Source organism: Brachyistius frenatus, unplaced genomic scaffold, assembly GCF_029030835.1.
Source record: "Brachyistius frenatus isolate BFR_SWC_R1_liver_20210118 unplaced genomic scaffold, ASM2903083v1 Contig_27, whole genome shotgun sequence".
Taxonomy (NCBI): domain Eukaryota; kingdom Metazoa; phylum Chordata; class Actinopteri; family Embiotocidae; genus Brachyistius; species Brachyistius frenatus.
This window is the reverse complement of record NW_027210626.1, coordinates 1-576,716: the sequence shown is the minus strand read 5'-3', so window position 1 is coordinate 576,716 and position 576,716 is coordinate 1. Positions and strand designations below refer to the sequence as shown.

The 576,716-nt window shown below is 41.7% G+C and overlaps 14 protein-coding genes across 28 annotated transcripts; 10 read left to right on the top strand and 4 right to left on the bottom strand.

Moving 5' to 3' along the window:
- Nucleotides 1-97,258: 97,258 nt before the first annotated feature.
- Nucleotides 97,259-262,295, top strand: LOC138620876 (ephrin type-A receptor 6-like). 2 transcript variants are annotated; one of them, XM_069698480.1, is made up of 17 exons: nt 97,259-97,901; nt 109,273-109,337; nt 142,344-143,007; nt 186,631-186,786; nt 189,994-190,329; nt 228,362-228,486; nt 228,986-229,148; nt 232,160-232,268; nt 245,907-245,977; nt 248,050-248,175; nt 248,922-249,107; nt 253,108-253,169; nt 253,583-253,792; nt 256,466-256,615; nt 259,008-259,201; nt 259,593-259,742; nt 260,860-262,295. In XM_069698480.1, the coding sequence occupies exons 1-17, from the start codon at nt 97,823-97,825 to the stop codon at nt 260,972-260,974; spliced, it is 2,961 nt and encodes a 986-aa protein (XP_069554581.1). In that variant the 5' UTR covers nt 97,259-97,822; the 3' UTR covers nt 260,975-262,295. The 2 variants fall into 2 exon arrangements, with proteins under 2 accessions (XP_069554581.1, XP_069554582.1); XM_069698481.1 differs by lacking the exon at nt 259,593-259,742.
- A 2,029-nt stretch (nt 262,296-264,324) lies between these two features.
- Nucleotides 264,325-267,352, top strand: LOC138620864 (ADP-ribosylation factor-like protein 6). The gene is made up of 8 exons (XM_069698454.1): nt 264,325-264,702; nt 264,878-264,928; nt 265,042-265,103; nt 265,239-265,307; nt 265,403-265,497; nt 266,077-266,206; nt 266,718-266,773; nt 267,330-267,352. The coding sequence occupies exons 1-8, from the start codon at nt 264,580-264,582 to the stop codon at nt 267,350-267,352; spliced, it is 609 nt and encodes a 202-aa protein (XP_069554555.1). The 5' UTR covers nt 264,325-264,579.
- Nucleotides 267,353-268,367: 1,015 nt separating this feature from the next.
- LOC138620850 (F-box only protein 47-like) lies at nt 268,368-274,671 on the bottom strand. Its single transcript, XM_069698434.1, has 10 exons — nt 274,479-274,671; nt 273,501-273,662; nt 273,228-273,304; nt 272,693-272,767; nt 271,752-271,860; nt 270,915-271,088; nt 270,630-270,779; nt 269,722-269,864; nt 269,040-269,199; nt 268,368-268,468 (listed from the first exon to the last, which is right to left on the bottom strand). Exons 1-10 carry the CDS (start codon nt 274,669-274,671, stop codon nt 268,368-268,370), a joined length of 1,344 nt encoding a protein of 447 aa, XP_069554535.1.
- A 3,921-nt stretch (nt 274,672-278,592) lies between these two features.
- On the top strand, nt 278,593-280,505 carry LOC138620849 (claudin-14-like). The gene is made up of 3 exons (XM_069698433.1): nt 278,593-278,640; nt 279,139-279,400; nt 279,944-280,505. Exons 2-3 carry the CDS (start codon nt 279,167-279,169, stop codon nt 280,448-280,450), a joined length of 741 nt encoding a protein of 246 aa, XP_069554534.1. The 5' UTR covers nt 278,593-278,640; nt 279,139-279,166; the 3' UTR covers nt 280,451-280,505.
- Nucleotides 280,506-283,202: 2,697 nt separating this feature from the next.
- Nucleotides 283,203-295,379, top strand: LOC138620873 (high-affinity choline transporter 1-like). Its single transcript, XM_069698477.1, has 9 exons — nt 283,203-283,337; nt 284,764-285,015; nt 285,303-285,416; nt 285,819-285,974; nt 286,119-286,267; nt 286,687-286,830; nt 287,087-287,240; nt 289,144-289,361; nt 290,084-295,379. The coding sequence occupies exons 2-9, from the start codon at nt 284,832-284,834 to the stop codon at nt 290,735-290,737; spliced, it is 1,773 nt and encodes a 590-aa protein (XP_069554578.1). The 5' UTR covers nt 283,203-283,337; nt 284,764-284,831; the 3' UTR covers nt 290,738-295,379.
- A 23,911-nt stretch (nt 295,380-319,290) lies between these two features.
- LOC138620874 (GRIP and coiled-coil domain-containing protein 2) lies at nt 319,291-342,390 on the top strand. 2 transcript variants are annotated; one of them, XM_069698479.1, is made up of 24 exons: nt 319,291-319,465; nt 320,380-320,442; nt 320,603-320,687; nt 320,789-320,868; nt 320,984-321,088; nt 321,228-321,732; nt 321,898-323,702; nt 323,832-323,907; nt 324,057-324,157; nt 324,462-324,560; nt 325,752-325,871; nt 327,556-327,720; nt 327,895-327,999; nt 329,450-329,612; nt 330,055-330,155; nt 330,523-330,600; nt 330,727-330,864; nt 331,947-332,065; nt 332,678-332,854; nt 333,152-333,360; nt 337,403-337,630; nt 337,937-338,076; nt 339,721-339,922; nt 340,415-342,390. In XM_069698479.1, exons 1-24 carry the CDS (start codon nt 319,460-319,462, stop codon nt 340,486-340,488), a joined length of 4,944 nt encoding a protein of 1,647 aa, XP_069554580.1. In that variant the 5' UTR covers nt 319,291-319,459; the 3' UTR covers nt 340,489-342,390. The 2 variants fall into 2 exon arrangements, with proteins under 2 accessions (XP_069554580.1, XP_069554579.1); XM_069698478.1 differs by having other exon boundaries at nt 321,895-323,702.
- On the bottom strand, nt 338,146-339,299 carry tmem223 (transmembrane protein 223). Its single transcript, XM_069698482.1, has one exon. It carries the CDS (start codon nt 339,130-339,132, stop codon nt 338,359-338,361), a length of 774 nt encoding a protein of 257 aa, XP_069554583.1. The 5' UTR covers nt 339,133-339,299; the 3' UTR covers nt 338,146-338,358.
- A 1,614-nt stretch (nt 342,391-344,004) lies between the features above and the next one.
- Nucleotides 344,005-372,876, top strand: lims2 (LIM and senescent cell antigen-like domains 2). 7 transcript variants are annotated; one of them, XM_069698474.1, is made up of 11 exons: nt 344,005-344,174; nt 362,723-362,882; nt 364,897-364,963; nt 365,053-365,173; nt 365,499-365,648; nt 366,512-366,662; nt 367,868-367,960; nt 368,495-368,543; nt 369,104-369,179; nt 369,584-369,772; nt 371,131-371,215. In XM_069698474.1, the coding sequence occupies exons 1-10, from the start codon at nt 344,146-344,148 to the stop codon at nt 369,726-369,728; spliced, it is 1,041 nt and encodes a 346-aa protein (XP_069554575.1). In that variant the 5' UTR covers nt 344,005-344,145; the 3' UTR covers nt 369,729-369,772; nt 371,131-371,215. The 7 variants fall into 7 exon arrangements, with proteins under 7 accessions (XP_069554575.1, XP_069554574.1, XP_069554572.1 ...); XM_069698473.1 differs by lacking the exon at nt 344,005-344,174 and adding an exon at nt 350,095-350,425; XM_069698471.1 differs by lacking the exons at nt 344,005-344,174; nt 367,868-367,960 and adding exons at nt 357,595-358,192; nt 367,213-367,305.
- Nucleotides 372,877-373,593: 717 nt separating this feature from the next.
- On the top strand, nt 373,594-399,049 carry ranbp2 (RAN binding protein 2). 4 transcript variants are annotated; one of them, XM_069698463.1, is made up of 30 exons: nt 373,594-373,707; nt 375,315-375,382; nt 375,487-375,598; nt 377,121-377,273; nt 377,568-377,798; nt 377,955-378,097; nt 378,490-378,685; nt 379,186-379,326; nt 379,573-379,732; nt 379,861-380,042; nt 380,531-380,730; nt 381,677-381,800; nt 382,716-382,877; nt 383,351-383,488; nt 384,065-384,196; nt 384,372-384,593; nt 384,751-384,834; nt 384,984-385,125; nt 385,244-385,338; nt 385,434-389,898; nt 390,346-390,423; nt 391,770-391,943; nt 392,783-392,869; nt 393,094-393,275; nt 393,894-394,359; nt 394,857-394,937; nt 395,028-395,179; nt 395,287-395,560; nt 396,497-396,852; nt 397,851-399,049. In XM_069698463.1, the coding sequence occupies exons 1-30, from the start codon at nt 373,636-373,638 to the stop codon at nt 398,154-398,156; spliced, it is 9,378 nt and encodes a 3,125-aa protein (XP_069554564.1). In that variant the 5' UTR covers nt 373,594-373,635; the 3' UTR covers nt 398,157-399,049. The 4 variants fall into 4 exon arrangements, with proteins under 4 accessions (XP_069554564.1, XP_069554563.1, XP_069554566.1 ...); XM_069698462.1 differs by having other exon boundaries at nt 393,049-393,275; XM_069698465.1 differs by lacking the exon at nt 390,346-390,423.
- Nucleotides 399,050-399,667: 618 nt separating this feature from the next.
- tpt1 (tumor protein, translationally-controlled 1) lies at nt 399,668-403,915 on the top strand. Its single transcript, XM_069698458.1, has 6 exons — nt 399,668-399,777; nt 400,491-400,564; nt 402,417-402,601; nt 402,820-402,925; nt 403,097-403,213; nt 403,409-403,915. The coding sequence occupies exons 1-6, from the start codon at nt 399,750-399,752 to the stop codon at nt 403,409-403,411; spliced, it is 513 nt and encodes a 170-aa protein (XP_069554559.1). The 5' UTR covers nt 399,668-399,749; the 3' UTR covers nt 403,412-403,915.
- Nucleotides 403,916-406,581: 2,666 nt separating this feature from the next.
- On the bottom strand, nt 406,582-447,656 carry LOC138620867 (general transcription factor IIF subunit 2-like). Its single transcript, XM_069698457.1, has 8 exons — nt 447,591-447,656; nt 447,271-447,344; nt 446,724-446,742; nt 446,274-446,418; nt 413,042-413,123; nt 411,005-411,104; nt 410,478-410,621; nt 406,582-407,955 (listed from the first exon to the last, which is right to left on the bottom strand). Exons 1-8 carry the CDS (start codon nt 447,654-447,656, stop codon nt 407,821-407,823), a joined length of 765 nt encoding a protein of 254 aa, XP_069554558.1. The 3' UTR covers nt 406,582-407,820.
- kctd4 (potassium channel tetramerization domain containing 4) lies at nt 426,771-428,856 on the top strand. Its single transcript, XM_069698455.1, has one exon. The coding sequence runs from the start codon at nt 427,168-427,170 to the stop codon at nt 427,942-427,944; it is 777 nt and encodes a 258-aa protein (XP_069554556.1). The 5' UTR covers nt 426,771-427,167; the 3' UTR covers nt 427,945-428,856.
- A 10,474-nt stretch (nt 447,657-458,130) lies between the features above and the next one.
- On the top strand, nt 458,131-490,152 carry LOC138620871 (TSC22 domain family protein 1-like). Of its 3 annotated transcripts, none has more exons than XM_069698466.1 (3): nt 458,131-461,675; nt 485,864-485,915; nt 488,383-490,152. In XM_069698466.1, exons 1-3 carry the CDS (start codon nt 459,001-459,003, stop codon nt 488,650-488,652), a joined length of 2,997 nt encoding a protein of 998 aa, XP_069554567.1. In that variant the 5' UTR covers nt 458,131-459,000; the 3' UTR covers nt 488,653-490,152. The 3 variants fall into 3 exon arrangements, with proteins under 3 accessions (XP_069554567.1, XP_069554569.1, XP_069554568.1); XM_069698468.1 differs by lacking the exon at nt 458,131-461,675 and adding an exon at nt 481,588-481,901; XM_069698467.1 differs by lacking the exon at nt 458,131-461,675 and adding an exon at nt 485,182-485,518.
- Nucleotides 490,153-493,631: 3,479 nt separating this feature from the next.
- Nucleotides 493,632-576,705, bottom strand: ttn.2 (titin, tandem duplicate 2). Of its 2 annotated transcripts, none has more exons than XM_069698459.1 (120): nt 576,631-576,705; nt 576,386-576,537; nt 575,942-576,089; nt 575,560-575,859; nt 574,998-575,285; nt 574,618-574,914; nt 574,274-574,460; nt 574,078-574,193; nt 573,695-573,994; nt 573,200-573,499; nt 573,000-573,105; nt 572,645-572,841; nt 572,256-572,561; nt 572,021-572,174; nt 571,664-571,788; nt 571,454-571,572; nt 571,169-571,349; nt 570,620-570,922; nt 569,840-570,412; nt 569,439-569,741; nt 568,707-568,863; nt 568,479-568,621; nt 568,162-568,280; nt 567,844-568,021; nt 567,454-567,738; nt 567,074-567,367; nt 566,668-566,967; nt 566,241-566,549; nt 565,932-566,158; nt 565,526-565,840; nt 564,947-565,061; nt 564,517-564,825; nt 564,244-564,425; nt 563,933-564,062; nt 563,663-563,814; nt 563,070-563,217; nt 562,763-562,983; nt 561,509-561,605; nt 560,551-560,847; nt 560,160-560,459; nt 559,362-559,676; nt 558,834-559,057; nt 558,470-558,620; nt 558,098-558,379; nt 557,651-557,953; nt 557,030-557,335; nt 556,660-556,941; nt 555,045-555,232; nt 554,468-554,579; nt 554,249-554,387; nt 553,881-554,044; nt 553,655-553,806; nt 553,394-553,550; nt 553,008-553,289; nt 552,573-552,872; nt 552,045-552,338; nt 549,866-551,870; nt 549,040-549,727; nt 548,645-548,909; nt 548,140-548,466; nt 547,745-548,029; nt 547,355-547,654; nt 546,963-547,265; nt 546,553-546,828; nt 546,132-546,431; nt 545,747-546,049; nt 545,098-545,397; nt 544,721-545,008; nt 544,324-544,626; nt 543,745-544,047; nt 543,358-543,663; nt 542,924-543,211; nt 542,195-542,485; nt 541,639-541,926; nt 540,934-541,521; nt 540,690-540,794; nt 540,405-540,602; nt 539,873-540,169; nt 539,127-539,714; nt 538,668-538,970; nt 521,461-538,554; nt 521,056-521,352; nt 520,331-520,918; nt 519,915-520,217; nt 519,523-519,819; nt 518,985-519,272; nt 518,574-518,873; nt 518,248-518,399; nt 517,998-518,148; nt 517,602-517,901; nt 515,603-517,369; nt 515,099-515,392; nt 514,718-515,005; nt 514,300-514,599; nt 513,872-514,206; nt 511,900-513,631; nt 511,471-511,773; nt 510,958-511,269; nt 510,518-510,808; nt 510,054-510,353; nt 509,456-509,597; nt 509,187-509,350; nt 508,754-509,056; nt 508,286-508,567; nt 507,556-508,149; nt 507,154-507,444; nt 506,692-506,991; nt 506,121-506,423; nt 505,671-505,973; nt 505,298-505,566; nt 504,853-505,168; nt 504,371-504,676; nt 503,648-503,947; nt 502,810-503,385; nt 502,343-502,648; nt 501,854-502,236; nt 501,524-501,734; nt 495,667-501,426; nt 495,302-495,595; nt 493,632-494,994 (listed from the first exon to the last, which is right to left on the bottom strand). In XM_069698459.1, exons 2-120 carry the CDS (start codon nt 576,503-576,505, stop codon nt 494,702-494,704), a joined length of 59,238 nt encoding a protein of 19,745 aa, XP_069554560.1. In that variant the 5' UTR covers nt 576,506-576,537; nt 576,631-576,705; the 3' UTR covers nt 493,632-494,701. The 2 variants fall into 2 exon arrangements, with proteins under 2 accessions (XP_069554560.1, XP_069554562.1); XM_069698461.1 differs by having other exon boundaries at nt 495,302-495,577.
- Between the last annotated feature and the right edge of the window lie 11 nt (nt 576,706-576,716).

Below are 576,716 nucleotides of genomic sequence, written 5' to 3'. Positions count from 1 at the left end.
TTGCTACTGGTAATTTAACTTTAATTGCGGCAATTTTCATCCATTGGATAATTGGCTTTTAAGACTGGACCTCACATTATCGTTTGCATTTACAGTACAATAAATAGCATTTGGCATAGGGGAAAAAACAGGGAGGTGTTGTGAGGCACTGAAAGGGATAGCCTGCAGAGATAGTGAGTAAGAGGAGGCCACTCTTTCAACAAGGTTTACATCAATAAATCATACTTGATGCCATACTTACTGTCTGCCTTCTGCCCGGTACAGGATAAACCTGGTTTCCATCCGTAAAGGGAATGCTTCTCTTAAGTGTGAGACACCATGCTGGGCGAGCAATTACTCACTGAACTCGCTTATGACAATGACTTTAAGTTAAAGACATCGGTGAGGACGATGTGCGCTCAGATGACGATTTCTGAGTTTGTGCAGAAAATCTACGGCTCTGCAAATCAACTGTTTGCACAAATCAACTGTTTCAGTAACACCGGATGTGTCGGTCCTGGTCCTGGGCCTGCATGGCTACATGGTTGCCTGGTCTGCAGTTGTGAAGCATGTTGGATGTACTACTGAATTCTCAAAGCGACATTGGCCTATGGTGGTGAAACATTCAATTCACAGACAACACTGTGGTGGACATTCCTGCAGTCAGCAGGCCAATTGCACACTCTCTCAAAGCTTGTCACATCTGTTGCATTGTGTTGCGTGATTAACACACTATATTTTAGAGTGGCTGCTTGTTGTGACCAGTCCAAGGTACACCTTTGCAATAAGTGTGCTGTTTAATCAGCACCTTGATGTAGCACACCTGTTAGGTGGATGGATTATCCTAGCAAAGGTGAAGTGCTCACAAACACGGATTTTAACACATTTTTGGAAAAAAAGAAAGAGAAATAAGTGGTGTGTGTATTATTGTTTAGTGTAAAGAGAGGCAGAGCAGTAACATTTTAGCAACATGTCCATCTTACTTAATTCGTCTAAATACATATAAGGTTCTTTTGGTCAATTCAACAATTCATTTGGTCACTTCTTATTGCACTAAAACTACTCCTCTAAAGTGGGATGGAAAAAAAAGTAACTTGATGACAAGTTGTACCTCTGTTCAAGCATAGCCTATTTTTGGAAGATACATTCACATCATGTGAAGTTCAACTCATTCTCTGCGTCCTCCATCTGAACCCTGTGTTTATCTCGGCAGCAAACCATCCTCCATCCTCATTCTGTACATTTCAAAGGAAGCGTGAGCCACTGATTTGCATAATCCAAAATGTACTGAGTGTGTGTGTGAGAGAATGTGTACTGGCATAAACACTGATATAGTCTCTGCATTCCCAAATCTAATTATCCCAACTGGCCTGGGAACAGGGCCCACTCATTGAGCAAGAGAAAGAAGCTGGTCACACATGAAAATGGAACAGACAAAAACAAGCGGCTCTGCAGAGAAAGACATCGAGTAAATATAACCAAATATAAAGAACTTACTTCAGAACTGGGTCAGTGTTTTCTATAGCTCCATCCGTTTTTTTGGGCGAATGACAAAAATATGGCCAAAGCTTTAGGATCTAGACAATTATGAAACCACAACTGCATATTACCTTGCAATTTCAGGAGAATAGAAAGACCCATGTTTTCTGGCAGAACTCGATTAACTGAACTTGTTGCAAGTTTAGTGAACAATCAGTACTTCATTCATTTTAAGCTTTAGGACTTGGACCTCAGGGCTGCTTTCTTACCTACCTTGCTTGGCCTGGACCTTCAGACAATGTTGGTCCAAACCAAAATAGCTGGTGTGTAGGGTGTCTCTGACCACAGTCCAAACAACAGGACCAAAATGTAGTCCAGCTATCAGAGGTGGCCTTGGTCTGGTCAAACTGAATCAAGCTTTGGTTCATTTGCAGTGTTAAAAGACTTTTTGTTTCAGACTTTCAAAAGTATTTCACAAATGAGCTGCAGTAGCACAAGGGGGAAGGAGGAGACAAAGTATTTAAACATCATTTGGTGAAATTAAGAAATCAAAACACAACTTGCTTTAAAAGGCCAAAACTTAAACTTATTTTCTGAGAGGAAAATAAGTGCTGGTAGTAATGACATAATAGTATAGGGGCAATGAAATGAATTCACTTTTCTCCATTCAAATAGAAAAAGGCTGTCGGCCAAATTGAGAACACATCAACGCACTCCCATCTACAAACCAATCAATATAAAATTTATGGAGATGGAGTTGATGGTGGTGGTTGCAACAGGATATATGTATGTCTGCAAAGTTCTTTTGCGCGCTCTCAAAACTTCAAGTGTAGTGCAGCAATAACATGATCTTTGGACTGGAGTTTCAGTTGTGAAAATGTCCTCAGACTAAAATGTAAGTTGACCTATTGATTGTAAAAGACAAGCTGATTGTAATAACTTGCAAGTTCATCATGTGTAATGAGTTAACTTAATGTTGCAAAACTATGGATGTGAAATTGGGGGGGAAAAAGAAAGTATTTTGTTGAATATTTTTGTTTTGGTAAAAGTATATAGGATTCCCAATTTTTTGTCTTTAGCATTTCCCAGTACTTTTATCAACGGACTAGACGACAATGCATTGTGAGAAAGGGAATGCTCAGCATTCCAGTCTCAACTGCTGTTCCTAGAAAGTTGAGAGTTTTTTTAATCAGAGGAAGTTGTCAGGAAAAAAAATGCTTTCGGAAATGCACTGCACTGTACAGGAAGAGCAGGCTTCACATAAGATGAACTTTTGCTCAGATGATGATTAAAAGAACATTAGAAGCTTCATGCTGTAGCAAAGTTCTGCACCAAAGAAGTCTGTCTGTATCTTCATCCTGTCTTCACCTCAATTATAATAGAGACGCCACAAACAGGGACAGCCCAAACTGGCAGAAGCAGACAGACAAGCACTCAGACTACTGAGAGCTGGAGCTTGGCAGAGATCCGATCCACATGAGAGCCTTCCTCAGATCAGAATCCTGCCTTCACTTAGGTATGCAGATCCACTCCCACCTCCTCCTACACAGCCCCCCCTCCCTCCATCTTCTTCTCGCCTTCCTTCATCTTAGCCTCCCCCTCATTAAAACTCTTAATTGACTCATTCACACCTGCTCATGCACTGGCTCATTTGGGACAAGCCTCCACCACCAGAGCAGATTTTCTCATCAACTACGAGTTCACTCCGGTGCACACTGTCCTTCACTCACCTACAGGGCAAAACAATGATCTGACACTGTGTGTGTGTGTGTGTGTGTGTGTGTGTGTGTGTGTGTGTGTGTGTGTGTGTGTGTGTGTGTGTGTGTGTGTGTGTGTGTGTGTGTGTGTGTGTGTGTGTGTGTGTGTGTGTGTGTGTGAGAAAACAAGTGTGTTTAAGGCTGCTAATGTGCGAGTCCACACAAATAGAAACGTCAGGAGCAAGGTTCTAAAACATGCTTTGGCAGATGCTGCGTATTTTTTTTACACTATAATATTAGTAGTAGTAGTTATATAAAAAAAAAAGCAGTTACAAAACAGTGAGTTGGAAGGTGAAACTGAGGTGAAAAAGTAAATTTATTCTAATGTAAACTGAGTTCACAAAGTTGTGGTAAGTATGTTAGAGCTGTGTGGAACCAAGCAGCCCTCTGGTCTCCCACAACTGTGGTTACCAAACTTTTTAGACCTCTTTGCCCCTATGAGGAATCTTTTAGTCATGGCACCCAAAGCCACCCAATGTCCAATATAGCATGCATATACTGTATGTACATGGTTGATTTGTTTATAATAAAGTCCAAACTGAGTGCTAAAGGAAAAGCCAGAAGGTCACCAAAGTCAGTTGGTTTCATGCGCTGGCCTCCATGGATATTTGAACTAAATTTCATGGCAATCCATCCAGTAGTTGGAAGATATTTCACTCAAAACCCAAAATATCAACCTCATGGTTGCAATCGAGGAAAAGTCAGAGGATTACCAGAATCAGTTGACTTTATCCACCGAGAAACATCAATTTCTACAGAAAGATTCACAGTGATCCCTAAAATGCACCAGTTGTAAACTTGTCTGCTGGCCTATGTACTCTGCAGTGATCTAGTTAGCGATGAATTGTTGAGGGAAATGTTATCATAACCAATAAGAAGTGGTTAAAAAATGAACAAAGTAAAAAAAATTAAAAGATGTTTAAAAAAATATATATATATATATAGCAATGTGTATTTATTTCATGTAACGAGAGTTAAATGGTAACCAAAAAAAAGAAGATACATATTTATAATGGAAATAATACATTTCATCATCAACTTTTAAAGACAGCTGAGCAGCTAAAATAAAACAAAAGTCCATAAGAAGAAATTATTAAGTCATAAACTAGACACAAAAAAACAAAACAGCATAGCTACGAGCACCAGGTAGATTGCAGTATGTATCTGCCTCTAATTGTGCCCTCAATTTAAGAATGAGATAAACCCATCAAGTCTCCCTCTGCTCTCAACCTTTATCCTCCCTTTGGCCTGTCTTTACCATCACTAATAAATGCCTCATCAAAATCACATTTCCTAAATGTAGATGGTAACCTTTTAAAAGCAGCAGGAAATGAGATTGCCCAAAATACCCCACAGAAGCAGGTCAGTGAAAGTAAGTGGCTAGTTGTTAAGTGTCCAAACTGCCATCCGTCACACAAAGACGTATCCTGTCCTGCCAAGGTCTATGTCACAAGTACATCATCCTGTCTCACGGCTAATGGTCTCTCTTTCTCTATGCTGTCTGTAGCTGCTGTATGTCCTTCCCCCCAGATAGACTTTTTTTTTTTTTTTTTTTTTATACGGAAAACCTTTCAATCTACAAGTAAATGTAGCTTCCGACTCTTCCAGTTTGAACAAATTAAGTGCTGGAAGTTGCACGGAAACAATCACGCTCTCACTGTTAGACCACTTCTCAGCCTCAGCTGCTGCTGCTTCCCCCTTTTTAGACTTGTTTTCCTTTCTTCTCTGTCTTCTTTTCCCTCAGTGCCAATGCATTTTTAGGCTGCAATGAGGCTTTACAGTGCCCTCTGAGGTTAGAGGTCACAAAGATAATGTTAGGGTCACAGCATGTCAAATCGGTTTTATTTATGGAGCCCAGTATCGCAAATCGCTAATTTGCCTCAAGGAGCTTTAAAATATGTACAGCTTATAAAAACCCCAATCCTGAGGCTCTTCAATTGGATACTGGAAATGTCCCTCAAATTTTGTTTTACAGGAAATTAATTTACAATATGAACAGTCATGATAATAAAATCATGCTCTGTTTGGTGTGGCAGTGACACTGCCCCCTTATTTTGCAGTACAGTTTATCTGTATGTGTGAACTTAAAATTAATATCCTCATTCCAGGAACTCTTTCTAACACTCCCTCCCACTCAACCAATTTCCATTTTATCTTTTTCTTTTTCAAGTAATTGGTCTTTAATATTTAGACTTGTGTATTGCATTATATATTGCGTTCAATACATTATTTGACAAATGCACATTTTGCTTTGACTGCTGAAGGTGAATTTGGTGTAATTTTAATAGAGGAAATCTAGATGCTTAAAAGCTCATATTAATCATCAGCAGACAACTGAATTATTTCAGTGCGTTAGTGAATCCAATAAATTAGAGCCATTTGCCAATATGTCTATTGACAGGGAGCAGAGGGAAATAAGCTTTTAATGTTTTCGGCTATCAGGGTATAACGGGAAACAGTGGATGTGTCTGCTTTGGTACTTTGATCTTTGTACTTTAACCAGTTCAAACCTTAGAGTGATGATATTTTTGTAGACCAAGGGCATTCTTGCTCGCCATCAGGTTATTAAAGAGCTGCTTGATGGGATGGTTAAAGTTAAAATTAGATTTGGATCATAGTAATGGTCATCCACTGAGTTAGGGAGGTATTTATGATGGTAAAGGTTATGGATACACGCATTACATACATTTCTTGACAGTGAATTTTCAGAACACTTCAGGGAACATCTTTGAAAACTTCTGTGATAAAATAAAATAATGGTAACGGGACATTTCTATAAATTTTAAAATGTTCTGCACATGCCCACGACAGAATGGCTAAGATTGGGGAAAGATTGTGTCTTTATGGTTAAGGTCTAACTTCAGCAAAAGTTGGTTATGGTTATTTAAAACCACGAAAGGTCATTGTGGGGTGGTTATAGGGTGTAGACTGCAATCTTCTTCACAAAGGTCACAATCCCTCCCCCTTCGAACGCTCTACCTCTTCACCTTGCTGTGTAATGATAGCATTAGATATAAGTTATGAAGTGCAGAATTGTTCAATATTCTCAAATAATACCTGGCTGGAATTGGATTGGTACTCCAGACCTAGATTTACTGCGTGGATATATGGGTCTGGGTACACTCTTTTGGGGATTGTATGCGATCGTTGCAGCCTAATTAACATGGACCTCAGGTTCATTTTGAAACTTTTTTTGCAGCCTTTAACCAATCGGCATTGACCACCAAGCTGGCTGTAAACAACAGAGACACACACACACACACACACACACACACACACACACACACACACACACACACACACACACACACACACACACACACACACACACACACACACACACACACACACACACACACACACACACACACACACACACACACACACACACACACACACACACACACACACACACACACACACACACACACACACACACACACACACACACACACACACACACACACACACACACACACACACACACACACACACACACACACACACACACACACACACACACACACACACACACACACACACACACACACACACACACACACACACACACACACACACACACACACACACACACACACACACACACACACACACACACACACACACACACACACACACACACACACACACACACACACACACACACACACACACACACACACACACACACACACACACACACACACACACACACATTAAACATAAGGTTGGCAGCTCAGACCCAGGTCCTCCTGTCCACATGCCGAAGTGTCCTTGGGCAAGACACTGAACCCCCAAGTTGCTCTTGATGGCAGGCAAGGACCATGCATAGCAACTCTGCCGCCACGTGGGTGCTATGTGTGTGTGTGTGAGTGGATGAATTGTAGGCAAACTGTGAAGATTATAAAGTGCTATTTAAGTACAGACCATTTCCCGTTGAGGTTGTTGTTGACGATCTTGAGAGTAGCCGACTGCTGTTATTTAAAACGTTTGCCTTACCATAATCAGTGACCACATAATATCAAGCTTCTTAAAGATTGCAATTGATTTTAACAGCCTATATTCAGTCTATGTCTACTCTTTGCATATATACACATACTTTATTAACATCCTTCGCAAGCCATTTTGCATGTTCAACTGTGGTTAAGCTAAGAGTTTCTCTGAATTTTTGTGTACAACAACTTTGATAAATTAGTCACGACATCTGCGTTTAGCTAAAGACGGCAGGTGTTCAACATTCAATATTTGGTGTCATCTGGTATCCTCAGATCCCCTTAAAGACAGCAAATATAAAGCTTAAAAAAACAAGTGGCCTTCCAGCTATTTTCATGCTCCGTGTCTTCCTCTGCCCCCTCTGTACCCTGTACTTCACACCACTCAGAGATTAGTTCTCCCTGAGTGGAGCTCACTCCAGGAAAATGGCCTCATTAACAGCCAACGAAGCCACGCTGAGGGCAATCTGACTCTGTCTGCGATTAGGCCACACAAGGCCCTTAATCTGCCTAGCACATGATGGACAGTGGAGGAGAAATTGAAACCGTCTACGGCAGGACAGCCCCGTGTTATTATAACATAAAGAACAGTTATTAAAGTGTCTGCAGCATGGGGGAGTCAATCCTAATAAGCTCCACAGTGCTGCCTCTCCTCTCCTCTCCCTCCCTCCCTGTGTACTCTCGCTCATTTCCTTCTCATTCTAAGACTCTTTGTTTTTTTCCCTCTCACACACTCTCTTTCTTATTTCTGTCTTTCCCTGTGTAAGTGCCACAAGAGTGCTGTGAAAAGCTATATTTGTCTCAGGTGTGATGTTCTTTGGTAACACTGAATACCAAATCAACCTTACCCTGGACAGTTAGCGTACAGTATGTAGCCCTATGTCAGGACTAAACATTCAACCTTATTATACATTCTCTTCATTCAGTATCTCATTGATCCACATAATAAACACAGACTGCTTGTATGTACAAAATGTAAGATTTAAAAAAAAAAAAAAATGTAAATGACAATTCCTTGACTCTAGATTCGTGAGAATGTAAAGATGAATAACTCTTGGTTACAGTGGGATTGCAGCTCTTCTGTTTATTTTCGGGGTCTTTCAGTCTCTACTGCAGCAAAATATATCTGACGTTTCAATAAGACATGCTGGGTTTGATTTTAACCACATATAATGAGACATATATGAATTTTAAAATCCTGTTGATTTATACATTATTCCAGAAACCATGTGAATCAATCAGATGCTTTTTGACATATTTTTCTCATCATTCATCCCGACTATTTAAGTGACTCACTGTTTTTGAAATAAATTACACTATCCAAATTTAGTTCAGTGAAACATAAGGACTAATTTGTGGCTTCACCAAATGCTTTTTTTTTTTCCAGCATCTCTTTTCTTTTTATGGTTTCCATTTTAGTACCAGTACATGTGATAATAAAACCTTCATTGTGACTGTTATGGAACTTTTTGGGGCTGAATTCTAAATATATAATTTACTGTAGACATAATAGAATATTCCTACCTCAAATATACATTGTATACACGATTCAATTGCTGCACATTTTCCCCAAATGCTTTATTTCTCTTGTTGATAAAATTACAAAGATTCAAGCAAAGCAACTTTGTGCCAGAACCATATGTGGTTCTGATCAGTGTTTATTTCTCATGTTGATTTGCTTTTCTTTTTTCTTTCTTTTGAGGAAAAGGATGAAGCTCAGTGTCCCACAATTAAACTGTCTGTGACAGAAAGCTACCAATGCACATTGTTACAATCACAAAAAAAGAGCGGTGCCTTCACACCTATAGGCTCTTTTGTTGTGGAAATGTAAACTGGTTCCAATGGGGAAGGTCTGAGGATGGTTTACGAGGACTGACTTCACTTCATCAAAAGGGTAACCCCTTTTTTTATTTTCACATTAGAGATCCAGTTTTCTTCTGATAGGAGCTTATGATACACACTCATAGCTTATGTGGGAATTTTTCTGTGACCACACAGAGTGTGGCTGTTTACCTTTCACCTTTGTTTATGTGTTTATTGTGTCACTGAAATATAGATTTGATGGAGGTCTCAGTCTGCAGTGCAATAGTTTAGGGCTTTATAAAAACAAATTAAATACTCGACAAAAAGCCAAATTTTTGCATACCTTAACATTATATAAATTGAACTGGTATTGTCTGACTAATTAAAATGCAATCTGTATCCTGTTTTTCCGTGATAGCCTATTGGAGTGGCCCTCAGAGGCAGTCGCAACACAGAGCTCATGCAAAACAGGCAGCCACACTTCCTAAACTGCAGTATATATGTACAACATGTAACTGATCAGCCTATATACTTGAAATATGGCATTTACAGCAGTTTATTTAAGCTAAGCAAGGTTATTCCGACGACCATGTCAGTATTTTGGAAGCCATACATACATTTATCAAAGGAAACTGTCAGCACCCTGGACAGTGTCAGGAGGGGAGCGAGAACAAGAGAGGACTTGAGCTGTGGTTGCCTCTAATACAAAATATTACACAACATTTTTATTTTTTTTAAAGAATCCTGACTTTGTCGCAGTGAGAAATTCAGACCTGTTACGAGTTTCATAACTAAGTTGTTTTGCAGCTAATTTGTCACTGTGTGGAAGTCACTGGAGGGTGTTTCCTGCATCCATTCTTCTTCTCAGATTTTGTTTTTGTGGCTAACATAAAGGAGGAGCCAGCTTCACAAATATGTCAGAAGGGATACATCAGGTTTAATACAGGCAGAAATTATAAGAAAGGCTGGTGAACTGAAAGCGCTGTCAGGAGGTGCACTACAGAATCAACGATCGCTAAATCCATAATAATTAGACGTAGACATAAAAAAATAAAAAAAACACATGAAAGCAGCTCAAGAGCTTTGAAACATTAAAAAAACACCTCGGACATGTGCAGATCAATAATTTTACTCCTATTATTGACAGAAAGTGAAGTCAGACCCACTGACCAGGCAGAAATCTCTACACACAGAATGACTAGACACCAAATGTGAATTGGATTTGAACTTTTTCTTCACTGCAACTTTGGGGAAGTTGATGGCTATTTATCAGTTTTTGAAATCTTCATGAACTCAAGATTGTACTTCTTCTACAGAGCCCAGGTCTCTCTTTGTTGTCGGCCAGGTTTGTAAGACATGCTTCCAATCATGTCTGAATTAAAATGTGGTTATTGTAATAGAGGGTCAAAAAGAAGAGGTGGGGTGAACAATTTGGTTTAAGATGGGGTTAAAGAGGCACATGTCATAACTCCAGGCAGACATTGACGGTGATGTATTTTGGCTGTACACTACATAGAAGAATGAAAGTAAAATAGCTGGCTCCTCACCTCCACACAGTGAGACAATCAATGTGTGAAGTAGGTGGGAATGTTGGATTGTTGGTTATGGAAAGTGAGAATGAGTAAGAAAAACATTGGAGAGGTGGGTTTGGGGTGAGAGGTTTTAGCACTTTTTGGCCATTTCACATGCAGTTGGACAGACCATAAATCCAGCCTTCCCTCTGCTCCATTATTATTCCATCACTGATTCGGTTCGCTCGTGGATCCCGTGCTGCTTCAATAAACAGATCTTTTTAACATTTCAAACTGTAAACAGCCACCGTCAGCTTGCTTCCTTTAGGTCACATCTTGGCCTAATAGGATGCTCAACTTGAATTATTGACTATTATAGGCTAAATGATATTTTACTCTTCGCTGTACATGTTGCAGCCGAATTGACATATATCTAAGAATTCACATATTTTTCTGTTTGTGCTGAAAAAGGACAAAGCTCGGTGATTTAACTGCTTAAATGTCACATTCCCAGGAGGATACACCGGAGGTACACAGCCCTCCATCAGCCCCACCTTGTGCTCTCTGTGATCACCTGTACAGTGCTTCAATGCAGCACAATTCACAATATACTGCTAGTAGTTGGTCTCATTTACATATTGTTTTTGTTTGTGTTGTCAGACAACTGAAGGAGGAATTAATCGCAAGTCAAATGTCAAATTCCAAGCTGAAGCACTGCGCTGGTACACAGCTGTTCATTAAATCCCCTCCTGCTCTGTGTGATAACCTATAAACGCAGCTTAATTCGGGTTGTAGAATTTGTTGTTTATTCTGTTTAAGAGATTATGATTATTTATCCGGCGCAGCCCCTGAATGATACGAAATATGTCTGTTGGATTTTATTTGGTTGGTACAGAGAGGTTACTGCACACTTACTGCAACCACTTGTGGTAAGCACAAAAATATGAATATAATACTTGATGTGTCTTTTTTTCCGTCACAAAGGAGAAAGGCTATGTGGTTTTATTTTCTACTCTCCTGCCCAGTCTAACATATTTTTTCTCTTAAAATTTGGATTATCACAATGTACCATCATTTCATTTTGAACTTGATGTACTCAAATGTTTTTTGGGAGTCCCATACAGCATGCTGTGGTCCACGTTATCTGTTAATGGTTCGTTTAAAGCCTCTGCATACTGTTGCCTCTCCAGATTGCTTAATTTGTCAACATGCCAGGCCCTTGCATACGATGCATAATTACGAAATGATTTATGTGTGGAGCAACTACCCTATGGAACTTTCCCCACTGAGGCACAGTATCAGCGATGAAACTGTGAAAGGCATGGAGCTGTTGAAGATTTGTTTAAGGTTGTGTCACTCGGTATCACATTGACAGATTTGCAGTTCATCACAGAGAGTCATACACTCTCTTGATCAGAGTGCATCACGATGGTCACACTTAGTGATCACAGATGAGTTATTGACCTCCCACAGAACAGAAGCTTTAGTGGAACTGCAGCAATTCATCACATGCCTCATGGCTGGGGATGAAAGGCTTCTCAAAAGACAGGAATTCATGAATTAGGCGGGAAGTAAACTTAGGCCTCTATTTATCGTCCATTTGAAATGGAGTTTTCATTTCCACTTGTAATACTTGAGCAAACTGCAGCTCAGCTAAAGACCATTTTCAGATTGTCCTTCTTCTCCTAGGTTGTCTGTGCAGGCAACTTAATTTGACTTATTTACATTTCTTTTATCATCTGTAGTGATTTAAACAGAAGAAAAAGAAGGAAGTCAGGTGATGTAGGATAAGAAATGACAAAGTCTGCGTAGGGAGCCAACCGGAGGTGGATAGACGGCTCAAACACAGGAAGTTCATGCAGGTGACTACTGTTCCTGTCCCACGTGATAACAAGTCAGTGTCGTCTTATTTGAACTCACGCAACGTATTGAACTGACCTTACTCGCCTAACATATTAAATGTGGCCTATTTATTTGAACCTAAAACCCTTTCCTCAACCTAAACATTTAGTTTTAGTGCTTCAACATAACCAAACACTTTTACTGCACTTAACACATGTTTTATATTGTTACCATGATGACGAAGGTTCATTACTCCTGTTGCTAATACTCAAATATGTTTGGCGAATGACCTATTCTCACTTAGGCATGAGGATCTGTTGGTCCCATATGCTGAAAATGCTCATGTTCTTTCGGACTCAATGAAAAAAAATACCTATTCTGTCGTTTTAGTATGAGGACATATTTCTATTTGACACAATCCAGCTGGCCTTGCTTGACATTTAGTTTTTGTAAGTCCAATAATAAATCTGCTCTCCCTCACATAACTTTTTTTGGTGCAAATGGACAACATTGTTGAAGAAAAATGTGAGCCATGCAGAACACATTGAATGCTGAAGGTAAATTGTGACAGATCATGCTTGCAGGTTTGTTGCCTGGATACATCTTTGTCCGTGCTGCGACAAACATGATCTGACTCTGTCTGTTTTCTAAGTTCAGAGGCAGTTTTGCACCTGGATAATTGTTGTATATTTTTCCTGTAACAACACATCACGTTTGAGTTTCCCGTGACACAACTAACTGCTTTTATCTTATCAACTGTGAAGGTGAAATTGTACCTGAAAATAGAGGTGACATTAATAAATATTCATTAGAAGACACCGTCTGTGATGAGGTGTGGCCCGAAGCGCAACACCCTCAACATTTTCCACCCAAAATTATCTGTGGAGTCTTTTTTGGAACTGCAGTTTTTCACTCCAAATGTTAACTGAAATGTAATCACAACAAGAAGGCAGATTTTTTTTATTATCTTCTCTGATTCCCTCAAAATCGCAGCTTTCCACCAAGGCCAAGAGTTCACTCTTCTATGAAATGCAATTTTGCTTTCGTAATAACTATACTGCATATTGCCAATGTTTTACAACTATTGAACTTTACTACCATCCACTGGACATGCAGATTTATGGCATTTAGTGAAAGTGAGAATGAGCGTTATATATCATTTATTTATCTACCCAGTGTTTCCAATCTGCTCCAATATTAAATGGGCACTTTATTGACTGATGCAACATCCTTTCACCAAGTTTCATGAAAACCGGTCTGGTAGTGGGTTTTTTTCATAATCCTGCTGACAACATGACAAACCAAAAAACAAACCACACTGAGAAAATAACCTCCTTGGGGGAGTTAATGACTTAAGTTAATCATTGCATCTGTTACATCTGATGTGATGTGTCAATGCTTTTGTGGCCTTGCACTATAGGCCACATTGTTTGTTTGTGCACGTGTAAAGAATTTAATCTGGCATGCGGCTGCATGTGTGCATGCTGGAGGACTCCCCCCAAGGTGAACCCTGCTCAATTAGGAAGTACAAACAAAATGTGTGTATTCCTCACTGTTGGAGCAGGGATGGGTCCTGATCAATAGCTGCCTCTCCAGGCAGAGCTATTAGCAAACAGTGCCATGCCTAATAACTGAGGGCTGACCTTTTAGTTTAATGTTTTTTCTGCTCGGCTTCAGGCCCAGCCACAGCGCAATAGCTGTGCAGCAAGGAGAAAAGGTGAGCGTTGTTTTAGTAGTTTGTAAATGTAATGCAGATTGATCACTGTCATCACAGTCTTGCAGCTATTATTGCTGTTCGTCAAGGCTGCAGGGAATAAAAGGGACATAGCTGAGGTTCTATACTAAAGTGATTCATGGACCTGACTGTCTTTATTTATATTCAGTCATGGTATGTGTCTATAGTGAGCCTGCCATTTTTACACTTGAAGTCATTTTCATCTTTCATACATAACTATGTGCCATATATCACTTCAATTTGTCCGTGGACAGGAAGGATCCATTTCCTACAGGTTTAAGCCTACTACTGATTCAATGTAAAGATGAATTGAAAGTCTTCATGAAGATAACAAAAGGCAGATCACAAGTAGTTCATTTGAACAGACTGTTAAATCAAATGACTGTGACCATCTCTTTGAAACAAAAGTGACAATGGCATAACCAGCTGATAAACAAGATTCCAACCAAACGTCCTCCAATTTTTTTCCCCTGAACAGTCCTTTGTCCGATAATTCATACCCTCTCCGGCTGCTCTTTGAGAAAGGACTTTGCATAAAGCAGCAGATGGACATCTCCATTAGGAGCCCCCTGGCTGGACTACTTCATCAGACTGTCCATCAAACTTTTGTTTTCTCTCTGATCTCCACTCTTCCACTGGCAAGACTATGTCATCTCAAGGCTCCAGCCCCCCAACAGCGAACATTTCGGCTGTGAGTCAAGCTGATATTCAATAATGATATCACGGCTATGGGTTTCTGTCATGTTGGGGTGACGGGTAGACAATGGTTGAGGAAAACTCACATTTATCTTGATGATTTATTGGTGCATGTTTGAGTGTGAGACAGCTGGTGACCCGCCTTAGATGTGTATGTATTTTCGTGTACGTGTGCAAGGAAGGCCGGCAATGATTATTGTATTCTCTGGTTGGCTGCAGCTGCTCTTCTACAACGCTGTGGACCCGTCGATAATCATCCACTTCTAGATTAGTCTTCTCTCCCACTTGCAACATCCAATTTCACACAGTTTCCCAAGCGAAAAACATGTTTAGTTATGACTGTTGCTAGAAATAATCTAGCAAGTTACAGTCCTTGCTCTGAATTAAGTCTCAGATGAATCCATTGAGTTTACACTGTAAATAAATTGTAGATTTAATATGACATATATAAGTCTTGTAGCACGTTTCATTCCCTGACAAGAAATCAAGAGACACATCAGAGCCTGTTGATTTAAAATTGATCAAAAATTAGCAGATTAGCACCACCTGGATAAAACCAGCAATTTTGTTTATGTATATTTATTGTTGGCTTGCTGGTGCATTTGTCCATTTTTGATTCAACATACATCCACATTCACTGTTTCATTCTGCTTTGAAGCAGAGCTCATTTGCATGGTCAACTTCAAGCAGGAATGCGGGAAGTGAGGCTCAAGCGGGATTAGATTTGACAGTGCCCCTGAGAAAATGTCAGGTAAACAGGAACTTCACAGGAGTTTACACAGTCATTTACAGCTCTTTGCCATAGGTAGAGGCAATGAATCTGCTAATTCAGCATTCTCATTCAAGGAATGCCTTTTGTTATTTTCAGTTTTTGCCCTAGCACTGCAAAACCAAAGCAGTCCAGGAACAAATAGGACCCACAAGGAGCCCTGAGATAGATCAGCAGGGGTAACCAGTAAGAGCTGAAAAGAAGCTCGGGCTTTGCATAAACTGAGGTTGTACTGTAAAGTATTTTTTGGAAAACAAGCGCAATATGTTTTAACTTTTTTTTTGTATGCATATTCTTTTCGCATATTGAGGATGCTAATTGCAAATTTCAGTCAAATGTTTCTTTCATACAAAAGTCCACAAACTCAAACTTCCACTGTTTTAATTCTCTCTTGTTTTGTTTCTTAATTTGTTTACAATAGCTAAGGTACATAAGGGATTTTTACTGGCTAATTATGATTTCAGCTGCACCAGATGGGGCTGAAGTGATAACTGACTCTTATTTTACAGCAAAAGTTGTTTCTCTTCTGTTCCAAGAGGCCCTTTTTTGGCAAGATTTTGGGCACAGCCGCATATAAGGCATCTCCTAACCAGTGATTTTATGTATGATGAAACTGTAAAGAGCCTGAAATTCTGCCAAATGTTTGCTGTCAACAGTTCTACTATGGCATCCATCTCCACTGAGGCTAAATACTATACAAAGCAGAGTATATTCCCTGAAATAAGAGCTGTTTTGCCTTTAAACGTGTTTAAATAGCTTAATTTGTTTGGTTTATATCAGTCGATAATGTACACACGTGGGGCTTTATAATGCAGCTTGGCAAGTGGTAAAACTGTCAATTAGCAATCAAAAACAACCTCACAGAGACTTCCCAAAAAGCTGAATAAAAGTCCGACTATCACCAATCAGTGATTGGTGACAAATGCGGTCCGCCGGAATTCCATGTAACAGTAACGACTATGACAAAAATGATTTGAGCTACATATCAAGAAGTTTGTACTGAACTGTATCCAAAGGGGATTTCACAGTGAAAGATAATATACAGCATTTCAACTTTTTACTCAGATAAACTGTCACAGTGTGAAATGTGTTGAGGCCACATCAATCAGAAATGAAGTCCTAAAAATAAACAGCTCAAACACAGCTGTGATGTTTGTGTAAAAGTGTGTGTGTGTGTGTGTGTGTGTGTGTGTGTGTGTGTGTGTGTGTGTGTGTGTGTGTGTGTGTGTGCGTGTGCGTGCGTGCGCGTGTGCGTGCGTGTGTGCGCGTGTGTGCGTGTGCGCGCGTGTCTCGGGAAGTAACAGTCACTGAAGTGGGAGTGTGTCAGCTCAGCTGTAGTGTCAGCAGATGGAGAGGCAAAAGCATAGATAACACAGCTGGTCCTGTGCTGCAGCACTCATATTGATCACCAGGAAGTTTACCATAATTTGCCACCTCAATGTTTCTTGTGGATTTCAGGATAGCTAATAAGTAATTTCTTATGGCCTCGATTAAAATTATAATTTTCTTTTTTCCATTTGGTTTCTGTATTCAGTAGAACTCTTTACTGAGACAACTTATACTGCACGGACATGATTGACAACCAAGCATAAACTTTGAGCGAGTTCAGTCAGTCTTTTATACAGCAAGGAGTCTGATGCAAGAAAGACTGATGGTAATTGGAGTCTGACACAATCTTGTAGTGACTCATTCAGCCTATTTAAATGGAGAAATGTGGTCTCTTTGCTGTTCCGTATCATCATATGCACCACGCTAAACATGGACCAGAGAAAGCAGAGGAGAGGCTCATCAGAGGATATCTGATAGGAAATTACAGACACGTATGCTAAAAGTGAAGCCAAGAAGACCATTTCCAAGCAGTTTTAATGTTCTGTTTACAACTGGTGCAAATATTGTCAAGATGTTTAAGAGTCCATGGGACTATGGTTGCAACCGCAAGAGGAAAATAGTCATCACATTGAGCAGAGGGATGGTGTAAACGGTAGACCAAGATCCAAGGAAATTTTCCAAAGAGCTACAAGCTGAACTCCAAGGTTCAGGGACATCAGTATCTGATCACACCATGCATCATTTTCTGAGTGACAGCGGGCTCCATAGTCAAAGACTCCACCGTTGAAAGAAAAACCAAAAAACAGACTAAAATTAGCTTAAATGCATATTGATAAATCACAATGCTTCTAGGAGAATGTCCTTTGGCTAGATGAGATAAAAGTGGAGCTTTTTGGCACGTCATATCAGCTCTATGTTCGCAGACAAAAAGATGAAGTTTTCCAAGAAAAGAACAACATATCTGCTGTAAAACATAAAGGAGGCTCTGTTATGTTTCAGGGCTGTTTTGCTGAGTCTCACACAGGGTGCCTGGAATCTGCGCAGGGAGCAGTGAAATCTCAAAGACTATCAAGGCATTCTGTAGCAAAACGCACTGCCCCGTGTCAAAAAGCTCTGTCTTAGCCGCAGGCTCACAGGTCCTCCAAAAGGATAATGACCAAAAACACACAACTAAATTTACCAGTACAAAATATTGAACCGTTCTGAAGTGGCCTTCAGTTCTGATCTGAATCCAGTCAAATATCGATCGAAAGAGCTGAAACATGCAGTCTGAAGAAAGCACCCATCAAACCTGAGACAACTGGAGCAGTTTGTTCGGGAAGAGTTGACCAAACTTTCTGTTTGTGCTTACAAGTCTCACCTGTTTGCAGTGGTTGGCTCGAAATGTTGTGCAAAAAAATATTAGGTCCCATCAATTTTGCCCATGCCATTACTTATATTACTGAAAATATTCTGTCGAATAAAAAAAAATGTCATTAGATATGGACTAAACAATGAGAGGCCAATTACTTGTGAAACTTGTGGGCTTTTTCTTCCTGAAAGGATACCAACAAATTCATCCATGTCAGTACAGTCACATGTTACAATGCAGTGTTGTGAGTGAGGCACCCATTGAGCAACAAAGTATATAAGCAGTGGTCCGTTAGTGATATGACAGCAAGCAATAATGTTTAGGCCACGGGTCTCCAACCTTTTTCCTCTTAGAGCTACTTTTACGAAATGAAAGTACAACATGAGTAGCTCTTAGACACTGTAACATATATTCACATAGCTGAGCTTCACCAAAAGACTTTACAACAGTTTAGGACGTATTTCTTAATGTCGAGCTATTCAGCATAAAAACATCTAAACAGCTTCATTAATGTTAACTCAGGCCAAAGTTGTGAATTGTATGTTCTAGGATGAAGGACAACAGCCAAATGAAAGTATTCTCAGGTAATACCTGCACTGTATAAAAATGACATTGTGTGGGTTGAAACAGTCAGAAACAATCCTGCAGAGATGATTAGAAACCTGATAAAGTCAGAATATTAATAACCTAATGTTCCTTAGCAACAGGTTAAAATCAGAATAAATAATGAAGACTAGTTTTCATGTAAAGTTTTTCTTTTACGGACGGTTCCAATGATATGACAGAACTTAAGCTGAAAAAAAATTACATTTAATAAATAATATTTATATTTTATGTATTTATATATTTATATGTATTTTTTGTATATATATATATATATAGTAATACAATGCTATGATAAAAAGAGAGGTCCACTCCAGGTAGACATCTCACCTTGGGACCCAAAATGTTCAGGAACGCCCCTGACAGCTACTTTCCAATCAGAAGCTTTTCCGAAGATGATTGATACATTTGTAGATATAAACGGACAACACTTCCCCACAGCAAAATTATTTGAAAATGTTACATTCATGATTCAGTGCAAAAGCTCCTCATATAATGTTTTATCGGCCTCATGAATATGTACTTTCAAGAGTCCACCTGGATTCCCTTGAGAGCCTCATCTGAGAATCTGCTGCTGATTAGAAATTTTGCCCAAGCTCTTCCAATAACCCTGTGCTTTCCAATTACCTCTCAAGTTTTAGTCCACAGCATGTCATGATCCACCCAGGAGAACGTCATTTAAAAAAAAAAAATCGAAGGAATTCTTCAACCGGTTTGCATGTACTTAAATGCTCCTCTCCTGGGGAATTATTTCACTGGGGGCATATGCCGTATATTGATGATTCATTTTAGAAAGATTTACACTCAAAAAGGGTGACAGTGGTTGGCACAGTTCCCTCACAGCAAGAAGTTGATGGCTTTACTCTGAAGCTGTTTGAATCCCGAATACCTTTCTGTGCAATGTCCTGCATACCAGGTGGACTGGGTAGAGTCTTCAGTGTGAATGACATTTTGCATTTGATGTCTTAGCCGAGATATTAGCCTGGTAACCTGTCTGGGTTCTACCCTGCCTTTGCATCTGTCATTACCCCATGCAAGAGTAATAAGGTGTAATAAATGGTTTGCTTCTCAGAACTGTATGTTTTCTGTTATGAAAATGATATGAAAATAGTACAGTTTAAATAGTCTGCAATGTAGCTTATTACAGTCTGCTTTGAGTGGAAGGAGGAGGGAAACGCAAGTCATCTTACTGTGAAAAGGTTGTATACACTGTGAGGCAGCCGTTGAAGTGACAGATGGCATGTGGCTGTGTGTGTGAAGGTTTGTGTTGGTGCGGTACATTGATATAAGTAAAATATGCAGATGAGAGCAATACCTTGACAGGCCAGGACATATACACAGCCCCATAACATTAAAGCTTTACTTGGAATATATATTTTGTTATATCATTGCCCTAATGCATTTATTACCCGGTAAAAATCTGTTCTGATTTTATGAAGGTGTAACTGCGAAAATGGAAAGCATCCATGAATAAAAGTGCAATGAGCTAATCAACTCTTATGGAGAGACATAATAAACCATGGTTTTCTTTTAAGAATAAAGGCCTCACAGGTTAAATGTTGTACAAAAAACAACTTGTTTTTCCACATTTATGGAGAAAATTGTCCCTTTTATATTCCTAAAGGAAAATAAAATTGAAAGGGCTCATATACCTCACACACAAAATTTATTCTCATGAATTTGGGACCATCTCCCAAGTGTGGTTTGTTATAACTCATGACCTGTGTCCTGATTGACACAATTTACTTCAACATGTCGGTGCTTTTTCTATGAGTAATACGTCTCTTATTAACACACAGAACATAATAATGTACACACCTCATTACGATCAGCAGAATTTAGACTTTACAGTCTTGTCAGGATCTCTAATGTCTGACGAGGATAAATGTCCATCTTTCAGTTTTAAAATCATCCTAAAAAGAGTAATTTAAGTGACATTTTTGGTCAAAAGCTTTCAGTTGTTATTGTTTTTTTTTTTTTTTTTTTTTTTATCTTGCAATATAGCCTATACAATTCTGAGTTTTATTTTTCCACTAACCTTTTGCTCTATTTCCGCTTCTGGTTTCTCTTGACCCACCAAGGATAAGACCTTGGCTTCAATTTCTGGTAGGCAGTGGTACCAGTGGCTTGGTTGTGAGTGTCCACCAGCACAATTGTTAGTTTTCCTTGTCGTAACTTTGGGCTGTAAAATAAATGTTTCTTAATAAATAGCAGACAGATGTAAGATGTAGTTCCTTAGCATCTTTACCTGCAATGTTACCAAATAATAAAACCTTGACGGATGAAGTAAATATTTTAAAGCTAAAATCATGTAAATAAAATGAATGAATGATCTGTGATCTCCGCATGCATGCGGGTGTATGCGTGGTGTGGACAACAAATTTTGCTATTAGCTCAACCAAAATTTCTCTGTGCCACCTGATTTCCCACCTCAGCTGTGCTACATAATTCACCTCATCACAGATGGATGTTTTTTAAGTCAGGATATTGATACAACATGAGACAGACACCAAGAAAAACTGCACTGGAAGGGTTATTGAGCAACAGCTGCCATTGAGCCGGATTAAAAATGGTCCTGAATGTCAGATACTCAGCTGATGGCATTTTTTTTTTCAAACTCTAGACAAGGGGACATTTCACCAACAACTTGTTTTTCTTTTTGAAAACAAGACCCATACATATTTGTTTTTGCCAACTTATAAATAAGTATGTGAGCTTCATTTGCCTCGTATCAATTCCCAGAGCCTATCGATCAAAGGAAGGCCACTATTCCACAGTAGTTCCACATGGGGAAGTGTATTGACTGCAGAGGGCTGCTGCGTGTTGCAACATTAAGGAGAAAAGATGAGTGTGTCTGTCCTGTTATGATGGATGGCCGTGGGCTGCAGAGGCGCTAATTGGCTCTTGATGAGGCCGGTGTTGCAGAGAGAAAACGTACCAGGCTAGATTAGCACATTAGCTGGGTTAATCAATGAGGAAATTAAGGTGTGCTGTTTCCCTCTGACTGTTTCTCTTCTCTGTTTTCCCTGCACTTCTTTTTCTTCTGCTTTTCCATTCTCTTTTTCTCAAGTAGTCCTCATTTTGCCCTGTTTTTTTTTCCTGCCTGTGGCTTTATTCTCTTTACAAAATACTCTAATCTATGAATTAGTCTTTACAACACATTATACACACCAGAAGGAAACTAATTTCTCTCACGCATGTGTTATAAAGGTTTTTAAGGGGCCACATGGTTTTGTTTTGGGTTTGTGATTTATCATTGTTGTTTGTTCTGTGGTCATATTCTCTTTTTTTGTACAGGTAACATTTTACTTCTTTTTTTTAAATTTTTAATTAAAGGTAATATAATTGGAAAGGGCAAGTCTTACCATGTTACATGTTGCAAAAAAGTCCTTTCATTCTCATGTTGGATCTACAGTAATTCATACACTGCTAAGGACAGAGAGTTCCATCAGTTTCAGTGACTTATTTGGCTTGTACATAGCAGTAGGGAGTTACCCAACAGAAATCGGATGTCTGTTTACCAGAAGCACACTGTGTTGGTAGGCATGACATTGTATTAACATGTAACACGGATTGCACATCACAGGAAGAAGTAAAACATAACATCCCCATAGGAGGTCCAACACAGTAATTATTTCAATAATCACACACACTTAGGTTGACAAGAGCAAAGAAAGGATGAACAGGTAAGCATACCACCTGCTGCTTATTACTGCCTATTGTACCTCAGAGGGATACACAAGCTCAGTACCGATTGTTCTGGTGGCTGCCGAACACCAGCGCGGTTTCTGGTGGTTGAGATCAAGCTTTCGTTCCCGCATGCATACACGTGTCAGAATTACATCTTCGGGTCTGGTACCATAGATGATCGGCCTTTGTCTCGCAAAGAAAATCAGCTGTTTTTGTCTAGTGAGCTTGCCTCCAGGATCTTTGCAGAGAACTTGGTCTCTGCCTGTATCGACCTTGAACAAGTGGCTTCTTGGGAAGCCGGAGAGGTTGAGCCGTAGGCTTGCATTTGCATTTGGTGTATCAAAGAGATCAGACTTTCCAAGTTTCCCAAAGGGTCAGATTCCTGCAGCAAGGGAGGGTGTCCTAAATGCATCTGATGAGGAAACATTACGTAGCCTGAGGTATCTTCAACAGCCCAACTTGCAGCTCTCTCTATGATGCCCTCCGAGGATGTCCAGTCTTGGTGCCGTTGCGTTCCTTGATTTTGATATGGTCTTCCTTAACCTTGTTCATTTCGGTGATCACCAACTCTCTCCTTTACTTTCTAGTGGCTGAGGACACAGTTTACCTGGCAGGTTCCACAATGAGGCCAGCCCTGCCTGAGTGGGTCTCGCCGACAATCTCCTGATGTCTCAGTCTGCTGATCGCTTGGTTGACCGCTTCTTCAGTGTTCCACTGCTTTCCTGTTCAGACGTGCAGGTCAGTGTTTTTCACATGCTTATCTGTCAATTCAGCTCTAAAGCTATTCTTGCGTTGTCCCGCGTCTAGGCCGTCCAAAAGCTGTCTTGTGGTTTGTAGATCCAATGTGCTTGTCAGACAGGTCGGCCGTATACAAACACCCCAGGCTTTGAGTGGGGTTTGTTCAGCCGGTGGGATTCTCTCTGGACTGACTGAGAGGGAGATGTGGTGCTTTCTGATTCCTTAATGAAGTGGCCGGCGGAGTGACTTGGATGGATTGATTTTCGACCCGGCCCATGTCAGTAGCTCTTTAATGCTTTTCGGTGCTCATGATGTGCAGGCAGCTGTTTGGGGGACACTTGTGATATCCTCCATGTGGCTTTGCAGGAGTGGCAAACTCTGTCCAGACTATGGTCTCCATGGATTTATCTGCCTGATACGAATTATGACAACTTCAAAAGCTGCTGTAAAAAGGATGGGAGATATCAAACTGCCTCTTGATATGCCTTCATTTAACAACTGCCAGGGTGTCACTTCCTGGGTGGTATAGCCAACTTTGAAGTCTTCAAAGTACTTGATATTTACAGGCTTTTGTTAGCTCCCAAAGCAGCTTCCAGACCGTAAACAGAGGTGTTTTTTTTCCCTTGGGGTCATGGTCCAGGGGCTACGGAGGGTGTCATAACTGGGTCTGATGTGGAAACATTTCATAGCCTGTGGTAACATACCTGCCCAACTGACAACTCTGTCTCTGGTGCCCTTCAAGATCATCTATCTGACTGAGGTTTACACAAGTTAGAATCTGTGGCCACGACAATGGCTCTGCAATATCCGTAGCCTAACTGTGCTCCATAATAATAAATCACATTTTATCAATTTGTCCCAGGTTGTCACCTCATGGTGGTATGGTGAACTTTCGAGTCTTCAAAGTACTTGATATTTAGCGGCTCTCATTAGATCCTACAGCAGCGTCATTACCTTAAAGCGCTCCTTATACACTTTCCATGGCATGTCAATCACGCCTAGGGTGGACGTGGACTTAGATTTGTCAACGACTTGGTTTATTTCACTGAAAACCGGAGTGTTGAATCCACGGTTTGGCTGAGCAGCACGTGAAGAGTCAGGTGGGCTGTTTCGGCTTGGTCACCTCAAATTATCAACACCCATAGACAGGTAAACCTTTAATGGGGACATTTGACGGTAAATAGATGAACAGTGGGTGCAATGTTGTCACTTAATCTACATCTGATGGAGAACTATGTCCCTTGCGGTCGCTACCAGCAGAAGACTGTTTAAGTGAAACTAACCACTGGTTGCACATGAGCTGAATTCTAGTTACAGTGTCCTTGAGCAAAGTCCTGAGCCCCCTTCCTGTTAATTTTTTTGTGGGTAAATTAGAAACATGGTTTTAGATCAGCACAGTATTACAGCTGGTATATTAATAATTCACCAGTTAATAGGCTTTATAAAAGCATGACACATATACTACATCTAAAAAAAAAAAAACTCAAACGCAAGGACAACAAAAAATAGTCTGTCTTTAGGGGATGAATAACAAGTTTCTCATTCCCTTACATTCCTTCCTGGCTTCTACTGAGCAGAGACAGAGTGAGATGAGCAGTGGCGCAGTATTCTAATTTAAACTCTGGCTGAACCCTGAATTTGAATTCTTTTGAAATCCTCTACAGCCCCGTCATGCAATTTTAAACATGTCTATACAATAGTTGCCGCCTTTCATGTCTATCAGCATATCCTCTTTTTCTACATACTGTAGCATATTTCAAAAATAGATTTTGCTGAATTTTTCATCAGGTTTCACCCTCATTTTCCCTTTTTAACTTTGCTTCATTTTCATCCAACACCTTTCCGTGGTTCACCACCCACAATCTGTCTCGTACTCATTCTCTGTGTCTGTTATGCCTCTCATCCGCCCACATATGTATCACCTTACACAGCTTTTTTTTTTTTTTCCTTACCACCCATTAAATTATAAAGCTTTGCAGTCATCTGAATTAATTGGACTAAAGAACTGAACGGATTTTCTTTCGCCGTGTTGCGGAGCCCCGTGTGTGTGTTTATGTGTAATGTGTGTGCTGTATGGTCAGTGTGCCTGCATGCATGTCCCTATATTTATGTGTGCACATAAGATAATTTTTGACAGGTTTAAAAATAATCATTGCGTCATACACGTACGTATTTTCAGGGGTAATGATTTTGTGTTCAAACTGTGAAATAGAAACACTGATGTGTTTTAAGACCTCATAGCTAACACAAGATGTTGTTTTCTGTAATAAGGGGACAAGAAAGGTGTTTATTTAGGAAGTTAGCAACAGTGTTTTATAGCTTATTGGCAGTTTTACTTCCCATGTTTACAGTACCAGTTTTTAGTCAACAGCTTATGTGATTACCTTTATCTAAAAGTCTTAAGTTAGTCTGTATTATTTAGTGTCTGAGGACTTTTATGTGAATGTGAATGAAAGTACTCAAATGGCAATGAAGTCAGTTTCATTTTTATTTTACTTTATTTTATGTAGGTTTAAGTGTTAGAAATCTCCTAAGGCTAACTGGGGATGCCATCTGCTGGGCTGCATGCAGTGGGCAGGAGCGTGTCAGCGTGACATCTTTAAACACAGTACCACCACAAAAACGTATAAAGAGTGCGAGGGACTACTCAAGCATTAAGCCCAGTTCAGACCAAAGATTTGCACTGAGACAAAACTGTTTTAAAAATGTTGCAAGAAATGGATGGTGTCATCACGATGACATAAACAGCTACCTTGTCAAGTCACTAGTGTTAGAAGCATGTCAAGTTTCGATAGCCAATCAGTTCGTAGCAAAGTCAAGCTGAGTCAGTTGGTCACGTTAGTTACAAACTGTCAGCTTATTGAAATACGTTTTTGACAAGAAAAAAATAGGATTATCTCATCAACTTTTTGGAGGAACAGGCGTGCCTGTAAAAGACAAGCTTTAGGAGTTACTCAAACAAGACACCGACTCTTCTAAACAACAGAACTGCTCCAGATAAAGACAAGAGAAATTGACAGAATAGGCGAGATTTCCTATCTTAAAGTCATGGCATACATTTGCATAAGCCTCCTGGGTATTCCTTTGAAGCACCCAACAGAGGGTCTCGACCCTCTCGTTTTTTTTTATGTTTTCACAGTCATGACTATATCACTACTAAAAATGCAACTGTTAAAAGTAACACACTATCACTATCCTCATTTGCATTTTAAGATGCCAGAAATTATATCCAGATACAGAAAAGCCTGAAAAGCTGGCAGGTAAAACCGAAGGACAGAGAGTCGCTCCTGTGAAGAGGTTACATCGTCTCGTCGAGCCGCTTTGGTGTAAACTGGCTTGTCTTAGAAAGTTTCAGACGAGACAAACTGCATGTAGTCTGAACTGGACTTTACATGACAAGTACACACAGATCACTCTCTAGATGGGATGGTTGGATAAAGTTTTGGAACAGCGTGATGATGAAAGTCAATCTGAAATGGTTAGCCAAAAACGTTCTCTTTTTATTATTAATATTGATGTTGTTGTAGAGGCTTTTACGCAAATAAAAATATCGTAATGCCCCAAGTTATTCAAGTATGCCAAGAAAGATGCAAGTGCCCACTTTTCAGTTTCAATAACAAGCTGAGACACGTTGATACACAACGGGACTCTTGTGCTGTCAGAACCTGTGGAATGAAATTATTTTTCAGCCTTTGCTTCTTCAGATGACAAAAGGGAGGGACTCGGTGTTAAGGTGTTAATTATATGAGGAGGCACATGCCAGGCAGGAGATTACAAATGTGATGGGGAAAGTATAAAGCTGACAGGTGGTGGATTTATGGATGACCCTAAAGATCTGGGTCTCCGATCAAGAGTTGGATTCAGAATGGAAGCCTTGGGGTATTCGTCAAGAGTAATGTCCTTTAGACGAGCTGTTTCTGGATTGCTTTTTTATTATTTTATTTTTTTTGTGAGATATTAACAAGAATTTAAATTCATTTTTGTCTTTTTTGTCTCTATTTACAAATAGGAACAGTAGGATGTAGCAGCAAAGAGAGCGCTCTTGTAGTGGCGACACATTAGGAATACTGAGGATTACTGTGTAGTGTTTTGGTGAAAGAGATGATCATCAATAATGATTACATGGTGACTGGTCTATTTATCCCATGCTAAGGCAGCTTAATTTAACAGATACATATCTCATTACCACAATCATTTCTAATTATCTTGAGAGCCTAATAGTCGGTTGGCGGTTATGTGTTTGCAAACAGATAATCATTACCGGAGAGGAACCAAATAAGCAGAGAACAGAGTAGTTCCATAGACGTATATAATAATTGGCGTAGTCTGTCTGAAAGTATGAGTGACAATACAAATCTTTCTTGAAGTCATTAAAGTGTTATTGGCGAATTTCACTCCTTCTGATCAGAATCCTGATTTTTGTCAACAAATCCCATACACAGGTCAAAACCAAACAGGAGCTGATACTAACAAGTTCTGTATCCAGACACTGAGCTAAAACTGTAAATTTAGATTAACATGAAAAACAAATGTTGTTGTCATAATAGTGGGATGCTATGATTAGGGGGGGTAAATTCACGGCACTCCACGCATGCTCTAGTGCTGTGAAATTATGCTCAGCAGAGCTTCTTATCTACTACATGCATGTAAAATGTCAGTACATATTGACACATACACACAACCACACATATATACCAGTCCACACTCCACAAGAAAAAAAAACACCACCACTTTAAAAGGAGTTAGACTGCAAAATGGTAGTAAATTGGCTGTCTGAATTCATGTCTATTCCTGGGCGTCCATCAATTAGTAACATCAAAGATGCCTTCATCGCTCTGAAGAACCATGGTGGGGCCTTGGGGAGAGACCCGAGAGTAGAGGTGGAAGGATTGACTGGGGCAATCCAAAGGCTCCAGGAGGAGGGATGTTTGGAATCAGAGGTGAATCGAGGAGACTCCTCTGAGATGTGTCTCATTTAAATCTTTTTTAACCCTTAAAGAAGGTTGAAAGGGAGCTGAAAATGTCCCCGTTGTGGAAATTGTGAAATCTTTGTGTGTGGGGGATAGAATAAGCACAATATGTATTTGGTATATGTGACAAAACAATCTTTACACAAAGACTATCCCTAAATTGTTCTGGAACTTTTAACCATTCTAGTTTGCTCAGTTGTCATGGAAATGTGGCCACATAATGTCCACAATTCTGAGCACCTTTAGGACTTAATAATGTTGATTTAAAGGTTAAACTCTCCGGCTCATTCCTGACCTGGCATATAGTTTTATTTTTTCGAATAATGCAACCATTGCTGCTGTCGGCTTTTATATATAGCACAACAGTTTGAAAGTACAATTTCTTCTATCCCCAGTGTTTTAAAGCAGTGATAGCAATTCCATTTAATAGGCCTCTTTATTTAAATAAATTGTAAACTAAAAGATAAAATGGATGTTTTCGAAACCCACCGTGTCATTGAAAAGGCAAGAAGCAACCACACTTTTTGGATTATAGCTCGTCTTTCTAAAAACCTTGTCTCTGGTGGACTGGCTGTCTCCCTGCTGACAGCCAGCATCCGTCGTGATTGGCTGTTGTTGTACTGACTCCCTGTCAGGTTGACCCTCATGTGAACCACCTGCTTTGCATTTGCATAATACCAAAATGACAGCTCATCAGCACACTGGGTTCACAGGCTCCCTCTTTCCCACCCGCACACAACCAGTCCTGCTCGCTGTACCCACATCGCGTTCTCCTTCAGATTCAGTAAAGTAGCTCACTGGCAGAAATGAGAACCCTGTAAACTGAGGTCTTCGGACTAAGATCGTAGTCATTTTTTCAGAGGTCAGCAATAAATTAAAAAGTTGTGGCATATTTTGAAATAATTTTGTGTGGTTGTTTAGCTCTTCTGGTCACTTTGACATCTGATCCCAACCCGTAAACTGTAAAGTAAATGATTTACGGGGATTCTCTGAAATCATAAACTGCTTTTAAAGAATCCACAATGACTGTGACATTAAAACTAATGCGACAATAATGATGATGTCTCACCTCCATGGCTGCAGATAAACACTCGGCTTCTAGTGTTTCTGAAAGTTCATCTTTGTTTCCAAACCACGAGGACCATTTTATAACAAATTTAGACGTTAAAAATAGAGGTGCATAACACCTTGTCTGACCAGATGTGTTTTCATTTTTAGTCAGCTATTTCTCCAAAGTCCATCTGACAAAACAGCTGCACCTCCAGTTCAAAACATGCAGCTGTTTTTACAGGCTATGTCCTGACTTCACTCTTAAAATTTGTAATTACCATAGCCCCACAAAAGAGTACAATATGCAAAGTTTTTGTGATTGTCTGAACTCTGTACTATTGCGTGTACTGTATGTTGTCTTGAATCATAAATGTTGAAATTTTGTTGTTTCTTAAATTTCATGAAATTTGATCTACACCAGTATACTTCCTTGCTGCTGAAAATGTGTTTATAGAAAAAAAAAAAAATATATATATATATATATATCCTGCAAATACGCATTCCTGGTCAGCAGACCTAACCAGGATAAATAAAGGTTAAAAACGAGCGATGCAGCAGTAACATAAAGGTTAAAGGGGAGGCTTGTGTAGACTGGTGATAGCAAGATCGATCTCCAGATGCTCTCTGAAGTGAAAGGCTGCTCTGCCGCTAATACATCAGCCTTTGGTTGTACTGGGCAGCTCCAATGCATGTGACTGTGTGTAGAGTAGGACCTTCCAAATAATAATAAAAAAATTTAAAAGTTGAATGGAAGTCAATATGCATGGGCACACTGTTTAGCAGTACATACCTCATTTTAATGTACAATATGTTACAATAATAGTCACTAAGTGAACCAGTGGGACAAGCCAGTTCCTGAATGTCTTTATTTCGTCCCTTTTCTCCTTGACAAACTTTTGTTTAGTCTACCCTGTACCATCCTCATTTCCTCTCATCTCGCTCCTCTTTTGCTCCCTCCCATCATGTTTTGACATCTCTTGAGACTCCTGGTTGATTGACAGGTGGGAATTAGCCATGTGTAAACATTTTACGCATCAATTTGCATCCCATCATCCCTGGCATCACCGATCTCAAACACCCACCGGTCCTTTGCACATTGGTTTTTCTGCTGTTTCCTGTATTTTCACTGTTTGTAGGAGACAGAGAGAAGGGTAGACAGAGTGTTGAGCTGTGGTGGGTCCTGTTCATTGTTTGACGGAGGGTCACCTTTATAGATGGAGAGGAGGTAATAGACAGTCTCACAGAAGCTGTCTTGAAAGTTTTAAGCCCCAGAATGCCAATAAAACCGAGATAAGCTTACTGTATATACCCAAAGCATGATAATAATAATAATGATAATCAAAGTCATTGTTTACTCACTGAAGAAGTTGAACTGGGACAAGCTTGCAAAAGGGAAAAAGTGGCTTGCCTCCATCAAAGAACGGGTAGTCAGCCTTCTGGTAACTCCAATGTTATCTTTTTGAATTATTCATTTAATAATTTCTTTGGCATTTTACACCTTTAATGATTGTTTCAGTAGAGATGCAGAAAGAAAATGAGAACATATAAGGTGTTGTTTAGTCCTATCTGACTTTCTATGCACTGATAAAATGTGTAAACCCAAAAGTTCAACTGAACAGGGATTTCCAGAAACGTTGAACTGTTTCCGTTCTGGTTTACAGATCTATATGTGAGTCCCTTTTTATGGTGAAACTTCTGTTCCACTACAGATTATAAGGAATTTGAGATGGTTTCTCGGTTGCAGCCTGCTTCCATGTTTCCAGAACAGACCCGGTCCCTACAAACAGAACTTTTGTGGTGTGAAGTCAGTATTTGAGGGTAGAACTTCTGGAGAGCTGTGCGGTTCAGTCAAATCCACTTTATTATGAATAACCAGATTGACAGTTTCAGTTATTGTTGTATGAGAATACATTCCAACCATAAGCTGGATGTTTGTTGAATCATGTCTTGTTTTCTCATTCTACATCTGTAAAATGCCGAGCCTATGATCTGAAAGTGTGGTATTATTATATTAGTTGGAAGATACCTCTGATGGAGTACACTTAGTGACTAAAAATCATTTTAATAAGTAATGTAATTACACTACTTTTGAAAGGAACATGCTGAATATTACATTTAAACTTCTTTAAATTTCTTTCTTTTGTCCTTTTCAAATTGGTTGACCAAACTGAAAATGTGCAGCTATCACCCTTCACAAACCAGCAAGTTACAGAAGGAACACCAATGTTTAAACTCTCGAGGAAAACTCTGACATTTGAAGGACCAAATAATAATATCCAGTTGTTAGCTTTAGCTCAAAAAGCTCAAATGCTTTTACCTAAAAAGTATTGAGGGTTAGTGGAGGTGCAATATGCGGAGGTTGGACATTTCCAGTTTTACTTCATTGCGGTGTTGCTTTCTCAGTGTTTCCTTAACCCAAACACAATACAGTAATGTCTCTATTTAGCTTATCATCACGGTAACATAATCCTGCTGCAGCTGGGTCAGAGGTTTAATTCAGAGCAGCATTTAGTTTGATGCAGGACAGCTTTGATGACAGCAGCGCTACCGTTCTCTGTACTGTAGTGTTATCTAGAATGTGCACTTAAAGAACTTAACGGACCTCTGGAGCTCTCTTGAGTTAAATTGTTTTTCTGAGCATTATATGTGTATTGCTAGAAATGTGTGCAGGCATGTGTCCACTTGTGGTACTTTAAGAGGCTGTAGCCATGCGTGTGATTAGTACAGAGAGCCCAGAGTCTTTTAGCCCTATTATCTTCACTGCGATAATATGAACAAACTATTAGTCTCACCAGCCCTGACATTAATGCCCAAATGAGCAATAATCAGCCCAGACACTAAACCAGATGAATGTGCAGCTCATTCTGTAGATGTATCTATACTGTATGTGGGTATGTGCTCATATACTGTATATATAAACACAGCCACAATATTATAAATAAAATTATTTGATTTGATTAAATTAAGAAAAAAAATGTTTTATTAAAAGTTGTCAGCTCTTGTCACCATTGCTTACCCATGCAAGAGGCAATGAAATATTATTATTTTTTAAATTAGCATGCAGTGCTGAATGTAAAGTGGTGCATGAGTCATTCCATTAAGTCTAAGGATGCCCGTTTACAAATGCACAAATTAGCCCCTCAGCCTGAGCATGACTGAACTTGCACATGGACTATTTCTCATAAACACATGAAAATTAAAATATCCACTTGAGTGAGTTTAGTGGCTGTACAGGCAGTGGTGTCTTGTTTTCTCTTGTATTGCACCATGATAAGGTTGTTCCAGTCTTATCATGGTGCAATACAGCCTTACGTATAAATCAAGCCTTGGCACATATGCCGCTCTCACATTCTTCCTCTGATACACGAGCATGACTGCACTCCCTTGTTGGGAGGCTTCTTCAGCTGCCAGTGTGCTGTGAGTTTGAGCACGTCCTAATGACTGACAAGCAAGCAGCAGCTCATGCAAATCAGACAGTGGTACCAGAGTTGAACCCCTGCATCTGTCTTTCTGAATTCACATCTGCACTGCTTACAGTCTCAATCACAGCAGCCCTTGTGTGTGGGTGTACGTGTACGCTGCTGTGTAAGCTTACTGAAATATGAAGACGTATGTTCCATTGCTATGAATATTTTTTCCCCGTCTATTTAGCTGAAAATGTAAACAGTTAAACATCTATGTCATGTTTTAAGAAAAGTGTGTTTGTGCTGTCAGGTCACACAGGTGACATACAGAAGAATATTTTTAACGAGACAAAATGAAGATAGGTCAATAAGTCGACAGTAGCGCGTCTTTAAGTGTGTTTGGATACGAGTGACACTCATTTGTTCTTTCTGCCAGCTCATGTCTGCAGTTATCAGTGTCACCTAACAGGTACATTTAAATGAAAGTGCAATGATGTCAGGGGCTGCTAGTTCTTATGTTGGTGGGCCACTGTCAATCAAATCTGATCAAACCACAACCACACAAGGTTTTGACAATTAAACTCTCAATATGCAGACTCTAAGAATTTGTTTTGTCTTAACTTTGTTTTTTTTTTTTTATTTGTTTTTTTAATTTAGTATGGTTATTTACAAAAACATGAATAGAAATACTTAATTTTTTCAGAGGCTTTCTTCCTACTACCAAAGCCAGGAAGCAGTGCCTTCCGCAGGATGATTGCAACCATCAAGTAGCCCTCTCATCTATCCTCTGCAATCTGAAGGTGCCATCTTATTCTCAACAGATGGCACACAACACCAAGACTGACTGAATACCAATTTAGCTGCCCCATCTGTTTTCGCCGGCTTACTTTCGATAGCAGACACTCGACAGAGTGTTAGGGTGTTCCTTTATCTTCGAATCCCTTTTTGTTACTTTTATGCATGTTAAGAGTGATTACAACATGCTCTCTGATTACTTTATTATGTCAATTTTTTTTTACAGTGGTTTTCTGCAGTAGTTCATGAAATAAAATTTTTTTTAAATCCTCACAGCATATTTCTACAACTTTATTTCACGTAGCCAACACAGATTTTCAAACTCATATCTGTTCATAATTTAGCTTTTTGTAAAAAAAAAAAAAAGTTCTGAGGTCAAAAATATTGAAAACATCAGAGTCAAAGAAAACGATAGGGGGGAGTAGCTAGCTCTCACTCCCAGAAGTGTCATAGTGGCAGTATGTCCCACCTCTCTGACACTTTCCCCCTCCGTTACCATCTTTTACCCTCAATTCATCTCTCTCATTATACAAATTATCATTTCATTGCCAGCATTCACCACATTTCTTTTACTGGAATAACAATGACTTAATATGGCAAGGGTTGTACTGAATACAGCCTTGGGAGTAATTTAGTGTGTACTAGCTGACAGGGAAGCCAGCAGCAGGGTCGGGGGGCAAACAAATGCTGCTGCAGTGGCTATTTTTTATGGCAGTCACACCCCGACAGATACAGTAAATAGACAGATACACGAAGCAGCTGGCCAAATAAAAATAACAGCACATTATATGGATACATTTGCATAAAAAAACACACTTTGTCATACACACTCACACCAACAACACACCTTCACATTCTTGCCCATACTAACGCTCAATCACACAAACACGGGCACACAAGCGAGCTCATTTTAAGGAGTGTGTCCCCACAGGGTGTTAATGAGGGGTCATAATCCCAGGAAAGCCTCCGTCTCCCAGAGACCAGGGTCAGCAGGTCCACAGTCTTAAACTGATGAATTAAACATCAGTCTATCTGTCTGGCAGGTATAAATATTTCTCTTCCATTCTGACTGGAGCAGTGTGACACAAGGCCAAAGTCCTTCCTCAAAAGTCCCTGACATAGGAGATGACGATGATTGTCGGTGTGATGGGAAACAGGGTGAAGTGCAGTTTTGGAGTAGGTTTCATATTAGGCTAGTGAAATGATGTCCCACTGTGGAGGACTGCAAGAAGGACCAGTGTGTGTGTGTGTGTGTGTGTGTGTGTGTGTGTGTGTGTGTGTGTGTGTGTGTGTGTGTGTGTGTGTGTGTGTGTGTGTGTGTGTGTGTGTGTGTGTGTGTGTGTGTGTGTGTGTGTGTGTGTGTGTGTGTGTAAAGTCATGACACCATTGTGTTAGTGTTTGTGGCATGTTGTAGAGTTGATAAAACACCAAACTGCAGCAGTTTCTTTTTTGATTGAGCCATTTTCCGAAGAACGTTGTGTTTTAGAGGCTCACTCTGCATCTGATGTCCACGCTGTCTGTGGAGAGTTGAACAAGCCCTACCAGGGGTTCTCAACTGGTGGGTCACGACCCAAAAGCGAATAGCGATTTCATCTTGAGTTGGTCACAGATGGTTGCCTGAAAAAAAACAAAAAGTTGCAGGGAAAATAAAGTCAAACTGATATTTTTAAATCTGCAGAAGTTGTGCTACTGTGCTTTTATTTTGAAGGACATACGTTTTACACACAAACTGTATATAAAAGTGGATGTGGCCTCCGGGTCTGACAAGTAAGGCCAATGCGGAAGTGCCATAAAATGCAATACCACCGAGGGCAACTCCAAAAATTCTCTGGGTCTATAGACTCCCACTGAACTTCTCTTATGAAGTACAAATTCAATCGATTTTTTTTTTTTTCCACAAGTCATAATGCTATCGTTTGCTAAAGTCACTGCTTCTAATTCATTTTCTGGTGCTCTATCTGAAAAAATTCCATCCTTAATTAGATATTAAACCTCAAAAAGCGGTATGTTTGGGGGCGTGTCTGATTTGATTTACCCATGCCCATTAGGTTTCCACCATAGGTAGGTGGGGCGCAGGGCTCTTCGGGTCCCAATCAGATCGAGTCAGATTCACAGCTCGCTCCTCCCTAGTTCATCCAAATATGCTCACTTCTGGTTCAAAAATAGCAAGATGGTGACGGAGGAAATGCCAAACTTGAGGCTTCAGAACGATGGTTCACAAACCGATGGGTGACGTGACGGTTGGTCTCCACTTAGCCTCACATTTAGCAGCAGGCGGCAGCCGTTAATTCCAGCAAGAGCCACTGTTTATTTTGAAACATAAATGTGTTACAAAAGTTATGTGGCCGGGGAAAGGGTAGATGAGTCAGTGGACTCCAATGAGAGTTTTGCAAGAACCGAGACAACAAATGCAGAATAAGATGTAACCGAGAACCTTAAGAACCTTCTTTCCAAAATGCCAGTGGTTGAGCGTAACAATTTTGACCAATCAGGAAACATAGCACAGCAGGGACATTACACAGGGTTTTAGAAAAGCAGATTGCCTTAAGCTTCAGCCTGAATATCATCCATGTTGATATTTCTCACTCAGCTAATCACATCAAGGTTATTGTTTGACACATACCACTGAAACCGATTAAAATGCATATTAATTAGCAAATAGAATAGACATACGCCATGTACTTCACCTCTGTCAGCACTTGATTAGTAGATGAGTGGTGTGCAGAAATTATTTTAGCACAATATTGTGGATTCAGGCCTAAAGGGTTTACTGTTAATCAGGGAAACTGGCAAGACCTCGTCATACAAAAAAAGACATACTTTCAGCATTATTTAGTCTGATACTCATTTTAATACATTTGTAAGGAGCTGTTGAATATTTTTACCTTCAATCATCTTGTTACACCCCCGACATAATGTCTCATTTCGCCCCTAACGGAATTCTGCCCATCTTTCCTACTCTTCAAACTTTGGAGTTTGTACTCGTCTGGGTCCTTCCTGAGGTCTGAGAATGAGAACAAAGGCCTCTGTTTGAAATCAGGAGGTCGAATGGAGGTCAGGCCAATAGAGGATCAAAGCATGTGTTCCCAGGCACTGAGGAGGAATGGTTGCCTTTGATCTCCACCTTACTGTGGACAGGACGGTGAACTGCTGCTCGCTGCTTTGGATGTGTGTTTACTTTACCTCAAGGGTACTTTTCTGGAAGAGAATTTGATATACTCTGTGTTATGAGACAGAACAAGCACAAGCACTGGGATTTTGCTAAGTAGAGAAATGACTCGGACAAACTATGAATCTGTAATGTGTGAATACTTTTTCATTATCAGATTCAGTAACACATGGATGATACTATTTTTGAGAGTAGGGTATGCTAGAGTTCAGACATGGCTGATAAGACCAATATGAGTTAGAGTAGACAATGGGGGCCAAAATACTGAGATATTGACTTTTCAGGAAAATATGTTGACAAGAAGAAAAATCAGATAAATAATGAAGAAAAAAATTACAGTCATAAGAGAGTGAAAAGGAAGCCCAGATCGCTGTATACACAGTAACTGGACCGTGTTGGCGTAAACCTCATTTCTCCGGATTTGACTGTTACCTGACAAGACTGTGGCCTGATGGGATGATGATGTAGAGCAGGACTGTTAGCTTGATGTAGTAGTGTGCAGGGTGCTGACCATGGTATGAAAACATTGGAAGAACAAGGCCAAGTCAACTGAGGTAGGCTATATGCAATAAATATGAGACGAGACCATATGCTGCACTGCATGTAAAAGTAGACAATGCTTCCGGGTCTGAAAAATAGGTTCATTTGGACGTACCTTAAGTTGCAATACCGCTGGTGAGGCCAGAGTTTGGCTCCATAGACTCCCATTCAACTTGTCTCATGAAATACAAAGTCATGACAGTTTTTCCATTAGTCATTTGCATTCGTTTTCTGGCCGTCCATCTAAAAATAGTCCCATCGTTGATTGGAAAATAAGACTCAAAAAGCAATGTTTTGAGGGTGTGTCTCTTTGATTGACAAGGCTGTAGATCAGTCAGGTTTCCCATTTCGCCAGGTGGGACGTAGTATCATCAGGTTTCCAATCAGATCGAGTGAGATCCACCGCTTGCTCCTCCCTAACTTGTCCAAATATGGTCACTTCTGGCTTCAAACTGCTCCAAACTATACGGCGATGACTATATATTTGAACTCTTCACAAACCAATGGGTGCGGTCACTGTTGGTTGCTGCTTGGACTAGACAGACATGAAACTGTTGCCTGGAGCGATGGCAACCTTTACCTTTAAAGTTAGTGTAACTTGCCGTTGTAGCTCTATTTTTAATAACAGACTGTGATTTTCAACATATATAATTACATCTGCAGTGCGAACCTGTTGTCCCTGCCTTCTGCCAGGGAGAATGATTAAAACCCTGTTGACACGTGCTTACGTCAGAGGCTTCGCAGTTGCCTGCTTAATTATTTTTAATTTAACAAGTGGAAATCAAAATAGCAATCCCTTGGGTGCCATGGAAGCTATAGCTCACCAGGCAATCATTTTTGCAGAAATAGAAATGGAACAACAATACAAAGAATGTAAAGGCTGTGTTGATTCACCACTCCAGCAGGAAATAGCTACTTCCTGCATTATCCATCCACATCTTTCCCTCCCCGTGTCTTCAGTGCCCACCAATGCATATATACAGTCAAAGCTTGTATAGTTCTCACATGAAGTGCTTTCATTATACTGCCGCCTTTTTACTTTGTCTTTGAGGAACATAACTTAGCAAAGATTTATTTTTGTCCCGGCTGGGCTATTGTCTAAGACAAAATTACTGTTTCCCGCTGTTATAGGCATTGGAATCGGAGGTTGGAAATGTAACGTATAAATTGTTTCACACGATCGTCTGCTCACTGAAAGCTATTGTTGTCTTATAGAAGACACTGCATTTGCATAAACAACTAAATATTTGTAAAGAAAAAACATCAATAATTAAATGATTTTAGTGAATATAGCAGTAGAAGATGCTATGGAAAAAGAAAAAGTAATGGCCAACCGATAAACAACCTGACTGAGAACCTTGTGGGGAAGAAAACGAAACAAGAAAATCAAAATGAGATGTTTTATGAGCAGGGTAGAGACATTGAAATGTGGCAATACAATCCTTCTGATACTGCTGACTTCTTTCAAAAACCAGGGGGAAGAGAATCATTTCCTTCGGTAGGACATTTTAGAGACATTATTGCTGTAAGAGTGAAGTATTTTGCCTGCAACTTTTTGAGGATGTCCAATTAAGAGACAATTTGGTAAGCAGCTGTGATTGGCAAAATCAAAAAAACAAAAAAAGTTTAATTCCTCTGTCATGTTTTCGATAGTTTTGCCCAACTTTAAAAACTTCATCCCACACTTTCCCAAGTCACTTTTCTGCCGAGACAGTCAAGCAGAATTGATGAGTGTGTTCTCTTTGTATCGACTTCACAGACAGGAGAACGCCACCCCGTCTCAATCTAAAGTAATCCAAAGTTTTCTTTTATGCCTTGAGTAATTTATAGAACCTCTTTTGATGCATTCAGTACTTTATCTCTTTCCCAGTGCTACAACTTTCTCCCTGAGTGTCTTCTTCCTTATCTATTAAATCTTGAGCCATCAAGAGTCATTTTCTGTCTTTGTTTTAACAGATTTTGGAAGTATATTGGGCCTCATAATGTTACGATGAATGATTGAATCCAGTTTTATGTTTTTGGCAGGTGTATTCAGGATGGATTTATTGTAACAGATAAAATAATGGCTGTTCTCTGTGGTTTGTCACTTTTTACATTTTCCACTGCTGTTAAGTAATTCAAACATTTCATGTTTTTCTATGGCAATAATTCCAGCTGAAGAGCAGAGCTCAAATAATATCTATATTTCCATAATCATACTGTCATCTCATCAAAATAGCCAACAGAGGACACCGATCTGTAGACAGCAGTAGAGGACGCTCTATATCTTTTTTCAGCACAACCCGACCTGATCTTCTAATAGAGTGATGTGTGTGTGTGTGTGTGTGTGTGTGTGTGTGTGTGTGTGTGTGTGTGTGTGTGTGTGTGTGTGTGTGTGTGTGTGTGTGTGTGTGTGTGTGTGTGTGTGATGGTGTGTATTGCTAAAAGCTCTCTCCCATTTCCCCCCCTCCTCCTCTCCAGTGTGTGAGGGATTCACACCAAATTCATTTAACATTTGTTTGGCTTGCTCCAGCAAACTATGTCACCATCTAAAACTGTGACATTTGAGGTGGAGTCTGGCCAAATCACTACACCCCCTCTCCCCCACCACCCCCACCCGCAACCCCCTCCCCCGAAGAGGGAAAGAGTGGCTTGTTAAATCACTTCTTGTCACGCAAGCCTCCATTTCTTTTTCATTTATTAATGACTTTGTCCTGAAAAGTGAGTCGTTGTCATCACTACCTCTATGGAGGGTTTTGTACACCTAAAATAGACAGGGTGCCCATCGACATGCGTGTGTGTATTACTGTACAACCAGGGATTATTTCAAGCTAAATACAAAAAGTGCTACAGTTGAACAATCTGGAAATAAATCATCTTTGTATTAATTAAATGGATTAAATGTTTTTTTTATTTTGATGGAGTAATGCTGCACAGCTATATCTCGTCAACCAGCTCTCCTAGAAATTACGTTCCTATAAATGTTTTGTTTGGTACATGTAGTTCAGTTGCTGGCTTGATTACATTCAGGCTTTTATTTTTTACTTCTTACTGATGAAGTGCCACATTTATAGACTGCATCAGTGTAGGCAGGAAGGGATTGAGATAGATGTTGGGCAGTCAAAGTACACATCCAGGATCCCGCCTTTCATCTGGTTTCGGCAACAAAAGCACTAAGGTTGTAGTCTTGATTAAATGTAAATAAAAGACATTGTCACAGAGAACTTTATATGTATGTTTATTTGTCTCAACAATAATCTTTTCTTAAACTTGACCAAGTGCTGTGAGTGCCTAAACATAATACTGCAGTCATTACAAGTGAGTATTGTGCCGCATGATCTGATATTTTGGTAAAAAAAATATGTTGTCAGTGAAAATAGTACTGACACATTCAGTGTCAAAGTATTTGCGACTTTCCAAATACAATCATTTGCAGCTTTCTTTATTGCGTTTAGTTGCAAATATTTGCTTTTGAAATGTAGTTGGATAGACGCATAATACCCATGAAACAAGACTGGTCTAGTGGGAGTTAGATTTGCACACACCAGTGAAACCACCGTCTGTCGTGGCGTCAGCCTCTTCTATCATCTGTACTTCTTCTCTCAAAACGCTCTGTTTGTTACACTGATAATCTGTGATTTTGAGCCACGATTCTGGATATTCTGCTTTTGTTAGTAGATCTTTTGACACATTTTTTTTTTTACACATTAGGATTACCTTCTCTTGAACCCGTGAGCAGAGGCCAATTAGTTATCAGGTTAGTTTGTGAAAGCAAACATTATCTTAATAAGATCCTGAATAAATACATTAATCTGAATTTAATAAAGATATATTGTAAAGGAAAATCAAATGTGTTGAAATAGAATCATATGACCACAACACATTGTCTCATTTCTTTGCCACAATATGAAATTTAAGTGTCCAGATGTCATGTCATCAAGAGTCCATTTCTCATACAATGTATTGTAGTTGACCTTTAATTCTCTTCCTAATGCCAGCTGGAATCAAAAATTCACTTAGGCAGCAAAATGGAAGTCTCAGTCATATGGTCATTAGATCCACACATTTTTTTTTTATAGCTTCTATTGGGGATTTCTATGAGTCCAACCAGACAGAAAGATGGAACATGAATACACAAAGGAAAGGATCTAATTTATTTCATATGATTAAATGTTTTAAGAATTTTGTTTTAAATCATGAGTATTATGCGTAGTAGTACGAGTAGGTAGGCTTTCTGTTCAGTGCAAATTATAAACAAAACAAGTGTGTTCTTGAAATACAAACAAATACATCCTGATCCGCTTCTCATTACTCTGTTTTATAGTTGTTGTATTTTTTTCACTTCACCACACAGACTTGAATAAAAATTTTCCAAGATGTGCACTTTTTTCAGTGCCTACAAAATTAAAATGAGGCATCAGGTACAAAATATTACATAATATGTACAATATCAGAAAAACTGAAACAAGTGTTTAAATCTATTTTCGGTGTACTAAAAATAAAAACAAATACAACAACTAAAAAGCAACCATACAAAACAAGGCTTCCACTCTTTCTGTATTAGTATTCTAATATTCTGTTAAAATCGGAAATCACCTTTTTAGTTATAATTTGCTAAAATCGTGGAACAATTTAGGTCATAGTTACAGGTGAAGACATTGCAATAATGTGCATTACATTTCAAAAAAATTACAATCTTTGAATTTAAAAGTTCTATCAGTCGTATTTGCATAGATGATATACAAACTGGTCCAATCATGAACAACCACCAAATTACAGCTTTGCCCTAGAGCAGCTCAAGCTAATATTAATTTTGCTGAATGAGATAACTAATGTTAATTGAAAAATGTATGTAGTAATTTCTTCAGCAGTAAACATAAACTCTTTAACTGAACAATTATGACTAGAAAAACTGACATGATGAGATTAACCAAATTATTTGACCCATCATTTTGCTGACACATGTCCTAATACATTGAGAAATGCCTTGACATGATGGTTTAACATTTTTACATTTGTAATTTATCTCGTATTTAAATCATCAACACATTTGTTTTATAAATTTGTCTGTCAAATCAAAAGATTTAAAATGTATTATCTGCATTCAAAAACTGACATTGATCGAACCAGACTAAGCATGTTTTTTTTTACTCTTTCTGCCCTTCTGCACACATCTGTCTCTGCCTGTATGTGAGAGACTGAGTTGGAAGTGCAAATTATCCTCTCAGCATGCCCTTGCCCTTGTAGCCCTGTTTTGATTCCTCTGTCTACCCTCCTCTCCGACTTGTTCCCCTTACTTCTTCTTTCCTCCCTCTTCCTCCTTTTTAATTTCCCACTTCACAGTGTGCTGGACAGGTTCTGTCTTTATCATAAGCGCCATTTAATCTGCTTTGGAAGACACATTGTACACAATTGGTGGGTCCTAATTGATTTATACAATGTAATTACTCCATTCTCGAACGTCTCATAAACGACAAACCTGGTCCCAGAGCCACTAATTAGAAGCGAACAGGATTTGCGGCTAATATAATTCATTATTTCTAAATTAGAGCCAGATAAGTTGTCACAATATAATGATCAGGCAAATGCAAGCAGTTGTTTTGTGTTGTTAGTCCTCCTTTTGTTCTTGGTCTGAAAAAACATACTGCTGCTCATGCCTATTCATTTTCTAGATAGAATTTGCACAGGTTGTCGACTCAAGGACTGATTTGCAGGCGGCAAATAAGCATGTAACTATTTCATAGATTAACAATAAAATGCATTTCATTTACTTTAGTTGGAAGCTGAAGTAACTAACAGGTTTTTAAGGCAATGCTAGTTTGAACAGTGCACGTAGCTTAGCACAGCTCACAACTCATGCAGTTGCGGTACCATCATTTGAAATGTAATGCATAAAAACATGTCAGCAAGTCACTCACAGATGGTTAGTCTAATTTGATAACTAATGCTCATGGGACAAATCTTTTCAGCTTGATATGTGAAATTCTCATTCTGTCCAGTTACAACATTTTCACCCAGGATGCATGTTCATGATGGGTGCGAGTCTTATGCCTTGAGCGTTGCAGATTTGAACCCCCAGACCAGAAGAACCATGTTGCACTCGAGGTGTCCTTGAACACGGCACACAACCTCCAGCTGTTCCAGTGAGATGCTCAACAGCACCAGGTTGCAATTACACCGGGCGAAAATGAAAGTAGCATCATGAATGTAATTTTGTGGCAACGGAGCCTGAATGCTCGAAAAACTCTCTCCGCGTGAGGATAATTTAAATTATTGTGTGCATGCAAAGATGCATGCCTGTGTTTTTGTGACGATCAAATATGCACATCACACATTAGTGGAAAGAATCGGGCTTACATGTGTGTCAAAATGCTTGCTTTGTGTGTGTGTGTGTGTGTGTGTGTGTGTGTGTGTGTGTGTGTGTGTGTGTGTGTGTGTGTGTGTGTGTGTGTGTGTGTGTGTGTGTGTGTGTGTGTGGTCGAGTGCAAAAACTAATCCATTCTATGCCTGATGTTTAGGCTATTAGAACAAACAGCCATGGGGGTGTGGCTGTCAACACTCATTAGTGCTGCTGTCACCGTCGCCACTCCAATAATTACTTCCACTGTAAACTCACCAGTGTCGCTACATACGGCTCACAGCTACCTGAGATAGCAGCAGCCCAGTGCAGTGCAGTCTCTTGAGCCTGTCAATTAGTATGAGTCCCAACAGGTTTACTTGCTCATGAATGTCCTTTTTTTTATGTCCTAGTGAGAGACAGGCAATTTGGCATAAATAGGGGTTCATCAAAGGTCCTTGATGTTCTTTCATTTTCCTGTCAACTTTAATTCATGTGCAACCTGCTCCTTTTACAGTGTTTGTTAATACTGTGTGCAAAGCAGAGAGTGGAATAAAGTCATATTTTTCACTAATTTCAGAATGAATGATGGTGTCAACTTCAGGACACTGATGTTTTGCGTTTGCACTTTTATGCAGAAAAGTCAAGTAGGGTCTGTCCGTCTGTATGTACAAGGTTATACGCTGGAAATGAATTACAACAATCTTACTATTTTTGCATCAGTTGCGTTAACACATCGGCCAGGGTATTATGAAATCAACAATAAACTTTAAAACCCTTCCCCTTACATACCAAGCACTTAATGATCAGGCTCTATCCAATTTTAAAGACCTCATAGTACCCTTTTATCCAAATAGAGTTTCCAGAGTGGAAGCTTCAGCTTTCAGGCGCCTCTTCTATGGAACCGGATCTTAGTTTGGGTTCGGTTGTCAGAAATCATCTCTACGCTTAAAACGTCCTCATTTTGCCGGTCATAGTTAGATCTGATCTCAGGTGTCCTGTAGTTGTGCTTTTATAAGGCCAGGTTGCCTGGGAACTACCCATGTTGCATTGAGATTTCCTTTTCCATTTTTTTTTTGCTGCTATTGTTTGTCATTTGAATACATTTATAATACTTGTGTTTTATCGTGGTTGTTTTTATTCACTTGTAGTCTTTATAATTGTGAAATGTATGGGGCCCATGTTTCAAGAGGATTTTACACCTAGAAATAAAACTGAATTTAATTGAATTATTCATGAGATTGGATATCTCAGTAACATAATCTATGAAAAATATAGTACATCGGTATGACAATAAAGTATGTTAACCCCCCACTGATTATTATATGTTAATAGTCTCATATATGTGTCAGTCATTGTCTGTGATTTTCATAATAGTCTTGCTTTTTATGTTCACATTTCATAGTCGTGTATAAGGCGATGGGCTCGCAGTAATGGAACAGGAGAAACCAGGCAACATTTAATTTTCTCTCTTTTTAATTTCTTCTCTTTAATATGTATTAAAATAGACAAAGAGCCTAGTTGGAGAATGTGCTGAATATATTACCTCCCCACATGACTCCTTTTAACCCGTTTGTAGTTTGCAGAGCCAGACCTATCCCCGTCGTGCTGTACCAGCGTGGAAGAAGGGTCTTGCGACATCCATATGTCATGCTGGCTTGTTAGTATTACTTTAAACCAATCACAACCAGGATGCAGTAATGGTGCCTTTGCAAAAATAGTGTTCGGGTGGAACTTGTTTAGGTTGAACATTTGCACGAGGACGTGAGTTCTGGCATTAAAATGACTAAATACCCGCAAGATATCCCAAAGAACAGAGCAAACCTTCCCTCTTGTAGGATCTTTAGATCTTGCTTTTTGACCTTGAAGGTTGCTGGCTTAGAAATGATTTTTGTTGTTTCCTGTTGCGATAAGAATTTTGAAAACGGTAACCTGTCGAAAATGGAAGGGAAGGTGAATGTTGTCAGCCAATTGGAGGTTTATAGGCAGACTAACTAGTTTCCTATCCTCCCTTAATCCATTGTACAGTCTCAAGACAAAATGGTGACTTGTGCCTTTATTTCTTTTCCTCCCTAAGTGTGTTCCATCCATGTTCGAATTTGCTGATTTAAAAATAATGCATGTTTCTCATTGTTGACACAGGGGACAGCATTTGACTTTGGCAAAGCTGTGTGGGCTTGTTTACCCAGTTATTGTTTTGCAAGGCAAGCAACGAGCATATTTAGTTTTGGTAATTTGACATTTCTAATATGCATGTTCTCAATTGTTACGGAATAATTGGTTGGCTGTAATGTGCTGGATGGGGGGTGCTCCAACTGCAGCGCATCATGAATATCAATGTGGCATCCCAGCATGAAGAGACATGCAGACATGCTGTTGCTGTCGGGCACAAAACATTCGACTTTCAAAAAATGTAATGAATTTAAAGGGAAACTTATGAGGTATTTTTTATTCGACTAATATGTGCAGCTGATGGGATATGAAGCAGCCAGTGTTGCCAATGATGGATGCAAAGTAAATAAAGCAGTGATTAGGTGAAACAGTTAATTTGACTGCGTGACAAGAATCTCTCATCTCAAACCACCTGAATGAGAGTATGTACAAAAAAAAAAAAAAAAAAACATACATATATATATCCTCTACCACATGACCACATAAGGGCCTCAAGGGTACTGAATCAAGGATGGGTGTTTCTGTATTTCAACTTACATTTACCTTGTTTTTTTGGAAGATATGCTCTTTCTTCATTCAAAGGTTACACACTGCAGGTTTCCTTTAAATCCGACTAGATCTGCCATGACATTGGGAGCGAGAGAGAGAAATTGAATGGGAGAGAGCGAGAGCGAGTTAGAGAGAGCGCTCAGGGTAAAACAGGCCAGCGAGGCTGGGAGAGGAGAACCAAGGAGAGGTCGATCCGGGGTCGGTGAAGGCCCGGCGGCCATGGATCCTTCTCTTGGAGGACAGACTCTGATAAGGGCCAGGTAGCTCATACAGTGCTGAGGTTTATGAGGGCACCAAGATAACAGCCTGCTGATAGGACCAACCAACTCAGCTGGACTGCAGATAAGAGGCAAGGACTTGTTGCCCTCGACAGGAACAAGACTTCTAATTTCTACAGGACTTGCACCAGTATTCTGCGGTGACAGCCCTACCGTTTATGTCTCTGTTTTGTGGTAGACAATCCTAAAATAGTGTATTTGTAAGCTTTTCCTTTTATATGTATTATTTTTGTTTGCTTCATTCAATTTCTACAAAATTTTCCAAAATATCCACATAGAAAAACAAAAATCCGACAAGCCTAAATTGTATGTATATTCAAATGCGACCTGTATGTGATAACTCTCCAATTCGTGCATTATTTTTACATCAATGATATGTTTTTAAAATAGCTTATATTTCATAGTAATCACTACTGTTTTCAGCTATTACTTAAAGTTTTAAAAACATCTATCACAAAAATACTTTATTTAAATTTTGGAATTCAAAAGTCTGTCGACTGAACAATTACCATGTTTTACAGTGTTTAGGTTAAAGTACGAGGTGGATCAATACGTTTCGAGACAACTCCTGTTGCGCACGAACGATGCGAGCAGGACGAAGCTAAACTCTAATGAGTAAGTGTTACAAATTTAATCGCTTGATCAAAATCAGCACCAGACTTTTCCACACTTTTTTTGTAGTGCTCGTCTGGCGAGTCTGGGGATTTTCTGTCGACATAACCAGAAGGCACACTTCATATTTTGTGTCAAACTCTGAAAATCTGCGACCTAACCTGAACAATAAAGAGCCTGAAGCGTTTTATTTTTACTTACATTGTTCCAAAACTAAAAAAAGGCTCGTCGGATCAGGTGTGCAACAAAGTGGGTTTTCTTTGACATTTGCGGGGGTTGTGCACCGTGAATTCATCCTCCAGGTTCAGACTGTCAACACCGAGCTCTACTGGGATGTTGTGAGATTGTCTGAAGGAAAATATTCAGTGCAAATGACCTGAACTGTGGAGTATTGGCACCTTGGTTTCTCCACTATGATAATGCGCCTGCTCGCAGTGCATTTAAAACACGTGTCTCGCCCACTACAACACAATCGTTGCTCCCTAGCCACCACTACTACTACACTATTGCAGATTTGGCTCCCTGGTACTTATTTCTGTTTCCCAATAATTTATCACAAATTCTCATGTGCACTCTCTGCTCAAAGACCACTGCGCACAAACGTGGAACCCGGGCTGATTTTCATCAAGTGACAAAACCTGGAGTATTTACTCACAAAGGTTATAGCTTCTCTGTGCTCTGTGCACATCACAGTGCTGCACATGGTTTACGCACAACAGGAGCAGTCTCTGAACTTATTGATCCACCCTCGCATTTTCAGGACTCTAATATTAAAATTAAGCAAAATGCAGAATGTTTTGGGGATGTTCAAATTATTTCTGGCAGCTTTGGTGCAGAAAAACTTGGACTTGGCCTCCAAAAAAAAAAAAAAACCTCTATCAGTCAGAGAGGTTTTTTTTTTTTTTTTGCTGCTCTAATACTGTGTGTATTATTTATCATACTCAGCTGTGTGGTGTACACTTCTACCCTGAGGTGTGATGAACCTCAGCTGTGCTGTTTTTTTTACCTTTCCCTTTTATTGTGCATCAGCTGAAACACAGTAGTCACACCTCGATATAGTGCCCCAAGGACGAAAGACATTAAGTAGGAAATGTTTCATTTTGGCTCATTCTCTGATCTCCTCCGTTTAGCATTCATCTCACTCTGCATGCTCCTCCTACAAGCTCCGCTCCTGTTGTTTGAAGTTAACCCAGCCTGCCGACTGCCTTGTTAGCGTAATAGCTTGAATATGTAATTTCGGAGTGATTTATCACCAGTCACTGAAACAGCCTTCCCATGTGCTTGTGTTGTTTAAATTTTTCACTTTTTTTTTTTTTTTTTTAATGACAAATTGGAGGAAGTGGTGCGTGTTCAACTTGGTCAACACTGAACACATAGACTGTTGTTGGGTCACTGCACTTGTCTAACACAGCATAGGTTATTTCCGTTGTGAAATAGACCTCTGTTTCCATTCCTTACTCAGCAGCAGCTACTTAGAAAAATGCACAAAAAAAACTACGATGTTTCATTCATGCACGTTCCAAAAATGAATGTATTTTAAAAGGTTAGTTAAGGAATCTGAAACCGAAATATCTGTGATTAAATTACTTTCTTTTAACCAGCAAAAGACTGTGTCCTTAGACAGAGACATAGTGAACATGGCGGTGGAGGTTCGCGTGCACATTTTACATTCTCAGGACAAATACAGATTTACTGTGCATAAGTATTTATACCTGTGTGTACACATGTCAGTATAGCTGAATCCATTATGTATTTCGCGTGATGAATAATGCACCATAAAGAATAGTTTTATAGGACTAGTTACAACTGCTCCATAATTCACAGTGAGCAATGGGAGGTTTGTCACGCAATGGGCCAAGTCTTTGAACTCTACTGCCTTCTGGGTTTAGCCGGCCGACTTTTCATCAGACCAAAGTGAACTCTCCGGCCTCCTGCCTTGTATGTTTATCAACTTTTCCAAGCAGGTTATCCGTAGGCGTTTCATTCTTTTTCCTTCTTTTTACCGATGCTGGTTATCTTTACCGCATCTCTTTACTTTCCCATCAAAGTTGTCGGCTTTCTCTTACATCCTCTTTCTTAATTAAATTTTCAGTGGGACTTCTTTGAGTACTCTGTCGTCCCTTTCAGCTGCCATGTGTTCAGTCATACATACGTTTGCGCGTGCGCGCGCACACACACACACACACACACACACACACACACACACACACACACACACACACACACACACACACACACACACACACACACACACACTCACTCACTCACTCACTCACTCACTCACTCACTCACTCACTCACTCACTCACTCCATCTGTCCATCCCTCCCATGGAATCTTAGTGAGAACACGGAAGAAGAAGATTTTTTTTGCCCTCGCCAGCATGTGCACGTATTTGAGTAGACAGGCATGGATTAGTCTGTCTGTGTGTGTGTGTGTGTGTGTGTGTGTGTGTGTGTGTGTGTGTGTGTGTGTGTGTGTGTGTGTGTGTGTGTGTGTGTGTGTAGGGCCACTCTCCTGCTATTCTAACTCAGCGAGCCGTCTCCCTGTGTTCTCTCCACGGCTCCACCCCTGCTGTTTTCTGCGCCGGGCACAACTGGGGACGGGGAGGAACTGATATCAATAGTGCGACAAAACCCCCATGGATATGTCCCATACGCTCTTATTATTGATGATAGCGCTCTCCCCTTCCAACAATGGTTTACAGCAAGGTGTCTGAGCATAAAGTCAGGTGGCGAGAACTTTTAGGAGTTCCATATGGCGTCAGGAACAGGAAGCGCCGCCTGCATACATGTGGTTGTGCAACAGTGGAGAGGATGCATTCATTTGTCAGCCTTAAGGAACAATTTCAGATAGTTTGTAGGCAGATGTTGCGTGCAACCCTCTCATTTCATGCCCTCTTGGTTTTTTGTCTGGAGGTTTGTTTTGCACTCTTCATATCAGAAAAAGCAACAACACCCAAAAGGGACGTCCTTGATGATGAGCACAGTAAAGACAATGAAGAGATGTGCTTTATTTAAAATGGTTATGTCTGCCTGGTCATGTTTAGCATTTGGGATTTGATTAGTGATGTTTTTTGTCAACAGGGAAAACATGGAGGAGTGTGACGGCCAATGGAAATAGAGGCCCGATAATTCTGTGCTTCTTAATATTGGTACAACTCACAAGGGAGCCGTGTAAAAGACCTCTGGGTGCAATCTGTCTTGGTTACTGGTCAGGTACCTCCTTGTGTGTGCTATCTTGAAACAATTAGACTACACTTAAACATTCCCAGTCTGAATTATTTCCTTGCCTCCCTGAACACCACCGCTGTCATTTTCCAGTTTGTCTCAGACATTCTTTAATTCTTTTTCCTCTGTTCCCTTTTCTTCTTTTTCTCACATCTCTCTTGCTAGACTCTTTTTTTCCCCATGACTCTTGCCAGCTCTCTTGCACTGTCTCCTTCTCTCCTTCTCTCCTGAGTCACCTTCACTCCTCCTCGTCCTCCTCCTCCTACTCCGCTGTGTTTTATGGCTAAAAGCTGTTATTCCGCTCGGCTGCAGCCCGACTCCTCTCTGTAATATTTCATTCATCAGAACAATTAAAGCGGAACATTGGTTTCCAGGGTGATAATTAGGGTTTGATGAGTGAACCTGAACGCCACCAGGACAAGACAGCTTGATTACTCTCATTTGCCGGTCTCTGCTATTCCAGGGTTATTATCCATTGTCTTGTCAAGCAAATAGAGGAAGAAAACAGCCATGAAATGGAGAGAGGTGAGACCTGGAGAGACCGATAGAGATAGAAGTGTGGAGGTAGAAAAGAGTCATGGTAGAGTTTGTTGGAGATGAGTGGCTTGTAATAGGAGCAGGTCTTTCGGATAGTGATACACCACATTAACTCTGCCTCCTGCTGCTCCTCAGTAAAACACCCATGGCATCTCTAACTCTGTGCACCGCACCACAGAACTTCCTCTTGGGGAACTTTCAACACACGTCAGATATTTTATTGACAATTTTTTTCTTTATTGACAATTTTTGTTTTTACAGCAGCCTGAATACTCATGTAAAATACAATTCAATGTCTCTTAGAAACATAGACTCCAGAAGACAAAAAAACAACAACTGGAAAATATGTAAAAACATGAACTAGTCAAATAATACTACACTACTGAAAATTACTTTGTCAAATTTGTCCCCACTTTTTCCCATTTTTTGATATTTGTGTTGTAGTACTAGACACCATATGTAATGGTAAAGCATGTATTCACATATTTATTCTATGTTGCAACTGCTGACTGATTCAGCCTAAAAGAATCCTTGCTGTAAATGATTGACACAAGAATCAAATACGCATGAATTAAGAGTCTTTACCGTCAATTAATCTGCGACAACATGACTCTGCTGTTCTGCACCACTTCAAATCATACACACTGCAGTCTCTGTTGCAAAGTTGTTGAAGTATGTTCAGACATGATGACACGTGTGTGTGTGTGTGTGTGTGTGTGTGTGTGTGTGTGTGTGTGTGTGTGTGTGTGTGTGTGTGTGTGTTTCCCATGTCAGAATTATCTGTTCCTACTTAATTCACTATATACTGTATATTCCCTCAGAAGATTAACCAATCAATTAATCTGACATTACCTATTCAAGGTTGTGACCCGGGAGTATCAGCCAATGAAAGAGCCATTTAATCTTGACCTTCTGAATGCTAAGCAGCACTCTATGTGTGTCAATATCTCTGTGTATGCAGTTTACTGTGGCACAAGTTAACACCTTAGCCTGTTGACAAGAGGTAATGTGTTAATGTATGCATCTGTGTGTGTGGGGGGGGGGGAAGAGAGAGATGTGTACCTGTGAGGTAAATTCCTGCTGCAGTGGGAGTGACCTAAATGTTTGAGAGGTTTGCATTAGCTCGACAGGTAAGCAGCTGCCAGCTGTTTTTTTGTTTTGTTTTGTCGGGATGTAAATGTTGTTGACCTTCTGTAGAAACTGTTTCTGGCAGCGTGCAGCAGTAGAATAATAGCTGTGTGATGTTTTGAAGTCAGGACTGACCTCACTGTGTGCACACAAACCATCTTTCCTACCAAGTGGAAGTAAATTGCTTCCAGTCCTTCCTCCCGCTCTCCTTTTTTTTTTTTTTAGGGCAGCTGAGTGACATTTCACGGGGCCGTGGCACTTACATCTCAATAGTAATCACTTCAAACTTGTGATGCTCCATTTGCTTAACGATTAAGCGCAGAGAGGAGGCTGAAAGAATTTTAGCTGCTAATTCGATCCTTTAATGAGCCTGGTAATTACAGCTAAATGTTAATGAACAGTAGGTACTGCACTTCAGTGTCTGGGCAAGGGTTTCCAGCTCAACCCGATGGGACTGGATGTCTCTTAACAGCTATGGCACCTTGAGGTAAATTAGAAATAGGCAGAGCGGTGTGTACTATTAATAAACACTGTAAACATTTTAAATGAATTGCAGGTAACTGAAGTGACTAGATGAAAATGTCATTGAGAAGTCTAAACCACATAATTGATATTTAATAACTGGTTTTGCTTCAACTAAATCAATTAAATTGCTGTACTAGTTAAACTTGAAACCCACTAATATTCAGGCTTGTTTTTATTTTGTATTTTATTCTATTCTGATCTGTTCTTTTTCTATCTTTAAGTCTAATTTCAATAATAAAAAAATAAAAAAAATAGAAATAAAAAAACAAAAACAAACAGTACAGCCTAAATGAGTGCTGAGGGGGTAGAAAAAGAGAAATGGAAAAGATAGAGGGGGGGATGGGAGGAGAAAAAGCCAGTGTGGAGTGAGGATGCAGCCTCTCTGTGCGTATGCGGGATAGAAAGAGGAGGAGAAAGGAAGTGGTGTTCCCCCTGCAGCAGTCTGTCGGCTCGGCGTTCACGGTGGCTGAGCAGAGTGGAAGGCACAGTCGGCCCGCAGGGAGCACTTGGCACGCCATCAGCTCTGCACCGAGCACGCTCGCCGCCTGGCCAGCACAGCCCCAACACACAAGCATCGGCGATCAAAACAACGCCAAACAAACACACACCAAACACACCGACGACATGTGGGGGAGGGGGAGGGCGGGTTTGCACAGACACAGTGGCGGAGCAGTGGGGGAGCCTGTCTGCTGCTGGAGCCTCATCCTCCTCGGCCAGATTTACAGACAAAGGTGAAAGGAGCACGTGATTGTACTTCTGAAATCACATTCACATTAAAAGTAAACAAATCTGATCCCATAGACTCATATCATGTCAACGTTTTTACTGTTAGATCACTCAGAACATACAATTAGTTACGAGGCAATAGGAGCCTCGTATTGGTTGGAAAGAAGATGTACAATCATCGTGTGAGGTCAGTTTGCCTTCTCTTTCCACTGATATTCCATTTATTAAATGAATATTAAATAAGTCAAATAAAATATGCAATTCAACAGAACTACAAAGCACTGCAGTCTAAATCCTTCAACATGTCGCCAAAAGCATGACATACAAAGTATAAATATCAAAGTTCAGAGACTGCCCCTGCTGCGCTCTAACTGCGTACAGCGCAGCAGGAAGCTATACCCTTTGTATGTACGTATTCCAAGTTACTTTGCTTAATCCACATTAGCACCTGAGTTTTGTGCGTTTTTGTGACCTCTGGTAAATGAGCATTTGTGATGCCATGGATCTGAAACTGGAGCAGAGCGCATATCAAATTCTGTGTCAAAGTTTTGAGGAACAGAAAAAGTTGTAGGTAGCCAAATATGGTGAGTAGTGTGTTGTTGTTGGCGAGAACCGTCTTTGTTGAGCAGGTGCATTGTCATGTTGGAGAACCCAATTGCCATATCGCCACAGTTCAGGTGGTTTGCACCAAATGTTTCCTCTCGGATGCCTCAGAGCGTCACAGTAGAACTCGGCGTCTGAACCTGGGGGACGAATTCACGGTGCACAACCCTGCAAATGTCAAAGAAAACCCACCTGGTTGTGCCCCTGACCTGCCGGACCAGCTTTGGTCTTGGACACAAACGTTCTGTCCCTCTTGAAACACAAATGGTAATCAAAACACTTCAGTGGCTTTTTATGAGTCTCTTTTGCCAATTTCCCAAGTTTAAAAACGAAATTCCAAGTGCAAGAGTGCTTGCTAGGTGCTGAATTTAATCAGGCAATGCAACTTGGACTCCCCTTTTGTCAGAGATGGTGCTTCGTCCTGCTCAATGTGCATCGTTGTGCTGCTCTGTTCACGCGCAACAGAAACAGTCTCAAAACGTTTTCATTGCCACTTTTTGTACAGTTGACTCCCTAAAATGGTATTGCACCCAGAGCATTTTAACAAAGTACGCCTAATAAACTGCCTGTTCTCAATGTTGATAATTTAATATGGATAGTTCTTTCATCTCATAAGACATCATAGTTTACATCTTTTAGTAAAATGTATACAAATCTAATAACATTGATGATCTAATTCCAAAGTGGTGTTAAATGAAACTATTTGTGAATTGCCAAATGTCTGTTTTCCAAACATTTTAAAGCTTTGTCCATGACAACAAGGTCATGGTTATGGCAAACATTGGACGCCATGCTCAATTTAGGCAGCTAAAACAGTAAGTTAAGGTGAGTAAAAGGTTAAGGCCCCCTTCCTACTCAGTGCCAGTTGTCTATGTGCCACTAAACCAAACTTAAAAGAGTGGCAGCACCATGACAAATCTCCCCTGCTGAAGAATGAACAGAAAGATAGATGGGTTTGATTTTCAGTTGATTTCAATCAGCTCCTTTACAGAACAGGAGCCACTCTATCATCAAGCCCCAGGCAGCAGCTCTATGGATGCCTAAATATGCCAACACAAGTGCCAATGGGAACCAAGTCTCAGGTTTCAGGTTCCCTCTGGACCCCACTGATAATGGACAAAGCAAGTATATTCATTACCAATGCTGCCTCAGGTCCAAAATCTGGAAAGAGCAGTTATTTTGAAACTCAAGTTGCATCCTACAAGGTGAGAAAAAAAAAAGACCTCACCGTGGCGATTGAGACAACTGAAGTGGAAAACAAGCATTAATGCAATTTAAGAATTATGAATTTGGGGTTTAAATTAGAAGTTTTAAAAGACACTGATTGTGAATCCAAGTGATGACAATCATTACTTTCTGACTCAGGAACACGTTTACTCAGCAGTCCGCAAGCCTTATCGCTCAGTTTTCACAATATTCATATGCCCTATAGGTTGAAGGAGTCGATTGGATTAGTCATTCCTCCTTTCATAATAGCTGTGAAGTGATCACACACTGCAATACCTTGTAAAGAGGTCAAAGTGTCCAGTCTTCATTTTTGCAATGAAATTCCCTCTTTGTTCAGACAGTGTTTCTTTGCCAAGCTGCAGCAGAAAGGTAACAATAGAGAGATTTTGTTTTTTTCTTTACTAAGATGTCTACACCGTTAGAAGATGACCTCTTTTTCTGGTCATTCTGAGAAATAAAACCTTGTAATAACTTCAGCTTAAATCTAACAGACACTTTTGTGTGAGTTTGTCCCTGTTCTTTTTCAATTTGCGTTAAATAGATCTCTTCATTCAATTTTTTTATACATACACTTTTCATAATGTGATTTTAAACCGGCAATATGTGGTCGCAACGAAACCGTTTCTTATGTAAATGTCCTTGTAAGAATCTCTTAGTTCCCGAGAAAATTTCATACCACAGGTCTTCAAAACACCCATCAACTCTGGCCATAAAGAATCCAATACCAGCCAACCATGATACACTAATTAATTAACAACTTCCTATTTAATCTAATTAAACAGGTTGTCAGCACAGGACTCTAGCCTTGAGACTATCATCACTCACCTTTTCTTGGATCCTACCCCACACAGTCTGACTTGGATGTAATTAGACAGGTGTAGCCATTTTGATTGCTTTTTCTTCACATTAATTAACGGTGGATAATTAGTTGAAACGAACACTAAGCTGGGTGCTCCAGCTCTTTATCCTCCAGAAATGAGAGAAGTCACCTAGTTCAAATGTTAGAAGTTCTTCTTTTCAGCAACACGGTCACCTTGTTTTACGTTTAAGCTAAATGTAATTTTAAATGTCAGTTCAAACGAAATCCTTTGTGTCACGCATCCTCTGTGGAATAATAGATATGTAGTGATAATCATATTTTACAAAGCACAAATACAATATATTTTTCTTCTGTGTCAGAGATACCAGCAGAGATTCAAATATAGCAGCAAAAGTGTTGCTGCTTCTACGTCTGAAGTGTGTAATTGAAAAAAAAGGAACATAATGAAGACTTACCACGGAAAAAAAAAAAAACATACTCAAGTAGCAATAAACAACTTGAACAAATCAAATTTCACTTTCAATTTTTCACACCAACTAGCTGATTTTTCAGTAGGTTTTAAAGTGGTACACAAATGAGACAAGAAACTGTGAACACACATAGTGTTTCCCGTAAAAGGACTTAGAAAAGCAATAGAAGTGATTATTGTGGCCATCGTCACTGTCAACATTACTGCCATTACAAAATAAGCTCCTCTACATGCTTTGGATAAAAGGATGGAGGGAGTTAAATTTAGGAGAGCAGCAGGGGGCGCAAGGAAGGAATGGTGAGACAGCGGACTCCAAGAAACAATAGGTGTTTTATGCACAGTTATATTTTAAACTTAAGCGCCCTTTAGTGGACATATAAAAAACGGCTACCTTGTTATCGAGTGACGATTATAATGTCAGCTTTTTTGGAGGAGGCAGGGTTGAACTGTGGCTACTGCTCACTTCCCATTTCCATCCACAAGGCGCTGCAGTTTTTTTTTTTTTTTTTAAACGGCATTTACTGTTTCCATGACAACAGAGCTTTCATAACTTTAAGGAAGTAATCACTTTAATGCACAGCATGGGTCATGTCAATATTTGATCCCAAACCATAATTTTTCCCTATTCCTGACCAAGTTTTTGTGGCTGAATCCAAGCAGAGGTGCTAACACTCCTGTGGGTTGTCTTTGATTTGTTGGTACGATATCTATTCGTACCAAGTACGTGGTTGTATGGGTTGGAAGAGTTGTTGGGAATGATGATTGGGAAACAGAGGAGAAAGCTGTAATGATGACTTTTGTAAGGTTTAAACAAAGTGTGTGTCGAAAGGCGAATGAGAAAAGATATGATGCAGAGCACAGGTGAGGAAGAGTTTGGCTAGAGGACAGGATGAAAGGAAGGGACACAAGTAAACAAAGCCAGCCTGGGAAACAGTCATGGAGGGAGAAGGGAAGACTGGCGAGGAAGAAGACAGGAGAAAGAAGGGAGAGAAGAGGCAGTACCTTCAGTCTGGGCAAGTTCACATCTTTTATACAGTATTTGAAAATGGACAAGTTAACTTCTTCTTTTCTTAAGGAGTTATTTCAGGTTCACAGTTTCTTACACACCATTAACAGTCCCAGTGCCACAGTGATTGTAATAGTCTGCCTCTCGCTCCTGCTACAGCTGAACCATATTCTTAGAGATAAAAATATATATAATGGTCCTGGCTGTTGTTTCTATAGTAACAAGTATGTTCTCATGCAGGTTCATCACGAAATATCAGCAAAAGTTACATCATGACACTGTTTTCAACAGTACAAAATGGCTACAGTATTAGCACTTATGAATTATGTATTTCCTTTTTGGCTTTGGTAAAGACTGTTGAAGCAGTGAGGGCTGAATAGAAAAGGCCTCCTTTGCTTCATTAATAAATAACTATCGTAACTTTCACGCGAACACACAAGTACTGCACTATGAAGTACATAAAAATGCAGTGACTTTATAAGACATGATGTTCCAGGCCCCCCATTTTCAAAAACATGACTCATGTTTTACATCAACACCAAGGTTTATATTATGGAATTGAGCTAATATAGTGAACACTGAATCTAATAAGCATTTAATAGTTGCATTTTATGTCAGTATTTATTACCTCAGACAGATTTAAATACATAAAATACAGAGTTTATATGTCAACAGCTTTGGAAATGTCCTTATTTGTATCAGGCCACAGCCACATCAGTCAGATGGTAAAATCTAAAGCTGAGCATAGAAGAGGTTATAATTAAATCAATGTGTTGCTCTGTGGAGGCACCGCAAATTGGACTTATCACTGGTTACCAATACAATCAGTTTAAGTATGTCCTTTTCACCCAGTAGGAGTCAGTGTGTGTGCGTGGCATAGAGCCTGGTCCCGGTGCTTATTGTGTGTGTGGCAGTGGGTTAAACATGAAGGTGGGAGAGGGTGAGAGGAGAGGGGGGGGGGGGTATTGGCTGACACTTGAAACACATGTGAGGCCTGGCATGGCCTGCCTCAGTCTGGCATTCCTGCTCCCCCTCTGCTGTGTTGGAATTAGTTAAATGATCACAGGGGACCCTTTTTTTTGTAAATACAGGTGGCTGTGTGTGTGTGTGTGTGTGTGTGTGTGTGTGTGTGTGTGTGTGTGTGTGTGTGTGTGTGTGTGTGTGTGTGTGTGTGTGTGTGTGTGTGTGTGTGTGTGTGTGTGTGTGTGTGTGTGTGTGTGTGTGTGTGTGTGTGTGTGTGTGTGTGTGTGTGTGTGTGTGTGTGTGTGTGTGTGTGTGTGTGTGTGTGTGTGTGTGTGTGGTTTGCATAAATGTATGTCACAGTCTGCTCTCCCGACCAGAAATTTTCTTAATTCATCTGTAGATATTTCAAACAAATGTTTTCACCCCAAAAAGATGGAGTCTGAACTGTCTTCTCCCAAGTGTGCATAAGGTAGGAGTATGAATATGTAGGAGTACGGTTCCATTTGGTGGCCCGCTGCAGTGATCATTAGGCTGTAGTGAGCCATCAGTCAAAATTAACAGCCTCATCGAGCATTCGGGACGGGCATCAATTAAAACCAGTGGAGCTCAATATTGTTTTATGGTATATTTACATTTTAAAGCTTGATTTAATTATCCTGGGAGCAGAGTGCTTTCACTGTGGCCCTCCCCCGCTCAACGCCCATGCATCACCTCCTTCAATTAAAATATGGATGGGATGTAAAGGACGGAGTTAGGCAAAACTCAGAGGCTGCAAAAAAAACTAGCTGATGCAGGACGTAGAGTTCATGCACAACCTCTAACCAACAAATGGAAGTAAGCAAAAGTAATATGTGATTTTGTGTTTCAACAAAACACAGCATACATTCATGAATCCACTGTACACTGATGGTTGAGGTGCATCTCAAAGGAGCCAATATGCAACCTCTGCCAAAGAATTGCTGCTCAACTGCAGGGGCCAATAAACAGCTTAACTAAGAGGGCAAAGTTTTTCATATCTCATTGTAAAAAGTTCAGGTAGGTTAGTGTGGGACGGTAATACATAGAATTAATATCAATATTAATGGTATTTGTCATCTTCCCCTACAAATTAAACCTAAAGATGCATAAACATATGCGACATTAAAAGTGTCCTCAATAAGACATTTCATATGACGCCGAATAACGATTGAAAACAACGACCTCACTATCCGTCTGTACGGGAGTGCTTTTGCGAGGTTGTACTCGGTCTCAGCTTCACATAAAGCCGTTCATGTATTTATACATCTCTACACAGCAATTTCTATTTCTAATCATACATTGTAATCAGCAGGTATAATATTTCAGATTTCCTTCACCGTTACTCTATCTGTTTAAATTGGTTGCGAAAATGACCCATTAGGCACAAATATCACATGATGTCACCTTGCAGCCTTGTGATCTCGTGACCACATATTTCCTAATTAATGCATTCTTCGTCATCATCCAGAACGGTGTCTGTCTAACTCACAACACTTGAACATATCGCCACGGTTATGGCTGGATATCAGGCTGATCCAGAGCCTGTTGTTTCTGCAGGAGGTGCTGACAGTGTTGCTTAACAAGCTTCCACAGTGCACTGGCAGTGGGCAGCAGCTGTCCGTGGTGCTGAAGCAGCACTACTGCACGTCTCCACAATGCAGTGAATTTGCTCTGTTCTCATACACTCACGGGATAATTTGTTCTGGTCATTGCATTTACTTTGCTCTTGTTCAGGTGTGGCTGGTGTGCGTGACGGAGGCTCACCTCCTGACCAGTGCTGCATCACATCGTTGCACCAACTGCAGTTTGTAACATGTGACTGTAAAAGGTGGGTTACAGTGTTGATTATTGTGTACCGATTCTAATTTAAAAACCCTTTATGACATCTCTCTTACATTACAACTCCGAATCTTCTGGGGTTTGCATGTAACTCCGGTGGAGTTTTCTGTTTGCATGAAGGACACTTCTCCAGTATTCATTTTAGAGATGTGACCGTTTTTATTAAAAAGTCTACTTGAAGGTGAAGGACAGTGAAGGACACCTCCTATTTGGGATCCCCTCTTCCTGTCTGTATGTGTTTTGCAGATAGTTGCAGTGGCACATTGTGCAAACATAAAGTGAAAATTGGAGCATGTGATAATCATCATTATAGATAATTACGTCATACATTATTCTTCTCATACTTTTTGAACAGCAGTCATCACGGAGGAGCATGACAATAATAGCTCAACACATCAGCTTTTCCTGAAAATATTGTTGCCCTGACAGCTGAAAAACAGGAATATACTGCACATCTGCACTCAGAGGCAGAATTACTAGTGAGGCTTTTAAAATTGGGTATATCTGTGGAGAGACCAAAAGACTAATTATCGCATTTATTTCATGTTAATATTTCTGGTTTCATTGTACCTCACATTAAATACAAATGAAATAATAACATGTCGTTGACTGTGTTATAGACTACAAAGAAAATACAAACAGAAACAAATGGTATAATTAGTGATACAGCTTTTTTTTTTCAGTTTATAAGACCAACTGAGTTTCAGTTACAGCCTTGCTTTATTCTTTAGTGTCATCATCTAATAAGCAGGTTGCTCTTTCTTCCTGTCATAATCACATTAACCACAGCACATTAATTACTGATCATTTATATGTAAGCTGTGAGAATGTCTTTTTTTAATTGCTTATTTACATGTTTTTTTGGGCACTGCTCTGAAACTGTAAAACGGTGTAACGTGGTGCTTCTGCTAATCCCTGCGCTGCCGCAGAATTACAGCCCTTCAATTGAGCCCTTTTCATCTTTCATGCCTATCAGCTCAGGTATCGCACTGTCCACCGGAGGGCACCGAGCCTGTGTCAAAGTACACGTACGTGCGACGAGGGGGTTGAGGGTCATGTGGTGGAGGTCGTGTGACGGAGTACAAAGAGTGACTCGGGGAGGAGGTGTTTGATGGTTGGGTGGAACAACGACTAGTGTTCGAGTCCATGAGAAAGCAAAAGTCTGTGTTGATATCTTTCAAGTAAATGAACTTATGTGACGTGACTTACGTAATGGTATGCCTGTAAACGTAATCATTTGAACCCAAACCAAGGTCTTTTCCGAACCCTGATTACGTGTTTGTTTGTTTTTTTGATGGGTGTTCTTGAGGCAAAAACATGACACAGTGTCTTCTTGTGGACTGATGGGTGCACGACGTGCTTTGGAGGGATATCAGATGATCAGATGGACGGGTTCTATCTCAGTATTTATATATATATTTATGTATCTAGTGTATATCCATATGTTTGAGTGTGTCTAGACGGAGAGAGACAAGAATGGTTGAATGTGTTTGAGTGTGTATCGCTACTGCTTGCATGTGCACGTGTATGTGAATGTACATGCATTGTTTTCGTAGTGTTTTCGGAGCCATTAAAGCTCTTCTCCAACGCAAAGCAGTTCAGACTCAACATTCAATTGACCCTTTATGTTTGTGTTATCCTGTAAATGGTAATTAAGACTTGGAAGTGAAACCGGTTTTCTGGCAGTGAAAAGCACAATGCTGAGGGGGGAAAAAAAGCAAAGAATCTCCACTCAATCTGGTCCCGTGTCTGTGAGGAAGGAGGGAAGGAAATGCAGCAGATAAAACAAAAAGGGGTGCAGGGAAAGAATGATAAAGGAGGAGGCTAATATAAAAGAAGAGGCACTCAATGTGGAGATGGATGGAGCGCATTAAAGGTGTGAGAATCGGGAGGGACGAAGAAACGGCGGAAAATTGAGAGGAGGTAGATGGACGAAGTGATGGGGAGAGAGGATTAAGAGACGGAAAGCTGAGGGACCAGTGTGGGAGGTGCAGTGGGGATGCATTGTGGGGAAGCGTCGAGGGGATCTACAGGCAGCTGTATACAGAGGTAGGTGGTTGAATAAAGAGAGACAGCGACCGAGCAAGAGAGAAAGTCACCGCTGCTGATGGACGAGGGAGGCAGAGTGAGATAGAGGGGAAACCATGTATTAAGTCAATGGGATAATGATGTGTCAAAGCGTGACCAAGCTGTGAAAATGGGAAAATGTCTTTCATCATCACTAAAGTGTCCTCTCTCTGACCCCTTCAGGTGAAAATTAAAATGGTGGGGACTCGATGGAAAAACAGTTTCAATTTACTTCTAAGTGGAGTAACATTGATTCTGCGTTGAAAGCAGGGCCTGGAGGCTTCCCGACACAGGAGGCCAGCCTCCCCTCCACACACACACACACACACACACACACACACACACACACACACACACACACACACACACACACACACACACACACACACACACACACACACACACACACACACTTCACCTCTCTCTCTCTCTCTCTCTGTCTCCCCTTTATCTGTGTCTGCATATTGATTTCCTCTATTTAATCACAAGATTCGTAATTATTTAAACCGGAATATCTGCCCAAATATCAAGTTTAGTACAACATTTATATAGTGAGGCCTGTATCTCCGCTCAGTATTTAAAGAGAAGCCATATAAATATGTAGAGATAAAAACCTATTAAACAAGAAGACAAGATTTGATTTGTGATGACAATATTTTTCTTAAAATTGTAGTCTGGTGAATTAATTTCCTTCCTTGTGCAGATTAACAGTGATTTATGTATTCAGTGTAGCAGTGATCAACGCTTTGAGCGGTTCAGCTACGCTTTTACGTTTTACATTTCTTTTTCGTATCTGGGAGATTTTTTTTTTAATGGGAAACATCCTCGTTACACTGGAAATATTCCTTGTTGTTTTGGATAACTGTACAGGTAGCAGGGTGAAGGTGTAACGGTGCAGCCCTTTGGTACAACACATTCCTGGTTCGGTACACCCTGTTATCCAAACAATTACGAACAGAATAGTCTCCTCCTGTCAACATACTTAACCACAGGCAATGGATATCCTAGAGCTCAAGGCCCGAGACACACTGGCTGCATGCCGTGTGTGTTGCCTCTACCTCGCTGCACAGCTGCGGCGCTGCTACTGCCAGACCCATCACTCAATCATTACGTTAAGTATCCGTTGGATGATAACCATGAGGAAATGAGTGTTTGCGGTCTGACAAGTAAAGAGTCGTTACCCAAAAGCAGCACTTCATTTTGAAGTCATTTTCAAACACCACCCTTCACCTGTTAAATGATCACCATGATTTAATTAGAGTCTACTCTAGGTTTGTACTGTGATTATATGGTACACATGTGATCACAGATATTCTCCTTGTCTCTGCGTCACGCGTGAAAAATAGGCGTCTCGTCTGTTGTCCTGTTGCCGCGCCTCAGCCGTGAGGCAGAGGCTGTTCTAACCTCTGAAATTAAAATCCACACACCGTGCAGCCAATGATTCCTGGGTCTTATTCTGGATAGTGAACAGGTCAGAGTCATGTCATTGAGTATTATGGACAAAAATGATATTTATTCAGGATCAGAGTCCCTTGATTGTTGAGCCGCAGTTGAATTAATACATTTTTCAAAATCAGTGACAAAAATGTTCTTTTATGCATTTTATTTTTGTTCCTGCTGTACCAAAGAATTACAGTTTATGGTACCTTAGTACACACATATAGGAACCAGATGTAGCCTCCATAACGACACCCATAGGTCTCCTAGGAAGGAAGTGGTTTTGAAGCTCAGTTCTGGGTGGCTCTGGCCTTCACTGTGACCCAGCGTTACTCCCACCTGATCCAAACGGTAGGCAAAGAGGTGGTGCGCAGTTGGAGCTGATTCAGGTCTGCAGGCAGCTCGCCAACTGTGACAGCACCTACCTGTCACTCAAAGCCGCCATGTCCTTAATTATGCTTAATAATTGTACATGACTAAGGGCATATGGGGAAACAAGCCATAGAGACCAAATCCGTTTCTGCGAATCAGGTTGTAAACACGTTTATTTCTGCTCTCAAATCGGGCATTTTAAGATGGGGGTCAACGAAAATTGTCTTGGTTTTAAGGGTGGCCTCAAATGGTCTTTTGAGGAACTGCAGTTTTTGGCACTTTTGCTCTAGTTTTTAACCCTGGATGTGTGCAAACCATAAATTCTTCCGTTACTATACCTTTACACCTGAGTCCTTAAAAACTCAAATAACCCACATTATCTACATACATAAAGAATTTTAAAAAGCAGTCGTCGTAATGCTGCTCCAGTTATTTGAATTATATTTTTTCTGGGAAGTGCAATTCTAAAAACACTGACAAAAATTATCATTTAATTTCCCTTTTCACTGGAAGTGAATCATCCGTCCCCACAGGACCAACATAACAGACGCTACTACTTAGATTCACAAGGTCAGCCCACAACGTTGGCCTTTTTTTTTTTTTTTTTTTATGTTTATCACTTTAAAACAAGTGCTGGCTACTGCAGACATAACACACTGGTCTGCCATGGGAAATGCGGGAAAAAGAACATCTCCTGAACTAATCACCAAAATAAAAAGGTAGAAATAGACACAATCAGCATTCATTTTAGTATCAGATTTATCAAATTTCGTAGGAGATGGAGATCATCCTCTCAACAGCCACCATAGTTTAGCATAGTGATATCTCGCCTACCATAAGGACACATACTGTACATGGATGTAGATGTAAACATAGGATGACTTTTGAGGACAAAGTACGACTCTGCCTATGAGGGTCTTGGGAGACCCGGTATGGTCCCAGAGCACCATAGCGTGTTGTGTGTGCTGTAACCCAGCATGAAGGTTTAGCCTGTAGCGTGACTGAACTGTGCTTTGAGAGCAAGGGTGAGAAGGTAAAAGATGGCCTCAGGCATTCACACACACGCACACACACGCACACACGCACACACATGCACACACGCACACAATCTGCAACGTTACCTCAAGTTCAAAATGCACACCCATGTGAAAACACAGAAAATTGCCTTCACTTAGCTGAAGGCGGTGATCAACACACACTTAGGTGAATGAGTCAGCATATAAAAAGATTCACATTCTTGAATCAGTACCAAAGAAACATCCAGTTAAATACGCCAGCAAATGAAGACGCAAATTTCTTTTTTGATTAATACAATGAATTCAGAACAACACAAATGAGTAAAATATTAAAATCTATTGTAAAATCAAAGCAGGACACAGATTTGAGCTAATATCCTTCTCTACAGGGATCTTAATTTTTTATAAAGCAATGGAAACAAAGCTCCCACTTGGTTAAGACAGTAGGGGGGGATACGTGGAGTGCAGTTTGGGGCTTGATTGAGTGGAACCTCAGATTTCCTGCAGCTGAGGTAACTGTTCAGTGACTGGCAATAAAAAGTGATGCATCATGATCAGTTATTGCGATAAGGCAGTAAATTATTACTCTTTTAACATGTCTCTATTCCAGACGTTCATCGATGCTGAATTTCTTTAAAACTTAAAAGAAAATGTAAACTATTACACCAATAAAATGCAGACTCTTGACTAAATTGCCTCACTTTTAAGTTTTTTTTTCCTCCTCCATTTGTATAAAAAAAAGGAGGTCTTCTAGTCGATTGGCCTCAGTAAACTGTGTGAGTGCACTCAAACAGTCACAGCTATGCAACACATATGAATGCTTCAAGAGAAAAAAAAGCTCTGTGACACATATTGACTTATGCTGGGCTGGAGACGATATTGATTTCCCAGTCAGAGATCCAGAGACAGTGGCATACAGCAGGGGGGGAGAGAGAGAGAGAGAGAGAGAGAGAGAGAGAGAGAGAGAGAGAGAGAGAGAGAGGGCATATTAACTCCCCAACTGCATTCAAGGCCACATTACAGCTTCTACAAACTATTTTCTATAACAGTCGGAAACCCAAATTTTGTCTGCAAAGTAAAATATTTCAAACATTACAGGAAATTGCTCATACAAACTTTATTTGAGGTCAAACTCATTCGTGTAGGAGGGAAATTCAGCTCCAGTTTTGTTCATTTCAGCACTGTTTGTTGAACAGCATGAACATTTTATTTCAGTGTCTATCTAGAAAAGAAGAAAAAAAGGCACCTGACTCGTGTAATGTGTGCTTGTTTGTGCTGATGGCATGTCTGATATACATTGTGGGCTGTAGTGTTCACCTTGGTCAAGCGCAGCGAGGTTAATGGTGGCCACATCAGCAGGTGACTTCAAAAGCGTTTAGCAGTTATAATTGATGATGCAATTACTGTCCAGATAAAGCTGAAGTCTGTTTCCCCTCCAGCTTTATGCCCGGAGAGCCACACATCCTGTCGCAGGCCGGACTGTCCTCCTTAAATACTCCGTTCACACACATTAAATAATACATCGGAGACATCGTCTGTTTTAAGAGAACTCCTACTAACACTCACTCAGAGATTCCAACTGATTAAGGAAAATCATTTTGGTGCGTTCAGGGAAAGTTAGGATTTGGTAACCTCCGACTTCCCAGTTGAGAGCGTTCGCGTGACAACAACAAAGAGGCAACATGGCAAATCTGCTCTCTATGTACAGTCTGAATACAGAAAAGTGCCAAACAGCCTAGTCTCCGCCCATATAGAACATCACAGGTACGAGATGGAGTTCAGATGGTCATTATTATTTGTACGCCTCATTTCTACATGTAGTTTTTTTTTTAGCAGATAACGTTTAAAGCAGCCAGCAAACTAACAGCAACGTGTTCCCGGCCGTGTGGGAGGGCTGATACCATTTGTTGTTGTCTGCCAATATAGTAATTATTGTTTAACGCAACAATATCCTGCCCTTATTTGTATGACCTAAATGAACCATTACGTGACTTATTTTTGCACTGAACAAGTATGTTTCTACCTTTCACCACAAACGTTGCCATGTCAAGTGGTGTCAGACCGACTTCTTGGAGCTCTCAAAAACCTCAGACTTTCTTGCTGGGAAATTCCCAGTTCGACAGGCGTTCAGGTGTTTTCTCTCACTCAGTGGTCGGAAACTTTCCTACTTCCCAGTTGCTTTTGAACGCACCATTTAACATGCCAGAAAAGTTTGAGAAACCTGAATTAAGTATGTTTTTAAGCAGTGTGGCACCGATCAATCGATAAAGATATGCATTACACATAACATCGTGGTGGTTAACATTGACAGGCCTACAGCACCTGACTTAATTCCCATTTAACCCTGACTCCCTGCTCCTCTAGTTTTATTCCAGGCACATGAGAATAATTGACCCCCTGCTCAGGTTCAAATTCCAGGTGAACTCGTCCAATGACGGGTCAAGACAAAACTCGCCCAGTGTGTTGATTTGGGTTTGGATAGCCCACCCTTCACCTAATTAGAGCCTTGTGAGACCTCCTGGGTGGCTGCTCGTGGCAACCTGCAATATAAACACAACCTGTCCGTGTGAGTAGCACTGAGTTCATTTCACACAGCAGGTGGGGCCTTTTACTGTTATTACCTGAGGGCCGTTATGCAGACAGATGCCTTCACAGTAGGAGGCATTCAAGTGAGCAACACTCGCTTACACATGCCGGGGTGCATACTCACTGCGTCCTCCTCCATGTGTGGTCGCATGTGTTTGAGACTCATCATGTGTTACTACATACAAAACACACGCATGGCCGATATTAGTTTGGTGATACTAGACTTTGAATTAAGTTGTAATTAGGAACGAAAGATTTTTTTTTTTTTTTTAAAGGTGAGACTGATGACGTCCATCATCACAGCAAATTTCTGGAGTGAAATATCCTGGAGTTAAACAAAGAGTTTTATTTTGGGAGTTTATTTTATAAGTTAGACTCCAGCTTGTGTTCATTTACGAGTTTTAACTCCCAAAGAGTTCAAGTTCAACCCCTGAAAAGTGTTACAAATCAACTCCAAGAAAAGAGTTACTTTCACTATGCTTGAGAGTGAATTCGATGGCCTCACATGTGCAAGCAAAGAGAGTTGATTTGAACTCAGAGAGAATTTATTCCAAAGAGGGAAATGTTCATCTGAGCAGTGAGAAGTCATTTGAGGGGCAAGGTGTGATTCCTGTCACTCGCTTGTCTGTTGGGCGAGAATACGTGGAAGTGAGGTGTCGATTATCCCTTGACACTTGAAACTGTTAATCATGATCAGTGATGTATGTTAATACATTTGACAAAATACCCGAGATTCATTTGTAAATAGTTTGATCATTTGTCTAAGTCACGTTTTCAGCAAAAGTCCCAAGACTTCACTGGCTGTGACTTCAATATTTTCCGTTGTTCGTTGTAATAGTTCATGTTTTTGGTTGCTGTTGTTGTTGTTGTTTTCTTCTTTTGTTTTGTTTTTTGTGCACTGTTGGTTGGACCAAATAATTGATAACGAAGAGTTAGCTGCAGTCCAAACTTGCACATTAATGAGTCTGTGTTTTCAACCTCCAATATGATCCTTACTGTGTTATTCTGGACAAAATCATACATCACGATATTTTTGACCAAATACCTCGAATATCAATATTGCGACTGTATTGTAGGGATGAATATTGGTAAATCTCACAAAAATATTTACACAATGAGATTTGTGACAAATGACCATCAGTGATGTGAATATAATGACTGTGTGGGTAAAGAAATAAAACAGTCTGGTGAGTTCACAAAATGACATCACTTTAGTGGCTGTAGTGCAGCCTTTAAAACCAAGAATATTACATACCACATCCAAAATCTAAGATGATATGTTGTCTCATACAGCAAAATCGATTCAAAATTGGGAAGCTTCATTTTTAGGACTGAGTATCTGCAGGCGATTTAAAAACACACTCTGCCGTAAGCATGTGCTGACCCCTCTTGCCAGTCCTGGTGGCTTCCAGCGTAAAATGCTGAAGCCAAGTGAGATTTGAAGTTTGACACTCCAAGGTTACTTTATGCAGATTTGTTGGTGGATCGCAGGTAACAAAGTTACCATGAATTTGGTGTATTTATTTGGTGCATTTGCACAGCTGCTGTTCATCTGTTGTTTGAAGCTCGGGTTTTATTTTCATTCTGCTGGTCATTACTCATCACTCCCCGACAGCTTTACTGCAGAGACGGAGCACAAACCAGTCCAGCTGACATATTACCTCACTGCATGATACTGTAAAACGTATTTGCCAGCATCAAAGTGTAATTATGACAAGCAACAAGCACTGCACTGCCACTGATGACACTTCTCTCTCCCTTTGTATCTCTTACTAGGCCATTAGCTCGCTGTATATCTGGCTTCCCCTAAATTTAGAAACACTGGGGATGGTGATGGTGATTATTATCATACAGTCTCTCTTCATTGCACACACTTACATGTCATGTTGTTTAAGTGGTCATAGCTGTCACTGTTGCGTTACTGGGTTACTTGACAGTTCCTCAATGCCGTCATGTGTTTTCAGGCTCATTGTTGCTGATGGCAGGCGAAGCATCGTGGGCCTGTGGCTCACCACTTTACTAATTGGCACACCTGTCAACCTGCGCTGTAGTGTCAACGACCTTGTCTTTGTTTTGCTATTTCTCTATGCAGAGAGGGGCTACCATTATGCTATGGTCTTCAACAGAAGCTTTTCACAGCATGTTTTGTAATTCCTGCTGTGCAAGACATTGCTAAATGTGTATATGAGGAATAGAACACAGCAATAAACTAAACGGTATGTTGTTAGAAGGGTGAACAATGCTTGGTTTAGTTACATCTGTTTGGATTTTTATTTTTTCTTATATAAAGACATGAAATTTGTGGCGGAAAGTAACTAAATACATTTACTCAATTTTGTTCAATTCTGAAGTACGTGTACTTTATTTGAGGATTTACATTTTGATCTACTTCATACTTACCCTTCTCTACATTTTAGAGGGAATTATTGTGCCTTATACATCACAATATTTATTTGACAGCTTTAGTTCATTTTAAAATGAACCTTTTTGTTTTCTTACTGAACTTACTTATCTTCATTTCAATAACTGTTCAAATCATTAACTATCTCACACAAAAAAATCTAAGGTTAGAGAAAAAGTCCAAAAACTGGAACTTATTTTTTTCTTCTTTTCTCTGATGATGGCTCACATTTATCTACTTCCCTTCATATGAAACAATATATAAAGTAGTTCAAACCATCTGCACCTGCAGCAGCTACAACAGTAACGTGCTGCTTCCACAATGATGCAAATACTTGTGTAGCTTTACTTAAGTGGAATTTTTATTTTGCTGTTAAAGTACTTTTGCTGAAGTAAAAAGGATCTGGATACTTCTTCCACCACTGCATGAAATAGATCATCTACATGAGCACTGTTTGTATTAAAAACAGAATGCTTTCATATTGTATATTCAAAATATATCATCCATTCGTGTAACAGAGCATAGCACAGTATAGTCTAGCAGAGATGTGGTATGACACAGTATGTAGAGGAGTAGTTTATAGTGGAAGTGCTGTATATGCTGGGGCTGCTGTGGCCTCGTTCTCTGTGGAGGAACTCAGAGAAAAGGGAGTCGTGGTTTTGCCGTCATAAAATTTCCCCTTCATTGAATTGCCAAACTGCATCAGTTCCTGTCTGGAATTCACAGCACATTTACATTGAATTTGGTTGTATTAACCTCTATATCTTTGCGAAACACCCCACTCTTTTATGCATCTTAGTCACAGTGCATCTTATGACTGTATAAGTCACTATTTCTCAAGTGGAGTTTAACTGGGGTCGAGGTAAATGTTAGTCCACTGGCAGCGCTGTCATCTATTTTTAGTGTTCGGTGATTGCAGAACATTCTTGCTTACTGAGCTCTCCTCCCTTGCAGAAAGTGTTTGGAGGGCAGTCCCATGCACTGAATGTGTCTTGGGCTTCTGCCTATCAGGCACTCAGAACTTCACTCTAAGAATTACATATTGAATAATTTTGCATCTCCTGCTCTATCTACTATATTCGTATCTGGTATAACACTTAATGCCCGACATCCAGGATGTGGAGGACGTGCATGCAGTGCTTTAGACTGATACAATACAGGATACCGGAGTTTTTCATCCAATCACTGACCTGCAATTAATATTTTCCTTTAATTGACTTTTTAATGACAATACCTTACCTAATCTTAACCATACATTAACCATAATTTATGTGCCATATCATTGAATCTTTTTCCTAACCTTAACCTTTCCATAAATGTTGTCATTCAAGCAACAAATCCAATGTTTTCTGTACATGCCCTCTTCAATTACACACGGGAACCTTTTCTAATTGGATGCCTTTATTTTCAGGACAGCATTATTTATCGGTGCTGTCAAAACTGTTCAAATGTAAAAAAAAAAAAAAAAAAAAAATCTATTAGACAACACTATAATTCAGGTTTGTTTCAGCTTGAGAGCAGAATAACTTAATAAGGTTTATTGAAAGAAATCCTCATATTACTATATTAAACACATGGTTAAGGAAGGATTATTGTCAGTTTTGAAAAAAAAAAGATTTATTATGAATTTTAAGGTCCCATATTGTATAAATTCAGAGTTCCATTTCTTTTTTTTAATTATACAGCAGGTCTTAGTGCTCCATAAATATTGTTTAAGTGTCAAAACAGAGAAATGCACACAGCCTGTATTCAGCAACTGTGCCAAAACTATATTAAGATAGTTTTGGTACTTAAAACCACAAAAAATATCTTCTTATGGAAATCAAGACTGCAAATAAAAGTCTGGAAAAATGTAAAATATAGGACCTTTAAAATGTAAAGCCAAATGCAACTAAAACAGCAGAGTCTTGCATAAAACCACTGACCCGTCTATTCACCCCGAACTCCTCCCGATGGACTTTTTACTAACTTTGTCACCTGACTTCACATAATAATAACTCTCACAGCTGCAAGAAGGCCCCGTCATGTGAACATAAAGATGTATTGTTTTTCGTGAACTTGTTTTAAAAAACAACAACTGATGCAGCCTTCACTAAAAGTTTTTTTTGTTCCCATGTATCTAAACACTGCTGCTGTGTTACTGATCAAATGTCCTGGCTCTCTTTCTAAATTTTAAATATTAAAGATATTAGTGTGGAGTAAAGCTGTCAAAGTAGAAACGATTATGAAAATCAAACAGTGCCCTCTAGCAATGACACCCTCCGCTTGTTGTGCGATAAACATGGCGTGAACAGTCATGTCCCCGCCTTTCATGTCAGGAAGTCAAACCCTCCTGTGAATTACGATGACTTCCCGCTTTCTACGTGAAAACAAAATCAAACCAAAACAACCAATTGTTCACGTCAAAATGTCTCTCTCTTTTTCTGCCTCTCTCTCTCTCTCTCTCTCTGTTTCTTTTTTTTCCTTTCTTTCATGGCTCCCTCATTACTCACATAATTCTGTTACCTAGCACCAAGATGAGACATCAATTCCTCTGCCGCTGAGAATTGCAAATTAGCTTTGAGTTAGCTCTGGAGGAGATGGGAGGAGACGGGATTGGGAGGAGAAGAGATAAACTGATGAGTATGTTTGAATTAGCCCTCACTCACAGTGGGAGTGAAACAATGCTGTGAAATTTGAGAGACTTTCAGTGACAAATTGGGGTGTTTTAATGTCGTGAGTGACGACTTGCATCAGAGCAGCATGCTGTGTTGGCGTCCCTCCAGTGTGGTCGGGGGTCTAACAGAGAAGGAAGAAATGAACATGCTGCCAGGCTTCAAACTGGCTTCGCAAGGTCAGTTGACTGGAAAATAATGAGCAATGAGCTAAACATGGGGGAAATTAGACCAACTAGTCTGCTAAACATACAGCAGAGATGTTTGTATTGATTGCGAAACAAGCGCCAGGCTTTCAGTCTTAAAAGGCACACATGTGAAATCTAATTTGGATTTTTGTGAACGCTCATTTTCTCATTCAAAGCCTCGTGTTGCTCACTCCGTTTTGTCAAACACCGCCTCCTTTTGATATTTCAGCATTTTTCCCCATTCTGTGCCACAAAGGCCAGACAGGGACAGATTAAATTTCAAGCATAAATAAATATTGTGAAAAGGTCACCTTTCCATCTGTTATTTGTGCAACCTCTAAAAGTAATTACATACAAAATGGTGTCTGCAAAGCTGTTTGTGTGCTTTCGTTGTCTAAACAGCATATCTCCCAGAGCTCATTTCATATACACCTCTGGACTGTGCGATGGTAAACAGGTACACGTAAACAGGAGGAAATACTCAATTCGATTGCTTGCACTATGACATAGACTCATTTGATGGTGTTAATTATTTTTTGTGAAAAATGTGTTACAATTTTGTTGATTTCTCAGTAAATATATAAATAACGATTTCTAGAACAGAAGGTCGGTTCTCCTCACATTTAATAGTTCCTGGGATGCATTCTTTGTACCATATTACTAATTAAGAGATATTGTCCTAATTCCTTGGATCGTACAAGAACGACTATTTAGTTAGCATGTAAAGCTTTTAACACTAAAGGGAAGCGCACGTAGAGACGTGTGTTATCACCGTGCTGTGGAATTAACCCTCAGGAACTCATAGGCGATAATGCATGCATTATAAATGACATAATATACCGCGTCTTCCCTGCAGCACAGCATTGCGTGCTTGCCTCCTTTTAGGCGAGGCAACAGAAAGAGGTCAAACGTGACATCAGGGGAAGGCAAGTGATGGCACTGAAGCGCCACGCTGCACTTTGAAGAGAGGGAGAGCGAACTTTCTCTTGGGAGTGATTTTAAAGGCCAGGTGGTTCTCTGTGTTGTCTAACTTTAGACTGAGGGTGTACGGGCTCTTCTGACGGGGGATGTTTTCCATCAGAATTGTATTCGGTACCTTTTTCTGACTACAAAGCAGTAACATGTCGCCAGCGCTTATGAGAAAGAAGATGATCTTGTTTGTCTGGTTCGGTTAAATGGTTCTTCAAAAGGGTGTTGGGTTGTGTTGTATCCCCCCCCTCCCCCCCCCAAAAAAAACAAAAATGAACAGAACTATAAAAACAAGAAAATGTAGTGAATAATTGGGTTTTTAAGGCAGACTTTACAAAATGAGACATGAGGGGAACATACTGTATACAGTGTCTGATTGATCCATTACAAATACAAAACAGAAGAGAACAGACAATAAATAAATCTGAGCACAAAGAAACACCATTTGGAACCAAGATGTCAAAACTTTTGGCCAAAACTAGGAAGGAGGACTGAAGCAGTAGGTTCAGTACATCAAAGACGAAAAGATGAATTAATGCAACTTCTTCAATTAAACAATGGAAAATGACAGGCGAGAGCACAGGGTCAAAATGTGGGAGTAAACAAATTCAAAACCAAACAAACTGACTGTGCTGTGTTTTATGTAACTTATATAATATAATATAATATAATATAATATAATATAATATAATATAATATAATATAATATAATATAATATAATATAATAAAGCGGTCAATGCGTGATTACATAATAAGCTCCACTGTAGTCTTCTCCATTGTTACTGCTGCAGCTGCAAAACGGGGGATAAATTAAATAAAATGCATCGTACCGCCAAAAATTTAATAATTTGACTCTCAGAAACTGATTTATTCGGTCTGATAACAGCTTGAAAGTCTAGAGGAATCACATAAATGAATAATTTTATCCCTATTTAAGCGAGCTCAGACTTCAACTGGAATTTAGCCAGTGGAAGTCTCTGGAGGGGATGTTCTGCCCGTCGAGCAGTTTTTGTCTGGCAAGCACGAAAATATCACACTTGACAACAGATGTAAAAATATACATTCTGACATCGAGTGAGATTTGTCAGGTGTGATACAGTAGGCTTAATCAGTATTGTGTGAACCTGTTTGCCAAGGACTTGAATGTAATTGACATATCTGTAATAGTCCTGCACTATAGGATTAAAGCAAAAATAACGACGAATGTGTTCCTGATGTGGTAGCGAGTGTGAAACCACAAACATATTTAGTTGTTTTTGTCCAAGCGTGAGCTGACTCTGCTGCATGTCAATGTAGAAACAACAATTACAACACTGTTAAATACTTTTTATAAACTCACATTTGCTTTCATGAAGAAAAAAAAAAAGGATTCTGTGGAGGTTTGACATGCCACTTAGCTGCTAGTTCAAAGTAGAGGCATCTCTTTTTATCCAAATTCAAGCAGTGAGCTGGATGACTTTTCCAAAGGCTTATTTCCTTGACCTTTTCACTGGGGCTGCTTTGAGTGACTCACTGTATAAGCTAAGTCCAACTGCCCAAACGATGCTTACAGCATGGAGGCACCTATTACTCATCATTTATATTCATCTGTTAATTTAAAAGCTGTTGAGATGTGGAAAGCTGTTGAGAAGTTGAGCATATGAATGAGTGGAGTGGCAGAAATGTCTGCCGATCGCTCAAAGAGTTCTGTTTATCTCCTCGCTCTCAGGTGCTTTGGGCTCTCTGTTTGCTGCTCCCTATTAAGTGTCTGCTCGTCTTCCGACTAAACCCACTTCAGCTTGCTCCGTGGCAAATTTGAAGAATGCCGCCGCTTTACTACATTATACAAGTTAAAGCAAAATTTAGAGACCGCCAGAAAGCATCACAGAAAAAGAGGTAAATAAATGTAGATCCACTCCAGACAACAGAGTAGACCTGCTCGCCTAAGTTGAAAACATTTCATCTTTAGCCCTTATTAGTGTTAATAAGAGATTTATTATTCCTGTTTCCTAATATACTGTACAGCACCAGGGGTGCAGTGCAATGATGTCCGATCAGCTTCACTTTGTATCTGAACAGCTTCAGAAACCACCATTATTCTCAAAATCACTCCACGCTCCAAAAAAATGACCCACACATCCAGCAGAGAGGTCTTTTAAATAGTCAATCAAACAGGTCACCCTGAAAAATGAGTTTACTCCTGAACAGGGCTCATAACTTTTATTGGCTTCCAATGGTGATCAAGAAATTGCAGCAAAACTGTCCGATTTCTGCTTCCGCTTTAAAAAAAAACAACCTTTAATCGACAAATATAATAAAGCCCGCACTTCCACAAAAGATAAAGGTCAACACTAATAATTAGATACAAATTAAATATTAGATAAATAAAGAAAAAGGTTGATTAATAGTAGTGCTACATAACAAACTTTGATTGCATTTGCATTTAACTATTTGTAAGGCTTTAAAACAAAATCTCTTCATTTGTAGCACTGGCAGATACGTAGCAGGTAAAAGGTGTGTCTTCGATGGTGGTGATTAAAGTACAGAGTTATTAGCGTTCATCAAACCAAAACTTCGGGCTTTACAACACTGCACATTACAAATAGGCAGCATTTTGCATCATAGATAAGATCCTTGTTTGTTTTTTCTTCTGAACATGTGAAAGGGAAATGGTCAGGGTGGGCAGTGGGTGCAAGAAACTGCACGGCAGAAAAAGAAAGTCTTGGAACTGGATCTACCTGAAGGACACGCAAACATATTGTAGGAAACACTGACAGCTTGCTTGTGATCTGCACCTCACAGATCATCGCTCCATTCAGTGATCAGTCACATTTGGAGCTAATGAAGAGAGCCACGAGTGAGTTGTTACACAGAGCTCAGACATTAGCTACGGTCCAGCGATGATATCGGTAGATCTGCAGCACATTGTTGTGTTTGGGCATTGTTGCCAACTTTGTTCCTGTGCTGTATTTTTCCTCTTCAGCTGGTTATTAACTTGTTTCTTTCAGCTGCTGCTGTCAGCTTTTGCCTTTTATGAATTTTGTGCCGACGGTCTTTTACGAGAGGAGTCCTGTGAAAAAAGAAAATAGAAGAAACATTCTTTTTTCACCGGGTGAGCAGTGTTAACTTCATAACTACATGCAATTGCCGAGTCTATTTTGTGATCATCTGTATTTTTCAAACACTCATTGGTATTCATTAGTATGCAGACTTCTCTTTTCACAATGCATGCATGCCTACTTGCATGCTAAAATCCTGACATTTACCGCTTCAACGTTTAAGGCTGGCTTATATGTGCAATATTGCTTTCAATGCTACTGGGAATCCACTGGAATATACTTTATTTGTTTCTGTGATTGTCTGTGGTCTGAGTTTTGTAAGATGAATCCATTTGTCACATTTTTCTGGGACTTCAAACTGAGGCTGGTTATGTAGTGTTGGGATGAATTTTGTTTTTTGATTTTAGCACTTAGGTTTGAGGCACACTGTTGCTCTACGTCTCTCTTTGTTCCAACCTTAGATAAATCTACTGGCATGTTGTCAAACCAAAGCAGACTGAGGTGAAAGAATGACACATTCGGTATTGGATCTGTCGACCCTGATCAAAATTTATACTCGTAATTGACTCAAGGTCACAGCAGGTGACACAGCAAGACGGTCATTTTTAAGTCTTTTGTATGCAGCAAAATGATAACGAATGAGATGGTGTTGTATCACTCTAAAACCACAAATAAACCTCAATATATTTTTTTGTTAATACCCTCTGAATGCATCGTCAGACAGAACTACGGATGTGATGTCCTTGGGAGAGTTGAAAACAATTAAGAAAGTGAACATGTACACTCTCTGTCAGCATTAAAAAGGTGAAATATCCACTGTGGGGTTGTGTAGTGGTGTTTTGACACTCCAGGATTGCAGTTTTAAAACTTAGGCCATCTGTGCCAAGGTCTAATGTGAAGCAGCTTGTCGTAAACTCTTTGTTGGCCTCACCGCCCAGGAACCAAGAGGCTAATAACATCACTGTTGTAAAAATTTACTGTGTTTCTACTCGCCGGAGTCAGATCCCTCATTGATCAGAGTAAATCAACTCTCACCAAACCGTAAAACATCATCTCGCAGCGATTCCGCTAATGATCTGCCCCAGCTGACGAGACCCACTGTCTGAAGGGCTGCTGCTGTATCAAAGCCACACTGTCTGTCTCCTTTCCCCCCGTGGCCTCCTCACCCTTCATCTAATAATGGGAATTTACTGCAGGTCTTTTTTTTTTTTTTCCTTGCTCACTTGGCGAGATAAACAGCCTGATGAATCAGGCGTAATGCACGGGCTTACGGGCACAGACAGCACGCAGCCCACAGTAAATATGTGCAGACAGGATCGGATTTCGGCATTAGCAGCGAGGAGATGCATTTATTTGCCTCTCACCCAGACTCATAACAGCACTGAGCCTCAATTACCACGTCTGAGAGGTGCAGATAATACATGCAAACGGCACCACTCCCAACCATTACCAGCACATACAGTTTGCTTTTCGCACTGTCTGTCTGAACTGCACTTCATTCAGCGATGTTTGCAACATCTATAGCAGAGTGATTATCTTCTTAATGATGCGCAAGTGTGTGCACTTGTGCGCGTGTTGTATGTGTTTGACCATGTGCACTTACATGTGCAATTACATGTGCAGAGCTACCCTGCCAACAGGTTTAAGGGCATGTGGTTTCTGGCCTTTCTGCTTGTAAATTTCTCATAATTTAAAATGTCTCGACACCAGGTGAGAGTGCATGTGTAATAAAGCAGCACGCTTGAGCTACACTTTTTCATGTCACATTTCCTTTTTACAAATGGGGCTCTCGACATTTATGAGGCCTAATCAGCTTCAGGCCAATATGTCATAATAGATCAAAAGAAGTAGAAATAAACGTTTCAAAAATGACATTTTTTTTTTTAACATTTTGGTCTCGGGGCTCTTGCATTCATACCACATATTAATACTCGGTGTTATTGAGGCAGAATGATAAAAAAAAAAAAAAAAACGCAGAATATATCTTGGTATTTTCTACAAAGTGCACGGAATGTTAATTTTTGTGGTCGGAGCAGCTTTTTTTTTAAAAAAAAGAGAGTGCGATCATATTAAAATGCAAAGACGGGATTTCTCTGTTTGAAAATATATTTCAGCAATAACAGACGCGCGTACGTGCTGCGGTTACCGTGTTGTCTCATTTTCGGTATGCGGGTGTTTCTATATTATGAGTAGCAATTCTGCTGCTCTGTCCCGATCCATTTAATTTGCTGTATTCTTCTTTACAGCGGCTGAATACCAGCTGTACATTCAAACTTACACTCGTGCCGCTCAAACACTCTCTTAAACCGACGTTCTCGCTAACCCCACACTTGTTCACAAGCTTTTCAGATCTGCTCGCTGCTTTAGCTCAGTTGTTAGCTTTTCTACCTCACTCTCTCGCACGGTGTGTCTTATGTTTGATTGTTTCTCTGCATTTTTTTTTTTTTTTTTTTTTTTTTTTTTTTGTGATAATTGAACATGGAATAAATGTAATGTATTTGCTGCGATAGATGCGAGGCTCAGTGCATTGGAAGTTGGCTGCAATAGTTAGCCAGCCCCCAGTAGCTCCTACCCTGCTGCCGGGAACCGGGGCGGCTGTCTGAAGGAAGCAAAGCCAAAACAACAAGCTCCGTGGGGGTTTGCACAGAGAGCTTGAGAGGGGAAAATACAAACAGCTTTACGATAGAAATGGGTTATGTACTATTATGCCACCTTTAACTAAACTATATTGATATAAACAATATTGTCCCGTCCTGTGCTCCTTTAAAGATATAACGACCTTGAAAAGTCGACTGTAGCGCCTAACCCTAGTTCCAGTATAGTTATAGTCAATTAGATGGCAGAAGTTAAACCCGGCATAGAAAAGAAGATCAGAAATGAAGAATAATTGGCCGGGGAACTGAACCACATGACCTAAAGGACGTTAAGAGTTGAAAAACTTGAAACGTGTCCTCCAATACTGCCTGACTTGGAATAATTCTGAAAAGTGGCGTGACCTGTCAGACTTGAGGCTTGATTTGAGACTCTCATGCAAATTATTAAAAACATTTTTTTTAAAAACATCAACCCACACTTTGGTTTTCCTCACCTTAATTGAGTGCTCATTTCTGCTCCGGTGCTCAGTGTTGGAAGGACCCGCTAACCATCGGCATAGCCGCAGTGCAGCGTCTGCAGCCCGGGCACACGGCCGGCTCCCTCCCCTCTCCTCTGCCCACTGGATGTCAGCCGTGAATTGTGTTTTGATGTTTCATCAGACCTACAATTGAGCTCCATTCTCAGCAGCCAAAACAGACATTTGTCAATTCATATGCATCAGGGCACTTTTTTCCCCCCTCTCTTTCATCTCCTGCCACTTTCTCTCTCAGTTGTGTCTTCCTCCGTTTTAACTGTACTGCACTCAGTAACATCAACCCAGCATGAGGATATGAGTGGCCGCGAGCCCCCCTGCTGCTAGAGGTGTCACATGTGATTACCATTATTTATAAAACTCACTCAGGCTCGGTTGCGTAGTCGGCCTGTCCCGGCCCTCGTTGCTGCACACTACAGTCAATATTTGCACGCAATCCTGAACTGTTGAGAGTTTCCATGGTGGTGAGAGCCTCCATTACATGAAATATTCAGGGCGCACGGAGACTCCCGTGAGGCCCTGTGCAGGGTTTTTACTCCGATTTGATTATACGACATGATTTTTTCATGAGCTATGACAGTCCTGTTGAATTAGAGTCAGCTCTGAATCTTTGTGATAGTCACGGAAGCCAGAGGGAAGGAGGAGCAGGCTGTCCTCTCCGTCTTTAACTCTCTCGGTCTGACTAACGGGAAGAACAAATTTGACCAGAGAATAAGGGTCCCCTATGAAATGCACAATGTATACATCATGAGGACATGTGCTTGGTATTATACAGAGCAATCATGTCATCGATAATAGATCGTACCTGTTGTCTTATCGCCTCACAGAAAATAATATGAATCCTGCCTCCTCTGGAAAGATGGTGCCGATATCAGTGCGGCTTCTGACCAGAAATTGGTTCTGATAGCCTAGATTATTTTTTATATATATATATATATTATTGGCAGTATATTCAAATCTTTGGAGAAGCTTTTAGAGATAGTAAGAATAAAAAATGTAAAAAAAAAAACATTCAAATATTTTCTTGATATTTAGATAATTCAAGTAATTGTCATTTTTTAAACTATATTATAATTTGTGTAGAAACCAGTATACATTTGACATTATGTTTTGTTTAGGATTTAGGGTATGCCATCAGAAAGTTTGTGCACAATTAATCTGTTTTACAATGAATATGTTACCAAACTGCTCTGCCCTGCATGCATCATTTCAGCAGTGCATGACTCTGACAGACTCGAATCCCACTTGATAAACACAATGCAAATTTCTGTCGTGGTTACTCGTCTAACCTATGTCAAGAAGACAAGACCTCTATTTCTTATTCACTCATTGACATTTAATTGGCCGATGCAGTACATATTGTCACATATTACAATTATGTGTGACTTTCTTTTGACTCAGGCAGTAATTTACTCTTAACCATTTATGACAACAATAATTACAGCTGTGCTGCGCAGGATATCAAGAACTAAATGTTTGGTGAAGTGGTCAGCTTGAAAGCTTCGGGTACATTAATATAAACGGGAGTGTGAATGAAAGAGACAACGACAACTGCTGCCACTGACAGTTATGGTATTAAGAGCGTAAAATGATCATTAGGGGCCTCTAATGGTAAAATCAGTCATGCTGCTGCACACAAACACAGCGTATGTTAAAGAAAGTTAACATCAGTGTGTTGTTGGCTGTCTGCTGATTTGTATTGCTAAATGGCAAAGCAACACTCAAAGTAAAAATTAAATGTAATTTTGTAAAAAAAAATATATATAATTAAACATTTTCTTTTTTGAGGGGAGGGAAAAAAAAGTATTCAGCTACTTATTCATAAAATTGTACTGTCTTTGTAAAAGTTACAAATAAGGTACGACTTGACTGATAATCACAGTGTTGGTGTTAAATTCACAGACAGCAGTCGTTTCTGAATAATCATATTATAACACTGAAATTGAAAACTTGCTTCACATCCGAACATGATTTGGTATTGGGTGTTTCTTTGTGGCAACGGGAACTGAATCCCTGATCTCACTAATCCACAAACTTTAATTTATTGGAAGAAAAAACAAAATCCATCATCTGTGGAAAAAACTCAATTGAAAACCAAAAAAATCCACTAGATCAAGACTATCAAATCAATTATTTTATGTGATTAAATTAAGATGACATTTTTTTTCATGAAGCGAGAAATAAATATTGTTCTTATTTTGCTCCAAAAAAAAACACATTTTTAACCACATCGAAATAGTTGATATGGGCAAATGGGTGTTTGTCTCATTCAGGCTCATACATGTCGATGTTGTGAAGATACATGCTTCTCATACATTAGTCAGTCCCTCCATGAAACTACCATCGCAACAATGAAGGCAAATTTAAGCGTTATCAGCAATATTTGCGGGAGCTTGCAGTTTAGCAAAATACCTATGATTTTTCTGCAAAAAATGTCGTCAACAGAAGCTCCGCCGAAAGCATTAAGGAATGATGTAGCCTTCCCAAACAACACTTGCTTTACTAACAAGATGAACTCACTTACAATCAAATACATTTTAATTAAAAGCTTTTAATGCTTTTATTTTTACAGCAGATTTAGCCTTTGTCTATTTTGTAAAGCTGCGTAACTTTTACACATTTTTTGGTAATTTTGAGCCCCATGGTTCTCTAAGTTCTAAAAAATAGATAAAACAGATTAACAACTAAAAATATTTTTTCGATGTGCAGCACTCTTATTATCAAAGGAAGTGATTACATAGCACTCATTAGCATGTAGCTGTAAAAAAAAAAAAAAAAAAAAAAAAAGAAATCGCTTCTTTTTCCCCTCGACTTTCAATTTCTTCAAATTCTTGCTATTTAATTTTACTTACTAGTACGTTCGACTATATTGTGATTGTCATGTAAACTCGTCACGTCTGGTTCTGCTACTCGACTAGAATAATGAACAGGAGACAACTGCTTACATGTGAAATATCCTCTCATTAAGTGTCCTTCAGTGAGCTGGCATCCCCCAGCTGCTCTATCTGAACTTGCTCGGGCAAGATGTACCCTTCAAATACCACATTCTTTGATTGACTTTCAGGAATGAAAATAACGGCTTGTGTTTGCTCGAGAGAAGGAAAATTCACAAATTTCTCATTTCAACTCTTCCTCTCTTCTTTTCTTGAACAGTCAACGTGGCCGACAAACATTACGGTGAAAGCATCGTCGTAAATTACACGATTGCAATGTAGCCTGCCGCATCCAATTTTTTTCAACATCTCAAAAAATGTTGTGGAATACCACCTCGGGCGAACAATATCTCACGGAGTTATCTTATTATTCACTGTGTTGCTCGGTGATGAAGAGTTGCAGTGATATTTTCAGACACTGACTGCTTCTCACTAGGACAGTCAAGGTCATTCTCAACACCTGCCTTTGGTCCACTGCACCAGATGATTGTCAGTTGAATCCAACATTGTCGATTTGGCCTTCTCACACGCACACACACACACACACACACACACACACACACACACACACACACACACACACACACACACACACACACACACACACACACACACACAGACACATATACATGCATACACACCTCCACAGGCACCCACACAGAGTGAGAGATTATTGGCTCTTGGCTTCAACAGACTGAATCCTGGCTTCCCAAACACATAGTTGTTTACGTGCTTGAAACAATGTGATTGGTCGGGGCCCACCAACGTGCGCAGAATGACAGCAGTGAGAGTGGGTTTGTGTGTTTATGTGGTACTTTCCATCTTGGTGAAGATCTTCATTGACATAATGTATTCCCGAGCGCTCATCTTACGCAACCCTTGGTCTTGAACTCTGACCCTAATGCTAAAACAAAACCTTTAACCTTAAACTACCCTTAAGGGTTTTGTACCAGAGACGGACCAACTAAAATGCCTTAGCTTAACACGACGCTCAAATACACACACACACACACACTCACTCACACACACACACACACACACACACACACACACACACACACACACACACACACACACACACACACACACACACACACACACACACACACACACACACACACACACACACACACACACACACACACACACACACACACACACAATGTATATCAGTGTGGGTTGAATACAGACAGAAGCACTTCCTTATTTCATGGACAGACTAATTACCTTCCACAGCTTTATGCTGGAGGGACAATGTCTCACAATACTAATAACAGCATGGTATTAATGCAGAATAGAGATGGATTCTCTTTCCGTGTTTCTATTTTGCTCCATTAGCCTATTACAAAACAACTGCAGTGAACATTGATTGGCTCTGTTTTTTTTCATATTTATTTGTTTTCAAATATCTTAAATGTAATTTTCTTGACCCAGGTGCACATAAATTGAAATGTTCTAGCTGTGTAAATGTATATGTGCTAATATTTGCTAAACATGCTAATTGCAGTACCCTCAGATGAGATGTTTTTTTATTCGGGACAGACACAATATGCCACCCTGTAGGCCATTGAAAAAAATAATAATATTAGTGATTGTGATTTATGTCGTAGAATTTAAATATTGAATAGTGGTTTTTTTCATATATATATATTTTTATATACTAGATAAAATGCATGCAATTTAAATTTTTGGTTGTTTTTTAAAATAACATGCCAATTCAAATTATATTTTTCATAAAGGAATGGATACAAATATTGAAGCGCAGTATCACTGAGTGACAGTAGCACCAACTGAGCACACAGACCACATCAGAAATACTTTCCTTACTTCAAAATATACTGGCATGAGAATCTTTAAAGACAAACCCTTTATATTAGTAATGAGTTCACAATTTTTCACCAATAATTTTTTTTTTATCTCTACTGGTGATTAACCTGAGATATTGCAGTCAATAAAACAAAACAAAACAAAACAAAACTCCACATCAAAGATAAAAGTGTTTGTTTTTTTCATATGTAATGCTACCATTTAATTGACTTCGTAGTTTGTAATATCTATCTATCATATATATATTTCAAAGAGAGATTTGTTGTTCATTTCTCTCATGTTGGTTAATATCAGACCATTGTAATCCATACCAATGCATTTTTGACATTTTCTTGTGGCATATTTCGATGAAATAAAACACTTGCTTATGGGACATACACTACACATATTAAAATTTGGATTTCTGGCAGTTATTAAAAAAAAAAAAAAAAAAAAGTCACCCATCACAAACCTATGATTCTTTTAGGGTGCTCATCCATGCAGGCCTCCAATTAAACCATTTTGTCAGGAGAAAAGGTCAAGTTTGAATATGTTTAAGAAGTCATACTTACTGTTTTATCTCCAAGTGTTTGGAGGAAGCCCGCTGCTCTGGGAACAAATCAAACCCATCACGTGAGAGCGCTGCTCCCTCTGATGACTGGGGGGGGGGGATCAGACTGAGCAACTGATTTTTTTTTTTTACTTAAGTGTCAGTCCGAAGTAGAGCGCTGCACAAATGGCAGAGAGACTTCGACAACGTCCCTACATCTATCGAGATTTTGCATATCCTGGAGAAGATAAATACCATTTTAGCTCCAAATTGATTCTTGAATGGCAGTTAACGCTCCCAGTAAAAAAAAATCTGACACACTGAGCGCTGCAACAATACCAACATTTAGCCTATAACGTAGTGATCCTCAGGAAATTCACGGCAAAAGCCAAGTTTTACAGCTTCCCTCGTGAAGCAGAAACAGTTGGCCAGAATGTAGGATAGTAGTTTGAAAAAGACTGCCGTGTGTTATCACTGGTCTAATTGAAGCGGTAACAGCTTCATCTCCACAGCCTTAGGGTGTGGAGAAAAGAAGAGTACAGATTGTGGTTATCTATTATGCTGCTAATTATAGGAATAGGCCTTGGGCTCAGCAACTGTCCCTGGCACTATGCAATCTGTAATCTATTCCAAAACTTAAAGAGTCCTTTACAAGGTTGCTAGTGGGATGAAATAGACATCTTAGTAAATGTATCTGATGCTGTATTATCTGGAGACATTATCTTCAAACAAAAACAGACAAATTGGCTTTGAAATGAAAGAAGAAAAAAAAAAAGTTTGATTGCTATTATTTTGTCGCACGTGCATTCATGCGGTGTGCGTTTGTCTCCATGTGCGTCTGTATGTGCACAGCTGTATAAGCGTGATTATGGTGTGACAGCTGCTGACGGAGAGCCAAACTTGAGGCAAGTGAAGAGGTCTTAAATAAGGCAGTAGCTCTCTGAGTAGCTCCACTCTTCTGTGTACTCTTTCCCCCCTCTCGGAAAGGATGCAATTACCGTGTCAGCTGCTACGCCGCTAACATCAGAGGAAATAGCTCGGGCTAATTATTCACTCTCTTGTTCAGTCGGTAAGAAGGAGGAGTATGAAACAGATAAAAACTGTGAAATGGACAAAGTCCTGGTAATGACAAAAAAAAAAGTGAAGACAGATTAAATGTGCACTGTTGATCCTCCGATGTTCTGCCAGCTTTGTTAAATACTATTAGAATCCTACTAAAGAGACGCACTGGGTTAAAGAGTTCAGACACAACTCGGCTGACTCATGTTATCTCACCATGAGGAGAATTCAGCGAGGCTTGCAATTATATTCAAGTTTTTTTTTTAGGTTTGTTTTGATTTCTTTTAGGCTTATATTTGTGCAAAACAGATTTCCATGAAGAGTGTAAAACAGAACAATCATTATAACCTTTTCCTGGTGAGATGGAACTCTGTTTCTCTCCAGTTGAAGGACAGATTACGAGAAATTTTACAGGGTGTCAAAGGACAGAGTGAGACGGCAGTTCGAGACTTGAAAAAAAAACATGTTGTCAAAAGCTGTCTGTGTGGGGTGATGCTCGGGTGTGCAAATGGTGTCCCTCTGGTGCTCTTCAGTTTCGGGATCAAGCTGTTTAAGAAATCTGAGGCACTCAAGAAGGTGATCAAAAGTCTTTAATAACTCATGGCTATTCAATCACAGTAAAAACAACAACAACAACAACAAAAACACATGCCTACGCATTTCTACACAAGTACAATATAGTTGCCTTTGGACTGTTCCATATATCTGTTGGTCAGTAGTCACATGATCAGTATTGACCAATTAGCAGTCACCCCTATACATGAAGCAGGCAGAGTAATATGATGTTAAAACAACCCCAACAAAACCTTACATAACATCAGGACAAGAAAGCCAAATACAGATACTCATCAAAAGTCTTAAAATATTTTCAGAATTTGCGGTACATATTTTCAGTACATATTTTCAGTACATATTTTCAGGACATATTTTCAGGACATATTTTCAGTACAAGGCAAAGTGTTACTTTACTTTTTTAGAGTGTGGATAAACAAAATTCCGGTTCATGTCGTGCGTTAGTACTTCTAATCTGATGTTACCGGTACAGGATGTTTCCCCAGTGTTAGCATGTTCACACGATGGAAAAATCCAGTTATTACTTAAACTGGGCAAAAATGGCCCTGACATCTTTGAATCTACCACTAATTATTCTTCTCTTTGTGTATTAGGACATTTCATATCGACATTAACATCAATTAATATTGACTGGATGCAGTACTGGACTTTAAAATCTGGATCTATATAATGTCTGTGGAACTTGCACAGTTGTTAATGTAATGTCATCATGTTACATCAGGAGAATACGTCCCCTTCTCATTCAGAAGGCGATGCAGGTTCTGGTCCAGGTTCTGGTCCAGGCTCTGGTCCAGGCTCTGGTCATCTCACGTCTGGACTACTGTAACTCCCTCCTGGCAGGTCTCCCTGTTAGTGCCATCCGACCTCTGCAGCTCATCCAGAATGCCGCAGCTCGACTTGTCTTTAACCTCCTAAATTCACTCCCTCTACTCCGCTCCTCCGCTCCCTTCACTGGTTACCAGTAGCTGCTCGCATCCGTTTCAAAACATTGGTACTTGCGTACCGTGCTGCGAACAGATCGGGTCCAGTCTACATCCAGGACATGGTCCAACCTTACACCCCAGCCCGTTCACTTCGCTCTGCATCTACCAGTCGGCTTGTTGCTCCCTCACTGCGAGCCAAACACTCAACAAAATCACGGCTATTTGCTGTCCTGGCTCCTAAATGGTGGAATGAGCTCCCCAACGAAATCAGGACAGCAGAAAGTCTGTACATCTTCCACCGCAAATAAAAAACGCACCTCTTCCGACTTTACCTTGAACAGTAGCACTTAAAATGGCACTTACTTACAGCACTTTGAAGTTTGGCTTTCTTGAAGAAAATGTTACTTTCTTGATTCCTGTTGTTCTGGCTTTTGTACCCTCATGGTTGAAATGTACTTATAGTAAGTTGCTTTGGATAAAAGCATCAGCTAAATGAAATGTAATGTAATGTAAGTAATGTAATGTAATGTAAGCAATGCAGCCATCTCCAACTGGTCGATATTATCTGATGCAAATGTACAGAATGATAAAAGAGGTTTCATGTTTGCCTCTTTGCAGCTTACATTTAAACAAGAGCTGTCTTTCCTATGATCCCTTGAGGGAAATGTTTTTTTGTTTTTTTTAAATGTCTCACTCAAAGTGTTTGAAGTGTAAATATTTTATTTTTAATTTAAAAAAAAAAAAAAAGCTTTTGCAGTGTGGGCTTTCATTTGTTTTGTTTTTTTTTTCCATTCGTTTTGTGGATGTTACCTTTGTTTATATTCCTGCTCATCAAAAGGTGAGTCCTCTCACAGCTGCATAAATTTGTTTAATGATGAATATTATACCAGCTTTACATATTTTCCTTTTGAGGACAAAATTTCCTAAAGACTTGTTGAGATCGGGAGTAATATCCTCTCATCAAAATCACTCCAGACTCAAAGGTCATTCACATTTTCTGTCACTCGTTGCAATTTGTGGTCCCCTGGTGAGAAGTAAGTGGCTTAAAAGACGTTATGTGGTCTGATAATGAGCTGAGTGAAGTTACTTACAAGTACTTTGTTTTTCCTCATGCATGATACATGAGACGGCGGTTCAAATAACATACATCATTTTGATGCTCCCTTATGCTGGAAGAAAACTCCTTCCTGTTAATAATGTTCAAACAAGTTAGAAAAGTATTTTTAATAAATACAAGGTCCAGTTCCTTCCCGCCAATACCTGTTTGCAGTATTTTCTTTTTACTATTTTCATTTCACTTTACAAATGATCTTGTTATTATTATCCCATTGTGCTTACAGTGTAAAACTATATTGTTCTGGTTTGTGCTGTCCAGTGCTGGAAGCAGGAGCAGGCAGCAGCACAGCAGCATTATTAATTGACTAGTGAGCCCTTTGACTTCCCTCACACATACACATGCATATTGGAACAGGTATTTGGAAGATGCTCAACCACACACACTCACACAAGCTTGCACCTGTCCATGACTGACTGCAGATTTCTGCCTTGTCATTGTTTATCTCGCTCACATCATTGATTAATTGAGTTGGATGGGTCCCTCTAATCCCTCAGGTTATTGGACTTTTGCAAAAAAAAAAAAAAGAAGGCAGGGAGATGGACAGCCATTGTAAAGAGAAAATAAATTCTCCCAGAATCCATCAAATCACTGTGTAACAGTGCTGATGTGGAGATTTTGATAGTGTCCCTGTGTTCAGGTCATTTTGCACGTAAAGAAAAAGTTATGATTGATCACCTCTGTGTCTTTAACTGCAGAGCAGCACAGACAAACTGCTGTTTATTTCTCCCAAAGAATTAAACCATGTCTGATGTTTAATTTCTACATAACAGGAGATTGTAAGATCTCTTATAAAATAGTCCACCAAGCTTTCTTTCTTTCTTTTTATTTAATTTAAACTGATTATTCATACTTTTAACTCCAACCATGTTATCTGTGGGGGTTATATGCCTAAACCGCCACATGGGAAGTGAGTGCTTTATAGCAGGAGAGTCTAGGTTGTAGACTGTGTTGTATTGGCAGGAGAGGGAGAAACTTTCCTCCAAAACATCTATTCTTTACACCCACACTCACTGGAAACCCATACTAGATTCAACAATAATTAATCAGCAGCTCCATAACAGGTAGGAATTTTCATCATTCATCATTCATAAGTGGCTGACAAATATTTTTAGATTTTTCCTTTTGCTGGCACGTCTCGAGGAAAAGATGATCAGTTTAGAGGTAGCTACAACTTGTAGATAAACTTCTGATCAATTTGTCAGTTTCAAATCAGTGCAAAAGAGAAAATTGACACCTTGTTAATTTTCACCTCAGATTTGTTCTTCTTACTTTGTACATGGATTTTAAATGAGTTATCGGTCCTTACTCTGATGATATGAGGGGCAATATGGAGGATCAGTATCTTGTACCAAGCGCATCGTAGCAAATATTCGTAGTACTAATTCAATTGTATAACAGTGGACAGATTTCTCATTTTTACCTTTAAATTGTTCTTTTTTTACATATACATCAAGTAAAATAAGGGCAGCCACAGCTATACTCGGCTACACCGAGGTCATAAGAACCTGACTCCTTAAAAGGCGTGTTGGACAGAGTGGTGCACCTTCACCCCGCTTGGCTCCTATGATTGATGGGTCATTTTATACACCATTAATTCATCCGTTTGTCAATTACTAATTGAAGTTTTGGTGGTTGAGGATGGGGTGGGGATGGGGGTGGCGAGGGGGTTTCACGCAGGCTCAGGCCAGTCACTGAATGCCACCTTGCATGACTGCTGACTGTAATTATGAAACCTGTCTGGAGAGTAATAGAAACACTCATCCTACAAAAAGTGCGGAGGGTGATACGTGTAATAATGTTTTTGCGTTCATGATTATCATCAACACTGTTGTTTCCATTTGGAATTCATCGTGTATTTGTACTGTCAATACGACCAGTTGAGAACAATACAGAGTTTTGTTGGCTAATAAGCATTCACTATTGGACAAGTGGCTTGCTGTTGACACTTTGCTGAGTGAGCAAATTATACTCAAACTTGTCTAGAGAGCAGCAGATTCAGAAACACAGGAGAACAGAGATGGATTTGTTCCCAGACACCTTTCAAAACTCATTTCATGAAAGAAAATTTGCAGGACTTATGGGAGATTATGCAATTATGCAGCGTGTAGTGGTGTACTCAAGTTTTTTTTTTTTTTCGTTGTTCCATCTCTTTTATTCCAAGTCTAGAGAGGAGAGGAGCACATTATGTGTCCTCATGTTTTACATAATAAAGTGAAAGTGCCTACCACTGATGTATTTATGACCAGGTTTCTTTTTTAGATGCACATACGTTATGTTTACTCTTCAGAAATAGTATAGTAAGTGGAAAATAAACCATAGTAAAAAAAATCTAATATCAGTAGATAAAGCCAGGAGACAGAATGGAGAGGTAAAGCCTCCATGGTCCTCTTCTGAAGGGGCATTATGATGGTTGAAAAAACAAGTTTATGATGAGCTGCCATCAGTCCCTGGAAATTACCGCGGCCTGTGAAATCATTCCGTTTTCTTTCCCTCATCTCTGAACGATGGGCGGATGTCTCTTTAACAGCTGGGGTTACCGACACACCGGCTCTCTGGGCTGATGAGCTGCTCTCTCTATTTGCTCTGCTCATTCTCCTGAGCACCGTGGCCATCCAGATTAGAGCCTATGGCCCATTAGGCAGCCAGGGAGGTGGGCAACCTCGGTGGTGTAGCACAACTGTGTAAAAGTGTGTGCATGTCTGTGTGCAGTGAGATAGACACTGCAAGTCATTCTGGGATAAAAAAAAAAAAAAAAAAAAAAAGGTTGTCTGCAGAATGTACGCTGTCTTACATCTGTTCTTTATGATGACTAAATGCGCTAACATGGATAAAATGCTATAAAAATATACTTTAATTTGTCAGTTTAATATACACATGGACTTATTCTAGACACGTATTAACATTTAATCATGATTAGACTGCATGTTTACTCATTACTGCAAACACATTTATTTTAAAGGAATATAGCATAGAAATGTCAGGCCGCAGGAAAGTGACTCACATGAGCGAGTGATTTGTCAGCTGGGCTCACCTTGACTGTGTCATTACACAGTCTAATTATTCCACTTTTCATGCTGTTACTATCCTGCTCTTGTTTTTTTGTTTTGTTTTTTCAAATGAAGGCTTTCTGTTCAGACTGTGGACTATCCAGTGACAAACTTTACTCATATCGCAAAGATTAAACTTTTAAAATGTGTAATTTCTTATTAAATTAGGATGTCCTTGAAGTATATCAAGTGTAAATTGTGGTTAAGCTGTGTTTCTAATAAGCCACGCATTAAAAAACAGTTTTCATCATGGTCTGTGTACAAAGTAACTTCAGAAAATATTTAACAAATCCCACTGGAAATATCTGGCTTGCTTAAAAAAAGATAAAATGCCAAACATAAAGGCCGCCATGTTAAGTCTTTCTCAGATGCTGGCAGGACTTGACTGAAGCTATGTGAAATTAGCTCGGGAAGCTTCCAGTCTTTGAAGGGTCCTTTTTTTTTTTTTTTTTCTAAATTTGTTACATATACATATTGTTGCTTCATTATACACAAGCTCATAAGTCAGCAACACCTCCCTCACACAGTCTCATTGTTGGTCAGTGTGGGAGGGCATGGAGGCAACCAAAACCTGTTTTAGTGTCTGGCATGTTGCAAACAGTCGCAGTTTCACATCATCTTCAGTTTCATAACGGGTCTATTTGTGGTCTGGGACACTCACGGAGTCAGGTCACTTCTTACCAAACTAGCTAACATATTAAAGTAGTCCAGGTTAGTATTATTATTCCCACTAATGGAGTCCTAACTGAATTTACATTCGTCACGCTAGCGTGACTTAAAATGTTGTAGAAAGTATGACAGTGTCACATGTATTTAAATTAAAGGTGTTTTTAAGGAGGCACCGACAGAGCCAATCACCCCTCTCCATCTCCCTGACCCCATCTCTGTCCTTTACCTGCACCCCACCAAACACTAGACAAAGCTACAGACCAGCGTGTAGATGCTAAAGAGTCTGATATTTTGCTCAGGAGTTGGTCAAGACAATAACGGAGATGCAGAGAGTAAACATTGGACATTTATCAGGTGGCTACAAACCCGACTTCAAATGAATGATAGTGTTGCAACAAAGCTGCCGGGTTTTTACAAATGAGCAACTCGGTGCTAACAAGTTTGCTATGTCGACATAAAAGGTGATAATATCTCAGTGTCGTGTTCAAAGGCAGTCGTGATATTGTCAGTCTTTCTTCTAAAAGTGGGCTTGGAGCGGTGGCTCCACCCGGCATGGGAGAGGTTCGCACAGCTCTGCCACATGCATGTCTGCACATGTGTAGGTTAATGCTTTCCACTGTCAGGTCTCAGAAAGCCGTCGTTTACAGGCCGGACCGCTTCATACAAAAACATCATGGAAATCAAAAGCCGGGCTTTATTTTTGAAAAACAAATTCGAAGACAAGGCAGACTGTAAATTGCTGCGGGGCATTTTCAAGCACACTGCAATTACAGCTTGATTTTGAGCAATTGTTTTTCCTCTGTCACCATTTTTTCGTGCTGTTATTTGAAAATATTCAATGTCAGCCTCGCCCTGGGCAACAGAATGAAGCTTCACACAGATAATCGAGTGTTTCCTCAGGGCCAATGCAATAATAAAGAATAGGAAAATGGGTTTACTGTTGCAGGGCAAAGCCTTTGAGCCTCATACATTTATTGAGGATGAGGTGCCTCATACCATGGGAAAAAAATGGGCCCAAACTTCATTACAGCATTGAATGTCTATAAATGATATGCAAATCACATATCCAATCAGCAAACTGGCTAACTGTTGTATTGTGTGTTTACTTTAGAATAGCTGGTAATTAACACAGAGATTCAGAGGTTGATCTTTATTGTGCCAACCCAGGACAACACTGTGTGACTGGTCCTTAGACAGCACTGCTTCACAGCCACTTTAATTACTATAGCTTTACTTGGCTGGAAATGGACAAACAATAGTTGCAATATTTGTTATTTACTATTTTGAAATTTGAAAATATTTTCTCTCAGAATATAGAAAAAGTTTATAGATTCCCTGCAGAAATGTGTTGTTGTAAGAAAAAGTATTCTTGCTTCAGCTGCCTGAAACACTGAAACAGGCATTAAAAAATAAAACTTTTAAACCCCAGATAAATGAACTTTTTTAGGTTTGTGAGCAACTCTGTTCAGGATGATGCAAGTTTCATTGCACATGTTACAGAATCATGCAGCTGACAATAATTTTTTCTTCACCAATGAATTATTTCTTTCTCCATTTAAAGCACAAATTGAATGGTTTGTTTGTTTGTTTGTTTGCTTCTTTGTATAGATAGATAGATAGATAGATAGATAGATAGATAGATAGATAGATAGATAGATAGATAGATAGATAGATAGATAGATAGATAGATAGATAGATAGATAGATAGATAGACAGACAGACAGACAGACAGACAGACAGACAGACAGACAGACAGACAGACAGACAGACAGACAGACAGACAGATAACATTTTGGCATGATGAATTAGTTTTTAGAAGTTAAAAAGGAAAAAGTCCTGATATTTAATCAAAGTCAGGCACTTTTATCAGGTGGTAAATACACTAACAGTCGTAGGATGTCACTGTCTACATGTATTTCCTGATATACCGCACATCGGCATTCTGAGTTTCACATCTGAACTTGCAGTTGGCGGTATTGTTTTAAATAGGAAGAAAGAAGAGTTGTTAAAGAGAGATCTGGAGCAGTTCGGGTCATAGGCTCCTTCCTCAATACTTATATCTTGTGAGTCAGTGCCTTCAATTCACTTGAGGCCAGTGTAAACGGATAGATCGATATTTCTGCTTCTTTCATGATGGATTCCTTCCATGTATGTTGAGGGTTTGTTAAAGACCTCACAGCCCGATCATTACCATTTACTGAAAAATTGCTTGCTTGTTTTAACCATTTCAAAAATGAGATGCCACACACAGAACTGTCACTTTATTTGTCTGTTTATAGCTTTCATTACTTGTAATGAACCCAGAGAAGCAGGCTGCATTGTTGCCGTTGACAGCGTGTGATGGATTTGGGTTGGAACTTTCCTTTCAGCTTGTATTCGATCCACAGAGCAGTTCTGTGTGGCCCGGCACTTCATTGTGAACAGGACATCAGTGGACCTATTAGCGTTATAAAGTCTCATTGTCTCTGTCAGTTGTGCTGATGTGGTCTCGTTCTAGCTCTTTTGCTCGTGATGAGTACAGATGGACAGAGCTTGTTCGCTCCAGACAGGGGGGAGGGGGATCATAGCTCACAGTTAGGCCCCCTATACACTACAGTCACACCTCATTGAGCACTATTACAGCAAAGGAAACCAAATCATTGCAGGAGGAGGGGTTGGGGGAAGTGGAGGACCTCTTTTCAACAGTTTGCCCTCTTTTATCATCAGTGTCATCACTAGTCTCACTTTCCACAGGATTATAGATGATTTATGTCATCAGCATTATGTTCTTTCTGTATTTTCTGTAGTGTTGGTAATAATAGCAAAAGGAGAACAGGAGCAGTAGATAATGTAGTTATATTGAAAACAATAATAGCAAAGGTCCCCATAAAAGAGGGAGTTGATGGTCTCAGAATGATGAACAAAATATCGAAAAATAAAGCATTTCAGGCTGAAAGAGAAACATCTGCTGACATTTTATAGATTGCTGTTGGGGTACAAAGTGGTGGCAAATATACAATATTTAATTCTGTGTCCCAGTTAATGACAAATCTTCTGTACACACACTCACCTCCAGTCTAAAACTTCTATAACTTCATGTTTTCCTGGGAGGCCCCACAACGTTTATCCATCTTTTTATAGCTGCAATACATCTGCGCCGTGACATTAATAGCTTGATCCATTTCTGCAGAGTGTGCGGCCCCCCTCCAGCTACAGTAGACACAAACAGGCCGCTGTGGTCAATATATTCTACTCTACAACCCTCCATCCTCCCATGTGTGTCACACGTTGTGCTGCACAAAGTCAGTTGGCAGCTTCTCTGCATTGTTTGGTGATTGGCCAGGAGCTAAATGGTGGTGACGGATTGTGATGTTGATGTATTTACCTCCTCTGTGCTGACAGGAAGCTGTTCCTGTGTCCTGATTGACTGGGTCTCATCACAGCAGCCAGCGTTGCTTTGTTTAACCGGGTCAGGTTGGGGAGGGTTTGCTTACTCACTCGATGAGACGTCCATGAAGATGAGAGGAAGACCTTCCCTAATCTTGGCTGACATTGGCGGCTTGGCAAGCAGAGCAGGTCGCTGCTGCACTGCAAATGGATGAAACATTTCCTCTGGGATAAAGTTTGATGTACTGACATACGGAACATAAGATGACCATTACACAACAGTGCCGCTGGGATGAAACCTACAAAATATAAATTTTCTCAAAAAGTTGATGCTCTAAATTTGAGTACTCAGATGTCAACAGGATTATGGTTGATGGAGTTTAGAGAAAATCCACGCTAAAACAAAGTAAAATTTTGTTATAAAGAGACCGAGAGTGTGTCTTAACGCAGGAAATCGTGATATCCATCATTTACTTTGTAGTTGCCCCAAGATTTGTCTCCAGATGACATCAGCTCCACAGTCTGACTTTGTGTTCAATTTAGGAAGCAACTTTTTCAGATTTACTAATCATATAAATAGTGTTTTTATCCATTAAATTCAAGCAAAAGTAATGCAATTAAGCTCAAATAGACAAACCAAAGGTAATACATATGGGTCAAATGAATTGTTAAAACAAGAATGAATTCATTTCACTTTTTAAAGTTGTATTGTTCATTAATTTTAAAAGGATCCCAATCCAAATAGGCCTACAGTTTATTATGTACAGTATAGCTGAATTTAATAATGTTCAAGGTATTTATCGTAAACATCACCTTTTACAACCCTGTTAACTGCTCATTACATAACAACAGATACAGACAGAATCGTCTCAGATCTATGAAGTCTAAATCGAATCACGCAAGGACACTTGTATTTACTATTTTAGGTCTTTGTAAAAAAAAAATAAAAAATAAAATAATTGGGAAGCTTTGGGAAGCCCTGCATTTCAACTAATAGATTACACACACACACACACACACGCACGCACACGCACGCGCGCGCGCGCAGGCATACGCACACACACACACACGCCATTGCCTTGTCAGCTAACCCCCTCTAGTGCCGAGCATCCTGCACAGATGCGCACAGTCTCCAACTGTAGCCCCCCGCTTCAGCTGCTCTGCCGCTGCATCCCAATCATTCTCCGTTCACCGTCCTCACATCGCTGCTGCAGCGGACCGAGCTGGGGACAGGGAGCTGGCACTCATCGGCACCTCGCCGTGCCAGACATAGGGTTTCTGAAGTCTGTCACGACTCCGAGGCGCGCGCGCTACGGAGACGCACCCGATTTTGCGTTTTATTGTGTCTTTGAAACAACACAGTAACGGCGACTGAAGTCCACGGAAAAGCCTCAAAGTTTGTTAGGAGCTAAGTGTTTCTCGCCTCGTCTGACAATCTGATTTCATTCGAGATATTTTCCGCGACTTTATCCTAGATCCCGCGCCAAAGCTGCCGCTGCCACCAGGTAGAGAATGGACCGTCTCTCCCTCCGTTACCCGGCAGCTTTCTCCAGCCGGGATCAAATATAAAGACCGGGGCCAGTGGATCGGTGCTTCTGGAGGATCCAGGCGCGTTTTTTTTTTCTTCTTCTTCTTCTTTTCTCTCTGACCACGTTACTACCTCTTAGCAAGAAGTGTCAAGCCGGCGGTAGATGTTGCAGCAGACATGAGTTTTGGAAAAAGAATTTTCCTCGTTTCACTCTTTCTGGGAATTGTCCTCACTCGGTTCAGCCACTGCAACCAAGGTAAGACACGAAGCCTTGCGATCCTCTCAACATACCTGACTTTGTGCAGCCTTAATTCCCACAGTTTATTTTCCTCTTGTTGTGCTTTTCCATTTCCCCTCATACGTTCAAACACTTTCACCATGGATAGATTATTACTGTAGGACTGTCGATTTCCCTGATGGGACAGTTCAAAATATACACTATAATATCCTGACATTTTGAGGAAATCATCACAGACATGAATGAAGTTTAAAATGTTAGAGATGTCACTTCTTTTCAATTGTCACTGTTTCATTTGTGAATAAAAAAAAAAAGGCGCACAGGATAAAAAGGAGCTACTAATATCGCTGCATATTGTATTGTATGTATTTCCGTTATTACTTCCTCTTAATAATGTCCTATAATGCACTGTTTTGCGCAAACATGCACCATGACGCAATCTAGATTTAAAGTTTATTTTAGAAGTTCAATAGATTGCCTCAGTTCAGTTTTTCTTCAAACACTTAAAGCAGACAATAAAATGGAAAAACACTTTTTCTTATGGAACTCAGCCACTGAAATGAAAACCCAGGGGCTGATTTAATTGAACATTCAACATCACACAGACACACACACACACACACACACACACACACACACACACACACACACACACACACACACACACACACACACACACACACACACACACGCAGACAGAGTCACAGTATAAACAGTAGGGCAGCCCCAAAGACTGAATCATTAAGTGGGTGACAGCGCAAGAATGTGTGTGTGTGTGTGTGTGTGTGTGTGTGTGTGTGTGTGTGTGTGTGTGTGTGTGTGTGTGTGTGTGTGTGTGTGTGTGTGTGTGTGTCTCTGTTGGAGCGTGTCTGAGAGCTGGCTTCCATTATTTTTTGAGAAAAAAAGCGTGTGAGCTGCAAAAGACACATTTATTCAGTGACAGTGTGTGCGTGTGTGTTCATGCACTCGTATGTTCATTTAGTGCAGAGTCCCTGTGACTGCACGAGCTGAAGAGTGTGAAACGTTGTGTGATCGTGCACACATGCAAACACTCCTGCGTGCTTGCCTCTTTGGTTTTTGCTTACTCTCCACTTGTCTTTTGATATGATCCGTGAATGCGTCTGAATACGGTCGCATGCTCGTGTGTGCGTTCCTCTGTGGCTCCACGTGCGCGCACACACACACACACACACACACACACACACACACACACACACACACACACACACACACACACACACACACACACAGAGCTGCTGCATCGGTAAGGTTTAAAATAGTCTTATTGATTGTGCAGGGAACACAGCAGGACCTGGCCCCCAGGTTATATTTTATTGTTCTCCGTGTTCAATAAGAGCGATGCTACTCCCTGTTCTCCTGGACAGCTGCTACATAACAGCCTTGCTGTGTGTTTTTCTCTGCCACAGATTGAATGATTGAACTGATGTCTGCTTTCTACTGTTGTCTCTCATATTGACTGGTCTGGGACCTCGGTGCCACAATGGCAGCCGTCGCCTACCACAAGGCGGTGCAGCAGCTCAGTGTGGAAAAACTGAAATTCACATGACAAAGAAAAGAGTCTCATTAGATGCTGAGGCATAAAGTTTTTTTTTTTTTTTTTCAAAATACAGCTTTCATATTTGTCAAATTAACATCAGACTCCTGCGGCGGCTCAGTGGCTTCGCAGGCTAAATTTTTGGGGACAATTCAGAGGGGAATTTGCATGGTTGCTGCACAGCGGCTTGAATGAGGGTGACTGTCTCTACTTTTTGCCAACCTCCCTTTACAGTCTTATAATCAGCCACCCTCTGACTATGAAGATGAAAGCTAAACACATGTTCCTATGGTTGGGCTGGGGAGCTTCATCACACAAGGGATGTTGTGTAGATCAGTGGTTTTGAACTCAGGCAAATAAAACTCCAAAGATTTGGGATTTCGCAGACAGAATTGGTTGAGATGTCAGCTATTAGGAGAACAATAAAAAAAAAAAACAATCACCTTTTGCTTCTCGCCCTTGTGGCTCCTCTCGTAGCAACATATCTCTCACATGAACCCAGCTAGGACATCAGACAGTTATTAACAAATCTATACTCACGCACTGAACATGCCTCTTTCCCCCTATCTACAGAAACATTCCCATAATCTTTACTTTTATTCATTTTTTTCCCCGTGCCGTGTGAAGTCAGCTGCAGCAATATTTATTGTAATGAACTCTCACGAATCTCATTTACTAAACTGATTTCTTGAGCTCTCGTAGAATTTTGCTCAGCAGAAGATTGGTCGTAGCGAGTGAATTGTGAGATGATGTCTTTGTTCCACACTTCTGACGTTGTTCAGATTGTTTTTTCTATCCCTGACGGAGAGATTCAGGCATGAAAAACCAAGAGAGCAATCCATCCTTGGAAAATGGATGAGACAAATGAAAGCGCTAAACACGTCTCACTCAAACACTGCTGGATCTTTGTAAATTTGAAGCCATTCAGCATAAAACCGCTGGCAGTCGAAGGGATGTAGCTGCGAAGGCAAAATGAAAATAATTATTCAACTCTTCGCACTGATTTGTGTGGAGGGTTGATGGGAGCTTTTTCTCACTGGTGCCGATATCACCACGATCAAATAGAGATGTTCACCGGCAGTGTGGTGTCATGATAAATCAATCAATCAGCAAATCCAGAGTACAAACGCCGCTGTGTATTGTGTGCGTGTGAATTCATGTGTGTGTGTGTGTGTGTTTCGGTTTACACCAGTGAGCCAAAACATTACGACCACTCATGAAATTCACTCCAATTTTTTTGTTCATATTTGGATACAAATGACGCCGTATGTCCGTGACATGTGGTCTTTATTCATATGAAAGGTATCTGTTTCTAGCCTTTTACTGTTAAGTGGTACACATGAAAGAATTCTGTCCATCTGGTGAAAATTTACTTCCAATAAATCCTTTCCAAGTCATGATCAGACATAAATACCCCAGAGAATGCCGTTAAAAGTCTCCTTGCACTCAAAAATCTGTTTTGGTCAGTCAGGTTTTGTTTTTTTTTTTTTTTTTTTTTTTTTGGGGGGGGGGAGGAGGAGGAGGGGGAGGGGGGTTTGACCTTCAGTGTACAGAATGATCAATGTTCAAAGTTTGACGCTGGACGACAGCCTTCAAGTGTTTCTGCTGAGCGTGCAAAGTTTCTCTGCGCTCCCCTGAAATCTGAGTGAGAAAATGAAGGATTTGCGACATGAAGCGACGCCTGGTTCCGATATTCAACTCAACATCCGTTTGATTTGGAAACTTGAAGCCTGCGTTGTGAACCGTTTTTCAGTAAAGGAGGAAGAAAACTACCTGCATAATTACTAGTTGCCTTCAAATGGATTTGATTTACCGTGTTCATGAGAGCGGTCCATATGAACGATGCCCTCTTGTGGCGTACACGACTGGATTTTTGTGAAAGCTCAGAGTTGTCGAGTTGTGCTGTGCTTGCTGATGTTTTGGGAAACGTCGGAGGCCGTTGAAGGTTATTTTTTTTGTCGGATTGTAAGTTAAGGTATCGTAATTTAGCTGTCTAAACTTTTTCTTTTATGATTTAATAATACATCGGTGGAAAAATGTTGACGTTTCAAACAGCCTCGTCTTGTCCCTGCCATTATTGTTTTGCGTTCCCTGCATTACGTTACTCACCTGCTAACTCTCTAGCTTTGTTCGCCTTCGTGGCTTCGAGACACTGTCCATGTTGCCGTTGCCTCGCAGCAGCGTTCTCACGACTTAACCACTTGACATACCGTTCACAAGGCTTTCCATCTTGTAACCGTGAGCTCTCCAGTTCCTTTCTAAGGCAGCAATAGATTCTGAATCATCCAAGAGGAGGCAAATGACCTCTTCGATTTCTAATAGATTATTTTTGATCATTTTAAAATGTCAGCTTCACTATTAAATGGACCATGCTGGTAGTGTTACATACAGCCATTAAAGTGGTATTACTTACATCTTTATGTTGACCGTTGTGCGAAACATTAATTTAGTTTTCAGATCGATATTCTGCTATCGAGACATTACAGGATGTTTGGAGCGTCGTGAATCATCTGTTTATATAAGGCCTTTATCAAGTGGGAGAAAACGTGCACAAAATGATCATGAAGTTAATTTAAAGGTTCTCTCATTGAACTCTGTGGGCAGATCTAGCTACACCCCGAGCAGGGATGTTAGTGCAGGCGTTTTAGCATTTGATAACTGACTGTTATGACATCACTGACTGACATGTGGCCGTGACTGCAACACGCTCAGCCCTGGAGCTTTAGGATTTGACCGGCACTGAATGTTATTGACATTATTTCGATTCGCTAATCTCTTGTTTAAACACACTTACAGCCATTATCAGATCTAATCAACCACATTCCCAGATTTGCTTTGCTGCCATTTCTTATGTTGTTGAGTGTTTGTTCTTGGTGGAGTATTAAAAAAAATATCCCGTCATGCCTGTCATGTTGCGCCTGTTGTAGATTTCTTTCCATTTCACAGCATATCATCTCCTCTGTTGACAGCCCAGTACGTTGTTTGCCCTACTAAATGACAATGGGTGCGATTCTCACTAAAATACTCACCAAAATCAATTTTCACGAGACTTTGTTCATCAATTGCTGTTGTTTGTTTGTCTTTTAACAACACTTGCTGTTTCCCAGATGCTTGCAAATTAAGAGGCCATTATTCTCTGTTGTCTTGGGGAAAAAAACAACACTACTGAATACAAAATATATAAAAACCCATTCTTTCACCAGAGCAGAAACAAGTGCATTTCAATAAGCTATTTTGTTGGAAAGATGTACTGTCACACCTTACTCAAATATCTCTACATTGAACCTACATTATACTTTTTTCAATGTCTCAGATCAACCAAACGATGAGTGTTTTAGGAGACGTACTGAGTTCTGAATTCATGCCTTTTTCTTATGTTCCGACAGTCCTTTATAATAGAACAGTCTTATGTAAACCCTTTTTCCTCAGAAAAGTGCCCTCGAAGAAGCCTCCTTGTCAGCTTCGCATTGTATACTTCAAGGAGTCAGTGATGTACACACCTGTAGGCAGCCAGGATCACAGTTGTATGAATACTCATACTGTTCTCACTTCTAATTTACATGAAGTAACACTTGAACAGGCTGCCTTTGGGTTTGTTGTTATAGGGCTGTAGCTATTTTGGGTTGTTTGTGTAGCCTGCGAGGGCTGTAGGCCAGACAAGAGATGTCATCATTCTACTGGAGCTCCATATATTTATGAGTTGGCTAGCTCGTGCTCTATTTATATCTAACCAGAGGAAGTCCCAGAGGACCTTCAGCTCCAGGCAGGGTTTGTGGGTGCCCAGCTGAAAGATGTCTCTATGGAGAGATGGAGAGAGCGAGAGAAACGGAGGCAGAGGGGATGGATGGATGGATGGATGGATGGATGGATGGATGGATGGATGGACGGATGGATGGACGGATGGATGGATGGATGCATACTGTTCCCGTGTACGCTGATTGTAACTACTTTTTGTTTTTAACTGAATAAGTAGCTAATAGAACCTCTGTGCAGTTAAGAAATACAACCACAGACCAAATTTTTTTTTTTAAAATGGACGTAGCCTCCGTGACGTCTCCCATAGGTTTCCTGAAGGGCGGTTTTGAAGTCCAGCCTTCGCCAGCTTGGCAGTGCCTGACTCAACCTTGGCTAATTCAGAAATAGGCACAAAGGTGGTGGAGCTGAGGCCGAACGAAGCCTGCTTGCTGAAACTTGAATGCAGCTCGCCAACTATGTTGGTACACACCTGCCAGTCATAGCAGCTCCGCCCTTGATTATGCGTAACTTTCACCTTTGATACAGTTTAAACTGGTGAGTTGCATAAAAAGTTTCCGACCCGGTAAGTTGCCATAAAAGGGAAATTAGCTGAATGCACCAAAACCATTTTGGTGCCAGGCTTTATAAATGTTTATATCTGCTGTAAAGTTGGGAATTTCAACATGGGGGAGTAGTGGGACTCACTTTTAAAGCCAGCTTCATGTGGCCATTCGAGGAACTGCTTTTTTTTCCCCCGCACCACCGCGTTGGCTTCATTTTTCAGCTTGGGAAGTTACTGCTTGCTTCTAACGCAAAAGCAGTCACATTCTGGTTGACAATACCGTCTGAACGCTGCTGCTGTTGTGAAGTCACACCTGTGACTACTGCACTGTTGGCTTCAAACAGTATCGGCACACCAGAGGTGTTTCATTTCAAAGCATCTTTTGTCTGTCTCACAAATCGAGCACAAACTCCACTGTGTCACATTTTAATATACAGTATGGTACATTGTTTATGTTTTGCAAAAGGCTGATTTAAATAAACACCTCATGAAATCTTTTCATCGACATCAGGCTGCAATTCTTTGTGCTTGTAAAGGTGGAAAAACAAGATTTTAACCCAGGTGCTCTTAGCTGAATACATCCTCACCTGCTGTAATGTGCATCAGCTGTTCTTTATATATGGTGAAGTGAGGTGTGAATCTGCTCTACATTGTGAGCGACACAACCGACTCTCAGTAATTAGGCCATTCTCCAGAAACTGCTGCTTACATGCCCACAGTAGCCTAATAGTGTCCATTAACACCATCGGCAGTGCCAGCTAGTCCTCCAGCCTGGCGCGGACACTGACACGGCACAGACCTGGCATTGGTGGGCAGAAAAAGACACAGAGATGCTGGAACCAATCCAAAACCACTCAACAGAGGAAATATTAAACTAAGCTAGTAGTGCAGAAATAATGCGATTGGAAGATGAAGGAATCAGCGGGAACTTTTCCCCCGCTGTGCTGGACAGGATGGTCAATCAATAGAAGAATTTGCTACATTTTTATATAAATCAATGTCCATTTTCTACACAACGTGAGTCATTAAATTATTTGCAGTTGCTGATATACAAAGTGAGCAGGGACAGCCACTATGGTCAGACAAACAGAAAGAGCCGTACTGAAACGTTCTCATGAGGAAGAACATGTTTTATGTTACTCCTCATGTAGCAGAATATAACAGTGGTTCAGAGGTTTGCAGGCAATTTAATTATTTAAATATCTCTTAACTTAACCAGACAGTGAGTAGGTGGATCGACTTTGGTACCTTTGTTTCTGTCCAACCACAGTCATTTACGTACATGCCTTTTTTTAGGTCGACCCTGTATGTAATTTTTAACAAAAAGAAAAAAATTGGCACTCATCAGTAATGTGATGAAAAAATTGTGGGTTTTAACTGTCTTTTTTGTTGTCTTTTATATTCAATTTTCATTTCTTCTTTGTATTTGTATGTATTTCTATGCCTCTGTAAACCACTTTGAATTGCTGTGTATCTTAATAATAAGTAAACTTGTCTTGTTTTGTTTTTTTAGATAATACTATGTTTCCATACTATTCCCTTAAAATCTCAGGTAATCAAGTTTAACTCTCACTAAAAACCACACTTATAATCCAGGCTTCAGAAAGCATAAACAGCCAATATGTATTCTAATACATTCTCTGACACACCAGGACTTCTGCCTCCATTTATATCAGTAGCTCATTGTTTTTACTTCTCCTTGTGTGTCAGTGTAAATATTGTGTGCTGAAGTAATTCAAAAAAAGGATTTCAGTTTTGTCAAACCTATTAATACAGTATATTGTATATGTAAATGTATACTGTTAATCCACAGATTAGATTTGGGATTATTAGAGAGGGGTCATGAATCTCAAATGTTCTAATATTCCTTACAAAAATGTTAAATCGAATAGTTTATTTGACCATTATCTTGTTTTATTTCTCTAGTTTTCAGAAGGCGGCGTTAATGCACAGCAAAGCTGTTTGCCAGCTGCCGTTAATTAACAAAAGGAGGAGAAGAAGAAAGTGCGGCACTCAGATTAAATGCCATGTTATAAACAGCAGTTACATAATCAAAAAGCAATTAATCAAAAAGCAATCAAAAATTTCTGTTCAAAAAAAGATACACCAAAATGATGCAAACTCTGCAGGTAAAGTAAGCATGACACAAGTTTACCACAACTATGTACAGCGATTTCTAGGAGAAAAACGTAGAGCAGTCGGTCTATCTACAGATAAACCACAGTGGCTTACTTTGTCATCAGATGAAGTAAGATTGATGTCAAACATAGAGCAAACAACACACCCCATATTAAGAGCAATAGCTGCAGACAAGCTTCCCATCAGCTTTGTCAAAGGCTTCTCAAAGTTTGATGGCATTTGTTGAGCCTGAGTTTATGGCAGGAGTGAGTCTCTCTTTCACATTCTGTATGTGTCTACATTTGTGTGCGGCAGCAGGCAAGAGTAGCTGATAAACAGTCCAGACCAAAAGAATTTGGGCAGTTTCATTCTTTTCTGTCTTCATAACATTCAACATAAAATAAACTATTTTAAAGTGCCAACTTTCAGTTTTAATCTGAGAAGGTTCACATCAATGTAGGAAGAACGGTGTGACAGATACAGCCTTGGTAACACATAATGACCAAAACTCTGGGGCTCAAAAGTATCACATGAACACACATGAAGTCAAACAAAATGATCATATTTCATTTTTTGTGTAAAATGCTCTGCCGGTGATTACGGCTTGACATCTCCGATTATCTTCCCTGGTGTTGCTCTCCCAGGCCATTATTGGAGACAGCTTCACCTCTTGCATGTCGTCCGGTGTCTCTGATTTTAGTCGGGTCTTCAATAAGCAGAATGCAGCTCAGTCGGAATTAGATCTGGTGATTTACTCGGACAGTCGAGGATGTTCCACCTGCTCACCATGAAATTCTCTTTGGTGGATTTGGCTGCATGTTTAGGATCGTTGTCCTGCTGAATTGTGTCATCCAATGAGTTTGGATGCGTTTAGCTACATTTCAGCACCCATGCGGCGGCACGGTGGTGCAGTGGTTAGCATTGTCCTGGGCCTTTCTGTGCGGAGTTTGCATGTTCTCCCTGTGCTTGCGTGGGTTCTCTCCGGGTTCTCCGGCTTCCTCCCATCATCCAAAAACATGCACCTCAGGTCAGGTTACTTGGCGCCGCGCTAGTGGCAGCCTGTTGCAGCAGCTCCCCCCTGAGAGCCCCCCTGCTGTAACGAAGAAATTTCCCCTCGGGGATTTATAGAGTACTATAAAATAAATAAAAAATGTCAAAACAGAAGCACCACCATGTTCGACAAAAAAGGCCGTACACGTTTGGCCATGAGTTATTCTCTTTTCGCTTTCCTCTTTCCATCAATTGAAGGAGGGTCGTATGAAGGTTCTCCTGTCAACTTTGTTCCACAGCTGCTTTGCTGCTGCTTGTTGGATGTATTTGTGAACTGCAGCGCGATGTCTCTAATTGTAAGGCTAACTTTGTGTCTTGTGGTGACTTCCCTGATGTTGTGGTCATGAAGTTTTCTCTATATTGTTTATAAGAAAACATTAAGAGGGCTCTTCAGTTGCTGTGCAGTCATAAAGGAGTGTTTCTTCACCATGCAAAGGATGTTCCTGTCGGCCACATGACTTGTGCTACTTATTTTTGTTATCGTTATCAGCACCAAGACACGGAGTCGCAGAATATGATAGAAGTGTCTTCTTTTTTTTCATCTTTTTTTCATATCTATTTGTTCGCTGTATAACCTCACCGGCACATCCTGTATTTTTACCTTTGTAGTATATTGTCAATGCTGTCAACAGCGTGTATGCTTATCTTGGATGGTTTTAGTCCTGGAGGCTGCGATACACCTGTTTACTGTAGCTTGATCCAAAACAGGTGCTACATTATGTCACTCGAGTGTGACCCATTCCTGTTCTCTAAAAGATGAGGGGAAGTTGAAGAGCATTTAGTTGTGTATAAGAGACAAGCACTTACACACAAACACAGCGAAAAACATTTTTCAAACAGTGAGCAGATGCTTGGTCAATCTCCGTCAGCCAGGCTCCGTCAGAAGTGCACCGCCTTCTGGGGAAACAGATTCAAGCATGTCCCTTCATGCTTTCTGCTTGCCTTGATCTTTTCAGAGGACATTCACAGAGACATAAATATCACATTATTTTGTCTTGACATTGTAATTCACAAATGATCATAATCACAATATCACAGCATTGAAACTGCTTCCTTATATGTACATTTGCTTGTTCTGTCCCAGATTAATGATGTTAATGGAGATTTATTCAGGATATATTGTCCCTGATGGAGATTTGTGTTGGTATAATGAGCCCCCCAAGGACCGCTCACAGAGCTCTGAGTGGACATTCATGACTGACAGATGCTGAAAATGTAGTCGTTTATCCAAGTAGAAAACACACTATGGTTTTTCAGAAGTTGGTTCAACCGTGTGTGATTCACAGAGCAGCGTTCAAGATCTAATGATTGCACGAAGAAGAGTAAAAGGATGAATTTTGCCTGATGATGATCGGTTTCAACAACGATGACTCATAGTCTGAGGGAGAAATGAATAGTTTTCAACAAGCCTCTTGAGTCTGGTGTTGTTGCTTTTCTGCGAGCGCTCACTCTCTCCCAGAATACCAATTGTTATACCTACTTGATGATGCAGTGTATCCTCACATAATTAGGACATACTGTAACTGTATTGTCACATACACTGTGCATTTGGCACATTTGACAAGGTGACCGGATGGGCTCCATGTAATATTTATGGATTTTGAAACTGCATTGGGGTCTTTCTCTACTATCTATTCCCTAAGTGTGGGTGAAAACATTATTTACTTTTTTATTTTTTTATTATTTAATGGTGTTATGCCGGCATCACACTGAAGGTAAATTCAGGAAGCCATATCTGCTCCTTTTCACTGCAAATCATTTGTAGCTTGGAGACGTGCTTTCCTCCTGAATTATTCAATCTACTGTCCTTGAGAGCGAGACAAAATATTGACAAGAATGGTAATATTTTGCAGTGAAAATTACATTGTTTTTCAGCACTACTTGGAAGGTGAAAGTTATCAGACTCTGACATCAGTATGCTGTACCGCGATTGATATCACTAAAACCAAATCTTCAAATTACATGCAACAAAAAATCCCAGGGTCTTCATTAATATTTGGCATACTAAAACATATTTCCACTGCACAGGGAGGGTTTGATGTATCACTGACTTGTATTTCATGAAAAAGTCTCAGTCATAGGCAGCAGGAGAGCATATTGTTGTGAGTGAGATTGAAGCAAAGCTGTGGATGGCAGAGGAGTGAATGGACTGTTGACAGCAATCTGACTGCAATCCATCAGTCCCCAAATTGTTTCGCAAGTGGCAAAAAATGTTGCTCCCACTGTATCTGCCTCCACACACATAAATATTCATCCAAGAAACTCATTTTTGTTAATGTAAAAAAATGTCTCAATGAACATGTTTATGACTGATATTTCAATTTCCAGTTTTCAGATTGCTAATGGTTTTATTTTTTTTCCCATTTCAGTTGGGCTGCTGGACACGACGTCAGTGCTCGGAGAGCTTGGATGGAAGACATATCCTATAAATGGGGTAAGAAGGGCATCTCTGCTCCCGATTATTGCATTCAGTCCCACTGTCCAGTGTGTCTTGTTCAAAATGCATGGCCATTGCTACGTCAATGAGATCAATTATGTTGATGTTCACATGTCAGAATGGCTAGCAATGATCTGTTTTATATTCACATCCTCGTTTGTGTTCAGGTTCCTCTTTCCACAGGGGAAATACTGTAACTCGGAGACTGATAATGATCCAAGGTTTCGAAGGAAGGTTCCCTGATACTTTCCAGTCTCCCCCCATCACTTCCTGTCCTGTTTGTGTCGCTTTAAGGCCACACTTTACACTGACTCTTTAAAAATTAACCCATGTTTAGGAAACAACATTTTTTTTTACTATGTTTTCTGCATTTTTATTAGGCATTTTTAAGATGACAAGATCCCCATGTTAACTGTCCATAATTAGATTTTACATTGAAAAATATGTCATCTTCCTATCTGTCATCTCCAGTTCTTCATCTTCAAGAGAGCATGGAAAAACGGCGTTAAACATTGTTCAGAGTGCAACAATGTAGTGTTCGGGTTTCCGTTTGATCTCTGCTTTCCTCTATCTTACTGGAGACACCGTGTCTGCATGTTCTTATTCTCTATTTTCGTCAGTCACCTGCCCAAAAGGGATCTTCTCATTTTGTACTGGCAGTAAGTGCTCCTGGCTTCCGAGCATCTTGTCCGGCTGAAAATCAGAACTTTGAAAACAGTGGGAAGTTCCCAACAGAAGCTATATCGGCTTCATAAAATATAGATGTGCTGACAACAAACTGTTTCATCCTGAGATCAAATCCTTCACGTTGCATCAAAACCTTCATGATCTCTGTGCTGTCAGAATACCTGAAAGACTGATTGAAAATGTCTTCATATGCAGTAATATGCAGTAAGCAATTACCTGACTACCACTTCTTTATTCACCTGTGCTTTTCTAGTCTATTCTTCATTCCCATGAACCATGTGACAACCAAATTCAAGAGGTAGCTTCAAGAGTTAGAGGCCATGTTGCCCCGTTAATGACACTTTAACCCTGTCCGGTCAATGTTGGCCACGTTTAACTCTCCTTTTCCAAAGAGTCATCCATCACTTTTATATGTAAAAAAAAAAAAAATGAATGAAAAAGTTTGGGGAAATCTTTGAATTTCCTTTTTTTTTTTTTTTTTTTTTTTTTTCAAACAGTAAAAGTCATTGAATATGTTGTCCCTGTAGTTTTTATTTATCTGGACCATATCCTTCTTTATTTATTCATATGCAGATGTCTGTTGAAAATAAAAGGACATACTGTACATGCATACATGGGATTGGTGATATCGACAAAAAATGAAATGTTACAGCTTTGAAACCGGGAAAAGACAATATCACAATATTAAATCAATATCACAATATTAAATCTAAGATGATATCCATTATCCTAGCATGCTATCGATGATGTATTGGCCCTAAGCTTAGTGATGGCATGTCTGAGCAACTCATTGTGAAAGAAAACACTGAGTAAACAATGTTTGTAGTGACTATGTTATCAACCTTTAACTGCAAAAGCTGAGAGTTGAATACTAATACAGAGCAAGTACACAGACAGCATTGTAGCTGAGAAACAAACTTTCTTGGCTTGAGCTGTCAGGTGACATCATTACTGATCTCGCTAAACAATTACCCTCAAGAACACCAATCTTTATGTTTAATTGTTAATCTCTTGCTTGTAGCATTTCATTTTCTTCTTCATAAAACAAAATTCTTCAAGTCTTCACTGAAAATAATATAGTTTCTTGATAAAGACAAATTTGTATATGGACTCAAAAGTATTGGTGAACAGAACCAACAGTCTAAAGTTGCCTTATTATGATTATGATTATGATTATAATTATAATTATTATTGTTTTGTGGGATTTATTTTTATTTTCTTCACTATAAGTTTCATTATTTTAAATGCATAAATACATCTACCTTATTATACATCATTGTTCATCTTTGCCATAGTTTGTCTGTTAAAAATATAATCAAGAAAAAAGCATCCTCTACTATCTTTACTTTCTGTGGATTTTAATTTTAAATGATATTTTGCTGGAGGACTCCTAAGTCCCCCCCCCCCAACCTTCTCTGTCTCTATCTCTCCCTGCATGGCCCTTAGTGGCCCATATCAGGGTTATGGAGGTGATTACATCATGTAGGTCGTGGTGACAGCCGCCCACAGCATTGAGGAAGAGGAGGGAGGGAGGCTACTGCCTCCATGATTAAGCTGTCAGTTCTCCCCCCTCCTCACTCATCCCCTATCCTCCGATTTACCATTAATATTTAAGGCATGGAGGTGAGAGGGCCTGAGGGAAGGTGTGAAGATCTGGGGAGGTAAAATAGTTTAAATCCCCCTCACTACCTGGGAGCCAGCAAGAGCAAGTCAATCTCCACCATATTAGACACAGCCTGGTATCAGGCCGATACAGCAGCGTACCATGTAGCTGCCTATCAGAGTCAGACACTGGTTCTAGTTCTGGATATAAACTGCTGTCTGTCAGTCCTGCCCAATGCACGTCTTAAAATAATGTCCTGTGCAGTAACTTCTCCAAAATGATTACCTGATGATGAGTTTGCCAGGAACATAGCTGCTTGTATGATATGAAATTGAGGGTGAAGTGGAGGGATATATTATGGATAGGTTTTTATCAAAAGCCTGTAAATAACTCCTGAGTAGTTGTGTAGAGGTACAGTGGGGAGGCACCAGTATTTCAACACTGTGGCAAAATGAGTTTTCACATTTTTGGCAAATTGGCACCATAAAAAGTAAACAGAATTATTGTTACCAGTTCCTATTTACACTGGATGTTAGGACAACTGTCTCTGGGCTGAAGTGTCAACAAAAAAAACATAAACTTTTTGAAATAAAGATTTTCAGGCAAGTTCTGAAATCATATAGCAGTCCTGTTTTTCTAATTTCTAAGTGGATTTCTGAAAATATATTCAGAATGGTGTTGATATCTTTCAAAAGCACAAGTCCTACTGAATCCACTGAATGCAAATTGCAATAATTGAGTGAGAATGGTTTTAAAGTACCTTAATTCACTCCATGAGCTGTGTGATGCAGCTACTGCAGCTCCAACTGTTGACTGTGTTGGTGAGTTGGACAGATCTGGGAGCAGACTGCCTTGTTTTCTGGAACAACAGCGTGCACCTGCCCTTTTAGCTTACACAGTATCTTTGCCTCACGTCTGTTCGGCTTTTTCTTTTTAATTTTTTTGAGCCCCCCTGGGGAGGTATCTTTGTTCTACAAACACACAAAAAAAGATCAGATTTTTATTTTATGAAATTTCATATTGTAGCACTGACTCAAATATGTAAGACCTACCTTTCCTAAAACAACCAAGGTTAAAGCAAAATATACTTCTTGAGCTTCAAAAGTAATACGAGGTCTATAAGTATAAACATGTGTAAGACTTACTCTCAAAACACATTAGTAATTCTAATTGACACACATTTGTGGTGCAGGATATACCCCGGGACGTTCCTAATATTTTGTCAATCCCATTCATTTAAATGTGAGGGACAAAATATGAGGAACGCTTCTCGGCATGACCCAGTGCAGCTCAACAGCACCTCAAAATACAGTCTCCAAAATGGCCATATATTTTACTTTATGCTTCACCTTTCAGTGGTTTTGATGTTTAATGGCTAATATGTGTACAAACTAATGCTACAGCTTAGCTCCTCTTTGCCTTTTTGTCCTCATCTTTACATATGAGAGAGGCACTGGTTAAGGTAAAAGTTATAGCTAAGATGTAGCTCTTGTAAGTTTATTAGAAATGCTGGACTATAAATTCCTCACTGTGGGCACACGTATGTGTGATAATTACAGTTATCTGGGAATACAGGGAATGTCTGACATACTTCAATTTATTAATTGTGGTTGGGTTCCTCCATCCCTAGATTGCATTTCCCTGTAGGTCCACAGCCTACAGCCCACTGGAAAGCTGTGAACAGATGTCTACCCACTCACTAACATGATCATACGTGTTGGCCATGCCCAGGTTTCAGTGCCAAGGTGCCCTTTGATTATTTTATACCTGCTCCGCTTGGAAGGTAAATAGACTCGTTACAACTGGCCCGCAAGGGGAAACCATCCAAGGAGGACTGTTGTTATGTTTGTTAATGACTTGAATGTGGAAATATCCTGAGAGTAAGAAAACACATTCACCCTCAAAGGTTTTACTCATTAGATTTGTGCATATTGAACAGAAATTGATCTGCACCACGTCTTTTAAAGACTTTGACTCTGAAAACTTTTCCTCCTGTAGAAGTTAATAAAATACATTGTGTGTGTGCGCTTTACAATACAAAAGGTAATAGAAAATATGTTGGGGTTGTTTTCATGTGGCAAAGATTCTGAGTGTTTTGCTCCATGTTCTGAAATGGTGATGAAGAACAGGGCATCGGAGGGATAAATGAAAGGGAGACGGGGAGAGGAGAAGGGAAAGAGGGTTGATTTGGCGTCTCCATGCAGCCACAATAAGCTCCACTCAGAATGGGCAGACACAGTACTGAAATATGCATGAGTCATTTCCCAGTGGTGGGAGGTTGTGTTGGGGGGCGGGGTGAGGGTGGAGGGGTGGGGAGAGAGAGAGTGAAGCAGTGAGTGGAGCAGTTTATTTATTAAATTACATGAAACAGCTTTAAAGGATTAAGAATTTCTAATGTTTCCTTTTGTTTTCATTTATCGACATTTTAATGCAAACTGAGAAAAGGCAGGTCTGAGCAGTTGTCCATCATTAAGGGGGGGAGGTAATCCTATTTTTATCTTTTGTGAGAGATCCCAAGCAGCCAATAAATCAGATCTACTGGGGGCGTATAAACAGTGTTATGTAAGTGGGGAGCACAACGCCGGCGCATTGGTTTACTGCTGCCGGAACGCTGCTCAGTCAAATATTAGGCCGTGCAACCTCGATACCTCACCAGCGTTCAGCTCGGAGCAAGACATTTGTCTCAGTGCGCGTGTGTATATATGTAGCTGTATTACTCATGTGGTGGGGATATTAATCTGTTCGCAGTCACGTTGTGTAGTGAGTACAAAAAGCAAGTTGTAGCTTTAGCTTCACTGTTTAAGTGCATTCATTTACATGTATTCAGTAGTCTCACAGCAAAGCGTGAAATAGACACACCTGTCCACTACAGCAAAATGTGAGATAGCTCCGTTTGGCTATGTCTAGGCGTGACAGTTACAGTTACAGTTACACGTTTTGCTGTAGTGGACGTGCGTATCTATTACATGCTTTGGCCTGTAGCGACTTCTGGGAAAAGGAAACCTGTTGCATGGTTTCAACCATGTGACTTACAGGAAAACGAAACCGTTAGCAAAAAAAACACGTGGTTGGAGTTAGGAAAAAAGAAACAAACTAAAGAACAGCTTTGTCACCTCCTGGATTCAAATCCCATCATCCCACATGGCAGGCTGTGATTAATGCCACCAATCCACCCCTCCTACTTCCTAATATGGCAAAAAAAAATGTCCTTTGCCTCAGGACCTCTGTCTTGGCACCACGGTCACATGATCTTTCGTCACATGTAATAGACAAGCCGGTCAACTACAGCAAAATGTGTAACTGTCACGCCTCGACATCGCCAAGCATAGCTATATCAGTTTTGCTATAGTGGACGGGAATGTTTATTTCACGCTTTGCTGTGATACCGGGTTGAGTGACAGCAGGCCTCTTTGCCAAACTTGTATGTACGACACATCTCCAGTGAAAGCGTCTTTCTCTTATAAAATGATGGCTGTATCCAAAATATAGGGCAGTTTGTAAATTTGTAATCATATATTGAATGAAATGTTATCTGGTAAAATGACCCAGTGTGAAAAATAACAATGCCATGGAAAACAAAAATATATATATATTTTTTTTTATTAAGAAATGCATTCGAATTTTTTGTTTTTCCACGCCTCTAGCCGAAATAACTACATAGACTTACTGTGTCCTGCAAACAGGAAAACAAAGTATTAAACAGGGTCTAAGTTGATGTGCTGATTGTGGGCCTCAGTTAGCTCCAATCTAAGTAAAAGTACCAGCCTTAGAAGATCTTCCTCTTATCTTTACAGGTCCGGGTTCCAAATAGTTTACTTTGCTTTGCCTTCCATCATGCCCCCTCCTACTGTTATTATGTGACTCTGCACCATGATATAGGACAGAGTTGAAAAGAGAAAGAGAAATCACTGAAAGAGACACAGGGAGATGGGAGGCCATGTTGGGGGGAGTAATTGGATATAACTTGTAGTAAAATAAATAAGATGACTCACACATCAAACACACATTCAAGTGCTGACACAGTCATGAAGGCATTCCTATACCCTCTCAAGCCTCTTCACCTTCTCCCCCAATCCTAATACTTAATCTTTTTATTGTAATATTTTAACACAGTAATTGATTGCAACTATGCGACCTCAGGCTTATCTCAAAGCACTTCCTCCATCCTAACACTATTAGCCTTGAGAGTGAGTTTGAACAGCAGGGAGGAGGAGAGAGAAGAAAATCTGTATGTCTGTCCTTCGTAGCTCAGACTAACTTCTCTAAAGCGTGCTGCTGAGTGATGGCCGGCAGCTCAGAAAGAAAAGAGGAGAATAATCCGGAATCACTCCACTTCTCCCCACGGAGGCTCTAATATAAAAAAAGGTATGATGATTTAGCACACCAGTGTTCGTCTCAGGGACCTCTGCCATAACCGGGCTTAAGCAGTGCTGGGGGATTCCTTAATTGGCTTGTTTCTTGTCAGGGACACACTGAGGCCAATATCTAATGCGCTCCCACTCGGCATCTCGCTGACAGCAGAACATATCCTGACAGCTTTTTGGGCCAACCCTCGCCGTGTGAGGAATACAGCAATGCTGAGTTAGAGAAAGAGGAAGAGGAGGAGGAGAGGTACGGGAAAGATGCAAATGGAAAGAAGAAGGGAAGGTACAGGGAGGGAAGAGTGAGGAGATTATTCGTGCCCATCTGAACGCAGAAGTTGAATACATGAATACAGGAAGTAGTAAGAACCTAAGAGGAAATAGAATGCGTGGTTGCTGTAAGGGTAGGGTTTAGACAGATCGACTTGTGTTTCTTTTGAACAAAGAAAAGCTCCGGAAATATTTTCAAATACAAACAGGTCAATAGTTCAGTCTTGATAAAGACTACTCCCCAGTTTCTAGACAAGTAATATATCAAAAAGGAGCAGTAGTAGTATGACAACAGACAATTTATTGATAGCATTATAACCTATTTGCAGACATATTTTCAGAGCTTTTAAATGAGAGTACAACATTTATATGCAGTACATTCAATGGGCCTCATTCACCAATCGTCCATGAGAGTAAATTTCTTCTTAAAATTCACTTACAGTTTTCAAGAAGATTCTGGCATTCACCGATCATTTTTTATTTGAGATTTGTCTCTAGGTAAGAACAAAATCTACACACATCAAGAGCCCTCGCCGGTCATGTGTATATTGTGTACGTGTTTTGTCAATTTCTGATGACGTGCACAACCGACGCGCCAAACAGACGTAGGACACGTGAGGCAGCCATCATGCGCACGCAAACGCATGGTCTAAAGCAGGGATAACTTCGGCCTCAGGGGGGCACAGATCGGCGACCAATATTGGTGGCTAACTGTACATTTTCTAAATGTAGTTGCTGTTGTGGGAGAGTTTTCTTCATGGTGGTTAATGCTGATTGGTAAAAGGCCTCGCCTTTGTTTCAAAACTAACCCCAGGTATACACCTATAGGTTGCAACCACTGGAAACAGTTTCCTGTGGAGGGTGACTGTAGACCATATGGGTCTCACACATTGAATCTGGGCCCGGTAACACCAGGCTGGGTTTCCTCCGCCGTTCCTTCCTTTGTCCACCTTTCTCAACTCCCTTACTCTTCGACCCCCACCTTCGCTGCGTATTGATAGCAAAGTGCTGCAAGAGGAAAACTAGGTTTATCAGTGTGTGTGTGTGTGTTTGGTTTAAGATGAGCAGACACATGCAGGCAGAAAACTCCTAATCTAAATGCATAGCCAAAAGGAAATGGAGAGAGAACGGCTGACAAAGAGAGACGGATGGACAACAGGTGAAAGCAAGGAAACCATTCATTTTGTATTGGTAGTTGGACAAATATATTATACCAGTATAGTTATATAGTATTTTATGCACTAGAACACACATGTAGCCCAGTTAAAACAATGCATAGATTAACTCTTGTCTGTGATAAATAGCTAAATATAAAATTTAGTTAAAAAAAAAAAAGATTCTGGTTAAAATACTTTTTTTTTTTTTTTTTTTTTTTACCAAGATGAAATATCCATGGGTAAGGATGTTAAGTTTGTTAAAGACCCATGCAGGCATCTTATTTTATTTCTTTGATAAAAAGCTGCTAATTTTTCTGGAGGTGTGTTTCTAGTCACGTGGGCTTTGGCTTTGCGAACTGGCTGACGTGAGCGACAGGGGGGGAGCTCAGGTGGTGAAGCGGTAGTTTGTGGCGGAATTCCCAAGTGTTGCTGGAAATGTTTGGAAATACGGACGCTTCACATATTGTCAGATGGATAAACCGCGAGCTGTCGAGGTCTTCAGAGCGGCAGAGAATTTCTGGCCGAAGTTCGCGGCTATGTGACCTATGTGAGGGACTCCCAAGTTTATCAAGTGAGAGGTTAATTAGCAGTGTGAACGGACTGTGAGGCAGCTGCTGGCTAACCCGGCTGAACTTTGTCGCTTCGTCTGGACTGCTTCCCACCTGGAAACGCGAGGCAACAGCCTGATTAAACTCTGGCCTGAGTTCAGATGGCAAAGCCGGATAATTACCAGACTATGTGAAAAATGCACAGGTGTGGTCTTCCTGGTCCTGGACGGAGAGCTGTGGACTGGTCGCCCTCTCTGGTGGAACAACTCTTACAGAGAGGTTTTTGTTGTTGTTGTTGTTGTTGTTGCTTTTTGAATCACGTGACCATTTAGTTTTTGGCCCCAACAATCACAAGCTTTGAATCAGGCCAATAACAATTTCTACTTTGTCATTGTACTGCTGGGTTAAGAGTTATTATTGATTTGTGTGTGTGTGTGCGTGTCTGTGTGTGTGTGTGTGTGCGTGCGTGCGTGTGTGTGTGTGTGTGTGAAGCAAACTATTTTGTTTAAAGCTTGAAATTCAATTTAAAAGGTAAATCTACAGTAGCTATGAATTAAGGTAAAGATAATTGTGTGACGTTAATTGAAACAGTTGTTTGAGAAATGAAAATAGAGAACACATTTTAATGCAGTGTCTGCAATTCTATTTCAATACACTTTTTTTTTTTTTGGTCAAATTCAGCGAACCTCTCCTCACAGACTGGTTGCTCTCCATTATGCGCGTGGACCGACAAACAATCGGGTGTCTGTGCAAAGCCTGGGTTTGTAAACGGAAAACTAAAAAGTAACTTGGGTTGCGGGAGCAAGTGGGAGGTGAAATACGGCGCACGCCAGCGTGCAACGTGTCAAACTGCACAACATCATGTCCATTGCCAAGCGGGAGAAATGGCAAAATATTTGAAAACGAAGGGCACGGATCAGACGAGGGCAAAGAACCGCCTTAACATTTGGGGAGGTTTTCCCAACGGTGCAGAGACATCAGAGAGCCAAAGAGACATGGGGACGGATGCAGAGGTTTCTCTGTTTCTGCTTCACAAGTTAGTAGGATTAGTTTTGCTATGTTTCACAAAAATAATAGGTCAGAATTGTCTTTCCCTATTTTCTAATGTTTGGGCGCGCTAATCCCAACTGGTTGGTAGAAAGCAGACACCGGTGTCACAGCTGTGTGTCGGGTATCGTTGGATTACTTGCCCGTAGATGTTTTGCTTGATTTGTCTAGTTTGCGAAGATGTGCTGTCGCTGTGTCGTTTGCTGGCACGGTGGGATAGCAATTTTACGCTAGCTAACCTAAGATATTTAATTGACTTATCTGTCGCTGTGATGGTTAAGTCAAGTTCTGCCTTCGCTTATTTGGTTAAAAAAAAAAAAAAAAAAAAAAAAAAAGTAATATGGAGGCTCAGTGCATGAACACACTTCATGAACTTTGCAATCACACGTGTGTTCTGTACCTTTCACAGTAAATGAGCTCGTTATCCGGGCTGCTTTCAGGGGGAACTTGACTTAATCCTGACAGCAACAGGAAGTCAATAAAATAGCTTAAACCTGCGGTCCTCTCTTTTAACACTAGTTTTGTAAAACAATCTAAACTGCTAGCCTATTTCTGACTACAGTTTACTCTGTTGTGTTTTGAATGGTTAAATGGTTTCTGGGTGTGTATTATTAAAGAGATTAAAGGGCATATGCATTAGATTGTCATGCTTGTTTGCTGTCTTAAAGGGTTAGTAAACTTAATTATTTGCTGTAGTGTGGTCCTCTAACCCTAATATTTAGTTATATCTGGGAAGTATATTGAATAAACTTAAGTTCATCTGAGTTATCACACCAGAGTGAATTGCGTTAAAGGCTCGGGTCTCCAGCTACATAACTAGAAGGCAGACAGGCTGCATTCAGGCTGATAATCAAAAGCAGCCAGACAGTCATTGTCAAACATAAAATTGGATCAATGGACTTTGGCCTTTGTACTCTACAGGACTACCTCTTGAAGGACAAATTGGTTATTTAATGTCCAAAGAATTCTTGATAGTCTGTCTGGCTTTTCATAATTTTTTTTTTTTTTTTTTTTTTAATAATTATTGAATAAATTCTATACAGAAGCAAGGAGCCCAGTTGGGTAGATCTTTACTTACATAAAGTGAAGTCCAGTTTGTGTGAGTAGGAGTTCTGCTCATTTGGGAATTGACTTCTTGGTATTAAGAAGTGAACTCTTGACAGGCACATGCTCACAAGAACTTATAACACTAAGGCGGGCATATACACAGTTCTGTCTCGGCCTATGAGACGAGAAGAGGAAAGAATGCACCGTCCAGGTGCACATAGAGGTCACACACACACACACACACACACACACACACACACACACACACACACACACACACACACACACACACACACACACACACGCATGCTGCCATGTGCACACCAAAGGACCAGTGAGGTGGCCCAGTTAGAGGAAACCAGCCCAAGGTGACGGTGCTTTATCTCTGGTAGGCTGTTTACTCCTGTCTGTTTCACTTGACTTGCATCAGAAAATATGTTACAGTGACAATGACGCAGTTCTTCTGTATTCCAAACCTGAACCTCAGCTCTGCGTTTCTCCAGCACTGAATTCACTGCAGTGCCAGCCGTCTGATCAGAGCCTCCCAAAAAGACACTAAAGCTCGGTCACGCCAGACAAACGCTCGGCTAGCCGAGGCAAGACAGAGGAAACAAGGAACTTTACTAGATTTGTTCATGTTTGCAACATTGTGGCCGTGATGGTAGTCGCGGTTCTGTGGTTGAACGAGGTGACGTGGATCTGCTGATGCTTTCTGGTCTGTAATTTTACCTCGTAGAAAAGCAATTTAAAATACGTCTTTTCTTTCTAAATATTTTAATGCCTTTAAGCCCTGACACGATTCATGTTCCTAATCCTGCTAAATGGCATGGTGTCTTTATAATATCTCTGTCTGAGCAGAACAAAACAGCTCAAACAGGTCTAAGAAATCAGTCTCCTATTTATTGTCAATGGAGCAGCTCTACAAAGTATTACTTTTCCATGTCCTAGTTGACATGTTCTGAAATTTTTTTACTAAACTGACAAAAAACTGTACACTAATGTGGATTTACAATTTTTTAGGATTGTAACAGATTAAATTGTGTATAAGGGAGCAGTCTTTCTCTAGGAAGAGAGATGGACTCTTTCTATCAACTGTTGAACATCTTTCTTTGTCCCCCCGATTATGTGTGGTTGATTGAAACAGGATTTTTCTTTGGGCCTGTCTATATAGTCTTGTAATAGCTTTGTGCCTAGCAGAGCAATCGCAGTGCTCCATCAAGCTCTGACACATCCATTTGTCACACTCTCTGTGGTCAGATAGAAAACCAAGGGAAGATCATACATACACACACTTACACATGCGCACACACACACTGAGATATATGCCGGGAATTGTGTCCTAGTCTATCGTGCACATGGTCTTCTCATTTCGATGTCACTAGGAAACAAATGCATCTTCACCTGTTGTATTGTTGGACGTGGGCATGCCGCGAGCTGCTGAAAGACTCGGTAAAGAAAATCCAACCTGACACTTTCAAATGGAAAAGAAAATGTCACAAATCGAGATTGATCAACACAAAGTTGACATTTTATACTCGGGTTGATTGATGGAGCCGATGACGAGCCAAAGTAGAAAATGCATTATCAGTGGTGGAGCTACAGTGTAGGTCTTTTGGCTCGGTCATTTGTAAATGTTACACAACATATAACGGAAATACTTTCCTTCGTGTAAATAACAAGCGTAATATTTTTGTATCTTGAATTTATTTTTACACAATACCACAACTATGACGTCCGTACACCTCGTTGATGGTGATGGTGTTAAAACTGAACATCAAATTAAATGCATTACAGACGTGCCTTGTCAAAAAAGGAAGCACACATTGACGAAGGCAAAGATAATAATAAGCACCTGATAGCACAAGGTCACCTCTTTGTTGCTCTTTATGTATGCAGTATTGTGCACATAAGAAAAGTGTGCATAAATTGTTGAAAGTATCAAACAGAGAGCCCTCAAACACTTGCTGATTTCACAGTAGGACAACGTTGAGCTTGAGTGAACCCAACAGGAGGCACATCTGGAAGTTTTCAAGTCTGTGGGTCTGTAATTGCGTGACAGTGGAACAAGCTTGGGCATATTTTAGGTTTCGGTTGCGTTCTGCTTAACTGTTTCACAAATACTCTTTTGATTAAATTGCTAACCAACATTATATCACTAAAAGCAGTCAGATTGATTGCATACGTAATGATGCATTTGATTGACTGTTTTTGGCATATTCTCTCGTGTATAATTTATTTCATTATTTTATACCTGGAACCTTACTTTAGACCAATCAGAAGCCCAAATTCATGATGCAGTTTACCGGTTGTGCTTGCTGGGCCAAAAAAACCTTTTCTAATTCAGGGAAATGCTTTGGCTCACTTTATATTTACCATTAACCCTCTTTAATCACGGACATAGCATCATACAGTATACATTTTCCCTCTTAGGAATAATAGCCTCATAATTTGCATTGTTCCAGTAGGTGAAGGTCATGCACCCTGTCATATTGAAGATTTAAGTGGTTGTCATACATATTCAAAAGGGCAGATAGTTTCCAATGGATTCAAATCATTTCTATTGATGTTCACTGATTGTGTCCATCCCAGTCTTATGAATAGAGCAAGACAAAGAGGGATGTGCTGGTTGGCAGGATTGACACGTTAGAGGATATTATTCCCGGTGGGTGAACAGGGTTTACATGTAGGTGAAGCATATAGAACGCCATCCATAAGCTATATGGAACCCTGAGCTTGAATCCTTTGCTGATTTAATTTGAATATAGTTTGCCACTCGCCTCACTAACCTTCTCAATCCCAATTCAAACCAGCCGCGGGTATAGACAGATAGTTCATCTGCATGCTGTTTAAAAAAAACAGGGGCAGAAGATTGATCACAGCACTGCAGGACAATACCTCCTCCCGTTCACCCTTGGTATCAATTTAGTAAACCCCCAACGTTGGCAAAGTCCCTGCACCTAATATTATTTATCTCCAAAACCCACTTGTAAACTACATATCCGAGTAAAAACTCAAACAAAGACAGATCATTGGCAATATGTATTTGTTTCTTGGGCTGTGTAATAATTTACTGATATAAGTCACCAAGACTATCAGCTTCCATGGAACACATTGACTAATTCTCTAATATGGAGTGTGAGCCAGCTTTATACATGTCACTATACTGATACGGCTGTTTGTCCAAGAAATTGTATGTATTTCTAATTTGATAAGTCAGTCCTGAAGGCAGTATTGAAGTGGACGACATTATGCAATCATTCAAAAGTTTTCAGTTTCTTTATGTGCGTTATTTTGTTCTCTTTCATCAATGGAATGAAGTTAGAGCAGTGATAAAGGAAAGACAGGGTCATTTGGCAAAGATTTATCCCCCAGATCTCAACGGTTTATCTTCTATGTATCTTTTACAAGTAGGGAAAGATATATGGGAGAGAGAAACATCTTGTTTTCTTCTCAGCTCTCTGGTCTAACTTCAATCTAGATCTTCGATCCTGCATGAGGAAGTTGATGGGGGGGGGGGCGTTTGGGGTCAGAGGATGGTTCCTGTTAAAGGGATATGGTTTCATTGGAGATGGATGTTGAGTCTGGCACGCTCTCTAAAATGCACTTAAGATTTTATACAAATTCTGAGGATGCTGAAAGCCATACCTCACCGCATGCTTTCTCTATCTATCTCTTTGCTGCTCTCTCTGTCCTAATTGATCGAGCAGGCCGGGCCATCCCGTATAGCCTGCACTTATTTCCAGTCAGGCTTGTTTAAGCCTTACGGACTGGAGTCAGATAGCTTTGCTGAGGGAAGGTGTCTCCTGCTGTTACCAGAAAGACGGGAAGACCAGGGTGATGGAAGGCAAGATGCTAAATTAAAACCTGATGCAAACATGACAACATCCTGAAAGTTTCGTAATGGATATTTGAGCTAACCTTTGATATGATGTCCTGCATTTGGATGCCCTAATGTTTTACAGTGAGACATTTTATCATTTAATTTGAAGTCTTTAACCAAAAATCACACTGTATACTCTTAAAGCAGTTCATATATGTTAAATACATTTTTACCCTATAAAAAAAAAAAACCTGTTCACCCCATATTATTTCTAAAACCATTTTCCCATACAGTACACAGCCTTTGACTACACCCATCGATTCCTGTAGATCCATAAATGCACATCAATCCAAGAGAGCTTACAGAGAGCCGAGAGTTGACTATTAGAAGCCAATAATTACACAATACTGAGTAATTCCATGTGTGTCAGTGTTGCGATATACTGGTCCCTCATTCAGTGTGTGATGGGATGCAGCCCTCGACAATCCTGCACACGATACACTGAAATCGATAATGGATGATTGGTCCTTAATAACAATCATTACCAAGACATAAGTTTGACCAATAACTGCCCATTTTGGTCATTAAACCGCAGCTCGACATAGTGTCTGAACACACACTAATGGTCTCCATTCATTGATCCACCATAACTGCCTCCCCAAGACCCTCTTTACTTTCTGTATAGTATAAGCTAAAGGTTCTCAAACTTTTTAGACCATGTACCGCAGTGTACCAAACCAAATTTCCCAAGTACCACTTCTCACTGCAGATACCAACTATTTATTTAATAAAATGAAATTCACTGATTTAACTATGCAATAATTGAAAACGAGTAAAGAACCACAACTAAAGGCTACCGTTTCAAAATGATAGAATACCTTTCCATATTTTGCTAGAAAAGGCGCCACTCGGCAACTCAACAGCTCATCTGACCTGCAGGAGTCTGAATCTGACCGTGTCAAGCTAATGTTAGCAAGGACGGGTGTGACGTCGCATCACCTACACGGCTAGCATGGGCAGATTTTCAAAAATATTTCAATTACTAATAACACATTCTTACATCATTTTCATGTGATGTGTATAATGCAATATCTGCTGTCTGTGATAAAATTGTATTAAATGACGAGCCTTTTAGCAAGGTTCTTAATTACAGGTGGAACCTCACGCACCACCAGTGGTACGTGGACCAGAGTTTGGGAATCACTGGTATAAACCAACCCAAACCTTAACCCTGTACTGTAAAAATGTCACGCTGCACTGCTGTGCAAGTTTTGCTGATAAGTTTAAAGTACCACTTGTTAAAAGCTTTTTTCAGAAGCCGTTATTGTGGATAGTTTTATGAAGTGAACATTCATTATTTCCAAGACAGCAGCAAGTCACTTGTTGGGAAAATGTACAAGATGGATCTTTTTGAAGTCTATTTGTCGTCTTATCCGTCTGTCAAAAGGGCACGGAAAATGAACATGATTATCATAATCAGCAGACTTCATTATTTTTATATTCTGGACATAGTTTTGAAAATGTATGCCTTTGTCTGCTTAGTATTCTTTGTCTTTCAGTTTTACTTTTGCCTAAAATTTAATGTGCAACAATCAGTGTGCTTAAACTAAATCCCACCACTTTAAGCCTCAAGTAATCCTCATTCTTATCTTAAACTTCAATCTTTATCCCAAAACGTCTCTTGAAAATTGTCCTCTGCTAAACATTCCTCACATCTCTTTCCTCCTTATGAGAGAATATTTGGCCCTCAAGGATACATAAGTACTGCAACACAGATATATGCATAATCCTCACACGGTTACATACGGCTCAGCATTCGCTTCTCTCCCTTTTACCTTTTTTTCTGCCCCGTCTTGGGTCTTATGACTCTGTTGCTGTTCATCTTCCCCTTCCTCTTGATATCTTTCTCCTCTTTCTTTCTTTTCTCTCTCGCTCGCCCTGTCTAACAGCCTCTTCTTAACAAAGAGCAGCAGACTGTGAAAACAGGCAAGAGGCAATATGTTGTGGGTGTGTTTGTCTGTGTTTCATGCTGTATGTCTACAGAGGGAGGATAGTATAATTAACTAAATGAAACACTGGTAATGAAGTGAGCAGATAATACTTATTTTATTACTCCCGTTTAATCCTCACTTGTCCTCCTGTAATAATGCCGCTTTCAGGTGTACTCTGAGATATAAACTTTCAAGAGTTTCTAATTGTAAATAGTTATCAAATAGGCCTTTTTAACAGGGCTTTATTTTGGCTTGTGATGTATTGTTTTTTTATTTTTTAAAAAACCAAACATGTATATAGAGGTGTGGTATTGATATGAATTGGAAAAAGTGTGCATTTGATGTGTTCATTCGTTCTGAAATGTGTAAACATGTAGGAAAGACTGAGAAAAGGAAATAGCTCACGTAATAACAAATATAACGTTTGACCTTTTCTCTAAATTGTTGCTGTAGTGTACATCCTCTTTGCCATGAGGATATCATTTTATTCACTTTGTTGGAAACAACTTTGTTGCCTCTTACATCCATCAATAGTACTTGATGGCAGTATAATATTACGGTAGCTCAATCAATATAACAATGTTTCTGCAACACGGATTTCTTGTGTGGCAGACCAATAACGCAGAATTGAATTGAATTGAATTGAATTGAATTGAATTGAATTGAATTGAATTGAATTGAATTGAATTGAATTGAATTGAATTGAATTGGCACTGAGAGAAAGATAAAAAAAAAAGAACGAGATAGCAGTGACCTTTTCTACGGTTTGAAATGCCAGACTTGTCTTTATCATGGACTCCTGTGTTTGGCTAAAATTTGACACCTGTTTAAAAATGGATTTTGATTAATCCGTGCTGATCTGAATACACGTTGTGAAAAAGAATAGTTTAGATACGTTTTTTTTAACTCGACTCAAGTTGTACTGTACAAAAATGAGACTCTCAGACTGCTAAGATTAAACACCCCAACATTTGTGATAGCTCTCAATAACCTTTTTTCAGAAGTATAACTCAACATTGAATTAGCGTTCCAGCTAGACGTTATTTGTGTGTGTCTGTGCAGCATCCTTTCCTCTAGCTGGGTGACCTGCTCTTATCTAAGCTGTCTATAGTTGCACCCTGCTACCTCACCCACTGGCAAAGTCTGTGTGTCTGTGTCTGTGTGTGTGTGTGTGTGTGTGTGTGTGTGTGTGTGTGTGTGTGTGTGTGTGTGTGTGTGTGTGTGTGTGTGTGTGTGTGTGTGTGTGTGTGTGTGTGTGTGTGTGTGTGTGTGTGTGTGTGTGTGTGTGTGTGTGTGTGTGTGTGTGTTCGTTGTACCTCTGTGTGCAGCCGTCACTGTGATCTCACATCAGTCAGAGGCTGCTGAGCCACACATTGACATTCCAGTCTGCCTGCCTGCCTCTCTGGCAAAAATAGATATGTAAAACGACAAGCTCTTTCCCCCTCGTTTTCCCACGCATAGTTTGTCTGAGCTGGTGGGAAAAAAAAGAAAGAAAAGAAAGGTCTCTGGTCTGTGTCAGCTCAAATGAGAAACAGTCTGTGTGCGTGGAGGAGTGACACATCACCGTTCAGGCAAATGAGATGGAGGAGGAGAGGTTGAAAGGAGAAAAGGTTCACATCCTTGACCAGTGTTGATCCTGCAGATTGGTTGGGTTTTAGTGCCGTGTGGTTTCTGATGACTGAAGCAGTGGATCGATCATGTTTTTGCCATCAATGAAGATGTTTTCTTTTCATAATAGTTTTTTGAAATAGGAAACAAATCAGAAGGTGGAAATTGGATGTAAAACAACATTAAGTTCAAAATAGGCTTTGGAGTTGTAATTGAATTAGAGATGTTACATAATTGTTTGTAAATGCTCAATAGCACTTGTACCTGAGTGCTTTAACATTGACATTATGTTTGCTACATTTAATTCACCAAAAACCAATGTTGAAAATATGTAACATGTTCTGTTGCTAGAAAGAAGAAGATTTTGATTCTTTGTGTCTTGGAATGAGTATTTAGAAAATGAACCTGCTTGTTCAGTTCATTTATTGAAGATTCTATTGAAGGTGTGACGGAATTGAATGGCCAATATTAGACCATCACATTACTGTAACCCTGAACTTAATTACATACTACTGACCAGATCGTGTTTTTTGTTGAAATGTGTTGCCTGAACTGAGAGGTCAAAAAACGTCGTGGGACTTTGTTTTCCCAGATTCACTTAGCGATTAGACGGGATCTGGCCAACCTAAAAGATTTTTTTACTGTTAGGATGCAACTATTGTTGACCTCGTGTTCATTTTGAAACTATTGGAGCCTTTAACCAGTCGGTATTGACCTCTTTTGACATATATTGTGTGCCAAAAGTTATAAACAACAGAGACCCTCCCCAAATGTGAGAAGAGTACAATGCCAAATTGGTAAATAATAATAATAATAACTTTATTTGTATTTATTTGTAGTTTTTCCAGGTCAGAGTGTGACAGTATGGGTTTGATTCTGGAGATGGTTCTTAATTGAAGGAAGCAGGACTGGACAATTTTCTTGATCTGTGTTTCAAAGCTTAACTGAGAGTCAAACATTACTCCCAAGTTTCTGGCAACAGGTTTTAAATAAGCAGACAGGGGACCAAGTTGACTCTTGATGAGACTGGTGTTATTGTTTGGGGAATTAAACAATATGACTTCTGATTTTGAGTTGTTGAGCTGAAGAAAGTTTTGAGCCATCCAACAGTTAATGTCAGAGAGACCATCTAAGACAGCATCCAGGCTCTTTGGGTCACCAGGTCTCAGCGGAAGGTAAATCTGTGTGTCGTCTGCATAGCAATGAAAATATACATTGTGTCGTTGGAGGATTTGGCCGAGTGGAAGCATGTAGATAGAAAATAAAATTGGACCTAAAATTGAACCTTGTGGTACACCACAGTAATGTGTGTTGTGGAAGACGAGTAAATTACCTATGATGACCGAGTAGGTTCTTTCTAAAAGGTAAGAATAAAACCAGCTAAGTGCAGCGTCTTTGATGCCAACCCAGGTTTTGAGGCGATCGATTAAAATGGTGTGATCTACGGTGTCAAAAGCTGCACTTAGGTCTAAAAGAATTAAAACTGCACTCTCCCCCCTGTCTGCTGCTAAAAGGAGGTCATTAGTTACCTTGAGGAGGGCAGTTTCTGTGCTATGTAGTGCTCTAAAACCAGACTGAAATTTCTCAAACATGTTGTTATGATTCATAAAAGCTAAGAGTTGTGTTGAAACCACTTTTTCTAAAACTTTTGATAAAAATGGAAGTTTAGAAATTGGCCTAAAATTGGCGAAAACAGAAGGCTCAAGCTTGGGTTTCTTTAAAGGAGGTTGGACCATAGCATGTTTAAAAATCAATGGGTAGCTGCCATTTGCTAAGGAGCTATTTATAATCAATAAAATACTGGGCCCTACAGTGCCAATAACCTCTTTGAGAAATTTAGTGGGAATAAAATCAAGGCTGCATATGGTTGATTTCAAGTGAGATATGATTTGGGATAAGAAGGACAGCGATACAGGTTCAAAATGACTAAAATAGCTTTGAATGTCCCTGCTGGCATGTAAAACACAGGGGGTGGAAGTTTTGTCTTATTTCCTTTACCTTATTAATAAAATAATTTAAAAACTTCTCGCACATTTCTTGTGAGGCATCAGTAAAATGACAGGGGGAGGGGTTTATGACCGAGTCTATGACCTTGAATAAAACTCTGGGGTTCGAGTGAATATCTAAGATTAAACTGGAGAAGAAGGAAGCTCTTGCTTCTTTAACTGCCTTTTGATAATTATTCGTTGCATCTTTCCAGATCTCATAAAATAAATGTAGGGCAGTTTTTTCCCCCCATTTTCTTTCCTTTCTCCTACAGTCTCTCTTGAGTTCTTGGGTGTTTTCATTTAGCCAGGGCTGTGGTGTTCTATTTGACTTTTTGACCTTGTAGGGGGCAACAGAGTCCAGGACAGTCTGACAGGTGTGATTAAAAAGGAGACCAGCTCCTCTGTATCAGAATGTGGATTAAAAGCAGTTAAAGAAGCAGCAGTAAAACGCTCAGAGAATTTGCTAGCAGACATGGTGTTAAAAACCCGGCAACGGGCAGGTGAACTGAGATTTGTGGGAGGTTGGGAAAAAAACGCATTGAATAAAACTTCTTTGTGATCAGACACACAGATATCCTTAATTTTAAAGTTTTCAGGGCTGAGACCATTATACAGGACGAGGTCAAGGATGTGACCCTTTCAATGTGTGGGTAAATGACCATTGCAGGCTTTTTGAAAATATTAGACATTGGTTTTTACTCCGTCTTCAATTTCCACATAACTTTTCTTAACTGTACCTATAGCTTCATTGAGCTCCACCACCACCGCTGTTGTTGAAACGACACTTTGACGTCACTGCTCTGAGCCAGCCCCACTGGTTGCCGATTGATCCGCCCTTTGGAGTGGTTGAGCTCATGCGAACAGGGTTTCCAAACTCTAATCACAGCTATAACTGAAGCTATGATTGGAACGGGGAGCCAGGCTAGGGCTCAGTGTCTTACTCAATGTACTCGAGGACACTCAAGAAGCAGGATGGAGGTTTCTGATACAATGTGGGAATCAAGGTTTACCTTTTCTTTTTTAAAGGGCATTCTTGACACCATTTTGCTCTTTTACTTCAAGAAATGAAGCTTGTCAAAATTCAAATTTGCTTTTTTCCATGGAAGAAAAAAGGTAAAGTAAAGCTTTGCATCCATTAATGCAAGCCTTGATGGATGTAACACAACAGAGGCAAGAGTGAGCTACGGCTGGCACAGCCACATGATAGATTGGGACCCCGTCCAAAGGCCATAACTGTAATAGATATTATACTGTACTAAATGACATAAATGTATTACTACAACAGCTAATGCTAAATGAAATACTAGGCACCGCAGACATAAGGTGGCGGAAGGGTCAAATATGTTGAACGTCTAAGCATGCTGCCTTGGCGGTCTCCTAGTCTTATTTCCATATAAGATGACACTGTTATTTTTTTTATTTTCCATCATAACGATGACATTTATCATCAGCCGGTCCATTGTCTTTTTAAGGAAAATATATACGTGACTTTACATGGCAAATTCATTTTGTAGAGATGAGTTGTATTATGTGGGAATCAATAAAATGTTGATGGATGACTCTATTGCACTATGTGGTGAGCAGTTGTCACATAGCATCTCTTTCAGTTTCTCTCCTTTCTATTGTCTCTGGAGGATATTTCAAACACCAGCACTTCTAATACATTTAGAAATACCAAGATGTCTTCTGTACCCTCAACGCCCCAACATAACATTTTGTTGTTTACCTCAAGCAAGTGTATTCAAGCACACTGTGTGGAGGTTATCCACAGTGACACAGAGGGCAAAACGTGTAATAACCTAGCTGTATACTTAAAGAAGTGAGCAGTGTTGTTTGCCGTGGTCTGTCTTCTCTCATATCTGTGTTGTGATAGTTTACTCAGTCTGCTGAAGCTTCTCTTTTACTTCAAGAGGTGTTGTTTATCGAAACAACATCAGAGTTTATAATGGGAAAGTTGGGGTTTAAAAAGTAATAGAAAGCAAAGGTTAGCCTTTGTAGAGTCAATGTATATCTCTTTACTAGTTGTGGAGAGGCCTTGCTGACCAGTTCATGTATATTTCTAAATTATTATAGTGTCAATGTCTGTCCAAAGAAGAAAACAGTTCATTGGAGTGGAGGAATTTTATTCAAAGGTCCGTTAAACCTGCAATCAGATGTGCCTCAGGGGTACTGCAAGCACTTAACAGAAATTTTATGGGGCTTGATCTAACTGGTTGTCACTAATTTTCGCACCAATGACCAGAAAGGAAGCAAAGTCTAGCAAACAAAAAGCTGCGTCATTTAGGTCGGTTCTGGTCAACACGCAAAGAAACCAAATATGACCTCCAAACATCAGTCAAGCATCAGCTGTCTTCAAACTGGTTTGAACTCTTATCTTCAATGCCCTTAGCCATCTTTGACTTGAATGACTTGGGCCATGACCAACAGCGTGTCACTTAGTGACGGCGCCACGACGGATGACAGATGGGTGCTGTGGCTCCACCCTGCTGGCTACCCATCCACTGTGATGGATGCTGGGACGAGAGGAGCACACGGTCTTCGGATTTCATTTGCTCACCGCTGTTCACTTGCTCCTATTGATTTAGGGCTGTGCTGTTGACAGGATTAGGGATACTGTGCGTATGTGTGAGAGTGTGGAATTGTAATGTGGGTCTTATTTGGTTTTAATTGATTAATCACACCCTCTGGAAAAGCAAACAGATATCTCAGAAGAACTTGATCAAAATGCATCCAGCTTACAAAGCAAATGACGAGCAGAATGCTTTAGTTTCATAGAAGACAGTTCTCATACCAGGAGGCTTGGGTCACAGCTGCAGATGGCTGACTTTCTGTTGTGCGATTTATTATTTTTTAGGGACATATTACCCCAAAACTTTTGTTTATTTGTGGTAGATTTGCTGAAAAATATGACTTTGGGATTGCTAGTAGTGCTTGAGTCTTTACCTGTAATGTACTCAAGATGGGTAAAACACAAAGTGTGAATTATCAGGATGAAGTTCACATTCACTGGATTTGCATATTTGCATTGCTCTATTTTAAAGCACTGCACCGTCCTTAGTTTCTCAAAAGAAAAAGAAAAAATGAATCAAGTCATCACAAGTTGGCAGCATTTTCACAGGTTGTTTTCAGCTCGATGATATCAAAGATTAAAAGAAGACAGAGGTGCAGAGACGGAGCAGAATCTGCAGAAAAAGTAGATTGTATCATCATCACAGCAGGAATCTATGTCAGAATATCAACAACTGTATTTTATTTTTTACAAATGATAATGAATCGTGACAATGACGTTTAGTCAGAGACATATTAAGGAACAATCTTTTTGGAAATAATTATTCAGGCTGCTCTGCAACGCGAGCTGTTCACCCGTCTACTCTGTCCTTCTCACCCTTCACAGTGTGGACGCCCAGATAGTCTCTAACTTGTCTCTCTGGCATCTCCCTCTGCTTGGTCCTCTCGTGGGACTGCAGTTGATCAGGGCCAGCTTGTGGCTGCCGCAGTGCTCTTGCCAGTCCTGCTGTAAGGTGTGTAGGTGTGTCGTGAGGAGTCTCAAGGGTCTTTCCAAGCTTCTCCAAAATGACCCTCCTCTAATTCTTCTTACTTATTCTCTGGGTTCAGCTCCCTCGGTATTGGCACTCTAGTGGAGATATCCGTTATATTGTAGAATAAGGCAAGAGGCCTGCATGTTGTTCTTCTCTTGCAGCATATCTTATCCACACCTCCTTCGCTGGTGTTAGAGGTTAGGGAGCACAAATCGCTACAACCTATAATGAAATGACACGGGAAGGACGTTCCCGTTCTTCTTTACCATGTATGAGACAACCGTGATGAAACTGAAAGGGGGGGGGGGTCTTTCACCTTTTGTTACAATTACAGCAAAAGGCAGCTCAGGCTTGTTCCCCCTCGCTGTACCAACCGCGGTGACGTACGTTTTCAGATAAGAGATACGAGACGTGTATCAGCGAGAGAAGTGTCTGCTAAAATTTCCAAGGTTTTCAAGGTATTTTGTGCAGCAGATGTTTCATTTCGTGCATTGTAGTCAAATATCTCTTGCTGCCGGTTTTTAAAATAAGTCTTCATGTGTGTGGAACAACGTCACCGACAAAGCCGAGCTCGTTAGGAAAATGACAGGGGCCTTATGATGAATTTGCTTTTAGAAAAGCAGACACATTGTCTTCTTTCACTTTGGCTCTTGAGGGTGCCACTTATCCAACACTTGTGGAGAGGAGTGTAATTCCACTTTATACTTAGAACTAACAGAGCTTCTGTTATATCAGTATTCAGAGCAATTGTTGAGGCAGAAATGCATTGACAGTTCATACCCACAAAACCCTACTTCCCTATTCATATAGGCTATAAAATAGTCAAATATTGTGTTTACTATGACTGTTTTGCATTTCATTAAACATAAGTAAGATAGAACTATTAATATATTAATATATAGCCAAACTAAAGTGTCTCAGTTCTAAGAATGTCACTCGTGTAATTTACACCAACCTGGCCAGCAAACCTCTACGCAGCAAAGAAATATTTAAAAAGGAAAGCGGGACAACCAAGATCGACATGATGCCACGTCTCTGGTACTATGTAGGCATAATAAATAGTTCCAGCACTCGGCTGTCTTATGGAAAATATTGTATCTTTCATTGTGTCAATATAAGAGATTATCTGACATGTTCAGTATTGTCATGCAGGTTTTTGTTCGGTGTCAAGTCCTGTCAATATGCCTCATCGGCATACCCTTAGTAATTTAATTTAAAGTCCTAAATCACAGTGGAAAAAAAATCCATGTCCATAATTCTCCAATCAAAGTATTGATTTTCTGGTTGACACTCTTGTTAAACACAATGACTGGACAGACGTTGCCAGATATTGATGGAATTCCCCAATTCATGTTGCACTTGTCCCTGATGAGCCCTCTGTGGACAGACTTCTGAGGCAGACATACGCACACACACACACACACACACACACACACACACGCACGCACGCACACACACGCGCACATACAGGTCATAGATTTGTTCTGAATATGGGTGTAGTGCAGATGGCCATTTAAACATGACTTCAGTTAAGCTTGTACTTCAGAGAGAGTTTTTCCATTTCTGCAAAAATGGGAAGATTGTTAGATATCTCATAACTGCAAGTTTGTGAGTGAGACTTTAGTGTTAACGAGGTGCTTTGAATGTAAAAGTGTTCATCATAGTTTCTAAGACTCAATCTCATTAAATCCGTGGGTTGGGGGGGGACTTTATTAATTTCTCTTATAGTCATAATTTCCAGTGATCGTTAATATTCATAAGCGATAAATATTGTGGAGGAACAGATTCATTTAACTTATTTCATCTTCTTTTTTTTTTCTTTTTTTTACAAAGTTTGTTGTTTTACTTTCTTTTTCATTGTTCTTTTCTCATAATGTCAAAGAGTTGATGTGAAGTTCCCTTGTGAGGCAAGACTCTTCATCCATCTCCCTAATAACTATTACTCTGTGTGTGTGTGTGTGTGTGTGTGTGTGTGTGTGTGTGTGTGTGTGTGTGTGTGTGTGTGTGTGTGTGTGTGTGTGTGTGTGTGTGTGTGTGTGTGTGTGTGTGTGTGTGTGTGTGTGGTAGGGGAGTTGGGGGGGGGGGTTGTGGAGGTAGTGGTTTTTCATCTATCGCACAGGGAGGCTCTAGAATTAAATAGAAATCTCTCAATCTGAGAGGAGACAGTTGCATAACACAACACAAACACACACACACACACACACACACACAAACAAAGTGCATGAGAGACTAAGTATATGGGGAAAACAAAGACAGACAGTGCATCAGGTAAACGGCAAAAGACAAACAAAGGACAGACAGGAAACGGACGAGACAAAACAGAAAGGAAAAAGTGACAGATTATAAAGCGAGAAAGAGAAATGAAGATACAGAAGGTTATTAAAATAAGGAGAAAAGGGACAGAGTCTTAAGACATTTTGGGGAAAAAAATTATCATTCAGTTTAATTATTTGCTGACATAACATTTTAGTGTTGAAGAATAGACACTGGCAGGTGTCAAGAAATAATTGGCTTCCTAAAATAGCACCAAGCAATCTGTCGTCCTAAAATGAGAAGAAATTAAAATTTTCTCAAACAGACTTTACATGATAAAATTAGACCCTTCAGATTAATTGATCACTTTTTGCTACTCTGGGAGAACAGTTGAGTAGTTAGAAAAATGCCTGATTATATTTTAAAAACAGGTATAACCATAAGCACGTTTTTATTCAGAGCTGTAATTGTCAAGTTTGCATGTGGTTGGTGCCAAAATGCAGAGACGTGACTTTCCAAAGACGGTCTGTAATGCGAAAAAACATCTGTTTAATCACCCAGCTCAGCTGTGGTGTTTATTTCAAGAGTTTTTTTTCTTATCCTAAGTTCTTGTCTGAGGCTGCTTTGATAGTGTCAGAGGTAGTGGAGGGCCCTGCATATTACTTTAATGTGAATAATGTTCTATACAGTATGTGCAGCTTGTATGTCTGTGCCTAGACATGTTTGGCTGGAGAAGGCAAAGGAACCAAGACAAAAAGAAAAATTGGCAGAGGGGATGATTTGAATAAATATGGCTGGCTGTGGGGGTGTATGGTGATCGCTTCCAGTCTTTATCTTTGCTTTAATTCAGAGAAAAATCCTCCAGAGACCATGGTGAAAACACACCTGCTCCCAACTCCACTGACACAGCCAGGGTGCAGAATCAAATTTCCCTCTCTCGGGGAGGCAACGGGACATTTCATTATGAATTTTGACTATTTATTCAGATCCAGTCTCCTGTGGCCCAAATGAACACCTGTGATTTAACTGTATTCTTGGCAATATCAATGTCCTGTTTTCGGTCCCATAGGACATTAGTAATTCCACCCTAAGATTGTTGTTACACCCCCTAAATTGTAACTGTTCTGAATGATAAGCTGGACAGGATTTATTTATTTATTATTGAGACAAAAAAAAGGCGACATTTCAAGAATATTCAGTTCGGTCATTTGCATACTTTGGACTGTTGATATTTGTTAACTGTCATTAATTAAAATGCCTGATACAACACAATAGTATTGTGCAAATGTGCGTCCTTGGAGTCGAGTATGTGTGTGTGTTTCTTCTACTGTATCTGATTGCGTGCGTGTATCAGTTTGGGAATTATTGTTTATTCTACTCATGCATGGACACTGTCTCATGATATTGATGGAACAGCTGCTTGTTTTGATCTCCAGCGGCGACTTCCTCCCACAACCCCAGCTCGTTCCCACTGACAAACTGTGCAGAAGCTATACTTACTGCACAAAATGAAATCCTCTCACTGCTGTGCTGTCTCTCTGCAGTGTGTAGTATACCGAGTAAAGATATTGGTTCTCTGACCAGGAGAGAAAATCAAATATAAGGAGTGTTCAGTCGATTCTGCCTACACTTATTAATGCATGTGAAGAAATGTGTGTCAGTCACATCTGCAAAAGAAATTAATTATGTGATTCCGAGTCCCCTGCCAGTCTAATAGTAAACCTTTTAAAGCACCACTCTTTAACCTGCCCCACTGTCAGCAATATAATTAATAATTCTTTTATAGTGGGTCGTAACACACTGTCATCCACACAGAGGGACTTTTTTTTTTTTTACAGCCTGAGACCCAACCAAGTGGTGGGAATGTTTAGTATCGCTAAATGTTTAATTTCAATTGAAGATGAGGTGGTGCGGGTTATGACATTGTACTTAAAAGTACAGGTCTCAATAGGGCTCCGGCTTTCACAGTGTTAATAAAGGAGCCCCCCCACCCCCACCCCGCCCCCCACCCCCACCCCATCCCTGTGCGAGTGGCCAGTAAAATGACGGGCTCTCTTGCATGGGTAAGAAATATGGACTATAAAGGCCTTTGGGTCTCCGGCTGGAATCAATCAACCACATTTTCGGACCATTTTTTCAATTATGCATGTTAAGGCTGGATGTCAAGGTAGTGAGGTGTCTAGGAAAGACCTCACACAAAGTCTTCACTTTTAAAGAAACTTAGTCCAACGGAATGAAGTGGGTAAGTAAATGGCCTGGTAGTACCGCACCCAAATTCTCTTGATGAACAGTTCAGGGTCTGCCCGTGCTCCGCTAGGGACTGTTTCTAGTTGTTGCATCCCAGCTGGCTTAGACCTCTGGGTATCATCCATGTTGTCAGTTCCCTCTGGTCTCCAGAACGCGCACCCGGGCCAGAGTTTCCGTACAGGTGCACAAATTCTTGTGCCCAGCCCCGTCAGTGGAGACTGTTTGCAGTCGTTGCATCCGACTGGGCCTGGATCTTGTCATTGATCCAGCATATGCGCCAGAGTGTTTTGACTTTTAGGCATTGTTCTAGCTCTGGCTTCATTTCCTCAATATCTGCCGTTGTTGTAAATGCATACTGATTGGCTCACCCTTCAGATTGGCCGAGTGAACCTTCATGTGAATAGGGTTTCCAGTTTATAATCACAGACTAAAGCTGTAAGTAATAGGCAGGCTAAGTGAACTGCAAAAAATGTCCCTTTTGATTTTTACACCAATTAAGAGGAAAAACATTGTATTGCTCGGCTTGCAAGATAATTTAGAAACAAACGGATTTCACAGCTTTGTAAATGCAAAGCTGCAGTGACTTATTTAAAGTGCTGCCACCACATAGCTGCTTGACATTATCAGCTCGCTGACAAGATGTGAAAGCCTCGGAGGCCTTTAGATCAGCTCTGAATGGTGCTTAGCTGGGGATTCAAGCAGCAATGTGTTCCTGTCACAGTGGATTGTTTTACCCCTTTGAGACAAATCACTCCGATATCGCTGCTTCAATTTCTCTGTCACTGGACACTCGGCTTTATCTACATTGACATTTAAACGTGTTTCATTGCCTCCTAACTTTAGTAATTCCCTTGTATCCTCTGATGAAAACTGTTTCTTGAACACGTGCTTCTCTACTTTCTTTCTTTCTTTCTTTCTTTCTTTCTTTCTTTCTTTCTTTCTTTCTTTCTTTCTTTCTTTCTTTCTTTCTTTCTTTCTTTCTTTCTTTCTTTCTTTCTTTCTTTCTTTCTTTCTTTCTTTCTTTCTTTCTTTCTTTCTTTCTTTCTTTCTGGCTTATGTCTCTCATTCAATACTTCGCTATTAAAGAATTCGGTCTAATAGGAGAAATGTATTTAATTTTATACAAAGATATTAGTCCTTACTGTCAATCCCCTCAGAACAGAACAAGCCTTTATGCACTATAAAAGTGTCCTGGGCAGACAGACTGAAGGCTATGTCTGACCTTGGGTCTGTGTCTGTGCATGTCTATGTGTGTGTGTGTGTGTGTGTGTGTGTGTGTGTGTGTGTGTGTGTGTGTGTGTGTGTGTGTGTGTGTGTGTGTGTGTGTGTGTGTGTGTGTGTGTGTGTGTGTGTGTGTGTGTGTGTGTGTGTAAAGACTTAGTTCAGTTTTCTAGTGGTCCTCCAATTACATACATACACACTGTAGCTGCTCAGTCACTGATCCATTAAGGGCTCATTAAGGGCTCATTGGCTTGCTCAGCTGCCCTTTAGCAAACGCTGTAGAAACAAGTTTAATTTAAACACTGAACTGCACTCTTCACTTGACATTACTTCAGTTGTTCTAATCCATAGCATGTTGCACTAAATTAGACAGAATTGACGAAGGCTGAAAATATGTCACGTTTGGTGTACGCGCAATTTGTGGCATTATTGATCTGATTTATCAAGTACGAGTGCCGTCGCTCTTTGTGTTTGAGCTTGAGGCGCTAACCTGTGTTATCACCAACCTCACTTTTTCAGCATCTTCAACAAAGACGTGCTTGTAGTTTTTTTCTATACATTTTCATGATGACCTTTTTCAATTCCCAAATCTACACATTTTCTTTTTGGAAGAAGAACCTGTATGATATCAGTTTCTGTGCTCCTGAGCGGGAGCGCTTGGCATTGTTAAAAGAAAGTCTTTGAGCTCGACGGTGCTGATGCATCTTTCTTCCTGCAAACGCCTCAGCAGGTCAACAGCTGACTAAGTGTTTGAATCAGATTGAAAAGGCCCAAAGGGTGGACTGAATCGGCACGAAAAACACCGCAGCAAGTTCCATGGCTCGACCTAGCCGAGCATCTGTGCTTTGAATATAAGCGACGAAATAGAAAAATAATCATTTCCAAATAGTTGTTAGTCAATATTAAATAGTGTTTTTGGCTTGAAATGCTTTGTAGCATTTTTCTAGTCTTTGTAGTAGTCTTTGTAGTAGTGATGATGATGATGAGGTTTTGAAGCGGTGGCTGTGATGACAGATCCTTTATTTTTCTTGTCAAACAAATCGCATGATCACACTCCTTACACACCTTTGTAAATAAATATTTGTAAAATACATAGTTTTAAGGAAAATTGACTTACTGGCAGGGCCTTTTTTCACTAACTCAACTACCCATATAGCAATATAGCATGTTTATTAGTGAGCTTTCGAGATGCTGGAAAATAGATTCTGTTATCTGTCAGCAAAGTCAGTTGAGCTGTTTGCTTTTGTTCTCAGACTTTGTGATAAGCTAAGCTAACCGTCTGCTGGCAGTAGCTTAATATTTACCGGACAAGCAAAATGGTATTGATCTTCTCATCCAACTTTAGTAACTAAAACAAGGAAACGTGCCTCTCAAAATGTTGAACTACTCTGTAAATTTGCACACAAAAAAAGGCTGTTAATTAATAATAAAAAAAATATCTAAAATCTGATTGTGAATTTAATTTAAAAAAAAAAACAGCTGAATTTTACTTAAATTCTAATATTCATTTAACACTTTGTATATTATTAATGTTTGAAGCTGGATGCAATAGATGGACTTGGTTACTTGTTTTTTCACTTATTTCCTTTTTTAGATGGTGAATTCTTGCTTTTGCATCCCACAGTGACATATTTTACCGAAAGACTTTGCCTAACTGTGGTCCTGTGATGGGCAACATCACATCTAATAAAAATCAATTTGTTTGCTACAATTATACCTTGAGGGAAGAGCAGATTAAAGCCTGTAGTCCTTGGATGATTGAATTAGAACATGTTATTAAAAAGGATAATAAGTATGTGAAAGCAAACATTAGGCTTTGATTACTACTCTCATCAAGAGCTAATATTTAGCTAAGTGAAAAACAGCTCATTAAATGTGCTTGCTTATCAGGCAAATTGTATTGGTAAATTAACCAGCAGCTCTATCGCAACTCTCTGGATTGTGTTTGCCAATAAATGGTCTGTTTTCCAGCCATTAATTAAAATGGCTATCTCTCCTCCCACACCTGAGAACAGGAATGTGTGTGTGAGATGTAGTCAGTTTACTTTTAAATACAGAGTGATAGTTTTTTGAATTTGTTGGTTGGTAATTAATAGCTTTATACTTGGCTTTTCTCACCTCCCCTCCCCTGTGAATCTCTCACATGTCGCTGTGAAAACAGTGTTAATTATAGGTTTTTGGCCCGCACCAGGAGCGTACTGCCATCCAAAAGTGAGCAGGGTATCATCGCTCATCTTGCAATGGCTGATGTGGGCTTTTAAAATCTGAAAGTTCCAGTTTGTAATTATGCAAATATTGACCATATCTTTTGATTAAATGTGACCTTAATTATGCCCATTTGTAGTTAGGTCCAGTCCATTTCAAGTTCCCCGCAACAATAGGTATTTAGTGTTTCCGTGGCAGGATGTAAGTGCAAGTGAAGTAAGAGTTGTGGTTGCTCTACTAGTATTAGTTCAAGATATACCGCCAGCCTTGTACAGTATACCCTGTGAGCAAAATGGCTGAATGTCAGTCTAAATATGATGCTTGCACACGCATACACGGGCAAACTCTGCAGCTTGTGGAGGGTCCAATGCTGCATTGTAAGCGAAGTGATTTGAGAGCCCTTTTTCCCAGGCAGGTAATTTGATTCTTGGAGGTCGATGTCAGGTGGTTTTGGGGTCGCCCGTGTAGCCAGTCCCCACTCTAATAAAACCAGAGAGCGGTGGAGGACCAGGAGGCTAAAAACCCCCATTAACTCCTTTCCCATCAACACGGGGACAGGTAACCTAGCGACCCTGCAAAGCTGCCGTGCTCCCTGATCATGTGACCTGGGAGTTGCAGAGGTGATGACGAGGCAGCTGGAGTCCGACATCATTCTAGAAGGAAACTCGTTTGTAGACCCGAAGGAATAAAAGGAAAACAATTTGTTCGTGTGTTAATCATTTTGGTTTTTTTCTTGACAGTGGCAGAGGAAGATATCGCAACAAATAAATGTCTGCTATAATTTGATTTGAATATTCATGATCTGCTGAAAATTTCACTTGGACTTTTAGTGTGATGCATGCCAAGATATTTCATAAACTATTAGTGAAATTGAAAGAAATATACATGTTCTGTCGGCCCCTGATCTTTTGACCCTTCCAATCAGGCCAGATTTTCCATGTGTACAGATGAAATATCAAACTCTACCCACTAACATATTCATGTTCCTCACTAGACAATCCTTTTCTATTTTGGGCTTTCACTGAGCTCTCCTCTAATAACACTTCTGGCTAACACACACACATACACACGGTGTCTCATAATAGACAGAAGCAGGCAGATTGTAATGAAATTTGCAGATTGTATTCTTGCTCTGAATATGAGGAATCTTCTGGAATTAAGTGACTCCAAGGTGTTTCCTTTAGTGCCAATCTCGGGAACAAAATTAATATTTTAAGCCCAACTATCGGGATGTTGTTCATTCTGTCCGTCACTCTCATATTGAATTCTTTCTGTCACGTGTCAGGGCCGCCAGCGGAGTTTTAGACTTCTGGTCTTATCGTTTAATTACTTTCTTTGCGTCTCCTTCTTACCCTCTTGTTTTTTTCCTCTCTCCCTCCACTCTCCACCTTCTTATTATTTCCCCTTTTAGTGGGACGCCATCACAGAGATGGATGAGCACAACCGACCCATCCATACTTTCCAGGTTTGCAACGTGATGGAGCCCAACCAGAACAACTGGCTTCGCTCCAACTGGATCTCTCGACAGGCCGCCCAAAAGATCTACGTGGAGCTTCGCTTCACTCTGCGCGACTGCAACTCCATCCCCTGGGTGTCCGGCACCTGCAAAGAGACCTTCAACCTCTTCTACCATGAGACGGACGAGGCGCACGGTGTCAAATTTATGCCCACGCAGTACACCAAGATAGACACCATCGCTGCCGATGAGAGTTTCACTCAGATGGATCTCGGAGACCGCATCCTCAAGCTCAACACGGAGGTGCGTGAGGTGGGACCCATGACCAGGAAGGGCTTTTACCTGGCGTTCCAGGACATCGGGGCCTGCATCGCCTTGGTGTCGGTGAGGGTTTACTACAAGAAGTGTCCGTTCACGCTGAGGAACTTGGCCTCGTTTCCGGACACGGTGCCACGCGTGGACTCGTCCTCTCTGGTGGAGGTGAGGGGGGCGTGTATTGACCACGCTGAAGAAAGAGACACACCCAAACTGTTCTGTGGAGCTGATGGGGACTGGTTGGTTCCCCTGGGAAGATGCGTCTGCAGCGTCGGGTACGAGGAGATCGATGGCTCGTGTGTCGGTGAGTTTTTCCAACCTTTCTATCATTTATTTTTGCTTTTCGTTTTCTTAAATGTAGCGTCTATCCAGCCTAAGAAAATCCTTAGATTAAACAAAAAACTATTAGCTGATGAAGCTGTCCCAGAATTAGGTTTATGTTGAGCTTGACATTTAAATGCTAGGGCTAACCGTGTGTAGTTATGTAAAAGTAACAACTTCTGACTTGTTATTTATTTGCAACTTTAGGTATTGTTGTGTTGTTGTTGTGTTGTTTTGTTATTTTGTTATTTTGTCTACATTGGTGGGTCCTGATCAGCTTTTCCCAAACTGAAACATATGCGCACATCAAACCTTCAAACACAGTTGTTACTTGCATTGTTCAAGTGGTCAGGAAGGTGCTAAATCTCAGAATTAACATGAAAGCAAAGGTGAGTGGTATTTTTATTTCAGTACATATGTTTTAAAATTATTGCAGCTTGGAAAAGACCTTGGATGTGAATGCTGGTTACTATTTAGTGTTAATGGTCCGTGTTTCAGTCACTATTTCAGACTGTCGCTGTTTGACAACAGAAACAGAAAAATACGTATATGAAAGCCGCTTTCTTGGGAATTCGGTCGTATTGAAAAACCTCATATTTGAGTTGGAGAAAAGCTCAGAGCACATGTGAACATCAAACTGGTGAATTACACTGTGAACTAGAAAGAATGTCTGCCACTGTAAACATCCACTTTTCTTAAATCTTCTCTTATGCTTCCCTCACTTGAATATCATCTGTATAATCTTATCCACAATCTTTTGTCTTCTTCATTTATTCATGAAATCTCTTATCAAAATGGCAAGACATTCAGTATGATACAGCGAGGAAGTCAATTTCATATTTAGGTCTATATGACCCAAATATTGATGCATCTGCCATTCAGATAGATGAGCGCCATAGATGAAGAGGCTGATAAAATATTTGCAGGGCTTTATTTCCATCTACTTTAGTCAAACATCAAAGATTTACAAAGTTTAGCTTCTTTCTTTTTTTTCACCCACCCCACCCTCATCAGGCATCCTTCATTTTTCTTCTCTTGCTCCATTATTACTAGCTGCTAACTCTGGAGATGAATGAGATAATGTGATAGGTTTTGTGTGTTTAAGATTTGTTATGTGTGAGCAGAGAGCTTCCCTGAGGCTGTGTATGTGTCTGTGTGTGTGCGCAAATGCAAGTAGTCTAAGTATATACTGTGTGCAGTTAAGAATATATTTTTCTAGGTCTGACAGTTAGTCCAATAACCCTTTATGTTTTCCCATCAAATACATTTATCTCTCACATTAGTTGCAGTGACTATTTTAATGCAATTTGTGCAATTACTCTGTATTTTTAGGCCTTTTGCCTACTGCAGGGATTCCAAAGAAAACATTTTTGCGAGGCTAGTGTGTGTCTGTGTGTGTGTGCGTTGTTGTGTACATCAGTTGTCTACCACCTGTTGTCCCCTGGGCCACCTCGGTGTGACAGATTACCTCAGCTGGCTTGGTAGCAGTTTGATCCTCAGCTCTCTGATATGAGCTTTGGGTTATCGCTGGCAGCACCACTCACTGGGAGTGCTACCTTCCAGAAGGTCCAATGCAACTTCTTTTCAAACCAAGTAATGGCCTGATGTCAGGTCAACAGATACACATGACTATAGATCACAGTAGACAGATCTCCAATCTACAAGGTGCCTGATGTACTTAGAGTAGCAACTTAAAAGATGCACAACAGTTACAGAGTTTAACTGCTCACCATTCTCTGACTAAATGCGAGCGTCTAATAATTCTGTTATCCTCACAAGACTATACTATATGCTGTACAGTGTTGTGAGTGTAGCACTGATTTTAACACAAGCAATTGCTTTCAATCCACAATTTGAAAAAAAAAAAAAGACTCTGTCACTGACAGGATACAGACCCAATCTTCCTGTTTCCAGCTGTCACATTTGTTTGGTTTATCTCAAGAAAATGTACCCTGAGCTGTTTTTTTTTACCAAAATGAACTAGTGTAGGGAGGTATGAACAACATTTTTATCATGGTATTTTCTGATATCGCATGATGCAGCCTTTTTAAATAGGTTCATTATTATTATTATTATTATTCAATGTGCTTTATACATTGCACACTAAATATGTAAATTATTAATTCCTTCCTTATAATACAAAATACACAGACATTGCAACAGCTTCTGTCCAGCCTTTCTCTAAGCACTACACTTGACAGAAGCTCTCACTTAAAGGTATACTCCCTCTTGTGGCACAAGGAGGTAATAACTCTCTTCTTCCCATGACTGAGTGCAGTGCAAACAGACCAAAGTGACATACTGTTGCTGCACATCAGTGTCATTTTGTAAGCGTACAATTATTAGTGTTGCACAATTGTTTGTGCCACAAGTTATTGTATAATGTTAAAGAGAGTTGGTTGTGTGTTATTAATTATTGTTATAAAGCTATAACCAGTGGTAAGAAAGTTATTCAGTTAATAGAAGTCCCCTTTTAACACACATCCTAGCATGCAGCAAAGTGGTCTGCGCCTGTGTAGAATTCACCTCGGCACAGATCTAGTTCTGTCTACATGTATTTGCGCTGCCCGATGCAGAGCTACAGCGATCGTTTCAGTTATGCATCAGTGTGGTGGTAGGTGAAAATTTCACATCACAGGTAAAATGTACATTAGGTGGAAAAATTGGCACAAATTGGATGATAAAGTGCATTTTTGTTCTCCTCCAAAAATGACCCATCGATCCAACATAAGCACAAACTACAGCCCTCCTCAGTACTCTTTTGAAAAATGCTTTCAAGACTATTCGCTGGTTTTCTGCCACCATTCGGAACCAGATGTCCTTGTACAGTTGATTACGATTCATCTTGTGACACAGGTCGGCGAGGCTTCCCAGCTGCACTTGCAGCTGCATCGCAATCAACGGGCCAGGGGTGAAGCTGCAGCCGTGATTAGAGCTGGACTATTCCAAAATAGTTCCTTCATTCATGTCTGCTCCTTTAATATTTGTCCCTATTCTCGTGCATTAGTTGTGTGACAGACCAAGCTTAGTGAAGGTAGATAAACTCTCTCTTGAAGACTTTGAGGAAAAACAGATGGCAAAATCAATTTGCTTTTGAGACAGTTTGAGATGGATTTGCAGGCTTATTCCTTATCCTAGAGATAAGAGTGTGATGTGGTGCTTCCCTGCCGTCTGCCCTGTGTCTTTCAGCTTTGGTGCATGCATTACTGGACCTGCAAATGAGTGTATAGTGACAAAAACACCACAAAATCAATGAGTCTGTTTTGAGTGACATAGTTGAAAAATGAATGCAGCTCTTGATAGTGCTGCATGCAAAAATAAATAATTTAAATCTGTCATGATGTGTTAGCTTTTTATAAAAAAAAATCCTATCTTTACATGTAAAAAGAGGCTAAAGTAAAAAAATAAAAAACAGCTACTTTGGCTCATTGCTTTTTACAAACATATACAACATGGTCACCTATCAGCATCCCTATTGGCCTTGCAATAATTGACAATAACTTCCTTCTTACCTTCCCTTCGCCTCCACCTGTCGCTCTGTCAGAAGCAGATTTCACAGTTGGGTTAAGTTTAGCCCTTTGGGCAATGTGATGGCATTTTACTGCAATGTCAACCCTGTAATGCAGCTCCTGTTCATTGTTCCGAGATTCAAATAGGCTTCATTATTAAAAGCCTGTGCGCAAAGTATCACTGTAGCACCGTGGGCATTGGAGGAGAAGACTGAGGTGGCCGACTAAGCCAACGCTTCCATCCCCAGTTTACTACCAAGAAGTCTTTTAAATGCTACGGGTGCTTGACTAAGCTGCAGAAATGACAGGTTTGAATGATCTGTGGTTTCAGTAAAATGCCATTGTTGATCCATGTTTAAAAAACGCACCATTGACCTTTGTGCTCCTCATCTCTGCCTCATATGAGGCAGAATTTACAGTTTATTTTCTAACTGCGAGTCACACTGGGCAAAGCCTTGAATTTAAAATGTTATGCTTGTTATACAGAAGACATTCTTGCCGTTTCAATTCTGAAAAGGGACGATAGGTTAAAAGTTTGTGATTTTTTTTTTTCTGTTAAACGAACTATGAGAACAGCTGTTAGCAGAGGGGTCGACCAAAGGTCACATCATTTTTTAGAGGTCTTAAACAATGTGCTGCAGATCATTTCATATTTTAAATTCTTCTCCTTGGAAAACCTCGAACACAAGACCAGATACAGACATGTGACAAACACTTCAGTCCTGACTTGAAAACTTTTATTTATCTTGGAGAAAAGATGTGCTGTCGGAAGTCTGAAATGAAAGCTTTTGCTCCACTGAGGTAGGAATCAAAGACGTGCTCTCCACTCAGCTGAACTCTAATAATCTTTTTCCTTGAATCAGACCCGGTGATTTTGGTCACAATAGTACATTTCCTGGAGGAAGTTTGGAGTGCCAGTGTGATGCAGGAAGGCTGACATTAAACAAATGTAGCAGCTGACAGGGGAGGGAGGGCAGGGCAGGGCAGGGCAGGACAGGGGAGGGGAGGGCAGGGGAGGGGAAGGGAGGTGGGAGATGGTTGTTCAGTTGGTTGCAATCTGAAACCTGAGCGCTCGATGCCACTTACTTCGCCCAACGTTTGTCTCATGGAATTTATTGTATATTAATTGCTGTCGCTGTTTAAGCTCATGCAGGATTTTCAATGTATCAGCACTTTTCTTTGACATTTTTAAAGCTTTCTATTGAGTCTTCTACTGTGACTGATTTCATCATGTTGCATTAGATGTCTTTGAGGTTTTAATTGCTAATTGTGGTTAATGTAGCTGTATAAAGGGCATTGTAGCTTTATGAACAAAGTCCCTAATAGGGCGATGCACGTTTCCTGTAAAGGGAGGCAACAGAGGCAGAGAGCAGCAAGAGCTGCGAGAGGTGCTTATTTGTAAAGCAGCCGATTTATCTCCATTAAGTATTTTTGTCTGCACACCGTTTGCTACATATGGATGCAAGCATTGTTCTTTGGACTGTAAAACCAGTAGTTTGTCTTGTACAGTCCGCCCTGTAGCATTTAGGTTGTTTTAACATGCATGTACGGAGGCATGCACAAGTTTGGGCACCCTTGGTCAATTTCTTTCTTTTTTTTTCTTTTTTTTAATTAAAATAGCTATGGTAGTCAATGATGACGTGATTTCCAAAAAGCATGAAGTGAGAGACTTTCTATTTCCATCTTTTATAGTTTCAAAAATGAAAAGACACAAATCCTTGCTGTTAATGCAAGAAGACACCTTGATCTGTAAATGATTGACACACAGATGCATCCAGTCTCTCAGCGCCTCTATCTCTCTCTCTCTATCTCACTCCCTCTGTTGCGCCAGCGTTCACCATCTTTCCACCCCTCTCAATGTAAGACAATCTAGCTGATGCTGTTATCACTCAGTGTTTTACAGCAGGTCTTGTGTGTTTGTCAGGCTCTGAGTAAGAGCTCTCAGCAGTGCTATGAATAATGGAATCACAGTGGGTTTGTGTGGGTTTATTTATATGTATGTGCGCTCCTGTGTGTTTTGTGTTTGTATTAAAGTGGATATTCCCCGCATTGGGCCAAAGCAAGCTACGAGCAATCTATTTACATTTTCAACTAATGCCGTGCCACGAGCATTTGGAATTACTGTACAGCACACCTCTCGTACTAAACAATGATGAATACCAGAGGAATGAAAATAACACATGTTGAGACATTTTGTGTCTTGACTTGTGCTGTTTTAAAGCCAATTAATTTAAAAAAAAAAAAAACCCAAACTGTCTACATTTTATGAAATGGTTTGTTCTGTTGTTTACTGAAGGTGAAACCATGCTTCCTGTCATTTTTAGACTTATTATTTGACATCACAAATGAATTATCCAATTCTTTTTAGAGAGCAAACTGCTCTCCCAACTTATCTGTAAATGTTTTACAAATTGAAACAGTTTTAAAGCGTGTAATACTTAACACAATTCCATCTTGGCAGCGGATGCATATCAGGTGTCTGAGGAGGGCTACACATAGGTAATTGGGCAGGTAAAGGGAACAGCTGTGTTAATGTTAAATGACATGCTGGTATAAACATCTAGTGGAAAGCTTCACCGATAAGACATTTTCAATTACAGCATGAAGACAGTCAGACAACAATTACAGCACATATCCTTCAACCTGTCAGCCCACCAAATGAGATTTCAGACAGACACACACACACACACACACACACACACACACACACACACACACACACACACACACACACACACACACACACACACACACACACACACACAAGGGGGTGGAATGCAAAGGCAAAGTCACGCATAATGAAGCACATTGAACACAGGAAAAGGTGCAACACACCAAACCATCTGTCATCATGGTCAACGGCAACACACACACAAAGCCCAGAATACACTCAAGCATGCACAACAGAGTGTTAATGGAAGAGCCAACATTTTTGCTCTAACAGACACACACAAGGAGATGCACAGCAGGGGGTTCAGGCTGGCATCAGCAACAGAGCTGTTTACAGACAGGCCACTCGGCAGGGAGACACTGTGACATTTCAGAAAAGGATGGTTTTAGTTTAATAAACGTGGCCCTCCAGGCTTAATTGGGAGTGTCTGGAGAGAGAGAGAGAAACCGAGTGCGTATTTACACTGGTAAGTGGATCGTAGCCTGTCGGATGAATGTAATCCCGCCTCACTCGGCATCACTGCTGACATGTCATGACCCAGCCTTCACTTTTTTGTGGGGAAGGGCACAGTTTCACAATTCCATGGCGTATTAATGAAAACCTTCAAATCCAGATACACACGAATTTGAATCTACTGGGCAGTCACAGAAATGATCGTAACCTGGGGTAATGGGAGGTTAGCTTTGTTTTTTTATTTTCACAAAACTTGCCGACTAATAGTATACAAATTCATAGCGTAAATATACGGGTCTGGGTACGCTCCTTCCAGAATGCAGTCATTGCATCCAAGTGGCCGTAAACCTCGGGTTAATTTTGAAACTATTAGACTAGATTTAACCAATCGGTATGAGCCGAAACTCTACCACCGCTGCAACTGCATAAAAAAATAATAAAACGCTTGACTTTAACATCGGTGTGTCCAGAATACAGCAACAGCAGAAAACTGAAGCTATGGGCAAAAGTCTGGCACAGACAAGGTAGCTCCAGCTTCCAATTCTTCGATACTTGGTTACGTTGCTACAACTGTTAGTGTCACTTCATCTCGGCCAAAGACCACTGCCATTGTTGCAACTACATTTGAAAACAAACGCTTAAATTAAGTCATTGCATTTCAACACCCCCCCAATGGTTGCTGATTGGCTGAGTAAACCTTAAAGCGAACAGGGTTTGCCAGGCTAGAACTGAGGGGCCTTCTGTTTCTCTTTATACAGCAGGAATACAAACATTAGTAAAGACAAACATTTCAAGTCAGACATGAATTTTTTTAATTTCCCACCATTTATCTGATTTTTTTTTTTTAAATCCACATGCTCATGTGAACATAAATATATGGTTTGAATTGGAATGCCTGGCTTTTTGTTTGTTGTCACAATCATTGTAATAGTTTTTACTTATGCTGCTACCACAAAGAATATAATTGAAAGCTCTTTGATGCTGTTGGTATGCTAATACATGAGCTGTCATTAAGCTCAGTACCACTGAAAGGCGGAGAGTTTCTTTGCTTAAGGCTTGATGTGACTTGATTTATGCCCAGTGTAAATAGTTGCTGTCAGCCCACTACTCCATTATGTGTCACTACATACTGTCAGCAAGCACGGTAAATAATCACTAAAAATGAAAACAATCATAAAACATAATTTCAAATCAGTACAATCGATATGACAGGCTAGTAATCACAAAATGGATGAATTTGACAAGTCACAGAGTAGAATAAATAATGATTGTTTGATGCTGGAAGTAGTTCGCTATAAGAGATGTTTTCCTGAACCGTTTTATACATTTTTACTTCCAGTGAAATAAAACCTGACCTGAGATGATTACTATTGGTATGCTCTGTCACACACCCAAAACTACAAGAATTCAATGTATTTTATTTTTATGTAGCATTCACAAATTGTTATTAAAATCAGAATACCTACATTATATTTTCATTCTGGCACATAATGATGCACAGTGGTTGATCTGCTTCAGAGATGTTTGTGGTAAAAGTGGCTGTCCCATACATTAAAAAAAAAAATGGAATATTAGATAATATAGAAGCAATTGAGTCTGTACTCGTCTCATCATATATGGCTAGTTAATCCTTAACAAGGCTTCATCCAAGAGCAAACTTTGCAGAGCTATAAAACGTACAAAACAGAAGTAATTGACCATATAATCTGGTGCTGTGTCTCTACTGTCTGTCATTAGTTCTGTCCTCCTTCTTCCTCCTGAAAATTGTCTTTCACTCTGTCTCCGGCCACTCTGGAAACATTGACCTCGTCCTGCCACCCTGCGTTTTCAAAGGCCAGAGTTAATTACAGTCGGTAGTGTAAAATGTTGCTTGATTATTAAGATGTTGCACAGAAATGTTTTGGTGAAGGAAATGCAATGTTTGAACAATGGTTTTCATCTTAAAGTTCTCTCTGTAAGAAGAAAAATAAGCTGCTTCATGTAAATATTGCACAAGTCTGAGAAATCTGACTGCAGTTATTGTACTCCATAGTCTGTACTGTGATGCAATGGCCCTTGAGGTTTATGTCTTTGAGGTGTTTCGATTTATATTATCTTTGTGAGATTTTCACAGTAGGAATAATTTTAGACATTGAAATAATAGACAATACAGATAATATGAGTTGGATCAGACCATGGGCAGGACTAACATTAAGTTGGTAGGAGAAAAAAAAGTACAGGTTTGATTTTATTTGGAAGTTCATAATTACTGTTACTGTATTATGGCATAAATTAAATCAACATTATTTTTAAGGTAAATAAGAGACTGTCAAGAAGAAACACAGATGTCTAAATACTTGAAATGTATTGCATTGATTACAGTAGCTTGAGAGTAGAAACGTGTGTTGATAGGTGAGTGTTTTTGTGTTCATGAACGTGTGTGTGTGTGTGGGGGGGGGGGCTACACGGCTGCTTCTGTTCGCTCATTTATATTGTATCTCAATTACATTTCTCAAAATTGGTGGTGCTTTACCTTCCTCTGTCTCTCTTTAAATCAGTCACTTGATGAGCATTAGAGGTTCTTGTTGTCGCTCTTCAGTCTGTAATTGAAAACAAATGTGGAGAGGGAGAGTGTTTAATTGGGGTTGTCAAGCAGGGGGCGGGTTTGTTGGGCACCTAGAGATCTCCTCATCTCTTTGCATTTTAACAGTTGAAAGAATAAATTATGCAGATTCCAGTTTTTGCGAGTCCTAGTTTGCGATGTGAACTTGCGGTGACTTCTGCTCGGCTCTTTTTTTCCCTCCCTCTTCGAAGAGAGTTACTTCAAAGCCTGAAAGTGATCAAAGACAGTTGAGAAAAAAAAAAAATTCCCCAACGTACCGGCACCCTGCATACATGCATACAGCTTCTGCCTGTCTCAACACCACACACTCAGTCAGAAAACAAAAGTAAGCGACATCGTCTGATGTTTTTTTTGTTTTTTTTTGTCTCCTCGAGCGCAGCCCTGTCAGACATTGCAACATTTCAATTGATTTCCTTTTTCCCTCGCGTGTGCGTGTGTGTTCTATTTTGGTCTATAAGCCAGGAGACTGAATTAGTCATTAAAGGGTATGTATAGTATGACATGGCCCAGATAAAACATCACAGGCCTTGACTGAAGAGCAGACTTGTCATAAATGAAAGTCAATTTTAGAGGCTGGAGACAGCTCCTCTAATGTAAAAAAAAGAGGGGGAAAAACAGGGGTTATTGGGGGTTCAGCGGCAATGATGACTGTGTTTCGTGGCAGTTTGTTTACTCTGTCAAAAATAACGTAAAACACTTAATACTCGTGTGTCCAATAGTTAAAACATACATGTTTTATCTGCCATGTAGTAAATGAATCATTTAGAAGCAGACCTCGTTAGCGAGAGGGGAGGAGATGGGGGTCTGGGAAGCTGATGTAATTAAGATATCTCTATCAAATATCCAGCTTTTTCATCTGCATACTGATGGGCTGTGTGCGTGAGCCTGAACTTCTTGACTCACAGCTCCATCAACACGAGTACTCATCTAATGTGCAAGCTGCCTCCACACCTGTACAGAGATCACGGTCCTGGGTCAGTCTCGGTACCGGCCTATCCATGCATTCACTTATCTATTTCTCCAAGGAAACCGTTCATATTCATTTAGCGCATAGCTGTTGTTCACCGCAGTGTGTACAGACTAACGAGTAACTTTTGCTAATTAAATCACAAATAAAATACAGTACGTGTTTGGTGTTGGGGGAAAAAAAAAGGTTGCTGAGGTTTAGCACTGTTTGTGTACTAAAATGCACCCGAACAATCTCAAAACACTGTTAGCAAATTAAATTTTCTGACACGGTAATGGTTAAGTTACTTACTTTTCTTCTTAACTTACTAGTAAAGTATTGCTCATAAATTTATACAATGGAATAAGTAATGAGTGCAGCGTGGGTCTTGAGTTTTATCAAAGTTATCAGGGCATTTTAATTTATACTTTGGTGCTGGGAACAACTCTCCGGATGAACCACTCCAGTGATGATGAACCTGATCTCCGTTATCAGTCTGCGGTGCTGTTCCTAAATACTCTTCATCTCCCACATTTTCCAGATGGAAAAGAAATGTTGATCACTCGGTGTGGCTCGGTTATTTACTTTGACTAGTTTTTGGACAACAACGGAGCTCTGTGGCACAGAGGAATAAGTTAAATCAGGCTTTTAATCTTCTAGATAATCCCAAATTATTTTTTTTCCAGTCAACCAAAGATAGTTTTTTTTAGGTGAGTTCTCAGTTTTGCTGTTCACGTGAAATTGTGTCTTGCGATATTTGCAAAAAAAGGCATTCTTGTGAATATGGATGTGTACCCAGATATGTGGATGAGAGCAGCTCCTCAGCTCAAAATGAGACATTTCCATTCAGAGTAGTGCTGGGTGGTATATCCATTCATCTGCTTTGTATTTCCCCATACTGTAGGACTTTTATCACACACCACTATGTTGGTGCAGTGTTGAAGTAGTTCTTGAATATTTTTAGTGACCTATGTGCACTCATACAACTTAAGTGAACGCAACCAGGTAACCACCATATCACTATGTTGAGACCCTGCAGAGAAACATGATTTGCGTCTTGAGAATTGACCCCTATTAACTGCAGACCAGGCTCATTATCGGTAATAACCTTATAACAATTATTAACCCTCAACTAACTCCATGGCAAGTAAAGATTTGTGACACATCAACAATTTGTAATACTAATTATTCTAAATTAACAAAATTACACGACTGAGCGGCAAGGCTGGACAGAGACTTGGAGCGATGGATTGCAGTTTCATTGCATTTTGCAGAACACCAAATCAAGGAGGCATTCAAACTGACTCTTTATTCAAGTGTGCAATATATGATGACATTAAAATGGAAAGTAGAAGTCACCATAAATCTACATAATGTACAGTCATGCAAAACAAAACAAAAAAAACACCCTGAGTCAAATTCTGTGAAACCATAAGAATCTCCAAAGTTATTTTTGTTGTTTGAACCCACTGTTATGCTACTTTTAAAAACCACAAAGGTATGCATTTCATATACAGCCATTTGTCAAAATGTGGGCAAGTGTATGTACTTAAACTTCTACAAAAATGTCATCCCAGTGACAGTGGTTTCACCTCTCTCTCTCACACTCTTCCTCACCCTACGCCTCAATCTTCTCATATATGACTGGAGCAGGAAGTGAGCCAGTGACCTCGAGGTATGGAAGGCTTTAACTAGCAGTAGGTGTCTCTCAATCTGCCAGACTGCAACAGCCAAGCTTGTTAGTCACACTGGTGGAACTGTGGACACACACACACGCACGCACACACACACACACACACACACACACACACACACACACACACACACACACACACACACACACACACACACACACACACACACGCACACGCACACACACAAGTGTCCTGTGGATAGACTTAATCCAGCCATTGAATGCGGCAAGCAGTGATAGCAGAACTGGGTCAGTTCTAGAGAAGACTGGTATGAAACCGTCCCCCTCAGGGTGGATTGAGGTCTGAACTTTGGTTGAACCCCCTTCCCCCCCACCCTCAACAAGTACAGCCATACAATGGAACCTCTGCATTTGAATCCGTTTGAATTAATGCTAACAACTTTACTGATCAGGCTAAAATGTGGGCTTAAGCCATGGGAAGAGTATTTTGGACATGGATAAAGTAGAGTAGCTGTAATTGGGTTTCCTTCATGCTGAGATTAACTAGGAGAGAGAAAGTTAAAAGCTGAGGAGCTGGGAATGACATTGAGCCTCTTCACTTGCAGGTACAAATGTTAAGGGTGGATTTTTTTTTTTTTTAATCTTTTTTTAAATACCTGTTTAAGTCTGCTTTTTCTGTTTCTATTTGGGGGGGTGGATTCTTGAGTTTAGATCCTCCCAAAAAAATGGCTTGTTTAGGAATTGTGTTTTCATTTAAAAGTGAGACTTACTTCATTAGGCTTTGCTGACTTTCATCATACTGGTTACAATTAAGAGGAGTATGTTTGCATAAGGACAGTAGAGACATTTCCCTACTGCATATTTTTAGAGGACAGTTTTGTCCCTACCAATATTTTGAGTGAAGTCATATTACATCATTCAGATGGCTACGTTACCAATTTAAACATACAAACATTTGATTAAAAGAGAAGGAGTTGTCTGCAGACTCGTGTCATGTTGGGGCCAAACTTTTGCCCTTGGTTAAAATAATGAAAATGTTGAAAATTGACTGTCCACTCCTGCCAGTCTCACCGTTTACATCTTTTTCATCTTGTCCTGTTTTGAAATGTCTACGAAATTTGATACTGCAACTTTATGAAATTCATTAAAATAGTGTGTTGTTTATGCAGTCCAAAAGAAAGTCTTTACTTTTGAGCGAAATGACACTTTAGTGCAGTTACAAAACTTTCTGTGGTTGGAACACACTATCGCAAATGCATATGGTGGAGCGGACTCTGATGTCCCAAGAGGCTCATGGGAGAGAAATGTTGATCTAAAGCCATATTCAACAAAAACGCTGCATCCTTCAACAAGGCCAGAATGTTGGCAACCACACTGTAATATTTATATTGTTTGTGTTTGTTAATATTGTCAGATGAGTGGAGTAGGAGGACAGATACAGCTAATCTTATTGAATGAAATAGCTCCATTTATGGGAAGAAAAAAAAATCCCTTTTCACATTTTATAGATAGTGTACATATGTTGTATGTAGTATGGTAGTGGACAAAAATGAATGAGTAAACAAACAAACAAAGGAAGTGTGTTGTGAATTCTGTACATCGTGTACATTCATTTCCTCTACAAGTACATTTTCAGTTCTTTCTTTTGTGGTTCCACCCATTTACAATTTGAGGCTGCAATTGAAGTGGTAGTTCTTGCCCACAAATCAGAGGGAAGCTAGAATATAGCCTTTCAGAGCCATTTCAACTGTCATTACTCTCTACAATGGTAACACTTTGTACCATTAGGCTTCAGCAACCAGTCAAACGGATGGTCCTTCTGAAATTTGTAGAATCCCCAAAAATGCAAAGTGGCTTTTCATACCACAGTAAAGGCCAGCAGTTACTGAGACAAAGGAGCCCTTTGCACTTTTATTATTTTTTTTATATTTATTTTTTTCTTTATGTGTGTGTGGATTGGAGAATGAGAAAGACCGTGTGTGTGTGTGTGTGTGTGTGTGTGTGTGTGTGTGTGTGTGTGTGTGTGTGTGTGTGTGTGTGTGTGTGTGTGTGTGTGTGTGTGTGTGTGTGTGTGTGTGTGTGTGTGTGCGCTCATGTGGTTGTGCATCTTATTTTCGATCACCAGCTGCAGCTACTAGGCAGCTCATCCCATCCTTACATTAGAGCTGATGTATGTTTATTCAGCAGCCACAGGCAGAGACTGGGGACCTGATTTATAAACCAATACAGCTTGTTTTATGGGGGATTGATCTGCCTGCGTCTCCATCAGTGAAGCGTTCTCCTCGTCTTTATTCCAAGTGACAGCAGGTAATAAAGGCACGACGGTGACAAAGAACAATGAAAGTGTTTACAATTGTACCGTTTAGTGACATCACCTTTTCTGACATTGCTATATTACTCTGCATTGCTGACATGTTGGCAAACTTTTTTTGCAGTAAGAAAACACAAAGCAGCAACACGTATATTGGAGGCAAACACTCAATAACTGCATTCTAAGATTAATCATATCATGGTTATGTAACAGACAAAAGGATACAACAACGTTTCACTAGAAATGAAAGTTGCAACTTAGGATACACCCATGATTCTGTGGTTTTATAATACACACTCATAATTTTCAACTGTTTGAAAAAACAACACTGAATTAACATTAGAATTGTTTTCACCTCTAAATTATCTTTTTGCATGCACCTAATATTTTGGGTTTTTTCATACAACATAATCTGGCTGCAGAACAGACCGTAGGTTGAGTCAAAGTCAAATATTTAACTTTTTTTTTTATTGGCTGTTTGAAGCTTGCTCATACAATATTTCTTCATCCAAAACACACACTGGAGATGCATCCAAAATAAACTGAGATTGAGTCCCTTTTTAAGGAACACTAAGTTATTGGAAGGAAAAAGTGTGAAGTACCTCTGACCTCCATTGTAAGAGAAGATGTCCCATTACTGTACCATATTCCAAGAGAATAATTTTAGTTACACTTGCTCATTAAATTTATCAGAATATCTCACACGCCAGTTTTAAACGGTTTTCTCTTGTTGTACCATCAGAAGTAAAACGTAGGGCAGACCTACAGTATACTGTGAATTTTAGGTTTGATGGCACTACAATGCTTCTGTTGACTTGAGATTTGCCAATTAATAATGCATTCATCTCTTTTTGACTCTATTTGGCATCTTCTTTTCCATATCAATCTCAACATAACAGATTTATAACAGATATATCTGTGGGGGCTTTTGTTTTTATATAATTTTTTTCTATGTAGGCCAGATTCTAATAATGACAGTAAGCAAAGTGCTCTTTTTTTTTTTTTTTTTTTTTTTTTGTGGCCTCAGGACAGTTTGTGTGCACATGATGGCACAGATTAGAATAACTTTCTCCTGAGTATTACCGACAGCACGACCACATCATAGACAACGATTAACATTATGCAGGTGTCAGGGACCCCACGGTCTCAGACCCAAACCTCTCCAGCCGACTGCCGTCTGTTTGCTGTCTTAAATGCACACACACACACACACACACACACACACACACACACACACACACACACACACACACACACACACACACACACACACACACACACACACACACACACACACACACACACACACACACACACACACACACACACACACACACACACACACACACACACACACACACACACACACACATACACATGTACACACACACATACTGTTAAAACCCACAGACATACACACGTCTGCGTGCAGAATCAATGAAGAGGCCACTCACTGCCCACCTGGTTCTCTCTCATGGCTGCTTTTTCTTTGTGTCCTTTCAATCAACCCAAGATGAAAAGAAATGGCGCTGTAAGTGAATAGTACCTGCAGCTGTGGATTTCAAAGGTTCAGACAAGGGAAGACACACACACACACACACACACACACACACACACACACACACACACACACACACACACACACACACACACACACACACACACACAGATATATACACAGTTCTCAGTTGCAGGGGTGCAGAAGTAACTTGGGTCCATGTGCGATGACATTAAAGACCAAATTCTGTTTGTTTTGTTGAAAGCATTTTTTTTTTAATCATTGATCCTTGTGTTTGCACCTCAAGTCATAAGTGTTACAGCACAGATTTGTAATTATTCATTTAAATTAATCTAAAGAAATGACTCATGTCAAGAGTACAATTTAAACAGAATAACTGCATGCGATTATAAGATAAACAAACTTCGACCAAACAGAGCAAAAATCAGATACATTCATAGTTTAAATTTGTATTTAATTATTACACGGAAAAAGCTTGGTGAAAAAGTCAGAGCGTGTTTGGACTTAAAATAGTTTCATACAACAAAATTTTAATTTTCAAAGAGGTCAACTCGGGAGAAGTAAACAACATGACTCAGTCTTATCCTCCTCATCCTGTAAACAAAGTTAACTCTAACCAGACAGCTTTGATTCTTTCAGTCATGATCTGTCTTCCTCTGATCAACATAATAAAAAAAATACTGAAAATGAAAGCCAAAAGATTTCCTCAGGGCAGGTTTCAGCTGGTACACTCCATCGGTGGAAGCGTATATTTTTCTGGTGACTCATTGGTATTGCTCAAAGACATGTTAAGTGGAAAATTGGCTCTTATTACCCTGATAAGTGCCGTATATCCCAACACCCTTCCCCCTCCAGTTCGTCGTGGTTTCTTACCCGTTTGTGTCCGACGGTTGTCATACCGAGGAGTTCTTTGGTTCGCTACATCCTTTATGCTCCCACCCAGACCATGCAGCAGATGGCATGATAGCAACAACACTTTCCTAAAGGTGTGATTAGTCATTTTGAAGTAGACTGAAAAGCAGAACCCTCCCAAGCAAAGACCTCATGCTTTTCTGAGATTTATGGAGGGTTTTTTTTTTTGGACTTTTCCTTTTTGTTCTTTCCGTAAGTAAACAAAAGAGACCTTGGTCATGTTTCACAAGAAAGATTATGCAGCACATAAATTAATATTGTCCGGTCTACACCAAGTGGAGTTGTGCGTAGGAGAACGGTGCCTTTGCAAATGAAGGTATTGAACTCCTGCATACTGCCAGAACTAACTTGATCAAAATGATTAAAAGCATTCAACATGAAGTTTATGCCCAACGTATTGCTTTTAAAAAAAAAAATAAACTAACCACTGAAGAGTTTATTATCTTCTTTTGCAGAGCCTATGGGGTCATGTTATCCACCCGTCCTCATTACAAGCGTATAGTAACTAGAAAATAGCTTGCAACAGCTGGCAAGGTTGAGTGTGAAAATGGACAAGGAAAACCTAAAACACTGTTGATGGGAGGTAACAGCAAGTTGCATAACCAGTCTAAATATAACTCTTACAACCAACCTGTTTTACAACCAAAATTTCTACATTTTAATCAAAATCTGAATTTAATGTGTTTGTGTTTGCATTCCCCAATTCTGACTAGAATACAAAGAAATATTAAAAAAAAAAAGAAATAATTTAATTTTGCTTCCCTTTAAGTCCTTTTTTAGGTTCACGTAAGACTTTACATGATTACGGTGTGTGCAGATGTGTGTCAGTGTCAACATGTGGGAATGTGTGTGTTCGCGCATGAGTATGCGGGAACATGGCTACATGCTGTATTACATTGTGCGTCTCTTGTTGTGGCTCACACACAAAGTAAGGTGGAGGACTTAAATCCCCCATTAACTCATTTCAATATGAGAATATTGAGAGTTTTGCATTATTCTATCATGAATTCAAATCATTTTAACAGAGGTCTATGTATGCTTCTAATCATAACTAACATTCGTGAATTCCATTCAGTGAATAATAAGTGCCCGTATTGTGGTGTAATATAGCACAGCGACATACTGTAACATTAACATTGCTAACATTACATCGGTGAGAATACAGCTTATTTCTCCTGTTTGCCCAGTTGACAAAGACATGGAAACCTTTTGGTTCATTGTACTTGTTAACAGATTGGTTGCATAGTTCAAAGCCTCTGGTTTTTCCCAGGCAGAAGCTCGGCGGTTTATTTCACAGCCCGAGACACAGATTGTATTGGTGCTTCACTTTGGTCAGTTTTGTGCAGACAGTTTCTTCACATCTGCAGGGTGCTCTGCAGGGAGGAGGAAAGACTTTGTGTTGTCGACCCAAAAAGACAGGAGGGAGCAAAGGTCTGCAGCCTCTCTGTGGAGTCCCCGCAAGGATGTTGCTTCAGAGTGTAGGAGAGGGCCGGACGGGGACCTCAGGCAAGACAAAATAAGACAGAGGAAGGGGTGGGAGGGGTGCAACAATGGCGGCTGTTGATTTGGTTGAAGGGTTTTAACATCTCTGTTTGCAGCTGTTTGGGGGCTCAGGAGGGTCATCTACTGGAAAAACAGGTGTTTATCAGGTGTCTGAGTCCCAGCTGCCTCTTGCATGCTACAAAAGGCAGACACAAAATAATGTTTCTACAGTTACAGCCGCAGTACTGTTTCCAACATTAATGTCACTATAAACGCAACAGTACCTGACGAGAAAGAAATACAAAAATTTCAAATAAATCGATAATATTGCTGACATTGCAATACTGGGTTAAGTTTGGAAAGACCTGAGAGCACAGACATCAATCACCATCATTCACCATCATTCCTCCTGTCCTCTGCTGCAGGTCAAAGGAGGGGGCGCTGTCATCTCAGCCAGCAGCTAACTTCAAAAGAATCAGCTTAGTTTGTAATTTATATCAAAACTAGTCTGAAGTAAGGAGTCACACATTTCTCAGCTTCTCCTTTAAGAGCGCTCAGACTGTCTCGAAAATGAGACCTTTAAGGTCAGTCCACCTTAAGTGAGCCCGCTCAGGAGAGGCTAACTTTTGGGCTAACCCCCTTCACTGTAATCAGCAGGTGGCAAGATGGATACAGAACTTGGCTTTGGTGTGGAGAAGTTGTTGCATTCATTCCCTGTCTCCTCCTCTCTCTCTCTCTCTCTCTCTCTCTCTCTCTCTCTCTTCTCTCTCTCTCTCTCTCTCTCTCTCTCTCTCTCTCCTTCTCTCTCTCTCTCTCTCTCTCTCTCTCTCTCTCTCTCTCTCTCTCTCTCTCCTTCTCTCTCTCTCTGTCCTGCTCTCTCTCTCCTGCTTTTGTACTCAGGATAGTTTTTTTTTTCTGTTCAGGTGACAGGACCTTTTGACAACTTAAGTGTCTCTTTTGAAAAAAAATCTGATTTCCTTTCTTGTCTTTAATATCATAATATTGTGTAGACCTGAATTTGCCTTCGATTTCTCAAAAGGTTACAGTCCAGTGTATATTTTATAGCTTTGTGGAGTACTTTCACGCGTTCCATCTCGCGTATACTTTTCTTGAATCGCCAACATCTGAACTAATTTCCAACAAAACAGGGTAGGAGCCGCATATTGCAGAACCTCAATCTGTTTCTCCTGCTTCTAAGCAATCACACCGACATTGAGCAGTCCAGAACCTGCCATGTTGAAGACTCAACAGCCCACACACACCCACACCCACACACACACACACACACACACACACACACACACACACACACACACACACACACACACACACACACACACACACACACACACACACACACACACACACACACACAGACACACACTCAGTGTTCTGATTTGTCTGTCTGATAGCGTTGTCAGTGAGACTGCATGTCAGAGTCAGAGAGAAGGAATCTATTACAGGATCGATTTGGCCATGCAATTAGGTGGCAGCGGGAATTTCTCATTTCACTTTTCTCTCTGTAACACTCGTCTCTCGGGAGCTTTGAAGGAGGGACAAAGTGATATACTGTGAAGGCTGGCAGAGAAATGAAGAAGAGGCAGGATTATGGGAAGAGGAGTGTTCAGTTGTGTTCCTTTGACAGATGTGGGAGCTCTTTCTGCTATCTATAGAAGCACATAAAGAAAGTAATGGTAGATGTGTTCATATTTATCCCTGAGTGCATGTTTGTCAACAGAAAAGGACTCCTACTTATTTCCTCTGTAGTTCATCTGTTACTTATCCTCCCATTCAGAGAGCTCATCTTCCTCTTCACTATTTAGGACGTGCCGTCTGATTGGCCACCGTCAAACAGGTTTTCACCAATATTCCGCCTACACTTAGTTCTCATTTTGCATCACTGAAAAATCGATATATGAAGGAAGTTTGCGACCGATCTTCATGGAATGGTCTGCAAATGTCTGTTTGTGCTTAAATGAAGACCTTGCTACATGATCCACTCCTAATGCACATGTTGGCAATCACTAAAGCTTGTTGGTTCCACAGCTATTTTCTAGAGTTTTAATACAAGTTGTGGTTTTTATTCTAACTTTTTGCTCAAAATATATACACTGACAATCCCTGTTACTGTATCCGTACGAGTGCTGATTTCAGAGGCATGATGATTACTGAACATACAAATCTGGGGAATATCAGTCCGTGCTGTGGCAGCCAATGAAAAGTGATCTTTCTCTCTCAGTCTCACAGTTAGAAAATGCAAATGCAAGATAGTAGAAAACAGCAAGTCAGTCTGGTGCCACATCGAAACCCTCATCGCATAACAACCATTTTATTCAGTTCATCAAAAAACTAAAGATACAAACAGATGCAAAAGGGGAAACAAATAGGGAGCAAGATCCTTACAAATATTATTAAATACCTGAAGCTGTCTGAAGGAGGCCTTAGATTTAAATATGCCAGACCTACTAATATGCACTATGCTAATGGCCTAAAATTGGCAATAAGAGCAAATCATTTAAATTTATGTTTACTTTTGAATTATAGTATATTGTTAACTTGCTGATTTTCTCTGCTGAAATATGCCTATCAGATAAATCGGTGTTGGTGTTTAAGTTTTCTGATGTGCGGCAATTTGTAAACTTTTTTGTTTTTTTACGAAACAAAAAGCAGAAAAAAATGCCTGGGGTTATTTAGGAAATGGGTTCGCCACATAGTTTGTCCAGCACGCTTTGACTCCATTATTTACAGCATGCTCAACACTGTGTGCAGTCCATGTGGCAGGTATTCATCACAGCTGAGCACACTGGAGTCAAGCGGTGTCTTCACGGCAATTTACAGTGCAAACTGCTTTGTTAAATGCATTACTGGAAAGTTAATAAACACTGACCCAATCATTTTCCCTTTAATTTGACTGATACTTTACATACAAAAGAAAAACAGCTGGTATAATCATATAAAAAATAAATAAAAATAATTCCCCCAAATATCAATATTAGCCTCAAAATTCCAGTATCAGTGGCTACTAATGTTTAATAATCTATGAAAGATATTTTCAAGCACAGACTAACCTTTGAACAGCCGATTATGGATAAAAACATATCTGCATATTACCACTAAAGTAAAGTGGAAGATTCGTCTGATTTCCTCTTGCCACTACCGTGTCTCACCTAATGGCAGTGAGAGTTTTGCATCAGGACATTGCCTGGCTGGATAGAAGAGGCCAACGGAGAGATTTAATGAAGCTTCCTACGCCGGCTAATTAAAATATTCCTCTCCCCAGCTCTGTCATTAAGCAGTGTTTTACCAGGAAGACGGGAGAGATAGCCTGGGAGTTTTTAATGTAGCAACTCTACTCTAGTACAAGGTGTCAGCATGTGGGTGGTGGATATAGTGTAGACGTACAGTATGTACACTCGATGACCGTGTATGTTTGCAGAACGAAAGGTTTCCCCACATTGTTTTGTTCTGATTTCCCTGGAACTAAGAAGATTAATTCTAAAAACGTAGCTGTCGCCAAAATGCTCCACGAAAGACAAATCAAGTCTTTGCCAGTATTCCATGTTTCCAGGCCCTGTATGGGCCTGTGGATAGGCTAATGGGCTGCTGCATCAGCCTCTGACACGAGGCATTTTTCTAATATGTTTGAACTGCTGGAGGACTCCACTGGGGTTTAATTGCACAGGAAATGAACAGATATGTACTTAATTAAATCCATTTACTGAACCATGTTGTCGTATATTTGCATTTTATTTAGAGGTGGTGCTATCCTGATAAGTATGCTGTGATTTAAAGAAGAGCCTCTCTGGGTTTTTTTTTCTCCCTCTCTGTTTTCTTTTTTTATATTGCAGACGGGCTGGCTCAGGGGAGCTTTCTGGCTCACTAAACTCACGAGCTGCGTATTCAACAATTTTTAAATGATTTCAATATGCTTATTTTGATATACTGTACGTCTGCTTGAGGGAGTACCTAGCCCCGGGGCCTTGTGACTGTATTAAACTTTATTATGCAGGCTTGAAGCTGCATCGCAACGCAACTGCATTATGGCAAATACACTAAACTCAAAATGAATAGAAAGAAGTGCCCTGAAGTGCGAAGCTTAAATATCATGGTAATAAAACATGAAAATGGGAAAAGCTCATATTTGGCCCTTGAATCACTTCATTAATGCAGCTCTTCAGCTTCCTCAGTTCAACAACTGTATTGACAAGGCCGATGCTTTAAAGGAAATGTTTATAAAAGCTGCATGGTTATGATGGCTTGACGAAGAATGGCATGGACAGTGTTATAGCCACAGAGGCCCTCTGTCACATCAATACATACTCATGTAGCCCTCTGCTCTCCAGTATGTTTTTCAGTCATTTTACAAAAGTACTCATCTATAGTAATGTGAGCAATTCCGATGTTTTGTTTGTTTGTTTGTTTGTTTGTTTGTGTGTTCTGTTTTCGATATTATTGTTGCCTTATCTTTCAAGCCTACATTTTTATATGCTGTAGAGGTCAGGGACTATTTTTTCCGACGCAGTCAAGGGCTTACGGGAAGACTTTAAAAAGTAATTCCACATTCAAGGAGAAGTGAGTGAAATATTTAGTATACATGTGTACCTTGTATAAAGCCAGGTTGGCTTTTCTTTTGGGAAGTAATATAATCTTATTTAAAGTTAACAAAAACCCAACGGGATGTGTTCATCCAGAGCAGTGCTTTATATTTACTGTAACGTGTGCATCAGTTATGCTTTGGTTTGAACAAGACTGTGTGGTCCAAGGCATGGCGCACAGTGCGACCCACAACTTTGGCTTCCGCACACTCCGCTCGCGTGTTCAGTGCGTCTGGTTGAGTTCAGTGAGCCTCCATTGTGTTTCAGAGGACACTTAACACTGAATATTTTGAGAAACAAACTTTTCGGAAGCTTTTTTTTCTAATAATTTTGGACATGGCTCGTGTGCCCTGCGGCAATTATTGCTTCGAAGTAATGTCTTTACCCAAAATGGAACATCAAAGAACTCTGAATGCTTCCATAACACTGTTTGATGTAACAGCAGTTTTACATTAGTATTGGGTTCACATCACTGTGTTTCTTATTTTAGAGATTTTTTTTTTTTTTTTTGTAACACACGTTTGTAAACCTCTATGCTATTAGAAACGAGCACCACAGTAACACACCATCTGTAGTCAGATTGCACATTTAAAGAGTGGCGTGTCAGATATCGTGGCTGAGCTTCCCCCTGCCTTTGAATACCACTCTTCCAAACAAGTGAGAAAATCGACAGTGGTAGGAGATCCCTCTTCCTCTGTAGGTACGAAGGGCACAGTCTGAGGTAATGAAAACACAGTCATTATTAATTTCAGTTACTTATACACTAATCAAAACACAATTGTCTATGTTATATTCCATGTGTAACAATGGATCCCCCTAAATCCTACACACTGGTGCTTTAATGCTTAATCTGAAGAGAAAACAAGTAAATCTACCTAAATTAAATCCACAAGGTTTTCACATGACAGGAATATCTGTATGACAGACTATGATAGGAAAGGCCCCTTGTGGAGGATCCATTTATCCACTGGAAGCCACATTGCTCGGACCAACAGCGTCCAGCGGCGGCAGTGACAGCTTTAATTTGGTAGCTGGCGGCCAACATGATTAGCGAACTGCAGGGGGCTTTTACAAAGTGGACCAACTGCCTTTGCCACACACAGTGTGGGAGTGGAGGAGTTCAGGACAAGCAACGAGAAGGTTGTCAAGGCGTATACCCCGAGGTTTTGAAGATCACATTCGGAGCTGCTCTTAACAAGTATTATTTTTTTATCATTTAAGGAAATTAAGTGAGGAAAGGTTTTCTGTTTGTTTGAAGGCCTATTAACAGCACCTACAGCTCTATTTACACATGCATTACGCACAAACGTAGTGATTTTATTTGACAAGATGTACGACACGACAAGTAAAATATGCACAACATTTTTACATATTACACTTTGAAAGATGTTTTACATTCACTCTCGCACATCATTCATACCTTTATTTCATATGCAAGCGAGGCTCAGCCACTGCTTCATTTTCCAGTTGGCAGGGAGTTGATGTGTTCAGATATGATTTATTGATTATGTTGAGCACATTAGTTTACCCACTGAGTTCAGTTAAAAAGCAATAACGCATTTTACACCCTCTGTTCCATGTGAATGCAATAACACTAAACTAATTACGCAAACTGGGGACAGCAGTGTGATTTGTAAAAGCCCGCGCTGTGTGCTGATTCTGAGCCAGCCTCAGTGAGATGCTGAGAATATTGGAACTAATACAGCAAGATGTGATTAATTCATACAAACCTTCTCTCTTTCCATTCAATGGTTTATATGGAAATGGAGCCACAGGGCAGAGACGGTGTTTGCATGCTACAGCAAGCCAGGTAATGGCTATTATCTTGGTTAGAATCCACTTTCCAGTGTCCCTCTTATGTTTTGTTGTTGGCAGTGAAATTCTTCTCAAAGTCTTTTAATGATCAAAAATGAGTTGTTCAACATAATCATTTGGAGCATCACCAACGCCAACATTAGTTAAAACAGGTTTTGGTGTTTGGGTACATCAGATTCAATACACAATCATTTCTACATGTCCTCAGCAATTCATTCAAACATTCACTTATCTTAGTGGAGGAAGAAAAGAGAAGAGATTTCCTTCTCTTTAGTAGCCTTGACATATCAGATTACAGTTTATTGCAGCACTTGATATTTAGATATCTATTAAATGAGTAACTTAGTAATGAGTAAAAGCTAACTTTGGTTCCACTGACAAATTCTTAAAAACGTGACTGTTTGAGTCTTTTGTCTCAAACAGTGGATGTTTCAATTGTGAATTGAAGACAAGCAAGTTTGAGGTCAATCATGTGGTACTGAGACACTTTCCTTAACAAATACAGACCTGCAGAATTTTGTAACCTGTAAATCAAATTTTTGTAACGGTCTTCTCAGAAGTCTGAAGGGACGTTGCAGCCCAGGTTTTGGCACCTCTGGTGCTTTCGGACCAGAGGAGCTTGTTCACAAATGGAGGAAGTGCCCCCTTTTTTGTGTCTGCACTGCAATGATAGTACTTGGACTTCCAATTTGGGGAATATATTTAGCTTGTTCTTTAGGATAGGTACTTTGCCAACACGAGAGGAACTCTAGTTACTTAAGAATACTGTGATTGATTTTTCCAAGAATAAGTATTTCATCTTTTAACTGATCTGCATTTTTTTTGTGCTTGTGGTCTACTCCAATGGATGTAAATTAATCTTCTAACATCTATAGCGCATCAAAATAAATGCTGAAAAGCATCGTCTCACCAAGGTTATGTGGAACTTTATTTTCTTAATGAAATTTACTTGGAAAAACCTCAAACCAGAGCAATTGTGCTATTTTAACTAAATCCTCCCTGCATGCAAGTATACTCCAAATATTGTTTGTTTCTGTGCATACACAAGGATATAAATGGGTACACACATATTTATAACCGGGTAAATTTTGTCAGCGTAGCATTTTTGCCACCGCCGTGTCTCATATTAGGCCAATCAGTAATAATTTTCTCTCATCATATGCTGTTATCGCTCTATAATGATACAAAAAGACATATTCAACTCAAATGAAAAGAATAGCGCAGGATTTGAGGAAATATAGCATCCATCAGCTTTTTCCCTTCGCGCCCATCAGTGGTAATTGATATTTGAGGCCTCGTTTTTTTGTGCCCCGGCCTCCTTTTCTTGAAATGAGCTTCTGGTGCGCAGAGAAAACAGCTGAGGCGGTGGAAATGGAATTGGTTGTGTGTCGGTGCATGAGAGAGTGGGATTATCCCGGCGTAATGTCAGCCTTATTAAACACTATTACACTCTATAGATCAGGAATTTGAAATCTGAGGAATCTGAAAAGGATATACTGCCTGTTCATCTGTGTGTGGAAGTGTGCATACAGATGTGTGTGCAATTGGGATCAGATGGCCACAAATGAGAGCTGCATTTATTTAGTATATCAATGCATATGTTTACTCTATATTGGAAACAAGCGAATTGATCCACAGAACACACAGAGACTGTGTGATCATACTGGGGTACATTACGGTTTCAGTTAGATTTTTGTAATTTATGTATGGCAATGATTTCACACGACCTAAACAAGCGTTGCTGTAAAAGCTGTTCTAGCCATATATCGAGGTGTTGTGTGCCAGCACTACATGCCACCACACTGCGCCTGATCAAAGAAGCTATAGGGAGGCTTCTTCTGCTTTTTTGAGAGTTTGAGATAGAGGCCAGCTGCTTTTCTGCCTGTGGTGGATACAGAAACAGGGCTGGATATTTATCAAAATAGGAGAAATGGCAACTCTTTTAAATGTAGTTTAATTAAAGTAACAGGAAGCTGGATTTAAAAACATATCTCTCCTATAGCTTTTGTATTTATAGGATCACATGGGATCACAGTGCTAAGCGTGTCGAGTTTTAGAAAACATCTAAATACTAAATTGCAGCTGTTATTTTTAGGATTTTTAGGATTTTGTTCACAGAAGTCCAGTCCAAAATCATATAGATGTTTTCATTAGAAATCCGTGATACAATAAAGCCTCGTCTCATAGGGTGTAATAGTATCACACAAACATGGCACACGGTATAAAGGAGACAGAGGAATTTAGATTAACAACCGCTATAGAGTATGAGCACAGATGGATCATCAACATAATGAATAGCAATAGACATTAGTGTGAATATTATGTTGCACACAAGTTGCCTTTTTCTTCATCACATGAAATAGTTTTTGAAAGCTTATTGTCAAATTTCTGCCTCCATCCACCAAATGCTTCGCAGAAGCTGACAAGTCTCCTCATGGCAACATGAACTGGATCATTAACACCTGACTGACGAAGCAACTCGGAACAATTGGGTGACATTTCTAGTTGATTACATGGCAACACACATAATTAACACCTAGTAAGCTAAAGTCATCATTCTGAGCTCCCCGTCATTTTTACTCGTTTGGTTAATACAACAGTAGTTGCTGGCGTCAATATTTAAAAACCTATTCTAATCTAACCCTGCTCACCAATAAAGAGACTAATTGCTGTGTGCCATCTCGTGAAGCTTAGCAGGGGGACACGAGGGGGGAAATAAGTTTTCTTTATCTCAGCCAAAGTATCTTAACACAACCATTAACACTCCCATTCTCAGACGCCTCGCCATGCTGCATGTGATTCAGGTGAAAATTTAGTTAATATGCCGCTGGAGAAACAGAATGAGGCGATGCCAGCGGAACAGCTAAAGTTTGTGTTATATTATAATGGAGGCAGCTAAGCCGGGAAACAAGTTCAACTCGCAACATTTGGCTCAGGAGGCTTCGAGAAGAAGCTGTTACTAGTTTTCTGGTGTCGTTTTGTTGAACCTTTTCAAACAGAAAACACACACTGACAAAGACATGCACAACACAATCCTGTGTGTACCGACATACCATCTTCCATAAATGCTGAAAACATACTGCACAGATACATCAGTATACATATACAGTTACATACTTCAGTTTGGCAATAGAAAATACATTTTAAAATCAATGCCATGTTTCCCAGATCAGATTTCTCCATTAATACGATGAAAATATTTCCTCAATGAACACACCTGCCAGTGTATAATTTTAATACTCAATATTTCTTCTCAATTTTGACCAGAGCCTGATCAAGACTGTTTTTTTAGAGAGCGATGCTGATACTAACATTGGGGAATAAAATAATTCCCTTTTTGATATATTGGCCAATATATTTTTTATATATGTATAAATGTACAGTACAAATAAACACACATTTATTCTGACACTTTTGACAACGACATGTGATGGAAGCAGAATATTTTACAGATAACTGACCACACTCACATCAATGCACTAAAACAGTAAACTTCACTGGGATTTTTATAATCATGAATAAGAAAAATCACATAGTTTTTTTTTTGTTTTTTTACATTTTGTCCTGTAAAAGAGAGTTTTCATATACACCGACAACAGTATATCTATGATATGCCAATACCAGACATAATCAGAAGGACGATTTATCAGTCAGTCTTGTTTGAACTAAAAATAAACTAGTTAGGTTTTTGGAAAGATTGTGGATTAAGATTGAAAAAAGTCAATGGTGAGTTGACGCAGAGCGAGTTTACTTCTTTAATATGAAACCAAAACCAACCTTCACCTAAAAGCGTGTTGCCTGAAACAAACAACGCCACACCGGACTGAGTCTCTGCAGCTCAAAAGCACGGCAATTCATTTAGACTTTTCCACTAAACGCAATCTGATTACACGTCAGACATGAACGCTTTGACTGACTTTTCACTCACAATGTCTTCTCGGCCCTTAGCGGCTTACTTTGGACAAAACCGCAAAGCTGATCCTTCCGTCAACATGTCGGCGGGAAAACATTCACTCTTCATCAACACTTCAACAACAAACCCAATTGCATATTTACTTGCGAGTGTTTTTGTGCTGCATGCTGGCCCCCGTTTTCTCTACTTGGACTACTCGCTCCTTCACTGCAGATGGGAGGCAGGTAGGGGGAAAGTAGAATGATCCCTGACTGTTGCTTTATAGAGAGGAAATGAAGACCAAAGCTGGAAGCATATCGTAGAGACCGTTAAAGTCGAGAAGAGTGTTTCCTCTGAACTAATTCACCACCTACGCGTATCTCATCTTTGAGGTCTTATCTACAGAGCGCATTGTATGTTCTTTACGTTGAGTACAGGGACATGAACGAATGCTGTGCAAATGCTCGGACATTTCCAGGCTGTTCCTCATTGTATCTCCGTACAAGCTTTGGTCCATTGACCGGCACGTCGCTGAAGCTTTCAAAGCAGGAAAGAATCCATCTGTTCCACTTGTCAAATGTCACTTAATGAAATTGGTTTGGACGTGTACTAACAGCTGAATTTACCGATCTGCGACAAAATCAAAAAAACAGCTTTGGTGGTATTGGTGAGTTTGAAAATGTGTGTTTTGTGATTCCAGCCAGAGAGAGTGTGTTGTCCTCAGGTCATTAATGAGAGAAGCTGGTGCTCGAATTGTGCTCGTTCCTCTCTAATTACTGGCAAATGCTCCTGCTAGTGCCATGAAGGCACAGTCTCATCATACCAGGTGACTGCACTTGGAGTGTTTGCCGTCCTTTGCCAAGCAAGTTACAAAGTCGTATTGCACCAGAAAGCACACAGTTCACACAGAAGTATGCCGACCATTTAGTAAAGCTAAAAGTTTTCCTTTTAGACTTGTAAAAGCTACCGTTTGGTCAGACGTAAAATAATGCCAATTTTAATCCAGTTTGGTACGTTGTGAAACAACGGTGCCTGAACCTATTTCATACGTGCACTCGGTGGCCACTTTATTAGGTACACCTGTTCCAATACAACTCTTATGCCTTAAATTACCTTTATGATATTTGTAAAGTTCCTTTTTTTTCTTGACATTGTCCGAATTGTGCTGGACTTAATTATTATTATTAAATATTAAAGTAATGCACACCACCATCACTAACAGGTCTCCATGCTGTAGAATCTAATCAAAATAGATGTGTTTTCATATATATTTGCTTTCCTTAACACAGTGTAGTAGATTTAAGAAGCTCTTTTGAAAAATAAATACCGACTTCAGTATTTTATTGAATTTAAAAAGACAGAAATACCTTTATGATATTTGTCTGTTCAACAGACAGATATTTGAACACATTATCAAACAAATTGATATGAAAATAAAAAAGTTCTATAGATAATTACCTTTTTATTTATTTGTATATACAAATTTTGTATGAAGTATAAGTCCAGTTGATTTTTTTTTTTTCGATTTTATGTGTAAACAGGTAGTCATGTTGGTTTTTATAGGGAATGGTGGTTGAAATGAGGGTCTGCAATGACACTTCAACAAGTATCAAAACTGTAAAAGAACCTACTTAAGCAACATAATCCACATCAATGCTGCCCATCTGCATTTATCGTCCAGATATAACAAAAAATATATGAGTAAATACAAGTTAGGTAGTTTTGATCAGACTTGTGAGCAGGCTTTTACACATTACACACTTCCCCCTGCAATCTTTCAACATAATGTATCCCAGGTAGAGAATATGTTGACCTTACCTGCCTCTGGCTCTTTCACCATCCTTACATCCTGCAGTAGTTTTGCTCCTTGACTTCTCTAATTGTCAGTCGTATGCAAGTCCAGAATCTTTCACTCGATATAAGAAAATCGAATGGGCAGATTGCTATGAAATTAGCTGAGGGCATTTGTGCTGTTTATAAGACGGAGTGACTCTTGTAACCTTCTGTCCTCGGGCCAAAAGTGAATCTAACTTTGTCAAGTCCTTCCCATAATCGAATGGGCACATTGTCATATTTTTTTTTTCATATCACTTTAACTCTTCGCTTCAACGGTATACACAAAACCTTCAACTTCATCTAAAATGAATCACTGAGTACTTAACATCGATAGGTGCTGGTGCTATTCACCAAATCCAAGTCTTCTCGCATGTCACGATGCCAAATAAGAATACTTTACTTCCTCCAGACATAACAGGTAGACTCAACATTGTAATCAAGCCCAGATGCATTATGGGATATTTTTTTTTTCCCTCTTTCCGTTTTGGCAATTAGACTGTTTTTACTCAAAAAGTTGCACATAAACACTGTACATACAACACCTACACACCCGCAATGTGACAGCAAGATTTCCTCACTTCTCACTAACGAGCCTGCTTTGCATGTGTTGACATTCTTACAGCTGCTTTAGAAATATAACGCTTTCCAACAGCACCTCTACAACCGTCAACATTACTTATTAACACCTCCTATGTGGCTAAACTCTACAAATGACTTTTTTAAAGCCATTTAGATGTCTTTAACACAATTTTAATATTTTGTTGACCTAACTTTCTGATTTAACTGTCAACAACTTCTTTGTTGGCGCTATATGTTGACAAAAATGTTCCTCAGCCCGAGTAAGATTTAGAAAGGAAAAGGATGGAGGGGGAGAGAGGGAGTATCACCGAAGGCATTTAAATTGACTGATCCATTTTAATTTCACTCCAGCTCTATTATGCTGTTGTTGGAGTTACTAAAGGGCTGCCGTGTCATTATCTCCCTCTTTTGTTTGTGCTGTTTTTGAGAAGACATTGCCGTTGTTTATTTTCCACAAGAAGGCCTTTATGCTAATGCGACCTCTGCTAAAGACGATTTGCTGTCAATTTAACAGCGTGTTAAAACCACAATCAGCATCAATCATGCGGAAGAAAGGCAGAGAGCGAGGAAAAAGTTTGGGTCTAAGTCAGGCTAATCTTCATGACACCTTCTAATAAATTCATTAGGCCTCTATACATACACATGCTGAGACGCATGACCGCTTCCTCAAGAGGCCTATAGCTTATTGAGTTGTGTAATTAAACTCGGGAACAGTGGAATATGTGATGAGTGTAAGGCATTAAATTCCAAGGTGCAAATCTGCGAAAATATAAGCATGGGTACAAAAAGTGTTTTTAATCCTAGAAACGTCTCGTATCACAAAACCCAGTGAGCCTGAATTTCTACAATGTCTGCTTTTAATGGCTTTTACATAGAGGAACACTACAGGTCTTTTTCTGGAGAAGCAAGAGGCAGAAAAGTATAGCTAAAAGGAGAGTAAGGAGGCAATAAGAATGGAAAATGGTTGATCAACAAGGTCAAATATTTATCAGTGTAGTTGTGTTGGGATCACAAGTGCTAAATCTTAAATGAAAGAGTGTTTTGCAAAAACGTATCCCGTCATTTGTGCTGGGTTGCACAAAGGTTGTTTTTACGTCTCGATGACTGACAGAAAACACAAACTAGTCTGTGTAAAACACCGTCACAAGCATTGGAGACATGATGGGTGCTCTGGCTGCTGTAGTCCACTCTTTTTCTGTTTTGTTGTCTACGTCAGCAATGTCAAACTTAAATCCCAGACCTGCTTGTAAAAGATGAAACTGATCAAAAATGTAGCCCCATCGTCAACTACTTGCGCTTATGTTGAGTTAAATCCATAAAACCCATCCAATATCACAGACAGTGGCACCCTTCAGTGTGCCTGATAATACACTAACATAAAAACGTTTCAACATTAAGTGTTGATTTATCTAAAAATAATTGATTATGTATATATTTACTTCATTATCCCAAATAAGAAGCAGTTCTATGTGTGCAGTTTTACTTCATGGTTCCCTGAATCCAATGACATAATGCTGAAAATCGGTTGCCCCTCAACAGAACAGTACTGAGCCTGATTGGCTATTCTGGGAACAACTCTATAAATCTATGCATTTCACTATCGGATACCTTGTCGACCGTAGTTGTGGTCAAAGGGAAAATCTGGCTTTACTCTGGCCTGTCATTGCTAAACACATAGTTTAAAATGTATAGAAAAAGAGAAAAAGTTCCAAGTAACAGCTGGTGCTGGATTGGAAGTTGATGGACAGTGAGACAAGCGATCGCAGCAGTGTAGAGTTTAAAGCCTTCATCCCTCCAGTTGATCCAATCTTGAACCAACCTCAAATAAAACACTGGAAAACATTCAACTTTTCATTTTCACGCTTTAATATTTGTACAGATCAAACTAAATTAGATACATACAGTGTGTGTATATATATATGTAAATATATATATATATATATATATCTACATACATATTTTTAATTAGTGACTTTAGATCTGCTGTAAACAGATTTTGGTAATTTTGGATTGAAACCAGATAAAGAAAGAGTTTCTGAAAATAATGATTTTTTTTTAGATTTTTTTTTTTTTTTTTTTTTTAAGATGACTTGCTTTGGACCGAAATGTTGCAATCGCATAGGGAAACCAGCGGTCATCAAACTTAAACCTGTGACACTTGGTGGCCCACTTGTTGCACTGCTTTGAAGTGTAACATGTCTATAGTAAATACCAGCAGGGCACACGGGGTCAACAATAAGCCCTAGCGAAGATTTACAGCTGCGATCGTGCATTAGAGACACCCTAAAACAAGTCCGTGCTGTCTTGGAGCCGGCCACAGCCTTGTCAGAGCCTTGTCCAGCTCCAACCATAAAAAAAAAAAAAAAAAAAAAAAGAAGCTTTACTGTTCATCTTAAAGCCTCCTCCAGCCAGCATTTTGTCTCTAAAGTAAGATTTAGAGAGTAGCTCTTCTCTTGTTCCGATTAACGGATGTGAGCTGAGAGGTTTACTACTCTGTTAGTTCATTTGCCACAATACTCTTTTAGCGCTGCTATAAACAGTGCTATAAAGGGATCAGTGAGGCTGGGCTCTGTAAAGGTCATAAAAAGATCGGTGTCTCTGATAATGTCACTGATATATAAGAAATGGCCACCCCTGAATGAGCCCATCCAGCACTGTCTTTGATGAAAACTGGCTCTTACTCACTCTCCTTTTTGTGTTTTCATCATCAACTTATTCCTATCTGGTTGTGAATTATTTTATTTTTTTATCCCTTTCTCCATGTGTTTGCCTCTAACCTTAAAAAGAAATATAATTTCGCGATTCATTTTAATCAGCTCGATACTGAAAATGGAATGATTTTTAATACAATTTAAAACACATTGGGCCTCATTCAACAATATGTGCGTAGAAATCTTCTTACTTTGCGCATAAAGTAAGTACTCACACAGAATCACAGAGGGATTACCGGCCAATTTTGTTCTCCCCAATGAATCAGAATCATTCTAAATTGACAGGTGCTCTGCAATTAGCATGCTGACATGCCCCTGTTTCTCCATATAAGGACATCTGTTTGTCTGGACCTTCATGACGAAAGCGCAAAAATTCCACAACAGCGCAAATTGAAACAAAAGTGTCTGAGGTGGAAGAAAAGGAGCATTTTTCAAAAGTGTTTCCTCAGAAGTAACTACGATAAAAAAAGAAAGAACTTGCAGGCTGCTGTTAGTGAGGCTGCCGTGTCCCCTGTTTGTTCGTACTCTGCGAACAAATTTAGGAAAGAAAATATTGATGAATCCCAGATTTGTGCGTCAAATGTTCGTCCACACGGTTTAAGCATAGATTTGTGCGTACGCACCGTTAGTGAATGAGGCCCAGTGATCCTCAGGGCCTTCAAATCCAGGATAACATGCTGACATCAGGCTAAAGTAATTGAGGCTTTGAGCATGATTTAATTAAAAATCCTGCATGAAGTTATCATGAACTCACACTTTAGATTCATGTAAAATGAGGAAAGAGTTCAACTAGGTTATCCCTGGAGAACAGAAGAAACAGGTGTCTCTGTAGTTCATGAAATCAATGTGCTGTTTGTTTGACAGCACTTGTATACTCAGATGAGTAAAACGACGACGACGATGTTTGACTGCATCCCAACAACAATTTAGAGGCAAAACACACTATACGACATCGCTACAAATGTTTACAATTTACGTGAATACTTCCACTTTCTTGCATGAGCAGCACTTGCAAAGAGTAGCAGGTTTAGGTGATTTGTTGGGGTGACAAACACCCAACTGTTGCGATGATTGCCGAAGGTAACAAATGAAAAGTACTGCCATGAAAACAGGGAGTGAAGTACAAGGAGAGAATATTGAGTGGGGCCAAGGGCAGCTGTCACCATGACAGTCAAAAAACATCATTCTATTGTGGTTGAATTAGAAGCTTTAAACACCTCTGAAGTGACTCTAATCCTTGATAACGTTTCTTTCACCCTCCCATCTTCATGTTGTCAATGGAAGCTATAATTAGCTGTGATTATTCTTGTTAGCAGTATTGTATTTTCTTTGCTGCTAACAACAATGGCCTGCATTAAACATCTTATTACCGAATCCTCAATAATGAATCTGCGGTCATTGTATCTGATTCAACACAATGAACCTGTAAGGTACAAAATACCAGTCATCAAACTGCAAAAATCAATGCTTCCGCTGAGTAAGCGGAGAGACACTCACTCTTCTTTCTTTATCACCGAGTCGAGCAAGTAGCAAACTGCCGAAGGCATTGACAACTACTGGGCTGAAAGCAAGAAGACGTCAAAGCGGCGAGTTCAGTCAAACATTCGCACATGGTGTGAAAAGGGAAGTAGAAGGAATATAACGTCAAATCATTGTTTATTAATTTCAAAATGACGGAAAATAGCTAGATAAAACACAGCCCCCACGCCCCACCCCACCACCACCACCCACCCACCCACCCCGGGCAGACAGCCTTGGTAAGGCTGGATGGGAGGTCATGAACACCACTTTCAGTGACAGAAAAATACAGGAACGACTCACACACTGATCTGAAATTAAACGAGTGCACAGGAACTAAAGTGATAGCAGTTACTGGACGTAACTGCAGTTCTATGAGTACGTTCCTATTTTTTTTCTTTCAAGGGAGGGTGGGACACAGGCAGACCCCTAATATATTGTAATCAAGTGTAAAGAAGAGCTCCATATAAAACATAAAAATGTGACTAGTTGAAAATTGTACAAATAAGACGAAGCATTTGCTTATAGGCTCAAAAGAGCATCAGTCAAACCTTAAACAGCAATATATATAAATATGACATTTTGGTTAGTTTCATCTGGCTAATTTTACACAGATGAATGGATACAATTCTAACAATTATGCAAAATGAATGCGATCGACTTCAAGAATCACAATCAGGTCATTATGTAATAATTATGACATGCCAAGTTCTGGACCAAACCAGGTTTGTAAATGACACGGTTTGCTTGAGTGCAACAGCTGACAAACTATAGATGACGACAGAGAGTGATGGTTCTGATTATCAACCAATATAATGACAAAAGCAACGGAGATTCACATATTTTAGTTTAATCTAGTTGTTAATATCTTGCTGAAGTTCTCGCACATAGAAGCTTGCTTTATCACTAACTTCTCAACCCTTGAGCAGAGGTGTGTTGAAGAGGCTCACTAATCTTCGAGTGCAAATCAGAGCTAGCATTCACAGCTTCACCTAATGAAGAGCGTGTGGAAGTCTGATGAGTAAGAGAAGAGAAGAAGAGGAGAGGGCTTTTCATTTGGAGTGTTTGAGCATGTTGTTCCTGATTACATGTGAATCTATTAAAAGTGGGTTTTCAGAGTGCCCCGACTACATTTTCAGAGAGAGAGAGAGAGAGAGAGAGAGAGAGAGAGAGAGAGGAGGTGTGACTCTTTATCAACTCTGGTGTTAGTAGGTAATTCATATTGCATTTCAACAAGATATGGTGTAGCTGAATGTGAGCACTAGTGTTTCAGTAGCATAACCACACATATGAAATCAGTATATCTCGCTTGTATCATGGTACTGTATCTTAATATATCTCTGTTACTGGCAGCCATTTTTGTTTTGTGTCAAAGTAAAAATGAATATCATGTTTCATGAGCAAAGAGAATAGGGTTGTCTTTTTCGCCTGGTGGAGTAGAATATTATTCAGTATGGAGAAAGAAAAAGGGGGCTAGGCAATACTGTTGTAGATAAGTGTAGACAAAATGCATACTGTGTCAGCACGGGGAAAAAGCAATAAGACTTTTTTTTTTTTTTTTACTGCTTTATAGTTTTCATAGAAGAGAGACTGAGTAGGGTAAGATTTGTGTGGAATAAAACAGGAAATCGAGCACTTCTTTCATTTTTCTCCCCCCATATGCAATAAGTTTCAGGCTGCATCTCGCTTATAACGCCAACCATCTCTGCAATGATCTCTCATCCTTTGCATCGCCTCCTCACCACGCTGCCTTTGATTTCAAGAGCTGAACTATTCTGCAACATTTGTTGATGTGGTTCTGCAAGTAAATGCTGCAGAATTGTGCTCCTCTTGGAATTGTTCTTCTTCGCTGACCGCCGGGAGAGGAACCCACCACAATCTGCTGTACACCACAGAGATCCCAGGAGTGTCATGTGCACACTGACATTTACCCCCAAATATGTAAAGAAGAAGGGTAGATGATATGAAATGTGTTGTGTTAGCGGACGTATTCTATTCATTGTTTCTTCTTAATTATTCAAACAGCATTTCGACTCTAATCGGACACAGTTAGGTGAGAACAATTTCCACTACAAGACTAAAGTCAGGAAAACATATTAATGATTGACAGAGCCTAATTATTGCCTTCCAAAACTGTTGAACCGCATAAACTATTAAAGGTGTAAGGGATTTTAAATGAAGCATGATTTAATTAACTTTCATCTAGTTAATATTCATCAATGGATTCAAATGTCATCAGAGCAAATGCCATGGGTTTTGCTATTCAAAATTAAATATAAAGACGTGACTGCTTGTACTGTAGGAAGGGTTCATATTAGAAAGCAGTGATACACAAGTTGAAACATACAGTTCTGTACCGTGTAATGTATGGTTCAATGCAAAGTTGATGAGGGTTTATTTACTTTTTTTTTTTTTACATTCTCTTGTGACGTCTGTCAAATTCTAGCTTTCTAAAACATCTTTACATGGCGACTATGGCACAGTATGAGAACAAGAAAAGCGTATGGTTATGGCAAGTAAATTATGTGTGAGGTATGGTTCTACCCATTATTACGACAAACCATGTAATACACCCATCAGTCAACTAGATGATACAGTGTCCGCCTCATGTTTTGCCTTGCCTAGACACAAAACGCAAGAAAAACCAAGTGGTTAGGGAAATCTAATGGTTTGTGTGGAAATAAGTAATTTTTTGTAGGTATTGTTTTGTAAGTTACTTAAGTTACATAATGTATGCTAGGTAATTTACATAACTTACGTTACCTAACAGAAATCCGCTGTGACCTATGCCTTCTCAAGGACTCAAAAATTGGTCGTGAAGATGACGGTCCTTCTAACCACCTCTGGCTTCTTACCTACTGTGACTTTATCCGTCTTTGTATATTGTCTCATTACGCCCTTCTTCGATCATGCGTTACTTTTTGCGCTTAGGTAAGGCAAAACGTGACACTGACACGGTACCCTCAAGTGGATGGACGGTTGTCCTACAGGCTTTGGCCTGGATGGTTTGGGTCACACTACTAAAACACTTGGTTAACAGTAAGGAACATTTTAGTGACTATTAAAATGTCTAAACACCACGAGTTGATTCTGCCTCAGTACATATAGGTCACAGATTTTTCTTCCGGCTTTGAACATCTGACACATGCAGAACTGTCCACTGCCATGTAAATAATTAGATTACTGGATCACTTAAGTTTGGAAAAAGCAATAAAAACATTATAAATTGCCAACTGCTGTAAACAAAAAAGACCATCACTTAATAAGTTTATCTAACCAACTAGAGAAGCAGGCTGAGTAGATGTTTCAGCAGCGTTGACAGGACTTGGAGAGGCAGACAGACTACTCGCACGATCTGCCTGCCGGTTTGGGGCTCTGAGGCATGAAAATGTTCTGGGTGACTTCCAGGTCTCATTAACTTTGGGCTGAAGGTCTAGAATTAGATCAGAGACCAGAAGGCCAGTGGGTCAGGATGCTATTTTCTCCTTCCCTGCTCAACTGTAGTTTACTGGCTTCACATGTGTGCTGACCATTCCTACTTCCAGGATCTACATGGATGGAATGTTTACAACAGGATTTTTATTTTTATTTTTTTTATACAAGCTTTTTGTAATTAGTTCCTTTTTTGTTTTTTTTGAAAAGCTCATATCTACAGTGTAGTGCTAATACAGTATGTGCATATGTTAATAGGAATTCATCATGTGTTATATAAAGAATGTTTTTTTTTTATTATTGTACAAGCACAATCATTAGTTCCTTATAATCTCTAGACCCTTTTTGCCTTTAGAATGTTAAAACCATTTCGATTGGTTCGATTGATCCATCCTTCTGATAGGTGGAGAGTACGGTTAGGAAATGTACATCTTTACGACAGATGTCAATGCAAATGTCTGGGAAATAGTTAAGTAAGGAAGTCTTGCTGAGAACTTTTGTAAAACTTAGCTGATAAACTTTCTGTTGTCATTTATGACTCCCTCACTCCCTCAACGACTGTGAATGTATTTCCCCTGAGCTTGCACACATTCACTTTAAAAGTGCACCATGGAGTCATATCATACCGCTGTCTGAAAGGCAAACATACAGTACAATATGTTCTGGCAATATCTCACCACACCTCATGCAAGAGCTCCACTTATTGTTGTAGACGGCGCCATGATGGTGCCCTCATAAGTTGTATCTTCTAAATGAGTTGAGCAAATATGAGAGACTCAATTTGATCAATTTGATCTATAATCACACCTTTGATACAAACATGTATCCCAAAGTGCTTAACAGGCTGAGACAGCAACTCAGACAGTTTAATAAGACTTCAAAATTACAATGATGAATCAATAAAACGTGAAAAAATAAAATGAATAAAAACGGTGGAATAAAAATGATCAGCTCCAATGCTTTAGACTTAAAAAATTGGCAAGAAATATCGAGGCACCTTAATAAAAAAAAAGATGTTTTGATATTTCTGAGTCTCTCCGATTCTTAGGCCAACTGTTACAGAGACGGGCCACGCTGGCCAAAGGAGGACTCTTCAAACGTTTTTGTTGAAGTCCGTGGGATCAACTCTAAAACTGACAGGCGACCAATGCAATGACTTAAATAGGCAATCAAAAAAATTTGAGAAAAGTTACGTAGCTTGATTAAGATTAGAATCTGAGTTAAACCAGATCTTAAAAAAGGCTTTTTCATTCTTGGACCGTGATGTTTTGCCCCTCTTTAAATGTGAATATCACTCAAAACACCTCGACTGGCTCATTGCTTCATTGCTTTTAGGAACATTTCAAAGGATCTACATTGCTGATTTCTCGAGTCTGACACAAAAGTTGATGTGCCGTCTCTGCTCAAGTTCATGGTCACATTGCAACTTCGTACACTCCGGCGGTTACCAAAACTTTGTGGTACCCAAGTGCTGATGCTAATTAAGTGCCGTAACTTGAAAAACGTACTCATGAGGGTTTATGGTTCCCCTCTGCTCCTTGTGCATCACGGTGCTGCGCTCAGCTGGCTTAGTACTCCGACTGCTGCCTTTATAACCAGGTTGATTGCTTTTGTATTAGTTTATAGCTGTACTTATGATACTCATACTTACTAACTATAAGGGTTTATTACAATTTCCTTTTTTCTGATATTTGTAACTATAATTTTAGATATTGACTTCACTGAAAATTGTACCCTTTTATAGATTTTTTTTTTTACATTAAGTTTCTATGACCTTTGAGCTGATGAAATTGTGACAAAAAGGGGATTCATTGTGGTAAAAAAAACACACAATCCACAGCCACAATCTCTGCTATCTGCTTCCACTGTTGCTTGTATTTTGTTTTTGGCTCTCACGCTCACTCGTCACCGGATCATTGGCAGTTTAACGCGCAAACTCTACCCAAAGTATTTTTCCTGTAACTGGATCACAAGCATCCATAGGAGAAATAATAGCAGCTTTCATGCACTAGACATAAGTGATTGCGCTTATACTCTTATATTAGGTGGAAATTGTTGTCCTTGATGGATCATTAGTGGTATTTCATTTGCAGACTGTAGCATTGCTTTTTTTCCAGTTCAAATCTCCAGGCTTCATTCACATTTGACATGCTGTCTAGTTGTGTCCAATGTGCTGTTTGTCACTGCGGTTGCCATGACCACTGGTGCGTGTGGCTGTGTGTGTCCAGTACCAGCATGTGTGCGCTAACCTTCTTGGCACCGTGTGCGTCCATCTTTGGGTGACGCATGGTCAACCATTGTACAGCACCGCTGTGGCCTTGAAACGCAGCCCGGCCAGACAGATTGCAGCAGGACGCTGCGAGGTTCGAAAAGGAACATCCCCTCAGTTCAGCGAAGGTCGGGCAGAGGCGTCATTAGGTTGACAGAGTCTAAAACGGGGTCCGGTTGGGTGGGGGAGTTGACTGACGTTTTTTGACTCAAGGACACGTCGGCATTAGAGGTTAATGACGAAGGCAGCCTTGGTACGCTGCGGGGGATGCCACTTATCATACTGATACGGATAGCTTCTTTGTGTGTGTGTGTGTGTGTCAAAATTCAACCGTTTTTGAAGGCAAACAACTATTTGTTTGTTAGAATTTAAACACTTTAAGAAAATATTGAACATTTTTTTTTTTTTAAACTGATTTTAAAAACAAACCGATGAAGGCACCATGATACTATAAACCTGAGCGTTTACAAGTGTGTAATTTCACTTTCACAATTACTGTTTAATCGAACTAACAGTCCTCATACAAATGAACAATGTGTAAAACGTTAGAGAGAGAGAGAGAGTGTGTGTGTGTGTGTGTGTGTGTGTGTGTGTGTGTGTGTGTGTGTGTGTGTGTGTGTGTGTGTGTGTGTGTGTGTGTGTGTGTGTGTGTGTGTGTGTGTGTGTGTGTGTGTGTGTTAACGACTTTGTCTCTGTCCTAATTGTCCCCATTTGATCAGCACAGTTGTGGTTTGGGGCACTTCCTTGTCCTCCCTACAGCTCCATTTATCACAAGCAGCAATGGAGACACACAAAGGCAGTCAGTGCTTCAAGGTGAATCCCTTCAAATGGCTCAGCTTGTGTTACCTTGTTAAATCGATGTGCTTGGTGACAACCAGGAGCAATGGAAATCTCACCCGGCAGGAGACTTTTGCATGTCTCTGTGAGATGTACCATTTAAAGGTCCCACATTTTACACTTTTCTGGTGCTTGATTTGCAGTTTTGACATCCACCAGAAGATATTTTAGTGGTTTTAAGTACCAAAAACCATCTCTATATTTTTACATTTCATCTCTTTGGCTTCTTTATGGAGCTCTTTTAGGCGCATTGCTATCAGGCACGCTGTCTTTTATTTGGCTGACTCTTTTTGAGTGGCACTCGCCCGTGCCAGCCACAGGCTTTCAGCGGTCTGGTCGCTTGTTTGCTCCATGATGGAATGACTACTTGGTCATATTCTACAGTGGTCGGCGTTGACGTGGACAATTGACATGAGTGTGATTTTTTTTTTTTTTTTTTGACATCACAAACTTAGAGAAGTCTAAATCTCACAGTTGCTGAATACAGGTTGTGCGCTTTTTTTTTTTTTTTTAATTAATTGAGCATTTTACACTTTCACAATATCCAGTAAGCCATGACGGTGTGACGGCCAAAGCAACAAGGGAAAATAAAACAGCTACGTGAAATTCATGTATCATTGATTTTTTTTTTTTTTTTTTGCACCTGGGCTGTTCTGACTGACTTGTCGGGAAGTGTTCTGTGAAAAAGACCTTTTGGAAACAATTTCTTGAAATAATTAGGTCTCATCCTTCCAAAAACAAAACAAAACAACACAACAGTGGCAAAAAAAAAAGGGCAAAAAAGTATTTATCTTAAACTTACTTGCCAATGCCAGGACACACTTCAGGTCAAATGAGGCTGTGGATTCGTTGCACTTTGAGTGTATTACCCTGGTAAATAGCGTTGTGTATAATACGGCGCAGTGTGTATTTGCATGCCAAGCAGGTTACTAATAATATTAACAATAGCTCCCTTCTGTTGTGTCCCAACGGTGCCCATCTCCCAGTAGGGCGGCTGAATGGAGAACCGCCATCATTAGGATTTCTATGTCTGTTGCTTTTCCTACTGTGGTGTGGAAGAATGTCAATTTCAGTGTTTGTTTGGTCATTAAACTTACTGAAATTCACCATTTTTGATCAATAAATATTTACGTATTATTTTGACAGATAATACATATTCATACTCCCAATTAGTCGAAATGTTTTATCATCACTGTGGTTTCTTAGTAGCTCTGAAATTTTTCATCTTTCTCCATAGTTTTATCGGAAAATTCTAAAATAAATTGATCTTCCAATGTTATCTTTCCAAATGAAGTTCCTCTTTTAGATTTAGAGATGTTTTCAGAAGCCTTCCCTTGACAATATCCAACCTCTGTGTAAATCAACCAACAAGGTTCAAATAGAAACGCTGAGACCGTTGTCACAGGTGATGTGCTCTCTACATTAGCTTTTCTGTCCATGCACCTCCTTCAGCTGTAATTATTCATTAAACATTAAACCAAACTGAATGTAAATTAGCCATTAAAGCGTTGACAGTCTGTATTTTCGGGGGATAACCCATCTTTCTCATTCAGCGAGGAAAAATATCAAATATGTGGATTTTTGCACTGCAGATGTTTTGATTGCAGTTGAGAAAATCATTTTTTAAAACATATTTAATGTCTTTTAGGCTTCTTTTGTTTTTGTGTGAAATGAAAATCATACTTTTTTAATCACTTTTAGTAAATACAAAGCAGATGGGCTCATTGTCTTGGGGGACCTTGGTGCAACAGTCTCTATGTTTGGAAAGAAAACCTCATTTTCATGAAACTATTAAAAGTCCCTGGATTTAGGTTACGTTAGGTTAGGTAGTTACTTTTACTAATCCCCGAGGGGAATTTTTTTTTAAAAAAATTTAGGTTAGGTTAGGTTAGGTATTTCATATAAATGCCAGCATAAAATATACATGTACCTTTGGGGCCTCTCTCTTTGTGAAGTATGAAAGGAATATGTGATGTTCCCATGTAATATTTGTACCTGTACATCCATAGCGTGGTCTGGCTTTGCACTAACAGCCTGTCATATTGTCTTTTTGTTACTCTTAGCATGCCACCCAGGCTTCTACAAGGCATATGCCGGAAACATCAAGTGTTCAAAGTGCCCTCCGCATAGTTTCAGCTACGGAGATGGGGCGGCTATCTGCCGCTGTGAGAAGGGCTTCTTCAGGGCTGAGAAAGATCCTCCGACTATGGCTTGTACACGTGAGTATATCTGAAAACAAGGCTTCATGCTTGCTTGCGCCGTTCTCGACACGATCCGAGTGCTCCGACAGGCAGATTAACAGACGACAGATGGCTTTGGCCGCACGTGTTTATGACGGTAAAAACTAATAAAATAAATACAGAATCCATTCCAGTGGATTTACATCAATATAAGAAGATTAAAATAAACAGATGAGCTTGCTTTAATAAAGAAACTCAAAATTAACGCATTTTGTGCAGATAAGCGACTAGAAAAATGGGTGCAATGAAAATAAACCGGTACATACAGACGATGCTACCGCGGAACTACCTCACAACCGTACCTCATGAACCTCAATGGAAGTCATTGTCATGACAGGTCACGAGAATAAGAAGTGAAATTATACATTATTACCACGAAGACAACAAGCTTAAAATGAGCAACAACAAATTGGAAATGGGATTTACTTATTTACTCCAATATTAAGCTATTTGACATAGTAACCACATATACACACACACACACACACACACACACACACACACACACACACACACACACACACACACACACACACACACACACACACAAAGACTGTTTGTCATCCTGTTTGATGGGTTCAGAGTCGTGGGAAAACTGTGAACTTCACTGTCATTGTTATTATGGAGAAGAGAAGAAAACAGTAATTTTGTACTGTAGGCCAATTCAAATTTAATTAATTAATTGTAAATTCACATTAAATATGTCTTCACTCGCTTGCACTCTACAGACTGGGTAAGTTATTACTTTGTCTGTAGAGCTGGTGGATTACTCCAGTGTTCTCTCCGAATTTGCAGTGGCTGTAAATCCAGTCTCGTCTTTTGGACTTATCTGGTGTGAAACTGAACATTAGGTAGTCTCTGGATGAATTACATGCCTTTTGTTCAGCTGCCTCATCCTCATCGATGATTCACTGACTGTCATTACGACTTCATATTTGCATTAAATTACAGTTTAACCGGACTAATTCTCCTTTAATTAAAAAGCCATTTAGCTGTCACTAAGATAGACGGGGGCCACGTCTGAAAGCTCTCCAGCGTGGTAGAGTATATTTGTCTTTTGCAGTAAGACAAAGCCAACTCATTGTGGAGATGATGTTAGTTTACTCTTTATTCAATGTTTTCATTTCTAAATTTAGACTGAATTTATACAAGCATTTTAACCTGCAGTATTTTCATTCTTAAATCTCCTTTCTGTCTAAAGAAGTTCCCTTGGTGGTGAATTGCAGTCTGGCCTTTCCACAAAGTCTAAAAACAAAGTGCTAATCAAGAAGTCCAAAAACAAAGTGCTAATGCTGGTTTAGATATTCCAATCAAGTAATATGTTTTTGAAAAGATGGCTTCCCAAACATGTGTTTAATCTCTAAAATATGAAGCCAATATTATATTATTATATATATTTGATAAAAACATTGAAATTTGGAGATTGTTGAAATATAATATGAATAAGTGAACACAAAGTTTTAATTTAGTGCCTTGGTCAACAGTTGTTAGTTCATTATTGAACAGTATCCCTCCAGGCACAAGCAATTCTAAATCCTCAAGGCCACTTTTGTTCCAGGCTCAGACACAGTGTGTAAAGCCTTGTGGGCATGTGACAAACCTTCCAAACATAGAGGAGTGGACTAATGTGCCACATCTACTTTTACAAGCTGTGGGCTCTGTGTTTACTCACATAAGGCATTTTAATCAGGGGCCAGATGTGGGCCAGAATATAAACTGTTTAAGTGATATTGAAGTGGGAAAAAAAGTAGAAAGATTAAAGACTGAGGGCTGAAAAGAAAGGTGAAGAAAGAGAAGATGTCACAGGAGGAGAGATAAAGGTGGAGGAAAAGTGTAAAGGCTGGATGGAGTAGACAGTGAAGAGAGAAAGGAAGGAGGGTGCTGATACCGATCTCTCCCTGGAGGAGAATAGGAGCTGATTGATGGCAGTGGGGTTGCTCTGCAGGAGCGGAGGTGGGTGGATTCTCCTCGATGGAGAGAATGGAGGAGGTGAGATAATGGCCGATAGAGGCAGAAAGAGATGAAGGGAGAGAATGGACGCACACTGACAGAAGTGGAGGAGAGGTAGGAGGAGCTTTCCTGTCTGCTGAGATTTTTAGCAATGGTTGGGGGAGGGATGGAGGGAGGTTGAGGGAAACATCCCATTGTCCTGGCAGACAGTGAGCTTGGCAGGATGGGAGTGTTCAAATCCCTCAGGCCTTTTAACTCCACCCTGTTGACAGCTGGCTGCCTGCTATAGCACACTGCTTACCCTGACACACAAACACGCACATCCAGGGAGCACAAGAACACCGCAACCAAGTAAAATGTGAGGCAGGTAAAATAACGTTGATCGTTTACTGCACTGGAGAGGAATGCATTATGAGGAGTTCTGTGGTATTGTACCTGTGTGAAGCATGCCTTTTAATTTGATGTGGATTCTTCAAATCCTGATTAAATAGCTGAATTTATATTTGCGTGACTAGAGAGATCGTTTGAGCAGCGGTGTGCCTCAAGGGTAAATTTTGCTCATCATTTGCCCTTTGGCCAATTTGGTGATTTGAATCGACTGATGTAAAGCAATTTTACTAAGCATAGCGCTTGATGGAAATGACTTCTTAACTGTGTAGTGGCAAGTTTTGAAATAGCAGATCTGCAACAGAAGGAAGGAACTGCTGTTACTGTGCATTATCAATGACACTTAAAGAATATTATCGAGTGGCTGACGAGCTCAAGGAGGGAAAGGGGAGAGATTATTTTGCAGACACAATGATCATAATAGTAAATGTAAGGACTTTATTTCAGATATTATTGATTGCCTCTTAGTCAATTCATGAATTTCTTCATATTGATTTCCTAGGACTATGACTATAGGTCATGAGATCAAGTTAGAACAGATTCTTATGATGACAGCAGTGACACTGACCTCATCACAAACAAACAAACAAAGCATTATCTTTTAGTAAATCTATTAGCACGTTGTCTTCATGCCCAAACCTGATCAAACCTTAACAATAACACCGTTACGTCATAAAAACGGAGTTGTTTATGACTTTTGATCGTTTCGAGGGCACAGACAGATCAACACCTCGACAGTATGTGCGGCTGTAGCGGGCATGGACCAACCGTGTATTCTGTCAATTAATGTGGAGGGCATGTTGAAGTGTTTTATTTATCACTTCATCAAATCTCTGCATTCCTTTGCAGGCCCTCCATCTCCTCCCCGTAATTTAATGTCTAACCTGAACGACACCAGTCTGCTGCTGGAGTGGTCTCCGCCCAGCGACACCGGGGGCCGCCGGGACCTCACTTACAACGTCATGTGCAAACGCTGCGGCCCCGAGCCCAACCATTGCCAGCTCTGTGAGGAGGAGCTCCGCTTTCTGCCACGGCCGTTAGGACTCACCAACGCCACCGTGACGGTCATGGACTTCTCTGCACACGCCAACTACACCTTTGAGATCGAGTCGCTGAACGGCGTGTCGGACTTGAGCTCCTTCCCTCGCCAGGTAGCCATCATCACCGTCAGCACTGATCAGGGTGGTGAGTAGATGTTTCTTTTATTTGACTTGACGTAGAGGGTTCGTTGTGATTTGTCACTTTTAGTTACACGTGATCTATGACATGTGGACTCTGCTTCGTTGCTGAAAAACATGATCCTCCCTATTGTATCCAACCACATCCGCAACATCCCATTTCACGATAACTTTTTAACCTTTTTGCTCCTGCTGCTGCTATACACGTTTGCATTGTGACAAGTACAGCTGAGATCTCAGTCTAATAAGGTATTAATTAATTCCATTCCTGGTATAGCTTGTATTGGGTGAACACAAATGCATTGTTACCTCTTCATTCAATGGGGCTACCTCAAATACTGACTAGGTTTTAGTAAAAATTTGATGTCAGTTACGCCACTAAATCAGGGAACACTTGATTAGATTTAGATTAGATTAGTCCCAACATATGCCAAGGGCATTTCATGTTCAAAACACATTAAGAACAATATTCTTTGCTGTCTGCACCATAACAGCGCTGAAAGCATGTGCATGCTGCAGAAGCGCTGCAGCGCTTTCAGAAACTTTAAAAACCACTGAGCAGTCAGACGCTTTCACTCAAATAAACAAGGTACCGTCTTCTAAACAGGCATCCAGTTCTCAATACATCTCATCTGCAGATGATAAAAAAAAAAAAAATTAACTGACAATTGAGGAAAAATGCAATAAACAACTTATTGGTTATAAAATAACTTTTGAACATTTAATCCAAGACAGAACTTCATCCCCAAAATGAATGACCACCATTAGCCAATCAGAATGGCCGTGTCTTTTGAGCCATACTTAGCCTTTCTAAGTATACACCATTATTTAAGTACTGGTAATCAATTTGTAGTATTATGGGACCTTGGTGGAGGTTTGAGCTCCCTGAGTGCTTTTTCAACCGTAAGGTTTGCATTCTTGTGAAATCCAGACTATTTACTATCATCATCTTTGACCTTGGATGCAGATGCTGGAGACAGACAGGCCGAGATTTATGACAAAATGTTTCTCTACTATTTGTGTTTTTGTATCCTTCAAATCTGCTGTAAATGATGCCAGAGGCTCGAGATTTTGTTGCTACCTATCTTTTTGCTTTGAATAAGGTTTTGATGCTGAAAGGCCTATATTTCCTTTGGGAGAGTGTTTGGTGTACAGCATGCTTATGCTTTTAATTTGTGATTTGCAAACACTGTGTTTTCTATCATCTTCCTCCTCCCTCTCCTCTCCTCCCTCGACTATTCTGTCGCTCCTTCTTTTCCAGTTGGTTGTTTGTCTTCTCTCTCTCTCTCTCTCTCTCTCTCTCTCTCTCTCTCTCTCTCTCTCTCTCTCTCTCCTGTTTTCTGCATCCAAACATGTTTGTTTTTTCTCTGTTCTCTTCTCCTTCTTTCTCACCATCCCTCCATCTTTCTTGTGCCGTGGGAGTCTGGGAGAAATACATTTTCTCATACAGCCAAAACACATTAAATGCATTATTCTATGTCACTGGGGACAACTCTAGCCTTTACAGGTAACCCAATGTTACACGCAGCCTTTTTATTTCATTAAGATGGCCAGTTTAGCACATAGTCGTGGCAGGTCCCTGGGCTGTATACAAGACTCATTTCAACACTAATGTACCCAGCTGCAGCGGTTTAAAATGCTCGAAGGGAAAAGTCATATTTATGGTCCTCAGCGACTGATAAGCAGACTGATTATGTATTTCACCACTATCACCTTTTCAGAAACCAGAGTTTGATCAGTGAGTCAATAGTCTGTGCCATTTATTTTAATTAGAATCATGAAAGGTTATTGATAACCTAGCTGGTTTTGCGAAGGCTATAATTGTACAATGTTCCATCGCCAAGTCCATGTGCTGATGATCTTGGTGCACATTTCAAAGTATTAGAAAATATTCCACAGTGCTTCTGCTTTTTGTGGCAGGTGTCACAAATAGTTCCAACTGCATCTTTTTTAAGGTTGTATACCAGGTCAACATTGGTACATATTTGTTCACACATGCAAAGAATATTAAACACCCTGATTTAGGATTCAACCAGTTTCCTCCTGTATTAGTGTCAGATTGTCAGGGCTCGATAGCCCACTCACAACTTATTATATGCGTCAGTGTTGACATTTGTTTCTGATAATTCTAATCATTGTGTCGGTTTCAATTCTTTTATCATTTCAATTCAATTCTTATTTCTCCGGTTGCACAGAAATTAAGTAATACCATGATATTTAGTTTCTTTCAGAGGGGCGGGGGGTCTTTTTTAGGAGGGCAGCTACACAATGGTAGAGGAAACTCTTTCATAAGTACAGATTGGGATTTCCAGACCAGTAATACATACTCCTCTCGTTATAGTTGCACAAACCACTGTCCTAATGTATCATATCACTCAAATTAAAGAAATAGTGCAGTAATACTCAATGCCTTGATGCACTTCTAAAAATGTTGAATGAATAAATAAAAAGAGCAACAAAGATGAAACTCGGTGTAAAAAACCATTAAAACCAAAAGGCATGCTTAAACTACAGACATGTGTTTTTCAAGCATGTTTAAACTCGTGAGGCTCATCAAGTGTCAAAAATTTGAATTGTACAAAATGAAATATGGAATGATAAAGTGAAACTTTTCTCATCCTAAATCATTGTTCAAATCCTCCAATGAGAGCTAACTACTGATGTGACAACATTAGTTTTGGTCATTATTGTCATGATAACGCTGGCAGAAAACTGATACTGCACGTATGTTGCATCATGGGAAACATATCCCCTTCAACATAAAAGCATAAATTCTGTTGAGTTCAAAATATAAGTTTGACTTCCCCCCCACCCTTTTGCACCTTCATCATTTCATCAGAATCATTCTCTACAATAACTTTAGTTTTTTTAACAGAAGATAGTTTTTTTGTTTTAGTCCAGAAAGCCATATTAACAGCAGCTGAAATATGACACTGGAAGAAGGATCAGGTCCATCTGACAGGCACATTGATTTAATGAAGAATACCAATTGTTATATTGTCAGCAATGTAAAATAAAAACTGCAGTGGCTTTTCCAAAGTGTGCATAAGGTCAGCATATTCATTCAAGGCAAAGATAACCAATGCGAAGCCTCTTATGAAAAGGAAAACTTGCATGCTTCAGGAATATGCATACATACTTTGCCACATATACTTCCCCTGACACATCCACCAAAAAACCTCTGTGTGATTGGCTTGTTTGGAAAGGAGCACAGAAAATTCCAACACCATTAGCATAGCCTTGCCATCAGCAGAAATGAGACAGCCATGTGAATTTCTGTTTGTTGCGAGGAATATCAAAAGTCTCCTGTAATAATGTACTCTATCCATAAATAAATTAGACTTTGTCATTAAAATGCAGATGGCCATTTTGGTAAATGCCTTGTGCCAGTGAATTTAGTATATGATTTGTTGTGCTGAGGATTGGCTGCTTTGCACGCACACACACACACAAACATTGAAATATTGTACACATGAAACAGAGGAACTCTACAGGCCTGTGATAATTTCCTGTCAGGCATAACCTTTTCAATATATTGTGATTCATACAGTGAAGCTCATCTGATATATGCACAGCCATCAGTCTTCATAGCGCACATAAGCACTGAGACTCTGTGGAGAATTATAATGCATAAGGATTAACAGCAGGGGGGGGGGTCTTGGAGTAAATCCCCTCAAATTGGAAGAAAGAGAAATAGATTCAGAAGAAATCATGTGTGCATTTGTGGTTCTTTAAGTCTGTGACCCCGGGGGCTATAATAGTTTACAGAAAACGTTCACATGCAGCCGTATGAAATCAAATTTGGTCTGTACTGTCAGAGGAAATTCCAGTTGCGTCCAAATTGTTTTTATAAACTTGTCTCACTCCCACATAAATACTTCTGAAAGTAGGTGACTCGGTCAGGAGGAAAAGAAAATAGCAAGAAGCGGCTGCAGGACAAGTGTCAGCAGGGTGAGGACAGGAGAAGTGAAACGATTAAAGAAGAGAGAGAGACTTGGGGAAAGTAAAGGAAGAGACAGAGAGGAGGTTCTATGAATGTGGAAAGGAGGAAAAGAGTTAGGCAAAGACAAATGAAGTGACAGACAGAGAGGAGGGTGAAAGAGGACGGAAAATAAGAAGCAGAGTGCGAGAAGATGATTGAGTGAGGAGAGGATCGAAAGAGCAAACAAGGGGGTGGCAGGATGAAGAAGAGGGTAAATTAGCTGACAAGAAATGTGGGCAGAGGATAAAGAGAGTGCGGGGGAAGAGATTGACACACAGAGGCATCTGTGTACTTTTGTGTGTGTGTTTGATGAATAAAAACGTGAACTACTTATTCCTAATGTGCTGAAGTTCAGCCACCTCTACACAGGGTCATGCTGTCATCTCGGTTGCACCCGCATGTGCAGATTTCACAGTGGTTGGTGTCTTCAGTCTTAGTTGGCCTAGACGTGGAAACACAATCCGGTGAGATGCAGTTCATGACAACACCTCAACACACGTGGGTGAACACCTCTTTGACACTAAACAAGTAAAACAAAAATGACTCAAAGAAAGGCAGAAGTCCACTGATCCATGTATGAAGTCACTCAGTTTCAACTTGGGTAAATCTCACATTAGAACATAGTATTAAGCTCTCTGAATGCAATTTTTTGGCTACATGTTTTTCTGAGTTGCAGTAACTTGAGGCTTCTCTGTATAAAGCTGGTTAGTTAGCAGCTACCAATAGCATGGGAGGTATTTCAGGATCATCGGTAATTTGCAGCATCTAGCTATATTTTCCGTGCAAGGTGTATAGTGGACATCTGGTAATTGTGGGCACAAAAAAAACATTCAGGGGCTGGTGTTGAAGTGAAAGTATCAGCTGGAAGATAGATGTCCACTTCAACCACTCTGAAACAGCATTGATTCAGGTCTGAATGCCAGAAAGCAGTTTGGTTGTTATTAAAATGTATTAAGATTCATAAAGTGAAACAAAAAATACAATAAAATGGAGGCTTAGATATCCAACAATGTTCAATACCTGTTAGAGTGCAAATTTGTCTTCCAATGTGTGTATACAGTTTGTGTGCGGTTACATTTAGGCTACTTGAAAAATATTGTGTACCTATCTACACAGCATATGGACAGGGGGCGATTTCAGATGTACGAGCTCTGTTTCGTAATGTAAACTGAGAAATAGATGGCCGAGAGGGGGTGGACAGGCGGAGGACTGCAGAAAAAAAGCAAAGGAGGAGGCGGGAGAGAAGGAGAAGGAGGAAACGGCCTAGAAACAGGAGAGTTTCTTTAATCACAGGAAGCAGCTGGGTAATTGTGAATGTCACCGAAAGCAATCAGAGACGGATCGGATTCTCAGTTGTGGCGAAGCAACGGGACAGTTTTAAAGCAACTTGAGAGACTCTAATCAGACAATCTTTTGTAGATGAAAAGCTGATGGGTAAAACAAACGATCTCAGATCTGCATGATGATATGGACTAACGTGGGAGAGGCTGGCAAGCGGACTGCCGATCATCGACTTGGCACTGGTTGCAAGTGGCTCCATCCTTTTCTTAGATGTCACTCATCTGAAAGCAGTCGCCGCAAAGATATTATGCCACCACCAACAAAACCAAAGTGGACGTGTGTGTGTGTGTGTGTGTGTGTGTGTGTGTGTGTGTGTGTGTGTGTGTGTGTGTGTGTGTGTGTGTGTGTGTGTGTGTGTGTGTGTGTGTGTGTGTGTGTGTGTGTGTGTGTGTGTGTGTGTGTGTGTGTGTGTGTGTGTGAACACGCTAAACCGCGCACGACTTGCATGTTACATTTAATGTGATTATTGTACCGAAGCCAAATGAAAGCTGGTCTAAATGTCAGAGTCTTGATCATCTTCATCCGAGACCTTTTTTTCCTCCCCAGTAAACAATGCGAACCGCACGCTTATGTCAAGCATGTGCACAATCTGAAACATTATATGAGTCTCAATGTGCTTACCTAGCATGCACGCTTACAAGGTAATGACGTGCAGAAAAAGGGTGCAGTAATGAAAACTTCATGAAAATGGTGATTCTATAGTAAACCTGAAAATGCAGGTCCAAAATGCTGAGGCACGTAAACCATTACAGCAAAACCGTTACACGTTTCAGCTGATATTGTATGCGTCAGTGTTGTTGTGTCAAGATGTTATAGTGTCTTCCATTCTCGAGATATGTTAAGATTTTTTTTTTTCTGAAAACAAGCAAGCAAGCAATAGTGAGTCACTCAGACACACTAATTTAAATGCTCTCTGCTGCCTATGGACGGATGGATGAATGGTAAAACTAAATGAGAGTGTGCATTTTTGCTCTGGGAATAAAATAACTTCAGTTAGATAAACACAATAATTAAAAGGAAAACTCGTATCCACTGGAGTAATAACCTCCAAAGATGCCAGTCAGCAAAGTGTACCGTTTTCCAGATCTTTTTAAACTTGTTTGTTTGAAAGTGTTGGAGACAACCTCAAACCAAACTACTTGACTGTATCATGGACCTCAAACCTTTGAGGGCAATAAAATGTACAAACCCGTCCTAAGTGAATGAGGATCCGGAACATGACGGATAACGTACTCATATGAGCTCCAGGTTTGTCACCCATAAATTATAATTCTGTAGTTTTCATGTTACAAGTCAAACTCCTGAACAGTGACTATCTTCAGCCCAAAGGTTAGCAACAAATGAAAACAGTTTTAGAAAAGTTGCAGGAAAAAATTGAAACGATGTGAACTGACCCATCTAAACTTGACTCAAGCCAGCTGAGTGTGTTTCCTGTGACTCAGCGTGTCAAGTCGCCAGCGGGCATTTTTAAAACATAAGACACGTCACTTCTTTCAACAGCCAATCAGCTTGTAGAAAAGTCCGCTGGTCACGTCAGTTACAAACTGCCAGCTTATTGAAATGGGAGAGTGTTGGACAGAAGAGAGGATCACCTCATCAGTTTGAGGAACAGACATGTATGTTTGCTGTTTTGCCCCGTCATCACTACTGAATATGCAACTCACTATCACTGTCCTCATTCATTTTTTTAAGACGCTACCAATTATATCCAGCTACGAGAAAGCCTGAAAGGCCAGCAGAAGTGCAGAGAGTCGTTTCTGTGGAGATGTTACACTGTCTTGTCTCGTTGCTTTGGCGTGAACTGGCAGGTTTACAAATGTTGCAGAATGGGAAATTGAGGTTAGTTCCCTCATCGTGAATCTTTGGTCTGAACCTTTGGAAAGAGTTGAAACTGTTGTCGATATAAAGTTTGGTTGATTAAGCAGTAACTCTTCTGGCTTTATAGTAAACGTTATTATTTTAAGGAACTGTGCAATTGTTCAGTTACTCCAGGAAGACCATGTCCAATTGAAATCTTTGTTGAGGAAATGTGATGATGTTGCAGCACCTGAATCCTTAATGCACTGCAAATTTGTATCACTTTCCCCATTCATTAATGTTTGTCATGGTTTCTTTTATGAGATCATTTTTCCAGACATACAATAACTCAAGGCCACAGGATTACCTTCTCAGTTATATCAGTCATGCCTGTTTTTCTCTTTGTTTTATTGCTGTTTTACTTGTAAAAAAGCGAATCAGCTGAATGCTAAACCTAATCTGCGTCTCTCCATTCCAATTTGCCTCGCCAATTGTTTTCCACTTTTCTTGCTTCTTTCTGACATATAGTTTCACACACACACACACACACACACATTTTAAGATGTGCTGACACATAGTGAAAAAGAGGCAATTATTAAAACGGCAGTCAAAGTAAACTGAAAACACTGAATCAGACAAGAGGGATTAGAGAGACCGACACAGAATAAACTCTGCTGGGATGACACATTTTTATTAAATAAGATTATGAGTAAACATTGAGACCAGTGGTTCTTAACTGGTGGGTTGCAACCCAACAGGAGGTCGCAGGGCCATGTTGAGTGGGTTGCGGATTTGTGTATGGAGAACCAAATGTCAAACTTTCTTTTAAATTACAGAGAACTTGTGCTGCTGCTTCATATTTCATTGAATTCTGTTGATTCTTGAAACTTGATGAGCTTTGCCAGTTTAAACTTGTATACAGTATGTGCATGCCGTTCAAGGTAAGTCTGCAATTTTATTTCATTGTTTTTTGCCTTAGTTGCACTTTTGATGCACTTTTTGTTTTGTTTCACGTTTAATGGTACATGACGGCACGTTTTGTTTGTGAAAGGGGCTCCAAAATTTCAGAAACTTGGCTCGCAAGTTGCAACTACGGAAACTTGGTCCTGCAGCTAGACCAGTTGAGAATACTCATTTGAACATTATCAGGAAAAGTTTATACTGGTTGTAAACCGATGTTTTTTTTAATTTAGCGAAGACATAAGGCCTCATATTTTGACCTACAAATGTCCAGATTCAAAGATTTGAATCTTCACAGTATTGTTAGTGGTTTTCAAACTCCCATATCTGTCAAAATCCAATAGCATCTTGTGCACCGAGTTGTCCAAGTCACACTCTATGAAAACCTCTAACCTTTGCCATGCCCCAAACTAAGACCAACGTAATTATGCAGCTTCAAATGAATAGTGTATGTTAAACTCCCGGCTTTCCCAGCCACCATACCGCTCCCAGGCAGCCCTCTCCTGGCATCGCGCCACGCTCTAACTAACTATGACAAATTAGCCCCACACTTAATTACCAGCTTGGGAGAATCACAATGATGTTTATTAGGCGCGGCATCATAAAGCAGTGTGTCCGTGCCCCGAGACCAAAGCGCTATGCTAGAGAAACGCTAATAATAACAACAGCCATACAAATTGTCTGAGTGGAATGACCGGGGCCCCGGAGGCGCTGGCCGGTGTTGGGGTGAGCAGGAAGGTGACTTTCTGTGGATGAATCAATATTGTTCTCCACTGTGCTGCTGGACTGAGGTCTGGCAACCAGTGGAGCCTGGCTGTTATCCACTCCGACTGTGCGTGTTTGTGTGTGTGTGTGTGTGTGTGTGTGTGTGTGTGTGTGTGTGTGTGTGTGTGTGTGTGTGTGTGTGTGTGTGTGTGTGTGTGTGTGTGTGTGTGTGTGTGTGTGTGTGTGTGTGTGTGTGTGTGTGTGTGTCACTGGGGTAGATTTAGCTGAGATCCTTACTCCATTATGGGTTAATAGGAAAACGCGGGTGCTGATGAAAAATGCTGAATATATGATATCACAGGATAAAAAAAAAATTATCCTTTGACGTACAGTTACACGGGCAGGGATACCTTTGGGGTCCTCTCTGTGTGTGTGTATGTGCGCGTGCGTGTGTGTGTGTGTGTGTGTGTGTGTGTGTGTGTGTGTGTGTGTGTGTGTGTGTGTGTGTGTGTGTGTGTGTGTGACCACAGTTGGACTAGTGACACTGGCCTTGTGTTGAAAGCAGTCATAAATAGAACCTCCATGCTTGCTGGCTTATTAACAGTTGATTTATCCGCCTCTCCATAAGGAATGCGCGGCCTTGGCACCCAAGTCCAAAGATTGGCCCCAAGGGGCCCCAATTACCAGGTGTCATGTGTGTACGTGAAGGTGCGTCGAGGGAATACTTTGTGTCATAGTGCCGCGGATGTTGTGTGTGCGGACGTGCCTTTTTATATACGTCAGTGCCAGGGTCATCTTCATCGTCATCATCACTCTCTCTCACTAACCCACTCACACACACACACACACACACACACACACACACACACACACACACACACACACACACACACACACACACACACACACACACACACACACACACACACACACACACACACTCTTTATGCCTCCTGTGGTGGGAGATACAGGGGGGAATAATGGGACGGGATAAATTTATTCGACAGCTCTCTGTCTCTGCAGTGATTTATCAAAGTATTTATTCTGCTGATGTGCCTTTATCTTTCTCTCTTCTCTCTTTCCCTCACATTTCTCCCTCTGCTGTATTTTTACATTAAGGCCATGTGTATGTTTGACTCAAGTGTGTCCATCATTATTATAAGTACTGACATCACACGGCATTATATTTTGCTGTTACAGCAGCTGTGTGGCATTAATGTGCAAGTTTAAAGACATCAGCTCATTTATTTGTAATGTTTTGCTTTCCTCACGTATTTCCTTTCAAACATCCTGTCAGAATTATATCGTGATCAAATGAGTAGGTTTGTTTTGTATCTCTGTGTGAACTTTTTGTGTTGTGAAAAAAAGTTTGCTGCTTTTGACTAAATACTGTCATTATTACAACATGAATACAGTTGACATCATAGATTATATATGTCGTCAAGTAAAAAGAATGTAAGTTAGGATTTCTTTTAAAGTTTTGCATGCAGGAAACAAAAATCCGTTGTAATATTAATATACATACATATTTTTTCCATTTGATTATTCTCAAATTGTTATTAATTAAGATTCAATTAAGATGGACAAGAATCAAAATCAATTTTTTGAATTTGTTGTTGCAAGAACATCTTTGTGTTTGTGAACTGTAGTTCTGGCAGAGCTAATGACTGTACAACCATGCTGACTAAGAAAAACCTCGACAAACTGCCCTCTAAATTTAGAATCCCAGCACATAACAGCTTATGTAATGTTCAAGTGTTGGTCCAGTCTATCTTTGTCTCTGTGTTACATTTAACATACTGTAGAACACAGTTACTGGAAGTCATTACTGGAGAGTTAAGTGTGAAAAATCTTTAAAGTCTGTAAAGAGTATTACGGTTGATTCCCCTACAAATTGAAAATTGTATTATTCCTCCAAATAACCATCTTTTGCATAATGTATTACATGATTACCATTAATCTTAAACCGTGTTCCTTCTCTTGTCCACTTAGTGATCAGTCTTTATATCGTTTTTACAGGGTGGCTCAGCAGACTCTCTTTTAAAATGTATTTTAGCTGATCATATTGTTCTTGTCTTGTTTTCAAGAGACTAAAGTATGTACATGCAATCTGCTTTGTGTTGCGCCTGACTTTAATCTTTTCAGGAGAAATTAATGTATTAACACTTCACATGGTGAAAAAACCTTTTCAGCTTGTAGCAGCACTAACAAGTGTTGAAGTGATAGTTGTTTATAAAGTTTGACAGTTATTTCAAACCCTTGTTCCTGTGAATCTAATGTAACAAGTCTTTGTGACGGTGGTTAACATGTGAAATTCGTCTTTCTACAACAAGAAAAGGATTCATTAAAACAAGCAGCCTGCATGTTAAAACTGGAGGGTCATACCTGTGACCAATATCCATATCCATATCCATATCCAACCATATCCAATTCATGCATATGATGTTTTTTTTTTCGTGGGTATACTCCATGAGATTACACTTCTGAGCTCCTGTTGCTCCTCAGTGGCAGTAATTATCATATATAAACCTTCCCATGTCAACCAGCAGCTGCACATCTCCCACTCACTGCAGTACCGGTTCACCCTCATTCTGCCCTCACAGTCTTTCTTTTTATTAAATCATTCAAACAAAATCAGTGCTGTTAAATTGTATTGAGTTAACCTCATTTCAGTGCAGCTTAATATATGTTACAAAACGGAAACAACCAGTTGAATACTTTGTGCAAGCTTTACTGGAATATTAAGAATATTGATATCGCTCTTCCTGACTCGGCATCCCACAACTGTTTGTTGCTTGGTTTGGTTTGTTAGTCATGTAGTCCCAGTCTTTTGGGAAATTCATCTGCTCTCATTTGCATCACTTTCTGCATTCAGAACGTGTCTGTTCGCGCTGGATGGTGCGGAGCTGCTGAACATATTGTAATTACTTTGCAGCATGTCGACTTGAAATGTTTATATCGGTATGTTCATCGCTGTTTGCTCAATCAATCAATGTTTACTTCGAGATCATTTAGAAAAAGTGTAGTAAATGAACTGGATGGATCGTTATTGCCTCGAGGAGTTTTGTGGTAGATGTTAAGAACATAGTTGGTCGTCTTCTGTGTTTCGGGGAAATCTTTGGGAGTTTGTTAATGTCACACGTTTAACACCCTGCTGCTTTTTCCACATGGTGAAAAGTCTGATAATTTTAGCTCTTGATGCAAAACAACCACAGTGATGCAGTTGGCTAAGTTTCACAAATCAGTGGAAGTCAAGTGTTCAGTCTGAATATCCACTAACAACGATGTTATAAATTCTTTGTGGTCTCTTCGGGCCCTATTCAACCCCATTGGAGTGACCTGCGACTGATCCCATCAAACACCCACCACCAATCCCTGACGCTAGTATCCCCTTTCCCATTCACGCACTTCATTCTTTTCTCTGTAGCCCTTTGTGGTGAATACCGAGCAGAACAGGCGTCGGCTGCATTACTGCAAATTAGAAAATGTTTGCTGTACTTGCTTTGTTCTCATATTGAGCCCGACACGAAGAACAGGGAGTTGTTTTTTTTTCCACTGCAGTCGACCTTGTGTGTGTACAATGTGTTGTAGACTTGTCTTCCTTTTGAAGCGATGATTAAAGGACTAATCACACTAGAGGAGAGCGCTGTGTTGTCAGATGAAAGGGAGATTGATGTGACTCATGGATTGTTAAATCTTCCAACACTATCTACATATGAGTGTCTCCGTGTTTGCATTGGATGCATGTGTACTGTATCACACATCGTCATGTTTGTGGTTAGCATTATTATCTATATAGCTGCTAACATGTCGCATTGGAAATATAAGGAAACGGTAACTTTTGAATTCAAACAAATAATGAGCATCAAAGTTTACCCTGGACCTTGACAAGTACTTTGTTTGACAAAAACAATCCCAACTCAAGGTTCACTTACGACGTTTTCAGGAGCTTTTATGTCACATGAAATAGTTTTAATCAGTAGACTACGTATGCTGAGTTGTTTACGTGAGCTCAGTGCTTGTTCTGACCTCATCCATAGCATTTTTGGGACTTCGAGGACATGTTGGCAGCAGGTTGAACCTCCAATTTCATTCTTCACCTTGGAAACAGATGAACAAGACAAAAACAGCATTCAGATTATGCGTAGGCTGAGGCTGAGTTCTGTTCAAATTTGGCAGAGGTTCTCACAAAACTGTTAAATAACCATTAGCATTGTTGGAATTAGCATTGCTGCAATAATTGATACAAGAAATACGCAAAATCCAATTAAAATCCAATTTCTAGCTATTTGAATTTTATATGCTCAGCTCTTCCCTGGTTCACACTCTGACTTTGTCTTCTCAGTAATGTATGGGACATGATGAGTTTGATCATGGGCATTGTGCTGTCACCTATCATGGCTGCTTTAATGACCTAATACCTGCTTGGCGAACGTACGATTATTATGCGGGGATTTGGTGTTTCAACAGCCGATCTGTCGGGCGTTAATGCTGCTCCTGCCAGCACATTAACTTCAGTAGCTTCTATGTCGTCACTTCTGCTGTACATTAAAGCTGAGTTTCTCCTTTGTCCTCCAGCAGCAGATGAAGACTTTGTACCCGCTCTCAATCACGCACATCTGTGAAGCAGGTTTCTCCTTCATGTTGGCACAAAACAAAAATCACATATCCACCAAAGGTTCCCCACCGTTGAACTAACTTCAAAAGCTCCGTGTGGATTCACCTCACCTCTACACAAATGTCCCAGTAGCCTTCACGTCTAAACACGTATGTAACGACATCCGTGGTTCTATTCCAGCCATTCCTGTCTCCCAAGATTTGTATTCATGTTTATATATGTCATTCTCATGACATGTATGTACTGTCTAGTGCATGCACATACAATGCCTGTATGGATTTACATACAGGATACATCATCGTGCAGCTCAGCTGAATTTTTCTGGATAACTTGTAGTTGTTCTTTGATTTACATGTTATTATTAGAAACCATACATGTGACAGCCAACCCACACATACTGCACCCACCCAGCTTTTAACAATGGAGGAGAATATATATATAAATATAAAAACATATATATATGTTTTGTATATGTATATATGTTGAATATATAATTCATAGTATACAGTATATAATAAAACTAGAGGAGAAAAGATCAAATATTTCCCAATACTCCTACTCCAAGTCAAAAACCTTGCATATTGTTATAACAAAGCTACCTCAAATTTCACATTGCTGAAGATAACGCAGTAACACTATGACTTCTAAATATGGTGATAATAATTTATTTTTTGCTACCTTTCAGCTTTTAGGGATATATTTTGCTCAATAGTTAAGTTTAAAGATCTCCTCCAGATATGTTTAAAGATTATTATCATAAAATGCTCTGTTTTAAATAACATCTTGTCTTATGTTTTTGTTTTTTTCCATAATTATTTTATATAAACCTTCAAAGTAAATCTACTCCCACTCACTCATTAAAAATTCCAGTAGAGATGAATATGAAAATATGTCTCATTTCTCAAGTATAACTTCAGGACACAAGATGTCTCATACTTCGCTGTAAAGTCCATCTCTGTGTGTGTGCTCTGGATGTTTCCACGGTGTTCATGTGTAGGTTTAATATTGGACCAGGATTGGCTTCCATACTATATGTGATTTCACAAATCATGCTCAGAGGCTCGCCCCTTAAAATATATATATATGTATTTTATTTTTATTTATTTTTTTAAGTGAGCACGGAGAAACTTTCCAACCTTCAGCAGATGATTGTAAAACCGTTTTCTAGTTTCAAACTGCACAGTGAAGCTCAAACATTCAACTCTATCAACAAAAAGAAAATCCTATTTTTCTGCAGAGGGGAACTTTGAAACATAATGTAGATATCTCAGTATTTTGGCGTGTTCTCTGTGCATACACTTCACTTCCTCTACCTTTGGGGGTAAATGGACTAGTCTGTACAAGAACTTTTGTCCCAAATGTACAGCATATTTATAGCTTTGCCTATTGATTTTGCTTGACTCACCAGCCATAATACCTCAACAAATGAGAGTTAAACTAGAACCAACACTGACAGAAGTGACTCAACGTCTCTGACTATCTGCCAACAACCCAAAGGAGCTTTCATACTTTGGAGTAAAAAATCTTTGCTGCTTTGAAGGCATTCACACAGAGTGTACCCCTCTGTCTCTAGCTCTGTCTTTTCTACTGCACAACCACACTATCTCACACCGTCTCCCAGTCTGTAATCATAGCAGCATTAGAAGTGGGACTGGCATGTATGAAAGCGACAGTAAGACGCACGAATAACAAAAGAAAAGGTGGAGGCGAGAAAGACAAGATTACACTCGCTGTGTCTGTGCTGGAAGATGAAAGTCCAATTAGCATACAGATTTGGTGTAATGACATTGTAAGGTCGGTTTTTATTATATTTTAAGAAATAATTTGTTCCTCTGTTGATAATTTCAGTGTCTTTGTATATTTCCTATTTTCAGTAGACGAATCTGTTCTAACTTTGCAGTGTGAAATCATCAGCGGAAACCTACAACAGTGGCCAAATGCCCAAACCTACCACCAGACAGACATTGGATGATGTGTAAAACTCTAGATTTCATTCATTGCATGCTTTTTAACAACAGTGTCAAATACATGACCTCCATGAAAACTAGTACACTGCTGCTCGGATAACTTTTTTTTCCGTGGGTACACACCACAAAATGTATTGCCAAAGTTGTTTTTTGTTGTTGAACTCAAGTACTTGGTATCCACACAAAGACATGAAATGCTCATATAATTTCAATCTCTTTATAGTCACTGTGTGCTGTGAAGCTCCGCTCATCTTTGTTGAGCCCGTGTGGTTGTGTGTGTACGCTCTCTTCAACAGGCATTATTAATCTCCGTATCAAAACGGATCTGTCCATGAACTATTCCAAGTTAGTTTAAGACTGCACCGAGCTTCTGATTTAGTCAGTGTTTTATCATTTTGTATTTGAATGAAGAACCGGGGTTTTAAAGAGCCTAACCCACATTTTCCACTGAAGAGGCGTCCGTCACGTTGCATGAAACATTTATCTTCCTTCCTGATTTGGTCATGTTTCCTTGACTTCTGTGCTTCTATCGCGGATGAACGTTAAACGGCTTCTTTTTCGTCCATTTTGTGATTATTGTTGTCATTTCCTACTTTGTGCTGCAGCCTACAGACAAAGTTAATACAACCTGCTGTGTTTTTGCCATTAAAAACATGAATCCGCCTATTTATTGCGTAACTATTTCACATACTGTGTCTGTAGCAGGAGGAGAACGCATTTCATGTCCAAATTGAGACTGGTGATGTAGTAGTGCTTTTTTACAACGTGTTTTATTTTGAAACTTTCCCGAGCCGGTGAGATATGAAGCATTGACTTTAATGACGCAGTTTCACTCCGGCAGCCGCGTCGGGCACGCAACCAGTAGAAAATAGCCTTAAGACAGATATCGATGAAACAATACCCACAACTACGCATTTATCGAACTTGCCATTTAAATCTTTCATATCATTACATTTTTTGTTTCTTTGTTTTTTTTTTATTTTAGACATCTAATTAATTATCACTTGGGTAGTAATAATTAATCAGCTCTGCGTGTCATTGTAACCAAATGCAGCGTGGTACTCCACTCAATTTGGCACTATGATTCCTGTAGTAACAAGAAACACGTTGTTTTGCCGCCTACTTGTTTTAGCTACAAACTAATCTATTTAAAAGTTCAGTGATACCAAAGTAAAAACGTGGCCAGACAGATAATATTGTATTTTTTATTCTTCACAAGTTTATACCTTCATGTTTTTTTTTTATTTTAGACATCTAATTAATTATCACTTGGGTAGTAATAATTAATCAGCTCTGCGTGTCATTGTAACCAAATGCAGCGTGGTACTCCACTCAATTTGGCACTATGATTCCTGTAGTAACAAGAAACACGTTGTTTTGCCGCCTCCTTGTTTTAGCTACAAACTAATCTATTTAAAAGTTCAGTGATACCAAAGTAAAAACGTGGCCAGACGGATAATATTGTATTTTTTATTCTTCACAAGTTTATACCTTCACCTGAAACCCAAATATAACTTTCCAACCTCACAAAAGTTTGTGGAGGTAAACTCAGTTTTGTCCGCGCCGGTTGAATAATGCTGTATTCGTAGAAAATTAGCATGATTGAGTGCAGTTGTCAGGAGAGACCGCTGTATGTATTAAGAGAGGTGGAGTGCTGTGTTTGCAATTGTGCAAACAGCACCCTACACACAAACACACACAAGCAGACACATGCATAACAGTCGCACAACAGGACGAGGGCTGTGTGGGAAAAACCCTGCACATGCAATGGAGTGATAATGCTGAGTAAGACAGACACGCACACTTTTTCCACGCGCGCACACAAACACACCCACAAACGCAAAGACATAATGACTATAGCTCCATTTAACTGGCAGGGCGGCGGAGTCGTGACCTAAATGGGTTGGGATTGTAGCATCATTGGTGATTACCTCTGAAAGCCTGGTGATATATGGCACCTATAAACAGACTATAGGGGAACAAATTCACGTTGGAGCACGGTCTCAGACAAATACCGTACATCTATCATTACGAGGCATCCCTGCACATCGGGTACGCAAAATAACATCATCGCTTAAAGTAAAAGCAGTTTAACTTTAACCACAATCATTGCAAATATTGCTTCAAAGTTTCTCGTGTTAGATTGCCAGTTTTTCAGTTTTATATGTTTGTCTTATCCCTGTTGTTTAGTTTGCAAATGTGTTGTCGTGATTTTTCCAAACCAAATAACGTAACACCTTTAGGTCCAAACTGTTCATTAGGCACTTCCACTGCTTTAAAAACTCAAAAACCTACAGCTGCCAGAAATCACTGCAGTATCAGACACTGAAAAATGCTGCATTAAACCCAATACAATCCATATCTGTAACATAAGAGAAAGCACAGGGTATGTATTTATTTGCATGCATTTTATATACATGTGAAGAACAAATAAAGTGAAATTATATAAATGTTGGACAAGAAAAAAGTCAAAAAGGGTTTTAAACTCACAACACAGCTTTCTTTTTTGAAGACTTGAGCAGTAAGTTTCTACATTCATTAGAACTCTTTAAGGGCTAAATTGCAGGTCATCCAACCGTTTCTTTTTCACTGCACTTATTCAGGAAGTGCATACACATTTGACAGCAGGCCGCTTGCATGTAAATTTGAGTATCATTGGCATAAATATGCAGATTAATTTCCCTGTTAGGCATAATGTTATCTAATGGTGGTATGTGGGTGAATGAGCCTTGGAGAGCTCTACATTTATGACAAATACAAAACCAAAGCACTTTTATTTCACGACAGTACAAATTAATTACAAAGTTTCTTTACATCTGACAAATTGTCCAGCCTACTATGTAAGCAAGAATAAAAAGACAGAGGTGTTTGCCTGGCCTTTGGCTTTATGTCACGGCATGCCATCTTTAAATGCGACCTTTCCAAGGTGCTAATTGCTCATCTACTAATCTGTTTCCCACGATGCCTCCTGCATTCTGTAATTAAACTACACAGGAAACATTTTAGAAAAGAGGAGCAAAAATAGATCTTCCAAAGTAAGGGCGTCTGACCTTCAGAATAAAAGTGTACAATTTTAATAAGCAATTCCATTACAGGTCTAGCTGTAACATTGATGGTAGCATTGTAAAATTGTCCAGTCAACAGATATAATGGAGGCCAAAGCTGAAGGACTCTGGAAACTTGGAAATGTACGATGAGAGTAGAGAAAGTTGAGAAATTAGGAAGTTGAGAAAGTATGACAGATGTTGTAATACTTGCACTGGGCTCATCAAAATCTGACAAGTTTCTGACAATTATTTTACTTTAAAAGGATCCGAATTTTATGCATTTTAAATAATCCCAATGTTTTATTGGACAGAGATTATTTTTTTGACATGTTAACTACACTTTAGCCACGATATACTCTTTGTCCAGATTTTACCTTCAGTCTGGTCTTTAGCTTTTCGCGTTTTATTGACTTTGTCACTCAGCAACATCCTTGTTGTTTGCTTTTGTTGTTTATGTTGGATAATTGTATTGTGGGGAAAAAAGAAGTCAACTTGTGTAAAATAACCTTGGTTCCAAAACATCAAGTACAAATATGAACAGCTCAAATACTCATATCCCTTACAGCATCAAAACCACATTGTCTTTGTTTTAGTTCGTACCCAATGTACTGGAAACATGCTGTGAAACATGTCTCTGCTGTTATTCCGTCTAACTTTAACACTAAACAGTTCTAGAAATAGAAATCAAAAACAACTTGTGTGTGTGATGGAAAATAGCCCAGAGGTGTTTCTGATGTGCGTCCTTTTGGCAGATGTTGAAAATTCAGAGATGAAAAGAAAAAAAGTGACAGAAAATCAGGCAAATTTTGACCCGTTTGTCACTCTTTTTTTTTTTAAATTTTTGTTTGTTCAGAAAAATATAAAGTGACCCTTAGACCTGTGTTGGGCTACACATATTTCCCCCTGCGTGTTTGTCTATTCAGACATCTAATCCATTATGGATTGAAGTGTCACGTAGAAGTCACATTTATTAGTTCTATGTATGTGTGTGTGGACATTAAAGGGCCATCTATTTGGTTATTCACCCCATCGTACATATGTGTTTGTGTGTGTATGCAGTCGTACCACAGATGGATGGCACACATAACTCGCACACGCATGCTTCTTAGGCAGTAAATCCCTGCAGACTACCCAGTCCTGTTAACAGACGGTTTTCCTGTCAAAGTGTCCTTGAGTAAGACAGTGAAGCTCTGGCTGGTAACTCATCATAAGTCAAATAAAAACCTCCACAAAATGAATAAAATCTTGGGTGAATATTCTACAGAGGCAGTGAAGCTGCGTGGAAGCAGCTCGATAGATAGTGTCAGACTGTTGTCAAGTCATTTTTTATCTCCTTCTTAAGTTCCTCTGGGAGAAACAGCAATTTTCTTCATCATGGTTTTCACCTTGGCTGTAGATTTCCTTATTAAGCACAACAGGCTGATTAGAAATCAGTGCGGCAGGACGATCCGACTGCTGAGTGGTTGGGTGGATACCACAGGGGCGCAAATGCTGTCAGCAAAGAATCCCCAGTTGGATCCAGAGCCGCACGTCTTTCCCCACATTTCCTTTGTGTCAACGCTGCACTGTCTGAATCAAGGCAAAATGCCCCCCCAAAAAAATCTTTAAAATATATCGCACTTAGACACAGATTAACTGTAGATTCTATAACCTGTAATGCCCCAGTCTTTATTATTGATAGTGTCCAATTTTCAGGTTTATCTTTTTATCTATCTTTACACAATCACAAACTTGAAAACAAAAGTTATTACAAATATTTTACAAACTACAAGCATTTTAACTTAGATGTGCCAATTTAAAGCTCAGCGGATTTGAGAAACATGAATGACTTGTTATTGTGGGTAGTTATGTAACTACTATGTGGCATTACTTCAGAAAAATTACACGTTTAAAGTGATTTTTTTTTCTTTAATTTTCTTCGGTGTTCTTGAGGGAACTTTCTCAATGTTTTTTCAAACCCGCAGTAAAATTTAATTTAACGTGTCAGAGCCAGCTGTCTTGAAATATATATTTCGTTCTTCTTATTTTTTTCACAAAGAGACGGAGAAATGTGTTCAGAGGGGGATGGAGAAAAAATACACTGACATTTGAGAGCAAAAAATGAGTAAAGGACTGTGAAATTAGAGCCCAGGCAGAAATTCATTAGAGAAAGAAGAGATGATGGTCTCGTGTAAACATTTAGTTTCTCTTTGACAGTCTTTCTCTTAATTACATTATAGTCTTTATTATTGCACAGTTATAAAAAATACTTTGTAACAGTCGGAAACCATTCTAATATTTAAATACTGTACACTGTAGAGATACAATCTCAGATTCTTGAAAATCAGAGGATATGCAGATTTAATAAGAAAAATGTTAATAATATCTGTTATTCAACAAAACCACTTCATCAGTCCAGGAAGTTAGGCTAACCCTCGCAGGATGAGCACAACGAACACGGAGCCTGCCTGAACACACACACACACAACATTTTCTGTTTCCTGCACTCTTTTCCTGTCATGACTTCATTTTGACCATTTCATGAAATCGACTGATTTCAACAAGAGAATCATTAAAGTTTGATCCGAAAATAATTTGTTTTTTGGTTCACGGAGCAGTTAGGAATAGATACAAACAAAGCGAGAGTAAGATTTGGATCCAGCGATGCGAAGCGGCTATCAACCCATGTTGTCATTGACACAAAGTGAAGGGCACATGCCTTCCTCAAAACGGCTCATCCCGCTGACCTCGCGGGGGGCCGTGTGCAAGACTGTGTTTATGTATATGTGTTAGAAGGAGAGCTCGTGGCTTCGTCGTCCATTTCTCCCTCCAGGCCAGAATGAATGATGCTCCCAGTTGCTTGGTTTCACCCCAGTGAGCTAAACGCAAAGATGTGGAACCGTGCGTGTGAGATTGTGCGTGTGTGTGATTGTGCCTTCAATTTATAGCTACACACAAAAAAAAAATAGCCAAGAAACCAATTGAAACATATCACATTAGAAATTTCAGAAAAGGACACAATCACACCAATATATTTCTCAAACAGTAATGTACAGAGAAGATCTTCATCACATTAAAGCATTTCAAAATTGTGTTGGCGAGAAGTCTGGTCACATACACAAACACCTATAGAGTACAGTATTCATGGTAGGTTCTTCTATTGTTGTAGATGAATTGGCTCTTTTTTCATCCTGACAGTGTGTCAAACTAGAAGACAAAATACTCCACAAACCTGCCTCACAAAGTGGGGAAAAACGAACACATGTGACACGTGGGACCAGGATGAAGAATCTGCTGTGGCAGGGTCAATATGGTACAGACGGAGGAAAAAATATCAGCACAGAGGCTGTGACGCGGGTCACATGGTGCAGGATGGTATGGGTTACCTCCTGGAGATTGTTGCCAGTAATAATTGGTTCTTGTGAATAGAATAGAGGTGGACTAGCTGAAAATATGTAACTTACAGAGCAGCATTGCACAGAGGCTTCTGTGGCAACAAGTCATAATCACACATCATAATTTCAAGGAAAACTCGCGATTGTGCTGTGCACTAATGTCAAGTCGGGATTTATGGGATGCTAATGAAAAAAGAACGTCTCGTCAACTAAATTTATCTCGCAACGCTTGGATTCCACAAAAAAATAACACAAAATGAGACAACTGTGGCAAGCAGTCCAATCAAGCGGGATGTCTAGATGTGGCTAAATCTCTGCTGAAACTTGGCTTATGATCAAAAACTAGAGACAACAATTATTAAATTTCAATATCTGCATATTAATAATGGTTGCAACGGTGAAACAACAGAAACTAGAATGTTTAGCCAATCATTTGCAAAACAACAAAAAGTAAAACATAAATATTGCTGATGCTCTGCTGAGCACTTTATTAGTGAGTTAATTAAAGTGCAGCAAAGCAAAGGAACAAACAGGAGCTGCTCCGGTCAACTCTACAGCATATTGTTAAACTGACATCATTGTTGTGGATCAACATTCAGGAATGTTAGTCTGTCACTAATCGTGACACCTGCGATGTACACACCAGAACCAGAAACACAACAGCTAGCAGAGAGCTTCTGTAACCCAAACTTTTGGATAGTCTCAATGCGTGGTGTAACTCCCACATCAAACCTCAGCAGGCCTGAGACCTCCGTTATTAAACAAAATGTAGCATTAGCCAATTATCAAGGGAATATTAAACGGCACACAGTTCATTTTGATGGACACTGAGGAAGACACACACACAGGCAGGAGTCGGATGTAGGACAAGGACACGGGAAATAGGACATGCGGCTGGTTACAGGCTGATGCAACATGCTGAACAATGCAGAAAGTATGAGACCCAAAGCATCTGATGCAGGAGGCAAAAATCAGGATTCCACATGCAAGATGCCGAACACAGGACGTTAGATGGAACCCACCGTCTCACAAAGCCATTGAAGATTGAATGAGGTGATCTATATGCACAGTGTAGTTAAATGATCACTGTTATAGGGGACCTGTTGTAAGAATGGGGGAATAAAGTAGAGTGCACATACAGATTTGGGTTGTCTTTTCTGTAGCCACTTTTGTATGCATGTCTATGTGCGAGTTATTGTATTTTTCCATGAACAGCACCTGTGTGTGTTGAGTAATTACATTTTCTCTTCTCATATTGTTATCCATGCTAGAAGGCAAATCCAACCTCCACTATTACCTGTGAGTATAAGGGAATTTAGGTGTGATATTGTGCCTTGAAGATTAGCTTTTCTTCTCCGGATGTATAAATATGAGAGTTAAAGCCGAGCATATTGATCTGGGACTTTGGGCTGGAGTGTTTATGGCTATACCTTTATGCATTTTGTTATATTTTACCTTCCTCCTATCCTTTTGTGTGCTAGTGAGGTGTTGCAGGGCGAGAATGTGGCTTTGCATCATATACTAAAATATGTCAACGCGCATGCTTTTTTCATACATATACGCACATATCCAGAAACGTAGCTAAAAACACACACACACACACACACACACACACACACACACACACACACACACACACACACACACACACACACACACACACACACAGACACACACGCATACATTCATGAAGAACTTGTGCGGACAGAATGAAAGCAATGATGTGGAGTCAAGAAGCGGAATAGTTGCAAAAAGAAAGGAATAATGTGTCCGTATGTGTATGAGTGTGTGTGTGTGTGTGTGTGTGTGTGTGTGTGTGTGTGTGTGTGTGTGTGTGTGTGTGTGTGTGTGTGTGTGTGTGTGTGTGTGTGTGTGTGGTGTGGTGTGGTGTGGTGTGTGTGTGTGTGCGTGTGTGTGTGCGCATCAGTATGACAGCTTTCAGAGTCGCACTTCTTGACCAGCTGATTCTCTCCCATCTGAGATCCTCAGTGAGGATTATAAAACCAATCAGCAGACGGTGATTGCCGCAGCCAGCCTGTGATTGGATCACAACCCAGCCGCTGCCATCAGCTCTGCAAAGAGAAAGAGTGAGAGCAAAGAAGAACAAGATGCAGGGAAGGAACAGATGAGAAAAGAGATAAGTAAAGACAGCCGTCACGGGTAGCCTTAGTGGTGGGCGGAAGAGAAGATGAGACAGTGAGAAAACATAAGATCAAGATCTCCAGGATTTCCCATCAGATCTTCGCTCTCCATGTTGTATGTACTACCACCAGCACAAATCATTTACTCAGTGTTCCCTGGGTTGGTTACCGGTCATGTAAACCCCTCCATATCTCCTTCTCATCCTACAAAATGGTCTACTCCAACAGTTTACATTATAAATTCAATGTGCAGGGTTATCTAATCATATAAGCTTTTATCCAGCAGGACCCTGTCGCTCATAAAAATATATTGAATTATATACACAGCTATTTTACAACAGTTAAGAAATGTAACTGACACCAATTTACGTTTTGTATAAACAACAGCGACAAAAAGTGGTTCATTTTTCCTAATTAATTATCTGACATGAAAACATCACTGGGCAACAAACTATGGACAGTATGAGAAAAATAATGTGTGAACATTAAAGCAAGTACATTTTTGCTAGAAGATCACTGAAATTTCAATATTAACTCAAAATAAACACAATATTCTCCTTTTAAAGCTGCTGCCGCACAAAATTACCTCTTGATCGACAATAAGGAGAATGATGCATTCAAGTTACATGAACAGCTGAATTGTAAACTTAGTGTCCACAAAGCGCACATGAACACGCCAAAACCTCTGGCAGCCCTGACAACAAGTCAGCCAGGTCGGACCCTCGTTGAAGCGTCGGAGAGGCAGTACACGCAGAAACTGGAGAGCCACTACACTGTGGCGAGGTCTGCAACTCATCTCAGACTACTAGAGCGAAAGTGGGGAAATTAGCGGCAATGACACACTGCTGGTTGAAGTGCTCCATGTCAAAGCCCTTCAGACTGAACCACCGGGAATGGCAGCTGGGGTTTTTTCAAACATATTCAATCTGACCTTTGTACAAGCCAAAGATCCCCAACTGGTTCATGACAAGTGCTCTGACTCCTATACCCAACATGAACACAGTGTGGTGTCTTAATGAAGGCAGACTCTGATTGCAATGAAGTGTTTTGAAAGAGTGGTCACCGCTGACATTCAGAACACAGTACCAATCACACCAGTAGAGGATGCCATCTCAGCTGCCACACAGCTCTCTCTCGCATGGATGTTGCAGTGCTTCCTGTTCACTGAAGCTCCGCATTCAACACAACCATTTCCTCCAAACGCTTGGCCTTGTCCCCGGTCTCTGCCACTTGGTTTGAACTTACTTACAGGAACCACACTTCCAACATATTATTCATTAACACTGGGACACCTGCATGCATCAGGACAACTGTACTGTCACTGGTGATGATAAAAGGGCCTAGAGAGGTGAGGTGGCAGATCTTTTGACATGGTGTGACGGGAGAACAATCTGTCACTGAAAGTCATCAAAACAAAACTGATGAGAAGTGTGGTCCCTCGTTCTGACAAGAAACATTGTCTCTGAATGTAGTAATCCAGTTACTACCACCTAAACATAACTGAGAAAACAACTAAGTTGTATAGCGACATCATTTTTAGGAGACAGGGTTTCATAGACAAATAATGAAAACACCCACTTTCAGGAAAATAAAGCGGCACATAAGAGCCGAGTTTGACAGCTGTATCGTTTCACATTAGGGTGTAAGTGATGAAGTAATGTCTTTTTATTTGTATGTTGTTGTTTTTTTTCCTTGTTTAACAGTGATTTGAATTCAGGGATAGTGTTTTAGTTTAGTGGTTTGGGTGTTCGGCTTTAATCTAAGCCACAATCCTTTCTGTGTGAAGTCTGCATGTTCTGTATGTGTCTTGTTGCTCTCCTCAGGTTGCCTGGTTAGCCGTAGTTCAAAAATAATATAGATCAGCTGATCTGATGATGGAAAATTACCCCTAAATGTGAATTTTGCCGTGTTAATTTATCTTTATTTGTCTCTTTCAATCCTTCAGTGGACTGGAGACCTGTCATGGGTATTTCCCTGCTGATTACCTAATGCATGCTGGGAAATGCTCCAGCACAGTGGCAGTCCTATAGTGATAACCCCCTATAGCGTTCTAGGAAAGAGAGCAAAAGGTACCTTGGAAACAACATGTATGTGCTGATATAGAAAAGACCTCTTTCAATCTATCTAAAAACACTCGACCATCAAGCTGTGATATGTCGTTAGTGTACATTCTGCATCTCAACAGGGAGCAATAACACTGACCCACGTTATCACCATGTCATTTCACTGATTTGTTCACTCAGTGTGGTGACACTGGTAACAGTTTTTTGGAGTTTATCTCACTTTAATATTTTTTTTTTTTTTTACTTTTAATTAACAGATATAGCTTCACTTGCGATCATATTAAAATCAAAAGCAATGGACTAATGTTTAATTTTAAAGCAGCAGGTCTGTTTATGAAGCAGATTCCTTATTAACAGCCAACTGCTGCCTTCTTGTTTAACACAAACTTGGACATTAGGCTTTTTGTTTACTCTAAGACTTTCTATTTTTTGCATTTGTTGCCGTTTCAGCAAATGTCAAACCTCCAATACTTCATCACGATAACTGCAGCGTGGCACTGTGCTGTTCCGGTTTTGTGAAAAAGCCACTTGCCTCCATGCCCACATGAAGGGTTGTCCTTTCAGGTGCTCCTGGCGCAATGTGGCAATTTGTGATTAGATTGAATAGGAAGCATTCTTTGACCAATATATGGGGTTTAAGGTTCATACTGATAGCAAGTACTTTAGTTTTTCTTCCACTGTCATGGAAAAATTGTAATTTACTCTGCTCAGAACTTCACTGTGAGGTGCAAAGACACAAAGAGTGGAGTGAATATTACGTTTTTATTCATTATGTAATCAAACGAAGAACAAATATAAGGTTATGAAACAATTAGTTCGACATGTAAGAAGAGAAAATATTAAACAGGGGCTGCAGCCACGAGCAACAGGGCTCGGGTATGTTTATAAGGGTACGCACATAAGACAATGAGTGTGTCGATGATAAATAAACATAAATATAAATATATGCATCTGCACTGCGCTATTAGCAGGTGTTTGTTCGCTGTGTTTGCTGGCAGGTTTGTTTTGCTCGGTTCCCATGAGGCTTCATATGACCTGGGCATCTGTTGCCCCCCCCCCCCCCCCTGCTCTTTTCTGCCCTTCGGAGCCCTCTTATATAAACACCCATGACCTGCTGCTACCGCACACCCTCACAAACACACATGCATAGAAAATCTCCGACTCGTTCAGTTGGAGCTGTGGAGACAAACAACAGATGTTGAGTCAAACAATGAGAATACAGGAGGTGATCGTTATGTTTTACGCGCACTGTAAATATTAAATGTCTGAACTCTGACATCTCTTAACTTTGCATTTAGCTAAATAGAGGGGGGGGATGGTAAGCGCACCCCTCGGGCTGTTAGAGATCCGATAGCGTTTGATTTGTGCGTACTCTCGCTGAGGAAAATTAGGGCTAGAAAATGCGAAGAGCAAAGTAAGAAAGGGCAAATGATCACAGCTGGGCTCAGTGGGGAGATCTGCACCTCAGCTGAACGTGGATCTGTTTATTCGTATTCAGGTTACAGCAGACAAACACTCACCTGCTTAAAATGGGGAACAACAGACAGCTGATAAAGGAACAAAGTCATTCGGTTACATCAAACTTCAGGGACTTGGATAAAAGATTTTCTGATTTGGCTGCTGAAGGTACAGTAGGGCAATGCTAATATGTTCTTATGAAGTACTTTTGCACCTATTTGGTCACATATCAAATTGTTTGGGGAAAAGTCCGATAATTGTCTGAGTCTGTACCAAACTTCATTGCAGTCCATCCGTCAGTTGTTTTTTTCAGTCTGGCTCAAAGTGGTGGGCGAACTAACCGACTGCCATCTCGTACATAAAAACATAAAACATGCTATACCAGTTTTAGAAAAAGGAAATCTTCTAATTTAGATGTGTAAAAATGAGTTACACCAAATGAAATGAACGGCAAAAACACTGATGGCTAAAACTAATGGCTACTGTTGCTGTGTTAAATTTCCTTCTCGACTTGGGTAAAACGAACTCTCTGGCTGTAAAGGCAGCGGGCCTCCTGATGCTGGGTGTGTGCCTTTCAGCTTAAAATCCTGCTGGCCATCATTGAGCTGCCCAAATGAACAGTGTTGTGTGTGGCCACATATATCTTCAGCCAGCTCCTCTGAGCCCTCCAGACATACAGTAAGTCACCTATTCACCAGTCAGCGTTAAGAATAGCTATTCCCCAGGATCGCTATTCAGCAGTGTTCAGAGCAGGTGGGGAGTTTGAAGTGAAGGAAAAGAGATTAGCTATTTCTACTCCACAAAATGATTTATGCCCAGACTTTTATCAGGAAGCTTCTCCCCTCCTGCAAAGATCATTTCCCCTGACTTCACCTCACAACGGGAACTATTTTAAGCATTGGCTCATTAATACAGAGTGATTGGATTCATTGTTCTGCAATCCTGATGGATGTTCTCTGAAGTTTTCCCTCTCTCAACTCCCACCTCAATCCCCTCTTCAATCTTTGGGTTGAATTTCCTCCCCAGAATGCCGTCCCATTGTCTACTGAAAGTTAGATAAATCAGTTGCCAATGCCTTTTGTCGGTTCAGTTCATTTAAATGAAATTGCATTAACCTCACTCCATCAAACCATTCATAATGACAGCCGCTCTAACTTAAATCTCCATAGACCTTTACACATTTTAACAACCACTGAGAACACAGTCAGCTCAGAGTCGTACAGTTTGCGCTCCTAGTTCAGATGGATTCAGAGTGAGACATCAAATACATTGACAAGCTTTCTTTTGTCGAGCTTACCCTGCCTGTTATTTTTTTGTGAAACTCATCATGTAAGTGATATCTTTCACAACTCATTTGTTTGAATGTTCTCCTCGTGTCAGTTTTCTTTGTGATCTTCAAGCTTTAGCACACTTTCCTCCCTCAGCAGATGTTCCCCTTTTGTTAATAGGAGTCCAACCACTTTCCATTTTCTCTTTAAGTATCAGTTTTCACACCTTTTCTTTTCTAAATCTGTTGTGTAATGGAGCAGTGTAAAGCACCACACTTGCAGAAGATTATTAACAAAATGCGGAAACATCCCCCAGAAAATGGCCTTTTCTTTACTCCACAGAAAACATGAAGCGGTGACCTTTTACGTGTCTGTTGGAGTTGCGAGTGACTTGCCCAAACAGGAGTCGGATACCATGTTTACTGTCTCTTTGCACACTATGAGTGCTTTCCAAGTGCATCCTTCTGTATTCAAGGAATCCTTCATGACCCATTCGCACCCTTGTATCAATTGTGAATTATATTTTAACTGCAGGAAATTTGACTTGGGCAGCAGGCTTGTGTATTGACAGCTCTGCTTGGAATTCACTCTATAGGAAAGTGTGTTCTGCTGCAGTAAGTCTGCTGTGGGTGCTACAGCAGGGTCGACTGCTATTTATACTGTATCTCCTCTGCAGTGGCACTTCACTCCTCTCTCTCTGTACTCTTATTCACAGAGAAGATGAGAGGAGAGTTTGAAGCTACAGAAAGTTTATATTCTGCTCTGATGTTCTTTGATAACTATATTTATATGGTACAAGTCAAAGTTTTTCTTTACACTACAAATTTGATTCCTGTATGAATAGAAAACTCCCTGAGGCAGATTTGAAATTTTATCATATTAACTTTTTTTCTATTGCGACCCATAATCACAGTCATCCAAACCATCACTGGCATTGCTGTTTCCATCGTTGTCATTGTAAAATCTTAAGTGTTCCAGTAAAATGAGTCTAAGTTAGTTTCTAGGTGAGCAGTGTGACTGACGGCAGCAACTTTTGTTTGAAATATCAAGTTTACACAAATTCAACATGCAGAGAAGAAATTTACTGATGGACATACAGTGTGGTCATACGTTTTAGAAATATCCTCCTTTGAAGCTAAATAAGACTCGCCTTTTTCACTCCAAAGTTTTTAGTTCAAACAGATCATTACAGATTGATTTTTTTTTTTTTTCCGTTGTACAATAAATGTGTAATCAGAGAAGCCTGATCACATTAGATGAGACGCATTGGAAGACTAGTTGGACCAAACATCGCATTACAAATGTAATAGATGTAAAACATCAAAACAAACATGCGTTTGATCTAAAAACACTAACAGGTGAGTGTGACACCTCTTCTTTCAGCTTTTTAGCCTCACACGTGTGACAACGTTATGCACATGGACATTCGTGTCGGCCTATATCTGTGTCACTTTCCAATACTGAATGCTTGGTTTCAGCCATAATGAAGCTTTTAAGTAGAAGCATGAGAAATGCACAGGGTGTTAAGGACAGGGACCGGCAGGGAAATCAGCTGTCAGCGGCCAGATACTTCCCTTCTTCTCATTAATTACTTTTGGGGAAAGATAGGTGGAGGCTAAATGAGTATTGATTGTGGTGGGCCAGTATAGGGCCAGTTTCACTGGCCTTTCCCACACGTCATTGCTTCTCCACATCCCCATTAAGTGGGAACAAGAGGGATCAGTGGCAAGCTGGGACCTTATTAAACAGAGGAGCGCAGAGTACCAGACGGGCTAGCCAGCACACAAACGTGACAGTGGGCCACACTTCTTCTTTTCACTTTGCGTCTGTCTGTCTGTCTTTTAATCCCCTTTCCGCTGCTTTAGTGCAGATTGTCGATAAAAGGACAAACGTTTAAATGTTGTTGTCAAACTTTGTCTCTCAAGGTTTCTTTGATTTGTTTAGTCGTTTGTTTTCCTGTGTTTCTTTCCTTACTTCTTTTCCCACACTCTCTTACCACACCTCCAAGCCACAGCTAGAGAGTAAAAATGGTTCAGAACTCACAGAAAGGTCTTATTCCTTTTCTCTTTTCCTTGCCACCTTCCCAGTCCATGCTTTTGTTGCGTGACTGATGATTTTAATTACCTGTTAACTCCCTGTACTCAGCAGATACACATGATAAATGGTCCGGGAGGCTGTTGTAGCCACCATCTGGATGGGGCAAAGAGTCTTAGGAGCTTTTCTCTACTGTCATACTAAAGACAGCCACCACAGCAGGGGGAAGGGTTGCAGGTGTGCCCAGGGAGAACAAGAAACTGTCCCAGTTTAGATTCATTTGACAGCTATTTAGTGTCACAAGGGTCACATCCATTTTTCCTTTCTTAGACTGCAGGGAGCGACGATATGCTTCGAGAAGAAGAAGCCTATATCACCACAGGGGGAGAGATTGCTCCAGCAAATTGCAGCACTTTATATGGAGATTGTAGTAAAGGAGATGGAATAAGATGTGTGAAGCTACAGAGGCAACGGCAGGATGGATGCAAAGCCAGGCTTATGTACCCGATGACCAACGTGGTACATACTTAATCAGAAGCACGCAAAACATCTGAAGCAAATGTAGCTGCATAAGTGCAAGCATCACAGAAATTGCTCGGTGGACAGATCTGGACCCCACACAGGAAATGAACGCTTATTAATGTGAAAGACGTATGATTCCGAGACATAAAAGTATAGTATGTAATATCAATCAGCTCTCAGCACAGTTTAATCACTTTCACTTGTAATTTTTTTACATTTGTTTTTTTTACATTTCTGTTTGTGTGCGATGTAAACAAATAAACAATGTGTTAAGAGAGTCAGGCTAGCTTCTCCCTCTTGCTCCCATGCAATAATATAAGCTAGGCTTTTTCCCTCCTGCATCTATACTCATGCTTGAAAAAGATGAACTATTTCATAAATATATACCACAAGCCAACTTTGGCTAATTATTTTAACCCAAACCTTCAACTTTTCCAAAACCTAACCGAGCAGTTATGGTGCCTAACTCTGACCAAACTGCATCTTTTATATGTTTACAGACAAACGGTAAAACTACACCCCCTGCTGTCCAAAGTCAACATCTACAGCAGCACTGCTGAAGTGGAAGATAACATTTACTGCAGTTTGTTTTCTGCACACAATATATTTAGGCTTTTGCCTATACCACAAGGTTACAATTGTAACCATGACGACCAAGGTATGCCTGTGGCTGGTATTCTTCAACTGCTATATACTGTATATTGTTTTGGTAGATAGCCTTTTCTGTTGTTTGAATAATTAAGATGTATTGGTCCTATAGATAGCGCTGAAAACACAGATGTATGTCAATTCGGGAGTCATTGAAAACAGATCCATTCTCTCGTTTTGGTATGAGGACGTGTTGAAGGTTCACATATTGCAAGGAGATCGTATTCCCAGATGGAAAGCACAGAGTTCGGTGCTAATTAGGCAGCAATTTCAGTCAAGCTGCGCTCGCCTGAGCTGTCATTTATTTGAGTCGGATTTCACAGCAACTCTCTATAATTAGACTTAAGCCCACCAGTTTACTTGGCTGTTGTCGGGTCTCTGTGGTGTCAGTATTTATGCTCGGAGTTCATAACACGGAGCAGATGACCCACACTGCACTGACCTCCAGCATTAATGAAGTGTAATGATGATAGTCCCCAAAGCACAGCCTGGGTCCCTTCAGTTTTGTGTCATGGTTTGAAAAAGTAGCACACAAAACCCCGTTGACGCGTACATTCACACACATTTACACACAGACATTACGCATTCAACAAATGTGACATTGCTTCAAGTGATTACTTGATGTCCCAGCGGTAACGTTGGAGATGACTTCAATCCATTCATTCATTCCCTTCGTTCCCTGAAGCAACAAAGTGCTTCTGAAGCCCTCCATGTACTTGACATTGGCAGGAAGCGTTGGGAATTGAGTCCAATGGTATTGACTTGAACAAATTCAAACCAAATCAAATTGAATGCAGGCAGATTGAATACTTTTATGTTTACATAGCATGTGCATGAGTTGGTTCCTGTACATCTTTTCCTTCTATTCTCCCATGAAAACAAAAGACCGAATTTGGATCCGGCTTGAGACGAGCACCTTGAAAAGAGACTTATCAATATGGCAGTTATAAACAAGAGCATCCATATTGTGTATATGTGTTTCTCTTGTACTCTGTCTCTCTATCAGGATTGAATCAGTGGAGTGTTAGGACATCGTTTAAGCTCTCGCACAGCATCAATACTGGCTCTATTGATTTTTTTTTAAACAGTTAATGGAAGCCTTTAGGGCAGGAAAGCTAATTAAAATCATATGCAGGTCAAGCTCATTTAAAGACTCCCCATTAGTTTATGTTGAGCTTAACCACGCTTGACTGGAAAATCCATCCATTGGGCATCGTAATTGACTGGTGCTTCTAATGGCTTTCCAGTGCTCCTGCGTCTCAAAGAAAGATAGTGAGTTCCTCTGGCAGATTTCATGCTGCAGCTTTAATATACAGAATCATTAAAGACAATTGACGAGTGTCTTGTGTCCTCAAAGTGTGCTGTCGGTGCCTGGAGACAGTGTTGTGTTTCAAAGGCAGGACGCCTTTGAAATACATGGCATCCATTCACTATTCATATAGAGGGCAACATAACGCACTGAAGTATGTTTAAATTCTGTCTAATTATTATTATTAACTCTGTTTTAATGGGAACACATAGTGTCTATGCTTTTTTTCATGAGGCTTCTTCTTGATGGTGTCAATAAATGTCCATTATTGGGCTCTAAAAGCATTTTTATGGCTACTGTTGTGACAGCTAACCAATATTTACAGTAATATTACCATGTACCATGTATATCCACTGTAGGGGGATTTTCACACAGGATATTTTTTTTTCTTTCAATATGGGACTAATGCTGATAGCATCTTCAATTTGATTCTATTCTGAAAGTCCACACTGCTATAAATTATACAAAATAATCTGCTTCTAGATCACATCGGATACACTCACAATGCGAGCTTCAAAAACCAAACGGAAGCAAAATTATTATGAAAAGAATGACGCGTATCTGGGAGCATGATGATGTCCAAAGACCAAACAAAAGGTTTGTGTTTACCGTAGACCTTCCAGTCAGTATCTTATAACATAAAACATAAAAAAGAGCCCAAAAAACAAGTAATCAGAGACGGTGTGTATTTTGTATGACTGCTATGGTAAGGAAAAGCTGAGTGTCGTAATGTGTTGTGTTTTGACAAGCTGCTACATTTCTACTGGCGATTACTTTCTGCCAGGCAGACAGCCTCGCTTCTCCAGGAACATTTCTTTTTTTTTTTAAACACACGTGAGCTCTCAGCTCTGTCTGTGTGGGCACCTTTTGTTTGCATGTGGTTAATGCTGTTTCCACAACTCATGTGAGGCACGCGGCAGAAAGCCGATTTGAATCTGTGAGTCCGGAGGAGATTGTATTCAGGCTGTGTTTATTGTTCCCCATCAGCGGCCGATATGCTAACAGCAGATGCCAACAGTCTAGCTGTGTCTTAGTTTAATGCCTCCACAACATGACTCTACAGCCACAAACCACAGTTGTACCCAGCTGGCATAAGCAGCGGAGGAAACCCTGCGACGTCACAGCTTCAACAGAGTGGTTCATTAGACTGAGTTAGATCAGATAAAATCCCCCTGAGATTAATTTTCTCTGCCACCGAGGACAGACGGGGAAGAGGATATGAGCACGCTCTGAGTAAAATGGTCATATGAGAGGTAATATGTAATAATAACACCTAATAAGATGTCAGCAGCTTTGGCTTATTGTGTTTCTGAAAAAGTGAGGGTTTATTTTCTACTCCAGCTGCACAACACTCTTATTTTTATTTTTTTTAAGATAAAATGTGCACACATGCGTGTACATACACATGTATGCAAACACACACACACACACACACACACACACACACACACACACACACACACACACACACACACACACACACACACACACACACACACACCGTGCCCTTTGAGCTTCCTGATTATGTTAATATTATTATCTGCTCTCAGTCATGCATGACATTATGTTGTTCGGGTTTCACCAGCATTTCAGGCTACCTACCAAATTTTAAATGCCTATTAAGAAGGCGGTTATGAAGGAGAAGCCAAGCATTAAAATGACTGTTGCGCTATACTAGATCCTGCAGCGTACACCTCACCCCTCCAGCCATATTTCATCGGTCACCAAGTTTTGATTCGGTTAAAATTATTGACCTGAGTCGTTGGCTGCTCTGTTAACTGCATGTTCTAGTCATTTGCAAGCTTGGACGTGATGAGTTAGTCAAGTACATAATGGCCAAAGTGTTTTTGAAGTTGTTTTTATTTTTTTTAATCCTATAAAGACCACAACACTGTGCAGACACCTTTGTCTTTATATATGAGGGTGGATCAATAAGTTGAGAGACTGCTCACATTGTGCATAAACGATGTGAAGCCCCGTGACATGCACGGAGCATGAGGAAGGTAAATGAGTAAGTGTTAAAAAAAAATGTTGTCACTTGATCAGCATCAGTTCCTGAGTTATTTAGTGCTGGTCCGTGCGTATGGCGATTTCTCCGTTGACATGACCAGAGCGCGCACATCAGATTATCTGTCAAACTCTGGAAAACTGCAACGAAACCTAGAAAATGCTTCAGCAAGCCTACGGCGATGAAGCAGCTAGCCTGGAAAGGTGTTTTCTGGCGGTACGTCACTGTCAAAAAAAAAAAATCTAAATGTGCATCTGTTCAAACACGTAACTAGGTGGGTTTTCTTTGAGATTTGCGGGGTTGTGACTGTCAATTTGTCCTCCAGGTTCAGACTGTCAACACTTACTGTAGCTCTTCTTGGATGTTCTGAGGCATCTGTGACAAAACATTCAGTGCAAATGACCTGAACTGTGATGCGATGGCACCTTGGTTCTCCAATCTGACACTGTGTTGTTCACAGTTTCTCGCCCATAACAACACAATCAGCGCTCCCCACCATTCCTACTTTAATGTGTCAACTCTGTGCTACTTATTTCTGTTCACCAATAATTTGTCATAAACTTTGATGTGTGCTCTCTGCACAAGTTTTAGGTGTGTAAAACATCGCCGATGCACCCGGACCACTACTAACAAAAGCATTTGTAACTCAGGTGCTGATTTGGATCAAGTACTTACTCATTAGGTTTATACCCTCCCCCTCCTCCTCCTCCTCCTCCTCTTCCTCTTCCTCTTCCCCCTCCCCCTCCCTACGTGTCACAGTGCTACACCTTGTTCATGCACAACAAGAGCAGTTACTAAACTTACTGATCCACCCTTGTACATACAAACGACATGTGCCTCTCTCTCCACAGTTTCGTTTTTATTTAAAGTTGTGTACAGGCCTTGCGGTGAGAGTCAGTTTGACATACAGGAGCCTTCATATAGAACACAGGTCATAGAGTTTTTACTAAATAGGATAAAGACTCAATCTAGTGAATGCAAACGTGCGTCTTTAATGTTTGAACTCCAACACAGTGTGTCTCCCATCCCCTTTTCAAACAAGTTTAAAAACCTCTCCTACGTGGATTCCTGCTCTCCAATATACTGATAATCAGTTGCTTTCCATTCTAAACCGAGAATGAAATTTGAAGACGTGCAGAAAAAGGAGCGGAGTACAAAAAGTAAAGGGATGAAGCTGTTCACTTTCAGCTTATTGTAAAAGATCAGTAGCAGTAGGTCTCTTGGCATCTGGCTAACAAGCTCAAAACCCTACAGCCCACAACTCTATTCTCGTCTAACACCCGACCCCTAGCCCCAATACTCTCTTCCATAACCCTTAAACCTTAAATCCCATCCTGGAGCCCTCATCTTTTCCCTAAACCCAAAGCATCCATCCCCTAAAACCCATCCTCAGTCCAAGCAAGAACTGCTATCAGCTTCCCAGGACACTCTATCGTAGGATAAATGTCACCGTTTCACTTTAAATGCACAAGGAAAACAGGCCTACATTTTATATCCGCATAATGAGTCAAGTGTGTAACATTAGATGATATAATATATAATAATGACTCTCAGAGCAGTTACATCTGCTGACTTCTCTTGGGAGCTCGGTGGAATTATTTACCCAGCAGAAAATTTATAGAGCAAAGCTAATGCAATTCATTCCAAGAAGAGAAGATGTGGCTTATTCAACTTATTTGAAATTGAAACAACATGATGATCTGGGAGAGGGAAATAACTATGTGGCTGCTTTTCACAGGGACTTGAAAGGACTTAAGTCCAGTTTGAAATGGAATAGTTGAGTGTCAGCATGAATGTGTGATGATAATTACTAACAAGGCGGACAGGTTCTGTTGTAGCAGATAGCATCAACGTGCACTGGCTGCACCATGGAGAAACTCCTCGCTCTGTCTTCAGCGTGTATTCTTATTGCACTTATTCTCCACAGATCAACAAGACAGAGAGTCTTTGGCACCACACCGGTGGCTCTGTGAGGATGTACTCAGGCCTGAAGGGTACATCAGTGGGAACATCAGCATGGATTTACAATGACAGAGTTAGCATGCTGATTTTTAGCACGTGGTCATCATCGTAATTCAGCATGCCAGCACTTGTTAATTGGCATACAGCTGAGGTTGATGGAAATGTCATTACTTTTACATGTATGTGGTCAATGAAGAACAAGTCACCTGTGCTCAATGCGTTGCAACTTAATTCCAGTGTAATTAGTTACTCCTTAACCACACTAAATGACCGACAACAGAAACAACGCAGCTGAGAAGTAATAAGCAAATTGTTTACAGACATTAAGTAAAACTCAATCAGCATCATCATCTCAATTATAATATTAAGCTCCTGCCGTGTACCTTTCCACACTGTGACAATGCCTCATGTTTACTGTACTCTTCTGCTCGTTACAGTAATTCTACAAACATTAACATTTCAATAGTAATAGGATTTTATGACATAAAAAGAAAAAAAATCTGCTTTCCATAAGTAACCTTCAACCACTCTGTTTGCCCTGAAAAATATATAATTTAGAATTGATTTGCTCTGTTATTGTCTTCTCTGAGGTCTGTTTGTTTGGGCTGTTAGAAATGCAGATTTATCTGAGGAGAATGGTGCATTCATGTGCAATAGTTGACTTGTTAATTACGTTCATCTTTGCAGCTGCTTCTTGTTCACAGTTACACACGCTTTGTACACTGTTTGTGCAAAAGCATCTTGTGCCAACGTGTAACCTCAGGAACGTTTCTCAACAGTTTCACTGGAGTCAGGATATTCAAAAGAACGTCTGTGTGTTGTGTTTACCAACCAGGTCCGTCTCTAGTGGGGACTCTGAAGAAGGACTGGGCTTCTCCAAACAGCATCGCTCTCTCCTGGCAGCAACCTGGACAGACAACACTTCCAATCCTCGACTACGAGATCAAATATTATGAGAAGGTACAGAAGTACTCTGTAATTCCAAGTTGATATCCCATTTTAAGCTGACTACATAATTCTGTTATGCTTCTGTTGGATGATTTTATGCACAAGATACCAGAAAATTATGCAGAACATCTTTTCAGTCCAACTACAACAGCCGGTGTGTCTGTATTGGAAAAAAGAAATTGTTTTAAAGATTATCTGTCATTGGTATTCCTCAATGTGATCATAAGGGTTTATAAGTCCATCACTAAAATGTGGCTAGAGGGCAGTCCTTGTGTAATCAGCAACCGCCTTAGTGACTGAGACGGTGAATGAGACACTAATCAAAAAAAGCAGCCAAGTGTTTACTTCAACTTTGATGTCGGTAAAACTAAATCATATTTTAAATACTTTTTGACCCCATTTATCCAGAAAAAGTATCCCTGATGAGTGCGTCAACGTTTTAAAAAACATGTTTAAAATCTGCTCTGAATTGCTAAGATTGTTTCGATCGTCCCTCCGCTCTCTCCCACAGGAACACGAGCAGCTGAGCTACTCGTCGACGCGCACCAAGGCCCCCAGTGTGATTGTCTCGGGTTTAAAACCAGCAACGTGGTACGTCTTCAGCGTACGCACTCGCACACCAGCTGGATACAGCTCCTACTCCCCGAAATATGAATACAAAACGACCGGAGACTGTAAGTACCTCGGAGCATCTATCCATCTGTCTTTAAACATGTGCTTGTACATCTGCCGTTGACAGTTTTATCTGCACTGCATCTCACTCGTGTAAACAATTACCTAAGATTTGGGACTTGGTTTGGGATTAATATCAAAATGTGTCTATGTTAGGCTAAAAGATAAAAGTGCTGGGTTTTTTTTTGCATGACAGCAGGTAGTTGAATTTTGAAGGTGATGTACACAGAGATCATGTAGAGTGATGGCAGCAAACTCTTAAGGTCACATTGGGATGAGTCTGGTGAAAAGGATCAGCCATTCATTTTTAGTCCACTCTGTATGAACAGAGCACAAGCAGCCACAGAATCCATCAACAGATTGATGGACTGTATCGAGGCCAGTTAAGCGATTTTCTTTTGCACCACAATAATAATTTGTCATTTGGCCTGAATTTCAGCTTAAACTATGTGTTACTTTCCTTGTCTTCAAGTCAGTAAGTCACAGTTTGGAGGTGCTTGCTGCAACCAACAGTTCAGGGTCAAATGAAGTTCATGTAGCCTGGAGCAGCACCCGGGGCAGCCTGCAGCGTGAGCTCAACAGCACATATTAAACCTGGATATGAGACCACCAACACAAGCTTCCATAGGAGGATTCTTACCAGAGAGTTTTTGATAAGATCCTCGGAAATGTACCCAAGGAGGAAATCAAAGCAATTATTTACAAAATCACTAAAACCTAGAACATCACGCCTCCACTTCCATGTGTCAATCAGATCTGCTAAATAGAAACTCACAATTATGTCTCAACAGGAAATATAAATGTCAGAAACACAATTCGCAGTTTTTTGCTCAACAGAACTTTGTGTACATTAACTTCCAACCCATATATACTCCTACACAGCTTTCTGAATGTGTATTTCTCTGTACCCTCCACAAAGACTTAACTCATCTAATTATTACTATGTGTTACGTTAGAGTGGATTAACTGTTAACGGTTACATGCAGTGTTTCAAATTTGACACCTAAAAAGCCATGTTTTGCAAAACACTACCAAAATAATTTTCATGATTCCTATGTTTGAACATAATATAATTTGTATTTTCTAAACGTATTTTGTTATTAAAATGTTGTTAAGAAAAGAAGGTCAAAAAGAAGATATGTTTGACAATGATTTTAAATATCTATAATTCCTATGCATTTAAACATAGAAAAATGTTATTATATAGCTGCATCCTGCTTTACTGAAATGCTTTCTTTACAAATGAGATGTATGCGGACAGCATACCACACAGTCCGGACTTCTTTTGATGCAAAATATGCCAAAGACAAAGCAGGTTGATCATTTTAAGTCTACGAAAGCAATGTTACATTTTAGTTGCAAATAAAGAAGAGAAATTCTTGTAAATCTTTTTTGTTGTTGTCGTTAGATATGTTGAAATGCACCCAGACTTAATTTGTAATTACTGATAAACCTCCCACTGAGATAATGCTACTGCCAGAACATTTGGCACCAATGCAGTGTGAATTTCATACAGCTCGAATCCGCAACCCCTGAACGCTTTAAAGGTCACAATATCAGTTGCAACGGCAATTGAAAAATTGAATACAATCAACAAGGGAATCGGACAGTCCAGCCTTGATGTTTGGTGAATTTTGAATCAATGTTTTGTGTGTGAGAGAGAGTAGTAGCTCTATTGCAAATCTACTCATAAAACACAAAAGTGCAGCTGCTCTTTTATACCGGGTCAGGTATTGTTGAGGGGTGATTTGGCTTCACAGTTGCCCTCTCCCTTCCAAAGCTGCAGAGCTTTGCTTTATCTGTGGATCAGAGGGTGCTTGGCCAAGCCTTTGTACTGCCTGGCCTTTTATCTGAAAGAGAAAGCAGATTTGGCCCCTGTCGCTGTCTCCGTCTCTGTCAGTGCGTCTGTCCGCCTGTCAGTCACTGTCACTGCGCTCATTTTTCCATCCGTCTGTGTGTCTCTCTGTCACTTCCGCCTCTCTCTTTCTCTCCGGTTTGTCTCTCTTCTGTCATCCGTTTCCTCATCCCTCATCTCGCCTTCTTCATCCTGTCCTCCGCCGCCCTTCTCTCTCCATCTCCACACACACACACACAAATCTCATTACAGCAGCCTCAGTCCAACTCATCTGTTTAGTTTAGTGATGTGAAGAGTGTGTGAAGCTGACGACAAGGAGAGTGTATGATCTCACCACTGCCACTTTCACCGTCCCTCCTTCTTAGTAATCTGTAATTACTTTTACCAAGCAAAACACACGCACACACTCTTGACAACCCCTATACACATACACTCATGGCTTTACACTCACACACACACACACACACACACACACACACACACACACACACACACACACACACACACACACACACACACACACACACACACACACACACACACACACACACAAACCTACCACATACTATATAAACCCATTGGAGCCCCGCTCATCGGGCTAGCGGCCATGCACCGTGATCTCCAATTCATATTCATTAAGCATGAAATATTATAGAAATAAGTTTGGTAATAGCAATCATCTTTCAATTATCTGGGATTCGTTAGCTTTGTGACAAGACACAGAAAAGGGAAAATCATGAATATCAAATGGGCCCAGTTTAACCAAATGATCATGGACTAAATCACAATTTCATGAATGAATAATATTAATTAAACCGCAGCAGGCAAATGAATCATTCTAGTACGAAAGCTGACAGTTTTTTTTTTATTTATTTTTCTTTTCGTTACAAAGAGCTGATCAAACATCTCTCAATGAGATCTGCCCATCAAGAGCGCTTGCACAGTCTGTGTATGGTGCATTGATGGAGGAGAATTTTTAAGATGATGTCAAATGAAAATCTTCTATTTCTTCTCACTTTATTTTGTAACCCATCCTCTTTCCTCTTTTCCATTGTCCTCTGGTTGTTCTTCTTTCCCTGTTTTCCACATTTTCTCCATCCATTTTTTATCCCGACATCTCTCCAACCAACATTTCTTCTTCTCCTCCTCTACCTTCAGCATCAGACATGGCTTCTGATCAAGGCCAGGTGTTAGTCATCGTCACTGCAGCCGTTGGTGGTTTTACCCTTCTTGTCATCCTTACGCTCTTCCTCCTCATCACTGGAAGGTAAGACAAATTCATTTCCCTTTTCCTAAGTTTGTGCACAATTAATATTTCACAGCATTTCACAGTTTGGTTTATGTTTGAACTGGTGTCTTCCCAGTGTGTGAAGGTTAAACTACACTTTCAAATCTGCCCTACTGGTAGCAATAGTATAGATTATTTTCTTTGAAGACAATCATGGGCTGTCAGTTACGTTTTACGGTAATATCCCGTTATGGTTTGAAGGGTGTTGCAGAGGTGTTTCAGAAAAGAGATGTGAATACTGGCAACTTTATTCAAAAAATATTGATGCTAGCTTTAAAAAGTCCTCACTGGTCTCACCGTAGTGAGTTTTATTCATTCCGGAAGACATTGTTATGCTTTCTTTTTTACTTTTGGCTTTACAAGATAAATCAAATGCTCAACAATGACAAATGACTTTTTTATACTGCTGCAATGTTGAGGGAGGTGGCCAGGGCGGATAGGTGTGTCAACCAAATGTGAGGTGTTCCCATCATTCATAAACCCTGCACCTCACATGTTAGTGGATTACACGAGCTAAAAATTCACAGTCTAATTTTTCCCCATCGTGGTTTCTCTAATAATAAGCACTTTTCATCACATTGGTGTATGTTCAAGGAGGAATTGTCCTGATACATTTTTGACAGTTGTTTGATGCCCTGAAAAGCGTGTATGTCGTCATGCTCTGACGCTTTGAATAAAGTTCTCATGGAAGCACCTGCGGACCTCAGTTGGACGATCATACATAAGAATGTTGAAGGACTGTTCCTTGTCTTAAAGCCTGAAGCCCGAGGCTATTCTTTGACATTTCCACATAAAATGAAATATACAACCCTAAAGTTTGTTAGTAACAGCTTCAAAACTGTAAGGCCAACATGAACAACCTTGTGATGGATAAGAGACACTTGGAATTATTTTGAAATCCAATAAATCTCCTTGTCCTTATCACAGGCCAGGGTGACAATTGAAAGACGCCAACCAAAAATGAAAACCGCTATGGTAAAATCAATAAAAAATGGACACTAAATAACAGCCTTGTAACAATGAGTCAGAAAAGACTGATGTTATTGAACCAGTCTCAAAAATTGTCGACTGCAAATGTAGCCCAACAAATTAGTCAAATTTAGTCAGGGAGTTGCACCTTCAGGGAAGGTGTGCTGTGCGTAGCCTTTGAAGAATGGCACCAGTTGCTCACGTTAGAGCTGGGCAGCGATAAGTGCCTTGATGCGTCTTCACCTCCAGTCTGATTGCCGGAGACGTCCCAAGCACAAAATGGTTGCGCCCATTCCTGTAATATTTTGCCTTCATTTTTGTACAGTGTGTGGAATTGGTTAAACGTTGTCCATCTTTACATACGGTCATAAAGGCATTAACAAACAACATATTTTGTCATTTAATTTGGTGGACTTGTTGGTCCTTACAACAGTCCCTCCAGGATTTTGTGGAGATTTTCTGCTTCGGATTTTCAGCTTTTCTCAAAAATTATAATGTAATTGCGGTAAAATTGCGACAACAATTTTCCAGCTAGCATGCGGTTTGTTTTAATGGTGAGATGAGAGGAAGAAGAGCATTGCTGTCTGTAAATGAGGAATTGTTTTTGTTAATGATGCAAGTTTATTTTCCGAAACTCGACTTTGTGTCTTAATACTTTCAGCAGAGCTTCTGTTGAGGACATTTTTTGCTAAATTGTTTGCAGAATTTAGCAAAATTACAAGTTCTTTCAAATATTGGGGACATTGTTTGAATTTGCTTGAATCACTGAATTATGTGTGAATTTTGGAATTTGCGTTAAATATAATAACAATTATATAACACACGTGTGTGTGTATATATACATAACAATTTCCTAGAGGTACTACCGACAGTACCACAGCACAGTTTAACAGGTGTTTTCACTCATAAGGCTGATCAGACCTCTTGATTGACGTGTAGGGAAGAGCAATTTGTGAGTCTCATTAGTTCATGAAGTATGTTGACTTTAGATAATTGCTGCATCTGCTCAGTCACCTTTAAGCAATAATAAGGAGAGCTCGAAGCCAGATGAACTCACGTGTGTATCTGCAGATTCTTCAATGGTCAGAATGCAACTGCACCTCATCTAAAAACTCAAATCTATAACAAGATTTAGGCAACATAGATATAAAGTTTAAAGCACCTCACTTTCTTAAATGAACAATGACCAACCTCAGGTGCAGATAACTTGTTCTCCATTGTTTGCCCTGCGGTAGGTGTGTACCATATTTTGAAAGATACTGTAAATGGGCCTCTTTAACGGCACACATTTTGACTTCACATGGCGGGAAAAGCACAAGTGCAGTTAATACCGTTAAGGAGGACTCTGATCCATTTAAGTGTGACTGTAAGCTTCATATTCCTTGGCTTACAGTAATGTATGCGTTCAATATTTCCTCCAGGGCATTGGCCAAACCTCACACTACAATTTACTTCAGCAATTGCCTTTGGACACAGGATACCACTTAAAGCAAGAGAGGGAAAAGACATCTTACGGAAGTGTAAGCTGTGAGGTGTGCACACATTTATTTTAAGAACCCCACACCTTTATGCTGTGAATGAAGGTGTGCTGTTACATTCCTGTGTAGTGACTCACACGAATTCTCGTCAATTGTGTAGCCAAGCAGGAATCATCCTTTTTTGAACAGACTACATTATTAATAATTACTATTATTGTGTATTACATTACATCCACTGCTTTTGAGCTGTCTTGCCCGAACAAGACACTGTATACCCTTTGTAATAGAGGATGCCGACACGCATACTGACACGCACAGAAATATTCAGAGAAGGAAGAAAGTTTGTCTGCCAATACACACACACAACCAGTCTGTGTTTACGTACATGTAGATGTGCGTAGGTGCGTAACTCTGCAAGAGAGAAATAAACAACACTCTACACACTTTATTTCAGAAGTGTGAAGTTGAAGAGGCTCAGAGACTAAATAATTTGCCATTTCACCGTGAAGATACTGAACAAAAAAATAAATGGAATAGCTCACAAACTCGGGCAGAAATATTCAACAGCACAAATTCATGGACTGTCTCACGTAAAGCACATCCTTTTTATATTTTTGCTGGTTTTTCAATCGGGATTTATAGGGCCATGTTCAAACGCAGAGAGCAATGCATGTATTTACAGTACTCATATTTCAGAAGTAATACAAAAGTATGGCTGCATTCAAAAGTAAATAAACAACAAAACAATAGATGAAATTGGTGGATTAAAAATACAGTGAACCCTCGCTATAACGCGGTTCACCTTTCACGGTCTCGCTGCTTCACGGATTTGCATCGTGCATTGTGTTCTGCATTCTGATTGGCTAAACAGTCTCTCCGCTTCTTCTCTACCTGTTTGTCAATAACGTTGCGGTTTAATATGTACACGTACGTAAAACAGCTTGCCAAATTAAAAATAATCGATGGTGGCATGTCGGTTTATAAGAATCTTTTTGCCCAGAAGAAAAAAGAGCGACAACAACTACCGATAACTATGTTCTTCTCTCGAAAAACCACACCTGCACCGCCGGCTTTAGAAGAAAGAACCGCTGCAGAGCGGAGTCAGGATGCAGCGGCTCAGTCAGAAGAGCAGTGAAATACACGAGTCACTATTTGTCCTACTGTACTTTGTATTTGTTTTCATAATCATTTTTCATTTCCTCCCGTTCTAATCCAATGACTCGGGTCGCAGTGGGGCGGTGCCGATCTCAGCAATTTGAAGCCTTCAGTTCGTATTGATGATTCAAATTATTATTTTACAGTACAGTAGTTATTTGTAAAAAAAACATTTATACAGTACTTTTATTTGTTAAACAAATGCTTGGGCCTGTAAAAAGGTTTTGTTCTTTGGTTTCAATGTATTATGGAGTATTTCATTGTATAATAATTGTAAAAAAAATAAAGGTTACTACTTCACGGATTTCACCTATCACGGTCTCTATTTGGAACGTAACCCCCGCGATAAACGAGGGTTCACTGTATACAGTTTTTAAAATAGACAACTTTTTCTCTGTTAATGCTTTGGTTAAAAAAAAAAAAACTCCCATGTTTCCTTTTTACTTTTAGAATTGGCTGACAAAGTACTTGGAGGTATTTGTTGCAGGGTCTGTAACTGATATACCAAACCCTGAAGTTGAGAGACAGAAATGTGAGGCAGACTGAGGAAGATGAGCCAGCTCCTTTCCCTGGCGGGTCATTTTGGCCTGGCCAAAATGATGGTTTTGCCCAAATGTTTGTATCTCTTCCAGCACATTTTAATACTCCTTCGACAACTTAATTTCCTCTGGGGCAGCAAGCCTGCAGAATTAAGGAAAGCTTTGTTACAATTTCCCAAAAATATGGGAAATTTTGCCAAACTACTAAACTCACTAAGGGACTTTTAATATCCAGAATATTGTACATTGTTTGCTCAACTGGCACGATAATATCCCAGCAGGGAAAACGTGGAGCACACTTTTCCCATCTGGTCTGTGTGAAATAGAAAAAAATCTGAATCGGACCCGTCAATCAATCCTATCAAGAGATCTAATCATGCAAAGAACATGGAAACAGCCGTGCAGGCGCAGCAGTGGTATGCACGGCCTTCAGAAAACGTTAACATTCAGAACTCAACAGTGATGTATATGAGCGCCAAACATAATCAAATCAAACACCTCTCTGATTTAATGAATATATTGAACGCATGGAAAGCAGCATCAATAAAAGGGACTCTATGGAGTGCCTATAATAACACTGAATTCCTTGATCTCATATTTACATGCAAGTACTGAGACGTCTTCCTCCTTCAATAATCTTCTGTTACCAGATGTAAGTGTTTCAAAAGCCTTTCATATATTGTACAACTGAAAGTGTTTCCATAATGAGAAACAGTTCGATATTTTTTGATGGTATTTTACAGTTTAGATATATAGTTTTAAAATGGCAAGATTTTGCAGCAGAATTCAGAATAAGCAACAAAAATGAAAGTTTGCAAGCAGGAGACGGGAGCGGGGTACAAATAGTGTGAACTTATTGTCTCTCGAGGGACTCGGCTCACAATCTAGTTAGCTTGGAGTTACAAAGTGTGAGGGTCAGGTGCTTCTGAAAGCGTTTTTTTTTTCCCCGCAATCCGTTTTCACGTTGTTGCTGTTTTTGTTATTTGTTTATTTTGTTTTTTGAAACAACATTGTCAACATCAGTGATCATAGAAACATGGGATGTTTCCAGATGATTTAACTATCTTACAAGAATCTGTAAAGGATTCTACTTTGAATTATTTCAACTTTAATTTCGGAAAAATCCCGTCTTGTCCATTTTGACATGGACGGGTCGAATACAGCACTCGTGTTCTTCGGCCACTGTTGCCATGGAGAAGAGGATTAGCAAATGTAAAGCCATTTTTCATTACAGCTCAGAACAAAACACAGCGGCATACTGTAGCTGCTGATCTCACTCACAGTTGACCTTCATCACGACAGACATTTTGACTTGTCATTACAGGGAAATCAAAGGTGGATTAACGATGGCTGCCTTCCACTTATGGGAGGTCCTGCTTTTGTGCATGTTGGCTCATGGCCATAGTTTACTGGGACCCTTTTACACTGTAACACAGCCAGCATTAATGCTTTAGTGCTTTTTCTTCAACAAGTCAAGACGTCCCAGAATTTAAAAGTGACCCGATGCAGTGATTTTTAGTTTCATTAACACCATCGTCATCAGCTTCTGCTCGCTGTTAGAAACACACGATAGACCTTTAAGCTTCTTGATTGATTTTGGATTGACCGATTGAGCACTCAGAAGTCGCAGACTGTAAACATGTCCCTGAAAGTTTAGATTTCCACTTTTAAATTAAAAAAAAAAAATCTGTTATGCTGTTTCAAGCTGTAGAAGTGCTTTAACCGTGAGTCAAGTAATATTTTCCTATGGTAAAATGAATGGCCCTTTTATGTCAGAAGAACTGCAGTTTGCAATTTTATACTTGTATATTCGTTTCAACGCTGAAGTTTGCCGTTTGCCAGAGAATTTCCACAAGTGAGCTGAGATCTTCAGAGCTATGAGATCAGTTCTTTAACAGAAAAAGGTGTGCCAATTTACAGTGAAGGGCTTTTTTGTTCGTGGAATTCAAAGAAATTTTAAGTCCATTACCTTTAAGGGGAAAAAAGGTGGAAAGTAGCTGCTTTACAAGAATTTACTGTGTATTGTTTTCTGCATGCGATCTCAGCGTGTGTAGGAGGGTCTGTGTTCCTACTTTATTAAAATCTCACACACACATCAGGTGCAAAAGCTAAAGCAAGTCATTTAGGTTTTTTTTTTTGTGTTGTGTAGCACAAGAACGACTTTTTTTTTTTTTTTTTTTTTGCCGACTGCAACTAAATCAGATACTGCAGAGTTGGGAGTGTTTTTTTGACTCTATCACAAGCTGTCATATCTACAAACCCTCTGCCCTGTGTAGGAGGGACTTTCACTCTCTTTCAGTTTCAAAAAAAGCTCCAAATGTACTTGAGCTGCCTGAGAAAGATGAGCGTTTTCACTCACGCGGCCCTCAGACGTAGGTTCGTGCAGCACAAGTGAGGATATAAGAGGACCTGCTGTATGTGGAGGGCTTCGCACCTGGGTGCCCTAAAAGCTTCCTGAATTTTCATCTACTGTATGTTTGCATCGGCTCACGCGAAATTTGAAGAGTGAGAACTTCTACAAACAGTCATGATTGCACAGATGTAGCGCAGCTGAAGAGTTTTACATCATTATCCTTGAATTGTCAATCTCTGCATCATTTTCTTTATATCTTCTTTCATCCGTCGTGTCTTCTGTGCTCGTTGTAGCCTCTGCAGCAGAGTGATGTGCTGCAGTGAGGTGAATGTGAGGGATGTTAGAGCAAGAGAGTAGTGGTTTAAATTACACCGATGCTGTGCTTGGGGCTCTGAGCCGGGTTGGTCTACTGTGATGTGTGGGTGTGTAAAGAGCTCGTGAATATGTGTGTGGATATGTATGGCAGCAATGCTCAACGGGCCAGAGAAGAGTGGAAGAAGCCAAGGTCTTTGTGTATGTGTCTGTGTGTGCGGCCTCTTTACCACATGAAAGCCGGTGAGACAGAGGGATAGGCAGATAAAGGGGATCAGAGGATAGGACTGGAAAAGACCGATAAAGGCACATGTCACCATTTCTTTAATGAACAGCTTGAACCCATCAGCAGAGGTCAACAGTAGCTTTCCAAATCCCCGTCTTGTCCTCTCTGCCTGTGTTACCCGCCATGTTATCTGCTCTGTCTATCAGTGTCCAGGATCCCACAGACTTCACTTAGCCCGAGCCAGGTCCGGCAACCTGGGGCTCGTAGCCCTCTGACACCTGCTCTAATCTGGCAACCCGGATTATGTTAAATCTTCAAAGAGAAGGAGGCTCACATGCGATCACATGAACCCACACACACTCATGCAAGCGAGCGCTTACTGTCACTTTCTCCTCTGGTACGGCGCACTAGTGCGTTTTTCACCTCAAACTTCTTCAGTCACACCCTGAATTGTCCCTTCAGTGTTTCCACTGTATTTGGCCATACATATTCTCTATCATACTGGGGAGGTTGTTTTTGTTGATTAGCATAGTTACTGAAGAGGCACTCTTGCCTCACATCACGTCTGAGACGGGGGGAATTTATTCTTTAAGAAAAATCTGAAATCTCCTGCATAATTCATGAGGAAGCTGATCAAACTCAGGCAGTGGAAAATAAATCGGTCATAAAAAGGGAGAAATCAACTCTTAAACCTCCTCCTATTTCTTAAAGCTGCACCAATCAATAATTTAATATGAGCAGTTCAATGTAAAAGGTGTCACTTGTGTCACGGATATACACAGATCACCCGACTCTGCAGTTCCTCTCTGCTTTCTTTTAGCTCCATCCATTATTGTAAGAGAACTTGAAGCACACAGCTGAGCCTCTTCCGAGATGTGTCTCACAAGCCGGTTTAAGTAAGTCTTTTATGGGCTTTGAACAACCCCTAAAAAAGGTTCAGTATGAAAGAGGTCCAACATAACCAAAAAAAAGTGAAGTTGTTGCAGCAAAAATTACTAAAGAAAAGAAAAACACATCCAACATCCTGAACAAACAACAGAAGCCTGATGGGCCGGCAAAAATGAAGAAGGGGTCGTAGGATCTGGTGTCTTCCATCCAAACCACCGAAACCAGCATCAGAACTAGGCCTTTGAAAAATGTGAAAACTCTGAATCATTCGGTCGCAGAACTGCTACTGCTGCAGTGACCGGACGGTGGTGGAGAGAGCGAGCCGAGGTTCCCGCCCCTTCTTCGTTGGTTTCCACTCAATCAGATCAAACCAGATACACCTGATGGGAGAAGAGAAGACATCATGAGTCAAGGATCATGTATACATCATAACCAGAGTGTAGATCTCGGCGCACTCAGCTGGCTGTTGGCTCGTTTGGTCTCATAAGAGCTGAGTAGGTGAAGACCGTCCGCCGTGTCGTACTTTACAGTGCGAGCATATGGCTATTTCCTGGAGGCAAACCATACCGGCGTAAACCTAAAATGTATTTGATATGTATGGCTGTAACTTGGTAGTTAGTATACTCAGCAGTACATGTGTACGGACGAGTGCATGTTTAATGTATTTCTTCTACATGCATCCATGTTTTTATCTGCTGTATTAGCATTGATCAGATGGTTGTTGCACATTCGGTTTCATTGTACTGCTGCGCAATAACAATAAAATCATTCTGCATGTCAAGCACAGCTGCTTTGAGTGAAAGACGTCTGATAAACCTGCTTTAAACTATCTGCGCACTACTGGAAAAAGAAAAAAAAAATTCAGCACCAATGACCTCTTGCATAAGGTAATTTGATTCAATGTTAATACTTTGACAAAAAGTATCCATTCTTGAATCTCACGGTCAGTTGGTACTGACAAATAGACTTTCATCTGCAGTGATAACTATCTTTATGGGTATTCTCTGTATACTTTTGAACCAGCCTTTGTACAGTGTACTGGAGTTAGTTTATTCATGTGATGTCTGCCTTTGTGAGAATCAGAGTATTTATTCGCCAAGTAGCAGGTGTACAAGGACTTTCTCTTGGTGCAGGTGGCAGCATAGAATACAATCCAATAAAATATGAAGGAGATATACTGTATAGAAAACAAAAGTGAACAGTACACAAACAAACAAGTAAAGAATGTGCAATGAGAGGAAGAAGAAATACAATCAAGTACTGAAATACTGAGGTTCACTATACTTTGTGTTGCTGAAAGAGTAACAAGAGCAGTAAATATAAAGACAAATTTAAACATTTATAAGACAACAAGTTACAGTGCGTTGACTACAGTAGAGGAAAGTTGGACTCTGAAGGGCTCCAGCTTGGAGAGACAGCACTCGTGGGCATTACAATTATTGTATTGTAATAAAAATGCCTGTGCAGCAGTTTAAAACAGGGATGTCAGAAAGTTTCTTGTTCGGGGGGCTGATCAGCCTGAGGAAAGATGCCTTCAGGGCCCTCTCGCTCTTTTTGTTGTCCGCTGAGATTGAGACCACAGGAAGAAAGAGTGACCAGGATGTCAGGGGTCAGCTGTGATTTTCCCTGCCCTCTTTCCACATCCGAGACAAGTAAAGGTCTTGGAGAGTGGGGAGCCGACAGCTGATTATGTTCTCTGCGCATCGCACCGTTTCGCTGCCGGTTGCACTTGATAAGCGAAGGTGCAGAGCCGAACTAGATGGAGAGGGAGGTGCGATGATGGACGCCGTTATTGCAGTGCAGCTCTGAACCAGCAGTGCTGGAGGCAGCCCAAGTTTCTCGAATTGTCGCAGGAAATACAAGCACCGCTGGGCTTCCTTCATAACTGCGGTGCTGTGTCTGTCCCATCTGGTGGTACCCAGGAATCTGTAAGGACTCTGCTCTGCTGTCCACGGTGTTTTCGCGAGTTCAGCTCTAGGTTGCGAGCTCCCCACCATGACAGCAGCCGTGTTACTTCCTCTCAGTACTTGGAGGCGTCGTTGTGTGAAATGAGATCGACCAGAGTTGTGTCATCTGCAAACTCTAACAGAGTTAATGATGCTTTAGCTGTTAATTGAATTGTTATAGAAGTAGGTGTTAATTTGATTTATGTAGCTTAATATTCCTACATAAAGCCCGGAGACACCCACTGTGGTGGTTTGGTTCTCTTTCCTGATAAATTCAACGAGAACTTTATGAAGGACGCTGTATATTTGTAAGTAACTATTAGCTGTGGGGGCCGACCACAGAGAAGGAATATGTAGTCGGTTATTTGCATCATCGTCATAATTCTTTTTTATCGTGGTTATTGTAATACTAGATGTAATACTTAATAGTAACATTTGATGTTAGTTGCATTTTCATCTCAACCCAAATCAGACCCAAACCAGCAGAAAAACATGTCAGCGCTGTCATGCCCTGTTGGACTGAGGACAAGCTGCAGACCTCCGTCTCTCAGCTCCACCAGCTTCATCTCCAGGAGGCAGATAGCATCTCCCATCTGGACCACAGTGGTTTGCAGGCACGGGGCCGAGGGAGAGGCAGACCTGTCTGCAGCCGTGACAGTGAAGAGACGACTCTCTCTGCTGAAGTGACAGTGTCACTGTGAGACTTTCTGCTCTGTCTCTGTGGGGGGGGTTCGGGTCAAGCCTCCGGGCGCTGCTCTTCTACTTCGCTGTCACTCATTCCAAGGATAACTTTGGTTATTTTCTGTATTTTTCTCAGTGTCAGCAAATCCTATGAAAAAGACTCAACTTTTTAATAAATTGATTTGACAAGCAAGTTTTGATTTGCGCACATTTCCCTGTGCAATAAAGCTCTTAATGTATAAAAACATCTATGAATCATATTGTTGCGAGACAGAAATATCACCAAAGTTGGCCTTAAAAGTCCCTTTAAGACATGTTTTATTTTATTACATTAGCAGGTAATTTAACATGTCAGTCTACTATTTGAGTAAACAACATATTTCCTATTAAAATCATTCTTTTCAGTTTTGTTTGGGTCCTGTGTGACTGTTGGGAAATGGGTAGAAGAAATCTTTTTTCTATCTAATAAATGAAATATGAGGAAATGTATTAGGGTATATACTAGTGGGAGCGAGCTTCCCTCGTGCACATGGTTGCAAGGTCATTAATTAAGCTGTGCATTGCGAAATACTCCTTAAAATTCATCAGTGATGCAGCCTGAGAGAGAAGGCAGAGCGCCTCTTATTCTTTATGTTGTTATTTTCCATTTCGCTGCTGTGTCCTGCAGTGCCACCTCTACCGCTCACACACCACTTTGAGTAGCACTGCTATGTTCGAACGAAGCCATCACACACACTAATAGCAGCCACATTTTAATAACAAAAAGCCATTACTTGAACATCTGGCCAGATGTTTGACCTTAATGGATGAGTTCAACCAAACCTGATACATAACCACGCAGATGATTTCATGATATATTTTGCCGTTTAAAACCACTGAGAATGCAGGACAGTGTATTGGAGGTTGCAGCAGGATGTTTCCAACACAATAATAATAAGTCCAAAAGGAATAAAAGGTTCCAGTCTTGGCTTTTGTTTCATTAGTGGTGCAGTTGTGGCTTAGTGTTCATAATGATCTTCTAAAATCACATTGAGAGGGCTGTAGCTGGATGAAACCTGAAAAATGATGGGCCGCTCGTCTAAATTTAAATTTTGCTGCTGCTTCAATGGAAGGTTTTTGCTGTAGCTCGGAGCTTTAAATTGTTTCAGAAAGAATTCTGTGCTAAAAGACCCAAATTCGTGTTTGGAGTAGTAAAATCAGAGATGTGTGACTGCACAGAAGGAAAATATGTCTCCCTGTTGCGTTAAGATTTAATCTGCGATGAGTTGAAACAATGTTTTGTTCCAGTGTTAGTGAAAACATTTTAATACATATACTCAGTCGCTGCCATATCTTTTGATCAGACAGTTTCCCACATCTGAATCAGGTTCCTGTACGTATACACAACTTCTCCCAAAAGTGCACTTTGTGTTTTCTTCATTTTCGATTTCAGAGTAACATCCAAGCATCTATTTGGATAAAGTCCTCTTCGGTCTTTTGCAGATGCTGTCATCTAATCTCTCAGCTTTTCAGACTCTCTTGGCAGCAGTTTTTTTTCTTCTTTTTTTGTATCTGTCGTTGGCTGTCTCTCAGTCTCTCTCTGCCCAGAGAAACTCTCTCCCACAAACACACACTCTCGCACACAGAGGCACCAGAGAGCTTTTACATAGTTATATATTTTCAATAGCTGCGTGTTGAGAAAACATAATATCCTCTCTGAGAGTTCCTTTACGTCGGGAGGATTGATGTTCTCATTGATCCAGACGCTCCTTTCTTTCATTTTCGGAGGAATTTGAAATCGGTGTTTTATTTTGTTTAGCTGCAGAAGTGAAACAAACACCCAATCAAACCACTCCTATCTTTATTTTATCAGCAGACTCAAGGCCAGACTCGCTCTGCCTGTGAACATTTTCTTTCAAATGATAAGCAGCAATGATCGATCAAGTTCTTTTTTTTATTCTGTTTCAGTTGTTAGCAGAATAAGCTCTAATTGTGCCTCACTGCACTCGTGTCTGATCCTGTTCAGTTTTTTGTTTTCTTTTACCACAAATTTTTGGAAAAGTTGTCATGAACCGTCTATACGAAGATGTGTTTCTGTGAAAATGTCTTCAATATATATCGATTAGCCTGTCAGATATTACTGTTGCTCTTTCTCGGTGCGCTCTGCCCGTCTGATGCATGTCTGGTTTGGTTCATCTCTCTCAGTTTCTCATGTTTTTCCACTAACTGACACAAACTAATGTGTTGGGTTGTTAAAGATCCTTCCAATCTGCACCTGCGTGTTTGGGAATGTGCTGCAGTCGGTAGTACCAAACCATAAATAAAAACACATATTGAATTTTTAACATTTTTTTACCTCTTGCTTGGTAAAACTCATCACACACGCACGCACGCACGCACGCACGCACACACACACACACACACACACACACACACACACACAGCAGTGTGTATTTAACCTGCCTTTCTTTTAGAAACCTTACACACAGAGCTTGGTGACCTGTGTTATCACCATGTCAAGGCGTTCACACAGATACTTGAATTTGGGCCAGCCAGGGCTTCACATAACTGGACTGTGGTTGTGTTAAGTTGACCGTGATGTCTTATTCAGTGTGACCTAGAGAGGAGCGTAGAATAATAACAATACCACTATCGACTGTGGGGGTCCCCCTGAGGCTCCAGTATTATAATGGGCAATGACTACATAACCTCCGATAGAAGAAGTAAGCATTCTTCCTCCAACAAATGAAAAGTAATTGTGCTGCTCTTACGCTGTACTTTATCATGTCGCAGCATCTTAATGGTTTTATCATAGAAGTAAAACAAGAAGCGAACAGAGCACGCAGTCTTGTGGTTTCCTGCTCGTGGTGCGGTCGCACTCTCAGTCGGGTCGCCTGAAGACTAATAACTCTGCTGAAGAGAATCTAAGGAAATGTAGTCAAATCCAAAGTTGTACTCCTTGTTGTGACGGTGTGTGCTTTTCTCTTCCATTGCCTTAAACAGCTTTAACAGCTTTTAGTTCGAGGCTTCGAGTAGTGTTAATGCACATGTGACAAAGATAGGTTTAACTTGTAATCTGTGTGTTTCCCAGGTGTCAGTGGTACTTCAAGGCCAAGATGACCTCAGAGGAGAAACGGAGGACGACTTATCAGAATGGACACGGTAAATCAATTAGCCCCCCCCCCCCCTCTCTTTCCTGATGTCTTGCTTCATCCTGTAGTGTAACATGGCACAGGAAGTCTTTTTTTAGTATACTTTAGTAAAACTTCAAGTGTGTTGGGGAGTTTTCATAGTGTTAACATTACTTTGGCCAGAATGTCTGGCCATTTAGTGCAAAAGTGCCAGGTTTAGTTATTTTGTGGTGTGTCCTTGCCAATGAGCAGGCGAGGAGAAACAAGAAAAAAAGAGATGCTTTGAGTCACAGTTAGAAGCTAGCAGGCTACGCTAACCACCTGCTCCTCTCTTTGCATTCAACGTGCACGGTGGACTACTGTATGGGTCATTTCCCGTGTGTTCCTGTTCTTCTGCATATTTAATTTTTTACTGGAATGACAGAGTCCACCGTGAGCTTTTACAGAACATAAAAAAAAAAAACACCGCCGGCTAATATCAGAAATGCTCGTAATGAGGAAGTATCTACCTTTTTATTTTATTTTTTTTTTGTGCCAAAAATTCTCAGTCAGACAAACGGAGCAAAATGCTCTGAACCACCTTCATCTTCCTGTCTCTTCCTCCTCCTCTCGTTCCTCCTCTCTCTTCCACCTCACGTCCCCTCAGGTTTCATTTGATGTTCGACATGACTTTTTCCTTTTTTTTTTTTGATTTTGTATTTTTTGATTAATCTGGTTACATATCTACATCCCTGAGCTGTCTGCTTCCGCACTCTTGTACTTTCCTGCCTCTTTTGCTCTCTTTTGTCTTTTAATACCCAACTTTTCATTCCAGACATGAAAAACACAAATTGAAATGAGATCTGCGAGGTGAAGGGAAAAAAAAAAAAAAAAAAGAGAAAAGAAAGTTGTCTGAAAGTGAGCAGAAAGATGAAGATGGGGGGGGGGGCGAGGTGAGGGGAATTTGCAAGAGGAGAAATGAGCGTGAGGGCAACCGGGTTTAAAGGAGGAAGAGAGGAAAGGACAAAGAGAAATGAGAAATGTTTTAAGAGGACAGTCGGGTTGAAGCCGGAGAGCCAGAAAAAGTGAAAGAAAAAAAAATATATATCAAATTAGTGTCGGAAGGTGGCACATAGGTCTCGGATATTCAAGATTAAAACACACATTTTGCGCGCGAGTGTATGCGTGTGTTCACTCCGAAAGCGTTGTTCTTCAGAAGCCTCTCTCTCTCCCTCCTGTGTCCGGCCTCAGCAGAGAGTGATGTGAGCAGCAGCTTTGAGGCGTCGGTTCGACAAACAAACGTTGTTTTTAGTTTTGTGATACTGCATCGAACTCTGAGGGAGAAGCGCAGCGTCTGTCTGGCCTCCCTCCGCTGGGAAGTCAGGGTCAAAATAAATGATTATTATACCGCTGACTTGCTCAAGGGCACGTAGGCAGGGTGGCAGTATGTAAATAGCGGCTAAAAACTTCAGTTTAAAGACCTACTCAATGACTTGCGGTCTGCTAGAGAGACGATATCGAACGGAGTAACTCGCATCTCAGAATCAATAATATCAATAATGGTTGGGAAATATGTCTCTTTGAATCATTGTTGGGTTTGTTTGTATAATGATCTGACGTACGCCATTGAAACACTATCAAAAAAACTGGTTTTCTTTTTTTCTTTTTCATTTATCTAAGATGTGTGGAGTGTGTAAATGTGTGGGTCTATCTTCTTTTTTGTGGGTTTGTTCAAGTTTTACACGTGTGCCAAAATTGGGACAACTTAAACACTTATTTCAGTTTTCTATTTCACCTTCTCTGCTTGTTTGCTTACCAGTTTGTATGTATTCAGTGGCAACAGAAAAACGTTTGAGTCCTGTGCAGGTGCAGTCAGCCTTTCACAGATCATTTATCTATTATTTTTTTTCCCCACTCGCGATTTTGGACGCACTTTCTTTGGTGTAAGTGGCAGAAGAAAGTTGTACAAGTAGCAACAGTAAACGTAGTTGCTTCAATAACAATTATGAACAGTAATTCTAAAGTCATTGTAGTTAAGTTGATTTTAACCTCAAACCTGATCATGATGTTAAAAAGCACACACTCCTGTTCATTGTATTGATTCTCCTCCCTGTGTGTCTACAGTCCCTTTCCCAGGGATAAAGACGTACGTGGATCCTGATACGTACGAAGACCCCACGCAGGCTGTCCACGAATTCACCAAGGAAATCGATCCGTCCAGGATCCGCATTGAGAGGGTGATCGGAGCCGGTATACACACACACACACACACACACACACACACACACACACACACACACACACACACACACACACACACACACGGGCCTGCACACACTGTTACGCACTCACCCACTCGTGTCTCTCTGATTCATGCCGTCCGCTGCGGGCAGGCGAGGATCATTTCACGTCGGTTAGGATACAATCGCTTTAAATGTGCATACGAGCTGATCTATTTACATTCCAGTCATACAGTTGCTGTGAAAGTGCTTCTACTCCATTGTATGCACTAAAGAGGATGTGGTTTGCCGTTTCCGAGTGTCTCACTGTCATTTTCTCAGCACACACTGTTGGAATATTAAAGCTTTTAACAGGTTTAGAGAACAAAAGAAAGTATAAGAATAGATTCAGGGCTTCTTTTTAAGTGAGTGTTATGAAGTTCAACTCCTCAGAGGAGCAGTAATAAGGCTGGAGGTTATATGGAAACTGCAACACTGCCCCCAGGTGGTCTGCTGTGCTTCCTGCTGATGGTGGGTAGTTTGATGACAGACTCCCTACCTTGTGTGTGTGTGTGTGTGTGTGTGTGTGTGTGTCCTCATGATGTAAATCATAAAATGTTGGTATAAAAACGTGATTTAAGTTCTGTGAGGTTCGGTTCGGTTAACATTTAAGATCAGGCCAGCGGTGGTAAGGGTTAAGGTCTCCAGGAAATAAATGGAAGTCCGTTTTAATATCCTCTGAAGTGATGGAAACAGGACTGTGTTTGTGTTCTCCAGGTGAATTCGGCGAGGTGTGCAGCGGTCGGCTTCGAACACCGGGGAAAAAGGAGATTGCCGTGGCGATAAAGACGCTGAAAGGAGGCTATGTGGAGCGTCAGAGGCGGGACTTCCTGCGCGAGGCCTCTATCATGGGCCAGTTTGACCACCCCAACATCATCAGGCTGGAGGGCGTGGTCACTAAAAGTAAGAGGGCTTATGGGAGATTTGGCTTATTTTGACTCGGTTTTAGAGATGAGTATTCAAGGTAACTGTTACTGACCAAGAAGACCAACATGTCCCATTATGTATCTGCTTTACATTTACACATGCTGTATTTAAAACCTTTTTACAACGTCTGAAATGTGTGCTGAATACAAAAACATCCTTCATTAGTAGGTAATTCAGTTGTGAATATGAGTGACTGTAAGTGTCACTTCCTCACATTTCCATTTAGTCACTGCCAACAAATCACGCTGGCGGTCGCCTGCTCAAACTCACTCGGCTGCTTCTTCTGTAAGTTCCTGTCCAGCAGTTTTGTCATCTGCCGATGACCTAAATGCCGCGTTCACGTTAAGTCTATCGCTTTAAAGCAAAACGAAATGCAACGGGAGCATTTGAAGTTGTTGTCTCTTCACCCATCACAGCGCTGTTTGTCGCCGTCTGTCGGATAAATTCTCGCCTTTTGGTCGTTTGAATGTTAAATTGCTGCAAAAACACCTTTAAGGTTGCAGCAGCCTCATTTTTATGTTATGTTTTCAGGTTGTCCGTCTTAATGTCAGGAACACCTTGTGGGAAGTTCTTCAACTTTGGCGCTAACGTTCACTCGCACACGAGGATGCAGTGATTCACATTTGGTGCCCCAGGGTCAAAGGTCACTGTGACCTCGGAAAACATATTCGTGGTCATAATTCAATATTTAATTCGCTATTTGTGAGAAAACTTTGTACAAATGTCGATTTGTAAATGACGAAGTGACGTTCTATATCCAAAAGGTCAAAGGTCAACGTCACTGGGACATCTTAATGTTCAACACCATAACTCAGGAAATGATTTACAACTGTGGTGACTGTATAAATCTTCTGTGCAGTCAGGTCGAGGATGTGTGTGATTTTGCTCATTTTATACAGATAGAGTCCGATTTACTAAAGAAACCACAGAATACGTAGAAAACGTGGTTTTACACCCGTTAAACATTTCTGAGATGTCCTCTTTTATTTGCCGACGTTTTAATATATGCCGTTCATTTTTATTTTTCGCATAATGTCTTGCCATCTTCTTATAATTTCATCTGTTGGTCTTTTTGTTTTTCCCACAGTATTGACTTCCTTCGCTGATTATCTTCTACACAGCGTTTTATTATTGTCATATTTATAGGCTATTTATTCATTTCAATGGGTTCCGATTTCCTTTTGCTTTTGCGGTCGTTCTGTCGGCTGGAATCACTTTAAATACAGCGATTTGCACCTGATATCAAAGACGCAATTACTTTCAGTAAATCGGTGCAAAATAAATGTGCAAACTTTTGGAATAAACACAGAATTTATTACCCTATATTTGAGATCTTACTAAATCAGGCCTATATAGTCTTGTATTGTGTTCATGTTTTTGTCATTATCCTCTACACAGCCTACGTGTAAATATGTGTTTGTTGTTGCATGTGTGTGTTTACATGGTGTGCAAGTGACCAGTACGTGTGGTTGTGAAAGTTCAAATACCCCTTTTTTTTTCTTTTTTTTTTTCTTTTTTTGCAGGAATAAACTTTGTCCACAAAAGGTGTGTGTGTGTGTGTGTGTGTGTGTGTGTGTGTGTGTGTGTGTGTGTGTGTGTGTGTGTGTGTGTGTGTGTGTGTGTGTGTGTGTGTGTGTGTGTGTGTGTGTGTGTGTGTGTGTGTGTGTGTGCGTGTGTGCGTGTGTGTGTGTGGACTTAACGAGCTCTGTTTTACGGGGCTCACCCAGTGCAACATATGGTTGTTTTTACAGGGGGTGTATAAACGGAGACATCGCTGTGAATATAAATGTGTCCCCTTAAGACTTTGATCCCCTGCCTAGATGCAGACAGAGGACGCTCCTCCGCTCCGATCCCTGCTGATAACGACTCGAGCAATAACAGTTTTTAAAGGCCAATACTGCCATTATTGCATTAATGCTGCTGATTGCTGATATTTTGCTGGTAATTGTAGTTTTTTTTTTGGTCTTCTACTATCTCTAAGGCGTGAGCGAAAGAGTTAAAAAAAATAATAATAACTTGCACACAACATGGAGCTGATTCTTCTGGTGAGACTTCTGATGCTGAAAAAAAATAAAACCATTTCGAGTGGTCGAGAAGGACTTTTCATCACGTCAGAGGTCGACAACTCTAACTGCACTGAACAGACAGTGAAAGGTCTGTTACCTCTGAATAGCAACTTTTTCAAATCTATTTATATCGCCCTTCCTCAGTCACAAACCTTCATCTCCTCATGAGATACAGGTGAAATGTCTCGAGCAAGGTGAACATGTTTCTTTGTTTTAAAAAAAAAAAAAGTACCATCAAAGCACTTCGGCAGGTGTCAGAAAATATTGATTTAGGAAGAATCACAATTTATTTTAAGGTTCATCTGCCTTTATATGAAAGGAAGTTATCAGAGCAAACCATTTCCCGTGACTGCCAATCCAATAGTACACACACACACACACACACACACACACACACACACACACACACACACACACACACACACACACACACACTACACTACACGCTACGCACATCCAATCACGCAATCAAAAGCCATTTGTGTTTGGCAGTGGAGCATCAGACTGTATATAGAGAGGCACTAAATTTGAGTATCCTCTCCGTGTCTGTTTGTCTTCTCCTCACTCTCTCCGTGTGTCTCTTCCTCCATCTGTTGTTGTTCTTCGGAGACTAATTATGGAGAGTATTGTGCTGTGACTGACTGCTATACCTGCTCTGAAATAGCAGGCGACGCATTAGATCCTGGTAAACAGGTGCGTTTGTTTTTGTTCAGGTGCTGCACTGCATAAATATATATTGTTTCCAGACCTCGCTAATTAGCTCAGGAAAGCCAAGCTTGATCAAATCATTTTTATCTATCCCTGCTGGATTTGTCTGGCAACAGAAGACATTCAAAAGAATATGGTGATAGGATTTTGCAGATTTTAAAACCCGTTTGGTCCGAGGTACAGAAAAAGGCTCTGCTCATCCATCCATTCACTGACTGTATCTCCTCCTCTCCTGTGACAGGACTGTAGGTTACCATCAGCATTATTTAGCTTTGATTATTTCTGAAGCCGTGTTGATTTTAAACTGTTTGGCTCGCTGAAATGAAGGCAGCATTATACTTTAAGAGATTACCGCAACACCTAACATGTAAAATTGCCCATTCATAACACAGCCATTAAAATATAATAAAATAATCACATTCTGTGATACCAGCATGAATTAAGAGGCATTTTCTGAGAAGTGTTTTAACCTGCGGCTGTTTCGAATCTGCTTTGAACCTGATTGGAAGGAGCAGGAAGTCCACTGCAATGACAAAACGTTGGTGTTCAAGTGACCATGGCCTGCACCATCTGTTTCCTCATAATTATGTTGTGCTTTGGACACTTCCAGACGTTTCTTATCGAAAAGCTTTGAATGAGCTTTTCTTCTCAAAGGTGGTGGGTAAGTTAACCCAGTGTGCATTTACCAAATCAACCTCTCAGTTGTCATCCTGCAAGTGTTTCTCTTGTCAAAAAAAAAACAACAACAAAAAAACGGCTGAGGCCTTTGTGTAGTTTGTGGGGGTTTTGTGTGACGGTGTAATTGCTGCCTTTGTCCCCTTTGAGCAATAACGAGCCGATCGCTACACTTTTCTGCAACATATGATATAATCGTCAAAAACATAAAGTGGTTATGACAGAAGCCTCTCTGGGGTCAGTCCGTCTCGCTGATGACATGTTGTAGTCACTGAAACAGCCATTAACATTGTGACTGTTGTTACCTGTCGGTTACTTCATTGTTTATCAAAATAAATATCTATTACGAGATGGAGCAGATGTAATTTCAGGATTGTTGTGAAATGATATGATGTGTGAAACGTCCCTTCGTGTCCGATTTGCCTTTTTCTGCTGCAACGATGCAGAGCGTGGTCGTTGAAATCTGTAATCCTGAGAAAATGATCTTGAGGAAATAAGGAGTGTGTGTTGCGTTTGTGTGTTTGCAGGCAGGCCGGTGATGATCGTGGTGGAGTACATGGAAAACGGATCACTGGACTCATTTCTTCGGGTGAGTGTTGAAGTGATCAGACAACTCGAGCATGATTATGGCCTCAGATGATATCAAAGCCACTTGTCATGAATATAGCTGAGTGCCTTCGCACGTCTTTCTTTTGAGGTCATTATAACACCTTGCAGGCAGATGGAGAGATCTCCCTCAGTCACTTCTGTGAATTATGGAAGAATGAAGCATATTGTCCTCTCAGTTTACTGCCTGCATAATTCTGAACAAACTGTTTTCTCTTGTCCGTAAGAATTACTGAATTGTTTCACCATATATTCTGTTTTTCGTCTTTCCTTTGTCCTTTTGTTTCTCCATTTCCACCCTCCTATTCTCTCTGATTGTCTGTGCTGTCTCCGGTTTGTATAATGGCTCCTTTCTCTGTCTGTTTATTTCCCACTGTGTCCTGCTCTCGCTGTCAGCAACATGATGGTCACTTCACTGTCATCCAGCTGGTTGGCATGCTGCGTGGCATCGCCTCGGGCATGAAGTATCTGTCAGACATGGGCTACGTTCACAGAGACCTGGCAGCTCGAAACATCCTGGTCAACAGCAATCTGGTGTGTAAAGTGTCAGACTTTGGCCTGTCCCGAGTGCTGGAGGACGACCCGGAGGCGGCTTACACCACAACGGTACACCTGACACCCCCAAAACTCAGCCCTCGTAACACAAGCAGCTGCTGCTAATTTATCGCAGCTTTTAACAAGGCTAAATAGTTGTTGTTGGTTTTTTTTATTTCACAACAGGGAAATCAGTTGTTTGTGTAAAGAGTCCACACAGGGGTTAAATCCATTAGGTTAGTGTGGAAGTGAGTGGCATGTCGGGTCAGATATGATGGACATGATGCCTAATTACCTCATCTAATTTCAACACTGAACTTTTATGGGGAGCTATTAACCTGAGTGCATCAGGAACTTTATATTTTCTGATGGATTCAAGAGTGTTAAATATTAAAACATTGTACAGCAGTGACCCCCTGACCCAAGTCGGGACTTTTATTCTCAGAGCGTTCCTCTAAGAAAGAGGTGACTTCTCAGTGAAACTCCCCTCAATAAAGGTTCAAAATCAAAGATTAAGAACTCATCTGGAGGACAATGTAATGATCCTGCTGGACCTCAAATTTGTTTGGTTCTTAAATACGAAAGCTGCTGATGAAAAAAATCATTGTTGATGTTCATTTGTGTTTTAGCTCCACAGAACAAGCAGCGACAGAACTAACCATCTCTGGTAATAAACACTTCCTGCCTGTAAAATACTCGGGCGGTTGCTGCTGCTCGTGATTGGAGCCTCATACTGTATATGTTTAATAATAATAATTCAGTCACTTAATCAATGCATCTGAAAAGAGATGAAAAATCCTATCTGTTCTTTTACGATGAAGTATTAGGGCAACGTTAAGAGACAAAAAGGAGGAATATATTTATTTGTTTTGCACTTAGAGAATAAAGTGTAAATGTCAAGAATAAATTAGACATTTTAGTCAAATTTAGGAGAATCAAACCAAACTAGCTTTGTACTAGCTTTAGCACATACTTCTGCAAAATGCTTGAAGTTATTTTAGCACATAAACACAGTGTGGTCACAAGCATTAGGATGTGGTACACATAAGTATAGCGTCTTCAGCCACAGGGAAGTTGTGTTATACACAATTACCCACCAAGCAAATTAAATATTAGAAATATACACTAAATAATGTCTTATTTTTGTATTTCACCCCTATTTTAATACCACATAGTGAAATCAAGGAAACAGTCTTCAGTCTTAACAGGAGCAGCAGAGTAACTCAAGTTCCCAGATGTCAGTGTGGAAAAGCACATTTTCCACTGAAGGACACACATTTCAGATTGTACATGCTCATGCTATTTATATATGCTTGAAACGTAACATAATTTATGCAAATCTCTGCTCTCACTTGATTAGACCGATGAAATTTGGGCTTTTCTGCTTTCTTCTCCGAAGGCCAGCAAAAGATGGAGTTGCTAGATTGCAGAAGTTAAACTTTTCTAAACTCTTGTGCTGAAGACAGTTCAATAATCTGTTTGAGCCCACTGTGACCTCCATTTCCTGGTTGGTATTGGGGTTTTTGTGTGACGCAAATGCTGTGTTTATGGCTCCGAGTTGAGCTTTCTGCTTCACTAAGCTGCTTGAAGTGAAGTAAGGTGAGAGGAGAAAACTGCAGCCAATAAAAATGGGATATTCAGAATAGTGGAGCATGCATGATGTAGATTAGATTAGATTTAGACTTTATTAATCCCACAGTGGGGAAATTTAGTCGTCACAGCAGCATAAAAACACAAAAAAGGTGCACACAATATGAAAATAATTACAATACATATACATAAAAATACAATAGATAAAAATAATTATTTTAGAAATAAATAGGAGCAATAAATAAATACACACACACACAGACTATATACACAAAAATAAAAACAAATATATACAAGATATTTGCAGGATTAATGAAATATAAGTGTTTTTAAATAATTGCATAGCTTTAAGAGCTACTTTCTTCGAGTTGAAACTCTGTTGGGAAGCATCGTTTGCAGGTCGAAGCTGCTGAGATATTTTGTTAAATAATTTGTTGGATTCGGCACTCAGAGTCCAGACTGCAAGCATTTAAGCAGTTCCACATTTTGACTTCTTCTTTAGCTCTTAACTTGAGCACATTCAAACAGAAATTGTACAATAAAGTACAATGTCCCAGCTTTCATTTGTGTAGTTGTATGTCAGTGCAGAAGTAGTGATTTTAGCAAATTGTGCCTAAAGTTTCAAAAGTAATTGGCTGGACAAACAAAAGAATGCGAACAAAATCATTGTTAAAATGTTGTGGAAAATCTTTGGCACTCAATGACGGCCTCAACTGACCTCTTTCATGCATGAACAGACACTGAAAAGATGCACAGCTGCCCAAAAGACATTTAGTCCCCAATTATTTTGAACCCCTGCAATGGGAGACATTGTATTAAAATGGTTTTATCTCTCGCGATTTTTTTTTGATTGGCATAATTGTACTCAAAATAAAGCAGAAACTGGGAGCTTTGATGTAGTAATCAATTATTTTTCAAATGAAATACGCTGAAGCACACAGCCTGCAGAGAGAGAACAAGTGTAACTGTGCAAATATTTACTGTCTGGTCTATAAGAAACAATTTTAAACAAGAAGATTGTTTTGTGGAGTTTACTCAGGTCGAAGCTTCTGTTCTGTTTTCAAACTTTCCTGATACCCTCGTGTTTTTGAGTCTGTCCATGACTTCATACATTATTTGTGTGTCTTGTGTGTTTTGTCTTGTCTGTGCAAACAGGGTGGGAAGATCCCGATCCGATGGACGGCTCCTGAGGCCATCTCATACAGGAAATTCTCCTCGGCCAGCGACGCGTGGAGCTACGGCATCGTCATGTGGGAAGTGATGTCGTATGGTGAACGGCCATATTGGGAGATGTCCAATCAGGATGTGAGTATTATATGTACTGCATTCATCCACCAAGAGAAAGAGCGAATTAATCCAAGGCAGGAAAATGTCTTTAGAGCTACAAAAAGAACACCGAACATACTCTTAACTGCATGATGATCTCCTCCTTCTGCAGTCACAATGACTCAGTCTGAAATATTTAGAGCCTTAAAGCGTGAAAGGTTTTAATGCAGTCTGCTGCCTGTTCAAGATATCTGACGGCAAAGTTAAAGGAACTGGACCTCGACACAAAGATGTTTTTTGGTGATTATTGTAAAGGGCGAAAAGACAATATTGGCATCAGTTTCTGTGTAGAATTTTCGGAGTATTTAAAAGTTATCTACTTTCCATTTTAGTCATTAATTTAAGTGTTCAATTATATGTGTTGCACATTTTATCTAAGTATGTTATATAAATGTCAGGTTTGTCTTTTTTTTTTTTATTTCTTACCCATGTGAAAAGTATTTTTTTATTATTATTATTAGAATCAGCCTTGAAAAAAAGTCCAACATCTCTCAAAGTAAACTGACAAATGAAAGCTGCTGTCTTGGTTACAATACATTCATAAAAATAAATATATTATTCTACATAAGCTTGCTGCACTAGTTTTACTGTTCATTTTCCATCTGTTTGGATTTATAGAGAAATTAGTTTGACAAAGACACAACTCGTGTTTTAATGAGAAGACAGTGACTGTATTTGTGCTTTGGATTTAAAGTTCCTTTACGTGATTTGTTCGGTGCGTTAGTGACACGTGTTCCTCTCCCAGTTTGACTCTGTAACCTCAACACAACAACAAGTCCTGCTCCACTGAGTGAGTTCTGAGTTTGTTTTCCATTAGATCCGTTCAAGTCGTTGCCCTTTTACCTGCTCTGTGGCTGTTTACTCACATCAAAAGTCGACCTCTTAGAGAAGGGAGGTGAGGAACAGAAATGCAGCCGAGATCCACCAAAAGGATGAAAAAGATGAATAAGAGGGAATGGAGAAGAGCAGGAAAGGTCAGAGGTTCAGAGGACTCGGGTCCAGTCAACGGGGGGTTTAAAGCTGTGGATTGAGTGTGGCTGAGCGACCCGCTGATCTCTGGGCTGCGGTCAGGGATTGGAAGGACCGCGGTGGAAGCAGATCCATCCCTCTGTCCGCTGAGTGTGAAAGCTCCACCGTAATCCCTTCAACCCCTTACACACACACACACATCCACTGACATCTCCACACACACACACACACACACACACACACACACACACACACACACACACACACACACACACACACACACACACACACACACACACACACACACTCTCTAACACACACACACATCCACTGACACCTCCACACACACTCACACACACTCACTCACACTCTCTCTCTCTCACACACACACACGCTTTCTCTCTCACACTCTCACACACACACACACTCTCTCTCTCTCTCTCTCACACACACACACACACACTCTCTCTCTCTCTCTCTCTCTCTCACACCCACACACACACACGCACACACACACACACACACACACACACACACACACACACACACATCCATGAAGGTCCCAGGGTTTGGGGAGGATTTGTGCTGTTTGGGAATTGCTTAGAAGTGCTTTCCAAGGCAAAGGGCCAGCCAAGCCATGAAACCTCACCTCATCTCATCGCGGTCACACTTTATCACTGCTCCCTACAAAGATACTCGGACATACTCTACTTCTACTTGGACTGAAATTCATAAAGGGATTTATACTGCTGTGCTGCACATGTGGAAATTGATTTAAGCACAAGAATAACAGATCGAGTTCAGATTTCTTTGTATTACACAGGAAATTTAACCTCCAATGGGGGTACAAATAACCAACATATAACCAACGTGTGAAAGGAGACAAAGGGGTTCATCAAAATTAGAGCACCTCAGTTATTATGTCAGATATAGACATACAGTATACATTTTAATTATTTGAACATTGAGGTTTGCCATTTGCAACATGGGGCTGCTATATTTTTTTATTTTATGTGGAACATTCTTGGGAAATGTCAGAACTTGCACACAACCTAATTACTTGCTTTTAAATGGCATAATATAAATTGTCAGAAGAATTATTTTTTTTTTTTAATTTGAAAAGTAGGACCAACTCACAGCACTACCATTTTTTTTTTTTTTTTTTTTTTTTTTTTTGTAAATGCAAGCCCATATTCTCAGACCTCACAGGCAAATGCATATAATGCCAACAAATGATCCGGTCTTGGTGTACTGCAGTCTGCAAAGAGATTGGAAAAACAGCCGTTTAAAAGGCCACACTAACTTTTAAACCAAACAGAGGAATTTCTAAGAAAGATTAAATTCCTACACAGCAGGTTCGTTCCACATTTCGACCTCTCAACACATCCAACTCTTTCTCCAGGTGATTCTGTCCATCGAAGAGGGCTACCGGCTGCCGGCGCCGATGGGCTGCCCCGTGGCCCTGCACCAACTGATGCTGCACAGTTGGCAGAAGGAGAGAAATCATCGGCCCAAATTCACAGATGTTGTTTCTTTCCTGGATAAACTAATTCGTAACCCGAGCAGCCTGCTACCCCTGGTAGAGGACATCCAGAGGTACAGTATTGATGTGGATCTTTTGTTGTAAAACAAATTAAATGCAATGTAACCAACATTATGTTAACCAAATTCACCAATTTGAATTATTGTGCAGAAGGAACGTATTTTTCAAGCCTCTCTGGAAGGACTCTTGTTTCACAGAAGAGCGTGAAAGTTGTTTACGTGATAATAAACACTGAGCTATAATAGGACTCTCCTAAATCAGGCAAAGATGGGACACATTTCAATGATACTTGATAGAAGCTTTTACTCCTACGCCTGAGAGGATCTCCAGATCTTTGTCGCTCTGAGAACTTTGTGTCATTCCAGTTTTCCAACGCTGAGATGCTTTAAAAACGCAGTCGGGATCTGACATTAACTTTTTATTTGTTTTAATTTTTTGTATCAGTCTACCAGAGTCTCCGGGGGAGGACATGGACTACCCAATGTTCATCTCTGTCGGTGACTGGCTGGACTCCATCAAGATGAGTCAGTACAAGAGCAATTTCATGGCAGCAGGTTACAACACATTGGATTCTGTGGCGAGGATGAGCATTGAGTGAGTAGAGGAGCCAAAACATAACATGAGAAAAAGACAGGAAACCAAATAGAAGTTAACTTTGTAGCATCGGTGTTGATTTAAAGGCACACTCTTGATTTCACTCATGTTCAGTGTGAATGTCTTCTGTGGCTCTGAGGGAGCTCTTAAAGGTCCAGACCGTAACCATAGTAACGACATACAGAAACAGAGGCAGGAAGTCTGGATGTTTCAACTTCTGCTGCTTCAATTTTCACTAAGCTTTTGTCTCTCACAATTTAATTCAGTTAAACAGTTGCAGGGAAATGTAAAGGAAATGATAAAAGACCAAAGTGTACAACTAAGAGGCCGAGTTATGCATCTTACAGCCCCAGCAAGTAAAATGATAAACAACTTAAATAAGAAATGTTAAAATATTCATATCAATAAAGTGTCAGTGTCAAAACAACATGTATTAGTGGCAAATGCATGAAGGGCGAGCGTAAGTGAGGGGAAAATTCAAGGTCCTTTCATCCTGCTGCGTTTATAAGATTTATTCAAAAGGCAAGTTTTAAATGCAATCTTGAAAATAGAGAGTGTGTCTGGCTCCGCAGGAGAGGAGCCTGATAACTCGAGGCCTGCCTCCCATTTTAAACCTGGAAACGCTCCGAATCGGGAGCAAGCCTTCACTACGAGAGCCCAGCGTTTGGTTGGGGTGATAGGAGGGATAGGTTACACCTCTATTGTAAAGTAGAGCTTGATTATTAAGGGCTTTAAATGTCCGGAGCAGAATTCTATTTTTAATTTTATAGGAAGCCAATAAAGGGAAGCTAAAATGGGGAAAATATTCGGTCCCTCGTCAACTCCCATCAGCGCTCTAGAAGCAGCTTTAATATGCCCCAAACTTTGTGGGAGTACTGAACTGCACCTTAATGTTGATTTTAATTGTACGATGTCGTTCGCGTCCATTGTAAACGCTTCCCTCCCAACTCAGAATATCTCCAAAAGAGTCCGTATGCTTACAGTGCGTGCGTGTGTGTGTGTGCGTGTGCGTGTGTGTGTGTGTGTGTGTGTGTGTGTGTGTGTGTGTGTGTGTGTGTGTGTGTGTGTGTGTGCGTGTGTGCGTGCGCGCGTGTGCGTTCCCCCCCCCTCGGCCTAGAGATGTGAGGCGTATTGGCGTGGAGCTGATCGGCCACCAGAGGCGGATCATCAGCAGCGTACAGACCCTTCACCTTCAGCTACTGCACGAACAGGAGAAGGGTTTCCATGTATGAGGACACCCTTTGACACAACCTGCGCAGGACAGCTAGACAGACCAGACGGAAGTGAAGTGTAGACCATGCGACGGGCAGCCCGAAGCCTGTGCCTGACTCTTTAATTACTCGTGCAGGAGGTCAGTGGACAGACTCCTCCCTGGTCAACCCACACGTCTCATAGTAACAGACTTTTTCTACCATACACGCCGTCCACAGTCCACCTGGTTCCGCCAGACTCTTACAGCCTGATGGACTCTACAGACCGGCCCAGGCCCTCACTTAGGGGAATGTAATGCCTTGTTGCAACGACAGTACTTCGTGTTTGGAGCAACAATATTTAGAAATGTAGATTTGCAAATGTGATCTACTGAATCTTTGGACTTTTGATTGCATTTTTTTTTTTTGGGTGTCTTCATTTCTTGCTCCGGGTTATGTGCTCATGTAGCTGCTATCGGGTGTGCAATGGAAACATTTTGTCCTCTGAAAAAAAAAAAAAAAAAAGAAAGAAAGAAAAAAAAAATATCCTCAATATTTTTTACTTCAGAGTTTGATAATTTTATCATAAAGGTTTATTTGGATCGCTTTAGTTACCCGCTCTCCAGAGAATCTGGTACACTAATACTTGAAGAAAGAAAGCAAGAAGCGACATATGGAGATTTCTTGAATGTTTATAAGTGTATAGACAATTAATAATTATTATCATAACCTAATATCAATATATGTGCAGTCCTGTATGTGAAAGCCCTAGTAAATCTGGATCTTATTTAAATGTTTTATTTATTTAACCCTTTTTTTTAACAAATACAGCAATACAGTATTATGCAGTCACCTCAGTATATCTCGGAGAGATGAAGACTTGTGCAATGAGAGCGCTCTTGTTGACGTACAAACGTGAGGCTCATGCACCATCCACCTGTTTTTATTGTCACACGCTAAGCTGGCAGAAGTGCATCTGTTGCTTTCAGAGGAATAACCATACAACTCTACTCTTGACAGTTTTGAGCAACCTCACACTTGTGTGATCAGCCTGATTTCTACTCTTTTTGGATTTTTGTGAATGTTTTACATTGCCTGAAAGTACACAACCTCCACCGTCTTAACATATGAATGTTCACAGAACTTTGCTATAGATAACATGGACTTATATGGTTCTTCAGAATTTGCTCAAATCTTTTCATATCAGTGTTGTTGTTGTTTTTTTTTTTGTTTTTTTTTTAGCCTGGATCAAGACACACACGTACACATATGTACACACACATGCACATATACACACACACATATACACATACACACACACACACATACACACACACACACACACATATACACACACACATACACACACATATACACGCACACACACACATATATATCCACGTATACACACACATATACACATACACACATACATACACACACACACACATATACACATGTAAAATACAGGTGGTGGTTTGCGCTTCTGAGGAAGTTGATCCAAGATGTCAGAGGAGAAGAGTCCGTCTGTGGTGAAAGATTTCTAAATGGATCTCAGAGGACTTCTACTCCAGCTTGTGCTTACATTGTGGTCATGTGAAGGTTGGGGCAGTATGGGCAACCGGTGTACATAAACATAGTGTGAAATGAATACTGTTCTGATCTGCTGTAGGAGATGTCAGATGTCTGCCATTGAACTCAACATTTTCTTCATATTGTCGGTGGGAAATATGCAGTACTGCAGAGTAGAAGTAGTTAGTTGGCTGGAGGCAGCAGAAGTAGCTGAAAAACTGGTTGATGGAAACCGGTGAGGGGAAGAAAAAAGAAAAAAGAAAAAAAAAAGGTCGTAGTTTTAGTTTTGTGTGGTCGGAACACAGAGAGGATTAAAGAGGCAGAGAGCGAACCAACATAAACAGCAGCATCACAGCTCATCATGTGTCATTCCAACATTAGCAGTAACATGCACACACACACACACACACACACAAACACACAAACACACACAGAATGCCTTAGAGTCTGTTAACCATGCAAGACAGAAACACTTTATAGCAGTTTATACGTTTCCGAGCAGTCACAGGACCTAGCCATTAGTTCGAACAACCATCCGTCTCCAGCTGCGGCTTTTATTACAAACCGGAGCTCTGAGTAATGACGAGGGCCAGCCGGATCTGGAGATCTGTGCCTTCTGGGTCAGAGTCCTCACGCATCCAGGCCTTCAGGAGCAGGAAAGATGCACACACACACACACACACACACACACACACACACACACACACACACACACACACACACACACACACACACACACACACACACATCCAGACGCACACGTTTTTTTGCACACACACACTCACAGTCACCCTCCTCCCCCCTTCTACAGAATATGGAGAATATCAGATGCTGTTTGTTTAGCATGTTCTACTGCTGAGCAATGTTAGAACGTTCTTTTGTACAAAGTACAAGTATACGTATAATTCTTGTATTTTATTTTTCTATGATTTCCAAAGAGATGTTGTAGAATCTTGCACACTGTAAGAGGCAGTTACAGCGACTATTTATTTGCAAATAAAGTTGAACAGTTCTGGTGGTTGACTGCTCATTTTCGTTTCAACAAGAATCCACGGAGACTCGTTCAAAGGAGGGAAAATATCTTTTAGATTGTTATTTTCAGTGTTGAAATGAAGAAGAAGGGAAAAAAAAAAAAAAAAAGGAGCAACCCTTTCGTATATACTTAATTTGAATACGTTAAACTGCACAGACTAAATCCTCCACCTCTTTGTCAGATACATCTGATTTTCCACTCGTTCAACCAGGCAGGTTTCATTGAATCATACGCATTCCTGGTAACCAAAAGATGGAGCTGTTGGACCACTGACCAGCTCTGCAGCTGCCCTGTGAGGAGTCCAAATGAAAAGTCTTACAGTCATAATGAAAATTTAAGATTACGTGAACAATTTTCAGACTGGGTACATTATACGCTTTCTGCTGAGAATTTCCCTCATCCATTCCTGATATTTTACAAGTATAGTTCAATTTAAAGTCCTCAAAATATGTTGAAGTATGAGATGAATTGTGGGCAAATTTCACTGTGTTGTTTTGGAATGTATTTCTTATTCTTACTTCTTTTTTTTTTTTTTAATTTAGATTTACAACAATCTTTCACAGACGGGTCGCTCGTGGTTGTAAAGCACAGCAGACTGAGATTGGCTGCAGTTATTACTGTAGGAGGACAGAACATGTAAAAAGATAAAAGTGCTGTGTGGAGGGGGGGGAGGGGTTGCGTCCAAGGGGCCCACAGGAAGTAACAGTGGTCCGTCCACAGAGATAAAGCGTTAGAGTAATAAATCAGGATCTGTGTGGTCGGCCTGGGAAGCTCTATACGTCACGATCAGGTCACCTGGTGGTTCACTGACCTTAATTCGCCCTAATAGGATTACCTGTCACAAACTGGGATTCCCGATCATCGCTCAGTTTGTGTGTTCACAGCGAGTACCGGGGAGACGCCACTCACGGCTATATTTACCGTTTAACGTTTTGATGTCGTGGGCATATCTACATCTAGCGCCTTTAATTTCCCAGTAATCGGACCACCTATGGGGTGACGTGTTGAACATTGAAGTGGTGTCAGCAGCGGCGGAGCTTTCATGGGGCTGCTGGACAAACTGTCAGGCTGGCTCGGCCTGAGGAAGAAAGAGGTCAACGTTTTGTGTGTGGGGCTGGACAACAGCGGCAAAACGACCATCATCAACCAACTCAAACCAGCGACCGTAAGAGCTTCCACTGAATTCAACATCCAATTGAGGCCTTCGTGCTCGTGCTCGTAAACTCTTGTAAATGCTGCGCTCATTTGGGATTTGTTTTGTTAAAAAATAAATAAATAAATGGGAAAAAAAAAAAACAAGTCTATTTCACTGCAATCGTTCACTGATTGGTTGTTTTCAGACTTCCAACCATTTAGGTCCGTTGTCAGAAGAGTGGAAACATGTGAAACAGGTAAAAAAAAAAAAAAAATCACACTTTTCCTTATGTTCTTCCCTCGTTGACATACTTTTGCCGTGACCTGTTTGTGTGTTTGTGTGTTTGTGTGTTTGTGCGTTTGTGTGCAGACAAATCCGCAAGAAATAGTCCCAACAATTGGCTTCAACATTGAGAAGTTCAAGAGTTCAAGGTAGAATGAAGTAGACATGCAGTTTACAGCCAATTTCACGATAACTAACCCACCAGTTTGTACGACGCGAAGCTGTTGATGTTGTTTGTTGTTGGTTTTTTTTGTTGTTGTTTTTTTCTCCTCCTCTGCGTGCAGCCTGTCGTTTACGGTCTTCGACATGTCCGGACAGAGCAGATACAGAAACCTGTGGGAGAATTATTACAGGTAATGTGCACGAACACGCTTAACGTGCCTGTCGACGGGTCGAATGTCGAAACATTTTAGCACCACTCGTGTCCAATATCACGGTTTCTCTGCAGAGAGTGTCACGCCATCATATTCGTCATTGACAGCGGCGACAAACTGAGAATGGTTGTTGCTAAAGAGGAGCTGGATACTCTTCTCAACCACGAAGGTACGCAAACACCGTACTTCTGTTTTACATTAAAAAAAATAATAATAATATCAATAGTTATATTATTACAAATCACAACAACAAAAATCTCAGGACACTTAAAGGAGCAGTGTACCCAGGAATTAAACAATTTGGTCTGTGCCTGACATGTTTGCAATACCTGTAATATACAATCTCCAATCAATATGGCACGAATGCTGTATTGCTTTTATTTTATTTAATATATACTCTGTATTTTTAAGCAGCAAGTTGTCTAGGAAACCTTAATAATACTTGGGACCTTTTAACCCCAAAATAAAGTAGCACGTTTTATTGGCATTAGTATCAGCAGTGTCCTGGGTTTCAGTGGTTTTTTTTTTTTTTTTTTTTAAGTTCTTCTGTAAAATTTTAAAATGAATCGTAAGTAGCATTAAGGGTGTCGAGTTTATGTATTCAGTCCAGTTGAATGGTAATATTTTCAGATATTTAGCCATTCAAACTAAAAGCTTCAGTCCACAAATGCCAATAAACATAAAATAAAGAGATTTTGGTCTCATTGTTCGCCGAGGATTCTCTGGTTCCATCTGTCTTCTTTCCCAGATATCCGCAACAAAAAGATGCCGGTGCTGTTCTTTGCGAACAAAATTGACCTGCGGGACGCCATGTCTTCTGTCAAGGTCTCACAGATGTTGTGTTTGGAGAAGATCAAAGACAAACCCTGGCACATCTGGTAATATTATCTGTCAATACATCTGACGAAAGTCCCGATAATCGCCGGAGACGTCGCTGAGTATTTTGAGACGTGGAACATTTCAGTCTGTTGTCTTGAGGGAGGCGCACTTGGATTAAAGTGACTGAAACCGAGCCAAGTCCCGTCACATCTCCCATCTGCAACATTTTGTGCTCCCTAAGTTGGAGCTCGAAGTCTTTAACAGAGACAATAAATTGATGAAACATATTTACACGCTGGTTACCTCCCAGCTATGCGTATTTCGCTTTTCAAGGACTCGTAGGTTAAATGTAACTGAGCCGCAGCGACGCGCGGTTACTGGAAAGCCCGGCTCCTTTTTATACGTGCGCTTTCCACCTTGTTTACTCATTAGCCAGATGGGAGAGACTGATGGATTAAGAGCTAGACCGCTTCGACATCCAGGATCCGAGAAAAGTCACCAGAAAATGAGTGTGTGTGCCACAAGCAGATTAACTCCCCCAACATCTTTCTTGGTTGTTGTTTTTTTCAGCGCCAGCAACGCTATAAAAGGAGAGGGCCTGCAGGAAGGGCTGGACTGGCTTCAAGGTATCACGTCTCATTTGTGCATTTCATGAAATTCAAATATAGTTACTGTCTGCAACCTGTGAACCGCCGCCACTAAGGTGTTGTTGTTGTTGTTTTTTTTCATACCTGTAGAACAAATGGCACAGTAAGTATCCTTGTACCCATGGCAACATGTGAGGCGATCGTCGCGGTAGGCTGTATCTCGGCATCTCTCTGGGTGGGATTTAGGTTTTACTGGAGGTCAAATCAATCAATATTTTGAACCGTAATCGAGACGAGAAAAAAATAAATCATATATTCAAATTACCGAACCTCCCCGACAGAATTAAATCCTCTCCAGAACGGGCTTTTGTGTTACATCTACTATATATTCTACTGTTATTCATGACTTCGTCCTGCGTTGTCTAAATGTGATGTTTCCTCCCCAACACTGCTCCGTGACCGCCACGGTCACGTTTTCTTTCATGAAACGTCACATTTTGTATCCAAACCTTTAGTGCGTAGTTAAAAATGAAAATTTAAGATCCTACAGAAAATCAAATGTGTTTTGTTTTTCTTCTTCTTCTTCTTCTGCCAGATCATATAACAATGAACACATGAACGACTGAACGTGAACCTGTGAGCGTGGACGGAGAGATGCGGTAAACTGGATCTCACTCACCACTCAAAAAGTGTTCGTCACACTTGATGTTGTAGGCCTTAAACTTCAACGTTAAATAGTAGTATGTGCGTGCTACACTTTTAAGACCATATTGAACTTGGGGGGGGGGAATGAAAAAAAATCGGAATAGTACAATTTGTATGCGAGTACTTGTGTAAAGTGTTTATTTAGAGCGCCCCCTGGTGGATCTCCTCGTTACACACCGTTAGGTACACGTGAAAGCGGTCTGAACTCAAAGTACCTTCTCGTATTGTGTCTACACGGCAACGCTGAAACGTTTTTATTTTTATTTGACGCATCTTTTTTTTTTTTTTAATTCTACGACACACGCTTTATTCATTTACACCCACTGGAACTATTTTTGAACATGACGTCGGTGCTGAACATTGTACGATCGGGAGGTGAATAAAAGTTTGTTACGGAACGTGTGTACGCTTTGGTTTGTAAGTGATCGATCGCACAACGATGCCTGAAAAGAAAAATAAATAAAGACAAATTCAAACTGAAAATATCACTTTAATAAATTATACAAAAACAATGTACCAATTCAATCACAACTATATTTACAGAGTTCAATGAGAATAAATAATGTGTCACATAAATATTGTCCCTTTTAATGAATAAATATTAAATACTGTTAATAAAATGTTAACATCCAAAATGGTTGAAGAACAAGATTCCGTTTTCAAAAACGTTTCTATAATTAACCACACTAAGTATTTAAACAGCTCTATTTTGAACTTTTAATGGAGTCTTAATTCCAACTTTCTGTGAAATGAAGCCGGCCGTGAGACCACTCCCCGTGTTCACGTCCGTCTTCACCTCCTGCTCGTTCTTCCTCCCGTTGTAAAGGCCGTCCCCCTCTTTCATTCCGTTCATCATTTAACCCCCTTCATTATTGACGCGTGTCCCTCCCCGTCTCTTCCTCTGCTCCTCCACGTCTTCACCTGATTCCTATTTGAGGACCATGTGGAGGAATTTAGTGTGGAAGCGAGCGCTGGAGTCCAGGAGGATGCACAGCGTCTGGAACGTCTCCCTGTCTTCAAAGTGGTTCCCTGGAAACGGATAACGGCAGCGCTGACTTTTTTTTTTTTTTTTTTTAAATGTCACTTTAAATATGCATCGCTGGTTCCGTTTTCAGGAGTGTAAAATTACTGCATTTAAAAAAAAAAAAAAAGACGCGACCCGAGAAGAGAAACGTCGCCGTTGACGACCTACAGACGCGCAAAGTGAGATGAGGGTCACGAGTGAGAAGTGGTTCAGCTCGGGTCACAATCCAAAAGAACCAGACGTCTACGGGACGCAAATTTCATAACTAAAATGTGAAGCGTGTGAGTAGCGGCGGCGACGTCACTACAATCACTGGCTGTTTTTTTTTAATTTTTTTTATTATTATTATTAATGCTATTTTCCCCCCAATCTTTTTGTCCCATTTCAGGTCACATGAGATCTTAAAACTGGCCGATTCGTTCGTATAAACACATTAGCAGAGACTTCAACTGCATAATTAACGAGACCCTCGACTTTGTTTTGTTGGCCGTTAGCACGAATAAGGACGAACATCGAACGGTTGGATGCAATCAAGAGACAAATTCAGGTTCAGCTCCAGGAGGCTGCCGACCTCACCTGCTATAGAAAACTCGTACAACTCCCTGGTGACTCCTGAAAACATGTTCTCCAGCTCCTGGATGAAGCAGAACTTCTCCGGAGCTGTGCTGAAGACTTTGCAGATCTGCTGCACCAACTTCACGGCCCAGCTCATGTGATAGCCGTCCTTCTCGCACACCTGAGGGTGAAGCCGCGGAGAACACAAAACCGCTCAGGGAGAACTTTCCTCAGTACAAATGTTGCGAAAGCTTTAATTACTTTACAGATTTCATTGATGAAAACAATTAGGGTCGAGTCGCGAGCTCCTGTTAGTGCACGGCGGTTCACCGAAATATTTACTGCGTCTGCTTTTTCCTGCGATGACGAATCAAAATGACCCAGGACGATCGGCCGGAGACGCTTTCAGACTAAACCATAGGAATAAAACTAAATCCAGTCGGGAAATGATCCCGTTCCTGATGATATTAACCAGATTTTTTTTTTTGTTGTTGTTTTTGTTTTGTTTATTGGCTGAAAAGTTTGAAATGACATCCGCTGCGGCTCCCGTTACGAGGAAGTTACAAAATAACTAACCAAAACCGGCACCACGGAAAGCACCGGTGGCTCCTCGCGCCTTTTATTCAACTTGCTCAAACTCTGTTCTCTGCCTTCTGTCTCGCGAATGTGCAGTCAAGACTCGGCTGAGGATAAAATAACTCACCAGTATGATGTAGACGATGAGTCTTGAGATCTCGTGGAGTCGTCCGTTGAGGGCCTTGCTGGCCAGAACCGTGTAGCAGAAACTGCTGCCGCACAGCACCAAAAGACGAGCCACGTTCTCCACGTGCCACGGTTGAGGGATGACTGGAGACGGCGAGAAGAACAACAACGCTCGACTGCTATCATTTCCGTTGACCAACATTCGTTTTAATAGACTCAAGTTTTTAAATGAGGGTCGGGGGCTTCTAAAAAAAAAAAAAAAAAAAAATACGCCCCTTTTCCATTACCGGTACCGACCCGCTTTATTTGGTTTCCGTCAGGTAAACGTTGTGAACATGCCGAGCCGATACAAAAAAAATAAATAAAATGATGCAAAAAAAAAAACCTGAGTGATGAGTGATCATAAAGAATCCTCCCACAGTGCTCGACCCGGGACGGTCTGCACAAACTGGCCGTTGTTAACCAGCCCGAGCCACTAAAGGGGACGCAGTTTGTTTTTTTTATTCACTGGACGACTCGACTAAAGGAAACCCGGAAACCAGGCTGTGGTGAGGCGTGACGCAGACGTTCCTCTGTTTGGTTTCCCACCAAAGGATCCAGTAAGGTTGACCTCACCGCAGTAGTAACGCGGCCGCCTTAAGGGGAAACCATCTGCAGCAGAAAACACCGTCCATGAAGGAACCCCGGTACCAAAAGCGAGTGGAGGATCGGCGGTGCCAGCAGTGGAGAAGTCCTTACGAAGACGTTACCTGACGCAAAGAGTCCTGTAACTGAAGATCCTTCTGGTCGGCTACCGTCCAGAAAAACAAAGCTTCAGTAAAGAGACTTTTCTCTGCGCTCAGGTATCATCACCCGGAACTCTTTCCACCCGGCGTGCGCGCAACACAAACAAACGTAGACGTAAGATACCAATGAGCTCCTCCAGGATCGCCAGCATGGAGTCGGTGGTGCAGCCTTTGACATCTTGTTCGCTGAAAAGCATGAGGATGGCCTTGGCCAGGTCCCACAGAGCGCCGTGAGGAAGCCCCCTCTGCACAAAGTCCTGCCAGCCCAGGGTGCCTGCAGGGAGGAGAGCACATAATGTCACAATTGAGGGGGGGGGGGGGGGGGGGGGGGGAACGAACCGGGAAACCACTTTTCAACGGGAGCGGAAGTCCCTCGCGGACGCGGCGCGTATGCAAGAAGGGAACTCACCCTCGGGCAGCAGAGGTCCGTAGAGGACGAACAGGAAGTGGGCCTGGCTGACCATGGGCCAAGGGTTGAGGAGCTGGGTTAGCCAGAACTGACCCTCCAGCTGGTTCGGCCACGGGTCCAACAGAACCTGACGACAGAAGAGTCGAAGCTGCAGCTCCTGGTACCACCTCACTCCTGTCGCACACAAACGCACAAACGGCTTCACGCGTTGCTTTTCAACCTGTTAAGACGTTCGAAAAGCCCCGAAGCCTTTAAAGCACTTAAACCTTGATGGATTATTATTATACCAACAAACGGCCGCAGACTGATGTACGAGAATAATGTCTGGCGTTGTCATCTTTTTATTTGTAATCTTGTTATTTGTAATCTTTTTATTTGTAATCTTTTTATTTGTAATCTTTTTATTTGTAATCTTTTTATTTGTCTTTTTTATTTGTAATCTTTTTTATTTGTAATCTTTTTATTTGTAATCTTTTTATTTGTAATCTTTTTATTTGTAATGATTTTCATGTTGGTGCGCTGCTGTGTGCGAGAAGCAGCGTAACTTCGTCATGCAGCAGCACAAAGTACTCTAATTACACACATTACAACGCTCCCCTAAAAATACACTGACTTTAGACATCTGGCTTCCAGCTGCATGTGGACGACGTGTAAATTTGCCGTCTGAACAATGTGGGAAAATTATACCTGTCGGTCTGAAACTAGCAAAGGTAATTGCGACGCAGCTTTCACAGAAAGAACGACGTCCTCCATGATGGATCGTTCTGCTATTACATTTCTTCTTTGTCCTCTTCTACGCTCAGGAGCCTTTTCGCTGTCACACACACACACACACACCTGGCTTTGCGGTGATTACTGCTTCAATTTTCGGCAGTAGGTTTGTGATGTCACACAGGAAGTTGAAGACTCTGTGGCACTCCAGCTCGTCCCACCCGGCGATCAGTGTCTGTGAAGTCATCAGCGCAACATCCCTTAATGTTTTTTTTTTTAGTTCCTTTATTTTGTAATTTCATATTTTACCGCTGAAATGTTTTTAAAGCACCAGGTGAGACAAAGATTATTTCTACCTTGATTTACTGTCATCGCAGTGTTGCTTGAAAGTTTGCGAACCCTTTTGATTTTCCCACATTTCTGCATAAATACGACCAAAGACATCATCAAATTTTGCTAGAAGTCTCAAAAGTAGATAAAGGGAAACTAATAAAAAAAAAAAAAAATTAAATGAAATAAAAAATATTATTACATTTCATTTCGCTGACACTTTTATCCAAAGCAACTTAGAATAAGTGCATTTCAACCATGAGGGTACAAAACACAGAACAACAGGAATCAAGAAAATACAATTTCTTCAAGAAAGCCAAACTACAAAGTTCTATCAGTAAGTGTCATTTTAAGCGCTACTAAAGTTCTACTATTCAAGGTAAAAGTCGGAAGAGGTGTGTTTTTAGTTTGCGGTGGAAGATGTACAGAGTTTCTGCTGTCCTGATGTCGGTGGGGAGCTCATTCTACCATTTAGGAGCCAGGACAGAAAACAGCTGTGATTTTGTAGAGTGTTTAGCCCAGTGAGGGAGCAACAAGCCGATTAGTAGAATATTATACTTGGTCATTTATTAATTGAGGAAAATGGTCCAATATTACATGTTTTAGGTATTATTTATGCAGAATTTGTACAAAATCTGAAAGGATTCTCAAACCTTCAAGCACCTCTGTAAGTATTTCAGGTTGTTTTTTTTATCAGCACCTGGTGATTCACCTGTGGAGGCTGTAACAACACTCACCTGGAGGAAGACGCCGTAGGTGGAGAAACCAATGCAGTCATGAGAAAGACACTGCTCCAACATGAAGCAAGGAATCTGAAATCAGTCGCACAATTTTAGAATTTTTTTTTTTTTAGTATCAGTGGATATTTGGATGAATCAATATTATTTTTTCCAATAACAACAATACTGCAGTGATTCTTGTGAAACATTTGTAATATAATATAAATATACAGAATCGGACCACCGTGGTTCACTATTTGAACTATTTTACCCACTGGACAAAAAAAAAAAAAAAAAACGTATTTAATTTTCAAAAGATGGCGTGCAGTTTAAAGTTACATCAAATCTATAAAATTGTGTACCTTTTTATAATTGTTGCACAGTATATGGAAAAATATCACAAATGTGATTTTGTATTGCTCCATAGTTCAAAATATGCGAAATTAACTTAACGATCGGTAACCACAGAACAGAACCCCAAATGTTCTCTGCATCACAACAATCAAACATCACTACTGTACCGGTGGTTGACCTTTCACCTGTCCCTTCTTACCTGTGAAATCTTGCTGAAGATAAATTTTAACCTTTCCTTTGTGGGTAGCAACAGGGTGCACCTCTTGAACAACAAACCTGAGACATCAAACACAAAAAGCACATCGCCGAAGTTACGTAATACAACCCGTGTACTGATCATTTACAGTAAATATATGTTAAAGTGCGGGGGAGGTTTTGAGGAATCCGCTTGCTGCAGGTCGGCAGGTTGTCGGGGACAGTTTGGTCTTATAGATCAGTGAGCCATACTAAAAAAAAAATAAAAATGAATTACCGAGGTCTCTGTAGTGTCCAACAGAAGATCTCTGTTCAATGCAGGTGGAGTGATGAAAGCTGTGGATGATGGTTTTATTCTTCCAGGTCTGAGTGGAGATGTAGTCCAGAACGTATCTCGTGATTTCCTTAGATACCATGCTGAACACACTGATCTCCAGCACTGACACACACACACACACCAAAACCAATAAAACAAAACAATATTAGGACTTTAAAAAAAAAACAGTTTTCTTTACCAAATGTAACAGTACCTGTTAAATAATATTAAATGTCTTAAAAGAACTTGTAATGTAACACTAGTATTAGTATTAATAATCTAATGATTTCATATTTAATAATATACTCATCAGAGGGAGCAAAACAGTACTTTTACTTTAATTATTTAACTACATTTAGCCGCTAATGCTGATGTACTTTTACTGGAGTAGGATTATAAATGCAGGACTTTTACTTGTAACAGAGTATTTTTTTCATATATTACTATATTGGTCCTTTTACTTGTAACAGAGTATTTTTTCATATATTACTGTATTGGTTCTTTTACTTGTAACAGAGTATTTTTTTTATATATTACTGTATTGGTCCTTTTACTTGTAACAGAGTATTTTTAATATATTACTGTATTGCTTCTTTTACTTGTAACAGAGTATTTTTCATATATTACTGTATTGGTCCTTTTACTTGTAACAGAGTATTTTTCATATATTACTGTATTGCTTCTTTTACTTGTAACAGAGTATTTTTCATATATTACTGTATTGGTCCTTTTACTTGTAACAGAGTATTTTTTTTTTCATATATTACTGTATTGGTCCTTTTACTTGTAACAGAGTATTTTTCATATATTACTGTATTGGTCCTTTTACTTGTAACAGAGTATTTTTTTCATATATTACTGTATTGGTTCTTTTACTTGTGTAACGGATCTGAATGCTTCTTCCACTGCTGGTTGTGGTCCAGGCTCAGTCCCACTCACCGGACAGTTTATCCAGGATCATGTCCAACACCTCTGCCGGGACTCTGTGGAAGAAGTTGGTGCCGGTGGTTCGGGCCTGAAGGCGGGTCACGATGGTTCCGGCCTGAAAACGACCGGTCCTCTTGCCACGCCGGGATTTGTGCGTCACTGTGTACTTTCCCATTTTTCTGGAGGTTTTCCTGACCATTGTCATCGCCTGTTTACTGACTGTATTCAAACAGATGAAGCAAATTTGTCATGTAAATAAAAAATAAAAATAAAAACTCAAGCTAACCGAGCTCCGATGCTGCTGTTCGTCTGGAGACCAGCAGCTCTCCATTACATTACATTACGTTACATTACATTACGTTACGTTACATTATATTAGCTCCACGAAAGCTAACCACAGCTAGCCTACCGCGCTCGCGAAACTCCTGACAAACTCGATTTGAACTCGGTAGATTTGGAGGTTAATCCGACATTGACACGCGGAACTGACAAGACTACAAAAACTAAAGTCACAGCAACATCTTACCAGCGGAATTAGAAACGTCAACATCAAAAAGCCAGAAGGAGAAAGCAAGAGTCCCACCGAGCTGGTGAGTTGATGTCGCTTCAGGGGACGACGGCGCGAAAACTGTCTTCATGTTCGCCGCGAGGAGAGTAAACACACGCGGCGTCCTGAGAGCACGCTGCCCACGAGTGTTTACAATGTCACTGAAGGTCATTTAAAAAGCCACAAAGTGTTCGGAAGGATTATTGTGGCTAATATGCAGACGTATTTATTTACTGCCACAAATGAAGCACAAAGAGAACGAGTTCACTAAATAATGTAGTAATTAAATAATGTAAGCCTAAAAAAAAAAAAAATTAAAAAAAATACCAATATATTGTGTCTCAAATATCAAGTAAGTAACTCGTCGGTGGTGGAGGAAGTATTCAGATCCTTTTTCTTTAGGAAAGAAATACAGCGATGTAAAAAAAAATAATAAAAAAAATACTTCATTACGAACAGAAATCCTAAAGGAGAAATTCTACTGTGCAGCCAAATGTAGTAAAAGTATTAAAGTAATACTACTGGTTTATATTATTATATATGACGTCATTAAATTATTAATAGTGGAGCACCAGTGTGTAAGCAGCATGTTACAGTTGGAGCTGCTGCAGGTGGAGCTGGTTTAAACTGCTTTATATCTCATTTTACATGTGTATACATGTCAGGCGTCCTCAGGTGATTACTGAGAGTGGAAAGAAAAACAAAACAAGTTCAGATCCACAAGTCTGTTTTCAGTTTTTGGACTTTGTCTCCAGTCTTGGATGTTGGATCATTTGAACATTTCCTCAAATGAAACCATGTGAGAACTTTAGAGTAAAAATGTTAGTATTTGGTGGAGCGGTTAACAACTCAGACATCTAAAACCTGACTCAGACTACACACTGCTTTTTGTTAGAAGCCAGAAAGATGAATAAAACAACAAAAAAAACAATTGGAAATACTGAAGTACAAGTAGCTCAACATTTATTACCAGTAAAGTACTTGAGTAAATGCATTTAATTCTGACATGTAAGAGCAGGATAAACAAAGGTGGCTGCTCTACATTTCATAGTGGTCCTACAAACGTGCATGCTTGGTCACTGTTACCATGACAATAGATTAAACTGAGTCATCATTAATAAATCAATTCAACGTGTGCTTTTCTTGCTGTGAAAAGTCAAAATGCCTCCCGGGGTAACGGTATGTTATATGAATGGCCCTATAAACTATAAACACACACACACACACACACACAATGGTTTTCTGTTATTTTGGATGATTACTGAAAGGCTTCTTTCATCTATTACCGCTGCCAAGATACTCATGGCTTTAATCTATTCTGTTTGGTGACCTTAGGTAGTCCTCTGACTTCAGATGACCTCAACCTGAGCCTAATTAGCCAGGATGACCAAAATGCCTTTGCATGGGCCTTTTAGATTGGTTAGTTTATTTTAATCTTGAGTGTTATGTAAATCTGGATATATATATATATATATATATATATATATAGCATTGTCAGGGTATGTGTAGTACAGAAAAGAGTGCAGCTTGTCAGCCCTCTAAAGACTTAAAAAGAGTTAACTGTATTACACAACCATCGTGGTTGTGCTACCCTCTAGCACTGTGAGAAACCAGCCAGCTATGCTCAGCTACTAATCACAGGATTATTCTTCTTAACTAAGACTATTAAGTGTTCCACATTCAAATGGCGTCTCCCACAGGCAGACCTTGGAGAGGATCATCCCCTTGCTATAGACATCTGACAGGGAGCTGGATGCTGCGCGGGGGACCCAGGGGACGGGGCTGGGAAAAGGTTCTTGTACACCAACAGGATGTCACGGTAGGTTACACTCAGGACACAGAAGGAGAGAGTGAGACTTGAACCACGAAAACTAGTTGGACTTCGTAGGAATCCAGAGATATGACCGCGGCTTTGAATGACCTCACCTGGCTCGCCACACAGTATGTAGCACACATACGGTCAAAACTCACGTGTGTGTGTGTGTGTGTGTGTGTGCGGTACGACACTACAGTGAAGTTTGGCTTTACGGCTTCAATCGGCTGCAGTGTTGTTTTGACTGTTTAAATGGCTGCTAATTTTAATGACTAAATTGTAGTGCTTATCTTATAGGTAGCTGTAAGTTATTAGTTGTTTGTTAAAGTGACGTTTTCATTCATTGTTCTTGTTTGTAACAGATCTGGAGATGCTGAGCTGAATTATTGAGATAAAGACAAGCTCAACCAACGAAGACAATATCTCCTCTGTTTGTCTCTGCTTTGCAACACTGCCTCCGGGTCCGCGTTTCACATCGGCCCTGTTTGTGCGCAACGAGCCGGCAGCTGGACTGTCTCTCATGTCGTCTCTTATATGATGCTGCTGCTGACACTGACAGGGGTAACAACACTGATGATGACGATGATATCTAAAACTGGCCTGTCACACAGCTGGCAGTCCTGCGGCAGATACACACACACACACACACACACACACACACACACACACACACACACACACACACACACACACACACACACACAAAGACACACACTCACTCACTCAAATGTTGTTTGTCTATTAGTAGCGGAGCAGAAACAGAAGGAGCTGGTCAGTGTGGAGTCAATGCCAATAGCTCCGTTTATCTGGAAGCTCTCCAAATACATCTCTGCATCTCAAGACGGGTTCGCCATCTGGACACCAGTGACCATGGCCCTGTAGACCTCCTGTGGGTGAGTATTTAAAACGTGGGGACAGAGTGCCGATGGTGCTTAAAATCAGATGGTTTCCGTAGTTAGAAGCGTTAACTGGGCCGATTTCAGTGCCAAACAAAAAGATTGTCACGGCTTTGCCTTTGTTGTTACTGCTCATTGTTATGCCTTCAGTGTAGTCAATCATTAAGTACGCACAATAAGGCTTGTATCTCTGATATTTTAAGAGGCCCCGGTGGTGCCAGGTCTAACACTGAACAATAATCACGCGTTATAAACAGCTTCTGTTCTCTGAGGAAGTCCAAACAATGGGTCTGTATGAGCACCGCTTGGTTTCTTTCGTTTGAAATTTTAAAGACAGTCTGTCTCACTCTTGTGTTTTTAATATTATTATTATTTGTCAGTTTAATTAACAAATTGTATTTTTCCTACATGTGGTTGCTATCATTGTGAAAACTTCCTGCTCATTATTCAGGATATTTTCAGTCAGGTATTATTTTTGTTCAAAACATTGAGGAGAAACCAAAGTAAATTATTAAGTTAGGTCTTTATTTGTAGCCTGGAGCTACAAGTTGTGATATTTTTCCTGCTCTGTGTACTGTAAATGTAAAACGGAGTGCCACATGATCTTAGTTCAGGGATTACACTGCGAATAATATAATTTTGCCCGTTGTTACAACAACAGTCCCTGCTCTCTTCTTGTTACAGCAGCTAGAAACTCTTTCAGCATATCAGTCAGCCCCCTTGCTTTCAAATACCCTGCACAGCTGTAAAGAATTTCAAAGTTAGTGGCTTATAGCAGTTCTCTCAGCTTCGGTGGTTTCTGTAAATGTTTAATTTCCTCTCTCTCTCTCTCTCTCATTCTTTCCTTTCCTGTCGGGTGGCGAAGGGCTTAACAAATAGACGGCTGTGGTTTGTCCTCCAGAGGAGAGCGTTGAACAGGTGAAGCTGAACACCGCTCTCATTAGTTACACATGCAGTCACCTGCCACTCACCAGAGACTCGTGGCAGAATACGGAGGTTTGCTCAGCTGTTTCTGCCCTCACTCTGGAGACACTTGAGGAATGGCTCAGACTGTGTGACTGGATGTACGCTCAGGAGAATATTACTGTGCTGCTGGGGACCGTGCAGATAAGAGAGGAGTCATCCAGCCACATTTTGGCCTGGGGGACAGTCAGTAGTTTTGTTCTCCAAGTGGTTCTTTTTCATGTGGCTGCATATGTTTAAAGTCATCTCTGTTGGTTGATTTTTTTTTTCTTTCCGTTTCCTTATGAAACCTCTGAATCCAGTGTAAAATTATGATCTTAATGACTTATATGCAATATGAGAGACACATACAGATGCTATTATTTGTCTCTCAGTGGTGTGTGTGTGTGTGTGTGTGTGCGTGCGTGCGTGTACATCGTCATCAACGCTGATTTCCATCTCTATCTTTTGCAGTTGGAGCATCTGTCCGAGTGAGTCCATCATGGTCAGCATGGCGGTTCAGCTCCTCGGCTTCTTCTTGGGACTGTTGGGGTTCGCAGGAACTGTCGTCGCGACCCTGCTCCCCCACTGGCGCAGCACCGCCTACACGGGCTCAAACATCATCACAGCCACCACCTACATGAAAGGCCTGTGGATGGAGTGCGTCTGGCACAGCACGGGCATTTACCAGTGTGAGCTGTACAGATCTCTGCTGGCTCTGCCGCATGACCTGCAGGTACTTCCCCATCTCTGCACCCCGACGTGGAAGCTTTATCTAGAGAACCTTAAGTTAACACGAGAAAGTGCTGGAACAACAACAAAAAAATGTGCCATCGCTGTGCATGTTGATAATCCATCAAATGAAAATAGAATTCAACTTCATATCAGTTTCTCAGATACGAGGGTTTGCTGCTCTTTTCTGTTTCATATGATTATGAATTCAGTATCTTTGGGATTTAAAGTTCGGTTCGGGAAAATAAAATTTCAAGAAGCCTCCCAGGACTTATAAAATATCATAGACAAAACAGTTCATCGATTAATCAAGAGGATAATCAGAAGATGAATTGCTAATGAGAATAACCGCTTAGTTGCAACAGTTAGTTGCACATTAAATCAGCCTCTTGATTTGGCATTAGTTGGAAGGTCAAGGAGCTCTGTGATTTCAGGAGAGTGTCCTTTAAGGACTGTTGAATCTTAGATTTACATACATTCATTTATTATGATTTTCTTTAAGCCCAAAGATCAAAGTTCTTGTCTACTGTACTCTCCCCCACATTAGGCTGCCCGGGCACTCATGGTGCTCTCCTGTGTCACCTCAGTCCTGGCATCTGTGGTGTCTGTGATGGGGATGAAGTGTACCCGCTTCGCCCGCGGCTCGTTCGTTAAATCTCCCCTGGTGCTGAGTGGCGGAATTTTTTTCCTCTGCGCCGGGCTCCTCTGCTTGGTCACCGTGTCCTGGACCACCAACGACGTCATCCTGGATTTCTCTAACCCGTTCCTCCCCAGCGGGCTGAAGTATGAGATCGGCCTGGCCGTGTATCTCGGTTACGCCTCGGCCTTCCTCAGTCTGAAGGGGGGGCTGGTGCTGTGCTGGAGCAGCAGTGGTGACAAGTCTCGGAGCCCCCTCTACGTGCAGAGGAATCAGCCATCATATCCTCCCCCTGTCCTCAACAACATGTATCTCCAGGCTCCACCTTACAAGCCCCCGGAGGCCCTGAAGGATAACCGTGCTCCCTCACTTTGCTCCCTCGCCAGCAATGGCTATCGGCTCAATAACTACGTCTAAGACTGCGGGAGATACAAATACAACAACGTATGTCTGTAATGAAAGCGATACTCAGTCAGAGGAACACTTTGCGTACTTATTTTTATTATTTTCATGGGTATTTCTTATTTACTTTAATATCCATAAAGCAAGTAATGGAAAATGGCAGACCAGTAGAGTGCATTAGCATGTTTTTCCAAAAATCATGTCATATTTCAAAGAATATTTGACAAACTGCTCAAGCTTTTCTCTAACTTTGACATGACTAACCTTTGAGCTTAACAGAAACTCTGAACTACTTGAGAACTGAACCCTGCAGTCTTGCTGCTATGCACCTGAAGGACCAGAAGGTGGCGATATTTTACAGGAAATAGTCACGGAAGAGACTTTATGAATCAGATTCATAAACTCGATGTTGTAACCTTCATGTTAATGGATAAGCAATAGCTCGGTTGCTTCCTCGTTGTATCCTATTTTCCAGTTCCAGTTAGCTCTTTCTGACAGACAATACAAACACTTCTGCCCCTTTTAAATGAAGAGATTATATTTAATGACAGTATTTAATGTCTCAAAATCCTTTTAATGCCAAAGAAAATAAACAGTTACACAATACTGTACGTGATGTAGGTGTACAGTTGTAATTAATAACATTGATTGTTGGCTTTATTTTTGTTTAGATGTGTGAGTTGAAAAGTCCCCGTGTTGTTCAGGCTCCCTTCTCACCTAACCTACTGAGACACGGGACTGGAATGAAGCCATTATTAATACTAACCTTTGTTTTTTTCCTGGTATGACAAGCCAAAACATCTGCATTAAAAGGTCTGCTGTAAATTTATGATACTAAGGTGATAGGTGATACTTTGACCTCCGTTGTTGAAAAAAAAAAAAAAGATTGTGACAGTTTAACACGCCCTCTGAGCACTAGACTTGGTAGTGGAGATCTGTGAAACTGTAACTTTCATGTTTCGTTGCCGATTCATATTCTGACACCCTCAACAGTGATTTGTGTAAATCTTGAAGACGACACTGGATGGCGACAAAGGTCCTTAAAGAAGGCAGCCAGAAGCCTTTAGTTCGAACATTTCAACTGCATTACATAGGACACAAGTTGCTGTGCGTATTTATCCACTAGATTTAGGTTTTATATGAATTTCTCTGATATATTCTGAGTAGTTAGCATATAAATGATTTATATAAACATGTAGCCACGCAGACACTAAGGACGTGTCACGAATCAAGCAAGTCACTTGTCTTATTTCCATTAGTCAGTATAATAAAGAGATACAGAACTAGAAATGAACAAAAGATATAGGATTGCTTATTGGCATAATTTGCTATTTACTGTGTGGAACTTTGCTGGAAAATGAAAAAAAAAATGTGTTTACTTAGAAATTATACCAGCGGAAATTACATAGTATGAAAAACCATGAACTAAACATTTCATTGCGTAGGACCACAGATTCACTTAATAGACCATAAATGTTGGTAAACATAAATGTTGTTTCCTCATTTAAAACTCCCATTCAGGCATGTTCAAGATGTATAAAAGAACTCTACTTTAAATTGTAGTTTTTAACCTTCATCTCTGAATGTCCATTTTGCAAGTGGGTTTCCCTTTTCCACATGAACACTCACGTAAGTTGTCTGTTGTTCAAGGATTTACTTTTAAACGTAAAATCCTTTGCAGGTTCATTCTTTTGGTAAGCCCATAAAAACCTTTTTGTTTTGGCAAAAGAATTTGAACCCGTCTTACAAACTCTTAACATATATAATTCTGCACCGATATAGAAGTAATATTAACCAAAACAAACACACGTTTTGAATAGAAGGTGTTTATAATATATATATAGATATATACTGTACTGTATATACTGTGCATTTTATATTTTATATTTTTTACTGCTATTTTATTGCTTTTCTATTATTCTATTATTATCTTATTTATTAAAAATTTCCCCTCGGGGATTAATAAAGTAACTACCTAACCTAACCTTTAAATAAGGGTTAAAGTTCAGTCAGTTCAGCACCATGGACAGCGGTCTGATTGCGACAAGGAAACCTCCATAGAGTCAAAGGTCAGAAGTGTAATATGATGTTGTGTTGGGGATTGTAGTTCCTTTCTTGATGGTACCAGGTGTGATTTGAATGCAGGCTATATGAGTTGACAGCATTTGCAAGCTAAATATTTAGCACCTGAAGGAAATATGCGTTGGGAACTCAAACTGACAAAAAGTAATGCCCTGTGAGTCACCAGTTATTGCTGCCTTCTAATGGATATGTTTTTTCAAACACACAAGCTGATCTGAAAGTTGTGTAGATGAAATTCAAAAACCTTGGAGAGAAGTGGTGCTCTTGGACGAAACAGCCGAGTTGTGTGCGTAAGGTGGCTCATAAAATGAAAACGTAATCGTATTCAGGGCTGACATTCTCAACATTACCACCATACAACAAGCGTTTGCAGTCGCGTCTTCATTATGGAGCAAGCGGGGACCTGCGGAACATCGTAAATCAGGCCTGAAATGTAACCTGGCAAAAAGAAGGTTTCTTCCAGTGCCAATATCGTATTATGATATTGGAAAGCGGTTGTGCGTCATGCCACTCTCTATTAGGTGCTATTTTCGTCCTGCCCTGGAAGACATTCATCCACCATCTACCCACCCTGACAGCACCCAATAAACCCACCACTCCCATTCATCTCCACCCCTCCACCCTCTCTCTCCCTCGCTCTGTCCCTCACCTCCTCTCCAACCGACCAGCATTTTGTGACAACGTTGTGTTTGGTCGTCCAGGAGGATTACACAGTGGCACCGTGATATTTTACAGGCAATTGTCTTTCACACTTTTTTTTAATCCACTTTTGGGGGCCCTACTCCTGTGATCTGTTTAGACCTGTTTCTCCAAAGGCAAGGTAAGGTAATGACAGTTTTTTTAAGATTATTTTCTTTAACTAATATATGATGGTAGAATGTAACTGCATTCGACTGAAGTGACAAATGATTTAAAGAGAGATCAATAATGCAATACTGGCTTCTTGGAACCATGGAGTCAGCGCAACGGGGAGGCGAAACCTCCGGTTGGCTTTTAGTGATGTTGCACATCGGACACAAAACCCGTAAACATCAGTTTTAGATCCTTTTTTGGTTGTTGGTTGGCAGTTTTTTTTTTTTTTTTTTTTGACGGGTCTTTGCGTTTGGAAAGCCTTAGTGGACTTTTGCGCACAGCGGTTCAACAAGAAACGAAAGCATATCGGTCCAAATCTTTCAATGGAGTACCTTTGAGTATGTACCTTTTAAGAATAATGTACAACATTTGAAAATCTAAAGGTAAAGTAAATCGGCCCAATAGTTGATTGAACAATAACTGTAAAGTGGAGCAACACGGCGCGCGTAAAACATGTTCTACTATTGACAACAACTGCAACTGCAACACTCAATATGGGAACTCCTCGATAAACACCAGTAGATGTAGTTTTGGATTTTTTTTTTTTTTTTCCCCGAGTGACATATTTTGATTTGATGACACATGATGGAGTGCCGTTGTTCCTCTTCCTCTCCTTGGCTATGCACGTCAGTTGGATACGGTAAGGTAGGTCCATATGGTCCTCATAGATTTTACAGGACACTTCCAATTATAATCTACTGTCGTGGTGTTTTCAACGAGCAAGAATGTGCGAACAGTTTATCATATATTTTTGATTGCAGGTACTTTATCACACATCAGCAATCTGACACCGCCAAGCGAAGGATACAAATTGCACTCACAAATATGCTATAGGCGTTTTCCAGCCTCAATGTGTAAAACGCAGTGGCTTTCTTAAACTGTACTTTAAAAAAAATGTTGCCATTGTTGTTGTTTTTTTGTGTCCCCCTATAATTATTTTATCTTTTGTGTTCTGACTTGGAAAAACACTGGCACATTTGTGTTCAATGTAACTTTAATGAACAGAGAATTATTTTTTTTTTTACATTTTCACAATGATATTTTCAGTGTGAGGAGTATCTGTGCGCACTAAACATGAAGTTGGAATTTGAATTATCCTACTTTCTATTCTGCATCAGGTGCAAGGTGTGGTCGCTCTCCACATTAAACTGAGAATTTATGTGGTTGCTTTTAAGAAATGCTTTAGTCTCAAATGGTGTTTTAAGGTTCATGGTGCGTTAATAGGTAAGCTCACCATATGGGTAGTCATGTTCTATGTAATACTCGCTGACGCATTGAAATTACAGCCGGTCTGAAGTTTTAGACCTGATAAAAAAAAAAACGGTGTTAGACGAGGTGGGGTTTCTGAATTTTCAGTGCATTAGAAATGTTTCTCTTCCTTTGTTTCTTTAAAGTTCTCTCCATGAGTTTCCAGTCCTTGCGCAGTAGCACTTGATCTCGGCGGGAAACGGACGAAAGGAAGATGGCCATCCACGCCGAGGGTCTCGTTGCTATTGTGCTCTTCTATGTCCTGATTCTGTTCGTGGGCATCTGGGCTGCGTGGAAGAATAAGAACTCTGGAGTTAGCGATAGCGGAGACCGCAGCGAGAGTATCATGGTCGGTGGAAGGGACATCGGACTGTTCGTTGGTGGATTCACAATGACCGGTGAGTTGGTTAAAACTAGAATTAGTCTTTTTATTCGCGTGTGCTGGTGGCTTTTACGCATAAGCCGTGTGCACATTTTGGTGTTTAAGAGGTCCAAAAAAGAGTTTCACTTTGAATTTAACCAGCTTCGATTTTTACGCACTTACAGCGCAGCGGCCACAATTAGGTTTTAAATTAAGCTGCCACAACTCTCGCCATTTAATTCTTTGCATTTCAGAGAATATAAAAGAACGTCTCCTTTGTTTTGTTTTTTGACGAACGTGAGTTAATTTCTTCTTCTTTTTCAGCCACTTGGGTGGGTGGAGGCTACATCAACGGAACAGCAGAATATGTTTACCTGCCAGACTTTGGCCTGGCCTGGGCACAGGCACCTTTTGGTTACGCCCTCAGCCTGGTAGTAGGTAAAAACCAATGTTATTGTATAAGTGCAGGCATTAAGTAGCCTATACAGTACTGCAAAAAAAAAAAGCATGGGCTTATAAAGAACTGTGTACAGTAAGAATACAGGAGTAGCTGCAGATAGTTAATATTGATGTGCTTATTAAAACAAATCAGTGACAATATACTGCTTCATATATTTAAATGAATGTAAACACATATTATGTAGCAGTGTAGTAAACACACACACACAAACATACAAATTCAATAGGCTCCCTATTCGCTACTAAAGAAGCAGAAACACTCTTCAGGTCAAATTATTAATGTTAGATAATGTCATTTATTGGGGTTTTGTAAAATCCACTCTGTAAAATTGTCTCTTTATGTTATTTGTCTGCCTTGCCTTCATGTCTGACATCACTCAGGTGGCCTCTTCTTTGCCAAACCCATGCGATCACGAGGATATGTCACCATGCTGGATCCCTTCCAGCAGCTGTATGGAAAAAGGATGGGCGGCCTGCTCTTCATCCCTGCACTCATGGGAGAAATCTTCTGGTCTGCAGCCATTTTGTCTGCCCTGGGTAGGTGATGAATGGGTGGGATCTTATAAATGTGAGCCTCATCATTCTAGTTCCTTTGCCTTCGATGTCTAAACTTACTACAACAGGTTATCCAGATTTCCGTGCAGTTTTTGCTTCACTCTGACTGATTGTGTTGCCATGCAGGTGCCACTCTCAGTGTGATCGTGGACATAAACATCAACATGTCAGTAGTGATCTCAGCAATGATTGCTATCTTCTACACCCTTGTTGGAGGACTCTACTCTGTCGCATACACAGATGTGGTCCAGCTCTTCTGTATCTTTTTGGGCTTGGTGAGTTTATGATCAACGTCTGCTCGGCTAGACACTCTGAGACGATAATGAATGACTGCACTGGACAGAGTACAAGGGAATTAAGTAAAAGGCAAAGCAGTTACCTGAAGGTAGGATTAGCTCATGTTTCTTTAAGGGATTTAAACACGTTTTCTTCCAAAAACGTACAAAAAATATTCTGTCTATATATATATATATATATAGACAGAATATTTTTTTTGTCAGTACACAAGCTATCATGTCAAAATGTGGATTAAAATATAAACAAAAAGAAACATCTTGGAAAGTCAACAGTAAAGAGATTCGAAAGAGTTTGGATCAGTAGAAGTTGATTACATTATCAGCAGTATTAAAATATTTTGGTATGTAATGTGTATATTGTAGTAATGTTTGCATTCTGATCCTCTCCTCTTCATCAGTGGATCAGTGTGCCATTTGCCCTGTCCAATCCTGCCGTGGCAGACATCAGTGTTTCCGCCAAGGAAGCCATCTATCAATCTCCCTGGCTGGGGAAGATCGAGCCCGGAGACAAATGGCTCTGGGCGGACAACTTCTTTTTGCTGGTAAGCTCTAACTTTTGTCACAAGATTCATTGTGTGACATTATTTTACCACGAAGTAAATTTCAGACACATTTTGAAAGCAATCAAACTGTCAATGTTGCAAACAGTGTTTTAGGGTGAAGCTCAGGCTAAGGGCATTTAAGTTTTGTATTTGTTTGTTTGAGATACAGACTTCTCTGAGGATAATATCTAATTGGTATTTTTTTAGACTGTTGACTGTTTGGAGTCTGTATTTATGATGGTGTTTCTGTTTCTAGATGTTGGGGGGGATTCCCTGGCAGGTCTATTTTCAACGGGTTCTTTCTGCCTCTTCAGCTACCTACGCCCAGGTCCTCTCCTTCATCGCCGCCTTCGGTTGCTTGGTCATGGCCATCCCCTCGGTCCTCATAGGAGCTATAGGGGCTTCCACTGGTAAATACACACACACACACACACACACACACACACACACACACACACACACACACACACACACACACACACACACACACACACACACACACACACACATGAACCAGGCATTCTAGACTGAAAGCTATTAGAAGGGCACTCAAATCCTAATAATATTGAAATGTACACAATTTAAGCCTGTCACTGCAGATGTGGAAGTTGGTCAGGGTATTAAAACAGTTCTGTTTGTAAAATGTGTGAAAGTTTCTCTTAGTATTTTCATTAGAATAGCTTTCAATATTAATGCAGTTCTCTCTTACTTACATCCAGATTTGATAACAATAAAAACAAACAGACGTATATACAGTGTCCCTGATGATTTATACGCTCACACTTGTCATGTCTGGTTTGCAGCTGTTCAATCTGATTGCTCAGTGAACACACACATATCAGACACTGATCCATGAATGGTGTGCACACACACAGATCCCCACATTGGTTTGGCAGTTAATGAAACATCATAAGACAATCAAAACATCCAGGAATCTGATCATTTATTCAAACAGGAAAGAGTGATCAAAGAAAGCACCATGCCTTCATGGGTTGTTTACACCCCAGCAGCTTTTTTTTTTTTTTTTTTTTTAGATGCATACAGTGTCTGGAGGGTAAACAGCAGACGGATCCTGTCATGACGGGCAGAGGAGAGCCATCAGACCATGCCGATTTAGTGAATATTACATCTGAAAGGGGAGCTAATTAATGTGGTACTTCTGAAGCTGTTTCATGTATAACCCTCACTAATTAACTGCCACTTATGCATATCCAGTAATGGGAAAGAAAGATGCCGATTGAGGAGGAAGAGGAGGGTGGAAAAGTGATAGAAAGATGGATGTCAGAGAGTGCTAAAGCAAAAAGATTGGGAAACAAATGATGTCAAATTGTTTTAAGGAGGACAAGAGGGGAAAATATTTAATTTTGATGTATAAAGGGCAGAAAGAAAATGCAAAGATGATTGACTATTCTGTTGGGAGACATCAGCAGGTCAAACTGCACAGTGATTGAACACCTTTAAAATGGAGTCACTGGGCCAGTTTTAACCACAAATAATTATTTTAAATCAGTATTTTATATTTTTAAATATTAGCTTCTTTATCCACATATTTTCAAATACAGTATTCAGTGTTTTCCTCTGAATAATATTACGCCCTCATACCCGCATACGTTTGTACTTAATCAGCTCAACATGTCCTATCAGAATCAATGGGTCCTTCATGATGTTAGTCATTATCAATGAAATGATCATTAATCAAATGTACAATTAACATGCATTTAATCAACGTAATGTGTTCTTTAATATGTTATAAATTCAATGAGCCATTGGTTAATCAGTGAATTCACCACTTAGATACAAAATGGATTTCAAATTTTCAACCAGTATCCATCATTTTTATCTTTTGTCTTATTGCTGTGGCTTTCCCTTTTCTTTAGACCTACAGAGCAGCATTAGATTTATAATCTCTGCTGTGTTTCAGCACGTAGACACATGAAGCTCTTTTGTTTTTCAGCAACTAAAACACACGTATCAACAGGGAGCATACTAATAATAATTATGGTCTCAAAGTGGGACTTTTTGTCTGAATCAGATTTTAAAAATTGTAACAAAGTAATCAGTCCAGGTTGGCCAGAAACATAATTCTAATAATCTTGAAACATAAACATGTGTCAAGTCGTCTACAGCCTGCTCAAATATGTATGTTGTGTTATTTTCATGCCTTTTTTTTGTACAATTTAGGTAAATACTGTTCAAACACAAATATAATCCCTGCAAAAAAAAAACTGCTGTTTGGTTGGTAAATAAGGTGTGACATATTTGTTTACAACAATCGTTTTTTGACAACTGCACGTCTCCCATTTCCTTTTTCAGACTGGAACCAAACTTCTTATGGTTCCATCCCTCCGAAGGATAAGGACGAATCAGACATGATCCTTCCCATCGTACTTCAGCACCTCTGCCCACCCTACGTCTCTTTCTTCGGTCTGGGGGCAGTGTCGGCCGCGGTCATGTCGTCGGCGGACTCCTCCATCCTCTCAGCCAGCTCCATGTTCGCCAGGAACATCTATCACCTCGCCTTTCGGCAGTCGGTAAGAGTGCCAACAACATAACGAACACAAGTCTGCCCAGTTTGAGCCAGTGGTTGCAAGCATTGGCTGACTAATCGCTAAATCAATTTTATTTTCATCAAAGGAAAACAATAACAACAACAAAAAAATAACAGCACAAATCAAAACAACACTTGCTGTATTTACTGAAAACACAAAACTTGACAACAACATTGTTTTAAAATGGTCTCTTTTCCCCAAAATGGAAATCTTTTTCAAATGTGGGATATGTACAGTATCTCACCATGTACACTATCTGTTACACAACCTGACCTTTTCTTCAGCACCACCAAAAGGCTGATATGTGTGGTGGTGAAATATGCTAAAAACTGTTGGATGGTCTGACAGCATTGGATACGGACATTAATTTGCACCCTTAAGATGACGTGATGACACTGCATTTGAACTCTTCATCGTCATCTGGTCAAAATCTGCTTTTAGTGGTTCAATTCATGACCAAAAATTGACAAAACATTCTGTCAATTTTAGCTGTGTTTTGTATTTAATGCTATTCAGCAAATGTTAGCATGCTAATATGCTAATTCAGGATCGTAAACTTTACACCTCAACGCTCTTCTGTATCAGTAGCTGAGCTCTAGACTCATTTCTTCTGTTCCCTTTTACACCTTCTTGTTCTAAACCTTGTCTTCTCGACCTTTTATGCTTCTCTCTTCTCTGTGCTATCTTTTTCTTCTCTTCTTTAGGCCACAGATCGTGAGATTGTTTGGGTGATGCGCCTCACCATCTTTGTATTCGGAGCTCTCGCCACTGCTATGGCGTTGCTAACAGGATCTGTCTATGGCCTGTGGTACCTGAGCTCTGACCTGGTCTATGTCATCATTTTTCCCCAACTTCTGAGCGTGTTGTTCGTCAAGGGCACCAATACCTACGGCTCTGTGGCTGGCTATATCTTTGGTCTTTTGCTGCGCATTGGTGGCGGGGAGCCCTACCTCAAACTCCCCCCATTCATCTATTACCCTGGCTGGGTGACCCAGGAGAGGATCCACCACCTCACTGGAGACGTTGAGTACTTTGTCCAGCAGAGGTTTCCCTTCAAGTCTGTGTCCATGGTGGCATCCTTCTTGGCCAATGTGGCCTTTTCTTACCTGACAAAGTACCTGTTTGAAAGCGGTATGCTGTCACACAAGTACGACTTCCTGGATGCCGTGGTGTCCAAGCATAGCAAGGAGATCATGGACAAGGCCACGCTCGTGAGCAACCATGATAACATAATTCTGTCAGAGATGGCCCCCGTCAAGCAGGTTCTGGGCGCATCACTTGCTGGGACCTTCATCAACTCTGAGCTCCTCAGTGACGATGGGGGATCTAGTCCAGAGGCTTTTCACGATGAAAACTAGACAACAAAGGCACAAAGAAAACTAGAATTGAGGAAAATGAAGGAATAGTCAGAGGCATCAGCGTTCTTCAGGAAACTTGCTACTGCCACACTGGGAGACAAATCAACAGAATTCTGCTGTAGCTTCTAAGTGACTCCACAAGTTTGTTTTATGATGGTGACATTGTGCCTCCTTCTTTTTTTTTTTTTTTTTTTGAGATTCCTTGCCTAGAAACAGGAAACGGACTCTCAATCAGCTGTGCAAAACATACCATACCCATTCTTTAGTTTTCTTATCATGACTCTGTGATTCTACAACCACTTTAATTTAAGTGCTGCTACAGTGACCAGAGGAACCTCCAATGAGCATACAGTTGGCCTATGTGAGAAAGTCTACAAGGGGTTGTTGTGGGTCATGAGAATAGTGCAATATCTAACCAATGAACTGTGTCCACGTCTACAAAGCATTGTATATGTATGTTGATTTATATACATTTGTGTACAAATGACAGCGAATGCTTCAGGAACTTTTGTCAGACTTTGAGTTTTAAGTTTGTGTTGAGTCAATTTATTAATAGAGCAATAATATTTTTAGGATCTATGTTGTACAGATAGATATATTATATTGAATTTGCTGGTTACAGTCTTTGGACCAGTAGATGTTTGCAGATTTGATTTAGTGTGTTCACCTTGCTCTTAATCTTCCTGTCGTAGTCACTATTTCCAGATACAGTCGTTGTGAAATGAAGGACCTCATACCACCATGATATTACCAAACCCATGACTTGCCAAACACAAGGTTTATGTTGGATGATTCAGCAAATTCCCAGATTGAGTTCAGTAACAACTCTTTCGATCAGTCAATGCCAGCATTTGTCAAATTAGTAATTTATACAATATCCACCAAAATTTGGTTGTTGTCAAGATTAAACCGAACAACAAATCAGTTATTGGGATACTTGGCAGCAGCGCAATAACACAACAAGGTCATTATGAAGTTAGTATGGCAAACATGTCAGCAAACAATAGATTATTTACAAATCGAGAAGATACACAGCAACATTGGCATTCATTTGAAATCGTGTATACGTCTGATTAACAAAAGTCCAGTAAGCTCTGTCTTTAAACTCTGTTTTGGTCTCCACCATCACTTGTGGAGCCTGATCTAATGGATTAAAATAACCACAACCTCTTAACACTGCATTATGTGGTGATAGCATTTAATGTGTTAAATGATACGCTGGTACTACGGAAACAATGCCAATGGTAAGTCATTAATGATTCTTTGTCATGGTAGTCACACTAATCAGAGTCAGAGAAGCGATGCGGTTCAGATGATGTCTGTCCAATTCTTTTTTTAAATTATTATTTGGAGGAGGTGGATTGGTTTGATGGATAGATACAACAGTACATGTCCTGCTTACTGTTTTACTGTTCCCATGACAGCGAAGGTTGCGCAACTTTAGCCCACACTGCGTTTCAAGTCATCATTTCAACCCAAACCATGACCTTTTAATGACCCTAACCAAGTGGTTTTTGTGCCTAAAAATAACCTGCCCTTAACCTGCAAATTGTCACACTGTAAAACATGAATAATTTAAACAGTGATTGTCACAGTTTTGAAAAGTAGGAATGGAAAAAGGATCTCAGAGAAATACGTTGACAGACCTGGATCTCCTAACACTGTATTATGCTGTGTTGGCTCATAGTTTAACACATTGCGTACCACCATGTGGATGTTGTTGGTTATTTCACGAATTTCTGTGAGATCACAATGCACCTGTGGGAAATATCTGAATCTTACATTATCAAATGCTCAGCATCAGCTGGTCACTAATATGGCAGGTTGTGTACAGTAGATTTAAGTAGTAATAGTAAAGTTGTGGGCCCATAAAACCAAAACAATGAGCTAAAAGATGCTAAGATTTCCTATAGAGCCGAGCTTTTGGCACTGAAGGTTTGCACTGAACTTAAAATGTATTTGCTGAATCATCATGAATGAATGTAATTAGATAAGAGCTATAATTTTTAATACACACCACCCTGGTGGAGTCAGATTTAAAGATCTAATATAAACCACTCCATAGTTTTTAGACTTGTGAGAGTTTTTTTCTCTGAACCTTCCAGGCAGCCATTAGCTTTATATATTTGGATGCATTATGAAGCTCACTTTGCAATTTTTGTTTTCGTCAAACTGTGATGGGAAGATATCTTTGGATTTGGACCTTTGCATTGAGAACTGCATTGCTACATAACATTGACAACAACAAAGCACATGTGTTCATTTTGCAAGCAGATTTTAAAACTGACTGGTACCTAATCGCTGCCTGGAAATTATGAAAAATCCGAAATATGAATTTTAACAGTATATGTCATTGAGCTCATAGTCCATCAACATGATCTCACAGAAGTTATTTTCAGTGTGTGTGTGTGTGTGTGTGTGTGTGTGTGTGTGTGTGTGTGTGTGTGTGTGTGTGTGTGTGTGTGTGTGTGTGTGTGTGTGTGTGCGTGCGCTTCTATGATGGTTTGTTTGCTCATCCTAAAGTTGTATTGACTGGCCAGCCACAGCAGGTTAGCAGAGACAGGAAATGATTGTTCCTCCCGGGATGGCGTTAGTTGCACCGGTCATTATTGATCTAATCCGCAGTCGATCAGCCCTCAGGACATCTGAGTAATGCTGCACAGAGGTTTGAAACGTTGGTTTGAAAGGATTTGTTACAGTGTGTTATACACAGTGATGGAAGTTGGTTTATTGCTTGAGCACCCTCTCATATTTCCCAGTATCGGTCCTTCCATTGTCACATATCTGGCTGCTTTTAAACCGGCAGACACGCTGCCTCCCTCTATAAGGAAAATATCGTGAACTTTGGCATTGTTAAGTGTTACTATTGTCCGGTTGACTTCATTGTGTTTATCTCCTCTCAGCATTGTTGTGGTTTGTTGGTGTCTCTTTGAATCCATGGACTTGCCTTAATTTAAAGGTCAGCGGTGGAAAATGAGTGGGTTAGGAACACAGTGAAAAAAGTGACAATTTGGATAATAATGTTTTCAGTTGAAGGGTAAGACTAGTAGTATTCCATATTTTATTTTTTGTCAACAGTCCGTACCACTTAACATCAAAACCAACATTGTGTTAGTCTCCCAGGATTCTCGGTGTTCCACACAACCTCTGTAGCGACAGTCAGAGTTTATCGGGTCATTTTTTTAAAAGGTGGAGCAATTTCTAAACACAGCTGGGTGCTGCAGTTTTAAGGAATTGTTTGTTGGAGACTATTTGCACCAGCTGATTTATACACATTTAGTGATCTATTGAAAATGTACTGCAGCAGGACGGTGTATGTTAGCCTGGTATTACGAGACCCAAATTCACTGTGTGAATATCTGGGTCTAACCACACTCCATTTGGGATTGTTTCCAGTCATTGCATCCTTATGGGCTTAGACCTCGGGTTCATTTTTAAATCTACTGGAGTAGCCTCCAACTAATCAGCACTGACCACCATGAGGTATGTTGAACACCGAAACTCACCAAGCTGTAAACAACAGAGCTCCTCCCCCAATGTTAGCAGAGTGCAACGACATGTTGGTAAATGACCATTGCAGACTTTGCAAAGTAAATTTAACAACACAAGGAGCATTATTTTTGCTTCGGCTTCAATTCCTCAATATTTATACTCCCAGATAAAACTGTTCGTTTCACTTCATCTACCTCTGCCACCATTACCATCGTTGGAGCTAGAATTATATAAAAAAAACCGCCCGGACTCAATGTCATCACTCTTATTCGCCAACACTGGTCCCTGATTAGTCCATCCTTTAGAGTGGCTGAGCAAACCTTCATGCGAAGAGGGTTTCCAGACTATTATCACAGCGCAGACTGAAACTGTAAGCAATAGCCCTGCGGATCCAAGCTCGCTGTATGTGCGACTTTGCTACAAAGTCCTTCGTTCTTTGTAAAAAATTAGCAGATCATCAGGTGCATCCGTGTCGTCATCCGTGTTGGTGATACTTGTTAGTCGGGTCATGTAATTGTTGATTTTGGTGTGTTCATGGTATTTCGGTGACAATTAAAAAAATCTAGAATAACAGCAGACTCGATCTTTAAGAGTGGCAGGGAGGTCTTGTGGTTAGGTTTTACCAGACCTGGAGGAGTCTTGACCCTTCTATGCAGCCATATCTGCTGAGGTACAGTCAGACACAATAAATCCCAACCTGACCCGCCCCGACTCAACTCCGTCGTGAGATTGAAGATATGCCTCCGATATGACTTCAGCTTTAAGTAGAATGGTTTGACAGCTGGTCTGATGCTATGCAAAGTGTCAGGCAATCTCACTGGATTTAAATGCGGATGTAAACGTTCCTCCTCATTAGACGAGTGTGTCGTGGCTTTGGTTCATCCACAAACCTGAACACACACACACAGAAAAGAATCAGTGTCCGCTGTTGGACTGACACATTCGTGGCTCTATGTCGTAAATAACAATGATGCTGTATTTTTGTGTGATAAATGTACATAACAAAACAAAAACAGACGAACAAACTAGGTTTAAATGCAGCATTGAAAATGATGTTTGTTGACAGTGAAATTGCAGCTATTTATTTATCCATGCAGTGTCTATAAGAGTATAGTTGTAAACATGTGAGGTCAATTGAATAAATTATATTAATTTAGCACATTCCTCATTTGGTCTTCTTTCTCCATGTTTACATTACATTACATTTTGTTTATTATGTTTACATACTGGGTTTAAAGTGTATTTAATTTGACAGATGTGTTTGTGTGTGTGTGTGTGTGTGTGTGTGTGTGTGTGTGTGTGTGTGTGTGTGTGTGTGTGTGTGTGTGTGTGTGTGTGTGTGTGTGTGTGTGTGTGTGTGTGTGTGTGTGTGTGTGTGTGTGTGTGTGTGTGCACGTGCTTGTATGCGCCTGCTTGCATTACTCGTGCTATGACATACTGTAAATGTGTTTACACAGTCAAGTCGTGAGGAACTGCCTTTATTTGGAGATTACAAACAAAATTAGTTTCCTATTATCTAAGGTGTTCAATTTCAGGGTAAAGACTTTTTTTTTAAGGTGTTAGGACGAGGTTTTGCCAAGACTCCAGGAAATAAATGTAAATCTCTGAAGTGATGAAAACACGGCTCTGTGTGTGTGTGTGTGTGTGTGTGTGTGTGTGTGTGTGTGTGTGTGTGTGTGTGTGTGTGTGTGTGTGTGTGTGTGTGTGTGTGTGTGTGTGTGTGTGTGTGTGTGTGTGTGTGTGTGTGTGTGTGTGTGTGCGTGTGTGTGTGTGTGTGTGTGTGTGTGTGTGTGTGTGTGTGTGTGTGTGTGTGTGTGTGTGTGTGTGTGTGTGTGTGTGTGTGTGTGTGTGTACGTACGTGTGTACTGACCACCAGAGGGTTTAATCTCGGGGTTGCTGCCTGCTTGGAAGCATCAATCAAAATGCCCACCTCAGAATTTTATAACTGCCAAAACTGTCAGGGCTGTCAATCTCTCTCTCTCTCTCTCTCTCTCTCTCTCTCTCTCTCTCTCACACACACACACACACACACACACACACACACACACACACACACACACACACACACACCTTTTTCGAATCCCAGAATGACTACAGTACTCTGACCCTTTCAAATTGTGTTTTTCCTCACAGTAATAAAGTCCACCTCCCACCAGCAGTAGGAGAAGGTTATCAGGTGAGGGATACTTGAAGCTCTATCATGTTATAGGAAATTATCACTCATGATTAAAGTATATTAGAGAGCTAAAGTGATGACAGGAAAAGGATAGGACCTTATTGGCAACATCAAACATCAAGGAACAAAAGGACATCTATGCCTGTGAAACTTTGGTATTGTTGTCCATGTTAGTCATATCTAGGATTTCAGACAAAACCCTGTTCTTTTTTTTAAATGAACTCCAAACCACAAGTAAAGCTTGAAAAATAGTAGCAAAGGCTAGATTAATTTATTGTTTTGAAAGTAATTACCAGTTTAGATGCTTGAGCCTTAAGCTATTACTTAATTTAATGAGTCTTAAATGACTCATTTTGTGCCAAATTTCATTTTACATGTTTAACAAAAAGCCACATGATAACTAAATCAAAACATAATGAATAATTTATTCATTTATCCTCTTGCAGCACAGGATCTATGATAGTAAACCTTAGTTTAACTAACTTTCTGTCTTAGCATAGCTTAACATGACATTTCAGTGTTCTTCAATTGCATTTCTCTCTCACACCCTCCACATACTCCGAGTGCTTCTTAAATATTTATATTTCGCTACAGTGTTGGATAAGACGAAGATAAGATGGTAAGTCATTATGGTTCCATTTAGAAACTGTTCCCTGCATTTCATTACATTAAATTGAGAGTCATGTTTCAATCTCCTAAACTGTCAAGAGGTTTAAAAATAACTGAGTTTATTTCGTGTAGATGATAAACTTCTCACTGTCAATGCTTCATATTGTAGGAATCCTGGTGTGCACCTTCTACCCCTCTAGACTGTTACCGAACAGAAAGCTATTATTCTGTGTGTAGAGAGAAATTGAGTCATGTGAGCAGGTATAAAAGTTATCAGTGTAACTGCCAAGGAAACCTGTCACAGTGTCAGATGATGTGCCTGCAGGTGACATGAATGAGATCGGTATGATCTCATCAGAGTCAAAAAGCAGCATGTTGAAAGTGTGTTATAATCTCACACGTTGAACAGCAACAACACTACTCAAAGAAAAGGAATCTAAAGAGCTAATATTAATCACTTTACAGTGTGATAACATTTCATGTACAGAGCTGTAAGGCAACAAAGTCAAATGCATCCATATACAGTATGTTGTATCTGACAATGGTCATATACACTGAAATGGTTCAAACAGGGATGGAACCAGTAATGAACAAGCAGCTCAGATGGATCAATGTCAAAGCAAATTGAATTAAAAAAAGAAACACACACACATTGTCAGAGTGGCGCTTTAAGGAAATCGTCATTTTGATGATGGAAAAACAACCTTGAAAACACACTAGAAATCTGTCATTATTAGATTAGATAAGATATTAATCTTAGAAAACGTTCCATTAGTTTCATTACAAAATGTAACTTTATCATTTTCTCAGGGTAATAAATGTTTCCATCAAACTTTGGGGACATTTTAACAACCAAATCGTGATTGTTCTACTGCAGAAAACGAAGCCGTTTGTAACAAGTTTGCAAGCACGGTTTAATTTTTTTGTTTAAAAAACCACAGGGATTTAATCAGATTAAAAGGTTTTGCAAATATTACATGGACTGTCCAACTTAATTCCTGCAAAAAGGATTTAAAATCAATTCATGACCCTTCATATTTTTTTGTCAAATGATGTACCAACAAGAATCATGATTACATGAAAACTGGAAATGATTTACAAACGTGAAAAAAGTATTTTTCTTCCTGATTCCCTTTATGTTTGAAAAAAAACCAATCCTCAGACGTTAACCATGCATTTATCACCATAATCCTCTGATTGAACTTCCAGCTGATCGAGTTAGGATTGCCTGTTTCTCTCTTTTACATCTCTATGAAACCAAACATGTACGAGACATACATGTTAAGAGACTTAACCCTGCAGGCAAGCCGCAGGCTTTAAACCAAACTCCATCCTCACTAAAGCTTTCTCTGTGTTTGACACAACAGAGAATTCCCAGAGCGTCATCAGTAGTGTGTACTTCACACATGCACAGAAAACACACACACACACACACACACACACACACACACACACACACACACACACACACACACACACACACACACACACACACACACACACACACACAGTGGTGTAGCACAGCTCATGACTTGTTCTCTCTAAAATGACAATAAGTCAAAAAGGCAGATGAAAGTGCTGATGAAAAAAACTATAAATTTTTCTCTTGGACTCTTAATATATCATTTATTTATTCATTATTTATTCCCTTACATTGTAATTGATTTGAGGTTTTAATATTAGCTTTGATTAATTCTAAAGAGTAGCTATTTTTGTGGTTTCAGACAGTTTAGATAAATGTACATACATTACATTCAAATCCATGTATATGACAAGCTGTTCTGAATTTAGAAAGAAAAGGATGCGGTATGCAGTAATATCAGGTCTATCTGAAAAATGTTTATTTCCAAAATTTTACAAGAAATCGTGAATGAGACCCGGAAAACCAACTATCATACCATTAGCTACATCGGCTTATCCATTTCGAGGGTGCTGGGAAGAGACTGGACTCTATTCCAGGAAGGTAAACCCTGAACAGGTTTGCAGTCAATCTCAGGGCTCTGAAAGCCAACTGTTCTTTTTGAGAAGTTTTGGCACGAAGACGCTCCTATTGAGGGTGCTGTGACATTTTAATACGAGCTAACTCAGGAGTCTTCCAAATTTGAGTATTGTTTAACCTTGGCTTCACATTTAATGCAGTGATTCATTAAATCCTGATTTAGGGGCTATAATAGTGAGTTGATCTATCTGGCTCTGTTGATTGCTGTTGATATGATGCTGCTGTCTTTAGGTATGGAGTCCCTCACAGATCTGTTCATAGCCCTATTTTATTCTTTTTGATATGCTATTACTGGGCCTTTTAATTTGTTTAATTAATCTAAATCTGTTTGGAGATGGAATCCTATAGTGTTGGTGGGGAAGGTGTTACTTCTGACCTGCATCCTTGCTGTTGTGAAGCTTCAGAAACAGCTGCGTGGGTCAGTAAGCACAGCTCCGAATTGTTTGGCTTCATTCGAAAAGAGAGAAAAAGTTAATTACTTTAAGCAATCTTTATGGGACAGTGTAAGCCCAGAGAGGGTATAGCTTCTTACATTTTATACTGATAGGATAATAGGATAACTGGAAAAGCAGTGAATGGAAGCAGAAAAGAAAGAAAGAGGTTGTTCTCAATTAATAAAAGGCATCATGAGAAATCATTATCCATATTTATTACATTGCAGTTAGTGTAACATACTCACACATAATTGATATTAAAAATATCAATTTAATATTTGAGGGCATAAAGAAAACTGAGAAAGAAAGAGAGATGTGACAACGTAACAATAACTGGAAAAAAACCCAGAGTGCAACCAAAATGCAATAATAAGACAAGACTTAAAACTAAAACAAAGACTAGCTAAAGAAGAGAGAGAGAGGGAGATAGAGATAGATGATGTAATTTATTACAATAAATCTGGGCCCATTTAGTGCTTTCTCAATAAGGGCAGCGGATAAGGGCCAGTCTGGAAAACAGTCATTGTCATTATTCACATTAGACTAAGTGCTCCACTTCTCACGACAGAGGCTGTGAGGGTGCTGGGGGTGCGGGAAGAGAGAGGGGTTGGGGGGGGGGGGATAAACGGGAGGGCCAGACATTTACTGTTGCACACTTAGCTTATATGAGGGATGGCCTGGACGGGGAGACTCCGCCCACCAGTTGTGTCCTTGCTTCTGCCCTTCGCTACTTAAAGGCAGATCTCATGGGAAAACAGGGTTTCTTGTAGAGTAAAACTGGGGTTGCACGAGGGTTAAAGCTTCCCGCTGCTCGCTGCACCTCACTGTGCTGCAGTCCGTTCGAGTGCAACAGGACCAGTTATGGAACTTTTTTTATCCACCCTGAAACGTTGCTATATTCACATGTGCAGTTACATACAAATTCAGTGATTGGACACACACACACACACACACACACACACACACACACACACACACACACACACACACACACACACACACACACACACGCACGCACGCACGCACGCACACACACACACACAGCTTCCCAGTCCCCAGGTCCCATTTTTATTAATGCTTGCAATACTGTAGACAGGAAGACGAATTATTGGAGAATTTATTACAGTTAGAGCTTCGGTCAAGAATATCGTAGCATCGTTACAAACAGAGACGGGAAAAACAGACATGTATCACCTATAAACACATCATGCTGTTGTTCTGCATGCAAACTTCAAATGTCATCCCACTCATTCTTCTTCTCATCTTTTATAAATAATGTCTTACTGAATTATTCCTTCTTCATGTAAAACAGGCGGCCGACAGAACAAAACAGGCACCGATACAATACTGTCTGGACTCTTGAGGTGCTGATTCGATAATTAATGAAATTCTTCTATGTACTAATATTCATTATTTAAAGGAATAATTTGAAATGTAGATATTTTTGCTGAGGTTTAATGAGAAGAGGCCGGCAGGCAGGTTTTCTTGGCATCAAAGCAGCAGGAAACAGCCGTAACAAAAAAAAAGCACCCATGCATGTTTTATTTGTTTAGTTTGAACAAAAATAAAGGTGCAACAATTAGAAGTTGCAGATTTACTCGCAATCTTGGGAGGTTACGTGCCTGGCCAAGAAATAGTTAATAACAGATATAAAGAAAAATAGCACGCACAACTCACAGATCTTGAACAACAATAGGTGCACAGTTGGAGCGAGATCACAAGAGAAGAGCACTGACAGATCAATAAACTCCAATATATTTGGGGCAAAAAACAAACACATTTCAGCTATAAGCTATCATCAGCGTTCAGAATACTCCCATCATGGATTCTCACAATATCTGTACAAGGGAAAGCCTCCAATTATTCACACTACGTTTGTGTTTACACATTATCCCCACTGCGGCTTGTCCTCATTTAAATAGACAAAATTAGCTAATTTTGATGTGTTATGTTTTTGTTATTTCACATATTTTGTAAGCCTCCTTTCAAATTAGTATAAAATGACAACAGTGATAGGTTTGTAGCTATTTTGCCTTTGGCTTTAGTCTATATTTAAACAAGAGATATAAAAGCGCCATCAGTCTAAATCAATGTGGCAATCAGTGTCATAGATAAGCATATTTAAGTAAATTTGAAACAGATAATTCAGTTATTTTGCTTTTTAAGATGGACAGGTACTGATGAACAATCATGAGCTGCCCATTGTTTTCATTTAACCTACCTTCCTTTAGAATCTGCTTATTTTCATAATACATTGTCTGTGAAAGACAACAGACAATCTTTCTCATTCTGCTGATATCACATCCTGACATTTTGTTGATTTCTCATGTGCTGGAAAAGTTTTCCAGAAGTTTGTGTTTCAAAAAGGACTCAGATCTGCGTCATCAGTCTCAACACATACAAAGAAAAAGAGAGAGAGAGAGAGAGAGAGAGAGCTCATTTTGACAATTGAACACGGACCATTGTTTTAAAAAGGTAAAAACCAAAAATACTACAAGAAACTGATTTTGTAATATTCCGAATGTTTATCTTGACATTTCTCAACAGTCAGCTTTGAAAGCATCGTATCTTCCATGTCGGGACACTGTAAGCATCTTTAATGAATCTGCGTCATTGTTGTGGTTGATAATTTACCTCTGCCAAAAACAGGTTTTTCAGAGTCCAATGAAATCATGCCTGTGGTCTGGATGTACTCTGGACAATACCTTAGGACAGGTACAGAACAGGGTGGGTGATAAGCCATGGAAAATATAATGTCTACAGTATAATAAAGTTAGCGTTCAGTGTAATTTATTATAGTCACCCTCAGAGATACAGAGGAATAGAATCAGTTCAGTTACAAATAGCAAACAGTAGCAGCAAACAACAATTTAATACTGTGGTTAAAACAAAACTTGACACATTTAGAGACATTTATAATCAACAGAAACTCAAGAAATAGAAAATCCTCATTTTTACTTTGGTATGTTTTCTGTGTTTTCTATGTTTTTGTGCATGAACATTCTCTGAGATGTATTGACCGTGTATGTATTTAGAAGTGAAAACAAAGGTATGACGGGCATTTTGTAGATTGACCCACCTTCATTTTGGCATCCCTCTTTTAAAATACAATAACGTGCCTTTAATATAGCCTCCATCTATCATTATTTCAGTAAAGCAATAAAACATTTTTGTTTTGCACAAACCACAGGTGTTTACACTTATAAGGCCAAATTAATTGTTCTCTCTAATCTGTTTGCAAATGGGAATTTCCCCTCATTGCAATAAAATAAAAAATACTCTCATGCTGCTGTTTTGTTTCAGCTGCAGTGACACTGAGTTTTGACAAAAGACTAAAGCAACATATTTGACTTTTCATTGATTTGATTGGCAGTTTTCTCTCGCAAATTCGACTGATACACGACACCTATTGATTACCTGTCACTTAACAGAAAGACCACGTCACACCACAATGCATCACGTGGGAGTTGCAGTTTTTCTGTGTGTGCTACATGCAGTATATTTCACAATGGAAACCTCAAGCTCACTTTATCAAAAGTTCTCTTTGTAAATATATATTTTTCAGTGTGCTACAAGTCTCACACATCTGGACTCCCTGTTGATGGTTTTAATGGGCTTCAATACACATTAAGTCAAATGTCATTTTAACTATTTCCAGTTGACTTCGGAAAAATCACCATCACCCATCCACATTACTGAAAATGATTCAGCTGCACTAAAATGACATTTCGCAGAAGTGCCTCAGTCGCTTGACAGTTTCTGCAGCCTTTCTTATTACTGCTGCACTAACTGATTACCGCAGTGGCTGCCTATATATTGAACTGCGGTAAGTAATGAAAATGGTGTGTATCCACTGCTGGTTCTCCCATTGATCCCATCAGCGGTAATTTGCTTGGCTCCAATTAGGCCTCGATAGGCCCGAGAGGAGTGAAGACGAGAGGGGAGGAGGAAATGTAAGAACAAATATTTAGCAAAATCTCCCTGGGTAAAGCTCAAGAAAAGCCTTCTCACAATAACTCAGAATAATGAGCAAAGGGGTTGTGAGCTTGAAATAAACTGAGCCACACAATTTCAACAACGAAACAGTAAATCCGGAAGTCTAAAGGTAAAAAAAAATCCCCAATGGAACTAGTAGACTATTTATCCTGTTATTTATGCGGCATGTAATGTTAGTCACGGTGTAGAATCACTGACTATTAGGTCCTTTTTCCTCACTTTCCTGCCAATTTAAACTTCCAGCAGCTGCACAAAGCAGCTCTCTTCCTCGAAGAACTGACAGGAGCTGACTCTTGTCACAGCAATGCTAACGTAATCAGCTGAACCCACACATCCTTCGGTGCACAAATTGTATTACACCACAGTTTGTGGAGGGGGGTTGGTGGGGGGAGGGAGGGGGGTTCGCAGTGATTTAGTTAATGCCTGGACTCTCAATGAATGTTGAGTGGGGGAAGGAGCTGCAGCCTCGACGCCATATGATATATATACAGTACAAAAAAGGCATTGTGCTTGTGTGTGTGTGTGTGTGTGTGTGTATGCTGCATGTGTATGTGCGTGTCCACCTGTAAATCCAGTCCTCCTCTTTCTGCTTCATCACTGCTGCACATCTGGCTTCCTTCAAGCAGCAGTTACCGAACGAGTGAAGATGCCCTGTTCTGTTTGAAACAAAGACATAAAAAAAGATGAAAGCTGGCAGCTGAAATGATGCTTGTACTCATTAATATGGAGGAAATCAATCAAAGATTTTTTTTTATTTCAAACTGAAGCTGTCAATTTTCATTTAATAGCACGTTCACTTGGCACAGAAGACATGATCATTTATTCAAGCTTCATTCTGTTGGGACAGATGAATGGCCAAATAAATAATTTATCATATTTTAAATTATAATTTGGAAGGTTTTGATAAAAATGTCTGGTTGTGCCATTTTAGAAGGAAAAGTAATTAAGTCTCCATCTTCCTCAACCCTCCTCCAACAATTGTATTATTTATTCTGTGCTGAAAGAGACAGAAAACCTTTACTGTACAAGAATCATCAACATGAAATGTGTTTTATGTAAACCTTGAATTAATGCTCTTATCTTTCAGGTAAAATTGGATTGAATGTGGTTATAATCAATATTTTTGTATTAACTAATTATCACATGACTGGTTGCAGATGAGCCCACAGAGAATTAGCTCCAGACTCTTCTAGTTATACTCAGCTCTACTTTAAAGCATCTTTGCTTTTCCAGTGACCACCTTTACTGCTTCGGTTCGTTCTTACCATTTTAATAGCGTCCTTTCTAGTGACTAGAGTCACCTTTCGCCGGGTGTTAAACGTAAGGTGCCTTCTAGGTTTTTGCCACCAAAACCCCCGTAGTTAGGTTTATGAAATGTGAAACAGGGTGATACATAAAACCTACAGGTGTATCTTAAAGTATTCAGGCTGTAGACAGTCATGATTCTCATGGTGCAGTCAGAGACTTTTGAGAAGCAAATTAGACGTCACTGGACATGGACACATTTGCGGTGAAAGGAAGACATACGCTTGCTTAGCACAAAAGTAGGTGTCTTCATGGTTTAATTAGGTCATACTAACCAGAACAGGGTGTTGTGACTTTAAACGATACTTTGCAATTGCTTACTCGTACATTTTTCCTCATCATGTAGGTAATTTTTGAGCGTCCAACAACATCAGCTTTTTGGCTGGCTACTTACCGTTACTATAGCTGACAAACAAAAATCATGCCAGTGGATTGGAGAGCAATTAACCTGCTGCTATGTTGCTTAGCTCACATTATTTTATTGCAACAAACAGAACACAAGCAGGTAACTGATCTCACCGGTCATGTGAACGCTCTCCAGTGGGAAATGGGAGGTTCCCATTTCCAAGCAGACTAAACACAGCATTAGATTTTTAGAATAGAATAGAATAGAATAGAATAGAATAGAATAGAATAGAATAGAATAGAATAGAATAGAATAGAATAGAATAGAATAGAATAGAATTTTAGCAAGTCTGTTTTGTTTTTTGACATCCCCCCATCCCCTTGTGTATGTGCACCTGTTGCAGCAGGCAGGATGTGTTTCTGATTAGAAGTGATACCAGCGGCCTGCTAACAGGCTAACGGTGCAGGAACATTTATCTGGCTAACAGAGCCCTGACAGGGCCTCTCTCCTCCACTCTGCTCTCTGTAATGCTTTACGACACTGTCATTTAAAGATGACATACGAGAGGAGCAGTGTTCGGCTTGCCAACATCCCCCGTCGTCACGCAGCCAGACACACAAATAAACACACACACATACACACACAGCTGCTGAGGAGGCAACTCAAGACAGCGAGAGAGGAAGAGATGGATAAGCAGATTTTTTTATTGGGGTGTGTGTGTGTGTGTGTGTGTGTGTGTGTGTGTGTGTGTGTGTGTGTGTGTGTGTGTGTGTGTGTGTGTGTGTGTGTGTGTGTGTGTGTGTGTGTGTGTGTGTGTGTGTGTGTGTGTGTGTGTGTATGTTCGCGTGCATCTCTTGGCCAGAATAGTCTTGGGTTATTTGATTATTTTTTCTGGTTTTACATCTCTCGTGAATCAAGAGGAATGGTTGTGTGTGACTCTGGATATTGGCTTCCCTCTCTTATGTGTGTGTGTGTGTGTGTGTGTGTGTGTGTGTGTGTGTGTGTGTGTGTGTGTGTGTGTGTGTGTGTGTGTGTGTGTGTGTGTGTGTGTGTGTGTGTGTGTGTGTGTGTGTGTGTGTGTGTGTGTGTGTGTGAGTGTGAGCGTCAAACCAGATCCATAAAGGCTAACATCCGAGCACAACTGTGTATAATGCCTACGTGATTACCATGGTCCCATAAGTATTCACTAATTGAAGAGACACATTACTTATTAACTAATCAATTAATAATTGATTAATTAACAAGACAATTTGAGTCCAGTGGCACAACAGAACCTAATTATGGTGCACAACAGAACCTAATTATGGTACACAGCAAAGGCAGAGCACACTGTTTCTATAGATAGATAGATAGATAGATAGATAGATAGATAGATAGATAGATAGATAGATAGATAGATAGATAGATGGATAGATGGATAGATGGATGGATGGATGGATGGATGGACGGATAGATAGATAGATAGATAGATAGATAGATAGATAGATAGATAGATAGATGGATGGATGGATGGATGGATGGATGGATGGATGGATGGATGGATGGATGGATGGATGGATGGATGGATGGATGGACGGACGGACAGACGGACGGACGGACGGACGGACGGACGGATAAATTAATCCATGTACTTGAAGATCTTCAACTTAAGTGTGTTTTTAAAGATAGAAAATAATCATTTAATCATAATAATTTTTCCATTTTCCTCTTTCTTGTTTTAAGTATAGCTTGAGGCTGTAAAAACGTAAAGCACTGATGTTTTTGTGCTGCTACATTAATGTCATCGTACACTGTGGATGCAGCCGGGAGGAAGCGCCTCACTAAGTAGGTTGGAAGGTTACATACGTATGTAACCACTTCTCTGAGTGAAGAGACGGTCTCTGGTCTTTCCCATAACCACTGTAAAGTAACCGTAGGCTATTGTTAGTTCGAGTATTGTTAGGGAGAAATACCATCAATACCATGCAGAACTGGTTTTGCAAACCTTCTCAGAGAAGTATGTTGCAGGAACTCTTCTCACCTGTCACACAGCAGGCTCGAAACGGAGAAACTGGAGTTACTGCCTCGGGGTCGTACACCTCCGCCAAACAGCCAAGCTGCAGTTTACATTCACGTTTGCCCAGACTCAAGGCATTCTTAAGATATTGTGTTCACAAGCATTGGACAGACACGAGGGTACTTTTGACCACCAAAATGTTATCAGTTCTTCACTTGGGACCAAGTGAAGGTTTGTGCAAAATATAAAGAAATTCTCAAAAGGAGCTTCAAAGATATCGATTGGTTCAGTGCTATCTCAACCATAGAGGGCACAATCAATCAGAAAATATTTGTGTTTTTTGCGTAATGTCTCCCATAATGCAATTGTCCTCCAAATATCTTATACAATGAATTTGTAGTTTATTAAGATTTATTAAGTTATTTACTTATTTAAAACAGTCAATGTTCAACTTCAAATTCATTCACTATTGGTAGTTTATTGTAAAAAAGAAGACAAACTAACGAGGAGTAATTAGATGTTGGATTAGGGCATCCTCGCTTGATATTGTTCTGCTTAGTTTAAATGATAGGAACAGTGTGTAAACTGAGCCAGAGAAGGAGAATGCTTGGAAACAGTTCACAAACAGCTGTTTTGTACTTTCAGTACTCTACTGCAGTTCTGATTCATGTCTCTCTCCACTGTGTACAGGAAGCAGCAGATCATAATTAGATTACCTGTGCTGAATGGGGAAAAATAATTCAATCTAACATGAGCTAACCGATTTACCAATTTATTTGCCCAGTTCGGGATTGGGAAACTCTTTCCGAATGCAGAGGAATGACTGTTAAATTGAGATCAATAAAATGGAAATCACAATGATTAAAGATTCACATTGTTACTTTTCTTTTACTATAACTGCAGAGATTGTGTTTACATGCTTACTTACTTTACATTATTTTGATGCTGGATGTGATGGTGGGTAAACTCTGCCTGAACCCAAGTTTAGTTGCATGATTCTTTATGAGTCTGCGTTTGTATATTGTTGCATGTAATAGAAGTCTGTGCTTTCTGCTACAAAACTCTGCATCTCTCCTCCGTCTGCATGTCTCTTGCTGTGTTGCAGTTCTTATGAAAGTTAAGTGCATCGTCTGCGTGGCCGTAGAGGTGGGTTTTGTTTTGGGGCGGTGAGAGTGGAGAGCTAAATGGATAAAGCCCTGAAGACTGTGATGAAGCCAAGAAAACAACGGTTTCTGAGTGACAGAGGCAAAACAGAGTTTCAAAAGGACTGTGCGCTCTAGATACAAAGGCTGACCCAGAATGAACACTGATGCGACAACACACTGTTTTTATGTCCATCACTAACCGAGAAGGGTACACACATGGCATATAATGGTGTTTAAAGATATATACACCCTTTCAAATATTCAAACTTATATTATCTTGAGAATTGAATAAAATGACTGTCGTATTTATAATGTTCTTTCTAATTTAAATGTACAGTAGTTGATCAAGGTAGAGTCATAGATAAGTTGCCGCTAAACATCCTCTTTTTGAGACTGTTAGCATGCTGATGTTAGCATTCGGTGCAAAATGTATTATTATTTATTTAATTATATTGACATTTACGCAGTTTAGGGCGTTTGACAAAAATCGTTCCAAAAAATGAAGCGCTTTAGCCTACTTTTTGCTCTTAGAGATCCTCTTTTAGCTCTCTGAAAGCTATTGTATGATATCAGCTAATGTTTCTCAACCTTCTGTCATTCATGAACAGACTGTTAGAAAAATAACAAATGTCTTGACCCAGAATAACCACAGCATTGCAACATTTACTGTCTAATTGGTTGATATTTTTGACAATAGGAAAATAGACTAAATTGAAATGCTCATGGGAAGAGAAAAACACGATGCACAAAACGAATGTTTAATAAATGCCACAATTACCATGCAGCCTTGATCAGGAAGGGTTTGCAGCTTCTCAATCCTTTCAGTCAGTTAAAATGATCCTTCTGCATTAATTTGCTTCACAAAGAGCAACTATAAAAGAAAACAGGGCAGGAGAGAGAGAGCTTATTGATTGACCCCTTCTTAAAATAGGAAGGAAGACCATCTGGAGAAATTGTTTTCCATAAATCTGATGCAAAATTCCAATTGTGACATTTTGACAAGTCTGAACATGCACATTTCACTTCCAAGTCTTCACTTAGGCCTGTCAATTCAGTCCATGTAATACAAATGACAAATGAATTCAGCATCACAATATGAATGGGGTCAGAGGAATAAAAACCTTTTTCAAACGTTGCTATCGTCCTTGCAACATATAATGAATGCTGTGAATAACATCAGCAGCACAGAGGCAGTACCACTGTAAAGTAACTCTTTCTGTAAAATGAAATGGGTTCTTTGAGAGAGGCGGAGATGCTATTTGTCTCCTGGTCCAAACAAGCTGAATCTAAATAGGAGATCAATACTGATATCTTTAGGCCGCTAACTGCTCCACTAATATATTATTGATGTCTGGGTCTTGCTGGATTAAATTGGGGCTGCACACAACAGTTCATCTTGATCAGAACACACAAGGGAGACGGTCTGACAGACAAATACAAGAATTCTGGTGGAAATGTGTATCTGATGCTCATACAGCACTGAAGGTACTGCCAGGGTGAGTAATGAGGAAGGTTACAGAGTGTGACTGGAAAAGGCCATCACAGGCTTTGGTTTCATTTGTCCAGTGTCGGTCGAGATCTATAGGCTGCAGGGTGCGACAGGAATGCGTATCCAGGACCGTTGGGTGAGCTGGGCTACTTATCACTTACCAGTCCCTTGACTTTTGACCTCACTAACAAGCAGATACACATGGTATCACATTGTGTAGGGCTGCACATGAGGGACTTTCTGTGTTTTCTGTTACCACCATCAGTAATCACTGTAATCACCAGCACAATTTACAATCAGTGTGAGCTAATTGTAAGTATGACATTTTCCCACCAGTAAAATCTACAGTGTGTGTAAGCCCATAATTTATATTCATAAAAAGGAGTTTTCTGTCCTTGTTTGTGTTTTTATGAAAAATGCATTTATAAAAGCATCAGTCGTCTGGTCAGCACATCGGGAACTCCTCAATAAAAACTGTTGTTTCTGCCCTTGCCCTTGTTTCTGCCCTTGTCCGATTTGCTAGCTATACAGTATTCAAACCTCACTGTAGACTAAAGGTTCAGTTGCAGATGGGTAAATTAGAATCCGTCTCCGTCCACACAGTGAGTGCTTCCTGCAAAAGCCATATCATAACTGATGGATTACCAATTGGAGTTCATTAACTTCCCTCGTTTATGCACCTATATCTGCAGCACTGTGAAGCTGCTGTAATTCCACTAATGGAGTGCTAACCATTCGGAGCCAGTTTTCTGACAGTGACTGATGCTGCTTAATTGCTGGAAAAATAGAGAGTGGTTCCCCGGCTATTGCTAAATACAGCATAACTGTAGCTACACAGAGGTGCATGACTCCCATCACGGTGGCCAAGACATGTTACACTTAAGCACTTCCTGTCTCACATGGGAACAATATTAAATGATAAATCTGCACACTATTGCTGAATCAGCTCTTTTTACTTCTAATGAACAAAATGAGAAGCCCTTTTTTTGAAGAGCTGTACACTTTGGAGCTCAAGTATATAGAATCTAAGATTGGTGCAAAAACTAAGAGCAAAAATGACAAGGCAATTATGCCATGTGAATATATTCTGTAAAATAATAATCAGTAAATGGAAATTCTGCATTATTCTGCATCTATCCGCACCAATATGAAACAAATAACAGACACTTTTAGTGTTGGTTACTTGCAGAACATCAGTTATGTATTGGCTCCAAAATAGTAATTACATTACAGGCTATTTACAGCCGTAATGACTAAATTAGTTGAGATGACTGCACACAGTGGCCCAAAATACTCAGTATCAGAGTGAAGCTGTGGGATTGCACCATCCATCTCTAAAATTAACTAGCTTTTTCCCAAATTTCGGTTTATCAGTGGCTAACATTTGCTGGTTAGCTAAAAAAAAGATAAAAATGAATAAGACAAATTTGGAGTTGCAACAACATGCATTCTCCGCCCAATCTAGCCTCAAACATTCCCCAGATCAGTTTCTCCAACTAAACACAAGTTTATCTACATAAATGTTGAGTTATACTGACTGGTAGTGTTAAACTGTTCTCAGTATCTGGGATGTTTTTCAAAGAGCCAGCAGCACATTAGAGCCACCTAGAGAGTGTGAAATGGTGTTCATCAACAGCACAAATTTGGTTTCCTTGGCGACAGAATAGTAGAACTTTGTAAAATTATCAAAGCAGCTATTATTTTTTTTGTCTTAATCTGAGCTAAACAGATTAAGAAATTGATAAAGACATTAAACTGTCTTGAATCTGTCCCAAAATTAATTTTGATAATTACACAGGGACTGTGATTAGAAATTAGTGAAATAGTTTAGAATTGCCATTCTTTGCCTGTAACATTAACATTTATTCACTCCTAACAACCTAAAATCATTTTGGTTATTTGTTAATATCAAAATTATTCTGTAATTCAGAAGCTACTGTCTTCAATGTTGAGTAGCATTTTTTTGGACATAAGAGCTAATTTACAGTTTATTGCAAATGCTGAGCTCGTCTGAACTCAACACACACTGTATGCATACAGTGCTGTGTGTGTGTGTGTGTGTGTGTGTGTGTGTGTGTGTGTGTGTGTGTGTGTGTGTGTGTGTGTGTGTGTGTGTGTGTGTGTGTGTGTGTGTGTGTGTGTGTGTGTGTGTGTGTGTGTGTGTGTGTGTGTGTGCTGAGGGGCAGGGCTGAGCTGAGGGTTGGCCAGTATTTCCATTAGCTCTGATTGAAATTGAACAGTGCAGATGAAATATATTCAGTGAACTTTAAGAGTCCTCTTCGATATATATATACACACACACACACACACACACACACACACACACACACACACACACACACACACACACACACGTGCACGTGATCACATGCACAGATACAGGCCAATGGTTACAAGCCACACCAGACTGATGATGAATGACAAGAAGCAGAAGAGAGAGGAACAGATGGAGAGAAAAGAGGCACAAGAGGGGGATGGAGCAAGCGAGGGCACAGTATTTCAGTCACACTTAGCAAATGGCTGTCATTGGTGAATCCAGATGTCTCATCACTCTCTGAGCCATCAGCTATTGTGCTTTATCTCCACTGCTGCTAATGAAATCAACACTGGCCTACTGTGTGTGTGTGTGTGTGTGTGTGTGTGTGTGTGTGTGTGTGTGTGTGTGTGTGTGTGTGTGTGTGTGTGTGTGTGTGTGTGTGTGTGTGTGTGTGTGTGTGTGTGTGTGTGTGTGTGTGTGCGTGCGTGTGTGTGTGTTGTGTCTGGATGTATGTGTTTGATTGTGTTTTTAAAAGGCTCATGCATTAAACCAGACTGACGTTTCAGGGCTGCCTCACTAGGCTGAGTGAATGTGTACATTAGCTTCCACAGTGACTGTGCAACAGAGTAATGTACGACACACTGACGCTGAAATATAGCATTGTCAACGATAATCTTTTAAAAAAAATAATAATAATAATTTTTTCGATTCTCCAACAGCTGGCCTATTCGAGTGCAAACCTACTGAATGTTAGTGCTCACAAATTATCCAGAGTGAAAAGCTGCTATACCTGCCTACAGCCTTTGATAACTGCCCTCACCATCTTCCCTGCAGAAACACTTGATAAACCAGAGCTTTGAATGAATAATGGGGATGTCATCTTCCTTCTACCCATCCAGCAACAGAACAATGTCCACAAAACTTGCACCTAGACTAATACAACTGTACTTTATGCAAAAACTCTTTGTTAAATTGGCATACATTTTGGACTGTGGTAAAAAACTAAAAACTCTAATGATGGTTCTATAGCTACCTGTGCTGCAGTTTCTGCGACATCAGCAAAATGGGCCAAAAGATAACATTCAGTTTCTCATGAATTTGTATTTATTTGTATGTTCAACAAAATAATCTCTAATAAAATGTCACTTACTTGCTGTCTGGCAGTTTAGCCATATTTTACGGTCAAGAATGACCTTAAACACACGCACACGCATTATTTATATTCTTGCTGTTTCATCTTTGCTTTTGGAGGAAATTAATCAGTGAATCAGCAGCAGGATGTTAAAAATGTGGCATAAGCATGTAGAAGAGAAGGGCAGTTAGTGGGAAGGAGGAGGAAGGAGGAGGAAGAAGATAGGGAAGACGGTTGTAATCAAGGCTGGGTGTAAGTGCAGACGGATGCAGGTTGTTCCCATGGTCTTTGATGAAGTGCCGTTCTCCTGCTGAGCCACCAAACTATTTATATTCAACCCACCGACAGCCGATGGGCATGGAAGAGGAAACTGCTACACTAACTGCTATTCATTCTTTATCACTTCAATCTCCACTCGCACTGCGGCGATCTGAAGCAAGGGCTTAAATTTACTGTACACGAAACTATGTCTGAAAATACAAAAGATAAATACAATAGAGAAGTTACAACATGATGAGCGGCTGTAGGTCAAAGTAGACTTTAAAAAAAACATTTGACCCTGGTCCGCCGTCTTTGACATTCTGCGGAAGACCAAGTCCGGACAAGAGTCAGATCATTGGTGAGATCAAAGGTAAACTATGCAGTTTGGATTCATCAGATCAGAGGCCCAGCTGACAGTATGTCACTCTGACATCATCAATAATATATCATCACCAGGGTAAGGGCCTCACATGTACACACAAACACAAACTCACAGTAGAGGACTGTATATCCCTCCACACAAATGTCAATTCTCTTACCAAATCCCCAAATCCATGTCTTCGCAAACCCAGTCGGTGCACAAATATGGTCGAAATGCAGTTTTTTTCCGTTTTATTTGGGTAATAGATGCATTTATCTGCTGCTATTGTATGTCATTAACTTTGTGTCTTCCCGCTTTTGTAGTTTGTGCTTTTTCCTCTCTGCGTTCTCTCTCCCTGTACTTTTATTCTGCAGGTATCTCCGACCTCCGGAGCTGCATGTTTCTTATCTGCACTTTCTGGTCCCACCAACCTGCCCAGTGTTTGGTATTTGTTGTCTTTCAATGCTGTTCCTTTCTCTCTCTGCTCTCCCGTCACCACAGCTGCTCCAAGCAGATGGCCGCCCACCTCTGAGCCTGCTCGTGTTGATGGGCTTTTGATGTTAAAAGGTAGTTTTCCGTTGTTGAATTGTTGGACTGAAGTTCCCAGTTCATTCAGAAATATTTGATATTTTCCAGACACCCTGCACCTCTTTGTACAAAGTTTAATGGCTTTAATGGTTGAGGCTAAAAAATAAAACAAAATCAGAAAACCCCTTTCATTTTGAGTTTTGCTTCTTTTCATGCTGGCGTTCTCCTCGCCATTTATTAGTCAGTTCATTACTTTGGTTTTAATGGAAAATAACTAAAAAGCTTTCTACTGGATTACCATGACAATTTGTCGAGGCATTCATTGATGATGTATCCTAATGAATAATAATGTTTAGAATTGTGGTTGTTGTGGTTTGCCATGAAATTTGGTACAGAAATTAATGGTTGTCAATTGATAAAATGCGATAACTCTGGTACACTGATCTTTTGTCCAGACCTGTCTTTGGGTCAAAAATTGTGTTTGCCCAATACTTTGGTTTATAAATATACAGTATATGTGCAAAACTGTACTGACATTCCCATCAGCCTAGGCTGTACTTGGTATTTTCTGATAATTAGCAAATATTTGCATGCTAACATACTAAACTAACATGGTATTCATTATACATCCTAAACATCACCCTTTAAATGCTGGTGTTTTAAGATTTACACCTTCAAATTAAGAAATAAAATGAATCTGATTAAGTACTAAAGGCTCATAAAAAACAGAAAAAGAGTATTATTCTCTCAATAATGGCATCTATGTTTGATTAATGATACACAACCCCTGACAGATTACCTTTTCTTGAGATTATGACACGCAGACTTAACTATTAACCTGTTACGCAAAGAGCCAATGTTATTACCAGCAGCTCAGAACAGAATGACATAGTCTGTCATCTTTCAGGAGTGTAAGCTTTGGTCGTTTATTAGAAAACCCGTGCTCTCGGGGTCTGCAGTGAAAAGAACAATCTGAGAGGTTCAGTTCCCACATTAATACGTTAAAATGTCAAAGCTATATGTTAAAATGTCAACCCTATTAATGGTACCGCCAGTCTGCAGAGGTAAAATGTCAGGAAGGAAACAAATGGAGGACACAATGAACAAAAAAAATATGGAGGAATGCTAAGTAAAGGTGAATGTATCATCTAGACGACCCATTCAAACAAAAACAAATTCCAATGTTTATGAAGGAGTCAGCTGAAAATGATTAAACACAACTTATGCCGTAATGACACAGATTTTTTTTAATTTTTTTAATGTAAGCCACAAAGACTTGTTGGGGCGAGAGAGAAAAAAGAGTTGAGGTCACAAGTTGCAGGTATAGCTGGTATACGTACTATATACATTTACATTTTTATATCAATTTTTTGTCTCGATTTATTAAGATCATTTGAGCAAAAGCCAAAATTGCAGCATCTCCACAGTCAAAATGTTGTTCATTCAGGGTATAATCAACGACTGTGTTTTGTGGCCTCTGAAGGGGCCCCACCGAGAGGCTTCAATCACACTGTAGGGGTCAGTGACATACCCACCTTACCTCGCCACCCCCAAAGTCACCTTTCACTGATTGGGTAGGAAGTTAAGTGCAGTGGAGTGGAGGAGCGAATGGAGAAAGAATCGGGAAACGAAGACTGGAGAGGACGACGACTTTGTTTTCACCCCTCACTTCAGTATTTATACAACTACATTGATTAGCCAATATGTTCAAATCACTGACTTAACTTAGTCTAAGTAACAGATACTGGATGTGTATTCTGGTATCAAAAGGACTGAATTTTTATAATAGCAAATAATTATTACTGCAATATGACATATGTTACTTAAATTGACAAAAATAGTGAAAACGATCATCTGACTGCAGTTTCCTTCAGCTTGATGGATGCTTTGTAGCATCTTTCAGCTCATTGTTTCGGCTTTCTGGCATCTTTTCCTGTAACCTCACCATTTTGATTCATTGCAGTAGCGTTGTTTTCAGCTGAAGAAGGTTTTCTGTGAAAGAGTTCTTAAAGCTCTGTGTGCTGCCTGTCCAGCATGTTCCAGCAGACAAAGCTAGCAATTAGCAGGCAAACATCTCAAAGCAACTAAAGCAAACAGAGTACCAGTTGCTTCCACTTTAAAAGCTCATTGACAGAAGCAATCATAATGTGATAACTGTTGCAGACATATCATTAATTACTTATTGACCTTGTCAACAGAGCTTCTATGAGATAAATTTGTACTGAACTGAATATAACAGCTAAACCAGCAAAAGAATGAACAAACTATAATGGAATGAAGGCAGCTGCAGAAAGTTGTAGAAGTAATAAGATGATTCATTCTGATACTGTTGTGTACAAAAGTGCATTTGAGTGAAGAAGCACTGGCTTAACTTGAAAAAAATGTTTATGACCTATAACATCAATGACTATTAATGTTATAGGGGAACGAAGTGATTATAATCAGGAAAAAATATTCATAATTTAAGTCAACTGGCTGCTATAAAGTTAGCCTTCTTAGCTTAAGGTGATTTAGGTGATAATATGTCGGTGTTGTGTTTACCAGCTGCTGATTAAAACTCAGGAGCAGGGTAAATGTAGCATAAACTGAAGCTGTGTTTATGGCTATATCACCCTGATATTGCTTCTGACCCATTAAAAAGTCACTTTGTGGTGAAAGGGGTCACTCTGTGCAGATCCAGTTTTGTTAACTTGCCATAAACCTTTTCAAGTAAAATTCATAGATTTACCATGTAATTTTTGTGAAAAAAATAAATAAATGCTTTTATATTTGCAGTTTAGGACAATTATCTACTGCCATTTTATTTAAAACAACATTTCCATTTGCAAAGTTACAATACGGTTCAAAACACATTTCAAGTATAAGAGGAGCCTTCAAGACATTTCTATCCTGGTATTTTCTTTTTTAAACCAAAGACATGACATGAGGTGAGGGAGCGTAACAAGAAAGCAATGAATGCATCTCCCTCTCCATGTTAGTTTTAAATGTGGCTGCTGCTGAAACAAAACTAGCAGAAGAAAGTGAGAGAAAGGCTATTCATTACTCCCTGAACGCCAGCCGGTGTCAGTTATATTACAGCAAAGCCGTCCCTGACTGACGGCCACGAGTGGGGGGAGAAAAATGGCAGCAAAATACTGCTCGAAATCCTGGGAGAAAACAAGGGAGGGGCTGTGATGGATGGGTGTGTTTGACCCAGGCGGGGTGGAAGGCAGAGATGGGTCTCCTCCAGATGAGACAGGGAGTCGGCACAGTCTCTGCCCCTCTGCCCAGAGCACTCGAGCCTTGTCAGGATGAGAGGCATCTTGCTAAGTTGCCTCCGTCAGTGCTTCTATCACTTGTGTCAAAACAGGCGCTCTCCATATTCAACAGATAAAACTAAACCTCATGTGATGGGAATACAGAGGCTCAACTGGGCCATCCGCTGATTTTATGACAGCCCTGATGTCAGCATGAGGGCAGATACCCACCACCTCTCTCCAGCAGTCCCAAAAACAGCATCATGGTCGCATCAGACAGCTTTGGGACGATTTTGTACCACATATAGCCCCACATACACAGCAGAAATATCAATACCAGAAGTTATTTTTAGGATCTCAACTACTGTATGTGCTGTTTGCAGCCATCTGCTTTTTAACTGTCAACGTAAGGCGTGCATATTCTATATTATCTCTTTCTGATCAAGGGTTATGTGTTTTGTGCATGCAGTCTGATACTTTCTTCAGTATTGGTTGTGAATACAAGCGATTGTTTGCAAGTGTGATATTTATATCACATGCTGTTAATGTACAGTGAACTGCAAAGAGGACACACATTTAATGTACCTTCACAATGGAATAAAATGTTACTTGTGTGTAATATTAATTGTTTTATGCTCCCAGTTGATTTGCCCTGAAGCTTCACTATAGTTAGTATTCATCTGCCACCCTTTTCTGTTGGAACCTTGTTTGGACACCCAGACATAATATGCGTCAAACCATCTCTCAGGTCAAAGTTCACATTTCAGATTTTTATTTTTTTCCTCACTCACTATAGACATCAGGTCATGCACTGTGTGGTTGATGCCTGATGTAAGTTGTCTGATATATATTGCAAACAATAGTGGATTAAGACTATTCCCTGTTAGTTCCTGGCTGCCACCAGTATCCTGCATGAGGAAAATATTACTGTGTATGTTTGTCATTTACATGTGACCTCAATGTGTAAAAAGTATTAAATATCAATTGGGATATGAGAGAGTGCATCATTTAAATTAAATATAAAAACAAAATATCTAAACATAACAAATAGGCAATTTTATCAATAAAAGTCAATAACTTAATAATGCTTCAGAATACAGTCTATATTCACTCTTGTTTACCATAAGGGTAAAGGTAACTAAGTACAAATTGAATTCAGACACAATTTAATTCCTCCAATCTTTAAGTGAGGCATTCAAACATTAACATTTTGATAGCCTAAATGACATTTCATTACCTCCCTCATAACTGAAAAGCCCTCAAGAAACAAATTCTTTGCATTTTTATAGGAAAAAATTGGGTTCCTCAGATATTTTTTTACCCATAGAGTTAATATTCTTTCCCCTTATCATTAAACAAAGCAGTAACAAAGACCCTTTACATAAAATCTTCTTTTATTGTAGACAGTAATATTACCATTAGTCCAAATTATAAAAATTGTGTACCTCATTCAATTTCCCAGACAGTAAAGACAATATATTGTATGTTATAAAATTTCATGAATATTTTTGACGATCTGCAAGTATTGTTTAAGCTGAAAGGTGCAATTTAAATTTATGAAACCTTAAGGTGATAAGGTGTATTTTTCCACACAAATTTAATAAATAAGTTAATTATGAGGAAAATGTTCCTATTAAACATATTAATGTTAAACATACGTTGTTCTTCAGTTTCATATAGACATACAACTTCACTTTTGTTTATAATTGGCGCTGATTTCGGATCAGCCAAGGTGGTGACGTCACGTATACTGACGTCACTTGGCTGACGATTGCGGAAGCAAGTCGGTGCTTTAGCCACTTAACTCAAAACCAAAACAGAGGGGATGATTTCGGATTAAAATCTCCGAGGAATCGCAAATAATCTTATTTACCGAGTTGACTCTCTCCAGCTGACTGAGCTGTTGTCTTCCTGAGCTTGACAGGCGACTGAGGAGAAGCTGAACAGCCGATCGACCGAGATGGAGGTAAAGTGTTCAGCGTCAAGGGGGTTAGCTTTAGCTCGTCCGACACAATTTAGTAATGTAATTAGTAATGTGTCCTCAAGCATCCTCAATTTATCTACAGATCTGTCTTCTTGTTCAGAGCTTTTTTTTTTTTATCTAAAGGATAATTAATTATGCCGTTGAATTAGGCTGGTAACAGTAACAGGCAGCTGTAATGCCCCCTGAATGGTGTTTAAATCCACCAGCTGTAGTCGGAAAATTGTATTTCACAAAAACGTCTCTTTTCCAAAGTGGTTGTCACTGCTCATCATTGTCGTTCATTGTATTTAGGTGCTGTTAACTACTTTGTCGTTGTGCATAGTTCGCATACAGAGCATACAGGGCTCTTACTGTCTAACCAGAGGTGCAAAATACAGTGTTTTGTTTTACTGGTAAGTGCAACTGCATAAGCAAAGGTTACAATATGTACAGTGATGGACAGTAGACCAACTCTTTTTTTTTGTAATGTCATTATTTTTTATTGGTATTATGCAATTATTTTGAATACAGAAAAAGAGAGGTTGACAGTGCAATATAAACAGGATATGTACAGTCACACTATTTGAACCGTGAAGGTGTTTCAGTCTGTGCAAGTACAACTTTGTTTAAATGCAAAATTACACCAAAAGTGCTTCTGCCTAGTTTCTTTCTGCCGAGTTGAAAAGTGTTTGTCAATGAAGCAAAAAGTGTTATAAAATATGCTGTTTCAATACGTAGAGCAATACAAGAGTTTCCAAAGGAAATACTTTGCTGACTGTGACCGTGGATCTTTACGGGGGACATCTGAAGTTTAACAGTCAAAGAATCCAGGAATCATACCATATCTGACAGAGGTAACATCTCTCCACCTTTTAAATTTGTTTTTTTCCCTTCCTTTTTATCTTTCTCTGAAAAAGGACCCTGGTGGTACTGGAGCTGAGTGTGTGAGTCCATCTCCAGCAGGTACACCCAAGTCAAAGGTACAGCACTTTATCAAGCATCACAACTATCTCTGTTTTAAACGTTGCAGCTCAAAATGTCTAGTTATAACCTTTAATGTGTGTCAGAGTATGCATTTAGATACAGTATGCTTTGATAGATGTGTGTTTCTCTTTTTTTACTTTAATATCATATTCTCAGCTGGACACTCTATCCAAAGATGACCTAATCAAGTTTGCCAAAAAGCAGATGGCTGCCATGCAAAAGATGAAGAGCAGATGTGGAGGTAGCTATAACTGTTATAAAAGCTTGTGTTTTTGTGTGACTATGTGGCTGTTTGTGTCAGTAACATACAAGTTTGTGATGTGATTTGATTTTTCTTTCCAGATTTGGAAAAAGAAGTTCAATCCCTAACACAGCAATCCAGAAACAGTAACAGCAGTTCCAATGACACCTCTCTGATACAGGTTTGTTTATAGACCAGCGTCTCATTGTGTGTCAGGTGTAAGTGCCCCTCTGTTTACATGTTGTATTTCATTTTTATTCTGCAATTTGTGAATGTCATGGGTTTGTGTGCAATAGGAGCTGACTGAGAGGATGGATGCGTTACTACTGGAGAAGGCAGAAACTCAGCAAAGTCTTGCACTGTCTCGTAAAGAACTAGAGAGAACCAAGCAACAAGCCAAGGTGAAATATAACACCCTTACTGAGAAACCTTGACTTTCTCTTCTCACTCAATCACATTTCAGTGTATGTCTGCAGTCTGATGCATGTATATTCAAACCAAATTGTCAAAACACAACTGAATATTTATAATTTTGTGCAGGATGATCAAGCAGTGCTCCAAGGTGAGCACGACCGAGTGATAGAAGACCAGCGAAAGAAGATCAAAACCTTGGAGAGCAGCATTGAGGAATCCAACAGCAAACACCAAGAAGAACTGGCTCATTTCCAGAAATTACTTGAAGAGCGAGAAGCAAGTGACAGAGAGAAGGAGAGTGAAAGAGAGAAGGAGCGCCAAGCAGATTATGCCAGCGCAAAAGACAGTAATGAAGAAGTCCAGCGTCGCTTGGAAGCCCAGCTGGATACCATTCGAGCTGAACTGCAAGAGATCCAAGAGCGAAAGTCCCAGGAGGTTACTGAGCTACAGGAGAACCACCAGAAGGAGTTGACAGAGGCTCAGCAGGAGGTGGAGAACCTGAAGGAGGAGCTGGCTCAGAAGAGTCTCCACCACGAGGAGGAAATGAGAGCTCTGGAGGAGGACTGTGAGATGGAGAGGGAGCGTCTATTGTTGCTCCATGAGGAACTCACTGAGCAGCTTGCTCTCAAAGGTACAACAGCACTTCAGTTAAAGTTAGAGTTGTAGCATGACCAAGATGTGCCACAGTGAAGGCTATTCATTGTTTTCTGTTTATGCTGTGTATGCAAAACCTTTCTGTCTTTTAAACATGATGATATCCTTGTATAATTCAACATTTTCCTTCTGTTTCCAGAAGGCTTCCTGCAGGACGTACAAGAGGAAGATGAGGAACCTGCTCGCGGTTCAGGGATCGCCAAAATGCTGGAGCTGTCTGGCTGTAGCCAGGCTGACTCCAGCCACGGTGATGGAGAGGAGACTGAGGCCGGCAGACTGAGAGCAGCACTGGATGATCTTCAAGCCCAGATAACCATGTTACAGGATGAGCTTACGATGGTCAGTAATGTGAAGGGTGAGCTTGAGGCAGAGCTGGAACGGACCAAGGAGGAGTTCCAGCTGGAAAGAGAAGAGCTGGAGTTTAAAATCAATGAGCTGCAGATGACCAAGGACAGCGCTTCCTCTGAACAGGCACTGGCACTGGATCCTGATCAGCAGGAGTCAGTAATCAGTCCGACCCAAGACAGAAACTCCCTCAATCTGGAGGAGCTGAGGACCCAACGTGAGGCCTTGACCATGGAGCGAGACTCCGCTCTGGCTGAGTGCCACCAAATGAGGGACTTACTTCAAACTTTTGAGACAGAGCTGGGTGAGAAGACAAAAGATTTTGTTCTACAATACAAAGCCATGAAGGAACAGGGAGCTAATACCGTGCAAGACCTCCACGATAAGGTTGATCAACTCAGCCAAGAGAGGGTAGAACTGCTGGGGAGGATAAGAGAAGTTACAGAGGAGAAAAGCACTCTGATGGAGAACATGCAAGACCTGAAGCTGAAACTTGAAGACCAGAAACTCTCATCTTCTGTAGAAGAACAAACAAGAGTGGAGGACCTGACAAGGCAGAATGAGGAGATCCGCTCCCAGCTGGACACGAAGGAGAACATGGCTGAAAATCTGAAAAAAATGATCAACACTCTGACTGAAGAACGAGACAAAATACAACACCTGCTAAAGCTCAGAGAAGAGGAAATGCACATTCTGAAGGAGGACAGAACCAACGAAATCAAGACGCTTTTGGAGGAGAATGAGAAAGAAGCACTTTTGCTTGAAGAGGAAAACGAGAAGAAATTGAAAGGCTTGAAAACAGAAACAGATGATGAAGTGCAACATCTAAAGGAAGAGAAAGAAAAGATAGAGGAAAGCCTCAAAGAGGAGTTGGGAAGATGTGAAGAGACGGTTTCCGCTTTAGAGCTGACTATCAAAGAGCTCTCCACAGAAAAGGCTGATCTCCAGCAGAAATTAGAAGATGCTTTCTCAGGGCTTTCCACAGCCCAGGAAGAGAGGGAGCTTTTGGGCTCCAAACTGGAAACCCTGGAGGCTCGGCTGGAGCAGGAGACGTCTGAGAAGAAACACCGAGAGGCGAAGTTGAACTCTCTGACAGAGGAGGCTGATCAGGCCTGCGCCTCCGTCCGAGCACTGGAGGAAAGTCATGCTGAAGTACTCAGAAGGTCCACGGAAGAGGTCGAAGAGCTCCGAACACGCGTTGATGAGCTGGAGAAGGAGAGAAGCCTGTTGAAGAGTAACCTTGAAGAGGCTCAAGCGGACAGAAGAGTAGAGGAGGTGCAAAATGAGTTCCAGGCTCACATCAAAGACCTGGAACAGGAGAGAAACATGTTAAGGACCAACCTGGAGGAGGTGGTGAAGGAGACCGAGGGGCTGCAGAAGGACCTGCAGGATATGATGTCAGTTAATGAGAAGATGAGCGATGAGAACCAGAAACTACACGCTCAAATTTCCCTGATGACTAACAAGGAGGGAGAGGAGGAGGAGGAGGAAATGACAAGAAAGATGGAGAACACAGAGAAAGAGAGCAGAGAGTTCAGAGAACAGCTGACGGAGAAGGACTCGCTCATATCGAAGCTGAGGAGCGAGATGGCCGTCCTCCAGGTAAGTGATGCACCTCATGTCTGTGTTTATTTTCTGTCAGCTGGAGGCTTCTTCTCCACCCGAACAGTATTGCAACAATTATTTCTTCTCATTGTTTTGACCTTTTCCACTTTCTCTGTATTTCCTCAGTCACTCTCTGAGGAGTCCACCACCGAGTCGGCTTCCTCCGAAGAAAATGCAACCAGTGAGATCACAAAGAAAATAGGTGTGGAGATGATGGTTATCATGTTCATTTGATAAAAATATGACCCTTAAAAAAAACAACCAACAACTGTGATTTCCCTGCTCTTTGATAAATTATCGAATTTAATTTCAGACTGTTTAGACTGACTTTGTAACTTTAACTCCCCTCAGCGCTCCTGGAGAAGGAAAGCAAAGAGAAGGGTGAGAGGATGAATAAAATCAAAGCAGTTGCTGTCAAAGCAAAGAAGGAACTGGATGCCAGTAAGAAAGAGGTAGTGTGAAGAATGACTTTTCTAAACTGTTAATTTATTCAACAGCATTGATATGACAAAGTAAATACACCATGATTTTTATGTTAGTTGTTAAAAAGCAGCAGGAAAGAAGACAATACACTATAAATGAATCAGCGGGAGGGACGCGCTGCCTATGATTGGTTAAGTTTAGGATTAGGGTTGGGGTTTGGAATCAGTTGACTTTCAGTGAAACATACAGACCATTGATAAATGTGTCCTCTGTGCTCAGATTAGTTATTGCACATGATTTAAAACGTAATACACTTGATTTGTTTTTTTCCAGGTTGTAACCCTCAAGGAGGAAGTAGAGTCACTGAAAGCAGAGAGGGAGAAAGTAAACAGCTCCATGAAAGATATCATCCACGGTGCTGAAGGCTACAAGGTAGGACTGGCATGGAGGAGCAGTTTCACACCATACAGCAGAATAAACAGTTTGCGTGCATTAACTATGTAAACAATCATAATAGTGTTCACTGCATTTGTCTTCTCTCAAATATTCTGCCATATTGGAGTTATTCCTCGTCCTTTTCCACCCTTCTCTCTACATTGCCACTGTCACATGGTCGACCTCCCATCAATTGCAGAATCCAATTGGAGGCCAATGTATTTGGGTTAAAGTTCAATTTATCAGGCCACAAGAAGACCTTCTAATTTAACATAATATGCAGTAAAGATGCATATTTTAATTAGTAATTCTGATTGTTCTGCTGGACGTATTCAGCTCCCACTTCTATTGATTCCTTTTATGTGTCATGCAGGTTTGTTTTACCCTATAATGGGTGTTATGATTAGTTTTAAGGCAAATAGACTTGAAATAACTAGAAATGAGCATGCAAAGTGAATATATGTCCAAAATATCTCCCTTTTTACGTCCCTGAATAATCTTTACGGTAGATTCCATAATAGAGCACCAATAGTTTTGTATTGTTATTATATTGCTTATTGCCAAATGCGTTCAAACACAGAAAGCACAAAGAAATATTTATACTCATGTTCTGCTTTTCCTATGTGGCTGATTGAAAAGGGCAGAACTATTGTGTTTTTTTGTATCTGGGTGTGTCGGAAAAGCACAATATAAAATACAACTGACAGATTTGGTTTAACATGCGATTAGTTTCATGCATTCTTAATACAGAATGTTACTAAATAGCAAGTGGAAGCTCGCTCGCTTTAAAACTGACTATGTGCGTAATATTACTCCCAGTGGTCTCCATCAACAGTCCCCTGACTGCACGGTGCTTTACGACTGTGTCTCCATTAAAGAAGAAACCACTCTGCCGTGTCTAATGAGACTTTTGTCCCATTCTCAAATGTAAACGCAGCTGATATCTGCGCTGCATAATGTTTACCTTCACTGAGCTGTTCAGCCAGCTCCCAGTGATGAATATTGAAGATGTGTGTGTGTGTGTGTGTCCGTGCGTGCGTGCGTGCGTGCGTGTGTGTGTGTGCGTGTGTGTGTGTGTGTGTGTGTGTGTGCGTGTGTGTGTGTGTGTGTGTGTGTGTGTGTGTGTGTGTGTGTGTGTGTGTGTGTGTGTGTGTGTGTGTGTGTGTGTGTGTGTGTGTGTGTGTGTAGAACCTGCAGATAGATTACGACAAGCAGACAGAGCAACTGGATAAGGAGGGAGAGAAGGTGGAGGCGGCGGAGAGACAGATAGCTGAGCTGACCAAACGACTCAGCAGTGCTGTCACACAGGTAACACAGATACACACTCTATCACACACACACACACGCACACACATTAGGACTAACAAACACACAAACCGCTTTCACTCTGCAGTAAATCTAAGCAGTGGCGCTTTGTCCAGTGATACATCTTTCCAATACTGAGCGCATAACTCAGTTTCCATATGATTTAGAAGGAGTCATTTTAGCCAACAACACTCTACCCAGCTGTATTTGACAGCCCGGCGCCCACAAATAGCCCATCAGATGTGACTGGGTGCGGTGGGGAGAAATTGTTTTTATATGTATTCCGTTCCCCAAGCTCATAACTGTCTCTTTCCAATGAGAGAACAAGAGGCAGGTAAATGGAGCGGGGTGTAGCTTCCATCTGCTGCGAGCTGGTGCAACACCATTTTCTCAGATGCAGGTTTATTCTTCTTCTTTGCGCTCGCGGTTCTCAGGGGGAGCCAGCTGACTGAAGCTACTCAGGGATCTCAGAGTATGTCTCTGTTTACCAATCATAGTTTCATCGTTTGGCTGACAGATGATGGGAGGGAGCAGCTGCCGCTGCTCGCTCAGTGTTCCTTGCAGAGAGAGCCCACAGAGGCTGATACTGTCAGATTTGCATGAATGATTTTCAAAAGTGTCACGTGGGCTCATACAGGTTTGTGCATTTTTAAATGAAAACCTTACCTATGAAATAAGTGAAACAGCCTCCCTCTCAGTGACATCCGTCTTTTTAGTGTGACTTTGGGAGATCGTAGATTATTCTGAACCCATACAGTAAACAGTAAAACTAATGTAACTCACTGATCATAGGAAATAAATCTCAGATGAATACAAATATCATTTGAGCTCATAAATAGCTTTCCTGCATGGCCTCAAGATTTGGGAAAAAGAAATGACAGTCATAACTTAGCTCCTGTATGGATGTCAACCCTTGTTCATTTTACAATAATCATTAGATCAAACCAAATCTTTTTGTAGTCGCATTTTTTCCAGAGAAGTTGAGAATACGCATAAGAGTGCACGATCCTGGATAAAATGAGAATCACGATTTTCTTTGCTTAGAGTTGAGATCACGGCTCTCTCTCAAGATTCTTTTTTGATATGAAGGAATATTGCACTCATTTGACTGCAACAAAAAATGTGAGGGTGCCTGATGTTACCAGACCCTAATTCTCTTTGAAATCGTTTCCAGTTGTTGCATCCTACTGGGGAAGCCTTTAACCAATTGACCACCGTATGTCGTATGTTGTGCGGCGAAACTCTGCAACCGCCGCAACTACATTTAAAAAAAGAAAAAAAAAACGCTCCCACATTATCACATTTTGCCACCCCCACTGGTCACTGGTCCGCTCTTCGGTCTAGCTGTACAAACAATAACACACCTGTTGAAGAGGTACTTTACTATGTATATTCTTTTCACCGGTGACACTCACTCATTCTGACTGAGTTTGTTTTTCTGATTGCCAGTTTCTGCTGCTCTTTGGTGTAACGCCACATTGTCATTTGTTGAGGGAGAAAGTAAGAGCCTGTTTGACACAGCTGATGTCCCAAATGAAAATGCGAATAGTTGTGTCATTGAGAAATGAGATCTCAGAGAGGGTTTGAATCAAGGTCATGTTTTTAATGCTATTAATCGTGCACCCCCTAATAGAGATGGAAGTTCATCTGGCAGAGACAGTAATCTGGAGTATTTATTCTCATGCAGAAGGAGATGCTGAGCAGTGAGAAGGAGGACCTTCTGGCCGGTATGGAGACCATGAGGAGCACCATGAGACAGCTAGAGGCCAAGAACCAGGAGCTACAAAGACAGTCAGCAAGTCTGGACAGAGACCTGCTAGCTGAGAGAGCAATGAAAGAACAAAAGCTGAAGGTAGAAATAAAGAGAGATGGACATAATCGGCCTCTTCTTTCTTTATTACTATATATTGAAGCTAATCTTTAACAGAACCACAAATCATTTATTTCATAATATGGAATCCACAGTACACATGGCAAACTGAAACTCCCCTTTTAATTGCGACTGTATGGTTTCTTGCTTCTTCAGGACTTGTCATCTGCCATAAAGGAGGTAGAAGAGCTGACAGCCCAGCTCCGCAAGCAGCAGCAGCAGTCTCAGCAGACTGCCCAGGAGCTGGAGCAGCTACGCAAGGTACACACACAAAAACACACAAATGCTTCTCAGACTCTAGTGTGTCTCAGAGGACCCATCCGGCCGAGCGACTGAGCCGGTGATGGCCGGCCTGCAGCTACAGTAGCACCTCACAGAGAGAAAGAGAGCAGTTCTAGCCCACAGTACAGACACTGATGTTACTTTTCCATTAGCAGAGACCTACATAGTACAGCAGTGTACATGAGAGCTGCCAGTAGGTCTGGCTATGTCGTGTGTCCACGTTGTTTACACAGACCAACGAACACAGAATTTTTTAGGCTGATACCAAAAGTGATTTTTGAGAGAAAAACAGAAAATGATATATTGTGTGCTATTCTTTTTTCTTTTAAAAAAAAAAATATGTCAGGAAGTTATTGTTAACTAGTAGTAAGAAAGATGAACAAATACTGCAGAAGTATGTTAAAGTTAAGCAATATTATTAGATTATGATTTAAAATAATCATAAACAGTAAATACATCACAACAGTTATTTTTAACCTCAAATGTTGCTGGAATCAAATAAGTACAACAAAAACATCTAAATCTTAAATTAGGAAAGAAAAAAGTCAAATATTTTCAAAAACAATTACCTAGTTAGAATTTTACCAGCAAAAGATGTATTTGTTTGTCTAACATTGTAATCATGTAATTTTCATGAATTTAAGGCTACCAAGGGGCAGGTCCATAGCTCACTGTATATAAAATTGGAGGTCTGAAAAGTAAAGCCAATGCGGAGGTGCCTTCAAGTGCAATACCACTGAGGGCCATTAGGGGTTGACTCCAAAAAAAACAGTCCTCGGTTTCTTCCACCACTTGCTCCTCCCCAGCTCGTCCAAATATGGTCACTTCTGACTCCAAAAAGTCAAGATGGAGACAGACAAAATGCCAGTCTCAAGGCTTTGAAATGGCAGTTGACAAAGCAATTGGTGACGTTGTGGACGGGTGCTGCGAGGTCAGGTCCTCAATTTCTGTAAGAAAGTGGTTCACCTGCACAGAAAGTGTTTCAGCCTCGTTTTTCAGTCGTCTATCTCTGACGGAACAGATCGGTTCCTTTTTTAATCAATCCAGATGCCTACACAGGCACTACTCACATTATGCACCAGCCTATTTTTACGCTTCCAAGTTAGTTTTCTTCCATTTTACGTACTAAGGTACCATGCTGTTGCTTTGCTGCTTATGTAACACCTCCTGTGTAGACATGGTGTAATTGCAAAGTTCACACCAGTCATTCTCCTCTTCATGTCTTTTATTGAAGTATATCTGTGTTAACAATTGATTTTAAACTTCATTTGGTTCTGTAAATTTATTTTTTAATTGTCAAATTCAACATACTTTATGCAACCTAAAATAGTCAATTAAATGTACACAACAGAAAGTCAGATGCTGAAGCTTAAGTTTAAGTTTAAGCTTTGTTCTTTGAACTGATGTAGTACGATGACTCTGCCTGTAGGAGGCGCAGCAGAGCTCTCTGCTCGACATGGAGATGGCCGACTACGAACGACTGGTGAAAGAACTCAACGCCAAACTCTCAGAAAGAGACGAGTGTGCTGAGGAGCTAAAGGCCCAGATAAACACACACACCCAGAAGGAGGAAACGCTCAAACAGGAGATCGGTATGAATGACATGTTGACATTTACACTTGCTCGCTGACACAGAATAATAATTACATGGTAATAAAACGGCTTGAATCAGCTGTTTGTAGGTTGCTCAGACCTAAACTGTGCTATTCTGTAACATATATTAGAGGTTTTAGCAACAGAAGGGGGCATACACTGATCGTAAACATCCATTATTCCTGCAGAGCCTTAATGAATTGCTGTTTACCGTGTCCATGTAACTGTCCTCATTTGGGAAACACTGTTGGATGTAATTTTCCTCCCATCTCCCAGTTTTTTGCTCCGAACTGTTAAACTGTGTAATGACAGCAAAATACTGAATAATGTCTTTAAAGAATAAAACCTGCACTATCAATTTCACTAAAACCTCTTTTTTTTCTTTTTCTTCTTCTTTTTGCGCGTGTGCGCATATGCGTTCATGTGTACGTGTTTCTCCAGAGCATCTGAAGTCCCAGCTCGACCAGGGGGAGGATAAGACCTCGAAGATGAAACAGTTGCTGGTGAAGACCAAGAAAGAGTTGGCTGATGCCAAGAAACAGGTTTGTTCGCGTGTGTGTGTGTGTGTGTGTGCGTGCGTGCGTGCGTGCGTGCGTGCGTGCGTGCGTGCGTGCGTGCGTGCGTGCGTGCGTGCCCCGAGGGAATTCCTGTCACTGTGCATAACATTGCTGCCTGATGAATGTAAATAGGGTTACGCAACCATGTGTAGGCATGATTGCAAGGGAGGCCTTGAAGATGTTGGAGTAATTAATCATTTCTGTGTGCGGATGTGCTTGCGTATATGGGTGTATGTATTTAAATTTTCACTGGTGTGTGTGTGTGTGTGTGTGTGTGTGTGTGTGTGTGTGTGTGTGTGTGTGTGTGTGTGTGTGTGTGTGTGTGTGTGTGTGTGTGTGTGTGTACATGCAGGAAAGCTCCCTCATGCTGCTGCAGGCCTCTCTGAAAGGAGAGCTGGAGGCAAGTCAACAGCAGCTAGAAAGCTCCAAGGTAGCACATCCAGCACTTCCCTGCAAAACTTCTCTCCACTATCCCTTTTAATAAGAAATGGATTTGACAAATCAAGAATTTGGTCGTACACAAATCACGTGATGAAGTGTGTGTTTGTGCGTTCAGATTGAGGTTTGTGAGCTGACAGCCGAGCGCCATCGTCTGCAAGAGCAGCTGAGGTCTGCGTTGGAGCAGCAACAAAGAATCACCAGCTCCCTGCAGCAGCGCATCCACAGCCTGCAGCAGGAAAGAGACACTGCTCAGGTACATGTTTACATTTCTTTAACCATTTGTTTAACTTAACTGACCTCCTCCATACACACAGAATACATGTACACTCTGACAGCTGTGATAGAAAGGGGGTGAGGGTGAAGAGTATTGCTCAAGGACACGTCAGCCATAACTTCTGAGGAGCCGTAGCGACTTCTGACACTATTGAAATTAATTGCACTTTGAGGAAGCGGTGTTATGAGGCTTCAACTAATGATTATTTTCATTATTAATCTCTAAATTATTTTTGATGAATCTTAAATCTTGTCAAAAAAAAAAAGTGCCCAAAGTGACAACTTGTTATTGCCTATTTTATGTGACCGACAGTCCAAAATCCAAAAGTAATTAGTAGAAAGTGGAAACGAAAATGAATTAAACATTCAACTATCATAACAGTTTTTATTTTCCTATGAGACAACAAATCAACAAGTCAACTACTTGTTTCAGCACTAGTACTGTATAATGTGACTGGCGTTATTGCCTGCAAATAAATAAATGATCTAATATTAGCAACACATACTTTTGTCAATCTGCAAATGGGAAAGCCAGAGAAGATGATTTTTGTTAATTAAGCCAAATGGCAATAAGCAGACTTCTCATATTGTTTATAGAAATGGTAAATATTTATAATCTCAGATTTCTGCAACCATAATTAAAAAAAAAAAAAAAGCATTAATAGTCACTGCCCACCAACTGATTATCAGAACTTGATTTAACTGTTTCATTTCGACATTCGACTTCACTGCTTGCTGACATCTAAGATTCGGAATAAAAAAACAAAATTTTCCACCATCCTTTAGAGATGTGAAGCATTTCATAAGCAGCAGTTTGCAGTGATGTGGCCTGTGTTGTATTATGCTGAGAGGTTTTCCTATATTTCTCAGCTTTTCTATCAAAATGTCTTTTTCTTGAATTTAGTAATTCATGAGATACAACTCAAGTTTTCTTTATCGATAGTCCAACAAAAAACACGACAACAAATTTGCTCACCTGTCACACTCTGTCAGAAAATATACAATAATCATGTGCTCCATTATTTATTGTGCACCTGCGCTTAATGTGTGTGTTGGTTTCAGGCTGAGCTCGGGGCAACGACAGGAGAGTTTGAGAGTTACAAGGTGCGAGTCCACAATGTGCTCAAGCAGCAGAAGAAAAGCACAGCTCAGAGTGACGGAGAGTCTGGTAAACTAGAGAGGTGAGGACAACACTTGAATTATGAATTGCTGCTGAGAGGCAAAAGGAAGACATAGCTGTGAAGTGCGTCATGCTGAATAACGTTACCTACAGTGGACAGTGATTTATTTGTTGTTTTGTTGTGGTGCTGTACTCCAGCTCAGAGGATATGAAATTAAATAGTGTCTCAGAAAGGTAAAGTTCTAACGCTTAGCTTTAATTTGAGGGTGTTCACATTTATACTTGGGAAATAATTACATAATGTCTCGCATTCAAAATTGGGAGGATTGTGTATAATTAGGGATGCTGATCTGGCGCAAAATGTTTAACCAAAACATGGCAAAAAAACCAACTTAAAACAATCTGTGTTGCAATGTGGTGTTGCATGTTTACAAACTATACAATTTTTTACTACAATTTAAAACTATCAATATAACACGAAAACAACCCATCTGCATTTATCAAAGCTGCTTGATTCTGTATTACAGACAATAGACAATATATAGGGAATGTCACGAGAGAAAATGCGCATTTGAAGGTTTATATAACACATTGTGGAAAAAGTGAGTAGTATGTGTCGTATACAAACAACAACACTAATGTGGATGTAATGAACGTATGTTGTGCTTTGCAGAGAGCAGATGTCATCTCAGGTAGAACAGCTGAGAAGCAGGTTGGCAGACAGCCAGCAGAGTCTCCAGAGCAGCACAGCCGAGCTGGAGCAGCTCCACACTGAACACGACACTCTGCTGGAGAGACATAACAAAATCCTCCAGGAAACCGTTAGCAAGGAGGCCGAGCTCCGGGAGAGGTGAAATGGCCTGGCTTTTTTTTGTTGTTGTTTTTTTAATGTGGTTTCGAATCCTGTCTCGTCTGCAATTCATCAAACTGCCTTGTTGTTGACATACTGTATGTTTGACACACTCTCTATATGCCTTATCAACGTTTACTCCTCTGATGTGATTTTGCAATCATGACACAGAAGGATGCATGCTGGGAACACCTGATTGCACCTGGAAAATACTTGTCACTCCTCTTTTCACTGTCCTGTCACACACCATGCTGATTTTCTACTAAACTCTTCCTTTCACTCTATCTCCACCTCCAGGCTTTTGTCGCTGCAGTCAGAGAACGGGGCCCTGCGTTCAGACCTGTCCCAGGTTCAGGCTGACCTGTCCTCCCAGGTCGAGTCCCAGCGGCAGACCTACAGGGAGCAGCTGAGGAAGCTGCAGGACGACCACCGGGCCACCGTGGAGACCCTGCAGGGCCAGCTGACCCGCGTTGAGGAGCAACTCTTCAACCTGCAGAGCCAGAACAGTAAGTCTGAAGGGCGACTGTAGACTTGTGCTGTTCATATTTAACAGGCAATAACTAGCTGATTCTCGACGTAAAGCAGCCTTGTAAACATGTGAGGCAACATTGGTGTCCATTATATTACTGGGCAGTGTTGTGCAAGTTCTGAAATCTTTTTACCGTTTGTGATTACCTCAATCAAAAGTAATTGAATTACTTTACCGATCACTTCAACTTAGGCTTTTGGTTTACTTTTAAATGTTGGCTTAAATGAGCTTTTTCATATTGGTTTGGCCTTCTTACCTTCCCACCCTGATTGCTTGGGTTCTCTTTGCTCAGTCAGCTTTCAGTTTGGCAAGGGCGAAAGTGTTGGCTATTTTCAGCTTGTCCCTGGAGCAGTGGGGTGGGGGGTTCGGCTCTATATCTTGATCTTCCGGTCGGCCCATTTGGGTATCCCAAGGCACACGACATCCACGGCTGCCTGGGCCTCTTGTCAAAACAAGACCCCCTCGTCTGGGCCTCACTTGTAACGAAGCGACCCCGTGTCTTCCACCACCGAAACCATAGTGACACACTCCCTGCTCCGACGACTCGCGGTCCGGACGGCGGGATGTTAGCAACGCCCAGTTGTGTGTCCCTGCCAGTGACTCTCATGCCTGGCCCACCACTGCGGACCTTAACTTCAGCGCGGTGCAAGAGGCTTCGCTCTGGTTGCCCTGTTACTTTTATAACGTGTTACTTCCAACTCTAAACAGCAGAATGATCCAAAAAAAGTGATTCAAAGTGCTCAAATAGCCAGCAGTAAGCTGGAGGGGTGCGTTAATGGTGTCGTATAAAGAGATCCATCAAAGCATCAAGTGGTTAACAGTGTTGAAGTTTTCGATCTTGTTTACTCTTCCTGTCCACGAGAGGAGGGGGTATCAGTGTGTTTATCAGCAGAGCAGCAGTGAGAGCTCATTCATCACCTCCCACACAGCTGCCCTCCAGAGTCAAACAGCAAACACACACACACAGTAATGACTAGGATAGGCAAGTGTGTGTCTGTGTGTTTCCTGTGTGACTTCTGGTTGGCCAGGTGTTGGCGAGGCTCCTCCGCTCTGTTCCCGCCTCTCAGTGTGGCAAACAGCTCGCTGTGGCATCTGGAGAGACTCATCATTAGTGGCTCACACGTGGACAGGGCGATTGGCTCCGATATATGGTGCCAGTATTAGCCTGTATTGAAAGTCATATTTAAACTATTTTTAACACTCAATTTGGATTTAATGTCAGAATAAATGCAGAAGAGTTCAGCCTCAGTGTGTTTTACTAGCCGTATTGGGGCAGGTGGGTCGTAAAACCATGGGTCTCTGGACAATTTTCACTGACCTCATATTTTTTCTCTGCAAATCAGTTGTGACAAACAGCAAAATTGATCTATGTTCATTGTCATGTTTGGTCTAATTTACTCTTCTCAATATTTAAGCTGTACATAAACACAAACTACAAATAATATATTCAAAAACTGTCTTACAATATAGAAACCGTTGGAAGCTGTAGCTTTTTAAGATGCTGTCTTCGCAGCTCAGTATTTATCTGCGGTTTATGTGATGTACAGTGCATCCAGAAAGTATTCACAGCCCTTCACTTTTTCCACATTTTGTTGTTACAGCCTTATTCCAAAATGTATTAAATTCATTTTTTTTCCTCAAAAGTCTACACACAATATCCCATAATGACAAAGTGAAAAAAGTTTGATTAAAATTTTTGCAAATCTATTAAAAATAAAGAACAAAAATATAACACATTCACAGCCTTCGCTCAATACTTTGTTGAAGCACCTTTGGGAGCAATTACAGCCTCAAGTCTTTTTGAGTATGATGCTACAAGCTTGGCACACCTATTTTTGGGCAGTTTCTCCCGTTCTTCTTCGCAGGACCTCTCGAGCTCCATCAGGTTGGATGGGGAGCGTCGGTGCACAGCCATTTTCAGATCTCTCCAGAGATGTTCAATCGGGTTCAAGTCCGGGCTCTGCCTGGGCCTCTCAAGGACATTCACAGAGTTGTCCCGAAGCCATTCCTTTGTTATCTTGGCTGTGTGCTTCGAGTCGTTGTCCTGTTGGAAGATGAACCTTCGCCCCAGTCTGAGGTCCAGAGCGCTCTGGAGAAGGTTTTCATCAAGGATGTCTCTGTACATTGCTGCATTCATCTTTCCCTCCATCCTGACTAGTCTCTCAGTTCCTGCCGCTGAAAAACATCCCCACAGCATGATGCTGCCACCACCATGCTTCACCGTAGAGATGGTATTGGCCAGGTGATGAGCGGTGCCTGGTTTCCTCCAAACATGACGCTTGGCATTCAGGCCAAAGAGTTCAATCTTTGTTTCATCGGACCAGAGAATTTTGTTTCTCATGGTCTGAGAGTCCTTCAGGTGCCTTTTAGGTTAGGTTAGGTTAGGTAGTTACTTTATTAATCCCCAAGGGGAATTTTTTTTTTTTTTTTGCAAACTCCAGGTGGGCTGTCATGAGCCTTTTACTGAGGAGTGGCTTCCGTCTGGCCACTCTACCATACAGGCCTGCTTGGTGGAGTGCTGAGGAGATGGTTGTCCTTCTGGAAGGTTCTCCTCTCTTCACAGAGCAACGTTGGAGCTCTGTCAGAGTGACCATCGGGTTCTTGGTCACCTCCCCGACTAAGGCCCTTCTCCCCTGATCGCTCAGTTTGGCCGGGCGGCCGACTCTCGGAAGAGTCCTGGTGGTTCCAAACTTCTTCCATTTACGGATGATGAATAAATGAATTTAATCCATTTTGGAATTAGGCTGTAACATAACAAAATGTGGAAAAAGTGAAGCGCTGTGAATACTTTCCGGATGCACTGTATTATTTCCTCATGTATTTCTTAAGTTCTTTCCATTTGGGCTTGATGTATCTTGACTCATGTATTTTAGAGAGTGTAGCCAAGGTTATTTTTTGTTGCTAAAATTTTGGAGGGGTGGGTGGGGGGTCTACCGGTGGAAGCTGCAATTTACAGATGTTCCCTAAACACTTCATTGCAGGCTAACGCCAGGCACTAACTGGGCTGTTGTCCCCACTCAGTTACAGCAGTGCTGGTGTCTCAGACAGGTGTGTGGCCAAAATGCAGTTACCTATGTTGAAACGCAGTTATTTTATCTCCCTGATCGGGCTGCCAAAGTAGTTCTTGCGTACGTGAAATGCTGTTATTTGTTCAGTGTTTCGTTGCTGATCTGACTCTCTCAGGTTTACTGAGCCAATGAGGCGTTCTACTAGTTCGAGACATTATGACACAGTCACTGCTGAAACCTGATCAGATTGAAAGAGCTGGTCAAACTCTTGTGCATTCACAAAAAAATGACATGCATGTAGGAGGACTTGGATGATAATAAGAAGTCGAGGGCCAGACTGGAGGCGGGAGATGGGGGGGGGTATTGGTTTGGAGTCTGGCCTCTTGGTTCAGTTTCAGGTTCATAAATCACAATAAATCACAGTCCACTCTCTCCAGTGCCTCATCCTCCCCCCTCGCCCTTCTCTTCACACTTGTTGTCAGTTTCTGCCAACTGAACCGGTAAAAACCTGAGGTTGTCTGGTGCCCCCTCATGTCACAATGAAGTAGGACACCTACTCACAACTAGAAGGAATTCATCTTGAAGGGTGTATGTTGTGTAAGCATGCAGGATTCAGAGGTGCTCTCTAAAAACTTTTTTTTTTTTAAACTCCAAAACTTCTCTTGACTTTAACATATTTAATGACCTCATTCATTTAGTTGTTCAAACTGACCAAATACCAAACAACCTGAGACTTTGCAGCAGCAGTATCATCGCTTGTTTGACTTCTTGTCTGATGATAAAAGCGCATCATGAAGGTATTTTGAAGCCATGGTGGTTATTGTAATTTGACCATAATAATTTGTTATAAATTGTAAAATTAAGAGTAATTATTTTCTAGTTTGTTTGTTTCATCAACTCTAAAGTGAATGTAATCCCATTCTATTCTAGAAAGTAACTTTCTTTGGTTTGTTAATCGGCTTCTTTTCATACAGTGCCCACTAATATCTATAAAAATGTGCTCTTCTTCAGATTCAGTGTTGGTCCAGTCCGGCCGTAAGCCCCTCGCTTCAGATCCCCAGCGCAGAAACACTGACCACAACACAGCAGGGCTGGGACTCGTGGCGCTCAGCGACCTACAGTCTATGGCCAGGGAGGAGGGCGAGGGCATGGAGACCACTGAGACGGAGAGCTCCTCACCCACTCTTACACCACTCCCCTCGCTGGAACAGCTGCTCACATCCCCAAACCCCAAACAAGGTGAGTTTGAAAGCAGAGGCTCACACCACATGAATTCATATTATAAAAGGGCCGTGTGTTTAACCTGTTTCAACAAGGTATTTATCCATGATTGCCCCCAATCACAGCAAACTAGAATAATAAACCTGTTGCAAATTGTGTTTGCTTTAAGGAATGGATGTCCAGTTTGTGAGACGTTAAAACATATTCACTATGTACGGAATACTTTATTAATTCATTTGTCTATTTTGGCAGCATCAGAATAGAGCAATCTGTACAGTAGTTTGTTTTAAAACCTCTTGTACGTGCCTTTCTTTGCATCTCCAGAGCCGTTTGTGTGGACGGTGGAGCCGACCAAAGAGGAGTTAAGTGAAAAGCTGAGCATAGCCACCCGCAGCATGGATCACATGAACAGCCTCCTGCACGAAACCGAAGCCACCAACGCTGTTCTCATGGAGCAAATCACTGTATGTATATACACCCGAGTACTCACTCACACACACACACACACACACACACACACACACACACACACACACACACACAGAGAAAACTATAATAGTTTAGCGTGGATATTCCATTTTTGCTCCTTATATTAATTAACCTAAATCAGCCCATATTTGATATCAAACACTTTATTTGATTGAACAGAAAATACACTGATGTGTTTGTTTGGCAGCCTTGTAATGTCAGTGTGGAACTGGACCGGTGTTCGGTTGTTGTTGAGTGTCCATAAGAGTTTTTGCAGCTCAAACTGGCCGGTATGCACCGACAGTGATATCAAACAGCCTGGCGTTGTTTACAGTCCCCTCTTTGTCCAGAAGAAAGTAGAACTTGCGTCCTTTGATCCGGAGAGGAATAAATGAGGGGGACTCATGTCTGTGGGCGTGACAGGCCACCTCGGACAGCGGAACTGTTATTCTCCGGCCTAGGGCTGGTCCCAGAGGAGACTGTGTGCAAACTGTGACCATCTTACCACCTTCATGGAGGACCACCTTGCTGACAGAGCGCCGGCAGAACAGAGCTCCGAGCCCCATTATCCCTGCTCCTATCGCCAGGCAGCCCACCGTGAAGCCGTACCTCCAGGCGTGAGACCCCAGGTTCATCTCAAAGCTCCACATCCCGGCCAGCCCTGTGGTGGACGCCTTGGCTTTGTCCTTCTCTGCGGCGCCGCCTGTGTCTCTGAGTCCCGTGTAGGCGAAGTGAGCCAGGTATGTCCAGAAGACGCACTGCCCGCCGCAGAAGACCGAGAGGAGGCGGAAGAAGCGGGTCCTGTCGTGCACGAACAAGGTGACATCTCTCGCGGGCTGAGTGGAGGTGCAGAGGCCGCGACGGGCTGCCAGCTGCCGGCCTGCGTGGACCAGTATCCCGCTGTACAGTCCAGAGGCACTGACCCGGGTAGACACGCCGCTGCTCGGTAAAGACACGTTTCGGAAGACTCGGACTTTTTGCCGAATATTACCGAGTCGAAACTGTGCGGAGCGACACGCCAGCACCGCACACAGCAGACGCTCTATCCCCATTGTTCGCACTAAATCTCTTGAACCTTTCTGCAACTATTTGACAGAAAACTACGACAGTCCAGGTTAATAAATCGCTCTTGTAACTCGAGGTTTCAACCCTTCGTATCCAACACACCAGACCAACCCAGAGGACGCAGCCATACTTGTTATGTATGACGTAAGGCGATAGGCTACGGAAGGTAGCGCTGACCAAAATTAAGTGCCACCTCTTTTCTTTTTTTTAGCGAAACCAAATTGTTTGTCGGTTTAGTTTTTATAAATAATACCTATCATTGTCAAATATTAAATAATCAGTTAACCATGAATGTGTATAATAGTTCAAACTGACAAACCTGCAGCAGCTGCAACAGTAACATACTACTTACACACTGGTGCAATCAGCAATTAATGATCTATAGAAGTCAGAGGGACCAAACCAGTACTTTTTACTTTGATACTCTAACTAGAGTTTGCAGCTAATACTTCTGTACTTTCACCTAAGTACGACTTTTCATGCAGGGATTTTACTTTTGCTGTGTCGGTGAGTAAAGGATCTGAATATTTCTTGCACCGTATGATTTAATCTTACTGGTATGTTCCACCTGCCAGCTGCTGAAGAGCGAAGTGCGTCGTCTGGAGCGAAACCAGGAGAGGGAGAAGAGTGTGGCCAATCTGGAGTACCTGAAGAACGTCCTGCTGCAGTTCATCTTCCTGCAATCTGGCAGCGAGCGGCAGGCGCTCCTGCCTGTTATCCACACCATGCTGCAGCTCAGTCCAGAGGAGAAGAGCAAACTGGCAGCCATTGCACAAGGTATGTGAATAGATGAACCGCTTGTGATATGTGCCAAAAAAATGGGTTTTTAAAAGTTAAAAAGTTCATTATATACATATTATATAAAGTATATTAACCTGCCCACTTACTAAAGTGCTTATAAGCTTTAGTTTTGTATCAGTAATATTGTTTTAGCTACATTCATTCTACTCCTGAATAATGAATGTATAGTACTGTGTGAGAAAATTAAATTTACTTCCATGAGCACACAGCCCTGCTGGTGGAATTTGTTACTACTACAGAACGTGCAGTCACAATGCACCAGAGCATGCACAGAGATCACACGATCCTGAATCATGCTGTAACTCACAGATGCCCACACACTTACCTCTCATTCATTCAAAGAAAACTCTTTTCTTTCTTCTTTTTTTTTTCAATATCAACTTCAAGGTTCTTGAAGTGCTGCAGGATATAACATCCATACTAACTCAATAGTTTCTAACCAGATTTTCTCGACTCTCCTTTGTGCAGGTGAAGAGGAGGGGACTGGGTCTCGGGGCTCAGGCTGGTCCTCCTACCTCCACAGCTGGTCTGGGATCAGATAGACTTGACTAACCGAATCAACATATGCTGGGAGCACAGCGTAGTGACATTACTGAACCTGTCTCGGTGAAATGTGCGTTTGAAATGACGGCAACAGGGACGTGATCACGGAGGTGTTTTTGACAAGAACGTTGGGAGGACACAGCAGAAGGGACCAAGGATCATATCAGAAAAGAATGATGCATAGAGATAATGAAAACCAAAACATTCATTTGAATTTGCAGTGCAATAAGTACATTAGTCTCTTACCAATGAATGTTAACTGGGACAAATTTCTACCATCCTTATGCTTGCTATTGACATGTACATGTATTTATTCTAACATTTACTGGGCATGACAGTTACACTTTCTTAAAATGGACCTCATAAGGCATTAAACATTGTGAACGGATATAATACACTGTGTATATTATGCTGTAACCACAACATTATAGGATCCACATGATGTGCACAAATTGTTGGATGAGGGATTAATCAAGGAGGTAAACGTGTAACGGGAGGAGATTACTTGAATAGGATTTTCAGATGTTTCTGTACCGTGCACCACAGTACATTACAATGAATACACTCGTGTACTCTTGGTACAAATCATATAGGATTTACTTCTCTTTTCAACTATTTTCAAGGGCATATTTAACTGCTGAATGTGGTTTTACTACATGAGAAGCAGCTATCCCCCCCATTCTTTGCAGTATAGAAATGAACCTGAAACTAGCTTTTACTTGAAAAGCTGTTGCCATGTAGCTAAAAAAAAAAAAAAAAAAAGATATTAAGAAACCTTAAATGCCACATGCTTTGAAAAACAATTAGCAGTTGTGTTAAGTATGTGTGATTTGAATGGGCTAAAACATGTGGAACCACCGGTGCAGTCCACTTAAGTCTTTCCTGTCTATCATAACCTCCCTGCAGCTATAATGTCTAACATTCAGAGGTTTCTCTGATCAACATGACTGACTAAAGTTATCATATGCAGGTATTTATACTTTTTTTTCTGACTGGTTTTGCAGTCACTAATGCCTCACATTTTCAACTCAGGAGCAGTAACACTTTTCTGTTCTTTTGGTTTAGGACTGGGGTTTTTTTTATCTCTTGTTTCTGTTTATCAAATTATTATTTTAATGGTTTCTGTATGTATTTTGGGAGTACTTTATGGTTTATGTTCCTTGTTGTTGCTGCACTTAAATCACTGAGAGATTTGTTGCAACTTAATCTGCACAGCTGTCTTGTTGAAGGATGGTGCCCAAGACAGCAAGCACATCTGCCCTGCTTGAGTGTCCTTGAGCAAGACTTCCTATCAGACCCATTGGTGGTGTTTTTAAAAAAATGTTTTATTTACAGTGTCTTACCATGACCTCTAACCTCCCTGTGGAGGTGGGGGGGGGGGAATCCCCATAGAAACCCAATAGAAACCCCACTCTTCCTAAAGCACATATTTACCCATACTTCCATTACATGAATACTTCAGCCTCCTTACCAGTGAAGTTAATCAGCCTGTTCTTTTTCTCATTCCTGTGGCAGCTTTTTGTGATTCATTCAACACAAGTGAAGGTATTTGTATGTAAGCTTTTATATTTATGATGGTTACTGTCAGCAGAAGATATGAGAGATTACCACAACCTTAAAAATCATATAAGAATAACTATATTTACGTTTGTATGTTTGTCTGATGTGAAAAATAATTTCAGAAACGGTGACTGTTTTTTTCTGATTTATTTCCAACTGTAAACAAAAATTAAATCAACATGGATGGGAATGATTCCACACAATTTGCATTCAGTCCTGCTTATTGATCAATCATAACACATTACAAACTTTACAGGTGGTAATCAGCAATATCAGCCAGATGTTGTTTTGTTTTTTTCTACCCGAACAAATGACAGTCTGAAATGTACTAATGTTTTACAGATGTTTAACGATACAAAGTAAATGAGAAGAACCTACAACTCCACCCTTTCTATTTCTACACTGATAAATCCTTGCTTTTATTGCTGGACATCTGAACAGCAGCATTGATTTTTCTTCATGGATGTAGCAGTGAGTTCTCATCCCTCCTGAAGGAGGATGCAGGGTGTAGGGGCTTTCCTTTTAAGGAAATAAATGTGGTTCTAGAAACATGACGCAGTCAGGGGAGGGAACCACAAATTATAGCTACTGTATCTGTCCCTGGAAGTAAAGGTAAACATGCCGTTAGGCTCCTACCTCATTGGGGAGCAGCTGTATCATTAACCCCTTCCTGTTAGGTGATGCATTCTCCCCATTGTGTCCCTTTGCAATTCATTTTGTCATCTGCTTTTATTTGTCTGAGTCTTGCAGAGTGGTAGTGGTAGTAAACGCTCCATTGTTCGTTTGCAATAACCCGTGATTTATTTGCAAAAATATCTCACAATCAAAAGTGAAGTCTTGTTCTGGGATAGGTTTCTTTACGGCACCGAGACGCCATGTTTAACTTCTGTATAGTTTTCCATTGGTCACAAAATGAAAAGTCAGACTTTCCATATGTCCCAAACTGACGTAAGACTGGAGCGGATGAAGTTACAGCATCCGGCATTAATCCAATAATATGCATATTTAACGTGTTGATACAAAAGCGGATCTTGCGCTGACTCCGCAGGGTGGGTCTGGCTGTTTCCTGCCAGTAAAACCTAAATAATTGCAATTCGGTGGAAGTTGCCATAGACACAACGAAAAACACAAACTAAATCTTCTGGTTTTCAAAATAAAAGCGCCGATTTGTCGTTTACAATTGTAAGTATTCAGTGTCTCTGCTTACTTGTCCACTGTGTTTTGCCCACCTGCTCCCAAAACATGTTTGCACTTTTGTAATCTTGTGATCAAAGAAAGGGGTCAGGACGTGTAATTTTGGGGCCCCTGAAATTATTTTTAATAGAATCCCCTCAACATACACCAGAAGCATTAACAATTGTATTCAGAGCAGTTCGCCATGCTGTGTTGTGTTTTTTTTTTTTTCTGTTAAAAGGTGAAGTATCATCAAATGTAAAAACAATGTGCATTTATTTGTGTGCTGGTGTGGATGTCTGTCAGACATTGGAACAGCAACTATAGGCTAAAAACTTTTAGAGTTGTAAACAGGCCATTTTCATCACAGACTTTAAACAGAAAAGTCTGTTTAAAAGTCTGTCAAGCCACAAAACTGGGACGCTTGGAAGCCAGCAAGCGCAACACCAGGACCGTGAAACTGAAGCAGCTGAATGGAATCCAGCCATCATTCATTGTATTATTTGTAAATGTGCGCTTTATACTCTGAAATGTTATAAGTTGTATATAGATCCAAGAGCTGCTTTATCTGACATGGCACTTAAAACAAAATAGATCTTTTTTTGGGGGGGGGGAATAAGTCAACTGAAGTAGTTTCACATATTTACGAAAGCGTAAATGTAAAATATTGATATGATTTTCTTTCTTTTTTTTTACATTCTCATCGATATAATAAAAAGGACATGTTTTACTTTGAAAGTCGTAGGCGGAAGTGCCGTGTTGCGTGGAGTGCGGTGGGTGGACAGAGGCGAGGCCCGTCTTCGCCATTCTGCTCGCTGAGAGGAAAAAAAAAAACCCTCACGTTACATCCCGGACTGTACAACATCTGGATATCTGCAGCAGAGGTCCGAAAACACACGTCCGCTCCGGGAGAGACCGCAGCCATGCTCGGCATTACTGAAATGACGAACGGGTAAGTGGTAACTTTAAAAGTTTTGTCGTTAAAAGACACATTTTGCCTGAAAAGTTTGGAAGTTGACAGTTTGTCGCGGAAGGGGAAAAAAAAAAAAAAAAAAAACGTCGCTCTGCTCTGCTTTCTTATGGGCTAGACCACTGCAGTTTAGTCTTGACAAACCCATTTAAAAAAAAAAAATCCTCCGGGTCAGTCTGGCTTCTTTTTTTTTTTTTAACATATAAACCTGGTTTGTATCTATCGGAGAACACATGGTCTGTACCACGGAGAGTTAACGTGCATTAGCTACACTAGCAATTAATCTCTGTAAAGCTACAATCTCAATTTGGCGGTTTCAGCTGCTCGACAGCGCCCCCCGCTGGATTACTTTAGGTAGGCAGCTGCTATACTTCCAGACTGGATTAAAAAAAAAAAAAAAAAGAATTGTGACGTTTTAAGGTGTTTGTACTCTTTACAGGATGTGTGCAGAAGTTAAAATGATTGATGTATTAATAAGATAAAATAAGAAATATTCTGAATGGAGTTTGGTTTGAAAAGCCTGTTGAGTTTATACTGCGGAGGTCTGAAAGTAATGTAACAGGATGTCTTATTGATGCTGATACTCGCATGTTGATGAGATAAATCTTGACAAGTAGCAACGTGTGGAGGACACACTGTTGTCTTTTTGTGCTCACTGCCTTAAAATTAGCATTATAACCATAGTATTTAAATATGATCAACAATTAAAAGGGGAAGCAATTTGTCCAGTTAAAACCTTTCTGACGTTTGTGTGTATGCCTTTTTAAGCTCTGTCAAGTTTAGTTTTCTGAAAAACATTGGTATAAACTAGATGTTTGGAGGAAGGTAGGTACGAATCCCTCCAAATGTATGGAGTAACTAAATGGACACTAATAGAGCACAGCTCCCCCACCGAAGCCACGCAAAGTGAGAAACACTTAAAGAAACGGAGTGAGGATGTTCACTTTTCTGCAGATAAACCTCCTCCCTGCCCAGGAATGTCCACATGAAGTCACTGGACAGTAGTTGTTGCTTTGCGAACCACTTCCTGGCCATCCGCTCCCCGGGGACTGCTTGTCAGAGCGGTATTTCTTCCACCCAGTGTGAATGCTGCTGTGTTCACTGCAGAATTAATTATGACCTGGGATGAATCTAGCTTTCATAAAGCACACTGGACACTAAAAGCTATACGAGGCAGTCTTTTAAAAGCCTGGGGATTGTTGCATTCCCAGTGCATTACATCTGTAGCTGATCCCACACTGTGTTGACACAACTGGAGCTTAGAAGAACGTCTCGGTCTCCAGTGTGGACTTGTCCTTGTTTGGAAGCAGTGAACCCGTGTGATGGGAGATTTAACTGTGTGTGTACTAACTGGATGCATGTGATGTGAGGAAGTGTGATTGCTGTTTATTTATACCACAATGATGCGTTGCCTTTTGGAATATGGGTGGAGTAAATGATTTTCAGCAGTGTTACAGCTCTGGGAGCATAATTCCTTTAATATTATTAATAAACCATCATCATAGTTTAAAAATTTCCATCCCACATTAGTGACTTTATAGTCAACTTTTAGTAATGTACTCCATACTAAATGTTGTCACACAGTGAAGACCCGCTACTTTATTTTTGCCATTAAAGTGCATTTATTGTTAAACAGGCATGAAGACTTGGCATTAGTGGTCAATTTACACAACATTCGCTTCCTGCAACAAATAAGAAGAGCGGAAACCAATTTTCTTGTCCGGGTCATTAATACTTATCGTGATCGCTGTCAATGAACAATGTTCACCTTCATCGTGGAGAGCATTCTTGACTTGCCGTTCAATATAATGATGATTTTTCCACTCATCCACAAGGCTTGAGCTTTTCTGTACTCGACTGTTGATTCAGGCAAACCAACTACCTTTGACATCTCTGATAGATCTTTCCTTTTTAAATTTCTTCTCACTTGCATGGTCATCCTCTCTACACCCTTCATATTCACAGATAACCAAACCTAGATGGAACATTTGTGACTTGTCTAATATTGAGGTGACAGTCAGCTGCCCATGAAAAAACATTTAGTAGAAAAGTGCCCAGTTCATTTTGAACTCTGGTAATGTGCGAACTGTGTTAAAAGGACCACATCTCTCACATATATATATATTTTTTTAAATAATTAAATTTTACTCCCAACTTGCAACTGCCTCAATAATTACGGTCTGCACTGTTGAATCTATTATGTGTTTAGAACACCGATGGAAGGTAATTGCGTGACTGATGCAGAAGGAACGGGATGTGCAATGCTCCTCCAATGCTTACATTGGTCAAAAGTCACCAAGTTTAATCCAACATTCGACATCCGGTGAGTCAGACTAGGTTCAGGCATGAATTGGTCCCGGTTAGGACTAGTGGTAAACTGTGTGTTGAGCTTAGGTTAAGGTTTGGATTAGAATGTCCACAATGAATGGAAGTCAATGCAATGTCCTAACGAGAATAGCTACGCAAACTCGTGTGTGTTCCAAAGTTGCGTCTCCTTTACCGTTAACGATCTGTACACAGTAGTGACCGCTCGCTGCTTCAATCTGTTTTCAGATTGTTGGTATGTTGGTTTGTTAAGAGAAAATATGCACGATTCATTCTATAATGCAGTTGGTTTTTGTGTGTGTGTGTGTGTGTGTGTTTTTTTTTTTGGTCTACTGTAATCACAGTGAAACAGATCCATTCATTGACTCCAATGAATCATTCGTACACACGTCGTGACCTGCATTCAGTGGGAGTCAGTGTGCTTGGTGGGTTTGACCTTTCACCTTCTCAACAGAAGCTTGAGAGAAACACTTCACATGACAAGTCTGTAAGAATGACTTTACCGTCCATTTGGTTTGGTCATTGATGGCACCCCCATACCTCCTCGCACCTCCTTATTGTCCTTGGCCACACCCCCCCTTTATGTCCCCGAAGGTCCCTCCACCTCCTCACACCCTGCCTCCATCCCGACCCATCATTCGGAGCCAGCGGCTTCAACCACACACACACACACACACACACACACACACACACACACACACACACACACACACACACACACACACACACACACACACACACACACACACACACGCACCTGTAAGTTAGGGTGCTGGGTTTTTACGTCCCCCTCCCCATCTCTCTCAAACACACACAGGACTGGCACATAGTGGACACAAACATACACAACCACTCACACATACATACTATACACACACCATAGCAAACAGGAAGTGATGTGGCAATGCAGACTGAGATAACTGCAGTAGGAGTGTTTGCAGCAACAACTGAAATAACCTCTCTGCAGTTTGACACAACGTCGGTAAGAGGAGTCATTATATTGTTATCACAGTTGTTGCTTTTTAATTGTAACAATTAGCAGTTATGCTTCATTGCTTGCTTTATGTCTGACATATGTATACAAACCATATTATTATGTTGTTTATATGGTCTCAGTATTAATTTGAATTCTTACATTGTGCCTCAGCATTTGTTGCGTGTACTTCCTCGTGTGTGTGTGTGTGTGTGTGTGTGTGTGTGTGTGTGTGTGTGAGTGATGGCAGGATACAGTTTGTTATTTTAATTTGATGATGAATAGTTTCTATGGAAAAGTAGGATAAAATGAAGCAACTGAACAGTAGTAGAACAGTTCAGTAAAATAAAGAGATGATTGATTAAAATGAACACAACTAGAAAGTTGTTTTTTCCGCTCAGTTTTAAAAGTTTTAAATACATTGGTTGTTTCAAGTGTCCAATAAAAAAAACAGTAATTCCACACTCCCCTTATCGTTATATCACATTTGAATTATTCCTGTGTTGTAGGTTTGTTTTCAGTCATGAGATTAAACATTTCAGTTGACAGAATGGCTTGTAATACCAATGTTGTCCGCACAGTGGCAGTGGTAGAGAGCATTTGAGGCTTGTGGCAAATGTCTGCTCGGTTTCAACCAGGTGTGTGTTAGGTTAGGTTAGGTTAGGTTAGGTTAGGTTAGGTTAGGTAGTTACTTTATTAATCCCAGAGGGGAAATTTTTTTCGCTACCGCAGCATACAGGAAGCTATAAGATAATAATAGAACAATAGAAAAGCAATAAAATAGCAGTTAAAATATAAAATATAAAATGCACAGTATATACAGTATATAGTATATATATATATATATTATATACAAATGTGTGTGTGTGTGTGTGTGTGTGGTGATGAGGTTTCATTGTGAATGTTTATAACTGGACTACATATTTATACCAGCTGAAAACTGCCATCCAAAACACAGTGCTAGCTTTTAAATTCTACAGTCGTTATTATCCATCATCACTTCCCTTCAGTTGGAAATGCAGCACACACGGCAGACCGTGATGCTGCTTTTATAAACTTTCCTGTTTAGACTGTTATTTATTTATTTGTTTGTAATGATGAGTAAAACAATTTGACAAAAATTGTACAAAGCAGTGGGGTGGAGAGAGACGGCAAACAAAAACTCCGGGATTGATCATAAATGTTGTGACATATTCTGACATGTCGGCTCGTGATGCAGCGTGACCCCGTTGCAGCTCTCCAATACGTGAAGCCGATATTGAAGCTCAACATTCACACTCTCCTACTTGTGTGCGTTTGTCAAAACGATGTAGAATGCTGAGCAGGTCAAGGCAAGCTGCTGAAGGATGAACCTGCAGGGTAAAAACTGTTCGTAGGACACGTACCTGTCTGCGCATATTAAGGAGATGCAGGGGTTCAGTCAGCCGTTACTCTTCCCACAGTCATTTAACTCCATCAAACCTTGGACATACTTCTAAATCCATAATTGTCAGTTTAAGGCACTGACCGAATGACGTGCACTGCACAAACACAATCAAATGTCTTAAGTGATTTTAGAATGAAATCACACATGAAAAAACAGTTGAGTTGGCATTTTCCTAGCTCTAAAATCTACGTAAAATGTGGTCCATTTTTATTTATTTCATTTGAAATACAAATTTTGGTGGGACAAAGTTTGGGAGCCTCTGCTCGAGATGACGTCACAGCTCGGTGTTTTTTTTTTTTAATCGAGCACGTTTGAGAGGAAACTTTCAGCTGCGTCTAAAATTGCGCATCTGTTGTGTTTTGCGTCTTGTCGGGGAGGAGCGCTTGTTCCCACATTCAGTAACGCTGCGATGAATTATTCATAGATTGACATTTTACCCTTTCTCAATAGTTTGTTGTTTCTTCTGGGAAAATATGAACATGTCTAGAGCGGAGGAAGCCTGAAAACTGTTTTCCTGCTGACTGCTGCAGATGGATTTGAAACACATAAACTGGATGACACCACTTGCTTCGCTGGTCAAAGTGGTTTTAATCCAAACATTTATACATGAGGTTATTGTGTGCTGCTTTTATTAATCCGTGTTTCATATCTTTTCATTCTAATTGTTTATATTCATAGTAATGGTGACTGGTTACTGGGTTCTCCTTGTCAAAATCACAAATGATACATAGTGTGTATAAAGTACAACTATTGGCTTTGTATTTTTTTTTTAAACTAAGATACGTTTGTTTGGGCCTCAAACATCCACTATTACTCAAACTCTGATCTCAAATGGCGTCTTCAGGATAATTCTACTGACTAGTACCAACAGCTTGCCATTTTAAAGTATGTAATATGTGACTGTAAGGGAAATAGTCTTTCTTCTTCTCTACAATTGTTTGTACTGTGTCATGTTGTTTTTCAAAGAGAGGAATGAGCCAGAGGGAGAAGTAGGAGGCAAATAGAGGCAATGGGGGGAAATGCCTGAAAGGGCAACGAGTTTAACTCTTCTTCTGTCTCAGTCTCCTTTTGGCTGATGTGTCTGCCCTCTACCTGCTGCAGGAGGGGGAGGAGAGAGGGGAGGGGGGGGGGTGAGGCAATGGGGGGGGAAATGCCTGAAGGGGAGGAGCAAGACGTGGTTGATAGGTTGATAGGTGTGCAGGCCGTGAGACCACACCTCTGTTTATGTCCTTCCTCAAGGGTGTGATCCCTGGAGGTGTGTTGAAGAGAGAACGACACAAGACTTGACATTTGGATTTGAATTTTCTTGTAACTGTGGATTGTTCTCATCAGTCAAGAGGCAGGAAGGGAGGAAGGAAGGGAGGAAGGAAGGGAGGGAAAGAAAGAGAGGGAGAGGGGCGAAGGGGAGATGAACTCTTTGAGGCTGAAAGAGTTGTCAAACTCAGACTTGTACAGACGAAGACAGGAAAGACCAGACAGCTATGGAAGTCTGGCGAGGGACAGCCTCAGGTGAGTCTACTTTCATAAAGCTTAGAATTTTCTGTCAATGCGCTGATAAGACCACATAAGAGAACCGCATAAGAGACCTGTGCGGTTATTTTACTTGCGTTGTATTGTATGATGTGTTGCTGATATTGTGCCTGACATCTGAAATCATTCTCGGTTTGTACCAGAAACTTTATACTTCTTAACTAAATGTGCTCTGTGCAGCACAAGAAAACATTGTTCCTCTCTTTGGTCTTCTTTTGCCGCCCACATTAATAGTTTTAAATTGCTCCACAATTATACTTTATAGCGCAATGAACGAAGAAATGAACTATAACGAGCTCGTAAAACTTGCAATATAGAATTTCCGGGTTCTCCAAATTCTGACTTAGAAATTGCAATATTGTTTTATTGCTCGTGGTGTTTGGTCTCTATTTTCCATTTTTCCAACAGTAACAGGTTTTTCTTCTGAGGGCCTAATCTGTGGTCATAAATATTTTATTTTTAATGTGTCCTTTGGCCTTTTGGATCTGCTCGGTTGTCACTAACATGGTTATCAGCTCTTTTTTTTTTTTTTATCTTTGAGCCTCAGCTGATCAACAACATCTCAGCGAATTTTTGCTACAGAAGAAGAAAAGTGTGGAGTGTGCCGACAAGGAGATAAGAGTGAGCTGTAGTTGAGCATTTGACCTGTAAATACTTCAGCTGATGGTTGAATTCCTCTGAGTTGAGTGAGGAGCAGTAACGGACATGAACATGTGCAGACTTTTGCAATACCTCGTTTTCACAGTACAATAACATCAATAAGGTGTTTGTTTATTTCATGTGAAGCACATCTCTCTCCTCCCCCGTGTGTGTGTGTGTGTGTGTGTGTGTGTGTGTGTGTGTGTGTGTGTGTGTGTGTGTGTGTGTGTGTGTGTGTGTGTGTGTGTGTGTGTGTGTGTGTGTGTGTGTGTGTGTGAAATCCTAAAGTGGTTTGAGGAATGTTGTAATGTGAGGAATGTAGATAAAAAGAGGGAGCTCTCTCTTTAGAGGTGTCCTCAGTCAAACCACAAACCTTTGCTGTGTAGCCTCCCCCCTCCTTGACTTAGTTCCCTAGTTTGAAAACCAAGCAGTATAAAACACTGATGTGTAATCGCGGCAGCGTTTGTCAGCCCATTAAATGGAACATACATGATTTTTCACTCATACTTTATTTTTATATGACAATTCTAATTGCGCAGTATTGGAATGAACACAGAGATTGTCTGCATACAGCCATATTACAAATAAGCAGATGTAACATATGACAAGGTGGCATTAAACCATAGATGGAGCAGAAACTGAGCAACTGAGAGAAACTGAGACGCGAAACACCTGCATTTTGAAAATAGCTTCAGGGAAACAACACATTGAGTGTAAAAGGAGTCTGAAGGAAGGACACCGTGCATGTGGTGGTGAGAACAAGAACATACATATTACTGGAGTTCAGACAAAAACGTGTCCATAGCCAAACAAGAATCCTTTTTTACTGTTTGAAGCTTTTTCAGATTTAAACACTATTCTGGAAAAGGTAGAAGACTGTCCTCCTTGAAACTCCCCTTTGTCTTTTGTGCAAGCAGCTTATCACTGACCACAACTGCACTTTGTAGCTAAGCAAGCTCTACTGGTCGTATGAGAATCAGCCGCCATAACTTCAGGTGTTAAAACTACATATGGGTATCAAGGAAACAATGCTAACGGAAAGTCTATTAGCTTTATTATGTTTATATGATGTTTTCCTCGTTAGGAGGAGAAAGGGTGGCTGGATGGTTAGATACATTTGATTCCTGTTTGCAACGAAACCGTTGCCAGTGAAGACGAGGTTGCAGAGATAAGGAAGTAATAACCTTCACTCACAACACTTTTCAAAGTGATCATTGTAACCGAAACTATTATCTTCCTCTAACCCGAACCAAGTAGCCAACTTTTGTGCCTAAAACTGACCCATATGGTCGTATGGGAATGGAGGACTTGTTCAAAAGAAGTGTTTTGCTATTTTTGCAGCACTTCCAGAAAAGGTCACATAGCCTGAAAAGTGTTAAACAAGGAAATAAAAACGAGTAAAAATTTTTTAAAAAAAAAAAAAAAAAGCAAAATGTGCTTTCCCTATAAATTTTATTCAGACTCATGAAGCCTTAATATGCTAACTAAATGTAATTGCTGCTTAAACAACTATGGGATGAGATCAGCACAGAATTAGGTGCACAATGAAACACCCCCCGACTCCTCCCCCAACCCGATCACTTCAACTGCAACAAATGTGGGTAAACACACACACACACACACACACACACACACACACACACACACACACACACACACACACACACACACACACACACACACACACACACACACACTTAGAACCATCATTATAATATTATAATTAGCCGGAGCTGCTAACCTAAAATGAAAAAACTAGCATGGCTTCAAAGATGTTTTTTTATAAGCAAAAACATACATAAGTATGTCCGTCATGTCCTTGTGACAAAATAATCAATTGAATTGTTGTAGGGATATATTTGGGGATTTAAATGATTTGTAAAAGAAAATGTTTTTTCCTCTTTTGTTCTTAACCCTCGTGTTGTCCTCGGGTCAAAATGACCCGCAGCTGTTTTCAACCAAGTTCTATTTTATTTTCATATTTTTTGGGATCATTGGTGACAAGGAGGCTGTGAGGGTTTCTTTAAAAGAATGATGACCAATGATCCCAACAAAATATGAAAAATAGATAAATAAAATAAGAACTTGGTTGAACACAGCTGCAGGTCATTTTGACCCAAGGACAACAGGAGGGTTAAGTGGGACTGGATCCTTGATAGTGCAGGTCAAAATGTCCCTCGGACAAAAAGTACGGAAAAAAAAAAAAAAAGGAACTGTTTGTCCTGAATTATGTTTGAACAGTCACTGAATCAGAGTGTGTCACGCAGTTTTGTGTGTTTGTGTGCGTGTGTGCGCTTGTGTTAGTGGGCACACTAACTTGATGCTTTGCCAAAGGAAAAAAGGTTTTGCCCAAGCAGCCCTCATGTCTGTGTTGCCATGGTTGCTGTTGACACAGTGAATGTGGGTGTGTGACCGAGGTGTGTTTGATTTCCTCCTCTGACCTGAGTCTGCTTGTCTTGCACCAGCTGAAAGATGTCAGGATTGTTGATCAGGTCGACATAGTTTCATATGATCTAATGTAATCTGGAGAAGCATTTCTTTTTGGCCTACAGTCAAGTTTTATGAAAACTTTGTTATGTCGCACACATTTCAGCTTTTAATCTGCATGTATGCCAACGACCTCAAAAAATAACTTTCTGGTTCACTCATTTAAAAATGTGCCTCTGTATTTATTATATAATATTGGATTTTAGGACAAGTTAACTAAACAAATCCCAATTAAACAACAGCTCCTTCAACATCATGACATGAATGGATGCTCAGCAGCATTATAGGCTGATTATAAGTATCTGTGCAAAGGAGATCGGCTTTTCTTTTTCTGGCACCTTAAAACATTCGAAAGAACTATCTTTTTGTAATTATTTATAATTGTTGTCTTATCTAACTTTTAAATAGCAAACTTACAGCTGTTTCATGTCCTTTTAAGCCCTTCCTGATGTTTTTGTAGTGTTTTTTTTTTTTTTTTAACATTTTGTGAAAAATGTCTTTGCAGATAGAAAATATAAAGAACAAACGTGCCACTGTGTTATTAGTCCAAATATTCCTGACGGTGGGAGGCATGCCCAGGACAGTTCACTGGAACAGTATACTACATTTCCTACATGTTTTTCAAGTCATCGGTCCTGGTGACCTGACCTGTGACCGCTCCAGTGACTTTCTATGACCCCATAAAGAAGTCTTAAAATCCAATCCTGCAGAGGAAACATACCCGAGACATTTAGTCGACCGCTGACAGATGCTGTTGCCATTTTTAAGCTCAGGTTGACATTCATATCGACTTACTCATTCTCACTCTTATCTTGTTGTCTCTCTCAGGCAGTGAAAGCTTCTTTTGTTCTTTTCACATATGCTTATCGCTTTATTTGAGTGTTGCAATTTCAATTCTGATCTACCAGTTGACAAAACAGTGTCACAAGCCTTTTTGTAGTCCTTCTGTTGGCGGAGGTCGCACTACAGACCACCGTAAGAATATCCAAGACAAAACCTTCCGCTTCTGCTCAGATAAGGCTACACGCGGTATCCCATAATTATCCAGTCCCGCATATGTGGGGCTCCAAAAGTGAGCATCAGGTTTTATCCCGTGTAGCCTGTCACACAACACTGCACAACCTATTCTGTGTCATGAATGCCTCAAGAACACATTTTCAAAAATGCACAATTTAAAAATCCGTCCACTGCACGGCTTCTTCATACCTCACCGGGAGCGTTTCAGATGTGACCCAGCGTGTAGACGCTCGGTATGCGATCAGTGTGTTATCGGTAGTCTTCACATGGTGTTTCATTTAAAAAATTGGCTGGATTCTCTTTGCCGTTCCTGTCTGACTTCCTGCCTGGCAGATCTGCTCTGTGCAGCTCGCAGCGACTTCCGACCGGCTTCTGTAATAAAAAATTAAAAAAATGTAGACTACGCACATATTTTTAGAGGAGCGAAGAGCCTTTTCAAGCACACGGCTGACTCGCACCTCGGTACGTCTGTTGGAATCACAAGCATTGTCGAGAATGGCGATGATCAGCTCCAGCGGCCGCGTCGGAGCGGGAACGCAACAAGGTGGAATCCAGTTACTGATTTTGAGTAACGTCCTCGTCTGTGTTGGGGTGAAAGATTTAGTGGCATCAAGTGGTAAGGTTGCAAATTGCAACTGAGTATCCTGCAACTAAAACTCCCCTTTCAAGTGTGTAAGAGAATCTACAGTGACTGTGAAACTTAAACACACACACAAACAAAAAAAAGCCACTCTCTGTAGTCAGGGTTTGGTTTGTTCCTTCTAACATGACACAATGATTTTTATTTTAAGGTGATTACACACTGGATGATTGAGTCCTCTGAGTTTAGCACAGGCTGATTTAATATTTCTAAGTTGTATCATTTTAAGTGATATTCCACCCTGTCTTTGCTTGGTTTGCACCATAGTGAGAAAAGTCCCATGTTGTACATGAACAATGCATTTTGTCAAGTCAGTCAGGACACCTGAATAATATTCCTGTTCTTACATCTTAGGGTGGAACAATGTGTAATGACTGTAATCAGGCGGAGAGTTTCCTGTTGAGCATCCACCCTCTGTCCATTGTACCCCAGTCACTCAACACGGGTTCCCGGTGGCTGAGATTGCCCCACAGAGCATGGGACTTTTTTCCAGACAATGTTCTGTTTTTGAAAAGGCTCTGGAGGCTTTAAATAGTGCCTGGTGATATGTTTGTCTCATTATGTCATTCATTTCAGGATCCTGTCTCTTGATGGAGACCAAACAGTTCAGATAGTGTTTCTAAAGTAAGTGACAGAAGCCTTTTCCAAACGTACCCCGTCCTGACTACAATACAGTCCACCACTACTTTGGTAAAATGTGAATTTGACGCATTTAAAAAGATCTAAATTAAATTCTGAAACAAATCAAAATGCCGTCAAATTTGCAAGATTTGATAAAAGCCAAGGATTCCAATGAAAAATGGGAGTAAATGACTTTGGATGCTGGAGGTGCAGTTTGGGAGCCTCTTTCAGGGGAGGCAGAGTTGGCCCCTACATTGTATACAAACTCTCACACACACACACACACACACACATGCAGTGTACACACACAGACACAAAACAGCAGCTGCCAGCACCTAGTTTGGAGTTGAGCCTCCACTCGGTGTCTATTTGTAGCATGGAGTCATCTAGAAGACTGAGACATGTTTCAGGTCTAAAACATTGATTTTAGGAATGTAACCCTTCTTTATTCTTTTTTTTTTTTTTTTTTTTTTTTAGTATTGCAGATTTAACACAGCGTCTGTTCTCTAATGCAGCGTCAAACATGTTTGTTTCACTCGGAGTGTATTTCTGGATCTGGCTTGGTGTCGTTTTGATGGTTTGGGAAGTGGCCATTAATTTGAGATGCCAGTAGAGTTTAACCACATAAAGAGCTATCATTTCACCAGAGGAGAGACCGATTAATGGGTTTAAAGGAATGCATAGGCTGTCCGATATTGCCGCTCTGTTGATCCACTTGGAGAAGACTCGTGCTACGTTTACGATATGTTCCCAGTTTGAATCCCGCCGAGGTTCTTCACTGCCAAAAATAAGCGGTCCAAAAATAATTGCATGACGGTGTTTACCAGAAAGGCGGTTAAGGTGTATTCGGAAACGGTGAAAGTGTGAAAAGATTCCCCGTTAGCGACAGCTGTGCTCAAAGCCAAACATGACACTTGTCACATGCCAGGCTCTATTATTACCATTATTTTGAATGCCCTTCTGCGTTGGTACATGCGCAACATCAGAGCAGCAAAAGAAAAAGGCAGTTTACTTTCTAGATTTGGCTTTTTCCAGCCAGTGTCAGTTACATACCTCGTATCAGGAGGATTACACTGAATAGATAAGATGTTGCTTCACTGTTGTATGTTTGTCTAAACGTACTGCTGCTTGGTTTCTTTCTCTAGTGTGTTTATTCAATGATGTCAAACACGAGTTAAAAGAAAGCCATTGAAATTTGTTTTGTTCCTGTTGTTTTGGTATCTGATGCCTTTCACTCCTCCTTCTCTGCTCTGCTGTGCAACATTTCCACTTTGCGTAATACCGAGCTGGAGCCACATTGTTATATCTCCCAGAAAGCTGAGAGTTCCAGCTGTTTAACACACACACACACACACACACACACACACACACACACACACACACACACACACACACACACACACACACACACACACACACACACACACACACACACACACACACACACACACACACACACACACACACACACACAGATTTATAGCATTGGGAGATGTTAGCCATAGTCTGTATATTAGGGCTACAAAACATTTGAAAACAACAGCTAAGATGTGTGTGTGTGTGTGTGTGTGTGTGTGTGTGTGTGTGTGTGTGTGTGTGTGTGTGTGTGTGTGTGTGTGTGTGTGTATATACCATGACACAGTGACCTCTGCCTGGACAGGCGTCAGGGTGGGCACTTTAATTTCAGTAACCTGCCCAAGAATAGACAGCGGGTGTGACAGGAGGAGAGGCTGTGCGAGTGTGTGTCTTTGTGTGTGTGCGTGTGTGTGTGTGTGTGTGTGTGTGTGTGTGTGTGTGTGTGTGTGTGTGTGTGTGTGTGTGTGTGTGTGTGTGTGTGTGTGTGTGTGTGTGTGTGTGTGTGTGATGCAGAGTTGATGGGGGAATGAGAGACAGAGGGAGTGTGTCCATGAGAGAGGGTGTGTGTGTGAGAGAGAGAGGGAGAGTACTCCCAGTGCAGTCCGACCAGTGCTGGGTTCTCCCTCATGCTATGTGGATTACAGCTCTCACCGCTTGCTGCATTCTCGTTCCTGGAAGCTACCAGGAAACATCACAGGATTTCTTTTTTTTTTCTTGGAGTACAAGGAGCTTTGAGAACAGTTACTTTGTGCAGGTGAACTCAAACTGTTATAAGTGAGTATGGAGATGAACGGTCGTGCCGTGCCACCATCCATACCTGAGGATGCCGAAGCCCCCGACCACATTTTTCACAGCGAGATGAACGGCTACCACCAGAAGCTTCACAGTGGGGACGGGGGAGAGGCTGAGGTCCCCGTGTCCAAGTCCCAGAGGCGGAAGAGTGATGTCAAAGTCTATAAGGAGTTTTGTGATTTTTATGCTCGCTTGTAAGTAGAGGACTTTTTTTTTCTTTTTTTAAAGGACAGAAACAAAAGCACTGTGGTTAGTTGTGGACCAAAATGGAGGTTTACCTTTAAAAAAAAAAAAAAAAAAAAAAATACTATTGGAAATCACTCCCTAACATTATTTTAACTTCTACACGAGATGTCACACCAGAGAAATTCTAACAGTTGGGTGTTAAAATATTTTGCTCAGCAAGCCAGTAAGATGTGCAATAAAACCTGCTGCATCCTTTTTAAAGGAGCTGTTGACCCACCAAAAAGTATTGAGTTGTTAAGCCTTAGGTGTGTAGCTGGATTATAAAATGATGGTTTAAGTGTTGTTTCAAAGTCTGCGTCGTTCCCTGAGAGACATCTTCACTTTCAGTTGTCCTAAAATAACTCGTACCTCCTACAGTTGGATTTACTGTTTATTATCTCGGATGGAGTATCGTGGAGCTGGATTGGCACAAGAGTTATGATGTGATTCCCTGATTTGGGTGAGCGATGTCTGGCTGAAGACTTACCACAGAATCCAATTACCATTTCGTATCAGAATGAATGCATTTTGGTAACTGACATGCCAAATATACCGACGACATTGCAGGAAAAATGGTATGTTATAATGGAAGTGTGTGTGTGAAGGAATTCGGTCTCCTCATTCGCTGATATCGTATTAGCGTGTAAACGCTGAGATTACTGCATCGTTATAGAATGCGAGGAATTCTGATATACTTGACGCTGGGTTTTACCATCCAGTTTGATTTGCTTAAGCTGCCTTAGGTGCCATGTTAGTGCAGGGATAGCGCTGAGCGCTAGAGGAGGGAGCGCACAGAAAGGGCTATTTTTGTGCCGAGGAGGGGGAGGGAGTTCTTATGCAAAGTAGAATATGCCAACTGGCATTTCAAGTATGTGCGCTTGAGTGACAGAAAAGCTAAATATACATGTTGTATATTTTTGACCGATCTGGGTTCATCATAGGCTGGAAGGTAAACACGGACGTGGGGTCACCCCCGGGTGTCTGAAGGGACATTTTGAAGCATGCCATTTGTGAGCCGTTTTGGGTTCAGGTGGGATGAACCACCACTGTGAGAGCCCTGTCAATCATGAAAAATATGAAATCACGTGTTTAAAAATACCTGACTTTACTGACCTCTAGTGGTAGCACGTAAAACCGACTTTATATTTGGTCTTCGGCAGGTGTCATATACACAAGTAAAACCTGCTTTGTGTCGCATCACGGGATTGAATTTGGACAATGTGAAAGAAGTTCAGTCTTGTCTGAGCTCAGGAAAGTTACTGACAGCATTGAACCTCATGACGGATGTCAGCGACATGTGGGCCTCGGTTTCCCTTGGAATTGTCTTAACAGTTGAAGTAATTAAAATTTGTCAATTGTTAAACGTATATGGAAATATATGGGGATAATTCTTGTTATTGATGGATTATTTGAATGCAGATGTAGTTACTGATTCATCTCTGCGTGTTAACACAAAGGAAAACATTGCAATGATGCAAAAGAGAGGAATTGAAGACACATGGAAAGCAGACAGGGCAGGGTGGAGGGAACAGAAGGTATTCATAACACAAGTGATACTGCATCTTTTCCAACAAGACAACCAGGCTCCTTTTATAGTCACAGCCCAGCATGGTGGGGTTAACAGAGGAGTCATGGCTGGTGTTTTAAGAAATCTGTGCCCCAGCCTTTACAGTTACAGCACCTTTTTTGGCTGGACCGTAACAGCGGGGCCAGTGCTCGGAAGACAAATGCCTGTCACTGAGTGAGTGAGTGTCTGAGTAATCTAAGTTACACCATGTGTAAGATGAATCCTGTGACTATCTGTGTCAAATTAACAGCGCTGTAGTGTTTCAAAAGATCGTGGCAGTGTCTGTGACATCACACGTCCCTCTACACTCAAAAGTGGAGGTGTCTGATTTAAAGTATGCATTTCAAGCAACGTATCAACAGTAGCTTTAGGCTGATGGCGCAGTTATTAAAGTAAGGGAGGCTACTACACTATTTGGGGAGTCTGAATGGTGCAAAGGGGAAAGTATTTGGCCACCACTATTGACTTGACCACATGAAACACAATTAATTAGCAGCCGGTGGAAAGCTGATCGTGCCCTTGCTCTTCTACAGTAACTATTTTCTTCAGTCAAGCTCTCTAAGAGTGGGAGTTAAAAGCAACAAGGACTGGGAGAGTTGGTCATTGGCAATGAGTTTAATAAAGAAAACCTTTTTGTTTTAGTTCTAACACTGAGTACAGGCTTGTCTTTCACTCATGCAGGGTGCTAAAGGCAGATAGGAGGGTGTAAATGCCTAAGGGATGTATCATTTCCTCCCACAAATCCTTCAGACAGGGCAGGGCTCTCACTGCGTTTGATATCAGCCCAGACGGGGTATATAAAACGATATGCAAGCATGCGATGAGTGGAAACGTCTTGTTTCAATGTGGTCCTTTTTAAAGTGCATGCCAGTTATCTTACCATTTTTTATTTTTTTTTTTTGATGGAGGACAGATTATTGAAGACATTTGGTGGAAGAGAGATATTCATTATTTAAATGTTGACCAGTTTAGAGTTAAGCCCAAAAAATGTGAAGAAATGAGCAGTTTATCTGGAAGTTTTAGGAATTTGTGATGATACCCAACTTGATGTAAACAAGTTGAAATGATTAGATGGCATCGCTCCATAAAAATCCTGTGTGTGTGTGTGTGTGTGTGTGTGTGTGTGTGTGTGTGTGTGTGTGTGTGTGTGTGTGTGTGTGTGTGTGTGTGTGTGTGTGTGTGTGTGTGTGTGTGTGTGTGTGTGTGTGTGTGTGTGTGTGTGTGTGTGTGTGTGTGTGTGCGTTCGGCCGTGCGTGCGTGTGTGTGTTGCCTAGATACGTTGCAGTATTCTGACCTTTAAAACAAAGCAGACAGCTCAGGCTCGTCCCACCGTTCTCTCTTTCTTGTTCTTTTTCCCTTTCAACATATCTGTCAGCAACATGTTCCCATTAACATCCAGTTTGTCTCGGGTATTAAGCAATGATGTTATTCTGAGCATGGGGACATACAGTATGCTATTTATTCATTAGTCCTTCAGATACTTGCTTTGGGACGTGGATGTAGCTCAAGGTACATCTTAGTGGGAAAATATGACGACATACAGTATATCAGGATTCACTGGTACTGAGTTTCCTATACTACATTAATCTATAACTGTCATCCCTAAATAGGAGAAGTCAGACCTTTCTGCCCCTATGAAATTAAAGACTTATTTTATAATTAACTCACACTGGACAAATCAGGCAGCTCTGAGCAGTGTTTAGTTAATAGTGTGGCTTCCTTTATCTTTAAATCCCAAAACTTGTCAACAACTATCAAAACTAGATGTTGTAAATATACACTGGCTGGTATACAGTTCAGCAGATGTGTTGCACATTTTCACAATCATTTTTTTCAGTTAGGGGGACAGTTTAGTTTGTATGTTTCCAGATCAAATTTGATTTTCAATTGGTTTACAACCACTGATTTAAATAAATACAAAGTTTGGCCGAAGGGTCAAAAAATAAATCACCTATTGGTGAGTCATTTTGGCATGTTTTTGGGTGTGCCACACTATGTGACGCAGCTTCTGACAGCTGTATTTCCAATTTTACAAAATTATTAGTCAGGGGCCCGGCCCCCTTGATATATTACAGTAATGTTTTGCAGTGAGGCAGTAAAACAATTCTGATTGTCTACTGAAAGGGGAGTGTTAGCTTCACATGTCACACTGGCTCCATGTGTCAGGTTTTCTTATTTAAACAGTCATTGTTTTTATATGATTTAACAGCCCACATCTCTGTGTGCACTCACATCACATGGATGGATGAAACAGTAACTTCAGTTTGTCTCCCAAAAGGCAGCACGTAGGTTTCCCACCTCACTGATGCCCACGCCCTGATACACAGAGCCAATGTGAACCTGGAACCAAGTGTGTGTGTGTGTGTGTGTGTGTGTGTGTGTGTGTGTGTGTGTGTGTGTGTGTGTGTGTGTGTGTGTGTGTGTGTGTGTGTGTGTGGGCGGGCGGGCCGATAACCCTTTTTTTCCCACTCTACATTCTCATTTTACTGAGTACATCCTCTTGTTATCATGACGGGGGAAACGCGACAACAGATTTCCGTCAGGTTAGGTGTGTCCTGACATCAGCCTGGTTAATGCCATGTATATCTGGTATTTTCCAAAGTTTGTTAATTAGGATTCTTGACATTTAACAAATATGAAACAGCAACCAATGCTGGGGAAACAATCTAATCAGACACTGCATTCATATAAATACATGTGCATATATAAAATGTAAAACTCTCCTGCAAAAATTAAGTAAAACTGTAATCTTGTTGTTTCACTACCAGAAACATTGCCGGTTTAATTGGGGGTCAGCCAGCAAAAACAATTAACAATACATGTTACACGTGTATTTTTTTTTTCCCCATATCCATGAGTCTACTTATTACACAAGTATACTTACTTTGACCCTGATTGTGACTTTTTTTTTTCTTCTTCTTCTTCTTCTCAGCAACATGGCCAATGCACTGGCCAATGCCATGTGCGAGCGCTGCAAGAGTGGCTTCGCCCCGGCAGAGAAGATCGTGAACAGTAACGGGGAGCTCTACCACGAGCAGTGCTTTGTGTGTGCCCAGTGCTTCCAGCAGTTCCCCGAGGGACTCTTCTACGAGGTAACACGTCGTCCTCTTAACAGTCCAATAAAAGATACGTGACGCAGGAACTGACAGGTTTAAGCACACCTTCAGGGCCTTGGATTATAATAAACACCTGTTTTTCAAATGGTTTGGACTTTTTTTTTTAGCCGATATCAATCAAAGCAAAGTCCCTCTGATTGGTCTAGACATGTCTAAAAACTTCTGCACAATGCAGCTGCTGTCTGCATTGCTCATATACACTGGCTGCAGGCCGTGCAGTAAAGTTACATGCGCAGGTAAGATTAAAATGTGTGGAAAGAGTGAGAGATTTACAGATATTTGGGATTCAGTTGCTTTAAAAAAAAAAAAAATCAATGATGCCATTGTCTTGGGTTAATGAACTGCCTCTCTCTTTACAGACAGTTAGATCACTCTTTATTCCTTATTGCAAGGTACTGTTAGTGCGCATCCCTCAAACAAAGAATTTGTGCATTTGAGGTAAATAAAGAAGGGTGAGCACAACCTTAATGTAGTATTGAATTATTGGAAGCCGTCTTCCAGTAAACTGTTTGCTTACCGGCCTTGACACGAGGCCAGATGTTTCTCCGCCAGGCCCCGGAGAACCTGAAGCTCTTTATGTTTGTCAGTTAATCAAGGAGAAAGTGTCTCTATAGCTCTGATCAATATAAACATCAAAGCCAAGGATCTTACATTTGCCTTGCCTTTTCTACATGTTGCCAAAAATAAACACAAAGCTGAATATTACCCATCCTACTGTTGGAGCAGTCGTAGCCTGCTGATACATGAAAACAAGCTTGAAGCAGGAGTATGTAGGTTTAGAGTGGATAGAAAAGCTCCACAGCTGCATTTGCTTTAATGATCTGGAGACGCCGGCTCTAAAAACTCTTAATTTTCTTTTCCCTTTAAAATAGAGTCAGTACTTTTTTTTTTTTTTTTTTACAGGATAGAGTTTCAAAAGGTGTACTTCTTGTAATTTTGAATGCTCTTGTAAAAAAATACTGTCTACATTAGAAAGGTAATAAAATGGCTGTTGTGAAGGGAAGAAATAATATATACCGTTTTGATACAAAAATGTCCCGTCATGTCCTAAATATATGTATTATTTCAAGCAATACTTTTGTGCAGCAAATATGACACCATGGTGCACTGATGGCTTAAATACAAGTGTTTATACAGTACAACATCGACCCATGCTCGCACACATTAGTGTCACATGGCAACTTGTGACTTAGGAAATGTGACTTGGATATTGAACCCAAAAGATACATATTGGTTTTTACATTCATACAGAAAGTCTTTTGATTGATAAATGTCTCAGTTGTATGTAAAAGTCACTATTTCACAGAGTCAAGAATGTACATTTGGGTTTAACACCACCCAAAGAGCTCATTAAAACGCCCCTCTGCTTTCTCCCATTATGTCCTCCCTCGTCCAATTCTAGTACAACCCTGTTGTAAATCAAAACCGAATGCGATTATTTGTGTCTCTGATATGCTCTTTTTCATACCCAGTTATGTTACTGACCTGTTGCTATTTTACCTAATTAGTTGTGAGATGTTCTTCCAGCTGTTTCTTTCACCGTAACACAACTTTTATAGTCTTTTTTTTTTTTTTTTTTTTGACAATGTCCCAATTTTTTGGAAACAAGTTGCTGGCATCAAATTCAAAATGAGGAAACAATAACATTTCTCAGTTTCAACATTTGATATGTTGTCTTTGAACTACAGGTTGTATTTCCAATTAAATATGGGTTTACAAGATTTGTAAATCATCACAGCTTTCAATAGAAAGAGTTAAGTTGTGTTTTTACCGCGGTAACAAATACACATTGGTGCGACTATTCCTCATCAACGCGACATGCAGTAATTTTCTTTTAGTGACGGTGAGAGAGTTTAAGTATATTGAGGTTTGGACAGATGCTTTTTTTTAGGAACATACTGTTAATCAATGTTACTCCTGTTACAGTCTGATAATGTACAGTCGTGGGCATCAATTAATTGTGTACAAATTGTTTGAATTCTGTTGACAGTTTGAAGGCAGGAAGTACTGTGAACATGACTTCCAGATGCTGTTTGCTCCCTGCTGCCACCAGTGTGGTAAGTAGAGTGAGCTTATTAGAACAATGCATTTCTCTGCGAGTGTTTGCTCAGGAGCAAGCCTATGTAAACTTCTGTTCCTCTCTCAGGTGAGTTCATTATTGGCCGTGTGATCAAGGCAATGAACAACAGTTGGCACCCGGACTGCTTCTGCTGTGATATCTGCCAGGCTGTGCTGGCAGATGTTGGATTTGTGAAGAATGCTGGAAGGTCAGTCTCTTCACAACCAACAATCATCATTTCACGAGTAATATTATCAGATGAAGTCTATTGAAAAGTAGGAAAACGTTTTCCTGCAATGTTTTAGCAGGTACTGACATTTCTCCAACTTCTACACACCTACAGTCAAGCATTCTCAAAACCTGCTCCTTCGTGTCCCCTTTTTAAAATTGTCCTGCTTCAAAAACAATGTGTTAAGTGAAAGTCATTATTTAAGTATCCTGTAACTTGCTCTTCAAAGGCCAACTTAGGGGAAGAAGTATCTAATTAAGTATTTCTCTTTCTATGCTGTATTTCTCTGTCTTTCTCCCATCAGGCACCTGTGTCGTCCATGTCACAACAGAGAGAAAGCTCGCGGCCTCGGCAAATACATCTGTCAGAAGTGTCACGCCATTATTGAAGAGCAGCCACTGCTGTTCAAGAATGACCCCTACCACCCTGATCACTTCAACTGCAACAACTGCGGGTAAACACACACACACACACACACACACACACACACACACACACACACACACACACACACACACACACACACACACACACACACACACACACACACACACACACACACACACACACACACACACACACACACACAGCGGCCAGCTGCGTCAGCCTCACAAATCATATATAGCATGAAGTAAGCAAGAGGACCAGACGCCACAGCTGATAGTGGACTCAAGCTAGTTTTGAATGTTCAGACTTACAGATGACTATCTTAAAATTTCTTGCCAGTCATGCACTTCATTTGTCATGTCGTCGTGACTCTGCCAAGTAGTTTCATAGTTTTATGGGAGGATCCAGCAGCTTGACTGTATTGATATGAGGGCAGCTTGCTCCTTATTATGGGGTTTATTTCTGTCATTCGCTGATTAAGTGCTCATAAAAAATGTCGTCCTCCAATAAAGTGCATAAAATCTGATATTTAAAACAAATACTCAAAATCTGCTGCAAAATGATGGGCAATAGAAACAATAGTGCTCCCTGGTGGACAAACTGTAATTGTTGGTACGTGTGCCCACAGGTACCTAACATATTATCATTATAATACTTGTATATTATTCTAAACGCACACATTTATACATAATATCAGTCAATGGAATCTCATTCTCTGGTTAATGATTATAATAATCTTCAGGTTTAAAAAAAAAAGGCACAAAAATGTAAATTCAGTATCAAAAGCAGCATTATGTTTTATTTTTGTATGCTTGCAAAACTATTTCTATTTTGCATCAATACCCACATAATCAGCAACCGTTTCCTTTGACTGAATATCCTGACTTGGCGTAAAAGTAGATCTGATGTTGTTTACCTCCATCTCTGCAGTAAGGAGCTGACAGCTGATGCCAGGGAGCTGAAGGGGGAGCTCTACTGTCTGCCCTGCCACGACAAGATGGGGGTTCCCATCTGCGGGGCCTGCAGGAGACCCATCGAGGGCCGTGTGGTCAATGCAATGGGCAAGCAGTGGCATGTGGAGGTACGATGTTAGACTGTCGAACAAGACAGCTTCAGTTACGCTAAAATTAGTTGCATGTTTGTATTTGATTTAGACTCCCATACAGGAAGATACAATTTGAAAGTGTCAGATTGTGTTTACATCTATTTTCATTTTAAATACTGCATTATTTGTATGTCGTTGTTTTTACTGCCCTTTCTCTGTCTACACTGACAGCATTTCCAGTATTTATCATAATTGTGATGGATTTTTCTGTAGAAATGCAATTTACTTGAAATTTTTCATCTTTGGGAGAGTGATATAGTTACTGGCTATGGTGACAGTTATTATTATTATGCATTTATCCTACACATTTTATTTCATTCGGTGCTCTTTATAATATGCCATATGTGTGACTCATATTTTTTTTACCAGCTTTGTCTTCACAGTTGAATTCAGTACTTTTATCTCTGAGCTGCGTCCATTGGTCCGCCATCATCTGTCTCTTTCTTATTTTCTCTGTGGCATCATCTTTTCTTCTTTCTTTTCCGAATTGATGTCCATTTTTCTGTCTCCCCTCCTCCACGTGTAGCACCATGTGTGCACTGTGTGTGAGCGCCCATTTCAGGGCCATCCATTTTATGAGCGAGGTGGTCGTGCCTATTGTGAGAGGCACTTTGATATGGTGAGGGGATGAAGGATCGGCCTGTTGTTGATTGCTGCCCTCGTGTCCCTGCCTGGCTACAATCTCCCTGCCTCCATACAAGGGTTCCTGTAGTGTATAAATTGCCATTTAGTCTGTTAATTAAGTAAAGTCGAGTTAGTTTTAAGCACTTCAAACTTGGACCAATGTCCTGCACATCTTCAGAGCAGAATTTAATTCATCAGATAGAATGAAAAGAAGTGAGGACATTATAGTTTTTGGTGTTAACAGGTTAATAAGGGTGTCTGAAAAGTTTTAATGTGTAGTATATTATAAGAAATATTATATGTGTCCCATTCCCTACAATGAATTGCTCTCATTTCTGTTTGGAGGGTTAGTACTCCCTCCAGAGGTCACTCCTCTGTCCACCTTCTCGGCTCTTTTCATGGACGCGCTAACAGAACATCTGGACTGAACTGACGTGGTTGTGTTTTGACCTCTAAGACATATTGTCCTGCTGTCTTTAACATGGTCTGAGTGTGAAAATATCCTGACTGACGGCTGTGCTATAACCACATGTGCTTGGCTCTGGGTTTGCTTGCAGCATTTTGTGTGTGCTAAGTGTGAGAAACCCTTCCTGGGACACCGTCACTACGAGCGCAAGGGTCTGGCCTACTGCGAAACACACTACAACCAGGTAACACTCGCCAGTAGCCTACTGGGATTATCTATGTTTAACACACACATAGAAGTTGCATCATGCTGCTGTGTTTTGCCTGCTGTTAAATTTGTTTTCCCAATGCAGTTTACCAGATTCTGACGTCTATATGGATATGTAATGCTATATTAGATTAACACAAGACAGCATACACTAGTATTAACAGGATAGCATCTGATTCAAACATTAGTTACAACTGGCAGCACTCGTTCAAAAAGGTTTTTATAATTTAATGATATTTTTTTTAAAGTATTGAAATTCTAAAAAAAACTGGGAGAAATTGTTGTTGTTTTTTTCAACTGCACTGGATCAGACAGACCAACATTTAGTCAATGTAATGACTCCGACTGGTGTTAGAACGTTTCTTTGGGATGAGTTTTTGTTTTGTTTTGTACTCTCAGGAGCCTGTGTTGGCTTCCATGACTTTTGAATACAGCATATTATACGATCCGGGCTGAAAAAATGTGTCACTGCATTTCTAACCCCTTGTTTCTCTCACCTCATCCCACACAGCTGTTTGGAGATGTTTGCTACCACTGCAATCGTGTCATTGAAGGAGACGGTAAGAAAACTCATTCTGAGTTATGGATAAAGCGGTTATTATGCAGCTCTGCTGACTTTCGTGTTGATTAAAGCTTTGGATTTTAGCCTTTTTGAGTGGTGACTCTCAGGTGACCCACCTTCAGACACATTCTGTTGGCCAAAGTTCAGCTGGAAGACTTTTTATGAGAATCCACAGTTGTTTGATGTGGTAGTTAGAAATACTGGCTATTGCTGCTTGATTAAGTACGATTATGTGGCACAGAAGAATTTTATTTATTTTCTGTAACTAATGCACACACACTTACTCCTTTCAGATGAAAAGCCCTTTAGCGTTTCATACACGATACAGCCTACACTAGACTCACCAGATTTTGACTTAGTTTTCTCCACAACAATGTGGAGACCGCTGGTACTATCTTGATTGTGGTTTGATTTGTACATTATGATCAGATTTCTTGACGGTGTCTCTTGAACATTATTTTATGAATTCCAGACTGAGCAACATCCACTTATTTGAAATCATATGATGATAATTTGGGACACTGTCTCATGTAACTGTGTCTTTTATTTTTTTTTCAGTGGTGTCTGCTCTGAACAAGGCCTGGTGTGTCAACTGCTTCGCCTGCTCTACTTGTAACACCAAGCTCACCCTCAAGTAAGTTATGCAGCGAGTTAATAGTGTCAAGTCACAGTTTAACTTGCATTATTATTAACTCATTTGTTACTAATTTTTTTTTTTAACACTGTTTGAAAATCATACGTGAGTTGTCCGAGGTTTCTCTGTTCACTCTGCCATGTTTCTCTTTCACAATTACTCTACATCTGAGATTATTTGCTGCTGTTGACTGTTTTTCAGTCCTAATCTTTCCTGATTTTCTCACCTTTGTATTATAATCTTGTGTCTCTGTGGGCTCGACCTCTCCTCCCTTTCTTCATCCCTCCACTTTTTCTTCCCCTGCCTTCTCTTCAACTCTCATATCTCCTCCTCCTCTCCAACTACCCTTCCTCTTCTCTTGTCCCACACTTCTCTCCATCTTGATTTCCTCCCTGCTCTATCAGGGAAAAGTTTGTGGAGGTGGATCTGAAGCCGGTGTGTAAACACTGCTATGAACGCCTCCCAGATGACATGAAACGCCGGCTGGCCAAGCGCGAACGTGACTCAAAAGAGAAGAAGAAGAAATTATTGATACCCATGTGTCTGTGATCCTCTCTTTCTCCTTTTTCCTCACTTCAACCGTTCTTCTTTTGGTCAGTTTCCATCTTCCTCGCTATCTGTTTCTGTTTATTTTCTGTTTCATTATCTTTATATTTCAAACATGCTCCATGCCGCTTTTAATCCTAATATCTCTGTTATACTGAGTTTATTAAGCTTTTGTGCCAAATGATGAAATCAGAGATTCGGTACATGAATAGACACCAACTGAACACATTTGAGTAACACTGGAAACATTTCAGCAAATGATCACTTCTCAGCAGAAAACACTGGACAGGATTTAGTCTCACTGCTATGCAAACAGGAAAATCTGATCAATCACATGGTGAAGGGAAGGCTTTGTTTCTTGGGTCTCCCGATCTGTCTGTTGCGAAGAGTAAAGCCATAATCACTTCCGGCAGCTTTCTGGCCTTGGCTGTGGAATTGCCGAGGTCCCTCTGGGTCTGACACGTGCCCCGGTCCTGGCAGCGATTATCTGCTTTGGGAAGGAATTTGTCCGGGGCCAGGTGAGGGGAAGGCTTTAGAGAGGTGGCCAACGTTCGTAGAATATAAGACATTTATTACAGTGAATGAAAAGAAGGCACTCAAAGAGCACATAGTGGACCTCTGCCAAGGTTTCCTAATTCTCCTAATTATTTGAATTATTTTGTTGAAGAAAATTTTCATCTCAATCAAAGTCTAAGTCAGTGGACAGCGATATCTGTCTTGGAATACATGGGTTTTATTTAAGGAAGTGCTGTAGTTCAATAAAAATATCAAGAATGCTCATAAATCCGTTCACGACAATAATCAGAAATCTGCAAGAAAATATCCTAACTTTTAAGTTTCTAACAAACAAAAACAAGACCAAAGATATAACTATTTTAGCAGGTGTAAAAACCAAAGAATAAAAACACTTTACACTGTTACACTAGAACCCCAAATGCAGAAGTTTAAATGTCCAAATTAAGCAGGAGTCGTTTGTAATTAAGAATGCAGGCAGAAAATCTGACTATAAAAGTAAACTGGTTATAATCTAGAAGTTTTTAGTTACTCGAACATAAACAAAAAAACTTGCTGCACAACAATGGCAAAGTTTAATATAATATATATAATGTCACAGCAAACTTGACGTGCTACAAAACATCAGAGCTCCATTCAGTTGACGATAATAGAAAACGACGCTCCACAATATCCATAATTGACCATTCTCCACAGTTTTCTTTTTCACCATAACACATGCATGTCAACATGTCAGTGTATGTGCTGTTGCTGAAGTGGTTTATAAGGATATGAAAGGTATGATTGAGTGTGCCAACTTGCAGCTACTGGATGTAGTATTGAAACCGATACTGTACATACATCCCGAGAGTGATGACAACTAAATTCCGACCCGTTCGTGTTTCTTCCGCAGGAACAAGTTTGTGGAGTTCGACATGAAGCCAGTGTGTAAGAAGTGCTACGAGAAGTTTCCCCTGGAGCTCAAGAAGAGACTGAAGAAGCTGTCGGAAACTGTCGCGCGGAAGTAAACACTCCAGTGTGCTGGAGGGAGGGAAAGATGGATGAGACCGTGAGATGGCCATACACATGCTCAGATAGAATCTGTGTGTTTTATACTTGTGTTATTGCTATGTTACATTTAGGTTGACTATTTCAGTGGAACACTTTACTTTGTCCTTTCAGTTACAGCTTGAAGCCAATGAGCCTTGATTTCATGAGCCTGAAGCTGGCAAATGGCTCGACAGTCAGATTGTCAGTCCATCAGTCAGTATGTTTCGCCTTCAGTGCCTTATGGCTCAAATACTGTACTGTATATTTTTTACATGCTTGCTTATTTCACTGCTATATATATATAAATATAAACATACAATGATGGTCCTATATTTCATAAAAACACATGAGCTTTAAAAGAAATGTGGAAATAATATAATGACTTCAAATCTGTGTCGACTGGTGGTTTGCCAACTTGTCTCGTGACGCCAAAAATTTCTGTCCCCTGTTTGACTGATGTTACTGCTACATTTCCAAAGTAATGTAGTAAACCCAAAGAAAGCTGAAAACAATATAATGAATGTGTATATAATCTCTAACATGTATCATTTATGTATTCTTAATGTGTAATTTCTTTGATATTATGAAATATGTGTTAGTTTAGATCCATAAAGGTTTTTTTTGCATCTACAGTTTAATGATATTGTAATACATGCTGTTGCGATGGATGCAACCATCACCTACAGCATGTTGAGTTTCCTTGTTACGATATCTACTATGCATTTTTGTGTGACACAATCTGTGCAAACTGGTATTTTTAGTCACCAGTTTTTTTGTTTTTTTTATTTATATGGACAATCTAAAATAATTATGTTTTATCTAATTTCATTTACAATGTACATTAACAAAATTTGAGGGTGATAAAATAACAGAAACCTTTCAAAATACTGCAGTCTAATTCAACATCAGAACTGCAGCTATTGAAACACCCCTGACATGTTGTCAACAAATAATAAGCCTCACAGTGACAGGATTTATTGCATGGCAACTGGTAGCTGTGTGTGTGTGTGTCACAACATGATGGCTTGTGGCATGTGCAGGGACCGAATGTGGTAGTAATGTCAAATATTAGAACATTTGCCTCTGTTGTTTGTAATCCAGAGAAAGTGATCCTCTTAGGGAGGTGTACCGACTTCCTCGGGGCTCAGACCCACTTAGGAGAGAAAGCCAACCGTTCTCCTGCTCAAAATGCTTCACTTTAGCGCTATTTTATCATAGACTGCTTATCTTTTACACAGAAGTTCAATAGAAAAACACATTCCACTATTTTATGAATGCAAAGCCTGTGTTACTGCTGTGCATTTCACTACCGATGCCTCAACTTTTCTCGTGGCAGGTTGGAGTAAAACTATCCACCACTGTTGTTAAGCAGAACTTCACCTCTGCTACAAATAGTCTAGTACATAGTTTTATTTGATATCCTACTACCTGCTGGCTGACGGAGATGACTGCACAGAGAGATACTGCTCTGATACTGTATTTGCAATGTCTGTGAGATTTATTCATGTTAACACACCAAAGTGCATGTTCTTGAGTTGAATGGAAAGCTATTTAGCATTATATTTTAATATTCTGTCAACTTCTCTGAATAAACACGTACGTCAATGTGTGCATGTAGTAATGTTGATGTGAATAGCAAGTTTAGGATTCACAAAGTTCATCTCATAAAACAAGAATTTGGCAAAATCCCTGCATTTTAAGTAGTTCTATACATAAGTCACATATTTCAGCTTATTGAAGCTAAAATACAGTTCTTGGAAAAATAACTTGGGTTATTGGGTGCTTGAACACTGAAAGTACATAAAGCACAAGCAACACTGGCACAAAATTACTTCTTTGAAAAAAATTTCCCCTCGGGGATTAATAAAGTAACTACCTAACCTAACCTTTACACTATTTAAACAAACCCAGATAAATGGAATGTGCACGTCTTAAGAGTTGTAATTTAACGCCTTTGTGGTTTTGCACCCATAAAATAATTGTATTCGTAGCATTGTAAAATATTTTAATTCTACCTGACTGATTCAGACAAGCGGGTCAGAGCCAGAGGCCACCACTCCTTCAAAAGAAAGTGCGTCAGCGTGCGTCAACGGAATATCCCGTTCTCATTGGTTAAGTAGTGCGCGTCAAGACGGCCCACGTGACCCCCTCTGCCATTTGACGGCAATGAGACTGCGCAATACCATCATGGGGAGTTGACGCTACGGAGTGACAGACAAGCTGATGTTAATTACAATTTTTTTGTAGTTTTTTTTGTATATATATATATAATTTGTGAATTCCCGGGATTCTACGCACCGCAGTCAGTCATTTTTTGTTGTTGTTTTTTTTTTAATTTATTTTTTTTTAGAAGCATTTGAAGTAAGCCATGCGGCGCAGTAAGGCTGAAGTGGACCGTTACGTGTCCTCCGTACAGAGCTCCTCTCCCTCACTCAAAGAGGTAAGCAACGTTAGCCGCGTGCTGCCTGCCACCATGTCACCGTTGTCGGCCCGGGCCACGGCCCCCGGCCCCCGGGCCCCGGGGCCCGGTGGAGGGTTACAGCCCGGACACGTGTTTAAACGAACACCGTTTGTAGTTTTTTTTAAATGAAGGTTGACACATTAAAGGCGGTTCGGCTGCAGCTCGGTCTCCTGGGATGAATTCTGTCGCCGGGCAGCGGCGCGAACGTTAGCTAACCGGCATCATGACGTCAACACCCTTCACGCTCACAAAATGCGCGGCATGCGCTAAGTTAGCATGGACGCGGTTAGCTTCGACGTTTCTCGGACAACTCCTGCAGTGAACCCGACTAGATAGATAGTTAGATAGTTACTTTATTAATCCCCGAGGGGAAATTCATTCGCTACAGCAACTAGTTTCGTTTATCTGTAAAAAATAAATAAATAATAGTTTCAGTTTCAATTGTAACAGAAACGCTCGCCGGTACCTGGTTTCTGTATCTGTGCACCAAACCTCATTTGAACATATTTATATAATACTTTTCGTTCAGTTGACATCGTTAAAATTAGGATATTTAATCACACTTCTGCGCTCATAATTACTAAATGTCGAGCTGTGTATTTTCAACGTCTGTGTATGTGTGTTCAGTTGGAGTGATTTGTTATTTACGTAATAAGACAGAAATATGCAAATCTGTTGACCGGGAGACATACCGTCAGAAAACGACACACTAATGGACAAACTGGGGTGTCTGTTCTGCTGGTGGGGACATGTTGCTGGTGGGGACATGTTGCTGGTAGAGTTTGAGCCCACTTCTCCCCATCGGAGGAAGAGTCACTGCCAATCAATACAAAGCTGTTCATAGTGATCATCTTTGTCCTGCAATGAAACGTTTCCATCCTGAATGACAGTGTTCCCCTCCATAGGCCGTGAGGGGGTCACTGGCTGGGTTAATTAAGTATAAACACGATGTGAATTATTCGCTGTGGCCTTGGCAGTCACCAGATCTCAACCAAATAAAACGGGTGATAGAAAATTTTGGACCAGCGTGTGTTTGACAGAAGTCTCCACCACGATCATAAATACATCAAATGAGGGAATTACTTTTGGGGAAAATAGTGTTCCTTCCAGTCCCAGAGACTTGCAGTCCTGAAGACTCCCGGAGACTTGCAGAGTCAACGGTGAGGCATATTAAAGCTCTTCTGGCAGCTCGCGGTGGCCCGACACTTTACTGAGACACTTTATTGTGACTTTTCTTTTATACTGCCGCCAGTCTGTATTTTGTTATCCATAGAGACTCTCACTCAAACATCTAAAGACTAAATGTTAAGGTGATTTAACCCAGTTTCTACAACAACTGAAGTTTGTAACGTTAGTTGTAGTTCGGTGTGTTAGAGAAGCCAACAGTAAATCATACGCGGAGATACTGTTGTTGTTTGCTTCTCCCACTGCTACTTCTTCTACGGCTTCGTCCCACCAGTACTGGTGATCATTTGTATCAGGGAATACCCCTCAATGAGATGTATCATTGTATATTTTAACTAACATTACAAGCAAGATAAATATGATTAAAATTGTTGGTCTGCTGACATGTTTTCTCTCCACAGAAACCAGTCAAAGGGTTTTTATTTGCTAAACTGTACTTTGAAGCAAAGGATTATGAACTTGCAAAAAGGTAAGCATGCGAGCTTCTCCGTTGTTGACTGAAGGCATTCTTATAATTACTTCTCTCCCATGTTTATATTTACCGTCGTCTGGTATGTTTCTTGCTCTTCCTAGGCATGTATCGGAGTATCTCAAAGTCCAGGAGAGGGATCCCAAAGCACACAAATTCCTTGGACAGCTGTACGAGAAGGAGGGGGACATCAACAAGGCAGTAGGATGTTACAAGGTAGAAAGAATGAGTCATTGTGGATTATTTTTTTAAAGGGGGAACAATTGTTTTTAAAAGTCGATGAGCAAAGTTCTCAACAAACCTTGGATTTTAAGTTATTAATTGCAGGTTTGGTAGTTCAAATTTTGCCTTCTGTCCACATATACAAGTGTTTATGAGCAAGATACTGAACTTAAAATTGCTCCTGGTGGCCAGGCCTGTCTGTGATTACTTATACATGTGAATGAGAGGTGTAAAGGTTAAAACCTGCTATGGTAGTGCTGTCTGTGTAGTTATAGAAAATCAGTTGGGCCAACCAAACGGGTATTTTGATCTGGCATTAATACCTGTATGGGGAGGGAAATACCACATATGTGCTCTGAATGTAGTTGAATGTACTTAACAACAAGTTTGTGCTTTTTGTTCCTATTGGCCAGTTTCAATGGTAAACACAAAGGTTGCTTTTGTGTCGTATGTAAAAATTGCTGACAAATTTGGTTTGTTTTGCATTTGGTAATCCATCACAGTGAACCTCTTGTGTCACTTGTTTGTTATGGTTGTTTTTTTAAATAAAGGTGCACCCAGCCTACTTTGGCATTCAAGAATTGATAATCAGCTTCCCTAAAGCACTGATATTCTTCACTGGCATAAAATTTTATCTAGAAACAAATGGTGTTTCATTGGTCATCTCTTGCATATTAAAGCAGCCAATTTTTCTCAGGAACTTTAAACTCACCAGCAGTGAATTTTTGACATTCACACCTTCATTACCATACTTAAATAATTTATTTGACTTGATAAGGACTATTGTATGCATGCTTTAAAAAAAAAAAAAAAAGGTCACAACTGATTCCATCTGTAATGAAGTTGGATTCTAGCTGATGGGCTGAAACAAAGTATTGGTTTTCATCCAAAATGATGTTGGGAGTCTGCTTTTCCTTCATATTGGAACCTTTCTTTTCCTATTTGGGCTCATCTAAGCATAGTTAAAAGCCATCATCTATATAATCCCTTTACGTTCCTGCTGTTTTTATTGCACTCTTATCTGTCTAAAATGCTCCTTCAGGCTCTGTTAAAAGACTGGCTTGTTTTCGTAATAGACAGGAGGCTGACAACAGTAAAGCCTCTTACTATTTGGTCTCACCATAAGATCGCTTCCAGTCTCTGCTTTAAGGTAAAGAAACAACTTAATCATCACTGTGCAAAGGAAGAGGAGGTGTTGAGTATTTATCCTGTTCGTGAAAAGTAAGGAAACAAAAAATTGGCAGAGCAAAGGATGCACAAATTAGGATTTGTTGAGTAAATTAAATCAAAGATAAAATGTGTTGCTGATATAAATACACTGACCTCAGATTAGATTCATCATGTTTATTCAGTAACTTCATCACACTTCACCAAGGTGTGAATGAAACAACCATCCCACTGGTCTTTAATGTTTTGGATTCTGTTTTGGAAGTCTCTGGCCCTTTAGGTAAATCATGTTACTACAGGCTTTTATAGAAACTTGTGCTAATATTTCATCACCTCTGTGTTTATGTAGCGATCAGTGGACTTGAACCCAGCCCAGAAGGACCTGGTGCTGAAGGTGGCCGAGTTACTTGTCAGTAAGGAGGAATGTGACAGCAGAGCAGAGTTTTGGGTGGAGAAAGCTGCCAAGCTGTGGCCAGGGAACCCAGCCATCTTCAACCTAAAGGTGAAGCTTCTTTTACTTCTGCATCTCCCGTAAGACACGTCATACGCCGCCTCTGTCAACTGTCAAGTCATTTAATCCACTCTTTTAAATTGCATTTTCTCAACAGCTGCTCAGTTCACAGCCATCACTTTGACTTCAAAGTCTTACATTTTATTTTCTAACTTTTCATGAGGAGGATTTCTCCTATCAGTGATGTGTAGACAGTTTAAGTTTAAGAAGGAGGGTTCTTGCTTACTAAAAGTGGAAAGGATGCCAATCTGACTCGACTCTGTTTATGTGTGCCGCTCCATTCAGGAGCGTCTGTTGAGCCGCCAGGGGCAGCAAGGTTGGAACCGGTTGTTCGACCTCCTCCAGGCCGAGCTGGCGGCGCGGCCAGCTGATGCCCACGTGAACGTGAAGTTGGTTCAGCTGTTCTGTCAGGACGGTCGGCTGGAGGAGGCCGTTAAGCATTGCCTGGCCGCAGAGAAAAGGGGCATGTTGCGCCACAGTATGGACTGGTACACCGTGGTCATGCACACACTGCAGGTCAGTATGGACTTAAATGTAGTAGGGCAGTACTGCGCAGTACAATATGCATTGTAAGGTGCTTTTTTTGGATGCATCTATAATATCCCATTACATTTCTCATCTGTAAATCTAACCCTCAACACAATACTGATAAATAAATGATATTTGCTCCAGGAATATCTGTCTCAGCCCAGCGTCTCCAGCAACGAGAAGATGTGTCGTCGTCTCCAGAGAGAGATGCTGTTGGCACACTGCAGCCTGCTGAGAATCACCCTGTCTGAGAGCAGTGTGCAGGCATGCCTGGATGCACTCGGAGGGTAGGTCAGGTCATAGATTGAATGAATACAATCTTCTCCAGAAAACCCTGTGGTGCACTTTACTCTAATATTTGGTTTTGGGAGTAATTTATACCAAAACTCAGTTTCTCCATTTGTTGAGAATCAATGCATCCTGGTCACAGCTCTGTTCTGAGTTTGTTGGCAGGCCCAGTCATTCGTTTACTTCTTGATCACAGAAGGGGAATTTGAATCAATAGAACCACACAAGCCTCGTGTGTTTTGACCACTTCGTACAAATTAAGAAAACATCAGATTTGTTTTGTTTTTACTGAGTCAACCATTTGTTTCTTTTTATTCTAACACATCTTCACAACTTCAGAAAGATTTTGTGCTGTATTTTTTTAAAAGACTTTTTGTGTTTTTGTGTGTAGTTTCGACGAAGCTATGCAGACGCTGAGCAGCGTCGCAGGACGCCACTCAGATGACCTTTGTGAGGTGTTTGTGGAGATGAGAGGTCACCTGTACCTGTATGTTGCCACACTGCTGTTGAAACTGGCTCAGGATCGCCAACAGACCTGGAGGGCCATCATTGACCTGGCTGCACTGTGCTACCTGCTGGCATACCAGGTACTGACACACCAGCTAACACGTATATAACCAGTATCTGTCCAGGTGATTGATTACCAGATTCAGTATTAAATCTCCAAACACCTAATTTCCTTTTAAGACTGTTACATAGAATTTTATTTTTTTTACAAATGACACAATTTTGTTAGTTAATTTCTTTTAATATATTTACTTTGTGTATATTAATGTAACTGAGCATATAAATGATTCATTACATTTCCATACTTTGTGGTATTGAAGCTGTTTTTGTCTTAAAAATCATCTCCAAACATAGGTGTTGCAAATAGTCTCGAGACCAGGCTTGACTTGTCGCATACTTCACCATTTGCATTTCTTTGAACTTACTCAGGACTTATCAGCGCTGCAGTCTGAAGATGTAAAACAAAGCCAAACTTTCTGCTTTAAATCTCTTGAAAGCTGCTTTACAGGGCAGGTTATGCAGTTTTTGGGAAACGTAGACAACTTTGGAAAACCAAATATTTTCTTTGTTCTTCCTCCAGGTCCCCAGACCAAAGACAAAAGTGACCAAAAGAGACCAGTCAGCCCCACACCTTCTGGAGCTGCTGGCCAACGACCGACAGAGTCAGGCCGGACATATGTTGTTCAACCTGAGCTCTGATTCATCCGCCTTAATCAGAGAGGTGTGTTTTTGTGTTCTGGTTCAGTTTACTTAAAGGTTGTGGCCTTTTCAACCTTGAGTGAAAAGTTATTTGGGTCTCTCCCAGGGCAATGAAGTAAAGTGTTCAGCTTAACTTTTCGTGTGTACAAAAACACGTGCCAAACTGAGATCTCGCAGCTCTGCATGATTCTGCATGAATTCCTGAACAGCAGGCAGCTTTATTTATGTTTATACAAACTGACAATATTTTTGTGTTTTCTCTGTGTAGGTGGTGGAGGCTTTTGGGAACCGCAGTGGTCAGGACTCTCTTTTTGAAATCTTGTGGGGTCCGCAGGCGTCCACCGGAGCTTCCTTTATTGCCAACGATGACATTCGTTCCATTAACGCCATGGCTCCAGAGCTCTCTCAACTGGCCAAATGGGACACTGGTACAAAACCAAAAATCTGCCTAGATAATCAAGTTGCACAAGATCTATTCAGGTTGTTGTTTTTAAGTTGCAGTTAGTAGGAAGTAACTCCTCCTGTGCTGATATGAATTTTCTGGCTCCCCCCGTAGGCTCCATCCTGCTGCACAGTGGCGAGTTGCAACATCTGAGCTGGTTGGGACTGCAGTGGAACCTTCTGGCCCAGAGACCGGCACTGCGGGACTGGCTGCAGCAGCTGTTTCCTCGGCTTACACTGGAAACCTCCAAACTAGACACCAACGCACCGGAGTCCATCTGCCTGCTGGACCTGGAGGTAAAGTGGAGTCGTGTGAGCTGGTTTGATGGGTGCAAATGACACCGGATGAAGCCATAACAGAGAAATGTATTGACTATTTTCAGCACATCCCAAGAGTATAACAAAATGTCTATGTAGATGAAATAAGCTCCTCCTTTTTAAAGGAACTTTATTTGCTAGACCGCCTGCTTGTAGATTTATTTGGACAACTGGATTATTTATAGTGAAGATGCATTTGTTATTCATTAGTTTTTCTTTTCTCCTTACTCAAAATGAATATATTGATGCTGTTTTATGGAAAGTGTATTTACACTATACTTACATTTGATTACGCATAATTATCCAAATATTTAGATAAATCTCCCTGACTCCATATTTGATAGACCAACACTAATGTTTTCCCTTTATAAATGGCATTTTGCTGCTCAGTTTTTGCATTGAAATTGAACCTTTTTTTCCCCTTAACCGTAAAAGTCTCTGTGTCTCGTCTGGTTTACTCAATCCAGGTGTTTTTATATGGTGTGGTGTTCTGCAGCCACACTCAGCTCCAGGAGACGGCAAAGCTCAGTGGAGGAGTGAACCAGCAGCAGCAGCAGCAGCTCTATGAGCCTCGCTGCCTTCCACTTCCTCTCCTCCGCCTCTTGACCACGGACCGACAGAGGGAGTGGTGGGATGCCATCTACAGCCTCATTCACAAACGAGCAGCGTGAGTGTCAGAACCAGCTGAGCTCCAGATAGAAGTCAACACTCGGAAGACAAAACATCCAACAGTATGGCTAAAACATAAGCTGTTAGAATAACTCTTGTCCACCAGTTTGTTTTGTCCGTATCATACCATAACGGATGTGTTCGGTTACCTTTCTTTTACTTTTAAAAGGAACCCATAAACACTGTACAGTGAACCCTCGTTTTTCGCGGGGGTTACGTTCCAAATAGAAACCGTGATAGGCGAAATCCGTGAAGTAGTAACCTTTATTTTACAATTGAAATAGATAGAACTGGACATTAAATATATCTACGTTACATATAGTCGTAATGTGATTTCAATGCACGATGCAAATCCGTGAAGCAGCGAGACCGTGAAAGGTGAACCGCGTTATAGCGAGGGTTCACTGTACATAGATTTTCAGCTAGTGAGACTCCAGACAGCAATCGAGTGCATAATGTTTATACAGAATCATTTTGTATTCTGACTGTCAAAGGAGGATTTTCCTGGTTCAGTCTGAACATTGTCAATCGTGCAGTATAGTATTTAAATCCTGATGGTGCCTGTAAGTTTATTGCCTTTTTATCACATTATTCGCAATATTTCCATAAATATACATTTCAGGTGATCTCTCTCATAGACCCTAATCAAATTATATGACGGATATACCCATTTTCAGTCAATAGTCATTTTCTGCTAGCAGTTTGAAATCTCAGGAAAATCATAGAAAGCCAGAGATCTTTTGCTGACAGGAGTAAACTCGCATCAAAGCTCTTTGTGACTGTGTGTGGCCACAAACATTTAAATTGGCTGTGAATCCAACTCACTTTGGTGATCCTCGCTTCGTTTCAATAAGTCTGAAGGCTGAAACGGAGTACTTGCCTCTTTTACTGTGATTAATGAAGATTCTGTGAATTCATTGTTTTTCATGCGCGTCCTTTTCCAGTCCGGGCATGTCGGCCAAGCTGCGGATGATAGTGCAGCATGGGCTGAGCACTCTGAGAGCTGGAGAGAAACATGGACTTCAACCAGCGCTGGCCATCTACTGGGCTCAGTGTCTCAGCCAGACGGTATGTACATGTACACACTGTTTATGGGGTGTAATGTGTGTCAACTGAAGGTTCTGGGCCTCACGTGACGATAATTTCTAATATTCATATAGCTGTTGTTATGGGATGTTACGTGAACTGGTATTCGGGCACCAAATTCTGAAAAACATGACGGCAATTGTTTCCTTTGGTTCAGACTTTACCGATGGAACATAAATAAACACCATGTGGAAAGCTGTCGGCAAGTCATGTATGGAGATATTTTGAGTTTAAGTTGATGATCAGGGACAAGTTATAGACGAAACACTTCAAACGTATCTGTAAGGACATCCTGAAGTGTACACAGAATTTAAGATGAGATGGATTCATTTGTTGTCGGTCACAATGTGCACATCCGGGAATGTTGTTGTTGTTTGCGACCTGAAATTGCAGCGCTTTGTATGTTCTTGTATGTAGTACTTTTGTTTTTGTTTTTTTTGTACAGGGTATATATCAGTGCTTGAATTTGTTAATACTAAAACTTGTTATAATCAACGTATTTACCTGTGTTTAATGTCCTTGCTCGTACCACACGTGAAATGCTAGTTGAGTCTTTGTTTTAAACACTTGAAACAGTGCTTTCACGATATTGGATTTTCACTCTGCTGTCATCACGTTGCCAGATACTGTGTGTATACTAAATCGTTACATCTGTTCTTTCCCGTCACTCAGTCTGCAGCTGCTAAAACGGGATTAAGTTTAGGTTTGTCCAAAGAGCCACATGTGCCACTTCTGTGGCCGCGTGTCTGCCGGATACATGATAGGATTTGTAACAACTGAAGAGATGACTTGTGTCTACAGGACTCTGTCTACCACTCCTGCATTATGCTAATCTGACAGGCTGACTTTCTCTCTCTCTCTGACATCTAGCTTGTGTTTGTATGCTTATTAACCCAGGGGGACGGAGTGAACTCGTACTACGACCAGAAGGAGTACATCGGCCGAAGTGTCCACTACTGGAAGGTTGTCCACCCGTTGTTGGAGAAGATCAAAAACAGACGCAGCATACCAGAACCCCTCGACCCTCTCTTTATACACTTTCCCTCCAAAGATATTCAGGTTAATAGTCCTTTCATGGTTTCATTATTTTAATCACATTTTTGATGTAAATAGTGAAGAGTGGTTACATTTTGCTTTTAGTCTGATCTTGAATCTAAAGCTCTTCAGGCTGTACCTTTAAACTTGCCTCTCCCATGCTTTTTTTTTAATTTTTTTTATGTCTCCATAGACATGAATGATGTGTTTGTCTTAGTATGTTAACACTTTGTTGTGTATTGCTTTCATTCATTTATATTTGAATTTATAAATCTGATGTCTGATTACTATCCAAGAGCCCAATAAATAATTGTTAAATTTGGTAGATCTCAGGGTCTGGGGTCAAAATCCCATCAGAGCGACCACAGGAAATATACATGCTCCTGTGATACTGAATTTAGGTGTTTAATTTGAAGAATTTGCGATACGACTGATTTAAGTTGTACTATGTTGCCTTACAAATTGTATTTTTTTTGTGTGTCCGTGCTCCTTTCCAGATTTCTTCTGTGAAAGGCCATGAACAGGAAGCCAAAATAGTATATGCGGCTCTCCTTGACATTGAAGGCAGAACAGAGGAGGCGATCGCTGCCTTGGAAACCATCAATAACATGTCATCTATATGGCATTTGGCTCAGGTAAATCCCAACAGGAGTATGTTCCTCTTTCACTCGTCGACCTTGAAAATGGCCGGCTAATTTGAAACATCGGTTGTGGTAGACGCACACCAAGAATGTAATTCTTCAGACTCGAGACCAAGTGTAAGATTTTTTTTGAGTCCATGTCTTGGCTGGTCGGAGCTGTTTTGCCACTTGGCAGGGATGGTCATGTTTTAGCTTATAAATGAGCTAAAGTAGATGACAACCATGTTTTGTATTTGTCGTAGCTTTTGGGAACTCAGTCAGTGTGAGACAAAAGTAGATGCAAAACGAAGTTATTCGTTGCCGAGACCACAAAAAAACCCTCAAATCACTTCTGCTCTGTCTGACAGGCTAGTATGGTGTTTGTTTGTTTCACTGCATCTGCCCATGTTCGCTGTCATGGCACAGAAATCCTTTAAGAAGTTATCTGTTAGTATTCTCTAAAAATATATATCTCGACGAGTTCATTGTGTTTAAGTTCAATTTCATCCCAATCTGACTCGTATGGCTCATATTGTAGTTGGTGCTTCTATTGCCTGTTTGTGTCTTATATTTTTGTGCATTCCTCCTCAGATCTACCAGCGGCTATCAGAGGAGGCCAGCAATGGTGTTGAGGAGACTCAAGATAGGTGCATCACTTTTCTGAGAAAATTCAGAACCTACCTGTATAAGATCTACAATGCCAACGCTGATGACATTGACAAGGTATGTGTTAATTTTGAACCTTTTTTTAAAATATCAAACCAAAACCAGCAGCACCAAATCAATGATGCATTTCTTTGCTGAAGGGGTTAGCTGTGTGGCCAGTGTTTCGTCATGCTTCTGCTTGTGAATCTCCGCTTCGTAGTTGTGTATCAACTGCCTGCTTCTTGTGCCTCAGCTGCCAGTGTCCATGGAGGAAGTCGTGGACCTCATGAATGATGTAAACCAGCAGCTCGGGGAGGGTGACGAGGCCATGGATGAAGAGAAGGAGGACGAGGGCCGAAGAGGACCAGCCCACTCCAGCCCTGCTCATCCCCCAGAAACCAGTGCAACCATCTCGCACATAAAGTTTTCAACTACGTCTCCCAACAAAAGCATCATCTCTCCCTCCAAAAGACTGGTAGGTGCAGATTATCGAGTATTGTATATTAGTAGAATACTGTCTATGTTTTTATATCTTTTGTACACTGTAGTAAGTGTCTGATTATATTTATAATTTTTGATTGATCAAACAAATCAGTGACTTTTTTTTTAATTCATTCACCCCCATTGTTCAGATTTCTCCCAAGATTCCACCTCATTGGGTCGAGGACCAGAAAAGTCTCCTTCAGATGCTGTGCCAGCAAGTTGAAGCCCTCAAGGTCAGAACTCAAGACACTTTCTTCTATTTCATGAGTTACTCCACATCTCTCCCGCAATTCAAACACTGTCCTACGTGGATGTGCTTTAAGTCACCGCTGTTATTTATGCCGTGGGTTAGATCACTTCTCATGAAAACCCTGTTTTGCAGAATGAGGTTCATGATTTGAGACATAACTCATCAGGAAACGCAGACTCGCCTCATCATAAGATGTATGGAGAGAGCTATGGGGCCGAGGGCCTGCAGGAACCTTTTACCCCGGTCCAGTCCTACCATGGAGCCCCCCTAACAGGTCAGTATGCTACGTGGAACTTCAACCTCTTTAAATTGTATAGTTCCAGCATTTTATCTAAACATAATAGACAGAAACCGTTCATTAATAAAACAACATCTTTGTATATTTTCTTTAGTTGCCACCACAGGCCCCTCTGTGTACTACAACCAGTCTCCAGCCTATAACTCTCAATATCTCTTGCGCACAGCAGCAAATGTAACCCCCACCAAGGTAATTATCATCATCATCTAACATCGGTTCACAGTCATAAACTTGTTCAGACTATGTAAAGTGACATTTGTTTTGTATACTCTCTCCTCACACAGGGCTCAATGTACAGTGTGAACCGTATGCCCCCTCAGCAGCACATGTATGCATACCAGCAGCCCACTCACACTCCTCCATTGCAAACGGCCCCAGCCTGCATCTACCCTCCGCAAGAACAAGTCTTCGGTCCCCCTCTCCGATTTGAATCACCAGCCACGAGCCTTCTTTCCCCATATAGTGATGAATATTATGGCCAGAGTGTTACGCAACAAACCACCAACCCTACCCTGCCTGAACCGGGCTACTTCACCAAGCCATCTGTGGCCCCTGTTCAGCCACAAAAGAACATCGATAAGCCTATTGACTTTGGGAAGCTCTCCTTCAACCAGCAGGCTCCTGCTGAAGTCCCTAAAGTGCCTAGTTTTGGAGCAGGGGCTCAGTCCACACCTTCCGCTGCTTTTAAATTCAACTCCAACTTTAAATCCAATGATGGAGATTTCACTTTCCCGGCTTCCCAAGCCAAGCACAGTGAAAGTTTGCTGGGTCTGCTCACATCAGACATTCCCACAAAAACAGGTGATGTTCCACCTCAGGAGCAGTCTCCCAGCCAAACAGGCATCTTCACCTTTGGCAATAAAAATGTTACCAGCTTTTCATTTGTTGAATCGGCACAGGGCCCAGCCTCAGGAAGTCTGTTTAGGAATGTGGAGCAGCCGTTTCAATTTGGGGATATTGCCAATCCTGTGTTTGGGGGAGCTCCGTCTGAAGCAGAGCAGGAAAGAGCAGCGGAAAGCGACAATGACAGCACTCATGTTGAGGAGGATGAAGATGGGCCTCACTTTGAACCTATCGTACCGCTTCCTGATAAAGTAGATGTGAAAACAGGTGAGGAAGAGGAGGAGGAAATGTTTTGCAACCGGGCCAAGTTGTATCGATTTGACACGGAGACAAAAGAGTGGAAAGAACGGGGCATTGGCAATGTTAAATTCCTAAAACACAGCACTAAAGGGAAGGTCCGCCTTTTAATGAGGAGGGAGCAGGTCCTCAAAATCTGTGCAAACCACTACATCACTACTGATATGCTACTGAAACCTAATGCTGGCTCTGACAAATCCTGGGTATGGAATGCCTATGATTATGCTGATGAAGAGCCTAAGCCCGAACAGCTGGCCATCCGCTTCAAAACAGTAGATGAGGCGTCGCTTTTCAAATCCAAGTTTGAGGAAGCCCAGAAAATTGTGCTCAAAGCACCACAAAAGCACAGTAAGCATGAGAAGAAAGAGGAAGGCCTAAAGGATTCTGAATCACTGGTAGCCCAGTTTGCACTCAGAGAAGGAGAATGGGATTGCACGGTGTGCTGCGTCAGAAATAAACCAACAGATATGCGGTGTGCTGCTTGTCAAAGTGCCAACCCCAAGTCTTCATCAAAACCAGACAGCCAGGCGGCTGGTGAAACCAAAGCCAGTCCATTTACTTTTAAATTTGGTACCGATTCATCAAAACAGAGTAGTTCTGGCTCACCTTTTACCGGATTTGGTGCTTTTGGAGCTTCTGTACCCTCTTCCTTTACATTTGGCATCAGCTCCGCAAAACCTGCTGACACAGTAACCAGTGCATTTGGGTCTGGCTTTGGGGCTCAGTTTGGCAAGAAGCCAGGGCAATGGGACTGTGACACATGTTCTATTAGAAATGAAGCCTCCGCAGACAGTTGTGCTTCTTGTAAAGCTCCTAAATCATCTGCTACAACAACTATCACAGCACAAACCCCACCAGCTGTAGATGCACCTGTAGCACAGCCCTCTGGATCTGCTGCTGCTGGAATTGCTGCCCAGTTTAGCAAGAAGCCGGGCCAATGGGACTGCGAGGTATGCGAAGTAAGAAATGAAGCGTCTGCTGACAAATGTGTGGCCTGTTACAGCCCGAACCCTGCTGCTAAATCAACACAGGGGACTCCGGTAGCTTCAAATCTGCCAGCCGTGTCAGGATTCGGGGCTGATTTTGCAAAAAAAGAAGGGCAATGGGACTGCAATGTCTGCCTGGTGAGAAATGATGCATTTGTTGCCAAGTGTGCTGCCTGCAACGCTCCAAATGAAAATCCTTCTGTAGAAGCCATGTTTTCGAAGAAGGCTGGAGAATGGGATTGTGACGTTTGTCTGGTGCGAAATGAACCTTCTGACAATAAATGTGCAGCTTGTCAGGCCCCAAATCCCAATGCTAAAAGCACAGGCAGCGCTGCTTCCTCAGCCTCCACCTTCAGCTTCAGCTTTGGAACCAAGAGTTCATCAAGCCAGCCGGCTGCCACTGGATTTACAATGCCTTTTGCAAGTGGCAGCACTTTTCAGTTTGGTCAAAACAAAGAGACAAAGTCGGCTGCTTCTTTCAAGTTTGAAGCGCCTCAGTCTGGACCAGGCACCACTAGTTCGTCAGGGTTCTCTTTCTCAATGCCAATTCCAGCTGGCGGCTTCAAGTTTGGCATTCAGGACCCCGCAAAAGAAGAATTCCCTTCCACTGATACTCAAGCGTCATCGGGGTCAGCTTCCAGTTTTCTCAAAAGCATAGCTGACAAGCACAAGGAGAAAGAAAGTGTGCCCACACCTTTAGTTAGCCAAACAGAAGAGGATCAAAATCCATTAATATCTGGAAAAACCGATACCTGCAGTTTTGCAGAATTGGCAGAATCCTCCGGAGGGGACTTCCAGTTTGCTCAGAACGATTCCAATTGCCACGGTTTCTCCGGGGCTGGTGAGCAGGTGTTCTCATCTGTCCAGACAACCCCCACCAAGACAGTGGCCTCAAACGAGGCAGAGGATGACGGCATGTATAAAACGGAGGAAAATGATGACATCCAGTTTGAACCAGTGGTTCAGATGCCTGATAAGGTGGACCTGGTAACAGGAGAGGAGGATGAACTGGTTCTTTATTCTCAGCGTGTCAAGCTGTTCAGATTTGACTCCTGCAGCAGTCAGTGGAAAGAGCGCGGTGTGGGTGTCCTCAAATTCCTAAAAAACAATTCCAATGGCCGGCTGAGGGTGCTGATGAGAAGAGAACAAGTTCTGAAAGTATGCGCCAACCACTGGATCACCACCACCATGAACCTTAAGCCCCTGGCGGGTTCAGACAAAGCATGGATGTGGATGGCCAATGACTTCTCTGATGGAGATGCTAGACTCGAACAGTTGGCTGCTAAGTTTAAAAGCCCTGACCTTGCAGAGGAGTTTAAGGAAAAGTTTGAAGAATGTCAGAGACTTCTTTTGGATATACCCCTACAAACCCCCCACAAACTGGTGGACACCGGCCGGACAGCACACCTCATTCAGAAAGCAGAGGAAATGAAGTCTGGTTTGAAAGACCTGAAGTCCTTTTTGACAGATGAGAAAACGAAGATCAAAGATGAGGACAGCCAGGGAGACCTAGGAACATCCAGCAACGTTTCAACCCTTGTAATGAAGCCTCACGGTGAAACCACCGGCCCCACCTTGGAGTGGGATAACTACGATCTAAGAGAGGACGCTTTAGATGACACTGCTGACTCACCAGTCTATGCCTCTCCTATTGCCAGCAGCCCCCTGAGGAAGAACCTTTTCCGCTTTGGGGAATCCACTAGTGGGTTCAGCTTCAGCTTCCAACCCGGCATCAGCCCTTCAAAGTCTCCTGCTAAGCTTAACCAGAGCAGAGCGTCAGTGGGCACTGACGACGAGCAGGATGTGACCCAGGACGAAGAGCGGGATGGCCAGTACTTTGAACCGGTGGTCCCTTTGCCTGATTTGGTGGAGATTTCTACAGGAGAGGAAAAGGAACAGGTGGTGTTCAGTCACAGAGCCAAACTGTATCGCTACGATAAGGAACTGGGACAGTGGAAAGAGAGGGGTATCGGCGACCTCAAGATCTTGCAGAATTATGATACCAAACGGGTGAGGTTGATAATGAGGAGAGACCAGGTACTTAAGATCTGTGCCAACCACTGGATCACATCAGCCATGAAGCTGGAGCCCATGAAAGGTGCAGAGAAGGCCTGGGTCTGGAGTGCCCTCGACTTTGCTGAAGTGGGAGAGGGTAATATTGAGCAGCTGGCTGTGAGATTTAAGCTGCCAGAGACTGCTAATACATTCAAGCAGCTCTTTGAAGTGGCCAAAGTGGCACAAGAGATAAAGGAACTCATGAGTCCCGTGACATCTAAAGTTGCTCCACCTCAAGACCGTGGAACTGCAGAATCTGCAAACATTCCTGCAGCTGTATGTGGGGAGGCGGCCATTGCTGTTCTGGAAGAGACAACAAAGGAACGTACAGAGCTGCCTCCTGACACCGGACCAAGTGCAGCTCGTTCTCCAAGTCCGGTCAATCCCATGAAGACAGTGGTGTCTCCCCCTAAATTTGTCTTTGGCACTGATAGCCTTCAGAAGATTTTTGGCTCTCCTAAATCTCCCTCTGAAGCCGAGGAAACTGCATCTGGTTTGAAAGCCAAAGACTCTAGACGTCCTGCCAGGGCTCTGTTCACAGCTCCTACATTCAAAATCCCAGAGAAAGGTAAACCAAAAATATGTCCTCCATATAAATTATATTTGTCTGTTTTTCTATTTTTGAATGAATATCATTTCTATTCATTTTATTTGTATTCCACTGTCTTGTTCCATCTGCATCTCATTGCTCCATTAGTTGGCCCAGACCCTTCTTGGTTCTTACCAGGACAGAAACTTCATTTAAAATTAGAGTCCCCATCTCCTCCCCATATCGCCACTTTATATTTACTTTAATCATACATGAAGTATAGCTGTACATTTTAGAAAATTGCATCCAGAAAAACATCTTCAGTAGGTTTTAGTGAATATACTGCACATAGGTTGCAAACCCATAGCATTCAGTCATCACACACTCGTAGTATTCCACATTTGAACCATTTTGGCATTGTTTTCTGATTAATGATACCAGCCTCACAATTAGTTTCTCTTCACCCAACAACCCATCATCCTTTAGGGCTGGATTTTAGGCTTTTCAAAGATAACCCAATGGCTTTTTGGACCAGCACATCAACCACCCAATTTGAACCCCCAGGTACTCTAATCACTACAGTGTGTGTTAACACCTCTCAGCTGTCACCTGGCCGGCCCTTACTACTACAAAGAAATAACCTGGATGCACGGAGTGGAAAAAACAGTGAAGCTAATGTTGCATGTCCAGTGTGTGGAGGTGCAGTTTTTGTTGTTGAGAGAATTTTGATAGTTATAATACCTAAATTTAGCACCTTTGTCACAAAACTGAAGAAAATATTAGTGTAGTGTTCAAGCTGCAGATTTATCAGGGTCATTCTGTGTAATGCAGTTAAATAATGTCATCAAAGGCAGTTAATAATGTTCATAAATTCAAATCTATAGAATAAGATTTCCTTCAGATTTAATTCAATAGGCACAGATCTAATTAGGGCCCAAGCACCAAGGTGGTGGCCCTATTATTCAATATTGCATGTTTCATATAATTATGCCAGTTTTATAGTGCTGCTAACAGTTTCCATGTTTGAATCAATTTAGTTTATCATTTTCCAAGTACTATTAGTTTGAGCTCTTAAATGGCTCTTTGATTTTTGCTCTAAAATAGTGAATTAATTTTGGCTCAATTTTCCACCTCTCCCGAAGACAAAATGTCTATTCAAATTAGACATACGAGTCTAAACTGAAGGACAATCAGATCTTTTACTGCCCTTCTGTTCGTGTGGTTTTTCATTGTCCACGTAAGAAAGGCCAAATTCATGAGTGTAACGATTCTGCAGTTTGAGTAAAAGGGGGTGTGGTTGTATAACTCTGGTTAAATTTGGTAACTGTCAATGCCCAGGTAGACCTTATTTAATTGGCGGTCCGAATCAAGCCAGAGTTTTGAATATCAACACGTTGGTGAAAGTTGAGTGTCCTCTGAAAGGTGAGCTGAGCGCAGAGGGCGTTCCTTCAGAGAGGAATGCACCGTGCAAACGTCACACGTGCTGTTTTTAGTGTCGGGTGTGTGGCAACAGCCTGAAATGTAATTCCCTCTCTGGTCGGACATCTGCCAGTGAAGTGCACCTCAGCAGAGGCTAATGAGGGTTAAAGCTCGGGCGTTAATGCTGGTTAATGTTACAGCACTGTGTGTCCAACAGTAAGTGGTGTAGTCTGTCCAAATCAAATGGAAAAACAAATGCTCACTCGGTACAACTTGTCTCTCACTGTTGTATATCAAATGCATGCTCTTCATTTTTGCCGTGCATGAGTTTCTGTGTGTGTGTGTGTGTGTGTTGTGTGTGTGTGTGTACGTACCTAACACCTGTGGTTGTAAAGGCAATAAATCAACTTAATCCTTTTGCTTTTCCTCAAAGCAGTTTCTTCCCAGCCTGACGTTGTTTTGCTTGCGTCTATTGTGTTCATCTGTCGTAGGGTCCCCTCAAGCCGGAGGAGGCAGTGCGGGCTCGGATGAGGATGAGGTGGAGATTGTGTTTGTCAGAGAACCCACTGCTGAGCAGGCAGCGTTGGCCAGGAAGCTCCTGCTGCCTCTCACCTTCTTCTGCTACCAGAACGAACCAGGCTACACCAGCGCCGATGAAACTGATGGTGAGACCGAAAGACGTCAGACAAGAGCACGGAAGTGAACATATTGACTGAATTAGATTTGAAGTTTTGCTTCACTTTGCAAACTTCCAGTTATTGGATTTATTTTTTTTATTTTTTTTTGCCAATGATGAAGTAATCTTTTAGTAATTTACTATCAGCTTGTTTCATGACCATCAATCTTGAAGATGGATGTGGACTTCTATTGGAAACCAAAATAATTTTTACATTCAGTAGTTTATTCCAAAAACACACTGTATGTGTATCTTTTATATCTAACAAATGTTTTAAAAGGGTTTCCTGTGTCACTTGTTGACTTCTTTCAGCTTCCTGATCAATAGAATTGTGTCAAACCAAAGACAGGAGGATGAATCATGTTGACCTTTTTGAACTATAGAGTGACAACTCATGAAAACATTATTCCCTATCGCTACAAATAGTCAAAAACTCAACTCAAAATCTCTTCTGTGCCTTTCATTACAGTAAAGTAGAGCTTTGGCAGTCATTAACACAAAATAGTTCAATTGGAAACATTTAATTTAGAATAACTTAACCACAACTACCTAACAGATAGGTATGTATATTCACGAGTACAACTCTGTATTCAAATATACTGACAGATTTTGTCAGTATTTGAAAATGTATCACTACTGTCAAATCATTTCCTGAGACAATCAAAAGCCAGTAACCATTCCATCGAGAACGCTGACAACATTTCTTGTTCCACTTTAATTTGTTGTTTCTTATCATGACGAGAAAATGTATTAATACTCTCACAACTGGCCATAGGGGACATTAAATATGAATATTTAAGTCTGAATTGTATTCGTTTGAACTTTCAGATGAGGATTTTGAGTCGGCAGTGAAAGCTTTGAATGGAAAGCTCTACCCTGATCCTCCTGAGAAAAAGGCAGCAGCCTCTGGTGACGGTATGCATGTCATAACCTAGTAACACATTATTTCTCACTCATTTGTCAAGCTACCGTTATTTTTCTACCATTTTTAAGGGCTGTGATGGATAAAAAAAAAAATCATTTAAAAAAAAAAAAAGATCTGTTCCACATTTAAGTCTACCTATATGGCCATAACTGTGTGGACTCTCCTTTAGCTTCCAGTCATTCACTAACCCAAAACGTGCGCGTGCTGCACTCAGAGCCAGACTGCCAGCTGGTGTGGGAGAAGAAGCCGACACCGGAGGAGGAGGAGAAGGCCAAAAGCCTCCAGCTTCCACCCACCTTCTTCTGTGGCCTGAGCACCACAGACAGCGACCTGGACCTGGACCAAGACAAGCCGGAGGACTTTGAGACAGAAGTCCTCAAAGCACAAGAAGTCCTGGTAACTGACAAAGCACTGACAAAGGACACTGAGCTAGTACAGACATTAACTGATATCATGCAAAGAGGCAGTGCCAGAGTGAGAAAGTTATTTGTAGTATTTATTCCTCTTGCTGGGACATCTTAAAGTGATTTATGATACATTATATGACCACCATGGCTTCCTAAAGAATACTAAACTAAAAATGAATCCATTTCTGGTCGTTTTGTAACTATTTTTTTTGCTTCAATTTTGTTTTACTAGTTGATAATAATAAACTTTATTTGTATAGCGCCTTTCCTATAAAAAATACAGCTTAAAGTGCTTTACAGTAAGAAAATTACAGCCTATGCTTCACATGAAAACAGATATAAAGGAATTTAAATGTGTTGAAATGTAGTTAAAATAATAATAACAGATCAACACATTAAAGAAATAAAAGACAGAATAAAGCAAAAAGCATTTTAAAGGAGCATTATATTATAGACTACAGTCATTGGCTTGTTAATATTCTACAGGCAAAATTTAAAAAAAAAACCCAACTTAAAACAATGGTTCAGTGTCTTACTAGAAGTGTGGGAAAAATGTATTTCATGTCACCAAGGAATAATGTTAGTTTAATTCTTGAATCTGTATCAGGTCGCCCAGTTAAACAAAGCTGAAGAGGCCTCGGAGGAGCCCTCACGGGAGCCCTTGGAGGAGCTCTCACAGGAGCTCTTGGAGGAGCCCTCACGGGAGCCCTTGGAGGAGCTCTCACAGGAGCTCTCACGGGAGCCCTCGGAGGAGCCCTCACGGGAGCTCTCACAGGAGACCTCGGAGGAGCTCTCACGGGAGCCCTCGGAGGAGCTCTCACGGGAGCCCTCGGAGGAGGAGCTCTCACGGGAGCCCTCGGAGGAGCCCTCATCAGGCCCGTCGTCCAGTCATGCAGAGGCTGCAGGCGGCACGTTAACGCCAGCTGAGCAGACCTCAGACCAGCTAACCGAGACCCCGAATGAAACTCGCCTCAGCAGCTCTCCCATCGACCTGTCGACTAAGAAGAGCTCAGAGCTGGAGTCCAACACTGAGACTGATGCTTCAGCTTCCACTGCTACAACAACTAGTCAAGGTAAAGAACGCTTCTTGTTCTGTGCTACAGGAGTGACCTTTGACCTCTGACAATCTGCCTGTTGTGTAGGATTCAGCACTAAAACAGGTGTTACATTTGAGAAACGGCTCTTAGTCCAAATGCTAGACTGATATGCGGACCTCCAACAAACATCACCTTTGGCCCAGAATAATATCGTTTTTTTTTTCCATTGATCACGACAAAGTATTGATTTATTTTTCCATCACGTCTTTTTTCCATTTTTAAATGATGTTATTTATCTTGTTTATATTTTATAATTTGTGAGTGGAATGTGGCGATGTGTGGGCTGTATTGTTTGTGTTATCCTGTCTTTGATAAAATAACAATATAAATATTGTATGAATTTACAAAGTTAATAATGTCTGTACTTTTACTCAAGTAATGTTTTGAATGGAGTGTTGTGTCATTTTGGTACCGTATACAGATTTGAGACTCAACAACTCAATATTTTAAAACTTTGTTTCTTTTGATTGCAGACTTTGGCTTCAGCTCGATCGGAGGCTTTTCTTTTGCGGACTTGGCCAGCACCACCGAGGGATTTGCATTTGGAACAAATGGTCGGTTTCAACATCGACATTTTCTTCAGCGTTCCTGGTGTTTCGCCACAACAACGTATCTCACCATATGTTTTGTTTTTCTTTAAATAGACTCTAATTTCTCGTGGGCGAACGCTGGAGCGTCAGTATTTGGGACAGCCATGAACGTGGCAGCTAAAAACAACGGTGACGAGGAGGGAAGTGATGAAGACGCTCAGGACAATGCGGACATTCACTTTGAGCCGATAGTATCTCTGCCCGAGGTATCGTAAACTGTTAAGCGCCAACATTTTGGTCACGTTTACATTTGAATCCCTGAAATAAGCAACAGGACCGCACCTCATCTTCGGGCCTCGTGTGTGTGTCTCAGGTGGAGACAAAGTCCGGAGAGGAGGATGAGGAGATCCTGTTTAAGGAGCGGGCCAAGCTGTACCGGTGGGACCGCGACCTCGGCCAGTGGAAGGAGCGAGGCGTCGGTGACATCAAGATCCTCTTTCACCCAAACAAACATTTCTACCGGATCCTGATGAGGCGAGAGCAGGTGCTGAGGGTTTGTGCCAACCACACGATCACGGAGGCCATGGAGCTCAAACCCATGAACGCCTCGGCCAACGCACTGCTGTGGACCGCCACCGACTACTCAGGTACGCGCACAGTACGGCAGAGACGGGAAGCCGGTCTTTGTACTGAGGGTCGGTGATACGGCCCTAAAATCAAGGTTATTGTGGAATTATAGAAGATATGAGCAGTTTTTGGACCAAGTCATGCAATAACAGAATTTTATAGCAAAGTAGTTTCAGTTTGCATTTATCAAAATGTAATATTTTAGACACGCCATGAAAATTTAAATTTCAAGAGCTTTAGCTGAACCAGTCAATGATGACTTCATTCACTGGTTGAGTAGATGACAGAAATGCCAAATGTGAAGTTTGTAAAACTACAGTTGCTCTATTAAAATATGGGAGAGGGAGGAAGCGAATGTGACATTTGTGGGAACTTCAAATACATTATTTCAGGGTATTTCTGCCATAACAACGTCCTTGATGACGTGGCGAAATACTGCAAATACGTGTTATATATGTAATTCTCCCACCATGAAGCTGCTTTTAGCCATTCTTGTTGTTACTGTGTAAGTGATGAATGTAAGATGCCTAAAAACATCACGCAGTGGCGTCTGCATGATGGCATTGCAAAGACAAAATATTGCTATTGTCAAGAGTTTTTTTTATTTATTTATTTTTTTAAGAAATATAACTACTATCATGAAAGATGCGATACGGCACACCCTTAGTCTGCTCTGCATTTGTCTGCTGATTATTAGCTCTTGTGGATGCATCATGTCGTGATGAGTCAGCTGTACTTTATCTCCACATTTATAACCTGCATTTTTAAACCACGTAGTTTGGGTCTTTTACATATATATATATATTTTCCCATTACTTGAATATTACAAAAAAAAAAGCCTGTTTGGCCTGGTTGCAGACTCGACAGTTTTTAAGATCGTCTGAATACGTTCCATCATGCCAACACGGTGCCCTCTTCTCAGATGGCCTCTCATCTTTGCCTCTTGTTTTTCCAAGATGGCGACGGTGTCGTGGAGCAGCTGGCCGCCAAGTTCAAAACTCCCGAGATAGCTGAATCCTTCAAGAAGACCTTCTGCGAGTGTCAGAGCCGCATCGGCCAAACGCCCGGCGACGCCTCGGGCTTCTTCACGCCGCAGATGTCCAGAGTTCAAGAGCACTCCCGAGACACCAACCCGCAGGTGTTCCTCACCGTGACGGCGGACGGCCAACCGCTGGGCACCGTCACCGTCGAGCTTTTCTCCCACATCGTCCCCAAAACCGCCGAGAACTTCAGGGCTCTTTGTACCGGCGACAAAGGCTTCGGGCTGCGGGACTCCACCTTCCACAGGGTCATACCAGATTTCATGTGTCAGGTGAGGTGACCACGAAGACGAATAGATTACGGCCTCATGGAATATGAAACCTGTGCAGTAGACGCATTTGTTGACAACTATTTACTGTAATTTACTCACCGGTGACAAAACTACACGCTCCTCTCGTGGAGTGGCGCTTTAGTAATCATGTCTGTAATAATGTCAAGTGCTTAGTGTACGCTCGGAAATCTTAGTTTCAGCACGGCTGTATTTGAATCCGGCTAATTTGACTCCCCGGATGACGCTTTTAAATGTTTGACGTCGTGCTGCGTCTGTCACGCGGTGTTGAAGTTTGAAGAAAGAAAAACCTCATGGGTCAGTTAAACAAAATCCACGTTGCTTATCCACGAAAACATTATAGACTCGTTCCAGTGATTCATTCAAGTGATAAAAAAAAAAAAAAATACCACACGGAAGCTCCATTTTTAAAATGGTTACTTTCATCCTGGCCGTGCTCCTCGGATGGTTCGGATGGTTTGTTCACTTCGGTTCACGACGTCTTCATTATGCAGTGATGAAAAGAACAATTCTGCTGCTGCGAGGCAGGATTTAGAATGTGAACAGATCACTGCCGTTTGAATATTTTATTTCATTCGCGTTAAAAAAATAAAAAAAAAAAAGTTTTGAAATGCAATAAAAACACGGAAAGTTATAAATATAAATAAAATCCAAACGGATGAAGAAACATCAATCTGCTCTGCACTCCTCTCTGAAAACTGTCCGTCACTTCTGTTCAGTAAGCAGCAATAAGAAAAAAAGAGGAATTTGACCAAAAACGTGCAGTTTGAATGAATCGGCGTGCGTCACAGCTCCGACTGTCTTATGATCAGTTCGCGTACACATCGCAGATGCTCGCGTCTCCCTGTTGTTAAAATGAATTCCTTCGACTAATTCATGACTTTTGTTATTTTTTATAATTCCATCAAATGAATTCAGTTGGCGAGTGTGCCTTGTACCATTCCTAAACAAGTCTCCCCCCTCCCCATTTGGTGTTTCAGGGTGGTGACATCACCAACGGTGACGGCACGGGAGGCAAGTCCATCTACGGCAGCAAGTTCGAGGACGAGAACTTCGACGTCCGGCACACGGGCCCGGGCATTCTGTCGATGGCCAACCGCGGCCGCGACACCAACAACTCGCAGTTCTTCATCACCCTGAAGAAAGCCGAACACCTGGACTTCAAACACGTGGCTTTCGGCTGGGTGCGAGGCGGCATGGATGTGGTGCAGCAGATGGGACAGCTGGGCTCCAAGAGCGGCGGTCCCTCAAAGAAGCTTGTCGTCACAGACTGTGGACAGCTGTAGCCGTTTTTAAATATTCAGATTCGCAGCTTGGTTTCGATTATAAAATAAAGACTTTGGATGAGAGTCTTCTCCCTGTGCAGTGTGTACCTTCCTGTTACAAGTGAATCCTCCCGTCTTTAGTCACTGATCATAGGGACTACTGGTCAACAACCCTTCATCACACAAACGTGACCCCCGGTAGCCCGGAGTTAGAAAATTCCTCTTCTGTCCTGTAATCTTGTCGCAAATGGGAACCATGGTGTCCTTGGATACGGGAGGAGGCCTCTGGACCAAATGTCGTGTACCTTTGCACTTGCGTCTTTAGCGTCGGTCCATAAATCTTCGTTATATGTTTATTTTGTGTGTGTATAATTGTACATGGACTACTTTTTCCAATATTTGTTTTTGTGCTTTTGTCTTGCATGTGCTCAACTTGATTGTGCCGGTCCTCTTCACAAGCTCTTCTCCGGTATCGTTTCCTCTGTGTTTTTTTTTTTTTTTTTTTGAAGAAGAAGAAGTCTTAACTACAATGAGAAGGGGAGGTTATGTAAATGCCCCTCCTGGTTTTCAACCACGCCCCTGCCTTCTCTCCAGGTGCTGCCTCGGTGTATTTTATACTTTAGGGCACCCCCGGTGATTTTTTTTTTTTTTTCCCTTTTCTTTTGTTTTATGTAAATGAGTTTCACAATGCAGATAATTGGACTCCATACTTGCCCACACAAAACTGGAAGTCATCGCACTGTGCTGCCCTGTAGGTGGAGGGTGACTGGAGGATGATGACGTCACACCTGGTTTGAATTTTAAAAGATCCGTCACGTGTATAGTTTGAGATTATCACAACAAGAGTTGAAGTGGTGCTTGTTGTACCAAAATAATATGCCGATACATGAGAAATAAAGTTGCTTTACAAGTAATGGACGGTTGTGGCGTTTCATGTTTATCTTTGTTTGGTACATCAGACTTCCCGATGCTATTCAGACCTACGGCGGTTTAACATCCATTCTGGGAGACCCGACCACTAGTGGACTGCTCCAGATCGTCACGCGTTTGCGGCATTACTTGTCCTGTGAGAACCACAAACCATATTTTCAGCTTTGGGACATTTTCCTGCAAATCCAAGAGTGTTTGTAAATAAACAATTAGTTTCTAAGCCCCTAAAGACATATTTCATCCTTCCCATCAGGGGGAAAAAAAAGAAAAAAAAACCCCCCGAATTTACCATATTTGGAGATGCATGTTTTTCACTTGACAGCGATATTATTTGTAGTAAAGTGGAAGTATAAAGCTGCATAAAACGGAAACACCCAGACAAAGTACAGGTACTTCGAGCTTGTATTAATTGAAGTAAACGTACTTGGCTGCGTTCCACCGCTACTTTTAATCTTTGCGTCGATGCGGCGTCTTTAAGAGCGGACGGACAATGCGGGTGCAGTACCGCATTCAGGCCACCGCGTCAAGAGCGGCAGCAGAGCGCGGGAGGGCGACCCGCGGTGACGTCAGCAGGACGTAAATGCGGTGCCTCGCGGCCTGATCGGTCTTTTTCCTCTCCCGTGCAGTTTGAGCGGTCGGCCTCCTCTCTCGTCTCCGGAAGATACAACACCTAAAGCGGCCAAAATGATCATCTACAAGTGCATGATCAGCGGTGAGTCAACGGGATTTGAGGTTCCGCACGCGTTTACCGAGGAGCGCCGCTCTGTCGCTGCCGGGTTTATGTGTTTTTTTGGGGTTGTTTTTTTTTTTTCGGCCCCGTGTTTGGGACGTTGTAGCCGAGACGGGATGCTAAAAGCGAGCTAACTCGTGTTGTCATGGATCGGAACTTAGCTGTTAGCCACATGCTAACCGGAGACGATGGAAACGTCTCGGTTGTTAGCCGCCCTGCTGGCTAGCCGGTACGGCTTCACAGCTTTGTCGGTCGTGGGGTTTTGTTTTTTTTAAACTGTTGGAAAGTTTGTTTTAAAAAGTGGGAAAGTGCGCGGGTCGATGTAAATACGGATCGGGGAGTTTTTTGTTTTTGTTTTTAAGGATATTAATGTAACGGTGAAGTAACATCATCATCATGTAGCTGTTAGCTGCGGTGTTAGTTTTGTCCCGGCAGATCGCGGGCCCCTTTTTTTTTTTTTTTTTTTTTTTTTAATATATATATATATTCGGTTTATTCAATTCCTAAAAAAAAAATTAAAAAAAACCACATTAGACCCTGACTCGTAATCGGTTTTCACTTCCGCTCGCTCGCTGGCCCGCTGCATGTGATCCTTATCCTCCATCCCGCAGCCAGATGTTTGTCCGGTCTCAAACTCAAAATGCTTCTTCTCTTCTTCTTCTTTTTTTTTTTTTGTGTGTCCCCTCTTTTTCCAGGTGATGAGATGTTCTCGGATAGCTTCAAAATGAAAGAATCGGAAAACGGGATCTTCTACGAAGTTGAAGGAAAGGTGAGTCCGTGGTAGATGGAGATGAATGTCTCTGAAGATAGGTTTTTTGTTCCCCCCCCCCCCCCCTTCATGGTTTGCTAAATGATAGGCCGTACTGAAGAGGACGATTCACCACTTGACCCAGAGTGCCCCCCCCCCCCCCAACTCTCTCAAGTATAATTAATATGAAGGTGTTTGTGATCTTGCTGGTCGTCGGGGTGCTTTCACAACCGCAGTCGTTTGGTTCGGACCTTTTTTTTTTTTTTTTTTTTTTGGTGTAAAAGGTGCCTCGGACTCCGGCCCGGACCAAAACTCAAAAGTCTTGTCCGAGGAAAAAGAGGATCGATCGGGGGACAGCGGTTCGGCTCGGCTCGGCTCGTTTTCACTGTGAAAACATTTCTTTTTCTTTTTTTGTACGGCACAGACTTGTAGAGTAATTACAGGAAACGAAGTGTCCGTGTATCGTCCTTGATTAAACGATAGGAAAGGAAAAACATTGAAAAGAAGTTAAAAAAAAAAAAAAAAATCTGAGGAAGACAAGGAGGGTATTTTAGTTTGATCTGACAAGAATCAAAAGTTGGTTTGTGAGACACAAAATGCAGAAACGCGACTTGTACTTTTTGAAGTGAGCGCTGGTTGTCGCGCTTTTGTTAAAACGTAATAATACCGTAGCAATTAACTCATTTTCGTCTTTCCAGCGGCTCGGTGGTCGGGCGTTGTTTGCGAATGAGAGCGCGAATGGTCTTTTGTTGCTGTCTGTCTCTTGTGTTGTCCCTGCGACGGACCGGCGACCTGTCCAGGGTGAACCCTGCCTTCCCCCAAAGTGAGCTGGGACACCCCCCCCCCCCTCCCCCGCCCTCACAAACCAAGCCGTGTCAACCGTGGGACGTAGGTGTGTCATGGAAAATTCCTTCCGTGTGGAAACGGAGACGAACCTGATCTACTGTTGGCACAGCAGAAGATCGACACGTCTTTCTAAAGGGAGATGTGGACATAAAGCAACAACAACAAAAAGAAAAGCCGTCTGAAGACGCAGTTCGTCGGGGTTTAATGCAGATAAAGTTTAGTACACTTCTTCTTTCCAGCGTCCTGCTTTACGAAAACGAGTCGAAGGATAATCAGACCACTAATAAAATTATACGCGTTTTGTTGTGTTGTTGTTGTTTTTGTTCCCCGGCCGTCTTCTCCAAATCTGCCCTCCGGTGGAAAGGGCAGGTTGTTGTTGTTTTTTAACTCGCAGAATTTCACACAAACTTCTTGTTTCCTCACAAACAAGGCGACGCTCGAACAAACCTGCGCGCTCAGCTGTCGGAGCTTTCACTCGTCAAGCTTCGGACGGAGCGGACGGACGGCGCGAAAGACGTCGCTTTCGCACGGCGACGTCGCCGCCGTCGGGACGAACCGCGGTGGCGGAGACGAGTCGAGTCGAGTCGTCCCGCCTAAACCGACCGGACCCGCGCGGGAACTCCCCATTTCCACCGGTGTGGAAATTTGAGATTACGAAGTCGGAACGCTTCCCCCAAATGTTTTGCCGCGTGGCCGTCGGCCTCGGCCGAGCCATCTCAAAGCCTCCGGTCGTCCCTCGCGCCGGCCGGGTCCCGCCGGTTGGCGCTCTCTGTCCCGATAGATTTTTAATATTGAAGCGGAATCCGAGTTTGAGAAGCCGCGGCGCCGACATGACGCTTGTTGAACCGCTCGTTCCGATTTCGCCTCCGCAAACAAGCGTGCAGCAGACGCAGGAGTCCCGGTGTTCGGTCGGCATTCGGCTCGCGGATGCGAAATGTTCAAATTTGGATGTAAACCGGCTTCGGTTTTCGACTTCTTTTGAATTTGGAACGCGCTCTGCTTTCTCTTCTTCGCTTCGCGCGTCCAGGTCGTCATCAGGAAAGAGGGGTTCGATGACGCCTTGATTTCAGCCAACGCCTCCGCCGAAGAGCAGGTCGAGTCTTCCGAGTCGGCGAGCGTCTCCGGCGTGGACATCATCCTCAACCACGCCCTCAGGGAGGCGGCCTACGACAAGAAGACGTACCTGAGTCACATCAAAGACTACGTGAAGCTGTGAGTATCGGCGCTGGGGGCTCGAGCCGCCGAGACCAGACGCTCCCGATTTAGAATTGATTTGCATTTGTCCCCGTAGACGGTGTCAACAAAGTAGCTGGGAGTTTTTAGGTTATTTGTACTGGTGCTCCTTTCCCCCCCCCCCCCCGCCCGTAACCCTGTAACCGCGTGAGAATGCTGTCCAACGACGACGAACCATCACTCTTTTGTGTGTCCAGCATCAAGTCCAAGCTGCAAGAAAGCAACCCGGAGAGAGTGGAGAAATTCACGACCGAAGTCCAAAAGGAAGTCAAGAAGATCATATCAAACATCAAGAACTACCAGGTAGCTATGAAGAGTCGAAGTCGGCTCGTTCTGACAGCGGACGCGAGTCGGGGCACTTCACAAACCGGCCGCCGTCCCGAGACGTCGCGACGTCTCCGTTCGCGCTCGTTTTTGTTGACCGTGTTTTTTTTTTGTTTTTTTTTTTTTTCTTCCCCGTCGGTTTCCCTGCAGTTCTACACCGGTAATTCTATGTCATCAGATGGCATGGTGGCCCTGCTGGACTACCGCGAGGACGAGATCACACCGTTCATGCTCTTCTTCAAAGACGGTCTAATTGTTGAGAAATGCGTAAGTATACTCGGCATATCGTGAAGAAAGATGGAGGATTTAAAAAAATATATATATATATATATATTTTGACTTGACGCAGCCAGTAAAAGAGAACTTTTTTTTTTCTAATCTAGACTAGAAAATGTGTTTTAGTTGGATGATATATTTAATCCGGATGTTTCGATGTATAACGCGTGTTCCTCTTTCTTACAGTAATTACCTGAAAAGTACATCTGCTGGTCGACTTGACTGCTGCTTCCCAAACGGCCCCCTAAAGCAGACAGAAGGATTTTTTTGCATCATGTCTTGAGCGGATCATTCTTGTCCGATATTTCCAATCCATTCACATTTTGGCTCACGGCACCGCTCCCCAAGCGGGGGCGGGGGGGAGGGGGAATCAAACGCGATCGGTCCCCGGCTACAGTTTTTAACTGCTCCTTTTTTTTTTCTTTTTTTTTCCCCCTCCTTGGCTTTTGCTGTGATTTGATTTTTGTTTTTGTGATTGAAAATAAACGTCAGGACAGTGAGAGACGCTACGATTGAAAGAAGATGATTTATTTTTTATTCTGTCTTGCATTTTAGATCCATACGAGTTGAAACCCCCCCGGCGTCGGGGGGGGGGGGGGGGGGTTCACGGCTGCATTAAATAAGATTCCCCGGACGACAAAACAAAAATTCTGGTTTAATTTTGAAGTGTGAAAATAAAATCACGTACAACTACTTTTTGTTTTTCTGTATTTTGGGCATTTTCTGTGGTTGTGAACGATACTTAAAAAAAAAATAGATTTGAGTTTTAGATCCAATCCGTTCCCCTAAAAAGGCCGTTTCAGATTTTCCGCCCCTTTGACCGTTAAGCGACCGCCGATCTGTAATCTGTCCTGTTCCACAGAGATGCCTTCACTGACATTAGATTTTGTTACACGCGCATCTCATTTTGAGTTTTTAAATTACTCCCCGTCAGTCGCAGGTACTTTTCAGAAGAAATGCTATCGGTGTAATGTTCGGGCTTCGAGTCCTCCCAACATGACAAAAGGTCGATTTAATATTTGAGCTTTTATTAATGCCAACACCAAAATCCCATTGCTATACTTCTCTTTGCTGCCCCCTCCCCAATACATGTTGCTGACATGAGTCCCGGTTCTACCAAAGGTCTTAATTTACTTCCAATAGTTTTGAGTACAAACTTGTGTGTCATCCTCTTGGAAAGAAATGTTGTGACGTTAATCAAAAAATTGCAAACTTGAGAGAATATTTTTTTTAAATACTGCATGATTTTTTTTTTTTTTTTAATGTATTTACTTCCTGTGACTTTACAGACTACTTTACAGAAATTTGTTGTGGTTTGTTTTGACGGCGAGAGGTTAAAGAGTTGCTGACTGGAGGAGTTACTTTTATTGATGAAGCGAGTTTTGTTGGGAAAGTGTTTGTGCTGTGACGCCTTCAGCGGAGCTTCTGCAGAGAAATCCAGAGATCGGGTGAGTTTGCATTGATTTATCAGAATTGTCTCTTTCCCCGTCTTCCGTTTGTGTCCACGGTGTCTCACCCACGTCACACCTCGGTTCATATTCGCAAACCTTTTGGGGGGGGGGAATAAATAAAAAAAACTCTGGGCAATTTCTAGCAAAGAGTCCAAGGTAAGGAGTGATGCAGAAAACCCTCTGAGCAAGGAAGGAACACATGACGCAACCGTTTAAATGTGATTGGTTCATCAAAAGAAATGCAGTCTTTGATCATGGGCGCACGATGAACAGTGACATCTAGCGGACACGAACCAAACTGCACCCCATAATACGAGGCTGGTGAAAACACCCGTTTTTGTTCGCGGGATCCCCGCTTGATGGAGGTCGCGACCGAGCCGAGTCATCGCCGCAGCGGTCGGATGTTTCCAGTTGCCAAATATGTCAGTGCTGTGATCTCTTTCATGTGTGGTGTTCGTGTCTCACAGTGTTGAGCGGGAGATGCGAGCGTGTCTCTAATGAGATCATCTAAGGAGATCGTCCCCTCGCGCACACAGTGATCTGCAGCGGTTCGTTATCTCGCAGTGTTTCTCCTCCCTCCGGCTCTCTGCATCATTTTCTCCTCCTCCTCCTCCTCCTGAAAGCCTCTTAAAAGTCCTCCTTTCTTCTAACACTTTTCCTCCTGAGGAATAAGATGCTTTGCGAACAGCGTTGATCTTTAAAAGGGATCTTTTCCTCCCTTTCAGGGTTAAACTCTTGAGACCCTCGTGTTTCTGCAGATCTTCTTCGCTTTTCCATCACCAGGAGCGACTCCGCGTACGAAGAAGCTTCTGTAACTTTTAAGTTTGTTCGTGACTGAAGTTTTATTTTTTTTTTTTTTTTACGAGTGTTTGACGTGATCGCTGCAGTGAAATGTGATTCGCTTTAGTCCACGCTGATTGACTGGGCGAGAAACTGAGGGGGGAAAAAACAAAACAAACCACAGTACAGATTATAAAACGGAGTCACTCACGTGATACCCAATGACGGGTTGAACCAGCGCAGGGACCGATATAATCAGATTAGTGATTATTGACGATAGTCAGTAAAGATGGTGAATGTTACAATTGTCTTTAAAAGAAGGAAACGAGAAATCCAATACAGGGAGACCCCGACAGTTGAGACCAACAACTGCAGTGGCCACAACATCTATATTTATGTGTAGATTAGGTTGGAAATACGATCAGATCTTCATCAGAGTTGCAATATGAGGCAAAGACACAAATCATTGCTTTTTTTTTTTTTTTTTTTTAATAAATCCAACACTGACAGTGTAGGCGAGAGGAAGTGAGTGAACCCCGAGGCTAATGACTCCCAACAAAAGATGACTGGAGCCCTGCCAGGTAAATTAGATTTTTTTTTTTTTTTTTTTTTAAACAGAATCATAAGAAGGTTCTGCTGATGCCTCAGGAAAATATAACAAATCATGTTTGATCGAGCAGAAATCAACTGCACAAAACCAGACAGGATTACAAAGTAGCCTCGAAGTGTATTTGTCGGTCTCTTGATTAATGCTCCTCATTATATATATATATATATATAGTTTGCCTTCTGACGGCTAATGAATAAAACCCCGCTGACACACGAGTAGTTAAGGGGTGCGGTCAGACACTCAGCAGCAGCAGCAGCAGGCTGATGCTGAGTGTGAGTCATAGTAAATATAGTTTAAGGCTGTTGCCATAGTAACGCTCTGCACGGCTGGAGGTGAGTTTCCAGCCATTTTCGCTCGTTAATCTCTTCGTTTTCATCTCATTTATTGCAGCTGTAGAAATCCACTGACAGAGGAGGGTTTTTTTTTTTTTATTATTATTATTTCAATCACAAAGAACATTCATACTTGACGTGTACCAGTTGAACAAACAAGGCAATAATAATAATAACGATAATTACCGTTTAGCTGTCGAGTCCAGCAGCCGTTTGGAGCGAAAGATTATTCACAGCCGACACTTTGATGTGTCAAACACAGGCGTGACTAATAACGGCATTAATTGCATTAAAGTGTTGCAGTAACTACTACAACAGAGGCATCGTTATTGTTATCAGTTCCACCTGTGATTTTCTGCTGTAAAACAAAATAGGTCTGACTGGAAAAAGGGACAGTTTGGGGGGATAATAAATAAAAGGGGCTCTGACGCCAGCATATCAAGGAGCAGCATCTTGTGATAACATAATATCAGACATGCAGTCCTCAACTTCCAAAAACTTAAATCTAGCTTGAAAGCTCCCTCGCTAAACAAAATGTTTATTTGTCAAAGTTCGTCGATTACTCGTGCACAGCGGACTTTTTTTTTTTTCTTCCACCCAACAATAATGTCCGACTTACAAATCACAAACCAGAAAATAAGGCTGAGACTGCTGAAGGTTGCATGTGTTACATGTGTTACATGTGTTACATGTGTTGCATGAGTTACATGTGTTGCATGCATTACATGTTACAGGTGTTACAGGTGTTGCATGAGTTACATGTGTTACATGTTACATGTGTTACATGTGTTGCATGAGTTACATGTGTTGCATGTGTTCTATGTGTTACAGGTGTTGCATGAGTTACATGTGTTGCATGAGTTACATGTTGCATGCATTACATGTTACAGGTGTTGCATGAGTTACATGTGTTACAGGTGTTACAGGTGTTGCATGAGTTACATGTGTTGCATGCGTTACGTGTTACATGTGTTGCATGTGTTATAGGTGTTATAGGTGTTACAGGTGTTGCATGTGTTACATGTGTTGCATGAGTTGCATGTGTTATAGGTGTTACATGTGTTGCATGTGTTACAGGTGTTGCATGAGTTGCATGTGTTGCATGTGTTATAGGTGTTACATGTGTTGCATGTGTTACATGTGTTGCATGAGTTGCATGTGTTGCATGTGTTACAGGTGTTGCATGAGTTACATGTGTTGCATGTGTTACATGTGTTGCATGAGTTGCATGTGTTGCATGTGTTATAGGTGTTACATGTGTTGCATGTGTTACAGGTGTTGCATGAGTTGCATGTGTTGCATGTGTTATAGGTGTTACATGTGTTGCATGTGTTACAGGTGTTGCATGAGTTGCATGAGTTACAGGTGTTGCATGTGTTACATGTGTTACATGTGTTGCCCGTGCTCGGAGGACCTCTGCTGCTACTAGCCGGTCTGCATCTCCTCCTCTTCCTCGGCTGATTGGTAGTGTCGGTACTCCGGCTTCAGCTCCCAGGTGCTTTTTCGGGCTCCCTTGCTGTTGTACGTCCCGATGTCCCTTATGATTTCTTTGAGGTACGTCTGCACCAGACGGGAGAGAAAGAACTTCAGACGGCGGTGTGGAAACTAATTGTAAACTAAACCAAGAGAAGCACAGCGACAACTACACCAGTTCATACCAGCAGAGATCTGAAAGAAATTGTTTGCTACTTTGTGAATTATTTACTTTGTCAGTTGTTGTTTCTTTTTACGCGGAGAGATAAAATCGTTCAGTTCAATGAGTCGGAGGTGCTGATAACATGGCAGCTGTTTCACCCTTTTTCTTGTCTTTGTGCTAAGCTACGTTAGCCATCTTCCTTGGCCTTAGATTGTGGGAGATATGAGATTGATAGACATTTTCAGAAAACAGGACTGGTTTCACAAAGATTTAGTCTCATTCAAAAACTTAATGTATTTGTTTATTATATAGTTTTGCACACTGAACCTAAATATGTTATATTTTTTTATTTACCACAGCTTTTTTTTTTTTTTTTTCCTTCTTCTCCAGTAATCTCACATGGACTAGGGAAAGCTGTGGAGCTCATCTACGTCGGCAGACTGTTGCTGGACACTGAAGGAGGACGTTCCTGCGGCCAAATATGCAAGTTTGTACATATTTGTCACTTAAAAACCAGCCTGATAGAAACATTTTAAAAACAAAAAAGAATGAATGAAAACCACTTTTTTCAGTTTGTGGTACAATTTTTTTTTTTTTTTTTAAATAAGAGTTTAAATGTTGCCGAGTGCAAGTATTTCCCTAAATGTGGACACCATTGCAATATACAAAAGAAACGGTTCCCTTTTTTGCTGAGCCAGTTGAGAAAAACGTTTTCCCTCTCCTGTAAATCTGTCGCATGAACTCAGTGTTGCCAAATGTGTGAAAACAAATTCTTGTGTGCGGTAATTTTACCCTGATTGACCTCAATCTATGATAATGTGATCATTTTGTGACACTCAGTTCTCTTAGTCGTACACAGTAGAGGCTATCTCGCCAACACGATAGTAAAATATGGATCCCGCGTTTACACATCTCTTCTCACGTGACGTCTCTCCAGTCAATCCTGATCGCCATGACGATGAACGTGACCCACGAGCCGGACTGTCAACGATGGATTCCTCAGCTTTGAAAGACTTTAATTAAAAAGGTAGGCGATGTTGAACTGGAGATGATAAGGTGAGGGACTTATTTATTTAATTTCCGTGTTGGTGCTGCACCTCGTGTTGTTGTAGTTTCCTTCTACAGCCGTTAGTTTATTGAACAGCTGTGATCTTGTTATTAATGTAGAGACATTTATATGAGCGAGTCCCTTTCCACAAACTTCAGCAGAATCTTTGTAGGTGGTGTCAAAGAGTTGTTTAATGTGTAAATGTTTAAAACGCCTCTTTGTTGTCTTGGTTATGACTTGCATACATAGACTGAATATAAAAGTAAGCAGCTTCGGGCGCTGAAAAGTGAGGCCAATGTGCCTTAAACTGCAATACCACAGACGGTTGGTTTAAAAAAAAAAAAAAGCAACTTCAACTTCTTTCACGAAAGTAAAAAACATTTTTCCTGATCAAACAAAAAAGATGGTGACGGATGAAATGTCAAAAATAAAGGTGGAACCAGCTAGCTTGTCCAGTGGGGTCAAACAAACTTAAACCTATTCTGTCATGAAAGAAACATTTGTTTTTCTATGCCCTCTAATCCCATGTAAATAGAGAGTAAATGCAAAACACATTTTCCTCTGTCACTCAGCACCACTCGATATTCCTTCGCTCATCATCCACGCCCGACCCCCGTTTGAAACCCTGCTCTCTGGAGGTTTTTTTTTCGCTCTGAACGGAAGAACAAGATCTCAAACAAATGCGATCTCATCAAATCTCCTTTAAAAGGGTGCTGCTGTGACTGCTCGTATTCTAACCCGCAGTGTCAGTGCACTTTGATTTTTACCGACGGGGATAAAAACCCAGACCTTATTTCTAAATGCCGAGCAGGAGCTGTGGAAGACGGGTCTTTGTCAGCGTGAGAGCAGAGCTGCTCGTTAAGAGATCAATACTCCGCATCGACCACCGAGTGTCTCTGTTGAGCTTGTGAAGATGCCGACTCGCCACCTGATTGAATCACAGCAATGCGCTTCAAGACTTTTCATAATGGGCTTTTCGGTTACTTTAGTTCAGTTAATTTGAGTGCTAGCCAAGTGCTTCAGGAGAGAAATGATGGTTGTGGAGTGTATCGGGGCGGTTGACTCCTACTCAGCCGATGGTTATGCAATCAGATGCAATCAGAGGGAGAGGAGGGCCTCCGAGGTCTCATCAGCACCTACACAATGCTGTTCACTGCGAGCTGGAGCGAGTCCACTGCGCTGTATCGATTCATCCCATGTTTGTGTGTCCGCGCAAACATGTTGGCCCAAATTTCAGCCACCGCAGAGAGCGTAAGCCGGCATGAACGTCATGCGGTGGGCGATTTCTTCAAATTTAACAGAGCAAGGTGGATAGTGGGCAGGTGTATTTTTTTTTTTGGTCTGCTTTTTGCGTGTGCATGTTTGACATGCGTGTTTGCGTGTGGGCACGCTGCTCACCACAGGCTGTTTGGTGATGTCCACCAGGTCCTTGATGTTATAGTACTGGTGCTTCTCGAAGGCAGAGAAGAGCATGTCCAACACGACCTGCCGCTCGGCTCTCACCATCTTCCCTTCGGACTTCTTCTTCTTCTCATACTCCACCTTGAAATCACGACATGATAGTGACAGCAACGCCTCGAGTTGTAATATCAGTCGTGTAAATGTTAAAAAAAAAAAAAAAAAAGACCAGTCTTCTTGATTCGAGCGCCATTATTTTGTCCATCCACTGATAAATCAACTTAAGACATTTATAAAAAATTAAAAATACACTTGGTTTCAGTTCTGCCCAAATCAATCGTACCGAGGGTGGAAAGCAATCTGGACTCAACAGCAAAGACGTTAAAACGCCGTCATCAATTCAGCTGTAAACGTCACATAAACTGAAGAACACTGTGAGACCAAGAATTAATCGAGTGACATCATGTTTCTGAATTACACTGGTTATAAACACACGCATATACAGCTTTGCTCGTATTACTCCTCACATTGAAATCGTGGTTGGCCACAGGCTTGAACATGGTAGTGACGGCTCTCTCCAGCTGCTGCGACAACCGCTGAGGCTTGATGGACTCTTTCATCTTCAGCCTGACACACACACACACACACACACACACACACACACACACACACACACACACACACACACACACACACACACACACACACACACACACAGAGAGAGAGAGAGAAAGTTTGCTTTGTGTTCCTGTGGTTAACGTGATCTCCGCTGACAGACGTGGCCGTCGGTACGAAGGCGACTGTCGGCACCTTGAGGTTCAACAGACCAAATAAGAAACAGCTGCTCTGTTCAAACACATTCTGACATATCGGTTTATTTTCTGTTGACTTTCATTCATCCTGACTCGGCCTATCACTGGACACATTTTATTTAGACAGTCAGGACCACGGCCCGGCCGACAAGTTTGTTTTGGCTTTTGTAAATGTCACTGCGTTCATTCGAATGGTCCCCTTTTCTTTTTATTTCTGTAGTTAATGAAGTGTCATTGAACATGTCATGACTCTAGAAACTGCGCCGCGATTGGTGGAGAGTCGGCGGAGGGCTGTGTTGTTGTTCTTCGTGAGAGGGGGGATTTGTTGTTGTGTTGGCCGCCGCCCACAGTAGCCTGTGTGAAAAACTCGCAAAATGAAGTTCCAGTGAACTGAGCAGTCTGGCTGTTTTGTAAAGGCTTCAATATACCGACCATTACCAGCCAGCAGTAACGCTGACTGATGCATTACAGACGATTTCTGTGGCTACATCCACCACCTCTTTTGTATTTAGTCTTTGTAGGTGAGACATAGTTCATCCACCATCTTTAGAAACATAATCAAAACATGTGCATCATAAATACAATAATAATGACAACGTATAAACGCAAATACAATCGTCGCCACACACACACACACACTGATGGCACCATGACAACATAATGTCCTTCATATCCAGTAGTCTGCAGAGACGGAGGGTCAGTTGTCCAAATGGTAAAATATAAAACTGGATCAAAGAAGTGAGGAGTTTGGATGAATCTCTAAGTTCAGCCTGCACTCTGCAGCAGACCGATCTCTCCTTCCTGTCATGTCTGAGGTAAATGGCAGCCAGGTGACCAGCACAGAAACCTGTCTTTTGGAGGGCGGACAACAGAGAACGGCACCAGAAAAGGGTTTGAAGGTCGGGAGGGAAACATTTTTTTTGTCCACTTCAGCCGTGAAAGTGCTTTGTCCTTTAGTGTTCATTGATTTGATGGCACAGACGCAGAAATGGTCTCACACGCTAATGCAAACTGCGTTGTGCGTTTGCCTTTGGTTGTATTGTAGCAGTGCATCTGCAACACGGATGCGGTTGCTATAGCAATGCCATCCACCAACTCTGGCTGGAACAACATATTCCAATAAAGAGGAGACAGAAACCAGTCAAAAAACATAAAAAGCAGAGTGGGCTCGAGTGTTTTGATGTACACAAAATAACCAGTAGCACAGACATGTCAACATTTTGGCAACCTCATTACTCCCGTCAGAATTAATTCACAACACTTCACTAGATTTTGAGCTGTCTCGGGTGAAAGAGGCAAATTTCAACAGCAGAGTTCATGAAAACAAAATGCTGGCCTGGCTGCTTCGTACATTTGTGCAATTGCTATTCCCCAAAATCGTATTGAAAATCCAACCATGGTCAGTCATTACTTTCAGGTGCTGCTTAAAAATATGAATGCTTTTATTAGCGTTAATGAAAGGCTGTGATGATATTTTAATTTCAAGTAAACACTTGATGTACGATAATGACACCGGAGAGATTTTATAGCATTTTCATTCATATTTTTCTGCAAAATATCTGTTGGCTTTGTTTGAATTTAGGTGTAACATCAGTTTGCTGTATTTTAATTCGCAGTCGATCCTTTTTGTTGTTGTTGTTGTTGTTGTTGCTGCCTCCCTTTGTTCTAATCCAATGCATCTGTAGAGGTCCAGTATATTCTATGAGTTGAGGTGACTGTAAGAATTAAACCGTGGCGTCCGAGTTCACTCACTTCTTCATCTTCATGTATTTGTCGGTGACGGCGGGTCTGCATTCGGCTCTGTGCACCACCGTTCCCTCCAGACTGACTCCATCTACAACAAAGACAGTGATTTAGCTGCTTCAATCATGATTCACACACACCGTGATTCTGTTGGAAGAAAAAGTAAAAGTCTTTGTTATGCATATTTTGTCGATGTAAAAATTCAATACCGTGCAAAATAAAAAACTCTAACTTTGCGGCCCTGATATTATGTCGTAATTAACCAGCACATGGAAGGAAGGCAAGGAAGCACTTCAAAGACACGTGATTTTGGCGTTTTCACATTTGCCGTCAGTTTAAGATCGCTTAATTTAACTGAACAGCTGTGCAAACTCACCGGGTTTTAAATTCCACCTCCTTTTCACGTCATTTACTGAAAAAGCTCTAAATACATTAAACTAGGACACGACGTGAGATTCAATAAAACACTCCAAATAACACTGCTGTGACGACGCTCGATTAGTTTTGTGACGAGACTCTTAATGTTATTCTGAATGTCTTCAACCTGCCAAAGGCCTGAATGGGACTCGCAGCCACCTGCAAATCGGTTTAAAAATGACGACGGCAATTTACCAACAATTTTCTATCCAGGCCAACACAGCAGGCAAGCGGGTGGAAATTGCTTAAATCCAGGTGTGCACAGCTGGCAGAGGAAGCTTCAAAGATACCTGAGGCTATAATTGCTGTCAGAGGCACCTTGAAACAAGCTGAATACAGTGAATGAACTACAGCATGTAACGCATTCATTTAGTATAGTTTTCTATTTCTAACTAATGTACAAAACTGTATAGAAAAAGAGAAGCTGCTGCATTTATATTTATATATATATGTGTGTGTGTGTGTGTGTGTGTGTGTGTGTGTGTGTGTGTGTGTGTGTGTGTGTGTGTGTGTGTGTGTGTGTTTGGACTCCCTCATGAAACCAAAAATCATTGGTTTCATTAGTTTAACCGTTCAGAGGTGAGCTAAGATCAGCCAACAAGATCAAATAAATATTAAATCATAACATTTGCAGCTTTGAACCAGTTCTCGTCCAGCCAGCCTTCTATAAACCATCCACAGCTTGCAGCTTGACATTTCCTGCCATTTCTAACCTTAAACATGATCTTTTTGAGTTGTTGGATTCATTTTCAAGCTCTTCTTTAAATGAGTCCAACCCACAACCTCCAGAAACATTTGATGCCTCTTCCCTTCCTTGCCTATCCTCATTATTAGGAGCTGCTGGCTTTTTCCTTTTAGAATAAACTGTTCAAGAAATGTTGAAGTCCAGTTGGTGAGCGTTGGCGTTTTATTGGCAGCGGCTCAGTCTTTTGTGCTTTGTTGCCCGATTGTTCCGAGTTTGTATCTGGACAAATGAAAGGTTGGAAAAGCCACTACATTTCACGTCCGTCATTTAACAGCAGCAGCAGAGAGAGAGTGAGACGAATAGTTGACGAGGCTTTGATAACGAGCAGACTGAAAGATCCCGTGGAGGAGCGACACAGGCTGTCAAAACTTATTTTCATGTTCCCTTCCAATTTGCCTCAACAGCTGAGGATCTTCAGGTGTGAAATCCTAAGTTAGTAAATCCTCTGCAGACACGTTCCAGTCCTCTCTCATTCTCGTCTCCACCCTCGCCTCTTCACGCACATCTTTTCCTTTGTCTCAGTCCGTCCTGCTTAAAACGCGTGGGAGAAATGCAAAGAAAAGATCAGAGGAAAAGGCGTCATCCGCAACGACGTCGGTTTCTAAATGACGGCGGCAGAGCAGAATCACCCGTCAGTCGGTTTCTGCGGCTCTTTTGTTTCCCCTTGTCAGCATTTCTTCGTATGATGTTATATATTGTCCAGATAATAACAAAGGGGCATATTACTTCTGCCGAGGCCGGTATTGTTTAATTGACGTCCTCCCACGTGTCTAAACAACGTAAAAAATATTTGTCTCTGCTTGTCGGACCTGAAGAGCTTCTGCACATTTAAGACTTAACATTATTTCAGACTGCATACGCAAGAAAGCAGTTAAATTCGTGGACTTCACTGCTCGGAGCCATTTCATCTTGGCAGCAAAGCATTTTGTATTCATTAATCATTTAGGTCTCCGTCTATTGAAGTTGTACTTGTAAAGGCACTTTTTAATGATTCATGACTGGAATGACAAATGGGGAGAAATTATTTAGTGGCCTGCATACAGTGTGCTTGGTAGAAAATAACAGAAATTGATAGACAATTATATCATGTTTATGGGTCTCAAACGCTGACATATACAGCATCATATATTTCCAGTAATTCAGGGAACAGAATGGCAAATTAGAAAATCTAAAATCAGGAATACTAAAACACCCGAGTTGGTTTTGTTCATGTTTTTTTTTTCGTTTTTTTTTTCATTGTGTTGTTCTGAAACTGCAGTTCAATCTACTGTTATCCAACAGATTTCAAGCAGATTTTTAGTAAAGGTGTGTGCTGACCCCAAAGTATTGTCTGGCTCAACCCTTCTGTTGGGAGCCTCCATGCTCCATGTAGTTATTATTTCCTGGGTGAGGATTAATCAGCAGCTAACAATGAAGTAAAGGAGACAGCCCACACCTCCTTTGTTCAGATTGGATGCTCAAATTTCTAAAGTGCCTAATAAAATGACAGTCGTTTGAGAGTGTTAAATAAAAGCCTCAAGGCCATTTACTGCAGCTGAAGTAGTAATTCATTAAACAAAAATACAGTTTTTGACTGCAGGTTTTAAACAAATCTTTCTCAAAAATGAGAAATTGAGGAATGTGTTGGGGGCTATTTTCATCGGCAGATTAACACACTCTTGTTGCACTTGAGTATTTACAGCAGGATGGAGAAAAAATATTAACACAAAAAACAAAAAACAGTGCCCATGTTGGCTGTAATGAACGAACACTTCACCCAATGTATCACTGTGGCTTATTTATTGTTATTATTAGTCATCATTTTTGGACGTTCGAGCTCTATCGCAGAGGAATACCAAAATTTGGCTACACAGACCATGCTTGTTGGTCGGGTAAATATATATGTATGTATAAGGATTCAATCTGAACCATACAGCCACAAAAATGAATCAATTATTAGAATTGACATAAAATGAACAACTATTTTGTCATTTTTATTAAAAAAAAAATAAAAAAAAATAAAAAATTTGCTTTTTAAACCTGCAGTGCAGAACGTTTGCCTCCCTCTCTGTCAGTGAGAAAAGTTGTAAACACATTATTGTGCTTATATCACAGGGTCCACTTTAACCTGCTCTGTCTGTACTGTTGGTGGGTAAATTGTGTTGAGCGTCACAACTACCACGAAATGGCTCGTTTCACTATCACAGTTTGATCACCTCGGTCCGATAACATCTAGAAGGTCTGGAAGAAGCACACGATTATTCCAAATCTATTTTGTAGGACCGGAGGTGATCCGACCAGCACAGGAACCTCACAACAAACACCGAGTTTAAAAACTCTGTGGACTGCGAAATACACGGAGATTTATCTGGCGCCGATAGGTTCAATCAGAATTGTTTTTACATCAAATGAATGTCTTTGTTCTGACATTATCTCTGCACTTGTAAATGCGGTTTGTACCTCAGAAAGCTTCTTAGATATACCATGAAGAAAGGATCCTTTCAGAGGAGTTGTCTTTGCCGAGGCCTGCTGTGTTTGTGGTTTCTCACGGACAGGATTTCACTGATGTGGCTGCGTAAAAACAGACTTTTTTGATATTATTAGAGAGTAATAATGTCTGATGAAGTCCTGAATGATTGCTGCGTAGGCGGCTTGGCAGATTGAATGTCTATTAAAGGTGTCTATAGTGAAGCAGGTCTACTATTCAACTCAAGTGTTCCTCCCCCACACAAAGGCTCTCTGGCTGTGGTCAGGCCTCCTCCCATGTTGGTCCTCTCTCTCGCTCTACGATGTGTGCGTCCGTGTTAGAAAGGTTTCTACATCTGGACCTTTGAAAGAGGAAATGGGAAGACTCGAATGGTAAGATGGAAATAGCTCTCTGGTTCTTGACCCCGTTAGACAACGTCACATCAGCGACGTAAGGGACGGATGTTCAGCACCGCTGTGCATGTGTGCACACATGTTCCTCATTTGCGGGTGTGTTTTTAGCCGTGTGGCGCTGTGCGCACTCACCAGCCAATAATTGCACATAATTGCATCCATTTGTAGGAAAGGCAAAGATACTGCAAAGTGTTTGGTGCCTCAAGATTAAAAAACAGACTCTTGGAGGCCGTTGATGGAAGGTTTGGTGACATGATGTCAAGTGGTGATGTTACATTTAAAAAAAAAAAAAAAAAATCTTTTTTTTTTCCCATTTAGCTGACGCTTTTATCCAAAGCGACTCACAATAAGTGTTATGGTTACTATGGTGACCAGGGCAGTTGCACCTGCTTTTGTTTAGCTTTGGTTTCGGGACGTAAATAACAATAATGTTCATTGTGGATGTTGATTTTTTTTGCTGTTGAATATTTTCTTGATTATTCGAGGAGTTGTTTGCTCTTTAAAGCATCAGGAAAAGGTCAAAAATGTTGACCAGATTTTAGCAGCAGATCCTCTGAGCGAAGGCCTCCTTGGATTGCACTTCAATTTGCAGCAAATCCCACTGATGCTGGGTCGGTGTACGAGCAGAGCTCTTGAAGGGAAATGACAGTCTCATTGGTTAATTTCATGTTTCGTCCAAAACACACCAATAATGAATCAGACCAGTGAATACCAGCCATTTGAACCATGCGCCTTGTTTTGCACTCACATGATCTCCTCTTAAACAAAAAGAAAAACTGGATTTGGACGTAAATGTGCAATGGAGCTCTTTTTGTTGGGTGCAACTATTCACCAAATCTCACTGTGCTGAGGTTCTGCAGCTTCAAAAGGCAAATACACTGAAACATGCATTATCATTATGATTCTAATAAAAATAAAAAACCATCTTCAGGTCTCCGACATCAGAGTTTACCTTTACTGAACGTAGCCGCGTCACAGCTCAATTGTTAAAATATAACCTTGTCTTCAAACAGTCTGGTTTTAGAGGAGACATTTTGTGTCATTTGTTTTTCTTCGTTTATTGAAGATTCACTGAATCCAAGGAGCTTTTTGTCCACTTTTGTTTAGACTTGTTTTGCCATAATTCTTTTGTTCCCGTCTTTTGTTTCCAACACTACCTCAACTCTTTCGCCGTTCGATTGGAAATTTTTATCAAATGAAAACAATATTTTTTCCGTAAAAAGACCTGTGGTTTTAACACGCACAACATCAGCAGAGAACGTGCTTCTGTGTCATCTATTGAAGTACGTGTTCACGTTTCACACATGCAGCTGCGGGAAATATAACATTCGGCATGAAAAGGCAGCAGCGAGTAGAAAGTAGAGTTGGCACATTTCCAGCACATTTTATTCAGTGGAAATTAGAAGTTTACTCTGATCAGTATTTGAATCAAACAAACTTAAGTATGCCTTCATGATCAAAACTGCAGTTAACATAAAACGCTCTAGAGAGACCAAATCTAAATATCACTGAAGATTATTAATTTGCACAAGACAAATATTGTCATATGCACAATCACTTTATCTCAGACCAGGAGAACAAACATTACACAGCGGTACAACTCGAAAGCCTTTTATAGAGCAGCAAAAAGCTCCGATTAACTGGCATATTTTCTTCATTAAACAACACTCATTCACTACAGTTCAGCCCCTTTACGATATCAACAGCTCTTAATGTAAAACAAACAAGCCGAGTACGTAAAAGGAGCTCATTAAAGAGTTGAGAGCAGCACAAGACACCCGGAGTAAATCCAAAAAAATGCTAATAACAGCTCTTTTCTGATTTCAGGCCAACATACTTAAACAGGTCAGCAGAGGAGGCATTAAAGACATGTAAATACATTTGAAGCCATCACACTTAGCTAATTCTCAGAGAGCTGAGGAGTGAAAAATGTCCGAGCGAAGACAGTGGAGGAAGAGAAGGACAAATGCGAGGGTGAGCAGGTCAGCTGTCCGCCCCCTCACACTCATCTCTTGCCTCCATCTGCTCCGAGGCCCTTTTCCTCAAAGCGCTGACCTTCCTCATGCTCAACACAACAAACAGCTCGCCGCCCACTGGTCTCTAACCACCACTATCCTCATCCATGTTGCAGTCCCAAACACACACCGAGCCTTCATACAGAGTCAGAGCAGGAAATAGAAACACGTCAGTCAACCAGCGACCAATGCGCACGCAGCTCTTCAGGGTTGTAAAGCTAGCACTGCCTAACAGCACTTTTCTTTTCTTTTCAAGGTCTCTAGCTCCAGCTCCATTCAGCCTCAAAAGAAGCTTCTTTTTTTCTTTTTTATTACAAACACAGGACCCAACCTGTTGCGTAAGCAGCTTTTGCTACACTCCTCGGGCTCTTCATTTTTTTTTTTTTGATGATCTCTGCTTCGCTGAAACAACACTCTTCCCTCTGACCTCAGCCGAGATGTGATTGAAGCTTCGTAAACCTTCTGGTTATTATGCCAAATAAAAACAATTCTAGGTTTTCTGTAGTTCTAGGCCCTCAGGGATGATTTGTGGGAGCAGGTGTAATAATGATGTGAACACAAAAAAGCCTGCGGTAAATCCTTTCATACACGTAAACGTTTTTTTTTTATAAAGACAGATGGTACAGTGAGGATGCATACACGTGGTTGTCTGGAGCAGCTGCATGAGATATGATGCAGGTGGAAATATAAGATGAGAAACCAAAAAACAACTGGGGGGGTCGCAAGGGTGATATAAAAACAAGTTGGATTCTTGTCAACTTTGCCTGCATCCTCTTGAAATTAAATTTAGATTATGCACTCCTAAACCTTTTTTTTTTTTTAGTTAGTTAGTTTTAGACATTTGCCTGATATTACCGTACACAAATTCAATGTTAGAAAGAATGTGGCAAAGTTTCATTGAGAAATATCTCCAGTCATTGCACTCTAATGCGTGTAGACCTCGGGTTCCTTTTGAGGCTATTGGAGCAGCCTTTAACCAATCAGCTTTGACGTATGATTTATGCCGAGTGCTGAAACTCACCTAGCTTTAAACAACAGAGACCCCCAACCCTCCCAACCCTCCCCCCCACGTGATGAAAAAAAAACACCCCCCATGTTTGTAAATGACTGGTGCAGACTTTAAAAAGTACATTTAATGAGGAAGCATTGCTCTTGCTACGACTTCCATCCCTCGACATTTGCTGGCATTACAACTGTTCATATTGCTTTAAAGCCATCGCACTTTGTCTCCTTTACTGGTCGCTGATTGGTCCGCCCGGCAAACCTCCATTCAAAAAGGCTTTCTAGACTATAATCACAACAAAGACTGAAGCTGTGACAAACAGGTCGGCGGAGCCCGACTAGAGGATTATTACACTCCTGATAAAACTACGACCTCAATATTAAGCATGTAGTTCAACATAGGACCTTGTAGCGTCAACAATTTTTCTAAAAGTAGAATTCATTGCAGATCTGTTATATTGAGCACTAGATTGTACAGGTGTACCAAAAACACAGCCAAGAAGCAGCTTTGTGAATTCTTTTTTTTTTTTTCCCCCAGTTAACAGCATGTTTAATTTATGATACCGCAAAGAACTTCTGAAAGTGCTGTACCCTCAGCCGATAAGAAACAAGACGCTGCTCAAAAGACAGCGTTGGTACAACAGGTGGACCGTAAAGTGGATCTACTAAAACTGAATACACATTTCAACGTGAGACTCAGAGAAGTTTACTTGCGTGAGATACAATAGAGAGAAGTATGTAAATTGTGGAGAATGTAACGTTTGCAACGAACTTTAGGCGCAAACGAGCAGAAAGTCAAATCAATAAAATCCTTCTCTGGAATAAAAATGGACTAAAGGTCATTCATTTCATTCTGCCATGGGGAACGTTTCCCGTGTTTTACATCAGGCAGCACTGCACTTCCTCTCTATATAAATGTTATCATAAATAAACTGATATTTACGGCGGCCCTCAGACTTCAACCCGCTGCAACTGTACTTTTTGAGCATTTGTGCCATCTTGAGGGTTTTGGTTAGGACACTGACACCAGCAGGACATTTTAATCTGGATCCCCAATAAATAGCAGAGGATGATAACATCTTAAAATAAATTACCTTTGGCTGCTCGCACGAAAGCCATCGCAAAATAAATAAATAAATGACTCGGAGAAATTAACCTCACCTGATTTTAAGACTATGACATGGATAATAAGCACAACACTCGTAAAAGTAAACTCAACAAAGTCTTCAAAGGGTATATGAATATTTACAATAAGTGGCACTTAAACTTATTAGACAAACTAAACGTCAACGCAAATGGAGTTTAATTTACAGGCAGGCAAAACAAACCAAACCAAACATGCCTGTCAAGCAAAATATTTCACAAAAAGAAGTTTGTTTGATTTTCAATTATATGATATTCATTTTTAAATGCTGCACATGAATTCATTAACGATCACAGTTTTGCGTTTAGTTCGTTATTCTACGTCTGCGTGTGGAATCAGTCAGTTTCTGTGACGGCGGTGAATGTTTTCTGCATTTCAGCCAGCAGAGCTTTCAGTTCATGAACACCGAGGCATCAATGAGGGGAACTTTTTTTTTTTTTTTTCCCTCTCTGGCATCCCCATAGGTGCTATATTGGATCTCCTCTGGGAGGGCCATCCTGAGACTTTGATATCTCCTGGGTGAAATAGCCTTTCAACAGGTGTCTGGTGCGCTTCGGATTTCAATCCAGCCGAATGATCCACCTTGTTGTCGATTGATTTTTGGCTGAATTCTTTGTTTTGCATCCAAAATTGCTCTGTAAACCTCCGAGATCATGAATCCATCAATTAATGCCCTACAGGAGTGCATAGACGCATTACAGCTTTATACTATGACTTTCATTAGTTTTGTTTGAACAATTTGATCATTCAGGAGACATTTATTTAGAGGAAAAAAATAAGACTGCAAATCTTGAACAATGACGAGTGCGTGGTTTGCGGTGAGGATCTTTTATTTTCAATTTATTGTGGGCAAATAAACGGACACATTTCAGATTTAAGCCATCATCAGTGTGTTAAAGCCTTTGGAAATGATTGCTTATAGAGACTGAGGAGGACAAAAAGCCAATCGGTGAAGAGGATACATGAGAGATTTTACTAAGAATATAAAGCCCCTTTTTGAATGAAGGTGCCCAAAACCAGAAACATAAAGCAGCAAATAAAAATCAGAGAGCTAACAAGTATATAAATGAAGATGCTTCTAAGTGTGAAACAAATTAAAACAACAATTAAGAAAATTATTACACACACACAAAAAAAAAAAAACAGGATTGATACAGTTGACATTTTTTACCATGTTTTCCTTTAATGTGAAACCCTCCTGAGGTCTGACTAATGTACATCGTTTAATTTCCCTTGTGATGTCACAGTTGATGATGGTTTACATGTGATTAGTTTAATGATACAGGCGCCATAAATAGATCCACTGTGCACTTAATGATTGCCGCTCCGGTCTCGACAACGCAACACAACTGCACTAATTCTGTTCCAAGTGTTGATAGGCAACCGGAGACGTCCACGTGAATTTAATGCATCTGAAATGATGACAAGTTTTATGTTTTTTACTTTAGTCTGTCGGGTATAAACTAAACCGAAAAGTAAAATCAAAAATAAAATAAGACTCGTTCTCTTTCCTCACCAACACAGAGTGGTAATAAAGGCTCGTCTACAAGTGATGACAACAAGGAGGTGATGTGGCTGGGGTGCTGTTGATGTGGCGGCGGGCGTGGGTGGTATTGGGGAGTGATGGGGGCAAAGCCACTGATTGGATCTCCAAATATAAATTTCCATTAGAGCTCCTCTCTGCCGAGCCCAGCGGCTCCTTCATTAAGGAAATTTAATGATTCCATTCGTTCTTTGAAGTGATTTCCTGACGTTTTGTACGTGTCGATTTGATTTTAACGAGGATTAGCAGCATCCATATGCAACAGGCTTTGAAGTGAGACTGACACACAGAGAACCGCTGCGCAATTTAATTAGTGGACGAGACAAATGTAAGTCTGTATCTGACCCCCAAAAAACTATTTTCAACAGGGTAGATTTTAACATCCCCCCCGCCCGGTGACCCTGTTCAGGATAAAGTGGGTATAGATAATGGATGGATGGATTATTTACCGTGTTCACTATTCTAGTTTAGCTTGCTGACATTTCTCAGTCCCTCCAGGAAATTGCAATTTTGCAATTGAAATGATTCATGCAAATTCAATTAATCTCCACAATATTAGCAGTAGGATTGCAATTTTGCTAAATTCCTGCATTTCTACACATTGCAAGTTCTCAGTTGAAGCTCTGCTGAAGGCAAAGTAGCCTAAACTTTCCAAACAAAACGCTTTATGAAGAATTTTTTTTTTTTAATTGTTTCTTTCAATGTTACTTTTTTTTTTTTTTGCCAATTCCTGCAATTTTACCACATACAACTTACACCACAATCATGCAAGTTTTGAGAAAAACTGATTTTAACAATCACAAAAAAAAATCCTTATGAAACAGATTTTTACTAATTAGCACTAAACACAAAGTATTTGAGATTAATATCAAAAGTCAGAGGTCCATATAACTGTGTAGACATTAACATGTTCCACTCAACTGCAGGGCAATATTTAAAAATGAAATGTAATATCTGATCAGCATGAGATTTACTGTACCTGACACATTCAGCCTCCATACGAGAGACTGCCATAATGAATAAAACAAGAGAAGGACAGCTCTCTGCTCATACAAGACCCTGTTGTAAGTGTTTGCTGTGCCAGCTTCACAGCAATCAGTGACTCCATGTTACACCACAAGCTCTCAGAGCAGCTCTATGAATAATAAAAGAGGGGTGAGTCCTTACGAGTGACGTTTTAGAACATTTTATTTAGGCGTCCGACGCTGTCAGTTTGATAAAGAGGTTTAACAGTTGCATCTCATCCTCGTCTGCAATTCCAATTGATCATTGTTAATGATGATGCGACTAATCGCTTATGATAAAAAAAAAAAAAAAAAAAAAAAAATCACTGCAGAGACAATGATGTCACTCTGGGATCCTCTCCAACATAAACCTACATCGTTTACTACAGGTGGCTGACAACCTGTTGCATCGATATAACACACCTGTTGCTCTCTCTCTTTAAGGCGGATAAGCAATCACTGTGTTGCTGTTTATTTCACGACTTCTCCCGCTGTTCGATAAACACAAGTCGACACAAACATTTAATGATGGTTGCCAAAACTTGTCAAACAGATAAAAGTTAAATAGTGATTAAAAATCCTTCCCCCCCCCCGATTTAAAAACAACGACAACAAAGGGAACATAAAGGCTTTGAACACGTGGACTATTTTCCCTCTCTCGATGTTGCGATTGCGGAGGTATCTGCATATGTGGTGACTTAAATCAAAGGACATTTATACACTATTTTAAAACTACTCTATCCAGCCACTGACTTTGAACTGTATCGTGACTATAAATAGCAGCAGCCGAGAAGGATTTTTATTGACTAACTTATAAACTTCTTGCTTATACTTCAAACATGTAAAAGTCCAGTTTCCTTACTGGCATTATTTGGCTTCATCTAATATATTTACAGCTGAAACAATCAGTCATTTAAATCAATTAATGGACTGACAGAAAATAAAATAAATCAGCAACAACTTAGAAACTGCCAAAAAACTTCCCACTTAAAGCAACTTAAAGTTGAATATTTGCTGGTTTTCTTAGTTTTCACATAAACTGAATATAAGACCAAATAAGACACTTGACTTGGACTGTGGGACACTGGAAGGAGACATATTTTCCTTTTTTACGATAGATTTATGGAAATTGATCTGGAAATTGATGAATCATGGAAATGATAATTAGCTGCAGCCCAGAATCTAATCTGCTGTGTCCTCCCAGGACCCGCCAACATTTCATCCTCTTGGCAAAGCAAAGGATGGGAAAATAATTTCACAAACAAGCTTTTGCCACAGAGTATTCTGAGATATGAACATCCTTTGAAAGCGGGCACAAAGTCGTCGCTGCCCTGCTGACAAATACTGCCACAATCCAGGTATTTTATCTTTTAGCAGCCAGACTGCTGTGCGAGTGCTGCTAAATTATGCAGATTGACTGGCATCGCCTCCCTTGTGTAAAAACACATCGAAACTAGGCTACAAACCGTCTGTGCTGGAATATTTCTGCAGCAGAATAGCTGCTGGGGTCAGAATCCATCATAAACAGAGATTTAGTATGCCGGCTATCCGCCCCGGTGTTTGTACATTTGTGTTTTGTGTGGGAGGAATAAGAAGTTAGCGGGCACAGTGATAAGTTTAGCATATAGGAGCATTTGTTTTCTGGCATTTTCTACTTCTTCACCCATTGTTTTGTAGTTTTCCAAGGAAACATAAAATTTTGCACGTGGTTGGTAACCTCTGACGAGGGGAAGATGATGATGGGAAGATAAGAGAGCTTTTAAAATTGGATTATAAGTCTAAAAAAAAAAACTCAGGTTGCAGCCGAAGTAGCCAAACCATGTAATCAGTATTAATTTTTAGCCGTACAGTACCTATTGATCAAACACTCACATTTTCAGAGGACACGTTGAAAACATCTCCTGCAAGGTAATATACACAAATATGCCAAACTATACAACATATCACTCCATACAAATCCACTTATTTACTGCCTTCCTAGACGGATTGTTTCTGCAGTTTTGAGATCAACTACAGTCACTTAGCAAAGTGCCCAGAGTGTTAAAGTGTCAGCATGAGGCACCAGAACAAATCATCTGCAGGGTACACACACATTTTTATGTTTCTATCACACACTGTGAGACGGCAGAAACATACAACATACACAGCACTGCTGGACCCTCTGTTTCCTCGTGTTTGATATGAGCTGCGATTTTGACGCGCTTGCAGTTGCACTGGGGGAGAGAGAGAGAGAGACACACACACACACACACACACACACACACACACACACACACACACACACACACACACACACACACACACACACACACACACACAGATTGGTGGTGCGAGTCGTTTGTACCAAATGGCCTGCAGTTCCCCTGGAAGGAAGCAACAGGCCAAAGCTCTAACCAATTCAAAACCTGCCCTTAATGACCGGAATACCAGTTGCTGTAATTGGTTAATTTCCTTCACAGGAACTCAAAGCCAACGCACGCACACACGCTCTCACGCACAAGCCAAAGACGCACTCAATGCACGGGCAGGACTCGCTAAGACAAGAAGACTGCTTGTTACCTTGCAAGAGAGAAAACAGCATGTTGACATAAAATACATCCCCTGTTGCTTTCATTTACACACGTAATGCAAGCAGCCCTCCTCTCGCTGTCATAACCAGAGGCGAGACGAGAAAAAAAGCCAGTCGAAAACCCCCCGAATTAAAACCGGAATCCTTTTCAAACAGATTCCCGTTCACATGCAGCTCTGTGTGGTAAACAGATGGATCTGGCAGCTAAAGGACTTTCATATTTCAGACTCACACAAACCGAGACAATTTCCACACCACAGAAATTATGGAAGCAACCCTCCTCCCCTCCATCTGGTGCGAGAATGGTGTGTGTGTGTGTGTGTGCGCGTGTGTGTGTGTGTGTGTGTGTGTGTGAGAGAGAGAGAGTGTGTGTGTGTGAGAACTAATTGCTGGAGCTCAGCTTTGCACCTTTTTAATCAAAGACGGAGAGAAGAAAGAAAGAGCTCTTGGAGTCCGTACTCTCCTAATGTTTGCTCACATATTCCCTCTCTCTCCTCCCTGTAAGTGACGCTGTCTGCCCACCCACTCTCAGAGGGAGAGAGAGAGGGGGAGAGAGAGAGGGAGTGGGAGAGGAGGGACACGGCACACAGAGCCAGTCTGTTTTCAGCTCCCAGTCCACTGCCAGGCAGCACTCACCCATCCACCACCACACACTCTCAAAACACATTCACCCGCGCTCTCCGACAGCTGAAAACACCTTTTCGTTCTCTCGCTGCGCTTCAGAGCCACACGGTCGAGATCCAAAAGAGAGGAGAAACAAAAAGAGACTTCCTTTGTTCTGTGCAGACACGCCAGCTCCGCGGAGGCTGGGTCGAGGCTGGAGAGGGCGACTGGAGAATGGAATGGAACCTAAGAAGGATGGAAAGTGAACTGAGGCACATCAACCCGGACCTGCTGCAGCCCAGCAAGAGCTTCAAGAAGCCCTCCTCGGGAACCATCACCATCAATGTAGGGGGGTTCCTGTACACCGCCCACCGGACCACCCTCGCCAAGCAACAGGGGTCCTTTCTGGAGGAGGTGGCTAACGGCAAAAAGCCGGTTCAGCACACAGATTCTATGGGCAACCCCTTCATCGACAGAGATGGGCCAGTCTTTCGCCACGTGCTCAACTACCTTCGAACCGGAGAGCTCCAGCTGCCCGACGACTTCCGGGAGGCGGGGCTCCTGCGACGGGAGGCCGACTTTTACCATCTGAGTGAACTCGGGGAAGCCGTGGCTGACTGGGAAAGCCAGAGGGCGGCCCAGCGGGAACCGGCCTTTTTGGAGGTGACGGACAGCCACGAGAGGTCGCAGGGCCTCAAGGTGTACTGCAGCGACCCGGGCTTCATCGACAAGGTCAAAGGGCGGCTGGTGCAGATCTCCAAGAGCCGCTTGGACGGCTTTCCGGAAGAATTTGTGGTGTCGTCCAACGTGATCCAGTTCCGACACTTCATCAAGTCGGAGCCCGGCTCGCGGCTCGTTCTGAAGGAGGACAGCACCTTCTTGTGCACGCTTGACTGTCTCAAACTAGAAACGGTGATGCTCGCACTGAAATCAGGCTTCAAGCTGGTCACCAGCCTCGACAGCAGCAAAGGCTCCGTGGTGGTGGCCGAAGCCCTGCACTTTGTCAAGTAGGACGGAGGGAAACGGATAGAGGAGGAGAGAGGGAGACGGAGAGCGAAAAGATTAGTGCCTGATTCTATATCCACCCCGCTGTAACGTGAAGTGTTGGTTTGAAAATCGTGCGAGTTGTGCTGAGCTGTAATGTGTCATTTGGTGGGAGAAGGAGAACAGGTGGGGCAGACCGTCTCACAGGACAGAGTTTATATCTTTACTGCACAATGGTGGCTTACAAGCACAGGATACGATAAGTTCTGGGTGATCATTATCAGCAGAATGGCATTTTGGCATCAACATTTACACCGCTTTGCAAGCTATTTATAGAATTCAGAATGATCCGGTTCATCTTAACATTAACGACATCTTAATTGCATCCGATTAGCATCAGTAATATGGAAGACAAGCCAACAGTGAATCCTACAACAGAGAAAACGAAGTGATCCAACTGAGCTGCTGAACATCAACAGCTTTATCCGCGCATCTGTTTCTGCACAAGAACTGCTTCTGCTGCTTTGTCGACAGCTTCAGAACCAGCCGTGATGTGCACTGCTGTGCCATTCAGCTTTTACTACGGCCTATGTGTGTGTGAGTGCGTGTGAGTGCGTGTGTTACTATACCCCGTGTGTGCGGTGTTTAGTTGGTTTAATAGCCCGTGTTTGCTTTATTAGCCTCTCATGAGCTTGCAAGGAAACCCGCAGCTCATCAAGGTTGTTTTTAGATGGACAAACAAACTTCACCTCCACATGTCAAGTTGAGTTTAAGTGCAACGAACTGTGATTATTGTAAGGGCTTTGAATCTAGCATGATGCATGTGCACTAAATAAACGGTGTGTTTTCTTAGTGCTGTGAGCCTCTGTGAAGCCAGTGCCAAAACAATGCCTATTACTTTTCAATGTGAGTATTTTACAAATAAAAATGAGACTCAAACTCTTTGGTTCAAAGTGTTTTGAAGTGTGTCCGCAAAAAGTCTGTGCAATTTAATGCCGCTGCTCAGTGGAACAAGCCTCTCAAATACTTCTAATAATGTTTAGTGTTCATAAGATACATGTTTCATAAAGAAAGCAAGTCTTAGAAATGTATGGGTCCTCCTGGCATCCACGACTATCAAATTTATACCGATAAGCATTTCATCCTGACACACCTGAACCTACAGTCTGTACCATCTGTTTTTTACCGAGTCAGACAGGAGCATTATGAGTGTTATGTTTCCACATGGGAGCTATAAACACACTTGGCTCTCACTTGCAGCTTTAAGCGAACCAAAACATGTCCCTAGTCTAAATTACACATTTACACTTTTCTGCATATGTTAAACATTATTTTTCATATGTGCATAATTCAAGACAGAACAAACCAACGAGACAAAAATAACATTGTATGCCATGTTCTTTATCATTACACATATGCGTAGGTCATGAAAACAGTGAAGAGGCCCGTTCAATTAGGGCATTTTCACATCATACTGCAGAGTATTTTCTATGGTACACAACTAAAATTGTCACTTATAGGCAAGAAATTCAGAAAAGGAACAGCTGATTCATGTGGAGTTAGTTATAACATTGTGTAGACACTTGCCTTTGCCTCAAATATATTGAGAATTAAAATGGGGATAAAAAGTCTACAATAAAATAAAAACCACGTAAAATACGTATTGGATATTCAACAGAAACTTTCTCATCTCGCTATATTTTCAGTTTGTGCTTAACTACATGTTATATCAAATTTTGTGACAAGTGAAATATTTTCCCAGTCGCATGGCTTGATGATTGATCATGATTCTGTCCTTTAAGTATTTAACCAGTGAACTGCAACCCGGGGAAACGCAAACAATTTAGTCGACACTTTTAAATGTTAAACATTGCGTTTTTGCCTCCTGTTGCTGCAGGTATGTAGACGTGTACGCAGAAGAGCTGTTTTATAAATAGTCAAATCTATTTTGCTGTACTATATAAATAGTGAGATATGTACGAGTGTTAATCGATTCAGGTGGAGCGGCGGGGTCCAAACATACTGACAACAGTATGAGGATGTTACAGGTGCAAACGTCTGACCACACAAAACAGTGACAATGATGTGCTCAGAAGTGCGACAGACTTGATAAATAACACAACCCTTTACCAACCTGGTGTTCAGTTCATCTCTTTTTTTTTCTTTTGCAATGAGCTTTGACTGATCTGGCTATGAAATTAAAACCTTTGATTTTTTAAAATTCATTCTATGTAAATAATAAACCATGTCACAGGAGGTTTTTTGTGTCTTTTGAGAATCCTGCATGATCTCTTTTTCCAAATTGATCAATGCGCAGCAGTCTGTGACAGTATGCGTAAACATGTTTGAAATGAATAATTTGTTTTTTATTAAAAAAAAAAAAAAAGCCAACCTGTCATTATGCAACAACGTTTGTCACACGGTCAATTAGCAGCTGAATTAAGACACGTTCAGCTCTGCTCTCTACTTCTCACCACCTGTTACAGTAATTGACCCGCTGCTTGCTAGATGCCATCACAGTGCAGCAACTTCACCTGCAGGAGCCTTCGGGGGCCCCTTTAGACCCCCCATGTTCTAGTGAAGATTTTTGGTATTTTAAAACTAGGCCAGTCTGCGAGATAAATCCTGCTCTTTTGCTTGAAGGAGGATCTCTTTTTATCTCTCTGCATTGCACTCTGATGTGTGCCATTCGGACTTTTAGAAGTATTAGACTGGTTTTTTTTTGCTACGAATGAGCAGTGCAATTGTTTCCAAACCAAATTTCAGTCATATTATAATTAATAAAAAAGTATTATCTTCAGGTATTCCCTTTTAACAGGAGTTGAATTAGTAGAACATTGTGTTTATTTCCCACTCATGGTTTGTTTTAGTCATAACTATTCTCCTCTGAGGTGATGCTGGACGGCCGTGAGCTACTGACAACCTCAATGAACTAAACTTTTTTGGGGGGAAAAGGGCAACTAAGACTTTCTCTGGGTGGAAGTATTTCCCCCCACTATGATATAAGGTGACTGACAAGATGAATTTAATGCTTTGGCTATGATTTTTTTTTTTTTTCAGGTGAAATATCATGACATGACAAAATAATTTCAAAAATATAGTTTTTATAACAGCAGACACAAATAAGTGAAAGAACATATGTTAAAAGAAATCCTAAGACAAGTGTAAATATATCTCCTTGAAACAAAGATATAAGTTGATAGTAACATAATTAAAGGGGTTATTCAATAGTTTGTTAATGCACTTAAAAAATATGGGGAACTTGAGGGAAACGTGTAAAAAAATATATATTTATATATATACTTTTAGTGTCTAGAATTAGTTTATCTCCAAAAACAACATAGATATTATAAAAAGTCACAAGCCACAGATTGAAACTCACATTTTAGTTTTGATGTCCCAGCGTGACTTTTGCTCCCCTAAAGCCACAGGTGTTCAAAAACTGCTTTTAACAGCACAAGTGAAGCTCCTCCTTACAAGTAAACTGTAAAATTAGTGTAATGCTCCTTTAAAAAAGCTTTTAAAAACATACTATACAGAAATTAGTCAACATCTAATTAAAATCATTCATATCTGGAGGAGGTGAATGTCAAAAGTTAAAATTTTACAACCTTTGAGTTCAGCAACTAAATAATAAATCAGACACCACGGGTCATAAACCAACAGGCTGATTATAGCATGTGTGTCATAGCTGCGTTTAAGGATGAAGAACGCTGCTCTGGCACTGCGCGATGCTGTCGGTGCCAAGCAAGTCTAGCCTGGCTTCTGTCCAAACAATGTGAAGCTGGGCTGCATCAAGATCCATTTATGGAAACTTGTGGGAGTGGAAATGTTTAAATTTAATTCTCCCAAACATTGAAAAGCATTCATTTCCTCTGCTTGGAGTGGAAAAGCCTTTGTGAGACGACTCAAACAGCCTCTTTGAAGTCTTGGCGATGCAGAGTTGCCCGTTTTATCTTTTACTCAGCATATGGAGAGCAACAATCAGCCTCCTTCGGATGAGCAGCAACTCTCGTTTTACCTCCAACTGTGCTCTCCCCCTGCACTGTGGCTTAAAAAACATCTTTTTAGGCAGGAAATGTCGTCAAACCGACCACCTGGCCGCCACCACCCCCGTCATGACTCACACGCCCACGTCAACCTCTGACATCAGGCGGACCTAATCCACAGCCCACTCCTCGCACGCGCGTAAAAAACATGTGCGGCAAAGTAAAATGTGAGCATCGTGCAGAGGAGAGGAACCCGGTGAAGCAGTGATGTTCGTACGTCGACCCCAGCACTGACACTTTACTGTCAACAGCATCCAACCTGTGGCTTCTTTTAATTGCAGATCATCTGCATGCATTTTTTATGACGGTGACTGGTTCACTTATTAGTCACATGGTCAAAGTGATGCACGAATCATCAAAGGCGAGCGCTTGGACGAAGAGGGCGGCAGGAGGTGCAGTGGGAGAAGAGGTTTTCACAAACCACGCTACTATCTACCGTCTCATCTCAGTCCTTTCACCTGTTGCCAGGCAAACTCAACTCCCACATCATGAGCCGCTCTCCCCTCTGTCTCTCGAACACGCCCCTCCGTATCGTGATGCCTCAGTCGTGCGGTGCCGCTCAGCCAGAAAATGACTAACATACTTTAGATTTTTTTTTTTTTTTTTTAATCTTTAGCTTTCAAGTCTAAATAGAGAAGCAACAATAGGAGAGAGGAGGGATTGAATGGTGAAGAAGAGGGTGAGGGGAAGGTCAGGGCTCAGCTCGGACAAAAGAGGCAGCAGTAACCACTCACAAAAAACAACAACATGAGAAACGTATACAAAGAAGCAGCGTGTACAAGCTAACTGCGAGTTTAGGGAACTGCTTCCATGCAAAAATATATCTAATTTTTGGGAGAAATTGAAGCCGTCAGACTTTATATCTGAGCTTTTTCATAAAAGGCATCCAGCAGTGCTTTCCCCAAGAACTGGACTTTTTCTCTGGGGTATAAAAGCTTTAGAAAGAAAATTGACACTCGAAGAAATGTGTTGTTTGTTCAAGACTTACTTCTCTTCAATAAAAAAAAAAAAAAAAAAAAAAAAACATCAGTGAAGTGAGATAAATCCACTTGCTCCCAGTGCAATTACCCTCGTTTCAGGAATTTTCCAGAGACAATACTCTAAAACTTACACACAAACAAAAGGCCATTTATTGCCCTAATATTAAAAAAAAAAGAAGTTTGTATTATACTGCGAATATAACATGGAAAAAAAAAACTACTGTATACAGCAAGTGATGGAATAAAGCAATCACCATAAAAGGAAAAAAAACACTATGGACTAAGAGTAGATAAACACAAGAATTGAGAGTACAAAATGGGGGCAGGCAGAAACAAAGACAACAGAAGCTGTAAAGAGGGCAGATCAGAAATAGAAAGATGTGAAAAGGATCTCCAGCAGAGCAGAGGCAGAGACAGAGCAATGTGAAGGCAGAAATCAGAGCCAACCTGCCCTCCAACATTTCTACTGTATGCGCGAAAGTGGTCATCAACGCATCTGACACATGACATCAGATGCTGCAACAGCAGAAGTGTGTGTGTGTGTGTGTGTGTGTGTGTGTGTGTGTGTGTGTGTGTGTGTGTGTGTGTGTGTGTGTGTGTGTGTGTGTGTGTGTGTGTGTGTGTGTGTGTGTGTGTGAGAGAGAGATCACTGAGTTCGTGTATCTTTGTGGATTTAAGTCTGTACCAAACACTGTGTCCTTGGAGAGATATTACTGATATGCTTTTAAGTCCTGTAGAGACAAGCAGGACTATGAAACTAAACCAAGTAGGAATCAGACTGGCAGCTGGGAAAATCTAAAAATTTGATTCACATATATTGAATTATATTTAGAAATGACCACGGTATGGATTTCTGCAGTGTTTCTAACCTATTATTTAAACAGCTATGGGCTCCTGCTAAACCTAGACTCGCTACACAGTTCAGACTATTGAAAAGCTCGTCATCATCACACATCTATCCATAATATGTCACTGGTAGGAGTCTACTGCACTCACCAGTGGGTTCAGTTGGCCATTAACGTCGACATACTATGACCGTTGGAGAATAGCGGCAGATGAACTGGACACGTGGTTAATGTTGTGAAACGTTTGGTTTGGTTTAGGCACCACCTTTCCATCTTGTGAATAACACTCAGATTCATTGACCGTTTTATGTATCTTTGTCTTTATTGAAGAGTTACAAAACAAAATGCCTTCATATCTACCCATTACTTAGATGTCACCTGACTTGGCCACCAGAGGTTGCTACAAATGTACGCTGCTGGCCTACAAGTCGGTGCAATTTATCTGAACATTGGATCTACAAAAGAAATGGGTGATAATGGCCTCCTGATCCTACCTGCAGCTTTAATAGGCCCAGACTAACCCATATATTTAGGACAGATGGGATAATCGCTCAATTGACAGTCAAATCAAGTGATCAAATCCTGATGCCAACCAAACAGCCAGAGTGAGAAAAGGAGAACTTAACAGACATTTACCCCGTGAGAGGGCATTATTACACACAGCCTGGCATGAAATATGCAGCACTAACCACAAAACGCTTTAAGGCTTCACTGCTAGATTTAGCTCATCGTCAGTATCTGAATCTCAGCATTACGAATTCAATGCAAAGCAGCAACTCTCCACTGAAATCCACACTAATCGTGGGTGAGCAGCTTTTTAAGACAGAATCAGGCAGGTTTTGGTGTCGCTGAGTGAAATCCTCCCACACAACACAAAATTATTTTATTGCTCAGACAACTCACACAAACTAATACAAACATATGGACTGTGTGACCCGTGTGTGGTGAAACCTCTGTTGTATCCGATGTGGACAACACTGACTGGCTATGACTTCTTTCTTAACAATGAGCCATTATCATTAGGCAGCAGCCTAATAAAATAATGTGATCATTTTTATTCATGTGTCTTCCTGCCAATGCAACAGCCAACTCTAATCAACCTCTAAAAACCCACTGGTAAAGGTCAGATGAGCTGCTGGATGTTAAATACAGAAATGGGCTGTTAGAGTAAATGGGATTCCTCATTTGAAATGCAGCAGTGAAGGGGGGGAAATAAAACATAGCACAAGCTCTCTGACACAGATAAAAAAAAAAAAAAAAAATAGACTGCTGAAATGGGAGCTGTAATTCCAGTGGGGAAAAAAAAAAAAGTGCATCTTAAATAAGAAAAATGTCAAATCACATCATCTGGCCATGGTTTATAGCTGGCTTTGTGCAGTTGTTTTGAGCACATTTTACCTTGTCAAAAGAAATAGTAACTGTAAATTGGAAGAAAAAACATCATTACCGTGATGGTCTTTGAAAGCAACACAATGACCAGGGTCATGAAAGCGACAAAACCTCAACATTTTCCATCTGCAACTTAATAGAAAACGCGAGTTATTATGGTTACTTCTCTCACATTTTCTTACAATGTGCATTGCTAAAACCCTTTATAGTCTTTCAGCAACCTCCTGACAGAGGCACACATTGTATCTACTGGCGACAGAGCCCTCTATCATTATTGTGGGTGTCACGTGTCTGCTGTGTGGGAGCACAGCAGGGGCCGGGTAAACCTTTATTTCAGGCAAAACAGGAACGAGAACACAGACGACATTTTTCTTGACAAACAATTGCTGCCTCACTCGCTTGTTTTTCACCTTGGACACAAACAAACATGCATCTCTATGAATAGCAGGCCAGTGATTCAGCCCCAGAGACAACAGGGAAGGATAACATGACATCAGCATGTTTATTGAATTTTAATCTTCAAATTTAGGCTCTCGTAACCTGGTACAATACAGTAGATTGTTTTATGCACCAAGATTTGGTTTATGCCCAGAAAACTATAAACCATCTGCCTTCCCTCTTTAAATGGACAAGTAGCCTGGTATCAGTGACACTGGCAGACATAATCCTCTACGCACTGTAGTGTACATTTTCTTATGATTTTTTTCTTTTTTTTTTTCATTCTTGTGATAGTAGCCGATCCTCTCTTATTTTTTAAGTCTGTATCTACTGACTGACGTTATGACGCAAACAGGCTCATCAGAGATTAAATCAATCTCTCTTGCTCTCTCACTCGCTCGCTTAGTAGATTTATCTGTTGCAGAGTAACACAACCGTGATCGGCTCGGGAGCATATATTTTTATTGGGCTCATTCCCTCGCATTTCCCAGCATGCTCTCTACCTTCGTAACTTTAACCAATCCACATCGACCACTATACGATGCAAGTTGTGCGCCGAAACTGACCGAGCAGTAACCACCCTCCTCCACTGTCACCAGAGTCCAAACCAGAACATCATGTCAGCAAATAACCATTGCAGACTTAAAAACAAAAAAAAATAGAGGCATTGTTCTCGCTCTAGCTTCAATTTCTCAATATTTGCTAGCGTTGCTTCATCTGGCTCTACCACCGTCACCTTTGGTGGAAATACATTTTGAAACGCTTAACTTTTACGCCATCGCACCTCCTCCACTGGTTGCTGTTTGGTCTGTCCTTCAAAACCTTAACGCAAACAGGGTTCCCACACTACCCAGCAAAGACTGATATGATGAGCATTAGGGAGGGGGCGGAGCCACACCACTATTAGGGCGTAAAAAACATGTTGATGCTAATATATCAACCAAAATATGGCTATTGAACATGTGTGACACATATGTAGCCTAATATTTTACAGTTTGACAATAAACAGTAAACGTTATAGGGAATGCAATAATTAAAAATAACTACAAATAAAAATATACATGAACAGAACCATTTCTGTCCGTGCATTATGTTCTGTTAAAAAAAAAAAAGTTTACATATTGGACAACATATATTGCAATATGACATCAAATCATCAAGGCGCTATAGCCGTCGGGCTCTTTACAAACAATTTTCCTGTATCTCAGTGATTCTAAGGAACAACAGACCTGCTTATCTTTCTCACCTATTAAAGTTTGCTTTCCACTGAAATGCTCATATTTGGCAATATTTCACACATTTCAAATATATTATACAATTCCTCTTCGTTACATGCGAGCGATATAGATATCAAATAAATGTTTGAGATGTTCTTACTCTATCTGTATCATTGCACAATTCACTCTAATCTACTCCACCACTGGGTACACTTAGATGAAACTGTCCACCCCATTTATGTCAATGAGGCTAGACTAAAAACCTGTACAGAGAGGTGTCTGTGTAATGCAATATAGTTCAATAGCACCACAAACTGCAGCCTCCGAAAGGACCACGCACTTGAATTAACACCTCTCTAAAACTGTTTCAACAAAACTGACCACCGTAACCTTTGCGAAGGCAGGATTTATTACATGACTGTTGTTAATTTTAGATATTTATACCCAATAAACTGATAGCCGAGGCCGTGCTATCATGATTCTTGTTTTGAGCATTTGAACAGGCGCTTCAAATGTTTTTCATTCCTACACAGGCAGCACAGTACATGAGAGCCTTTAAAATTGATGTTTTGTTTCGTAACAATGGATTCTTACAAACTCAGCTGCCAGTGTGTTTTGTGGCCGCAACAAATGAGAAGGGAGGTGTCGTTGTAGAAAGCACGTAGCTCCAGTGAATTTCTGTGGAAAAATATTTACTGCAAAACAAATGTCAAGATGGCTACAAACTGATTTCAACAACACCTACGACATTATGTCTAGAATGGTATGTTCCCTGTAATTTCTGGTAGAGAAGTGAGAGAGCAGAGAGAAGTACAAGAGGAGAAAGCTGACAGATTCAACCAGCCCTGACCGAGAGTATTCCCAACAGACTCAAGCTCCCTCCTGAAGCCTGCCACTGGGTTAACACAGGCAGAACGCAGCCCTAACTCTCCTCACCAAACATGGAAAGACTGCTCCTTGACAGTCCAGCCATACCAGTATTAGTGAACAACTTTCCGTTCAGTCACAGGAAGGTGGAAAGCTGGAGATGAATGCCAACTATTCATACTGCAGGCCTGCAGAGTCCCTCTGAATGAAGTCAGTTATAGTTAAGCACGGGATGTTGGTGTTGTCTGACTACAAAGTCATGCTTTTTCAAGGGGTATCCAGTCAAGAGATATTCCTCTTAAAACCCTCTGCAATTCATGAGCCACACTTTTGGAATGAACCAAGCTAAGCCGGCCGCGCTCCTTCAGTAAAACACCTTCGACAGTCTGCGCAGCCAGCAGTCTGTAGAGTTAAGGGTTTAGTGCTTCTGATTTTAAACAACACAGCAGGACAACAGAAGTTGATCCCTTTTATATAAAGTACAACAATATTACTTCATTTCTACTTTATATTTAGTCTGCTTATAGACTTCTGAATTTCTGCTCACAACTCTGCAAAGACAAAAACAAACCAAAATAGAAGGTAATGAAATCGTCTTGTTCGTTTACCCACATGGTGATGTAAAGCTGCGGCACTGGTTTTATAAACATAAAATGAGCCAGAGTCAGAGATGGAGGAGGCTTGGCTTGACTTCATGCAACTGTCACAGTCGGTAAGACCGCCCTGCTTGAAATGTGCACACTGACCAGCTGTGGCTCCATCCAGAAACAAACTAGTATTTTCCTGTACGTGTGATGTACGCATGACCTTTACGTGGCATCAAAGGTCACAGAAAATCGAATCAGAGCAGTCTGACCTAAACAGAATGGCAAAAAATTTGAATTAAAAATGTACCTCAGCCCACATACATGAAAGATCAGAGCTCATGATTTCTGTCTGTTCAGACTTACTGCATATGATCGTATTCAAAATCAAATGAATTAGATTTGGACCGACAGTCTGAACATATCCAGAATCTGATGACAGGTGGCGGGTTGTTGTTTTTTTGGTGTTGCTTGAGTCGTATGTATAATTTTATCAAATCCAGAATTTTGCCAGCTAATCAGATTTGGCAGACAAACTAAACAACAGTGTGTGTGCTCTGTGCTGCAGTACCCCAACTCAGTGGCTTCAATGTCTGTATGTAAAATCGCACTGAAACCTGAAGAATCTCAGTCGGCTGATGATTCGACTCGTCGAGTTGTAGCGAGCAGCCAAATCACACCAAGTCATGATGAAACAAATGACTTTTTGATTGTTTAATAACAGCTAAGAAGCATTTTTCAAACTTCTAAATTTAATTGTTCGTGGGTTTTTTTTAGTAATCAACACAGTTTTATAAAGAAATCCTTGCAATCTTCTTGGAACTTAAATTTCCGCTCCTAATCTTTCTAATCCTTTCTAAAACTAATAGCCTATAGTCCAAAAGGACTCAAGGATTTCAAAGTTTGAATGAAAAGCTTTGTATAGGTAGCTGAAGGAAAGTCATACTGTAACAGAACAATGATTACATCTGGCTCTCCACGCTCCTCTGCATGCGTCTGCGGCAGCCAAGCCTGTTGCTTAGCAACATCTTAATCAATACCTGGTCCTTAGCAAGAACAAAGCAGAACAACTAGATCGGGTTTAATGGAGGAACATTTAGCTCGCAGCTTTACAGCACAAAAGCCATGTCAGACGCCGTGCGTGTACGTCTCAATCTCCGACGGTCACCATTAGCAACCTCCTGCTATTGTTGGCTCATTGAACGCTTGTATAACATGAGGTGAAGGAATGCATTATAAAGACACTGTATAACATTATTAGACACCGCTATTAGACTATCGGCTGGCTGAATTACTTATTTCTTAACAAACAGAGCAAGACAAGAGTTGACCTCGCCCAGTTTGGGATGTTAAGGAGAAAACTGTTTGTTTGGTCACACAACAACCAAAGTCACGTACTGAAATTGCATATCATTGCCATACAGTTTTTATATGATTATTTTGATACTTAAACACAAAACTAACCCAAGAAACATGTTCTAGTTACTGTGCTAACAGACTGTTGTTGCTAATGGGAATTCAGCCCTTTAGTTTTACAGGTATTCTGAAATGGTCAAAAGGGAATTTTCACCTGTTGGTGGAACTAAATGAAAAGTCAGGGATCATCAAATTGAGGAGGGTTCAGATTGTCTGAACAAAAGGGCATTAGCCTCACAATGTTTTTTTTTTTCTTGATGACACAGCAAGTTAAGGACACAACTGACAACAACAACAACAAAAATCCAGATTGAAGTGTTGATCGTAACATTTTTTTTTAATATAGATTTCATTACAGCGCACTACACACAATGGAAAAAATGTGCATGAGTGAAAACATTTGATTTGGTTCTGGACTTTCCTCAAAGCAGAATAAAGCATGTATGATGAACTCAGTCACTGACGTATATACTGTAGGGTCAGTCACACTATACGGGTTTCTGGTTTAGGATGACTGACTACATGTTTTATTTTGCACTAGGGAATGTCCAGCTTGCACTGAAAAGTTTGCACTTTGGAAGTCTTTCATATTTTATCCACCGTCCGTACAGCTCAGCAATGACTTTGATATTAAAACATTTTTTACTATCAAGACTTCTGTCTGAATGATTTTGTTCTTTGTGTCCTAAATTTGTTGTACAGTGAACCCTCGCTATAACGCGGTTCACCTTTCACGGTCTCGCTGCTTCACGGATTTGCATCGTGCATTGTGTTCTGCATTCTGATTGGCTAAACAGTCTCTCCGCTTCTTCTCTACCTGTTTGTCAATAACGTTGCGGTTTAATATGTACACGTACGTAAAACAGCTTGCCAAATTAAAAATAATCGATGGTGGCATGTCGGTTTATAAGAATCTTTTTGCCCAGAAGAAAAAAGAGCGACAACAACTACCGATAACTATGTTCTTCTCTCGAAAAACCACACCTGCACCGCCGGCTTTAGAAGAAAGAACCGCTGCAGAGCGGAGTCAGGATGCAGCGGCTCAGTCAGAAGAGCAGTGAAATACACGAGTCATTATTTGTCCTACTGTACTTTGTATTTGTTTTCATAATCATTTTTCATTTCCTCCCGTTCTAATCCAATGACTCGGGTCGCAGTGGGGCGGTGCCGATCTCAGCAATTTGAAGCCTTCAGTTCGTATTGATGATTAAAATTATTATTTTACAGTACAGTAGTTATTTGTAAAAAAAACATTTATACAGTACTTTTATTTGTTAAACAAATGCTTGGGCCTGTAAAAAGGTTTTGTTCTTTGGTTTCAATGTATTATGGAGTATTTCATTGTATAATAATTGTAAAAAAAAATAAAGGTTACTACTTCACGGATTTCGCCTATCACGGTTTCTATTTGGAACGTAACCCCCGCGAAAAACGAGGGTTCACTGTATTATAAAAAAAAAAAATAAAAAAATCATGGACCATAGATCCATTCCTGGTTTGATCCTCAACACTAACAACTCAAAGTTTGACCATTTTAAGTTTGACTTAAAGGTGTCTAAATACTGTAGTAGGATAGCAGCAGTAATGCAATTGTCGTTGAGATTCAGAAAGTTCAGACTCACTGTATGTAAATATGAACAGCCAGTTGATAAACATCTGACTGAAAATCATTATATTTAACATCTATATTGATCATATATATTATTACAGAGGGTTCAACAAGGAGCTGAGTGAAAATAAAAGATTATGAAGGCATTAATTTGGATGGTGATAGCGGATGATATATTTCTCACATATGAATCTGACATTTCTGTTTTGTCCGAGGTGTCAAGAATCAGTAGAATATGAGTAGGTGTGAGGCACAAAGTGTGAGAGTGCAAAAGTGCAGATCAAACCGGTGCTAGTGTGAATGCAGAGGTACAGTTAAGCTGGAAAGCTGTGTGTGCGAGACTGTAGGAAAGTGAGTGGGAGCCCAGTGTCATACAGTCCACCGTCCTGTGGGCGAGTGGGGGTGGAGCTGAACACTGGTCAGGTAAATAGAGACTACACACCACCGCATCTCAGAGGGCGTTATCCTACTTCTTGTTTCCAGTGCACTTACAGTCGAGCCAGCCATCTGGAGCACCGACACCTTTATGAAACAACTGAGAGTTTATTGTTGTTGTTGTTGTTTTTTTTTTTTTTGCACCTCCTGAATGCCATGTTTCCACATTCACAAATGCACGATTATAAACCTGATGATCCTCTCCGACACTCGTGCCCACCCACTCCCACCGCTTTTGTAGTTTTACCTTAATATTTTTTTCTTTTACAATTCATAAACCTGATTTCCGCTGAAGTTTTGCAGGGCAGAGCATGTCATGTGTTGCTGTTTATAGTGGTAATAAAACGACAGAAGTAATAGGAAAAAAAAAAGGCTTGAAAAGAGGAACTGAAAAAAAAATCCATTATCACATGTAGGAGGTATTAACGCACATTAAGTGTGGGTGCATCTAAAGTGCACGAGGGCTGTGAAAGAACAAACCTTGATGAAGAGAAGGCTTTGTTTAAATACAGTTCAGGCATGTTACTGACAGAGACACAGATGTGGCTGATATAGATTAAGTCAACATCACAACAGTGATATGACTATTTTTCTCGTATCACTACATATAGATAATCTAATAAAATAATTCAATGCAGTGAACTGAGTTACAGCGTTACGTTCATACAAAACTGTAAAGACAAAAACTCTTAGTTTTTAATAACATAATGCCAATATGATCACATGGTTTAAAATTTGCTCAATGATATTAATTAATCCTGCAGCTCCAGTTCAGATTAAGCATGGTTCTTCACTGACTATGATCTTCTGACTTCTGCCTTGTACTGAACACCACGCTATGTTGTCCTACAAACTTCAGGATATTTTTTTTATAGATCCATAATCATTTCCATTATTCCAGGGCTGAAGTTGAACCCAATCAAAAATATTTTTAATAAACCATCAGGTGCACAGTGCTGAAGAAAAAATTCACCTTCTACACCATCCTGATAAATAAAAAAATTAATTAAAAAAAAGATGGCTTCAAACAATGGGTGATTTTATTTACTGGGTGTATTATGGTCTAGTGGGAGCATTTAACAATACAACAGGATTTATTGATACACCGCAAACAAAGGCTGCTGGTGTTTCAGAGCCAGTGTCGAGTCCGTACTGTCGATTCTAACTTGCACAAACGTCATTCAGATCAACGTGTCAGGCAGACAAGACAAACATTCAACTAAACAACCCCTCTGCGTCTGCACACTCTCCGTTACCACGGGGATGGAAGGTTAATAAGGCGACTGCATTTTGGTCATTTTGCTAACAAGAGGAATGGCATTTCCTCTTGTCCTCTATCAAATGACCTATTGGCCAGAAAAATACTTTTTTTTTCTTTTACCTCCCATGATATTTTTGCACACAGTATGTTCATGATACCTTTGTTCTGAAAATTGAATGAGCTACTAAAAGATCTTTATATGTTTATAGAAATATTAATTTTAATTCATTTTCAAACTGTAGAATCTGGTTTGTGACAAATTGTGAATCTCTTGCACTGATGTCTTTTTACTCATGTTTAATTTTCTTTCCTACACAGTTATAAAAGCTTCCCTTCATCCATTTAGAAGGCTAGTGTAATACGCTCTAATTCAAAATACTGGAGCATATGTTTACTTTCTGGACACACAAGGTTGCACATGAACTGCAATCTAATTTGTCTCTGTAGGCTGAAAACTACCAAAAAAAAATGAAAGTGCACTCAATCATTTTTTTATATATTTCTTTACTTTAATTGCATGACATCCACAGTAATATCAGATTTCTCTAACAGTGTAATTGTATTATATATGAATATGTATGCCATACTAACCATAATGTGTTCCACTATATTTTCTCTTGCATTACAGGTCTAGCTACAAGCTCTGCTGTTAATATAAATAATATCACAGGAGTGGTATTAGGTTTGTACCTTGTTTGTACAAAGTCCTTAGTTGCTTAATGAGACCATTATTCAAAGGTTTTCCACTTTTTCCTGGTCGTGTCTCACAATTTAAATCAATGTGCCTGTTAGTTCATAAATTAATTTTGCTCAGAGCTGGACAGAGGTTCAATTCTTTTTTTCTTACTGTAGAAGTACACATGGCTGCATTAGCATTGGCCAAAGTGGGCAGCTGCCCAGTTTGTGGTAAGAGAATTGATGGCAAGTTTTTATACTGTATAAAACTACAATGATGGGGGACTTGATGTAACACCTGTATTTTGACCTAAACTTGAAGGGGCCAACATGCACAGGAGCTCTAATTTACAATTGAGTTTCAGTTTCTTTATTATTACCTCCACCGAGCACATGCATGTTGTTTTTTTCATCTGTTTGTCAGCAAGATTACAGAAAAACTAACCGCCTGAATTTTATGAAAACTGATGGAAGAATGGAGAATGGGTCGAGGAACAGCCCGTTAAATTTTGGGGCAGATCCACATATTATGTAGCATTTTCATTAAGATTGCGATATAGCACATTTGGCCTTCTAAAATCCAACAGATGGAAGTAAAGTCCAATAGGGACATAACAGTCTGGAAATGTTATGTCTCTCTATCACAATCCAAATTCACCAGTAATCCTTTGGGGTACACGTTTAAATATATCCAGACAAATATAGTGGCTGCAGTTGTAGATTTGCATATCATAGAGTTTATCAAGAGTAGTCTGTGGGCCTCTGTACTATCCCTGTGCCCTTCTAGTTTTAGTTAATCTTGTGTTTATGGAGTGCATATACAATGCTTCACTTCATTTCACTTGGAAATGGCATACACAGTAAATCTATAGGCATGTATGGACATTATGGTTTGGCTCCAGCACCCCCTTCCTGTCACCCCAGGAAAAGGGAAATAAAACAGCTCATTAAAAACAGCAAAAGAATCCGTCACTTTCATCCAAGTGCACAAGCAGCATAGATATGTCACTATTTACAAGTCTGTCATACAAGACATTACATATCACATCAGTCCCACTTCATCAGAAGGCACTAACTTGTGATTCTGCTGTCACATTTACAGTACGCTAGATGATTTTTCTCAACTACAGCTTCCTCCTTTGTAAAAAATGTTGTCAACCCCATGAAGAGCACATGATGCTTTAGCTGTCCTGTCACTCTGGGTGCAATCCCAATTTAAACTTTATTTCTCTCCAAACTGCAATAGACAACCATGCTCCATTTGGATTCACACCTCCCACTCTGGGTAGAGTTTTGGTTTCCTGTCAAAATGTGCGTTTTAAACTAATTCGGTCACGCCTTGTTTAAAGCTCAAAATATGCTTCTTTTTTTTTTTTTTCTAAGACAGCAACACCCAATTATGTGCACTATTCTCAGCATCTGGAAATTACAATGACAGGCAGTGATTTAATTGTTATTTAGCACTGGCACGCCAGGAGGTACAGAACTGCACCTGACATTTTGCTGATTTAAGCACTTGCCTCTGCTATTTATTTGTCTTTACAAAAAAATTCAAGTTTTCACTGAATTCAAGTAACATTTTCATCTGTAATATTATTCCATTTCAGGGACCTCTCCTTTCTATTTTCTGTTCATTTTCTAATTTTTGGTAATTACCCTTTCTATGTTCTTGAAATAATAACTAACTGTAGTTCACATTTATTTCACTTTCATGAGTCTGATGTATGAAAGTGCACACATTGAGCTATTGCACTAAAAGTAACCCCCTAATCTATTGTAATTCTCAGGTCATAAACTCACAGACACCCAAGCTCTGATGCAAATTCCTGCAAATCCGTTTGGCTCAGAAAGCAGTAGGACACATCGTGCCTGGCAGCAAACTTCCACCACAAATCAGTAGCCACTGTGAGTACTCATGAATTTTTCAGTGCAATTAATGCAGAATATATCAACAGCAGCAAGGAAACCTGAGAAACTCAACAAATTAAGGCCACTTAAATCAGTCATGTCATATCCTGAGTAAATTCCCATTAATGTGTGGGTTTTCTGAGTTAGCAGTTGGCAGAGGAGCACCCTGATTTATGTTAATCAATTAATTATACCTAGAGGCTCCAGACAAAAACATTTTAGTTGGTTTTAATTTGATTTAACCACATCTCAGTCTGGAAAATTAAAATTAGATATAGCAAGTGTGCAAGAACTTCACCCAAACTATGAAGTTTGATTTGAATGTGAACCATGTTTCTTCATTTTTTGGGGGGCAAAATTACAAAATCCCCTTTCTCAATGTGCACTATTTGTTTCTTTTATTACAAGCAAATATGTTTTTCTCATTAACATTTTAAATAGACTTTGACAGGTTTTTTTTTTTTTTTTTAAGGTCTATCATGGGCATATCTATCTTTAAAATAGAAATGTGTTGAGCTACAAACCCACACTGCCCTGTGGACCATTGCAAGAGTCAGATACACTCTCAGATCTATTTCAGTTTGAACCCTCGAACCACCGAACAAACGCATGTTTGAGATGATATTATCGAGCACAAAGGAAACTGAGATTTGGGGGCTGGAGCAGCTGGGTTGGACACTGACCTGCTTCGCTCTGGCTGAAGACAGCCATGGTCTGTCCACCCACTGTGTGCATGGTGAAGGGATGATCCCGCGGGACCTGCAGTGATGCATCCGTCTCCCCCACAACGCCCAGGGCACTCAGCTCCTCGCTCAGGCTGAAACACACCTGAGAAACATGGCTGAGTCAAAACACTGCTGTCAAGTCATATTACCAACCTACTCTCTGATTTGTCAAACAGTCAAATATGATTAAACTATTGATCCCCGTGAGGAAGGTGAGTCAGCACAGCAGTGATGGGATGAGACAAATAAAAAAAAACATAAAACTGCTCTGAAATAACATCTACTATATACAAAGAAAAGGTGAAAACAATTGTTAGCAGCAACCAGTTCAGAGATTCAGTCTTCGTCACCAACCCACTGACAAAAGTTGTACAGCTGTGTGTGCAGTGTGATATGAAGCTGTCTCACCTCTGTTTTGCCTTGCTTCCTGTTAGAAGTATGAGAAAACAGAAAAAAAAAAAAAGTGCATCACTGATGATGTCTGTGACAAACGATTACTTTCATAATGTGTTAATCTGCCAATTAAAAAGTCCAAAAATATTTGGTTTATGACCAACAGGCCACAACCAAAAGATATTCAGTTCATGGAAGTCTAAAAGAAGCAGAAAATATTCACATTTAAAAGGCTGAAAACTGATAATTGTAGCTTTTTTTAATAATTTTTTTTTTTTTATCAAGGATCAAAATATTTGGCGATTAATTTTCTGTCAATCAACTAATTGATTAATCATTGCAGCTCCCTTCAAACCCAAAATATTTTAGTTTATGACACAGATAAGCATCTGCTGCCCAAATGTTTAGCTTTTTTGCTCTGAAATGACCAATAGTCTATATGCCGATTAGTTTGCTGTCAATCATCTAATCAAACAATCAACAAATCATTGCAGCTCTAATACTGATAACCATGAACAGCAGATAATAAAACGTATAAAAGCCTCCAGCATGAGGTACATACTTTCCAATGGTAATCTTTCCAACTTCTCCCTTCTCTGGAGCTTTGTCCCACTGTTGAGATAAATACTTGGGCACCTGTCGAGAGATGAAGCAATTCAAACTTGTATAATTATCAGTAACGTTAATTAAACTATCTGTAATTAAGAGTGATCAGCGGGCTCCGTTTAGCGGCTTCAGTCTTTTTCTAAAAGCACATAGTCAGCCTTCAATCAACCAGTGACACGTTTAAGCGCTGAGTGGTGTTTTAACAGACATTAGTGCTGCCAGAGTACATGTGAATTGATTCAGAGGGACTTCTTGATCATTTTCAGGTGAACAAACCTTTACGAGCCACACGCCTTTACTTTGTTTCACTCCAGACAGTTTGACCTCCATTTTGTCTGCCATCGTCTGAAACACTGTACGGATAAAGTAGACAGAACCAACAGACTCCAATTTACTCAGGAGGACCCAATTAAGGAGAGGAGCTACAAAATAAAACTTCCCGTTACTAATTTCAAAATAAAAGCATCGATGGAAACGTGCACAGAAACATTACAAACTAAATGTTAAGCGGAACACCTTTTATCATCTAATGTGGGCTGCAGTTACATTATACATAATTTTTTATTCGTTCTGCCGGTGTTCTTAATTTGGGTCAAAGAATATAATTTTCTTTTCTTTCACTGTTAGTTCTGACCGAAATTCATGATGTCGACCTGCATTTTTTTTTTAATGTAGGCTACCCTATATCAAACAATCATTCAAACTTTATTTTTAAATCAACTTTCAGTCAAATTAAATGTAGCCTAATTCAAAGTTCTTATACTGACAAAATGTAGGATGCTAAAAAGTGACTGGACACCAAAGAACAACAAAAGATCAACAAGAAAAAGGTTTATTTAAAAGGACAACTATTTAAGATGTGCAGTTAAGTTGATAATAGCTAAATAATAAAAGATAAAACTCGAGCAATAAAAATTAGTTGTTTTTTTAGAGAAACATTAAAATTTTAATTAAAGAAATGATATTGATGATAAGTATGCTACGAATATGAAATTCTAACAGATGGGTGAACAGATGAGTTTGTAGTTAACATTTAAAGATATTAGTGTTTTCAGATCCTCTCAGATCCTCTGGAAGGCTGTTCTTGGAGTGTAAGTGAGGGCAGCATTACTGAATGTTTTTTGTTCTGCTTTGGGGAACAATGTGGAGAGCAGAAAGATCTGAGGGGCTTTCCTGGTTCATGACAAGCTTATCTGAAAGGTCATCTGGTCATGGCCATGAATAGTGCTTTTAACACTAATAAAATAATTTTTAAATCAGTTTAAAAACTAACAGATAATCAGTGTCAAGGCTTTCAAATGGGCGTAATGTCTCCTTTTGCTCTTGGCCATGAAGCAGCTGAACTTAATTAACTGTAGCTGATGTAGAAAGGATGCGATAGTTAGTAGCTTGCTATAACAGCGAGCATTAGTCTGCCTGTGCTGTTCAAGAGAGAAATATATGGATTCAAATTTACCAAAATGTTTTTGTTTTTTTTATAAATCTAACAAGGGTTTATCTATTCAGAGTTGTTACAATGTGAATTCTAATCTTGAAGCTCACGTGGACGGATTTGCAGCTCGTAAAAGTTTGATAAGTGTACGACTGCTCTTCAAATGTTTTATTTATCATGGAGAAGTTGGGGGAAAGTATTTTTTTTAAAAACAGTGACGACAAGTCGGGGACAATAGTCACAGGAATGCGTGATTTTGTGATCTGCAAACTGCCGATTAAAGCTACATGACATGACATCACATCAGCAGGACAATCACATTGAGCAGCAGTGATCCTGATTTTAAGAAGAAACTCTGTCCAGACTGTCATAATTTTAGATAAAAAATTTATGATTGTGCATATGTTTAATGAAGTTCAATAGGGGAAAGGTTGAAAAAGTTAAAAGGGCTCCAACAGCTAATTTTTGCCTCAAAGTCTTGTTTTTAGGTCAGACCATGAATCAATCATATATGGTATTGCTATTACACCTGCAGTTAAAAACATAACCTAATCATAATTCAGGTTAAAAAAAAAAGTACTTCGGACTGTCATGTTGCCAGAAGACCTCAACGCAACTTCTAACCTCTAAAACGACCACAACCATCAAATGACCTGGTGATATTTATTGATAGATTGGAATTACAGATACATGTCCTGTTGATATGTTCCTTTTCAATAATAAAAAAAAAAATAGAATTGAAAATAAATGTCCAACAACAGGGAAGACCAAATGTAAACCAGCAACCGTTGAACAAAGTGCTTACTACATGTAGTAAAAATTATAAACGATGCAGTGTGTTTAGATTGAACCAACAAACCAACAAGTCAATTGGCATTCAAGATTTACTGATGAATAAACAGGTACTGCCAAAACTAAAATGTTAATGACAAAATATATTCGATACCCAACAACACTAAAACTGAACACAGAGATGTTTGATTTCTTGTTTTTTAATGTCTGTTTTCTATAAGTCACAAAATATTTCACATTTAATGATCACATTTCATCAGTATCTTTAAGCTCTGGCCTTGTTTCATTTATCATTATTTTAGAAATGTATATTTGATCTATTTTGATAAAAAGCCATTTCAACTTTTGTCTCCCTGTGTGATCTTTAACAGAGATTGGCAGCATCACCACGTGGAACGAGAGGAAACCTGCAAGTCTTCATTCAGTCCTACAGCAGCACCTGCGGAGATGACCTCCTGTCGGATGGTGGTAATATAATGTGTAAACCTGAATTACAGAAAACTTAGATATGTTTTCACATTTTCCATATTTACATTATCAGTGACATAGATGTCAACATTTCTAGCCATTGGCAGGTACTTGTATATGGATGTGAAGTTTTGTTCAGTGACATCTGAGCTTGATGTTGCAGAACTGCGGATCAGTTCTGGGTTATACCTGCATCATGACAGTTATAAAGAGGACTTGAATTGAATTTGGGCTAAGAAAAATTTGATTAGTTTATGGTTTGATTATCTGAATTTAAAACCACAAATTCTCATAAATAAATTAGACTACCAGATGTAACCTTTAACATATAACAGAATCCATATAGCCTCAAACCTTTCATGAAGATTGTTTCTTGCACTACTTCATTTTTCACATTACATAGGTTTGGGGCTACAGAGTGGGGGAAGTCTTTGCACACTTATACTTCTTTCACAACGTGTGATGCCTTCTTTTTAAAACTTAGGTTGCCCAAATATGACCTCTTTCAATTGAAGTCACTGCTGTTATGGATCATAGGTAGGCCAGTTCAGCTCTGCCCTAATTATTTCACTAAATGATTTACACATGTAGAACTTGAGACCAGAGTAAATCAAGATTAGCTTTCAAGGTCATTAAAGTGAATTATTGGAGTGCAATTTGCATGTAATTAATGCAGACTGCACTACTTCAGCTTGCAGGAAATATAAATAAGACAGAAATATATAGCAACAAGAATATATAACAACACATACTTTGTGTCCCTATTACTTAATATTAAGTTTCTTGTTCTGGTTTATGGTAACAAGCAGCCAATCTCAGTAGATCCTTTGTCTACGTCTAAATCAGAATCATTTCTCGACAAATTTGAACACTTTCTCATTTCTGAAGTTCGTGCCATTGTGAATCATTGACAAAGATCAGAGACACACACAGAGAGACAAGGCTTATCTGTGAAACAGCACCTTTATTTGTATCTTTAATTTAGTTTTGGATAAGGAGGCATTCAGCTTTCACAACTGCAGTTCATTTGTATGTATTGCCATCTTGTGGACAACAACTAGAACTGGAAATGGTGGTACTGAATGAATGAATGACCAGAGGAATGAATGACTGAATGAGTAAAATAACATCAACAAAATTTATACAGATTTATTCATTTTGACTCCACTGGCCTCGAAGGTTTTTCTGTTCCACATGATGTTCCATTTAAACAGATTCGTTCCAGTCTTACACAGAAGGCACCAATGTCTGAAGTTGTACAGTTACTTCTTTCTTGCAAGTTGTCACCACTTTCATTTTAAAACATGGTGACAAACATTGTGTAATCTTTGACACACCCGAGCCAAGGATGGAAATGTCAGCTGGCCACTGCTATTTTACACAAAACGTTGGCCAGAGCAACGTAGGTGAAGCATGGCATGAATATTGATGGTCCCCAGAGGATGAATTCTAATATTTAATGTGACCCTATCAGAGTAGAAAGAGGTAAAAACATGAAAATGAACATGTACTTTAATGCTCCCCAGAAATTGTTTAGGACACTTAGTGAGCTTTACAATGTACTGTTCACATTAAAGTGAGGTAATATCAGTAGCATAATCAGCAGCTATTCTAACACCCTGAGAAGCTGCTACCTGTGATCAGATTTCAGCCTTTTTATCTTCATTTGTATTAAAATTCTTGTGCAGCTTGTGCACCCACACAGTTTACTGAAAGACCTCCATGTATGTATTTTTCTTGGTCAATACTATTGGTCACAAGAAGCAGCCAGTTTGGCCCTGGTGTATAAATTGGGAGCTATATAACTTCCTGTGCCCCAAATTTATCTCTCAGCAGTGTGACCTGGAACAAACAGGCAAACACTGCAGCACAAAGATTTCACTCAAACTTACCTCCGTCAGCTGACCAGCCATCAGCACATTCACATCAGGCTTAACACAGTGAAAGCTCTCATCTGCATCGAGACACTATAACAGATGCTCCAAAGCTGCAGGACGCAGTTTATCAGCTTCATTGGAATGTGTTGAAAGTGTGTGTGTGTGTGTGTGTGTGTGTGTGTGTGTGTGTGTGTGTGTGTGTGTGTGTGTGTGTGTGTGTGTGTGTGTGTGTGTGTGTGTGTGTGTGTGTGTGTGTGTGTGTGTGTGTGTGTGTGTGTGTGTGTGTGTGTGTGTGTGTGATATACAACAAACCCTAAGTCTCACTTCCTCTTATTACACAAGTTCAAAACTCTGAAACTCCTGCAATCCTCTGTCTGTCCTCTGCTGGTTGAAAGGTTCAGACATCCCTTTTCATCAGAGATCAAATTAACTTGGCAGGGGCTGGCTGCTGGTTTTGGCTTTCTCCTCAAGGTCATTGTCACTTTGAGGTTGGCATTTTTGCCCACAGTCTGGATATATTTCAGCGAAAGATGAGGATGATAAATAAACCACAGAATAAAATCCCTGTGCTCTAATTTATTCTAAAATGTGTCCATCGACAGACCCTGACCCTCACATGATGAAAAGCATTAATATTAATTGCCTAATTTATCACCTAAATGAGAATTTCTCCAGAGCCTAACATGATTTGGCATAAATGTAATATAAAGCACGATTGTTATAATTTCTACAGTAAGTGCTCACAGTAGGCTGAAAGGCTGTTGCCATGGCAGCCCCTGTTGGGCAGATGCAGCCTTTAGAATAGGAAGCCAAGAAGAAAATGAAACAGAGATACTTTGCAAAGAGATTTAAGGCTTCAGCTACAATATTTATAATGTAATATTTATGTTAAATATGAACACTAATGGTGTTAGTTTTATTGCATTGTATACGTTTAAACAGATTTTCAGGTCTTGTAGTCCAGATGCAAATCTCCTAATTCTCACATCCCAAAGGTATTCTGATCATCTGCTGGCCACTGAAATAAACTATTGTTCTTTACACAACGTGAAATGCAGCTCAAAGTGCTTTACAGCGAGATAATTCCATGCAGTGATTTACATAAAACAGTATTTGAAACGTCAAACCATCTCTTCAGCCCTGATTTGACATTGAATAGTGAACTGATGTAGCAGCTCTTGATAAGTGTTTTTAAAAAGGCGCCACTGATTATGTGTATCTGTAAAGATGATTTCTTTCCCAGATTATGTGACTGGGTTGGGTTTATAATGTGACACTGCCCTTGAGAATTTAGAGCTATATCTTTTCACACTGGAGTGTGGCTCCCCCAGATGGGAAAGTAATGCCTCTGAAGCAATCAGTAAACACTTTTATGAGGTGTCAGGTCATCTAGCAGATTTCATGTCAAGCTGTGGGGGGTGTTTTATATTTCTACAGTGTGCATGTTGTTCACAGATGCTGTTCTCTCACTCAGTACATTTCTAATCTGGTAGTAGCAGCATACAAATGCTGCAACTTCAGATAATAGGACAGATACAACTACAAACATATTGTTTAACATTTCTGATATCTAAACAGTGTTTCTGTGTATGAAACTTTGTTGATATATTTTCACACAAATACCCTGATTGGCCTGATGGGGGTGCTATAATCAAAGACCTTATCGTTTATTATAACTTTCAAAAGGAACAATAACTATTTATATTATTGGGACACCTAATTGTCAAGAATTTCTAACACTGGTTTCCTGATACTAGTCTGATATGTTTAATCAAAAGTACCCACTTCTGAATATATAATCAGAATCAAAACAAATTAAAACATAAATAAAATACAAAGTTACCACCACATGAAAAAAGAGACATGTCTGCTTGTTTAACAATTATATTTTTGCCACTAATTTTGGCAACTGTGACCATGATAACGAGTCTAAAAAAAAAGATTTGCATTTTAAATGACATCAATTCTCACAAATTTTTACATCACCTGTCATCAAAGGCTAAATACTATAAAGGCACTGGAATACTTTCACTTGGAAATATTAACATTTTTACAAACTGTCTGACAAACACTTCTCATTGCCTCCTGCCAACATGGTCCTGTGAGTTAAATTAGATATACAAAGCATTGTTTTGAGTGCACTTGAATGTGAGTCTGTGCCATCTCAGACTCTCCTTCATTATTAAATACAGTATTTCCACAGGCAGCTCTCACGTTTCCCTTTCACTCGTCACTCAGGCATGCAGATCTAAGGTTACTGCTTTGTTTAATTCATTGTGTTGACTGTATGCTGTCAATGCAATAAGGAATAAACAACCATTTTTGTAATATGTCTTTTTAACACAGTAACAACCTGTAATCCAGATTTTTGTCACACCTTATTGCCTTAAAGGTAACCTACTTGCTCCTATTGAAGATTGATTCACGTTTATAAAACATACATTCACTGCCTATCCTCATACTCTGGTCCTGTATAAAAGAAGCTATCTGCTATTGTATTTCACAGTGTTAACTAATACGACTGAAGTACCCAGTTGCTTTGTTAGTGCCGGAATATCAATGACAAGACGGTAAGAGATCAAACTCCAGAATCTTGCTTTTAAAAATGTCTGAAGATGTTTTATGTGAGTGTGCTGAACGAACATGTCTTTGGGCCTTTACCTTCATCCAACCTGAAGACCAAAAAAAAAAAAAAAAAAAAAATATATATATATATATATATATATATTTTTGTTTTTTTTGTTTTTGTTTTTGTTGAAGTGATGGTGTAAACTCGTAGTGAGGTATGCAGGCGGCACAGTGAAATGCAGCAGTGTGGGAAAGAAGGCTCGTGAATGAGTGTGGCGGTCCTGGATATTTAAACATCACCATTCAGAGCAGGGAGGTTCAGTGGACACAAGCCCCAGACAGAGACACAGACACTCTGCCCCGCATCGCTGGGCATGCTCCAATGTTCTCCACGGCCAAGAGCTGCTGTTATTTCAAGAGTGTTAGGTTGGTTTCACCACCATCGTCACAGCTCCGCTTTGAAGGATCTATGCATCGGTGCTCAAAACTTTTATTTCAGCGATCAATGGCAGAATATATTTACAGTGGAGTAATAATTACTTGCTGCTTGAGTAGACTGAATGAGGTTGTAGTTATAGACAGTTTTGAGAGATATTGTAGTTTCATACAGTTGGGTATCTCAGTGGGGCACGCAAATTTCAAATGTCATCATATGTTTTCTATGTTAAGTCTTGTAACTATTAATATGGCTGTTACATAAATGTGTGGCGTAAACGCATATGGAGTGGTTTGTAACTATGTAAAACAACATTGTGCAATACTGTACTTATAAATTATATCAATTAATGTACAACATACCTCACAGCAGTACTGGAGTAACCGTATGTATTTGCAGTCCCACTTTGCTTTTGATTGGCATCTCTCAGAAATCACTTGTTAATCAAAGATGAAACCTTTCATCCTACTATTGGTCTGATTTGAACATGACAATATAGCTCTCTATTATTTTGTTTTGGCCCTGCATGTTCATATGCTGACAGTGAATACTTACAGCTGGAATCATTTCATGTCCTTTCATGTGCCAAATTAAATCAGATTTAAATATATAAAACACATTTAAAAACTACAAGTTGACCAAAGTGTTGCACATAATGAAATAGAACTAAAACAATCCGATAGGCTTAAACACAAGAGGAAATTAGAGCAGTAAATAAAATGATTGGAGTGTGTGAACATACGTTAAGAATAAACCTGACCACAAACTGATAATCAAAATAACTTCAGAATGAATTTAAGTGTCATTAATCTAAAAGAAATTTGTCTTTTGAAAAAAAAGAGAGGCAATTGTAATGTTTTAAAACTTTGGTGATTCATAGCAAGAGATAAAAAAAATCTATACTTCTGTTTAATTTTGTGTAATCAATGAATGTGGTGCATATAAACAGTGTTATCCAAAGGCAACTGAACATGCCTGAATTTCTTGAAGATTTTTCACACTCATCCAAAATTCTTCAGTTCAGAACTATGATTCTTTACAGAGTTATAAAAGCAGGAAACCTTTTTTAGACAACTTTTGTGGGAACTTTCTTTTGAAAATTGCCTGTTGCAACCACAATGGACAGTAATAACATGGTTTCTTGGTTGCTACTTATGCTTATGCTAAGACATTACAATACAGCAATTAATCTTGCTCTGAGACATGCAGACAGAAGGAGTCAGGTACTGACCCGCCAAAAAGTAATAACCAACCTTTGTTCTTCCTGACCTACCACTCCCCCAACTACCCAGTCAGGCACATCCAACAGCTGGATGTCTTTCAATCAGCTGTAGGGAACATAAAATAGTTTCTTCTTTACGTGAAAATAATGTGAAGTGTTACTTTCTCTCAGAACAGAACAGAGTGTTTACAAAATGAATGCAGAGTTCAGAGTTAAAATTGTTCATTATTGTTGGAGCGGCAGCACAATAGTGCTGTGTTTTTTTGTTGTGGAGTGCCAGGGTGATTTAAAGCTGCTGACAGCACCAGACGCTTACACTGCAATAGCCTCCTGCTGTCTCTTGTCCTCTATCATTTGTATCGATGGATATAGCCTGTCTGCTCTCCCGATAGTCCATCTCTGCTTCTCTTCTCGCTCCTCGGTCCCCCTTCACTAACCATGGCTCTGTCCTTCCTCTCTATTAATACCTCTAATCATGCTCTCTCTCTTTCTTTCCCTCCCTGTTTTTTTTTTAATCCGTCTTCTTTTCTTTTGCAAAATTTGGCAAACGCAAATCTTATATTTTCATGTTAAGATATTTTAACAAAGACCATCAGGTGCACCTGCATTAAAGCATCTGCATATTTAGTCAGATATTGAGTGATTAAGCCGAAAATGTGTTCAGATAAAGTGATTTTACTATGACGCTTGGGTTGAACAAGTAAAAATTCAAACTATAATCATTTATGTTTGCTGATTGAATTTAGTTTCCATATGTCTTTTAAGTCTTTTGGCTGCAGAGCTTCAGAGAAGGCATTAATTCAAAGGGGTTTGCATTAGAACTGGATCTAAATATCCAGTGATGAACAGAAAAGACCAGAACCCAGAAAATAGAGATGCTTGACTACTTTAACGCCAGAGTTCATTGACCTGCAGAGACAACATTAACCACCAACAAATGTGCATTTCTCTCAGCCTCTCTCTCTCTAAAACACAGGAGAGAGAGAGAGAGAGGGAAAGAGAGAGAGAGAGAGAGAGAGAGAGAGAGAGAGAGAGAGAGAGAGAGAGAGAGAGACAAACAGTACCTGTGTGTAGAATAATCCTTCAGTGTAGCTAACACCTGTGTCTGCAGAGGGATCTAGCAGCTCTCTGTCCACCTTTGTTTCAGAAAACACTGTTGTGATGATGTTTTGCTCAATCCACAACAAATGTTTACACCGCCTATGATTTGTGTCCTATTTTTCATTGGGTAATTGTTTCATTACTTTACATTATCCGCAGGGATAAACATGTATCCCAGGATTATCATATACTGAACTTCTACTGCATATTGTGAATTCAATTAGCAGGTATATATATATATATATATATAAATATTAACTAATATATATAATATATATATAATATATATATATATAATATATATTAGTTAATATTTTATATATATACAAACCCAATTGAGCATCAGAATCAAGGCACATCACATCTTCAGATCTCTTAACCTATTTAAAAGAGTAGTAGCAAACATAGTAGAAACATCACGATGTAAACAATTAAATGAGTCGAACTGTTTAGTCAAGTACACAATAATAGACATAAAAGTAATCATTTTTGGAGAATTATCCCTTTTAGTTGATGCATTATTATTTTCTATAGAGTCTTTAAAATAGTAATTTTAGACCCTTTATTGCATCATTGGCTCGTTTATATGAACGTTAGAATGCACCACTTTTTTTTTAAATTCTTTTTTTTTTAAGTATGTAAAAAAAGCTGATTTCAATCAAATACAATAAAGTTTTCCTCACGTCAATAGAAAAAAAAAAGAAAGAAAAAAAAAAGACATAAAAAATCGTGATGACGTCCCTCCCCCCACTCCCCCCCTCCTCCCCCTCCCCTCTCGCTTCGGCTCTTTCCGGCGCCTTTCGTCGATGTTGACGTCGGGCTCAGTCACCGCCTCTCCCAGACTGCTTTATGTCTGGCAGCAGAGACCATGCGCGGTCGCCATATTTACGGAGCGCCCCTCCCCTCCGGTCCCGTCACAAGCCCAGAGCCACAGCAGCGGTGCGGGAGGCTCCACACTGAACGACGCCACCGCTGGGGGAGGACCAGTGATACAGCAAAACCGAAAGACCCCAAAACGAGGACTCCTCGGCGGAATGGATTTAATCTCCGCGCGCCGCTATTAAGCGCTTTTTTTGTTTTTGTTTTTGTTTTTGTTTTGCACCGGATTGAAAAAGGTTGCTTTGTTTTCGGTTTTTTTGTTTGTTTTTCTTTCCTGTGAGAAAACTCAGCAGTTTTAAAAACGTCTCTCTCTCTCTCTCTCTCTCTCTCTCTCTCTCTCGTGTGTGTCTGCGCTTAGCTAGCCGGTGATGGAGACTGGCAGCTAGCTAGCTGACGTTTACTCCTCTAGCTTTGAACACCGCGCTAACTTCCTCAGCATCTTATTGTGGCTTTTTTGTGGGTTTTTTTTTTTTTTTTTTTTTTTTTTTGGCGTGAACTTCGTGTGTGTTCGTCGCGACGCGGCATCCGATGACGGAGCACACGGCGTGTTAGCATCCGTTTAATAAAAGGCGCAGACGGATAACGGTGGCGCTTCACCGGCATCAGCTGACGTTAGCTCGCTAGCAAGCGGCTACTAGCCTCCTTTTTTTTTTTTTTTTTTTTTTTTGCCTCGCTAACTGTTTACAGGAAAACATCAAACACCCCCCCCCCGTGCACGAAGAGGCTGTAAATATCGGCAACAGCCCTGCCCGGTATTTTGAGACACGGCGTTTGGTTCACGTATTTTTTTTGTGTGTGTGTTTTTGATCGTGTTGGGGCGTTTTTGAGTTTTTGTCAAAACGGCGCCGTTAACGACCTGCGACCTTATCAGCATACTGTCAGAGACCGAGTACCGCCCGGAGCCCCTCGACATGCATCATCCGGACCCTGCGGGAGACTCCGGCGGTGTCAGGAAGATGGCGCATCCGGCTGTCTTTCACCGGAGGGGGAGCAGCGGGGGGAGCGCCTCCGCGCTGTCAACGCCGGCAAACCCGGTGGTCAATAACAGCCACGTCTCCGCCGATGATTACCAAGCCTCCCTGTTGATTCAGTGCCAGCCTCCTGCTGGCTCGTCCTCCCCGGGTCCCCATCACCCTCCGCCCCACAGCCTGAATCTGCATCCCCAGCCCCAGCCCGCGCAGCCCACCGGAGCTCAGATGAAAAAGAAGAGCGGCTTCCAGATCACGAGTGTGACTCCGGCGCAGATATCCGTCAGCACCAATAACAGTATCGCGGAGGACACGGAGAGCTACGACGACTTGGACGAGTCCCACACGGAGGATCTGTCCTCTTCTGAAATTCTGGACGTGTCCCTCTCCCGAGCTAATGACGTAGGCGGAGCGGAGAGAAGCTCTTCAGAGGAGACCCTGAATAATTTCCACGAGGCGGAGACCCCTGGAGCCGTCTCCCCCAACCAGCCCTCGCACCCCCACGCCCTGAGCCAGGCGCAGCAGCACGGCGGGGCCATGGTGAACGGGACTGTGCACCATCACCATCCTAACCATGCCCCGGTCTACCTCCTGTCCTCCGGGCCTGGGAGCACCTCGTCTGCCCTCACTTCTGGAACTTCACCCTGTGTCGCCCAGAAAATGCCTTCTAACGTGGGGGGCCCTCAAGAGAATGTTCCCCAGGCCGGCCCTCCGAGTGGGGTCGCTCAGCCTGTGGGCGTTGTGGCCCCAGGATCTGTCCCTGGAATGCACAGTTCTGCTACGGGCACTACCGTTAGCGTAGTTAATCCCCAGACCAGCGGTGTTAGTAATGTGAATAAATTGAGCTCTGCCAACGTGCCTGTGAGAGGGGGGATCAGCACGAGTGCTAGCAGCAGCAGCAGCAGCGGCGGTGGTGGCTTTCCTCTGAATGTGATTAGCAGCAGTGTGGGGAGTGGAGGTGGTGCTGTTCCAACCCATATGACCACCGCTAACGTCAACATGATCCAACAACACCAAAACATCAATTCCAACATCCCTATGACTACGGCAACTTCTGCTGCTGCAGTCAGTGGCTCTGGAGGCATGGGACTTCCCGCCGGGATCCAGGGAAGAGTTGGATCAGCTGTGCTGCAGCCTGCGAGCGCTCCCGTTACAGCCGTGGCCTCAGCTCCTATATCATCTGCTCCAGCCCCTGCTGTGGCGACCACCAGTTCTCGCTTCAGGGTGGTGAAGCTGGACTCTAGCTCTGAGCCCTTCAGGAAGGGCAGATGGACATGCACCGAGTTTTATGACAAGGAGACGCCAGCCCCTGCTCCCTCTTCCTCTGTGTCTGATACTGGGTCTCTCAGCATACGTCAGTTTGTCTCCGAGAGCTTTGCTGGGGCCTCAGAGAGGGAAAGCACAAGTGGTAGTTCTGTGAGTAGTACTATGAGTACATTGAGCCATTATGTCGAGAGCGTGTGCAGTGGAGAGGCTGGCGGACCGTCGGTACCCCAGCATGCCCAGGATTATGCTTCCCCTCCTCAGGGCTTTCAAGGAATCCTCCCCAGTGGTTTAAGCATGGGAATCTGTCAAACCCAACCTCACATGCATGCCCAGGATATCAACCATCCACACGTGAAGACTACTGTGGCCCCCTCAGCTCCTGCAAACATGAATCAGCCTGCACCCATGTCAGGCCACCAGACCACCATCGGACCCCCTACGCCCGCTGTGCCACAGCAGCAGCTCACTTATGCCCAGGCAGTTGCTAACCAATCCACAGGCTCCTCCCAGGGCCTCGTGGGTGTTCAGCAGCAGAATTTAGGCTATGGTGCCCTCCCACAGCAATCAGCTGCTACCCCTCAAGGATCCACAGTGCCCATGAGGCCACCTGAGTACACCCAACCACAGCAAGGCATCCCTCTGACTGCTGCTTCTCAACCTCTTCCCAACCAAGCTGGATCAGCACCTTCTGGGCCAGCGAATGGCCAGATGATGGCAGGCCTTCAGCAGTCACAGGCGCTCCTTCACTCACAGCCCCTCTCTCTTCAGGCCACCACCTCCAGTATGCCCTCCCATGTTGGTGTTGCAGGTCTTGGCCAGCAGCCACAGAGCCACCCAAGCCATCTGGACTGCCAGCAGCAAAAGCCCCAGTCACTCACAACACAAATCCAAAACCCAGGCCTGAGCAGCCAGATGCCCACGAAGGTCCTCCAGAGCCAAGCATCTGCATCAAGTGTGCCTCCTCCCAACCCTCAGAGTGATCATCAGGCTCAAGCCCAAACCCACAACACTGGGAACAGTGGCCGGATGCCCCCCCAGGGTGTTCCCCACAGCCAGCCATCTTCTGTCAGCTTGACCCAGGACCACAGCACCGCCCAGGCCCTGGCTCATGCTGCCCAGGCCAGTGCCCTTTATGCTAGTCTGCCCACCTTCACCACCACTCAGCTGCAGGATGCCCAGCGGCTGCTCCTCCAGCATCAGTCGGCTCTGTTGGGGCTGCCCAAGCTGTCCGGGGGGGAGGCTGTATTTGGATCCAACGCTGGCCAGAGTCAGGAAACTGAGGGCATCGCCGCCACCGCCAGTGCCTTAACTGCACCAGCTGGTCTCAAGACTGTCGATGGAGAGGAGGATGGGTAAGAAACTTTATTTCATCATTTTTCTTTCTGTTCTGTTTATATTTATTTGATTTATTCTGTTGAGTTTCAACACAAGTGCAGGCAACAACAACTTTAGCACAAGTCTGGAATCAAAGTAGATTGTGGAGGAACTTCCTTTTTAAATGGGTGTTTTGTAACCTAACAGCTTTGGGAGTCTGTTTGAAGCTGAATGGTCTCATTGCAGCAGCAGCAGCAGCAACAGCTGTGAGTGAAGAAAAGTGTTATTGTTATCACAGATAACTAGGCGACAGTGGCCAAGCTGCTCCGTTCTGCCTCTCCTCTGTCAGCGGGACACAGCGCGACGCTCGGCTGGATGTGACGTCGCTCGTCTTTATCAAGTGGCTGCAGTGATTCGACATTTTACCTCGTCTGCCCGCTTACTTGAATCCCGGCTGTCTGCCTCACGGGGCACAATTTCTGCTGGGTGTACAGTTTAGTGTTCACACTCCCTCAGCACATTTGTTGTTGAAAAGCAGGAATCACGGCGACAGTTGCTTGATTATTTAATTAGTGATCAAATAAGGCAGGCAGTTGCACGTGTAGCTGCATATTGACCAAATTGTCTTGTTCGATAGATGAAACTTCAACATTGCTCTTTCTATCTCTGAATGACCTTGTGAGGAAGATTCATTGGTGACATGAAAAGTAAAGTGCACAACTCCTTTTTTCTTCCTAAAAGCTTATTGATTTTACTAACTGCTCCTTCGTACTCTTTCTGATATAAGGAAACTGGAAATCCTCTGGAATGCCCTCCCGATAAGTTTTAAGAACTAATTTTGAGGTTAGACAGGAATTTTAATCACCTTGCAGTTGCAGGAAATTGCCCACATTTCAGTCACTCCTAAGCCTTTTTTTTTTCCCCCTGACTTCTGAAAATTTAAGTATTACCTTAACCTTTACGCTATGAGCTTTGAGGATGTTTAGCATACCTGAGTTACACTCAACCAGCAGAGAGGAGAAACTAATCAGAGCTGATTACTGGGAATGTAGAAGGTAACGTGAATGTAATGATGGTGGGTTTGTTTCAGTCTGTCTTCTACGGGTCAGTTTGATGGCTACTGAAGGATGGCCACTGTTATCACATGATGTTTAACTCTGAGGAATGTGAAATCTATGTGGGATCAGTTGGATTATTGTCTTTGATGATCAGCAGCATTCGGGCCAAACTAAAGCCCTTGTTACGAGCAAGAAGATTGTCTCTGTTAATTATTCTCACGGCTCAAGCTCCTGTCCTTTTACCTGCTGTCAGAGTAGTAGTGGTGGTTGACAGGGCCTGCTGTAGGTCGTGTTTTCTCACAGATTTTTCTGGCAGTCTTAACAAGTGACGCCTCATTGACAAAATGTAGAGCAAACTCAGAGATCAGCTGATGCAAACGCACAATCATTCATGCACACTTGTGAAGACTCAGTGAAGGCATGTGCCAATCAAGCTCATTCACCCTCATTCAAAGACGAGACTAAAATTTTAGCAGCTACAGACTAGGCCTGCACAATATGAAGAAAGTCTGGGATGTGCAATTGTGATGTTCAATATCGCCATGATGGTATAACTTGCAGTGAATAAACAAATATTGAAGTGTGCATATTGTCAACACCGTTGTTATGTCGTTCTGCTTTATTCAGTAGGCTGCTAACATATAATAGGCCACAAACATTAAATAGCTGTGGCCCACTAAAAAAAAATAATACAGGAGACACAAATTATTTTAAACATATATTTATTGTACAAATTATAAATAAATACCCAACCAATTAAACAGAACATAAATAGCATGGCCCAAGTATTCAGCGAGCTGTGTGTGTGGTAGGAATATATTTACAAGTGTGCTCTGGATGTCTGGATATCTGTGTGCCATATCGGTTCCTGTGTCCTGTTGACATATTTTCAGGTTTTAATGTGTGCGAGGACGCTGCCCTCATCAATCATCTCTTAAGGCACATGTGTATATATATGTATATATATACATCAGGGTCTCTTCAGAGTGTCAGTTCATGTGTGCCTCTCTGTGCGAGAGGGTTTCAGTTGTACATTTGCTATCTATCTCTGCTGACAAGTCATTAATGGGATGTGTTCGAGACGGGTGGGCTGTCTGGATGTGTGTGGGTCGCTGCTGCTGCTGATTGACTGTTGGGGTTTATGGTCATTAATGGTGATTTAGAATAAAGTGTCAAACGTTTAATAGTATGAGCAAAATGTGACTACATGTGGGGGCAGGTAGTCTAACGAGGTAAAACACAGGCTACCACATTCATGTATTTTTACTGCTTGTGACGATGTGGTTGTTGTGCAGATGGAGGTTGCGCGTGTGCTGTATTTTAGTTCTTATTTCACACCGTGAAGATTAGCACAATTAGCTAGCTAGCTTAGGACCTGAGTACTGGACCGAAATACTATAACGTTTTCTTATTTTCATTACCGTTAGTTTTGTTCATTATTATGAAGGGATGCTGACGTGTCATGGTGAGATCTGACTATGAAGACTGTATTTAGGCCTGATTTTGAGCTTCTCATTGTGTTTTTTCAAACAGGAAAATGGCAACATCTGTTTTTATTCAGCTTCCTCTCCATGTAATAATAATTGTATTATAAAGTGGCACTTTAATTGACAGTTATTCTGGCTTTTAATGAAGAGAGGAAGGTTTAGATTATTGCACTTAAATACTGCACATGTACAGTACACACGTTAAGTACAAAGACTAAGAATCTCACCACTAGGTATTGGCTGTTGGCTTTGCTGCAAATGTATGTTTGTTTTGAATTTTTTTCAGATAAATAAAATGTGCACTGTTTTTGGCAGGCAGCGAGATATATATATATATTTTTTTTTTTCTACTTGTCTCAGACATCAACAGCATTCAATACGAAAAAGTGCGCACAGTATTAAAAGTATTTAGGGTTGTTCTTATAGAAAACAGCTCTATGATTACAAAAATACATGGGGCCTTGTTGGTGGTGTCTTCCTTCAGTATTTGTAAATCTATACTTGCAGGTATTTGACTGGCCAACACAGTGCAGGAGATGATTTAGTGCACTGTGGAAAAAGTTGAAATAGATATGACCTTTTCAGCCAAAGAAGCATTACATCTTTTTGCCAGTCACTGCTGTGCCAACACAGTGGTATTGAAATGAATGAGAAGGCTGCATTTTATTTAATTTTTTCAAATGCAGAGCTATTGTTATCCTGAACACGGCCTAGGTGTGCATCTGTGTTTCAGTGTGTGAAAGCTCAGGGGAATGTGGGCTGGCTGGCAGCGTGATGGCTATCTCTGTTGCTGGCCGTTTTGAATGTAATCTTGCCCCTGGCAGTGCAGGGGGCTGGTGTGTGCTGGGCCTGATGCTCATTGTGTGGAGATCAACGAGATCCCCCAAATTCACAACGCACAACGGAAGTGACCCAAGCTGACCCAACCCTACTCATATTCAGGTCTAGTGAAGCTGATTCAGACCAATGAGGACATAGCAGACTGGACCAGATGGAACCAGACTGGCTGCAGTCACTCACTGTTCCAGTTCTGACAAATCCTCCCATTGTGTTCACCCTCTATTTCCTTCACCATTATCTGCCCTGTTGGTGGTTTTGCATGAGTATTGACTTGGGGAAAGTTGTAACCAAAGTCTATGACAGACCTGTGGTCCAGATGTTCCAGTCTGTATTATTTCACTATTCCAAACATTGGCCACATCTGGGTTTGATTGTCTTCTCAAACCAAACTTTAATGGCCGTATCCTCAGATGTAAACATTCAGAGTGTCCTGAGCTGAACTCCAAACCATCTTATCTTGGTCTCTTTCGTTACAGAGATATCATGATCTATTACAGATGTTTTTGTGCATATATGGCACACTGCAGCATTGTCTGTTGTGTTTTTATTTTTTATGAAACGCTGACCCATTTTAGGATTTATTTGTGCAATCTGACAAAACTCTGCATCTGTATTGTCCACATGGTCCCTTTGCAACACTTGACCCCAACTCTTTTACCCACTGTCTTTACATATTGGGTTGTTTCAGCCTGGGCGACTTATATCTCGCTGATGTATCTTCAGCTGTTGTCTTAACTTCACTTGTGGCTATTTATACATTAAAACTTTGCTTATTGATAGTTGACTTCTGCCTTACACATACTGTATACCGCAGAATGAGAAAATACATTTAGGGGAACCAAGCTGTTTCTGTATACTAACTTACTGCTTTATGATGACTGCACCGTAAAATGATGTAAACAAATGAAGTCAGTATTCAAGTAAAAATGTTTCACATTAAATGGTTCCAGCTACATAAATGTGAGAATTTACAACTTTTCCTTATCTCAACATTATAGTAAGATGATCATTTATTTTGGGACAAAACAAGACATTTGGGAGTTTTAATGGGTGCTTTTCACAGCTATGTGAGTCTGTAAATTATTTATATAATAATGCTGACACTGGTACATCCAAAACAAAAATTCATCCAGTAAAGGTCGGCCAGTCCAGATTATTGAAAAAAAAAGTTTGTTATTAAATAATATTTACAAGCCTTGGAAGTATTGAGATTTTTAAACCACATTGTCCAGATTATTTTGCCAAGTGAATGTGGAAATAAGCCATTGACTCAATATGCACACAGGTGCTAAATTGGGACATATCTACTTTTTTTTTAAGCAGCAACAAGAACACACTCTATCACGAATTATCTCCTCCATAACAAATTCTAACAAATGCACAAATATTGTTGTAATGCGCAGCTATGCCTTTTTAAAAAAATTTTTTTTATTTTTTTATTTTTTTTATAGTGCTCTGGTTTGCCCATCACTAAAGTGTTTCACTAAAAGTAAACAGCAATTGTTGTTTGTTATGCTGCTGACACCTCCCCCACTCCTACCACATAGACCAAGCCAGAGAGCACCAGAACACAGCAGAGCCCCAACATGCAGTGTATGGGCGGAGAGAGAGGGAGGACTAACTACACACTACTGAATATTTGCTGTCTTTTTTAACCAAGCGGTGAAAGCATGAATGGCACAAGGAAATTGTGTTTTTGCGTGTGATGGTGGTATAACAGAGGTTAATACGAACCACTAAGTCGCAGATGTCTATAAATCACTCCATGTCTTTGTCTGCTGCTTATTTGTATGCCTTGTGCAGATGCGTCATTGATTTTGTTTTCTCTCCTCCCTTCTTGCTGATGGTTTATTTTTCCATCAATAAACGGGATTGTTTCACTCAAGAGTGTGTAGGGAAAACTAATGGCCTGTAATGGAGGATAATGGATTGTGTTTTTAGTGTTCCTTTCATCTGAGAAAACTGCCCTCCCACCCCGAACACAGACTCACATGCTCACACACTCTCACTCTCTCACTCTCTCACACACACACACACACACACACACACACACACACATACACATACACACACACACGATAGACTAACCTTGATGAAAAACAGCTCCTGCTGTTATTATTGGGCTTCTTTTTGTACCTATACATTATACAGAAGCTGTTACATCCCCGCCAAATAATTTATTTATTTATAGTGTTTCCACTGAGGGTGTTATTTTTGGGGGAGCGTCTCTTGTCATTACAATTTCATTATTTTAGTGATTGGTTTGGTGTATGACCGGTGCTCTCATTCATTTAATCTCACTCAAAATAGCCAGTCTTGCTGGGTTTATAAGAGTTATGTGTTTGCTTTTGTTTTGGTTTCTTTAATGAAAAAACTAAATCCATATTTTTCTGACCAACAATGTGCTGATTTTCCTTCCTAATTGATTCAGGATAATATTGACACTTAAATCCTCATGAGACGGAGACATCCAGAGCAAAACTTTTTTTCTATTTTAAAGGGCTGTGTATTGGTAGGAATCTTGAGATACGATACATATGATGATACAGGGGATTCAATATATTGCAAAACTATAACCAAGGCAATATATTGTTTTAAAATAAAACAATTTTAGGCAAACCGTCAGATTATAAACGACACCACCATATGCATAACATCTCTGTAAAAAAAGAAAAAAAAAAAGGAATGTTTTAATACAATCAGAACAATGGGTTCTGCTTTTGTATTTGCCATAGTCCCGGTAACATCCAACATTATAGTGTGGGAAATTTTGAAAATGTTTGGCGAACAAATTCTACTGTTGCTATCAAAAAATTTGGGCATTTAAAAAATTTTGGGGGCACTTTTAAGAAACAGTAATTAGTATATAAAGATTCAAAAGCATAGTAATCACCACCTTGCTCTAACAGAAGTAAATCAAAAGCATAACATTGTTGTTCCAAAGAAAAGTATGCAATCATGCCGATGTGTTTCGAGTATCATCTTATGTGTGCAAGAAAGCAGGAGACAGTTCCAACTATACTTTTATTTAGCTCTTACATTTATAATTTATAAGTGAGTAGATTGTCTGAAAACTTTATCACTGCAGGGGCAGGATTTCTTGGTCTCTATCCAATATTGTAAGAGTTACATATGTAGAACAGCTGCGCTGGTTGTGGGAGTTAGTGTTAGAGACTTGAATAGAAATTTCATGAAATGAATAAAGAAATCATGGCCTCATCAAGGATTAGGTTACTGGCCTTAACTTGTAATTCTTATTCATTTTTCACAATCTTGGAGGCAATTTTTGCCCCTCGATCACAGTTTTTAGGGGAATGCTGATACTTCTTGGGGTATTTTCCCCCTTTGCCCACCTTAATTTCCTACACTGACATTATAGCACTACTTTTTGTGCAATCTGACTGTTAATCTGCAACATGTCTGAAATGATGTTCATATTATGTACAGGGCTGAGAGTAAGTGAGAGACGTAAACATCGGCGCAGCTTTATGGAAGAAGCAGGTTATGTAACGTCAACCTGTTGTCTCATCCTGTATCTTGTTTGAAAATATATCGATGTACCTTTAAAAAGTCGACATATGACCCAGCTCTAATATTGTATGAGTAATGTGATGTATAACACTAGGAAATGGTGTTGATTGAGGATTCAACATGTTCATTTTTAGACACTAGTGGCTGCCACTGTCATCCCCCTAAACATGCAGGCAATGTGCTGAATCATGGCCGGCATTCCTGTGGCCAGAACACTGTCCAGTCAGCTCCAGGAATTTTACACACGCACACATGCACGCACACACACACACACACACACACCACACACACTCATACAAGTAGAGAGAATGCATTGGATGACTTTGCTATTGGCGTAAGGAGTCCTGCCTTTTTGTCCTGTCCTCCGTATGTTTCATCCTTTTTGTTTTTCTCTTTTTATGTCTGCTCTCCCAGCTTGACAGACATAAAAGCTACTAAGGTCAGCCTTGGATATAAACATAGTAATTGATAAGGGAGAGTTATTATCTTTTTAATAATCAGCAAAAAAAAAAAAAAAATCAGGCTGCACACAAAAGAAAATTGCTTAAATTGTAACTATTTCAAATATACAAGATGAGCTGTCACCAGATTTTATGAGACAACATTTTGCACACAGGACACAGCTTTTTCTGAAATAATAAATTGTCAGTTGTAGGATGCTGTAGGACATCTGATGTTGACAGTTTGTTGATAAATTCGTTAATTGTTAAATGTGGTTAAGATTTTGGACCAAAGCAAAGTGCACCACTCACATTTGAGAAGCTTCGAGCACTGTATTTACTGATTTCTGCTTCAGAAATGATTTTAAATGATTAGTTGGTTTATAGTTAATAGAAGTAGTTGTGGTTTTTGATTAAGTCCACGTACAGACTGATGTCTTGGCTGTAGAGTCAGGGCACACAAAAAAAGGCTAAATCTTGTCAAAGCTTTTTTAGTTAAAAATGCAGCAAAGTTCAAAAGGACAGATACCAGCAGAGACATGTTTTAAGAATCTTCTTTAAAACCTTTGACTGGAAGCAGGGATAAAAGAAAAAGAAAGTGAAACTGGCCTGGTGAAAAGTGCAAAAACATGCCTTATCAAAAAAAAAAAAAAATACTAATAAGACTTGTTAATTGATCTAGTTTGCGCAGGTTAACGGAGTCTGATAGTTTGAGCCTTTCTGCTTGGCTGTGATGACATGAGAGTTCCAGCCAGCGAGTGTCTTTTCCCATAAGGTTTAATATTCATTCACTCGCTTTGTGAGCTAATCCCCTTCTCTATGCTCTGTGGATGAATGAGGAAGGCTGCTGGAGGGAGGGGGTTGAATTTTCGTTCCCTTTTTTTTCCTCAAATCTTTCTCTCTCAATAGTCTGAGCAGCTGCTTCTCTTTATTAGGGTGAATAAAGCACAGAGATGCTTGGCTCTTCATCATCATGTCTGTGTCCTGTACTTCAATGTCTATATACATTACTCACTGTTTCTCATGCACAGCCCACCCGAACAGACATCCAAACAGGATATCTGTTGTATTTCAGATGTAGTACTCTATTTCTGTGTGTTATTATTGACAAATCTCAATGACTGGTTAGCTTTAGGATCCAATAATGTTTTGAAGCAGACTTGGAGCTCAACTCCTCTTTGTAACCAAAAGCATATTTTTATCTCATCACACTCGTCTCCTTACTTGGGATGTCTTTGGACTAGAGATTAACATGTCTGAAGCGGTCTCAAACTTTCTGCCACTACCCCAATATGACCAGTAAATTTCCTTTGGCTGCTGTTGGCACTGTTGCAGTTGCATTAATGCCAACTATAGTCTGCCTGCAGACCATTTAGCTCTGTAAACAGTGCTGTACTACCCCCTGCTGGCTGGCAATCTATGAACTACCTACATATACCAGGTTCATCATATTGTATGCAGAGTATGTGCGTCTGGCAATGGTCTGAAAGCTGTTTATAGTCCCCACTTTTGTCAAGCTCCATTTGTCCTGAGATTGACAATGTTACCGTGTTAAAGTACGGCTGCTCTCAGTGCTCCTTTCCAGATAAGCTAGCCTTCCTGCTGGTAATGAAAAGTGATGCAGCAGAGCTGTAAATTCATAGACCGTAAATACTGTGCTGTTTGTGACCAAACAGTAGTTGTTGTTGTTAGTCAGCCAAACTAATCCTTATTTTTTTTTTTTTTTTTTTTTTTTTACAAAAGCTGATTCAGTTTTTCCTCATTACAGTTAGAAATGTCCCTCTTTACCGGCTTGAACCGAGAATGGGTTCTTATTTTGTCTATTCATTTTCTAATCTTCTACCATTTGTTTCGGTCCTGTCTTAATGTCTTTTCATGTGTTTTTCATAACTTTAGTAGACCCATTGTTTTTATTCTTTTTACAACCCTATGAAAGTCAACTTTTACATTTCTGCTACTTGCAGTCACAGTTGTTAAATAAACATTAAAAAAAATTCTAACGTTTTACATTTTCAGCGTTGTGCTGCAGTTAAAATCAGTCTGAAAAGCTTTCTTTTGATTCAACATACGAGATTGAGAATCAGTCATGTGAGAATTATTGAGGGCACAAAGCAGCTGCAACAGTTTTAAAAGTCACATTAATAAAGATGTGAATAGTTGCACTGAACCTGGGGACAAAGAATTTAGGATGAAAGAAAATCATACAGTGTTACAGTCTTTTCCCAGGAAGCAAATTAACCAGAGATAAAAAAAAAATAAATAAAAAAAATCTCGGTGAACTAGAAGGGTTAGGGGAGGAATTGGAAAAAAATATGCAATATCATGCTGTTTGAGTTGAGACCACTGGGGTTCTGTAATGCATCCAACTGTGGATCGAGGATAAGCATGACCCAAAACCATCTCCAAGTTGTGGACAGGACATCGAGTGGTAAAATGTTACATTTCTAAATAACTTGTGTAGAGAGCAGACTGTTCGTTGAGAAATACACACCTTTACTGTCTGGTTGCTTTATAACATTTAAGGTGTGCTGACAGATAATGTGGTTGTTCATGTGCTGATATAAAGAGGGATAACTTTGAAAAGAATACACTGTTCTTTTCTCACAATGATACCGAGTACCTGAGCTCTTTGGGATGCTCTCAATTATACGCACTCACCTACTTAATATGAATTTATTCTGACATTAAAATAACGATAGGGCATCTGCTTTGCACTCCCACTTCAACAGGACTAACTTAACGGGAATGTAATTTCATCAAGTGTCTCTATGCATATAACAAGTAGAGGGCTTTTAACAGCTGTTGTTGTGGACATCTAAAGTTACAGGTTAAACCCCTGCTTCCCTTGACTGAATAGATTTTACAGACTGAGTCTGTCCAGTCTGCATGTAGTAAACTCAAAAAGTCAGCTGTAAACATAGAAAAGTAACTGGTCAGAAAGCATGCGATAAGCGCCTCTAGTGGCTGATAAGAAACACTACATGGTAGATAATATTTGTGAAAGGATTTTGAAGTCTTTCAGCTGCCACGAGCTTATTTTAGGCTTCATTAATAGCTTAATTCCAAATGATTCTGTGTTTGAAAATGCACACATTTAAAACTGGAGCCAACATACTGTGGCCTTGGTGTCAGTAATTAATTTAGTGGATGAATATATACAGTACAAGCCATGTGCAAAAACAAACTAATTTATAGTATAACAAAGCTAAAACAAAGTTTTTGTTCAGCCACATTGTGTCATTAGAAACCACATCATAGCTAATTCCACTAATTTCTACTTCTGTGTCTTTGCTTAAATGAGGTGGCATGACTCCAGAGGCAATTTGATTCTCTGTATTACTGCAATAAGACTGTACAATAACTCACCTCTGGCAAAATCCATCACACAACAATAACACCGTTGTCTGTTTTTCTTGGTTGTTTAAATATAAAAAAAACAAAAAACTTTGCACTATTGTTTAGTTAGTTTTAATTTAATTATTCTATTTTATTTTATTCTATTTTATTGTATATACGGTGCATTTTTAGATTTAATATTTTTTACTGTTATTTTATTTCTTTCCTGTACGTATCTATGAATGCAGCTGTAGCGAAAGAATTTCCCCTTGGGGATTAATAAAGTAACTATCTATCTATCTATTACCAAAGAAATGGACCACATTTAATCAAACACTTCTTGTTTCATACCAGACAGAAACAAATTGATTAACAAAGCTTTCTCTTTGAAGAAAAGTTAGAATTTTTTGACAGGTCAAAATATTTCTCATCAGGAATTCAAACTAAATGAAGACAAGATGTGCCATCTGCATTTAACTGGTCTCAGGCTCTCAACCATAGTGGCAGCCTATCAGAAGGTTGAATTAGCAGTGAGGCCTGATTTGGCTGTTGTATTTGCCACTAGATGGCAGTGTGCATCAGCTGTTTCCTCTGAAGTCTCTTTGCATCTTCGAAACAGCCGATGGTTTGTGCATGTAAAGCCTGACAATACAGCACTGTATGAATTTATAGATTTTAAAAGCAATCAGATGAAGCCTGAAGGCAAATCACATCAGCATCTCGCCTCATGGTGTTGGTCTGTGACTGAGTCAGCACTCGTTTATGTGTATCTCATTATGTACATAACGGGTCATTTTTTGTGCAACTGGAGTCAGAAAGTCTTTGGCAGAAACTGTTTAGGTCAGTTTCAAAACTAATTTTTCTGCAAATATAAAAGTAAAGTGCAAACAGGAACGGTCTTTCCATTAGTGGGGCTCTCTGGCCTTAGTGACACAGGAATAACACTTTGTTAAAGTGTCTGTTCTTGTATTTTTATATTTCTGTCAGCCTTCACTTTTACCCCACGACATTTGCTCAATATAATATATACATTATATTTCCCCTATGTATCACTCGTATTTTAAAGAAACTTGATAGCCTGATAATGCAGGCTGCATCTACGCAGGTTGGCAGATGCTAGATGCGGGTACATTAAATATCAAAAGATGAAATGATGATAAATTAATGTCAGGTACTTTAAGACTTTTGCTTAAGTAATTTGTAAGTTAAAAAAAAGGTTGCTTTTTTCCCTCCCTGCTCTTGATTATGTGAAAATTGTTGAGTTGTTGGGTTCCTCTCTATAATGTTTTAAGGTTCTGATGTAAGAACTTTACTATCATAAGTGCCTTGAAATAACTTGTGATTTGTAAAAGGTGACTTTAACTTTTGCCAAAATCATTTTCGGGTTACATATCTGTACATTTTCTTAAGTGTGGCTTTCGGTCTGCCTTTCAGTGCTTAATCTAAACTAGTCTAACACTAATCTAACATCTAAATGCTATTGTATAAATAACTGTGTTAAACTGATGAGGAAATGTAATAAATCCCAAAGGGCTGGAACTACAGTATATCGAGTGTATTGTCAGTAATCAGTTTTTCCCTTTTTATTTCTGTCATGTGTTTTTGTTGGATGCTCCCATGCTGTAGCAGTTAAGAGTTAAGGCTCATCCAGGTTATAAGAAGGCATTGTGATGTTTTCTTTCTCTACAGTGAACACTGATCTTCAACTAATTTTGCTCAAACCTTTACTGACATCACACTGTAAAGGAGTGACATGGTTGATTTGCAAGTTCAGATATAAATATGGAAGTTTCATGAGGTTGCGTTCTACTTAGAGGTCTTAATTTTATACTACTATCATCTTGATGGGAAGTTCAATAAATCAATCAATCAATCGCTCATCTTAAGGCAAGTTACAGAGGACTATTAACAAAATGTTATTTTTTTTGTTTTCCAAAGGAGTTATAGGGGAATTAAATTCTGATTGTCACCAGAAGGTGGCGGTGTATATCTGTTGCTCTTACTGCTTATGGTTAGGATGCTGTATGTGGTAGAAGAGAAGTTGTATTGGCCTTTGTCAGTTCTTGTCACATTGCTGAAAGACTTTCCTTTGTTTAGCTGTTTGGTAAATACAGATAACAACTTTTTTTAATATATATATTTCTTGTAACCAGTTAAAACAACCGTCTTGTTTATTTGCCATTTCAAGTCAATTTAGAGAGCGGTGACTGAGCTGTGCAGATATAAACTAGGACATATCATACTCATTCACAGGGTGAGGACAGTACATGTAAACTGCGTATAGAATCAAACAGCCCTCCTATCCATTTATTAATCAATAATTTGATATGGTCAATTGTAATTGAGCTTGTAAGTGTCGCTATGAAATTCCTTTATTAAGAGCTTGAATAGTTACTTTGATTGTATAACTGGTCAAGGGCATTTCTATGCAATAACAGAAAATAGAGGCATCCTGAATGTAAACTTAAGAACGTATAGGAAAAGGTCATTAGAGTGAAAGTTAACATGATGGTGGTGAGACCGTCCGTGTCGGCCTTCCTGACTGTAAAACCCATCAGGAATGAACAGTTTGTTGTTTTGTTTGTTTGTTTGTTTGTTTGTAACTAAGCCGTGCTCATGAAATCTCTGCTGTCGTCAGAGATTTAGGCCTGGTGACGGTAGAGCCATCATTAGTTAATCCACTCACTGCTCTGTCCACTTGTCTTCACTTGTAATCTTGAACGAATGTACTGGGTCAGCGGTTGTAGCCTAATTTTTCCAGTTATTGATTTGGTGAACTCTCCCTGACCCGTTTCGACAGTCAATGAAAATGAAGTATGTTGTTGGGCTGGAGAAGTCAACGACGGTTCATGAAATCGGTCTCGATTCTAAGAGAGGCTTGGAAAGGCTGAAACAAAGTGATATTGACGTCAGCACTCTCAATTCCGTGTCTGATCAATCGCAGATAGATTCTGCTCCACCGTGACCCGTCTGTCTGCTGTCTGTCTGTCTGTCTGTCTGTCTGTCTGTCTGTCTGTCTGTCTGTCTGCCTGCCTGCCTGCCTGCCTGTCTGTCTGTCTGTCTGTCTGTCTGTCTGTCTGTCTGTCTGTCTGGTTCCAGGCGAAATTAGGATGATGCCGAGTAAATATGCACACATCATTAACTAGGACGGGGTATGGTTGGTTAGGTAGTAACAGAGGGGCGATGGGAGAGAGGCAACACCGAAGAACACTGCAAACCAAACTGTCAGGAGCAGATTGTAATACATTGAGATGCCAATCTTATACAATATCATGTACTTTTAGAGGTGTATTACAGACCGGCTTCTATGGTATAAGCATTTCGAGGGTGGATCAAAAAGTTCAGAGACTGCTCCAGTCGTGCCTGAACAATGCGCAGCACCGTGAGGTGCACAGAGCAGCAGGACTCTACAACCCTAATGAAACGAGTAAGTTTTACTAATTTCTTCACTTGATCAAAATCAGCACCTGAGTTTTGCATGTTTTTGTGAGTGCTGGTTTGTTGTGCATGATTATCTCTCTGTGGACATGACCAGAGGACGCTCTACAAAATTTGATGTCAAACTTCTAGAAATTGGCAACGAAAACCCTTAAAATGCCTCAGAAGCCCACGGCAATGAGTCACTGAGCCTGAATATGTTGTTCTGATTGACGTTCTTGTTTCCGACGGGCAGAACGTCACAGTCCAAAACTAAAAAAGGCTCATCGGGTCAGGTGTGCAACCAGGTGGATTTCCTTTGACATTTGCGGGGTTGTGCACCGTGAATTTGTCCTCCAGGTTCAGACTGTCAACACCGAGCTTCTGAGGCATCTGTGACAAAACATTCAGTTTTGAACTGAACAGTCTGAACTGTGATGCGATGGCACCTTGGTTCTCCAACATGACACTGTGCCTGCTCGAAGCGCATAAAAAAATACAAAATACAATAACACAATCAGCGCTCCCCACCATTCCTACTTTAAGGTTTCAGCTCCCTGCTACTTCTTTCTATTCACCAATAATTTGTTACAAACTTTGATGTTTATGAGGGTTAGAGAGTTCTGGGAGACCACGGGTTAATGTATAGCATCAGCTCACAAATAGAAACACCGGACTGGATTAGCTGACTGCTCAAGTGGTTACTCATCAGCCAAAAACAACTTTATACATTTACCAGTGCTTGTGCCCACTGCTTGGACAGAGAGACCTGCTGAATGTGTTGGAGTTAGATGTAGAGTAGAGCATGAGGGATAGAGATGACTCATGTGGTGGTTTGTGGAGTATTATGAGAAAAACAGCCTCCCACCAGCTGACACTAACACACCTAACATTGTGTGCGTGTGTGTTGTAACACTTTGTGAACCAGACATCAGTGTGAGTAATTCTTCAGACTCTAAAAGATCATAAGATAGGAGATGTTAATGTGATGGAAATGAGAACATCTGTCGGCTGAATGTGTCTTTGTGAGATCATGTTGGACTTGAAATGAGAACAACATATCTGTCGTTTCATCAATACCAACAATTTTAATCTGATCCCCGCTGAAAGGAAATCCAGCTAATCATAGATGGATTTCTCTGAAAAGCCTGAGGCGAGCATCCTGTTTTGATTTTAATGTTGGAATCGCAGTATTCCTAAGTGCTTTATTGCACTTTCTGTTCCCATCACGGAGGATATTGAATATTAAAAAAAAAACCAGTTTTAAGATGGTTATTTTCCAAACAAAGTCATGTATGAAAATGAAGCTCATTATTGCAGAGTTTATAGCTATAAACTTAATTTATGCCATCGGATATACATGACAAAATTGAAACGCCTAATAATGCATTAAGAATGGTTTGAATGGATGCAGCTGTGTCGATGTTTACGAACATCTGTTTGTTGATTCTGTATTGACACTTGTATAAGGAGAGATGCTTCACTGCCTTCCCCCTTCAAGCTCTTTTCTCATCATCTTTCATGGCTGCCGCCGGCATTATTTCTGTCCCGTGTTGTCTGGACTCGGAGCGCCGTGTGTTCTTTGGCTGCTAATCCTTTTAATGCCAGATTTCACCCCACATTATTCAAACCTGCTGCTCACACACCCATCACTCGTTATGTAACCTGGGTCATGCGTGTGTGTGTGTGTGTGTGTGTGTGTGTGTGTGTGTGTGTGTGTGTGTGTGTGTGTGTGTGTGTGTGTGTGTGTGTGTGTGTGTGTGTGTGTGTGTGTGTGTGTGTGTGGAGGTTTGGAGCCTCATCTGTAACAGGTTGCTACTCCTGCCTCTCGGTACTAAAGTAACTAAATAATGCAGGAATAATTTTCTCACCAACTTTACTGCAGATTGATTTTATGGTCTGAAGCAGAAGGTCTACCTGCTGTAATTTAGCCTTAAGTGACCTTTAAGGAAGTTAGATGACCTTAAGGTGTTTGTCCATTTGCTACGTTTACATTTTTGAAGTTTTCCTTTGTTTTGGGGCTGAATTGTCTGCAGTGCTTTAGGCTGATTAATGACCAATCTCTCACTGCTACAGTTTGAGAGGATGTGTTTTGTTCCATCATGTCGTTTTCTGCTAAACTTAAAGCTCTAGTTTGTAAAAATGCATGGTAAGTGTACATTTTAACACAAAGTCACCACTCATTTACACTCCAGGAGTTCAGATAGTTATGTATTTAATTATCAAAGTCTTAGGTTTTCAGATGATGCCTAAACTCATGAGAAATCACATTGAATTTGACAAATTTAAATATAAAATCAGTTCCGCTTCGACAGAGTCTAGCGTTGTCCTCATTTTACAGCCTCCTGTATCACGTGTTTGGTCCAGTTCTCCACAGGCAACCACATGCTTTCAAGATTTTCCCTGAAGGGAACAAGACTAAGGAGGTACTGTAAAAAAAATAACATTGATGATGCTAAATTAAAGACCGACACAGGCATCTTCAGAAAAGTAACAAAGTTGTGAGAGAAAGAGTGTGTACCTTTTGAGGGAAGGAGCCCTGTGTGTGTGTTCGTAGCTGATGTCGTGATGATTATCCTAATATTTTTGTCATGATGCAAGCCTCAGTCTACAAAAGATGACAAAGTCTAGATGATTAAGTAACGTGACGTAAGTACTTCACGTCTCAGCTGACAGGAGTACGTACCGCATGGTTGGTTGACTTTTCAGTGAAGACCACCCCGCTGATGATTTCCTCATCCTGAATCCTGTGTAAAACCAGCGCCTTGCTTTGAATGATCTGATAGTTATATTTAATTCAGGGGGGGAAAAAAACAGTCTTGGATTCAGGGTTTTATTGAGAAATGAGTACTGTGTGCTGCATTTAGTCTGGGGCTGAGTGGCCATTTTGGCATACTAAGTTGGTTCTGACAGCCCTGTCAGTATTTATGTTCACCTGGGCTGGAAGGTAATGTTGTAAAACATATCGCTTCCCCCCCCTCATTTTACAAATATATGTTGGTCAAATTGTTTTCACAACGATTCCAAGTAAATTGTATATACAAGCGTTTGGCCCAAAGATTTAAAACACCGAGTGGAAATGTCTATCAGAATAAAAGGAAGCAAACTGAAAGCGCTCTCGGGCAATCAGTCAACGCACAGTATATCTGAAACGGGTATTTGTCTGTGCTCCCTCGCTCCATGACTCATTGAGACGGTACGAATGCCGAGGCGGTGGTCTCGGCCATTCTAGCCCTTGTGTCTCTAGTCGACTCTCTCTCCCTCCTTCTCTCCCTCTGGTGTGTGTGTGTGTGTGTGTGTGTGTGTGTGTGTGTGTGTGTGTGTGTGTGTGTGTGTGTGTGTGTGTGTGTGTGTGTGTGTGTGTGTGTGTGTGTGTGTGTGTATTAGTACAGAACCGGGACTAAGGACTTGCTGCTGTCAGCCCAAACGCTCCAATAGCACCTCTCTCTCTCTTGCGTATGGAGGCCAAAATGGCCACTCATCATTCCTCCCTGCATCTCTGACTAACTCACTCAGTAGCTCTGTGTCATTCTCCATAGTCAGGGTGTGACTATGGGAAAACCTCTGCCAGGGCTTACTGGTAAAGTCTGTGTGTGCTTTCCACTATCAAACTACAGTTCAGCCAAAAGCCTTTACAATTCAACAATTCAATAGGCCTCTTTTTTTTTTTTTTTCATCACTGGGACATGCCAGGCCCCTTTTATTAACATTTTAGAGTTTGCATTTCCCCAGAAAGAGCAGAAATTCCTAAAAATCCTGTTTCCTGCAAAACACACCAAAAAATAAAACAAAAACCGTAATGAAACCAGAATCAAATCCGACCTGTTATATATATATATATATAAAATCTCATTGCAATTAAAACTAAAACTGGATAGTTAGTCATAACGATGTAGCGCTGAGACTGGAATGAACTGTTTAAATGGAGCGTGTTTGTTTCAGTCATGGAGGCGAGGAGCTTTCGAAAGCAATGATAGTATAAAACAACTCTGGAAATAAACTGCTGTGTCATGTTTTTGGCTTCTGAATGAGTTATTATCTGAAAATATTGGAAAAATGATGTGGCCGTTCATCACTTTTTGATGTTTGCAATGATGGATGCGGTGTTTTTTTTTTTTTTTACAAAGTGGGCCTTGTTTAGTGGACAACACGCACCAATAGATGTCCTGGCTCATGGTTGCACACATTAAGTCTTGCTTTCCGTCAGTTTTGAGTGTTAAGTGTGTGTGTGTGTGTATGTTTCTCATGTTGACGCCGATTGTCTTATTTATTATTTGCTCATATTTTTGTCACTCCACCAAACCAGACACCCTTTTTTCAGTGTGTTTTTTTTTTTTCTTTTTTCTTTTTTCTTTTTCCGCATGATTTAAGTCTGAAAAGAATCCACTGAGATTCACGTTGAGCCCGGTCAGATTTGCACTGAACAGAAGGTGAACTTTAAGGAGTGTTTAGATGATAACATGGTGGTGACTGCTGCTTGTTAAAACTCTTTAGCACTCCTTTAGCAGCTCGTCACTACAACTTTGAAATTAAGCTTGATGCTCCAACAGCATCGCCTGCTTAGCCTCACCTCGGATTTGATCTAAAACTGGTTTCGGTGTAAAGTTCTTGTTTGCTTCATGTTTCAAGATCAGCAGCACAGATGTGTGATGCCCCAGCAAAGACATGTGTTTGTGCATTTGCGGATAAATAGCCTGGAAAACACAGAACTTATTTTGTCAGCTTGAATACTGAGAATAAAACATGTTTCCACATTGCACACTTCATCAATATCGGCTTTTGCTCGGATCATTTTTGAAGAAAAAAAAAATAAGGAGAAACATCTGTGTTGCCAGCTGCTGTATTCACCCTCGTACAAGAAGTGATCATGTCTGTTCACAGAGACCCTCACACAGGGGACACGGAGCTTACAACTAAATTGTATTACGGAGAAGTGAGGTAGTCGGCCGGTAGGTTAGCGTTTGATTCAAAGTGTTTGAACCCTGTTACGAGTAGTTTACCTAAACCGGTATGCTGCAAGCAGGCTGTGGTAGGACCGTACGACACACCCAGAAATCATGTGCTACTGATTCACCCCAGCACGCCGAGTCTGTTAGGACAAGTGAAATCCCTCTGCATTGTGCTCATCCTTTACCTGTTGTTTCTTGGCCGGCTGTCTCTAAGCCAGTGGAGGCCCTGTGAGTGCGTGCTGTGTTTTCTATCTGCCGAGGCGCTAAGCCATCTTAAGGCCGCCTTTTCAATGAGAAATGACAAGATAAGACCCCATAGCACAGGGTCTCTGGTCTATCACGCAGAGGGCTGGCATACAAATTCATAGGGGTGCAAAGAAAAATCGCAACTCACTTTGAAAGTGCAAACAAAACCAACAAGTTGACAGGAAGAACATAAATCCGGATGACTTTGACCTCCGAGTGATTGTGACAACCTTGATGTGACAAGAAAGATTGGAGACTTCGGTCACCTTTGACTTTTGGGACAGTTTGGTTCAGTGGACCAACATTCATTTAAATGCTTATAAAATCACATTATTCAAAAGACACATATAATTGTTTGACGGTCAGTAAAACAGCTGATCCATTATATTTGGAATCGGGGGAGGCTTTGACTGAAATTAGTGCTGTCTGCAGAGTTGAGGCTCAAACTGATTGTACCGCGGTGTCTCAGGCTATAGAGGGCAGAGGGCTTGTGGAGGAGCGGGAAAATCACTGGGCCACATACTAATCTGTGTTGATGGTTTATGTAACTCCCAGCATCACATGATCACACGTCACCACCCGCCCAGTAAGTGTCCGTATTCAGTAATTCACTCCCTAGTCAGCCATTCAAACCCAAAGGGATGACATAGAGGAAAAATGAGGAGCACACACATACAAGCACTGTAACCCTGCACGCTGCCTTTAATTCACTGTGCAGCTGCAGTTGCTCGTGCATCTATAGGCGTGACCCAGATCCGTTCTCTACATTTAAGGAGAAACGAGGGGTGTTCAGAGAACACTAAACAAAGAAGCGCGGAGACACGCCGCTGTGTTACTTTTTGGAGTGTGGATGTTCCTGCTCACCAGCGGCTCCATGAGAGTGCGGGGAATACGTGTGCAAGGCCATGACGAGATGACTATGAAGCTTTTGTTCTGGGAGCTGGAGCAGCATCTCAAAAGGTAAAATAGAGACAGGGAATCCCCAAGGAGTCTGTGCACTGTAGCACTGCCTCGGCCAATCACTACAGTAGCTGCACACAAAAGGCTGCACGGCTATATTGTCCTTTCAGTTCAGTCATTCATGGCTTCACGGGTGCCGTTAGCATCGAGGGATACTTGGTCGTACTTTTAGTCCTTCTCAATATAATAACTACAGGAGAGAAACTGGAGGGAGTGTTAATGGAAAGTCAAATGTAGAGTAGATGAAATACTGTGTAGTACATATGTGGTATAAATGTAAGCCTGCAGGGGACTATGAGTAATTAAACCCACAGCATGGTTTTTTTTTGTCACTACATTGCTTGCCGTGCTCTGCTGTGTTTTTTTATTTTTTATTTTTTTTTAAACGTTCTGTTGCTTTTCACATTGGCCCATCTGGTCCTCAATCTCACATAAAGTCATCCTCCTTTTTTTTGCAGCACTATATAACAACATATGGAGCATTATCTTTGCTTTACAAGATAAGCCTTTCGGCTTATTTTTTTTGATCAATAAGGGACAGATTTGAACAACTGCAGCGTTACAGGAATCCCAACTTAGTTATGGTTACATTTGTAGAGGTTTTCTTAAAAGAAATATGCACTGAGAAGGAGTTTAAAGGCGGAAGAACAGTTACTTATTTGTTAATGGCAGCTGTACAGTCTAATACAGCCCAGTATAACAGTCCTGCACTAAATTTTGACTCCGCAAACTGAAGATTAGTTTAACCGGATGGTGATTTTCGAGGCCACAGTTGTTGGTGACGTTGCGGTAGATTACATTATATTAAGAAGTGGTTCTAATGTGGTCAGCCCCATGTACTGTGTAGTGGTAAAAAAACAAAAAAAACCACATTGATATTTTTAAAATCTACTAAACTGTGAAGAGAGCCAACATCACTATTAATTACCGTCAGCAGAAAGCAGAACACCAGCCATTGCTGGGCTTCATACAGTTTGTGTCATTTCTCTCTGGAGTTGCTTCAGTAGGTCACTGGGCTGCTGGTTTTACACAGCAGAGTAGCAGGGCCGTCAGTGGACTGACCTGCCAATAATACAGGCACGGTAATAACTCTGCAGTGTTTTGTGCTAAATCAAGCACACATACTAATCAAGCAGAACCCTGGTGATGTTAGGTTCCACAAAGTATCACAGCGACTTTGTAAATAGAAAAACGGCACCCGGAGAACATGGTGATATTACAGTGGAGTGTTTGTAAATGAAAGACGTAACTCTGAATTTTTCCCGTTGAAGCGTAAACATTCATTTACAAACCCTGCTAATCTAAACAGACCTTTAAATAGCAGTAGCAATTTGGCTAAATAGCGGTTGTTTTCCGGCACTCTGTGGTCCTTCAACACTGGATTTGTTGTTTAAAGCATGCAAGTATTGTTGTTGACAGTTAGCTTATTAAAGAGCCTTTTCTCAGAACAGCGTTTAGTTTTCCTCCTGGACGGCTGCCAGAGCAACCAGGTATCTGCTCCTCTGCGTGTTTGGTGTGTACGCCTCTAAATTTGACCACATAACACGTGGGTTTTATTTCCTCCTTGTTGTACCGGCTATTTGGGTGTGGATAATTGGTTTAACCCTCTTCTTAGTCAAAGACCAGACCGGAAGAGATAAGAATGGCTTAGAGCTTCTTCTTCAGGTATTTGTCTTCTTGATAAGCACTCAAGTGTTTGACTGGGAACAAAGACGAGCAGGGTCTGACATCTGTACAAGACACCACGTTCGAGTCCCTCTTTGTGATACGGTTGTGTTATAAGGCACAACTGTGTTCTTGATACCCAAATTAACTGAAGCCCCCCCCCCCCTCTCCATTAAAGGTGACTGATATGCCATCTGTTGTGTCATTACAGACTAACTAAGTCTTACAATATTTTAAAATCTAACAGTTCAACACTTTTAGTCCTCCATTTCTAAATAATGCCAATAATCCTCAGACATGTCAACATCGGTCTCGGGTAGTGTGTCATTCAGGCCCTTGAGGTTCACGTCAGTAGTACTCAACACTTCACAGCCTGGACCTGCAGTTTGTGACACGGGCTGACCTTGTGAGCTGAGGCCCGTACTGTGTGCACATGGGTGTGATCAGAGGCAAAAGTGCATGTTCAGGAGATTTTGAGGGTTTGGGGGAGTACATTGAATGTGTGAGAGTGTCCTTTCAGAGAGAGTGTAGGGGAGGTGTGTGCGTAGGAGGTGTTGCTTTGTGGACGTCTGAGGCGTCAGTGTGGAGGAGTTGTTTTAGGTGTTTCTGTGTGACAAAGATACTCCCTGCTGTACATTTTTGCGAAGGCATTTTTGGGTGTGTGATAACGTTTGAGTCGGATTGATCCACCATGTCCTCCGTCGCCTTAAAGACAGAAAGGGACCAACATACATGGGTCATGCTGTTAACAGTGAGATTTGACTGACAACATCTCCTTTGCTCTTTTTCAGTTAAACCTGTTGGGTCGTGCATGTGTATTGGTTGTACATTGGGATCATTACGTCTGTGTTAATCTGTTACACACCAGGTTTCCAAGTGTGACACCATTTGTATTGATGGATGTCTGTTTCAATAGTTCCAGCTTTCAGTCTCGTGCTTTAACAGTCTCAAACATCATGTTTTCACCCTTTGAGCTCAGGGTGATAATTTATATTTTGAGGCTTTTTGTCAGGATGTCTTAATGTGGCTCATCCTCAGTTCTGCAGTACTATACAGAAACACAAGGGGGCAACATATGTGTACAGAAGACAGCACTGAATGGCAATCTGAAGCATTTTGATTCCCACAGAGCTCATCTGAAATGTACTCTTAACTATCCTCTTGATTTTGTGGTGATACTGTATAAACACACATCACCTAAAAACTGATGGTATGGAAAAAACATTTAATGTTATAGTTGTGGAGATAAAAACGAGATTACATCTCTTAATGGTTCAGTTGGAGTGAATCCCTGCGTTTAAAACGTCCCTGTAGCAGTCGACAAGTTACATTCAAGCAGAAGCTGATTCATGTGTATTGTCGCAGTAATTTAACGGTCTTAAATCGTGCCCTTCCCCGGCCTGTTTTTCAGCACCACAGCTCTTTCTTCCTCCTCTGCCATCCGGTTTTCCCCGGTTCCATCCACCTCCTCTCTGTTGCCGGAATATTTTATGCAAAAAGCGCGTCAGCTGAGCGACAGGTGGGGGCGTTCCCGAATAAATTATCCAAGCTGCCTCCGCCTCGACCAATCAGGAGCCGGCTCGTCGGCGTGTCGCCGGATAAATTATGCGGAGCTTTGTCCCCCCCGTCGAGCTGCAGATATTTCGTGTATTCGCCGAGATGAGCTGACCTTGGGTTGTAGCTTTGCCGCTGCGGTCGGTGCACGAGCTTCAACCGGACCAGAATAACGAGAGAGAGAGAGAGAGAGAGAGAGAGAGAGCAGCGCGCGTGGATGTACGCAGCGGACCCGGTCGCGAGGAGGTCGAGTTGGGACGCGGACTATTAAACATGAACAGCATGGACCCGCCGTGCTACACCGTGGCTGTGGATCTGTGCCAGCTGAGAAATTTCTCCATATCGTTTCTGTCGTCGTTGCTGAGCGCAGAGAGCTCGCACGTCAAGCTCGACAATAGGTAAAATACCGTGTGGAGAGAGAGAGAGAGAGAGAGAGAGACCGCGGCGGGATGGAGGCCGCCGATGCTACACACACACACACGCGCGCGCGCGCGCACACACACGGCCGTTGAGGCCTTCCTGGAAGAGGGCGCGTGAGAAATGAAACCAGGCCGTAGATTTTGTAGAAATTTCCAGTCGCTTCCTGTGACGGCCCGCATTTCTGTGAAGGAGAGCGACGCTGGTTTTCGGTGGAGGCTGCGCTTCTCCATCTTTTTTTTTTTTTTTTTTTACTCCGCGGCACAGTTTTGTTTTCTTAAAAAAAAAATTAAAAAATGTTTATGTTTCTTTTTGTCTCGCTGCAGTTCGTCGGGAGCCAGCGTTGTGGCCATAGACAACAAGATTGAACAAGCAATGGTGAGTTTTCTAACAGTTTCTCTTGACGCTGCTTTTACTCCATTTTATGCAAAGGGAAGGTGTCGTTATTTTAACCAAAATAGGACTAAAAGCAAATAAACGGTCTTGGGGAGAGGGCTAGTTTTAATTCTTAATTTCCTGCACACGTCTATATACCCGTGCAGTTTCATCATCGTGTTGTTGACGGTGTGTTTTCATTTGAAATCTCCGGCAACAAAACACAAACTAACTTAAGTTAAATGAATGCTTTTACTCCATATGACTCTGTAAAATTTATTATATTCAGTGACCCCGTTTTTTTTAGTTTTTTTTTTTTAATACTGATCAGAAACTAGCTTAAATCTATCTTTGTTTATCGCTACCTTAAAAACCAACCGCTGTATCCAACTAGAGACGACATCACGATGTTTTTTTTTAATTTTTTTAATCGGTAATAACGTGTTGGATTACGTGTGGTGTTGTTAAAAAATGATTTGAATTCAGCGTTTTATTCCCGGAAAGCCAAACAGCGCTTTTGTTTTCTGTTTCTGTTGTCGCTGCTGCCAGCGCTGTTGCTAGGCAAACTAAAAGACTCACACGCCCGGTTATAAATATCTCGGCCTCTGATTGGCTGATACTGAAACGGAGGGTTAACGATGACGTAGCAGCCTGGGAAAACTCTCCCACATCTTTTCCTTCATCATCATCTTATTGTATTATCACACGATTAGTTCGGATAATGCCTTTACTTTTCAAATGCTGTTTGCGCTTATCTTTTTATGCATTTAGGTTGCAATCATTTTGATGTTGTCATTTTGGCGTGTTCATTTTTTCCCCCCATTGGCATTTCAGTAAAATAAGACATTTCTTGTTAGTTTCATCCTGCTGCTTTTAAACAGATGAATGGAAGTTATTTTGAGAATCATGCAAACCGGGTGCACTCGGGTGAAGCAATGTCCATCGGGCAGTTATGAATAATTGTGACAGTTTCACTTGGTAGAGATGGTTTAAAAAGAAAACCAACTTTTAAGGTAAGTTTGGAAAATATTGTGCGGTGGAAGAGGTCACAAGGTCAGGTTCTCAAAATCATTACAAATTCCTTGACGAGCAAAACGTTTAACATCCACACTGTATAAGATCAAACGTTTTTGTTCAAAGTTTACATGTTAAAGATGTAACTTTGACCGTTATACTATAGATTCAACAGTGCACTTTACCGGCTCTGTATATGTTAGCTGTATCTTTACATTTGTATCGTGTGTATTTCTTATCATTTTATGAGGTTCATTTGTGGCCTGATTTTTCATGTTCAACTTCATGAAAAATCCGAAATGTAAAAACTAATAAGCCTTTGGATAAACAAGGTTGAGGAACTTATGGGTTAGTGCTTAGATGCCAAATATTGGACTTTTTGTTTATATGCTGATATTAGGCCTACTGCAGTTATTGCATTTATTTGGCTGACAACGGTCATTTTACAGAACCGTAAAAAAAAACCCCGTTTTTGATTCATCTTTATAAAAACAGCTGGATGAAACTAACATAATAGTCACAACTGCTTCACTATTTCCACATGGTTCTTCCACCATTTGTGGTTCGACTGATGTTGTTTTAACGACGTGATATTGTTGCACCTCCTACTTCTGCTGCAGTTTAATGGGGTGGAGAATCAGCATCACCGGCTGTTTATCTTGAGGCCTTTAACTTCTAATATTTTACCTCATTTCGAGGGGCATTGATTGACATAAACATCATGGATTTAGTCGCAATGCCAAACGGCACAGCCAACAAATGGCTTTTCTTCCTCATAAGCTGTATGTGTCTTTGTATAAAATACTTAGGCATGAAATGGATCGAAAAAGATCATTAAATTGTTAATCAAAATCATTTGCCATGATCATGCCAGGCCGAGCTGATAGCTTCCATTGCTGAAATGTTTCATGCCCAACATTTTCCACCTAATTCCAGACATAATCAAGCCTCAAATTAACATTTTGATTGCGCTTAATTTTTATTGTGATGACCGCCTGGTAGATGTAGACATAACATAATAACTTAGATTATGTAAAACATATTTATTATTATTATTATTTATTTTCTTTCAAACAAAAGATTCATCCTACTTCAACACACTTAGATGGAGACATTCATGGCAACTCATTCATGTTGAGTTTAAAAAATAAAAAAAATTAAAAAAAAACCTCTCCACTACAGTATATTGATGATTGATTTTCATGCTCGACGCAGTAGGCTTGAGGATGTGCTGTGTGCAACAAGCGCACGGCATCGAGCATTTCATGATAATTAAAGACTCATTTTAAAAACCGGTCAAATCTCCAGAAATATTCACTTTGGGACCATTTCCTCTTTTCCGTTTTTAAGCTTTTGTCGCCCTACGCTGATCAGCATCCCTCGTTGGGTGCTTGACTTTTTTTTTTTGCTGACGTGACCTCGACGGTCACGAGCCTTTCCCCTCGGTGTGTTTCAGGACCTGGTGAAGAGTCACCTGATGTACGCTGTGCGCGAGGAGGTGGAGGTCCTGAAGGAGCAGATCAAGGAGCTGATAGAGCGCAACTCTCAGCTGGAGCAGGAGAACACGCTGCTGAAGACACTAGCCAGTCCAGAACAAATGGCCCAGTTCCAGGCCCAGGTTCAGACGGGCTCTCCGCCCGCCCCTCCAACAGCGGCCACACCGGGACCCCCGAGCGCCGCCACCCTCGCCCAGCCCGCTTCGCACAGCTCTGGCCCGTCGGCGTAGCCCGGCCTGCAAAGACGGACGGACGGACCGACTCGACGGACATTTTTTTTGAGTTCTGCTACAGCTGCAGAGCCAAAGTTTGCCTTCCACAGCAGGAGGTTACGCTGTTTAGACAAGAATTTGCACATATTTATCTCAGAAGGAGTTCAGCCGGTGGGACAAGTGGTGCTGTGCTGCGAGGCACAGTGGAGGGTGACAATCTGGAGATGCTGTACGGAGGAGGAGGAGGAGGAGGAGGAGGGGGGGGGGGGGTTGTTTCTGAGGAAGATGAATCATCAAACATTTGCCAAATAACCCTTGGTCATCAACTATAATGTCTAACCAAGGAGAAACAAAACAGCTTATCAGTGGCGACCATATACTTAACTATAGATTTAAATAAATCACTGTGCCTGTGTCTGGATTTTAAGTGATGTCGATGATGCCGACGACGACGACGGCGGCCGAGCGGCAGGAGGTGGAGGATTGTATTTTGCTGAATGATGTAAATAAAAGCAGTTCTCTCTCAAGGCGAGATCCTAAAGTCCCAGGTCGAAAAAGAAAGAGAGAGAGAGAGAGAGAGAGAGAAAAAGCCTTCTCAGAGTGACAAATGAAGAATGTGAGCAATTATTATCATGACAAAGTCCCCATCTGGAATGGGGAAGTCCGGGGCGGGAGGGTGCGGGTGGATATTTTGAACATCACTTGGCAGCATCGATGACGTTACTCCCAACTGTGGGGTTGACGGGACGAACAAAACACGGTTTCTTATGGAGATGATGATAAATCTATTTTCAGTATTTCACTTTCAAGCTCCTCATTTTTGCCCTCGACAAAGCTCATCATCGCTGTTTCCTCGACCCCGCGGTGGCATGTAATTTCAACTTTATCCGACAGGGTCGAGACTTTGGGCTAAGCTGCATTTTATTTTTTTTTTCTTACCAGTTTGATGGGCAGAAGATGATGTATATTTCTGTATAGTGTAAGTACCATGTAAAATACTGGAGGAGGAGGAGGAGGAGAAAAACAACAGATGCTATCTAGGTCACACAGATTGATGCAGGTGAGCAGGAAGGCGCTGGTCTGTGTCACCTATTTTTAATGCTGTATTTTCAGGACAGTGGATCGACAGGAGTTTAGGTTTATTTAAATGACGACACGTACAACAGTGTTGTCCCCGTACTGCTACATTAACTCTTGACTGTAAAATCACTTTCACTCGACTCTCTTCATTTTCTTTCTCAAGTATCACACTTTTTTTTTTTTTTTTTTTTTTTTTACTTTTGACAGTGAAGTACTTTTTGGATGAACAATATCTTTAAAAACTCGACCTTTAAAGAAAAAGAAAAAAAAAATACAAACTCTGGAGCTGTTCTTTCTTTTTCATTCTGTGTATCAGTTGTATGCTCATGTTCTGTGCATGTTTCCGCAAAGACCGGATGAGATAATGAAACAAAACATACCACAATTGCACTTGACAGCTGCACTTCACAACTTTCAATAAACATGCTTAAAGAAGAATTAACGAGCTGGTCGTCTTCTCTTTCCTCTCGTCCACCAGGCGGGCGAACGTGAACCCGGCCTCCGAACGCCGATCGATCAGTCACTTGTGATGTCACGCGGGTGTACCGGAGCGGCCCAATTTGGGGCCCACGGGCCAAGTTTGGCAGCTTCTTTGTTTTGGTCCAAAGTGGCATAAGTGACTATGAACCGACGGTTTTGTGCAGCCAAGAAGTACATGATAGGGAGTTTTACCGCAGTGTGCAGCATTAGTGCTGCTGTTAAGCTTCAATTATATTGGGTCTTGTCTACAAAACGTTACGATATTCTCTCTTGCATCTCTCTCTCTCTCCCGGTGAAGCTCGTGTGTCCCGCAATCACTGACTTTGGGCTGCCGGCCGAGATGAGAGATCGAGGCAGTCGCGCACGGACCAGAAAAACGCACGGGCGAGAATGATGTCACGATCATTTCTGCAAATAATAAAATTCCTGCTGTGCAGATGAAAAAGGTTATTTTTGTTGAAATTTTATTTTAGATGTGCAATTTTAGTTTTGTGTAAAATACATGACATTTTGATTGGGTTTGGTGAGAGGGAAACCATATTTGAACTAGAATTACCGCCTAGCGATGGAGTGCGTCTGATGGTTTACGTGCATATCTGTCATAACCCATCTGGGTGCTTCTGCGAAGAAGCTTTTCGTTCTAAAATGTGCGTAGTTCACGCGCAACTTCTATCCTGACAGCAACATCTATACATGTCATGAAAACCTCCTCATACAGTATGGCATCTCTGTAATACTATACTATAATAATTGTATGACATTTTGGCCAACAAAGTTTAGTGATAGTTTTATGAAATTTTGGAGAACGTGCTATAGTATGACTTTTTTTTCATATTTTGAACGACATGCTGTAGTATGACTATTTTTCATGTTTTGTTTCCAAATTTCCATGAAAAAATTTACCTTTCAAAATTTCCAAAAAAGGGAAAAATTCCCTTTCAAAATGCTATAGTAAAAGTGTTTTTTAATTGACAAGCATGTCTCCAGTGGGAATCAAACCAATGACCTTCTCAATGAAAGGCACCAGCAGTGCAGTGACACCATTGTGCCTGTGATAATGTGACTTTCTTTGGTGCTTTTGAGGACATGCTATAGTATGACTTTTTTTCTTTAGATATTTCGGACGACTTGCTATAGTATGACTTTTTTTTTCACATTTCGTTCAGGATCACCTGGACTATGACTTTTTTCAATCGAAGGCAAAGTTCACTTTCCGCATTTTGACATCGAAATGTCCTAATTTAAAATATTCATTAAAAATAACCCGTAATAGCTGGCGAAAAACTTTGACTGGATTCCCGTTCAGGAGGATCTCGACTATGACCCCGAGAAATATCAAAAGTTTGACTTTTTTTTTTTTTTTCATATTTTCGACATAATGTCGAAAGATACTTTTGAAAGACATTTTGTCTTCGCGTTCAACATTCTCAAAAAAGTATGACTTTTTTCATAATTTTGGACGACATGCTATAATGTGACTTTTTTGTTCTTATTTTGGACAAAATGTTATAGTATGACTGTTTTTTTCCCATGTTTTGGACGAGATACTATAGTGGATAGGAATTTAAAGGCAAATAAAAATTTGTATTGTCAAAAAGTGTTTTGCCCGTCATTTGAACATGAATAAAACAACATCCTGAATAGGTGGCGTTAAACATTGAGTGGATTCCTGTTAAAGTCCCTCCTGACTATGACCCTACTTTATATCAAGAGTTTATACCTTACAGTTACTGAGAAAATCGAAGGCAAAGTTCACTTTTTTCGCATTTTGACATTGAAATTTCCTAATTTAAAATATTCATTAAAAAAATAATCCGTAATAGCTGGCGAAAAACTTTGATATTTTTCAGGGTCATAGTCGAGATTCTCCTGAACGGGAATCCAGTCAAAGAATTTAAAGGCACATTTTTTTATCGTCAAAAAGTGAATTCTCCCTCATTTGAACATGAATAAAACAAAATCCTGAATAGGTGGCAATAATGCCACCTATTCAGGATTTTGTTTTGTACGTTTAAGCGTAAAGACTAAAATATCCAAATTGTCCAAAATATGTTAAAAAAAAAAAAAAAGTCTTACTATAACATGTCATCCGAAATATGAAAAAAAAAGTCACACTACTTACACAAACTTATTAAACAGCAGAACTGCATGACATTAATGGTTAAGAAGACAATTTCTCAGTCTGCAAGAAAATACATCCACACAGTCAAATTAAACTCTCGAACACTCCCGAGAATGAATCAAACAATCCATAAATTCGCTGCATTGCTTCGGTACCCCTTGTGACTTACTTCGGGACAATTTTTGTTGAGAAACGAACATCTTTTCTTTTTTTTTTTTTTTATCTGCTTTTACGCCACCTTTCTACCTTTTTACGTCCTAAGTCTCACTCTAACCTCCATCTCTCTCTCCGGGGAACTCAGCTGTTGTTTTCTGTCGTCGTCTCCGCCACTGCCCTCTGCTGGACGACAATGGCAACAGCAAATGGGGAAAAGACTGAGATTAAACCCACAGGGACCTTGGTTTGATTTGAGTGGGTTACATAGAGCTGATAAAATAACCATTACCCAATAAATGTTTCCTCACCACAACCATTTTCTACTCTATTGATAAGAACATTAAAAAATGTGGAGCTACTATAGTCTTTTTCTTAAAATTATAAATATTAAAGACTAAATAGCCCGTTCTACAAAATATCACTACTTTTTACCCTAATTAAGGACAGGGGCTCTGCCCCCTGGAGCATGGCGGACTCCGGGGGACTGTCCCCGGGTAGGGTGTCTGGTGGTAATGGTCGAAACACCCTTTGACCCTGAGGTACACCAGGTACTGAGGTACAGTGGAAATCCCCACTAAAAAGTACCAAAAGTGGAAGTAACACCAGGATTGTCTATCTAAATCCTTTCCTCTTCCTTGGAAAGGGTGAAACCCCACCAATGTCCCCATGGAAATGGATACTGAAAATGGTTATATCAGACTCACTTGCGCTAATCTCTTCTATTTAAAAAACCAATAATAATAATAATAATAAAATTATAACAAATGGAAAAATCCACTACCAAACCAACACAACCCAAACACCTCGGAGGTGCCACTCCAGTTCGGAGAGCTTGACTGACATACGGCGGCCTGTACATTTACCTTTGACTCTATACCAAACTGCTGGACTCAATGAGTTTATTATAATAAAAAAAAAAAATAATAACCCTAACCGCCCAATGTTGATAATATGGTTAAACGCTTGTGCTAAATCATTTGTATGATCAAGTTTATCATTATTTTGAGATACTAGGTTAATATTTTGAGATACTATGTCATTATTTTAAGACATAAAGTCATTTTCAGGTTTCTCATTATTTGATGTTCAATGAGATTTTTCGATAAAACCAAAGAATGAAAAAGAAATGGCTTCCAATAAGCAGGGCAGAGACATCCTGTAGTGCTGATAATCATGCTTTATTAAATCAATAATTGGAGAAAAACTCAAGGAGGCTGCGAAAATAGTCAACGCTACAACTCTAACTTCAATCAAATCAAAGTGCAGGGCGACACGCGACACCATCTCATCCTCTTTGAGCGCAGCAGTCGTTGGATTCAGCCGCGGTACATCTGCTTGGCGGGGCCCGGCTTGATTGACAGTTGAGCTTCTAAAAACTAACACACAAACTGCACACACACTGCAGACCTCCAAGAGACAGCTCTGCCTCTGCAAACAAGCAGAGGAGGACTCTTACTGAATGTGATTGGCCAGGTTGATGGTAAAAACTGAAGAGCCTGAGCCAGTGGTTGTTTGCCAGAAGCAGAGCACAAAACAAAAAAGAAACAATTGTGCTCAGGGAGTGCAGGCCGCTCGCACTGTGAGCATGTCATTGAAATGGCGGTATGACATAATCAGTCGGAGCGTGAGGTCCAGTCGTCCTGCTTCCATGAGGGTAAATGAAAACAGCACTCAGGATCTCACGCTCCTGTTACAATGCAAAAGCACCGCTCTCCCTCTCCTCAGCAGTGCGTTCATAGTTCTGTCTCTGATTGAGTTAACGTCAACAGGGAGACTCTCTACCTGTTGAGGCAATCTTAAAGACTTCAACTTATCGTTGAGGCGCAGAGTTTCGTTTCTTGGTTCGACAGGGTATTCGTCCTGGGGAAACTTTCTCCTGTTAAACCACATTTAGTTTCATTTTGTTTCAGTTAATATTATTGTCATAAATAACAATGCATACATTTCCCATAACCGTTAAATTCGGCTATATACATTATGTACATGTCACAGAAAAATGGATCAAAAATCCTAAGTCATAGTTATCCAATATGGCACATTTTATAACAACTTTAGACTTTAGTCTAGTTTGGCATAAATTAATGTCAAGATTGGTACAAAAATAGTTCATATTTACAAGAACAGAAATCCAGATCTTTACCAAGTAGATTATTTTTCTCAATTAATAAATAAAAAGGTATGGAAGTAGGGAAGAGGGGACGTTTGGAGGATTAGATTTTTTTTTTTTTTTTACACTGATCGAATGCTAATGTGAACAGTTGCTGTGTCAGATCCGAGCTCGCTCGACAGTTTCAGGGTGTAGGTTCCAGCATCTTCCGCCTTCACCCCGGTGATGATGAGCGTGGTAAGGTCCTCAGTGGTCTCGATGTGGAAGCGTCCGCCGGCAGTCACCTCGATGGTTTTGCCTCCGCGGGACCACTCGATATGTCTGGCGTCACCAGAGAAGGCGCAGGTGACCGTCAGGACTTTACCCGGCTCGATACTGATGTCCTCCGGCAGAGCTTCGATCCTCGGAGCAGAACCTGGAACCCACAGTGCATGCACGTAAGTGCAATAAGAAAAATCCGTTTTTAATGAAACGTTAGCAGCCACAAAACTCTTTCAAAACAGAAAGAGAGGAATGCAAACAAAATTCGATTTTTACATTCAGGTACAAAAGAAGCTTTGTTTTGCTGAACTTTGTTGCTTCATTTTTGTCTGTGAGCTTTACGATTTCAAAAGAAAGGCCAATCTGTTACCTGTGCATATTAGTGTGAAAGTGAAGGAGCAGAGGTACCGTTACCAGGATTTGAAGATCCATCGTATCACAGATGAACAACAGAGTCTTACCAATGGCTCGCAGTGAGGATCCCTCCGTGAGGCTGCTGGAGCTCATGGCGTACGTCTCAGATGTCATGGAGGACATGCTGGACATGGACATGGTCTCAAACTTCATCTCAGCTGCCATGCTGCTGAACGAGCTGGACTCCATCATGGAGGACATCATTGCCTGATGGGCGGAGGAAGAGAAGGAGGAAGACTCCTCCATCATGTGGGTTTCTTTCTTCATCATCATGGCTGAGGTCATAGATGATGAAGATTCCTTGTGACTCATCATCGCTGAACCTGTTGAAGATGGAAACACTAAGTCTTCAAAATTTAAATGAACCTGAAACTGGATTAGATCTTGGTAGATACTGGAGGAAGGTGCTCACCTTGAAGAGCCAGTTGCTGCTCACAGTAGGCGGTAATCTTCATGCGTATGGACTGAAACACCTGTCCAGTGAAGGAGAAGGAAGATTTGGAGACGCCTCCCTCTGATGTCATCTCACAGGTGTACTCTCCCTGATCGATGTCTACCAGATCATGGATCAGAAGGCTGCAGGAGCCCTCAGAGTGGTGCATCTCAAAGCGGCTGCTCTGTGAAAGCCTCCTCCCATTGACGTACCACACCACCTCCCTAATGCTGCTCTCGCAGACGCAGGCCATCCTCACCGAGCCCTCGCAAGCTTCGGCTGTCAGCTGACTCAGGACCTTGGGAGGTTTCGGGGTTGGGGATTTTACGGTGGGTGGAGACACAACCCTCTTAGGGGACATGATCGGAGGAGGAGACTTCATCCTGGGAGGTGATTTGATTCCCTCCGGCTCAGGAGACTTCAAGGCCCTCGGGGATTTGATGCCTGATGGTTCTGGGGACTTGATGCCTTTCGGTGTCTTGATTCCAGTAGGTTCTGGGCACTTCACACCTCTTAGTGTTTTGATTCCTGTAGGTTCTGGAGATTTGACGCCCCGAGGTGATTTTACTTCCTCTGGTTCTGGTGACTTTGTGCCCAGTGGAGACTTGATTGGCGGTGGTGACTTGAGTCTGGGCTCAGGAGATTTGACGCCAGGAGCTGGGGATTTTAATCTGGGTGCTGGAGAGGGTGTAGAAGGCTCTGGGGATTTAACTCCCTCTGGTTCAGGAGACTTCACACTCGGTGTTGGTGACTTGACACTTGGAACAGGAGATGTTACCCTTGGTTCAGGAGACTTGACACTTGGAGCAGGAGATGTTACACTTGGTTCAGGGGACTTGACACTTGGAGCTGGTGATCTAATCGAAGGCTCGGGGGATTTGATGCTAGGTTCTGGTGACTTTACACTGGGAGCAGGTGATGTGACTGAAGGCTCCGGTGACTTCACACTGGGAGTCGGTGAAGTCACAGATGGCTCGGGGGATTTAACAGCCTTGACTTCCTCTCTGGGAGCCGGTCTGCGGATGGTCAAAGTGAAGTGAGCCTCCTGTCTTCCTGCTGCATTCTCTACCACCACTGTGTAACTGCCCTCCTCGGAGACCGTCACAGAGGAGATCTCCAGACTGGATTTGTACTGAGTTGTGGTGACGTGAGTGTGGTGAGATGAGACGATGGTTCTGCTCTCATGCATCCATGTCACAGTGGGTGCAGGTTCCCCATCAATATCACAGGAGAATCTGGCTGTCTCTCCCTCTGAAACGGTCACAGACTGGGGCTTGGTGAGGATCTTGGCAGGAAGAGAAAGTTTCTTCTTGTGGACAGAAACTTCCTCAACAGCAGAGGATGATTTCAGTTTAGCTTCAGACATGGCGTGTTTCCCAGTTAGAGAAAATTTGTCCGATGAATAGGAGGAACCAGATGACAGGTATTCAGCGGAGGCGTACTTGATAGATGAGTCAAACCTCTCAGCAGAAGAGTACCTTTCAGAGGAGGCGCCATATCTTTCACGTGTGACCACCTCATGTGTCTCGGTTAGCTTAGACTTGCTCTCTTCCACCTCAAAGTGGGTTTGCGAAGCATAGCCAGCTTTGAAGTGAGTGGTGTGATAGTGGTCAACTCGACTGACTTCAGGGACGTGCGCTTTGGGAACTTCCTCATCCTTACGGCGAGATGAGAAGGTGATGTAGCCGCCACCTGACACTTCCAGGGTGGCATAGTCCGAGGCCTCTCCCTTGGAGTTAGAGCATACGCAGCGGTAAGTGCCACTGTCCTCTTCCTGACAGTCCAGAATAGTGATGGACAAGACACCAGTCATGTTGGTAAAGATGTATTTCTCACTGCTTTCGAAGATGGCAGTTCCATTGTGGAACCAAGTGACGTCAGCCTCTGGCTTGGTCTGAATGTTCAGAGTGAACTTGGTGTCGTGGCCAACAGGAATGCGATGAGAGCGCATCCTGACGGTCACACGAGGAGCATGGTCTAAGCTGAACGGCGTCTGACTTACAACTTGGTACTTCCTCTCAGACTTCAGAGTAGCCTTTCTGGCCTCGTAGCGGGACATGATGTCAAAGCGGGCAGACCGCTCAAACCGCGAGGAGGAGCGGGATGACCTCTCAACGGACCTGATGGGACTGGGAGAACGGGGACGGGTCCTCTCTGGGGTGGGGGACCTCCTCCCCACGATCTCTACCTCTGCTTCCACAGGAGGCCTGGTGCGCGGTGGTCTGATCAGCTCTGAGACTGGACGCATCAGCTCGATGTAAGTGGGAGACAGTGACCTTCTCCTCCTCATAAACTGGGAAACGGTGCGTTTCTTCTTTGTCTCGGAAACCTCGACAGCCTCATGCCTGACTTCCTGTCTCCTCTCCTTGTGCTCCACGGTGCGCCGCTCCATGCGGACAGGGCTGCCAGCAGGAGACGCAGAGAAGCCAAGCTCTAGTTCATCCTCCAGCATCATTTTCTCCTCCTCTTCTCTCCTCATGGAAAGGTAGTCATCCACAGGCATCATCATCTCCTCGTCGCTCAGGTCTCCCAGAGATCTCCTCCTGGACCTGAAGGAGGCCTCAGATTCAGGAGAGGGTGAGCGGCGTGATGGTCTGACAGTCTCCAGATCATCCAGAGTCAGTTTTGGAATACGCCATCTTGGCCTATATTGGTCTGTGATTCTAGGGAGAGGCATGACATAGAACTGCTCCCACCTGGACAGACGAATCCGTCTCTGCCTCTTCTGCACAATCCTCTCCATCCTCTCTGGAACCTCATACTGATCTCTCAGCTTTCGGTACCACTTCATGTCAGACAGAGGCACAAACTGTTTGATAGCTTTGTCCTCATCCAGATTTCTTGGATCATGAACAACAGGCTCAGGAATCTCGTAGGGCATGTAGATCCTCCTCTCCTCCTCCAGCTTCTTGGTGTCTGACTTCTCCTCTGTTATATTAAACTCTCCCTCCACATTCTTTGTGCTCACTGCAGGCTTGTAAAGCTCTGCAGCGAATTTGAGAGCTTCCTGTGCAGTGGGGTTAAGAGATACAAGCTCTTCCGTGGCAACAATTTGCCTAGCCATCTTGTTGGTCTTTTCAATTTGTTTTTGTATGTGTCTGTATTTCTCCTCCTCGCTCTTGTACTCTCTCCTGATGTAGGTAAGGCGGTCCACCTTCAGCGTCGCCTGGCAGCTTGCAGAGCCAGTAGAGTTGGTTGCAGTAACTTTGTACACACCAGAGTCCTCAAGCAGAGTCTCTCTGATGTGAAGGACGTGATAGTCGATGTCTTCCTGTATGACAACGACCTTGGGACCAAACTCTAATGGTCGACCGTCCTTTTTCCATTTCAGAGTGGGAGTTGGGATTCCTGAGACTCTGAGGTCAAAGCGGACACTGTGTCCCTCGATGCACTCAACATTAGCCAGTAGACGTTTGAACATGGGCCTCATCGTTTCCTCCAGCACAGGATGTGGCGCCACAGTGAGACGGGCCTTGCAGCTGTCTTCTCCAAACTTGTTGTGGGCCATGACGGTGTATTCAGCATCATCATTCATATCCAGGTTGTGGATCATGAGCTGGTACAGACCCTTGTCACTGGTGAATGTGTACTTGCTGTCATCATCACCCGCCTTGATTCTTTCGCCATTCTTAAGCCATGTCACACGAGGCTCTGGATGCACGGTAATAGTGACACCAAAGCGCACATCTTCACCGATGTAGGCAGAGCGATTGTAGAGAGGCAAAGTGAACTCTGGTGGTCTCTGCAGGAGTTTAGTCTTATCAACTCTCCTCCTCATTTTCTTGACGGAGCGGCTAATATAGTACTCTCTGATGCTCCTCACTGTCTCAACGAAGAGCTCTCCGTAAGCACTGTCCTCTCCATCATCACTCACCACTTTGCATCTGTACACACCATCGTCACTCTCTTCAATGTCCTTTACATAGATGCTGGCAAATCCGTTCCTGAAAGTGATCTCATACTTGGGGCTTGGGTGTAGCTGACGGTTACCAAAGTACCATGACACCTGCGTACTCTTGTCATGGTTGACGATGCTACAAGTGAATCTGACATGGCCACCTTCCTCGGCTGAGCCATGCAAGACCGGACCAGCACGGAGGCCACGGTACTCGGTTCCAATCTTCACTTTACCCACAGCCAAGCCTCTCTGGTTCTTGAAGGCGCCGCCGTACGCCACACGAGCCGCTGATACAATAGTATCGGTCTTTTTCACTAGACTCTGATAGTATCTTCTGTGTCTCAGTGTCCTAATCACTTTATTGCTGACATGCTCAATCTTCATCTTGAGCCATGGGTGTTCCAGAGCCTCGTGGGCTGTCATACGTAACTTCCTGTCCTTGATCAGAAGTCTATCCACAAAGTCCATAGCCTCCAGGCTGATGTCCTTAAATGCTTCACTGTCAAAGACATACTCACAGTTGGAGATGTTCTCAATCATCTTTGTTGTGGACTCTGCTGCGAACGGATTGAGGCCACTGAGTAGAACATACGCCATAACGCCAACAGACCACATGTCAGTGGCTGTTGTGATCAGGTCATGGCGGTGGACCTCTGGGGCGCAGTACTCCGGAGCTGAGAAGGGCATTCTGATGTTTTCCCCTGGCACCATGAGCCTTGCCTGGCCCATGTCAATAATCTTTATGTTGGTGCTTCTTCTTGTGGTGTAGACAATGTTGTCTGGGCGGATATCGAAGTGGCCAAAGTTGTTGCTGTGCAAGAATTTAAGAGAAAGGCAGACCTGTCTCAGGTAGCAGACAATCTCCTGCTCCGAAAGCTCAAAGTTGTTGGTGCCAAGGCGCTCGAAGATGTCAACTCCAGAAATGAATTCAAAGATCAGGATGATCTCTTCCATGCTTTCAAAGTATTCATGCAGGTAGATGATATTCTTGTGCCTTGCAATATTAAGGGCCTCAATTTCCCGGAGAACTATCTCACGGTCAGTTCCCTTGACCTTGATGAATTTAGCCATGAAGGTCTTCTTTGTAGCAATCTCCACACAACGGTGGACCACTCCAAACTGGCATCGAGCAAGTTCTTCAGAGATGGTGTACTTGGAGGACAGCTCCTTCACCTTATAGAATAGAGCTTCCTCCTTGGTGATCTCTCTGGCTTCGTCCACCTCTTCATCATAGTTCCTAAACACAGACTTGTCTTCCTTTGTGTTGATTGGCTCAGTTGGGTCAGAAGGAGGGCTCAAGCCAAATTGGTTCTCGGCAATAACGTGGAACTGGTATTTGGTCTTTCCGAATATGTTGATGATGGTGATACTGCAGTCAGCAGTCTGTCCAGCGCGGATCCACCTGTCAGCGCTGGTGGGACACTTCTCCACAATGTAGCTAACAATGTCACTGCCGCCATCATTGGCAGGGGGCTCCCAGGTCAGGGTGATGGAATCCCGGGCAATGTCGCTGACCACAAGTCCCTTTGGAGCTTCAGGAATGTCAGCTACGTTCACCTCAATGGTTTGCTTGTCCATTCCAAATCTGTTCTTAGCAGTAATGATGTAGTAGCCAGTATCCTTCCTCTGAACTCCTTTCAGGAAGACCAGGGAGGTGAAAGACCTCGTGGTGATGACTTGGTGATAATGAGAGTTGGACAGGATCTCCTGACCCTTCTGCCAAGTGATTGCAGCCTCAGGCTTGCCAGAGATGGGGATCTTGATGGTGATGTGATCACCACGGGCAGCATTGACTGCTCCCATTCCCTGGAGCTCTTTAGGCAGGTGGATCTTTGCAGGGACTGTAAGTAAAATTACACAAAACATTAAATTAGTGTGATTAATTATCATTCCACTAATTCTTGGAAACGTGAATCAATTATGAAATGATAGAATTACCTTCCACTTCCAGATTGCAGGTTGTAGAAATGGAACCTGAGGGGTTGGTGGCTCTCACTTGGTAAACTGTGGCATCGCTCTCATCAGCGGCAGTGATGACCAGCTGATAGTAGCCCCCCTTGAACTCCTGGGCTTTGATCTTGGTTCCATCCGCCTCAATCTCCTTTCCACTGTGGTACCATTTCACCACAGGCTTTGGATAACCCACCACCTGATCATAGGAAAAATAAATAAGTTCAATAACTAAGACACATAATAAATGTGGCATTCCTAAATAGACACATCATGTAATTTTTTTTAAGAAAATGCACTGTATCTTGAATAAAGTACCTTTGTGACAAAGGTGGCATTGGCCTGGTATTTGACGGTCATATCTCTGATTTCCTCCCTGAATGCAGGAGCACGAGGAGCCTGGTCGGACTTGGGGAGGATCGGTGCCGAGATCTCGCTCCAGTCGCTCTCGCCGCCCACGTTTTCACATTTCACACGGAACTCATACTCAAAGCCTGTGATCAAGCCTATGACCTCAAATTTGGTCTCCACAATCTTCTTTGTGGTTACGGACATCCACTTGTTCTGTTTTTTCTCACGTTTCTCCAGGTAGTAGCTGGTGATTTTAGCTCCACCGTCGCTGCTTGGAGGCTTCCAGCAGACAACACAGGAGTCCTTGGTGGAGCTGATAATGAAGGGCTGCTGTGGGATGCCAGGTTTTTCTGAGAAAGAAACAAACCGGGGATGTCACTGTTGTGCACTACTTATGTCTCTCTGCAGTGTAACTACAGAAGCCAAAACTAGAAAACAAAATTTGTAGGCACTCACCGAATGGACTCTTGATGATGAGCACTGATGGGATCTCCAGAGGCTCGCTGACTCCATACTGGTTCTGGGCAGAGACTCTGAAGTAGTAGCCGGCATTCTCTATAAGGTTGGGGACGCGGCAGGTGGTGCCAGAGATGGAGGAGGACACCAGGTGCCACTGTTCGCCTTCTTTGGCCTCACGCTTCTCCACAATGTAGTTGGAGATCACCGACCCTCCGTCGTCCTTGGGACCCTTCCAGCTGATGACAGCCGAGCTCTTAAGCAGGGCATCAACAACCACAGGGCCCTCAGGGATGGATGGTTTGTCTGCAAAAAAATCGGAAAAGAATGGGTAACAGCTCCTCTTTTTCATACGTGTTGGATGAAATGTAAAGACTCTACTAGGACACATGCAAAGGGTTTTCCATTACTGTCTTTCATTAGAAAGTCAGTCAGATGTCAGTAAAGACACCTATTAAGGCTTTTACCTTGGATTTCAACACGTAGCACAGTGTCGATAGTTCCAAACTTGTTGCTGAGCTGCACCTTGTAGCGACCAGCGTTGGTCTTTCTCTGGACATTTCTCACCACCAGGTGGGTGTAGCTTTCCGTGTTTTCAATGATCACATTCTCGGATGATTTCAGGGGCTTCTTGTCATAGAACCACATGATCTGGGGGATGGGACGTCCGATGTAGACAACATGGAGGCGGAGGCTGGTGCCGGCCCCAGCAGAGTACTTTTCCTTCAGGGGGAATCCGGGGTGGAACTGGGGTGCTGCCTGCAAGCGCAGTTTTCCACTGGTCTCTATCTCTCCAGCCTCATTTATGGCCCTGCAGGTGTACAGGCCCTCATCTTCCTGCTCGTCTGTCAGGATGCTGAGGGAATGGTTACGGCCATCTGAGCTCATCTTGTACTTGCGGCTCTGGATCAGTTCCTTGCCGTAGCGGTACCACTTGATCTCGGGCAGCGGCCTGCCAATGATGCCACAGGTAAGAGTGCCGGACTCGCCAAGCTTGGTGGTTACATCTTGGATCTGCTCCTTCAAAGCAGGAGCCTCACCAACTGCAGAAAAATGCCAAAGTTTGGTCAAAGTCTGAATTGATTATGCATTTTACTCTTTGCGGTAAAATGAAGTGAAAAGCAAACATCATTGTTTCCATTTTACTAGATTGAGTTTCAATTTCTCAATCCAGGTCACCTCACAGACCGACAGATTTATTTTGCTGTTCTCAGTCAATTTAATCATTTTTAATCAACGAAAAGAATGATCATATATGCAACCGGATCATTTTGTTTGATGGATCTGAACTCTGCAGCAGCTCACCGCTCAGTTTGGTCTTGATGCCCATGGGTGTACGGCGAGGTCGGCTAAGTCCTGTTTCATTCTCAGCGAAGATTCTAAACTCATACTCTGTAGCCTCCATCAAGCCGCCCATGGTGAACTGACGATCCTTGGAGCGCTCTTTGGTGCATTTCTTCCAGGCACTCTCTCCGGCCTGCCTGAACTCAATCCAGTAACCCAGGATCTCCTTGCCGCCATCATGCTCTGGCCTAAGCCAGTGGATGGTGATGCAGTCTTTGGTGACAGAGATGACGTCGATCTCTCCTGGTTGGCTGGGTTTGTCTAAAGGAAAACCGGCAGGAAGAGATTAATACTCATGGAGATACTAAGTATTTTGGAATGCAAGTAAAATCTGAAATTAGATCTTCAAAATCCAACGAATCAACTTTCATTAATGTGAGCTCAGCAAAAATGTCCTTCAAGTTTAACTGCCGTCTTCTCTAGAAATTTTTCTTCTGCTCAGTTTTATTTATTTATGCATTACATTACATTTAGCTGATGCTTTTATCCAAAGTGACTTACAACACACTGATGGTACACCATCGGGAGCAACTTTAGGGTTCAGTGTCTTGCTCAAGGACACTTAGGCATGTGGACAGGAGGAGCTGGGATTGAACCACCAACCTTCCGATTAGTGTGAAACCCACTCTACCAAATGAGCTACAGCCTCCCTGCACAAACAGGCATGACAAAAAGTTAACTCACCGAATGGATCTTTGCAGACCACAGACTCGGAAGCAGGACCAGGTTCGCTCTGCCCAATGTCGTTTTGAGCCACCACTCTGAACATGTACTCCGCATCGGGAATGAGACCAGAGACATTGTACATGGTGGTGGTGATGTGGGTCTTGTTGTGGCGGACCCACTTCTCTGTCGACACCTCCCTTCTCTCCACGTAATATCCTGTGACACGAGAGCCGCCATCATCCCGGGGCCGGGCCCAGGACAGAGACACTGTGGTTTTGGTGACGTCCATGATCTCTGCTGGGTTGCTGGGAGGTTCAGGTGGGCCTGTAGTGAAGCGTGTTGTCAGTGAAATCAATATTTACTATTTGATGTACAGATGTAGAATATGCCCAGTTTGTGTTTCTAATCTTAACAACAATGTGCTCATTAAAAAAAAATAGTTTCGCTAACATGTTCAAAATGCAACTTTTGACAAACAAAAAAAATATATTGGTACTCACAAAGTGGTGTCTTTGGTGTGACAGAGTCGTCCGATTTGAGAGATCTGCTGACACCAAACTGGTTCTCGGCAGAAACCTTAAAGTGGTACTCCACGTTCTCCTTTAAGCCCTTTACCACCAGAGAGTTCTCAGTTACTCGGGCATCCACTGTACACCAAGCGGCCTTGGGTACCTCACGCCTCTCCACGATGTAACCCAGGATGTCAGAGCCGCCATCATCTGATGGTGGCCTCCAGCTGACCCGGACTGATCTGGCCTGAATATCGTCAAATTCAAGAGGGCCTTCTGGGGAATCAGGGCGACCGATCACCTTCACCTGGATGGGAAGATACACAGAAAGGTAAATTCCAACCACGTGTATTTTCTAAATGTACTTCTGATACAGAAGCTTATTGCATTTTACTGCAGTCATGTTTTAACAAAATTTGGCAGTTGTGCTGCTCACCTTGATGTACACGGCCTTTCTTCCGCATTTATTCTCCAGCACCAAATCATAGGTACCAGTGTCATCTTTGTGTGCCTCTTTGATGACCAGCTCAGTGATGTCATCATGGGTGGCGATCATGGCCCGATGGGAGATGTCACGACCGTCTTTGGTCCACTTGCATGTAGGGATGGGTTTACCCTTAATGGGTACTGACAGATGGATGACACCAGCCTGCCGCACCACATAGCCCTCCTCGTATTTACGATCAAGCTCGTAATCAGGATAATCTGAAGAAGACACAGATTGAATTAATAAAATGACTATATGTATGATATATACACTTTGAAATCAAATGATCAGATTTGTAAATAATGGAAATTTGTTCCATTACCAAGCATCTCCTGGACTTTAACCACTCCAGGAATCTCGGCAGGCTCTCCAGCACCACCAGCATTGCAGGCGATGACCCTGAACTTGTACTCAGCCCCCTGGGGCATGTGGGTGAGAGTGTATTCGCACATCTTGGTAGGCGTGGTGTTGCACAGTGTCCATTCCACCTGGTCCACCTTTTGCATCTCGATCAAGTAACCAGTGATGACGGAACCACCCTCCTCTTCAGGTGGTAGCCAGGCCAAAGAGACAGAAGTCCTGGTGGTGTCTGTGACTTTGGGCTGAAGTGGAGCACTTGGAGGTTCTGTTGAACAACACACCAAGATTCGGTAATCAGAGTGACTCCACCCTGGTACGATTTATCAAAACAGATTTTACTGGCTTCATGAATTAAGCTCAGTCAGTGTCATTACAGCAAAGCAGGAGTTACCCTCAGTTTTGTGTTACGTACCGATGGGATCCAAGGCCACAGTGATGGCGGAGCTCTCACTGGGTTTTCCAGCTCCTCTCGAATTAATGGCAGTGATGCGGTGTTCATACTCCAGGCCTTCAATCAGTGCGGAGGAACGGTATCTTGTCATGGTGACAGGGTTCTTGTTGATCTTCATCCACCTGTCAGAACCGGCTTCTTTACGTTCGATAATGTAGCCGGCAATGGTGGAGCCACCGTTGTCCTCTGGTGGTTGCCAGGTCAGGGTCATGCCCTCATGGGTGACATCAAGCACCTCTGGCCTGCTTGGAGGTCCAGGGATGGCTGGGGGAAAAAAACAGATGACAGTTGAATTACAAATAAGAAAATGTCCCGGATAGTAGTGCAGTATTCATGTGACAATAAACGTGAATTAAAAAGCGGAGTGCTTTTTAACACTTATTCTACAAAGGTATTAATAGCGTTGTAGGAAAGGCAATATTTCTGGACTGGTGGAACCAACGGGAAAAGGAATAATAGTAAAAGGTTTTCACACTTATAAATGAGAAAACATCTAGAGAATACGAAAGACTTTGATGGGAAGAGAACTCACTCTTGGGGCTTTTGCACTCCACCACCTCAGACTGCAGGAAGCTGCCAACGCCGAAGCGATTCATGGCAGCAACACGGAACACGTACTCGGTTCCCTCAGAGAGTCTGGTGAACTTGAAGCACGGTCTTGTCACTGACTCTGAGATGGTGATCCAGCCTGGCCGGTGGGCATCGCGCTGCTCGACCACGTAGCCACCGACGTTGGCGCCACCGTCCTTCTCTGGAGGTTCCCAGCTGACCGTCACTGACACACCATCATTCTCCTCGATCTTCACTGGACCAACTGGGATACCGGGTTTGTCTGCATGGAAATGATAAGGCAGCTGTTTAGAATCTGAAATCATTTGAATCTTAGGCCCTGAAGATGTGAACGGTTACTACATTTTGGAGATTTAGAACTCAATTATCAATTAATGGGCTGATCTGTGTATAATGTTCACTTGTGTGAAGTAAACCCTCTTACCAAGGATGATGACCTTGATAACCTCTGTTGCCAAGCCGATGGTGTTCTTCACCTCCAGCTTGTAGGCTCCCGTGTCATTAATGGTGGTCTCGCGGATGACGAGGTGGGTGTATTTGCCGTTGCTGTCGATCTTTATGCGGTCCAGGCTGTCCTTCAGCTTGACACCACAGAAGTACCAGGAACAGACAGGCTGTGGTTTGCCCTTGATGGGAATGTTGAGGTCGATGGGTTTGCCTTTGTGCACATGAACGATCTTCTGAGGGATGCTGGTCATGTCAATCTTGGGCGTCACTGGAACACACGAGAGATGTGATGGGTTTGTTATATTTCAGAGATTTCTGTGAAGCTATTTAAGTTCAATGAAAGCAGAGTTGATGTTTGCGGTGTGGTTCGATGTCTTACCTTTGATGTCCTGGATTACGACAGGAGTGACAACGTCCATGGGCTCACTGGCTCCCCTGCTGTTGGTGGCTCGGATCCTGAACAGATACTGGTCGTTCTCCGTCAGCGACTCGATGGTGTGCTTGGACACTGAGGCCTTGACTGTCGCCACGGGGCTCCACCTGTCCAAACCCACCTTGCAGGCCTCGATGATGTAGCCTGTCAGCCTGCTGGCCCCGTCATACAGTGGCTTCTCCCAGTGCAGAGTGACAGAGGACTTGGTAACGTCAACAATCTGGAGTTCCACAGGCACTGAGGGGACTTCACAGACCAGCACTGCCTCTGACGTCTCGCAGGGTTCCCCGATGCCATAGATGTTCTCTGGCAGGACTCTGAAGAAGTAGTGCTCACCTTCCTCCAAACCAGTGATCCTTAACAGGGTCTTCCTGCACTCAGTGGTGATGGTCTTATAGGACTTCATGTTGGCGTCACGCTTCTCTACTATGTAGTTGCTGACATGAGCGCCGCCGTCAATACTTGGAACATCCCAGGTGATCACGACAGATTCCTTGGTGTAGTCCTTCACTTTCACTGAACCCGGAGGACCAGGAGTGTCTGGAGAAGAGAGACAAGTAAAGTAGATGAACATTTGGGTGTATTTACAGACATCTTTAAAAAGAATGCACATTTTTATACATATTTCCACAAAATCCAGATATTTCTTAACTGTGGTGACTTGTTGATAACATACCGTAGACTTTAACAAGGATGGTGGCAGTTTTCTTGCCAGATGGGTTCTCTGCCTCCAGAACATATTTTCCAGAGTCATAGCGATCAACCTTTTCCACTATCAACAAAGTGTAGCTGTCGGTGGTCTCGATGTAGCCACGGCTCTGCAGCTCCACACCCGTCTTCCTCCAGGCCACTACTGGTGTCGGACGGCCAGTAACAAACACAAACAGACGCAGGGTACCTCCAGCACGCAGACACACTGTTTTCTTCAAGTCGTCAGCCAGCTCCAGGTCGGGCATTTCTGAGTGGATGGAGCACAGTAAGGGCAGAGTCCAATAATGCTACAACTGCCATCTCACAAGCTACAATATGCTGCTCTCCCTTTTTGGTTATTGTGATAATAGAAGTAATAAAAGCTAAAAAGCCTTAATGACAGATTGTGGCGATTACTGTATTATTTTTGACATAAAAATCTGCCTTAACTCACCAATTCTCTCCAACGGCTCCACCTCAGCACTGGGTTCACTGAACTCCCCGGTGCCATTGCTGTTGATTGCCGCTACCCTGAATCTGTACTTCTTATTGGCTGCCAAGCCAGCGGCCACATACTCATTAGTGTTGAGAGCCTTGGCGGTGGCACGGTACCACTGCTCAGAGTCCTCCTCTAGGATCTCCACCACATAGCCGGTGACGTTAGATCCACCGTCATACATGGGCCTGGTCCAGGTCATGCTGATGCTGTGCTTGGTGGTGTCTGTGACGCGAGGCATTGATGGAGGAGCTGGAGTATCTGCGGTTGACCAGGATAAATACAATTATGTCACACATCTGCTTTGTGAGGAACTCATATAAGACACCCTGGAAGTCTGCTGGAGTTTTGGGGATAAACACTTGAAAATAAGAATGTAAAAATCTCTTACATGTGGGGTCTTTGCAGAGGATATATGGCGAGGCGTCGCTCGGCTGGCTGTCTCCAGCAGCGTTGACAGCTGTCACTCTGAACTGGTACTCACTTCCCTCCAGGAGGCCTGTGATTTTCAGACGGGTGTCGTAGATAGTATAGGTCTTGTTCACCCGAGTCCACCTGATCAAAAAAACAGAAGGATAACAGAGAGAGATAATGAGCATCCATACCTAAAGAAGTGCTCATTAAAACCTGTTTGGTGACTTCTTTAGAAGGTGCTCTGACCTGGTGCTGCTCTTCTCTCGTTTCTCCACAATGTAGGTTTTGACCTCACTGCCTCCGTCGCTCTCAGGCTTCAACCACTCGATGATGACATGGTCCTTACCCACCGCCGTGGTCTCTGGTGTGCCTGGCTGGGATGTAGTAGCTGGCAAAGAGAGGCACAACGGGTCATAGTCACAGTAACAAATCTACATCCTGTTTTCCCTTTCACAAGACATGACCTGATCTAGAATACATAATTCTACAACACTAAAAAACTACGTGGTTAAAGAAGAAAATCATACTTTTTGAATAAAAAAAAAAAAAAGGTCGAGAAAACAATCTGAAAATGTGGAAACTTTGCTGAGAACTGATGAAAATATTTCTTGCTTTCTGACATTTAGCATACTAAATCTTAACCTCTTAAGCCCAATGCTGAAAGACTGATTAAGTTTAACAATTCATCAAAGACTGTGCTATTTATGGTTAATAGATTTCACAAAAGGATGAGACAGTTTTGCATCAAATATAAAATGATAAAAATGCTGCAAACAATTTCGACATTTTACTGTCAACCGACTCTTGCTGTAGAACCACCATCAGGAGAAAGTTAAACTCTTACTGTAGGCATTTCTGGCAATAACCGGATGAGACTCCAGAGGAACTCCGGGCCCGAACTTGTTGACTCCTCTGACTCTGAAGATGTACTCGTTGCTCTTGATGAGCCTGCTGCTGACACATGACAGTGTCTTGCACTCAGTCTCCATGATGACCCAGTTGAGGCGGCTGGTCTCACGACGCTCCACGATGTAATGGGTGACGGAGTCGCCACCGTCCTCCAGAGGAATCTTCCAGGACACCGAACACTTCTCCTCTGTCACTCTGCTGATCACAATCTCATCAGCCGGTGCTCCAGGAGTGTCTGAAAGACAGAAATCAAGAGTTAGATCAGACAGTTCAGACTATTCCCACTCAAACATCTATGTGCTGTTCCTCCACTGAATTATTTTATATTTATTTCGGAGTCAACAGTCAATTAAGTGATACACAGTAAACTCCAGTTTCTGTGTTTTCCTGGCTGCTCACCGAGAACTTTAACGCTGACGGCTGCTGTCTTAATTCCATTGGCGTTCTTGACAGTCAGGATGTATCTGCCCGTGTCGTATCTGTCACAGTTCTTGATAACAGCCATGGCTCTTGTGGCGGTGTAGGTCAGCGAGTATTTTTCTCCCAGCTCCAAAATCTTGTCGCCCTTCGACCAGTACACTGTGGGTTCTGGTTTACCGCCCACAGCGCCATCAAGGACGAGGTCGGAGCCAGCGGTGACGGTCACAGTCTCACCTCTCAGCTTGCTGTCGAGCTCAGCTTTGGGAGGAGCTGCAGGAAAGAACAGATACGTTTTTAACCTTGATAAATGACGATTGAATGCTGTTGCATTTTTGGTCAATGTTCCACAATATAAAATGTAAAAACATAAACATCATGAAATCCAAATTAAGAGAGAAAACAGGAGCAGTTAAACTTACAGTATTCGTCCTTGCATGTGACTGGCCCAGTGGACTCTGATGGTATGCTGTGGACACCAGCAGCATTCTTGGCAATGATGCGGTACTCGTAGGTCTCTCCTTCTCCCAGGTTTGTGACAGTGAAGTAGTTCTCTGTGATCGTGGTGTAGTTGCACTTGAGCCAGCGGTTGTCGTCCCACTCGTCTGTGCTGTAGACTTTCCTCTCCACCACGTAACCGACGATTTTGCTGCCGCCGTCGTTGGACGGCACGGTCCAGCACAGTGATACGGATGCGCGGCTGATGTCCGTCACCTCAGGTTTACCAGGAGGATCTGAGAAGAAAGGGGAGAAGTTTATCACAAAACTGTAACACAGCTCTTATTGCACAGTTTATTCATATAGATTAAACTGTCAGTACAAAACATTGACTAATCAGTTGTTAAGGGCCTTGTTTTGACAAAGGATTTTTTTAGGATTAGGCATCATGACTACATAATACATGTTTGTGGTTAGGATATAAATGTTTCCCTCACCAACGGGATTGAGTGCCACCACTGGTCTGGATGCCTCGCTGGCCTTGCTGAGTCCAGCGAGGTTCATGGCGTAAACCCTGAACTGGTAGTCCAGGCCCTCGATCAGATTGGACACCTTGTAATGACACTCCAGGCAGGGCAGCTTGTTCTCCCTCACCCACAAGATCGTGTTCCTCTCCTTCTTCTCGATCCAGTAGCCTGTCACCTTGCTGCCACCATCAGCGTATGGCACATCCCATTTGATGCTAATAGCATTGGCGGACACGGAAACCACATCTGGACGAGTTGGAGGACTTGGAGGAACTGAGAATGAAGTGAACGTAAGAAGAGGGGTTGTAAATTTTAAGCAGACCTGAATACATTTAAAATATGTTCAACTTTGGCCCATATAAAATTAGGAGTTTATTTTAACTGCCGGACATGACTTACCAAATGGATGTTCAATTACAACTGGGGCAGACTCAATAGACTTGCTGACTCCAAACTTGTTCTCAGCGCACACTCTGAATGTGTACTCCATGTACTTGGTGAGATGAGTCACTTTGATGGTGGTTCTCTTCACACTGGAATTCACCACTTGCCAGGAGGCAGAGCCAGACTCCCGTTTTTCAACGATGTAGTTGGAGATGTCGGTGCCACCATCATCAGCTGGCTCAGACCAAGACAGGGTGCAGGACTCTGAGGAGACTCCAGAAATTTCCACAGGGCCAGTGGGTGGGGTTGGTCTGCCGATGATGACCACAGTCACGGTGAATGTCTTCACACCAGCCGCATTCTCCAGGATCAGGTAGTACTTGCCGCTGTCGCTTCTCTTGCTGTCTTTCACCACCAATGTAGTTCTCTCCTTTGTGGTCTTGATGGAAACTCTGTCTGTCTCCTTCAGCTTCATCTCCTCCAGTTTCCAGGTGACCTTGGGTGCAGGTCTGCCACTGAAGGGGATGTCGATTGTGAAGGTGTTGGAAGTCTTACAGGTGATGAGCTGGTTGGTGATGCTACTGAGGTCAGCAGTTGGTTCGATGCGAGGCTCCTTAATGACGACGGATCCGTAGGTGCTCTGAGGTTCGCTGATTCCAGCATCATTCTTGGCCTTGACTCTGAAGTCATACTCTGTGTTCTCGATCAGACCGTCCACCAGCATCTTTAGAGACTTTGTTTCTCCGCCAGCAACCCAGCGGTCAGAGCCCTTAGCCCTGAATTCAACGATATAGCCTCTGATGCGGCTGCCTCCATCATGCTCGGGTTTCAGCCACACCAGGGAGGCTGTGGAGTTAGTGGTATCGACAACATCCACTCTCTTGGGTGGTGCAGGTTCTTCTGTGGCAATGATAGGCTCTGTCATCTCATGAGGTTCTCCCTGACCATACTGGTTAACTGCAATCACCCTGAACAGGTATGGCACGCCAATATCCAGACCAGTTACCCTGATTATCTGGCGAGAGCACTTGGTGCTGACCTCCTGCCAGGCCAAGCGGCTGGCCTCGCGCTTGTCCACAATGTAGTGGTGGATTCGGGATCCGCCGTCGGTGGTTGGAGCGTCCCACATCACTGTCAAGGCTCCACGGGTAACGTCTTTGAAGGTGATGGCTGCTGGAGGTCCAGGAGTGTCCAGCACTTTGATAGTGAATGTGATGGACTTGCGGCCACTATTGTTCTCCAGTGACAGGGTATATTTGCCGGCCTCGTACCTGGTGCAACCCTCAATGGTCAGAGTAGATGATGTATCTGTGGCGTTGACATCGGCCATGATAGGAAGCTCACCGTCTCCCTTAGACCAGGTGGCCAGAGGAGTAGGCTTTCCTCTGAAAGCAACATGGAGGGTGACTGTGCCTCCATTCTTCACAATGTGAGTTTGTTTGAAGTCAGCACCAATGTCAATTTCCGGAGATGTAAGCCTGTCCAGAGCCTGAACAGGGTTTGGCATCACAGAGGCTTCACCTTCTCCCGATCCATTCACAGCACTGACCCTGAACTTGTAGAGCTCTCCAGGCACTAGGCCCTTGGCAGTGTACCTGGTGTGGATACAGGTCTGGCTGTTGACTCTGTGCCACTCTTCTAGACTGGCCTTACACATGTCAATATTGTAGCCAATGATTTCCATGCCACCATCAAAGACTGGCTTGGTCCATTCCAGGGTGACCGAGGACTTGGTCGATTCTCTGACCTGATCGACAAGAAAAGAGCATAGTTCATATAACGTATAATGTATGTTTGTTCTTTTTCCCTATTTTCGATGTTCTGATTAAAATTTCTTTCACTAAAGCAGCACCTATTTTCAATATCAATACTAATGCTAATGTATGTACATATATATGTATTTATATATATACATATAATGTTGTTTATATGTATTGTAAGACAGACCTGAACATCTGCATTACACCACTGAACATTGCAATCCTACCTTGATCATAGTAGGAGCACTGGGAGCACTGGTTGGCTCTCTACATTTGAAAAGCCTGGAGGTACTGCTGGCTGGTCCAACACCAGCACCATTTTCAGCCATGACACGGAACTCATACTCGTTGCCCTCAGTAAGGTTGGTGACACGGTGCCTCAGCTCAGTGATGGGCCTCTTGGAGGAAACCTTCACCCAACGCAGGCTCTTCTTCTCTCTTCTCTCCAGGATGTAGTGTTTAATCTCATTGCCTCCATCTGACCTCGGCCTGGTCCAGCACAAGGTGATGCTGTTTCCAGTCACATGGGTGGCATCGGGGGTACCAGGGGCTTCAGGCACAGCTGAGGTGCAGAGCAGAGAACGTGTGCTTGAGATCATTCACATTGAATAGAAGTTTTGATGTCATAAAGGCATTACTTGAGTAATTTACTTACTGTACTGCATCTGTGCAATGATGGACTCAGAGTCCAGTGGTTTTCCATCACCAAACTTGTTGACAGCAGAGATTCTGAACTGGTACTCATTGCCCTTGATGAGGTTGGTGGCATTGTAAGAACAAGCTTCACACTTGGAAGTGAGCATGGCCCAGGAGATCCTGGATGTCTCCCTCTTCTCAACAACATAGTGGGTGATGGCAGCACAGCCATCGTTCTCCGGTGGGTTCCACCACACGGTGCACTTCTCAGCCGTGATGCCAGTGAATCGGATGGGACCCTCGACGGGTCCAGGGGTATCTGAAGAAACAAAAAGGGTTGGTGAATTATTCAGAAAGGGTAACTGAATGAGTGAAACGTGGATATTATAATAATGTCTTTAACACAAAAAGAATCATAACCATCTTCATTTACCAACCTTGCACTCTGACGTTAACATCAGCTTTCCTGGTACCAGAGCTATTTTTGCCCTCTACGGTGTAGATTCCTCGGTGGTTCCTGTCAGCATCACGGATGAACAGACTGCTGGTGCCAATGCCAGTGGTAATCTCAATGTCAATCATTGTCCTCTTGTCGATCTCTTTGCCATCCTTGTACCAAACAACCTGGGGAACTGGACGTCCAATGATGCTGCAGCCGAGCTTAATATTCTCGCCAGCCCTCAGGGTGAGGACCTGGTCTGGAGACCACTCAATCTCAGGCACAACTGCAGATGAAAAACAAACAAACAGATAAGGAATCAGCACAAAGGGAAATGAGCAGTGAAAGATGTATCTATGATAACTTTTTTGCTACTTACTGCTCTCGTCCTTGGTCATTATGTGTCCAGAGGAGTTGGATGGTGGACTGACTGTGCCAACAGCATTCCTGGCAATCACTCTGAACTCAAATCTGTCTCCAGGGGACAAACCAGTCACAGTGAATTGCGTCTCACTGATATCGATGAAGTTGCAGCGCAGCCATTTGCCTCTGCCTTGGCGCCTCTCCACACTATAGGCAACAATTTTGCTGCCACCGTCCCTCTTGGGAATCTCCCACTGCACGGTGACTGAGTCTCTGGTTACGTCAATGCAAACAGGTGTGCCAGGTGGATCTAATTGAGGCAAAAAGAAAACAATTATTCCAAAGTACTTGATTGTGACATTTTTTTTTAGCAGTTTCCCTTTGTTTCCAGGCTAAACATGTCACAGAAAATTAAACTGACCTCGATCCTCTGATTTAACTTTGGGTAAGACAGCAAATAAAGAGAAGGTACAAAGCTATTCCTGAATATATACAGGTGTAGTACTCAGCATGTACTTACCAACAGGGGAAATAGCAAGTGCATGTTTGCTCTGTTCACTAACAGGACTGAGTCCGGCATTGTTCTCAGCATAGACTCTGAAGGAGTACTCCAGACCCTCCATGAGGCCAATAATCCTGTATTCTTTGTTGGAGATGATGACAGAGTTCACCTTCTGCCACAAGAGGCTGTTCCTGTCCTTTTTCTCAATGTGATAACCCAAAATCGGGGAACCTCCGTCAAAACCTGGGGCCTCCCACTTGATGGTCATACCATCACTGGTGACGTTGTAGGCCATTGGCTTTCCTGGGGGGCCTGGAGGTTTGTACTGGTGCTGGGCAACGATGTCTGAGGAGAGGAGTGGCTCACTGACTCCGTACTTGTTCTCTGCACGGACTCTGAACTGGTATTGAGTTTTCTTGACCAGGTTGGGAATCTTGAAGGAGGTCCTGACAACACTGGAACAGACCATCTTCCAGTTGGCTTGGGAGGTTTCGCGTTTCTCCACACTGTAGCAGGTAATCTCACCACCTCCATCTTCCTTAGGTTCATCCCAGGAGATGATGATGCTCTGAGCTTTAATCTCATCAAAGCGGATGGGACCAAGAGGCACTGAGGGGGGTCCCAGAGTGATCACATTGATATCAAAGTAGTTCTTGATGACTTTGTTGTCCAGAACCAAAGTGTACTGGCCAGCGTGCTCCTTATTGGCTCCTCTAACTGTAACTGCAGTCTTGTTGTCAGTGGTCCTGAAGCGAATCTTCTCGCTTTCCTTCAGGGGAAAGTTGTCCTTCAGCCAGCTGATTGCAGGTCTTGGTTTACCCTTGAAAGGTAGCTCAATGTGTATGTTTTGACCAATACGAACAAAAAGCTCTCCATTGGGGTAATCAATGAGGTTAGCCTCGGGTGGAATGGTGAAGTCCATCACTGTGATTGGACCAATCTGGGAGAAGTCACTGTTGCCCTTCTCATTCTTGGCAAAAACTCTGAAATCCATGACAGCATTCTCCTTGAGTTCTGTCACCTCACAGGTGCAGCGCTTGCAGGTAGCACCTGAAGCCCAGGTGGGATCTTCCTTGGTTCTCTTCTCAATGATGTAATCAGTGATGTGGCTGCCACCATCATGATCAGGTCTGGTCCACTGCAGGGTAACAGAGGTATTTGTGGAGTCCACCATCACCAGGTCTTTAACAGCTCCTGGAGTTTCTGTCGCTCTGACAGGCTCAGTGGTCTCACTGGTGTCACCTACACCATATTCGTTTTCAGCGGACACACGGAAGAAGTAAGCTACATCTTCCTCCAGGCTTGACACCTTGTAAGTTGTGTTCAAACACTCAGCAGTGATCACCTGGTAAGCCTTCATGGTGGAGGCCTTCTTCTCAACAATGTAATTAGTGACAGGGGAGCCGCCATCAACGAGAGGCGCCTCCCAGCTGAGTGTCAGCTTTCCTCTTGTCACGTTCTTAATCATCAGTTTCTGGCAGGTGGCTGGACTGTCCAGAACCTTCAGGGAAACGGTGATTATCTTAGATTCTCCCACGCCGTTTTCAATCTCCAGCAAATACTTGCCGCAGTCATCGCGGGTGACCTTAGGGATAAGGAGCGTGGTGGCTCGCTCAGTGCTGGTGATGGTGTAGCGGTTGTCACCAGCCATGTTGCGGTCACTGCGGCGCCAGGTGACATTGGGGACAGGGCGTCCCTTCAGGGGGATAAACACTTCCACATCACGCCCGGCCCTGGCTGTGTATTGGGTTGTCATGGGGATGTCCAAGTCCAAATCAGCCTCCTCTGTTGGACAGAAGTATAACACAAATGTGACTTAAGCACATATTGATATTGATGATTATAAAGAATCATAAAATAATGGCATTACTCAATGCAACGTCACATAACTAGTTTTTAAATTCTTCGATGAAGTCCAGTTGTGCCTTTAATCAATAATTTTTTTTCTTGATCAGAAAATAAATAAAGACTCATATCCTATATGACTGCCATAGGAGGAAGCTATATGAATACAAACCTAAAATATCTTTGGCTTGCACAGGCTGGTACATTTTGATGTCTTCTCCTTTGCCCTTGCAGTTGACAGCAGAGACTCTAAAGAAGTAGTAGATGCCAGGTTTGAGGTGTGGTACCACATACTCGCACGCCTTGACCTGCGGGTTGGTAATAACCCATTCTTTCTCCTCTGTATTCATCTGTTCCAAAAGGTAGTGAGTGATTTCACTGCCACCATCATAGACCGGCTTCTCCCAGCCTAGGGTGATGGAGGTCTTTGTGGAGTCTACCACACGCAGCTTGGAGGGTTCACCAGGAAGATCTGGAGAAGACGTGAAAATGTTAAAAATCAAGAAAACTTAAGAGGAAATCCTTAGAAGGCTGGCACGGCGATACAAAGTGTAAATAAAAAGGGTACCGATAGGGTCGTATGCCTTGTAGAGGTCAGAGGCCTCGGAGTAGTTTCCTGCTCCAGCCTTGTTGACGGCACAAACTCTGTACTGGTACTCGTTGTTCTCCACAAGGTTGGTGACTTTCTGCCTGGTGTCTCTGATCGTGCCCTTCACCACCTGGATAGAACATGAATGTTACGATAAACATCCCAGTCATTAGTTTCACTTCTTTTACACTTAGAAAGTAAATCTTCAATGATAGCTCAGTAAACAAACCTTGAACCACTGCAGACTCTTTTTCTCTCTTTTCTCAAGGTAGTAGCCGTTGATGTCACTGCCTCCATCCAGTGCTGGTCTTTCCCAGATCACTGTCATGGTGGACTTCGTAATCATAGTCACTTTAGGCTTGGATGGCTCGCTGGGAGGAACTGTACCAAGTCAAATTATTCGGTTTGTTAAAATTGTTCACTTTACTATTGTTGTATTTTCTTCACACTAAACTTTTACATTCTGGTGCCTTCAATTAAAAAAATACATTGAAGTGTACTCTGGATTCAGCTGCAGTTGTGGTGGATGATGGTGAGTTTATTCTCTGCGCTTACCAAATGCGTTCTTGGCGATTACAGGCTCGGACTCAAGTGGGTCTCCAATGCCGTACTTGTTGACTCCACGGACTCTGAAGATGTACTCATTACCCTGGATGAGTCTCGGCACATTCACGATGCAGTCGGCTAGTTTCTCTGAGATAATAGACCACATTATTCTGCTGGTCTCTCTCTTCTCCACAATGTAATGGGATACCATGGCACCGCCCTCGTCAGCAGGTGGGGACCACATAATGGTGACTTTGTCAGCTGTCACCTTCTTAAACTGAATTTCTCCAGCAGGAGGGCCTGGCTTGTCTGGTTAGAGGAGGGACACACTTATGCACATCAGGATCTATACTGTATATAAGACACATCTTATGCAATGACAAATAACTGTCATAAAATCTTTAAATAATATCTAAATACCTTGGATGAGCAGCCTGACAATGGCACATGAAGATCCAAGGGAGTTCTTCACCTTGACCTCATAAATCCCAGAGTTCAGACGAGTGGTTTCCTTCAGAAACAAACTAGTGGACTCGAATTGGTGTTTGAAGGAGAGCTGTGCAGTGGGCTTAAGCTCTCTACCATCCTTGAACCACTCGATAGTGGGAGCAGGCTTGGCTGTGATGTTAAATTTGAGTTCCACATTAGAGCCAGCCTTGTGCTTGACCTCGCTGAGGTACTCCTGAGGTATTTCGATCTCTGGGGCACCTGGATAATAACACCAGAAGACAGGCAGTTAACTTCAAATTATCATGGATATATGCATCACACATGATAGAATATAATGTCAAAATGTATAATCAGACAAGCCCTCAAATCTCAAAAAGAAAAGGACAAGAAAATAGCAAAGATCATCAGACCAATATATGAATGACAAAAAACATGCAGTAGAGGAGTGAAAGTAGTAAATGTTATGGCAAGCCATAGTTTGTCCCAAGATGCTCAAACAAAGACCTACCGTAGGTGTCCACGCATGTGGCTGGTCCAGCCGTCATGGATGGGTTGCTCACTGAGCCAACTGCATTCTTGGCCATGACTCTGAACTCGTATGTCTCATCCTGGGTCAGGCCGGTCACGGTGAAGCGGGTGTCCGTTACATTGGTGAGGTTAGCCTTGAACCACTTGGTATTAACACCCTCTCTCTTCTCGATGATGTAACCTGTGATCGAGGATCCGCCATCGTAGTTGGGTTTCTGCCAGGCCAGGCTAATGGAGTTCTTGGTGATGTCACTAATGCGCAAGTTGACAGGTGGCTCTGCAGGAACAGACAGGGAGAACTCATTTAATAATGAATCTAGTTAAATCTAAGTATTCTAGATTTTTGCAGAAAGGTTTAGATTTTCCACTCACCACAGGCATCAATAGCCAACACTGCATCAGATACTTTGCTGAAAGCACTGATTCCAGCAGTATTCTCTGCTGCCACCTTGAACTCATAAATAAGTCCAGCGTTTATGTTAGTGACTTTCAAGTGTGTAGCACGGATCACCATTTTGTTAACTTTCTGCCAGAGGATGCTGTTCCTGTCTTTCATCTGGAGATGGTAGCCAAACACATGGCTGCCTCCATCTGACTTTGGCTCTTTCCAGGCAACAGTGATAGTCTCCCTGGTTACACCAGTAATTTCTGGAGTTGATGGAGCATCCGGAGTAGCTGGTGGAAAAGTGGCAGAGTTTAAGGGTGTTGGCATGTTCATTGTGAAAAAATAAGTAGCAAAAACACTACACCTCAAGATAAAAGAGGGAATCAAAACAAACACTGCTTACTGTAAGGAAGGCTGACAGTGACGGTAGGTGAGTCAATGTGTTCGCTGATTCCATATCTGTTCTCAGCCCTGATTCTGAACTGGTACTCCAGGCCAGTGGTCAGCTTCATGATCTTCATGGTGCAGCGAGCCACAGCAGAGGAGACATCCATCCAGTTGGCTGTAGTTGTCTCTCTCTTCTGAATGATGTAGTTGGTGATGGGGCTGCCACCATCATATATTGGTGGGAGCCAGTTCAAGCTTACGCTGTCTTCTGTGACATCAAACAGCTCCACGGGTCCAAGTGGGGCACTGGGGCGGTCCAGAACCACAATGTTTACAAAGGACTTGGTGGTTCCACTGGAGTTGGAGGCAGTGATATCATAGCGTCCTGAGTCTCCAGCAATACTCTCACGCAGAATGATCTTGATACTGTCAGGGGTGACTTCCGAGTTGAACCTCATTGTTGACTTGAGAAGTACATTGTCCTTGGACAGAGAGACTTTAGGCAAAGGCCTGCCTGTCAGTGGGATCTCACACTTGAGGTTGGAGCCGGCTCTAACATATACTATGTTGTGGGGGAAGTCTGTCATGTTGACCTCGGGAGATTCTAGAGCAAAAAAACAAATAGAGTCATAGCAGAAGGACTTGAAAATGAATGGTTGGTAGCTTATTGATTTCATATATTTCTTTAGTGTTCACTAATTGCAATGCTGAATCTGATTAATATAATCTGTTGTAACTTACCAAACTGATCTTTAACCGCTACAGGGACAACCATTTCTTTAACATCACTGAATCCAGCATGGTTCTCAGCTCTGACTCTGAAGAAATACTCAGCGTTCTCCCTCAGACCAGACACTGTGAAGTGGATGGACTTGGTTACACCACACTTAACCCACTTCTCCTGGCCTTTCTCCAGTGCTTCTACTAGGTAGCCAGTAACTCTGCTGCCTCCATCTTGTTCTGGTTTGGCCCAGGCCAAGGACACACTCTCCTTGGTCACATCAGTTGCACCCAGCTTTGGTGGTGGACTTGGTTTTTCTGGAGGAAGACAAAATGTGTTCCATTGAAAACAGTCAGGTGGGATCTTTTCTACAACAGATAAGAAACAATAAGAAACTATAATGATCACAAGTTAAAATTCAATACCTGTGATCTTAGTTCCCTCTTTGGTCTCGGCAGGAACACCAACACCGTAGTCATTCTCGCCTGTCACTCTGAAGTAGTACATTCCTCCCTCCTGCAGGTCTGTCACTTTGTATGTCAGTCTGTGGCATGTGTCAGTCAACCTAGTCCAGCCTTTCTTGCTAGCCTCACGGAAATCAACCATATAATTCTTGACCGGTCCTCCTCCCTCATTCTCAGGAGTGTCCCAGGTTACAGTAGCAGAGGTCTTAGTCACTTCCTTGACCTCTACACGGGACGGAGGTCCAGGCGAGTCCAGGACTCTGACATTGAGTGTCAACGAGGATGTTCCTGCTATGCTGGACAATGTGATGGTGTATTTTCCAGAGTCGTTGCGAGTAGCTTTTTCCAAGGTGATGGACGTGAAGGTGTCTGTGGTGTCAATGACAGCACGGACTCTAAGGTCAATATCGGGCTTAGTCCAAGCCACACTGGGGATGGGTTTGCCTCTGAAGGGCACTGTCATGGTGAATGAGCTGCCATCCTTCACAATGAGAGTCTTCCTCATCTCATTACTGATGCCAAAGACAGGCTCTTCCTCTCTTTCTTTGGCGACCTGTTTGTCTGACTCAGGACTGGGCTCACTTACTCCAATCTTGTTAATGGACTTGACAACCAACACATATTCGGCCCCAGGTGTCAATCCCACCACTGTAAACTCTGTGTTCTTGGTGTTCTGGACTCCCACAAGCCATTCATCATCTAATGTCTTTCGGTACTCCACTCTGTAACCAGTCACAGGGGCTCCACCATCAAATAGTGGCTTATTCCATGACAGGGTGACTGTAGTCTTTGTAGAGTCAATGATCTTTGGTTTAGCAGGAGGTGAAGGCAAGAATTGTGGGTCTTCAGCCTTGGTGAGTGGACAAGAGGTACTGGGAGCACTGAGGCCAGCAGCATTCTCTGCAAACACTCTGTACTCATACTCACAGCCCCCACGAAGGTGTGAGGCTTTCACTCTGAGGTCATAAACAGGTTTCTTGTTGACACGGCACCAGCGGAGGCCAGTCTTCTCTCTCCTTTCAATTACATAACCAGAGATACTGCTCCCACCATCAGAAATGGGTCTTTCCCAGCAGATGGTCATTGCCTCACTTGTAACTGAAGTGACCTGGACATTAGTGGGAGCTGCAGGCACAGTGAATGGATCCATTGCCTTTACTGGGTCACTTTCCAGGGCCTCACCATCTCCATATTTGTTGACTCCCCTGACTCTGAAGATGTACTCATTTCCTTTGAGCAGCTTCGTCACCTTGCAAGTAGTTGCCTTCATGTCACCGTAGACAAGAGTCCAGGCAAGGCGACTTGTCTCACGTTTCTCCACAATGTAGTGCAGGATTTCAGCACCACCGTTCTCCTGAGGGGGTCCCCATGTTAGGCTGCATTTCTCTGCTGTGAGGCCGGACACTGCCAAAGGCCCTGAGGCAGGTCCTGGTCTGTCCAGAACCTTACAGTTAATAGCCACGGACCTGGTTCCTGCTACATTGTGCAGAGTCAGGACATACTGGCCAGAGTCCCTCCTGATAGCATCTCTGATGATCAGGGTGGTTGTGAAGTTGGTGGAGGTGATTTCACACCTGGCCTTAGCCTCAATCTCCTTTCCATCCTTAGACCATGAAACAACTGGGAGTGGACGGCCTGTGATTTCAGCATCAATTCTAATGATCTCTCCAGCTTTAATGACAACCAACTGTCTTAGTTTATCTTCCAGGATAATGGTGGGAGGGTCCACATCATCCTTCACAGTGACAGGACCAGTGCTTTCTGAAGGAGCACTCAAAAGTTCTACTGAATTCTTAGCAATGACATGAAAGTCATACTGGACATCCTCTGTGAGGCCTGTGACATCAAAGTAGGTGTCTTGCAGATTGGCGAAGTTGCATTTCAGCCAGCGACCGTTGGGAAGTTCTTTACGCTCAACAATGTAGCCAGTAACTTTAGCTCCGCCGTCATACTCTGGCCTCTCCCAGAAGAGGGAAACTGAGGTTCTGGTAATGTTTGTAACTCTAAGGTTACGTGGCTGTTCACATGGATCCCTGGCTGCTACAGGTTCACTGGCCTTAGTGCATGGACCAATGCCAGCAATATTCTCAGCGTAGACTCTGAACTGATACAGCAGGCCTTCTTCAATGCCTGTCATCTTGAACTGGTTCTCAGCCAGCAGACCTCTGTTGACCTTGGTCCACAGAATGCTGCTTTGGTCTTTGCATTCAATGTGATAACCAATAACAGGGCTTCCACCATCACTGGCAGGTCTGCCCCATACCACGAGCATGCCAGTCTTGGTGGCATGGGCAACATGGAGGGTGGTTGGAGGGCCAGGAGGCTCAAATGGATACTGAGCAACAATGGGAGCAGAATCAATTGCATGACTCTTGCCATAACGGTTCTCAGCTGCAATTCGGAACTGGTACTCTGTTCCGTGATTGAGACGAGTAACCTTGATTGATGTCCTGGCCACTGTGGCTGAGACAATCTGCCATGTGGTAGTGGTAGTGTCTCTCTTCTCCACCACATAGTTGTTGATCTGGCATCCACCATCATAGGTTGGAGGATCCCAAGACAGAGAGATAAAGTCAGCACTCACCTCATCCATCTTAATGTTGCTGGGTGGGCCGGGTTTGTCCAGGATTATAACAGAGATTCCAGCTGTCTTGGTGCCAACTGAGTTAGTCAGTGTAATCTCATACTTTCCTATATCTTCCTTGGTGGCATCCTTGATGATAATTCTGGATGAGGTCTTGGAAGAAACAACATTTACTCGGGTTGTCTGCTTAAGCACATGGCCGTCCTTCTTCCAAGACACCTCAGGCTGAGGTCTGCCTTTGAAAGGAACATCAATCTTCAAGTCATCTCCTGACTTTACACTGTATGTGTTGAACAACAGGTTGATGATGGGCTCCATTGTGATGTCCTTCACCACCACAGGTGCAGTCAGAGGCTTGGCATCACTCCTGCCCTTATCATTCACAGCAATCACCCTGAAGGAGTATTCCTCTCCAGTTGTGAGTCCGTCAATAGTAGCTTCTCGTGCTTTGACTTCACTGCACACAGTCCATTTATCATCTCCCTTGGGCTGCATCTCCACAGTATAGTTTGTAATCTTGCTGCCTCCATCATTATCAGGTTTCTCCCAAGAAAGGGTAACAGTATGGCGAGTCACATCAACCAGGTTAACCTTACCAGGAGGCAAAGGTGCCTCAGATACCTTGACTGAATCTGTAATGGCAGGCAGACCTACCCCCAGCTCATTCACAGCCAACACACGGAAGTAGTATCGTCCTCCCTCCTGCAGGTCAGAAATAATGTAGGAGTTCCTCACACAGTTGTTGCAAACACTGGAGAAAGCCATTCTCTTCTGCTCTCTCTTCTCTACAATATAATGGGATATCTTAGCCCCGCCATCAATGAAAGGAGGCTCCCAGGAGAGAGACACAGATTGCCTCTTCACATCCTTAACCTCCAGGTTCGTAGGAGCACTGGGGGAGTCCAGAACTCTCACATTGATGAAGGCTGATTTCGAGCCACTGAGATTCTCAAGGGTCAGCACATATTTGCCTGTGTCAAATCTGTCAACATTGTCAATCACCAGCATTGTGTAAGAGCTTGTGACGTCAATCTGGGCACGTTCATTCAGAGTGCCATCAGCCTTTGACCATCTGACCTCAGGCTCAGGTTTTCCTCTGATTGTCACAAACAGACGCAAGGTGGTAGTGGCACGAACATTGACCATCTTCCTCAGGTCAGCATCTAGTTCGATCTCAGGAGCCTCCAGCTTCTCTGCAGCGATCACAGACCCAGGTAGGTCTACATGCTCTCCTACTCCCTCGCAATTAACAGCACAGATGCGGAAGTTGTACTCTGCATTCTCCTTCAGTTTCTTTACAGTGTAGTGAGTGGCTTGGACACCAGTGGGTGGTGTGCAAGCGGTCCATTCATCATCTGCTGTCTCCTTCATTTCAACAACATATCCACTGATCTGTGCCCCACCATCATAGATAGGTCTGGACCAGGACAAGGAGACTGAAGTACTTGAGTGATCAGTGACTTTGGGGTTATTTGGAGGTCCTGGTGAATAAATGGCATCACAGGCCTTAATGTACAGAGTTGGTGCACTAGGCTTTCCCACACCAGCAGCATTTTCAGCCGAGACCCTGAATTCAAAGGAATGGCCCTCTGCGAGACCAGTGCATCTGAATCTCAGGTCATTCAACCTCTTCTTGTTGCACTTTGTCCACCTTATGCCATCCTTATCACGTTTTTCAAGGATATATCCCTCAATCTCAGCTCCTCCATTATCCTCTGGTCTCTCCCAGCAAAGCGCCATGGAGTCCCTTGTGATAGCGCTGGCCTCTGGGGTGGAGGGGGCACTGGGAGTGGTGAAGGGGTTACGGGCAATAACGGGCTCCGATTCTAAAGGCTCACCAACACCATATTTATTCACAGCAGTGACTCTGAAGATGTATTCATTGCCAGGCAGCAGTTTTGTGATTTTGTAGCTGATTGCCTGGATCTTTGGCTCAACCATAGTCCACGACAAACGACTGGTCTCTCTCTTCTCAATAAAGTAGTGAGAGATGCTAGCTCCACCATCATGTGAGGGATGGCTCCAGTGCAGATAACATTTCTCAGCTGTGACGCCTTTGACTTCCAGTGGGCCATCTGGAGGACCAGGTCTATCCAGAACTTTAACATTAACTGGGATCATCTTGACTCCTCCCACATTGACAAGTTTGAGGACAAAGTGGCCACCATCTACTCTGATGCAATCCTTGACTGTTAGGATGGTGTGCGTGAGTGTAGTCTTGATCTCCATTCTTGGTGTGGTCTTGTCAATCTCCTTTCCATCCTTCAACCAAAGGACTTCGGGCAGAGGCTTGCCAGTGTAGTCAGCATCAATGTCAAATGTCTCACCAGCACTAACAACAGTCAGATCCTTGAATTTAGAATCCATGGTGGCCTCTGGAGCCTCAATTTCATCTTTGGCAGTAATTTCTCCAGTGCTCTGAGAGGGATGGCTACAAATGCCAGCAGCATTCCTGGCAATGATTCTGAACTCATAAACACAATCCTCAGTCAGACCAGTGAGTGTGAACTGGGTATCAATGATGTTGGTGAAGCTGGCCTTCATCCAGCGGGTATCTGGGTGCTTCCTCCTCTCAATCACATAGCCAGTGATTACACTGCCTCCATCATACTGGGGCCTGGTCCACTGGAGTGTCACATGGTTTCTGGTAATTTGAATAGCCTCAGGAGGGCCTGGTGGGTCACAAGGGTCCCTGGCTACTGTGCTCTCAGAGACCTTACTAGCTGGACTGACACCAGCAATGTTCTCAGCATAAACTCTGAATTCATACTCTATACCTTCTTCTAATTCTGTAGTCTTGAACCGTGGTTCTGGGATTAGAAGTTTGTTGAGTTTAGTCCACAAGAGGCTGTTCTTCTCCTTTCGCTCAAGGTGATAGCCGAGAATGGGACTGCCTCCATTGTTGGAAGGAGGTTTCCACTCAACAACCATGTTATCCTTGGTTGCAGCAGAAATAATTGGTATTGCTGGGGCAGCAGGCTCAGTGAATGGATACTGAGCAATAACAGCTGGAGAGACAATGGCAGAACTCTTTCCATATCTATTCTCAGCAAACACTCTGAACTGATACTCAATGCCAGTCTTCAACTTGGTGACTTTGATGGTTGTCCTGGCAATAGTAGCAGACACAATCTGCCATGTTGTGGTGGTAGTGTCTCTCTTCTCCACAATGTAATTGTTGATTTGACAGCCTCCAGTATACTCTGGTGGTTCCCAAGAGAGAGTGGCATAATTAGAGCTCACCTCATCAATCTTCACAGGGCCCGTGGGTGGCCCTGGCTTATAAAGAATAATAACGGTAATCTCCTCTGTGGCAGTTCCAATGCTGCTGGTCGCTGTTAGAGTGTATTTGCCAGAATCTTCCTTATTTGCTTCTTTGATGCATAGCTTGGTAGACGATGCTGTGCTGATTACATTTAGTCTGGTCGTCTCCTTAAGAGCTTGTCCATCCTTCTTCCATTCAACTTTGGGAACAGGGCGTCCAATAACTGGGATCTCAATTTTCAGATCCTCACCATGCTGTAAACTGTAAGTGTTGAAGGTCATCTTGAATCTGGGTTCAATAGTCACATCCTTAGCAGTGACTGGAGCAGCCAGAGCTCTAGGGTCACTCTTTCCCTTCTCATTGAAGGCTGAGACTCTAAACAGGTACTCGTGCCCTGCAGTGAGGCCTTGGACAGTGCCCTCACAAGTTTTGCTTATGGTGGCCACCACCCACTCTTCTGAGCCCACAGGCTGCATCTCAATGTAATAACCCATAATCCTGCTGCCTCCATCATGATCCGGCTTCTCCCAGGAAAGTGAAGCACTGTTTTTTGTCACTTCAGTCAAAGTGACCTTACCCACAGACAGAGGGGGCTCAGAGGTTTTAACTGAGTCTCCAGTCTCAGCTGGCTGTCCCACACCAAACTCGTTCTCAGCTAACACTCTGAAATAGTAGATAGTTCCCTCTGTGAGGCCAGTGATACGATAGCTTGTCTTTGTGCACTTGTTGTCCACATTAGAGTAAACCTTCCTGGTAGACTCACGCTTTTCAACCAGGTAATTCTTAATTCTTGCGCCACCATCAATATTAGGAGGCTCCCAGGTCAGAGTGACGCTTTGTCTCTTAATGTCCTTTACTGTTAGATTTAAAGGAGCCCCTGGAGTATCCAGAACTTTAACAGAGACAAAGGCTGATTTGGTGCCAGCACTATTTTCTAAGTTGAGGATGTATTTTCCAGCATCGTACCTGTCACAGATGTCAATGGAGAGCTGTGTGTAATATTCTCCTGTCTCAATCTGAACTTTACTGGGCAGCTCTCCATCCTCCTTGGCCCAGCTGATCTCAGGAGCAGGATGGCCCTTGAATGGAATGCATATTCTCATTGAGCCTCCTGCACGGACAACTATTCCCTTCCTGAGCTCTGAATCCAGAATCATCTCTGGAGGATCAATCTTATCCAGAGGTTTCACGACTCCCTGGATTTCTGTGGGCTCACCCACACCCACCTTATTGATGGCACAGATGCGCACCTTGTATTCTTGGTGTTCTATTAGTTTTTTGATGGTAAACTTGTTAGCGCTAACTCCAGAGGGTGGGGTGCATATGGTCCATTCCTCCTCATCAGCTTTGGTAATTTCTACAGCATACCCTTGAATCTCACAACCCCCATCATAGATAGGCCTATGCCAAGCCAGACCGATTGAGTCTTTCATGGTGTCAACCACATGGGCATTGGTGGGACAGCCCGGTTCAAAGGTGGGGTCACAGGCTTTGAGGTATGGTGTCAGTGGGCTTGGCTGGCCCACTCCAGCTGCATTCTCTGCAGATACCCTGAATTCATATTCATGGTCCTCAGTCAGTCCTGTTACTCTGAATCGCAAGTCTGTGACTCTGCGTTTGTTGCATTTGGTCCACCTCACTCCAGCCCTGTCTCTTTTCTCAACAATGTAACCAGCAATATCACTGCCTCCTGTGGTCTCAGGGCGGTTCCAACAGACAGTCATGGAGTCCCTGGTAATGTTGGTGATCTCAAGTTCCTGAGGTGAGCCAGGAGGAACAAATGGATTTCTCATGATAACTGGTGCTGATTCAAGAGGTTCACCTTCGCCATATTTGTTGACGGCCATGACTCTGAAGATGTACTCATTGCCCTTTAATAGTTTGGTAACCTTGAACATGGTAGCCCCACAGTCACTGGAGACCACAGTCCATGCCAAGCGGCTAGTTTCTCTCTTCTGAATGACGTAGTGAGAGATGCTAGCTCCTCCATCCCGCCTGGGTGGAAGCCATGACAGAGAACATTTCTCCTCACTTACATTGCCGATAGTAAGAGGTCCTTCTGAGGGTCCTGGTCTGTCCAGAACTTTTACATTAAATGGGATAGTCTTAGTTCCAGCCACATTTGTCACAACCAGTGTGTACTGTCCACCATCCACTCTGATGGCATCCTTCACAACGAGCAAAGCTTTAAAATCTGTGTTTTTGATCTCAGCTCTCGCTGAGTTTTCAACTTCAACAACTCCCTTAAACCACTGAACTGTTGGGATAGGCTTTCCTTCAACACTGGCCTCCAGACTGAATGTCTCTCCAGCATTGATAACAATGGTCTGGTTGTACATAGGATCTGTTTCACATTTAGGTGTCTCGACTTCATCTTTGGCTGTTATGGATCCTGTGGTCTCAGAAGGCTTGCTGACAGCACCAGCTGCATTCCTTGCAATTACTCTGAAGTCATATTTACTGTCTTCCGTCAGGCCACTAACTGTGAATTCATGTCCAATGATGTTTGCAAAGCTAGCCTTCATCCACTTTCCTTCAGGAAGGTCACGTTTCTCCACTACATAGCCAGTAACTAAGCTTCCACCATTGTACTCTGGGGCCGTCCACCTCAGCTTCAGTGAGTGTCTGGTCACAATAAGAGCCACAGGACGGCCAGGAGGATCACATGGGTCACGGGCTACATAGACCTCAGATACTTTGCTGCATTTTCCAATGCCAACAATATTCTCAGCATAGATTCTGTACTCATACTCAATGCCCTCCTCAAGAGGAGCAGATTTCAATCTGCAGTCTTGGATGAGCATTTTGTTGATCTTTGTCCAGAGGATACTGTTCTTCTCTTTCCTCTCCATATGGTAACCCAAGATGGTGCTGCCTCCATCAGATGGGGGTTTATGCCACTCAACCACCATGTAGTCTTTAGTGTATGAAGACACAAATGGTGTTCCTGGTGGGCCTGGTTCCTGGAATGGATACTGTGCCAAAACTGGCTCTGAATCAATTGCATAACTCTTTCCATATCTATTCTCAGCATAGATTCTGAACTGGTATTCAGCGCCAGTCTTCAGATTGGACACCTTTAGCGTGGTTCTGGCCACAGTGGCAGATACAACCACCCAGTTTGTTGTGGTTGTGTCTCTCTTCTCCACTACGTAGTTAGAGATTGGGCAGCCACCTGTGTATGTTGGAGGTTCCCAGTTAAGAGTAATACTCTCAGCACTGATATCATCCAACTTGACAGGGCCTGTTGGTGGGCCTGGCTTGTCGAGGGTGATCACCTCAATAGTGGCATCCTTGGAACCCAGGGCATTGGCGATATTGATACTATACATGCCGCCATCATCTCTGGTGGCTTCCTTTATTGTGAGAGTGGTGTGATGTGCTGAGTCAGTGACGTTGACTCTAGTGGTCTGCTTAAGAGCTGCTCCATCCTTGGTCCAGGTAATGGTTGGCTTTGGATGACCAGCAACTGGTACCTCTATCTTAAGGTCATAGCCCACCTGGACACTGTAGGTGCTAATCTTAGGTCTAACAGAAGGCTCAATCACGAGGTCCTTTGCTACAACTGTCTGAGCCAGTTGTCTTGGGTCACTTTTGCCCTTGTCATTTACAGCAACAACTCTGAACTGGTACTCCTCTCCCTTGAGAAGGTTTGTCACTACTGTCTCCAGTGCCTTCACACTAGCACACACAGACCAAGCATCACTGTCCTTAGGAGCAAGTTCAATGTCATAGTAACTGATCCTACTGCCACCGTCATGTGTAGGCTTCTCCCAGGTTAGCGTTACAGTGCTATGAGTAACATCAATAACACTAACCTTGCCAGGTGGTTGAGGCTTCTCAGATATCTTAATGGGTTCTATAGTTTTAGCAGGGAGACCCACACCATATTCATTCTCAGCCAGGACTCTGAAGAAGAAGATTCCACCCTCTGGAAGAGGCTCAACTTTCCATGACATCCTGTTGCAGGTAGTGATTGGGGAGTAAACTTTCCTGGTGCTCTCACGCTTTTCAACAATATAATGCTTAATCTTTGCGCCGCCATCCAAAAGTGGAGGTTCCCATGTGAGAGTGACAGAATTCTTGGTAATCTCTTTCACTATGAAGTTAGTTGGTGGACTAGGGGAGTCGTGGACCCTGACACAGATGAATACTGACTTCACTCCGCTGGCATTCTCTGCAGTTAAGGTGTACTTTCCACTGTCAAATCTGTCAACATTCTCAATGACAAGTGAAGCGTAGTTGCCTGTATTGTCAATTTGGGCAGTTTCCTTAATCTCACCCTCAGCTTTGCCCCATTTCACCTCAGGAGCTGGACGACCTCTCACAGGAACAAACAGCCTGAGAGTGCTTGCTGATCTGATGTTGATCATTTTTCTCATATCAGCATCCAGGTCAAGATCTGGGGCCTCAAGCTTCTCCTCCAGAAGAATTTTTCCAGGAACATCAGCATGCTCACCAACACCAACTTTGTTGATTGCACACACTCTAAATTGGTACTCGTGCTTCTCCAGAAGTTTTTTCACTGTAAACTTAGTGTTTGTGATTCCAGTGGGAGGAGTGCACATAAACCACTCATCAGATGCCCCATTACATGCCTCAACAATGTAAGCCTGGATCTCACATCCACCATCATAGATGGGTTTTCCCCATGTCAGGGAAACAGTGGACCTAGATGTGTCTACCACCTTGGGGTTGTTTGGTGGGCCTGCTTTGAAGATAGGATCCAATGCTTTGTAGTAAATTGTTGGGGCACTTGGTGTGCCAACTCCTGCAGCATTCTCAGCAGCAACTCTGAATTCATAGCTATGGTTTTCAAGGAGTCCTGTCACTCTGAAGCGCAGCTCACTCACATTACGCTTGTTGCACCTGGTCCATCTCACACCGTCCTTGTCACGCTTCTCCACAATGTATCCCTGGATTGGGCTTCCACCATCATTAGTTGGTCTCTCCCATGTCACCACCATAGAGTCCTTGGTGATTGTTGAGACTTCCACCTCGGTTGGTGGGCTGGCAGTGACAAATGGATTTCTAGCAATCATTGGCGCAGCTTCAAGAGGCTCACCAACGCCATATTTGTTGACTGGAATTACTCTGAAGATGTACTCATTACCAGGAAGAAGTTTGGTGATCTTCAGGTTCAGTGTCTGAACCTTTGGTTCAACTACAGTCCAAACCAGTCTGCTGGTTTCCCTCCTTTCAACAATGTAATGGGAAACATCACTACCTCCATCTTGCAAGGGAGATTTCCAGGAAATGGAGCATTTTTCACTTGTGACCCCATAGATGGAGATAGGGCCCTCAGGTGGACCTGGTCTGTCCAAAACCTTGACATTAATGTTAACAGATTTCTCTCCTCCAACATTCTTGACCAGCAAAGTGTACTGACCTCCATCAACACGGATAGCTTCTTTAACAACTATACAAGCTGTAAAGTCTGTGTTCTTCAGCTCTACGCGAGCTGCTTCAGTAATCTCTTTGCCCCCCTTCAGCCAGTGCACTGTGGGCACAGGTTTACCATAAACAGCAGCCTCAAGCCTGAATGTCTCTCCAGCATTTACCACGACAGCCTGGGAGTACTTAGCTGCCAAGTCAATCTTGGGTGGATCCACCTCATCCTTGGCTGTGATGGCTCCACTAGAGTCAGACGGCTGGCTGAAGACACCTGCTGAATTTCTGGCAATGACACGGAACTCATAAATCTGATCTTCAGTAACTTCTGTGACAACAAATTGAGTCTCAATGATGTTGGTGAAACTGGCCTTCATCCAGCGGCCAGCTCCCTTTTTCTTCTCAACCACATAACCTGTGATCTTGATGCCACCATCATACTCAGGTTTGGTCCATCTGAGTGTCACTTGGTTTCTTGTTACAATGACAGCTTCTGGTTTTCCTGGTCTATCACATGGATCTCTGGCCACTTGCATTTCACTCACTTTGCTGACTTTGCTGAGGCCAACAATGTTCTCAGCATAGACTCTGAACTCATATTCAATACCCTCCTCAAGGCCAGTAACCTTGAATCGGGGCTCTGGGATGATTTGTTTGTTCTGTTTCACCCACAGTATACTGTTTCTCTCTTTGAATTCCAGATGGTAGCCCAGGATTTTGCTTCCACCGTCATTGCTGGGTTTCTCCCATACTACCACCATGCTCTCCTTGGTGGCTGACTGTACCACAACAGAACGTGGTGAACTGGGCACTTCAAATGGATACTGAGCAATAATGGTTTCAGAGAGCAAGGCTGAGGACTTGCCATATCTATTCTCTGCAGCAATCCTAAACTGGTACTCAGATCCAGTCTTTAGACGGGCTGCCTTGATCGTGGTTCTGGCCACTGTGGCTGACACAATCTGCCAGTTGGTGGTAGATGTGTCTCTCTTCTCAACAATGTAATTGTTGATAGTGCAACCACCGTCATACTGTGGTGGATTCCAGGACAAGACCAAGCTGTCAGCAGTGACCTCATCAAGCTTAATTGGGCCAGTTGGGGGACCAGGTTTATCCAAAACCAGAACACTGATGTCTGTAGATGCCTCTCCAACTGTGTTAATCAGTTTGATAGTGTACGTGCCGATATCATCTCTGCAAGCCTCTTTGATGACCAAGAGAAGGTGTCTGTCTGTAGCTTCTGCATTAACTCTTGTTGTCTCCTTGAGACAAACACCATCTTTGAGCCAAGTTGCTGTAGCCTTTGGACAGGCAGCGTATGGTACATCTATCTTCAGATCATCTCCCGATAGGACACTGAATGTGCTGAAAAGCAGTTTGAAGGTTGGTGAAATGACCAGGTCTTTAGCCACCACAGGCACACTGAGAGGACGTGGGTCACTCACTCCCTTTTCATTGGTGGCTGAGATACGGAACATATATTCCTCTCCCTGGGTAAGACCAATTACTTGGGCCTCATTGGTTTTCACCACCATGACCTGGGTCCACTTCTCACTGCCTTTACCCTGCATCTCAACAATATAGCCTGTGATTCTGCTTCCACCGTCATGGTCAGGCTTTTCCCAAGTGAGTGTGACGCTTCTGCCAGTAACTTCACTGAGGGATACTTTGCCTGGTGGTAGAGGTTTCTCTGACACTTTAATTGGTTCAACTGTCTCTACTGGGAGACCAATGCCATATTCGTTTTCAGCTAAAATTCTGAAGAAGTACATCTTTCCTTCTTCCAGTTCTCCAATCTTCCAGCTGGATTTATGGCAGCTGGCACAGACAGTTGAGTAGGCCTTTCTAGTTGACTCACGCTTCTCCACAAGGTAGTTGCGGACCCTGGAGCCACCATCAATGAGAGGTGCATCCCAAACAAGGGAAACTGAATCTCTAGTGACCTCCTTGACGATCAGATTCTGAGGTGCTCCAGGAGTGTCAAGTACCCTGACATTAACAAAGGCTGTCTTGCTGCCTGAGGCATTTTCTACAATCACCATGTATTTACCACCATCAAACCTGTCAACATTCTCTACCTGAAGAGTGGTAAACGATGGGGTAATTTCAATGTTAGCTTTGTCAAGGGATTCTCCATGCTCTCTTGACCATTTCACTTCTGGTGCTGGTCTGCCCTTGATAGGGACAAAGAGTCTAAGTGTACTGCAGGATCTGATGCAGACCACTTTACGCAGCTCTGCACCAAGTTCAACCTCTGGAGGAAGCAGTCTGTCTTCAGCTTTGGGGGTTCCAGGAACAGCAGCAGGCTCTCCCACTCCTTCACAATTGGTGGCACAGATGTTGATTTTATACTCTTGGTTTTCTTTCAGGTTGGTGATGGTGAAGGAAGTGGCTGTCCATCCCTTCTTGGGAGTATGAATTGTCCACTCATCCTCCTCAGGCAGGCAGGTCTCCACAACGTAACCAGTGATTTCAGAACCGCCATCATAGACAGGCTTGTTCCAGGCAAGTGAGATGGAAGACTTGGTTGTGTCGAGAACTCTGGGGTTCCCTGGAGGTCCAGGCTGAAAGATGGTGTCTATGGCTTTGTAGAATGGACTGGAAGGACTGGGCTGGCTTAGACCAGCATTATTCTCTGCAAAAACTCTGAACTCATACTCATGTCCTGGTGTGAGACCGGAGACCTTGAATCGCAAGTCAGTTACAGTCCTCTTGTTGCACTTTACCCAGCGTAGGCCAGTCTTATCCCTTCTCTCGATTACATATGTGTTTATTCTACTGCCTCCATCATGTTCGGGACGCTCCCAGCAGACAACCATAGAGTCCTTGGCAATGGTAGTGACTTCAGGCTGCATTGGTGGGTCACTGGCAACATATGGGTTGGTACAGATGACAGCTTCAGACTCCAGGGGTTCACCCACGCCATACTTGTTGACAGCCATGACTCTGAAAATGTACTCGTTGCCCTTCAGAAGTTTGGTGACCTTGAACCTGTTGGCTTGAAGGTCTGTGGCCACATTTGTCCATGCCAGTCTACTGGTCTCGCGCCTCTGAATGATAAAGTACTCAACCTTAGCACCACCATCGTGCGTTGGATGCAACCAGTTAAGTACACATTTCTCAGCTGTGATGTTTGAAATATTGAGGGAGTCTGGTGGCCCAGGTCTGTCAAGCACCTTGACATTGAATGTGAACTTGGCGAAGCCTCCAGGATTGCTGGCAGTCAGAGTGAAAGCACCACCATCCCTCCTCAGTGAATCTTTGCTTATTAACATTGTGTGGAAGTCTGATGTCTTTATTTCTATCTTGGCTGTATCCTCCAGCTCCTTTCCTTCCTTGCTCCATACCAGAGATGGGATTGGCCTGCCAGTCACGCTGGCCTCCAGCTTGAATACCTCTCCTGCCATGACAACAACATTGCTGCTGTACGATGCATCGACATCAAGCCTGGGCTCTTCAATCTCATCCCTGCATGTGATTGCTTCTGATGGCTGGGATGGTGCACTGACCCCACCAGCTGAGTTTCTAGCAAACACACGGAATTCATAAGTGGCATCTTCAATCAGACCACTGACTGTATAGATGGTTTCAAGGATGTTGTTGAAGTTTGCTTTGAGCCAGCGTCCATTGGGCATCTCTCTCCTCTCTACTGTGTATCCAGAAATGGAAAATCCACCATCTCCCTCTGGTTTGGTCCATGAGACTGTCACCTCATGCCGGGTGATATTCAGTGCCACAGGTCTGCCTGGTGGGTCGACTGGATCCAAGGCATACAATGGCTCAGAGGGTTTGCTGGGTTTGCTGAGACCAGCCATGTTTTCAGCAATAACACGGTGTTCATATGCAATTCCATCAACAAGGGCTGTTGATTTAAAGATATTTCCAACAACAAGAGTTTTGCTGATTCTCTGCCAGAGAATGCTGTTTTTCTCTTTTCTGTCCACATGATAGCCCAGAATGGCACTGCCTCCATCAGAAGATGGCTCATTCCAACTGAGAGTCATAGCATCCTTGTTGAAAGATGTGACCATGGGAATGCCGGGCTGGTTTGGAACATCAAATGGATAGGCAGCCACAACTGATTCAGAGACGATGCTTGGTCCGATGCCATATCTGTTCTGGGCCTTGACACGGAACTGATATTGGGTTCCAGTATTGAGTTTGGCTGCCTTGAACGTGGTGCGGATCACAGTAGCTGCCAACTCCATCCATGAAGTACCAGTAGTCTCCCGCATCTCAACAATGTAGTTGTTGATGGGAACCCCACCATCATTCTCTGGTGCCTCCCAGGACATAAGAACATAATCACAAGAGACTTCATCCAGCTTGATGGGACCAGTGGGAGGACCTGGAATGTCATGGACCAGGACGGTGATGGTCTCTGTCACCGTACCCAGCATGTTCTTTCCAGTCATGGAATACTGGCCTCCATCAGTCCTCTTGATCTCACCGATGTTGAGGATAGTTGATGTTAATGTGGTTTCAACGTTTATTCTTTGTGTCTCCTTGATCATAGTGTCTCCCTTCTTCCAGGAAACCACAGGCTTGGGTTTTCCCAGCACTGGAATCTCCACCTTCATACGATCCCCCGCCTTGACAATGACAGTCTTCTGGTAGACCCCACGCAGGTCAAAGGAAGGCGCAGAAGTTTGCTCTTTGATTATAGCCGGCCTACTCTCACGAGGATCACTCCTGCCTGACGCATTGACAGCCATTATTCGGAAAGTATATTCAGCCCCCTCAGTCAGATCTGTGACAGTGTAATCCAGAGCCTTTATGGCAGCCACATGGACCCACTGGTCAGTGTCCTTCTTCTGGGCCTCAATGACGTATCCAGTGATCAAGCTGCCACCATCATGGCGGGGTTTGGTCCATGCAAGGCTGGCAGTGTCTGCAGTTACATCAGTGACATACAAGTTTTCTGGTGTAGAGGGGGCCTGAGACACTCTGATTGGCTCAGGGCTTTCAGCGGGCTCACCTACTCCCAGGTCATTCTCAGCAGAGACACGGAAATAGTAGTAAGCTCCCTCTTCTAGGTCTGCAATTTTGAAGGAACACTTCTGCCATGTGGTGCTAAGCACTGTGTATGCCTTCTTGGTGGCCTCTCTCTTTTCAATAATGTAGTTATGAATCTTAGAGCCACCATCGATTATGGGGATTTCCCACTGTATAGTGATGCTGTTCTTGGTGATCTCTCTGGGTTTGAGGTTGACTGGTGGTCCTGGTGAGTCCAGAACTTTGACATTAACAAAGCCTGTCTTCTTTCCAGCAACGTTCTCCAGACAGAGGTTGTACTTTCCAGCATCGTATCTGGTGCAGTCAGGAATAATCAGCAGGGTGTAGGACTCCGTGGTGTCAATGTGTGCACGCATTTTCAGGTTGGTATCATCTTTGCTCCATGTTACTTCAGGAACGGGGCGGCCCCTGATGGGAACAAACATACGGATAGAAGCACGACATCTAACCACAAGAGTTCTCCTGAGTTCAGCATCCAGCTCGAAGTCTGGCAGCGTCTCCTGGTCCACCAGCTCAGTCACCTTCTCAACCTCTGCAGGCTCGCCAACTCCCTCAGAGTTTACAGCGCTGACTCTGAAGTGGTATTTGCCTCCTTTTTTAAGTTTACCAATAACATATTCAGTAGCTTTTAGTGTGTACTGTGTCTCTGTCTCCCAATCATCATGCCCTTCCTTTTTGTACTCAACAATATATCCCTTTACTTCAAGACCACCATCATAGTGGGGTCGTCCCCAGGCAAAGGTGGCTGTGGTTTTTGTGGTGTCTGCAATTCTGGGGTTGGATGGAGGACCAGGTGGATCTAAAAGGAAACACAAAAAACAAGAGTTTATAGAAGTAAACTCTCACAAGGAACCTTGATGGGCACTTTCTGTTTTTGTTTCAAAAATTATATGTGAGACCAGGTTTACTTACACACAATGTCCTTGGTCATCACAGGGTGTGATGGCTCACTTGGCTCCCCGAATCCAGCCTTATTCTCAGCAGTGACTCTAAACTCATACTCTACTCCCTCACTCAGGCCTTGCACCTTAAAGCGCAGGTCAGGGACTGTCCTCTTACAGGCTCTCACCCATCTCATTCCTTTCCTCTCTTTTCTCTGTACGCAATATCCTCTAATGTCACTTCCCCCATCCTGTGCTGGTCTCTTCCATGAAATGGTGATAGCATTCCTACTGACGTTGTCAATCTCTGGGGTTGAGGGTGGACCTGGTGGTCCTGGGAAAACAAAATGTGCAATAACATTTTTGTCAGTTATAGCTTTTTATCTCAAAGGATTTTTTTTTTAATCCTGTGGCTAAATGGAAATTTGGCTTTATATTATTTTAATCATTTTCATTCATAAATAAAAACCATAGAACTGTAAAAACTTACGGAAACTGTCAACCATTTTGACTGGACCAGACTGGCTTGAGTCTCCAGTGCCATACTGGTTCAAAGCAGACACTCTGAAGATGTACTCGTTGCCCTTGATCAGTTTGCTGGCTGTATATCTGCAGTCCATGACATTTTCAGCTAACTTGGTCCACTGCAGGCGGCTGGTCTCTCTCTTTTCAAGGATGTAGGACTTGATGGAGCAGCCTCCATCCTCCTCTGGTGGCAGCCAGGTAAGAGTACACTTCTCAGCTGAAATGTTACTAGCCTCGATGGGGCCTGGAGGTCCAGGCACATCTAGAACCTTCACCTTCACGTGTTCTTCCTTAATGCCGAAGGGGTTGCTGGCGGTGATGGTGTACTCTCCTGTGTTCTTCCGGCTTGCATACTTAATAGCCAGAGTGGAGGAAGTGGGGGTGCTGGTGACGGTGACGATGTCAGAGTTCTTGAACTCGCGGCCTCCCTTGGACCAGACCGCAGTGGGTGGAGGTTTGCCCAAAATCTTGGAGGCTGAGACCATGATTGTGTCTCCTGCCCTGACTGATACACCGTCCTTCATGTCTGGGTTAATAGTGATAGTTGGGGGCTCTACAGAGAAGATGGGAGACAGTTGAATGTACTGTTGACATCCTTCATCAATTCAATTTCATAACAATGACTTTTAGGACGAGATGATTATAAGACTTAAATTCAATGTCAAGAATCTGCAGTGTGAACTACCCAAATGACTTTCCCACTCAGCTTACCGTACTCATCTTTGCAGGTCAGAAGCTCAGTGGACTCTGAAGCAACACTGATAGCACCAGCAGCATTCTTGGCCCTGATTATAAACTGGTACTGGGATCCCTCTGTCAGGTCAGGGACAGTGAAAGCACAGCCCTGGATGTTGACATGATTGGCCTTCATCCAGGCCTTACCGCCGGCCTCAAGCTTCTCCACCATGTAGCCAGTAATCTTGTAGCCACCATCATATTTGGGAGGAGTCCAAATCAGAGTGACTGTGTTCCTGGTAACGTTGATCACTTCAGGCTTACCAGGAGGATCTGACAGAACACAAAGGGTCACACAGGACAGCAAGGTGTTCAAATTCAATTAAATTTTATTTATATAGCGGCAAATCACAACACAAACAAACCATAAACAAGATATTAGAAATTCAGATCACAACAGCAAATCTCTCCACCCAATTATTTCAGCATTGTAATAAAAAGTGTAAAGTTGCCAGAGGAGAATTTGTCCTCAAATTAAAATAAATAAATCCCAAAGCAGTGGACTCACCAATAGGATCCAGGGCAACCACAGCCTCAGTGACCCTGCTGGCCTTTCCAAGACCAGCCATGTTCATGGCCATCACCCTGAACTCGTACTCCAGTCCTTCTACCAGGCCAGTGACTCTGCACTCCTTCACTCTCAGGGGAGTTTTACTGGCTCGTTTCCACATCAGACTGTTCCTCTCCTTAAACTCTATGTGATATCCTAAAGAAAAACACAAAATCAGTGGGTCAAGGTTGTTGCTATTTGCTCATGCTTTACTACAAACAGATATCCATCACAGTCTCTTACCAGTAATTGGGGAGCCACCAGTGTCCTTTGGATCAGCCCAAGTCAAGATGGCCAACTCATGGCGGATGCTCACGATTTCTGGAGGAGCAGGTGCCTCGGGCACATCTAGAGGAAGCAGTAAATATTATAAATAAAATCTAAGGTTCTGAAAGGGGACTATCTACTTAAAGCACAATAATTAACAACAAACTATATCCAACGCTTGAACTATTTGATTGGTATTAGTTAGCAGAGTGGTACTCACTGAATGGATGCTGGGCGATGACTGCGTCAGACCTCAGATACTCTCCAACCCCGTATTTGTTCTCAGCGAACACTCTGAAGATATACTCTATTCCATCGTGGAGCCTGATCACCCTCATGGTGGTCTTCTGGATGGCTGAAGCCACTGTGGCCCACTTGTTGTCCGTTGTCCTTCTCTTCTCCACAATGTAGTTGGACACCTCTGCACCACCATCGTCTTTGGGTGGTCCCCACTCCAGGGTGATGCCATCTGCAGTAATCTCATCAAACTTGATGGGTCCTGTGCAGATGCCGGGCTTGCCGACCACCTTCAGCTGGAACTTGCAATCCTTTGAGCCGGCGCAGTTCCTGATGTTTATAATGTAGGTGTCAGCATCTCCTCTCTGGCAGTCTCTGATCAGCAGGGTGGTGATACCTTGGGATGCCTCAATGCACATGCGGCCAGTATCACCAAGCCCCACGTCGCCCTTCTTCCAGGTTGCAGTGGGGTTGGGCACTCCGATGATGGGGATGTTGACACGTGTGGTGCTTCCTTCTTTCACCACGCAGCAGCCGTCATGTAGAGCACTCAAGTTGCAGTCAGGCAGCACTGAAATCCAAAGAACTCATCAGAAAATAGTTTCAGCAAGAATTTTATGCTCTTTAAAAACAAGCAAGTATAAATAACAACATCTGGCGTGATGTTCTGATCAGGCTGATTCCTTACCAAACTGGTCTTTGGCAACAGCAGCGAGCTCAGTGGGCGGTCCCTCTCCTGATTCGTTGAGCGCCTTGACCCGGAACGAATACTCCTTGCCATCGGTCAGCTCACTGATGGTGTGAGTTGTGTTCTTGCCCCTAAATATCTGCTTCCACTTCTCCTGGCCTTCACTCTGCTCCAGGATGTAAGCGTTAACATAGCTGCCACCGTCGCTGATGGGCTTCTTCCAGCCCAGGGTGATGGAGTCCTTGGTAGTCTTCTGGGCTTTGAAATCGACTACTGGACCAGGTTGCTCTGAAGAGGGAGGAGAGATGGGTTTTGTGGTTTTCAGTCCAGTTGTAGCTACATTTGAGGACACTAAATTCATGAACATATGCTGGTTATTTAATCTGATGATACTAATACAATTTTTTAATTTGATTACTTTCGGGCCAACAAAATAAATAAATGAATGAATAATGGTTTGAGTATGTCACTTTATCAAATAAACCATTGTAGCCTGTTGTTCCATACTGAGTTATAAAAGATTGAGTCAAATGAAAAGACAACAGCATGTGGCTACCTGAGGCCCGGATGCTGCCAGCAGTCTCACAGCCCTCTCCGATGCCGTAGGCATTTTCAGCCAACACTCTGAAGCAGTAGGCCTGTCCACCCTCCAGGTTGGTAATCCTGAAGGAGATCTTGAGGCACTCTGCTGACACACAGGTCCAGGCCTTCCTCTCAGCCAAACGTTTTTCCACGACGTAGCTCTTGACTGGGCTGCCGCCATCAATCAGTGGGGCGTCCCAGGTGATACAGGCATGACTCCGGGACGTCTCTTTCACGATCAGGTTCACAGGTGGTCCAGGAGAATCTGAGTGGGGAGGAGAAGCGGTATCTGTAGCTCAGAGATTTGTGAACTGAACTGAGACACAAATCAGGTCGTAGGAGCACATGTAAGGTTAGCTTATACATACATACATACAATGTTTTTTATCAACCTTTTCTTAACATCACAACTCTATTTTTTAAGAACAATCATATTCAAATGATACATGAGGTTAAAACCACACTACATTTGGTTAAACTTTTTAGGTGACTAATATAACCATTGTTTTAACAACTGTATTTCAATGTGTTGCAGGTTCATAAAAGGACCTGACCTACTCTGAGCTATGATCAATCAGTGACAAAGCTTTTCAACCAGATTCAGTTTGCTTTGAATCTAGAGGTCTGGATTTCTTTTCACATTTAGTATATCAAACCCAAGCCTACTGGCTGTGTCCATGTTGCCAATGACAGGAGCTCTTACCGAGGACCTTCACTATGATGGTGTAGCTCTTGGAGCCGCTACTGTTCTCCAATGACAGGATGTATTTGCCAGCGTCGTATCTGTTGATGTCCTCAATCATCAGTAGGGTATCCCACTCTGAAGTCTTGATTAGCAGGCCCTGTCTCTCCTTCAGGTTGGCGTCCACCTTCGTCCACGTCACCTTCGGCGCCGGGCGGCCTCTCAGTGGCACGTAGAGCCTCATGGTGACGCCGGCTCGCAGAACTAAAGCCTTTCTGAGGTCAGCGCTTAACTCGGCCTCAGGAGCGACTGGAGGAGAGACAGGAGACTTACGTGCTTAATAACTTCAGTCAGTTCTACATTCTTCATGTTTTATTTGATTGACCTGACTTCATGCTTACAGACTATTTATCTACTGTAAATAAAGCGATTTAATAAAGAAGAAGGGAATGTACTCAGGATGGCTTTGGCCATGTGGTTTCCAGGGACCTCGCTGGGCTCACTGTAGCCGATCTTATTGACAGCCGTGACTCTGAATTGGTACTCGGTGTTGTCCATCAGGCCCGTCACCAGGAATTTGGTGGCCTGCAGTTTTTTCGGGACATTGCACTTGGTCCAATCCTCGGCGTTGGCTCGCTTGCACTCCACCAGGTATCCGTTGATCTCACAGCCGCCGTCGTACGCTGGTTTGGTCCAGCTGAGGCTGATGGAGCTCTTGGTAGAGTCCACCACTTTGGGGAAGGCAGGCGGGCCTGGAGGATCTGATAAATTATATGTGTGAATTAAATGTCTGAAGCCATTTAGCTTCATTTACAAAGCGTTGTTTTAAAGCAGATACTCACAGACGGGGTCAACAGCCAATGCAGCGTTGGATGCGTCGCTGGGTTTGCCCAGACCGGCCTTGTTCAGGGCAATGACTCTGAACTCGTACTCAGAGCCCTCGGTCAGCTGAACGGCCCTGATGGTCCTATCGATGACCGGCTTGCGGTTGACCTTGGCCCAGGTCAACTCCGTGGCCTCACGTTTCTCCACCATGTAGCCCAGGATAGTAGCCTTGCCATCATTAGCTGGGGCCTTCCAGCTGACTGTCATGGAGTCCTTCATAATGTTGGTGATGACGGGCGGCTCACATGGACCAGGAACATCTGATAGACAAGATAATCTCCCATCAGAGTTTATATTATGTCATCATCAGCCAGAATGTGTTCCGGTTAATACAATTTTTAGTTACAAACGACCAAACTCAAGTTTAACTAAAACGAGGTAGAAAACTTCTAAAAGTAAAGATGCCATTCCAGTCATACATAATTTTTGTCATTTCAATTTCTCCAACCATGGCCAGGGTAACATTTGATTTTTCTTTTTAGTTGTAGTGGACATTGGTCTTACTTGTCCAATGGGCATCAGCGCGGTTTTCTTACCGTACGGGTTCTTGACCATGACAGCATCCGTCATTACGGGGTCTCCCACACCATACTGGTTCTCAGCACTGACTCTGAACTGGTATTCGTGTCCCTCAATGAGTTTTTCCACTGAGCAGTCGGTTATGTGTCTGTGAAGGTTGGAGGTGACCAGCGCCCAGTTGGCCCTGCTGGTCTCACGCTTCTCAATGATGTAGTTGGTGATTTCAGAGCCGCCGTCTGCCTGTGGGGGCTCCCATCGCATTTTAACACGGTCAGCAAACACCTTACTGATTTTCACTGAAGCTGGAGGACCTGGTTTGTCTGCAGGGGAAATGGTTGAAGGTAAGTCTCTTTGTCTGAACATGTAAAATGCTTGTGTACTGACAAAAAAAAAATAGTATTAAATACAACTTACCCAATACTTTGACCTTGATGGTGGCGTACTTGGTGCCGTTGATGTTTTCAGCTGTGATGGTGTAGTCTCCAGACTCCTTCCTGGTGACGGAGTAGAGGTCCAGCAGGTGACGGTGTTTCTTCTGGGACATCTTCATTCCCTCGGCGAGGACCAAAGGTGCTCCGTTTCTCTTCCAGCTCACCTTGGGCAGTGGCTTGCCAAACACCTCGGCATCCAGGAAGACGTTGTCTCCGGCTTTCACCACGATCAGGTTCTTCATGTTGAGTCCCAGATCCACGCGAGGAACGACTGCACAGGAGGAAAAGAAAGAAATTTTGTCATCACTTGTCAATGATTTAATTTGTCAAACATAATTTAATGGGTGTGCAGAGTTGTACCGTTCTCTGCGATGACAGGAATGGGGTCGGACAGCTCGGACGGCAGGCTGATGTTGACGGCGGTCTTGGCAAGGACCCTAAACTGGTACTGTTGACCCTCCTCCAGGCCGGTCACTACGTAGCTCTCTTTCTGGATGTTCATGCAGTTGGCATTGCAGCGAGTCCACTTGTTCTCTGGAAGCTTTGTGTATTCCACGTAGTAGCCAATCAGCTTGCTGCCACCATCGTGCTTGGAACGATTCCAGACCAATGATACAGAGTTCTTGGTCACATCCATCGGCTCTGGTTTCCCTGGTGGGTCTGGATGAAGAAAACAAAGGGTTGTTGATTCGCAATGCTGTTTGAATATGGAACGATGAGACTGAGTGTAGAAGAGTGCAGGTTTGGTGTTGTTGGCATCAAAACAAAATATTTAATCCCAGTAATAAGGCTTCAGGCTGGCTGTTCAGAATTACATCCATAACTTAGGTGGAGACACAGACTGGAAAACATCATCGTGACTTGATGTTCTTAATATGTCAAGAAAAGATGTGTTTAAGCCGGTGATCATGAGATAAACACTTAACAAAAAAAAAAGAAAATTAGCCCAATGTTTTGTGATTTTACAAGTAAATCATGAGTAAATCGTGACGTGCTCAGCTTTTCGTACCAACAGCAGTCCTGGCGGTGATGAAGTCAGTCTGTTTGCAGGGTTTGCCCTGTCCAGCCATGTTGTTTGCTGACACCCTGAAGGTGTACTCCAGACCTTCGATCAGGCCTGTGCAGGTGTACTGCGTGGCTTTGACCACAGACTCATTGGCCTTCACCCAGAGGAGGCTGTTTCTCTCCTTCTTTTCAATGCAGTATCCGCTGATGGGGCTGCCGCCATCGCTGCTGGGACGCTCCCACGACAGGATGACGAAATCCCTGTTGATCTTGTTGATCTGCAGGTTTCTGGGCTCACTGGGAGGATCTTTAGGCCAAAACAATTAACACATCATGTTATACCTGGAATGCTGAGAAGCAGTAATGCATCTTGAAAGGCAAAATCTCACCAAATGGATGTCGGGCAATCATCTTCTCAGAGTAGATGGGCTCAGAGATGCCAAACCTGTTCTCTGCGCGGACTCGGAAGGCATACTCTTTGCCAGTTGTCAGTTTGGTCATTCTGAAGCTGGTCTTGGTGCAGGACGTGGACACGGTGACCCAGTCACCCTGGCTGACGTCACACTTCTCCACAATGTAGTTGGTAATGTTGCTGCCGCCGTCCTCCTGTGGGGAGTTCCAGAGCAGTGTGCAGGCGTCAACGTCCAGCTCCGTGATCTCTAGAGGAGCTTCTGGAGGTCCGGGGATGTCTGCAACACAATGATAGATATACACCGAAGCAATTATCTCCTAATTATCATTCACATTTGAATTATTAGCGACGTGTTTTCAAGAAGCAGCAGCTTTAACACGTCTGTTGTTGTAACTGACCCATGACGATGACTCGGAGGATCTGACTGATCTTGCCGGTGCTGTTCTCAACCGACAGACTGTAGTAGCCGCTGTCCATTCTGTTCACGTTCTTGAGGATAAGTGTGCAGGTGGTCAGCGTCTTTACGATAGACAGCCGGTCGGAGGTCAACACGTCCTCACTGCCCTGCTTCCACTTGCAGAAGGGAGCGGGTTTACCTGCCACGATGGCCTCAATCACCATCTTGGATCCAGCTCTGACCGTCACAATGTCTGGCATGATGATTTTGGGAGCCACTGAGAGGAAGAAGAAGCATAAAGAATGGCTTCATTGTTTCAGAGGGGATTTCAACTTGTTCTTTTTAAGTTGAATATTTCAGTAAGTATCATCTGCATTAGAGTGAGGTTGATTTTGAGGCGGGTCCACTCACTGAGCTGTTCTTTGACCTCAAACACTCCTTCTGCCTCTCGGGCCAGGCTGACCCCCACTGAGTTCCTGGCTGCCACCCTGAACTTGTACTTGGTACCTTCTTTCAAGCCAACCACCACAATGGTCAGGTCTTTGATCACAGAGTAAGGTGTCCACTTGTCCTCGGGTGCACCCTCCTCCTGGTAATCCACCACATAACCGTTGATCTTGGCTCCTCCATCTCTGAGCGGCTTCAACCAGCCCAGTGTGGCGCTGTTCTTGGTGATCTCCAACACGTCCATCTTCTTCGGAGGGTCGGGCTCACCTGGATGCAACACACAGCAGGGGTCAGGAGGAACAAACAAAGCCGGGTCAACTTGTTCAACTTTATTCACAGCCTGTGGTGACACTCACTGATTGGGTCAACAGCCAAGTAGGACCTGGGCGAGTCCTGAGGAACTCCAATGCCGTACTTGTTGCAGGCCATGACTCTGAAGTAGTACTCGATGCCAGGTGTCATGTTGGTCACCTTGAAGCTGGTCTTCTTCAGGTCCTCTGAGCACTTGGTCCAGGTCTTCCTATCTACCTCTCGTTTCTCCACAATGTAGTTGGTGATGGGGCTGCCTCCGTCGTTTTCTGCTGGCAACCAGGAGAGTTGAGCGGTCGTCTTGGTAACGTTAGTAGCGTCGAGGCCACCGACGGGTCCCGGAGTGTCTGTGGAGAATTTAAGAATCATTTCAATCAAACAGTTTCCTTATCAGAGGAAAATTTGTAAAAAGTGTTAATTATTTTCTTGCTCCTCACCGAGGACCTTAACGCGGACAAAGATGGCTTTCTCTCCAGCTGAATTGGAAAGAGTAAGGGAGTATTTCCCAGAATCCTCTCTGGTGCTCTCGGGGATCACCAGGAAGGACATTGTGTCAACCTGGTCCACATGGCCGCGACGGATCACATTGTCTACACCCAGGCGCTTCCAGGTAACCTTGGGGGCGGGCCTTCCTCTGATCACAGCAAAAAGTCTGATTGGACAGCCAGCCCTGACGGCCAGGCCTTTCCTCAGACTGGCGTCCAGGTCAATTTCTGGAGCCTCTGTTGTTATGAAAACACATTGATGATGAGGTCGTTGTGTGAGTGTTGTCAACAGTTACAATGTTGTGTAATATCATAGATTTACTGAGGCACTTTCTGCTCATTCTTACCCAGGATCTCCTTGGGGGACACTGCCTCCTTCAAGTAGGCGTGGCGTCCCCAGCCCACCTGGTTTTGGGCGGACACCTTGAAATCGTACTCCAGCTTCTCGTCTAACTGGTTGATGGTGAACTCTGTGAGCACCAATGGGCCATGGGTATCGATTCTCTTCCAGCCCTCTGAGGGCTTCTCGGGGTCTGCATCAGTCTTCAGCCTCAGGTCCAGGCTGTAGCAGATGATGGGGGCGCCACCATCGTACACGGGTTTAGACCAGGTCAGGGTGATAGAGGTCTTGGTGCTGTCACCCACCTTCAGGTATGAAGGGGGGCCAGGTGGCTCTGCAGGTAGAGACAACAAAGCAAAGCTCATTGCAAATATTGGAACACTAAAAGAGTCGGAGCGACCAGTCAAGTCTTAGACTTTCTTTGGGTTCATATAAATAGCGTGTTTCTCGGCTCGAGCACAAATGTGAACACACAGATATAAACTGAGCTGTGACATCAGCTGTAAACTCACCAATAGGATCTTTGGCTGCAACAGGTCTGCAGGGTTTGCTGGGTTCTCCGAGGCCAACCTCATTCTCGGCCTTCACCCTGAACTGGTACTCGTGGTTTGCAATCAGGTTGGTGACTTTCATGCGTCTCTCAGAGATGGAGCTCTTGGTGCAAGGCACCCAACGCACTGCCCTCTTCTCTTTTCTCTCCAGGATGTAGCCAGTGATTGACTTTCCTCCATCATTCTCAGGAGGAGCCCAAACCACAGTCATCTCATCTTTACTCACCTGCATCACAAAAATATCGACAGTGTGTAACAGAGGAACAAGTTTTACGAGGTACACTCATACTGGTGTAGAAGCAGATACCGGGCTGAAATGATTTTCACATCTATAAAACTGGACCTATTTTAGTTACCTTGGTGACGTCGGGGATTTCGGGGGGTCCAGGTTTGTTGAACTGAGTCTTGACAGTTATAGGCCTGCTCTCCATGGCAGGGCCGGTTCCCATCTTGTTCTCTGCCCTCACTCTGAAGATATACTCGTTGCCCTCCACCAGACGAGTGATGTTGCAGTACGGTGTGACCACAAATGCTGAGTACGTGGACCAGACCATCCTCCTTGTCTCGCATTTCTCCAGGATGTAGCTGTCTACCTCGCAGCCTCCCTCATCCTCTGGAACGTCCCACACCACTCTGCACTTGTCGGCTCCAATGCCGGTGACCCTCAGGTTCCTCACTGGGCCGGGGACATCCAGGACGTTAATATTGGCATATGCCGTGAAGGTGCCAGCCACGTTGGTGGCAGTAATGATATACTTTCCAGTGTCAGTGCGTCTGGACTTGGTCAGAAGGAACTTGGAGTAGTCAGGGCCAGTTTCGTAGCTGATTCTGGGGTTGTCTCCAACTGCCTTGTCTTTGGTCCATTTGACCTCAGGCGGGGGCTTTCCTCTGAGGCCCGCCTCAATCCGGACCGACTCTCCAGACTTCACCGTCAGAGTCCCAGCCAACTTCAGGTCAATGACGGGCTTCTGGATCTCCTCCCTCACCAGAATATCAACAAGTTTCACCCAGGCACTCTCACCTCCTTCATTGACGGTCTGGACCCTGCATAACAAAAGATAAGAATTATTACCTAAGGGTAATCTAGATTAGACTGTGTAATACTCAAAGAGCACCATTCCTGAGCATGTAAACACGCAGCAGAACAAACAGGACTTTAGATGTAAGAATGCAGTAACCCACCTGAAGGTGTATGTCTGGTTTTCCACACACTTGTCAGCCAGGAAGAAGGTGTCTGTAAGAGTGCTTGTGTTGAGTTTCTCCCACTTCTCAGCATCTTTGGCTTTGCACTCCAGGTTGTAGGAGAGATTGGGGCTGCCACCATCGTAGTCAGGCTTCCTCCATTTCAGATGGACGTAGTTTTTACCAATGTCAGTGGCTCTGAATTTCTCAGGCTCACCAGGCATCTCAATGGGGTCAATGGCCAGCAGAGGGGTCTTGGTCTCCACGGTGGGTCCTGGTCCTATCTTGTTCTCAGCACAGACGCGGAACAGATACTCATGGCCTTCCATCATCTTGGTCTTGATCTTGCGATTGGTGCAGTTAGAGGAGATCATAGACCACATGCTAACGCTGGGCTCACGGCACTCCACGATGTAGTTGGTGATCTCCGATCCACCATTGTCCCTGGGGGTCTCCCAGTTGATCATGCATGAGTCTTTGGTGGTGTAGGTCACATGCAGGTTCTGGCAGTGGCTGGGGCGGTCGAGTACATTGACTGTGATGGTGCAAGAAGCCTCGCCCCCCTCATTTGAAGCCTTCAGGATATATTTGCCGTGATCAGCTCTGGTGGCTTCCTTGATTCTCAGGTGGAGCACAGGGAGGTTCTGAATGATGGTGACCCGTTTGTTGTTCTCCAGAATGGTCTCCTCCTTTGACCAAATCACTTCAGCATCAGGGCGAGCCCTGATGTAGCCGATAATGTTGATGTTGTGTCCAACACGCACAGTGACACGTTCACGGCACGTGACCTCCATCTCGATCTCAGGAGGGATGAGGATGTCCTGAGCAGTGATGGAGTCTGGGATTTCTCTGGGTTCTCCATCTCCAATCATGTTAGAGGCAAGGACTCTGAATCTGTAAGTCATGCCCTCCTCTAGACCCTTCACCCTGTATGCACAATTTTTGATGAAGTCATCCAGGTTTGCCTTTTTCCATTCCTCAGTATCACCTTTCTTCACCTCCACGGTGTAGCCCAGGATGGGGCTGCCACCGTCCTTGTTAGGTTTGGTCCACACCAGGTCAGCGGTGGTCTTGCTGTAGTCTTTAACTTTAGGGTTGACAGGGGGACCTGGGACGGAGATGGGTCTGCAGGGCTTGCAGGGGTCAGAGATGGGAGAGGGGCCGCTGTAGCCAGCAATATTCTCAGCAAACACTCTGAACTCGTACTCACTGCCCTCATAGAGACCCAGGACTCTGTATCTCAAGTCCTTGCAAGGTGTCTTGTTGACACGAATCCACTTTCCTCCCATGTGTCTGCGCTCGATGATGTAGCCAGTGATCTGGCTGCCACCATCAGACAGGGGCATGGTCCAGCCGAGCATAACAGAGTCCTCAGAGACATCGGACGGCTGTGGCTTACCAGGCTGACTGGGAGGCATGAAGGTGTGCTCGGCGACAGTGGGCTTGGTCTCTAGAGGGGCACCGATGCCCATCTTGTTCACAGCACAAATGCGAATCACATACTCCGCTCCCTTCTGCAGGCGGGTGATCTTGAGCTCGGTGTTGAGGCTGCCCGAGCTAACACCTCCCCAGGTCTCTTTGTTGGACTCTCTCTTCTCCACAATGTAGTTGGTGACAGGGCTGCCACCATCGTCCTTGGGAGGACGCCATTCAATTGTCATGGAGTCCGGAGTGATCTCCAGGATGTTGGCAGGTCCAATGGGAGCAGCGGGAACATCCAGGACAGTAACGTTCAAGGCCACTGTCTTCGTTCCTGCTGGATTGGAGACGGTGAGCAAGTATGTACCAGTGTGGTTCCTGGTGCACTCATTAATGCTGAGCACAGTGGAGAAGTTGTCAGTGTCGATCTTGATGTTGCCTTCGCTGGTGATCTCCTCGCCTTCGATGCACCACTTGGCAGTGGGGACGGGGATTCCTCTCATTATAGCTGGCAGCCTGATGGTGGTGCCGGCCTTCACGATGATGCCTTCAGTGAACTTAACATCCACCTCCACAATTGGAGGCACTGTGGACAAGCAGACGGAGGAGGTTACCCAACATCATTATATTCAGAAACACGGAAACAGTTTACAGAACAGGTGGATCCACTAAAGCCAAGGACCAGTTCAAGACACATTCATTTGCTGAAGTGGATTCCCACAGAGGTCATGTACGTAATGGGTTTGGTCCTGCAACCTACCGAGTTTCTCCTGGCAGAGGATGGGCACGGTGGTGTCAGGTCTGCTGAGGCCAATGGCGTTCTCTGCCCTCACTCTGAAGCGGTAGGTCTTTCCCTCCTCCAGGCCAGTCACATGACTCTCAGGGATGCTGACGGTCTTCCACTCATCCCACTCCCTTTCTCCCTCTTCCTGATACTCCACCAGGAAGCCTGTGATCTCACTTCCACCGTTGCGATCAGGCCAGTTCCAGACCAACCACACCTCCGTCTTGTCTACATCGTCATGGTGCAGGTCTTTGGGAGGACCAGGAGGGACTAGAGGGACAAAACAGACGTAGTAAAGAATTTACAACATATACACTGTCTTCCCTGGCCTTACACGAGATGTATTCCCAGGTAATAAATTATTTTGAAATGGAGTGTTTGTACAAAATCTCCTCATCACATCTTTGCCTACTAAAACATTGAGTACATTCACACTACAGATCTCAACGTTCGATATAATACACATAAATCTGCTGGTTAAATATTCACTGGGTGGTTACTCACAGAGTGGGTTCATTGCCTTGATAGCCTTCGGCGTCTCAACGTATTCGCTGCGGCCGTACTGGTTTTCAGCAGCAACTCTGAACATGTAGGACATGCCCTCCATCAGGTGCTTGAGCATCATGCTGCGTTTCTTGGATGTGGAGCAGACAGGGACCCACTGAGTGGATGCTGTGTCTTTCTTCTCTACCACAAAGTTGGTGATGCGAGCACCACCATTGTCCTCTGGGTCCTTCCAGGAGAGGTAGGCGGAGTCACTCCTGATGTCAGACACTCGGAGGTGCTGGATGGGGCCAGGTTTGTCTGAAGGAAACATACAAGGACCATCACAGAAGTGTTGAGCCTGACCCGTCATTAGGGGCAGGACATGGTGCCTGGTCTCCTGTCTACATCTGCAGTCTTCTGTCTAATAAAGTCTAAAAATGACGCAACACTTACTGAGGACCAGTACGGTGCAGGTGACGGTCTTGGATCCGGCTGGGTTCTCCACAGTTAGAGTGTAGTCTCCACAGTCGTCCCGGTTGCAGAACCTTATTTCCAGCTTTGTGCCGGCCTGGTTGGTTTCAATATCGGACCTGGTGGGGACATCTGCGTCGTTCTTTTTCCAGGCGACGGTGGGGAATGGGACGCCTTTGATGGCGGCCATCAGAGTGATATGAGTGCCGGCCATGGCCTTCACCTCTCGAGTCATTCCAGCATCCAGAATCAACTCTGGAGGCTCTGAAGGGCGACAAAGATGTGGAGGAAGGTCAGAACTGGTTATCAACACTCGCATCGCTTTGAAGGTGGTTCAGGTAAAACAACACCACTGAAAGGAAACTCACCAAGTCTGTCCTGCACTCTGATTGGCTCCTTCACATTGGCCGGGTCAGACTCTCCGGCAGCGTTGACAGCCATGACTCTAAAGCGATACAGAGCACCTTCTTCCAGGTTGATGACCTTAAACTTTGTCTCCTGGCAGGAGTCTGGAGTTTGGTTCACCTGATGGAGATTAAATGGACATGTGGCGATGAACAGGATGGATCTGGTGCACAGCAGATGGTACCTGCCTGGTATATTTCATATTAAATGGACCACTGTCTCACCTTGAGCCACTCCTCCTCACCGGCCTTCTGGAACTCCAGCAGGTATCCAAAGATCTTTCCTCTGCCGGTCTCGGCAGGCGGCTCCCAGGACAGAGTCGCAGACGACTTGGTGAAGTCGATGGCCTTCAGGTTCAGCGGCGGGCTGGGTTTCACTGTGGTAGAGAACTTGTGAGTTTCTACAGTACTCACAGCAGCATGACAGGTCATTGTGAAGGGGTGAACTTACCAATGGGATCTTTGGCGAAGACGGGTTTGGACGGTGGGCTCGGATCTCCAGCTCCCACCTCGTTCTCTGCGCTGACTTTAAACTCGTATTCACAGCCTTTGAGCAGCTCCATCACCCAGTACTCCACCTTGGGATGGATTCTGTCTGTGTTGCAGCGAACCCACCTGCGAGCAGAAACATCAGCTCTTCTATCAGCCACTGAGAAACATTTGCAGCTTTGCTCTTTGAGCCAGCTTTTCATTTTAAGAAGATTGCGGATTTCTTTTGCTGTTAGGTCTTTGCAGCGACTTGGTATCTGATGCAAGTAAAGCTCTGTATCTCTTCACCCTCTGGACTACAGTCCTGCGGGGTGCTGTGAGTGTTTGTACCTGTTGGCCATGGTCTCCTTCCTCTCCACGATGTAGCCTGTGATTGGTTTTCCTCCGTCAGCAGGAGGCTCCCAGCTGATCAGGGCGGAGTCGTGGTAAACCTCCTTCACTATGGGCTGTTTGGGAGCGTCAGGCACCTCTGCGATGGACACAAACAAACATGATGAGACACTTCCAAAACGGATTCTCGGCCGTCTCGGTGTGAACGTCAGGACTTACTGAAGACGTCTCTGGCCTTGGTCTCTACAGACAGGAGGGGGTCGCTGATGCCGTGGATGTTCTGAGCCATGATCCGGATGATGTACTCACGGCCCTCGATCAGCTTTGGCACCTGAAGCAACAAACAGCAGGATAATGGTGTCAGAGGCTGTCATTGTGTTGTTCTCTCTGAACAGCTGACAGATGAGAGCACTGATCCGTTGATCAGACAGTTCCTGATTTAAATACATGTCATCAGTTTGAGTCTGTTTCACATTAACCAACTTTAGTAAATGAAAACAATTATTTTAAAATACTGAGCCATCTACAAACCCAGTCATACATGCCTTCATGGCTCCTGTCTGTTCTGAAGCTCTTCAACATAAACCAGAGTTTAAATTTTTACCCATTTCTACAACTGAACTCTGCATCTGAACATATTCTGTGCAGTGTGTATATTTATCCCTCTTTTGGATTCATCTCATATAACAAACTAAACATCAGTGACAGATGTCAGATGTTGTTTGTCTGAATCAGTTTTTTGTGGTACCAAAGCTGTCCGGGTCTGTTTTCTTTAGAAAAAATGTGTCTTCCTCACCCTACAGGTGGTCCTGGTGCAGGACGAAGTGACAGGCATCCACAGGTCTCTGTTGGTGTCTCTCTTCTCAATGATGTAGTTGGAGACGGCGCAGCCTCCATCATCCAGAGGAAGGTTCCAGGAAATTACCATGTAGTTCCTGTAGACCTCGTTGAACACGACTGGGCCCTCCGGTGGCTGAGGACGGTCTGAGAGGAGAAAGCATTCACACCAGTGTCTAGCCAACATTTTTTTTTTTTTTTTTTTTTTAACTTTTAAAGGTGGTCACAGGATACTCCAGTTTAATTCAGTGATTCTGAGTCTGTATTTCTTTTCCTTCCATCAGTTGAGAGTAGACTTATGAGATGCTGCAGGTGTAACATGAAGTAACATCAAGGGCCTGATTTACTAAAGGTCTGCGCGTGAAAAATCACGTGCAAACTCCACGACACCCGCAAAATGTCCACGCTGATCCACTAACGACGTGCAGTGAGGATTGCGTCTTTCAAATATGCAATTTAATAGACGTTCTCCATTTTGCGTGTTTGCCTGAATACATATGTACTATTGTGCATTTCTACTTGAACATGCAAAATACTGGGAGGGGAAATGCAAATACATACATTTAGCACCCACAATGATATTTACTAAACCTGAAAGTAGAAACAGGAGAAGTGATTGTTGTGTATTTTAGTACAACTGAAGGTATTAATCAGATGAACATCAGGAGAGACAGCTGCTCTTATTGTGGTGAGAAGGAGATGCAGGAAACCAAATAATACGTAGAGAACGTGGTTTTACACCCATGGAAACATTTTTTAGATGGCAAAGGCAGAAATTATTCAGACATATCGTTTGTCCATCGATGACATTTCTGAGTTATTGAATGTACTTTATGATGATTTAAAACCAACAACAAAGAGAAGCCGCAAAATACCATCAATTAAAAAACTTCTTACGACTCAGCATTGTCCTGCCTCTGGGTCATTCCAGCGTATCGCTGCTTGGATATCCCACCAGTCCCGTTATTCAGGTGTGCTGTCATAGGTACTGAATGTGTCGCTGTCCCAGGTTCTGAATGTGTCCCGCAGAATTCACAGGTAAGGTTCCCGAGCACTCGCGAGGAACTGATGAAACCAAGTCACCTGCTCATCACAGAAAGAACTGGACCTGCTGATTGGTGTTTGTTAGAGGATCTCATCCACCATCCCTCCTGTTTTATTTGTTGATGTTTTATCATAATTTCATCCATTGATTGTTTTGTTATTCCCATTGACTTCCTCACTGATAATCTCCTACATAGCGTTTTGTTCTTGTTATAGGTCCTTTTTATATTAATTAATTTCAGTGGAATCAAATTTTCTTCCTCCTTTTGCGGTCATTGTTTTTTCATGGCTGGAATCACTTTAACACATGCGAACCCCTCATTTAAATACAGCAATTTGCACGATATCAAAAACACAATTACTTTTAGTAAATCACCCGCAAAATGGGTGCAAAATATATGTGCAAACTTTTTGAACACGCAATTTAGTACCCTTTATTTGAGATATTAGTAAATCAGGCCCCAAGTGTTGTATATGTCGTTCTACTGAAACGTCTGAATTCAGAGCGTTGTCACTGAGCGCTGACTCACCAACCACGGTGATGGTGCAGATTCCTGTGCGAACTCCGGCAGGGTTCTCCACACTGACGCAGTAGCGGCCGCTGTGTTCTCTCTTGGCATGGCTGATGTTGAGGCTGAGGTGGCGCCCGGTGCTGTGTAGGGCGATATCCTCGTCCGCCTTCAGCTCCTCATCATTCTTTGTCCAGGCAATAGCCGGGGCTGGTTTGCCGCTGTATCGTCCCGACAGCATGCAGGTGTCTCCCACCTTTACCATCATCTTGTCCCTGAAGTCCAGGTCCAGAGTGGGTGGTTCTGAAGGGGAGGAGGGCAGTTTGAAATGTTACTCTAGTTCTTGCTTCCTGGATGAGATGTTTTTTAGATGATGTACAGTGTCACTCACCGAGCTCGTCTTTGCACTGCACAGGTTTGGTGGCAAAGGACGCTTTGCCTTGTCCCACCTGGTTGACGGCAGATACTCTGAACTCGTGGCTCGATCCGTCTTTGAGCCCGGTCAGCGTGAACTTCCTGTCCATCAGCGTTTCTTCTCCGCCCACTCGTGTGAAGTTGTCGCGACCAATCATTCGGGACTCAAGGACGTACCTGGTCACCTCGGCGCCACCGTCGTACTTGGGCGGTCTCCAGGCGACGGAGAGGGAGTCCTTGGTAACGGCGGTGATGATCAGGTCCGCCGGACGCTCTGGCACGGCTGGAGGACACACACGGACGTTTTTTAAAAACTTTTATTCACATCGCTGTTAGACAGCAGCAGATTCAGACTGAAACAAATCCAGGTTCAGTTTGTGTTTGACTACATTTGATTTAACATTTAAATTATTTAAAGCGAATGAATTAAATTCTATTTCAGGCCCCCGCAGGTCCAAAATCAGAATAACTGAAACATTTAATGTGAACAATAAAAAGGTTCTTGTGCAGAAATGATGGTTTTAAATCCAGCTTCTCTTTATGTATTTTTAATACTGAGATCCAGAACCTCTGACTGTCAGCTGTAGTCACTACTCACAGATGGGGTCTTTGATGAGAACCATCTTGTCGGTCTCGATGAACGGTCCCATGCCGATGATGTTCTCGGCTGCAATCCTGAAGAAGTAGCCCTTTCCGTCGATGAGTCCCTGCACCACGGCATTGTTCCTGGTCACTGTGTAGGACACCGAGGTCCAGCCCATGCGGTCTGACTCCCTCTTCTCGATGATGTAGTTGGTGATGGCTGAGCCGCCGTCGTCCTCGGGGGAGTACCAGGTCAGCTTGCAGGAGTCATTGGTCAGATTTTCGCCGGCGAAGGGAAGACCGACTGGTCCAGGCACATCTAAAGCGGAGGTGGCGACAGAGACAGTTTGAAGAAATGGAAACGGTCAATGTGTGGGCTCATACATGTTCGGGTATCTGGATGTTTACACGTTAACAAACATTTCTGATAACTGTCCTCCGTGGTTCTGGTTTGGAGACTCACCGAGGACCTCGACGATGATGGCCTTCTTCCTCTCCCCGCCCTCGTTCTTGGCACTCAGCGTGTAGATGCCTTGGTGATGGCGTCTACAGTTCTTGATGACCAGCGAGTTGGAGATGCCCGTCGTCTCCACCACGGCCTCTTTGGGCACCTCGGCGTCATCTCGGCACCAAGCGATCTGCGGAGCGGGTTTACCCGACACGTAGGCGATAATGCGGATGGTGGCGCCGGCGTGGACCACGATCTTCTCCTTCACCGAGGCATCCAGGTCCATCTCTGGAGGAACTGCACCAGAAGGTTTGTTTTGAATAAAATGTTCTTGGCCTCAAGCGGCAGCCGACTCGTCCACACGAATGTTAAACTTCTGACTCTTACTTGTTCTGTCTTTGACCTCGATCAGCTCCGACACCAGTCCCGGGTCTCCCACTCCGGCAGCGTTTACAGCTCGGACTCTGAAGCTGTACAGACCGCCTTCCTTCAGACCATCCACCACGAACTTGGTTCCTCTGATCTCAGTGTCCTTTGCCTGGATGGAGACGAGAGACACACACCAAGTCACATGTTTAAAACGTCATTTATATCTGGGATCTTGTTTCAGTCTGAACTTTGTTTAAGGATTTGTTGTTGATGTTTGCTGCAGTAACTGAAACCTGAAATGAGATCTGACATTTGAGGGCAGATGATGCTTTTGATCCGTCCACATGACATGTTTTCCTCTGTCGTTAAATCTTTTCTTTACCTTCTCCCAGCTCTCGTCGCTTCCGGGTTCCTTCTCCTCCTCAGCGTCGCTCAGCAGCAGCCTCCTCTGAGCTTTCTTTTCCTCCTCGTCCTTGTTCACCTCCTTGAACTCCACGATGTAGCCGGTGACCTTCGACCCTCCGTCCACCAGAGGAGGGATCCACTCCAGCTCCACCGTTGACTTGGTCCAGTCTGTGACTTTGGGAGTGGGCGGTCCCGGGGGCTCTGCACAACAGAAACACTTTAGTATAAAAAACGTATACAGAAAAAACAAACGTATAAAGTAAGGCTTCGACAAACATCTTGATGGAACTGGACGGGTCATTTATGTCCAGGTGGAGTTTGACAACAAAGAAAAGTCCACCCGGCCACAAGGTTTGTCTGAGAGCTGGGGAGACGTCCCAACATGTGGACCTTCTTCTGTCCAGAGCTTCCCTACTGACAGTCTGGACGGTCAGGTTTCCTGTGGGGGACACATCGCTCGGTGGACAGTTTGAACTGAAACTGTAAGAGAAGATGTCCTGCTTACTGATGGGGTCTCTGCAGAGCACGGGGTCAGAGGGCACGCTGGGCAGACCGCAGCCGGCGGCATTCAAAGCGATGACCCTGAACTGGTACATGGCGCCCTCCTGCAGCCCGGTCACGTCCCAGTTGTTGCCCAGTGGCAGCGCCCGGATTGGGTCGCGGGTGACGCGGGTCCAGCGCTTGGCGGTGGTCTCCTTCTTCTCGATGATGTAGCCGGATATGGAGGAGCCACCGTCGTACTTGGGCTCGTCCCAGTTGACGGTCATTGACTCCAGACTGACGTCCGTTACAGTCGGTTTCTCACACTGACCGGGGATGGCTGCAAGAGGACGAGCGCTAGTCAGTCATCAATACATCAGATAGAAAGATCAGAAGAGAAAATATTGATCTGTATTGGTCAGGTGTTGAACTGAACTCAGCCTTAATGAACCATTAACAAGAGAAGTTGAGAAGAGCGTGAGTTTTACCTCCCAGACAGGGATCTGATGATTTCAATTATTATATTCAATTATTATTATTATTATTATTATTATTATTATTATTATCATCAAGATCTATCTGACATGATGTATTTTAATGTTTGGATCTGGTTCTAGTATTTTAATGTTTGGTTCTGGTTCTAGTATTTCAATGTTTGGTTCTGGTTCCAGTATTTTAATGTTTGGTTCTAGTTCTAGTGTTTTAATGTTTGGTTCTGGTTCCAGTATTTTAGTGTTTGGTTCTGGTTTTAGTATTTTAATGTTTGGTTCTGGTTCTGACTGTAAAAGCATTGGAGGGTAATGAAGTGACACACTGAACTCACTGAAAAGGTTTCTGGCCTTCTCCGGCTCGCTGACCACCGGTGGCCCGACTCCAAATTTGTTCTGGGCCATGACTCTGAACTCGTACTCGTGGTTCTCCGTCAGTCGAGTCACCACATAGGCGGACTCTTTGGGGTCGTTGGAGACATGGACCCAGGACTTCCTGTTGTCCTCTCGCTTCTCCACCACGTAGTTGGTGATCTTGGATCCTCCGTTGTCTGTGGGGGGGCTCCAGGCCAGGCCGATCCTCTCCGCAAACACCTCGGTGAACTTGATAGGTCCCACCGGTGGGCCCGGAGGTCCTGCAGGGGACATTAGTTTTATAGTTAAACACCTCTGTGTCTTTACAGCAGAGAAGCTGCCACTAATCAGGTGTTCAGATTTGTGTCTCACCCAGCACAGACAGCTTGATGTCCTTGGTGACGGTGCCCAGGCTGTTGCTGGCTGTCAGGCTGAAGAGGGCACTGTCCTGACGGCTGGCCTGCTGGATGAGCAGCGTGCACTTGTCCTGAGTCACCAGTTTGTTGATGTGCTGGTCGTACTGGACGGCGGCCTTCTCCTCGGGTTTAGCCAGAGCGGCCTTGTGCCAGGTGAGCGTGGGGAACGGACAACCGCTCACCTTTGCCACAATGCTGACATCACAGCCCTCCTCGCCCTCCATGGCCTCGCGCAACTGAATGGTGGGAGCGCCTGCGGAGAGAGTGAGAATAGAGAAAACCAACAGGTGAGTGTAAAGGAGGCAGAACCAATCAGCATCATCCATCAGTGACGTCACCCGTTGGTTTGTGAATGTTATGAAGCCTCCAGTTCAGATTCTGTCCGCCACCATCTTTTCTAATTTGGAGTGGTTTGGAGCAGGAAGTGACCATATTTGGATGAGCTGGGGGGAGGAGCCAACAGTGGATCTGACTGATCTGATTGGAAACCTTACGATATTATGTCTCACACACAAATAGCTGTAACCTGACTGCACCACAGGCCTGTTAATCAAACAGACACGCCCCCAAAAACATGTATTTTTGAAGCTTATTTTCTAATGAATTAGGGATTATTTTCAAATGGACCTCCAGAAAACTAATAAGAAAGAGTGACTTTAGCTAACAACACCGAGATAACTGCTGGAGACATTTGATTGGCTTTGTACTTGATGAGAGAAGTTGAATGGGAATCTATGGAGCCGGAGGCTTTTTGGAGCCGACCTCTAGTGGCACTCGGTGGTATTGCAGATTAAGACATTTCTGCATCGGCCTCATGTTTCAGACCTGGAAGCTATGGACATTTTTATGTTCAGTCGGTGGTTAAAACTTTAAAACTCTGCAGCCTGTGGTTGGCTGAAGCGCCTGTCACTCACATGTCTGATCCTTGATGACCATGGGTCCGATGGTGGCAGAGGGTCGGCTTGGTCCGGCAGCGTTCACGGCTTTGACTCTGAACTCGTATTCTCCTCCCTGCAGAGAAACAGACATCAGTGAGTGAAGGAGAGGCTCAAACATCTGTCACAGCTGGAAGCTCAGCCTCACCTCTGTTTGTTCAGCTGCTTTTTCTCAGGCAGACTAGTATGGAGTTAGTTTTGGGGTTCACTGTTCAGTCCCTCTGTCACACAGTTTTTTTGTGATCGTTGCAATCAAAAATGTTTGATTTTGTGGTGGATTTTCTGAAAAATTGTAATTGACTTTCCAGAGATTTTGCAGTAAAATTGCATGAAGAAAGAAAGTTGAGAAAGAAAAATGGGATTTTTTTTTTAAACACCACCTGATAAAAGAATAAATCTGTAATCACTTCCTGTGATAATAATCATGCTGCACATCACAGAAATATTTTAGTTCTTATCTTTTTGTATTTATTTATTGAACTTAGAGAACCATGGAGATAAAAGCTCCTAAAAGCTGTGTATGTTTCCAGAACAGACATTTTGTGACTAATATAGAAACAACGACTATATCAGCTGTCAAAATAAGAGCTTTAGATGCTGTTTAATTCATGTTCATTCAACACATGGACCTGCTGGATGCACACAAACAAAGAGACGTCTCTGACAACTGGACGTGTGGATAAAACTAATTTAACATACAGTAATATGGAATCACTTTCTTTGATAATAAACATTTAATTAGATCATTTTAATGTGAAGGCCACATTTCCCACAAACCCCGCCATTTCCTGTTCCTCCTCTTGTTCCAGTTTCCTCCGGTGAACAGTTTTATTTGGTGATGAAAATAGGAGCAGAGAATTTCTGATTGGAAATGAGGAGTTCATTTTGTTCATAAAGCGAGTTTTGTCTGAAAAGATTTACTTTATGTCGTTAATACTTTCAGCACAGATTCTGTTGAAAGTGGAAAAATCGCAGGAATTAAAAAAAAAAAAGCAAGCTCCCGCAAATATTGTGGCAATTGCTTGAATTTGCGTTTATTATTGCGATCGCAAGATTTCCTGCAGGACTGATCGTGGGTTCGTTGTGTTCTTAATTTGTATGTAGCAGTGAATGAATAACTCCCTTTTTCATTTATTAGGAAGTGATTTGGAAATGATGATGCTCAGCTCCTCCCTGAACAAAGGAGAGACTGAATAAAGAGAGTCTGGACTCCTCCAGAGGACATACACCAACCTCCTTCAGGTCCTCCACCATGAAGCTCAGCTCCTCCACGTCTCTCTTATTGCACTGCTTCCACGTCTCCTTCTCTTTGCCACTGGTGTCCCAGCTCAGACGCTCGATAATGTAATGCTTCACCGGAGAGCCACCGTTGTTCTTCGGAGCCTCCCAGCTCAGCGTGACGGTGGTCTTCGTCACCAGGTTGACCTTCAACTTGGTGGGGGGGTCGGGGGGATCTGAGAAAGAGGAAGAGGAAGAGAAGATTAGGAAGAGTATGGTGAGGCCCTTGTAGTGTGTGTCTGCAGTCCAGGTGTGTCCTCACAGATGGGGTCTCTGGCCCGGGCTGGCTCAGTGGTCACGGTGAACAGGCCGAATCCCAGTCTGTTCTCAGCTCGGACTCTGAACAGGTATTCCTGACCCTCCAGCAGGCTTGGCACCACGTAGGCCTGGCTGGCACAGGCGGCGTTCACCTGACAACAACCCAAACAAATCGTCAGTTAATGGAGCGCCAGCGGTGTTGATGATGAAGTCATGAAGGAAACATCCAGAGTTTTCAGTCTTATTGTCAGCATCAAGCTGTGTGTGTCATGATGTGTAATAACTGCTGGTCATGACTGCAGATGAACAGGTAGTTTATTACTGTTGTCAGAGACAAAACTGTAAAAAACACTTCTGTTCAATATGAATGTTTAAAGTTTGAGGAGGTGTGGTACATAATGTTTGAACAGTTTTACTTCCTACATCTCTAGTAACAAAGAAAAATAGGAGACATTTTCTATAAAAGGACACAGACTTTGTATTGTGGGTTTTCCTATCTTACAGTGTTTGTGCAGAGCTGGGCTGAATACTGCTGCTGACTAACTGGAAGACATCTGCGTGAAAAAGTGAAGCCCAAGACATGTTGGTGGAGTTCACCTTGGTCCAGGCTTTGTCAGTCACACATTTCTTCTCGATGAAGTAGCTCTTGATTCTCTCTCCCCCATCGGTGTCAGGGAGTTTCCAGATCAGCCTCATGGTGGACCGAGTGATGTCAGTGACCCTCAGGTCCTTTGGAGGTCCGGGAACGTCTACAGCCAGCAGCAAAGGTCCAATTAGACAAACAATGATCGCAGCAGACCGACAACCCTCCACCCAACACCGAGAGTGACACATGCTCTGCAGAAGTGTTCATTGATAACAACATACCGAGGACAATGACTCTGACGTTGACGTGTTTCAATCCAGACTTGTTCTTGGCGGTGATGACGTAACGTCCCGAGTGGCTCCTCAGACTGACGGGGATGTTCACCACAGACGTGGTGTCCGTGGACTCAACCTGAAAACAAATTTCAGTTCCATAAAAACGTGAGCAGCACCGACAAATACAAACACCTAATTCATCTTAAATAGACAGTTTGTTCCTACATGCTGTTTTTTTTTTTTTTAGGAAACGTGCGTCCTTCTCGAAGAGAAAAAACATGAAAATATTTGAGAGATTTGATTTGTGAAGGTCTGACCTCGGAGTCCACCGGCAGAATGTGCAGCTTGTTCTTCTTGTGTGACTTGGCTTTGCCGTCGTAGTCCCAGGTCACCTTGGGAGCAGGGCGGCCCTTGACGGTGGCGGGGATCCTGATTGGATCTCCAGCTCTGATGCACACTAGGTCATCAGCCATCACGTCGATGGTGATGGAAGGTGGGACTGTGGAGAAGCATCAGAGGAGACGTCAGAGAAGAACACAAACAAACACACTGATCACATCACTGCAGTGAGATTTTGAGGCCGGACGTACGCTGGATATCCTCGACCAGAACCTCGCTGGTGCAAGGGCTGGGGTCGGACTCGCCGATGTCATTTACAGCAATGATCCTGAAGCGGTAGCGCTTCAGCTCGCGGAGGCTGGGCACGGTGAACTCTGTGGTGGGGTGCAGGCTCTCCGGGTCGTTCACCCTCACCCAGTCTGATGAACCCTCGTCCTGGATCTGGACAATGTAGCCCTTGATGGGACTGCCTCCATCACCCTCTGGAGGCTTCCAGGACAGCGTGACGCTGTGCTTGGTCTTGTCAGCCACCACCGGAGCAGCAGGCATGCTGGGAGGAGCTGCAGGGAGAGATTTCAGGGAGCTTTCATTCATCTTTTCGGAGTCTGAGGAAGGCCTGTGAAGAATCACTCCAGACATGAAGTCAGACGCTTTAAAAAGAGGGGTGCTGTGTTTACTCACTGATTGGATCAACAGCGAAGGCTGAGTCGGACGGTCCGCTGAAGGGTCCAGTTCCTGCTGAATTATAGGCAGCAACCCTGAACTCGTACTCTGTTCCTTCAAACAGACGGGTCACCTGGTGGCACACAAACGGAAGGGATTATAATTATTAAATATGTTTTTACGATGCTCACCGCTTCCTAAACAACAAGACGTGGAGGAAACAGACTTCTTAAAGGTCTGTAAGAGTCCTTCTTAAAGGTCTGCAGTACTCAGGCAGACCATGCTAACTGCCTTTAAAAGGATCTTCTGGACCGGTTCACCCTGAGGTTCTGGTTTAGGATGGAGGACGTTGACAGAAGGGGAACACACATCCAAATGAGAAGCTCCTTTAAGTAGTGAACCAAGAGCTGAACCCTCTGAGGCAATACTTCATATTAAACATGGAAACAAAGGGTTGGTGATAGATTGGATCAGTTGGAGGGAAGCACAGTAGGCCTCTGTGGTTTCCTAACTTTAACCCTCCCACAACTTAACAACCAATCAAAGACAGAGTCTCCCTCCAGCTGATCCAATCTGGCACCAGCCACAGCAGCTCACCTGGTACTCCCAGCCTTTCATACCCCTCTTGGTGACAGGCATCTTGTTGACTTTGGCCCAGTAGGCGGTTCCTTTCTCCCTCTTTTCCAGCCAGTAGCCAATAATCATGGAGCCTCCGTTGTCTCTGGGAGGCTCCCAGGTTAGGGTCATGGAGGTCTTGGAGTACTCTGCAATGGTTGGTTTCTCTGGTGGGCCAGGAAGGCCGAAGGGGTCTGTGATCTGGACGTCTTCGGTTGCGCAGGGGTCAGATTTACCGTAGCGGTTCTCGGCTCTGACCCGGAACAGGTAGGTCTTGTTGGTCTCGAGGTTCCACGCCTGCAGGAGAGGGAGGTGGTGTTACCACTGAAATTGACCTTTTAAAACTATTATTGTCACTGTTGTTGTTGTTGCTGTCATGAGGATGTACCCCGTATTTCCTCTCAATGATGCTGTTGGTAACCTCCACCCACTGCGGTTCAGGCGGAGCTTCCTGTCCCTCCTCCAGCTCAGGCTCTTCTGTCACCACATCCATCCTCTCAACAATGTAGTTGGTCAGCTCACTGCCACCATTGTCAAGTGGAGCGTCCCACTGCAGGTAGCAGGACTCCGCCCTGATGTTGGAAACCGCCACATTCCTGGGTGGAGTTGGTCGGTCTGAGGGGAGAGGATACCGTCAGCTGAATATCCTGAGACAAAAGCTTTAACCAGCAGCGTCTGTGGCATGTTTCCAACTCACCCAGCACCATAACAAATATGGTGTGCTTGGCTGAGCCCATGTTGTTAGAGCCACACACGGTGTAGCTGCCGCGGTCCCTCCTGTTGGCGGTTGGGATGGACAGTGTGGTCTTGCAGTTCAACCTGCCAGTAACCTCGGTCTCCATCAGCAGAGTCTCAGTGGGCTTCTCGATTACCACGTCATCCTTGGACCACTCGACCTTGGGGATGGGGAGTCCCATGACGTCAGCTGGGATCTCAATGGGCTCGCCCTTCTTCACGGTAACGCAGTCGCCCTTAAAGTGCTTCAGCATGTGGACCTCAGGAGACACTGAGAGGAACAGGCCGGAAACAAAACGAATCAGCCTACAACCCGGATGGTTTGACCTTTGACCTAAGGTATTGGTCCTGACTGTACAGGTAAAGGTTTTAGGACCATTTGGCCTTACCTTCGTCATCCTGAATGACCACAATCAGCGGGATGGATGGCTCACTCTCTCCAATCAGGTTTGCGCACTTGATTCTGAACTCGTACATCCAGTCCTCGTCCAGGCCTTCAACAGTCAAGGTCATGTTGGGGCAGATCTCCGTGTTGCAGGGCTCAAAAGCCTGCTGACCCTGCTTCTTCTTCTCAACAAAGTAGCCGATGATGGGGCTACCGCCGTCGTTACGAGGTGGTCTCCAGGCCAGTGTGATGGAGTTCTTGGTGCGCTCTGTGTAGTGGAACTTCTCGGGATAGGATGGTGGGCCTGCAGAACCACCAAAGTAACGCTTTTAGGTACAAATGCACTTTTCAACCCAGACCACTTATCACGCTACTCCTAAACGTCTCGACCTCAAGACTATAACACTCACCCTGAGGGTCCACAGCCTTGATGGGACCCAGCTCGACAGGTTGGCCCATGCCGTACTTGTTCTTGGCGATGACACGGAACATGTACTCCTGTCCCTCCATGATGCCCACGCATTCGCACTTGGACGAGGCAGTTTCAATGGGCTGCCTCCACGTGTGCATCTTGGCATCTCTACGCTCCACGATAAAACCAGTCAGGTCACTGCCTCCGTCATCCTCGGGGTCGTCCCAGTTCAGGAAGATCATCTTACGAGTGACAACAACTGGCTTCAGGTCCTTGATGGGTCCGGGAACATCTGAAGATAAAACATATCAGTATGATCTGAGTAGCAGAAGTTAACTCATCAAGTGCTGGCCACATGTTTACTGGACTTCCACTCACCCATGACCTCCACTCTGGTCGAGGCATTCTTGATGCCGCTGGGGTTGCAAGCACAGATCTGGTATTTTCCGCAGTCCTTCCTCTGGACATTCTTGATTGAGAAAATGCTATCGTTGCCCTCGGTGAGGATCTCCATGCGGTCTTTGTCAGGTTTCTTGTCGTCCTTGGTCCAGCTGATGGCGGGATAAGGTTTACCTGTGACTGTGGCAGGGATATGGAGCGTCTCTCCGGCTCTGATCACCACGCCGGTCTTGACGGACAGGTCCAGTTCAATCACAGGCATCTCTGTGGAGGGCAACCAGAAAAACAACAGAAAATAGATTTACATCAACACCACTTCAGACAACATTCGACCTGTTTAAATCCAGCGTCTCTGTATTTCCGGCTGACCTGCAGGATTCCTGACAAACACAGACTCTGTGAATCCGGGTGTTCCCTCTCCGGCAACGTTGCAGGCGATGACTCTGACCAGGTACTTTGCTCCCTCACGGACTCCGTAGACAGTGAAGGCCCGGGTCTTCCAAGGACGTTCTGTAGACCTGGACCAGTCCTTGGTACCAGCCATGGCCTGAAAACGCCCAAAGGACAAATAAAACATGAATCTGGACTGAAATCAGGACAATGTGATTGAGGCTGCAGCTTCAACAAGGCAGGATCCTGAAAACAGATGTGTGCAGAACTAAAAAAGAACTGACGCCATGGTCTGACCTTATCTACTTGGTACCCCAGTATCTCCCCTCCTCCGTTGTCAGCAGGTGGGTCCCACTCCACGTCAATGGAGTGGTCCGTGGTCACCACCACCCGGGCCGCTGGAGGTCCGGGAGGTACTGTTGGGTCACAAACAAACACGGATGAAAATGTTCACCCTAAGACGCTTCTTCATTCTTTCATTTGTCTGCTGCAGATTTTTCCAAATCTAACATCAAGAAGCAAAAATTTTGTGATGCCACTTATTTCCCTTGACTGACAGAAATGAAAACAATGATCAGAACCAGACTGGACTCAGGATTCAGCAGTTTACGTACAGATGGGAGCTTGGGCTGTCTTGGGTTCAGAGGGAACGCTGAACTTTCCAGGGCCGGCCTGGTTCTCGGCCGCCACCCTAAAGATGTAAGTCAGCCCCTCCAGCAGACCTTCAACATTCAGCTCAGTGTCGGCGACCACATCCCTGAAGACCAGGACAGAAGTTAGTGTCAAGTTACCAGCCAGTGCATACACCTTGTACAAATTCATTGGTCGTTGTGCTTCCTCACCTGTTGACACGTGCCCAGTGGGAGCTGTTAATCTCACGGCGCTCCACCCAGTATCCCAGGATGGGGCTGCCGTTGTCGTTCGGCTCGTTCCAGGTGACCAGCATGCTGTTGGCCGTGACGTCTTCAATCTGTGGCTTATCAGGAGCCTCGGGAGGTTCTGAGGACAAAGGGAAACATGGTTCATGGTGTCCACGTGTTTAAATGTATGTCGTATTTAAACGTTTTGTTTTTATCATGAAATTTTAAAAGAAATAAGAAAGAAAGGTATTATTACTCCTGTTTGATTTTACTCAGTGCTAATAATGTAAACGGATGTCTTGTGGCTGGATAACAGACCTAACAGAGTTGTGAAAGAATCAAAGGGTTATTGCTTCGTAGGAGGTTTGGAGATTTTGATGTAAATGTATGCTAACGCTGTCCACTAACGAGAATAAAACCATAATGGAGCTAAACAATAGTTTTGATGTGTTAATAATGATAATTTCAGTTATGTTGACATTGTTGGATTATCATGTTCCACATGTCAAGGTAAACTGATTCTTCCTGTCAACCTCATATTTACAATTAAAAGTGAGTTGAATAATTGCTGATTAAAATGAATACAGTTCCCCCTGAAGTTCTCTACAGAAGCTCTATACTGTATTTCAGGTCAGCAGTATTTCCATTATATTCGTAATATTTGTTGTAGTATAAGAGCTTTGCTTGCAGAAGCAGTCATCAGTATGAACGTACCGAAAGGATTCTTGGCGATGAGCGGTTTGGAGACACAGGGGGGGCCGGCACCGTACTTGTTCTCGGCCACAACCCTGAAGATGTACTCCTTCTTCTCGATGAGTTTGGGCACCAGGTAGCGGCATCCTCTCAGGGTAGAGGTAACGCTGCTCCAGCCGATCTCCAGCTTGGAGTTGTCCTTCTTCTCCAGGGTGTAGTTGAAGATCTCGCTGCCTCCGTCGTCCAGAGGAGGATCCCACTTGCAGATCACAGAGCTCTTCCTCACTTCCTCGAAGGTGAAGTTCACGGCGGGACCGGGAGTATCTGTGGATGGACGAAATGATGAGCCTCTAAGGAGGGGAAATGTTGCCTTAATGTTGACATTAAAGCATCATCACATCTCTGCAGTCTGTGTGTCTCACCGAGCACGTTGACCTCGCAGGTCGCCGAGCAGATGCCATGGTCGTTCTCCACCTTCACCATGTAGACGCCGTGATCGGCACGGATCGAGTCCCTGATGATGATGGAGGACACGCCCCTGCGGCTGTTGTCGATGACCAGACGCTCATTGATGGTCGGATAGTCGGACTCAACCACCTCTGGCTCTGCAGCCTGCTCCTCCTCCTTCTTTGTCTCCTCTCCTTCCTTCGTCTCCTCTCCTTTCTTCTTCTCCTCTCCTTCCTTCGTCTCCTCTCCCTCCTTCTTCTCCTCCTCCTTCTTCTCCTCTCCTTCCTTCTTCTCCTGTCCCTCCTTCTTCTCCTCTCCTTCTTTCTTCTCCTCTCCTTCTTTCTTCTCCTCCTTCTTCTCCACCTTCTTCTTCAGGGGTTTTTCGGCCCTTTTGCGGAGCGGCTCAGGCTGGATCACCTCGTTGTTCCAGTACCAGGTGATGTGAGGGTACGGCGATCCAGAGATGTTGGCGTTTAAGCAGATCTCGCAGCCTCGTTTCACGTTGAGACCAGACTGCAGGCTGCCGCTCAGGAAAACCTTGGGAGGATCTGACAGGAGGAAAATGAACAGAAATGTCCTGTGAAACTCAGCAGCTTCATAAGTATTGAAGAAGTGGCTAATTGATCAGGATATCGGGTCTGATTCCCAAACACTCTCACTGTAGATCCTCTGAGGGGTTAGATGTACATAAAGGTTGTCTTGTGTATAAATGTGAACAGCTGCCTCACTCTGAGATGCGATGATGTCATCCTTACCGACGGCGTCTGAGGCTTTGACAAATGGCGGGTTGCGCGATGGCTCGCTGACTCCAGCAGCGTTCTCGGCTTTGACTCGGAAGGTGTAGTACTTTGCCTCCGTCAGCCTCCTGACAGTGTAGGACAGGACGGGCACCAGGAAGTCGTTGCACCGCTCCCACTTGTCGTCGCCCTTCTGCTGCTTCTCCAGGATGTAGCCCATTATCTTGGAGCCACCGTCGTACATGGGCGGCTTCCAGGTCAGAGTGATGGTGCTGGATGTGGGGTTGTGGGTCTCCACGTCCACCGGCGGGTCAGGAGCGTCTGAGACGCGAGACAGATTCAGTTAGGCAGTTTTTAATCACACCAATGACATGTTCTGTTTCTGCAATTTAAACATTTAAAACATATTTACAGACTCTCCAACCTCACAGCTCCAGTTTGTAAAGCAGGCCCTCAGTTAAAAAACGGAATCCTGAGCTGAGTGCACGTGCAGCTTTCAGAGGCTGAGTAGGACTCGGGAAATCATCATCATTCTCAAACAGGAAATGTCAGAGTTTTTTTTCTTACGCTTCTGGTCCTCGGCGATGACCGGGTTGCGGAGCTCGAGGAACTCTCCTCCTCCAATCTTGTTGACGGCTTGGACTCTGAAGTAGTACTCTCCGTTGGGGATGAGGTCTTTGACTGTCCAGCTCACCTTGTTTTCTCCGGACATCATGTTGACATATGTCCTCCTACCGGCCTCACGCCGCTGCACACGCACAAAAGACACCGCAGTTAGTTCAGACTTTCTGTAATGTCAGATTTAAAAGTGCGATTGCAGCTCAGAGATAAAAAGCCGCTGCCGTCTCAGACCTGCAGGACGTAGTGAAGAATCGGGCTGCCGCCATCATAGTCCGGAGGATCCCAGGACACTTTACAGGAGCTCTTTGTGATCTCAGAGGCCACAATCTCCTTGCAGGGACCAGGAAGACCTGAAAACAGACGCGTTACAAAATTATCTGTTGCTTACCGTCAAAGCAATCAGCGTCCATGTAATGATGTAAAAGCTGTGCCATGGATTACCGATCACTTTGACGTTGATGGTGGCGCTGGCGCTTCCCAGTTTGTTCTCCAGAGTCACTTTGTAAACTCCGGCATCGGCATGGAGGCTGCTGTCAACCTCCAGGTGACAGGAAGTGTACTCCTTCCTGTTCAACACAAACAACCACACATTCATCAATCGAGTACAGTTGCTGTTTTTATACCAACAAAGATTCAAAATGTCGAGACATCTTTTTCCAAAAGCAACAATCAAACCTCATTTGTTCCAGCAAAATGTTTTCACATTAAAATCTGTTTGTGCATCCACCAGTTGAAGTTTGATCGGGTCTTGTGATTTGTCTTTAGTCGCGTCCTGACTGGCAGAGACGCGGCGCTCACCTGAAGCCGAGGCGTTCGTCGGCCTTCAGCTCCTTGCCGTCTTTGTGCCAGGTGATTCTGGGTGAAGGGACAGCTCTGAAGGGAACTGGGATGTGCAGCTTCTCTGTTTCCACGACAACCAGGTCGAGAGTCTGGAAGTCCAGCATCGGGTTACCTAGAAACAAAGACATTACAAATCAGCCCCAGATGAGAGTCGCTGATGACGAACCAAACTGCAGAGTAACCTGGTTCTTACAGTCAGACTCTTTGGCGAAGACGTTCTCGGAGATGTCGGAGGGCTCGCTGACTCCGACAGCGTTGATGGCCCTTACTCTCAGAATGTACTCCTTCTCGGGGACTACGCCCTCCTCCACGCGGTACTTCAGCTCCTTCACTGGACGGGAGTTGACCCTCATCCACTTCTCTGTTCCGGCCTCGCACATCTCAACGTGGTAGCCACTGATGGGGCAGCCACCCTCCCTCAGCGGAGGCTTCCAGGCGATCGACAGGAAGTCTCGGCTGGCTCCGGTCACGTGCAGCTCGATGGGCGGCGACGGTGCACCTGGGGGGGACGGAACAGATGGACTCAGACTTTAAATGTAAAATGATGTCTTTAAAGGAGCTATCGCTCATTAGTGGACTGACCTGTCGGGTCTTCGATGGTGAGAATCTCGGTGGGCTCACTTGGGTGTCCAGCGCCGGCCTCGTTCTCGGCTCTGGCCTGGAACTGAACCTCTGTTCCCTCGATGACGTCTGTGACTCGGTACTTACAGTCTGGACCTGAAGTCTTCCCGCATTTCACCCAGCGGGTTCCCAGCTTCTCCTTCTTCTCAATGGAGTACCTGGAGGGAGGAGTCATAGGAAGGTCAACCTCATCATCAGCCACTGCAGCAACAGTTACTACAATTCATTATTCTTTCACACGATGGCATGAAAACAGCTTTTTGTTCCTGGTATTCACCATAGAAATATTCTACGCAGAAACGGTGAAAAGACCAACCTGAGGATGGGTCTGCCGCCGTCGTTTTTAGGTGCCTCCCACTGCAGGTCCACGTATCTCTTGGTCACAGCATTGACAGCGAGTGCATAAGGCGGCCCGGGAGTTGCTGCAACAAATAAGCATTTTATTATCCTCCAGACACACAGCAGCAGTGGAGATTTTCAGTGCCAACACATGACTGCCACTCCTGTCCAACTTACTGAAAGTGTCTTTGGCCAGCACAGAGTCCTCCAGCTCACAGAAGGGCCCAACGCCCACAGCGTTCTCAGCTGCAACGCGGAACACGTACAGCGATCCTTCGTTGAGTGGTGTCACGCTGTACTTCAACTCCTTGACGGTGGTGTCTACAGCCTGCCAGCCTTTACGCCTCACGTCACGCTTCTCCACCACGTAGTTGGTGATGTGCGAGCCGCCGTCGCGCTCCGGAACCGTCCACTTCAGCTCGGCGCTGTTCCTGCTGATGGTGACAACCTCCAACCAGCGTGGAGCTGAAGGCGGGTCTGAGGAGAGGAGGACATTCACATGTCAATCATTCATTCATAATCATGTGCTTTTATTTCCACTCATCTTTAGGAACCAGACATATTTTGAGCTGAAGCGTTGAGTCCTCATGTGACTGATGTGTGTCAGAGGTCACGAGCGTGTTTTAAGGATGCTCTGTGTTCCACATGAATGTGTGATGTTTGGGTTCTTACTGAGCCTCTCTTTGCAGAGCACCGGGTCGCTTGGTTCGCTCGGTTCGCTCTCCCCAGCCACGTTAACAGCTCGCACCCTGAACGAGTACTCCTGCTTCTCCATCAGGCCCTTCAGGAAGTGCTCCAGGATGTTGACGTTCTCAGCCACACGGATCCAGTCCGTGGTGCCGCTCTTCAGCATCTCGATGACGTAGTCATCGATCTTCGCTCCGCCGTCATGCTCCGGTTTGGTCCACATCAGGAAGCAGGAAGTCTTGGCGACATCCTTCACTGTGGGCTTACCGGGAGGCCATGGAGGATCTGTGAGAGGAAGGACCATGATGCTTTTTACTTTCTGAAAGAAGTGTAGACACAGCTGGAGTGAGAGGATAAATGCTTTGTACCGATAGGATCTTTGACAAGGATCGGATCTGTCTCCTTGCTGGGTTTGCCAGCTCCAGCCAGATTCTCTGCGAGGACTCTGAACTTGTACTTCTTCCTGGTGGGAAGACCTTTGACTCTGTGGAGGGAAACATGACGTCAACACACTGGACTCCAAAGAACCTCAGAGTCGGCTCGGACAGCAGGGAAGCCACTCGCCTATAGTTGGTGTCTTTGATGGGCAGCTTGTTGCATCTGATCCACTTGTCGTGGTCTGGTTCGTATCTCTCCACCCAGTACCCTGTGATGGGACTTCCTCCGTCCTCATCAGGCTCGTACCAGGCCAGAGTCAGCGAGTCCTTGGCGATGTCTGAAGCCTCCAGCTTGTAAGGAGCTCCAGGAGTGTCTGACGACGAGATGGGAGGCATCGGGTTAATTTACACTTTACCTGACCAAGAATGGACCAAACCAAAACTCTAAAGGAAAAGGCCTGGGCAGACAAATGGACTGCAACTGCTTCTAATGCACGAGACGACCCTGGGCCCTGCAGTCAGGTGACCTACCGAAGGGGTATCTGGCGATGATGGATGGGTGATCAGCCGGTGGGCCGACACCGAACTGGTTCTCAGCGAAGACTCTGAAGATGTACTCCTTGAACTTGACCAGGTCCACAGCTTTGTATGTGGTCTGTTTGATGGTGGAGGACAGCCGGTACCAGATCTCGCTGTCGGCAGCTCGGCGCTCCACGATGTAGTTGGTGACTTTGGAGCCGCCGTCATCGCGTGGAGGGTTCCAGGCCAGGAAGCAGGACTCGTTGGTGATCTCGGAGATGTCAAAGGCGGCTGGCGGACCAGGTTTGTCTGTTTGTAGGAACATATATTAGAAACTTAATTACCAGAAACTGAAAAGGTCAGAACTTCTGTCTGTTGTCCGCTGATCTTACCGAGAATGTTGACGTCCACAGTGGCGGTGGCGCGGCCGCTGCTGTTGGTGGCCTCTATGATGTAGGTGGAGCTGTCGTCTCTCTTGGTCTTGGCGATGCTGATGATGGACTGTCCTGGCTTGGTGTCAATGGTCACCCTGTCGTCGGCTTTGAGGACCAGGTCGGCCTTGGTCCACTTCACCCGCGGCTCAGGTTTACCAGTCACCTCAGCGGGGAGCTCAATCTTGCTGCCGGCCTTGGCGGTCAAACCGGCCAGCAGTTTGGCGTCGAGTTGGATCTCTGGAGGTTCTGCGGGGACAATAAAGACGAGGTCAATAAAGACGAGGTTAGTGAGGAGGTTGGAGTTGAGAGGATAATTGACAGGAAGTGGAGGAAAAGTCAAACTACTCCATCAGGAACTTGTTATTACAACAAAAACCTGAATATTTTCTTATCTTTTAAAGTTGTAGGAATGTTTTTTTGCCTGCAGGTTAAATTTGGTGGTTAGCTTCTTGTTGATTGCCTAACTGACATCCTGTACATGCTGTGTATGAGGGAATCAGAGTGAAGACATTGTGGGCACCTTTGGGATCAACAGCCTGGATCTCGTCAGTGGCTTTGCAGGGCTGGCCGGCTCCCAATCGGTTCAGGGCTCGGACTCTGTAGGCGTACCACTGGCCCTCGATCAGACCCGTCACCTGGCACTTCAGCTCGGGTACCAGGTCCCCGCAGGGCTCCCACTTATCGGTTCCTCTCTGGCAGCGGTCCACATTGTAGCCTCGGATGCCGGTGCCGCCGTCGTACTTGGGCGGCTCCCATGTCAGGAAGATGCCGCTGGCTGACTTGTCCCTCCACCTCAGGTTCTCTGGAGGGTCAGGGATAGCTGGAGGCGAGACGAGACATAGGGGTTAGACAGTTCCTCAGACATTTAGACCTAAGACATTTCGATCTCCGCTCAGACTCACTGGCAGGAGACGAGACGTTGACGGGCTCATCGATGTACGCTGGCTCTCCCGGTCCGCACTTGTTGCAGGCAGTGACTCTGAACAGATACTCCTTCCCTTCGACCACGTCAGTGACGGTGAACTCCTGGTCCTGGATTCCTGTGATCACCTGAGAGACCGTTTGAAATAAACATAAAATCTACTGCATCGTCTTCTACTGACTCCGTCTGATGTGGTTCTCAGTGAGGGATCTAAAGATCAACCAGGATCAGGACTTATCTGTGAGGTCACAGAGGACATTCAACTGGACCTGCATGAAGAACTGTGTGGCTGATAAAATAAAATCATGAAGTCAGAACTAAATAAGGTTCCATACCTCAGAGGACCAGGATCAGACAGTCGGTCGAGGTTCTGGACAGTAAACTACAGAACATGAGAAGAACAGTGTAGGTGCTGATGTCGTACCTTAACCCAGGTCTTGCGGGACATGTCCCGTTTCTCCACCTGGTAACCGGTAAGAGGACTTCCTCCGTCATGCTCCGGAGCCTCCCAGCTCAGGTGGACGTGCTGCCGGGTCACCTCCATGACCTTGAAGTCCTTCGGAGCGCTGGGTGCCGCTGTAGACACAGAGACCCACTGATGTAATGCCAACATTTAACAGAGCAGCGTGTCTCGCACTGTTTCACATCAAAATGTTTGGGACGTCGTACCGATGACGTTGACTTCGATCTCCCCGGAGACGGAAGTGACGTCGTTCTCCAGCTGCAGGGTGTAGATGCCTTTATCGGGACGCACG

Excerpts from the sequence above, each read along its gene's own strand:
- LOC138620871 (XM_069698466.1), top strand. The coding sequence starts at position 459,001 with ATGCATCATCCGGACCCTGCGGGAGACTCCGGCGGTGTCAGGAAGATG. Across the intron at positions 461,676-485,863 it reads GTCGATGGAGAGGAGGATGG|TTCGTCGGGAGCCAGCGTTG; the intron begins GTAAGAAACTTT and ends GTCTCGCTGCAG. Across the intron at positions 485,916-488,382 it reads ACAAGATTGAACAAGCAATG|GACCTGGTGAAGAGTCACCT; the intron begins GTGAGTTTTCTA and ends GGTGTGTTTCAG.
- LOC138620876 (XM_069698480.1), top strand. The coding sequence starts at position 97,823 with ATGAGTTTTGGAAAAAGAATTTTCCTCGTTTCACTCTTTCTGGGAATT. Across the intron at positions 232,269-245,906 it reads TTCCTCCTCATCACTGGAAG|GTGTCAGTGGTACTTCAAGG; the intron begins GTAAGACAAATT and ends TGTGTTTCCCAG. Across the intron at positions 259,202-259,592 it reads CTGGTAGAGGACATCCAGAG|TCTACCAGAGTCTCCGGGGG; the intron begins GTACAGTATTGA and ends TTTTTGTATCAG.
- LOC138620849 (XM_069698433.1), top strand. The coding sequence starts at position 279,167 with ATGGTCAGCATGGCGGTTCAGCTCCTCGGCTTCTTCTTGGGACTGTTG. Across the intron at positions 279,401-279,943 it reads CTCTGCCGCATGACCTGCAG|GCTGCCCGGGCACTCATGGT; the intron begins GTACTTCCCCAT and ends CCCCCACATTAG.
- ranbp2 (XM_069698462.1), top strand. The coding sequence starts at position 373,636 with ATGCGGCGCAGTAAGGCTGAAGTGGACCGTTACGTGTCCTCCGTACAG. Across the intron at positions 390,424-391,769 it reads CACCCAATTTGAACCCCCAG|GGTCCCCTCAAGCCGGAGGA; the intron begins GTACTCTAATCA and ends CATCTGTCGTAG. Across the intron at positions 392,870-393,048 it reads GGCAGCAGCCTCTGGTGACG|CTTCCAGTCATTCACTAACC; the intron begins GTATGCATGTCA and ends ACTCTCCTTTAG.
- tpt1 (XM_069698458.1), top strand. The coding sequence starts at position 399,750 with ATGATCATCTACAAGTGCATGATCAGCG. Across the intron at positions 402,602-402,819 it reads ATCAAAGACTACGTGAAGCT|CATCAAGTCCAAGCTGCAAG; the intron begins GTGAGTATCGGC and ends TTGTGTGTCCAG. Across the intron at positions 402,926-403,096 it reads CAAACATCAAGAACTACCAG|TTCTACACCGGTAATTCTAT; the intron begins GTAGCTATGAAG and ends GTTTCCCTGCAG.
- lims2 (XM_069698476.1), top strand. The coding sequence starts at position 357,987 with ATGGAGATGAACGGTCGTGCCGTGCCACCATCCATACCTGAGGATGCC. Across the intron at positions 362,883-364,896 it reads CCGAGGGACTCTTCTACGAG|TTTGAAGGCAGGAAGTACTG; the intron begins GTAACACGTCGT and ends TTCTGTTGACAG. Across the intron at positions 365,174-365,498 it reads TTTGTGAAGAATGCTGGAAG|GCACCTGTGTCGTCCATGTC; the intron begins GTCAGTCTCTTC and ends TTCTCCCATCAG.
- kctd4 (XM_069698455.1), top strand. The coding sequence starts at position 427,168 with ATGGAATGGAACCTAAGAAGGATGGAAAGTGAACTGAGGCACATCAAC.
- LOC138620864 (XM_069698454.1), top strand. The coding sequence starts at position 264,580 with ATGGGGCTGCTGGACAAACTGTCAGGCTGGCTCGGCCTGAGGAAGAAA. Across the intron at positions 265,308-265,402 it reads CTGTGGGAGAATTATTACAG|AGAGTGTCACGCCATCATAT; the intron begins GTAATGTGCACG and ends GTTTCTCTGCAG. Across the intron at positions 266,207-266,717 it reads GACAAACCCTGGCACATCTG|CGCCAGCAACGCTATAAAAG; the intron begins GTAATATTATCT and ends TGTTTTTTTCAG.
- tmem223 (XM_069698482.1), bottom strand. The coding sequence starts at position 339,132 with ATGGGGATAGAGCGTCTGCTGTGTGCGGTGCTGGCGTGTCGCTCCGCA.
- LOC138620867 (XM_069698457.1), bottom strand. The coding sequence starts at position 447,656 with ATGGCAGACAAAATGGAGGTCAAACTGTCTGGAGTGAAACAAAGTAAA. Across the intron at positions 410,622-411,004 it reads TGGCCAACCACGATTTCAAT|GTGGAGTATGAGAAGAAGAA; the intron begins GTGAGGAGTAAT and ends CGTGATTTCAAG. Across the intron at positions 407,956-410,477 it reads ACATCACCAAACAGCCTGTG|ACGTACCTCAAAGAAATCAT; the intron begins GTGAGCAGCGTG and ends CGTCTGGTGCAG.
- ttn.2 (XM_069698459.1), bottom strand. The coding sequence starts at position 576,505 with ATGGAGGTGACCCGGCAGCACGTCCACCTGAGCTGGGAGGCTCCGGAG. Across the intron at positions 518,400-518,573 it reads AATCGCCAAGAACGCATTTG|TTCCTCCCAGCGAGCCATCC; the intron begins GTAAGCGCAGAG and ends GACTTGGTACAG. Across the intron at positions 511,270-511,470 it reads GGTGGCACTCAATCCCGTTG|ATCCTCCTGGTAAACCTGAG; the intron begins GTGAGGGAAACA and ends CTTTCTTCTCAG.
- LOC138620873 (XM_069698477.1), top strand. The coding sequence starts at position 284,832 with ATGGCCATCCACGCCGAGGGTCTCGTTGCTATTGTGCTCTTCTATGTC. Across the intron at positions 285,016-285,302 it reads TGGTGGATTCACAATGACCG|CCACTTGGGTGGGTGGAGGC; the intron begins GTGAGTTGGTTA and ends CTTCTTTTTCAG. Across the intron at positions 285,975-286,118 it reads AGCCATTTTGTCTGCCCTGG|GTGCCACTCTCAGTGTGATC; the intron begins GTAGGTGATGAA and ends GTTGCCATGCAG.
- LOC138620874 (XM_069698478.1), top strand. Across the intron at positions 321,733-321,894 it reads TGAGCAGCTTGCTCTCAAAG|AAGGCTTCCTGCAGGACGTA; the intron begins GTACAACAGCAC and ends TTCTGTTTCCAG. Across the intron at positions 325,872-327,555 it reads TCAGCAGTGCTGTCACACAG|AAGGAGATGCTGAGCAGTGA; the intron begins GTAACACAGATA and ends ATTCTCATGCAG.
- LOC138620850 (XM_069698434.1), bottom strand. The coding sequence starts at position 274,671 with ATGACAATGGTCAGGAAAACCTCCAGAAAAATGGGAAAGTACACAGTG. Across the intron at positions 271,089-271,751 it reads AGTAATCACCGCAAAGCCAG|GAGTGAGGTGGTACCAGGAG; the intron begins GTGTGTGTGTGT and ends TGTGTGCGACAG. Across the intron at positions 268,469-269,039 it reads GTACGAGTTTTCTATAGCAG|GGAACCACTTTGAAGACAGG; the intron begins GTGAGGTCGGCA and ends ATCCGTTTCCAG.